Source organism: Symphodus melops (genome assembly GCF_947650265.1).
Source record: "Symphodus melops genome assembly, chromosome: 3".
Lineage (NCBI taxonomy): Eukaryota > Metazoa > Chordata > Actinopteri > Labriformes > Labridae > Symphodus > Symphodus melops.
Window position 1 is genome coordinate 20,144,647 of NC_136693.1, and position 490,604 is coordinate 20,635,250.

The window sequence follows — 490,604 nt, forward strand, 5'->3', positions numbered from 1 at the left end:
GCACATTAATTTTTACCATTAACATCGTCATGACATTGTCATCCCAGCAACTGTTTACAGAATCTGCATACTGACACGTGGCTCTGCTATGTCGTCTTTCATCCTTTTAAATAAAAGCTTCACCATTTCAGTTGAAGTGTTCTTTATATTTAGCAATGTTCTGATTCATTGTTAGATCGAAACATTTAAACCCAATAAACGGCTACATAGCTTATCTTTCTTATCTTTGTTGGGGAACTGACTTTTCCAAACTATGAATATGACTTACCTTCTTCTGTGGTAATAAACCCGCTGAATGAGCATCTCACATTTATCCTTTTATCAAAAGTCTCCCGCCTGAGTCATTGCAGCAAACGGCTCATTTGATGAAAGATGAGAACACATTGAAACGAAATACTTTCTCCTTTTTCTATTTCCTTTTCCTATCTCCTTGCACCTTATTGTGTTCTCCCTTACCTCACCCATCTCATTTCTCCTGCACCTCTTCAACACTGTTGCTCCCTTTATTCTTCTCTCTGCTCTAATCAATTCTCTCCTTTTCCTCCCTTCTCCTACTTCCTGCTCCCTGCTGAGTGGGTGATCAAAGCAGGCTCAACAGGACAATATGTCACCTAGAAAGCTGCCTGCAGGCAAGCAAGGGAACTTACGCTCACACACACTGGAAACTAAAGGATATCTAGTACAAAACAAGCACATAATTTAAACATCTAGCCCCTTTCCTTGAGGCAAGTCATGTAAAAAAGCGTTCACCTTGAAATGTGTTCCTCCTGTATATGTTAAGAAGAAGAGAAACGGAGCACCAGAAGAAGTCATAGAGCTATGTCTTTAAAACATTGACTATTTTAAAAACAACCTTTCAGAGACATTTGCCGAGTGTGTGACGTTCAGGATAGCGTGTGACGAGCAAGTTGTTAAAGCTGATGGAACCCCAACAGGGTGAGGCGCGACAAAAAAGACGAAGTCCTGCTTCCCCTGAAAGGGTTCCTCAACTACAATACATTGCTGCTCAGTACACAATGTCGTTGACTTAAGACATGAATGATGTGACTACCTAAGATGTTGATTTAAATGATTCTGTAGCCGTCATTGATTGAGCTAACTATAGCTGTTACTACATCAACTGAACATTTCCACTGATGGTGAAGAGAGACAAGTTGAACAGGTCCACATCAAGTTGCACAGCACCTGGTTGAGTTTTTTCTCTCTTGTTCCCGTCAGTCTGTAGACTTAAATGCTTTTCTCTCATACGCATACTTAAGATTTACTAAATTTCCTTCGCAGCCAAAAGTTTAGTGCATGTTGTAATCTCTCTTGCCTTTTTCTCCTTTGTTTTCATGTTCTTTTCATTCTCAACAATAATAGACTGATACATTTATTAGACTTCTGATAGTGACTTCTGTGAGTCCTCCTGTCATCCTCTGTGACTGGAGCTCCATCCCTCGACAGGTCTGCTCTGCTGTTAACAAAAGAGAAATAGCAGTAATTCTGTAATTGGCTGCAATCACTTTCTTATCCTACCAACATTATCTTGTCTCATAGTCCCAAACTAACATCTGTGAGTCAACAAGCAGTTTGTATTTAAAAAGGAGCAAACTATAATTATAGACAAAAGGAAAACACTTTGTCTAAGTTTAAAGTAACAACAGTTTCATGTTCAAGTAATAATAATGAAAATGTATGCTTTATTAATACGGCGAGGAAAAATGTAGTTTTACACTCTGTTTTATAAAGATGAACACACACACATGCACAAAACAGATCCTATTGATATGTATTAATGGAGAGGTCTCAGAGTGAGGGGGCTGCCCACAGCAAGCGCTCCAGAGCTGCTTGATGCTTTGCTCAAGGGCACCTCTCCAGCTACCAGACCAACTTGGTCCATGCCGGGACCAGCGACCCTCCAGTTCCCAACCCAAGTCCCTACAGACTAATCTACTGCTGGCCAGGTAGGGCAGCTGTCAAATATAATCAATAATCTTCCTATCTAATCAGAGAAACAAGTTTGAGGTTTTAGAGCTTCATCTGCCTCTGTAAAGAGGACACTGGTTAAAAGAACAATGACTTTCCCTAATCTGATAGTTCATCCTAAAACATCTTTGAACAGTCTGTGACACCTCACAGTCGAGTCTGCTTCCCTCCTCAGGATGAAGGACATGCTTCTTGTAAGTCGATTAGTTTAAATGGTGAGACAGTGTCTGGATTCTGTCTTTAAAGGAAGGGTCAGACTTGGATTTCTTTCAATGCATTTCTTTATTTACATCCCTCCTTCTTGCTCTTCCATCAACACATAGTATCTGACCACATTTCTACGTGTTGTACTTTTACTGACACAATGAAATGAGGTCTTTAATTCAACCTAAAAGAACTTGAGGTTGCTATGTGTCAGATTTCCAGATCAATAATTTCTGCTAAGATTAAAAGATTTAATCAGAATGTTTTTTTTATATACTGGTACAACAAACATCATTAGATGAAAGATCATTAGACATCAATAAATTTACCACATTTGTCTCTAATAAGAGGAGCTTATGAAACTGTAAAATATTATTTACCATAGAGTATTTGGTAAGCATGAACAATTTGGGATCAGGAAAACACCATGTTTTTGCCACTTACTATAACTAGAATCATAAAGTGCTACCACAGTAAATTTGGCAGTGACACATCAGGGACAAAAACCTCACACATAGCATCTCAAATCTGGACACAAACTTTTAGCTCATCCTGAGCTTTGGGTTCCCAAAACATCGGATACTTCATAAAGCCTGGAGAATATACTGCAGAATAAATTGGCATTCTGCTTTACAGTTTTTTGGGTGTTAATGTTTTAGGAAACAACAGGAGCAAACTTAACAAACCGAAAATATATAAAATTAAAATGAGCGAATATATGATATGTGTACAGTATATATATATTTATATACGACATGAGCTGTACAGTCACTTATTTTCACTTAAATGCATAGTAACTCTTAAGATCATAAGGTGTAAATAAATAAGGACATTTCTAAGTGACTCTGCTCTCCTGAGCTCAAATAAATAAACCTTCATTCATGACGGCACGGTCAACAGAGACCATCAGAGAAGTGGTGCGGCTACCTCCACCCCTCTTGTGGAAACGCTTTAGGATCCAGTCTGTCAAAAGCATCTAAGCTTTGGGCGATTTCATCCCAGATCATCCTGTAGCTGTCACTGTGGATAGATGACTGTTACCTCTGGATTCAGCAGAGAGATGATTGAAACGGGAATGACTTCAAATGTGTCAGTTTAAGTGCACAAGAAACAACACGTTTGTTTCATAAGGATCAAGATGCTTTTGACAAATCGTATCTCATTGAGCATTTCCATTCCTATGAAGTCTGTCTGTGCCTATTCCTCCTTTCTAACGTACACAATCTCCCAGAATGCTCTCTGCTTGCTGGGTTAAAAGGCATTAAGAAAAGAGGGCAGTGATGGTTTTTAAAACAGACGTGATGAAGACGATGAAGAAAAAGCATTCAAAAGGTATTGTTCTGTTTTTTTAGAGGGAAACAGGCTCTTTCTTATATTTATATATTTGTACAAACATTTAGATCATAAAACATCTCAAGCACCATAGATAATAATATCAACAAATCATAATAGTTGCTGTCCTTCCCAAAGAAAAATGGGACCAGGCAGAGATCATCTAATTTGGTCATCATCCTTTTCTTTCTTTAGCTCTCATCCTTTTCTCTTTTATACACATTTTTTTGTTGTACCTTTTTCATTTTAGTTTCTTTTAATAGAAGACAATACTGGAAGCTTATTTTTAACCACAATTGACATCCAAAGCCCGAAATTCAGTCTAAATGCTCTACGTTGTTCCTAATACACAGGCATTGAAGTAAAACAACTGTATATGAATCGTCTAATCCTGTACCTTTGTCCTCTTTACTTGTGCCATCATACAGTCTCTACATGGTCCCATTGCACTCAAATAAAAAAGGATACTTTATTATAAAACACACGTTGACAAATCATTCAGCTTCTTTTAGAATAGAGCAGAACAACACAGATACAAACAACAGATAGTCTAACGGGCAGTCAATCGATGGATGGACTTCACGCTGGATCAGAGAAACAAAACACATTTCCACTGATATAATATGACTCAGACGTCTCATTGCTTTGTGAAAACGAAAAAGCCATCCCATCAGAATCAGGGGAAAATGACCCCCGTAGTTATTCCCCAGAGGATCAAAATTTAGATGGGCTTTGTTTAAAGCCACGTAGAGAAAAAAAAACACCACAATAAACTAGCATGAGAGTTTTTTTTTCTTTGTTAAACACACATCATTGTGTCCTGGAAAAACCATGATCATATTTAACTTGCATTAGTTTGGAAGAGGACTTGGTGTTCTGTAGGTCGTGTTCAGGTCTCATCACTGTACCAGAGAGCATTCAAACCCTCTGTATTTGTTTGTCTATGATATAGCAAAACATGGGCCCACATTTAAATATCACATTTAAAAATGGCTGTAAGCTCAAAGATTTTCCAATGACATTGAACAACTGTGTTTATTTCTTCTATGCTAGCACCGTACTTACTGCATGTACTCAGATTCAGAGAGAAGAGAACTGCTCTGGGTATTGTTGAGATGTTCACAAGGCACTTATCTTAAATCATGTTTCTTTGTCCTCCAGTCGTCCTCTTGGTCCGTCTCTTTTATCAACTGCCAACAAAACCAGACTGTTGTATAGTCAGCACTTTGTCTTTACACGAAATGACTCTCAACTCTGAAACTCCAAAAAGTACTCTTGTAAAATCCCGGGGGGGAAAGAAAAGTTTTTCTTCTCCTCATCTTCACCTCCTATGTATCAGTTTTTCTTAAAAAAATGGATGGCAGTTTGTGTTTCCTGCTCAGCTCCTTCCCTCTCCATACATTCCTAAATGTTCGGCTCAGTCTACAGGGTGTCTCGGCAGTCTCATGAATCCCTTCTCTGTTCACTTCTGAAGTTTGTTTACAGAAACAGAACCATCTGTCTGTCCCTCTGGACAGCCATGTTTATCAATAATCAAAGTAACTCGTCCACTAGATACACTTCACTGTCTGTCTCTGAGGTTGTTTACAGACCCATGGACAAACAAATTTGAAGTGTCATCTGTTATAAATCTCCCTTCATGTAGCTCCATCTCTCCGTCTGTCCCACGGTCTACTTACACTTGAAGGAGACATTAGGATGACATGCAGCAACTCGTCACTCCATCCTTTTGTCCCTTCTTCCAACTATTAATTCGTCCAATGAGTCTTTTAGAGGATATTTTGTAAATGTGTTGGATAAAAAGGGGGGAGAAGTGTTATAATATCAACGTCCAATCGTCATTTCTCTGTCCTCCATCACTCCGTCCCCTCATCTTCTACCGATGTCTGGAGGACACGTCGAAGCAGGTGATCATCATGAGGTGAGCTTTGCAGAAGTTGACTCTGGTTTCCAGCTTGTCTGTCACTGTCTCCAGAGCCTCCAAATACTCCAGAGAGTCCACTTCATAGACCTGCTGGAGTTCAACTGGATATTGACAGACAGGTAAAGAACATGTTTAAGACGCCACATCCTAAAACTCTGTTTTTACCTGGAAGAGACATGTTATTTTACAGGATGAGTCCAGTAATGCTCTACATGTAGGTATTTATGTACTGTCAACAGAGTCCATCTAACAATCAAAGCCAGTGATTATAAGGTTAATTGTCTTTGTATTGAAGGACAAAGCCTTTTGTACCAACGAGCTCTAATGCTATCAAAACTCTGTCTTTAACTGTGAGCATGAGCACCATAAAACTAAACGGCCTAAAACTACACACTGAGTTGATCATGTGTAATCTGCAAACTAATCTGTTAGGAGCTTATTGAGCCGTCTACATGAACCAATTGGCTTTGTGCTGAATTTATGAAAATCATAAGTTACGGTGAAAGACTGATGCATTAATAGTTTGATCTTTTCAGAAAAAGAAAAAAAAAACACGACTAAATGAAATTTTCATCCATATACAATTTAAATATAACTCACAATTTTTTAACAAGATAATCAGAAACAAATCAGTGTGAGTATCATTGTTTTCGATAATTTCCTCCTTTTCTTTCAGTCAATCCTTAAATAAAAATAACAAACATCCCATGATTATCATAAATATCCCATAGTAGCTCTCTCTATCTAACACTCACTCACTCACACAGACTTTCTGATGTGTCAGGGTCCGGCTTACACTCAGTGGTCCACTTGTGTGGCTCCAGCATCAGGTACTGTTTGGTCTGCTCCAGTTCCTTTTTCAGACACTGGTACTTGGCCCGCACTTCGCTGATCCTCTGCTGACGGTTTTCCAGCAGACGGGGTTTGGCGTTGACATACACCACCTCCTGTCACACACAAGGGACAGACAGACAGACATGGTTTGCCTTCATTAATCCAGAGGGTGTTGTCAAACTTTTGGCTCTCTTCCTGCAGCAGCCTGCTTAGCATTCAAACAGTTACACACATTTGCACCTCATCGACTCTTAGTATGACCGCAGTCGAGTGCTGTTGGACAGCGAGCAGCTTCACTGGAGCAGTCGGGGGTTAAGTGGCTTTCTTAAGGCCGCTGCAGGGAAAATCTATATTTCATGGTTTCCTCTCCCAACCTTTCCCCCAAAGCTCACAATGCTCCCTCCAATGAATACATAAAGAAGAAAAACTCAAACCTGCAGTAAGCATTCATTTGCAACAATTTCACGAGTGTCACAGTAGACTGTATTCTGCTAACACTGCAGACTTTTTTAATCATATTTAAAATGATACTTTTAAGTAAATCACAGCGAAATGTAATGTACAAATTATCAGAGTTTTAATGTTGATTCTCCCATTTAGAAAAAAACGTATTGTTGTATTTTAAAATAAGTTTTTTTTATCTTATTGCCACATAGAGAAGCTGTAGAAATATTTGTTTCTCCTTTCTTCTCCAGCTTCCTCCTACTTGTATTCACCTCCAGAGGCAATGTCCAACAGAACACATATTATTTTTTAATGTGTCCCACATCTACTGTTCATCATATCAATTTCATTGACATCAAGTGCAATATACCACCTGCCCTCTGGGCCTCTTTTTCTGCTCTTTGGCTCTCCACCTTTTTAATTCTCTCCCCACATCCCTCACTCCACCACCAGTATATTATCCTCATACTTTCTTTAACCCTTCCCTTCTCACTTTCAGCCCCTTATATCTCCAGATACGGTCTATAGTGCTCTCTCTCTCTCGTTCACCCTCTTTTTTTAGTGTAAACTCCTTCTTGCCTTATTGAACCTATTTCTCTCACCTTGCTCCCTCCTTTGTCTCTTCTCTTCTGCATTCTTTCGACGTCGTCTATCTCGTACACCTTGATCTCAAAGGTGTCTGTCGTTGCAGTTGCAGCTCTGAGATTTGAGGGAGTTGGGGGCCCCAGTGGGCCATCTACCCAGCATGCACTTGGGCTGGAGGAGGAGGAAGAAGAGGAAGTGATGGTCTGTTTGGAGGAACGGTGAGAAGGTGAGGAGGATGAAGAGTCCAAGGTCAGTGCTGGGATCAGGCGGCGACGCTGGAGGCCTGAAAAATGAAAAGAGATGGAGTTAGAAAAGAAGAGCCTCTTATTATTGAAATAGCATGAATTATTTTTTATTTATTTTTATTTTATCTACTTTATTAATCCCTCTGGGGAAAATTCTGGTTTGCACTCTGTTATTGTACAGACATGCTTCTCACATACACAGGCCTGAATCACACACATGCACAAGCAGGACCTGTGGACATGCATTGATGGAGCGATGTCAGAGTGCGGCAGCCCCCAGTAGAAGCGCCCTCTGAGCTGGTGGGGGTTCTGTGCCTTGCTCAACGGCATCTCGGCCGTGCTCAAGGGGTGGTCTGACACCTCTCCAGCTGCCAGACCAACTTCCATATTTTGGTCTGCATCAGGACTTGAACTGGCAACCCTCCAGAGAGCGTGAACGCAGTCCCCCACTACCACAAATTATGGAGTCGAGATTCCCACATTTTGGGGAATTTACAAAGGTCAGCCCTGCCGCAGTGCAATGGCCGGGCCTCGCCATGGGTGAACCACCTTCTTGATTATGGTATCTCCCCTTCCAGGTAAGTGGGAAATTATTGTTCACCTTTCACTCTGAGGCTGCTTTAATGTTACCTGTAAAACAACCCCAAACGTTTTTTTGCTTATTTTTTACAGTACAAATGATGCATTGTGTTGAGAGGTTTATTTTGTAAGTAGCTATTCAAGTGGGCTACCCAACTGGGACACAGCCAATTTTATCCTCTGTCTCCATGGAAACTCCACATGTTTCAGGCTACAAAGATTGATGGAGGGCCCTTGCTGGGCTCCATTGAAAGCTCATAATGTTTTAAAGCAGCCTTTTTAGGATCCATTCTGACCCATTTGCCCTTATCTAAATTACTTTAAACATCTGTGTGCAATAACTATTTCAGTCACTGCACTACAACTGTTTGTTTACTATTAATGTCAGTCCACAACTACCTTATTATAGTTCAGCCACTTCACTATTTACAGTCTCTTACTGTTAATTCAATGACTCAGTAGACATTGTAATTCATGCCTACTTATGGGTTGCAACTGTTTTTCTCTGCTTCCATCTCGGACTGTGTGCGTTTCAACTAATAAGAGAGCGGAGCTTCACCGTCAAGAAAAAAAAACAACAAAAAAAAACAACAACCAGAGGCCAACATTACTATTGACGTTCTGACGTTTAACCCGGGACAATTGCTGTCCTGATGCTGAATCCAAGACAGTGCAGTTGAGAGACCGCTCTAGGGTAAGTGCCAAACTATCACTGGTGTTGTTGGTGAACATGTAGCATGATGTGTGATTAAGATAACAGTGAGATAACAATAATATCACTTTATGTTGTCCTGTTGCAGAATATCAGAGTGCACAGAGAGTGATGAGTAAGGAGAGAGAAGGCTTGGAAACGAGCAGAAGAGGAGAGTAAAGGCAGGAGAGAGTAAAGGAGGGCTGTGAAAAGGTGAAGAGAGAGAGAGTAAGGAGAGAAGTAAGAGAGAAAAGAAAAGAGCACCAGGAGAACACATTTACTTTTTTGTTTTCTTGTATCTCTTGTTTAACAGCTATAATGTTGAAAGGTGCAGACACAAACTATAGCCTACTGCCTTAACAGAGTTGCTTTGATTACTAATTTAATTCTTTAATTAATTACTACTACCAAACTACTACTAACTAGCAGGACTACTGAACCCTTTTTGGGTACTCTTTCTTTAATACACACCAAATAAGTACATTTGGTACAAAAACACAGAATTGACCAAGTTATTATACTCATAATTATGAAATCTGAATTTTGACCACCGCGCTAAAAATGTCCCTGATTTTCACTTTAGAAATCTGGTCACCCAACTCCAGCGTCAACTTGAGGCTGACTGCAAAATCCCTGGAAGCCATATTGACACCTGTATTAAGATGCCCATTTTAACAGCAGAAATAAACACATTAATATATCATATATAAATCTAAACTGAGAGTTATACATCAATTGACATAATAAGGTTTTTTTTTATTTGACTTACTGGGCACTTTGTAGCAGATGGCTAAAGGTCCGTCTTAAGTCGATCTCTTCAGTCACTAGTTTGATAAAAAGGTAGATGGAGATAGCGTTTCCATTTATGGCATCTGCTAATGTTGGGCTTTAATACGCCTCTCTAGAAACCATTGGATGGTGTCACTGAGCTTACATCCGTAATTAAACAGCCTTTGATTATAACATAAATAAACACATAATAAAAAAGACTAGAAAAGAAAAGTTATTAACAGAACATGTTATTTTTAGCTGCAATTCAATTTAAAAGCGTTATTTGTCCACCGGGGGGCAATTCAAAAGCTGCACACGTCCGGCTACTGTATGAATCATTCAGAACCACTACTATAGTTACAGTCGAGCTTAATGTCACGGTGCTTCTTCATTTGTTCACAATCTAAAATGTGTTTTCCTTAGAATAACTATCTTCTACAGAAAAGTGAAAAGATAGCACATGGGTAAGAAGAAGCTGGAGTATCTGAGAAAAGATATGAAGGGAGTAAATGTGGAGAGATGAGAGATGAATCTGAAGCATTGGGCAGAAGGGAAGGATGAAAGACAAGTATTGACTGATTGAAAAGAGGAAGTAGAGGAAGAAAGAGATAATGTAGTGTGAAGCCAGACAAAAACGTTCGTCTCTGCTCATGAAGCTCAAAGATAGGAGCAGTGGGTCACTCTCTAATCTGCCCACCATGCTAGAGTGATCGCACACACTCAGACACACACTCAGACTGTACACGCACACGTGCATTGCAGAGAAATTGTCATCCATGATCACAGTACTGAGAGTTATCAGATTCACCAGGAAGTGAGCGATAAGGTGTGCAGGGAGAAACTGGGGATTTTAATAAGGTTTCAGCTGTCTTTTGATTCCAATGTGGCCTTGAGAGGTCAAGCAGAGACATTTGTATTTCATTATGGAGAATGTGGAATACAAGTAGGTGGAGAAAAGAATAAGGGTCTGCAGGGAGGAGAGGGTGTCAGGGGACAGAGTTTGACGAATGAGTTGGATAATTCATGAGAGGAAAAAAAAAGAGCAGAAGTAGAGACATGGAGAAAAAATGAGGGAAGATAGTGAATGTAATCGAATGGAAATCTCGACAAAGAGAAACTCATTGGAGATGTGATTGACATTTCGGATAACACAGTCTTATGCACACATTTTTACTCTCTGTGCCCGACTTGGGAATGAGTTGTTTGATTTTTCTTGAACATTTGAAACTTTTACAGCAGATTCTATTATCTCTTTGAAGCACTGAACAAGTATGGTTAAAGCTAAATAAAAGAAAATCCACATGTCATGGTGGGGTGAGGCTGCACCCTGCACATAGGGTTATTCCAATTCAAACACACCAGGAAGAGCCGACTCTGTCCAATCTGATTTGATGCACATATCCATCCTCATGGAAAACCAGCAGAGTGTAATTTGGCGAGCACATTAGCAGCCGCTCTGTGTGGTGGGCTGGTGAATATATATTCATTACAGCCACACCAGCAGATTCCTTTAACCATTTCACACATGAGTGGTCAGGGTCACCTTACTCACCTGGCTCCTTTTTGCAACAACCGCTTTCTTCACTCTGCCTTTACCTTTTCACCGAACCATTCTCCTCATAGAGGTCTTTGAGTTTTGTATTACTTTCTCGGCGGTTCCTTTCGTTTTCATAAAGGTTAGGAGTCCTACCATAATATTCATCAGGTTTACCTCTACATTTAATTATACATAAATGATTTAGCTGTTTGATATCTCCGAAAACAATGAATATATACGTACTTTAGAAAATGGAAGAACGGGATCAATTTAACTGCTGTTCACTGACAACACTTTTACAAAACTTTGTGCTTAATACTCATTACAACAAATACTGTAGCTTCACTGATTTGAACACATGCTGTTTACAAACTTCCTAATAAACAACAGTATTTAAACAGTAAATGTGCGTTTTCTACTTCAGTGAAGGGGATAACTTCAGGTAGAATAGCTTGCCTAGGGACACTTTAACAAGTGCAGGATAAGAATCACAACGTGATGGTCAACCAGCTCTACCTCCTGAGCCACAACTACCCCCCCCCCCCCCCCCCCCCCTCCCCGTCCTTCATATTCCTCTATTCAATTCAGGAATAGTGTAAAACATAATGACCTGTGTTGCTCCTGCTCTTCTTGCCGCTCTTGGAGCTCCGTCTGGAGGAGGTGGTGGCTGAGCTGTGCTCACTAAGGGAGTCCTGAGCGGAGGAGGTACTTCCTGTGTTCTCGCTGCTGTCTCTCAGCATGCTCTCATAGCCGCTGCTGCCTCCACTGTGGTAAAACAAGGCTGTTTTCCCCATGGCAGGGGGGAGCTCACCACTCAGTACGCTGCTGTTAGAAGCAATATCAATTCAGAGTTGAAGACAAATAATAAAGTATATATATGTTCAACTTTTGTATTTCCCAGTGAACTTGAACTTGTACCTGTTGTCACTGGCATGTCCACTGCTGCAGCGGTGGGGTTTTCTAGGAGCTGTGATCTTGCTGTAGGGAGACGGAAGCGTTTGGACCACTGTTGCTCTCTCCTCCACCAGACTTCCTCCAACTCCACTTCCTGGTGCAGCTCCCCCTCCACTGAGAGCAGGTTAAATAAAATCAACACGTTTAAACCAATAATAAACAGATTGCTTTTCAAGTAACTTTTATGTCTTTATTCTATTCTTGACAGTAAACTTCTTCTCTAAGGGCTGCTTTAAAAGTTACATATTGAGGATACTGCAGACAGTACACTGTTTGCATTTTACACCTACAGGATTCTTAAACATAACAAATGTTAGGTATCATTGGTTTTATTACATAACAAAGGAATGGTGCTGCTCAGAATCCTGGTTGCTGATCATATTTATCGTTGTGTAATGCACTCAATCAATATGAAAGGCTCTTTGAGGCTGCCACTTGAAATTCTTGTTTAGCATATCCAAATATATGCCTGAACTTTCAAATCAAACAAAGTAAAACGGACTGACCTTGCTCCAGCAGTTCCAGTTCTTTCCTCTGTTGGATCAGTGCCTCCTCCTTGGGCATGACTCCTGGAACGGGGGCCTGCACTTCCCTGGAGGAGCTCTGAGATCCGACCGTTTACAGCCCGGAGAGGCAACTTGGCAGCCAGACTTCCCCCTCGGCTGCGGCTTAAAGACTGAGTAGACCAGGATCCAGGGGCGGGTCCCTGCTGCTGCACCGGGCCCTGGGCTGAACTCTGGGGCTGAGGAAACAAGTCACGGTGAGGGTTGATGTAAGGAAAAAGGAGGTCATAAAATCTTAATTCATTCATTTGTTTTTTGTTGTGTAAAACAAAGAAAGGTTTGATACCGGTTTAAACGTTGATAAGGGAAGACATGCATCTTACAGGTGTTAAATGTGTTTTAATAACAGTGAGGAACTCCTTCATACCTTTCCATTTGGAGGGAGACTGGAGCTGCGGCTGGCAGCTTGGCTCAAAGACTTGGTGGAGAAGCTAAGAGTCTTGGTGCTGGAGGTAGACAGGCTCCTGGCTTTAGGGCTGCTGGTCATCAGCAGCTTACTGACTGCTGAAATTTTGGACTGGCTGCTGGTTTTAGCGGGGGACTGTGGAGCGCTGCTTGAACCGGGACTGGCACTTAAACTGGGGCTGCTGGGGTTTCCAGTAGGAGAAGAGACTGATCCGGCCCGGGTCAGGCTACGCCCTGTACGAGGCATGGTGCTGTCCCCCCTCACCCCCCCTCCCCCTCCTCTCAGGCTGCCACCCCTCTCCAGAGAAAAACAGTCATAGTGGTGGGAACCACTGTTGGAGTTGTGGACCCGACCCAGAGAGTTGGTTCTGTTTGCAAGCTGTTCCAACTTGGCGCTGAAAAGTCTGCTGCTGTCGATGCTGGAGCCTTGTTGTCTGGTGGCACCTGCGGGGCCACATCCAGACATCCCAGCATCATCTGTGGAGCTCAGTGATGATACTCCGTGGTTTAGCTGGTGGAGAGGGCTGGCTGCCCTGTTTCTCTGGTCCAGGCTGGACTTCCGTACGGGTGGCAGAGGTGGGATTCCCCCCTTCTTGTTGGAGAAGAAGCCCTGTCTGCCTGTTGATCCGCGACGATCAAGTGTGGCGCGGGGACTGCAGGGAGTTGAAGTTGTGACGCCAAGGTTACGGTACTCATTTCCATTGTCTAAGCCGTCGTGGCGGTTGATACGGTGCCAACCGCGGGGTAGACTGGCAGTGCGATGGATATCTGGGCTGTAGATACTAGTCAGGCAGTCTCCCTGGGCAACAACAGCCACCATCTCACAGCCGTCTACTACTCGTTTAAAGGAATCTGGAGACGACACAACCTCGCCCCCTGAACTGGAGCTCCCTCGATCCCCACCTGATGAAGAGAACAGATAAAAGTGTAAAACCTGAAAACTTTATTTCACAAAAATAATTTGACGAATATTTGTTCTTTGAGTTTTTATATGGAATTAAAACTTGGTTGTCCAAAAAGAATTGTTTTGAACTTGTATTTGAAGCAGTCTTTTCTCTAACACGTCAAATATATACTACGAGCATGACCAGTGAAGAGAAAAGAAATGGTTACGAGTATGTGCAAATTTTCCTGGGTAGATCTTTTCCAATCCAGCTGGATATATTATCTGATTCTGACCCTGCTCACCTTCCCTGCAGAAGCTCCGCTGGTCCCCCACCCCAGCTCCAGTCTGGTTCTGTGGGTGCTCAAACTCCCTCTTCCCGGGCTTCACCTCACACACAAGCTCCTTGGACTTCCCGTCCTCCACACCACGCTTCAACCAGGGGTCTTCAAAGCTCATCTCACTGGAAATAGAAGCTAAATGTGTTGTGTTAAATTTGCTAGAGTCTTTTATTAAGCCCGTCTTTGTGGGAGAAGAGAGGCTGGTTGGTTCCTGTATAACCATGGGTTTGACCACCACACATGGATGTACACTGATGGTGGTTTTGAAGGGAGACAGGTTACCAGGTGCTGTTAGAATCTGGATGTTAGTCTTAGCCATGGATGGAGGCAGTTTCCTCAGCCTGTCTTTGGTTGGTGTTCCTTTGTCACTTCCTGTTTCTGACAGCACTATCTCTCCTTCCAGACTTCTCCTCCTTGGGCTGCCACAGCCATCAAAAGCTCCAATCCCCTCCACACCAAAAGAAAGGTTGGGTTCAGGCTCAGCAAGGGCCTCCCCTTGCTGGCTCTGTGACTGACTGAAGCTGTGTAGAGACTGATCACCTTCACTGCACATGCTCAGATCACTCATCCAGGAAGAGATGGGGGAGCCACAGCCGGACATCACTGATGCTAGGGCCTCACCTTCTATTCGCAGCTTCGCCATCGCCACCTACGACAGGAGACAATCCGTTTCGGTGAGGCATTTTGAAATCCCCAAAATATATATTATTTTATATATCATCATTATTATTATTATTGTTATCTTTAATACAGTTAATTGAAATTCAAAAAGATATAGAACCTTTTCCACACATTAAATATGATTTCATTTAAACAGAAGCTGGTTGTTTGGACAAAATATTAGTTTGAACAAAAAGCATTCTGTGCATGACATCACTGGGTCTTTTGACCTTGCTGTATGTATTAATTAGCTAGTTGTTCCAATTGCTAACAAATAACGTTATAGCAAAGCTGGTAAGACGGATAATCACATGTGCAAACGCAGCATCAGTCAACAAAAAAAACCTTAAATGGAAACATAGAGATAAATGCAAAACATAGAGTAGCTGAACAATGGTAACATGGTAAAAAAAAAAGAAAGATAAGATAAATAAATGGTAAGAATATGATGTTGAACATTATATGCTGCTTACAGAACTGTTGTTTTAAATCAATAGACTTGAGGTCTAGTGTACAGAATATTACAGAATTTAAGTGCTGTGATCATTTTCAAAACCCAACCATTTCACAGCTGTTCTAATATTCAGCACAACATATTTAAAGTATATTACAATTATTCAACACATCACACTAAATGTGATATAATTGTATTCACTCTGATTATGTAAAACATAATATGGCTCATATATAAATTTCAGTCCAAGCATTATTAGATTTATAATCCACTGTATTGAATTTAGTGCGTCAATAAGCCAATCAGACAATGAGTATTATGAGACAGATTTTCCCATCAGTGTTCAGACATGCATTCAGCTCTTATGCTTTTTTTATTAAAAGCTCCTCACTAACCTCTGCCATGGCGACAACCTCTGTAACCCCTGAGGTTGTCACAGGACCTGAGGGCATGAGATAATCCTTAACAGCTTCGTCCTCTGCAGCCCCTCTGATGATGCAGACGGCCTCAGAGCCTGAGGCCAGCTCCGTGACAGAGCAGCAGTTGCTGTTGAAGCTGACGATGCTCGTTGGGCCACAGGTCAGACCCTGAGACTCCATGAGAGCTGTAATGCTGAGGTTCTCCTCACCTCCAGAGGCCACAGTGAACACCAGCTCATCCTCCACCTGTGATAGAGGACCAACTGTAGCGACGGCTACTGCCGACCCGTAGGCTGCAGGGAAGCAGAGTTTGAGTTGTTTTATTCCTGAAAAATGTTTGCTTAGTTTTTATGTCTCCATCATTTATTGCACATAATCATCATATAACTTAATTTGCATTGTGCAAAAATTGTGTTTCTGAAAACTCACCATCCCTGTGTGTATCCAATGGTATAGGGGGAACATCATCATCACAGAGAGTCTCTGCTGAGCCCAAGCTGGCAGACATAGATGGAGTCGGAGCTTTGATTTGTGGGCTCATGCCCACAGGAGAAGTCCTAGACAGCACAGACTCAGTGGAGGACCGACCGCTGTCTGCAGCCAAACTGTCTGTACAATACAGGTTTTTTTTACATATCATACTATATTTGCATATCTTATGTTATTTAGATTTAAATATCTTCAGTTATTTCGATTTTTTTTAAGCCTCACATTATGATGTTTAATTACATTTGCAGATGAATTAACATGATGAGATACTTTTGAGAACATACTTCATATTTTAGGTGGGGAAAATACATACAAAAATAATATGAAGCAAAAACTTGACAAATAAAATGAAAGAAGTAAGAGAACTCTCTCTATGGATATAATACATAACTATGAAACGTGTATTTGAGGGTTGAATGGAAAGCATATTACTAAAATCATGCTGTAGGATACATACTGTCTGATGTCAGTGCCTCTGTGGTCTGCTGGCATTCCTGAGCCAGAGTGTGCGAGGACAGAGGGGGTGTAGCCGGCATCACTCCTTTTTGTGTGTAAACTTTACACCGCTGGGATGGAGAGGACGGAGGCCTGAGGAGGAATACAAGGGTCTAACATTAGGCTGCCATGCAGTAAATTATGTTAATCCACACTTTCCTAAGGTAATATTGGAAATATTAGCAAGAAATGGCTTTTTTACATTTTGTTAAAGCGTTACCTGTAGTCTGAGGTTTTAGTCAAACTGGCAATGCCAAGTCGAGGTGATCCGAGTGGCCGTGCCTTCCCATCAGTGTTGCTGCACGCATTCAAACTCTCAGGGCTGTTCAGACGGACAATAAAGGTCACTTAACATGAAATCAAGTCGAATAAACTCAAATTTATAATAGCAATGTCTGCAAGAGAAAGTGCTACCCCGAAATAAAATCAATGTGCAATGTGCAAAGTGCAGCCTTGCCTGTCATGCAGATGTGAGCTCTTTGCCCTGTGCAGTGAGTTGGAGGTGATGCAGTTACTTCCTGTGATGCTCCTGGTACTAGTGACTATAGGGGAACCAGAACTCTGAGTCAGGTTGTGGATCATGGTCCCTGCCAGCTCAGCCTCCTCCACCACTTCCTTGATCTCTTGAAGCTGCTGGTCATTGGTCCTCCTGGACGACTGCACTGCACTTCCTACAAAACCTGCAGAGTCTGTGGGATGTTTGCTATTAGTCAAACATTGTTTGCAGTCACTGAAGTAAACAACATGTTCAGATGTTGAAATATAGAACTACAACTGTAAAACTGGTCGAAGGAAGTGTTAGAAAGAAGTGATTTTCAATATTAGTGAAAACAAGTCATTTGCAGCTGATGAAGTCACTGACTTACCTGTGCTGGATTCTTTATCTGATGCTGGAGCAGAGCCAGGAGCAGTGGGAGAAGAGTTCGGGGCAGCTAATGATGGACACTGGTCTTGTTTGGCACCTTGTTTGTTTGCTGGAACCTCTTCAAAGGGGAATTTCGCCACCTGAAAAAGAAGACAGATGATGATGAATCTCTGTTCTTTACATGGGAATGCCATGGAGTGTGATTAGATGGAGTAAACACTCCAGATGTGTCCTCTTTATTTTAAAGCAAAGAATTGTTCAAGAGAACATTAGTGGTGTTGGATGAGAATGGCTGCAGAACAAGTTGCTGCGCAAACATTTTTGTATTATACCTTAAATATTGTTTTCCTTTATTACATAAACTTTAGTCACCTCCTCGCTGCCATCAATGCAGTCCAGTCTCTCCTGCAGCTCAGCGAAGGTGTTGCACTTGAGGCACTCAGCTCCTTCCTCTGGGACGGGGGCCAATGGCTGTCCGAGCAGTGACTGAGCAGGCGGAGGGAGGGGCTGAGTAGGGCCGCTTGGCTGCTCCTCAGGCTGAGACTGCACCTGTAAGAGCAAATATCAGATGGCAGTGAGAAAACACCTAATGTAGTATAAATCTCCATCTTATCCCTGCTGATTGGTTTAATCTTTTTTAATCACCTTGTTCTGTGCTCCGCCTGCCTGAGTTTGAGCTTGATGCTGCTCTGATGTTTTGCCTCTGAGCAGAGCCGGAATGATGGGTACAAACTCCGGCGGTCCCTCATTGTCCGTCAGTTCTCTATCTGACACCGCAGCCCCGTTTGGGCCGACGTAGATAACCGTGTCACACGACTGCTCGCTGCTCGAGTATTCATCAGGGTCACTGGACAGCCTCAACAATTGAAGGTCGGAGTCAGCATCGCCACGGTGATGGAAAGGTCGCAGATGGGTAGGTCGTCGCATGCGACCCTCCTCGCAGGAGCTCTCTCCTCCAGATGAGCTGGAGGTGTATTGCTGAGGAAAGGAGAAGACAGATGAGGATGAGGCAAAGTTGGGCGGTGAGAGAGAAAATGCAGAGAGAGATTTTTTTTCATATAATTTAACTGACAGACAGGAGAGAGAGGGAAGAGTGAGAAAATCACACCCATTTATTATAAGGATCATGCACCTGAGACATGTTACCAAACAGATAAGAACTGTACTTTAATTTAGCTGAGACTTTTTCTGTTACAGACCTGTACTTTAAGGGTTTTCATGACTTGTTCTCTCTCTATTTATAGCTCCTAAGACATCACCCCTTTTCCTCTGCTATTTTCTTTTTTTTTCACAGAAGTGAGCAAGAGAAGTGAAAGGTGGGAGAGGGTGTCAGCAGCACTTCATCCTCATGTGTTGATTAAAAGCAAGTGGAGGCAATAGATTTACAGTACATTGTTTGGAGCACAATATTTTCATTATTTTTTGCAGTTAGTTAAAACCAATATTTTCCAATGACTTACACAAAAGAAGAGATGTTAAGCAATGTCAAGCAAATGTGCAGGATGAATGTGTTTCAAGATTTGGACAATAATTATTGTCAGTTACAAATCTTACCAGCAGTTTTATTGTCTTCATCTGAACTTAATGTAACTGATGTTTGAGAGTTATCAGATCACATTTTAATCAAGCATCATGGTTTGATTCAAACTCACCACGGTAACTTTAGTTTTCTTCTTTTTCATGCGGAGCACTCGGGAAGCGATCTGGATGGTGGAGAGCGTTTCTGAGAAATCTCTGGGTGAGGCGGAGATGTGAGCAATCATGGTGGTCCGGCAGTTCATGTTGCCTAGCGACTCCCTTAGCAACATGGTCAGCTTGCTTTCCCTGGTAACACACATACAGTGAGATGTGAGAGCTTCAGACCCGCTGTAAATGCACATAGTCACTCAAAAAGTGGTCGATTTTCAAGCAGACGCCCACACATCTCATATTTGACAAAGGCTTATTTATAGCTTGTCCTTGGCACTCAACGTTCTCTTCAAGTTGGAGCAATTGGTGTTAAATATTAATATTAAGAAGATTAACCAAAGTTATCTCTAATTGTTGATTATGTTAAGAAATAAGTGCTTTTATAACAAATGAAAGGTTTCTACTCCGGGCTAAAGCTAAGCTAAGCTCTCTCAATATTATGTAGTCTAATATTAGGAGATGGTCTACATCTTTTTAGATTATAATAGCAGATGGGAGAGTTAAAGTAGGCTGTGTGTTTAAGAAAAGACTTTCTCCTGGGTGGGCCACTGCAATCATTCAGAGCCTGCATGTGTGTGTGTACATGTGTACGTCTATTTTCTAAGTATGTGTCTATGTGAGTGTGTTAAGGCCTGCAGGCTGACAGTGAGCAAAGCTCCTCTGTGGCCCGATGCCTCACGCTGCTGTCCCCCTTTTCTAAAAACACAGCCTGCAGGCTTCTTGTCTCACACACACATGTGTACATTCCCATACAGTCACACACACACACACAGTATGCACACACTTCTATCTTGACCTCCTCCTTCTTGTCGATGCTGTACTGTTCTCCTCTCATTTCTTCTCTCTCTGTGTGCCGCCTCAGGCTTTAACAAATCCTTTCCTCTCTGCCTCAGTCTCTCTCTATCTCTGAATATCTCTGCCTGAGATTAATGAAGGTAATGCATGACTCATAAAGTATTCATTTGCATGTTAATTCAGACCGTGCTAGATTCATTAGATTTTTTTTAGGAGGGCAACAGTGGTTAATATGACGCTCTTTATGATTAAAACTAGCCTGTCAATTTGTCATTTCAATTCCTTCATCACTATCATGAAGAAAAACAAGAAGCCACATTACATAAGGCAGGTAATACACTGTACAGTTTCCAGACAGGATATCAAACATCTGGTTTTAAAGTCGGACCGAATTTCAGTTAATCGTGCCTGCTCAGTCGTGCAGTGTACACTCAACGGCTGATCACAGCCTGATCAGCTGCTCCCTACTGGTCGACTGATTTTCTGGCTTGTTTGATATTTTTGTTGACAAGGCATAGTTTGTTTGCAGGTTTGTGGAATCGTCAGGATTGCGCTTGTATTTCTATATTAAGACATTTGTTTGTGCAACAGCATTTTGGAAATTGCATCCTAACTTTGTCCCTGACTTGTTCGTTTTAACAGAGAGACAGCAGACAGTTTAGGAATGGAGGTTCAGGGAGCTGCACTGAACAGGGACCTTGCCAGGAGAGCGATACAGCAAACCAGATGGCAAGTGGTCTAATTTTGGACAAGGAACTGATCAGAGTCCCTGAAGAATAAATGTGAGCAGAGCCTCTAAATCTACATTAGCATGTTGTGTCTGAAACATGAGTATAGCTACACTCTCGCCTGTCTGGCATCATGTTGAGAGGACTGGATCCAAGGTGTTGATTTAATGGTGACAGACGACTGTCTGCACATTTTTCTTGAACTTGGTTGCTACATATGTCTATTCTCATAATCTGCCATAAAATCACTAGTTACCTAGCAACGGCACTGAAACACCACAGGGATTAAAGTGCAGGATTGGACCACATCCCAAAAGTAATGAAGCATTTGCAGACGGGTTGAGCTTTTCAGTGGGAAGACATTAATGAAACAGAATTCTTGCATGAAAACTGGATTCTAACTATGTTTTGTTTTTGTTAAAGCTTCATTTCATTATGGAATTATGTGCACAGATTTGTGATCTCCAGATACTTATGTCTTAAAAACTTATGTTCCCTATAAGCTTTGCTTTTGGACTTAATGTTAATCACCATAAGTCTCTGGTCTCTGCTCTATTTGTTTGTCCACATCTGGATGTGCTGTTTATTTAGTTTCTCATTGTCTCCTGCTAACTTCCCTTCTTCAACAGTCTGATGACTATTTCTGTTTCTAAAGTACAAAGGATATGGATAATTGAGCTAACAGCTGACAAAATTCACTCCTAACTCATGTATTGCTATACATCAGTGTCACTGACTACAGCCCCACAGTGGAAGCTCCCATGGGTCTCCACAGACTGTCACGTTTGCTTCAATGTGCTCTGTAACCTCTGTTACCTCTCAGTGATTCTGTGACTGCTTCTTGGTCTTTGGTTTGAGAGAAGTTGCAGTAACCCAGCATACTTGTTAAACAAGTCCAAATCTCCAACAACCATGCCAGATGAGACTGAGCCGAGCTTTGCATGCAGCTTCAATGCTAGCTTGCAGGCTGTTTTGTAATGTAAATGCACAAGCTGGTGATTAAATTAACCAGAAGCACAGAGATACAGCCCTGAAGGAGAAGAGCAATTAAGCAGAAAGAGAGGTGAAAGGGGGGCAATATCAGTTTGTTCAAAATACTATATGCTCATTAGTGCATGGGCTTACTCAACTTTATTAAAGCAATTACCATGTTTTCTTTATCATGTGCTGTCGTTTTCTACCTTACTGTTTACCTCTTACTACAGTGCCCCCTGTGTTATCTCTGTCCGTCACACTCTCTCTTGCTCTCCTTCTCTCTCCTCCTTCTATTCTCTGCTCTCATTGCCAGTCAGTTAAGCAGCAAAGTGAAAATGATGAATATGTAACAGCAGCTGTTGTTGTTTATAGCATTAAGTCCCCAGAACCTAAAACAACTTGAGAGATCTGATGTTCTTTTTTCCATTTCCTTCTCAAACTCAGAAAACCGACTTATTTCCTCCTCATGCCATCCTTCATTCCTCCCAACAATTCTTCTTTCTTTTGGTTAGATTAGTCTCTTTTTTTTCTTCCTACCTAAACCTCTCCTCTCATTCTCCACTCCTCTCCTCTGAAACACAAACATTGGCAGACACCGCCTTACTTGTATGGGATGTGTTTGCTCCCGTTGACCAGGGCCAGGATCACGTTTCCCAGGGCAGATAGAGAGAGGCACAGAGGGGCCGAGCTGGGGGAAGAGTTCTCCCTTCCTTTCCCGCCACTCTCTCCTCCTACTCCCCCAAGTACTTTAACATCACAGCTGCCAAGGTCCAGCAGGTGGAGGCGACTGCGCCCTCCCGACACTGACGAAGTTGACAAAAGAGGTCAAAAAATAAGTAGAAGAGGACAGATGAGAACAAGGTAAGAGCGAAGGATGTGAGATATACAGTAGTAAATAAATGCAACAGAACAAATCCAGGCTTCAAAATAAAGGAAACTGCAGTTCATTTTAGCTTAGCAAATATATATTTTTAGAAGAAATCCTGAACACTTAATAAAGAGGTTGTGATATTTAAGGAGATGAACATATAAGAAAAGAAACACATTGTATTGAATACGCACCTTAGTTAACACCAATTAGTTATTTTTCAGTTATATTTTTAAATATTTATATTTTAAAAATGATTCACAAGAATCAATACCAACGTGTGCAAAGACTGAAGTCTAAATTTAGAATCAGAATTGTCTTAATCCTGTAGTTAAGTAAAAGGGCAACTAGTTTTCTCAAGCTGAATTCTGTAATTAAAAAGCCCAAGACATTAATGAAAATGTGTTGTTTTAGATTTAGTTTGTCATTCACAAAAATCTTCACTTACTAGTCGTGATACACATGTTTTAAAGGCTTGTGCACATGCACAAAAACTGCTTCTGCTTTGTTCCCTCACATATGCAAGCACCAAAAGTGTTTATAAGCTGTCATACTTTGTTCATCTTCACCTGTCACTTTCTCTTTCACAAACAACATAACTCCCATAGCCAGTAATGTATGGAGATATGTGTGCATTTGTGATGTTAATGTAAATTAATGTTAACACAGAATCTATATATAACAGTGTTTTTACAAGTTCACATACACATCTGTCAGCAAGTCTGATGCTTAACCTGTTTAATATTCATTCATGGTGGCTATAAGTAAACAAGTTCATCAGCCAATCATTATTGTTTATTTCTGTGGTAAAATATTTGATAGAACATGACATGTTTTTATCAATCCTCCAATGGTTGACATTTGGACGACTCACTGCAGATATTGTGTTTTGTGCTAGACAAGATTGCTTATAGTGAACAATCGGCAACAGTAGAATTATGACACTTATTACTGTAAATAATGACTTCATAAAATGTGACAATGACTACAGTAATTACTATAGCTTGACAAAGGTCATGATAATAATACCAGTGAAAGAACAAAGAGTACTCACTCCCTCCTTTGCCTGTCTTTTCCATGCGATACTGGTATATGTGTAACGTAAACAGCATGTGCGAGTTCCTGTGTTCTTCTTCCGAGGTGTTTGGCCGCTGGCTGCTGTGACGAGCTGCGATGGCTGCGTCCAGAAACCAGGCTGCCTTCTCTGGGGTCGGAGCTCGTAGTTCAGACTGGTTCTGTAGCTGGAAAACATGCGCAACAAATAACTTGTGAAAACATTTCTCCTGGGTATAAAAAAAGGTGGCCAGAGAAGAGGGAGGTTACTATTTAGTCTTCAGCTGGGGAGGCAAGAAGTGTCTAAACACAGATAATACCATGTCCAAATACAAGCCTGAGTGTTCTGGATGGACTGGCATATTGAGATAATGAATTTTCTAATGCAGGTATGCTAGACAGATACGGAGCGTCAATGAAACAGAGAGACAAAGTGTGTGTGTGTGTGTGTGTGTGTTACTGCAGGATATCATTACTGATGAGATTATGTCAGATTAGTTAAGGATTACACAGATGTGTTTGAATCAGACCCTATAATCCTATAAACATATAGCTCTAGGCACCCACCCAACCAAACACACACACACACACACACACACACACACACACACACACACACACACACACACACACACACACACACACACACACACACACACACACAGGCTCATCCTCTGTCGTCACGTTTTGTTTCTTTGCTCACTACATCCACACATTACAATTCAACCTTCATTGTTGTGTTATTGCTATGCTAATATCACTGTTTTTCTTAGTTTTTTCTTAGTTTCCTCTGACAAATAAACCAAAACCCTGTGGCTGTGAAGTTTTGATTTATTTTTCACGGTATGTTTCTGTAACTGTGCACCGGGTACACTGTTAGCCACTGATATTTCCTATCTTAGTTCTCATGAAAAGTTGTCTCTGAAATTGTAATTACAGTGATGAGGCAGTCCTGTGTTGTCTAAGTCATGCTCTTCAGTTAATATAAAACGTCATAATGTCATTAAACATTGCAAGGTACTTTTGAAAAAAAGCATGAATACAAACAGACAAAACTTCCTTACTTTGTTTGTGTTTTGTTTTTTGATTCTGAATGGGCAAGTCAAATTCAATACGCTCTATTTTTACTTTAAAAGATGAATCAATGAGTCAGCTATTTCTCAACCTGAGGTGCATATTTTAAAAGAAAGGAGACTCGATTAGCTCTCACATTTGATCTGTCCCCCAGGGTGATTGTCTGTGTGTGTCTGCTAGTGAAGACAACAGAAACCACCTCAGGCTAAAAAAAAAAAAAAGGTGTAAAGCTTATCCTTATAATGTCTGAGGCTGTTCCACTGCTCTCAGTCGTAGGATTGCATGTTTTAGTGTGTGTACCTGCATGCCACAGATGGGGTCCTCGAACAGGTAGACTCCTGGTGACTGTCCATCCTGTAAGCTTCCTGTAGCTACTTCAGATAGTAAGTCCTTTAGGTTCTCTTCTTTTCCCCAAACCTACGCACACACATGAACAAACACAAAATATTTCATAGAAGAAACTTTTTGTTTTCTAAGAATAAACCTGACAGGAACATCTTTATTGAAGCCTGAAAATACTAATGTAATATCAAATGCAATCAAACATTAGTTGGTATTAAAAAGAAAAGGCCACTTCTCAAGATGGTGACGGGTATCACACTTATGTTGACTGTCATCTGCCAAGCACCGCTATAAATAATAATAATAGATTTGAGACGTCTGATAGTGTGTGACAAAAGGCTTTGTTATCCATTTTTTAGCATACAAGAGTTATAATGTTCGTTTTGATGGCCTGTACATCCAACACCATTAAAAGTTTGCCTGCAGGTGAGGCTAACAACAGGTGTAAACAGCTAGCTAAGCATAACCACGCCTTATTCAGACCAGATATCAGAAGACTTAACAGAAACAAAAATCACATAGCTTTGATTGTGATTGGAACACATCTCTAATAGTATGAGCTATTTCATATAATGTACATAAGACTTTACACATCATTAATAAGGTGATGTATAATTTAATTTCACCTTCTTCAAATGTCTCGATTATGGATGTAATCTGTTTAACTCTGCAGCGAAGGTTTCAAAGTAAGGTCTCGTCTGTAACACTGACCTCGACTGCCGAGACACGAACAGAGAAGCGTGCTCCTGTTTTTTCCTTCCTCTCGTTGATGAGCTTGAACAACCAGGAGATGGCACATGGGATTATACCAAGAGTCTGCAGAGAGTCATCACGACCGATCATCGTGTGCGATTTACCTAAAAGAGACAGACCGAGAGATAAAAGAGGGGAAGGGTGAACGGCAAAAGATGAAGATATACATCATCAAAAGAGACTGCCGTGAACGTGTGTGTTTGAGTGCCTGAACACACGTACACATGGAGCCTCCAGATCTGTGCCTTTGAGACACTAGATGACAGTTTCCCGCTAACCCCCCTCCACACACACTCTCTCTCATTCACCAACACACACACCTGCCCTTGCTGTCAGGAGTTGGAGATCAAACACACACCTAAACAAAGCCATATGTCATGACTAACAATCACACTGACACAAGCACTTCCAGAGAATCAGAGGACATCAAAAGCCTGACTGGGATGCAGGGAGGAGAAATGTGCTCAGATTTGTTCAGAGGTAGGACGGGTTGGAGGTTGTCACTGACACTGCAACTTTACATTGTTCTCCCTGAGTGGCTCCTGTAGTGGTGACTCAATTTATTTGTCAAAGAAAATGTACATTTCATGATTTGTTAGAAGAAAAGAAAAGAGGAGAAAAGAGCAAATGACCAAAGAGAGTCATATCTAGCATCAGGAAAAGTTTATTACTCCTTTGGTAGAGGTCAAATGAAACCTTTTATAGTCCTCTAAAGGCACAGACTGTCAAAGAGAGCATTCAATTGGACAATACACTGCTTTATAACAGCTTGTTTAACGAAACACTGGGTCATTCATTTTACAGAATAAACATTTGATCTACTTTTCTTTATGATATTAAGATGAACTCTCTCTTAATGAGAGAACGTCTTCATGGCTCCACCAGGAGTCACCGCAATAACAACACAGCTCTTAAATAATACTCTCTCTGAGTGTGAGTCTCAACTTTTAGTGACTCATGTGTGTTTGTGTTTATGTATGGCTCTACAATGCTTTCTTCTTGTATGACTTGCCCAGGCGGCAAAATATGATCATCTAGCTGACTCCTCCACTGAACTATCCAACACTCCAACACAGTGATGAACTCCACAAACTGTAGCGCAGCATGTGTGTCTGTGTCTTTGATGTATACTCCTGGTAATTGGTGTTATGGAGCAGATCTGTCAGAGACATAGTGGGTTATGTGAGAGAGTGTGAAAGAGCATAGCAGCAGTGTATCATTGGTTCAAAGTTACACACACACACATACACACACACACACACACACACACACACACACCGATCAGCATGCCGAAAGATGATCCATCTTAGGCCAATAACCAACAACAAACATCCCTCAGACGTGACTTCAAACTGGAGGATTAAATTATTTTCCTTAAATTCATCCATTTATTTTAGTTTCATTTGGACTTTAATTTAATTTTGGTTGCTCTTTGTGAAAGTGTAAGCGTGTGTACAGATGTAGACTTTCTGTGTGTCTTCAGTGTCCACAGCCAAGGGCAACAGGGCTGAAGATAAATGTGTTAAGTTTTACAGTCCCTATTTTAATTATGAAAGAGGTAATACCGTTATAATGCAGCCTCATTAAGCTCCATGGCCCTAGGTGAGCTATACCACAAAGGATGATCTCATCTGCAGCAACAACAGCCGGCAATTCAACTGAAAGCAGCCAGGTCAGAGCGTCACCATGGCATTATTGAAACAGTCAAACTGATTGAGAGTGCAAACTGTCGTATAAAGCACTTACAATCTAAAGGCCAGAACATTCATTTACAGATCCCATCAGACACTGATAATCAGAGGTATGTTTGGAGGCATATTAGTTCAAGCCATGGTCATGTGAACATAGTAAGAAACTGCATTATGAATCATGACACAGTCTGTATTTTCATCACTCGAGATTCTATGCAGGCATCTTAAAAATGAAGCCTCATATAAATGATGATGTGTCTTTGTTTGATATTGTTTCAGACATTTATAGTTACCGTCTTTCTTATTCCTAGTAAAAGTGACTGTTAGGTACTTTTTTATCTTATGCAGATGTTGGCGCCCCTTGTGGACAAAGCAGTTTGTCTTGTCTGTTTGTGGTGCAATCCTGTACATGTGTAACTTTTGTTATCTTTACCTGTCGCTCACAGTAAATCTTTGTTCTGTAAACTATTAGCAAAGGTTGTTCCGGCAGCTTGCTGTAAATCACCTCAGCCGACACAGACAAACAGGCATAAAAATGATCACATACTGTAGAAACAGTCGGATTCGACCCAGGTTTAAATCTGACCTGTGGCTCCTTTTCTGCATGCCATTCCCTACTCTTTCTCTGGAACCTGACTCTATCCAATTTCCAGTCTCTAAATAAAGAAACAAGAAGGAGCTTTCAACTCTGACTTGTATAGTTGTGTGCTCTTGTGGTTTTCAGTGGTTTATATGCTTTTTATTAGAGAATATGCTTTAATGCTTAGAGAAATGTCTGTCTGTGAGACTATTTTCAATAATGGTGCTTGGTATTATGGTTTAACATGACGTGTAAAACCATAAAAAATAATTAAAAGGTCATCATTAAAAGAACTCAAAGGTCATCATTAAAAGAACTAAAAGGTCATCATTAAAAGGTCATCATTTCAAATGATTAACACATTGTTTGTGCTTCAAAAACACCCCCCAAATGATTTGATATTTTATCTGAATTTTATTGATTTAGTCCATATCTTATATCTTCTCTGGAGGTAAACTTGGAGTATTTTTAAAACTTAAATGTATCCCTCTTAACAACTAATCGTCTGACTGCTTAAAGATTATTCCCCAATTGTCTTGAAGCTGAAGAGTATTTTTCTTTTTTTTTTAAACATACAATTTCTATCACTCAATAGCCAGACAGGGAAGACAACAAAATATTTGACAATATTACATTTTTGCCATAGAGTCAGATATGTTTTTTGTAGGTTTTAAGATCTAACTTAAACGTTCTTTGTTCAGATAGCTGGGTGGTCCCTGATGAACTGCAGCATTTAAATTCTGTGCTTTGTCCTTTGCCTGCGGTTCAAGGGGACTTACCCATTGGATGAAGATCACAAGCCAAGAAGGATAATGCTGCTTACATGTACAGGGATAAACACAACAGGGGCCAACCCAGGATTCAGGAAAAAAAACCTGTGTATGTTTGTAGAGGGTCTTTGGTGTGTGCGTGGGTTTGGATATGTGGCAGTGTGCAGTAAGAGGTCCTGACCCTTTTTAAGACAGCTTCTCTAAAAACCATCCTCAGAGGGATTAGAGAGGGAGCAAAGACGAGGGAAACACAGACAGAGCAGACTGAGGATGCTTTCAGCCTCAGCAGACACTAATCCTCTTCTTTCTCCCTCTGATAGACGAGAGCCAGAGAGACACGGCCGAGTGACACACTGTCAAACAAACATTCAAAAGATGACTCATATGCCACACTTCCTATAATTTGCAGTCTGTGTGCCTGTGTGTTAGAGTGTTACCGAGTTTGGAGTGTCCAAAGCAGAAGACACAGCCGTCTGCTCCATTCACCGCCGACTGTATCACCTCAGCAACCGTCCCTGCGCACACCTCCGCCTAGCAACAGGCAGACAGAGAAGAATGCAGAGAGATGAGGAAAAATGGTCACCATCAGCATAAACTCCTGAAGGTAAAGATGTATTTAGACAACCTGTGCATTAGGTTACGTTTTGGATAAGATCAGTACCACTCTTGTGTCTGTATTACAATTGAATCTGGAACCTGGAGACCGTTAACTTGGCATTAAGACAGAAGAGCTATGAGAGGCCTGACTATGTCCAGAGCCATGTGAGCAAAAGTAACAGTAACCTTAGAAATAAACATGCCTGTTTGTATTTGTTACACAAACAAAAACCTAAGATTTTCCATTTGTGGTTGATATAGTGTTGCTGTAACTATTTCCTGGTTGGATGCAGAGACATTTAGCAACTGGTGGCTGGACATCTGAACAGAGCTGGGCTAGCTGATATCCATTGTTTCCTAACTGCTCAAATATCCTATGATAAGTAGGTGCTGACTTAACATACAGACATGACAGCCAAAGTGTTTTTTTCATTTAACTCTCAGCTTAAAAACGTTATTACATTATTTCTTTATGTCTTTCTAGTTCTTGAATAATGGATTCTATTTCGATGTAAGTACAAGAGTTAGTCACCAGTTTGTCAACACTCTGTACATGTAGAAGTTTTATAACCTGGAGAATCATTTTGGCTCTTCAAAACATGACTTGAAATATAGCTGCAAGCTGTGAATTATTCAAGCCTTTTATGTTTAGTATTTAAGTGGTACATGAAGATCCAGATCAAAGGTGAGTAGATTGGTTTCTTACCTGTGAAGCATCTAAAGGGAATGCTGCGTCAAAGGTGAACATCTTTGGAGGGACCTGATTGGCTCCTAACCTTTTCTGGGAGGCTGTGCTTGGTGTCTGATTGGCTGAAGGGTCCATGATGGTGATTTGTTTTTTCCTAGGATCAACTTTAAGGAAGGAGCTGGACTCCGCTGCATTGGATTGAGACACTGGGCACACACGCACCATCACTTTCACCTGAGGGAGAGACAAAGACAAAAGATAATCAGACAGAGTTAGTGTGTTCGAGTGTGTGTGTATGGGGGGGTCCTTTAGGAGGCAGGATATGTCAAAAGAACAAAGGAAATAAGGTGGAACAAGCAACAGCAGAGTTCCACACCATGATTAAAATGTTTCCTTTATGTTAATGAACATTTAGTTTGACTTGTATTGTCTGTAAAAGACAACCACATGTGCTGCATCTCCCTCTTACCTACTTTTCAAGCCAACACAGTTTTATCTGATGGCTATTCAACATGAGTCTGGGACTGCTTGAGGTATGGTTCTGCTAAATGTTTCCAAGTGCTGAGCTTATGGTGGATGAATGTTGGGTCTTTGTTAAAAATATAGCAAAGACCTCTTGTTGGAAATTATCTTGAGATAACAATAGAAAGGAACTGGTGCGATATAAATGAAGATTGATTGATAAATGACATCAACCCCTGAAGTTCTTTGAATATTTCATCCTGTGGTCACACATCAGCTCAGTCCTAACTTCACACAGAAATGTTACTCGGGGGATGTCAGGATAAAGTCTGGGTAAAAAATGACATTCACACATGCTGCTCAACCAAACAAATTATTTGGGAAAATAGTCAAGAGTCTTACACAGTATGAAAGTGTTATTACTGAATAAAAACATCCCATGATGCAAAAGTTGGCATCTGTTCGCTCTACCAACCTAAACTTTTCCCAGAGTGAACTTTCTAAACTTAAATCTATAAAAAGATGGATTTTCCGAGGGATTTTTACGAAAGACATGTTTACTCTTCTGCACCTTCCCCTCGACAAAAGACTCCCAAAGAGTCCCAACATTAGGATACATTTCTTTATGGCTTACAAGAATAAGTACAAGCTCTCTTTCTCTCACTCCCTCTATACACATCTTATTAACTTTACCCGCCCCTCTCTGTCTTTCTTCATCTGCCTGTCGCTCCCTGCATATCCCTTTTTCTTTCTGTCCCAAATCCCTTCATTTTCTCACCCTCCTCTGTTCATTCAGCTCGCTGAGACATATCAAAAGCCTCAAGTGCAGGATTCCTGTTCCAGCTTTATTTCTTCCTCTGGCTCTACCTTTCCTCCCACTCCTGTCTCAAACTGTTAGCAGCCGCAATTTAGCGGCTGACAGCTGCTGTTGTTTTCTTTGATATTAGACACAGAAAACGCTGCGTCATCCAACCTGACTAAGCTCCAGAACATTTTAACTTGCAAACAACAATTTATCTGCTAGTTAGAGCTCATTTAAAGTTTCTTTCCAGCAGTTTATTATTGCTCTCTTTCTCCTCCTCTGGATGATTTGACTGAATAAGCTTTTTTTTTCTTTCTTTGATCTCTCACTGACTTTGTTATTCTTTTTTCCCAGTATATATGTCTTCCTCTCTCCATGTTTGGCACTGTCTCCAGCTACATGCAACATGAAGAAAGACCTACCACAGATTTTCTCCTCTGACATCTGGGAGATTGGTTTGGTTAAAGCAGATGAATGGTTCAGAGTGTCAGGTGGATGAGTTCTTTGTGGATTCACTTTAAACCCCACCAAATGTCTCGGCATCTGATCTGAAGCCACCCTGATCATCTAGTATACTTTCATATTTACACTGTGACATTGAATGGATTATGAAGCGTTCATGGATGGAAGAAGTCAACAGAATGGTCTTATTCACATGTTGTGTGTTCTTAGCTGGCTTGCTAACGTTAGCTAGCTGATAGTTGGTGTGCAACCACAGTTCTCAGGCCAGGTCTTCTGAACAGCTTTGTACAGTCACAAAGAGAGCTGGCAGCTGGATTATGAATAAATCCCTTCAGTAAGTAGATCTGTCTGTTTATTAAATGTCTCTCTCTTCGATTTCAAAAGGGTCACATTTTTTGGCACACCTTCACCAACCAAGGTGCATGTAGACTGGAAGGCTTGAAGAGGACAAAAGCTCCAGCAACACTGAAGAACATTAAGAGGTGAGAGTCCTCGCGCGGGCGGCCTGTAGCTCTTCTCCCGCATATCATTCCCCATTCTCTCTCTCCCAAGTTTCCGACCCTATCCACTGTCCTCCCTCTATAATAAACGCTAAAAAATGCCCCAAAATAAATCTTTAAAAAAAAAAAGAACAGCTTTATTAACTTTAGAGGACCAACGTGTTTCGGCTGGTGGCCTGCATAATGGTCACCAAGAAACACACGACAAACATTATTTAAACAGGGTAGGTACAAAATGGTTTTGTACCAACTACTATGAGAAAAGCAGACAAATAATAGTTGGGCTGTTGCTGCTGATGTCGCTATTATGTAAATATGTTATTATAAATAATATGTGATCAATTTTAGTATTTGGTCCCTACCAGTTTGATATTTTATGTTTGAAAGTTGCAGTCTTGTTTCCTTTGGCAGCACCTCTGATGATGAGTGGTCTTTGTTCATGGTTTCAGCTGTTTGTCTTTACCTGAGTGACTTATTACCTTCCCTTTCCTTAGATTGGAACTTGCTTTTAAGGTTCCATCATCTTGAGTCATTAATATCATCTATGTGTGGCCAAAGTAACCATTTGTCACAATGCAGGAGGGACCAGAGAAGGCACAACATGTTTCTGCTTTCTCTCTGCTCGGCAAAGGACAAAGCTTGCAGTATTTTCTAGGGAATTTGAATTTACTCCATGTATGTTAGGCCAAAAAACTGCAATTACATCGGCTCTAATCAGCATTCAACCAATCTTGGAAACCTTAGCTAACATCTGATGAGAATGTCTCTGGGAACGATGGATAACTTTTTGTTAATTACTCTGTTGTCAGCATTGGGTGATAAATAACTTCCAGCCAGGACTTCCTTTTTTGTGCACTGCTTTTTTACAGTCCATTGAGCAACTTGAGAAGCTACTGTCGGCTCAGATCAAAGGTGAAATTCCCCACTTCAGATATGTATGCAAAAACACTGTCCTCCACAGTGTAAGTTAGACAGAGGTTTCACTCTGGCTTACTTTAGAATCACAGTCAGCGTTATTGGTCAGGTTTGCTTACACACACAAGGAAATCAGCTTTGGTGAACTGTGTTCTCTATGTACAAAAGTACAACATTAAATATCAACAATAAACACAAAATGAAAACAAATAACCAAAGACATGTATGAAGCAACCTATATTCTTTTTAATTAGGAGGTCTTCGTTGGCCAGAATCAGTCCTTATGATGCTGATTTGTAAAAACTATGAAAGCAAAATTTGTCAGGTCTGTCCTCAAGAGGAGAAGATAGAGTTGTTTGTTGTATAGAGTTAAATCAAACATTTATGATGCATTCCTGGAAGTTGGGAAATACAAACTTTTGTTAACTTTCATGGTAGACTTGTTGCTCAAGTTTAAGTTTCTGATTGAGCATCTGCACACATGCATGAGATAGAAATATATAGTCATTCGCTTGGAGATGGGAGCCAAGAGGTCATCAGCGCAGACAGTATTTCGCCTGCTTTTGCCTCTATACTTGGCACTTTCAATACTTCAACTAAAAATGTTCTACAAATTGAAAAATGTTACAAGCCTGTTTGTAAGTGTACAGGTTCTTTATTTTCTACGTAGAGTCAGTAAACAGAGATTAGTAAGCACTATGTAACGAAATCCAAATCCTATGATTATAGTCTTACAATCTTGAAACATTTTGGTCAACGAACAAAATGTTTTTCTGTTCCCACCTTCACATGACCTTGTTATCTTAATTTGTGTTCACATTGAGAGAAAATTAAAGCAACACGATAACATATGCCAATCCCACTGAAATATAAAAACAATAGAACAGTCTGAGCCAGTTTACTCCCTGTTATAAACCATCACCACACCGTGTGAAATCCAAAGCAGTAGTACTTCATGGTATATTGGCTCAAGCTTGAAACGCTGACAGCACAAACTACATAGATTCTTTCGGACAAGCAGCTGACAGACGTAAAGTGCTGAATGTCTGATGAACAGCAAAGCTGCTGACAGTATATAATAAACAGGCTGACAGGTAGAAGAAATGCAATTTCCCATCCTTACATTCATGATGTTACGGGTTGACACAAAGTGAATAAATACATGTTTAGGTTTAGCCTTGGTGAGACTCGACTGCCTCATCTGCGGGGGCACTGCGGTTTGTGCACTAAATCCTTGAAAGGACACAATGTATTGACCACATCCTTTTATAGATCTAAACCCTGAATGAGTATGAAGGATCTGTGTGTTACCTGCCTTTCTTTAAAGGCAGGTAACACAGGTAGAGCTTCTGTGTGTACTATATGGAAATCAGGTGTTTTTACCTTACCAAAAAGTGTGCCGTGAGAAAGTTTTTCAGTATAAGCTGTTCTAAAATGCTTTTGGTATGTGTATTACAAAACAGGGTAAGATATTGTCATCAGAGCTTTGAGGTGCAGAGCAGATGAAACAACTGTGTTTAAGCTGCTCCTGGGAGGAGAAAGAGGAGAGGAGCCGAGATCTGTTTTCTGTTTGTGCTTGTTAGCGGCGTTGAATCATCGTCTGAAGTGTGAATCTACACACTGCTTTTGGTCGAACACCATCATGGGATGATGAATCACATTGCAATCCCCAAGGCACTCCAAACCCAAGGATTGAGCAGTCACATAATATAGGGAAAAAGCTATAAAAGCATTTATTTGCAGACCCTCTTGCTCTATAGACATGCAATCATAAATGGAAAAAAAATTGATGCTGAAGATAAACCAATAGCAAGCAGATAAACTTCCTCACGTTTGAAGAGTACGCCAAGTGCTCGAAACACATGCAATCTATAATACTGCTATGCCATCAATACCAAATCTGTTATGAGGTCTTGTTGGATTGAATTTTGTCTGTCCCTTTTTTTTTGCAGCAAACAATTTGCTAATTATTATTTCATTAAATTAAACAATCAGGACAAGTCAAGTTATACTGACTAAACTCACCTAGAATGACAAGTGTTTTATAAAAGTGAAAGCCCACGTGCACATACACCCACACACCTATTAAACCACATTAACAGGCTTTCCTTTGGTTGCATCATTTAATGACCGAAGGCCATTTAAGAGAGTAAGCTCAATAAATTGTGCGAGAGAGTGTATATCTTTGTGTGAAAGTGTTTGTGTTACTGTCTCTTCAGAGGAAGGTAATTGTGTGTGACACTTTAAAGTGTGTATAAACTGAGATACCACCTGAATACAATAAATATGTAACCATGGTGACCTGCAAAACATGGCTAGGTGAGTCTTCATGCCAGGTCAAGAGTTTTAAAGTGCTACACAAATACACACACATGCTCACCTTCAGATTTAGTGTTCCGGCCTCTGCTGACCCCAATAAAAGAGCCCATCACATCAGTAAGAGCCTGAGGGAAGGATCATACCGTTGGACCCTTTACAAGGCATAACTCATAAAGGTCCCCCACACCCCCACCCATGAGAGCCCATTTCCTCTTCATGTTTAAGTGTGAAATTTAAGAGTCTGTGTATTTGTGTGATGTATAAATGGGGCCATAATGTGTTTCATGTCATTTTTTAAAAATATTGAAGGTTCATTTGAAATGGAAGTAGTCATTTATGGGTCTGTCAACCTAAAAACATAACTGTATGGAGTTGACCACCAAACAACACAATGAGTTTAATAATCAAAGGATTGAAGATATTCTATTTTATATTTGAAACAAAATGCTGCTGAACTATGAGAGTCAACAGAAGGCTGGACGTTTACAACTGAGTTCAGCTCAGTTGGGCATTTCTTTGTCTGAGTCTTAATACAACATATTTGAAAAAGTTACAATCTCTGTCATCCTATGCCCAATAGCATCAATAAGTACAGAAGCTTTGACAAAGAACTGAATTGAAAACAACATATTTTCATTAAACAAATATGTCGCAAAGCAAATACGTTGGCAACAATTCGATACATAACGTTGCCAATGTACAATGTCCATGAGTTTACCAGAATTTTTGGTAATGGACTGGTATCAAAACAATAATTGATTTTTGTCTAGAATTGGATAGAGACAATCCTAGTCCATAAAGTCAAACCCACAATATTCTCGCAGGATTGCTGGCCTAGTACCATTTGTGAATCAATACATGATGCAGAGTGCCTCCATAATGTGCAGGAGGAAGATACGACTAATAGAGCTTTTGTTCTGATTAATAGAAGAGAAAGAAAGACTTTCCTGATGTATTATAAGAGTGATGAATAGGTCATTTATAACTTTGCAGATATAAACACAACTTTCTCACTGTGATCTCACATGCTCTCTCTCATGATCCCTCTCTTCCGCTTCTCTTTTTCCTCTTTGATGTTATAGACAATTCACATCCCTCTTTATGTGTGAGAAAGATCATATTGCTCAATAGTGTTTTCCATCCCCTTTTTTCCCTTGGTTTCCTCAGCTCTCTCTTTGTCTTATCGCCATCCTTTTCCTCTCTCGCTCTCTTTGCTTACTTTTCTCAGAATAAATGACAAGACAAATCACAGTCTTTGACTATTATCCCTTCTGTTCTTGTTCTTTTCTTCCTGCGGTGAATACTGATGCAAGATGGTGAGCAGAAAAAAAGAAAAAAGAAAAATACAAAAGGGGACATGGTGCTTAAGTTTCTCCGTCCACTTCTTTCCAAAATCTCTTGGGTAACGTTCAACTTCTTATTGCTTGAGAAACACGTTAACATATCTTTCCTGTCACAATATGTGTTTAGAACAACTTTCAAAACTGTAGCTGTCTCTGTTTAAAATGCATTGACACGTCTATAAGATATAGGTCTGCTGATGATGCCAAACACTACTTAAGGGGTTAATTCCCATGCTAAAGAAAACATCTTATGACAGATGTTTAGGCAAAAGTCATGTTTTATCTGTGAGAAACTGACCTCTAAAACACTGTTAAAGATCTAAAGCTTCCTGTTCAACCACTTTATGAACCACACTCAGACACAATCACGTCTTTCAGCCATTTTTCACTAAAGGAATTCTGCTCCACTGCAACAAAAGCTATGCCGAGAGAAAAGTCTTCAATAGTCCCTCACAGCAGTGCTTCATTACTATTGGCTGCAAAAATCAATAAGAGACTGAGACTGAGCTCTAATTGGTTCCCAAAGACTGCATCAACGCACATCGGAGCGAACACACATATACAGAAAGATAGATACAAATACCACATGGGAATAGCAAGTTCAAGCTTTTGATCAATTCTAATTTTTTCTAATTTATTCATTCTAGCCCAGCTCACGGTGTGCCAAGACCCATGTCAGCTGTTCTCAGGTGGAAATGCTGCAGAGGTCTTTCCAATCTGAGATTAAAATTTGTGTGATATTCAACGAGGATGATCCACAACAGATCCTAATTCTATAAAAAGATCTCTTCCATAAAAATAAGGATGACGTTAAGGCTTATAAGTTTAGGTTACTCTGCAGTCAATGATCATTTTGTAGAGGCAAACAAAATTGACAGACATTTTAATGAAAGACTTCTGAGTTTAAACCCAATTTACACCGTATACACACACACACATGTATTTCATACTGACAATTGTGTTTTCTCAATTTAATATTTTTCATATTTGCTGAAACGTAATATTTTGAGTGACGAGAACCGTTTATTTTTTAGAGAATGTTTTGTCCCTTGCTTTTTTCAGATAGTTCAACTGAAGAGAGCCTGGAAAAGTAGGGATGAAGGAGAGGGGAGGTAGAGCACCAAATTGATGCATGTCAAAGATAAAACAGCCCTCAATGAGTGCCTCTGTATGGGGCGTCTGCTCTATGCTGCTAAACCAGCACCCAAACGAAAGCATTTCTTGCAGTGAATTGATCGGGGAGGAGAGAAATGAAGGTTCACAAATCTATTGCTCACATATCTATAACCTAAATTGAAGAGTGTTTAAATTTCAACATTTGAAAAGTATATAAGCTGCAAACAAACAGAATACGATATTAAGATAGTATATATGTCTGTGTGTGTGTGTGTGTGCATGTGCGTGTGCGTGTGTGTGTGTGTGTGTGTGTGTGTGTGTGTGTCATGCTCCAGCCCTGCCAATACTGACAGCATTAATATTTCATTGACAAGGTGGAACAATGCGGCCAACGGATCCCCATAACAGACTCACTCGCTCATTTAGATACAAGACACACAGACACCCAGGGAGGCATGAAGACACATAAACGCCTGTGGAAAATCCACTTGCACACCCTCAGTCGTGACACAGAGGCGCACACAGCTTGTGGCCTGAGAGGGATCGTAGCTGCTATTAAAAATTGATTAGCTGTCATAGCATCATTTTCCCCCCAAGGTCAAGTCGCAATCTGTGAGCATGCAGCGTGTGTCTGCGTGTGTGTGTGTGTGTGTGCGTGTGTGTGTGTGTGTGTGTGTGTGTGTGTGTGTGTGTGTGTGTGTGTGTGTGTGTGCAAATTGTTGGCTGCAGAGATGAAAGAGGAGGGAAAAAACTCCCACAGCCCTTCATTGTCAGTCAGTTATGGAGAAGAGCAGGGAGGCTGGGATAAGGGGATGTTAAGGCAGAAGATAAGCCTTTAATTCTGTACACTAAGAGAGATGAAACAAAGATAGATCTTAGACGTTTCACATCACTCTACGAAGCTGAAATAAATCATATGCAGCAGAAACCTTTAAGAAAATACCAATGGGGCCCATGTAAGCCATGAAGCCAAGGCTTGTATACTCGTGATCCTGTCTAGAAAATACTGTAAGAATCTACAATCTCTGGATCCATCACTTTTCTGGTGTCAATGTAGTAATTGTAAGAGACGGCCAACTTGTATTTTTACTGTCTGACAAGCAAGTGAAGCAAATTGTGTTCTGCACACTCATGCAGACTTCTCAATTTAGACATTAATTAAAGCAAAATTTCACTTAGTTGACTGCAGATTACATTATATTGGATTCTGTTCAGCTCCTTTTGCTCTCCACACAGACTGTGTTCCTGCATACAGCCAAAGCTCGCAGGGTGGCTAGCAGTAGATCGGTATTTAGGGACTTCTGCTTCAAGCTTAAAGCTGTTAAAAGCCTTTTTTAAATAATTTACTCCGTTTAAAAAGCTATCACAATATGCAATAGTTGTTTCGTTTTTTTCAAATGATCGACAGATGACAATCTAATTGACAGCTTCAGCTGTTTCCCTTCTTTTTTGGTACCATACACTTCGTTTTCAAAGTGAGAATACATTTACAGCTTAATTTCCTCAGCTGATACTCTTCTCCCCCTGCAGTCAGGGGTCTGAATGGAACCCTCCCAGCTGGCTGATTTGATTAAAGTGAGACGGAGCTTGCCAACAACATGTAACGTGTGTAGAAATAACAGAAGGGAGTCTGAGATACAGATGCCAGTCAGCTAGATCCATGGAGGGGTTCTGTTAAATCTGACATCCCTGGATGGAAAGACGCTGAAACGTCTCTCGTCTTCTCTCTATCTCTATCTATTTTCTCTCTCTCTTTGTAGCACACACCCATTGCATGTGCATGTGACCTGTGCAGGTTGATTTCCCCTGGCTTTCGTTGTGATGTCTCAATCTGTTTTCTGCCATATTAACATTGGGGAGAGTACTAACCCCCATCACACTGGCAGACAAGCCCATGTATTCTGCAGGATGTAATGTATCGTACACACTTCCACCAGGGGCTTTGCAGCTTCCTTGACATCTTTCATTGTACACCCTAATCCCATGAATTTGTAAGCATGCAAGCCTGTGCATGTGCGTGCGTGCGTGCGTGCGTGCGTGCGTGCGTGCGTGCGTGCGTGCGTGCGTGCGTGCGTGCGTGCGTGCGTGCGTGTGTGTGTGTGTGTGTGTGTGTGAATCTGTGCAAATGCCATTTCAGCATGAGGCCGACCCCCACTGCAGGTGACATTTTTACTGGAGAAAATGTCACCCTGGCCCTTTCCTCCCAGTGTGTGTGTGTGTGTGTGTGTGTGTGTGTGTGTGTGTGTGTGTGTGTGTGTGTGTTTGATTATGTCTTGGCAAGTTTCAATTGATTTCACAGGAGAGACTTGTTATGATCTACTAGAATATTTTCCTGCTTAGGTATTACATTGTTTACCTCTTTTATTCCCTATTTCTTTACAAACTACATAAATTACGCCAAAACTACTAACTCTGTAAACAATAAACAGGTCAGAAATACTTTTTAAACAAAGGTTTTAAAAAAATATTCATAGGTAGAGGAACTGAGATCGAAAACAGAACTCTCATTATAGCTTATTGACTGGAAGCAGCTTTCCTGGTCATTTCCAAATGTAACAAAATCCAAACGTTCACCTTGTTGACATGTTTAGAACTTCATTTGTCAAACAAAACTTCAAGATATGGGGAAGATATATCTTTGGGTTTAATGTGCCGTTTCCCTGTTACATTTGTTTTTTGTTTTCCTTATGTTCAACTTCAAGCTAAGATAAAATCCTCCCAGCTGAAGAGCTTCATATTGAGCTTTAGATATTACACTTTTAAGTTTATCTCATTTACCTAAAGGTGGAGCTATTTCTTTGCAATGTAATGAAGAATTAATACGCTTTCTTAAACAAAACTACAATTACCTCAATGATTTAATGATGCAACCGATGTAACCCAGTTGTTTTAGAATCATACAGTATGTAAAATTGATCTTCTTAATTGAATATATGTTGGGGAAAGTAAAAGCAAATCTTAGTCGTCCCATCTCATTAGTAAGAGACTTAAAGTAAAGTGCACAATGTCCAGTCGTTTATTTTTCTCTTCAAAGGTTCAGGTTTCAATTTAAAGCTTCATCTTAAAACTTTTAGAAAACATTTTTTCTTTTCCACTTGATTCATGTGCAGGCTTCCAACAGAGAAACAAAGTCACTACATGGCTAAATGACTGGACATCTCAATCAGCCATGCCACATATCACATCAGAATAATAACTGAGACAAGTCTACATGACTGTGAAAAGCTGCTTGTCCTACAGCTGTAATTAAACAGGAATAGCAGCAGGCATTTGTCGGGCCAGAAGAGCTAATCACTTCTATCACAGTAGATCATAGTGGGATGAAACAGAAGCCACATTGATACGAGACAGGATGACAGACAGGCTGTGTAGAGTTGTGTATGTGGTTCATAATTTTAAACTGTATGTGTTTTTTGTGTATGGGTGTATAATGGCTGTTGTGTGTGTGTGTGTGAAAGCATGTGTAAACGTGTGAGTGTTATTTGTCTCCCTGACAACTGAGGGGACATCTGTCACGTCCATATGGAGAGGGAAAGAGAGGCGGACTGTGGCTCCGAAGACGATTGCAGAGCAAAAACAGAACTCGTGCAAAAATAAAATGTGGAGCATCATAACTGATTTTAAGATTATAAGAATTACATAAAGATAGCAATGATATGGATAGCATTAGCTGAGACTAAAACAATGGTTTTTACATTCGAAAATATGCTATTGAAATAACTAGCTATTTCTGTTTTAGTCTTATCTCACCCGCTTTGATATGCAGAAAGGTTTGGATAACAAGTGGAAAAGATCATGAGTCTGGCCTAAATCATAACTTTTTGAGTTTCCATCAAGTCAATAACAGGAAAAGAGGATAGATTTATTTAGTCACTATTTTTGTGGGTTTTTTTGGTTTTATAATAATGTATTACATTGCCATTTTGGATTCATTTCACCAGGTTATATTATGCGTTCAATTGAATTGACATGAAAAAGCAGGTTTGTCCCCTATCTGATAATTGAATTAAACTGACACAACAAACATGTGACAGAGTTGCGTGGTAGCTGAATGGATGCATATCAAACAACACCGTCTTCTGTAGCCAGGCTGTAATGGATGTTATACCACTCTGTCCTCCATGTCTGTCTACATCTTCACTATCAAATGTCAAATACAGGTGGGGGAGAAAACCATTGTAAAAGTAATATTGTCACACTTGAATGCCAGTAAACACAGACTGACAGACAGGTGCAATCAACAATCAAATAAATGCACACTGTATACGTGGACACAAAAACCCATCAGGGTATGTGGGGTCCCTCTCTCTTTAATGTCTATTTGATTTTGTCCTCCATAGTCATTCTTTTTCTAGTGAGGACACACACACACACACACACACACACACACACACACACACAAGCATACGCAGGGAGCCCCTCACTCAAAATGTGGAGGAGGGGGCACTAAAAACTCATTACATGGACGATCAATATTGCACACACTTGAAAAGCATGACCCCCCCCATCTACCAACACACACACACACACACACACACACACACACACACACACACACACACACACATGTTCCACCAAGCACAGGCAACAGTGACAGATGACTTCTGTCAGCTTGAGATGTGTTACCGTGGTAACCATTAGGCTGCATTCCGGTATAGTACATAAAGGGTGAAACACACGCTCACTGCCACCAGTGTTTGGCTAAAGTGGTCAACTGGAGTGATGATTATAAACAGCAGCTCGATATTTTAGAACATAAAGAGTGGATCAACGTATTCACTTTTTGTTCTGCCACTTCAGGTCCACTAGTGGTCTTTTAATCCATAGCATAAAATGACACACACTTTAATGATGTTCGGAGGCAGCGAGGGTCGTCAACATGAATAGATATTATTATTCCTTCTGATTACACAGCAGCATGTAAAATAAGCTAACATAAACACTTCATTGCAACTTTTTTATGTCACTGACCTTTCATGTTGCCTTGAGCCTCAACAAAACATTGTTATGTCACACATACCAAATGCCTTTTAAATACAGTTTACACACGTCACTGCTAACTGGGCAAGGTCGACCACATGAAAGGAAACAACCAGCAAACAGGAATACCAAGCGTACCTCTTTCAGGTTGAACATACTCTCAGTGCTTCCTGGCCAGAGAGAGACACCAAATAAAAGTTATAACAGGTTTCTCAACGTTTTTAACATTGTTAAAACACAAACATCTAATGACAAACACAACAACAAATCTTGAATTTTGAAACAATTTGTTGTTTAGGAATCACTATAAAATGATGAGTGTCTCCAAGGCCAACAAGTTCATCTATTTCCAAATGAATTTATATGAACACAAACCTCTAAACCTTAATGCCACTTATTAATATATTAGTGAAAGAAACATATTAAGAGACATTTAGCATCAACAGACTCATAACTATAGAGACTAGATCTCTTTTAAAATTTTATAAAGCTCTTTCAAGGGCTGTGAAGGTATTGAGGAAAGTGCTTAAATCAAGCCTATGGTAGGAAGATGAGTCAGCAATGACATTCATGTTAATCATTTTTTTGGCATACCAGATGAGTAAGATAATTTTGACTAAGGTGAGATGCTTGCTGAACAGCTGAATGTTATCATTTGTGAATCAAGTGATGCCTCAGACTCACTTCAGGTTAGTGCAAATAAAACAAGACGTGAACTTCATGAAGAGACAGTGAAGCAACATGTTCCACTTTATAGCCAGGGCTCTGACATCATTTTCAACAGCTTGTCTCACATATTTCACAGTTAATCAAATCTTCGTTTTGAAGATAGGAGGTAGATAAGGTGTTATGAATATGGATAGATTTCTGTAAATCCCTGCAGCAGAATAAAACACCTATTTTTATTACCTTTCCAAGCCCAGGGGTGTCTTTGATTTTGTTGGCGGCACGGAGGAGACAGGGTGGAGCTGGAGGAGGAGCCATCAACAGGGCAGCACTGAAATTAGTGGGGAACAGAGGGGGGTCACATGACGGTGAGGATGATGTCACTGGGGCTGTCACAGCGGTGGTCTTCTGCTTCTTCTTCTTGGATGCCAAGTTCAACTTCTGTGCAGCTCTAAGAGAGGAAGGGGAAGGTTGGAGACAAGAAAGAGAGGGAAAACTGTAATTTGTTACTGTATAACAACAAACACAATAACACTTAATGGATGAATATAAGAAAAGGAGGGAGGACAGGAAGGATGGTGGACTCATGTGCATGCACGCACATGAGTCCATAATTACAACCTCTTAGTTTACCACAGTACAACCATTGCAAATGCTAATTGCAGAACGCCATTACATGCCCAAAAAAATATGCATGCATGCACACACAGACACACACAGTAGTTTACATACGGAGCAACATCTGGATAGGGAGTGGTTCATTTGCTTTCTTGCTGCTCAATCCCCTGCAGCTTTCAGCTTCATATAAGCATCTGAAATTTATATTTAAATGTCCTCCATCTACTTTGAGCTCCCCAGTCTTTCTCTCATTTTAATTCCACTCCTTTACATCTTCATTAATCAGCCAAAAAACTCTCCAACTGATCTCACAAGTCTGTGTAGGGGCAAAACTCTTATTAAGATCCACTGGTCTAAACTACTTAGAGCAGCGTATTTTTAGCATTTTGTTTTATTACTGACATTTGCCACTTTGTCTTAATTTGAATAAAAAACTTTGTGCTTTACACATCAACATTAACAACTCATAGGCAGTTATATGCTGAGACGGTAATGACGTAAGATTATTGAGTGTAAATATCTTTATATAAATATGTTATCAGTTGATAAAAGCAAAGTAAAGTATATATAGTATGCACTGACTATGGCTGACCAGCACGATGCATAGACAACCAAAAGGATGGTCTTATGAGAAAACCAAGACACAGTAAATTTGCCGGCAGTATTTCACCCAAATGATTTATTGACAATAGTCAAAGTATTCACATTTGTCAGTGTAATTCCTTGTCTGGAATTTATATGGCTACATTTCAAACAAGCAGATAGGCCGACTATCGGAGCTACATGAAGCAGCAGCAGTGTTAACGATGATAAAATAAAAGAGCTTTAAAACTGCACTCTGGCAAAGATTTCTGCTCTGCTCTGCGCTTTAATCTTCCCTCACATATATTTCTATAAAGAGAGAGAGAAGACCTTGTGCCCCAACGATCTCTCTGTCAAGGAGCCATATTCTCACACCATTGGCTTTCAATTAACTGCAGCAGGTTACAGAAATGAGAGCGAGAGGGGGGGATGGCAGCGGGAGGGGAGAGAAAGACATAGAAGAGGGGTAGTGAGGAAGAAGAGAGGGAGGAAAGGAGCGCGAGTAGAGAGATGTGGAGCAAGTGACCCATGGAACGACGAAGCGTTTCACCATTTGACTCGCTCTCCCTGGAGATCTCTGTGTGCATCTGTGTGTGTGGGTGTGTGTTATCACAGTGAATGTGAGCGCATAAAACAAAGCGCCACAAAAAGACCACTAATTGTATTTTTAACTGGATGCTGGCTTAACTTACATTTATGATGCTCACCACTATTCATGTAACACAAAGAGCCTGTACAATAGATTACAGAAGCAATGTTTCAGGTGAACAAATATGCTGTTAGAAATACAATGTCAGCTGTGGATCACTTTCATGTTTTGAAAGCACAAACAGATCCTGTAGATGAAAAAAGACTGGAGGTTAAATATTCCTTTCTAATTTGACAATTGCACCATACTGTTGCAGCAGGAGATGGTATAACTGTGATTTATTCCTTATCATGTTTCTCTGCAGCTGGAGGGTCGACTGGTCGCTGGGTAAAACATAGATTAGCTATTTTTGAGGGTTTTCATGTCTTATTCAAATATTTTAATTTACTTGTTTAATGTAAAATAAAAGGCAAATAAAAGCCCCCACAAAATAAAGGGGACACTTAACAATCAACATGTTAATGTTGGCCACTTCAGAGTTGTCCAGTCACAGTATATCTAACCTTCAGTACTTTTATTAGGAGATTTCAAGCCAAGGAGGTCCAAAAATGGCTGCCAGACCATTTAAAGCCCTTGGACACTTTCCTTGTTTGTGTATTTCATCTTCTCAAACTTGAAATGTGTCATCACGTCACCTTTCACCTTCTGTATGCAGAAGGGCTGACTTCCAATTATAAAGGAAATAAGGCTTCAAGACAACAGTAATGAAAATGTGATGAAGTAGGCAACAGACACTGCCAGTTTGCAAGGGACCACAAAGACCCTGCAATTAGAGGGTCAGGGACAATCTCCCTGTCACAAATACCACATGTTAATAAAATTTAAGGATTAAAGCTGAAATCCAATCATCAAGCAAGATCAAATGGTGATAGAATAATTGGAATAGCGCAGTACAATCTACTTGCAGCTCTGCATTGATTAGCACCCCCATCCAACTACTTGGCATTTAAAATCTTGGAAGGGGCTAACCGAATGAAACCAAAGGCATGCACCGATGAGTAGACGAGATAAACTGCTGAATAGATTGTTTTTGTGATGTGTCCTTTAGATTCAACAGCTGGGTCTATTTAATAATGGAAATTGTGCATCTATTTATGCATGTGTAAGAGTTGGGACAATGTTCCTTGTCCTGACTTGTGTGATACAAATATCAAATCCCTGATGCCACAATTAAAAAAAATAAAATAAACGGCTACTAAACAGATTTTCCTGGCCATTTAAATTGAAAAATTGGAGGAAAAAGAAGAAGAACAAGAAAGTTGGATAATGCTGGACATTGGTGAAACGAAGTTACAGGATGAAGCAAGTGATAACATGCCGCTTTTTTAGTGGCATGTTATATTCTTCAGTTATCAGATATCTAGATGTATCATTATATATTTGTGTTGCAATATATCCATTAGCTTAGAATCTCTGAATGATGATGTTATTATTGTCAGCCATGAAATACTATCATATTGTAATGAGTGTTACTCTGCAATTTCCAGAGGATACGCTACATTATCCTATTATGTTCAGTCACCTTGGATGGTGTAATTGGAGGCAACATGGTACATACTTAAACATACACACCTAATCACTCAAACACTCTAACACACAAGACACACACACCAGCTAATTGGTAGCATTTAATGACAAGTGGCCAGGAATTTGGCGGAGTGGATCTATTTCAATCTAACCCTAAAGTGAAGGACCCTTGTTTTCCATCCATCTTCTCCATCTCTCCATCCATCAGCTCTTCCATTGTCAACTCCCCCACCCTCAACCTTTTATTGTCTCCACTCATCTTCATCCTCCACTTCTCTCTCAAGCTTTCAATCCCTCCTCTGTCTTCAATTTCATTCCACTCTTTCCCTCATTATATTTATCCCTTTATCCTTAGCCTCCTTCTCTGGCCTCCATTTGTCCAACCATCCATCGCAGCTTCTGTTCAGCCTTCTTCACATGTATTGATCCCTTCATCCCTTCTCTTCCTCCTCTGTCCCTTCATGTGTCTCTTTCTTGTTAAAAAAAGCAGCTCAGGTCACAACTCGGCCTGATACTAACGTGCTGCTGCTTTGTTTCTCCCTTCCTTCAGACACAACTACAAACCATCTGACTTCAAACACACACATAAGCACACAAACACACAGAGAGCTGATTTATGACTTGTGTCTCCAGGCTGTGTTGCTGGCTCAGTAGCTAATTACATTCTATTTAACAGGCCGTCAGTGGAGGGAGATATAAGCAGAGGCAGAGAGTGATGGTGTTGTGTGTGTGTGTGTGTGTGTGTGTGTGTGTGTGTGTGTGTGTGTGTGTGTGTGTGTGTGTGTGTGTGTGTGTAAGGGTCAATAAGATTAGCATGTACAGAAGGCCAGTTTCCTGACACTATCTACATAGTGACATGTCCATATAACCTTCAATTTACTCACTTACATGCTTTGTTGCAATTGCAATACAACAACTGAACAATACAATGTTAATATGCTGATGTACTGAACATGTAATTGAAAGGACCACATGATCCTTCAGACTGAAGGATATTCTTAGAAGAATATGGCCACAGTAGATAACTGAACCCCTCTGCACCATTACTAATGTATAAGAATTAACAAAAAAAATTATCAGAAAGTAATGTTTATGGACTTCTTTTTTAACACAAAAAACACTGTATATGAACAATACTTTTTACTTTCTCTTACAAAATTTCTTACTCATTTTTTCTTTTTTAAAAGGAAAAAGGCTTCTTCTTCCCCATCAAAGTAAAATACAATTTCTTTCAAGTTTTGTTGTTATGATGTGACCAGGTAGTTGATATGCTAATTTCTTTACTTACTGCTCCCCTTTCTATGTCATCAATCAACCATGATGATTGGTGGCTAAATAGGGCCCAGAGTTCCTAATTATCATTTGATGGAATATACATTTTAAAGGAAAGAACACAGGATGCCACAGAATGTAAAGAAGAGGCAGAGAAAGAGAGAGCATTCTCCTTTCTCACAGGTATTATCCAAAAAGACAACACCTTCCCAACCACCAATTCACATGGGACCTATTTATTTACTGTCTACGCACACACACACACACACACACACACACACACACACACACACACACACACAGCCATATCCCAAAAGATCCAATACTACGAGCATGCAGAAAAAAAAATCCTGCACTGATAGGAATCCCCTTCCCCCAGTGTGGGAAAATGCACGCGCACACACACACACACACTAACACACACTCCTACATGTGAAATGGAGAGTGTGTCTTTATCCTCCAGCCTTAATTCCCTAGAGGGCCACTGCAGCAGCACCGGGGAGCTAAAGCGCAACTGTGAGTGTGACATTCCCATAGACAGATTGGTACTAATGCAAGATATTAGTCTCATGCACATTAGCAGAGGTAAAGAAAAGGTCATAGGGAGGACAGAGAAAGTAAAAAAAAGCTGATATTATAGATGGACATGGAAGAAAGTGGAGAAAACAATTAGATAGAAAACGTTAAGAGGAGAGAGAGAAAACCACCTGAAGTCAAGAAAAAGGGATAAAATGACTAAGTTGTGGTGGACACAAACATGTTGCTATGTGAGCAGAGAGGGTGTGTGTGTGTGTGTGTGTGTGTGTGTGTGTGTGTGTGTGTGTGTGTGTGTGTGTGTGTGTGTGTAGGTGTAGGTGTGTGTGTGTGTGTGTGTGTGTGTGTGTGTGTGCGTGTGTGTGCGTGTAGGTGTAGGTGTGTGTGTGTGTGTGTGTGTGTGTGTAATAGGAACGTCCGTATGCAGCCCACGTCTGAGACTAAAGACCAAGACAGCCATGGGATTTACCAGACCTGCATGGCTGCATCTATCGACTATAAACACATACATACAAATTACCAATCAAAAATAAAAGGTGACAGCATGTGCATGTTTTTTTGTGCCAATTAAACCAAATCCTTTCCACAAATAACACAACACAAACAGACACACATATAAACTCACTTACAGAAAATGCAAATAAACTGTGCCTGTTTGTTAAAGAGAACAAAACAACAACGTTTTTTTAGATAACATTACATATCCAATGGAACAATAACAAAATACTAACACAGCCTAAAACTGGAAAGAAGACTGTCAGCTGCGCGCGCGCGCACACACACACACACACACACACACACACACACACACACACACACAGTGACACCTGCACCATCACACATACCATGTTCTTTCCTTCAGAAGGTTAATGCTCATAAATCGCCCACAGACAGCTGGCTGTATGTTTGGAATGTCAACCAGATGTGTGTCTGCGTTTGTGTCTCCTCGTGTGTGTTTGTGTAAAACAGCCTTGTTACCTGACAGTTCAGGGATCATGGAAAAAAAGCTAAAGAGAGAGTGTTTGCACATATGTTAGATGCAGCACAATTTATGAGTTGTGTCTGGTCACTGGTGCTTTGAAAGACAGACTGCACAATGTCCGCTAACCTGTCACTCATACATCACGTTCACACAAGAAGACACGCATTGCATGATTTTCAGATTTCAAAAGCACACACAAGCACTTAACAAGATAATGAGCACAAAATCAGAGAAGATGTGATGGAGAAGAGAAGCGTGAAAGTGAGGAGCAGCAGCATCGGTATCATTTCAGAAGTGATTTAAAACAGCTCATTAAACTAAGCGTGTCAGCAATACTTCACACACTGTAACGCACTCATCTCCTTGTGTTACTCATGAATAATTCAGTCATTCATTTTCAGTCTGCCATGTTTATTCATCAATAATTTACCCATATACCCGTGTCTTATTTATGTTGCGGCATTCTGCATTTGTCTGGATTTGATAACACAGCTCATCGATGGATAGTGACTGGACAGTTTATTTATAAAATGAATAAAAAACGCAAAATAAGATCAAAGCGTGAGTACAATATTCAATATTATTCACATAGTTTGTCACTTCCATCCTGTCAAATCCTGCAATCTTCTTGTTTTAATGTGTATTCATTCTGCTTTCTCAGATAACTATAGAGACATCTTCAACATTATGAAACTGGGAATAATTAGAAGGATTCATCTTTAATAAAAGCTGTAAGATGATCCTTGCTTTTACTAAAATACCGGTGTTCAAATTCTCTGTGATCCTCACTAGTACTAGCGGATTCCTAAAAAAACAATCTTTATGGATCCTGTTAGTAGCTGATCAGTATTATGTCTCTCATCAAGTTAACAAGACACTTTGATTACCTGCCTTGAACACAAATACAAAGGTTCATTCAACTTAGAAAACACAAATAAAGGCCTTTTACTGTTATTAAATGAACTCTCCTGATAACTGTTGTTGTACATTAAATATGTATATTTTACTACCTTTCATATTCAATGTACTTGGGTTTAGTAACAAATCTACCTTAAATTAATAACATAGGGTAAGTAACTTTAAAACACTTATTGTCCCAAATAAGACACTGACATTGGTTGATAGTTCTGTAGACCATGATCCCTGATTTCAACAGCATTTCAGTATCATTTAGGCATACTGTCTGTGGTGATCGGATTTCATTGAGTCTTACCTGGCAAAAAATGAGGCAGCAGCAGAGGTGGTGGTCGGTGCCGCCGTGGTTACAGCCGGAGTGTGTGAGGGAGAGTTTGTGTGCGATGATGAGCTTGTGTGTAAGGGGGAGTTGGTGTGCGATGATGAGTTTGTGTGTGAGGGGGAGTGTGTGTTGTAGCGGTTCAGAGCAGCTTCACTCTGACCCTCTTTGGAGGCCTCGGAGACCATCTGGGAGATCTGATGTGAGAAAGAGAGAATGGGAGAGTTTAGGCAACATTTACAATGAGTGACAAAAAGAAAAGAAGAAGACGAAAGAGAGGAGGAAGAAAAGAGTGCATCTCTACCATTCTGACCCCTCCTCTTCTTCCATCTCCCACTCAGACAACTGTGATTAGAGTTTACTCCCTTATGACTTTGATGTCTGTCACTATCCCATATAGGGAGGGACATTATAAATTAGTGTAGGCTATAAATGCTGCAGCGTGTGGCATCACACGTGTAGAGTGGAGAGCAACAGTAAATCTCAGTATTGTCCTTCAGTTTGTTGTTCCAGATGGTCAGATGAGAGATCAGAGTCTGTGGTCCCACAAGTGTCCTGTTTTTGTTTATCCTTTCGGTTTCTAAGCAGTTGGAGGTTTTTTTTTTGGTTGTTTTTTTTGCTTCATTTTCCAAAATATTTTTAATTAATTAATTTTAAGTAGATTGAACATGAATAAATGAATGTTCTATCTACTTCATGTGTTTTCCTTGAGGGTCACCTTGATATTTACAAAACATTATCTCAATAACTAGTGCCAACATCAGGTGTTGAAAATTCAGCAGACACAGAATTGCAATAAACTCAGCAGTTCCATGAGTGTCCACTTGAGGCAGGCTGCTATCCTTGGCAGATAGCAGATAAACTCTAGAGATCTCTCTGAAATATGGCGGCAGAGCATGTCTGGGACACTGACAGAGAAATAAATAAACAACACACCATCCTGCCTCGGGTTCTCTTCTTCTTTCATCTTTATTTTACCTTGTTTTATTTGTTCATCCAATGTTTTTATTATTGCTTCTTGCCTAGTGAATTTCATTCTCTCTGTCCCTTTCCTCTACTATTTCACACTTTTCACATCTGTGCTTTTTTTTATTGGATCATCCTTCATGGCATTTGTCCTTTATTAGATGGAATAGAGGGAAGAAGGACACTGAGGACAAGAAGAGAAACCTTTAAACTTGCAACAATGTAAGGAAATGAAATTTGCTGCCATGTACTAGTTACACTTTCATCATCTTCATAGTGCTGTATCTATAACATATTTCTTTTGTGTGCTGATCGAATGTTTTGCACATAAACACATACAAAGTAGAATAACATCTTTGTGTGAATGTCTTTGCTGCAACATTGTGTCACTGAGAGTGCACAACTGTGTGTGTATTTATGTGGTCTTGTATGTTTGTGGGTGTGCAGGCGATCTATCTGTGAAATAGATATGGATTATTGATTATGGTTCTTTATGTTCTGCCACCAGACAGTCAGCACAGCAGCTAAATCACTATCCCACGCTCTAATAAAGGAAAAAGAGATTGTGTGAGAGTAAATCTAAACACGTGTATGTCTATTGTGAGAATCTCTGTGCCCTTGTGTCTGCGTGTTTATGTGTCTGCACTCCTCTGCACCTCTGTATATGTGTGTGTGTAAATCAGCTCCACTGTGTGTGTATATTTACTGCTGAGGGCTCTCGGGGTCCAAGCCTGCAGCCTACTGCCTTGACAAATTACCTATTGTAAATTAGATGCCTCTATAGTTTATATATCCTTCTCCCTGTGCGTTTACATGCATTTCAAATGCTCACACCTAGCTTGCTACCTCTGCATTATTAAAGGGTTTGTGAACATAGAGAACAAAAAGGTACATAGGATATTTTGCAGCTTGCTCATTTATCCTGATAAATGGGAAGAGGAAAATCCAACATAGGAGAAATATGCCCACAGAGGTTTATTTCAGAGTAGAAGGTGGTGGAATAATATGAGGTGGTCAGCAGATGAATCTGCAAGGGGTAGACAGACTCTTTTACTCTGAATGTCCAGTAAAGAAGGGCTCTATCAATCCTCGATCATTTTATACATTTTTTGAGATTCAACAGGTACATGGGACCTTTACATCTGAATAAGCTGTGGGTTGTTAGGTTACTCATTATACTTTATGGATCATTTTAATCATTTTTCATCACTCTCTGAGGTCCCCAAAACATGTCTGTTTTGTTTGTTTCCAAAAATCCTGCAGGTCATTTATGTCAGGAAGCTATGTCTGATCACGCCCCTCTCTAAAGGTAGAATCAGAGAGCAGGACCAACACTTAGCTGTGGGAGTGTCACCCCCCTGGGGGTGGGGTACTTCCCTTTGTGATGTCATGAAGGGAAAAATCTCCCTTTGAGCACACATTTTCTAAAAAGTGGAGCAGGCAGAAGACAGAGAGGAGGGATTTTTCTTATAATTGGGGCATTTGTGGACAGACTACGGAAGCATATGAGTGTTTGAAAAACATGGTAAGGAGTATTTTTTGAAATAATTGCGCTTTAAACTTAAATTAATTAGCTAACTGTTCTGAAATTAAGATATGCTAGTTTCTTGGCGTAGTTGAACATTAGCAGATCATTTTCATATTAACAAAACAGATGTTCAACAAACTAATGGATTTAAATAAATAGTATTTATAAAGACGTGATTGAAAATGATTATGGTATTGTTATAACCGTTTTTAAACACCCCAAATAATTTTCATGTATTAGCTAATAAAACGTACTGCAAATTATAGTATATAATATAATAATATGATATAAAATTACAGAATTGAAATTTCCCAGTGAGCTATTTGGTCATTGCAGCATTGCAGGAGAGAAAATTATCTAATTAAAAGCAAGACCAGAGATCACTGAAATAAAACAGCCAAATGTAGAAATTAAGGTTGCATATCAATCAAAATGAAATCTACAGAAGGCCTGCCTGAAATGGTTCTTGTTAATGATGGATTTCATAACAGATTCCCTCAGAAATACAGACAACCTGCACACACACTTTCTGTCACCCTCACCCTCCTCTTTAAGCACTAAAGCACTTATACACACTTGTCTGTCTGTGCGCTTAGAAAGTGGTGAAAACGGGATCATTCATCTTCATTACAGCACAAACACCATGTCCCCAGCACTCACCTGCCTCATCTGTCTCTCTTACATTTATTCTATTTTTCATTCTTTTCAGACCATGTGCTACAGCACACCGACATAGGATGGGTGTCTAAAATTTCCGGATCATGTGAAGAGGATGGCAGGATAAATGGTGTGTTTGTGTGTCCGTGCACGTGTGTGGTCTTGTCTGATTTTACCAAGGGGATAGTCACAATCTGTACGACAATCTAAATGCTTACTGCAGCAGAGTAGATGAAGGGAGAGAGTGGATGGTGAGTGGGGGTGGGAGTCAAGGGGGAGGGGAAGGGGGCAGGCCTCTCACTTTGAAAATGGGAGAGAGAACATTTGATGGAGACAAAAAAAGGATAGCGTAAATATTTATTTTATAGAAGAGATGGCATTACAGAAGATGTGTCAGACAGAGAGTAAGTACAGAGCATGCAGAGAACTGCACTAGAAAGTCGACAACGCAACATGGAAATCAGGAAGAAAACAAAACATGTATGGAGGGCTATATTGAATACCTGATACCTGTTTTACATCACTTCATATATACAATATGTTAAACTAAACCAGGACAGTATTCAAACCATCATGCTGTTTGCAGAATGCATGAAAACAACAAAGTGGTTTGTTGTGTTTTTCTTTGCAGCATAGATGGCTTTATGGAAAAACAGACATAACCAAACAAACTCCTTGAAGCAGCTGAGTATTCTCTTATTTTCAATTATTGTAAGGCTATACAAATCTACATTTTAGCTCAATGTGTTATACCGATACTTAAAGGGATACTTCACCCATTTGCATGAAGCTGTGTATCATTAGAAACATGGTAGTACTGTTGAATGGTCGTGAGTCCAGTCCTCATTTTGCCGTGAGACGAGAAAAATATGTTTTTCTTTGCCTGGAAGTTTTCTTCATGTGATGCAATATGACGCTTTTTGCATCACATGAAGAAAACTTTCAAGCAAAGAAAAACACATTTTTCTCGTCTCAGGGCAAAATGAGGGTTGGATTTACGACCATTCTATACTACTACCATGTTTCTAATGATACACAGCTTCATGTAAATGGCTGAAGTATCCCTTTAATATAAGTTACTCAAGTTAAGAGGCTTTTCATCTTTGAGATAAGACACGTTCTCAGGTATGAATCGCATTGTTTTATCTCCATGTAAACTGCCTGAGACAGACGTAAATGTGTCAAATCAGTGAGGTTTACTTTTAACAACCATGATTAGGGGCACCCTGAGTCTGTTTCCGTGTGTGTTGCTGTAAATAAAGCTAATCCATCTGTTTTTGAAATCAATACACACACACACACACACACCTACACTTACACACCTACACTTACACACACACACACACACACACACACACACACACACACACACACACACTACTGTATAAACCTGTTTTAGATTAGCTGCTTGAAGGACAGAGAGAGGGCAAGGAGACAATGTTGTAGTTGTCTCCTTGCACAAGAGAGAAAGCTTAAGACAGAGAGAGACCTTGTGAGGGCAAATGTGACAGAGCTCAGTGTGTTCAAAAAGGACAAATCAGCTCTGTGTTTTTGAATTAAGCACATTATATTCACTGGGATTGAATTGTGTGTATTGTTCTTTAAATCTCATTATTGCATACTTTTTAGTAATAAAAACTATTTTCCCCCTTTTATTTTTAGTATCCTAAACAGAGAGGATGACAATGAATCCAACCAGAGACTCTTTTTGTTTGACATGTTTAACAGCCTGCCTACAAGGTACCAAATAAGGAAGCTTAGGGTTTGATTAAACTGGGTTAATAATGTTTGGTTTTCATAATAAAAAAAAACCTCATTGTACATGGAAAAAAAAGTAAAATCTAATTATTAACAGATATTGAAAAATGTTTGTGAGCTTGTCCTGTCACTTTTCCAAGACTGCTTCTTAGGAGTCTTGAGGGACCTCGCCATAAATATAAAATACAGAGGTTGTCACCTCTTAAACTGCTGAACCAGCAACATTTTAATGCCCTCTGTAGGAGACAGGTTGCTCATTCTCTAACTCTGTATCCATACTTACTTTAATCTCTGTGTTTTACAGAGCTCTATTTAAGTGGCCTCTCAATGTGACTTAAAATGTGGCTTTCATCACTGTTATATACAGTATATGATTAAATAAGACCATTGGTTGTTGTTTCAGTGTCGCTGAATTCTGATATTTTCAGCTTAAACCTCATTCACTTTCCTTGCAACTGCTGCACATGTTTGTTTTCTCTCTCTCTCACTCTCTCTCTCTCTCTCTCACTTTGATGAACATGATGGAAGAGATATATTTTTTGGGGATGTGTTAGAACTTCAAGCCCTACAGCAACAACTTCTGAAAACTCTATTTATTATATGCTATAGGACAGAAATCTTTATGTTTTGTGCTGTCAAGCAGTTCAGTTCAGTTCTACTTTATTCAATTCTAAAATCAACGTAGTGTATAATTGAAACTCTCCTCTGCATTAAATTATATATATATATATATATATATATATATATGTGTGTGTGTGTGTGTGTGTGTGTGTGTGTGTGTGTGTATATATATATGTATATATATGATTCTGATATACTCCAATTTGTCTTCCTTTTTTTGTTTCTTGTACCATTACTATTTTGATGGTCACTGCTCAGCTCCTCCCCAGGGGTGACTCTAAAGAAGAGTGATTTATTATCCTTCTCCGTTTCTCCATTTCTGCTGAAACACCATTACTGTCAGAGTCACCAGAGTCCAAATATCCAGGCTGAGTATCATTTCACACCTACCGACATGCGACATATCTCAGCGTGGATCTGCTTGACTTCCATTGCTGTTAAGATAATTAGTCATTTTATTGACATAATTCTTATTGTTTTAAGTTTTATATTTGTCTGTATGTCTTCCTGACTTTGCCTCTCTTTCTCTTAATCTGGCCAGCTAAGGACCATGGTTGTCTATGAGTCAGGTATAGCTGAATGCTTCGCCTCTTAGAAATATGCTTTTCTACACTGTTAATGCTAAATTAGTTAGGAAAGGAAAAAAAAGAATACAGCAGTGTCATACATGTTAGGATGCAATGATAGTACACTATAAAACTGAACAACATGCATACAAAAATAAAAAAAAGAAATGTAGTATGCATGTTTTGTATGCATGTTGTTCAGTTTTATAGTGTACTATCAATGCACACAAGCAATCACTATACACACATGATGTACAGCCAAAACACTTCATTAAATACAATCACAGGAACAGAATAAATCCAGTTAAAAAAAAGTATGGATGACCCTTTCCCGTTTTCATTTTTAAATGTAAAATGAAATACTCTGTGTTTGATTTATTTCTGACCTTCATAATATGAAAGACAAACAATTTTAGGGATTGTACAAAATTATTTACACCTGCAATTACACTCCTCTGCATCTGATTCAAGTCATGAGTTGAACGAGAACCAGAAACAAGTAGAAGAGGTTGGTGAATCTCAAGCAGACAGTGCGAGGAGGGCAGGGGAAATAATAATAATAAAAGACAGATGCAAAATAAGGAGAGAGAGAGAGAGAGAGAGAGAGAGAGAGAGAGAGAGAGAGAGGGTGAACAAGAGTGTAAGAGTGAAGGGGTACTGGGGGTGTGTGACATGAGAGTCCCCAGAGTCCTAATTATCAGTGTATGAATTATTACATCTGTAGAACACCCTCATACACACATGTGAACATGCATGCACACACATACACACATGTGCACAATCACACCTCTGGATCTCCCCTGCAGGCTCAGCTTTCCTGCCTCCCTACATACACCTCTAGTCCATGGGTAACCTCAGGCGTTATCTCCCTCCTGCAATCTTCCTCTCTTGTCTGCTCTCACTCCCTCTCTTCCTGTCTTCTGTTGAAACCCATTCAACTATGTATTTTTGGTTTTATTTGACTCACTTTAATGGTAACTGCCTTTCACCTCAGGATTTGCCTCCTATCTCCTTGTGTTGACTAATCTGAGGGTTCACAAACTCTGCCAAGAATCTCTTTGTAGTACATAATACAAACATGTTTACTTCTTTGTCAGATTCATACCAAGAATCCCCCACACTCACACTCACACACACACACACACACACACACACACACACAAACACACACACACACACACACACACACACACACACACACACACACACACACACACACACACACACACAAAGCTCTACAGGTATCCTACCTGATATGGATAGAGTGTAACGCCTCCATTAGTTCGGTTGACGTGCTGATGGGCCTGCAGAGCTGCTGCGCTCAGTACAGCTCCACTCCCGTTATTACTTCCTGGGCTGTTAACTCCACTCAGCGCCTGCTGTTGAGCACCAGCTTTTCCTGAACTGGGAGATCCATTTCTCCTATCCACTGCACCTCCGAGCCCCAGGGAGATGGGCTTGGAACCCAGTCTGTGTCCTGATCCTTGAGGCTGTGGGTTTGCGGATGCACAGCTGGATGCCTGACCTGCAGAGGGACTCCCATGACTCGAGTTGGACAGTCCATGACTGGGACTGGGGGTCGGAGTCTGGCTGGGACTTGGTGATGGAGACTGGGAGGATGGATGAGAAGGGAGTAAAACAGCAGCACAAGCTGAGGAAGAAGATGAGGGAAGACAAGGAGGAGGCCAGTCTCGTGATCCTGGCGCTCCAGGAGCTCCAACTGCTCCCAAAGCTCCTTGAGATCCGTAGCGTCCAATGAGAGATGTAGGGGAGGAGGTGGGAGACAAATCCCACTGGTCCAGAGTGAGGACCATGCGAACAGCTTCCTGTTTAAGCTGAGTTAGGTGAGTAGCACAGACATCACACCGACTGTCATGCTCGTTCCACGCCCGCCGGGAACTGTTGGGCACCTGAAGCTTATCATGAAGGAGGAGGGAGAAGGAGGGATCCTGGAAGAGGAGAGAGAAACAGAAAGAGATTTAACCTGGGATCTAGGGGTGAGAGAGAGCAATATAAAGGAAAAATATATTTATTTAAGATTCAACTAAAGGAAAGACAAGAAATTACAAGAGTGTTGAACAAATCATGACCATTTATGTTAATACAGTGGGATTCTTTGGCAGAACATCACCAAGGTGCATCAAGACTGAAAGGCTAGAAGAGGTCAAAAAGCTCCAGCAACACTGAAGATCAACTTTATCACAAAATATACTGATGCCTTTGGGCTTGTTACTTTCATCGGGATCATGACGTACCATCCAATATTGATAGAAAATCTGAGAATTTCCTTGTCGTCGTTGGGAGGACATGAAGAAAGACACTAACACACTCACACCCACACTGTAGCTATAGGGTCTAAAGGGTAAGAGTGACACAGAAGCTTGCAGCACAGAAGGGCCCCAGCAACGAACAAATGACCTTCTCCTCCTCTTACCCCCTCTCTCTCTTTTGCTATAATAAAGGCTGACATCGTATGTGATGAGTGTAAGATGTGACTTTGAAGTATCTGCAAAGGCCCTCGTTGCTATAATTATAATATACAATAAATGGCAGAGAAGCCATTTCTTTGCGTCATATAAGAGGTTAATTGCAAGGATATCAATGTATTACACAGTGAGCACCTAATTAATTTCCCATTAAAACAAAATTAAAGTATTTGATGAAAAGGAAATAGCTCAGTAAAGGTGTCATGAACTATTTCTGTTCATTAAAAATAGAGCTAAAAATATTAAAGTGAAGCTGAGAGCGCGTCATTCTGTTAGAAATCCCTCCATGTGACAATGACTAAGCTTACGGCAGCTGAAACAGCGCTGAACACGTCAACATGTCCTGACATTTTTTAGTATTTTCGCGACAACAACAGTTAACAGCTTAATCAATCCTGTTTATTCTGGTGCAGGATTGATTTTGTTCATCAATGGGCCTCTCCCTTTATGTTTATTTTGGAATTAAGTCAAAGCAAGTAGATGGACGATCACCATTCAGAGTGTGTGGTCATCACTTTATGATCATGTCATATCAGTGACATAAAATATGTGTTTGGAAGCCTCTCCAACATGTTTTGGTGCTGGAGTTATTTCCTTCTCTTTGTGCTACACAATGTTTTCACTTGTCCAGACTGTCCTTACTGATACACTTAAGATACTTCTAGCCAGTATTGGTAGTTAAAGTACAAAATATTCCACATTCCAAGTAATGTGCTGCTTTGACAGTTTAGATCATTTTAAACCAGAGGTCTCCAACAGGTAGCTCATTGGCAGGTTTTCAGTAGCTCGCCTATAGGTTGACCGACTGTGTTAAAAAAAAATAATCTGACCTCTTCCCACTATTCATATAGCTCATAAAAACATATGTAAAGTAATAGAAGTAAAAGAAAAATCTGAAATTGGTCTCTAAACACTTTATATGTTGTAAAAACAGTGACTATGAAGATAATACAGACTGAGAACAATGTTTGACTGATTAATGGATTTAGACCAACAGAAGGTTTTTCATCCCTTTAGGTTCTTTTAGGGTTTTTTTTCCTGGGTGGGGCTAAATGGGGGCTTGATGGTGCATAGAGAACAAACCAAATTTTGTAGGCCAACCCGCAACTATCATCGTCATGGGGTCTATTTAGAATTCACTGATGAGATTTTGGCATTGGATTTTGGATGGTTGCAGAAAATAAGCTCTGTGGCAAACACATTTCTGGTGCATAGATGTTTGTTCACCAGGATAATCTTCACAAATGAACACCACTTTCATAAAGTTTGAAGCGTTACTGCAGCCTGCAGAACTAATAAGATAACATTATTCTACAACAAACTATACAATGGTCAGTTGATTTTGATGTTGCTGTATAAAGTTATGTTCAGACGAATCAGGATTTTTGACAAGCTAGCCAAAAAAAAAAGCATGACTAGAGACTGTTAGGTGGACTAGTGAAGGAGTTCCTGACATGATCACGTTCAATGTCCCTGACAACCACTGCAATTTCATTTAGCCATTTGTTAGCAACCAAATTTCTAAGGAAACCTAAAAACTTCTAAATTAACAAGTGGAGGTATTATTGTCATTGTCTAACACAATGACAACATCTCTTAAGCTTGTGTTAACCACAGACTTTATTTCAGGCTTCTAATCACAAAGCCATTCAAAATGCCCATCTTGCTAACTTAACTACTTTTTGGACAAATTCCTGTGGCACCCTATTTGGGTTCCTTATAGTTAAGTAAACTCACATCTTATGGCCCACTGTGTGTTTTATTTTTCCTGTTCTTCTATCACTAGTCTTTCAGTTATTGTTTGTCTGTCGAAAATGTGTGTTGGCAATGATATTGTGTGCTCTTGTGAGCAGAAATTAAAATATTTGTAGAAACTTTTATCCATTTTAATTAATTCCTGTGTGAGGTCTGAGGTAATTTCATGGAATTGTGTTTAGTCCTCTGCTCAAGACCTTCTGAGACTGATAATAGGACTAATATGACTGAGTGGAGTTGTGTGGGTGTAGTGTGAGTGTAATATCATTGAGGATGTGTCTGCTTTTGTGGCCTGTATTTCAACCAAACATCTGTGGTACGTGCTGCCCACTCACTTGATCACTATAATTACCTTCCTGCTTTCAGCCAACACCACCTCTCCTGCAACACTAAAGCCTGGTATCTTTTCTACACAAGTTTTAGTTCCAAAAAACACTGTATTCTAGGTATGGTTACGTGTTAAAGTCATGGGGCACATGCTCGTGTTAGACTTTCTACAAGAATGAAACGTGCTATTTTTATGTGCATTTCTGTACACATTCATCCATATTAGCTCTTCTGCACTTTAAAAATCAATTATCAATTAAACAGCAAGAAAAAAATTACAATTTTATGATATAAAAGTTGTTGATCCATTCTATTCGAAACAGGAGACACATCTCTTCAATAGTTCAGCTCATCATGCTGTGAATTTTATTTGAATATCTCACATCACACTACCTGTACATTATTAATCACAGTGATGGGAGAGCACTCCTTGTCTGATGAAGCTTAATCAATACATGAGTTATGAAGATGAACAGTTAGAGTGTGTGTGTGTGTGTGTGTGTGTGTGTGTGTGTGTGTGTGTGTGTGTGTGTGTGTGTGTGTGTGTGTGTGTGTGTGTGCGCGTGCCTGCACACACGTATCTAATCAATAGGCATGTGATTGACACAGGTTATCTCTCAGTGGATTTACAAAATCAGATATTCACACTGAGAGACAGATAATGGATGTATAAAATGTAGAAAAACAGATTGGACCAAGGGACAAAGTAAATGACTGACATGTAGAAATGAGTAAATCCCATACACATACACATACACATACATACACACATAAAACATTCAATATACTGTATATAACTGTATAAAACAAACAAGCATGCATTTCAGTTTACACCAAAAAGTTTTTAGTTTGTAGCTTTTTCATTCTGTGTGTGTGTAATGGAAGGATGGATGGATGAATGAATAGATGGAAGAAGGGACGGATGTAAGTAACACATCCCATACATTAACTGTTAGCTTTTTGGCTAAATTATGGGTTTTTTTTTTAAAATCCTACATAATCTAATATATTGTATATAACTGGATGAAAAAAACAAGCAGGCATTTCAGTTTAGGCCAAAAAGTGTAATTCAATCTGTAGCTTTTCTCATTCTGTCTGTTTAAGTGTGTATTTGTGTGCGCATTTGTGTGTGGTCCGCCTCTTCGTGGCCCATATGCTTCAACTGGAATAAGATCCTGTTTGCAAGAAAAATAGAGTGAATGAAACTGACTGTCTGCCACACACAACTAAGCCTCTATCAATAACAAGACTGTTACCTTTCCCCAATCAATACATCGCCTATGTGAGTGTATGAGTCTGAAAGTGTGTGTGCAAATGTGTCCACACAAAGCAACATTTCATCTAATAGGAAAATGTAACCTCTCAGAGAGGAGAGCTGCCTGCTAGGTTGTGTCAACAAACCACAAGATACACACACACACACGAGGGAGCGCAAATGTGGGAGTTCAACAGGGCAGTGTTTGTGAGTGAGCATTCATGGATAAAGGATACCTTGTTACTCAGGTAAAGTCAGCAGCACAGCTAATTGAACAAGGTTTTTTAACTTACAGTATGCATACTGTACACACGGGCAACTCAAATATTTCTAGCCTGCATAGATCAGACTAACACACACTCTGCCTCATGTCTCCCTGTCGAGCCTTCTCTATCTGTCACACATACACACATACACAGTCGCTCTTTGCTCTTGACACCCACTCCAGGAGAGCGCTGAGGTAAGACAGATGTGAAAAGAAGTTGACTGGTGGTACATTTACTGAAATAATAATCCTCCTAAGCTGTGAGGGTAATACACTTTTTCCGCCAAAATTTGTTGTATGCAAAATATTTGGTTGCTTAACCATGAGAGTGGGAGAGGTAATGTAGCATCAAAATAACAGAGTAGGAGATGCACACGGTCTAATTTGCAAACAGATGTGTATACAGAGTCACATATCACACTGGTTGGTGTTTAATGTTTTAAGGGCAGCAGTGTGCTTAGACATGCTGTATTCATGGTGAAAATATAGAACATAGTTAAAACACTCAAAAGGTGGATGAAGAGGAAAGATGGTTGGACAGACAGACAGACAGACAGACAGACAGACAGACAGACAGACAGACAGACAGACAGACAGACAGACAGACAGACGGATAGATGGACGGACAGACAGACAGACAGAGACAGACGGACGGACGGACGGACGGACAGACAGACGGACAGATGAATGAATGAATAGATAGATGGAAGGAGGGATGAATGAATGAATGGATGGAGGGAAGGATGGATGTGAAGATTAATGGAGCTGATGTATATTCTTGTTTGTCCCTACATTCTTAAGCTGAATAGCTGTCTGAGAATAGTGCAAGTCATTGAAGTCTAATTTCTTCTCTTTTATTGAAATCCTTTAATCAATATCAAACAGAGGCTTTGGATTTCTTGCTGTGACAGAGTCACGTAAAGTCACGTTAAATGTCTTTTGGCTTTTTTCAACTCTTATCTCACTATATCACATAAAAAAACTCAAACACACACGCAAGTAAATACACACAAAAACACAGCACATGGGTAATCAAAGGAGCGATAAAGTGAAAACAGCGTTTGGTCCTTGAGATGAGGGTCTTATTCTAAGATTTGGGGAGCAGCCAAACAGGCTGAAAAGAAAAAAGAAAAGAAAAGGAGAGAGGAGGTCTAAGAAACAGAGACAAAGTTACCTGGCACACAAACACACCATGAGGACTCTACAAAACCTTCACAGAGAAACCATCTGCCTGTGCCCTCTCTATGACCCTCTCTCGGTGTTCATGATCCTTCTTATGCTTCCTTTTTGTATTTTCAGCTCATCCTTTTGTGGAGCAGCATAAATACTTGAGTTTGTTTACATTCCCCACTAACACACACACACACACACACACACACACACACACACACACACACACACACACACACACACACACTCGCTCTCTTTCTCTAAGGCTGTCTAATTAGCATTGCATAATGTTGCCAGAAAACTAGAGTTCAGTCCAGGTAACAACAAAAAAAATCTTATTGAGTCCAGATTGAAAATCTAATTGGATGACAAATGTATTAAATCATGTACAGCCTTACGTACATTAAGCTTTATTAACATAAAAACACAATTCAATAAAACCACAGATTGGGTAGAAGTCTGACTTTAAACCTTTATTTCGCTCCTTTCCATCTGTGTAACCGTTTCTTTGTGGTGTTCTTCACCTCTGAGCTCATCTGTATTCTGTGAGTGACTCAATCAGTCTCAGCACCACAGACAGGTCTATGAGTGCATGTGATTCATTTCCTCCTACAGGGGCAGACAAACACAGCCTCAGCTCTACTGTGTGAGGATGGAGTGAGTGACAGAATAAAATGAGAGAAAGCAGAGAGATGGGGACAGAGCCCAGGCTTACTGACCAGTGACCTCAGAGACTGTTAGTGTGGAGACAGAGGGACATTATTACTGAGATTTGAGAAGAAAAGACAGCTCAGGCCTGGTTTGTTCCTTAGTTTTTATGTTTGTAAGAGAACAGGGGGTAAAGGGTTCATGAAAATTGACTGTTAAAAAGACACATTCGATACAGACAGACAGACAGACAGACAGACAGACAGACAGACAGACAGACAGACAGACAGACAGACAGACAGACAGACAGACAGACAGACAGACAGACAGACAGACAGACAGACAGACAGACAGACAGACAGACAGACACACACACACACACACACACACACACACACACACATACACACACAAGCTGCCCATCACTGGCTGGGTATAAACCACTTTGAAACTGAGCTGCATTCTTGCAATACACCTCCTTAGATGTCTCCGTTATTTTTAAACCTTTGTCACTCCTTGTTTTAGATTTTCTTCTATTTTAAGCACCAGTTCACAGCATGACAAAGGAATATAATATATCCGAGAAAGGACAGAAAGTGACAGACAAAGACAGAATTTTTCCATAAAAAGGAGAAGACAGAAAGGGCACGTTCTCTGTCGGTTAAATCCAGGATGATGCAGGTTTATTGGCTTGTGCAAGTGAGTGTGTGTGTGTTTATGTGTATGTGTGTTTGGCGTGCAAGTGTAATCAGTTCCAGATGAGTGACCAGGGAAGGTAACCCCCCTCCCCTCCTCCCCCAAACTCATTTACCTCTTCTCATCTCTCCCCTCATTCATTCCCTCTCTACCTGCTCCTGTATACTCTCTGATATGTGCACACACATTTTTCTATGCAGGTCTGGAGTCACTTGATACATGCTGAAGGGATGCAGTCCCTTGCACCTGCTCTGACAAAGCACACGCACAGAAACACACACTGTAGGCCACAGAATAATTTAAAAAACCTAAAGAGTGAAAAATTGAAACCAGCAGAAAGACACTGAAGTAAATAATCTAAATTGAATGTGTGTGTTTTTGAGCGTCTTGGGGGCCAATGATCATTTACATTGGTGTGCAGAATGACAGAGTGTGTGTGAAGGAGTGAGTCTGGTGTCTCTGCAGAGGCAAGGTCAATAACACAGAGGTTATAAATGACATCACCCGTACAAACACACCCACATTAAAGACAAATGTTACACTTACAAAGGTCAAGCACAGGTCTCTCTCTTACTATATTTCAAAAATGTAATCTGTCACTCTCCATCTCTTTCTTCTGATGTTCTGTAGTCTTACTTTGGATGCAGCAGTTCTTTTAAATGCATTCAGTATATCCTGTTCATAAATTCCAGTATGTGATATTTAAGTCTGGATGTGATTTGTCAACTTGAGACAGGAACACACATCTTGAGAAATGATGAGGCACTAATTTCCCACAGGTCCGTATACATCACTGATATGGTAAGGTACAATGCCACAATCAGCATGAGCTATAGGATCAACAATGCAGAAGTTATTGAGCAGACTTTCATTAGATGCTCTTTAAGTAGTTCAGGTTTTAGTACAGGGAGCTGTGCGAACATGATTTTGTGTGTTCATGGAGTGAAGAAATTTGACCGAGTTTTGTTTTTGGTAAATTTAAACGAAAAGTAAAGTTTCATCTTGTTTATAACTAAAGAACAAAACCTAAGCTTAATTATTGTAATACATCAACAGTAAAGCACTTTGTCTATGTGAGCTCTCTGAATTAATCATTGATCTGGTTTAAATATTTAATAATGATAAATGCTTTGTGCAATGCTGTACAGCTGTCCTTTAGGGACATGCTGTGAATAGGAGATATAAGCGCTAGGAGTGGCTAAAGCTAGGGGCTATATAAAATAAGATGATGTATTGAATCACCTTTTTACTTTATGTATAGCTTGATCATACACATCATCCATCCATCCATTTTCTGCCGCTTATCTGGGGCCGGGTCGCGGGGGCAGCAGTCTACGCAGAGACGCCCAGACTTCCCTCTCCTCAGACTCCTCCTCCAGCTCTTCCGGTGGGACCCCGAGGCGTTCCCAGGCCGGCCGAGAGACATAGTCTCTCCAGCGTGTCCTGGGTCTACCCCGAGGCCTCCTCCCGGAGGGACATGCCCGGAATACCTCCCTAGGGAGACATCCTGGGGCATCCGGACCAGATGCCCGAGCCACCTCAACTGACTCCTCTTTCGATGTGAAGGAGTAGCGGCTCTACTCCGAGCACCTCCCTGTTGGCCGAGCTCTTCACCCTATGACATGCATGATGCATGACATGCCCAGCCACCCTACGGAGGAAGCCCATTTCAGCCGTTTGTGGCCACGCGTTCATACACACAAATACCTAAAGTAGCATGGACAGATCTAAGGATGAAAACATAATTTATTTATAGACTTAACAAGTAAAAATTTAATTAACTGTGTACATGTTTTTAGAAGCTTGCAGAGAGGTAGATTAGAGTTTCTGCAGCTACAACCCAGAGCAGATACTACTTTGTTGGCATGTTAGTGAGAGTCTAGACGTGAATGAAATCGACCCTGTCCTGCTTCTTGAAAAGTATGTTTCCCATAATCACCTTTTTAATTGATCATTCCTTCATATGATCCAGTAATGTGTGTAGGGGTTAGATTGGGTAGGAGAAAATTGTAGCCCATTATGCACACACATGCACGCACACATATATTTTCACACATGCCTGCATGCCTCCTGTCATGTTGACACGCTATATTAATAACAAAGAAAAACGCATTAGAAAATGTGTGTTGCCATGGCAATGGAGAAATTAATCAGCATACAGCTAACTAGCTATAGGGGATGTAAATTACCTTCACTTTCACTGGAGAAGAGGCTGTGTGTGCAGTGTGCACATATTTGTTGTGAATGTTTGTGAAGCATGTGTGCACTGTGCGTCTGTTGGTGAGGGCTTAAACTATCAATAATACATCAAATAATGATACAGGTGTTAGCTGTGATAACATCCAGGGGATGCTGTTGGTTCCCACATGCGCACACACACAATCAAATTGCTTGCTCCTTGAAGATCTTTCTCTCAACGCTTACAGTCACACTGATAATCGCACCCTTATTTCCTTTTGTACATATTCGAGCCAATTTTATTTTTTTTGCTTTGCATCAGACAACACTACAGGAAATCATGCAGTGTTTTTTGCAAGATATCGACCAGAAATCTACTAGAAAAAAAAAAGAATGAATGGAACATTAAAAAAGCTTTTCTATTTCTCCCACAATTTCTAATTTTGCTTGCTTCACTTCAGAAAATGCATGCTCAAACATGCCATTAGCTCAGTAAGCCCTCCCCCAGGAGGGTGACACTTCCACCAGTAGTTTGTTGTGCCCTCTGAAATGCCTTCTTACTGTGAAAAATAGGGCATGGAGCAAAAAAGCCCGAGCCATACCCTATTCCAGAGGGGCAAAGATACAACAGAAACAGCCTGTTCGAAGCGAGGCTGAAATAGAGGAGTTTATATATCAGAGAGGATTTTTGGCAAGAAACTTCACAGACATTTTTTGGAAACCTCTGAGACATATTCAAACTTGTTGAAAAGGAGTATCACATGTGACCTTTAAGGGCATGTGCTTCTTTACCATGACCAGTTCTTGTATTAATAGGACTGTCATTATCACATCACAAAGCCACAGCTCTCTCTCTCTCTCTCTCTCTCTCTCTCTCTCTAACAGTGAGTGCAGCACAGCAGTGCCTGCTCAGAGACAGTGGTTTCCCATGCTTTGATGTGATGCTCCCTCTTTATAGATGTTTTCACCCTTTGAAATATAACGTCTTTGAATGGCTGTGGGCAAGAGAGTCAGATCAAGCAGGGGCAGTGTGACGGCCTTTTCAAGAGGCCTTCGGAGAGTCTTTGAAACACGCTAGTGACATGCTTCAGTCTTCAGCCCGCAGGCTGCATGCATCCTTCTTTTTGGATTTACATCCAAAAGTGCCGTCTGAAAGTTGAGATAGATTATCTTGGGTTAGGTTTTCAATCAGATATTCAGGTCAAGAAAGTGATGTTTCCCTCATTGCATCTACACAATTGCACAAAAAAGAATTGCTTGAGTAATGAATATGTGTGTTGTGGGATTTTCAACCAAATCAAAGAAGGGAAAATGCTGAAAACAGCTTGGAAATATAATGGATTGCATGTTTAATGTGTGCTTGATGGTGTGCATGTCTTTTGCATTAAATGCATGTGGCCAATGCTGTCTTCCCATTAACAGAGTGAGGCAAACGTATGGTCCCAATTCTAAGTCCATAGACAAAGCTTGCTTCTACAATTAAATGAGAGAGCTGACTGGAAAATAACCTGTTTTCTATTAACTGGCTGTCATCCTTCGGCTGTAAATGTAATAATTGAAATGTTCTTTGTCATGTGAAGATAGCTTCTCGTGCTTGTTTCTAAATCAGTTGATACTCATAGTGGTGCCTGACTGGAAATTAAGTGCATATTAACTCTGCTGCCTACTTTTAAATTAGTCCACCACGTGCACTAAGGCTGCACTGTAAACTGAAAGGATTTGCAAACAAGTTATATGTGAGAATAATTTACTGCAGTTCACTAGCTGCTAATTATCCGTTGTCTGGCGCCTGAATAATGTTAAAGATCTTGGCTCCATTGCCTGTCAACTTAAGTGAGAAAGTAGTCTTTGAAAATGCTTGTTTTCACATGTCAGACTGGCAGGAGTACAGGGTAAACCTGTACAGCATTGGTACCCACAGTAAAAATAAAGATCATGTGTAGTCTAGCAATACTCTGTAAGTAGTTGCAGGAAGGTTGATTTATAAAGTCTGGTTGTACAAATAGTGTAAAGAATCACTATGGAACACAATTCTAGCTGAATGGGTTAGTTAACTATATTAAGTCTAAAATGTTTGAAAGTCTAAGGATTCACCTCTAAATCTTTTTTTAAAGTTATTGTATAGGATTGTTTTCCCTTTATTGAAGAGGACAGTTAAAGAGAAACAGAACATGTTGGGAGGAGAGATTGTATTCCACACTCTCCCCTCCCAACATACATTTGCAGAGCATCAATGGATGAACATGCAGCAAAGGGCAGAGGTCAGATTCTAACCCACGGCTGCTACAGTGAGGACTACAACGTCCACACATAGGGTGTGCGCCATAATCACAGTTCAGTGCGAAAAACAGACAACAATACTTTGTCTATTTTTATCAGGATCTGAGAGAAAAATTGCAAACTTCTATTGCCGGTAACTACTTTAAGATTGTAAAGTAGGGTTGCTATAAAGCTCCACATGCTGAACCACTCCTTAGGCAAAGTACATATTGAACCTGCTTTACTAACTGCTGTGCTACACACGCTATAAATAAATTGACTCTTGTGCAGAACAGAAATCAGTTAATACTTACAGGGGCCTTGAGCACACTCAACTGTCTTGTATACTTCCAAACCTTTCCTCTGATCAGTTCAACTATACTGTATGTAGTCACCTGTTCGTTCATCCATTGATTCTGTGCACATCTCTTTTTTGTCCTCTACCTACTTCTGTCTTCCTTTTTCTTTCTGTCTTCTATATTCCTCACCCTTTCTCTCTTTCCCTCTTTTTTTCTCCCCCCTCTCCCTCTTAGACAGTGATAAATTGCCTGTTGGGTTGGGTGATCCATCTTGCCGTATCCCACACCTGAACACACACTCTCTCTCTCACTCCCCCCCCTCCCCATTCATTCTTCCCTCCAGTATCCGTACCTCTCAAGGTTAGTGGGGCTCACTGGGGAGGAACTGAAGGTAAAGATCTGCCTGACAACTCACGCTTTACCATGTGTGTGAAAACACATTAGAGACAGGTGAACAGTGTGCGCACAGAACAGTATGTGTACTCTTAAAAACATAAAAAACAAACAAAGTCCAATAAAGAAACATAGGGTGGGTTTCTCCACAACAGTTGAATGTCAACCATGAACTACTTCAAATTTGAATTCCACATTTACAGATCTTTGGCTTAGCACAGAGTATGCTATGACTTGAGTGTTGGTGTCTATATTTGAAAGGGCCTGTAGTCATAAAAGTATCTTGATGATGTGGTTAGGTAATGTATATAGTAAGTGTACAGGCTTATCTTCTAGCCACAACTTAATTCCTTAGGAAACATTTGTTGCATGTCTCGTAGCCGAAGTAAAAAATAGAAATGCAACAAGGCCAAATTTCATTGACTGGTTGTACTTCAGAAAAATGCTCAATGGTTCAAGTGAAATTCTGGCAATCACGTGCTCACCAATACAATGGTAATACATGGTGTTTTGTAACAGTTTGGTTCAACATCTTAATTTAGCACATTGGGATGCTCAATGTGCAAAGAATACTTTCGACAGGAAAACACATCTATCACAGGGTGTTGGTTGAAAATTTTTGAATGATGATAAAACTATTAAAGTCTGTAAATCTGATTATACATAATAGAGTATTTCTCATAAAATAAGCATAACAGTCAAATGAACTCAGCTAAATTGAATAAACTTTATGCCTTACAACTTTAAGCAATTAGTCAAGTACTCCACCCCTGGCTTCACAAAGAGGTATTATTTGATTTGATCATAAACCTCAGGCCTCCTCATATTGAGCTTGAATCATCCTGTAAGCCTCTAAAACCAAAACCCTTTTTAAACACTCCCATATCCATGAAAGTCTACTGAGCGTGCATGCACTTTGAGGTTTCATGACCAAACAAACGCACACATTCATACACAGGAGCTCCTCAAAGTTACCACAGTGCTTCTCTGTTGCTCCTCTGAGGGAGCAGCTGAGGGTGAAGCGTTCGGCTCAAGAGCCCTGCTGTTAATATGAGAGTGGAGCCTTATTCATCCAGGTTTAAAGCATCTGACCACAAGCTTGTTTCACCAATCAATCACATATACTCTCTGTTTTTTTAGATTAAAATGTAAAATACTGTGTAAAAAGGAGGGATACAGATAGATTTGGGGGAATGATTAATCAGAAAGAAGCCTATTATTTCCTCTGGTGCTGCAGCATTGTGTACAGTCAATAGCACATAACAGTAAACAACAACAACCATTTTAAACCCTTTATATCAAGCCCTGCAGGCTCCATCTGCTCTAGGTAATTGGAAAGTTTAACGTCTAGAGGCTATTCTCTGTTTCTGATTGAAGCTCAGACTGGGAACAAACAGCCAATTTAATTCTCTCTCTCTCTCTCTCTCTCCCCCCACTCTTTCTGGCACATAAACACACAAACACACACACACGTACACACACACACACACGTATACGAAAGCAGCCCATTTCCATCTGTGCCAAGCAACTTCTGAGCCTCCCTTTCTCCTAAAACCTCTATTTACCTCTAGCTTATTTCTTTCTCTTATATCTCGCTCCATCTTGTAGATAAGCTGGAGAGAGGACTGATGCTTGGATATAAGGGATAATGCTGGGCTGAGATGGATGATCTGTGTTAGTAAAGCAGATGATGTTTATCTCTATTAGACTGAGCTATTAATAAAAAATGGAAAGAAAAGAGAAGCAGGTTTATGACATCATAACTACATGTATTTAGTACTTTCTTTTTTTTTTAACTCTCAAAGCACACAGTGGTTTGCAGAATGATGCAGCATCCAGTGCATCATGTTCATGAGCTGCAGGAAATAACCATGAAAGAGGAGAGGACTCTAAAGGCGACATCTTCAAACATGTTACTATTATTGGAGACTGATTTTTTTTAAAACACTACAGTAGTTGATCATCAACTCTTGCGGTGAAATCTGCATGGAGACAGACCAGAAACGGTTGCTTAAATGTCAACCTTGTTCTCGTTTCACCTCCTGCCCTTTACAATGCTCCGACACAATAGACTCACAGTGCTGCTTAAAATACACACACACACACACACACACACACACACACACACACACACACACCAGCTCGCACAGGGAGGTCTTCTCATTCTATCTTTGGCTTTAGTCAGCCTCTCAACCTATATACCGTAGTTAAGCTAAGAATGTATGCACACACACACACACACACACACACACACACACACAGACACATGCACACACACAGACACACACATACATTGGCAGTGCAGTGTATTTAGAACAGGAATGCCATTACAGTACTTGTTAAACATGAACAACTGACTGGAACAGCCCTGGCTCTAATTTTGACCCTAAAAGGTAGGTGTGTTGCCATAGTACACACGCACAAGCACACACACACATACACAGACGTGCACACACATCTACACACACACACACACACACACAGAGAGAGACAACAATGTCAGTGCACTATATTAACACTATTAATAAAACTTCATTTCTTCTGTTTGAGCATAGAGTTGGTATGAAGTATACAGTATCTATAGCAGGATTGTATTTGATTCTGAAATTCGTGAGTCCAAACAGTTTTGGCTGTGCAATATGACCGCTAAGTCTTTTGTCCTTCCAAGTTCCGTCACAGAAGTATAAACAACATGAGTTTCATGTTTTTGCAGTAAAAGCACGTAACACATACCACAAGCACATCAATTTCCTATAGAGGTCCATATTTTGGTTAAGAGAATATTCCCAAAAAGGTGCATGCTCCGCAGAGTGCTGAGCAACAGCCGTGGCTTTATGACAAGACATCATCTAGGGGCGTAAACAAATCCTTGATGCTTTTACATGACCCAATATTCGGGTATATGCCAGGGATCCTATTCAGGTGTTTAATAATCGGAAAATTAAAAACACAATTTTCTCCTCTTGAATGCTTAAGAACCCACAGTAAGTGTTGACAGCATTAGAGCTTAGTGAGCTCATACTCTGAAAATAAACCTGGTAGTCATCACACTCACAGGACTAAACCAAAACAGCAGGAGGCTCCATGTGCACGAGTATATATGTACTATATGTATGTCATGTTTGAGTTTACGTTTGTGTGTGTGTGTGTGTGTGTGTGTGTGTGTGTGTGTGTGTGTTTGTGAACAAAATTCACATTATAAGGAGATTTACTTGGAAAACAGTTTACTGGACTGATCAAGGGGGTATCATTTCAGCAACCAGTTGTTTTAAACTTTTCGCCAATTAACTTTTTTTATTGGATTGAAGGGTTTAACTTAGTGTAAAAAAGTGCTTTAAGTACTGCAGCCATTATTTTGCAACCACATATACATCAACATCCCATTATATAGGCATCTGTTATCTTTAGTGTTCTAATATTATCCAAAAACCTGATGCTAAAAAAGGTTATTGAATAAAACAGCCCACCAAACATTCCTTCACTTTGCATCTAACTCTCTTACTCTTACTCTAACTTTAAGTGTTAAAAACTTAAATTAGTTTTAAAGAGATAAAGCAGCGAAACAGAGATAGACACAGAAACACGTCATCCCTGTCGCTCACACCTCAGTGCGCTGAGATGTTTCCCAGTGTGAGATGCTGAAGATAGATGTGTTATGTCTGACTATGTGATAGCCTGTGACATTGCCAGCGTGTGTGCGAGGCGTGTTTGCGTGGGTGCACGCGCATGCTTCTGTGTGATATTTCAGCTTATGACAGCAGCCTGGCGAAAGTTAAAGATGTGGTTAGCAGGTCTTCAAATACACCAGCATGCAAAGAGTTCACAGCGTGGAGATAACACCTGCAGCTACTGGAACACTGTGACACTTTCCATTTGGGCATTTGGCTGGATATTTCAAAACTTTTAAAAGTTTGACATTAAAAAAAATGTCAAAGGAAAACAGTGTCTGAACACACACCATTTTGTGTCATGATTTAGTCTGTTATAGTGTGTATTTACAGAGTTTTGATTTCTTATCTTGTTTTAGTTCTATTTTTTTCTCAGTGTTGCTTGTTTCGCTTGTGTTTCTTAAAATGTTTCCCAGTTCAGTGTTAAATTTTTCTTGTTTTCTTTTGTAATGTGTTATCTTTGTTTTTCTGTTCTAGTATGTATTGTAAAGTTTTGTGTGTTTCCAGTGTTTCCTGATTCATATTATAGTTCTGGTCCTCAATGTTGTCTTGAATCCTGCCTCTCTGGCCTTGTTCTCATTGCACCTCCAAATCTGCACATCAAGATTGTATGTGGTTTTGATTTTTTTTGCCAGTCTGAACACAAAAAGCCACATGAGATCAGATCTTTCCAAATCTGATTCTAACCACTTGGGCTTTGTTCAGACTGCTGCCCAAATCCAATTTTTCCCCCAAATCAGATCAGAATCCGATCTAATTGACTGTCCACATTACAAATCGCAAGTGACCAGATCTGATCCGTCTGTATTGACGTGGTCTGATCCACACTGTCAGAGCAGTCTGTCCGTGGGTTTGTTTTTATTCTTGCTGTTTTCTTTCACTGACCAAAGTGAACTTCCTAATTCATCTACAAATATTAAAACAATATACAAATCAAAAATATTGATTGAATCCAAACATCAGCTTAAAGGTGCACCATGTAGATTTAGTAGTGAAATGTGAAAGTTGGAGAAATGAAGCCATTCTATGCTGTATTTTCTGAACTTTTTCTACAAACTTTATTCAAATTATAGAATGGGTCCCTGGTGCACTGTCTGGACCTAAAAAGCTACCAGGAGAGTTACAGTTTCACTGTTACAGGCCCCCCACCATAACTTCTAGCATAGCATTGTATCTTCAAATTGTGTCCCAAGGACCAAATATTCCTCTGAGGATTTGTGTATACTGTTATGAACATATGCCACATGATCTGTAAATTTCTGCAACTTTTAAAATTTCTCTATAAAGTTCCATAGTGAACCTTTAAACAAGTAACCCTACCTTTAGAAGACTGGAGTGGTATGAAACACCCAAAACTGAGCGAATCACCATCTTGTTAACGCTTAAGAAAAACAAATGTTGAGGAATTCTGAAAGGAGTGGAATCGTGTAGGTAATTTCCTCACATATGATTATTTGCTCTTGCTTTGTTTTGTAAATGGAAAACACTTCCTTTTTAAATACAATATAGACTGAAACTAGGAAAATGTAGCATGGAGAGACAGATGCATAAATCCTGTTATGTTCTGTACTTATATCTGTATTGTGGAGGTGATGGAGAGGCAGTTGCCATGGTAGCTACAGACCTAATGACAGCAGGTGCCATTTCAACACCATGCAGAAGTGTATGTGCTGTTTTTGGAAGTGCACATGCACATCCCAGTGTGTGTGTGATTTCATATGGACCTCATGGGGCCTTGGTGTGTGTTTCTGCACACGCTGTTATGCACCAGTGTGTGTTCACTCATGCATGTGATTTAGCAATGCCCTGTTGGTGTGCAGGGGCAGTGGGTATATTTGCAGTTCAGGAGTAAAGACAAGCAATCTGATAATGGTAACAACTTTGCAAACACTTGATACTTCGCCCATCAATCTACTGGATCTTTAAATGTGATGTATGCACAGTAGCAAACTCAAGCGCCTGCTTGCATAGTCCAGCATATTTATTGTAGTTAAATTGGCTTTGCATAGACAGACTGGTTACACAAACGTGGAAAAACACATGTTCAGCACCTGAGGTGGATGTTTTAATTAAGTCTATATTTTTTGCAATAATGACTGATGACACTATGAGCAAAAAAATCAATTTTCGTCCTCTACTAGTCAAAACATCTGCTTGTTTGTTGTATTCTACTTTTCTTTTCCTGAATACTCTGAAATGTTTATGAAACTGGTATATGAACTCTGCAGGCAGAATCAAAGAGTGAGGGGCCTTCATTCATCAGTAAGCAAAGCAGAAAGGGTTTTTAGACACTTTTCCCCATGTAACTGGTACTGTGTTGAATCTATTTTTCCCTCCATATATGTGTATGTTTTAAATGGTATAGATCACATAGATGATGGAGGTAATTTAAAGTAAAAATGTATATTTTTAGCTTGACACATTGGGATTCATGAATCTGAACATATGTAGCTGACAGTACTTATGTTTGACACAGACTATACATTTGCCCATAGAGACAAACATAATCAGCCAGTGCATAAATTCACGCATATCTGAGTATATATCCAGTTAAAAGCTCAACATTTTGTCAAGATAATATCTGATTTTTTTTTAGAGGCAGCTTAATTAGATAAAGCTCACCACCTGCTCATCTCTTTGCTGTGCCAACATGACATTTCCATACTTGCACTGTAGGTCCATCTGTAGCTTGAAGGAGCTCTGCCAGTTTCCTGAGCCCTCTCCTCATCAAGGCAGTTTCACCTCACTTGGAGGCTTTTTAATTTATCGTATGTTGCACTAGTAATTGTGGAAACTTAAATGATTGTATGATTCTTCAACTATAGTGATTTTGGGGAAAAAGTGTTTCTGAGAGTGTCACAATGACAAAGTTTTAGTTTAAGTGTGTGGGGTTTTTTTTAATCTTAAATACTAGTTCTTTAAACTAGAAGAATATTTGGAGACCACTTTACCCAAACCCTTTCTGATTAATAGCTATTAAGTTCTTGAAGTGCAACAGAGCGTGTACAGGTGAGTGTACAGTAAGCAGTATCAGATCCTGGGATGATGTGTGCGAGCGTGCGCCTGGGGGAGGGTCAAATTGACATAAAACCCGCTGAGAAGCTCTTCAATTCAGCCTGCATCAGCATCCCTCCCTTCAAACATCCATCCAGAGCGTCTTGCAGTTATTGATGAAGCCACCTCTTTATATGGTAATGTCTTTCACACCTGAAAGGCATCAGGAGGGCATTATCGCGCCTCTCCTGCACTCTCTCTCTCCCTCACACACACAGACACACACACGCACACACAGGCAAACACACACAACTGTACATTCTCTCTCTTTAAAAAACAAAACACACATGCACACAAACACCAGCTATTATTCACAAGAGTCTCACATATTTTCACCCTCTCACCAACATGCACACAGCTATCAGGAGCCCATTAACGCTGATGGTTATATGTATGTGGCTCACATCTGTCACACGTCACCTCCGTGGCAACACCAGCTGCCGTGGTTACGAAAGGCCTGCTCCTGTAGCGTTATGGGATTTGGTTATTGCAGGATAGCTAGCTACCTGTTCACTCTAATAGCTACACTCCTTAAAAACTAACTGCAGAGCAATTATACGCCACTATTTGATCTGATAAGTGGACTAATTGCTGATAAATGATTGGCTTTGGGTCAAGCTTACCCAATGACCAGGATTAGTCAAATTGATTAAACTCACAAAAGAATCTAGTCTCATTCGTAAATACAACAGCTAATAGAGCAAAAGCTCTTAACCTCAATCTCTATTTATATAATACTATCAGTGTCAATCAAATCTTTGGGGTAGTTCTGGATGTTATATAAGACAATTACTTTGCAGTTACAAAATATTGTCACTCTTAATATGTGAAGGATAACAATGTTTGTAAGTACAATGACTAACATTTCCATAGGGATGTACTAACTTAGGGATGAAACAAACAGATGTTTTTTTTCTATCATTGATTAACCTGTTCCATTTGTTTAAAACTGCAGCAAAGGTCCATGTTTAATGGATAAGTAATGACCACCTTAATTCAGCACACATTAAATCTACTTATATGTCAGCGAATCACTTTGGATCTTTACAATATCTTTTATGTAAATCGACCTGTATTTGGAATCAAAAAAGTGTATTTTCTATGCTTTCTAGATTTAAGATAGAGGTGTCTTGTGAAGCTACACTCAAAAGGTGTTTTGTTAATGTTGTTGTTAGTGCACACGATTAAACCATATGGTAGTAAATTGGAAAAGATAGCTTGTTTGTTAGGTTTAAGAAGGGGAGAACAATAAAGAGGCTTGCTTGGCATACTGTAACAGGCAAACTAAAAACAGGGAAGGGTTGCCCCCATATTTAACAGCAGGCTGATGACAGCTGTTCCCATACAGCTGAATTCAGACATCAATGGGTATCCTCAGTGCCCTGTATGCTTACTTCGCCAAAATCAAAAAGAAAGTGCAGATGAAAGTAATCTCAATAAATGTCAAGTCCCCAGTAAGAGGTCCTAAGGGAGAATGTGCGTTCACAAACATACTTTTTTTCATTAATTTTTTTTCTGAAGTGGAACTGTACATGTTTGACTTTATAAACACACATGGTTTTGAATTTCCTCTGATCTGAAACAGACACTTTACTGCTGACTGAACACACACGAACACAGACATACACACACATACACACACATACAAGGTGACCCACTTTCCTGAGCTGAACTGGACCAACCCCAAAACAGATCACCCCACATCCATCTATGATCTGAGAGGGAACAGAGGAGAAGAAAACACATGAACAGGTACACAGACATACACACTCAGTACAGTGCAGCAGGGAGAGAGGCCTTAAGTGAGTGCAGATGTGGAGCTGGATGTGTTTTCAGGCCTGTGGTTACAAGTGTGTACATTTTATTTTTGTGTACTGCTTTTGGTCTCAGACCGACTGAGTATTGGTAATAAAGGTACATGGGACTGAAATAAGTTGTAGTTCATTCATTTAATTTTGGTGTTTTAGCTTAGTCAGTAAAGCAGAAGCCCAATACACAGAGACTACAGTCCTCAACGCATTGGTCACATATAAATGTCCCATCCAGGATGCATATCTACCCCCCTTCTTTTCTTCTTGAAGGTTTACTTCCAGTCCCTATCTCAGGCTGTCCTTATCTCCCTTTAATTCTTGCTTCACAAACTGTCAGGTCTCTTTGGGGCCACTAGGGGGCAGACTACTGCTGATTGTTTGATTGATACATGAAAATGTAACTTTAATTTGTTCTTTGTATACACATAATGGACAGCATATAGATATGCACAGAATATAGTTTTTCGCCAAACTTGCATATCTGTAAAACTTGTTCACTAAAACTGATTTTTCTGCCACGCCCCGAAAAATTGATATTAAGACATTGTGACAGATTCTAGCATGAGAAGCAGTGTGTATGTGTTAAAATAATGAGCAAGCAAATGCTACACATATATTCTAAATGCCTCTAAAGCACAAACACAAAAACATATCAAACAGGCAGTAAAGGTCAATATTTGCATGGCGTAGTTTTGGTACATTGTGTCGATGTGTGTGTACGTGTGTGTGTGTGTGTGCGCGCGCGCGCGCGTGTGCATGCGTGCGCGTGTGTGGGTGTGCGCGTGTATGTCTGTGTACATATCCAGTGATGTTTGCATGTGTGCATTAGGGACATATGTTGGTTGGTAAAGTGTGTTGTGAGGGGTCACATGTGTCAAGGTGTTCTGACAGCACACCTGAAATGAATAGGAATACATACGCGCGCACACACACACGCACACACACGCGCACACAAACACACATGCACACCCATACACTGCTTAAGTGCTGCCCTGGCACATTTGGGGAAGCAGACAGATTATTAGGTCACATTGCTTCACCAAGGACATGAGTTCAGCCTTTCTTCGACACAAACCACCTGTGCAGGTCAGCCCTCTCTTGTAAGTAAGGTATGGGGAAGGACACAGAAGGAAAAAAAACTGCTAGGAGATCCTAAGCAGCTAACATAACTGTATAACACTGTTCGATTGTTCAATAATGACCCCATAACAGTGCTGATTCAGTGCAGCTGCTTAGTTGACAACCGCAGAATATAAAGACAAGTAGGAAAAGTTCAAAAGAAAAGGTGTCTGTAAAACCTGGTAAAAAGCATAGCATCTTCATTTCGATTTCACGAAGTTATACTATATACCAAGTATAACCAGTTACAATCAATATCACTGTTATACTTGCAGTAGTTGCAATGCCATTCATTCACACAAGAAAAGCTTTTTTCTGGATTTACTAATTAAATTGATTCTGAATCAGCGCCGCATGCTGAGATAATTTGGTTAATGACGACCCAACAAACTATACTAGTCTCTGTGATACTCTGCGCAAATTCTCCTGTGGTTTAATACAGTTACACAAAGAACCAAATGCATGCAACACCAATTACAAGACCTGCAAGTTCTGTGCCTGTGCTTATTGTACACTGCCACTTGAACCACAATGTTGGAGCTCTAATCAGCATACCCAACCTCACAACTAACATCTTAATTAGTGGTCTGCCCACCGACCGTCCCCATTAACCTCCACCGTTCCAAACAATTTCCAACTGTCATGTTTGTGGTTTAATGAGACTCCACAGTCCTCACCTCAGTCCATGTGTTTGTGGCTTTCCAGGAAGTGTTTCTGTCCCACTTTCTGCCTATATCTCACTCCCCCTGGCTGGCTGCACTTTATTAGCCTCATGCTGCATAATTTGGGTTTATTTGTGACCAATTAACTGCAAGTCTGATGCTTGGCTCCACTGTACACATAAATAAGATCCAGTCAACTGCAGCAGGAGATCATTGAACCCAGAGGCAACATGTTCAAGAATTATGCAGAGTCAAAGCCTGACCAGGAAGGGTTCTTTTTTTTTCTTCATGCCTTCATCAAGTATAATGATTTTTTTTACCAGGCAAACTGACATTTATTATTTTACTATGATAACATCTATCTGACCAAAGTAAAAAATCACAACCAGCTGTGGTTTTTACAATCACAGTAGATTTGTATCCGTCCTGCCTCAGAGTGTTAACAATATGTGATGTTATCTTAAATCAATCTCAATATCTTATCATAAAGCAACTTACTTCACTCAGGGGCTCATGATCTGCCTTTTGAGAAACATTATGATGGAATTAACATTGATTATATGGACAGAGAAAAAGTTCCTCTGTCAGAGAAAATTTGAGCAAAACATCCATCTGTATGGATTATATGAGGGGTCAATGCCTCAACGATCCGTCACGTTCTCTTCAAATGAGAAAAGTCATGTGGAATAAAGTGAACTCATAGATTTTGTACTATGATCAATATCGGAAAACTACAAACCAAAAATGAAAGGAGGCTGGTCTATGTCATCTGTTAATTTGTTTTTTTTGGACGGTGAGGTATTTACAAGCGACTTCAGACACAATAATTATCCTGAATCCCGAGGGCTGTTTACTCTCTGCTCTCCACAGATGGCCAAATGAGCGATGGACAAATTAAAGAATCCTTGTGATTTATGAGAACAATAACTCTAAGCAAGGCGATGATTACAAGCATAGTTTTTCATGAGCAACTAAGTGTCACGGTCCAAATGCCACAGTTAATACAGGAACAGGTCATTTTTGGAAGCTGATGCACTGAGCACATCAACTGACTAACTGGTGATAGTAAAGATTCATATAAAACAGGATTTACACAAACCACTCCATATACACCATGAGACAGAGGGACCAAGTGTTCTGTCAGTTTTACCTTGCTTGAGTATGGTCCAGGGATGAGCAGTTTCAGTGCCTGCCTTTTCAGCTCCGTCAGTCTAGCATTGCAGTTCTCACACCAAATCCCTCTCTCACTGCCGGGAGAACTTCCACTGCCTGAGGCTGGCGAACCTGTCCCAAATCCCGGGGAGCCACCCAGAGACCCAGGTGATCCTGTACCAATCCCAGGAGAGATGGTCCCAGGAGAGCCAGAGAATGATCCTGGTGAAGAGATTCCTGAGCCCGGGGATGGGGTGCCTGTAGAGCTTGGCATGGAGCCGGCTCCCTCAGGGGCGGGGCGCATGTTGGAGCGGTTGGTTTCTTCATAGGCCTTTCTGTACCACGTGTCCGGGAAAAAGGAACCAGATTTGGTCGGAGAAGTGTCAGGCACCTGAAAAATAATAAAACTTTGTCAATACGCTTTTTTATAAGAAGACATTTTGAGATCATGGCTGTAAAACCAAAGGCAATAAAATGATCAATTATGAAAACTTTATTTCCATAAGGTTTTGATGACATTAATAATTCAATCTGAGCTAGTTCTAATGTTATTATTAGGATTATACATCATTGAAAGTTTTGATTTTCAACCTGTTTTACAGCCAGTAAAACTTGTTCTGTTAAAAACTAGGTTGTATCAATTTCTGCTACTCCAATTTATTAAAGGAGGCATGGATTAGAATGAGGGTAAACTAATGAGAAGGGTTTAGGGAACATGTCTCAAAGTATGCAAATTAAAAGTCAAGATATTTGCATTTTGCCTGTGGAGCAAAAGATTGATTTTTTTTATATAAATCCATCGAGTGTTGTCAGTTCGGTACCTTATTTAGTTGTTTGTGGGTCCTCTCAACTTGTAAAATTCACAAGACTAAAAAGCAAATTATTCTGGTTGAAATATTAACTTGACTACAGCTTATTAATAAAGGCTAAGGTCTCATGCCAACATTAGGTAAGTGTTAAATAGTATACCTCTTACTTGCAGTAACAGTATGCCAAGAATGCTGGAATTCTTTTTGTGGTCTTCAGTGGACAGAGTCTAAACTATATTGGGGCTTCTACATCAAGAATTAAGTAACATAATACAACGCAATACTAAACACTAACTGTAATGATGCTGAAGCCAAAAGCAAAAACAGGTTACATAGAGGATGCTTCATTTACAATCTCTGAAAGGATTAGGTTAGATTTCAGAAGGATGTTATTCACACAGCCACATCAAGACATCAAATCAGCCACAATGAATTCAAAACAAGATCTTCGTGGGTTGGTTGAATCCAGTCTGAGAAAAGTGTCGCACTGATGTGGTGCTGGCTAGAGAGGCTGGGTCCTGTAACTGCTGTAATCCCTCACCAGGGCTATAATAAGGAAACTATATGAGTGGGGCTGATACTGTAGGTGCTCAATCATCGCCAAGTGCAGAGGCGGGTATAATGTGAGCCAACCCTGTTATAAATTAACACTAATGAGACTGAAGGATGCAGGCAGTGACACAGGTGTGAGTGTAATATACTTGATTTAGCTGTTTGGTGTTCAGTAAGTAATAATTAAGAGATGTGGGAGACCTATCGGTGAAAATGCATGCTGTTGTTGGGACACCATGAGCACTGATGTGAGAAATTTGATCTTCTCCAAGCAATCAATCAGCACCATGAGAAATGTTTGGGGGCACACTACAGGTTCCTATTAGAATTTAAGGCTATATTGTGAGGTGGAGAACATGTATAAGTTAATGTGTAAGTCAGTGTCTTATCAGAGGTGAGTACACTTCGGCGATAACCTACCCCATATTTTCTGCTCCGGCTGCTCACAGACCTCTCCTTGGTCCCCGACAGTGAAGTCATGTTGCAGGTGAGAGGAGGAGGAAGAGGAGGAGGAGGGGGAGAAAAGGAGAAAGACCCTCTGCTGTGGCTTTACATCCAAAAAGACACCCCTTGATCGATTTCAATTAACCGCACGCGCCTGCAGTTTGCTCTTCTTAATGTAGAGCTAACCTCACGCGACTTCCAAACGCATGTGGACACCGGTTACATCCCAATCCCGTGGCAGAGACAAAAAGAAAAGAAAAGAAAAATCAGTGATGATCAGTGTCTTTCTCTTTTTTCTCCCTTTCCTTTTTCCATCCAGGCTTTTCTATAAAGCAAACTGCGGATTCACACCAGAGGTCGAAATCGGACCGCTCCCTGTCAGCAGTGTCCACTCTGCGCGCAACGAGGCTCTCCCTCAACAGGCAGTGCGCTCAGTCCTGCCTCTCTCCATCAGTTCTGCGTCTCAGGGTGCACAGGTGAATACAAAACCAAATTACAAACTCCGCCTCGTGGACTACCAACCCCAGTCAGCTACATAGAATGATTGACATCTGGCTGACCCAGACCACAGCTAAAATGAGCCGGTTCCTCTTTATGTCTACTTCGAGTTTGTCTATCCGTCTTCTCCTGTTGACTCCCCGAGGCTCCACACTCTGCTGAGGCCAGCAGAGGACTGGAGAGACAGAGAGAGAAAGAGAGGGGCACATCTGGATGAGGGCGGAGCCAGCCGGCCCCTCAGCCACCATGCGCTGATACGCAGCCCCAGATCCAAGGTGAGTGGCAGGTGGACTGTTGCCTCTAGAAAACTGGACTTAATGCATTGACCTTTGTCACTTTATTTTAGGATGATGTGATGGTGTGTTTAACTCAACCTTATAAACAGGTCTTCTAGGGTTTGGGACAGGAGTATAGGGTCTTAGCCTCTTTTTCTCTGGGAGTTTTGAGTTTAAGTAATATAATATATATAAATATATGTTTCGTATATTTATTTTGCTGTCTTTGCATATACACGTTTCTCCAAACTTTAATTATGATTAATCTAATTACCCTTAATACATTGGTCTTCTGCTTTCTTAAAGGGATACTTCACCCATTTGCATGAAGCTTTGTATCATTGAAACATGGTAGTAGTGTTGAATGGTCATGAATCCAGCCCTCATTTTGCCCTGAGATGAGAAAAACACGTTTTTCTTTGCCTGGAAGTTTTCTTCATGTGATGCAATATGACGCTTTTTTGCATCACCGAGCTTTCAGGGTTCGTTGGAGCTAAACACTAAATAAATAATAAACAGGACTTAGACCGGGAGCTTCTCAGTCACCGCTTCAACTTTTACAACAGTTGTATATATTTTTTTTAAATTGTTTGTGGTTGTCTTTTGGAAAAGCAAAATAAAATAATAGAGGGGAAACACTAAGTATCTTGGTTCAGTATTTGTAGAACATAATTCAAGTATCTCTTCGAAAAAGACACCGAATACACACTGAGTAATTAAGCTCAATTTGTTTCAACGGAGCACAGATGTCAAAAGGCTTCGACTGTTAGGTCATATTTGATATGCAAGGTCCAGTTATGCATCAATGTAGTATCAAATTCAGAACTTGGCCTTAGAAGAGTAGAAATTAATGTGCTAAAACGTGTAATGTCCTGTTGTAAACATGAGAGGCCCTTGCATTTAGAAGAAATAGTAAAGAACTATTTGTTCTCCGAATAGAGCACGAGTGGTTGCACAGCGCCCTCTGCTGCTCATTCTAACAGATTGTTTTCTCTTACAGGGGGGGGGGGGGGGGGGGGGGGGGGGGGGTGCGGCGCTCCCCCTAAAAGGGAAAATCGACCTATATCGTCCCCCCAGTAAAAGTCTCATCCCGCATCTCCATTACTTTCATTTTACAGTACATGTTGTATGGAAATATAAATCATAAATAGGCTTAGTCCATATAAAATAATTTCATCATCAGAAAATGTTGAGCGAAAAAATAGTCAAATAAAATCTGGGGATAGGGGCACGAAACACTTATGTAAAGTTAGAGAGATGTTCACAGATTCGGCTTTCCTGGACCCATAAATCACCAGCGGAACATTGCTTTTACAGAACTGATACCTCTTTAGAATCACAGCAAGGTCGACTGCAAGCTACAACCCGATTTTCCTCAAAAAGAGCCGACCTCCACGCTTGGACAATAGTATTGGCCTCTATGCGGAGCAGACTTTGGCTCGAATGCGCAGGGACCGTCTGCAAATTGCAACACTAAAAAAAGATACAATATTAAAATTCGAAAGCTTCACACAGAAGCGTAGTAGTGTCAAAGAAATCATTTTACACATATGTGATCTATCGTTGTTTATACTACATTGATTAGTTTTGAAATATAATACTTTTACATAATTTTGAGGATTTTTAAATGTAAATAATTCTCAATAACATCCCTCTTCTAAACTGCAGTGTAACAAAAAACCTATCATGAATAAATGTCTTCATTCTGTACAAACTACAGCACATGGCTTTGGGAAATGTGCCTTAATGACATTTTAGTAATCATTAAATTAGATAGTAAAATAAACAACTTTACTATAACATGCTATAGTGTAATCAAACTCACAGTACACATTGATGAACTCCTCTTGATTATACTACAACACCTAGTTTGGTAAATTGTGCTTTCAAGTAATTTTACTTGGTTTTTTTAAATTATCTCATAAAATAATCAATAACTGTACTGTTACATGATGTAGTGTCATCAAACTCACAGTACACTCAGATGAACACCTCTCCAATTCCCACCTTCTGGGGCCTATGCTTCTTTAGCCTACAGTAAGCCAAGGCCTACAGTAAACAGCGAATGTGTTTTATTATATAGGCCTATTGTAGGTCTACATTCTGTCTTACTGGATTGAACCTGAAGTGCTGTTGCTGCAATGTGGGCTGCTTTCTCTTACATTAAGGATAATTACTGTAGATGACCAAACAAATAGAAAATAATTGTGTTGGCCAACAGGTAAAATTAGTCCAGCACTATACAGCCTACATTCTTTCATGTTCATAAGCATTTCAATTGATGTTTACTCAGCCTACTTTCTAATATATCGTTATGGAAGCATACTTTGGCAAGCAAGATAATTTAACAAGGTTTTCTTCTATTTCCACCAGTTCATTGTCAAAATTGAATAACATGGAAAGGACTAATTTTGTTTGTTTGGTCTTTCATGTTAAATTGATCCAATATTTTGTTTTGTATAGGCCAAGTTTGCATGAAAAAACGTCTTCTGTACTACAATTATTTGCTAAGGCTTCTTTGCGAGATGCTGGCATCACCTTTGCCTCACAGTTAGGCTTTGTAAAGCCTCAATTTCAACAGGTCTTGTTTAACTCTAATGCAGACTATTCCATAGTAGTCCCCTTACATTCAGGCTAATTCGGCGATACAAAATTCTTCATAAGTAGCACCTTATTTTTTAAATCAAAATCCAGATTTTTTAATAGGTGAAAAAAATTACCATCCCCCCAGTAATTTTTTCACAACTCGACTACTGGTTAGCCCTGCATCTTGTGGTGACTCCAGGCATCCCAGGGCTGACCCCAAAGAACCTTGCTCAGTTTTCTCAGATTTTCCTTTAATAACTCATCTATTTTCATTGTATTCAGCAAAGAGATGTTCATAATTAGGGGTGTGCCTGAGTTGACTTACCACCAGTGTTGTTATGTATGGTTTTGGCTATTTGCAACATTTTTTTACTCGTACCAATTGCTTTTGTATGCAATGCTTTTGAGTTTATACTGTAAATAAGCTATTGCTTATTATTAACTTCATTCACCTTTTTTCATCAACCTATTTATTCTTTAAGAGTGAGTGCTACTCCACTGTGTGTCATAAGCTCAGGCTTAAAAAAATTGATAAAAAAGGAAAGAGCTGGGTCCATGCCCATCAGAAAAACCAGACCACTTCTCATGTTTTGGACGAGGCTTATATGTTGGTATGCTATTGTATGAAGTGTTTTCTTGCAGCACACATGCCAAATATCGCTGTTTCTCCACTATATCATAATTTCATTTAATGATGTGCTTTTTGTCATTAGGTTGAAAAATTGCATGCACTTGGATTTAGAGCCACTGTTTTTTTTTTTATCTTTGCCTGCAAAAAAAACCCAATACCTGGCTCTCTTAGGTTTTGGCACCCCGTTGCCAGCTAACAGAGACATCAAATCAGTGTCTTGACAGAATAAAGGGGCTGTATGACATTGTAATTCAAAGTGAGAATGGTCTGTTATATATTTAAAAGTATTATATTTGATGTCTTTTTCCCTTGCCACAGTTAAGTCTGTGGGCTGGACAGCAGGGTGCTTAATCTGTGGAGTTTTGGGGACATTTTTTTCATGTCAAGTTCCACCAGGACTTTCTGCACAAACTCAAAGGTCTTTTGGAGTGTTTTTGGATACTTCCGATTCAGTGCATAAATCAGACCAAACAACATGGCAAAAGCTACTGGAACTGAGTGCAGGTCGCTTATGACTGTTGATCCTGTTGTGGCTTGTTTGGGGGATTATTGTATAGAGAGGGGAGGGGGGATAGCGGGTGTGTATTGTAACCAATGTCTTGTACTGTAACCAATGTCTTGTGTCCTGCCTGTCTGTCTATCTATCCTTTGATGACAATTTTGATTTCTTTGGGTTGATGGAAAGGATCCTCTTTCTCAATGATGAAACTTGCCAGGGTCGACTGCTCCAGGTCTTCAGCCTCAATGTTCTGCATATTTTTTTGCAAATGTTAGAAATACAGCTTAAGGATTTGGAAAAACTGTGGGACTGCAAATATAGACAATACAATGGACAATATTGTAACTTTTATGACAGCAATAAAATAAATGGTGTTATAATGGCAGTATAACTGCTGTTTTTGAAATGTATTTCTCTTCTAAAATCATACAAATATTAAGCAAGCACATTCTAAATTATAAAAATACAAATGAAAAGGAAAAGCTTCAAAAGTACTGTTTTATTAATTCCCTTAAAAAACAATTTATATATATATATATACAGTATATATATATATATATATATATATATATATATATATATATATATAGAAAGAAAGAAGCATTCATTAAGTGCTTTTCTCAACTTCAAAACTTAAAAAAAAATCTAAAAAACTAAAAAATTTGCCACTGAAGGCCATTTAAACCATTTCCTACTCATGAAGAAATGATAGAGGTTTGTCCGGTTTTGATTATTTATTTCAAAACGTAATAAAAAAGAACACCAAAAAAAAAAGACGGTGTATGCTCAGTAAATCAAAAAACTATCAACAGGAAAACAAAACACTTCTAATCATACAAGCTCACGGTTGAAAAACTGTGTGGCTTTCCTCCTGATTCCCACCACCATTCACCTGTGCTTCCCTTTTCTTTCCTACCTGTGACTTCAATCATCCCCTATGCCCAGGTGCGCAATCGACCCGGCAGCAGACGCAATGCCCATGCGCATTCACCTGCCCAAACACACCCATAACAAATTGCTGACAACACACCGGCCCCTAATTGATGATGTATATAACAATTCAACACAAAATAAACAATGGAGCCAAAGTCAGCTCGCCAGAGCAAGTGTCGCAAGTTTTTTTTGTTTTTTTTTAAGTCAGTCAGTCTTTATTCAGCCTCCTGCAGTAGACAGATCTTTGTGATCGGCCTCTCCAGTACATTGCATATGGTCTGAACTTTAACAGACCGCACCAGTCCTTGTCCTTCAGGAAAAGTCTCCAGCACTTTCCCCAACAACCAAGATCCATGAGGAGCTGTAGAATCCGCTAAGATGATGATGTCTCCTGATACAAAGCTTCTCTTGTCCTTTGACCATCGTTGTCTTTCCTGTAACAATGGTAAGTATTCCTGAATCCATCTCCGCCAAAAGAGTTCTGCCAGAAATTGAACTTGTGAGTCACTTTTCTCAAAAACCCCTGGTGGTAAAGCAGGTTTGCCTTTCAACAAGAGAATGTGATTTTAGTTTAGTTTTTTTTTTAGTTTATTAGTTTATTTGTCAGGGACAATGTACAAAACACATTAATCTTTCGAAAATATGCTTTGTACCAGATTTAGCGAATGCTAGTTTCCATCTGCTGTCCCCGGGCAGGTGCACACAGGATTAAAACATGACATTACAAATAACTGTCAGTAGCACAAAACAAATACATGCAGTAGTCATTTAAAAGCAGTAGTCATTTAAAACTAATCAGATGGTTTCTTTTCCAGAAAACCATCACAGCCTAAAAACTGTTAATTAATTAATATTTTAAGTTTTACGTTTTTTACTATGTTAATTAATATTAACACAGTAAAAAACTTTAGCAACAAAATTACATGCGTAAAATTTAAGTGCGCTGATGCTGACACAGCTGATTATTGAGAAGGTGTTTCTTTAGGTTTCTAGAGAAGTTATTAAGATCCACAGACAGCTTCAGACTATCAGGAAGTTGATTCCATTGTTGAATAGATTTAAATGAAAAGGCTGTCTGTGCAAATACAGAGGACCTCTTTGGGACGGCACAGTTTCTGCGAGTGGTGGAGCGGGATGTTCGGGTCGTTTGTTCAGAATAAAGTTTTATGAATTCTTTCATTGAGGGTGGAGCAGTATTGTTAACAATTTTGAAAACGGTTCTTAGATTTGTATATTGAATTACATTGTCAAAACTTAATACGTTATATTTATTGAGAATATTGCAGTGATGATGGCGAAGGGCTTTTCTATCAAGCACCTTTAATGCCTGATTGTAGACAGATCTGAGTTGTTTGATTGTGGTCTCATTGGCCTGAGACCAACAGGACAAACAGTAGGTGATGTGTGAAGATTTGGAGTCAAAGGTTCGAGATCATTTGGATCATCAGAGATGTTTGTAATGGGGCGATCATTTAAAATAGCTTCAACTTCACACAAAAGAGTCTGCAATCCTTCATCGTCCACATTTTGCTGATGTAGTACTGAATTCAGCACTTTTCTGACCATGCGAATGATCCTTTCCAATGATCCACCATGACGTGATGCTGCAGGGGTGTTGAAGCTCCACTTCACTCCAAAAGAAAGCAATGAGGTTTGAATTTTCTTCTGATTCAAGGCAGATAGAGCCTCTCTCAGCTCACGCTCTGTTCCTACAAAGTTAGTTCCATTATCTGACCTGATGTGTGATACTTGTCCTCTTCTAGATATGAATCTGCGCACTGCATTGATGCATAAACTTGTGTCTAATGAATATGCCACTTCCAAATGTACCGCCCTACTTGACATGCAGGTGAATATGACTCCATAACGTTTGATGACGCTGCGGCCACGTTTTACCAGTTTAAGATCTTCTCGCCACTTGACCCACTGCAACTGGTAGTTTGGGGGAATGTGATCATCCCAATTGAAACTCAACCTGCAGAGGTTTTGCAGCATGAACTTGACAGGTAAGGTAAATGGTGCTAAAAATCCATATGGATTTTTAGCACCATATATACTCACCTCCACGGGCTCACCTCCACGCACTGCTTGGGCTCTGGAACCCAGCTCCTTGAGAGGGGCTGGACTCTCTACTTCTCTGGAGTTGCCCGCGGTGAGAGGCGGCGGGCTGGTGTGGGCTTGCTCGTAGCCCCACAGCTCAGCCGCCAGGTGTTGGAGTTCACCCCGGTGAACGAGAGGGTTGTGTCCCTACGCCTTCGGGTAGGGGACAGGTCTCTAACAGTCGTTTCGGCCTACGGCCCGAACGGCAGTGCAGAGTACCCGGCCTTCTTGGAGTCCCTGGGAGGGGTGCTGGACAGTGCTCCGACTGGGGACTCCATTGTTCTACTGGGGGACTTCAATACTCACGTGGGCAACGACAGTGAGATCTGGAGTGGGGTGATTGGGAGGAACGGCCTCCCTGATCTGAACCAGAGTGGTGTTCTGTTATTGGACTTCTGTGCTAGTCACAGTCTGTCCATAACAAACACCATGTTCGAGCACAGGGATGTCCATAAGTGCACGTGGCACCAGGACTCCCTAGGCCGGAGGTCGATGATAGACTTTGTGGTCGTGTCATCTGACCTCTGGCCGTGTGTCTCGGACACTCGGGTGAAGAGAGTCCTATTGGGCGTTGCTAGCGCATAGGACTCCTGAAGCAGCTGACGGGTACCGGCAGGCCAGGCGTTCCGCAGCCCGTGCGGTCGTGGAGGCAAAAACTCGGGCCTGGGAGGAGTTTGGGGAGGCCATGGAGGAGGACTTTCGGTCGGCCTCGAGGAAATTCTGGCAAACCGTCCGTCGCCTCAGGAGGGGGAAGCAGTGCTTCACCAACACTGTTTACAGTGGAGGTGGGGAGCTGCTGACCTCAACTGGGGATGTAGTCGGACGGTGGAAGGAATACTTCGAGGATCTCCTCAATCCCACCTTCACGTCTTCCACTGAGGAAGCAGAGGCTGAGTGCTCAGAGGTGGATTCGTCCATCACCCAAGCCGAAGTCACCAAGGTAGTTGGCAAGCTCCTTGGTGGCAAGGCACCGGGGGTGGATGAGATTCGCCCTGAGTATCTGAAGTCTCTGGATGTGCAGGGGCTGTCATGGTTGACACGCCTCTGTAACATCGTGTGGAGGTCGGGGACAGTGCCTCTGGACTGGCAGACCGGGGTGGTGGTCCCTCTTTTCAAGAAGGGGGACCGGAGGGTGTGTTCCAACTACCGGGGAATCACACTCCTCAGCCTCCCTGGGAAAGTCTATTCCAGGGTACTGGAGAGGAGGTTCCGGCTGTTAGTTGAACCTCGGATTCAAGAGGAACAATGTGGTTTTCGTCCTGGCCGTGGAACACTGGACCAGCTCTACACTCTCCAACGGGTGCTCGAGGGTTCATGGGAGTTTGCCCAACCAGTCCACATGTGCTTTGTGGATTTGGAGAAGGCATTCGACCGTGTCCCTCGCGGCGCCCTCTGGGGGGTGCTCCGTGAGTATGGGGTTTGGGGCCCTTTGCTAAGGGCGGGCCGGTCCTTGTACGACTGGAGCAGGAGTATGGTTCACATTGCCGATATTAAGTCGGACCTGTTCCCGGTGCGCGTTGGCCTCTGGCAGGGCTGCCCTTTGTCACCGGTTCTGTTCATTACTTTTATGGACAGAATTTCTAGGCGCAGTCAGGGGCCGGAGGGGGTCCGGTTCGGGGACCACAGGATCTTGTCTCTGCTTTTTGCAGATGATGTGGTCTTGTTGGCTCCATCGAACCCGGACCTTCAGTGCGCACTGGGGCGGTTCGCTACCGAGTGTGAGGCGGCTGGGATGAGGATCAGCACCTCTAAATCTGAGGCCATGGTTCTCGACCGGAAAAAGGTGGCTTGCCCCCTTCGGGTCGGTGGGGAGTCCTTGCCCCAGGTGGAGGAGTTTAAGTATCTTGTGGTCTTGTTCACGAGTGGGGGGAAGATGGAGCGTGAGATCGACAGACGGATCGGTGCGGCGTCTGCAGTCATGCGGTCGCTGTATCGGTCCGTCGTGGTGAAGAAGGAGCTAAGCCGAAAGGCGAAGCTCTCGATTTACCGGTCGATCTTCGTCCCTACCCTCACCTATGGTCATGAGCTTTGGGTCATGACCGAAAGAACGAGATCTCGGATACAAGCGGCCGAAATGGGCTTCCTCCGTAGGGTGGCTGGGCGCACCCTTAGGGATAGGATGAGGAGCTCGGTCACCAGGGAGGAGCTCGGAGTAGAGCCGTTACTCCTCCACATCGAGAGGAGTCCACATCGAGAGGAGTCAGTTGAGGTGGTTCGGGCATTTGGTCCGGATGCCCCCTGGACGCCTCCCTAGGGAGGTGTTCCGGGCATGTCCCTCCGGGAGGAGGCCTCGGGGTAGACCCAGGACACGCTGGAGAGACTATGGGTACGTCTCACTTTTCTTATTTGCAGTCTCCTCGGTCCTCGGTCCTCGGCCGAACCGGAAGTAGTTCCAAAGCCGCCATGTTGAGGATCGTCCCAAAGCTCTTATAGCGAACGGAGGAGAGAGGATCGAGGAGAGAGGAGGCTGATCCGAGGAGCGATGACCGAGGAGACACGAGAGCTGACTTCACGGAAGTCTTTTCACTGACAGACACGCCCCCTTCTCGTATATCACTCACTGATTGGAGGCTGCAGAGGATCAGACTTCAGTGAAACTTCTCAACATGAGCAGAGTTTAATACCGGAGAAAAGACGGACATTAAAAAGACGCGAAACGGAGCGTCGGACATTTAAACTGATGATGAACATCAGTGAGTTTGTAAAGAGTCGATCTGTGATGAGCTGGGATTAAAAAGAGTCTGATGAAGAGGAGTCCGTTTTATATTCTCACTTATTTATCTTCTGAACGTTTCATCATTTAGATTCTAATCAATCATTTTCAGTATCCTGACACATAAATATCTGTGTTTATAAAATACAGAGTTCATTGTCTAAATACAGGCTAGGTTCAGTCCAAACTGTTTAATAATAATCAATAATTATAGACAATTCAAAATGAAAACTTTTAGTCAGTAGAAACTGTCCTTTTGGTTTGAAACAGACTGCAGGTTGTTCTTCAGGTGTTTTTTTTTATCAGGTAAAGACACTAAACACTGTAACTGTGTGTGTTTGATTAGTAATAATACAGTGTGTGTGTGTTTGATTAGAAATAATACAGTGCGTGTTTGTGTGGACATAAACAGCTGTTCGGCTGATTGACAGCTGAACGTGATCAGCTGATGTCGCGTCATGTGACGCTGTCGAGGAAACGACGTCTCAGGTGTCTTAAAGCCGATTTCCTCGGTCCTCTCTCCTCTGCTTCGTTTCCTCCGTGCATCTCTGGTGGGCGGGACTAAGACGCAAGTGGAGGAGACAACTCGGAGGACACTCGGTGCAAATAAGGGAACTGAGAAAGGCCCTATGTCTCTCGGCTGGCCTGGGAAGGCCTCGGGGTCCCACTGGAAGAGCTGGAGGAGGTGTCTGGGGTGAGGGAAATCTGGGTGTCTCTGCTTAGACTGCTGCCCCCGCAACCCGGCCCCGGATAAGCGGTAGAAAATTGATGGATATATATATATATATCCATCCATCGACAACTGACGTTCTGAGGACTGTCACCTTGATGACAAATAAATACCCTCACACTCTGCATTTATTTTTGCAAAAGGAGCCTCATGTTGTCTCCTATGAGTGTCCCTGTGACACATTGAGGACGATTTCACTATATCAGGAAAAGAAGAGCTCTTTCTTTGTGTCGACTGGTTGAGCAGTCTTGTAAATTACAAATGCACTTGACATGCAGCCCTACATTTAGAGGGAAAACCCCCCCACAAATATAGATCTCTGAAACTCAAGTGGGAAAGATTCATACCCTCAAGGTCATCGATGCATTTGTGCAGGATCACTCTCTAGAAGTCAAGGTCTGCAGTGAAAAAGGACTTTAGGTTTTGTGTAAAATAACTTGAGTTGTGGATAAAAAAAATTTATGTCTCAAATTTTAGAAAAAAATAACCACATTTTGCAGAAACAATTTTGTGAAAGATCAATGACATTCGAGACTTGAACAAGCCAAACACACATAGTAGTGACATGGTCCATGCTTTGCCTCTGCAGAGGTATCAGAATGTGCTCCTTTTTGTTGATCTGGGTATGAGAGAGTGAAAGCATTTGGACCACCCTAAGGTCAAAGACATCCATTATTAAACTTTCAAAATTAGAGTAAGAGTGAATTGTACTAAAGGAAATCAGGGTGTGCTAAAGACGCCCGGTGCTCCTTATTAAATGGGGACTCTGTTATGGAAAAAACCGCTGGACACTGCAGACCAACTAATCTTCCTATTCTTTCATAGACTACCTTATGATTCAATGTTATTTACAAGAGAACACTGAAGTTACTAGAAGGAATTGGTATTAACCAAGGCAGAATATGTTTGGTCTGCCTCACTCTAGTATAAGTAGCTCCAAAAGGTGGCAGTATAACATAACTGCAGTTCTCCAAGTGTCCACATGAGGTAGGTCCAAGCCAAAACAGTCTCAATGAGGCCCCATATGAAAAAAAGGCACACTTTGAGGCAGAATTAAATGTTTTAGTGCCTGGAAACTGGAACAAATAGAAACACAACTGTTTTATGTCTCCATAGTTAATTTCTTGTTTGCTTTGTCTCTGAGCAACCTAAAGGTTTTTGAAATGTAGCAAAAACGCCCTCTGCACCCCCTTTGTTCTGAGCATGGGATCTGAACTTCAGGGCACATGTACAGAATGACCAAATAAGGACTGAAAGTGGCATCACATACAAAACAGCATTGAGCTGCTCAACAAGCAGTGATTATTGAACTTGGCACTCTGCACTTCATTGAATTGCTACTTGAAATCCCAACATGTAATCATGCAATGCTTTAATGATTTTTTCGATATTTTCATGCTGTCCTTGCAAGGCAAATTTCGCTAGGGGCAATAAAGGTTTCCTTCATTCAATCATATTTTAACTTTTAAGACAAAAAAAAGAGCAGTTTCATCAATGACTCCGTTTGGCAGAAGTTGGGTAGCCTACTAACATTGTATTAAACAATTATCCCAATAGCATGTACTACTGGAATGGTGTTGAAATCTTATTTGAAGAATCCAAATGAAAAGAAGTTTATTGTTAATCGTTGTTAATGTAAATAGGTCCACACTCCAACAGTAGGTGGCGATAGTGGTTCGCCACCGGTGAAGAACCACCATTTAGACTAAGGAGAAACAGAAAGGGAAGAAGAAAACCTGTTAGTTTTTGGAATGGATATTTAGAAGCGTAACTAATACTTAGTTTGAGCCTGCCAAGCAATCTGTGTATAGTCTGCGTCTCTGCACCAAGTAAGAACTGAGCTGCGTGTGCATTTCATCTTTTATATGTCTTTATGTAACCTAGTGACATTTGGCACTGCTGAATAAGCAACAAACAAATGCGTTCGCTGTCACTGTTCTGGTGGGTTGTAAATGCTTGTGTTTACTATCTTTAGCATATTAACAACAAATGTCCTGATCCAACTTGTTTACAATCATTTTGCTAGCGGTATTATGCTAACGCATTCAAGCTAGCTGAGCATCTTTTCTGTTCACGATGAACCCTGCTTTTATAGAGGTTTCATTTGCACATACGTGATTTTATTTATTTTTGCTAAAGTATTAAATGGTTGTCTAAGTCCCTTCAGGGAACATTACAGCTGAATGCGTTTCGTTACCTAGGACACACAAAAAATCATTCCTGAGCTAATGGACTTCGTTATCTTTTAACCTGTTTTCTTGGCGACGTGTTTTTCTGTAAGTTAGTTAATATTGTTGGCTGTTATGACCCCTTTATAAAATGCTCGTATTCAACGAGTTTCACACCAAAGTCCTTTGTATTAAGAGTCGTTTTAGTAATATTTGATGACCTTTCCATCTTTGTCTTCCGACAGACATCGGCCTGGAGAAGGAAACCAGCCCTAAATGTGACATCTGATCACTTCTACCGGACTATACAACCACAAAAAAGAGGACCACGCCAAGTCATGCAACTATGAAAGGTGGCCAGACTTCTAAAGTTGTAATCTCATGTGGTGAATATCCTGCTTTTGAGAGACTGATTAATTATTTCATGTGTAATGTGTAATGTGACCGTAAACTATCTTTCAGGTCGACTACTGAAAACAAGAAAAGGGAAAAAACCTAAAAGGACACCAACAAAGAAAGTTGCCTCATCCCATGCTTCTCCTCAAGCGACAGACAAGTCAAACTCTGTTCCTGTCAATACTTTGGTTGAGAGCACCTTACCACAGACACCAAAAAGACAAAGAGGAAAAAGGGGACAGATTCCAGCAGAGCCCTTGACCTCCACACCAGTCCACAGCTCCTCCACTGACATACTACCTGACATCTCAGAGTCCTCATCAGAAGCCAAACAAGTGGAGCTGGAAAACCCACAACTCTGCACTCACTTTGAGGTGTTTTACCCCTCTTTTTATCACTAGATACTGTATTTACCTTTTGAGTTAAAATCTGTGATCATCTTAAACGATATCTTTGAATCTGTTCCCCAGCAAACATCAGAGATAAATTCACTGCGCTGCAGATCAAAATATGAGAGCCGACTTAGGGGGTATAATGCCTCCCAGCCTATGCAAACCAGAAAAAGGGTGAGATTGAAGCAGAGTGGCAGTGACTCCATTGGTTCACCGGCCAAGCGCAGGCCTGGGAGGACGCGGAAGTGCAAAGCAACGAATTTGCAGAAGGGTTGTGCCACTAAACCAACTGTTCACTCAAGACCAAGATTTGAGCTGGAGAGGTTTAATGCAGCAGAGAAAGGTAATTATGTCACATAACATACATGCTTTTACAGAACTATTAGCTGTGTAATTCAGAAGAACATCAACATTGCATCCTCCACATTATTGCAGAGTCCATTGTTGTATGCTGTGTGTATCTGTATTTGCTAGACTCACTTTTAATGATATAGATCAGCTCATAATGTAATTATCCTAGTGATTGCAATTCTTTAATCTAATTCTGTGTACTTGCTGCCCAACGCATCCTTCCTTACTCACACCCCAGAAGAGGACGAGTCTTTGCTGTCTTCAGATCTATCAATAGAGCTGAGTCACCATGAGCATCAGATGCTGCCTTTGTCATTTCAAGAAGATCAAGAAAGTGAAGAGGAGGAGGAGGAGCTACCGAGTTTCTTAATGCAGGGGGACAAAAGTGAGAGAGATGAACTCGTTGACATATGAACAGTATTGTGCATACACACTGTGTACTAAGGGACTGTATGTTCTTTTATCTTTCAGAGCCTCCATCTATAACAGAAGGAGTGTTTGTGTGGCATAAATTCCGAAATTATCCATTCTGGCCTGCGTTGGTGAGTTTAAACACCTGTGTGGATGAGCAGTTTCACATAATTTGTTTATGTTAAAGTCTTTGGATTCAATATTTAGCTTTTAAGAAATATATATATGTATATATATATATGTGGACCATTTGAGGCCTTTTTGATAGATCAGCTGAAAAAGACAGGATATATTGGGAGGAGAAAGTGGGGGGAGGACATGCCGAAAATGACGAGGGTCCGAATCAAACCGGGACAGCTGAAAGGACAGTAGCCTCTGCACATGTACATATATAATAGTTTCTTCATGTGCACAGAAAAAATAGCTGTGCTCTAGGTTTCAGCTGATGGGGATCTGAACAGACAGCACAGGTCATATGTTCCAGCCACTGAGCTGAACTGCCGTACCAAGAGTAAAAAATGTTTACAAGAATAATGATCATAATAAAGGAAATAAGCGACTTATCATATTTCAGAAACTTGATTGAGAGACTATTGGGCATTTTATTTATTCAAACTCTATTTCATCCTAAAATGTAATTGTAATGATTATTTCAATTATATCCTGAAACTTGCCGAATGAAAACTATATCAACTTTTAGAATGAACATTTTGGAAGATGTAGACAGGTTTGATTCAGTCATTTAATTTTGAAATCATTATGGGCTGTTAACATTCATGACACAGGACATGAAGGTCCTTCGTCAACACAACTAAACCTGGCAAATTGCAAATTGTCTGTAATTCATACATTTTTCTTCTCTGCAGGTAAAAAGCGTGAACCGTAAGCAGCAAAAAGCCAGCATTATTTTCATTGAAGTCCCATTGATTCAGAAAAATAAGGGGTATTTTCTCTCTCTGTTTTACCTTTTCTTCACTAGAATTTCTGTTATGATGTTTAGGATTAAGAGTTTAGAGAAGCTCTTATTTGGGTTTTACAAATTGAATTAAAATACTTTCCAATCTCACTAAATGTGGAAGTAAAAGCTCTGTTTTACAGCTACAACCATTTAAAAGTGAACTGCGAGTGCACTTTCATGGTGGGTAACGTAGTTGAATGTTTGCGCTCCTACAGGTTTACGGTGTCTCTGAAAACCCTGAAGCCTTTTGATTGTAATGAAGCCGATGAGCTGGTGGTAAGACCTGCACTCAAATTAAACACTCAACATTCTAAAATGCCGCTATGATGAAAGCCAACTGTGTCTTCCATGCTGGTCACATTATTATAGTGTAAAGCCAAAGAAAAGTATGCTGCTGTGATTGAGTGGTCCCTGAAGCTCATAACGGACTACAGAATACGGATTGGTTGGTATTCCTCATTTGCTGCTTACTTACCTGCATCATATAAATACAATCTGGTCCAAATACATTTTAAAAATGTAATGTGCTTTACAAATACTATGTATTATTATTATTAAGTACAACTGAATTTTTGATGAATGTTGATCACGTTTTGTCTTTGTAGCATGTGGCTCATTTTCAGGCTCCTTCATTGAGTTCTTTGCCCACGATATGAGTAAGTTCAACACATTGTTAGGCTACTGCAGAATGGAAACTTGAGTTCACCAGCAGCCCTGTCTTCTCCTGACGCTGATCTTTACCTTCTATCTTCAACGACCTCAGGCTATCCTGTGAGGAGGAAGTACCCGTACGCTGCCTCTGAGAGATTAACCATCGCCAGTGATCCAATGTTCGAGGCGCAATGTGATGATGATAAGGAGGACAGCTTTTGTGAACAGCATGAGAAGGTCATCGGGAGTTCAAAAAGGCTGCTGCCAGACCGGAGTCTTGCCGCTCACAACCGTGCTAATGAGAAGCTTGTGCATTTCATCGTGAAGCAGCGCATGGTGGAAGGACGGCTTCTGGTATGATACACATCCATTCAAACAACTCGATTAATCCCCCTTGGGGCAATTGGTTTGTAGTAGCTTGTACATAAAGATATAAATAAACAGAAATGTAACAAGAAGTTATACGTAATAGATCAAATGTAAACTAGATGAATAATGCTAGATACTAGATGAATGAAAAGGATCAGTGGTTTGCTGATGAATTAGAGATGGTCTGAATATTGTAATGTTGTTAAAGGTCTTGGGAAAGCAAACACTCCTTAATTCACACCAGTTTTTGACTTGGAAGTTTTCTCCCCATTATGTAGAAGTGAATTCCAGTTTTAGTACCATGTGTGATAACCCCCCCGGCAGTTCGACGTGTCTCATTAATGATCAACACACTTCAAAAACACTTCATTGAATTTTCCAGCGTTGAATCACTGAGAATGGTGTTCGACTTTTTGGGTTTTTGAAATCAAAATATACAATATACAGATCATCAAAAGACAATAACAAGAAATCATCTGGATTTGTAAAAAATCAAATAGGTCTGTAGCTGACACAGCCGACTAATTAGTACATTTAAAAAAAAGAAGCCACTTAATTTTAGATGTCTGCATGTCTTTTATAGTATTTAGGGTTATCTTTGGAGCAGGGCTGTCCATTAGGGGGGAAAGCTTTTCTGCTGCTGGAAGACCCAAAAAAACAGATGCACCCTAAATATGACCCATACATGATTATTTTGAACCCAAATTCGCACAGTTTCTTGTTGGGGGGAAAAAAAAGGAAGTACATACTTAATGAATAACACTAAAGCAATATATACTCTGTACCCGCCCTCCCCAAAAAAATAAATTGCATATATGAACATACAGTCCAATTGTCTAAATGAACAGGACCTCAACATAACTACATTTAGAAGTAATACCGTACCTAACCGGACATGTACACAAAAACGGTTGCTGCAAAAAATCCTGACACTCTGATAACTAGAGTACTGGCAGGTGTAGTTCAGTGTTTGTGCACCTTTGCCTTTGTAGCCCATGGATCAGAGTATGTTTGACATACTGTATATGTGTTTATGTAGAAGAGGACATGTATTCATATGAATAAAACTGGTTGGGGTCATGTATCTAAATGAGGTCTATACATGAGGTGTGTGTGTGTGTGTGCACTGACCCTTGCTGGCTCGGCGGGGTTTTCTACTGTTGATTAGCAAAAGAGTAACATATCCTCTATGCAGATGTAAGGAAAGTCAGCAAAGAGATTAAAGAAACTCAGTGTTGATGATATTTCAGTTGTCAGTGAATGTAGTCTGAAAAACACATGCAACAAGCCAGTTCATGGATGAACAAGTCCACCCTCTTTGTATCCTTCTCCTATCAGGCTGTTATCCGTGGGCAGCAGCAGTCCAGATGGCTTCGCTCCTTTTTAAGTGCCAGTCGTAGACGAGTTGTGAACGTATACCTGGAAGATGAAAAGCAGCTAGACCAAGTCTTCATGTACCTGAATGAGCTCTATACAACTGCTGTGACCACTCACCCTTGTCTGGCTGAGGTGAAATCCATGGAAATTCATGGTGAAATCCCCTTTGTCCTGGATGTGCTTCTTCCTGAGGTGAGTTCCAACTTCCATCAGGGCTTTAATGTGTTGCTTTATTCCATTAAAGCATAAAGTTGGTTTCCTACTATGCAGTTCATGGGTAATGTGGTACAGCTGAGATTATTGTCCTGTGCAGGCCATCATCTATGCCATAGCTGGGGTGGACAAAGTCTCAGTGAAAAAGGCAGAGGAAAAGTACCTAAGAGGACGCTGTGTAAGCAACAGGTAAGTGATTGGATACCATTAAGGAACCAGATTTAACATTAAATACTAAATATGAGCAGTAACTTTTATTTCCAATGTTTTGTTTTTTTTTGTTTCAGAGAAAGACAAGAGTTTGACCAGATGATTGATCGGCAGATGCAGAAGAAATCCCAAAATCAGAATAGTCCTCTTTCATTACTCTCTGACGTCACTGGTTAGACGAGTTTAAAAGCAGAATATTGGCAAATACAGGGAAACATTTTTTTATTTAAGTATTTGTTTTGTTTTTAATAAACAATCATTTTGGGAAAGAGTGATATGGCTTGTCTGGCACAGCCTTTTCAGCAGATACCAAAGAATGTGCTACCATAGCGTCAAACTGCTGGAAAGCATCCTGTTTCTTCAACGGCTTAAGGCAGCACTGTCACAAATTATTAGAGCTATAGCTCCTATGATTAATCTCTTCACTTCATTCTCCACAGGCTACCTCTCTTATATTTGTTGTCTTTTGCATTATGATGACATAATTAAGCACTGAGTCTTCGGGAGAAGTCTGTATATTGCCTCTTTAGTTGCAAAACTTTAAAATGTTTATGAGAGTTGTATATCTCATAAAATCAAACATGATATAATGCCCCTTTTGCAAGCATTATTAACATTATATGATGCTGTTCTCTTCACTACAAAGGTGTTTTTTTTAAGCTGATGTGTGTTAGGTTCTGTCATTGTATTGTGTCCACCTTGATCGCCAATAAGGCGCTAAATTGTTGCTTTCTTCTTGTTTTCACATTATGTAGACAGTGTCTTGAGTAAGTTTACTTGAGCCTTTTTTCCCCTTTAAATGTGTACCATAGTACCCTAATATTTGATTTATCATGACAACTGGACTTCCATTGATGTCACAACAGATTTGAAAAAATCTATTACACAAGTGAAGAACAAGGCATAAGCATAAATAAAAATCAATAATGTATTTTCATACTTTAATGCATGTCTCTTTTTCAACAGTTTATTTGTGCCTTTGGGTTTCTTTAATTAAGTTCTCTAAAAAGCTGACTAGAGTTGCTGAATTAACCAAAATGGAAGAAGTGGATATTTCTGTTGAGTTTTGTTAATGTTAAAAAAAACCCAGCTAATTCATACATGAAGTTAGAAGTTATATTAATTTGCTACATAACAAAGATAATCCAAACAGTTTCGAATTGACCAAACCGGGGACTTACTTGTTTTTTGTTCTTGAGGGAAGTGGATTGTAAACCATCAATGTTGTGGGCACTTAAACCCAGTAAGAGACAATTATTGTGGGAGGAATCTAATGAAATAGGGCATTCCGGTAAATCATTAACACACGTCAATGCGTGTGGCAGGTTCAATGTTTAATCTAGGACATCCCAGACCGTGAGGGGCAGCACCAGACCGCCGCTCTGTCTACTCTGCCAAAAACAAAGCCCGCGAAGAAGAAGTGAAGCGAGCGCTGTCCAAACCATGGAAATGGCGCTCAGTGGTATCGGAGCCTGAAGTCTCAGGAGGCTTTACGTGCTGGTCTATCCGTCTCCACTCCGAGGGCTATTTACATGGGTTGTACTTGAAGAAGTAGCGGATTATGACAGAGAAGAGGAGAAGTGGAGAGACTGGTCTGGTAAAAGAAAACCCCTCGTGGCTGTGATAAAGCCGTGATCCTCGTGCAGGTTAGTGTAACGTTGGTAGCAGTTAGCGGCACGTTGCATCACGTTTTCTGTCGGAGCTGGAAGTGCTAACTATACGACTGAAGTGTGGTTTATTTATCATTACAGGCTGTAATGGCAGAACATTGTTCTTTGTTGATGATTATGAACGGTGTGATGTTTTTACCTGTAGCTTTAAGCTAAGTGTCTGCTTGTCTCCTAAACTTCTGATTTATCTAATTAAATCAACTAATAATATATGTTAAGATCAGACTTCACGCGTGAGACTGCCAATGGTAAAATACTGATGTTAATTGTGTTTGGAACATGTAAAGTGCATAAACCCAAATGTTGCTAATATTAACGCATTTACTAGCTAGGCTAGTTAGCCACCCAGATTTAAGTAATGAAATCAGACATCAGGGCTAAATGCTAGACACTGTTGTGGTGGGTTTGCTTTTCCAACTCAATCATTGAAAAGCATACACAGTTTGAGATGCTACCTGCTGGCATCACACACTCCCAGTGCTCCTGTTTGTGTGCAGTTAGGTGAGCTAGCTGAACTGTGAACTCAGATAAACTGTAATCCTGCATGACCTTGCAAGCTAACCGGGTAGCCTGCTAATGCAGTGAGGAACTTGTATACATACGCTACAAAAAAAATGTTCACCTGTAAAAAAACAAACAAACAGTACGACCATTATAACAATAGATACAGCTGGCAGTGATCAACGTCAATATGCATCATAATATTATACAAATAAAACAATCTGGGTTTGTTTACATTATGCCAGATTAGCTCCCGGCTAACAGCTGGACTATGTTGTTCATAAACTAAGGAGCTAACTGGCCCGTTAACTGATGCAGAAATACAATTAACACATAATCACGGTCTCATCAGTCCTGTGAGGACTTTTTTGTAAGTTACTTTGTGTCAAACAGGGAGGTGAGGATACCGTTTCAGAGGTTATCTCTTATTGTTCTAACTTTTTAAATACTGAAACACGTGAGTGACAGATTTATTTTGGCGAGGAAAGATTGAGTTATTTGAAGCAGCGTATTTCCTTGAGAGGGACCTGTCCTGTACTGGTATGTGATCGCATCGGGCATGTTTAGTTTTGATTATAATAAATAAATAAATCTGTCTGACTTTAAGGCATGTGGCTGCGTGGTGACAGCAGGGTTGCGCGGGAGCTCACTTGAAATGTGCTGTGTTTTTTTCTCCCGTGGGCACAGAGGGCAGTGTTGTGTCCTTTTGACAAACTGAACACGTAAAGCTCGTTTCTACTTAGTTTGACTTGGCCTTGAAAGTGCCTCTGTGTGAAACATGCTGCTGTAGATAATGTTATCTTTTTGGAGCAGAAGTGGTGAAAAGGGGTCTGAGGGACAGCATAAACACTCTTTGGTCCATAATAGTTAATAATAACATTACAAGAAGGCTAAATCATCATAATGATACTACCAGAAAAATTAGGAAGAAAACTACTCTATTTAAAAACAAACCTTAATCTTAATGTTATGAGTTTCAGTTACAGGGGTCTTTTTTTTTTACAACATAAAAATGTTAAGCCATTATCTAATTACATTTATTTCACTTAAAAAAAGAAAACCTTTAATGTAATAAGACGTAATGACACCTGCTCTCAAACTATAGTTCAGAAGATTTTTTTGTAGGTCTGTAAACATTGGATTTATTTTCAGTGAGCAATGAGAACAATTAAAATAGGACAATTTTTAGGGGAATATTTTATTAACGATATGCAAGTGCTTTACTCCAGACGTTTATATCGTAACATAATGGCACAATCCACATCAGCAAACAAACAGATGTGTTGCAGGCTTGCAGCATGTCTGGGTTCTTGATTTGAAGGCAGTGCAGTCGTAGCTCCAGTTGTCTGCAAGTTTTCTGACAGCATGTTTCCTGACAACTGTGGTTTGAAACACAGACTTCCATTGTTCACTAACACCCAGCAGACCAATTACAGCCTGAAGTGGACTTACAGAGAAGGAGGAGTGCAGTAAGAAGATTGCAGAGGGGTTGTTAATATTCTTATTGACGTTTGCTTTGTAAGCAGGTATGAAGGGCAGGATGATGCACATCATAAAATGGTCAAGTTGAGGATGAATGGACTTACTGCTCTTTCTAACTTCCTGTTTGTCCCATGTTGTCTTTGTTTATGGTTGCAGTGAAAGATGCACAACCTCACTGCTCAAGTCACCAGCAGCCTGCTGCCTTACCCAGCAGTTACTGTCGACGCTCTGGGGGAAGATGAGATCACCCTAGATTCTGTGCTACATGGGAAGTTCAACGTTGGTAAGCCAGTTTTTATCAAACAATTATAATTCAACCTGTGAAGACATTAGATCAACCATTCATCTATCTATAAAATGGACTTTTTTGCTGTAACAAATCACAACAAAATGTTTACGAAACTCCTCTTCTCCCTGGAAGAGTACAACACAAATCAATCTAACATGACCTATAAAGAATTATTAATAGTAATACATGATACATGACTGCCGTCTATTGTGTTTCAGCTTGTTGCATATCTACATCGTCATGGCATCTTAGATAGCAGCTTTACTTTGTTCTTAAGAGCACAAACCTCTGACAGTGATGATTCCCTCTTATCTTCCTCCCTCTTCACTTCCTTGTCCTCCCTGGGTGTGAAGGCCGCAGTGGGCTGGCCTGGCTGGCCTGTGGCCCTCACCTGGAGGTCGTCCATGCAGTAACAGGAGAGCGGCTCTCTGCGTACTGCTTCAGTGGCGGAGGAGAGCATCCACCCAGTGTCCTGGCTGCCAGGGACTTCAGCTGGCTCAAACGGTCAGAGCTTTTTTTTTTTTATCACTGTCTGATGTGGATTGTAATCACTTTAAAACAAACCATTGATTGCTGTTCAAACTTGAGGGGATTGTTGGTCTAGAACCGTAAGGATCAGCTTCAGGAGGTCAAAAAATATTGCTGACAATGCAGAGGAGACATGAAAGGTTAACTCCTTCACTGTTGTGTTTCACAGATCTGGGCTGCTGGTAGGCCTGGAGGAAGCAGAGGGCAGTGTGCTGTGTCTTTATGACTTAGGACTGTCAAGGGTGGTCAAAGCTGTGGTAATACCAGGCAGGGTAAGTTTCAGTCAGGGTCCACTTCTCATGATGAACGCAAAAACAGAAATTAAGCCAGCTCATACAAATGTTTAGGCACCAGTTCACAAGTGTTATGGAATAATTTGTAGTTCTAAAACATTTGGTATCCTTTCAATCCTTGTCTGTTTTCTAGATAACAGCAATTGAACCATTGGTGAGTTATGGCGGCGCAAGCACGTCGACCCAGCATCTTCACCAGAGTTTGCGCTGGTTCTTTGGCATTGCCGCCGTAGTGACAGACCTAGGCCATGTTCTGCTTGTGGACCTGTGCCTGGATGACTTGTCCTGCAGCCAAAGTGAACTGGAGGCTTCAGGTGAGGACACTGCTTGAGTGTTTAAATGTTCTATGCTGATGTACATGTTCTTTTTGCTTCTTTTTTGTGTGTGTGTGCTTCCTCCTGTTTATTTTTCTCCTGTTTACTCCCAGACCTGCAGGTAGTGACCAAATCTCCTTCGGAGATCCCCAGACTTCGAGAAGTCAGCACCAGAGAAGGCAGACATCTTTGTCTCCAGCTGAATGCTCCCACTGGAGTCGGAGCCACAGCTCTGCAGTATATCTCCAGGACCAACCAGCTGGCAGTGGGGTTTTCTGATGGATACTTACAGCTGTGGAACATGAAGGCGCTGAAGAAGGAGTGAGTCCTTGTTTTTCTTCAGACTTTCTGTATGCTGTGAAAGTGAAGAAGAAAGATAGATGGATTGATTTAAAATGAGGCCACATTCCATCACTGGCCTCATGAGGCTTCTTGCCCTGGCTCTGCCTTCTCTAACCTCTTTCTAACATTCTCTCTCATCTCATGGGGGTTCAGAGCGTGAAGGCTAACTCAGTGGCGCTCTGGTCCGTTTCCACCAAGCGGTCCGGTACGGATCAGTACAGTTTGGTTCGGTACAGCCTGATCCTGTTTGCGTTTCTACAGCCACCCGTGCCCTATATGGAAGGCGAAGCCGAACACCGATAGCCGCGTCAGCTACGTGATAGTGTGACATCATTGCAGCGCGACTCAGGGTACCCCCGCTCATAAATTCAACAAAGAAGAAACACGTGACACAGTAAACAAAGACCAACGATGGAAGGCATCCAGCAGTTCATCTACTTTGTCCCTGATATGTGGCTCTTTATTACAAAACACAACCCAGCTTTGTTTCAGAGAAGGCTGAGTGCCGTGAGGAGAATTAAAGATTATTTTGACCAATCAATTGACTGCAGTGTTTAGCTCCACCTTTTAGGGTCACATCGATTTTCTTGGCTACCCAACGGAAGGTTCCCAAAAAGTAGGATGGTACAAATCGGTATTTTGTGGATCTCTCCCGGCTTTAGTCTATGAAAACGGCACGAAATGCGTGCCGTACTAAGATGAAACGAACTGAACCTCTTGATGGAAACGGGGCTAGCGTCTCTCCCTGGCTCTGCCTTCGCCTGTTCTTTCTATCACTCTGTCTGTAGACGCTCCTTACTGTTTTTCCTTTTCTCTTGTCTTGGTTGGGATGGGTGATTTGGGCACGGGTGTCTATTTTTATAACAAATACCTGTTAATTTACCTCCTCATTAGTTTTAGTATTTGTCAATTTATGTATTATTGTTTATGGATTTGTTTTTACTTTTTTATGTAAAGCACTTTGTAACTTGTTTTTGAAACATACTGTTTGAATACCGAAAATTATCTTTATCATGATTATTATTAGAACTTAATGCTTTGTAGAAAAAAGTGGACAATTATCAAAGAGATCTTTGCTCCTAATAATTCAAACACTGCATCTAATACAATCTTCTGCCCTGGTAGGTAGATTTAAATGTCTTTTTTTAACTCACTGTTCGAGTTTATAGTTTTGTGTTTATTTTGATTTGTTTGATTCATATATAGATACCACTCCCAGTTGGACTGCGGCAGGGTGCCCGTTCACGCCTTCACCTTCCAGGAACCTGAAAACGACCCCAGGAACTGCTGCTACCTCTGGGCCGTTCAGTCTTCTCAGGACCTGTAAGCCTTTCACATAACAAACACTGCGTAACGGGAAAACATGGTTTATTTCTGTTTGTTTTTCTCCCCGACGCTCATATCTCGTCTCCTCTCACTCCCACACAGTGAGGGAGATATGGTCAGCCTCCGCCTGCTTCAGCTGGCGTTCAGTGAAAGGAAGTGTCTAGCTTCCGGAAAGATCCTCTATGAGGTGTGCTGTGCCTACAAGTCTACAACTACATTTTTCCTCTCTTCACTTTGTTAATATTTCTATACTATGCTTGTCGGCTCTTAACTTACCTGATTGAATCTTTGTCATGGTTAATTTTTTGTGGCTTAGGGTCTGGAGTATTGTGAGGAGCGTTACAGTCAGGACTTGAGTGGCCCAGCCTTCCCTCTCAGGGCCCAGGCCACCAACACCCGTCTGCTGAGTTGCCAAACTATTGAGAAGTTCAGAGCTCATCCTGACAGAGATGATAGCATGAACGAAGGTAAGAGGTTTTTTGGGGTGTTTTTCCACTAACTGGACTTCCAGTGAAGATTTGATTTATGATTCAAGATTTTTATTTGTCACGTGCTCATACAGGTGTGCAGTGAAATGTAAGGACTTTTCCGCAGGCCATGCAATAACAATAATAACATTAAACAAAAAACATTAACATTCGTATTTCAACTGGAATACAACAAATTCAGCAGATTAAGAAGAAAAGTTCTACTCGTTGTCACTTTACTGCATTTTCTTTCCCATTCTCAGTTGCCTCTCCAGACACCAGCGTGTCTATCTTCAGCTGGCAAGTGAGGGCATACGGGCAGGGGACTCCATCTACCTACATCGGGGTTTTTGACATCAACCGTTGGTACCACGCACAAATGCCAGACTCCTTAAGGTACAGTGGAGTTGTAACATGTCCAGAGAATTAAATTGAAATTAACTGATCAGAAAGAGGGACAGATATAGAACATTATAGAAGCTTGGGGGAAAGTAAATGTGCTTGTGGTACAAATTAACAATGCAAAGTTATGATCAAATAAATTCTCCTTGTAGTTTGATAAAACACAAGATGGAAGAAAATGTTTTTGTTTTCAGTCATTACCGTGAGTGTTTTCGTGCAAGACAAAATAATGTCACAGATTAAATGAGTAAAGGTAACAAAGGGTTTGTTCAATGCTGATCGATGAGCAGCGGTGCTGGCTGTTAGATATTTATTGTACGCAAACAGGACCCTGAATTTCAGTTGCTCTGCTGTTCTTGTTTCTGTCAGAACGGGGGAGTCTCTGCAGAATTGTCCCTACCTGGCGGTTTGGTCTCTGGACCCTGTGGTGCAGATGGTGTCTCAGCACCTCTTCCTGGATGTGGTGGTGCACGAGCGCAGCCTGAGCAGAGGCATGCCCTTCACCTGCCCCCCATCAGAACAGTACTTTAACCCCACCACATACAACTTTGGTACGTGTAGGCACTCTGTGTACAATGTTGTTCCAGGATGAATCACCGCGTACTGCTTTCATCGTTTTATGTTGCTTAGGAATAAGCAAGAACAGACATGCAGAGGTTTGTAGTTGTAATATCGTTTTACTAAGATTTTTTTTCCCCTGTCACAGATGCTACCTGTTTGCTCAACTCTGGAATAGTGCACTTAACCTGCTCTGGGTATCAAAAAGAGGTGACTTTCTGTTGTTCATAATCTGAATGACCTGGATGTGTTGTGCATCATCCAGGCTGTATAATAAATTAACTATTTTAAATTAAATGGAACAAAAAAGTGTTTTGCACCTTGCCAGCGCCTCAATATTGTCTTTCATACACAGACACTGAGCTTTTTGAAGAAAGCTGCCCCTTGTTCCAGTGACATCATCTCCTCCAGCTACTCTCGCTGCCTCATGTCTGGCCTCCTCTCATCTCGTCTGGCTGACGCTCAGGCCTCCAGCCTCTCTCAGGTACATTCTTCATGACATATTTCAGGCCACTGTTCCTCCTGCTTTTGTTTTCTCTAAATAAAAATTCCATGCATCATATTAGATTTCTGAAGTTTGGTTGTTGTTGTACATGTAACTTGATGTTGCCCCGTAGGAGGAGCAGCTGGATGCCATCTTGTCCACAGCGGTAGAGACCAGCTCGTTGGGACTGATCACTGGCTGTATCAAGCAGTGGACTGCCGAAGGTGTGGAGTCTTACTTGAGATTGCCATCCATTTTTTGCCCTCAAATTTGTTTCTGTGCTCATCATGGTCACGTGTAGGAGGAATAGACGTTTTCTCAGATTCCCCACCGAAACATGCAGACTACTTTCCTCCTTTATGTCATACTTATACTTATCATTCTGTCCCTGTTTAACAGAACAACCAGGCTCCGCTCTGAACCTGCGCTACATCCTGGACTGGGCCTGGAACAAAGTAGTACAGACAAAGGAAGAACTGGATGGAATCTGTATGTTTTGATTGAATTGATTTGTTAACAGAACTCATAATAAGCATCATCGATTGTGCTGTGATTTTCAGTGTATGTAATGTTAAGTTTTAAGACCTGGACATCAGTCAAACCTTCATTTGACTACACTGATAGATTTAAATGTATGAGATCATATGTTTATATAACCTGTATGTAGGGTATTGTTATTCTTAAGGCTGATGGAAACTACAACTTTAATTCCATAGTTCTTTTTTAACCTTTTTAACCCCTAAGGATTTAAATAGTAGTTGTCGTGTACATGTTTTTTCATGCCTCCACTTCTTTGAGGTTTTTTATAAACTATTTCTATTCTTGGGTTTTTTTCTCTGTCTCCTGCTTGTTGTCTAGGTGCACCGCTGTTTGACAGCTCATCCAACTTCACAGACCCTCAGACGCTGCAGCTGCTTCAGCACAGCCAGAGGTTGCTCAGTAACCTCAGTACCATCTTCCACTGTCTGCTCAGTGAGGCTCAGGAGCTCACACAGAAAGGTGCAGCATCAAGTCACATGTACACGTCATCTTCCAATCAGGACGCTGTCGTACTATAGTTTTTCTGTCATTTGTAGCCATTGGCTTTAAGCGTTGTAGTGATATTTCCAATTGTGTGTAGGTCTGGTGGGTCTGATGAACAAGAACATGGTGTCCAGTCTCATTTCCAAATACGCTCAAGTGGTCCTCTGGTTCTGTCGTACTGGTCTACTGCCCGAAGGATCAGGTGAAGTGCTTCAGGGATCAACAGGATCTAAAAAAAAACCCGTTACCAGCTATTTGACACAACCGTTTCTTAGAAGCAGTTGATAAAGAAGTGGGACGCAGGTTTATTAAAGATCCTTTTTAACTTCAAGCATTATGCAATCTCGAGCCAGGAAAGTCAACTAAAACTAAATGTAATGCTACAGCAACTGTATGTAATGATCTACTTTCTGTCTGTGAATTGTATCCGCCCTTTCGCATCAGACGATGACGTGCTCCAGATCTCCAGGCCTTTCTACACTCCCTCAGTCATCGGCAACTATTATACGATACGCAGAGAGGAGCTCAACAGGCTGGCTAAGTGAGTCGTCTTCTTCATGCAAAGCTGCTTAATCTTAAATCTAGTCCGAGTGAATGACTTCAGCTAATCTTTATATCTTCATACTTCTCGTGTCTCAAATACTCAACAAATGCCGAAGATGTTACAGTGAGATAAAGCTCTCTCTCTTTCCTCATGTGATTGATGTTGGCGCTGCTTTTCAGGGGCAAGTGGTGTGCAGACTGCCTGATGATTGACGGGTTGGTCGGCCAGTGTGGTGATCGCCTGACCGACCTGTGGAAAAGGGATGAAGGCGGTACAGGGCAGTACCCCCCACCATCTTTGCACGTAAGCATTCTAAATCTGTATTTTCGACCTTCTCGTCTGTGTCACGTTGAGTTTGCACCTGTGGCTTCTGTGCTCTATGAAAAATAATTGTCTTGTACCTTTTGATTCACAGGCCTTGTTGGACATTTATTTACTGGAAAATATTGACGAAGCTGCCAAACATGCGATTGTATCCTTTGATCAATAACGCTACCATGTAAAGTTGTGTGTGTGCGTCAGCTAGTGTTTGATTACATCCTGTTCTCTTGAATACGTTATTTTAGAATAAACGGTTATATGCAAGTTTTACAAAGTTTTTCTTTTTGTAATCCTTTAGCTGTGAATCCATGATACCTGGTGTTATGTTTAGAGTATTATAATTTATCAACTATGCTTTGTTTCCATTTAGAAAGGTTGTAGTTTGTAAATCTGATCAAAACTCCCCAAATCTCTCATTGATGGACTAAATTGAATATTCTCTACATATGTGCCTTGACTTGTTGGCTCAGGTGATTTACCTTCTGCTCGATGTCATGCAATCCCTCCCTAATAAGGAGGGAGCGTCAGTGGAGTTTTTCCCCACAGCTTTTGCCATTCCCATTGGACTGGTCAAGCTCGTACAGGGCCTCTGGCTTCTGGACCATCATGACCACCAGGTACACATGGATTCATCTGTTCCTGACTTTCACTTACAGCTATTACAACTTCTTTTGACTTGTTAGATGTACTGTTGTTTTTTCCTGTGCATAGCTCTTCTGAAAGTATTTATTTTTTCTCCCTGGTCTTTGTCAGAGTTCATTTGAGCTGCTCCTGCATCCAGCGTCCTCTCAGTGTCAGTTTAAGTGGCAGCACGAGCGGGTCCTGCAAGCTCTCATGTGCCAGGGTCAACACTCGGTGGCACTCCGATATTTTCAAGTCACAAAACCCCCAATTTCTTCCACTGCACAAGCCAAACTCTGCCTGTCTGTCCTGCTACACAACCGGTACGAGGAAATCAAATCTGTGCACTTCTCTCATTAAAAACAGTGTTGGAGTTTTGTAATTGAAAAAAATCCTTTTCTGACGGCAAACTTTTGTGTCCTTCTTCCAGGTGTCTCATCGAGGCGTGGTCTTTACTTCGGCAGCACTCTAGTCGTCTCAACATGGCCGAGCTGATGGGATTCCTGTATGAGAGCTGCCAGGAGCTGGACCTCATCAAAGAGCTGCTCAAACTGCCCCTGGGCCTTGCTGAGCAGGTAGGACAGCTATAAGTTAACACACGGTTAGTTTAAAGACAATGCAGTTCAATGCACAAACCCATGTTTCTCTATTCTGTGTTTCAGGAATGTTTGGAGAAGTTTCTCCAGGGGACAGGAGGTCTCCAGAACCGAGAGCTGCTGATGGTCCACTACCTCCAGCAGGCCAACTACATTCCTGCCCTGCAGCTCAACCACAGCCTCAAACTGAACCTTGTGGTATGTTTGGCACATTCAGAGAATTACATGTTGAAACACCACATATCCAAACAAAACTGTGATGCATTAAGCATAAAAATGAATGTCTTCTCTAAACAGTAAAAAAACACAACATTGTATTTTATAGAGAGTAGACACTTGATCAAATGTCATCTTTCTTTTGTTTTTAGAATGAGCGAGACCCAAAGCTGAAAGAACGAACAAACACCAGGAACTCTATACTGGATCAGTACGGCAAAGTTTTACCCAGAGTTCAGAGGAAACTGGCGATGGAGAGAGCCAAGCCCTACCAGCATTCCTACGCCATCCACAGAGAAGGTACGGAGAGGTGCTCCACCAACTCTTTGTCTTTTACACATTACTCATAAAGTCTTCTTGGATAGTAACTCTTTCACACTGGGCTCCAGTTTCTCGGCCGCAGCCACTATCAACCATCACCAAGCGCTCCGCCACTGAGAAGGTGATGTCGAGGGCCGGCTTCATCAACAATCTCCTGACAAAGATCGAGGAAGTGTGGTTAGGCAATGGAGAAACACCGCAATCCTCACCAGCAAAGAGGTGAGCACAAAAGTCACCCAAATAGAACCCCAAGGTTTATTCGGATGGATTTGCCTATAACGTTGTTTTACCTTTAACCTCAGGACTGCTAATGTTGAGAGCCCTAAGTCCTCCTCCTCGGCCCTTCCTGACCCCTTCCTGGGGACCCCCATCACTATGACCGCCAAACGAAAGTCAAGGTACCGTCATGAGTCACAGACATTTGTGTGAATACAAAAGGAAATCTGAGGCTAAGAACTATATCATTTAAATATTCTGCCTCCTGCAAGTTTAATCACTGCATTACCAGACCCCGTAATTCTAACAGTCTGATCCTTTGTGTTGTAAGCATGTTACTAAATGGTGTTAAGCTTCAGAACAAGGCCACCACATACACTTAGTTTTATTAGACATCAGCAGTAACTCTTTCTGTAGTCGTTGTATCGTAGTAGATCGTGTTGCTAATGTGAACGCAGTTATGCAAATATAAACATTACAAAGAGCTACATGCATGCACAGCAGAGTTCTGTTCATACAGTGAAGATCAGAACCATCCATGAATTTTCTATTCTGTGTCCCAGGCTCATGGACTTGGTGGTTCACCCCTCCAGTCAGACCCCCCGCCCTCTGCTCAGCCCCCCCAGACCTCCCAGCTCCTGGATTTCTCCAAAGAGCAACAGCAAGGCACCTGAGCTTGGTCTTCTGCAAACGCCGCAGGTCGTCAAGGTGAACCGTCATATGTGGGATTCTCACAAGTATTGTAGTATAGTATTTCACTGATCCTTCATCACCTGTCCTGGAGATTTTTAATCACATTTTTTTCATGTCTTTTTCTTAGCGGGCTCGGGCCTTGGCTGCTTCCGGTCCTGTGTTCTCAGCCTTCACTCCACAGTCCATCCTGCGCAGCAGCCTGAGGCCCACACCCGTTGCCACCCCCTCTGCTTCTCCAGGACGCTCCCTTACGCCTCCACCCCGCGGCAAAGAGAGCCGGATCACCTTCATCGAAGAGGCTGAATCTCCTGAGCCAGAGAAGGGCATTCGATGGACTAACGGGGTAAGATAGACGATCTGTCGACCGCTAGCTCCCGTTTCAAGAAGTTTAGCTCACGCTTGATAATTGGGTTTTTTGTTTGCAGGATGGGTTTAAAGATCTGTTATAAGACTGCAAATTGTGTTCCATATGCAAAGCATCAGCTGATATAAGTGGATGACATTGTTCTCACCGATATCCGCCTTGACGTGTTTCAGCAAACTTCTCGAGTGTCAGTTTGTCTTGATTGTAAAACGTGTCTCCAATCCTCTTTTGAACTCTCCAGATGGCAGCAGACAGCGAGATTAGCTTGTTGACCAGAGGCTCGTTGCTATCCAAGGCCTCCCGTAAGATCTGGTCCTCACAGCCTACGGAGGAGGAAGAGGATGGAGACGAGGAAGAGGCACAACCTCATGTGAAGTTCTTGCCTCCAGAAGGGGGTATTCCCTCTCCAGAGTTGAGATGCTTCGAGAGCGAGCCTTCCTCCCTCAGCGAAGTCGCTGCTGAAACCAAACCATCACACCTCAGCCTGAGCTTCGACACCAGCCAGGCATCTCTGCGTTCAACCGACACCACCCTGGAGTTCTTTGATGCGCCGCTCTCTGTGGTCCAGGAAGGAGAGGGGGTGCATGCTGCTTCAGAGGAAGACGAAGTGGTAGTGACACTGACCAGAAAAGGACTGAGGGAAGAGGAAGAACAGGAAATGCCCTCGCCAATCACAGAGCAAACCCCTCCCCTGACCTCAGAAGATCACACTGAGGATGACGACAAAGAGGACACTCCCCCAGTCACGGAAGACGAAACAGCTGAGGAGGTGATGCAGATTGGTCTTGATCAAGAAGTTCTGTCTGAAAATGAAGACGAACAGCATTTCGAGTCAAACAGCAGACAAGAAGGGGCTGCAGTTCTTGACCAGGAGCAGTCGACCGGTCACAATCAAGGTAATTAACGCTCCGATTTTTTTATTCACAACTTATTATAAGACACCAGCATTAGCACCACAATGAAGTTAATGCTATGCTCACACGTGATCTTTGTTTAGTTTCTAACAAGGTAACTGAGAGCCCAGAGCCTGTCCCTGAAGCCGACCTTCAGCATCAGCTGGTAATCACTACAGGACAGGACGTCCAATCAGAGGCCACAGAACTAACGGAGATCATCGAGCAGGAAGCATCACCTGGACCCTCATGTGACCCTGAAGAAGATCCTGAGCCATCGACAGGTATGAGTGACACACTTACATATTTCATTTTTCTCGTTCGCTGCAGTCTTGGCTCACTGAGCTGTTGCTGATTGTTTGTTTTTACCAAGTCAAAGATGGAGATCACTTGTGTTTGTGTTTTGCCAGCAGATCTGACAGAGTTCGTGCAGAGACATCTGTTTGACGGTGATTCCACCTCTCTGCTCGGCCGCTCAGGAATCCACGATGCATCACAGACTCTGACATCCTTCAACAAGTACGTGCTGCTTTCTTTTGATCAAAAAAAAAAAATGTTTTATTTTTTTCTCAACGACATATTCTCTGAAGGTTTTCTGGCTAAAAGGATTTATCCCAACTTTCAGTAAAACATAAAGCCACATTTAAAAGATTATAATTTTGTGTTCTGATTGAATCATTCGGGCCAATAAGCAACCACAGGAATATTACATCAAGAAGAGACGTGAAAATATCGATTATGAGCTACTGTGGCTCAGTGGTGGAGCGGGTTATCTGGTTGTCAGTTTGATCCCCAACTCCTGCACACTACATTTATGATGTTCTTCAGTGACACTCTGAGCGCCAAATCGCTCCTCGTTTTTTGTTTCTTTGTTCAGACTTAAGTCTGAAATGAACGGGATTGGTTAACACTGATGGCCACTTTACATAGTGTCCTTGGCTGTAAAGGTGAATAGAGGGAATGTGACAGGTAGTGTAAAAGCGCTCCTGGTGGTCAGAAGAGGTAAGACAAAAGGTGCTGTAAGAGCAGTCCATTTTACCAGTTAGATCAAAGTCTGTTTGTATTAATCCATGAATAAAACTATAGATACAGGATGTGGATTAAAGTTATCGTGTCTTCTCTGTTTATTGTTGCGTGTTTGCACAGTTTAAAAATAACCTTGTCTCTTCTCTCAGTGAGGAGGAAGTGGAGGAGCCGGCTGCTGCTGAAGCCCCACCGATTTTAACCAGCCAGAAATCTACAACCTCTGTGACGTCCTCTGAGCCTACAGGCACAGACTCCCACTGTGAGGAAGACACACACACACACACACACACACACACACACACACACACACACACACACACACACACACACACACACACACACACACACACACACACACACACACACACACACACAATAAGTCTGGCTGCATCATTTCTTCCTTGTGTTTGCACGTTGAATGAATGATGCAGCCAGTCTTATGTTTTTGAAATAAAATATCCATATTTGGCACCCGCCAAATGTGATAACTAAACTGTATCAAACGAGTCAGGAAAATGATGTATTGCTATATTGAGCTCACACACACTACAACAGCCACAGCAGAGTCAACGCTGCAGCTCAAACTGCTCAACTTATTTTATCTCACACACCTTTTTTCCTGCTTGTTCTTCCTCCGTATCTCCCAGCTGTTGTGAGCGTAAACGATAGTGAAGAGCTTTCCAGCCCTGCGTCTGAGGAAGAAGCTGAAGAGGATTCTGATCAAACCGAGGACGATGAAGAAGAAGAGGAGGAGGAGGAGGAGGAGGAGGACTCTGGTAGTGAGGTGGAGATCATTGAGGAGGTTCAGGGTAACGGGAGGCTGCCTCCCCTGCAACCCAGTTCAATCTTCATACAAGAGGAACACGCGCACTTCCTGTCAGAGCCGGAGGCTGCAACGTTCTCTCTGATCACACCTGCTGCTGAGATGAAGGTAACACACACACACACACACACACACACACACACACACACACACACACAGAGCTGATGAGATTTTAAGACTTTTACAGATTTATATAATCCTTTTATTTTAAGGATGATGTGAGACTCGGGGCAGATGACGGAGGCCTGCTGGCAGATGAGGAAGAGCAAGGATCATCATACATGGAGCTCAAACCCTCCACCACTCTCCTGGTCCCCCTGGAGCTGATGGAGGGGCAGGACGGTCTCGTGGACGGTTCTCAGCTGGATCTTCCTGAGCTCCATCAGACCATGCAGGGCGACCTGACGTGCGAAACCCAAGGCGGCTTCTCTCTGATGCTGGACGTGGAAGAGGATGGGGACAAAGACGCAGACACCCTACCAATGGAAAGCGATCTTCCATCCTCTGAGCTCTCTCCCCTCCTGTCTTCAAAAATCGAGTCTTGTGATGGACTTCGCGCCAAGCCTGAGGATATTCTTTTGGGCCTTGACGATCCGGTCTCAGAAGAGGACCAGAGGACAGAGATGGACAGCTTGGCTGGAATTGAGGAAAAAGGACAGACAGAAGCGGAGTTTGTAAAACTGTCTGAGCAGGCTGAGCTACCGAGTGAAATCATCTCTGAAAATCACGAGGCAGAACATGTTGAAGAAGAAACGAAAGAAGAGTCGGTAACATTGTCTGAAAAACAGCAGCTGGAAGGTGTTTCAGAGTCTGGCTCACCTTCAGAGGAAAACGCTGTAACGGACAACAACGACTCTGTTGCAGACAATGAATCAGTTGAGGACAAGATGAGTGAGGAGAAGAATGAAGAGGAGGAGGACAAACTATCACCTGCAGAGGAAGAACTCTCAGCTGTAATGGATGAAAATGACCCTACTACTAAGAACGATTCGGCTGAAGAGGAGATAAAAGAAGAAGAGGACGACGGCGATGATAAACCAACACCTGTTGAGGAAGAACTTCCAGCTGTAATGGATGAAGAAAACTCTGTTACAAAGAGCGATTCAGCTGAAGAGGAGCCCATAGAGGAGAATAAACCAACACCTGCTGAGGAAGAACTTCAAACTTTAATGGATGAAGAAAACTCTGTTACAAAGAGCGATTCAGCTGAAGAAGAGCTCGGAGAGGAGGATAAACCAAACCTGGCTGAGGAGCAGAAAATGGAAGAAAACGGCCCAGTTGTCATGGACATTGAGATCTCCCCCTGTGTGGAGACGGTCACTGTTGTGGAGGAGACGCAGCAGGATGACCAAATCTCTAAAGAGAAAGAAGAGCAAATTCTCGACGATTTTAAGACGGAGAAAGAAACGGCAAAAATGACCAGGGGGGGACAGAGAAAAGAAAAAGAAGTTGCAGCAGATAAGCCAACAAAGATTGATGTTTTGAGCTCCGACAGTCAGCCAGAAGAGCCGTCTGTGCCGGAAACCCCAACTTCTCTGAGGAAAAGGAATGCTCCTTCAACCCCGACAAGAAGAACCACCAGAGGCAGGATGGTCACGTTCATCTCCCCTCTCCCAGAGGAGCCGCAGGAGGACGGGAGAGTAGAGGATGTGGAAACGAGCCAACTGGTCCCTTCCTCACCCAGTCGTACGCCGAGGAAAGTCAAACAGAACAAAGACATCAACGGACAAGCTAGCACACCTCGAAGAAGTGCCCGCAAAGCTCAGCAGGTGCCTTCTAACGGTGAAGTGGAAGAGGGCGAGGCCACTGTCAACACCGCTGCTGCGGCGTCGACGTCTAAGACCTCGTCCCCAGGCAGACGGCGGTTTTCCCAGAGAGCCGCTTCGACAAGGAGCCAGAGCGGCAGCGAGGAGGAGTCTGCAGCCACGGGGCCGGAAATCAAAGACGAGCAGGAACAAGAGGATGACGTCCCCGACGCAAAGGCTTCTCGACGAGCGAGCTCTAAGACTCTCACACCGGCCAAACGTAGGATCACTGAGGTAAACACTCCCAGGAGATCCAGCAGGAGGACCATGAGCAGCAGTGAGGTGGTGCAGACGCCTCTAGAGGCTTTGGAAGAAGAGAAGGAGCAGGCCGAGGTCTTTAAACGCAACTCCAGGACTCGACAGTCCAACCAGATATCTCTCAGTGTTTATCCACAAGTAAGGATTCAACTGTGCATTCATTCATATTAGTTTTTCATGTGTAATTCATAGAAAACAGTCACATTTACTGCCATACAATCATTTTGAATTATTGCCATTTCATCCCTCATCTCCCATGTTCATAAATCATTCATCGATATTTAACGATCACAGGTCAAACTGGTCCCTGTGTCACTTCCTCAGAGCGACCAGCCTGAACTCAGCAGCCATGCTGCTCGCACCAACTCCCACCGACCAACCAGAAGCAAACTCTGGGATCACCCTGAAGAAGACCTTCCCCTATTGGACTCGCCGCTTGAGGTGGACTCTGAAACCCCTGTCGCTGACGCCCTCATCAAGAGACTTCAGGATGAAGAGGAGAAACAGGAAGGTACGTACAAGGAAATATATCTGGAAAAGAAAGGAATCAAGGAGGTTTTGCTATTTGGACATGGACAGGGATGAAGTGTAAGCTGTTTGTGTAACAATTACAGGAGGAGGAGGAGTCGTCTCAAAGATGGTGAGAACCAGCAAGAGGAGCACGAAGTCGTCCGTGGAGCAGATTCAATCCGTTTCTCCCGGTAAAGACGCTCTGATCCCCGAACAAGAAGAAGCAGAGTCTTGTCCAGACGAGCGTTCCTTCTTCATCTATTCGCCCTCTCGCAGAAGAACTAGAGGTGAGCAGCGTACCCGTTAACACACACATCCATCACTTTCATCACAGGTGCGTTTATTTCATGGTTTGCGTTGTGTCTGTGTGTCAGCCAGCAGAGCCGAGTCCCCGGGTCCGAGTGAAGAGATTGCTGTACCGGTCACTCGCAGCAGGAGAAGAGTCGTGAAAGCAGCCTCTGATGCTCCTCATGTAAGTGCTTCAGCCCCCGATGAGGTTTAAATGTTTTCCTAAGTCGTGTAATTCATGCGCTCCTTTCCGGCTAAACACCGAGCAGATGGTGGTCCAGTCTTTGTCAATTTCAAAATGTATTTACTTCTTCTTCTTTTTTCTTTTTTTAGGACACAGAAGAAAATCTGGAAGATAAAAAAGAAGCCGGTGCTAGCACGAGAAAAACAGGCAGAAGAACCGCCAAGTAAGATCCTGTTTCCTTTTTATACAACTGTTTATGTATTTATATCTATGACACCAATGCAGGAGACACAATACATGAACACAGATGGGTGACTGAGCGGAGCGTGACCTCCCAGACTCGTCCCTGTAGAGCGAGAGTCGGGGCTGATGGTGTCGCTCTGTGTGAGGAATGAATCATTCCTGAAGCAGCACTGATACAAAGGATTCAACACAGATGGGAGTTTAAGATTTAGGTCAAATGTTTTAGGCGAGCTATTTCAATGTCATCATTTGTCAAGGGTTGAACCTCATGTGAGGAATTTTAGTTTTGTGTTGATTTTGGCGCCCCCCCATGGACTACCTCTCAGTTCACAGGGGGTTTATCCCATAGTACTGATTTTCACCAACAAAAAAAAACAGTTCTTTTAACAGTCAAATGAACCAACCTTGAAGAATCTTAACCTCTAACTAGATGTCAAAGAGACTTTGTGCAGTGTGCTATCAATCAGTTGATCTGACACTCAAAACAGCCAATGTTTATATCCGTGTTCTCGGATGCATTTGTTGGTCAGTCAATCAGTACTCATTTCAGTCTGTTTTGCCGGCCTTAAACCCCTCATGGGGGCTTTAACTACCAGTAGTATAACTTCTATGTAGCTTAATGATAACTAGGACTCTAGTTTGTTTATGTTTTTGTGTTGAAGAAAAATCATCCCTTGCCGTTTTTTTAAAATTTTATTTCCACCTTCAGATCCAAAGCCGTTCCTGAGCCGCCTCCCATAGCACAGGTGGACCTGATCTCACCTCTGCCGAGCCCGGCTGATCCACCTCAGCGAGCACAGAGGAGGACAAAGGAGGGAGAGGTCCCTGCCACCAACATGAACCTTCGACGCAAACGCATAATGGACACCGTTTTCACCAAACCCGTCACACGGAGGAAGAAGCTCTGAGGAGGTCAATGAGGAGTAAACCTTTGAACCTCAGTCAGCAGCCAGAAGATTTTAAACTGTTTCAGAAGCTGTCAAATTAAAGTGTATATGCATAAACTCCTCGAACGGTTATATCTCCTCAGATGCCTCGCAGTGCTGCAGTTTTCTTTCTTTCTTTACTTCTCTGTAGGGCAAGAAATAAAACATGTAGGCATGAAAATATATTTTGGGACAAAACACATGGCTGTGCACAGCAATGTGAGTGGACTATATTTTTGGAGTTTACACAGCACTGTTACAAACTCGCATAATCTCGCATCTGTGGCCATTTTGTGTTGGACATTTATAATGTTCCTGCTACCATTAAGTCTCTGCTATAGAGTGAAACGAGGGACAGCATCAGTGTGGAGTTAGTAAACCAGAGAGACTGAAGTGAAATTGCCTCAGCTGAAGAGGTTTTATTTACATTCTCTAATATTTTAATTTTTTTTTTTTTCTGCTGATGTTTACTTTTAAGATTTCAAGGCCTGCTGTTTTTTTTCTATTTAAGAAGAAAGGCAACCAACCCAGTGGAGACCAGAGGTTTCTACTGATAGATTTGTAAATAGTCTTTTGCTATGTTCCAAATAAAGTTAATAAATAAATCATCAGTGAATAAGGTTCATTTTGAAGTGTGAAGTGTCTGGATTGCATTTGATCATCTTATCAGACTGCCTATGCCATAGTCTTAAACGTTCAGTGAGTGGGGGATGTTCTGTGACTGAGACAGACTTGTACTCTTCTGATTTTTGTACACCGGACAGATGTATAGTGTGAATGAAAACGTAACTTGCACAATGTTTTGAGTTGGTAAATTCCTTTGGGATATGTTAAGAGGCTTGTTTAATTAAAATATGGCAAATCCCATCTGACAAAAGGCTATTTTCTGATGAATGTATGTAGAATGTCTTATTTTTGATGACTGCTCTTTGATAAATATGGTAAAGCTTGAATACTTCTGAGTGAGCGTCTCAATTTTATGAACTGCTATAAATGTTCCTTTGGTCACTCGGTGGGTGGATGGAGTTACTGAGCGAATTATTTCTGAAGCTTTTATTTGGAAACATGTCACAAACTTACTAAAACTGTCTCATTGAAACTTCGGGAAGCTTACTGAAATATTCAGAGACTGTCAAGAACACAACTTTTTGAACAGTTAAGTCTTTTGTTCTTACATTTCTTTCAACAAAAATTGTTTCTTTCGATGGAAACTTAACTCCTTTCTTTGTGAATATTTACTTCTGATCTCTTCCTGTCTCAAATATCAGACGAGCTTTCCGTTTAAAAGTCAACTTTTCAGGAGGGAGTTTGATTCCAGGACGAGATGAGAGGATTCTAAAAGCGTAGCTGTTCCATAATAATTTGACTCCCTTTCTTTTCTCGTGACTCTTTTATAATTTATGGTGGCTGACAAGGTGAAAGTGAAACTGACCTTATCTTTAGTGCTCCCCTTCCAACATCAGGCTGGTTGGAAAAACCAGTTATAAGCATTACAATCTTCACTTCTTACATGAAATTATATGATAGGAGATCTGATCAAATATCTGCTCAGTAGTTATTCTTTTAGTTAAATTTCAATTTACTTTAATTTCAAACAATAATACTTTTTTAGTGTATAATGTCTAAATTGGATTTAGACAAGTTGCTTAACCCTTTTTTTTTCCATCACCTTGTTTGTAGCATTCCTCACAGATGGACTGCAGAGTGTCTGAACCTGATCATGTCAGTGTGTAACTGAACACAGTCCTGTGTGTGTGTGTGCGTGTGTGTGTGTGTGTGTGTGTGTGTGTTGATCACTCAGTGAGCTTGCATCCTGAGCAGAGATCTGTTGCCTGCTGCACCATGAGGGCTAAAGACATGCACAGCAAGGACTGCGTCAAAGTGGCCGTCAGGGTTCGACCCTTCAACAAGGTCAGTGTGTAGAAAATGTACAGCTTCACCTTTAAAACTGCCATATCTTATTGTTACTGTTTTCTGATGTGTATTTGTATATTGTTATTGTAATGTATTTGTATATCTATGTAATGTATTATTTGGTTTCCAATTCACTGACATACAGTAACTAAACAAAGAGTGGTGGACCCAACCTGTTCAGTAGTAAAACAAGGAAAGAGTTATTCGACATAGTCTCAGTGTTTGTATTATATAATGTTCACATTTGTGTACATTTAAGGTACACACTCATTTTTAGTTTTTGCATCTCACTATCAAATTGGCTCCTAATAATCAATGATGAAACACCAAGCAAATAATTATTCTGAATGACTTAATAAGGGCAGGTCATTGACTAAGAGTTGACACTTGACCTCCTCTTGGTTAAATCAACAAGTAGTGGTAGCAAATGTTCATTCAGAAAAAGTCTTTTATTGCAGTTCTCCCATTCTCCTTGGGATATATTTTAAATCTGAGCATTTACCACAGTCTTGTTTTGCCTCTTGTCATTGTCTTCCTCCCTGAAGAGGGAGAGAGATGCAGGCAGCAGCTGTATTATTTCCATGGTGTCCAGCTCCATCACCATTGAGGACCCGCGGGACCCTCAGAGCCGCCGCTCTTTTTGTTTCGACTACGCTTACTGGTCCCACAGTGGCTTCACTCGTGACCTCAGCGGCCTCTGTGTGCCCGAAGAGCCCGGAGGACGATATGCAGACCAGGTCAGGTCTGATGTCTGCTGCTAGAACAGGTTTACAATCAGCAGAATGTGCAGCGCCAGAGTAAAACAATCTAGGCCCTATAAGAAATTATAATTATCAGACAGCAGAGATCTAGATTTTTAAGTGGGGGAGAGCTTGACCAAGTCAGCACTCAGTTATGGATTTGCAGCTCACAGAATATCTTCTACCTACAGGACAGTGTGTTTCAGGACTTAGGAGAGGGAATCCTGGAGAATGCACTGCAGGTAAAAATCGTCATAATATGAACTGAAGTTTCATTGTTATATCACAAAGCCTCGTCTGAAACAACTATGTTTAGATGTGTTTCTTAGCTCAAACAGCTGTTCAGTGTAAATCTGTTGTTTGCAGGGATACAATGCCACTCTGCTAGCCTACGGGCAGACCGGTTCAGGGAAGAGTTACTCCATGATGGGCTACGGGCCGAACAAAGGCCTAGTGCCTAAACTGTGTGAGCGACTGTTTCAGGCCATCAGAGAGAACCAGGACTCACGACAGTGTCAGGTAAAAAGAGACCTTCATTAACCTGCACATACTGTTGTATGTTTTTAAACCAGTCTTAAAGTTTAATTTATTTTGTGTCTACACAGGTCTTTTTCAGTATGTTGGAAATCTATAATGAGCAGGTAACAGAAATCATTTGCATCTCTCCTTTTCTATGTCATGAAAAGGTTATTTCTTTGGAAGATAACCAGCTTCTCATCGTTTCTTCCCTCTCTCTGTCCAGGTAGTGGACCTGCTGTCTCGGGGGTCTCGTAGCCCGGGGGGACTCAGAGTCAGAGAGGAGCAGCAGAGAGGTTTCTACGTGGAGGGTCTGCGAACAGTCCCATGTGATAGTGCACCACAGGTAGGAGATGATTGTATAGATAATGTTTGTCAGTATTCAACTATAAAAGCTAAGTCTGCTGAACCTTCAGAAGTCTCTTCAGGATTGAGTGTGTTTGTTTCATTTGACTTAAAGCAGTAATGATGAACTTTAACAATATGTCAATGTGGTTGATCTCTTTTCTGATGCTCCCCTATACATGTGTAGTACTCAGTTATTAATCTTATTCTTCTAATAATGACTTAATTTCTAAAATAATAAAAGTGTTAACTTTACATCAAATACAGCAAAGTTATAAAACACATGGTATGAAAGAGAAAGTCATAATATGACAAAACAAAAAACCAGAGTTTTAAATAAAGAAAAAACAAAACAATGGAATTTCTTACTATCAAGCAGTTTGGTTTAACTGTGGCTTGAGGAGTTACTGTAGCACACCTGGTCTCATCAAGCAAATGCATGATCAACTTTGTTTTTTTGGGGTTATGGAGAATCTTACAGAGCTAAATATTGAATTACAAACGAGGATCTATATTATCCTTAACCACCATAAGTCACATCCCATGTCCTCAGGCCAGACGAGTGCATATCAGGGTGGAGACGTTTGTTTAGTGAAGAATGTAGATTGAAGTTCATCCTTTTTGTCTTTAAGACTTTGATTCCTTGCGAGACAGAGCCGGTAAAATATTATGAAGACAGCTGTGACCTAACAGGAGACAGAGACCTGATATATTGCTTTGGCACAGACAGACTTTGACCTCCAGATCTCAAAGGTATACATCTGTCCTGGAAAGGACCAGGGACAAACTATATCATATTACCACGACACCTCAGAGAAGGAAACATCAGAGAACTACAGGAGCCAGTATGTTCAGAAACAAGAACTAAAAGTGATGAAAGCTATACTTCAGTAGTCACTTTAAATGTGTTTTTTAAATGTAGGTGGAGCAGCTGATGGAGCAGGGGACAAGAACCCGGACCACCGCTGCCACTCACATGAATGCAAACAGCAGTCGATCACACATGCTCATTATCCTCCAACTCAAACAGGTAAGCTATGCTAACTGAAGTCCAACAACACTGCAAACATGTTTCACAAGATTACATTTGTCTGTCTTACTATACCTGTAGTTCTAAGTAACACTATTTTACTATAATCCATATACAAGAGTTATATCTTTTGCACCATTTATAATTGATTTAAGTGTGACTTTTTGTCAGATCTTTTCCAAAGAGAGCATCACAAAGCAGTCCAACATTAACCTGGTGGACCTGGCCGGAAGTGAGCGTCAGAGGTCATCAGGGTCAGAGGCTGATAGACTTAAAGAGGGCACAGCCATCAACCTGAGCCTCACCACACTTGGAAACGTCATCAGGTGAGCCTGAATTTCTTCTTTTTGTTTTATTGAGTTTGCTTTGTTAACTTGACCACGTACTGTCTCCTCCTCCAGTGCCCTGGCTGATGTGGCCGTGGGCAGGAAGGTGATCCACATACCGTACAGAGACTCAGTCCTCACCAAGCTGCTGCAGTCTGCACTGGGAGGAAACAGTCGCACTGTCATGGTAACAGACAGTAGTGCTGACATGCAGGAGTGTTGCATTTTTTCATCAATGAGTTGTCTGCTGTCAAAGTGGTCTTGTAAACACTGTTCAGTGATTTTTTTTTCTAATTTAATTAAAGATCGCAACGCTGAGTCCTGCTGACATCTGCTATGAGGAGTCCCTCTCTACCCTACGTTATGCTGAGAGGTACAACAAATTGATCATGCAGTAAAAACTGATTTCAGCTGGTTATCAAAAAATAATGTCATAAAAATCCTACTCCTCTGTCTCTTCTGTCTACATGGCCGGTAAGTAATTTCCCCTTCTCTGCAACGCATATCTTGTTCTGTAACTTATTCCCAACCCACTTCAGGGCAAAACGTATCCAGAACCGAGCTGTGGTGAACGAGAGCCCCACAGAGCGTCTGGTTAAAGAGCTAAAGGCAGAGAATGCTCGGCTGCTGCAGCGCCTGAGCCGGCTGGGTCAGGAGGGACGTAGAGCCAACGATGAGACCAGTAAGAGTCCTCAGGTCAAGAGAATAACAGAATTCCCAGAATTCAGCAGATGAGGTCCAGTGAGGTCAACATGTATGTGTGTTTGTTTGTTTGCTTGTTTGTTTGGGGGGGGGGGGGGGGGGGTTAGTGTATGAATGTGTGTTTGAATAATTTATTTTGGTGACGTCACCCATCCCTCATGGACTTATTCAACCGCATGAACTGAAAATGTGTTTGTCCAGAGGAACTCCGTCAGCTGCTGACTCACAATGAACTCCAGATCAAAGCCATTCAGACTCTGTGGGAACAACATCTACAGGAGGCGCTAAAGGACTGGGAGCAACAGTATGCTAACATTACACAGGTACACAGTTGTACGCACACAAACACCCACACACACAAACCCACACATGCTTATCGAAACAGTTTCAGATCACAGATTGTCAGAAGTGGCTCAAACTCAGATTCTTTCATTGGCCAGCTGGTGGCTGCTCCACAGGTTGCAAAATTCAGATTATACCTATATGTATGGAAGCAGAATATGAAATAACGGTTCTTCCTTGAACATGAATGACCCTCATAAACATTTTCGTATTACATTTATGGTCTCAGTTGATAGTTTTAAAGGGGAAATATTTCGAACATCTTTCTTTTAAAGTGTTTTTGAACATACAGTATATTTGGGTAATTTGAGTGTCTACCAACCCACAAAAATGTGAAATAAGCCCATTCAGTCCTTCGTTTATCAGTCTTACAACACAAAGAAATATGTTCAGTTTCAAATTTGCTCTCCCAGTGATGTCACGGTGGGATTTTGGTGAAAAAAAAAAAACAACACCCCTCCTCTGGTATCTCCACCCCCAACCTAAAGCAAACCTTTATGGCACTTTCATTACTACTAGCGAAGGAGGCATGTCTGGGGGGTTTCATTCTATTTAAAGAGACACACACACACCAAGACAGAGCGTTCTGACAGAGCTGGGTTATACAGGGTTACAAACCTCCTCCGGTGCTCGACTCATGATATATTTTGACCGAAGAACAGCACAGATGTTTCTTTCAGATCACAGGATACTGTTTGAAAAAGTAGAAAAGGGGGATAATATGTCCTCCTTATGTCTTTTTCAATGCAGCCAGATCTGTTAGTAAATTATGGTCCATTTTAAATTCAAATAGACAATAAAGACGGGCATGTTTGTGGCATGGCTACATATGTTTACAGGTTGCTACCCTTATTCTAGTTAGTACTTTGTGTTTTAGATGAGCTTCAATAAAACAAAATGGTACAATTTAATTGCATAAATGCATCCTTGCACATGTGGATATTTTCAATTTATGTATTGTCTTCAATCATACCGTTTATCTGTCAATCTTCCCCTTGTCAGGAGAGAAGGATGATGCAAATGTATCCCTATATCCTCAACATAAATGAGGACGCTCAGCTGTCAGGGGTTGTCAAGCTGTTTATTCAGGAGGGTAAGTCCATAAGTAGGTAGATGAGCTTCTTATTGCAGTTACCCTGCTAATTACCACTTTAACTAATTGTAGTTTATATTCTAGGTGAGTGGGACATCGGCCTATGTGACTCTTCCACAACATCAATCTCTATCAAGGGTTTAGGGTGAGTTTTCGCCACATCAATCAGTAGATTATTACACAGCCATTGCGAGGTTACTTCTTAAAAAAATGATGACTTAAAAATGACCTTAATGTTATCCTCAATGGGCTGTTTTTGAGCATTAAGCAGCATTCAAACTGGTGCATGCTGCAACATGCTGCATATTTGTTTTTTGTGTGTCAGCATCCAGGAGCGTCACGCTGTGTTCAGGAACGAACAGAGGCTGGTAACACTCACCCCGCTGGCAGGGTCAAAAGTCATCATAAATGGCTATGTGGTTACCCAGACAACTGAACTTCAACATCTGGTGCGCCTCAGCACATACACAAACATTACCATGTTATGAAAAATTTCTTACAGCACACATACAACACTTTTTTTCTGCTTCCGCAGGACCGTCTCATCCTCGGTTCCAACTGCACCTACCTGTTTATTGGCTATCCCTCTGAGAGGGGCGGGGATGACTGGAGTCGCTATGACTACGACTACTTCCAGTCAGAGCTGGCCGCTGCAGAGGGCATCCACCTGGGTGAGTAGGATGATCGACAGGTGGATGGGGATGAAGGTTATTCCTGGAAGGACTTGTTAGAAGTTATTTCTGTATGTGAGTTCAGGTGATTCGAGTGCCGGGTCCATTCAGGCTGACCCCAATCTGCTGGCCGTCTTCTATGACTACATCAAACTGATGCCCATGGTGGCAGAGGCCAATCAGATGAGTCAGGAGCTAAACAAGGTGATGCACAAACACAAATTCAGATATTCTTTTATTCTGTCTGTTTAACGTTTCAATAAAAACTTATGGAAATGCAGTGTTTTTGTGGTGAATTTGTGATCACTGTAGGTAGTCCTGTGTCTAATCAATGACATGAATCATATACATTTACTAATAAATGTATTTATTAACACATGTTCATTATGGTATATACCCTGCATTTAGGGGGTGGAGTTTGGGTTGGAGATAAAAAATTTGGCCCTATCTGACTCAAAAGGCCATGATCTGGAGAAAGAGATTGTGGTCAGAGTCACCGCGATGGTAGGAAAACAGGTTGGTCTATATTCTTTGTATCATTGTCTATTTTCTCTTACATGCAATAGTTTCACAATTCATGAACTTTCAATTTCAGGTTTGAGTTGTGGTGTTGAATTTTTGTTTTTCCATGCTGTTCTTGAACTCTCTCCCCAGGTGTGGATATGGTCCAAGGCTAAGTTTGTGAACCGCAAGTTCCTGATGGAGGAAGTTTACCGGCAGCATCAGACTGAGAGCGGAGGCAATGTAATTCAAAGACTCAAGTACAAATAACTACAAACGTATCAATATCAATTTTCCTGACAGAAAAAAGACAAAGCTTGACAGGTTGCATTTAGAATGTGCAAATATGTCTGTAATCCTTGTATTGATTTAGCGTTCCTACGTAATGGCAGTCAGACTTACTACATGTAAAATATACCTGTGTTATGTCTGCACAGTGAGCTCCAGCGAGCTTCATCGATGGAACGATTACATTGAGGAGCATAACTCTGTTTTTTCTCATCATCTCTGTATCCTCCGGTCAGAGGGTAGAGAGGCTGTCCACTGCTGCCATGCCCAGAGATAAAGACCCCTTCTGGGATCCTGTGGAGCCTCTGCTCTTGGGGACGGCTCACCTCTGGCTTCAGTCTTTGGCCTTTCGCATCCCTCTGGAGGAGCAGCTCGAGGTGCTAACACAGACTGATTGCAATTTAGACAAAGACACGCGTCTATGGCTGACCTCATCCTGTGAAGAGACTCAAAGTAAACACAATTAAGGTCGATGCTCTGTGTGCAGGTGCTGGGCTCAGAAGGTACAGAGGAGGCTATTCTACAAGCACAGCTGGTTCCCTGCACCTCCACAGGACTGTAGGACATGGGTGCACACACACACACACACACACACACACACACAGTTTGATAACGGAATAAATCCACTTTGTCTTTAGTCCTCTAGGCGAGGATGACATTCTAATCGATCCGTCTGAGTTGCTTGGTCGACGACTTGACTTCCAGCTGGTCCTGGATCAATGCTGTGGCCTTCGCTGGATCAGAGAGACCCGTAATAGGGGGGTCCAGATTGGGTAAGGCATACTGGGGTCTGAGAAGCTCTGGAGAGTGTTCAAAGTGCAGTGAGGACACAGATAAAGCCTACATTTTTTATTTTATTTAACTTTTATTTAAACTCATTGTAATAAAAAAATCTCTTTTTCAGGAGTGTCCAAGCAAATGACACAGATTACTTTTCTCAGGTTCAGGTTATTTGACTGTAGCCAGTCTCTCTATACTCCAGCTGTGTGGCACAACGTCAACCCTCTGCTGGACCACAGAGTCCACTTCTCCTCTCTCCACACCTCCCAACGTCTGCTGGACTACCTGCAGAGCAGTGCCGTAGTGCTGGAGCTCTGGGGCCTTCAAGGTGAGGAGGAGACGAGGAGTCTCTGAAATCGCTCATTAATATCAATATAACACAAAGAAGAAGTTGGACTGTATAGTTGGTTGTGATACAGTAGATTTTGTCTTGTCTGTGAAGAAGCCTGGATTTAACTGTAAAAGCCTCAGATGAACAGATATTAGCTTGTATTTATGCCTCTAAGATTGTAGAGATGAGTGAGAGTTGGATTTTAACTCACCTTTTCTTTCACCTTTGTAAGAAACATTTCATTCTCATAAAAGCTGCTGATTGTTGTTGATTATTCTTTCAGAGGGTTGTACTGAGTTGATATCAGCTCTGGAGGGAGTGAGGATGACTGCAGAGGGCATCTTCATCATCGAGGAGGGAGGCATGGCGGATACAGTAGTGAGTCCGATGTGCAGATTGTATTCCATGAATTAAGAATTTTTATTTTATTTTTCCTGGAATGATGTCTATATCATCTATATATATTTGCGTAGATTTTATTAGACAAAACGATCTGCTCATTTAAACGGGCGTGTGTGTTGAAGCCTAAAGACTCAGGAGAGCTGAGCTGTTCAGTGAGAGCTCTGCAGCAGGACATGGAGGAACTGAAGGGTGTCAACGCTTCACTAAGAAAAGAAAATGAAAGTCTGAGAGAACAACTCAACACAGCCAGAAATGGTAACTGAAACACACATAAAACACCCCCATATGCCTGACAGATCAATATGTTTATACATTTCATCTTCAGTTTACTTGTATTCAGAGTGATTTCGACTCACCAGCTGGTACATACAAAACAATATTTCATTCATCAATAACTGTACCTGTCTTCCTCCCTGTGTGTGTGTCAGGTGGGGATAATGTGCGTGGTCGCTCGGTGCGTCCCAGCTGTGATGCAGAGTTTGCTCGAGCTCTGAAAGTTTTCTATCACAACATGACGTCAGTGAGGGGTCAGCTGCAGCGCCTGCGCAGACACAGACCCAGTGTGCGTATCCACATCTGCCTGCAGAGTAGTCTTAGTGAGAATTACAGCAATAAGCCTTTTTGATCAAATTAACAGTGAGCTAATGGACACAGTACACAGAGGCAGGAAGTTTAACCAATAACATGAAAAGAACTCACCACATACATTAGTTTAGATTTTACAATTTAAAGATTGGCTTTGGGTTGTCGAAATGCTTATTACCGGTCAAATCATTATTTCAATGCCATTTCAGGGACAAATAATATATTTATAAAATGTCACTCTCAGTTGTTTCAGGTTAATTCAATCGCAGCAAAGCCATCTAAAACAGAAAAAAACAGTATAGGATTAGGGACCAATCAGAATCAGAGCTATAGTGATGGACATGCTGTTTGTAGTGATAAATATTCTTTTGGTTGAATATCGGTAAAAGAGTCAATAGCTATTTAATTTTAGAACATGGAATATGCAACTAAAACTTCCTCTCAGTCTAAAGTGTTGGCGAGTTTTTTAAGTTTTTGGTGGTCAGCATAATATTTGTATCTTTCAAATTGGGCTCTGGTATTCCTCAGTGTGTGCATAGTTGCTGTAGTACATGTAACTCTGTTAACTGTTAGGACGTTTTCACAATGATGATGACTAATTGTGTGTGTGTACATGTAGGAAGAGTCTGACCTTCTGGGGCTCAGGTTGTTTGTGGACGAGCACGGTCGGCTGCTGAGGAACTTCTCTGAACAACTGGAGCAGAGCGTTTCCACTCTCAAACAGGATGTGGCTGCAATCGTCCGCCGGAAACGAGAACGATCAGGAATCTGGTCGTGACTGAGTGACAGTTTATAGAAGTATGAGGAAGAAAAAAAATCCCTGCTCATACTTTAAGACATTACAGAGATTTCTAGTTTGAAGTGTGTAGTTTGTAGATACCAGCTTAATTAATTAGCTTTTTAGCTTATTTTAATTTATCCAAGAAAACTCTGCCACATCAATAACCTGCTCATACTGGCTTTGAATGAAAATGTTTCAATCCTTTAATAATGTCTTTCTTTTTTGAGATTTATTTTGGGGTTCTTTCCTATTATTGAAAAGATGGATCAGTGGATAGAGTCTGACATTTTGGAGAAAGAGGGAGTGGTGAATGACATGCTGGAAAGCAACCACTGGTCAGATTCAAATCTGGGCCGTACAGCCTCTGTACATGAGGCGTACAAACAAAGCTCTCAATCAGCAGCGCCCCAAAAATATTTTCAATATGCATGAAAAGCTGCAGAGGTACATTAAAAGCATGTTTTGTAATTTAAGTGAGATTCAGGTTAAACTATTAAATCAGAGTAGGTGTAAAGACAATAACATGTAACACTTAGATATCTTGAGATACTACCTTTTGTGTATTACAGCTTCAGGAAACAACTTACAGCACCCAGCTTTTTTAAACATTATATTGAAGCTCTGATCAACAAATCACTCACCATTCAAAGTAGAACTTTCAAAGCAAACTCCTCATTCGCCTGTTTTCTTTGACGCAGGGTAGGCTAAGACCAATCACTTGTGATGCACAGTGATCAAGACGTCACGTGTCATTGGTTGTTATAAGACATTAATCTCTGTGTAAAACACACTGAACATACACAGCCACAGTGACAAGTAAGATTAATTCAGATGAATACATGAATGTTATATAAAATAAATTACACAAGGACTGAAGTTTATAAAAAGTTTATTAGACTGCATGTAAAAGAAATCTTTACAGTCCCAACGGCAAATAAATTAAAAGGCATACAATACAACTCAAGTTTCAGTATTCATATTATTATTATGCTTTAGAAACATCACCAACAGTCTCATCTTTTCCCTCCACAGTATGAAAATGTAACCGTGATATTTAAGAGCTAAAGAGGACAGATTTCCAGTGTGTCAAGTTCAGTGGCAGTCGACCTCTCTCTCTCTCTGAGGTGTCCAGTTCAGAGGTAAAAGCACAACAGTTAACGTTTTTAAGCAATCACAAGTTTAACAGAGTACAGACAGTTGCTGTAGGTCCAAAAAAAGATCAGCGTGGGCTCGTTCACAGGAGGAGAAGCAGAAGGCAAATGTGAGGCAGCTTAGTCATCAGAGGGGAGAGAGAGCCTATGTACAGCAGAGAAAATTTAGAGACAAGATGATACAAAATGGGTCCGTGTGATCTGACGAGGTGGACTGAAGAACCTAAAGAAAACTGTGGGACGGACAGAACACAAGCTGCAGATATCTGAGAATGTGTGTTTACAGAAGGCCCAGGGTAAGGTGAGGTAGGTTAATTTGGGTCTTAAGGGACAAACTATAAAAAACTACAATACACACTCTCTAACATTAAGGTAAGTGTGACATGTCCAATAAAAATGAAGCAGTGCACAATTAGTACACATTATTGTTTCAAGAGTTTCACTGTCAATATCTGCACCAGTTTGTTAAATCTGAGCTCCACGTCTTAACTGAACAAACACACATGAGCACAGAGCCTGTACAGAAGCAGTTAAGGATAATATCAAGTACAGAGGTGAAAATTACAAAATAAAAACAGTTTTGTCAAAGACGCCATTTCTGTCTGTAAAAGACATTAGCATAGAAGTACCATTGATGTTTGCAGTATAAGCAGCCATGTGGACTGAATGCTGTACCTGAATGTGTAACAATACTCAGGTTATAAATTTACAATTGTCCGTTTTCACTGTCAGTTTAGAACAACACAGAACACCATCAGTTCTTTTCAACTTTTTTAAAATATGACAGATTGATTGGCGGAGTCTTGAGGGTTTCTAAAGCTGCCTTTTCCAAGCGAATGCCTCTATAGTCAGTGCTCAAACAGTTCAGGGAGGCCGAGCTAAGATGAGTGTGTGTCCACTGAAGGTTCAAACACAAATATTATCCCAGCTCAATTATCCTAACCATGTCTTTATTATATCTCCATCTCTGACAACCCCCTTTTACATTCGAGACGACACACATTTTATCTTTCTCTTCATCAGCTCACCACGGGAGAAGACAAATGGAGTTTTAAACCCAAAATGTGTCCCCTCCTCTAGTTGAAAAATACTCACAACATGAAGCTTTCAGCAGTAAGCAGACAATTTTCACAGTATAAAAATATTTCACTAAATCACAGAGAGGTCCACGATTTCACATTAAGTTCATATTTGTGGAGCGCTGAAGCCACACAAAGACAAAAAAGATTTCATTAAGAGCGCCAATACAGAAGAAAGATTGAATATTTCAGTCAAAACTGAGGCAGAACATTTCCACATATGTCCAACAGAGCAGAAGATGTAAGATTGTTATAAAGCAATACTCGGCAGTGTTCACTTATTGAATAATATGCATTCATACAGGCCCTGCAAGGTGGTGACACATCCTGGAAATAGTTCCACCATGAGACCTACAAATCCAGAATCGAATGAATCAAACAAGCTACGCCTGAAGGAAACAGTTGAGATGATGATCTTTTTACAGCATGGAGACTTCTCCTGTCCACGTCCCATTGTCTCGCATCCAGTGCTAGCTCTGGTTTACCTGGGCACTACGCAGATGATCCCTGAAGATGCCTTTCGTCAGCTGGTTTGAGTCAAGCACTCAGGACTTAAGGTAAACAAATAAACAAAAACTAGGTAAACAATCTGAACTGCATTCGTCAAAGTCCAATCTACAATGCTGACGGAGCTGTGTTAGCCTTTAGCCACAGTGCTAACAAATGATCCCCAAGGAACGTTTACCTAAAAATGCCCTCTGCAGAAATCACTGGTATTCTACATCTGGATAGAGGAAAACATTCACAACTAAACAGATGTGCGTGTGTCTGCTGAGGGGAAATCTTTGCATCCTTATGTCAGTTTACTGTAGAGATTGAGAGTCCTCTCAGGCGCTGGTGCCTTCATGCTCTCCCACTGGGCTCTCACTTGCAGTTGTTCCGTGGGTGATGAGGGTCTGTGGGGGCTCAGATACGTCTCGCTGGCTGCCGTGCCTCGAGTGGCTACCTAACTGATGAAGGCTGCTGTGGCTGGAGAGTGGGTGGTCCAGACGTGGCATGCTGCCATGGTAACTGCGCTCCTGAGTACCTCTGTGAACCAGAGTATCACTCCTGAGAGAGAGGAATAGACATTAGGCACACAGGAAGGACAAAAGAAAACAGACGCCACTTTTTGTAATTCACACCGTTCGACAAACAGAAACGGATTTCTTGCTCTACCTGTCGTCACGTGTGCGCCGTAAGCTACCGTGGTAGCTGGCCTTGCTGTGGACGCTGCCGGCCTTACTCTTGGTGGAAGCAGTGTGGCCATGGTGAGTTCTGATGGGTTCATCCAAATCGTCCAGGACGGCTAAGTGGGTTGAAGAGGCGTGGGTAGATGTGCCCTACAGAAGGATCAGAGGTCAGATGGATGTAACAAACACTAAGACATGAGATGGCCTTTAACAGTCTGTTCAAAACCCAAGTCAAGTTTTCAACAAGACGGCGTGATAACATTGCTTTGATGCTCTACAGGATCTCCTCCAGTCAGGTTTCTATAACTACTGCTCACGTCTATTCTGTGTTTGTTTAGGTTCTCTTCTATCATTGCTGTTTGCAATCCTACCTGAGTGGATGTTCCACGAGACTTCCTTATTATTGGGGTGTTTGGCTCACGCAGCAGAGACTGGGCGAAGTCTGGCTGCTCCTGCAGCACCTGACGAGATTCATTCACCCCACTGCTGCATTAAGATCAGATAAGATAATCCTTTATTCATCTCACAATATGAGAAATGTACAGTGTTACAGCAGCAAAGCAGGAGTGCAGAAGAAAATTAGATAAAAATGTATTAGAAAATCAAAAAGAGGGTAAGGGTTAGAAAAACATTAATTAGAGACAGATGAACAAGGAGGGGAATGGAGGTAGGGAGACATTCATGGTATGAAGAACACAGAGGGGAAGAGAAGAGGGGAGGGCAGGAGGCGGACAAGGTTACTATGTTGTCACTGAGGATTAGAAGACAGAGGTTTAATGCTCCCTTTTTTTTTACAAGGGAGAGATTGATGAAAAAATAATCCCTCTTTCTTACTCTTTGCGTCTGCGTCCATGCAGGAAGCTAGCCCATTCAAAGCAGGTCTTCTTGCTGCCCACCCAGAACACGGAGGGGATCCCAACTACCAACATCATCAGATATTTTATCAAGAACAAAACCATGTTCGGCCGGTTAGTCTGCTCCACCTGAAGAGAATGGAAATGTACAATATTTATACCATGGCTATGAGAAACAGTTTATGTTCAATATCAGAACAACATTGCAGTTTAAAAGTACAGGACATTTATTCCTGCAATGTTAAGACAGTAAAGAATGAGGAAATACTTAGCATGCCACTTAAACTAGTTTTGCATTAAATTAAAGCAAAGGATCCCGAGCTGACAAGTGGTTTTAGTTGAGTCAGGCAGTTAAAATGATGGAAGAGGGGAAGCAATCTGCAAAAAAAACAGCTGCCCCAGCAGCTGAACTTCAGTTCCCGCAACTGCTTTCTCCTCAGCTTGTCCTCATCTGTGATGCAGGATAAATAACCTCCACCAGAGGGCATGCTTTATAGCAGCTGAAGAGGCTTGGAGGGTTTTTCATTTAGAGGAAGTCTATTTGTTTTACATACATTGCTTTTACAACAATCCTCAAAATATTCTAAACTCGCTGATTATGTGTTTAAACATCAACAGAGAGTAGATTCAGATACTTGTGTTCTGTACATGTGAAATGTGGCGTGAATTAGCAAACAGCCTGTTTCAGATTAGTGTAGAAACAGTATTATAGAGATACACAATGAAAGGCCCCGTCTTTTTGTAACTATCCTTTGAAAGCTTTAAGCGGCTTCAGGGTGCACATGATTAAGTGTTAAAATACTGGAATGGTGCTTAAAGAATGAATGCCAAAATCACCAAACAGTTGTGGTAAAATTAAGATTATATTCTGATAAAGATGCGATTCACCCAATTCAAATGTAACACTAACATTATCTCCTGTGACACCTTGCTTTGGAAAGAAGGAGGGGCCCTAAGAATCTCCGTCTGGCACAGGCTGGGATTAAACATCTCAAATTTAGGCCTTTAGTCGAACAAAAAGCCCCACAAACACACACACATGCACAGACATGCACACAGACGCACACACCAAAACGTAAGTTACTTGAACAATGCCTACAGAACCTTCAAATATCCTAAAATATGGCAATTGTACCCCACACACAACCCCCCCCAGGGTCAAGATCAAATAACACCTTGTAATAATGAAATTCCAGAGCTACAACAGGTTGTAAAGGGGGTTTCTCCTCATGAGTTCTCTCCACACACATCTATAGGCTGACATACACTAACAGGAAACATAAGCACTTGCACCTGCCTCCAATCCCTCCCATGCAGTCTGTCAGTCACAAATTAGTTGACCCTTTCATGAAACGGCGATAGAGTGGACGTAGGAGTGCGTTTGTGTCTATGAACATGGATTTTGTTAATATTATGTATTTGACTGTATGAAAAACAGGACAGAACACTACACGCAGCCGAGCATGACTGAGCAAGTGTGTGAGAACCAGCAGAGAGAGAGAAAGACACAGAGCTGGGAGCTTTGTAGAGAGCTGCATTAGCTGAGCTAATGATGCATACTGCTCTTAGCTCCCTCCTCCACAAATGCATACTCACTCGACCACACATAAGAAACAGCCAACTTTGTCTCTCACACACACACACACACACACACACACACACACACACACACACACACACACACACACACACACACACACACACACACACACACACACACACACACACACACACACACACACACACACACACACACACACACACACACACACACACACACACACACACACACACACACACACACACACACACACACACACTTCATGTTTGCAATGACATTTTTCCTGAACTCAGCAAAGACTTCTCTTGTTGTCCTAACTAACAGGATGATGCCCAAAACAACCGAAATAAGGCTCGCTTTGTAAAAGGACGAGTTACCCTCGAGTCCATTCTTCTGTAGGTGTGTTTTGCGCCTTCAGTGTTCGTCATGTATTTACCATTCACACAAATACAGCAAAACTTTCCTCTCGCATTGACATACTAGACATCCCGGTGACTTAATGAGGAGATAAAGGCACTGAGGGAAGCTGAACACTTCACACTAGCTATCTTTGGCAGGGTGGTAACACACAGTGTGTGAGTGAGACACAGAAAGAGATCAGGGGGAGTCTGAATGCTCCAGCATGAGCTGTGATACAATGCTTCTGAATATCCTGTCGAGAGTGTTTGTTTTCAATGTCCAGCTGAGATCACACACAGATTTTGAGAGGCCATCTGTTCCCGACAGACGGTAGAAAAATTGTTTTGAAGAGCTACTCAATGGGAATATTTAACTTTTATAATATAAGTGGAAATTAGAAAATGACCAACCACAGGTTTTTTTTTAACCGTTTAACTGTTGACAAACCTGAAACCTGAATCTGATGGGGATTTTTCTGATCTTAGGTCTTGGACGGTCTCCCGCCACCTTTCCCCCAAATAATTATCTCCATAAGTGAAATAAATCCCTATCAACCATGAACACACACTTCATCTTGTGAGCATAGGGCCACTGTCTCACACACACACCTCATCCCTCTCTTCCTACCTTATATGGACACGGGATGTGATAACGCCTGCAGTTCTCCTCCATCCACGTTGTCTCCCAGATGCTCCTGTAGGTGTGTTCGTACAGGTAGCACCCGATCACAGTCAACAAGGGGACTAGGTAGAGCACTGAGAATACCCCCATTCGGATCATAAACTTGACGAGTTTGGTCTGGTTCTCCTTCTCTAGAGGGATCTCCATGCGTACACGGTTAAGAGCCACAATGCCCACTAATAGGAGAGAAACACCCACCTGAAGAGAGAGAGAGAGAGAGAGAGAGAGAGAGAGAGAGAGAGAGAGAGAGAGAGAGAGAGAGAGAGAGAAATGAAAAGTGACACTCAGTGACAAAGTTAATATAAAGGATTATCTACAAAGTGCTGGATGACTGACACACACACACCGGCCAAAAGACTGTCCACCATCAACCAATCCATTTATCAGCCTTTTGTATCATTTCATCCACCCACCCATCGCAGATCCATCCATCCTAATCATCAACTCTTTCATCCGCCCACCCACTCATTTATCTCCTGACTGTACTCACTGCAACGTTGAGGCAGAGTGGTGCCAGAACAAACCACCTCAGGGCGTCGATGTCATACAGCCCGATGAAACACACTCCACTGATCCCATCGCCTTCAATTTTGTTCAGGGCCAACAGGGTGACAGTCAGGGCCCCTGGAAGCCCCCAGGCAACAGCATGGAAGAGGAGGGCTTTCTTCTCGATGGCCTCGCTGCCCCATTTAGGCACAGCAGCCAGAAACCAAGTGATGGTCAGCATAACCCACCACACACTGCCGGCCATGGTGAAGAAATACAGCACCATGAAGAATAAGGTGCACACCTGTGAAAAAAGAGAGAGGCCATTTAGTTTTGAGTTACTCTGTCACATGTTAACCTCACAGCCTAAAGTTCTCCATGTCAGACAGGAGGGTTTCATCTAGGGAGGCAAGATATGAGCCAAGATGGCGGGGCACATAGGACCAGCAGTTTAATGATTATCACCAATGAACCTACATATTTGATCTTATTTGATGAAAAAAAAAAAACATTTCCTGTTTGCGTGACAGTTTGAAAAATTCACATGTTGAAATCAACCTGCAAATGTGGGACATTTTCAGGAGTTTGGTGCATGTGTTGATTGAACCCTGGTGTTAATAATAATTAACATAACCCACAAAATTCAAGCTGTCAGTTTCTTTTCAACATTAATTTTAAATACTCTCCACCATATGTGCCCCTCATACCTACATCTATACTCACAAATGCACTTTAATTAACACTCTTTAGGTTTCTTTTATTGTCTGTCTGATGTGTCATTGTCAATTTTATTTGCCTTTTTTGTCATTTATGAGGTATAGCACCAAAAGAAAAAAAGAATGCACTAATTAAATGTTCATATTAAATTAATCAGGACCAGTGACAATAGTTAACTGCTTTTATCCAGAGAATTTAAAAGATAAATCTCTGACGAAGACACAAACATTACTATGAGATGATGCTATTTTGTTGATAGGATGGATGAATAACCTAAAGCTCTCACCTTGTTGTGTGATCCCTGTGTAATGGTCGAAGCTCTGAACTGGGTGGGACTGACTGCGTTACAAGCCACCCTGTCCTCCAACAGGAAGCCAAGAAAGAAAATGAGCGACACCATGACGTAACACACAGCGTAGAAGATTATTGGCCGTTCAGGGTAACGAAACCTAATGAAGTGAGGAAAAAAGACAAGAAAGAATGTAAATCAGTCGTCCCAGACCGTTGGTTTTTAGAGGGTGCCATACAACCAATCATTCACTCAAACCTGGTAACATCGATGAGAAACGTCAGGAAGGTGAAGAGTGTGGCAGATAAACAGACGATGGAAACAACTCCTATGAAGTAGCGCATGAAATTCAGCTCCTGTCGGTTGAAGAACATGGAGGGGCAGGGGGCAGAGCAGTCTCTCTTGCCCATAAATGTGTAACCCAGGTCTGGGTCGACTTTGAGCTCTCTGGGACACCAGAACCCGTAGTCTCTCTGGACAGTCATGGACGACTGGTCAGTGGTGTCAGAGCTGGTTAACAAGTCCTCTGGCCGGGGATAGGGCTCGTCACAATCTGGGAACCTTAAGGGGAAGGAATGTCGTATGTTCATTAGTGTTCGATCCATTTTGCTGAGTTACTCGCTTAAATAACATGAGGAAATCTTTATGAGCTTCTCTGAATAACAACTTCAAAACAAACAGAGGATTTTAACTTCCATGATGGATGATGATGGATGAACTGCTGTTGTATTATAATGCACAAGTTTCTGTGTAGTGTACAGAATGAAAAAAGGCAACTGAATGCGGAAACATATATGTGAAAAAGTGCAACTGAAGTCACAATGCTGATGAAATAAAACAGTGTAAGAAGTTAGAGAGGGAAGGATAAAAACAAGAAAGGCTGTACTGTTTGAGGTACAGGAGAGAAAACTAAGGTGACAGAGACAAGATACTTTGTGTTGCAGTCAGTTTGGCTTCGTGTGGAATTGAATGTGGCTTGAGTTCAGAAAGAAGCAGCAAGAACAGGAACAGAGCAGATTTGAGGTGAATGCTGAATTTCAAACTAAGTCCTGGGCAAATAAACAGTATTCAAAATTGAAAACAGAAGGGTATTACTTGCTTTATAGGAACAGATTCTTCTGCACCATAGAGCCCGGGTCAATGACAGATATTTTTCAGTATGTTGATTTCTAATCTTCTTTAAGTGTACATTAGACGTAAGAGTGCTTAGAGTAAATTTGGTCATTTTCTGTGGTAGTGTTACGTATTCTAGAATAAATCTATTTATATTTCTTGTCCTTCTGTGTGGTCATATCAGTGCACACATATCTGCACAATCCAGATAAAAAGGTTATTTTTTTCATCGCAGCTCAAAAAAAATAAAAAACACATGGGCTTTGTAGGCTTTTAGAAATCTGTGAATTGGCACTTCAAAAATCCAGTATGGCCCTTAATAACACTCCAGTACTAGGTTGATATAATATTTCATACAAATACACACCTGCTACACTCCATGTCATCTGGCCAAGATAAACCAAATATCTCCATGAGGTTGTTGCACTCATCCATGGCTCGCTGGCAGAGGGATCGACATGGCATGGACACCTGGCCATACTGCGTGCACACAGGGGCGTACAGGGCACACAGGAACATCCTCAGGTCGGCACTGCACACCAGGTTTACCATGGGATGAAAAGGCTGTCGAGGAGACAGAGAAATGGGGAGGTTTAAAATTGATGTTTTATGTAGGATACAGTCAAACAAAGGTCCCAAAGCAAACACTCACACTTTATGATTCCAAAGTTACATCACAATTATTACTGGGAACCAGTTTGACAGGTTTGATATTATTACTGCCATGCGTGGGGGGGGGGGAAAGGCTGTGCCGAGGAAAAAGTTAACTGCTACCAGTGGCACATATGAGGAGGCTCATGTTTACCCTGAAATAACCATCAAAGAGGCCAGAGGGAGAGGATGGACAAATGAGCCCTTACTTCTCCACTGCAACTTATACTACTTAGTATTCCATCAATATTTACAAGCTCATGAAATATGTATGGTAGCAATCAGATTACCAAACAACCCTTTGAAGTAGAGGGACAGCAAAGACGGACCTCTGAAGGTTGAGCTGCAGCCATGTGTCAATCCACTGAACAAACAAGCAGCAGGGCTGTCCACACTCTGAAGATGAGAGATCTGTTTTCTCTGATGGCTGTGTAAAGGTTAAAGAGTCAGCAGTGGGACCTTCAGGCTGATGGTTCAAATCCCCACAATGATAGGAGAAATGTGAGTGACTTCTCGGCTGACACTACACAGAACAAATGATAAGCAGTGTGAATAGTAATGCAAACCCTCCTTCTCTGTGTTCATTTCAACGGATTCATTTGAGTCGACCGTTTCGTTAAGTTGAGCTGATGACTACTTCTGCATGTGCTGAAATTCCTAAATGTGTGTTCCCTTCAAAATAAATCAGATTTTCTTTGATATCAAATAAATTAAATTAAATAATCCCAGGTGTGAAAATGCATAAAGCCCACTTAAGAGGACTTACATTTAGTAATTATGTCTTCTTACAGAACTTCAAGTACACTCGAATCTTATACACTGACCAAAAAAGGTTTGTGCAATAGGCACAATATAACGCTGTGCTCATTTATAAGCAACTGCGAGACACATTAAGTCCATTGTGTACAGTTTATGATAAATCGTGTGTGCAAAGTGACCTGCATCTGTTCAGCTATTTAAAGGTTCATATTATCTGACTGCACTAAAGCTGAGTTTTCACTGAAGGCTTTCAAAGAGACAACAGAGAAATCAGAGCAGAACCATCAAAGCACTGAATGGAGACTAAAGCAATACAACTATACACATCGTGTTTTGGAACACAATACAGTGCGTGTGTGTGTGTGTGTGTGTGTGTGTCTGTGTATGAAATATGTGTACATGCGACACATAACAGTGCACTTTCATTGACTGCTTTCGACAAAAGCTACAGTGTATGCTTACAGACTGTATGAGTGCAATCAGGCACATACTCATGCATCCCTGATTGTGTGTGTGTGGAGAGTCAGTCATAGCAAGTGTGTTTTGATCGTTCTCAATTGCCGTGTTCTAGATGTGCACAGTGGAGGGATGTTCCACAAGAAAATGGGTGCAGCGGTGCATGAGCTGTCTGACATAGTTTTCAGAATTGCTCAGAAGCACATGTGAGCATGCATGCACGCACCCACGACACACACACACACACACACACACACACACACACACACACACACACACACACACACACACACACACACACACACACACACACACACACACACACACACACACACACACACACACACACACACACACACACACACACACACACACACACACACACACACACACACACACACACACACACACACACACACACCATTCTGGTTCATTCAATAATTCACACTATTTACAACACATGCTTTCCTGGTGTGTTGCACGCAAGCTTCGCTTTGAGGGGACAGAAAAGAGACGGGGGGAAAGGAGCACTGATTGGGGACAAAACTTCATCTTTGAGTAGATAAATTAAACATTATGTTCAGACAGAATTGCAAATAAATGAGAGCTATGAACTTGTCTTAATCTACCGTTCTCTTTCTGATGAAACATTCAGCTGTCAATGGAAAAAGAGGGGTTAGTTATTGGTTTATCTTTGAGTGCATTTCATGGTTTTCAGTTTTATTAGAGGAGAAGTTGATACACATCAGTTTGATATTCACTGTGACCTGCAATCGAACTGCAGAGTTCTTAATATATAATTGTGTTTGACTGTTTGGAAACTGACTCACAAGCACTTTCTGTAATGAACAGTGTGATGAAATGGTGGGAAAGTGTTGCTGCTTTCTTAATAGAGGCATCAATAGCCAGCTGTACAACGGCCGTCCCTGAATATTCTGATGGATCCTATTTGAACAGCAGATGAAAAAGGAAGTATTGCCTTAACATATTGCTAAGCAAGCCTTGATATTTTTATGTTTCAACCTAAATCAGTATGAAATGCAAACTGACATAATGTGCTGTCGGGATTTAATTTGGTCATATTTCCTTAATAGCACAAATTCAAAACAGTGAAATTAATTTGAGGACAAAACCCCATACATATATATAGATTTTTAAAAAAAAAGTCCAACCAAAGTATATATATTATTTGACGTCAATTAGATATAGATAATTTAACACTGGTCTAAATTAAACTCAAACACAAACAACAGACAATGAACACAAAACTTCATGGCAGCCCTGTTGTATTGAAAAACATTAGATTGAACTGTTGCACCTCACAATCTCGCCACTGAATGTCTGTCTCAATAACAAAAGATTCATTTGAGTCGACCATTTCATTACTGAGGTCAGTTACATGTGCCATTATCTCCGTTACATCTTTGTGATGGTATAGTCTGAGCTTGAGCAAAATGAGCAGATTCAATAAATGTTCGGAGATTTTAACATCAATTAGGACCGAACAGTCTTCTCTTGTCTTCAACAAAAACTGAACTGGGCTTCATCACTCTGAAAAATGATCCCTCTGTAGCTGTCTGTCCGCCCTCCTCACTCATACTTCTGGTACAAGCCTAAGGCCACACTTAACCGAGTGGTAGGTGCTTTCTGCATGAGTGTGTCGCCCTGTGCAGCAGAATGAACTCTTTCTTCATGTGTCCTTACAGTCACTCTGCAGCGGGTGTGTGTGTCCCCATTCTGCCCATTTCCCCTGTGCATGTTGGGTTACGTGTGTGGATTTGTGTCAGTGTTCTTGTATTCTGTGTAAGTCTGTCCCAGTTATCAGTGCATGACTATGTGAGACGTCTGTGTGAACAAGTCAATGCATGTGTGCAGATATCTGTGCGCAATTATTCCTACGGTCAGGGCAATTGCCCCCCATCTCTCACAACAAAGAGAATATTGATATTAAGTGGTCTAACTGTGCCACCCCACAAGAGAGGGAGGAGGAGGCAATCAGCTTTCCATGGAGGAAGACTACTGGGAATTGTCTGGCATTTTATAGTAAGTTGTGATAGAAGAGCAGTGATGGAGACTGAAGAAGTAAATAAAAAAATCTGGCCTGAGGGTGGAGACGGTCTCTGTGTGATCGAGGGATGGTGTATGTGGATAAAAGAGAGGAAATGTAGTGCTTCACCTTTCAGCAACTGATCTCTCTCTCTGCCTGTTCCCTTCCATCGATGAGTAGTGGACTAAATACACTTAATAACACAGCAGATAATTACCTTCCAGTCATTACAGACAAAAAGGTACACAATAGATCTGTGTCCTGGAAGCTGCATAATGTACACCACTCTGTAAAAGTCTGGTCAAAACAGCTGGATCAATTTGAAACTAAAAAGTACAGGATGAAATAAGTAGCTCAGCTCTAACAACATAAAGCAGACAATCAATGTACTTTATAAAAAGGGGATACAAATGTTACCAAAACACCATCCATCATGCAATGCTCCAACTTGATGGCTCCCCCACAGAGCTTTAAAATGGTATAAAAGGAGGCTTGACCTCAGTCATTTGGCACATATAATATCAGACAATTAAACATTCACAAACGGATCCTTCATTAGTGCACACTGCACACGTTACAGCATGAGCGCTGTTGATTCAGCTGCAGTGTGAGAAACATTATGGATCCAGACTTATACAAGCCCACTGGTATAAATCAATATCAAGCACTGCATACAAAATACAGTTAAATAGACGTGTTTTTACGAATAGAGGCAGGTCTCAATTATCCACCAATGAGATGAACTTCCACATCTGTCAATGAAGACGGAATAATGCCAGTATGTGTGAGAAAGAAGATTAAAGATCAGCAGGAAATTGATGTGTGAGCGTGTGTGCGTGTGTGTGTGTGTGTGTGTGTGTGTGTGTGTGTGTGTGTGTTTGTGTGTGTGTGTGTGTGTCTCAGAGTCTCCTGCATGATGATCTGGATGAAGACATTTAAACCTCAGTGCGTGACAGGAGGGACATGGAGCAGTCTGCTGCTTGTGCTGGCTTTACAGATGGAAATACATGTTGAAATGATGAAAACAGTCTTTTCCCATCTCTTATCAAACATTTAGCCTATACTATAAGTTAAAGTAGACTCGTTAGTGATTATATGAACAGGGCTCTCGCCCTCTCTCCCCCACAGTGCAGCAGGCTGTCTGACAAAACAAGAACACATTCATAATTGTGATTTGATTTGTTTATCAATGTCCTCATTTTGTACAGTTACATATTCTTTCTGTTGCAAAAAATATGGTCTTTACCATATTTGCTATGCAAGAGTTTGGTTCCTAAATAATGAAAGGCCTGTCTCATATTGAGGCCTGTCCTAAATAAAGGCAGGGTCATTTCTTAGACTGAAATAAACAAACAGCTGGGTTTTAATTGAAAACTTACAGACATTTCATTATGATTAACAATAAGAGGAGAGATTGACAGGGTATCAAGGACAACATTTGACCTTCAGTTTTAAATATAAGACTGTCTAAACCACAGCCAATAAAACATGGTCGACATTAACTGTTGGATGACCTTCACATTCTAAGTGAAATAATTGGTTGATCTGAATGTGTGATTTAGAGAGGCAATTGTAAAGAGGCATTCAGCACTGGATGAGGAATGAAAAGCAGGGTGAGGTTTTTTTTTGACAAAGAGGAAAAAAAACAAAAAACTAGCCCCCGACGGCTCCACCTCTTGTTCAATAGACGGATTAAGTTTCTTTCACTTCACTCCCTCTCGCCAAAGAAACCCATGGAGAAGAAGAGAGAGAGAAAACCACACATGTAAAACAACAACAAAGAAAAAACCAAGAGAATGACAGATCAAAAAAAGAGACATATTTAACAGTCAAGAAATGCAATGATAATACAGTTTATCTTTTATACTATTTTAAATAAAAACACAGAAGCACTGACAACATTCAACAGGGAGTTTTCATGTGAAACATCTCGCACCATAGATGTGGGAGTACTGTTACACATTATAAGCTGTCATTCATGAGCCTTTTAGACCGAGAACTTCCAGGAAAAGCTACAATTTTGGGAAGAAAGACAAAAGAAGAAATGACCATTTTCATCATGAAATGTGATCTCTTCATTATTCACAAGTTCTTCTTTAATTTGTACGCAATTTACAACAACAACAACAATCAGGAAACATATAAAAAGACAAGATTTGAGATCAGTGTACTACTGTATGCATTATGGTGCAGAGAAGAGTGGTGGCATGCTGCAAACACTCATACATTTCCAAGAGTATGAGGAGAAGGAGGAGTGGAGGAGGAGGAGAAAAACTGAAGTGGAATGGAGAAAAGAGTTTCCCGGTGGATTAGGGAGTCAAATGGATCGGATAGAGTGTTTAGAGTGTGAGAACCTGAGATGGACACACACATACACACACTGGCTTCCTGAAACTGTCACATGCTTTGTGTTGTGGTCGGATCAAGGTGACAGGCTGCTGGGTTAAAGCCTCCATAGTAACAGTTACTAAACTGGCACCCGGGCTTTCTTAAAACGGAAAACAACTTTCTCCCAAGTTGTCCGACAAAGTGAACATATCGAATGTGTGATATGTGATCCTGGATTCCTTTTTGCTTTAACAGGGCTTACCAGTGATTTTCACTGACCCCAAGCTGTTGTTTTTATGACTGTTAAGAGCTCTTTAGTAGAGCTGCAGCTACCGAATATTTTAGTAATCGAGTATTCTATCGAATATCCCGTCGATTAATCGAGTAATCTAATAAATCATACTTTTGCTTAATTAAGGTTTAACTCGTCTTGGGTCGTCCCTACAAACCTGCTTCTTTGCAGTTACCATGGAAACGCCTGCTTGTTACAGCCAACCACCTCTGCTCTACAGCTGCTGATGATGCTCACCATATTACTGACAGGGTCCCAAATTCACTTTATGAGTCACTGGTCAAGGCGGCAGGTAGATGAAAAATACAGGCCAAACGCGTTTTAATGGCTGAAATAGCAAATAGTGTTTTGTGTAGCCTACACATCTGTTACAGTACATTTAATAGAGAAAGCATTATGTTCTGTTGAATCAATCACAGAATCAATCATTATGTCAGATAAGGAAATTGAGAAACTTTAAATTTATATTTGCTAAATTATTATTCCACAAACAAGTTATCTCTTGATTTAGCTTTGAAGACATCAGACATTTCATATAATCAGCCTGTATATTGTTAAAAGTGTATCTCTGTCTGCTCCTGCAGCGCGTGCGTTCAGCGCGCTCACAGACTACAGAGACCATAGACATACAGTATGTCTATGACAGAGACTGTGAGAGGACGTTGCTATCGTTATGTTAGCTGCAAACACGGAGAGAGTGAACGGAGAAAAGCCGACTGTTTGACCAGATCACGTGTTCCGGACTGGGTCGTATGGATCACGGATCAACTGTGTGCTGACTAAAAATGAAAAGGGGCACGCCGCGCTCGCGTGTGTGCGCGTTAGCGCTGTGTGTCAGAGAGAGGAGCAGGTAGCTGCAGCTACATTACACGTGTTTTATACTCATACCAAAGTTTTGATGACGCAAAAAAAAAAAAAAAACTTAACGAAGCTTCGAGGCAGCGAAAATTCTTCGATGAATTTTTGTAATCGAATTATTCGAGTTATTCGAGGAATCGTTTCAGCTCTACTCTTTAGAGTTCAGCACTCAATCGTTATGCAGAAAACCACTCTAATAGAAATCAGATCATCTGATGTGCTGCAAAACTATTTGAAATCCAGGAACATTTTAAGTCTTTTAAGAAGCCGGTGGGTTTATCTTATTCCTGCTTTTCCTCAATCCTGCACATTAAAGGGCCAAAATGTCGATCTGTTAATGAATGAGCAGATGCGATGGCCATGTCTTGCACATCGTTCAGACAGATGAGAAATCATGCTTTCTTCTACTCAACCTCGCCATCTGGACACATCGGCCTCACACGCTTACTTTCTTCTTGAACTATCTCACTCTCTCCGTCTCACTTTGAAATTAGTCCGTCGGGCCCTGCAGCACAGATGCTGTCAGACCACATCAGCTCTAACTTCAGAAGCTACACCACTATATAAGATCTCTGTGACACTACCAACCCAATAACTATGCATCTTTATCCTCCATTTCTCTCCGTGTCTCTGCATCAGCTATAATATTCTTGCTTGCGTCGTCCTCCTTAAAGCCTCGCAATGCCTCTATTTTCTTCCTCGTGCTCAGGCTGTACATTAGAGACAATTACACCCCCCCTCTCTCTCTTTCGCTTTCCAACCCTACAGTGTAAAAGCGAAGTGCATCATTTTAATCAAAATCATCTTGATCACCTGATCCTTCCATCCCCCTCTCCTTTCACCAGCTTGTTTTCTATTTTTTCTTTAACCATACCATTGTCTCTTTTCTACAAACTGAAAAGATGAAGCCTCAGAAACATTTCCTACTCCTCCCTCCCTTCATATTGCACCTATGTTATATGTGTTAGAAAAATTAGAAGCACAATACACACAACGTCTCTCTCTCTGGCTACATGCCCCTTCTCTGCTCTCTTTACGAGAGAGAGAGAGCGAGAGCGAGAGAGAGAGAGAGAGACAGGCGTTGGCCATGAAAAGATGAAGTGAACAGAGCGAGATGCTCTCCTCCCTAATCTCTGAAAAGACAGTTAAAAAAAGGGCACCCTGCTCTCACACTCTCTGCTTCTTTCATTCATTTGTTCGTTTATCCGTGTGTCCATCCATTGCTCAGTCAGGAGGAGCCGACAAAGCCGTTAATGGCATTCCCCTTCACGTTCACTTCCCCTCCTCTTCTCCTCCTATCTTCTTTCTCCTGTATTCATCTCTTATTTTCTTTGCCTCCCATTTACTCCTGGCAATTATGCTGACAACCACTTGTCCTCCTCCTCCACCATTTTTCTCTTCAGACATCATCATTCATAGACTTCCCCTCCTTTTTAACCTGTCATTTCACGTTTGACAAAGAAACTATTTGGCAACAACATCAACCTTCTTGGTCTAGTTTCCTTTCATCCACTCTATATTCTAATAATCCATCATACATTTGACTAATTCACTTTTCTTCAGAGCATAATTAGTACTTTCAAATGGTATGTTTTGCATTCTTCTTTTTTCTCCAGATTTTCTTTTCAAAACAAGAAGGATCTTAAAATTTCAGCTTTCTATCGTTTTCCATCATTGTTGACATTTTGTCTATAATGGAGGCAGCTTCCTTTCAATTTTGTTTTCTTGAGCACATTAACAGCCACAATTTAACTGTTTTTCTAGTTTTACAGGGCAAAACTGTTCTCACAATTTCATGTTTCTCCACAAGATTTAAATCTGGAAAAAAACTACATTTCACAATGTTTAGGTATGTTAAAGATATTAAACAACCCTGTCCCATTATCCCCCTTAATTGTGCTTTCCTGGAAAGGGCTTGTGAGACTGTAGGGTGCGGCAGTAGCTCAGTATGTGGGGATTTGGGTTGGAAACCGGAGGGAGGCCGGTTCAAGTCCTGGCACGGACCAAGTCTAGAAATTGGTTTGGTAGCTGTTGAGGTGTCAGATCACTTCCTATGCACTGCCGAGGTACCCTTGAGCAAGTCACCGAACCCCAAAAACTGCTCTGAAGCGCTCACTGTTTGCAGCCCCCTCACTCTGAGACCTCTCCATTAATGCATGCCATTAACCCCTAGGATCCTGTTTGTGCATCATGAGTGTGTATTTCGGCCTATGTGTGTGTTAATGTCCATTAAACAGAGTGTAAACGGAATTTCCCCATGTGGGATTAATAAAGTATTATTATCATAAATCCTTGCACCCTTAATTCACCCCTCATGCAAGTCCACCCATCACACCTAACTTCACTTAAGGCTTCTACCCAGAATCCCTGTGGTTTTGACATGTTGAACAGCTGACCAATGGGGAAGCAAAACGGTTGTTCCTGTGTTGATCTGACAGGGAAGCCGAGAAGAGATGATGGAGAAGAAATGTCTTTTTAAGTGTAAGGTTAGATCAATTATCCTGGTTTGAAAAGAGTAAAAAAAAAAAAAGACCACGTTGTATCACAGCTATAATCATAGGCACACATTAGCTGTATTGACATGTACAAACCAAATGTCAAATAAAGTTTACTTGTTAGTCGGGCATCAGCATTGAGCTTTGTGGATAAGTGAAGGAAGCTTTTATAAGTGATGTGTACAGAACTGTTCCAATTCTGCTCCTAACAGCTTTGGCCCCACTTATCCCCGAAGGTGCACTTTGAACAGACGTGCACTTTGAGGAAAACCTTAGGGCCGAAGTGCAGATATTGGGGCAGGGCCCAATTCTCAGACTTACACATGAGGGAAGAAAAACCTTTACTTGCTTCCAATGAATCCATGGGTTTTTGTGTTGGTAAACGCTTTGTTCAGCATTTTAAACAGGTGTTGTTCCCCCGCTCAGGGTCATAAATAGCCAAACAGAGCTTATAGGATGAGGATTCTGAGCCTGGACTTCCTGCAGGAAGAACTACAAGCTGTATTAATGTAAACTATCAACAGAGAATTGGAACCATGAAAGCCTTTATGAAATCAATTCTGTTGAGCTATGATGTTTCGAGTAACAGCAAATTATACAGGTGTTGCAGAATTTCTTTATTCTTATCTTCAGAGAAAAAAGGTCACAAGTGATGACTTCGCGACAAGTGTAAATCTACTGCATCCTCACTTTTCCTTTTGTTATCGGTCCCTTCCCCCCCTCCTGCTCCTTCTCTTTGGTTTAGTCCAGAACATGCACTCATCATCCAATTTCGCTCCCCTCCCCTGCCTGTCTGTCTCCCTCCATTCCTTCCCTTCCTTCTCTGCCTATTTAACTACCATGGCAACAGGTGATGTGAAGGCTCTCGCAGGGACACGTCTCATTCAGAATAACAGAGCCAAGCATATGAGTGTGCTCACACACACACACACACACACACACACACACACACACACACACACACACACACACACACACACACACACACACACACACACACACACACACACACACACACACACACACACACACACACACACACACACACACACACACACACACACACACACACACACACACACACACACACACACACACACACTTCATTTTGGTAGGACTCCTTTAAAAGGGTGAAATCATCCAAACACTCTAGCAAATAAGCTCGAACAAAGAGTGACACATAAAGAGTGTGAAAGTGAGAGTGAAAAGAAACTTGAGAGGCTTAGGAGAGAGTCATATGAAATTTAGATTGGGGGGCGGGGCGTGTGTGTGTGTGTGTGTGTGTGTGTGTGTGTGTGTGTGTGTGTGTGTGTGTGTGTGTGTGTGTGTGTGTGTGTGTGTGTGTGTGTGTGTGTGTGTGTGACAAAGGAGCTGGATCAGATGGCACCCACATGTCTTAACACCCTCCGAGCCACATGTACATATCCATCTGTTTAGCACATACAGTATAGTCTGTTACATCATTTATTAACCATAGATTTTTATATTTAAACAAACTACGGAGGAATTGCTGTGCACCTAAAAACTTTTTTAAACCAAGACCATGCAGGATGAGTTAGTCAGTAACAGCATAAAAAGAATGTTCTAAAATGAAAAGGAATCATGTCTGAGCGTATTTAAACAGTTTAAAAATCCATGTGATTGCATGCTTTTATGCGTGAGCTATTTTGGGAGATTTGAGAGTTGCATTAGTCTCAATAAGTGCACAATTAGTGGCCCTAGAGCTCTTAATGCCGACGCTGGTCCTGACCTGCAGATTGCAGAAAATGTTCAAGCTGCCTTGTGTTGAGTGGCTTTGCGTGAGAAGGGGATCAATGATGTGAGTGTTTGTGTGTATGTTACTGTGAAGCTGGGCTTAACAGTGAGGGTTAAACATCTCTCACCAGACGCACACACACACACACATGCAGATCCCAGGCTGGTCATGGGTTAGATTAAGACCATAATACATGGATAACCTATATTTACATGTTGAACTATGCAGGGTCCATCACAGATGCATGAAGGTAACAGAGCAAGTCAAGTTTGACACAAAAACCTGGAAGAACAAAGTGAGTAAAAAATAAATATTAAAACAATGCAGAGGGACAAACATGATCCTCCATTATGAGTCACCAACACATACACAAAGTATATCAGGATGAGGCCAGGAGGACGACAGAGGTTTAACATGAATGCCTAATTAAGCACCATAGATGTACTAAGTGGTCCAGAACTGTGAAATACTGGTGGTAAATTGGAAATTGTGCACCAATTACCTTTGTAGAAATAATAAAGTGTGAGGTTGTGCAGTCCATTGTGTTTGCATGTAGAAATATGACATGACATATGAAATATGACAATATGCATATCAAATAGATGTTTCTTCTTAAAATTAAAAAAATCCTTTTGGTTTTATTACTATTTGTTGAATATAAAAAGGGAGCATAAATGTTTTAGTGTGTTTCTCTTTTTTAAATTGTTCTAGTTTTGATGATTAATCACAGAAAAAGAAGGGAGTGATTCAGGGATTTCTTTTCTCATCTGTTGGCTTTCTGCAGTCATGCAGTCACTTAAGCATGTCAGTGTTGCACTTAACAGCATATTGTCCCAGTAGAATAAGAAGGGAGATAGTGGGTTATAGAAAAGAAGCAGCATGTCTCGCCTCATATAGTCGTGGGAACCAGGACGACTATATTTACAGTTGGCTACAGAGCAGAATTTGAGTTTCTTTTAATCTCGCTCCGGTTGGCATTGTAAGGTTTGATAAGCAATGCTGATGGGAAAGTCTGCCAAAGCACTACACCAGGCCATGCCTTTGTTCAAAGCATAAATAAATGATTGCTTCATTAAGGCTGGCAGCTTCAGTAGACTCTGTAGAGTAAGCAGGATAATCAAGAGTTCAACTGAAATAAACAGGAACTTTTTAAGTGAATGAGGACCTGTCTGTCTCCACCGGTGAATAGGGTAATCAGCCTCTTCAGATGCACTGAAAACCACGAGCACACACACACACTGTCACACACACAGCACACAAAAAACATCTCAATAAAACCCAATTCCCTCTCTCGTATTCACACACACACACACACACACACACACACACAATGAAAAAAAGAAATAACAGCCCACACTCAAACACAACAAGCCTCAAACTCTCCAGATTTGGCACACACAAACTCTTTCTGTGGAGGGGACCTGGTGGCCCCAGGGTGGCCCTTTTAACTGAGCAGTCTTATTTTGAAAGACAGGACCCCATACAGAGAGAAACACAAACACCGGAGACAGTAGGGTCTATAGACTTTCCACAACCTGTCACTCTGTCAGTATTTCCCTCTATATGCTCCCTGACCATGTCCTGCTGTTTGATTTCTCCATATATTTTCTTCTTTCAAAACTTTTTTCTTTCAGTCACTAGTTGTTTTTTCATCTCCCACAGATATGCATCTACCTCTGCAACCTATAAATACCAGCAATATCTTCACATTCTTAATCACAGTTTAATTAATGAAATCATTATGCTTATATCTTAAGAAAACAAGCAAAATGTTGATGCCATTGATGTCAAGTTTTAAAAAATTCAGAGAAGTTAGAAAGCATAAATGTTTTAAGACTGATGCTGAGCTGGCTAAACGCTGAAGCTTCCGTGTCCATGATATAGCAACCCGCATGTACAATGACTGAAGGGAGGATTGAGCAAGGGTACACAGTGCCCTCCAATATTTAGACTGCAGTATATTTTTTAAAAGCTAGTTACATTTGTTCTTTTGAGACACGTCTGCTGTTGACCTTTTTTCTTTGAGTGCCTTTTATTGTCGTTACAGACATTTTTCACAGGAAACCCAGACATGGTTTAAAAAAATGACTTTCAGTTTCAACCCTCAATAAATTTAAATTAGGTATCATATACTTCTGATTTAATGTATTAGCATCACATTACTGTCAGATGGCTACTGGTCCATGTAACTAGAGCCCTGCTTAATGAAGGCAGAATGCATGACTGTGTTACACTTCGAGAAAGAGCTTTGTGCCAGCTCTCTGCAGTCACTTGAATTCTTAAACATATGTAAGGAACCAATCTGGACTAAATACTTTAGGTGAAGTAAGGGATACAAAGACTTTAAATCTCAGATGAAAGCATAAATCGAGGGAAACTGTGTAGCCTCTTATTACTAAGCCTGTTCTTTACGGATGCTGTGAGTCTGAAGGCTGCATTAGCAAAAGAAGAAAAGGGTTCAGTAGGCTGGAGTGTAATATGACTAATACACTCAAACTATCCCAGTTATTTTAAATGTGGAAATCAGTAACCTGATAAATGTCAGAGATGGGTTTAAAAGTACTCGGGTCATTGCAGCAAATTCCCTGCTTTGGTTTGATTTTTTTTTAAATAAGCTGATTTTTCAGTGGGCATGTCAACAGAGTGACTGACAGCTCTAGCTCCCTTCATTCAGAGGTAGGGTTGCTGTCTATTTGCTTTACAAACACTGTGCTCTATTGTAAGCCAAACGGGCCATTCTTCAGCCGACTGTTCGACCTGGGGCTTTCTAATCTCCTTCACTCAAGGATCCAAATGAAAAAGATTGTCCTGGAATTTTCTGAACAGAGTCAACGAGGTATAATGTCAGCACAGAATATACTTTCGTGGTTTTGTTATTTTTAAACTGAAATTTTGTAAACTCCTCCATCTGTAGGGATTTTTTTTCACATGAACTTTAAAATATGATGTGATACAGTTTGTTAATACTGTATATGCAATTCAAACAATTTTGCATTGCAGGTATTTTTTAACTGTCTGTTTACTTTATATAAATATAATACAACAAATAGAATAATTAAGAATTTAGAACTTTGATTTAAAGACTGCAGAAATGAGGCACAGACTATGATGTCTCTTTTTGCTCACTGATTTGAATAATTGAATAAAGTAAATTTTTACTTAATAATGCAAAAAAAAAATAAAAAGGCAGACGCCACCTTATTCTATATCACACAAAAACAAAACTCCATTACAGGGAGCCAAATATCTTTCCATTAACTCAAGACAGACCTCTGTGGCCAAGCAGACATCTGGGTTGCCAAGGCCTTGGGCATGGTAACGTTGCATGATGCGTGCCTATTAATATAGGTGTTTATTTTTCTCAAAGAAAAAACAGGGAAGTCTGAGCCTGTTCTCCGTTTCATGATTTTTTTTAGTTGTTTTTGAAAGCATACCAAACACACATCTATCTGTGTATGTTACACTAACAAAATCTCAGGAGTAGAAAAAGCTGATATGTTTGAAATGTATTTGTATCAGTACAAATTTACTGGTGATCGACTGTGCTTCTTTAGAAATCAGTGAAGAGTGTCTATATATATATATATATATATATATATATATATATATATATATATATATATATATATATTTCATTTTAATAAAAAAACTCTCAATATGTATTTAAATGAAATAACTTGAAGTTAGCATGAAGCTACAGCACCACATCTTGTCTTTTAGTGCAGACAGACGGTAACAATAATGTCTTACGTGATGTCTTAGTCTCTTTGTTTGACATGGACTACAAATAGTGTCAAAGCCCCTCAGCACATCCCCTTGAGAACCATAATGTGCTATGGCAGATGGACAGTACAGGCCATATTCATGAGTGACATGCAGATACAAAAGAATGCAATTGCACACACGAACACACACTAACATGTTTCCAAAGAAATGAGTTCACACATCTCAAAATCCCCCCCATTCCAAATTCATTTCCCTTCTCTTCCGTGTCCCCCTCTCAGGTTTCAGTCCCTCTCACCCTCTCCTTCCAGGTTTAATTGACTATTGTGGCAGATGGGGTGGTGGTTGGTCTGCAGGAATCAATGTCTTCATTGTGGGACTGAGACAGAGATTAGCAGCTAGTTAGCACTAGTGAGAGCTGACAGCTGGCTATGTTAACCTCCCCTGTCAGTCATTCACAGCACACGTACAGGAAGTATGAGCAAACGGCCTGAAGCCAGGCTCAGCACTAATTTCAGCAATGACATGCAGGAGAAAAACTTCACAGTATCTTGAGCCTGTCATTCTAACATGAAATACTTTTGGACAAGGCTTTTTAAATCATGCACTTATTCGTTTTTTTTCCCCTCAGCTTGACAAATTAAAAGGAAGAGACAGAAAAGGCAATATTTTCAATATCCGTCAAAACTGATGAGTCAATAAGGCTCCACACTACTCAAAATGGGGCCCTCGTTACATCTGTTATAACTGAGTCCAGGGCTTGAATACGTCACCTTTTCCTAAAAGACAACTCAAAGCAAAAATAAACAATAAGACAGATACAGCCCACTAGACTAATGTACACTTCGTAAAGAAGGCAAGGAACGACAGCTTTGCCACCAAGGCAAACATTCATCATGTGATGAGACCTCGAAAGTGATAACAGCTGCTGACAATAGCTCCAGTTTCGCAAAAGCATGACATACTTCACGCCAATTTGGTAGCAGTTTTTTTTTTTTTTTACATTTGAAACAAGTGAAATTCCCCTAAACCAGACTGACACTTAACGGTTGATATTCATTTATAGTATTATAAAATAGTGTGAGTGCATGTCCATGCATGTTTAGGTGTGTGAAAATAGGCACACAAGTTGAGTTTATGCAGCCTCTAACCCAGATTTTATGAAATATCGTCCAGTGTTCCTCGCAGAACTACCGTGCCTGCTCAAAGCAGACCTGAGCAGGAAAACTACCAAGGCTCATGTTGCTTCTTAACCATCATCAAAAAAGATGTCTCCTCTGTGACTGCAGGGACTGAAGGTGTCAGTTACTTGGCTCTGACTTCATCTGGGTCAAATCAAGTTCAGCAACAGAAGTTTCATACATCCCTTACACCGTGTCTTGACATTTCACTAGAGAATTTACTTGACTTGAATATTTGCACAGTCCTTTTTGTGATGAGTGAATCCTGTACCCCAATGGGTGATAACACCCATCGGGGACAGGCTAAGCAAATTCAACATGCACGCCTGTCAGTCCCAAATAAAGCTGTTTTTTAATGCCTCTATTTTCTGCGGGGGAAAGGGAGTGCCTGACAGCAGTGATCCGCTGCATATCTTGACAAGAGAAAATGTTGGAAATCCCTCTCTGTGATTGAATATTCAGAGAGCTGCAGCATTGAGAATTTGAGTTTGATCTTTTGGTTGATATTCATCTGCTTTTTGACATGGGAAAGCATTAACTAAACGTACTGAAAAAAAAAAAAAAATCCCGAAAGATTAAACACGCAATGTGCACACAGCCAACACAGGACATGCACACGTTCATCTGCTTTTCAACAGCAGTAATTTAATATGCCAACTATGACCAGCTGGAGGCAAATTTAATACTACAATGTCGTATCATTTAATGTTATTGAAAGTATAAACCACATACATGGTCGATAAAACAAGGGTAAACTTTGTCCATCGAGGCTCACGTCCATGTGGATTGAAGAATACACACAGAAACACAAGGATCTGAATGTTTGGAGATTTAAGCAAGCTGATTTTTCTGTAAAAACAACAGGCTTGGTCTTGTCTCTAAAGAGTTTGTGTCCCTGTTTATTGTTTGTTTGGAATAATAGATCTTCATTACAGTTAGTGCTAAACTATCTCAGGTCAAGTCATTTCCTGTGGAACCTCCACACAAAAGTCCAAACTTCAAACACAGGTTCTCTGGTCCTGATAAATACTTGCTGCAGATGGGTAATTAGGGTCTTGTTATTGAGCAACACCTTGCTTTACTCTACTTCGCCCTCTCTCTGGAGAGTAACAAAGGAGAGGTAACATGATACAGACGGATTGTGTGCTTCTACTGTTGCATTCACACAGGGTGTAATAAAAGCAGTTTTTTAATATACTGTATATAATAAATAATGCTTATACACTTCAAAATACTCGTGAAGAAGTATCAGTCACATTATCACCTGCTTTCTGATTTAAACACTACCTCTGCTGTTGCTGATCAGATGGACTACAAGCCCACAAAGACGGCAGACCGTGAGTGAGTCCATACACATCCATCTTTGTCTACCTGGAACAGTGACATGTAGTGATGGAGCTGTAACATGAGGAGATCACCGATCACCTTTCTCAACCGTTTCACTGCTCGGGGTACCTCTTTGATATTCCACGCCTGCCTGAAAGCCACCTTACTCATACATAAAGCGTGGCTCCATGTATCCAATTTGTTCTACAGCAGCATGAAGATAATATGAAGAGGGGCAATATTTTAAAAAAGCATCCCTTTGCCTAAGTGTAGAACCAGGCCTCCCCATTGTTTTAGTGTTTAACTACCTCTGTGTACTTTCTGAAGATAAGGGATGGGGTGATTTGAGAGTTGATAACTTGCATTGTGTTATGTTTGCACAAGATGGAAATAATAAAGTCAATGAACTGAATACATATTAACAGAGACTAAATTACAACACTAAAGGTGAAACATCTTCTGATATCTCTCAAGATATTTGTTAAGGGATGTTCCCTTTATTACCTTGAACCTTCCAAGTCACTGATAATGTCTTTTTAGGCTGTAAGTGAAATATTTTAGTCTACAGCATGTGCATGACACCATGTCAAACTTTGCAGATAGTTGCTCTGTCATGTTTGTTACAGCTTCTAAACTGTGTCCCCAAGAAAAGACAGTTAATGAGCTTTAAATAACAGATACCGTTAAAAAAGTTGAAACTTATAGTCCTTAGATTTACAATGCATATTATATATATATATATATATATATATATATATATATATATATATATATATATATATATATATATATATATATATATATATATAGGTGTGTGTGTGTGTGCGTAATTTAATCTTGGTTTAAGTAGCAAACCAATATCTCTGTATATTGTACACTTAACATAGACATAAATAAGTATGCACATTCTGAATGAAACACAACTTGGAAATAAAAAATAACTTACCTCCATGGCGAGGGCCGCAGTTTGCTGGTCGTAGTGATTCAATAGGTTTGGCATAAAGGTGGTGTTGTAAGGCAGATCCTGGCACATTCTCAGTCTAATAGGTTCACAGCTAAACTCACTGTGGCTCTCGATGTACTCCATATGAATGGACATGGCAGGAGTGACCAGGTAGAACAGGAGCAAGAAAAAAGGGAGGGAATGAAAACAGACAGGAACTCGTCTGCAGGACATCATTTTAGTTTTTGGAAACCAGTCTTTGGTACATCCTCTTCCGACAAGCGAGTGCATCTTTTTGTCAGACATCTCTCCACAGTGGCTCAGACGGATGACTATCATCACACTGACAACCACTACACAAGTAGGAAATGTTTTTAAATCTTAACATTATAAGCAACTGAGTATATATTAAGTATCTGTCAGAGTTAATAGACAGTTCCAAAACTAAACAGCTTGTGCAGTGTTTGGGTATTGCTCCTCAGCCTGGTAATCCGATGGTCAAGGACAGACTCTCCTTGTTCCATCCTCAGTCTGAAAGCATGTCCCTGAGAGAACAGCTCCACCATCAGCTGTCTGTTGGAGGCTTCCACTGGGTTTCTGATTGCCTCTTATTTCTACTGCATTTGGTTTTGTGTCTCTTTACTCCAATTCCACTGATATTTCAAAGACACATCCAACACCATATTATCTTCCAAGATGATTTTATGGACTCCCCTTGAAGACAACAGGATCCCCGCCTTTCACATCAAAATGCTACACTGGAGTGGATCCATCAAGCAGGTCCTGCAGGTTTAAAACACACAAAGAAAAAAGGCCTAATGGTCAAACAGGCAGAGTGAGGGCTTGCTTTGAGATCAGTTGAACTGTAGGCCTATGTAGTATTGCCTCTATCAGACACACCAATGCATTTTTATAATGTCCATCTACAATTAAAAAAAAAAAAAAAAAAGATATATATATATATATATATATATATATATATATATATATATATATATATAAATCACTACTAAAACACCATAACCAATCTTGTAGATGACAAGCACTGTGGCGCTTTGTTATGAGAGTTGTGTCATCAGGTCACACGCAGTTCATGATTAGGACTACTGAGGATATGTGCAAAGCATACAACATTAACTAGTAGTGTACTGTCCACGCGCGGCACAGGTGAATGAGAACGTTACACCTGCGGACTATTGTCATGTTTGTGTGAGGTTGGCCGGGCAACACTAACGCTCCCCTGTGATGTTTCACACTCTTCAACAGGGTGTCTCTCTAGTTTACTATCACAGTAAACTCCACAAACTGAGTTTGAGTAGCATACTATTGAAATACAAGTGAAAATTAGCGCGTGCGTTAATCGTGACTTTTAATTGCACCTGCATCAAACTACCCGCGTCTGTGCACGAGCTAACTTCTCCGTGGACACCTTGATAACTCGCCTGCTCTGAAATTGACATAAAATTGATAACGTTAAATATAACGACGCAGGAACACGTTACATCTCGCATCCTCATTGCCCGTGGATGCGTTATGGGGAAAACCCTACAGCTAGTTTTAGACTACTGGAGAGCGTTTTAAGGTAGGCGACAGAGATGTTACGTCGCTCCATAAAGCAACAGTCACACACCAAGTCACAACAAGAGAGAGAGCGTGTCAATCCTGGGAGCAGGGAGCGTTTGTCACCGCAGTGTCTTCAGCCCTACAGCGCGCTATTAGTGCACACGATCCCTTCAAATCATCGCGAGTCCAAGTATTCTTGTCTTATCTACAATAATGTTTGAGATTAATCTTAAAGTTCCTGTCTCACGTTACAATAATAAATGTTTTACCTTCTGTGCAGAGTAACGAGCTCAGCACGGGCGCTCCTCGGCTCCGTTCACTGCAGCACTTCGTTGTTCCACTGTTTGCAGCTGGTTGCCTGCAGCGTGCAGCCCACACAGCGTGACCGCGGACTCATCGTGACCGCGCAGACATGATTCAATTGGCCCCAGCCTCCAAACTGGACATTGTATGCTCACTTTCCCGTTCTATTAGGCTACAGCTATCCTACGGATCTGTGAGGGTGTAGGTCTTGGCGTGCTCCATAAAAAATGTGCATACTGTGCAATTATTTTGTAAAGAGCGCGATTGGCTACCTGTCAGACTTGATTCTGACAGAGAAATTGTTATTATACGTGTTTGTACAGGTTTAACAAACAGACCAAGGGCTCTGTGTCCTTGATTAATATAAGGTAGATTGACCCTCTTTAATTATTCTTGATAAAAAAAATTTTTAATATTCTTTTGTGTGTGTGTGTATATATATATATATATATATATATATATATATATATATATATATGTGTATATATATATATATATATATATATATATATATATATATATATATATATATATATATATATATATATATGTACACACACACACAACAACAATTCATGTGTTTACGTTTAAAATCATACAATAAGCAAAACACTTCCTGGGTGCCAAGGACTCAAAAGCGCAAGAGCCAGCAGGACGTCATCGTCCTCCTCAGGATCAAAACAAGGTTCTCAGGGCTTTAATGAAATCCCACTATAGATGGTGTCTGACAGGACACAAAGGGTGAAAAAAAACAATCATTGAATAGAAGGGAAACATATGATTCAAACTCTCAGTGGCTTGGTACAAGATGGGCCATCAGCCTTCCTGTAACCCTGATGTCAACATAAAGCAGAACATGACCATATTGGTAACATTGTTGTAAAACTTTATTGAAAACATACAGTACATTCAATGCATATATAATTACATAAAACAGCAGGATAAAAAGCTAGAGTGCAGTACATCCATAAGTTGATTAAAAAATTAAAACAATGTTTAACAGATTCTGAGAGGGATTTCAGTTAAGGCTGTCCCATCAGGAAAGTCAAAAGTCCTGGCAGACACATCACACACTTAACTAATTTAATGAACAATCAAATTGACATTATTTTGAAAATGTATGTGGAAACCTACATAACTAAGTCTATTCAGATCCCCATAGGCCTACATCTTTCTCTATACTGATAATCACAGAGTAGAGCTGGAGTCAATTAACTATTCGCATTCAAGTTATGAGTTCAAATGTTTCTTTATCAAATCGCTGATAGGCCAAATTACTGAATACCTTATAACTTTAGTAAAATAAGATGTTTAGCTATTAAAATTAAACTTCATGTAGTAGATGTAAAGATGGACAGCATCCTACTCAATGTCTAAATGTAGATATCTTTTTCAAAAGGAAACAATGACTGCAAGAACCATGACTGAAATGGCCACACAGGCATGTTGTGATTGTATCAGTCAACACGATGTCAATATTTATCCCTCGTAGCCTCAGGATTAGGACTGCGTGCTATGATTCCGTTCCACACAATTGAGCACAGCTCTAGATTAACTGTTTCATGGCTGATCTGATCTTCTCTGTCGTTGACTTGTGGGGGGTTCTACGCCAGCTGAGGCAGCTGGCCCACATACTGGTTTAACCTCTTTTCATGACCCCACTTGACATTCAACCACAATACTGTACATACACTAATGCACGTTTCCTCACACAGCTCAACTGCAATCCAGATTATGTTCAACTTCAGCTGATCAAAGCATTTTTCCAAAAACCCAACCAAAAGCAAGAACATACTTATTAAATCTCCAGGGCACTGAATTTATGAGACCGACTGTAAATCAATGTTTGCAGAGAAGGAGATTTAAATTGGCTATTGGGTTTCTTCTCTGTAATTGTTTAATGACAGTGTCAGTTTTACTAAATATGAATGCAACAAAAAGTATATGAAGATTATTGTTGTAAATAGCACAAGCATAACAAATAATGAATGTTGTACTAGTAAAGCTCAACTAGTCAATGTTTAACTACATCACCAAGATCAAGTGAAAGAAGTTCAATTAAAAACTTCCAATTTAATCTGAAGCCAAATACTGCAAATATACATGTATATTAAAAAAAATAATAATAGCATGCATCACAATCTCAATAATATGTCTACAATTACAATTTACTTTATTAGCAGAAACAGTTGGCAAGAAACAATGATTTGTGGTCAGTCATTGGTGAGAATGGTTTTGGAGTGCTTAAGAGTCTCAGTAAAAAGTCAAATATTAAAAACATTTGAAAAATGTGAAATAAGGTTCATACAAGCTAAATTATACTTTAAAAAAGATGTCACAAGATTAAAAAAATGAACTTCATAAACAGAGAATACTGAGATACTATGCTTTTGCTAGTTAAAAGCAAACTTGATCCCAATCTTCACACAACACATATACACATACTATAGAAAGCACCACCTTAAGAGGGACATTTGATTGACTGTAAATAAATTAACAATTGAAGGGTTTACTCTGCTCACAGCTTTTGCCTCAGCGTAAGCTGTTTAGTAAAGGGATGAAAGCAAAGAGTCATTTGTGAACAGGAGATGCAGCATTGTGTTACCACAAAGCCAAACACAGTTTGTTAGAACGGATTTTACTACTAAACAAAATCTAGTCCCAATAACAAGCATGCCTTTGGGATTCAGCTGTACTTGTCTATGGAGTGGAGTCCTTCCTTCTTTTTTGTTTCAGTTATGCGTCAGGGTTTGAGCGCTGTCCAATCAGGTGCTGGCTGTGGGGAGAACAGTCAGCCTCTCCCTCCAACTGGACGAGAGAAAAACAGGATCAGTCAGTGTAAAGTAAAGTGGTTTATACTCTTTCAATTCAGGGAAATGAAGTATGACAGACTCACTAGTACTTGAGTAGAGGGGATAAGTTGTATAAAAGATACGGACAGACTCGCATCGCAGCACAGTTACACACCCTTCAAGGATACCTACCCGCCCCCACACACAAAGACACACACACCTGCTCTTTGATGTAGCTCTTCCCGCAGGGCTCCACCCCTCTGAGAACCAATCCAACAATGAAACACCAGACAGAGAGACCAGCCTCAAATGCTGCTAACACAGTACAGGGGACCCACAGAGCCAGGGTGGTGTCCTTACAGAGCAGAAGTTATGGAAGAAAGGGGAAAAATGTAAAATAAAGTAAGAGTGAAAGGTTTCTCTTGTGACGCTTTGATGGGTTTCCATGTTTCAGATAGAGATCATCAAAGGGAGAAGATTACTTGAGAAGGAGTCTTAATTAAATACAAGTAATTTTATTCACTCACATAGATTCGTGTTGTGTCAAATGGGCATCGGGCACTGACAGGTGACCGAGCGTTGATTGGCACTTCTGTGTCATTGCATCCCAGCATCAAACCCTGGCCATTGTGGGCAACAGTAATACTGATGGCCAAGAAGAACCCAACACAACATGCAGCTGAGAGCAGGGCATTCAGGACGGAGGCTGTTAGAAGTCCTATTTGCTGGAGACACAATAACATGTAAAAACAGGTGGTGAAGTTACAATTGAGAGACAACAAGTGAGAGAATAAATGAATGAATCACATCAAGAGTAAAAGATCAATACAATTCTTACCAGTTTTAACACGTGAAGGTTCCTTGACATCACAATGGCAATTATCCCTGTGGCAATGCTCTGTTTGGTATAAATGACATGATGATTTCCTTTGTTAACTGTTTTGCAGCAAAACACTAAGTTATATTCCTTGTTTGTGTAATTGTCAATAAAAAACAAATATGATACTGATTGACTAAGCTTAGCATTGCTACTACAGTGCAATGTTTTTTGTTTTTTTATTGTGTTCACAAGTCGAAGCCTTAGTCCCAATCATGCAAAGCTGCAGTTTCACTGAGATTCGGGGCTAATAAGACATCAGAGACAAATAAAGAAAATGTCCTCTAACTTTAAACAGCAGGAACAGAAAGCAGTGTTAATAATAAAATGTATTTTATAACTTGTCATCCCTGTAAATCCTGTAATACCCCATGTAAGTACATGACATGGAGTATATTTTCAAATAAATGTGACATTTATACCATCTCCACATCTGCAGCTGCCAGATTATCTAATCATCATTAGTTCATGAAGCTTGCCCTTAGGCAGATAGAGTAGTTTGAAAAACCAGCTCTCTTGTTGGAGGCAAGTTCAGTCTTGATTGCGAGGGGAAAAACACATTACTTAAAAGAGCTAACAGTACAAACTACGATGCATTTGTAATGTTGGTAAATAAACAGTGCACATAAAGTAAGGACATTTGTGTTTGGTAGATTTCTTTGTTGAAACAATACTTCTTGGCAATAAATCATATACCTTTGGAAAGCCTGTTTATTCCTCTTTTAAATGGTGCTACATTTGAAAGAACATGCATGTGTGGGCATGAGCAGCAGAGCTGAGTATGTGGGTTGTGCCCATTAAAAACTTGGCCAATGCCAAACAGCTTGTTCTGCTGTTGATTCAGCTGTTGCTGTTGATTTGGTGTGGTTTAGTGGATCGCATGATTGAAGTCTGAAGAATCAAGACATATTGGCAATTTAACTATTTACTTATTTAACAAACATCAGCCTCAGTAACGTGGAAGAACCATACGCAGACACAACAGCCTGGCAGCTCCTCCTCATGCTGGTCACCAGCCTGGTCAAACACTGCTGTGGGATGGCATCCCACTGTTCAACCAGTATTTGTCGCAAGTCAGCCAAGGTTGTTGTGTTGGTCACTCTGGCATTAAACAACACGGCCACTCCACTCCCAAATTCTGGAAGCAGTATCCCATTAATCCCTCCACGGGTTGCAGAATCTCATCTCAATGTCTGCACTGAGATAGCCTCCAATGATGACGAGCCTTGTTTTTCCAGTAAGGGAGCAACCTACACACTCAGCTCTGCTGCTTATCCTGCACATGCATGTTCCTTACAAATGTGGCACCATTTAAAAGTTAAATAAACATTACAAGGTTTATTGTAAGAAGCATTGTTACAACAACAACAAAAAATCTACCAAACACAAAGTTCCTCACTTTTTGTGTAATATTTGTTGTTTTGATGCTCTAAAACAAAGTAGGGGGAAATGTATTATGTTGTTTATTCCTGATATGATATACATACATTCTTACACTTTCATTGTTCTGCCAACATCAAGTAAAAACTGCAAATTAGACACCCAAACAAAGAATGTACACATTATCTGTTTACTCACGAGTAGGCCAGAGGAGACAGAGATGATGTTGGCCACAGTGTACTCTGTGGTGATGTGCTGGGTCGGTTTGGAAATGTGACGAAGGACATTCCCATGGACAATAGCACCAAGAATGAAATTTACATGGCCAATGAGTATAAGAATTAATCCCATTTTCATCAGCCTGCTTGGCCCTTTCTCCTTATCTACATGAAAGAAGTACAAGAAATATAATTTATATCAAATAACTGTTACATGGCTTAGATAAAAACCTGGAAAAGGCTTGTTAGGAGATATTAATTATCCACTACTAATGTTGAACAAAACATACAAAACTACTTGTTTATTTTCTAATGCACCTGAATGGATACCACGATTTTTAAAGATGGATCTGAAAAGATGTTAAGGGGCTTAAAATAATAATAAAAAAAATGTAATTGACAAACAGCATGCATTGATTTTTTTCATTTTTGAACAAAATGTGGTGGAAAAAAGCAGCTTGGTGATACTCTAAATGGCCATAGACATAATCTAGCACTACTCCACTGCCACAGTGCTGGGTTTTTATTATTAGTATTTTTTTATTTATTTACATCTTCACTCGGCCTATTATTTATGGTTTTTTAAATAAAGACGTAATAAATTTAGGCAATATAAATGAACATAAATATGTTAAATGTATTATAGCCTTGCTGTTTGTCACTGATATCAAAACATTTATGCATAAAATATAATTCCTTTGCGGGCTTCTTTGATATTTAAGCGAATTGTAGACCACAGCAAGTTATGTCTTGGCCGCGAGTTGAAACAGAATCCAATCGTGGTGTAAACCTACCCACAAACACCATAGAATATGTAAACTAAATATAAAGACAAACGATTACTAGACTTGGCGAGCATATAATATAATTTGATGAGTGACAACGGCTACTCCTAATAGTTACCATTCCACAGTTAAGTTCACTGCATGGGTGGAACAAGTACATGTTGCATGGAAAGGCTGCACTCTCTTAATGAGGGAGTGAGTCACAGATACAGGGTGTAGTGTGGGTCAGCGATGCCTTCAAAAAGTTCAAATTATTAATTGTTGCCCTTCACTTGATGGTCTGCATAACATCTCACCTATTCCAAAGATACACCAGAATGATTACACTTCAAATCAATCAAGAAAGATGTTCAAAGTGAAACCACGTCAGCCAGCTGCAGGCCCGTTGAGAGGACACTAACGCAGGGCTCAGTGTGGACCTAATTAACGCACGCGGGCCTTAATAACGCACGCGAGACATTTACAATAGACTAGACTAGAAAAGAAAAATCACTCACCGAAAGTGCACATCTCTTCACACGTTTCCGTTTCAATTAATCAATCTCGGTACTTTCGGGCAGCTGCTCTACAACAGAAGCCTGAACGACCCTGTGTCCACTTCCTGTATGACGTCAAGAAAATCACCTGTGAGTTACCTGCAGCCGACTGGACGCTGAGGGGCGCAGCTGTCGCTTTACAATTCTCGCAAGTATATCTTACGTTCGCACAGACAAAGGCCCGGGAGAGGGTCTCTGACAAGAAAGGAGAGAGTTGAAGAAAACACAAAAACAAACCTTTCCTCCACACCTGATAAAATAAACAAGGGTTTATATTTCAGACATTTATTTGAAAGAACTTTCATACTTTGCTGATTTTGTCAGAATACAAGTTTGAGAAAATACATTGACATTCGCACATTTACAAAATATAGAATTTTCCATATTTAACCATTGGCTCACATCTTTGAATAACAGGCTAAAGCTGCACACCCGTTATGATTATTTAATAACCGGTTTCATCCCCACCAATACTTTGGGTGGAAGAGAAAGAAAGAAAGTGAGAGAGCAAGTTGGGGGATGTATAAAGCTGCTCTGGTGATCACATTTGTTACCACTTCATACAAGAAGTGATGATTTTACATTCTCGTGGCTGACTCTATAACATATCTTTGGAATATACAATCATAGCAGTTCACAATTAGACATTCAAGCAAAGCCCAATTCATGTAAAGAATACATCAACGTCTACAGGTAATACATGAAGCAAAAGTGGAAGAAAAAAGTCAGATTGAAATACAGTACTGACCTAAATATGACTGGAGTGTGACCGTAATAATTCTTCAACATTAACTAATATTGCATGCAAACTCATGCAATATTAGTTCAATGACATTGGGATTATATTTAGAAGACATGTCAAAGTAGTAATAACTAAAAAATGTAATGTATTGCTTTAAATTGTACCTCATGTGTGATATTTTCTTTGCATTCTTTCTGCTTGTTTTCATGTCCTTAACTGTATGAGCTTTTAGACAGTAGTACCAGTAAAATAAGAGTTCTGAGCCAAAATGTCACAAAAAGGCCACAGGTAACTCCCTGATCTAAGTACAGGTTCTAACAGGCCCCATATGATACAAGATGCTGCAGTCAGGTCTATCAAGAGTTGATCAAAAGAAAACACATCGAGAAAAACCTGTGTTGGCTAAGACTCTCATCAATATGGTCTCTAACGGAAATGGAAAGAAATGGACAAGAAAAAGACATTATATACAACATCTATGACATAAATAAAATATTCACCGGGCCAGGTCCTCTTCCTATAGCATTATGGCAGCCAAGTTCAGTACACAAGTCCCACATGAATGGATTTTAAAAGGCAGACACGTGTGAACCCAACGAGCAGCAAATATCAAAACAACGAATGACGTAACTCTAAACAAACTTAGAGAAGAGGAGTTTAAAGGCATGCGCGTATTGGTCAAGCATGAAGCAAGTCGAGGAGAAAAAAAACAAAAAAAACAAATTCACACAGAAATTCAGTAACACCATGTTCACAGTACCTAAAGTAATGAAATAACTCTCCTTCCCAGATACAATTGGAGTGATGCCTCCCAAAAAATGTGACAGGCACTGGTGAACACACATTCTGTGTCAAAGTCCTTTTAAAGTTGTATGTCAGGGTTTTTGTCAATTCTAGACTTAAATGAGAAATATTCAGGCTTCCAACCTTTTGCATGTATTGAATCTGATGGCTAACAGATTGGTCATCACAAAAGCTAGAGGGCAGGGACACTTCTCTCATTTTAGATGAAATTAAATAGAGTCATATAAGAAGTATAAGCACATGACATAAGGACCCAGAAAAAAATGCTTCTCTTATTTTGGAACCATCTTGTGAACCTTTCACTGTGAGTTGTTCTGTCGATTTGCTGGTTTGGACTCCACCATTAAAACACAGCGTTTGACGGTGGTGTAACTCCAGTGACGTGAACTCAGGTTGTTTGTGTTTCAAGACACAGACCATTATAATGTTAACGAATGTAAATACACCACACTTAAATATAACTGTACCCTTGAGAAAAACTAGGCTTTAACATAAAGCTGCAAGTAAACCCTGTCAGTGCTGTGGGGATCAAGTGTCTCTTGCAGCATTAATGAGGTGAACCTTTTAATTTAACTTAAAAGCAAACTTAGATGCCAACTCCTTGAGAAGAATACCACACATAAAATATAATATACATTTATGCGTTGACCTTTGAAATAAAAATGTGAAATCACTCCAGGTGATTTCTTAAGACTCCCCTGGACTCTAAAAGTGGCTTAATGATGAAGTTTTGTGCGCTTTTAGGAAGTTTTCAGTTTTTTTAGAGCAGAGAAAAATACTCACTCTTTTGGTCACATTTCCTCCTAAGGCTTAGTAGAAATGACATAAAAAGGCATTAAATAAAGTCACTGAGTTCAGTAACCTAATACAATATGTAACAGCGTTGAAAGAGTGTAATGAGGAGGGGTTACATGGTCGAGGGTAGCGTTCCTAAAGCTTGGCTGAAAGATTCTTCCAGTAGAGAGGATACTTTGTTTTGGTCCGCCTGTTGAGAAAAAAAAAAAACATTATTAATGATGCACAGGGTATAAATAATGTTCTACGTATCCAAGGAATGAGTCACGTGTCTACATGATCATGAATATATAAGAGTGCATCGTTCATAAGGAATGATGAGTGGGCACATCAAGACATATGGGGCAGTAGCAGTGTCTGCATTTTTCACTTCGATGATAAAGTGTGTTTGTTTTGGAGGGCACACAAAAATAGTCAGCAGCCACTTCACCTTGTGAGTCCACGTCATTTTTCAATGTGGTGCAGAATTAGCACACTTTCATGAAGTATCACCCACACATTACACACACACACACTTTGAATGTAAATCCTAAAACACCCACCTCACTGATTAAGCCGAGCTCCACCAGCTCTTCAGCCAACTCTTGAACATTTTCATCTGAAACACACAGCAGCACACTTAACATTATTATTACTTCATTATTAGCATGAGAGTAAAGCTAAGACCTGCTCCAGATGTAAAGTTTAATAAGATAACTTTGGTCTGATTCAGCCCAATGTGAATAGTTACTTTAAATGTATTTCATTGATTGGTTACAAAAGAGAAGAGTCTGGTAGGAAAAGTGAAAAAGAAATGTATGCCAACCAGCGTGGTCTTCATTACAGTATAATCGGTTTATACCTATTTCATTTTGGCCAGGCTGTTAAAGACTTAATGATATAATGGACCTAGCTAAGCCTGGTTGCCTTCCTTCAGTTTTAGAGTCTGTGCTTTCTTTTTTGGCTGATAATTGTAGATCTTTTCCAAAACACTACTGAGCCCTGTTCTCATCCCCATATCTCATTTAAGCCCACATAGTGTTTATCCTATTTTTTTTAAATCTTTAACCAAAGCATTGCCTGAATAGTTTTGGCAATCATTATCTTAAGACTGCACATTCAACAGAAAAGGCAGAGAGATCATTTATGTCAGCGTCACAGTTCAAACTCATCTCCTGCTCTTTCGGTGCTTTTCCTCTGTCAGAAAGAGTAACAACACACTACCTTTGGTGAGGAAAAGCTGAGGGAACAAGTTCACAAACAACTGAACGACAAAGAGCATCAAGAGAAGAGTAAAAGCACACACAAGGTCTGTAACTGTATGCCTACTTTCTGAAAACAAAACATGGGAGATGCATCTGCATAAACACGCTTACATTTCACACAGGTCTCTTAAAACAGGAATAGTATTCAATGCCAGTGTGTTGTTGCTTTACTATCGCTCTTAATAGTCACTTTCTTGGGTTGAGTCATTCATTCTGTCTACTGAGCAGAGGAGTTGTCATGGTCTACTGATTTTTAATAACCCTGCAGTCAATTTACCACGGCCTCAGGAATGTGGCTGGGACCAGACACTAAAGTGAAAGGGACGGTTGAACTTGTCAACTATGAGAAAGGAAAAATCAGCACAGTCCTACGTTATATGATGGGGAGACACATTACTGGTGAAGGAGGAACTGGCTTGCTTCAGAGGTTTCAGATTTTATCATCCAAAAACATCTCTTTCAAGTGATGAAAAACGAGCTTCATTTGTGCTCTCATTGGAACTGATTGTAGGACAAGAGGTGAAGTCTAGTGGCTCAGTTAATGCAACTTTGGACTTTGGTGTGAACCCTCAGATATTATCAGGAGAAACTGTTTACAAAGAGGACAGGGTGTGTCTGTGAGCTGGAGTGTTTAAGTATGCACTGATATTAAGCTACAGTATATATGTGCAAGTGGTATTAAGGGTAGGAGTGTCAAGAACATGCATATAATATGAAAAACAGTGGGAAGAGAGGAAAGAGATAACATATGAATGAATGTGTGTGTGTGTGTGTGTGTGTGTGTGTGCATGAGTGAGAGACATGGAGATGAAAGCATGGGAAGAGCTGGTCAGCTTCTGACACAGGAGGTGACAGCTGTCAGCTGCAGCCTTTCACAGGCCAGGCATTCCCCACACGCCTGCAACATTAGACATGCCTACCATACCTGTGTGTGTATGTACACACTGGATCGTACCCACCCACTCAATCTGATCATGTTGTTTTTAAAAACGCTTCTCATTTCCTCTCGTTTCATGCACAGCAAAAATCAGCCAAAATCCACAATTTCAAATAAACACATTCAATAAGTGCAGGTCTGCAGACAAGTCAACGAAGATTTTTGTTGTTTTCGGAGAAAATGCTTTCAGCTGAATGACTTTGTCGTTTAACATTATAAAATCTCCTCCTGTATGCAGTCCATAATGGAGAGGAAAGGTTTTCATGACACATGTGCGACAGTCAGTCTCCCTGCCTAAAATAGTCTTGCTTGCACTGAAGCTTGGAACCTCACTCCAGCTTTCCTCCATGTCTAAGAGCACACACATGGAGAGCTACTGTATACAACACTCTGTTTTCTGTGTGGACAGTGGACTCCACTATTGAATATTATTCTAACTATAATTTTATCGGCACCTTAAGTCAAATATAACTCTATAAATCACCCTCTCCTCGAGCTGTAGATGGAAACCTGTAGGATTGACTAAAAGATGACAGTCCTAACAAATCTTTAAACTCTGAAGGTTTATACTTGTTTTTACTTGAGAAAGAACATTTTGCAAATGTACACACACACACACATTTTTCATTCCCTAACCAAACAAGAACGGCAAACACAGTTTGCTATCTGCTTCTGATATTTTACACACCTGTTAAAGTGCTAGTATGGGGACAGATATAAGAAAACACACACTAAGATATACACCTGAAAGAAAAGCCTTTAACTCCTCTAACTCACAATTTCAGAAATATTATTTGGTTTTTAAATTGCAGCACACAGTTTTTTTGACTTATGGAAATACCAATGGTTGTCTGTTGTGACCGAACTGTCCAGCTCTCTTTTGGTGTAACACAGCTCTACCAGAAAACTCTGATAGCTGGGTAAACATTTTCATTTTCATCAGTAGGTTCACTACAACAACATCACTAACTGGATCTTTGAGCTCAGAGATCGAGTGTCAGAGTGTGATATGAGATTTGTTCTTACGAGGTAACATGTCACAGCTTAGATGTCTATTCAGTTTATCCTCCAGTTTCAGCAGTAACGTTAACTAAAAAAGAGAAACAGACAAAAAAACAAAAACAAATCTCAGATTTTGTTTAACTTATGTATGAATAGGAACTAAAAAATGACATGATGGTGGTTAATAACCGACGGCATATTTGGCAGTCAAAGTTATCACACTGTAAATGCTGTCAAAGACTTACATGAAACTTGGTTCCCTCCTCCACAGAGTCAACATTACACTGCATTTGAACCACCTGCGGAAGAAGTGAGAAAGCTCAATACGCATCTAGTAAATGTTGTTAAATGTTCAGTATGTATCTTGATTCAGCAACTGGTCATGAAATTTAAGAAATGAAGTTAACGGGATGTGTTGTACGGACCCGCCGTGTCTCCAGCTCTGCAGGTTCCGGGGTGGGGGATTTGACCAAGGGGACCACAACAGGGGATTGAACAGTCTCAGGCTGAGGCTGCTGAGAACAGGGCAGCCCGAATGCTGTCATTGGATAAATACCATTCCTGATACAGCGAGAAGAGGAAAACAGACAAAGAAATGGGAGGAGATAAACACGTAAATACAATGTCACTTGTAGTTATACAATGTCATACATCAAATCAAAAAATAAAGCATATTTAGATGTTTTTAAAGACGGCAGAAAACAAAGAAAACAAATGAAAATTGTCCAACACTGCCCCCATGTGGCTGGAAATTGTTTTATCTTTAGGTCTTAGAGAAAATGAAATGAGGAGAGCTGTATGTCTTACCTCACATCCTCCAGGAATTTATCAAGCTCTAAAGCCGGAAACTGTGAAAGCCTACAGGAGGAAAAAAGAACATATTCATTCTAAAGATTTAGGTTCAAAATGAGATTATTTATACAAAAAAATTGTAAGAACAAATTTTAGAAATCAATGATATCAGGGTCCATTTGATAATGTCTTGTTTTGTTTTACTTTTGCTTTATGTGCTAAAAATAACAAAATGCACGAATGCTGGTTTCATACATCCCAAGTAAAACAGCTGTATCTGTTGATTCTGAGTTATCATTAATTATCATTAGCTTACTTGAGCTGAACGTCCTCTCTTGTCTCAGCGATGACTAGGTTGGGGTCGAGGTTTTTGGTAATCTCCTGCAGGGCATTCTCCGGAATCATGTCTGGACAATAATAAAATATAATTTTATAATTATATGGAAAGTGTAAGAGTGTAAATGGAAATATAATTTTTCCATTTACACTCTGTTTAATGGACATGAACACACACTTAGGCCGAAATACACACTCATGCACAAACAGGAGTGAGGGGGCTGCCCACAGCGAGCGCGCCAGAGCAGTTTTGGGGGTTTGGTGGCTTGCTCAAGGGCACCTCGGCAGTGCTCAAGAAGTGGACTAGCACCTCTCCAGCTACCTAACCAATTTCTGGACTTGGTCTGTGCTGGGACTTGAACAGGCGACCCTCCGGTTCACAACCAAAGTCCCTACAGACTGAGCAGTCTAACATGATCAGACTGATCTGATCACATTAAAGAAAGGAAAAATCCCATGAGTATGAATCCAACCCTGAATGTATGTGGTCTTTGTATCAGATGGTTCTGGGCGTGTGGGAGTCTGTGTGGAAATCTTAAGTGATAAAGAATAAACTTATCCATTATCACAACTCACTGATGGAACATATTAGACAGCAATTTCAGCCATCACCATCTTGGGCTTATCATCTCTATAAAGTAACAAAGTAAAGCACCTTGCTTTATTGAAGAGACCATGTGATCATTAGGAAATTATTACCTGAACTAAAATATCTACATAACATCCAGGTAAGCTAAAAGAATAGAGTCTCCACCTTGTGGACAGTAGAGAGAATGCAGGAGTTATAATGACTATCATCTATCAGCAGTGTTTGGTCCAGACCAGTAAAACTGTTACTCAGTGTTGTGTTCTGGGATTGTTGTTTGTGTATGTTAAAGACTTACGTTGGTGGCTCACAATACAATGTGCAGCCAGCAGTTTTAGCAGCGGCACTTCAAACAAAGCCTGATTAAACAGCATCTCTCTGGCTGTAGGCCTCGTACTGGGATCAGACTCGAGGCACATCTGGATTAACTCCTGCAAAAAAAAAAAAACGGAAAAAGAATCCTGTTATCAAACTTCTGCAAAGGTGACTTCTTTACCAAATTAGAATTTCATCTTCAAAACTAAGGAGTAGGGTTCATTTACAGCGAGGAGGCAGCTTGCACTGGCATGATATTTCCAGATACTCGTAAACATGCAAACATAAACATCTAATTACTGTCATTTTATTTCTATTTGTAGCTTTTAGCAAGGTCAGAATTTGTTTTGATTTTCTTGGGAGCCTTTTATAAAAATGTGTTCAGCAATGGACAACAGATGAAAACTTGCTTTCTAACTCTGGTATATTAACCAAAATGTTTTTTGTTTTTTTTTAAATTATGCATTGGCCTTAAAATAATAAATAAATAAATAGTGCGCTGTCTTCATCTCACCCTCTGCAGCGGGTCCTCTAGTAACTGAATGGCATTGGTGATGGCCTCCTGAGAAACATAGGAGGTCTCTCCATTCCCCTGGATTTCCAACAGCGCCATCTGGAGCACAGCAACACTCGCATCAATGAGTTGCATTCGGGAAGGGCACAGGCCATTCTACTATTTATTATGAGTCCCACAATCTCACCTCTAAGGCACACATGCCAAAGGAGTAGATGTCTACAGCTGTGGTGACATCATCATCAGCTAAAGAAAGAACAGGCAGAAAATGAACTAACTGCACTTCATTGTTTAAACATTAATCTCTACGCCAAACCATGACACCAAACATTCATAGAGCTTTGAACCTGCAGCTTTTCATGTTCGGACTGCAATCATAATGCAGAAACAAAAATATTTAGTGTGGCATTAAACCCCCCCCCCAAAAAAAACCCCACCTACTACATGATCCTAATGGACCCACAACCTAATATATGAGCAGCAAGAGCCAAGACATCGCCGAGGTTATCAACTGGGCACCTCTCTGACATACACTGTGCTGTGACCACATTGTGTCCCTAGCCTTGAGTCTGCAAATGTCAGTATCACAAGCTTAGTCAGCAAATGTAAGAATAATGCACAAAAAGCCTGGAAAGTTATGTGAAAAACCAAAGAAATACATAAAAAGTTAGTTATCATGCACTTCCTGTACTTTGTTTTATCCAATACATAATGTTATGAGAGACCACATGTTATTAGTGAATAAAATAAACTGTTATGTTTCTCTGAAGCTCAGCCCTGAAGTGACTTCAAGATGTCTTTTAAATTGTGTTTACCTCCATATTCCGGTGCATAGAAATGCAAGTTCTTCTGCTCCTCATGACACGTCTTCACATGGCTGTTGATGGTGTCTGGAGCAACTGCAGATGAGAACAAGAGGTGAGACTATAAACGACAAGGAGAGACATGAAGCAGGAGGAAGACAAAATGTTAAATGTACAGAATGTGCTGTGGAGTTTGGACGCTGTGTTTGGCAGAGGGGGCTTCTGTAGCTGCACTCAAGTCATGGAGCACACACCCCAGTGGTTGTCTAATCTACACTCACGCTACGTTTTTGGTTAGTTTGGACTCAGAAAGAACGGTTCTTTTTTTACTTCCTTAAATTCTTCATTCAGTATTATTCTACCAATCACTCCGGCCCGGTACCGTCTCAAGACTGACCCAGTGCTTCTTCATACCTGATCCGATCTTGATGAGCCCATTGTGTTGAATGAAGATGGTATCACAGGTCAGATTGCCGTGGATGATGGGAGGATCACACGAGTGGAGATAACTGCAGCACCAAAGAAAAAAACACCAAACACGGTTCAGATTGTTTATACTCAAAGTGCACTCTAAGAAAAAGAAAAGCTGGTATAGTTTGATCATGTCTGCTTGTTTTGTATGCTTTATTTCTCATGCATATGTCACCACTTTGCCACGCTATTGCATGAAATTAACTATAAAAAGTGCCCTCTTCCTTCAGTAAAAAACATTTTGAATTTCATTTGTGAATAGGGGAAACCAACCTGAGAGCAGAGAGGATCTGCGTACACCATCTCTTCCAAGCCTGTAGGATCACACACAGTATGTTTCTCATAAGGAGAAGCTACGACTTTCAAAATGTGATCTAACTCTGGTCCAATCAGTTCCCTCTGCGTAGAATAGAAGTGATTATTTTTTAGTGCAATATGATGATCTTTGTTCTTCTTTTTTCTAACAGCCAATTAATCAATTTAAAAGCTTATTTCAATCACTTTCAAAAGACCTTCTCCTCCGTCACTTATCACACCATGTGACGATCATACACGGCTGTCAGACGTTCACCATCACTTGGCACGATTGGAGAAGACGCAGGTGTTACCTTTTCATTCATGGTTTTGTGATTCTTCTTTGTCTTCTTTAAAAACTGCTTCAAACTCCCCGATGACATGTACTCAGTGATGAAAATCACCTGAAGACAGAAAGAGAGAATGAAAAATCTCGTTACTATCAATAATAATAAAAAAAAGAGACACATTTGATACTCGACGTTTAACGTTTTATAAAATTAGGAAAGTCAAAAGTTCAACAACAAGCCTACAGTATGTCTCCAGTTTTAAGGACACCAGTGAGTGTTTTGGCAGCTCAGACTCACCCTGGCCCGGTTCTCCTTCGTGTCGGCCCAGTACTTGTGGAATTTGACAATATTTGCATGTTCCAAATGGATCAAGTTATCAAATACTGCCTTTACTTTCTCCTAAACAGACATGAAGAGAATAAAAAAAGTTTAGACAACATTTTCTCTTTCTTACTGGTAGGTTATATTTTTGACATTTTTATTTATAAACGTGGACACATTCGATAGATTGTTTTCTTTTGCAGGTTGTCACAGAGCTTTAAACGTCTGATCTTTTTGTCTTACAACAGTTGGTGATAAAACTCACCCTAGTGTGGTAAGTTGCAGCATGGAGTACTTTTGCAGAAAATACACCAATTATTTTGATATTTCAAAACAATTATTTTTAAGCAAAATTGTTCCCGTGCAGCTTCTCAAATGAACATTTTACTAATCATATTAGCAATGTAAGTAGACAAAGACAGTGTGTTTTGCTTTCTTTCACTCATCCACATTTCGGTCTTTTGACAAATCTATTTGACAAAAACTCTGACACTGTTGTCTCACCTCCAGCGGTTTGAAGTTCTTTCTTTCGGAGATCATGACTTCATTCCAAACTACCTCCACACCTTCCTCTGTGTCCATGGCCAAGTATGCAACATCGATCCCTGGGACATTACGCTGATTCACCTGCAGCAGAATTTTCAGAAGATAAGTTAAGTTATGATACATTTGATTAATAAAATGAAATACAAGACATGGACAAGTATGCAAAAATGAAACAATAAAGACGTCAATAGCATTTACTCTTTGCCCCCACATGTGTCAATGATGATCCTGCAGTGAATATAAAACTAGTTGAACTAATATGACTGAACATGATTTTGTTGTCCCAAATAGCAAGAAAACAATATCACACAATATAAGTGCATCCATAAATCCAGTCGACTTTAAAACTTATGTTCACTTTGAATAAAAATGCAGAGCAATGTGAAGAGTCCCACAATTTATTTATTGAAATAGGGACAGTGCACATTGATGAACATAAACATGTAAATATGCCAGATTAAAGCCATTTGCTAATTTCCATCTGTAGTTCCCTGGCAACATTAATCCATGACAACAACCAAAAAGCAATACAACAAGTAGTGACATAAAAACAACATATACAGTGGGTACGGAAAGTATTCAGACCCCTTTAAATTTTTCACTCTTTGTTTCGTTGTAGATATTTGCTAAAATAAAAATAATTCATTTTATTTTTTCATTAATGAACACTAAGCACCCCATCCTGACAGAAAAAAACAGAAATGTATAAATGTTTGCAAAGTTATTAAAAAAAGAAAAACTGAAATATCACATGGTCATAAGTATTCAGAGCCTTTGCTGGGACACTCATATTTAACTCTATGAGATGCAGGAGGGAGATGGGAGAAAGTTCCACAAAGTCAACTATCACTGCAGCCCTCCACCAGTCGGGGCTTTATGGCAGAGTGGCCCGACGGAAACCTCTCCTCAGTGCAAGACACATGAAAGCCCGCATAGAGTTTGTCAAAAAACACATGAAGGACTCCCAGACTATGACAAAGAAGATTCTCTGTTCTGATGAAACCAAGATTGAACTTAATTCTAAGTGGTGTGTGTGGGGAAAACACAGGCACTGCTCGTCACCTGCCCAATACAAACAGTGAAACATGGTGGTGGCAGCATCATGCTATGGGGGTGTTTTTCAGCTGCAGGAACAAGATGACTGGATGCAGCCAAGTACAGAGACATCCTAGAAGAAAACCTCTTCCAGAGTGCTCAGGACCTCAGACTGGGCCGAAGATTCACCTTCCAACAAGACAATGACCGTAAGCACAGCTAAAATAACAAAGGAGTGGCTTCAGAACAACTCTGTGACCATTCTGGACTAGTCCAGCCAGAGCCCTGACCTAAACCCGAGAAAGCATCTCTGGAGAGACCTGAAAATGACTGTTCACCAACGTTCACCATCCAACCTGACAGAACTGGAGGGGATCTGCAAGGAAGAAGTTCTGAGGATCCCAAAATCCAGGTGTGAAAAACGTGTTGCTTCATTCTGAATGACCATGGGATATTTCAGTTTTTCTTTTTTAATAAATTTACAAACATTTCTGTTTTTTTCTGTCAAGATGGGGTGCTGAGTGTACAGTAATGAGAAATAAAATAAACTTTTTTGATTTTAATAAATGGCTGCAATGAAACAAAGAGAGACACCCACACACACACACACACAAGTAGAAAGAGTGGTGATAACTTAAAAAAAGAGTTAAGGTTGAACAGTTGATACTCCATCCTACCTCTTCTCTGCGTTTCTGCCAGCGGCCACAGGGACTCTCCTCCAAGATCTCGGACTCATCTTCACTCTCATCCTCATCCTCTGTTGCCGTGGTAACCGGAGGCTGTACGGTCACAGGTGCAGCCACAGATGCTGCATCTTGTACCTGTGGACTATTACTGGGCATGTGTCCTGCCGTGACCTCTGGCACGTTTCCCTCTGTACCTCCTTGTTCCTGTGTCTCTGACATGATGACACAACTTTCAGCTCTGCTATCTTTTCTTGTCCAGCCTTTAGCTCCTTAGCTGCGATGTATGATGGGAAGCCTCCTCGGTACTTTCTCCTCTGTCTGGGTGCTGGTCACAAATCCATTTTTTCTGTGGCCTGACTTTCAAGTACAGCTGACGGAGTGGAGTGCTAACACATGAATCATGTAGAAGGAGAGGGCTATAGTTACCTTTTGCGATAAAGTTACACGCATTATATTTTCAAGTTAAGTCCTTCTTTCCCACCTGTGTTAGTTTATAACTTTGACATGAACTTATATCTAATAGTAGTGCTTGGACTCAGCTGCTCATAAACACACAATACACAGACAGTTCAGACATTTTAACTCACTGTAGGCCTGTATCATAGCTAACTTTGCTTTACTGAAGCTCAATGTTAGCTTACAGAAGTTCAGCCTCCCACACCTTAGCTAACTTTCCCCCGGCAAACAAGCTAATGTGAGGTAAATAAACAAACAGCTGACATAAAACTGAACGACAAAGCACAGGCCTCTTACCGTCGGAGAGGAAACTACCGCAAGAGCAATGTCCTTGGGTTACATGTTGATGAAAAGCAGTTAAAAGGGACGCTTTGTACTAAAAAAGAAAAAATGTAGTTCGTCATGAAATATGTTGGGCTTCCAGTCTCTTTGCCTCAGCAGGAGTGGGAGGGGAGGGGCTTCACTTGGGGAGCGCTTGTTTGCGCACAGAAGACGCAGTAGTGTGTAGTTGTTAACAAAAAGTCAAAAACAGCGGGACCTTGAATGTCAGATATAAAATTCAAACAAACACATGTATGTATAGCTGGCTAAGCAATTCTTATTTTAGCAAATGGATGCTTTGTCTATAGTTCTTCGTCTAATGTTTTGGGTCCACAGAACGCTGGGACAGTGAGGTATTTTGTACCAGTAAAGTTGCCGTCTTCATTTTTATCATCTGAAGTCCAGCGCAGTAATGACGGTGACCACTTCAAATAACAGCCAAGATAGTTCCCATCCATAACGGTATATGAGTGGAACCCATGAGGAGTACAACTATGTAGATTTAAATTGTCTGCATGAATTTAAAGCCTAACACAACAACATGAAACCAAGCTTGTTAAACCTCATATATTCCCAACAAGGTGAAGACTTAAAAGTTCAATCAAAATGGTTAAGTCAGCGAAACCGGAAGTTGTTATCGGTGAACGCTCTCGCCTCACTCGTACATGGTTTGTACAGCTGTTTCTCATTGCTGATTTTCTGCGCAAGATGTTATCCACGATTTGCTCATGCAAGACACTGATGCAAACAAGCCCGCATGAAAATAATGTAATTCTTAAGTCTTTCTCATGGATAAAATAGACCACTGTCTCTCTTCGCACACGATGCGGAGATGTAACCACACTGACGACGTCCCCGCAGGTCGTGCATAGTGGATATTTTATGGACGGTGGGACGAGGGAGAGGTTGTGAGGCTGTGGAGTCGGGACATCGGCTGAGCTGGAGAGAGGAGCGTTAGCAAGCTAGCCTTTGAGTCTTTATCGTCTAAAACAGAACAGCAGCAGTCGTCATTATGGCTACGAATGGTAACAACCCACCGCCTGGGATGGGAGACATCATCCAGCTAAACGTCGGTGGGACGAGGTAAGCTTCATTAGAACATGATGCTCCCAATTTGGAACATTTGATCTTTATTCAGTTTGATAATAAATGCACGTCTGAGCAGTCATGGACGTAGATGGAGTTAATACACTACTAGGTTGTGTGTATGTTACTACTGAGTACTTTCTCAGCACTTCTTATACTAATACTGTCATAGCTGAACATTAACACCTTAAATAATATCTCATATATAAAGTCATTGGTGGTATTAAATCCACCAGTAAAGTAGTTCCTTGGTTGACATCCCTATTGTTCTGCTTTAATTATTATGATCTATTATAATAGATCCATCATTTTTGTCCTCAGAAGTACACTGACTGAGTCCACATATTCTGGCACTGATAATACATTTCCCATTGTGTCTTCATACTGAAGGTTCAGCACCTCCAGACAGACTCTGATGTGGATCCCAGACTCTTTCTTCTCAAGGTTCGTTAAATGTTGTCTGGATGTGAAAGCACATGAAGAGTCTGAACTGTCAGTCAAGTGTTACTCTCACGTCATCTCTGCAAGATCAACTAAAGAGATGAGAGGTCGCACGAATGCTGTCAGTGCATTGTGAATATTAATAACTATCTACATATTACACATGAATGGGTCTTTTTAGTATTAACATGATGGCCAAAATCAGGACATAATGTTCCTATGACCAAATATGCATCTAGCAAAGTGTGGGCTCTTAAAGCCAACTAGCATGAAGGAGATTCAACTTCTCCAGACTCCCTCTGAGGTCTGTTAAACTCTCTCTACGGCGTGGATGAGGACCCACCAGAAACAGGTCAACAAAAAGAAGAGCATGCTATAGTGCATTTGCAACCCTGTTAAACAAAAATCTTATTACATATTTAATGTTAAGTAGGCATGTTCCGTTCTCTTGTCTGTCTTGCTTCATGTCTGCTGTTTTATTGATTAAAAACATCAGGCGATTGTGTTTAAGAGAGAAAAAGGTCATGACTTGTATTATCCAATATTGAACACATGCCTTGTTTGAACGTTTTTTTTAGAAGATTTTTTGACATCAGAAATGATGTTTGTTCAGCTTTTGTCTGTCTGTCTGTCTGTCTGTCTGTCTGTCTGTCTGTCTGTCTGTCTGTCTGTCTGTCTGTCTGTCTGTCTGTCTGTCTGTCTGTCTGTCTGCAGTGTGCACAGCAGTCAAACTAGAAGCATTCTTCTTTCAAATGTGCAACATTAAACTGTAGCTAAGAGAAAACAACTAAATGGTTGTTTACTAAGCAAATAACTTGTGTTTACTTCAGGTTGTGGTAACATTGCTTGTAAGTGGAAATTGAGAAGTGTTTGGGTTAACTGGAGCTCTCTTTTTGTTTGTCTGTGTGTGTGTGTGTGTGTGTGTGTGTGTGTGTGTGTGTGTGTGTGTGTGTGTGCACGTGTGTGTACATGTGTGTGCGTGTGTATGTATGGGATCCAGTTTGCTGAGTGGAAGGATATCGACTCTTCGGGATGAAACTGGAGCTGTGAGTAGGCCTTTGCTGTTTGTCATAGAAAATCCAGCACATTATTTGCAGGCATCATGTAACATCTGAAAATGGTCTCAAAGCTTCCCTCTGCTGTGACCTGACAAAGTCTATGTCTGCTTAAAAACATTTGAGACTATATGATGATACCAGAGACACACTCGGAGGCACACACCACACAGCCAATGGTTCATCATTACACTCATCCTCTTGTTAAATGGTATACTTTTTTCTGTTTACTGTGATGGTTAAATGTCTTTTAATTATGAATCATTCCAGCCCTCCTTCGTTTAATTGTAAAAACAGTGCAGGACGTTTCTTCCTGTGGGTGATTACGTCCTGCATTCAACTCACATGTTCCTTCTTTTACAGATATTTATTGATCGGGATCCTACAGCTTTTGCACCAATTTTGAATTTTCTAAGAACCAAAGAATTAGACTTACGGTAAAGAGTCAAGACACCATTAAACAAGATCCCAGAATGTGGATCCTAGGACGATGAGGTGTTTAAACTTTTCTTCTTCTTTGTAGAGGTGTCAACATCGGTGTCCTGCGACATGAAGCAGAGTTTTACGGAATAACACCTTTAGGTGAGTACAAAGATTTAGATATTTTATGGAAAGTCTCGTATCTCATATCTCATTAGAAGGAACTGATTAACACTCACTATTAATCATTAAAACCGCTCTCACTAATTTTATTAACAGGAAATATTTGTCCTAATGTCAAATGTTGTTTGTGGCTTCGGTCTGAAAGTATTTACTGTTAGTCCTGTGAAGTCTGAGGTTGTTAACTTCCTCTTTCAGTGTTCGTAACTTCCCTGCATTGTCTGTAATTGAATGGGAAAGTTACCTTTGTGGAAACTGATCTCTTGCTCAGTCATAATGTGCATAGCATCAATCTAATACAATGGAAGTGAGTTATGCACAATCTCAGTTAGAGCAGAAAAGCAGAACTTAAATTGTTGTTTGTGATTTAAGAAAACAAAACATATTAAAGAAATAGAACTTAGGGTTTAAAATTCACTAAATAAAAATAAGTTTTAATCATGATATTAACGACTCGTATGTCCTATAGTCATTTGACAGGTGTTGTCTAAAAAAGTCTTTCACGTGACTGGTCATCATCTTTGTAGTGTTTGTCTGTGTGTCGGTACAAATGTGTGTTTATGTGTTTGTGTGCAGTGCGGCGTCTTCTGCTGTGTGAGGAGCTGGACCGCTCATCATGTGGCAGTGTCCTATTCCATGGTTACCTGCCGCCTCCAGGTAAAGACGGTAAACTGTGCGGTGCGGATAATGAACGAAAATGGTGGAATCTTTCATCGTGAACTGAATGGACTAAGTCTGCAGAAACGTCCGTGTCGTACTCTCAGTGCATGTTCCCTTCTTTCAGTGATCCCCGCGCGTAAGTCCAGCCCTGCTCCAGCCGCCTTGTCTGATGAGCATCCGGGTCCCAGTGGAGCTGAGGGCTTCACCCGTGTTGGTCCTCCTCCCCACCCTTCACTCTCACCCGGAACAGATGGCAACCGCAAGCTGGGTGAGTAACCCGGGACAGCTTTATGCAGTGTGTCCAAATGTGAAAGAAAAAACAGTTAAAGCTGTAGATTATATACATAAATGCTACTCTTGTGTGGCAAAACTCCATCTCTGTTAAAAAGTGTATCTTAACCTAAAAAAGCAAGCAGCAATGTAAAAAGGGCTGTTGTGTTGACAGCGAGCTGTCAGTTGGACTGCGTGTATGCTGTGTAGGTCTGTGTTTGTATGTTTCACATCTGTATGTGTGTGATACACACTCTAAATGGGAGAGTGAGTGTGCTTTAATGCTGCAGCTAATGTGACCTGACACATCCTTTTAGCTAACATCCCTGACTGAGGTAGCCTAGTTTCACATCAGCCTGCTCTTTGTTGAGGATGACATCAGTGTAGTGAGCTGCAATAAACAAAGAGAGAGTGCGCTCTGGACCGATGTAGAGGAACTTGAGATCCGATCTCTTCTTGCTTCCAGACCTTTTCCTATCATTACATTCAGTGTGTCTGTCCGTATTCTGTGTGTAGGTCCTGTTGTCGACCCCAGGAAAGTGCTGATCGTAGCAGGACACCACAACTGGATTGTAGCAGCTTATGCACATTATGTAATCTGCTACAGGTAATAAACCTGGCTGGTTAACTTATATCTCATGCACTCTTTGGTTCATAAGGGGGGAACTTTAAATTATTTACCATGGGAGGGTTATTATCTGTGAGGTCTCACATTTCTCACTAAAGGCTCTTCTATGTGAGCTGTTACTTTGGCTCTTCACTTGTTAGCTCCATGTGGGTTACACATCTTTAAAGGGATATTTCACCCGTTGAAACGTGAACCTGTGTTGACATTGTGCCATATATGTAGTAGAGATGTGAAATCATGTTTTTGTTAAGTTGGAGCTTTCTTGACCAATTAAAAAAGCATAAAGTGTCTTTTTTGCTCATGTGGATGAAAGACAACAACTCCCAGAATGCACAGCACCGCGGGCTACTCTCGCTTACATTAACTACGACACATACGGATGTTTCCTCAACTGACTCCGAGATTTCATCCAGAAGGAATTGGCATCTTGGATGTTCCTCACAGCCGCTGACAGGGAGAAGCCGCCTGACTATACTGCGGCTCGTAACCATAGCCACGAACATCCTTCACCCTTCACCCATATCAGTGTGAAGTTGAAACATTTTTTAACTTTACTTTTTTCAGAATTCTCGGTTCTTATCAGCTTTTACCACAGAGCGTGTTAGCATTGCTTCCTCGCACTATGGCGGATGTGAAGTTTAGATTCTGGCAGTAAGGTCCCACCTACTAATCTGTAATGTCTGGAGCTTCTGCGGTCAAAAATATGAGGAACTAGCAATGTAGCTTCACCCCTGCTAACCAAAACAACCTTTGATGGCGCAAAATGATGAGTTCGGTGTCATTGGAGGTTCCTTTTCTCAAAATAAATCCAGAGCTTTCCCGTCTCAGGACAAAATGAGGGCGGGATGCACGACCATTCAAAAATACCACCATGCTTCTAATGATACAACGCTTAATGTAAATGGGTGAAGTATCCCTTTAATGTTCTAATATGAGATAAAGATAGTCTGACAAGCTGATATAGAAGACTAAAGATTGCTAAAACATAGAGTGAGAAGAAAAGCAGGGCCAGTGGTTTGTTCTCATGTGCGTCTGACACTACAGGATAAAGGAATCTTCCGGATGGCAGCAGGTGTTTTCCTCTCCTTATCTTGACTGGACCATTGAACGCATTGCACTAAATGCCAAGGTGGTGGGCGGCCCGCACGGAGACAAGGACAAGATGGTGGCCGCTGCGTCTGAAAGCAGCATCATCCTCTGGAGCATCCATGACGGCGGCAGTGGCAATGAGATCGGTAAACAGAGTGATAGCGATGCTTGTGTTTGTTTTATTAGCGTTCTTCCCGATACAACTGGACTCTGAGAAATGCTGTACAGGCAGGGAAACACTTTGATATTCTGTGGGGATATAAACTATTATTTATTCAACTGAATTGCACCACTTATTTATACTTCATTCATAGATTGCTCTACGTGACGCTTTCAGCCTTTTTGCCCCCGTACAACATCTTTAGTGTGTGTGTACTTTTGTTACCCCTCTGACCTCCTGCACTTTTAGCCTTCACCCTCCCCACATAACCTCCTCTGTGTCCCTGTCATCCCAGGCGTCTTCAGTCTGGGTGTACCTGTGGATGATCTCTTCTTCATCGGGAACCAGCTGGTGGCTACGAGCCACACAGGGAAGGTCGGGGTGTGGAATGCTGTCACACAGCACTGGCAGGTAGGAGGGTTTGTTTTTACGCGTGTGTGTGTGTGTGTGTGTGTGTGTGTGTGTGTGTGTGTGTGTGTGTGTGTGTGTGTGTGTGTGTGTGTGTGTGTGTGTGTGTGTGTGTGTGTGTGTGTGTGTGTGTGTGTGTGTGTGTGTGTGTGTGTGTGTGTGTGAGTGAGTGAGAGAGTAGATATATAGTCGAAGACTGGTTAAGTATGTTTGTGTTTAAATGTTCTACTAAAAGGGTGAACATTTCCGAGAGGTTTGGGGTCTCAATGAGTGCTTGAGCAACGTTTACAGTTCCCACCATGTGCACACTTGTGCTTGAACAAAGTGTGCACATGGATTATCTGTATGTACTCATTGTTGGTTCTTTTTGTGTGTATCTGTCAGGTCCAAGATGTGGTTCCTATCACCAGTTGTGACACCGCAGGATCCTTTCTTCTTTTGGGCTGTAACAATGGCTCTATCTACTACATAGGTACACACACACACACACACACACACACACACACAGTGCTTAAAGGGATTTCATTTGGATGTGTTATGATTATTTTCTTTTCCTCTTCAGACATGCAAAAGTTTCCTCTAAGGATGAAGGATAACGATCTTCTCGTGACAGAGCTTTATCATGACCCTTCAAACGATGCCATCACTGCCCTGTCTGTCTACCTCACACCTAAAACCAGTCAGTAATCCACGAGTATTGTCCTTCTCCTGTCAAAAAAAAAAAATCAAAAGTAAAAAGGACCTTCCCGAATTATACCCGTCTTTTTAATGTCCTCCTTTTGTATCTGTCCCTGCTCTCAGGTGTGAGTGGGAACTGGATAGAGATAGCCTATGGAACGAGCAGCGGTGCAGTGAGAGTCATCGTGCAGCACCCAGAGACGGTAGGATCAGGGCCTCAGCTGTTTCAGACGTTCACTGTGCACAGGAGCCCCGTGACCAAGATCATGCTGTCTGAGAAACATCTGGTATCAGGTGAGAAGAGGAGGAAAGTATTTCTGACATCAGATTTGATGCAGAAAAAACCCCAAACAACCTTTGCACCTTTGTGTATACTTGTGATTAAAATGGTGTGTGATTGTTGTTTGTCTGTGCGTGTCAGTGTGTGCAGACAACAACCATGTCAGGACTTGGACTGTGACCCGGTTCAGAGGGATGATCTCCACCCAACCTGGCTCCACCCCTCTGGCTTCCTTCAAGATACTGTCACTGGAAGAGACGGAGAGCCACGGGAGCTACTGCTCGGGAAACGACATCGGTAAGAATGGAGGATCATAGGATCAAAAGTATAATCTGATGCTGTGGTGCTTGGATGTTGAGGTGACATGACTAACAATGCTTGAATCTTTATTTTTACATTTAGACTTGTTAGGTTTTTTTGAACACTGAAAAATGAAAATGCGTGTTACAAGTTTCACCCATAAGATTGGTCGCTTAAAGGAAACTGGATCCAGTCTTTAAATCGAACGTAAAGCTGCAGCAAAATGAACATGTTGGTAAATAAGACTGATCATGAATTAATCATTTATTTACAAGCGTTCTCATATTGTATTCACTCTGTCTACATAGGATTTAACTGCACATTGCACTGTGCGAAATTCTGTTTGACCTTTATAATATATTTAAAGTTGGACATTTTTCTGCTCTCAGGTCCGTTTGGAGAGAGAGACGATCAGCAGGTTTTCATACAGAAGGTGATCCCCATCACAAACAAACTGTTTGTGAGACTTTCATCGACTGGAAAGAGGTAAAATATTCTGACTCTGTCTTTGATCGCTCTAAAAATGTACCTTATCAATTTCTTAGTCATATAACCTGGGGCTACTTCTACTTTATTTGACCTATGTCTGGACTTAGAGTTTTTTGTATTTGTACGCTCTATGTTGATGTGTGTGTGTTTGTCAGGATCTGTGAGGTGCAGTCTGTAGATTGCACGACCATATCTTGCTTCATGGTACGAGAGTGTGAGGGCTCCAGCCGGATGGGATCCCGTCCTCGACGCTATCTTTTCACCGGTCACGGCAACGGAAGCATCCAAATGTGGGACCTGACGACGGCGATGGACACAGCCAACAAAGGAGAGGAGAGGAAGAGAGAGGGTGAGGGAAGGAAAGAGAGAGAGAGAGAGTGATGGAAGTGCATACATGAATCCTGAAGACGCTCTTGTGTTTATAGATGTAGGCGGACCAACAGAAGAAGAGCTGCTGCAGCTGCTGGATCAGTGTGACCTGAGCACCTCTCGCTGTGCTACACCAAATATAAGCCCCGCCCCCTCTGTCCTGCACCACACACGCCTCCGGGAGTCCTGCTCAAGGTGAGAATGAAACGCAACAACAAATAATGAGGAAAAATAGACAAAGTAATGAGGTAGTAATCAACCATGACCAACACTTGACCTTCCAACTCTGAACCAGCACTGAATCATCTTTGCATGTCCACGTGAAATAAGACGAACGGTTGATCATAATTGTCTGAATATTTCTTTACCCCAGCCATGAAGCTGTTGCATCCCTGTCTCTCTCTTTCATTGTCTGCAGTCTGCAGCTACAGGCCCAGGAGCCAATCCCTGAGAGTCAGGCCACTTATGGAGCAGTGAGACCCTACAGAGAGAGCCCCCTGCTGGCCCGCGCACGGAGAACCGAGTCCTTCCACAGTTACCGGTCTGTTCACCTATATTCACAAATCCTCACTGACCCCTATGCCTGTCAAGACATGCTGATTTTTTCTGACTTTCGTTCTTGAAAACTACTGATTAGATTCAGTACAAAATGTAAACAGAGTAAAGTTCTGTGTGTTGAAAATATTTATTATAATATAATAAATATGTTTTAATGTAGTTTTTTAAATAAGTCAATAATAATAGCTTGGTTTTATACAGTATAGTGTAATTCAAGAAACCAAAAAATGCTTTACGTGAGATGAGTAAACAAATAATCTCCTTTAGCTCTTTTGTACTTATTCTGTGGAAGAAACTGAGGGGACTCCTGTTGAGAGAACGAACCAAATAATAAAAAAAAATGTGTGCCCACCTTAATCAAAATTTTGAATAAAGATTCTTTAGGTTGTTTAAGTTGTGTATAGGATCATATTGTTAATATCTTTTCTCTTATGTATGTTTTTTTATGCAGATTTTGTTCATATGGATAATGTTGGAAGATTTAGATTTTGAATTGGATGACTTGAAGATAAGCATTTTGCACCTCATCAAAATGAGCCAGATTAAATGTTCCACCTTTATTTCATTGTGTTAAATGAGAGAATTTAGCCAATAAAAAGCCAGTGAAGTTTTGCTTAGGACCATTAATACCTGGTTATAAACTGCAAACTGCTTTGAAATTCCTTCCTTCCTTAGAGACTTCCAAAACTTCAGCCTGAGTCGAGGCATCCTGGACTCACAAGGCCCCAGCCAGCCGCCTGACACTCGACGCTCGCTCTGTGACTTTGGATCTGAGGACAGCGAGAGGAGAGCATCCGCTATGGAGCTCTGGGCCTGTCGAACAGCGAGCTCCAGCTCTAATACTATTGCAGCTCTGACGACTGCTGGTGTTGGCGGGTTGAAAGCAGAAGGTGCTCAAGAATCACCACGGCAACCACCTGACAGCCCGATTCCTGGAGGCGACGTGAGGCGAAAGGTTCTCCCACAGCCGGAGGACGGAGAGGGTTCAGGATCAGGTGGAGAAGGCGTAAAAGCAGAGGGAGGTGTGAGGAAGAGAGGAGTACTAGAAGGAGGCTTTCTTGGGAGGAAGAGGGCTCCCCCAGTGCCTCACCTCTCCTCCCTCCCCTCTGGATCTGACGGAGGAGGAAGCGACTCTTCATCAAACGCCTCCCCTTCCCCAACCAAACTTTCCTCCTCCACCTCACCTCGACATCGGAAGCTGGCCCCTGAGCTGTCCAATCAGGACAGCTGTTTGTGACGACGCTCTGTGCCGCCGCCCCCCCCCCCCCCCAACCGCCCCCCCCCCCCCCCCCCCTCCTCCTCATACTCACATTTAAGAGGAATCATCTTGTAGGATGTGCTCTGTAGGTGCATGTGGAAACTGAGACCTGCTGATCACACTAGAGGAGGAATATGGCAACTACAGGACTTTCCATCCACTCTATTAAAGGTCTTTGTGGTGATATAACTGGATAAAAAGGACTTTCCTCTTAGGGATGCCACACTGATGAGTAGTATCTGAGGTCAGGTCATTTTTACTCAGTTTGCTAAATGCACCGAAAAGTCAGTGGAACTTTAGCATGGCATCTTATTTATGACTTTAAATTCTGTCGTGCAGCATGAGCTAACAGCATGCTATCTCAGCCGGGAGAGGAGTGCATTTAGTTTTTTTAATCTTTTAAAAGACTTCATGTTCTGACACACGCAAATCGGCTGCTTACAACTGGAGATCCAACTTTGTGAGTTTGCTCCTGGAGTTGGTTTGAAGTCTTCACAGATGGCTAATGTCTAGAGGCGGAACATTTAGGATCAAATCTGCAGCCCGTTTTCTTAGTTGGTCCAGGAGAACTCCCCGTTTTAAGGTTGTTTGTGTCTTATCAGTTATTGGAGAGTCCAGCCTACAAAGGAAAGTATTTGACCTATACTCTGATAGGGACAACTCATTTTAGATTAAATCAAATCAAATACTCCATATAAATTGACATTATAAAGATATAAACATTTTATTTGACTCACATTCATTTCATGGCTGGACTCAAACAAACACCAACTCACATTTTAGAAATCAGCTTCTTATTTAAGATGGTGAAGCCAGCAGATCTTTACTTTTGTGTCAGATACATGTTTATTATTGGTTTAAATATTTACTATCAGTTCAGTTTCCTTTAAGATTTTTAGTCCCCTTTAATGACAGAAGTGAGGATCATGTGAGTGTCTGACACTGTGTGTCAAATTTCTGCTTTAACTCACTATAAACATGTTTCCAAGGACAGACTTTGGCAGCTACTTGAATCTAAATGCTGCAGCCAGAGACACAATGGTAGACGTTAAAGCACTGACACCAGGCGCTACATCTCCCTGTTCCAGTGTGCGGTACACGCAGCTGCTTGGTTACAACAGAGATTAAGGCGCAAAACACCAAGACTATCAAGTTCTGACATGGAAAGCATCAGGAAGGCAGAACGTTGTGACGTCTGTTCTGAACAGGAAAATCTTCCTTTAACAAAAGCAAACAAGCTGAAAACTCAGAGCCCCTCCATCATGCCTCATCACCACAGGAAAAGCTCAGGTTGTCTGCTATGATACAGGTCATTCACGTATCAGAGCGATACATTAGCTAGCAGTTTGCAACAATAACAAAAACACGTAGCTCACCTTATTAGATCACAGTTATGTAATACATATCACTTTAACCTTTCTTTTGGCAAATGTCTGCAATGAAAAATGTCCAGTCCAGTACAGAAGAAGTGTGAGGCAATATCATTAAACATGTTCTGTGGAAGTGAACGTGGAGCCTTCAGTTTGAGCTCGCCAGAGAGTGGAGAGGAATCATTAATTCCAATCAGAGGTGGTCTCTGTGCAAGATGGCATACCTTATTATTCACAGTGCAATTCACTTTTCCTTTTTTATTTTTATTTTTTTACAGTTTACAAGGACCTACACTACATCACTTTACTCGAAATGTGTCTTGTTTTAGTTGTGGATGACTGTTGCAGTGCCTTATTTCACTTGAGTGACCGTTATCAGCCTGTTTGTGTTTTAGCTGAGAAGGATTCTGACCAAAGGTGTGTGAAGGCAGGAACATTGTGGAGCCACATCTGCTCTGATAGTCTCATGACGGGCTGACACCAGGCCAGATTTAATTCTACCCGTGGTTGCTTTAATTGATAAGAACTACATGTTAAATCATTACCTCCTGTTTTAAATATTGACCCAGGTTTAAAGTGACACATCCAAAACTTCGATCTCAAACCTGGAGGATCTTAAACATACTTGGTAACGTTGTGAAAGCATGTTTTGTTGGAAAGGAAAACAACACACATTTACAAGTTTGAAAAGCAGAAAGAGAGCTGAAAGTAAGAGGACAGAACGCGTGATGAGCACGCTGGTTTTGTGAGGTAACAGCTGCTTCACTGGTTCATCCCTCTGTGAGATCTCTGCAAGCTGTTTGTCAGGAGCAGAAGCCACACCAGCTCTATGGTGTATCTACGGTACTTTATAATATGACTTTGGAGAACCCTGAAAAAAATGGTGACGTAAATATGATTTGCCAAATTGAGGCAGCTGTTTAACCTTTTATTTTAATATCTATTTTGGTTACATGCTTTTTATTTCAAGACGCACTGATCACATGGTCTCTGCTTGCTTGTACAAAGATGTACCTTTACTCCCTCATTTTACCCGTGTGTAACCTAAACAGACATAATCTGAACAAAGTCCTGATGAGGATGCATTGATGTTGAATCTTACACTGTTATCCATTACATAATGTTGATAATCATATATTGTTACATTTACGTGACCATGCTATTGGACCTAACAGCATTTGCACTTGCACTATTAAGACTAATATTAAAGCAACTTGCTAGTGTTTATTTTATATTTAAAAAAAATACATATATATATAGTTTGAAGTGTTTCTGAGCATAACTGTTTAACGTGTCGTCCCTCACTTTCTCTCTGGCTATGTTTACAATATATTACAGCCACATGTTAGTGAGCTCAAACACATGTTGTTTCCACAGCCCTGTACTTCAGTGTCTTACATCATGTGTGTGTGTGTGAGCTGCTTTATACTGTCATATTATTTACAAATGCCTATAATATCGATCTACTTTGGCTTTAACTTTGAGTCTCAGTGTTGTTTACATTAAAACTGTGTTCACTGAAAACGCTGACAAGAACTCTCTGAAGAGTTGCATTGACCGTTAAGAAATAAATGTGTTGTCGGTTATCCATTTTTTTTTTTTTTTTTTTTTTTAAAGATTTATTTTTGGCGTCTTTATGCCTTTATTGTAGAGGGAGGACAGTGGATAGAGTCGGAAGGGGGGAGAGAGAGTGGGGAGAGACATGCGGGAAATGGGCCACAGGCCGGACGCGAACCCGGGCCGCCCGCGCGCGAGGACTGAGCCTCAATACGTGGGGTCGCGCGCACTGCCGCTGCGCCACCGGCGACCCCCGGTTATCCATTTTTACTGGGTTTTTTTTCTTTCAAATGTAAAAACTCTTAACTGACTCCAGTCCAGTTATCAAGTCAGTTGAAACAACAGATGAAGAGTAGCTGAAATTATGACGTGAATTATTTGTCACCGTGGAGATGATGCTTTTAGAGAAAGAAAAAATAGTTTGACTTTTTTATCTGCACATTTCCCTTTTCAAATGATGCTCAGAACAAAAGGCAAGCAGGCTGAAACACATGCTGCCTCTCACTGCGGATAGTTAGCACATGATTTGTGAGAATAAGCTCCCAGAGTACACATTTTGGGGTTTTTTTGGGCGTCCGAGGTGTGTGTGTGTGTGTGTGTGTGTGTGTGTGTCCGAACCCTTCCATTTCACTAACCTTCCCGTTCAGACAGTCTCCTCTCTGAGACGCCGTCTGTCGTCATCATGATTTATGAGTTTAATAAAACCGTGTGTGTGTGTGTGTGTGTGTACGTGTGTGTGTGTGTACGTGTGTGTGTGTGTGTGTGTAGCTCACGGCCATACTGTCCCTTACAATCACTCCACAAGCTTTCTTTTCACAGCCTCTCCCTCCCTGCGTAGCTGACAATAGCTGTGAATGTGGCTGTGAATGTTTAAGAAGTGTCCTTGTCAGGCTGCTGTCCTTGAGCGAGGGCACGCTTGTTACTGCCAGTTTGTTAATTTCAAACTTGGCATGATGTTCCCTAAAGGGACGCAGGAGCAAAACTAAATTACTGCACAGTTTTGATGGAGATAGCGGCCCTCTGTGTGTTTGACTGCACAGCTGACAACACGCCGGAGTTTTCCAAACTCAGCAGATGAGTCTTCCTGAAATCTCGTTTCAACTTCAGCAAAAGCCCCTGACCAGCCTGAGTGTCTGTGAGGAGCTCATTCACACAGATGAATTCTGATGTCTCACAGTCACGTTTAACCATTTCTTATCACTGTGTGTAAAAGCACCAGTTCAAATGCTTCTTTAGATTTGAAAACAAACTGTGTCTGGAGTTGTAAATATCTGAGGTTCTCCAGTAGTGTGTTCCTCTGCTGTGCACCCATCCAGCACAATGCTCATTGAACTCTTAGTGCTAACTATGAAGCTTTCTTTAACCTTTGTCTTCAAGTGAAAATGAACGTGTGACCCAAAGGACACTCACTTAATCAAAGAACTAATATATCATGTGGCGTTTTGTCCTCTTTCATTACAACACATGGCTTTGGATGTCAGAGTCTCCTTTTGATTACTACTTTTAAATACGGACTTCTCTTTTCATGAAGGACTAAAACATGTTCACTTTTAGTTTGCATAAAAGTTCTCCATCATCCCAATCCAAACACTTCAGGCTCAACTGTCTCAACTGATAAAGTGCATGGAGAGATAGAAGTAGGAGGAGGGATTTTTAAAGAACTTAATAACCAATAGCAAATAGACAATCATAAAAAAACAAAAAAAAAGCTGTTTGCACAGGTTCTTAATGTTCACATGGAGAAACACAAGGAGAAGGATCTTGACCATTGGTCCGGTTTATAATTTCACACAGAGATAGAAACAGAAAATAATCAATAAAACATCTTTTAATTCAACATTTATACAACAGCCATAAATAATACTGAACGTGTAAAAAAATAATGTCAAAAAAAATGAACAAGAATCAATATTCAACTTCAGCATCAACATCACACAGAAATTCAACTTCAAATTCATCTCTATCTAACACAGATTCTACCATGTCCTTCTGAAAGTGACCGGCCTGACTCAGGGACTCCTAACACAGAGCACGGTCTCATGTGGTCTATGGACAACATGCAGACATGTTGATCTTCCATTAGAAGATAGTGTTACAGTGAAAACTGAAAAAACACTCAAACAACATGGAGTCTGGATTCTACTTCCTTTAGTTTTTATAAAGTGAAATGCTGATATTCAGCCTAACTAGCAGGAACAAAGCTTGAATGTATGATGTTCAGCTGCTTAATACTTACACTCAACTGTTTGTCAACAACAAATATTGTACACAAAAAGTAATCACTTTGGGCCTTCAAGTTCAATCCTACAACTACAACATTAAGACGGCACATCTGTGAATTCCAGCCACATAACACTTTAAAAAAACACAATTGGCATTTTTGTCACAAAAATACTAACAAGGCCATGAGACACAACTGATATTATTGCTGCTGATGATGTGAATGTATCTGGTGTAGATATACTGTATGTACCGAGGTACAGAGCTTAGGCTCATCTTTGAAACTAAACTGTCAATAGTTGGCAAGCAGAGACGGTTCATCAACAGAGCAGAGATTCAGATTCAAGCTTTCAAAGTGACTGCTGATTGTTACCATAACAGAACTGTATTTAAGGAGGTTGGAGCGTTGCCTCAACTAAAATAAAGACTTTAGATCCTTGAAGATAAATGTTGCTTGATGTGATATGACATTCACAGAGGGACAGGAAATGTGGGGAGCGAGAGAGTGGGGGATGAGGACCAGGACGAGATCCTGCAACCAGTGAGACCGATACTTTAGCATCTGTATATTAGTGCATGCTCAACAAACGGAGCTAAACCAGCACTCTCATTTAATATTATGTTTAAAGTCTTTCTAGTAAACTTTGTATTTCTATCATAAAAGATAACACACTGTCCCCTCAAATCTCCACTGCTCATCCCCCTCGTACTAATTGGTCTATGTTACTGCAATATCATGACAAAGGGGCATTAATTGGTTTTGTTCTGTGGAGGCAGAGAGGCCCCTGTAACAGGGAGCTATAGTACACAACAGGTTAAGAGTGAGGATTTTGATTTGTAAAATGGTATTTATTACTTTCCTTTACTTTAATGGCTTATCCATGTAACTACTCTTTTTTTCAATTAGACAAACATTTGATAAGTGTTTTATTAGATCTCTTTATAACTCTTTTGCTTTACAACTATGATGTGCTGCAAAACATGTGGCAACTTTGCTCTGAAAGAAAAAAAACTAAACACTATCCCAACTTAAATATCCAACTCTTAAAACGCCCTCGATGCATCACCATGAAAGGTGAACCTGCTCTTCAGTTGGGATCAGTATTTCCCGATGAATGCCTATCATCACATCGTTTTGTGAAACTGCATCAAATCAATATTCTTTCAGGCATAGCGTAGATTGTCTGTCTTAAAGATGTGTGTCTGTGAACATGGTGTGTTCCTTTGTCCCAGAACTGAAGGCTTTGATGGCGTCCACAAACTCATCTTCTTCGACATACTGAAAGAGACCATCATGGACATGAGTGACTACATATGAAGAGTGTAATGTCTGTAACAACTTCTTCTGGGTAGGTGAGGAAGAGGCAATGAACAGGTCTCTGATTTACTGTGTGACATCTAGAAGCTCATGTGTTTGGCTCACACAGTCTTATCTGTGCTGCTCCACAATTGTCATGAAAACATTTGCTCATACATTTTCTGTGTTTGAAGAACTGTTGACAGAAAATCTTTGACATTGAGGTCGAGCCCTTATCTTGCATCCTTTGAGTGAAGTCGGGCTTTTCTACCTTATTTTTCTCTAAATTTCCCAAAGATTCGTTCTCGGACCTCCTCGATGACCATGTAGACACGAATACTGTCTGTATAATAAAATCCTTATTGAACATACACATTATTTCTTTCTTACCAGTCCAGAATCGTGTCCCAGTGGATTGTCCCAACCTCCTTCTTCTAGCATCAGGGACTTCCTGTCGATCAGCTGACTGACGCTGCGGTGCAAGGAATGCTGGGAGTAACTCTGGCTGAGGTCTGTGTCACTGGGGACCCTCAGGACTGACATGGGGCTGAACCGGGAGCTGCTGCTGATGATCTTTGTGTCTGTCAGACCCTAAAAAATAGTTTTTTATAGTCAGACCAGATGTTAAAGTGACTTTAGGTGAACTTTATTTTATGGCTGAATTTCTTTCAGCTTTTTGAATGAACAAACACAGTCAACAGCAATATCATATATACGATACAGTGTCATGATGTACCAGCTGTTATTGTCACAACAATCAACAGGGGGCACTGCTTAGCAAGAACTGGAGCTTGGATCATACAAAAGAGGGGCTGAGCTTCTGGTTTTTATAACATATGAATCATCTCAGTACACACACACACACACACACACACACATGCACGCACACACACACACACACACGCATGCACACACACACACAAAGCATGCATGAACACAAGTGAAACAAGCATGCGCAGTGAGGCACCCACACAGATCAGTCCCGTACCTCGGTGTACACAGTGAAGCTTTTTAGAATAACGTTGCTGATCTCAACACAGCCTGCTACAGTGTCAAACTGCAGGGGGACAATAAGACACACGTATAAGGGTTTGACAATTAAAAAAAAGAGAAAACAATCTTACTGTGGGACGGTCAGGGAGGAGCACAGAGCTGTGGAGATGTTTAGAGCACAACTCAGGACAGGACCTCTGAGACAGAGACAGAGAGAGAGAGAGAGAGAGAGAGAGAGAGAGAGAGAGAGAGAGACAGAGAGAGAGACAGAGAGAGAGACAGAGAGAGAGAGAGAGAGAGAGAGAGAGAGAGAGATGATTGAGAAAGTGTTTATAGGAGGGAGGGAATCAGAAGTGAAAGAAAAAAGAAGAAGAAAGAAGAAATATTGACAGATAAAAAAAGAACAAAAAGAAAATGTCCTTTATAAAAAATAATCAAGTATTTTGTGGTTGTTGAAAGGGGTGATATGTAGATAAAGCTGGGTGATGAACAAACTGAAATCGTTGTAAATATTGTAAATATAAAGTTTTCTTTTGTTCCTCTGAATCAATGTTACACAACTCCTTATTTATAAAAGCTCAGACGATGACATTCAGTGTGAGGGGAGGTTTTCCTCTGACGTTAAACTGAGCAGCTCACTCTTTGTTCAGGGAGTCCTGATTAGTGTGAGTAGTGAATGTAGAAAATCTAGAATTTCTGAAATTGCTGTGCACCAAGTCCACTGACATGGCAACAAAATGAATACAACACCTGTTAATCTGCAGGAATCAATTACACAACGAGTCAGAGTAACAAAAAAATAATAACTATTTTTAACTTAGTACCTCATATAAATACCTAAATATAAATATTGTAAATGTACTTGATGACATAAAACATTTGCTGTAATGTTACTAATCCGTGTGTCTCTATGCGGCCTGTGAGTGGAGAACGGTGTCATCAGGCACATCTCACTAAAGAAGCTGCAGAACCAGAGCTCGCTCTTTCTCCTACTATAGATGTGACTCCCAGCGAGCACAGCAGCTAGCTACCTGACACTTCTTATGCTTTCAACTAAATTTGACACACCCTGTCACACTCATCCATACAGACATGATAATACAGATTGATTGACCTTTTCCTACTTTTATAGACAGTAAATGGTCAAATGAAAACACTTAAAATGGTGAAGTTAGTTTGAGCTTCCTTTGTTACAAATAGGAGCCCCCCCCCCCCCCCCCCCCCCCCATGTCCTTCTAGCCCCCCAGTAAATGTCTCCTTTCTCAGTGGACAGTAACCTGACCATCATCTGGCTGGACTGGACCGAGTCCTTCTCCCTCAACGGGTACCTGAAGGAGTACAGTGTGACAGAGAGCCGGCTGACGGTCTACACTGGCTTCTACAACGCCCTCTCACCGTGTACGTCTCTCCTCCTGGTTTCCTGCTCTTCTGAAGCATGACCAGCGGAGGGCGCTCTCTGGCTGATGGAGTCTTCCTCAGGGCTCTAGAGGGGAGAAAAAACATTTACCCAGATCAAATTGTCAGTGGCTTTTGATCAACTTTGCTATATTGTACACAAAAACATTAAATAATAATAGTTTGAAATATTTGTGTGGTAATGAACTGGTGCAGAGTCCTTGAGAAGGAGACGTCTTTTTGTTTTCTATTTCAGTCATGCACTTTTCACTTTTTGAATTTTTGAATGATACATCTGGACTACCTTTGTAGCACCAGGCCCAGCAGGATGGCCAGCAGAAACAGACCAAGCAGAGCTAACAACAAGATGAACCACAGCTCAGAGTAAACTGGTGTGGCTGTCATGCTGATGCCGTGTTTATCGCCGTCTTCTGCCTCAACAGGAGGACCTGCAGAGAGAGACATATTCAACATACTTCTGGTATGATGTTGTTTTTGTTGCGTTTAAATTGCTACTTTTACACAAATGAAGTCACAAACAGATAAACAAACGTTTCTTGAACTGAGTTGTGTGTCCGTGTGTGTTAGTTACCTTGGCCTGTGGCAGGGCTGTATCTGATGATTGGAGTACTTGCACTTCCACTGTTTGTGGTACAAGTCACCTGGAATGACAAAGCTAGAAGAGAAGGAGACGGAGGAAAAAGAGAACATTTGAGGTTAAAACTGAATTAAATTGTGATATTGAGAATTTGGTGGTGCACAAAGAAACACGTTTTCACTTTGTCTCCCCTGCTGTCAATCAAACTCTCTCAACTCTCAACTACGACTCAATCTGTCAGACTCACAGAGTCTCCCAATTCTCTGAAACACTCTCGACACTTTATCACATCACCTCAATCAAATTATTACCAACCTGACAGCCAAGCACATAAATTACTGTGCATTAAAGAATGAAGCATGTTGACTGAACTTTGAAAAACACTTGTGATTTATGATCATGATATCAGAAGCTTATTGCTCATTATTGTTACATGCTCCAGGCAGACAAAGTTAATTAATTGTATTCTCTGACAGTAACTGTAAACATAGAGCTTCAAAGTTGTAGTCGAATTATGTTTCATTGTAAATACAAACTTTTAAACATTGTAAGTGTGTATTTGTCCGAGTTTCCACCTCCAACAAGTTTGTAAGTTGACAGAAGATTTCATGGATGTGTTTGTCTCCTCACTTTTCTGCGATGTGCGTGGAATATGGAGGTAGCTGTAGAAGCCAGTGTAGACCCTCAGCCGGCTCTCTGTCACACTGTACTCCTTCAGGTACCCGTTGAGGGAGAAGGACTCGGTCCAGTCCAGCCAGATGACGGTCAGGTTACTGTCCACTGAGAAGGGAGACATGTACTGGGGGGCTAGAAGGAGGGGGGGGGGGGGTGGGGGAGAGAAACCGTGTTCATATCTGTCTCATGATGTGTTCGCTCAGGGGGACGAAGGACTGCACACATTAGCTACCTTCGCTCAGGGTGGTGACTGTTGTCCAGTTGGAGGCAGTACTGCCCACGTTGTTGAAACAGGCGGCTCTCAGCTGATAATTGGAGTATGGTTTAAGACCTGCAGAGATTAGTTTAGTTTGTCATTCACACACACAAAGACAACAGCACCTAAAGACAGACAGCACACTGAGCAGGTACATCTTTTTTTGTTGTTTTCTCCACCTTTCATTCTCTCTCAGTTCATTTTAAGCACAAAATAAACCCCTGCCTCTTTTAGTAGTGTTACAGTTAGAGTCTTTATAGATTTCCCAGTTTTGTATTAATAAAAGTAAAGTAAACACATTTTCAAACGTATCTGTTTATTCCCTGGGCAATATGACTTTGCTGCTTTCTTCAATAGTGTTCTGTTCTTGTGTAAATACAAATCTTGACTTTAGATGATCATGGAGTGACCTGTCACATTGTAGCTCCTTCTTTTGCCAAAAAACCTAATTTCCACTGATCCTTCTTGACAGGAGAGGAGTACAGGCTGGGGGGGCTGCGGACAAGATGATCTGAGATGTAGCTCACAGCTGGAAATAGAGAGAGATTCAGTCAATCGTGTTATGCTCTGTTTCTTGATTCACAGTCCTGACAGAAAGTCCAAAATGTTTGACCGAGACTAAGAAGACGCTGGACAATGTGGTCTTTTAAAGTCTCACCTCTCTATGACTCCATTAGGTGCCAGAGGCTCGTCCCACTCGAGCTGAATGGAGCGGGAGGTGAGGGTGACGGGCTGAGGAGGAGGCTGCTGGGCTGGTGGGGCAGCGAGGGTGCGGAGCTCAGTCAGCAGACCCTGGCTACAGCACTGTCAAAGGTTCAAATGGAGACTTCAAAGATATATAGGATTTCTTATTTTATACCACTTTTTCAATCAAATCTTTATCTCTACTGGTCTGAGTTTTTTTTTGGTTAAAAAAGTGGTGCTTGTTAAGAGGATTTTCATATTTTTCGGATTTTCGTATTAGTTGTCCTACCTGATAACATGTGCAGGCCTCCACTCCGACCCAGTACTGGGTGTAAGGACGCAAACCATGGAGAGTTTGCTGATGGGATGTTCCCTCTGACAGCTACAGGAAGGGGAATGTTTTGGGGTTTTGTGTGGTAACACACACAAATAGTCAGGAGGAGTGAGAGTAATTATTTATTTGTAGTCATTTAAAATGGATGAACTGACAAAGGAGAGAGTGCAGAAGTCTAACAGAAAAACACATCACAAGTTATAATTGACTGCAATAAGTTGTTGTGTACCAGAGTGTTGTTGTTGTTGTTGTCGTCGTCGGAGTTCAGTGAGAACACTCTGTAAAGGCTCACAATCCCATTGGGTCGGGCTGGAGGAGGGATGTTAACTACCGCTGAAGTTGCGGAAACGCGCAGGAAACTAGGCGGGCCTACACCCTCAGGTGGGGCGGGTCCTGTTCTCCCATTGGCCCAAGCACTGGCAGAAAGACCGGCTGAGTTCACTGCACACACCTGTCAGTCAGAACAGCAAAACATGATCACAAGTCAGCATCCTGTACATTTTAGATTCAATGGAACACATTTATTGTTAATTCTGGATTTATTGTATTTACTTCCCAATATTAAAAGCTTCCCTCAATTACCCAGAATCCCCCAGACTACCAAAAGATAAAGTCAATTCATCAGACCATCCATCAAAACTAACATCAGCACTGAGAGCAAAACCTTTTCAACATGCAAACTAACACCAACGTATCTGCATGACAATTACTTTTCACCTTCATCAAGGAGTTATTCTCACACACACCAAGCACACACATGCACATGGTAATCTTATTTGTGTGCTTGTGTTGGGTATAATTAGAGGGTGTACACAGCGAAGGGTCAGGCAGGGTGGAGATTTGCATGTGTAAGTCATCTGTAGCCTGTCAGAAGTGGTGCAGAAGGCAGATGGATGGGTCTGAGCTTTACTGTTCAAAGTGTGTGTGTGTGAGAGCCGTGTTGTTTGTAGCTGTGGAAGCGGGTTTGGTGCATGTGAGCGTGTGCATGCAAGAGTGTTAAGAGTTGAATTAACCTCAATAATAGTCAATTAGGCTGTGATCAATCAGGCTGATTGATCTAAGTGACAGCACAGATGGACTGAGATGGGAGAGGGGAAGAAGGAATGGAAGATGGAGCGACTAGTAAAAAGAAAGAGGAGGAGAGGAGGAAGGGTAGACAGCACCAGCAAGGAAACCAAGAGACACATTTTTGAGCTGAGCTGTTTGTTTTTCAGTTTAAATGAAGCTGCTTGGACACTGATAATTCAGTCTGTGCTTGAGTTTTTTTTTGTTTTTTTTTAGCAATACAGAGCCTCTCCGACATCACACTAAACCTTTTGCACATTGAATAAATTATTACACTCACCATAGTTTACACCTTTAAGAAATGCTTACCAATGAAAGTTAGACTTTAAATGAAGCAACATTGTTGGGTGTTATATGAACATGTTCAACATAGTTCCTGGAACCAGTAATGTACTGTATATGGAGTCTACACTATGTTGTTTAAATGAGAAGATAGTTGGTTTTAAAAGGTAACCTCACACAACCCCACTTAAAAAGAACGAGCCTCAGAGCAAAATAGTTTTTCAACTTTAAATACATTTTATAACGGATCGTTTTCTCTTCATGGTAAAAAAAAAACCTTATTCATCACATTATTTTTCGAAAAACTTTATAATGTCATTGCACATTGCAAATAATGTGTCTGACTAAGAAATATTTTTAACATAATAAAAAGAGATTTTGATATGTGTGGCCCACAGCAGCAGCTATTCAGTTTTACAGGAAGTACATACTTACATTTTGACTTTGTATTTTATGTTTTATCAAACTTTTGTGCCATTGTCTTTTGTGCAGTGGATAAAAAAAAGAGGAATGAGTGAGACAGAAGGAAGAAGGGCAGGAGTCTGTAAGAAGGAGTGTGAAAGATGGGCTGAGAGAAGAAGACAGAGGACACACGAGGAAAAAGACATGCAGAGACACTTGAATGGATCAAATTCAAATACAAGCAGTTCATCGCTCCAGGTAGACACCGGGCCTGTGAATTACAACCAACACATGATCTCTGTATTTAATTTACAAGTTGTGTTTCCCATGTGTTCGGAGGTTATTGCAGCCTGTATTGTTACTGTGAACATTTAAATACAGGTTAGGTAACTATTTGTCATGAAGCACCAACAATCTGTAGGCTTTCAATGAAAATGACATCATCAGCACCTAAAGTTGGAGCGATAAGGGTGCACTGTATGTTTTCCAACAAAGGCTTAATGTTAAAGTAACACCCCAAAAATGTAATAGGATGCTGCTCTCTGTTAATATTTTTAAAAGTGTTATCATTTTGGGAGAGAAAATATCCTTACACTCCTGAAATATAAGGTGTAAACCGGTGTAGACATGCTCCATCAGCTGGTGGAAACCCTTCGGTGTGAGAACAAACAACAAAGTCAGGCTCACGCAGAAAAAGTGTCTCAAAGACCAGCAGCTGATTGGGACCGTGAGAGCTGAGCAGGAAGCCCTTCGTCAGAAGGCCACAGAGGAGATTGCTGTCCTGCAGCAGGTTGCTTTTGAGAAGTACATCAAGTTCCAGACGGAGCTGGAAGAACTTAAAAGTCAGCTGAGCAATCACAAAGCCATCGAGGAAGCTCACAAGAAGCTGCGAGAGGCTTTTGAAGCCAGCCAAGAGAAGTTCAACGCTGAGCTCCAGCAGGATAAGGACAAGACAATGCTTCTGAAACAGCAGACTGAAAACCGCCAGCTTGAAACGGAAAACAAAGTTCTGTAATTTGCAATTAAAATTGCAGAGAACCAGGTTATAATCTGGAATTTGAACACTGAAAAAAGTGTCCTCCAACAAAAGATGGAGCAGGAGCTCAGTGGACTGCAGCAGCTCTTGATGGAGAAGGAAAGCATCCAATGTCAAGAGGAGGAGGGGCTGAAAACACAGATCACCCTTCTCATCTCACGGATGAGGAGAAGGAGCTCATGGAGCTTTCCAGTGACTAAAACAGAGGACTACGTGCTTCCAAGAAGAAAGCGAGCCAGCCATGAGGAGACCCAAGATGAGCTGTGCGTGCATGGAGGGCAACATGCCTGCTGTATCTGTGGGAACACCTGAACCTTCAGGACCTGTGGGACCTCCAGCTGAACAAACACTGCAGCTGGAACCTGTGGAGGAGGATGCCTCTGCATCTGAAGACAAGCCTCAAGAGCTACTGACGCAGATGTTGAAGATAAAACAAGCCAGACACTTCCTGGGGCTGAGAAAACCTGAATGCTGGAAGAAGAAGAAAGGACTGTCCTCCAATTTCCTACAATGTCCTACAATTTCCCTTTATAGAGTTGTTTCTTGCTTTATAATGAAGAACCTGTTGTCAAATACTAATGCGTGTGTGAAAGTTGATTAAAACAATCCATGTGTGTTGTCTTTGCACGTTTCAGTTCGCTTTCAGGTTTGTCCCAAACATTTTAGTCTGAATCAGAGTGGACCTGAAACTGAACACAACAGCTTTACTTACAGTGTTGGATGACTTTTGGAGGCTTGTCACACACTATAAGCTTAATAACATCTGACATGCAAAATAACTGTTCCTTCCCATAAATAAATGAAGCAATGTTAATAGTAGTAGCACAGTATGAAAAGCACACAGAGGTCGTATGCGTGTATACACAGTATCCCCAATGTCTTGATTCTGCTTTATATTGCAACAAAACATGAAGAACAAACTCTTGCTGTAATTGATATCATATTTTCTGCTGCAAATTATTAGGACAGAGCTCTTAGAAAGAATTCATAATGTCAGGTTAAATGGCCTGACAAAAAAAAGTGCATTAGCATCAGGCCATGTAAAAAGTTTTGTTATCAGGAACTGTGGCCTGAATTGTAGTTTTTAAGAGTTTCAAATAAATCTGCCTCCCGGTCGTACAACATTATGACTGCAGCAATAAAATATTTCTCCCCAGCAACAACCATGTTCTTCCCCTAGTAGCAACACAGTTAAAGTCTTGACGTGACTTAAAGGCTTTGGGCTTGATTAAAAAGTTTTTGCCACTTCGAACAGAGAGAAAAAGTTCAAAACTGAAGTCAGTGCGGATCACCTTGCCCTTGATCTGTTCTAAAAGGTAAAACTAATTTCTCCACCCTTATATCATCCACAGACTTTTTACTGCTCTCTCTTCTCCTCTCCTATTGGGCCGTGATTTGGCTTATTGGGCACAAAATAAAAATATACGCTGTTAAATGCCATGGCAGCAAAGGAGCCACCATGGCAACAAACGACTACAGGAAACTCTTAGGATGTATTTGAGCCTTTTTATTGGACACTTGGACTGCGGGCTCGATCGGAGTGCTCTGATTGGCCATCGGAGCGACTTGGCGGGTGCATCTACTTGAGGTGAAGGGGCTAAGTTGTGTGAAAGTGGGCAGTAATTAAAACCAAGCATAAAGCTGTCAATAGGAGCTTATGACCCAGTGTAATTAGCCTAATATGATTTCTCTCTCTGCACTGTGGTGTGCTAAACTGAACTGACTTATCGTCCTTGTGTACGACGGAAACACAGTGCGAAAAGGATGAGAGCCAAAGAGGTACACATACGGATTAACAACTACATAAAAATAAATGCACGCAGGTAAGAAATTTGACTGATAAATTGTTATGGACAGGTAGACACTGAAAAATAAAATCTTTGCTGGGAAACATAAAAGAGGGGTGTGATGGACAACTTTACGACTATTCCAAAACTTTAAGCTTTTCTTGTTGCTTCTTTCTCTGATACACACTCAACAGATGTTACATTAAATGCACACACAGACACAGAGCATTGTTGTGTACACTTGTTTATAGACATCACACACACACACACCGACACCTTGTCCATGTAGCCCAATCCTGCACCGGCAAATCCCCAGGGGACGTGTAGCGGTCACCATTAAAAGGTCTTTCCAATACAAGCTCTGTTACCAAGGGGGCTAACAGTTAATTCGATTGGCTGGCTGGTAATCAGGAAGTGGGGGGCTCTGAGGGCCCTGTGATTAATGGATCTGTTGCCCGCTCGTCATCTCCCATAGCCCCTCCCTCCCTCCCTCCTCCTGTCATAAATTAGGACCCTCGTAAATAAAGACGGCACCACAATCAGGGAAACTCAATCAATTACACAGGTTCTCTGGCCTCGGCTCGTATGTCTGACAGGCAGGAATGCTAATGTTATTGTTGCTTCCAAAGGGCTAGCCTGTCAATTAGCAAAGCAACACACAGCACAGCTGCATGAATATGAGTGGTCCATTTAACACCTGTCTGATCACTCTGCTGGTGTGTGAGTGTGTGTACGTCTCTGTTGTTGACGATGGCATGCATGATGATGATGTCAGTTAAGGTGTGTGTATGATTTGTGTGACTGTGTATGTGTGACGAGGCTTTTGTGAAGCATTTCATTGTGAAAACAGGCCACCTATCCCTCAGTGTCAGTAACATCAGATCTCATTTCCAAATGAGGTTCACAGATCACAATAAAACATCCCACTCTGTTTCCATGCAGAGGATGGAAAACAGAAGTCAGGGGAGTTGTTAAAGTTTAAAGCTACTATGTTGGCAAGCATTTTTATTGTTATTTTTCTGGAGAAGAAGCGCCCGTTCTTACCTTTTTTTTCTTGGCCTCTAATGTCTGTGGCTTCTGGATTTATGTATTTTAGATTTTTTGGAAATATTAAAAGTACTTGCTTCCATTTCTATTTCAAATATGAACAGATAATGTCAGTTAAATTTGCCAACTTGCTTTAATAATGTTAACTGAATCTAATAATAATAATGCTGAATGCTGAAATTGAATCTGTTTTCATTAATTAATAAAGAAACTGTTTTCACAGACAAAGGAGCAAATAGAAGTACAGATCTAAATTTCTACAGTTTGATATAAAAAAATCAGCTTATGTAATTTAGATTTTCTAAATAACAAATACACAAACCAAAAAAAAACATAGTACCTGGTAGTGGTATAGAGTATAAGGCTGTAGTGCTTCGTCTCTGTATGTAGTAGATGTGTTCCTGTAGACCAGTGTTGCTGCAACCTGATTGTGGGTTTCAGTGGTTTGGTCCAGCCTGCGGTACACCTCATAGTGAAGGACTCTCCCATTTGGCTGTGCAGGAGGGGACCAGGTGAGTAGAAAGGTGGTCTGTAGGCCGGTGCGTGCATCAGAACGCAGCTCTAACAGTGGTGCTGTTTGTCCAGCAGGGGGAGCCTCGAGCGTGAGTACAGATGACCAGTCACCGGAGGAGCAGCCAAGCACTGTGCAAGCCTCAACCCTCACTTCATATCTACACACACACACACACACACACACACACACACACACACACACACACACACACACACACACACACACACACACACACACACACACACACACACACACACACACACACACACACACACACACACACACACACACACACACACACACACACACACACACACACACAAAACAAAACGGTTTTGTTTAATCAACTAATAGGGGTGTAAAGATGTCTCCTGCTGTTCCTACAAAGTCCTAAATCAGAATTTAAACTCAGTCCTATGTATAAAAAAATGCATGTTTCTGTCAGAGTCATTACAAAACAAATCTGAGCAGCTGAGCAGGTGGTGTGTTGTTCATAATCACACATGAAGTTATCAACACCATGTTTAATGATCATTCATCATGATTATTTTCTTAAATATTTGTCTGTTAAACTCCAGTCAATTACAGCAGCCAAACCAACATGTTGAGGTCACTGCTTTGGGAGTGATGACAGAGAAGATTGAGAGGAAGAGGTAGAAAGAACGAGTTCAATAGATAAAAGGTCATCAGAGAGACACGGGGAGCAATCTGAAGATGATAAGACTGATGAGCTATGATCAGAACCTGATCAATTTGACACGCTCACACTTTTACACACATACACTCACACAGAAATGCAAAAACATACCGTCTTTTTCTGAGAGTAGATCCTCTATCTCTGTGTATTTCTCCACATCACATTTTTGCATTTTGATATGGGTATTGTTATCCAAATGTATTGTACAGTATATAGGGCTGTGATTATATATATATTAATTCCTCTGCGTTTGGGATTTGTAGGTTTTGTATCGTCTACCAAAGGTTTTTTTCATTGTTACCTATAGATGGGACTACTTTCCCTCTTCATCACACTTTTATCTTGTCTTCCTCCCCAGACTTTCCTCTACTACAATGCCTACTATACAAGGAAATATAAAATAATGTGGTTCATTTTTATGTTTCACTCTTTTTACTCTTTTCAGCAATGCAGTTGAACAAAAACACTAAATCTTCTTCCTTCAGGTTTCCTGTTTAAAACCCCCTACATACATATTCTTCCTGTTTATAAACAGTGCCTTCAAACACATTTCGCTGCAGAGATCAAAGAAATTGACTTTTGTGCATTCTGCTTTGACTAACCTGTGGTAAGCATCCAGCCCATGCAGAGTTGTGAGTCTGTGAGAGAAGTCAGTCTGGTCTGGAGTGAACACAGTGCTGGTGATACTGAGCTGGACCGGGTCTCTGTGATAAACAGTGTAACTAACAATGTCTCCATTAGGACGGGCAGGAGGACTCCACTCTACTCTCACCTAAAAAAAACCCACAACATAGAGGATAAACACTTCAAATTGCCATTTCAAGATGTAAGCTGCAACTCATATTGACTAAATAGATGAATGACTCACTTGGCTTGGTCCCAGAGGCGTCAGAGAAGGGAGGCCAACTCCAGAAGGAGCTGACGCATGAGTCTTTGCTGTTGCCGCTGCGCTACTCGCTGCCCCATTGCTGTTGTTTGCCCGGACAAAGTAGCTGTATTCCACACTTGGCATTAGTGTAAAGTCGTGGTAATGAGTTTCTGTTCCCACGTAGATTACTTCACCATCTCTGCGCAGTTCATACCCTGTGATGATGCCATTTGGGTTCTCTGGCGGTCTCCAGCTAACTTCGACTGACTCTGGGCCTGTGACCTTCAAAGGGACAGTCCGAAGGTCATATTAAACAGAGCTCTTGACAGCACTACCTCCTAGTTCTAATAATAATCTAAGCATTAGGAAAACTGAATAAACTGTTGAAACAGTAGAATAAGAGGTTCAATAATAAAACCTCTTCAACACTGCACAGACAATCCTGATAGACTAAAATCCCAAGATCTAGACACTGCACATTAAAATAAAAAGTTTTACTTAAACCTAAATAAACAAACACACCTTGAGGGTTGGGGCGAGCAAGAACTCGGGTGGAGCTTCCTCAGTTACAGCAGACAGAGTAGAGCTGGTGGTGCATCCACCTCTGGTACAAGCTGAAAGTACCAACTGGTAAGATGTGTGCGGCTGCAGATCCGACAACACCGTATTTCTGCCTCTTCCACGATAGGCTTCTCGGTTGTTCAGTTTTAGCACGTACTCAGTCACCTCTCCATTCTGTGTCAAAGGTTGACTCCAGGAAATGTTAATACTACTAGATGTGATGGAGTCCAGTGTTGGAGCTTGGACTGTGGCAGGTGGAGCCTCGAGAGTTGTGAAGTTTGTACAGGGGCTGGTTATGCATCCCTCAGACGTGCAGGCTGTGATCGAGTAGCTGTAGAAAAGGACACAAATAAAAGTTCATTATTGTTATTACATATTGAAAATCTTTCTGGATTTTCTGGAATTCTCAAAAAGAAACAATCAGGTGACTTTATCTCAGAAAACAATTTTTATCAGCTAATGCCAGTAATACCTATAAGTTGAGAATGGATGGAGGTCTTCATCAGTGTAGCTGAGGACAGTGGGGTCGAAACTAAATGAGAAACTGACATTGTTTCTCTGAATTCTGTATGACTGAAGGACACCGTTTGGCTCCAGAGGAGGAGTCCAGGAGATGAGTAGCTCACTGGGATGGCCCTGTAGGTGACTCACTGTTGGGGCAGCGAGACCACGAGGAGGGGCCTGTCTGGTTGTTACGGTTACCCAGGGGCTGTCGGTGTATCCAGCAGGGTTGTGAGTGCGGACACTAAACTCGTACTGCGTCCAGGGACGAAGTCCAGTCACCGTGTATGAGAGGGTGTCAGCGTGTTGTGGAGATGATTCCCTGAACAGTACCTGTTGGATATAATGTTGAACATTTCAAGCTGCAGTTTTACAGCGGTAACCTAATATTCATGAACACATTGCTCTAGTTTATCATTTCATGTACCTTTCCTCTTTCAGCACTTTCATCATTACTTCTTCCCTTCCCCACTTCAGCCACACTTCTCCCAAGTAAAAGACATTCTCTGATGGGTCCATTGGGCTGCGAGGGAAGACCCCAGCTGAGTGACACACTGTCTGGGCCAATGAAGAGAGGCCTGGGAGGGAGCTGGGAGGCAGGTGGAGCAGCTGCTGTGGTAATGTACTGTGCTGGGGTGTGTGTGCAGCCTGCTGAGGTACAAGCTTCAAGGGTTAAAGTGTACATGGTCCACGGCTCCAAACGGCGAAACAAGAAATTGCGGGATAGTCCGCTGAATTCCAGGTTACCTTCACTGTACAGGTTGTACATCTGGAAAAGACAAAGAAAACAGGAGAGAAGCACAGGACAGCAACACAGGTGCTTTTAATGACAATAAATAAAAACAGAGGAGAAAAGATGCTAACAACTGAAGGAAGAAAATAATAGGCTTCAACTGTATTTAAGTGTAGGCCTATTTAAACGTGTTCATGTTTGTGCTAATAAAGCCCTTTATACATACACACTCCTGAAACGCTGTTTGCGTTCATATACACGCCCCACCCAATACATCTCATGACATTTTAGGAGTGTTTGCTTGTTTCCATGTGTTGACATGTCATTGGAATCAATCAGCTGTTTCTGCTGAAATATTTAAACCGCCCTGCTGTATCTGCTAAATGCTGTGTGTACATTTCGGTACATGTTCTGTGTGTTCTACGTACCGTTATGATTCCATTGGGAGCCGCCGGCTGATCCCAGCTCAGCAGTAATGCCCTGCCCTGCTCTCGCTGCTCCACAGTGAAGTTAGCCAGGCCAGCTGGAGAAGCCTCCAGGGTTCTGGTGCCAACCCACAGACTGGACACGCTACCTGGAGGATTACAAAAGATCGAGACTTGATGAAATTGTACAATGCTTGTAGCATATATTATTTATTCATTGAATTTGTTGAAACAGTTGCTTTTTGCACTCAACCTACCTGCCATGTTCACAGCTTCTACTCGTAGATTATACTGACTGTGTGGTTCAAGACCGTAGATTGTTGCTTCAAGGACCGAACCCTGAAAGACAAGGAGGGACAAAGGTATGGACACAAGGGATATGTGTAAGTCATTTGGAAGAGAGAAGAGATAAATGAACGTTTGGGAAAGAGTTAAAAGGAGAAACAAAATAGTGCAGGGTTGTAGTGGACTGGGGATGTGAGTACTGAGCCGAAGCAAGAGAAGAGAGCAAGTGGAAATTAGTTACACAAACAAATCCGGCATGAATAAAAACCAGTGCATTACTCATTAAAAGGGAAAGGAGCAGTGAAACAATGGCAGGCTAAGATGACATGACATGGGATTTGTGATATCAACATTTCAACATACAGGCTCGGCCTCGGTAAAGTAAGTAGACACAAGAGAAGTGGCAGAGACAGAGAGACTGGCAGGCAGACAGGCGTCCCTTATGGGTGAATTCAAAGCTTCCAGATTGAGTGTTCATGTCACACATGCACCCTTTCATATCACACACACACAAAAACACAGAGACGCAGGCGGAGCGAGTCTGCCAGTAGCTTTAGGCAGTGGGACCAAGCCCAACACCCTGGCAGACACAGGGGCAGTGTGTGTGTGTGTGTGTGTGTGTGTGTGTGTGTGTGTGTGTGTGTGTGTGTGTGTGTGTGTGTGTGTGTGTTACGGAGGGAGCACCATTTACTAATTGATAAGAGACACACTGTTGTTTCAAAAGGCCCTGGCGTGCGATGACATGGTAGTTGGGGAGCACGAGGCTCCAGGATATAGCAATTGTTTGTTTGCTTTCTTTTATGACTGTGAGCTTTAAAGCAGCTTTGAGAGTGATGTGTCTCTCTGTTTATGTGTGAACATTTTTGTGTGAATGTACAACACAGGAGGCTATATTTTTCATGTGTTGAGTCTGCAGTTTTGTGCCCTGCGCTTTCACATAAGTAAGCATATGTAAAGAGATTAACTGGTAACCCACTTCAATGCAGGCAAGAGGATCAAAAAGGCTCCAACTCAAACTGAATCGAATGAAAACCCTGACAAATCACCGTAGCGTGGCACCAAGGATGAACTGTCTGAACAACACGCAGAATGCATGTATTCACTGTTTTCATGTCTGCGAGCCAACGTGTTTTTCAACCACAGTAAAATAGGATTAATAAGCCCCTAGACACTTAGACACAAGCTAAATCCTCCTGCAAATCACAACACTTCTGAGGAGAGAGGGAGGGAGAGAAATTGGGAGAGAGGGAGAGAAAGAGATAGAAAGAGAACAGCACGACTTAGAAATAAAGGCAGAATGAAAAAAGAGATAGGAAAAACACTAAATATATATCTTAGTAAAGCGTAGTAGTACATTGAATATGAAAGGGGGGGAAGAGTTCAGTTACTGGTGTAGGAATAGAGAAAGAGTTACAGAAGTAAGTCTGAGAAAGAATAGGACAAATAGGAGAGATTGAGTGAATAGGTAAAAAAAAAGAAGAAAAAAAAAGATGGAAAAAGGCTCATGAGGGAGAGCATAAAGATAGATGTTGCAAAAGGGAGAGACGGATTAAGTGAGCGAGAATGAGAGATCTCTCTACCTTAAAAGCCAGTGAAATATGTGAGGCATGTGCCCTATAAAGCGGTTAACATATGCACATTGTCAATAGCAGCATCTGGCGCTGACTGCTTTTATAGGAGCGTGGAGACTCTGCTACACGCCTCTAGATGGCAATAGATTCAAACACTTTATCACTGAAACACAACACATTAACAGCCTGTTCACACACACACGCACACACACTTAGACACAAAAATACACAAATGCTCAACAATCAAGCACCATGAAATTCACCACCTCAGTCTGCTAACTGCACACAGACAGACACGTAGACAGGCAGTAATCAAATGCTGCAACACTAAAACACACTACTATTACATTACATTAACAGCTCCCTCAGTAACTGTTTCTCCCTCATACATACACATGTGCAGACACACAAAAACAAGCACTTTCACAGTATCCTAAATCACCTATTATAAGGACACTGTCGGCAAACGCATACACTGACAACTAATACAGAAACTAATCATGTTCACATTGAATTTCAAACTTATTTTTTAAGGTTTCTGTCACGTCAAAAAAACAAAGATGCTGATACTTGTTTTGATACCACAGCTACAAAAAGCAAAGTCCTGGACTCCCAATGAGTGATTTCTTGTGTTTCATTACCAAAAACGAAAAAATAAATAGATGCAAACTCATGCACTCTAGCTAAATTGAATAATTGCATAAACTAAATTGCATAAAGGTTTTGGAACTGAAATGTTGTCAACTTTTTACTCCCTCTTTGACCTTTTTGTTTGAAAAGGTAATTAAAAACACACAGTATTGAACATTTTGACAACCTTAAACTGAGCATCTGACCTTGTGTACATTTAAACAGTGAGGGCTTCATGTGATGGTTGTGGTTCCATTTTTTTAGGCAAAAGTTCAATTGAAATTGTGCTAGGTACTTATGGTCTTTGTTGTAGTATTTGATTCAGATTATATTACAATGTTTTTTTTAAATTTCTGCTGCAGCATTAGTCATATTAAAGCAAGTGAGCAAAAAAAAAAACATGTTTCATGTCAACCTGAGACCACAAGGAAAAGCTAATATGTAAGATCTGACAGCCAAAGGTTCTCGTGAACCTCAATTGTGTGTGCTTGAGAAAGTGTGTGTGGATGATCAAAGTCACTAGTTAATCATGCCAAATGCAAAAGAACAGAGGGGGAAGCAAGAAGTCAAAAGAGAGAGAGAGTAAGGGGGGAGAACAAGAGAGATTTGCACAGAGATGAAGGAAAGAAGGTGTAAACAAGACAGGGAGAGAAAGGGAGACAACGACAGGGGAAGAAGAGAAGAGGTCTTACTAATTTATACATTAAAGAGCCCTCAGATCTTACATGGTTCAACACAACTTAGCATTGAGGGCCAGGAAACAATCTATTCAATCTTTTATTTCCTCATTCTGTGTTCTCTTTGGTGTGTGAGCGGAGCTGCAGCAGGGGTCCTCTGGACAGTGTGTGTGTGTGTGTGTGTGTGTATTTTTCTGTATGTGTAAACTGTATGAAAGGATCTGCGTGCACGTGTGCTCCTTGAGTAAATATATCGGTATCAGTGTGTATTTCTATGCATTTGCAATTTATCCTAACAAGCCTGCATCTGCATGAATCATATTTTGCACCCATGTCCCCAGAAGTGTGTTGTGAGTGTGTATTTAGTGCACAGCGGTGTGTGTGTGTGTGTGTGTGTGTGATATTCAGGTGGAGAGGCATGGTGCAGCCGGGGGGACAGTGTGTGATACTAATTAAGAATAACCATGTGTATTTGTCAAAAGAATTATGCTGATTATCTCACAAAGGCCCCAGCACTGGGCCCCGCAGAGAGACCGAGACAGAGAGACGGACCTACATTAGCATATGGCTCCACACACACACACACACACACACACACACACACACACACACACACACACACACACACACACATTGCCCCAACTCTTTCAAGCATGCAGGAGTACAGGTAAAAGCAGAGTAAGTGCCTAAGAACATACATGAAAGAAGCACGCCTAATGATAGGTGAACAGGGTCCAACTGGTCTGCCTCAGGGACGTTTCCCTCCACAGGCCTTCTCTGGCCTCTCTGCTCTGTCATATTAAGTCCTGGAGAGATAATAAAGCACCATGCTGGGTTGCCTTTTCTTCTGGGCCTTAGTTCACTGAGAGGGTTGTGCAAACATGCCACGATCACATATGATTCAATACAGTCCAGCTCAAATCAATTCTGCACAATACAGTCCAATTCAAATCAATTCTTTGGTCCAGTCCATTAGTACAAGCTGTGTCCTGACTGGCCCTTTGAGAGCAGTAATTGTTTTTGGAGGTTTCTGAGGTGAGCCAGTGCACCACACGCTGCTCTCTCGCACCCCATGCCAAGCTCTCAAGCCAAGTTTGTGTGAGTGTGTGTTCATGTATTTATGTGTGTATGCCTAATCTAATGCTGCTGAAACAATTGCCCTATGTCTGTTTGCAAATGCCCTGCGTGGGTGTCCCTGCTAGTCAGTGTGCGTTAGACAAACCCTGACACATTCAGACGTTTGTGTGACACACTTACACACAGACCCACAAACACACAGAGTGCCATCAGGCATGTGTTTTGTCTGTGGCCAGCACAGACAGAGAGAGGGACTGCAGGGGTCTGGAAGAGGCGTGCCCACTTCACACCGACAGTCATGATTGGCTTCGGCAGCTCTAGACCCCATGAACAGCTTATTTGGTGTGCATATATTTGTGTGCGTGTGTGTGTGTTTATCTTAGACACCACCTGAATTTAAGCATGCACATGTTTGCATGTAGTTTTATCTTAGCTAAGTTTCAACGGTCACAGCCACTCCTTCAAGGAGATAAAGAAAAAATCATTCTTAATTACATTCATAAAATAGATTTAATAAAAAAACAGTAAAAGTTTTGATAAAGCACTGTGAAGCCAGATGTTTCTTCAATCATTCTTTTTAAGCTAAGGTAAAGTTTAGTAAAACTACAAAGAGCAGAGGTTGCTTTTTGGGCAGCTGCAGCTTGTTTGAGACTAGACTAGAGATATTCACTAAAAGTTTTCACTTGTGGACCGAAGACCAACCAATGTCCAACTATAAATTTGATGTATTTTCCAATAAGGTCCTGTCTATAAATTCATTGAGTATCTCTTTGTTTTTAACTTTGTTCTATCTTTTGCTGATTGTGCTTATCTTACTGTTCAGTAATATAAGTGTGACTATGGGCGGCATATTCCACTTGATGGAGGGCTGTGGATCCAAAAGGAAACATATATTAGTTTCGACATGTATTTAGCTGCACTACTTTGTATCCATGTTATCTTGAAACCCCTTACATTAAGATATTGAACATAATGCAGAAGGCTAAATTTACACACAAAAACAGGATGTAACCCAAAAACGTGACAATGATTGAGTCTGAAGTTTTCCCAAACCCACCATACACTAGAGTTGAATGGTCTCAGTCATCACATACTTTTTTTTTTATCTCCCTTACGTCTAAGTTGTCACACTCAGCGTTCCTCTAAAGTGATGACCATCATATGGCAGTTGCTGCACTAAACATCCATTAAGACAAGTGGAGAGCACTACACTGGATGGTGTGGCCTCTCCACAGGCAGACACACAATAACACAAAACCTGTCATTAGAGAGCGAAAAAGACAGACAGAAAGAGAGAGAGAGAGAGAGAGAGAGAGAGAGAGAGAGAGAGAGAGAGAGAGCACATGTGAAGGGAGGGAGGAAGAGGAACTGGAGAAGAACCCCTTGAACAAACCTTTAAGACAGTGAGACAGAAGAAGAGGCGATGGAGGGGGGAGCAACAATGGTGGATGAGAATAACATAAAAACTGTAATTTGTGACAGAGGAAGAGAAAACACAGATAGGAATATAGTGATGGAGTGATAGAGGGAGGAGTTGCGAAAAACATGAGGGGACAGAGAGAGAGATTGCAGTGGAGAGAAGAGGGAGTGTTGCAGACTGATTATTTAGCTGTTTATGCAGAAGGCTGAGGACCCTCCAATCAGAGATTGGGACCTCTAACTAAGGGGTCTGATAGGCCGAGGGCCCAACGAACTCTGCATCAGAGTCTCCTTATTCTCTACTTTAATCCTTCCTTCCTCTCTTCACCTGTGTCCTCTCCCCCCTCTTAGCCTCTCTCCTCACCCTCTGTGCACTCATCTCTGCATTTCTCTCCCCCCACCACTCCTTTGTCTCGCTCATTTGTTAAAGGGTGTCACTGAGAGCAAGGGCAAAGTCTTGTCTTTCCTTTTTTGAGACCATCCTATGTCTTCCACATTTTTTCTGTGGTGGTTAAGCGACACAAAGACGTTGGCTGTACATAAATTAAAGCAAGGACTTCTAAATGAAGTTTGGCAAATTTGGCTGAAAAACAAACATGTTTTTGTGCCCGAACCTTGATGTGTGCCAGGAAACAGGCTAAGACTCAAGAGACTGAAAAAAAGCCTTGCAAATAACTCTCCATAACTACAATTTGTATTCAACACTTTAGGTTCCATAGGGAGATTGTTGGACCATAAAGGTTTGTTGCTGGGACCTTTGATCAGTGTGTCAAGGACTACAGCCTCTGGGGCACCCACCCATTCACTGAGTTAAACCGCCACCCCAAATAATATCTCTAAAGTGTTCCAACTTGCTCTATACGTGACATGAGTTAAAAGTCCCATATTCTGCTGTTTCTGGTTTTATCTGCTCTTCAGTGTGTTTTCCAGGTGTCTTGAGCATGTTTAGGCACATCTGTTTGCAAAAACTCAAAGTTCAAGGAAATGTAACTTCTCCTACCTTCTCCTGTTAGCAGTAGCCACAAGAAACGCTCTCTAGCCCCCCTCGTTATAAATGTGCGGTGTGACATCACAAAACAAAGACGTCACTAATCCAAGCCCATTGGCTCGTTTTAGGAAGCACACGCTCCCCTCGGACTGACTGTAGCATTCCCAATATGGTAAAAGGTGCGGGAAATATCCTAGAACAAAGCCGAACGAACAAACACTGGCAGATGAGAGAGCCTGCCTGGAGCACCAGTACATGAAAACAGACCCTTTTTTTAACATTAGTGATTGTTAAAGTACTTTAGGAGACATAAATTAGATATATGAACACCAAAAAGGGCATAATATGGGACCTTTAACATGTGTGTGCTGGTCTAATTATCAGTGCTATTGGTGATGCTTAAACGTTTGACTTGCATATAAGCTGATATTTTTTTTTAAAACATGCTCACTGAAGATCGAAGCACAATAATATGTAAATGAAAAAACATGATGCAATATACATTATGACATACATAAATGTTTCCTAATTATTCATTTATATTCCTACTGTTTACATCATGTGATTAACTCTATTATTATTTGTTTGCCTCTCATCATTTAACACAGACCGTTCATGTCTAAGAACACAAAACGTGTTTTGATGACATGTCCATACGTTAAAACATCTCACCACTGCTTCAATACACACGTTCTGTCTGAAAGCTGAACACACAGGCACACAAACACACATACTGAAACATCATGTCAGCTTCAAGACACAGTTCACCGGCTGGCCCTCGCTGTCCTGCTCCCTCTGACGGGCCCTTAATGGTAAGCTAACAGATTGTAAACATGCTGCTAGCTCTCTCCCTTTCTTTCTCCACTTTATGTATTAATCACACACTCTTTCCTTAGAACTCCTCCTCCCTCTATCCAGCTATCTTCTCTTCCCTCACCTCTTTCCCCCCCTCCTTCACTTAATTCTCCCCGATCTATCCCCATCCCTCCTTACCTCCTTCCTCTCTCTCTCTCCCTCTTGCTTTTCCTGGGATATTTTTTAAACAATGTGTCCTTCATGTACGGTTGGTTACGGGGTGTACAGAAGGACATCATTAGCGCTGGTGGTTAAGCTGTAATTTACACCATTACCGAGGTAGGGGCCATTTTTATTGCCTAGTAAATTTCAGCTCTGAAATATTTAGACCATATGGCTCAATTTGTGTAATAACCTTAATTTCCAAGCACCCTTCAGCTCCCTTCAGCGCCGGCTGTTGTTGGCGGATGGTCGGAGTAGTGTGTGTATACAATCATTTGTGTGTGCACGATATTGGCTTGTAGCACACACTCACTCATTCTCACAAACCATAGACACAGCAAAAAATGTGAACGCATATTCTACACATAACCTGCTACATTCACATCACACATCTCTTCCACACGCTCTCAAAGATTCATTCATTCACACACACACACGCGCGCACACACACTCACGCACACACTTACACACACACAAGCACAAGTATGTATGCATGGTGGTAGCAGATTAATAGGGTGTCAGCTTGTGTTTGGGTGAGGGAGCGTCAGGCGTCGGCCAGATGGTTCTCAGGGATGATGACTGTCAGGGGTCCTGCTCTGATCAATGGGATGTATTAATACACAACACGCGCACACACACACACAGACACGCACATCGTTGAGCACACACACACACACAAATAAAAAATATGTTATGCATGCACAAAGGCACACATGCAACCATATTCAGACACATGTATCCACACAGAGTTAAACACAGCCACAAACCTTTATATGTATGAACGTGGTATAACTTTAACAGTGATCCCAAGGGCCACAGTGTAACATCTGGAAAAGCAAAGGGAGAGAAAAAAAAGGACAGAAGAGTGGAGAGGAGAGGTGGTAGGCAGGGAAATATGGGTAGCTGGAGGATTTAAAAAAAATTGGAAGGAGGGGAAAAAAATCAGTATGCAGTGATGGAAGAAGGAGACACTGGAAGAGAAAATAGAGGAGCAAATAGTAAGAGAAGAGATCAGAGATAACAAAGGGTTAAAAGTGGAAAAGGAACAACAAGGTTGGAGAAATTATAAGATTGAAGGAAATGGAAACATTATCGATATTAAAGGTGGGGTGGAAGAAAATGCAGAGAATAATAAGGAAGGAATAAGAGGAGAGAGAATCCAGGGCTTAAGGAGGAGAGAATGGGAAGAAATGATATGGAAAGAAGAGGAGGATGCTAACTACAAAAGAAGGGAAAAGACTGAAAGGATGAAAGACTTGAAACTGTTGGGTGGACAGAGAAAAGGCCAGGGGCAGAATATGAAGTCTCTCTAGTTTTTCCTATTGTAGCGCCTGGTCAGATTTTTTTAAGCAAAATGTTCTCTGTATGCCATAATATATATATATATATATATATATTATGCCATAATATATATATATATATATATATATTATGCCATAATATATATATATATATATATATATATATATATATATATATATATATATATATATATATATATATATATATATATATATATAGTAAATAAAATGTCAATAAAACCTGATAAGCTCTAAGGAGAAATAAGCAGACCCTGTGTACAATGATCTAGGATGTACAAAAAATGCAAACAGGAAGGGATGGATTTAAGTACGATAAAAGAATGAACTCAAGAGTTGCAGTGGGTTACATTCATGAGAGGACGAGGAAGGATAGAAGACATACATTAATAAAGAGAAAACAGAAGAGAAGTAAAGGAACAAAGAAGCAAAAAAGACAACTTGACAGGGTTGTTTTAGTGACTAACATGTCTGTCAGAAAGATGTAAGGCACAGAGAGTGAATTTGTGTGTGTGAGAGACAGTGTGTGTGTTTGCCAGGCAGTGTGTAGGGGTCTAGTGAGGCAGGCCGCCTGCGCTTCATACCCTCATTCCGTCCGATTGCCATGACGACCCCATTAATCAGCCAAGCTGGCACAGAGCAAGGTTCCCAGCCCCAGATCAATATACACACACAAATACGCACATACCGAACGGACACACAGACACACACACAAACACGCGCACACAAATACACAAACAATTTACCCCAAAACACAAAGTAGGGTAGTTCAGTCGACATTTAAGACTAAAAAATGTAAGTAAGCATGTCAGAAGAAGTGTGTATGAAGCTTCTATCATGAACAAAAACAGACTTTTAATGCCTGCTCAATCCATATTGTAAAACAAGTGTGCTGATATTATACATTATCATAAACATGTTGAATCACTTGTGTTTTAATTCATTCGTTAGCATATAAAAACAGATCCCATGAAGAAAACCTGCCTGAACATTGTGCTCCAGTGACCCATCACAACCTTAAATCTCTCTGTACATGTGGCCTCTGTCAGAATGGTAACCTGTGATGGCTTGTGGAAAACGGTGTTCATTTGAGGCTGCAAAAAGAGGCATTGTGTATTTATAGAGTTTATATTTTTAAAACTACAATTAAGTTTGTGTCCAATGTCCAATACACCCCAGTTATGCTGAGCAATGTTTAATAAGCTGTCAGACTTTCATTCCCTTGTGAATTTTTTTTTGGTTAAAAGACAAAAAAGTCCACCTGCATACAACTTGTTATGGCTTCTCCTAGGGGAATCATTTTAACTCACTGCCTGTCCTCTGTTTTTTTAAATTACATACAAAATTGACATCCAGATAACAAACATGTGCACCATATTTACAAAAAAAAAAAAAAAGATTTTTGGCATCTTTTCTAAGAGCACAAAGTCATCTCTTTTCAAGTTTGCTCAGAACTTTCTCATTTGTCACATTCTTTGTGCATCTCTAAACAACGGAGCGCATGTGGCGAAGGCAACGGCGTGACAAATGACCACAACCAAAATAAGTCTATGCCATGTCAATGAGCTCTCCACACACACACAGACACACACACACACACACACACACACACACACACACACACACACAGAGTGTTCCATATCAATGAGAAGGTGAAAGGTCTCCATTTACATCTTGTATTAATTATGAGTGACAAGCCAAAGGTCACAGAGGAAGAAGAGGCCACTGGTATGGACAGAATACAGATCTATACTTCTACCTTCTCTCCTCTTCTCTCTACTTTCTCCTTTCCCCCGATCTCTCCTCCTAATGTTCCTTCACTTTTGTTTTCTGACCCCCTTCCATGCTTTTTTTGGGGTCTCACTTTTTCCTTCTCTTCTCACTCATTTCTTCTTCGCTCTGCCAATCTACCTCTGTGTCTTTTGGCCACCTTCCCTCTTCAAGTGTGTGTGTGTGTGTGTGTGTGTGTGTGTGTGTGTGTGTGTGTGTGTGTGTGTGTGTTAAACCATTAAAGGAAGAATAAGGATGAGGAAAGAGGAGAGATAGATTTTTATCCTTGGATCTCTATTTTGTTTGACAATGTTATTCTTTCTCTTTTCACAAATAAAAGGCAAAAAACCCAAATAGGTGTGAATTGTGTGCAGAATGCTGGCCATAGATGGGAACATATTGCAGTTTTTGGTGGTGAGTCAAAACATGTGTTTGCTAGCCTACTCAGCTGCCAACACATATTTTGACTATGTGACACCCATTGAAAGAAGTATATGTTTAAGTCTGTCTGTGAGCATGTGTGTGTAAGATTGTTTTGAGTGGCCATTCTTGTACTTGAGTCCTCTGTAAAAAAAAAATTGTGCATGGTACAAAATTGCGGGGAGGGCCCTGGGGAAAGGCAGGACATGAGCAGTGTGTGTGTGCATGTGTGTGTCTTTAGGCCCCTCACTGGCAAACAGATGGCACAAGCACCACAGGTAGAGTCCACATTTCTTCACATGCATCACAAATGACAATAAACACAAATACACACACTTTTCTTTTGTGTTCTTTTCTTTTTTGGGGGGTATGACATTTCAACTCAGTAGTTGAAGGGATGCCTAACAGAAAATGTTATGAAAGAGCTCAACTGACCTATTTTCTGTCCATTTAATCTGTTCTGTTAATGCATTTATTTGTGATATTCATGGTACTTTGATGTGTGTGGGTTTTTGTGGTAGGGAGAAATTGTTAATGCTGAATAACTACTACTACCCTACTGCACGTATACACGCATGAACGCACACACATACACACAATACCAATATACAGTATATCATTTGCATCCGTTTATTTATTTATAAACAGATGTATTTATTTAATAAAATATATTCAAATTTGCATATCTGAGTGTGCTTAAATATAAATGTTTATATGGTCAAAAAAGTGTGTATGTGTGTGTTTTACCTCCACAGTGAGAGCAGTAACAGCAGTGGAGTTGAGCGTTGGATCCTGTTGATGCTTCTTGTAAACCAGTCTGTAATGAGAAATGAGACCGTTGGGCTGCTCTGGTTCTCTCCATTTCAGGTGGGCTGAGTATGCGCCTGTAAAAGTACACAACATATGGAAATGTTGGAAATGTCACAGTAATTCAAACTACAACAATTCTAGCGGTCCAGTGTTTGTGTCTCTCTAAGCTCACCGGTAGGTGTCACAGCAGGAGGAGCCATATCTTGTGGTTCAGCCTGTAATGTCTGAGCTAAAGCCCACAGGCTCAGGACTGAGCCCTTAGAGTTGTGGGCACGAAGCCTGTACTGGAAGAATGTGAATGGTCGTAGTGCTGGGCTCGCATCAACAAAGTCAAGAGGCCCACTGGACCAGATGAAAACCAGCAGCTCCTCCTCGGTTTCTACTGGACGCCTATCAACAAACAAACAAATCATCATCATCTTTAGTCCCTACAGCACAAATGACGGGCACAAAAGCACATTTATTTTGAAAATGTGTGACTGTTATTTTAACATACGTTAGATAAAAATAAGCCTTCATTTGTAACTTGAATTATTAAGCTAGTGCAATGAATCTTTGTATATCTACATTAAACTAAACTTAAGTTGCGGTTGAAACAAAGAGAACTGTACTCCTCAAGTGTATCCCCAAACAATTTTTTTAAGCATATTAAGAGAACAAGAAAGAATCATCCTAACTTTAAGTGAAACTTCAAATAAAAAATGTAACATCACGTCTTCAACATCATGTGTAAGTCACTGGCTGATGCAAGCATCCTGATGTCTTGGTAAGCCCCTCTGTCTGTGATTACCTCTGGCTTTCAGGTGTGAGTTTGAGAGACAGAAAGAGAGAGATTTTCTGTTTTTATCCAAGTCCCTGTCTGCTTGAGTCTGATCATGCCAGGTGTGTCAGTGTTTGTGTGTGTGTGTGTGTGTGAACTGCTATGCTAATGTGTGTTTCCTGAGGACTTAAAGGGCTTAGTCTGGTCTGACCCTGCATACAGATCACACACTCTGGTCAACAAGCAGACCACGACCTTCAGCATGCATTAATACACACGCGCAGATACTGGCACAAAGTCCAAAGATTGGAAGGCAGACATTTGCCTGAAAACACTTCCTCAAAACTTTAACAGTTTTCTGTTTGTGAAGTTCATCTTTATAATAATAAATACAGAACACAGTATGTGTATGTGACATATGTGTGCTCATTGGAATAGTAGTGATTGGCTGGGTAAAACACACAGGCATAGCTTGGTATACAAGAACGTGAAACCAGCTTTTTGGTATAATATCAATTTTCATGACAGATTATTCAGAGGAGCGTATATAATATTTAAAAGTGTGACGATCGAAGTAGTGATCCTAGCAACTTGTTGAATACATGAGTCTTAAAAATGTCCAGAGAAAACAGGGAACATTACCAGAACTGGTCTTGATAGAAAAAGCCCACACTGGTCACAGAGATAAGCATATTGAATATCCAACTCACACATGTCTGTTCTTTATTTGTGTACACATTTGTATGTGTTTTCATTGTGGGTATGTTACCTGTAGATGTGGTATGATGTAATAAGTCCATTGGATTTTTTGGGGGGTGTCCAGTGGATCTCTAGGACATTTGGTCCAGCTGCCTTTATTGTGGGCGGAGGCAGACCTTCTGGTGTCGTCTCTAAAGTCCGAACATACACATCCTTGCTGACACCACACCCCTCTGCAAGGGACAATCAAGAGGCACTTTGTCACTTAACATACATGTTTGAAAAACATCTCGTGAAAATGAAAAATAATACTAATAAAGGTTACTAAAAAGAGACATGTTGAATGTCAACCACAGATACAGCTGCTAACAACAGCTTCTATTAGATTATCTTCAACATTTATGTAAAACTCATGCAATGTTTGTTCTTAAATAAATAAAACTTGTGAATGTTTAATGTATGAAATAAGACAAATAATTACCATTTTGACAGGCCTGCACACGGATGTTGTAGGCGGTGAATGGCTCTAAACCTGTCACAGTGAGGTGCAGGTGTTGTCCTGCGTGACGCTTTAAAGCTCTGTCACTTCCTGGATTGAACAGGATGTTGTAGTTTAAAGGCTGGTTGCTGGTAAACTGAGCTGTAGAAAATGCAAAAAACACAAAAAACAAAACGATAACATTAGTTTAGTTTCTTTCTGCGGTGCAGACAAATGCATAACAAAATTAATGATGAAATGTCACATTTTTTCAGAAGAACTGACCAAAAAGAAGTATTTATATAGTTTGCTTGAACTTTTACTTATCCTACATTATCAGACAGGACGTTTAGAAAATGTTTTCAATCTGGTCTCCCACTTATTCATTGACACTATAAGAATTGTGAAAAACTTACTCATTTACTCATAAAATGAGTAAAACATTTTCCATTTCTGTGTTAAATGTTCATTTATCTGCCATTATCTGCCAAATGTATTTCAATACATAATACATTTGAATTCCTAAAAAATTCAAATGTCTGATGACTCATCCTGCACTCAGGGTTATTTATTTATTTTCTGCTAAAAAGCTTTGTCGAATGATCCAGTCAAATTCCACCAAAAGACACTAAAAGAGCTGTGCACATTATTGTTACACTGTTAAGTCTGCATTCAGTTTATTCATTTATTTAAGGTGGACATTACATTGAAAACTTGTGACACGTATTCTCTGCCCCAGGTGCTTTTATTGTGAAATGCTGCTTGATAAAGCTATATCTGGAGCGCTACTAGACCAAAGACAGTGGTGATCTAAAAAAGTGTTTTTTATTTTGTAGCTTTTCATGTCATTTCGAGTTTTCTAAGCTATCATGACTTCGGAACTGGAATCTATTAGAATAGAAAAAACTATTTTTGTTGTTGATGATAATAGCAGTTTACTTTAACTTCAGTTAATGGAGCGTAGACTAACTGCTATTAAAGTTCACATCACATTCATTTTATTGAAAATCCTATGTCAGATTCATGACGTGTTCTGAAAGCGAAGAATTATAAGCATCTGTGTTCTTATAAGAACAAATCCCAAACGAGAAAACTTTGTTAAATTTGTTCCCATTTTGTACAATGTCTGTATCTTAAAGATTGTAGAATGAAAATGAAATAAATGTATAGCATATGATTTCTTATAAGTCACATGCATATTTGCTCTATATTTCAGTCCAAAAGTGATGTTTCCTTAGCCTGTCGATGTGGCCTCTGAACCAGAAAAACACACACAAATGTATACAAACGGAAATACACACACAGATTCAAACACACACACACCTAGACTTTGTTAATATTCTCACAAGAGGTTTTTCCATAATTCAGGCCAACTGTATTGTGATGGGTTATTCAACATTCATGAACTCTGGATATCTCGAGAACGAACTGATTACCAGACAAATGAAAGACTTCAATTATTCACCCCCCAACTCCCATATGCACACACACACACACACACACACACACACACAGACAGACCTCTGACTGTGGCACATAGAGTGCTTTATATGAGCATGCTTTGGTTGCCCATAGACACGCGCACACACGCACAGACACACACACACACACACACACACACACACACACACACACACACACACACACACACACACACACACACACACACACACACACACACACACACACACACACACACACACACACACACACACATCATAATACATTATCAGTATGTTGCTTTTTAAACATTATCATCCCTTCGAGAGGTTCTACCACAGTATTAAAAAACAATCAGCTGATTAAGCATTGTTTTTATCTCTCATGTACACAATTACATTTACAAAAAAAAGAGCAAAAGTTCTCATCCACGCACACAACCATAAAGGAGAGCACAATACCAGACTCAAACAACACAATAGAAGAAGGGAGAATAAATGTCTTTTTAATATGCATCCTTCATTTTTTAGTCATGTATGCATATGAGACAGAAACAGATGTGGATGTATTTACACAAAGACACACACGCTGTCAGAGAGACTGGCACACACACACACACACACACACACACACACACACACACACACACATACACACACACACACACACACACCCACACACTTGTTCATACACACACAAGTCAAAAACAGTCCAGACTCTGGGCTCAGGAAGTTAACCAAGCGTGAGAACCCAGCCGATATTTCCTCACCTTTAAAATCAGCTCGTAATGACGATAGAATAGGCCTGCCTATGGAAATGGCTCCACTGTGATATGCACACACTCACACACTCAAACACACACATATACACACACAAATATGCACGCATAAACACATATAAAAATGCATGCATAAACACAAACTCACAGAAACAAAATATACACACTCACACTGGCATCAAAGTGAAGTGCCTTTGCTAGTTGTCCCTATAAGCAGTTTCTGAGATGGGAAATCAGCTTAATCAGAGAGTAATAGTCAATGATAGATGGGTTAGGGCAGACAATCACTGCCCCATAAGCATGAAACTCAGACCCAGCTCTATGCTCATGTAAACCTCTGTGTGTGTGTGTGTGTGTGTGTGTGTGTGTGTGTGTGTGTGTGTGTGTGTGTGTGTGTCCAGGTCTTGGGAGGCCAGAAGGTGAATAGAAAAGTAGCCAGTGCTGTTTGTTTCAGTGTGACCCCTCTTTGTCTTCTCGGAGCAGAAGAAACAGTGATTCACATGAAAGGAAAATGTTATCCTTGTCAATGAAACATTCTGAAAACATTTTGTTTTCCTTTTAATATGACAACCACTGTTTAAAGTGGACCTTCTGTAGATACATTTCTACTGAGAAATAACTTAGTGGTGGGAGACTGAAGGAGATCTGTTTCTAGTTTCTGTTTAACTCAGAACAACCTGCTGATCAAAATGAATAAATTACCTGGGTTTACTCAGAAAAGCTCTTGCCATGTGACAAGAATGTGTTCAGGGATCCAAAAAGGTCAATCGTACCGGAAAGAGTTTCGACTAGTCACAAATAAATTGTCAATTTAACATTCTTGCCTTTACAGTATATGACCATCAAACGGAAACTAGACCATCAGCTCGATGACCACTTTAAGTAGTTATTTTTAAATGCCTTCTTACACTGTCACAGGGTCGTATTCTAATGCAGAGCTCTTAATGGGCCACCGACAATATCAACAAAGTTAAAGTTGAATGTGGTCCTCCCTTCTTACATGGGGTTTTATATTCTGGTATTTTTAGAGATTTTATTTCTCAAAATCCTCATCCAAAGGATTTTGCCGAGATAAGATAGAAAATGGAAATAGAAAACATGATGCTCAAGGATAATTTATGATGCTTACGGTGATCCACTTTTGGTTTCAGAGTTTAATTGTGTTATGTAGTTTACAATATAAAGATGACATGCAGCCACAAACTGACTTTTTAGTTTCATCATTACCAACAAACATCAAAAAGAAAATTCCAAAAATCGAACAACCTTATTTATGATGTTACTCTGAATAAAATCAAATCCACCTCGCTAAAAATGGGTTTTCATCAATCCAGCTACTTACCAGGAGAAGTCCAAGCCAGAGAGATGGAGTGGGGTCCTGACACCGTTATACTGTGGGGAGGTTGGATCCCAGTGGGGCACGAAACTGGTGTTTGTATAACATATATGTCACTCACACCTGTCCCACCAGCTGTACTGGCCTCGAGCTCATACTCATACCTGATGAGGTCGGGAGATGATGAGGAGTGTGGAGACGGGAGGCACAGAAAGAGAGAAGGAACAAGGAAAAAAAAGAATAAGAGAAAAGACAGCATTAAAAGAGTAGCTCAACACATGTCTGCAGCAAATACTTTAGGCCTGGAGTTAATGTTGTTCAGCTTGGATTGTCAAACTCTCTCAATGGATTCTATATGATATCAAATCAGCAAGTCTGTTCATGTTGTTCACGTTCAAAAATCAAAAAGCGCTGGGGGAGGGGGGGAGTTTTCAAAGCCTCTGACACAACCTTAAAAAAAGAGAGACTGGATATTGGCATGTAGAAGTCCACAAAATGATAATACACTGTAACATACTGGCTGTTTGAATGGATACACAGACGGGAATTAATGACTTTGAAACTTCTCTAACAACCACAAAGACAAGTCTTTAGTATGAAGACAACTTGGTTGTGATTTGGCTGACAATAACATTCCCTGACTATTATATATCTATGTATATACGTGTGTGTGTGTGTGTGTGTGTGTGTGTGTGTATATATATATATATATATATATATATACACATACATATATATACATATATATACATACATACAGACACACACACACACACATCTCTTTTTAGAAAATCACAGATTGGCACTTGCATGATCCTGTAAATACATTTATTCATGTGTATTTGTGTACACAGGTAGGTATATAAGCTCATGCTCTACACTGCCCACCCAACCTTCGTACACTTTCTTTATTTTTTCATTGGTCTCACAGCTTTGCTCACCCCACTCTCTACCTCTCTCCCCTATGACATCATAAGATAGATTTCCCTTTTAAGAGCGTGTGGCTGCCTGGTGCTAAAGCCTACATTAGCTGTGTAAGTGGGCCACCAGTTAACATTAAAAGCCTTTAATTTGCTATAAACTCTGGCACACATGCATTAATAGGCAGTGGCATTGGGTTATTGTTTCTGGGCAGAGTGTTTCAAACAGGAGCCCATTAGCAGCTCTGCAGTGGGTTAGAACGCAGTCAGGAAAAGGTATAAAAACTACTCCAACGTTACCCTCGGAGACACACGCAGAGAACAACAAATAAATACACTTCCCCAAGACACACTACCTATGACAAGGAGAGGGGAAAAAGAGAGAAATTGAGACAGAAAGCACAAACAGGAGACGTCGAAGCATAAACTGGAGTGTGATGGAGAGGGAGGATTTCCTGAGGACATAAGGTTTCAGTGGGAGAATGAATGTCAACACTTGATCACTAGAAGATATTTACTTAAATGTAAACACTACCAAGGGACATCAAAAGTAAAATTGTGTGTGTGTTGTGGGTAATTGGTGAGTGGGGCATTTGCATGTGTTTGGCTGTGGATGTGTGTGTCCTGCGGGGCCAGCCAGAGGGAATAGGTTAATTCTCTCGTCATCTTAGACACTTCCTGGGCTGCCGCAGCAAAGTGACAGCTAATCAACATTGTCATAAATAATCAATGGCCACTTTGAGCAGTCTCACGCACAGACACGAGTACACACAGAAAGGCAAGCGTGGACACACACACACACACACACACACACACACACACACACACACACACACACACACACACACACACACACACACACACACACACACACACACACACACACACACACACTGTGTGCTGGGATAATGGGGCTGGTGCTCCCTGTGTAATTCTGGGCGCAAGGCTAAATTGGGAAAAGACGGAAAGGTGGAAGGGAGTGAGGTAAGAGGGAAAGGACAGGATGGGAGGCAGGGTGAGAGGAAGCAGGAGGAGTGGATAGGAAGCGTGACAAGTGATGAGAAGCAAAGGGTCGGGACGGGAATGCCTTCTGGCAGGCTATCTGGAATTAGGGAAAATTAAACGTCACACACACATACAGTCCCATCTTCACTGCTCCTTCCTTTCTCTTTTTTCTTTCACACACTTCTACAGGAGAATGGAGTACTGCAGGGTGTTATCCCAGGAATTCTATTGGGGGTAGGGAGAAATTGTCCCGGGGGAGAGAAAGAAGGAGAGAGAAATAAAGAGAAAGAGAGGGGGTATCATTTTACACTCCCATAATTAAAACAGAAAATCCATCATGGAAAAAAACACACAGATTAATAAAGGTTAAATGAAAATAAACAGATAAATAAAATCTACGCTCCACTGCTGCTGTGTGTGAGCACAAGCCAGATCTGATTTGTGATTTTATTGTGTGTGCAGGTGTGTGTGATGATGTTTGCATCTGTCATTGGCATGTCAAATATTTGCTCATTAAATGACACAAACAGACATATACAGAGTGCAGTCCTGAGAGAGAGAGACATGGATGGGATGATAGGAGAGCTTAAAACAGGGTGACCCTGATATAGTCACACACACACACACACACACACACACACACACACACACACACACACACACACACACACACACACACACACACACACACACACACACACACACACACACACACACACACACACACACACACACACACACACACACACACACAGAAGAAGCTACAAGAGAAGCTTGTTTGTGTTTGTGAATACTTTATATGTCACCACACTCTCATGTGTACAGTCATGTAAAGTGTGCAGTTCCATGTTCTACCTGTGGTTTGGCAGGAGTCCAGTGTCGGTATAATTCTGGTCATGGTGGTCTCCCGTAAAAATAGTGTGACTGTCTCTTTTCAGTCTATACTGAGAAATGTGTCCGTTAGGCTTCCATGGCTGATCCCAGTACAGCTCCACCGCCGATGTGTTTATGATCAGATGTCTGGGCCTTGACCAAACACCTTGAGATGAAAGAAGGAAAAAAGAGGAGTGAATTGATCATTTTCTAAACACCTATGAACCTGCAAACTAAAAGTGCATCAATACTAACTGCTAACTGTCTCCATGCTGGATGATGTGAGAAGTGTGAGTTACAGTCAATCTACAAGCTTGCTGTCATTAAACAATTATAGAGTGAATCACTCTCCTGCTGGCTTCTGATAATAGTCACATTTTTAAGGACAAGATAAACAGATGAGATTGTGATGGCCCGTTCATATATTCAATTTTGTTTGTTTTTTCTACCACTGACACATTTGGGAGATCATTGTTCAATGGTTGTTGAAAAGTAGATGAAGAGTAAGGACCTTGAATCTGGACGCTGATTTTGTGTAGGTCAACATTTTTGATTAGTCTTTTGTCACATATTATTTATGAACATCACCAGGTACATGTTTCTTGACATGTTCCAAATGAAGCTATTTAACTAAGTATTATACACATTTACAAATAATTAAATACACAACAAAAAAAAGACAAAGTTTTCTCATGAGATTTAATTTAGCCCGGAAAAGAAGGTTAAAATAAGGTTAAAATTAAAATGAACACAAATGATCTGAAATGAATCCGTCACCTTTGTGCATTTTTGATTCACAATTAATCAAAGGATTTCTGTTATACAAACACCAACAAGAAGCATATATTATGATTCAAAACAAATTAAAAATGCTAATTCTAATAAACTTTTTTATATAATAGAAGAGAAAAGTACTGTAAATTCCGGACTATAAGCCGCTACTTTTTTCTCACACTTCGAGCACTGCGGCTTCTACTCCGGTGCGGCTAATGCATGGATTTTTTATGGGGGACAATGAGCTTCTGCCGCAAAAACATTTCACTTCGTCACGTCGGATCTTAATATCAGTCATTTTGCGCTTCATGCACGCACCCTCATCATGGAAAACACACGGAGAAATACATATGATGCAGCTTTCAAGTTAAAGGCGATCGACCTGGCTGTCAAAGAAGCTAACAGAGCTGCTGCACGTTAAGATGACACTGACAGCGACAACAGAGACTGAGGAAGTGAGTAATGAAGTCATTCTGAGGCAGTGAATGGATGGACTTTTTCTTGTGAAATATATTACGGTAATCTTTTTCATCAGCCGTGTTACAGACACCGTCGGCTAGGCTTCGTATTGTAACGGTTCATGTTGTAAAGTCAGTAGTTGGTAATGTGTTCATAATTCCGATTATGTTGAGAGTCAGTGAATGCACCAGCGAGAACGTGTTGAGTGGCTGTATGAGAGAACGCTGGGGGAGAGAGTTGGATTGTTACGGCAAGTTATGTGTTGCTCTCTGCTGTAAACGGCGTGGTCACGGCCGACAGTGATCGGGTTATTAAAAGTTATTATTTGAACGCTCTCGTCGTCCTTCAACGTCTGTACGGACGCTACAGTATTTGCGGATGTTACCGGTAGCCTACGTCTGTGTAAATAGCTCTTGTTATAGCGTGGACACCTGCGGCTTATAATCAAGTGCGGCTTATATATGTACAAATACATTTATTTACTTATTTTTAGCCGGTGCGGCTTATATCCAGGTGCGCTCAATAGTACGGAATTTACGGTAGATATATGAGAGAGAAAGATCAACATTAAATATGTGGTTCATTGAGGTTGACAAAGGGCTCATCAAGTCACATTAAGGCAGGAAAGAATTGATCTTTTTATCTTTTGATAGAGAAAATAGAACTTCCACAGTTAAAGTTAAACCTGTCTCCTTCATAGATATTGCCGCTGAAAAGACAGGAGATGTTGGGAGGAGCGAATGAAGGACGACGTGCTGCAAAAGACCGATGTCGGATTTGAACCCACGTCTGCCACAACAAGGACTGTAGCGTCTGTAAATGGGTCGTGCCATAACCACTAGGCTATCCCATGCTGACCTACAATTAGGTTTTAGACGTAGAGGAAGAAAAAAAATCTCGACCGAATGGAGCGAAGAGAGAAGAAGAGGCTGTGGGGAGCGAGAGAAGTGAACGGACATACAGGAGAGAGCAAATATCACAAATTTCACCATCATCATCCAACATTTAAAGTTGTACCACTGTAGGAGACGTTGAAAAAGAAGAGAGAGAGAGAGAGAGAGAGAGAGAGAGAGAGAGGTGAAGGAGAGTGAGATAATGTAGAGACCGAAGAGGGACAAGGGAGGGGTTAGTGAGGTGGGGGGAATTCAAAACAGCAGAGCAGTGGAGGAGAAAAGATCAGAGCAGAAAAGGAGAAGAGAAATCTCAAAGACACAGTTGCTCACGAAGGCGAAGACAAAGATCTGTTTAAAAACAAGACCTATTGTTTTTTTTAGCATTTAGTATTTATTAATATGAGAACATGTTTCAGTTCAGATATTATTATTATTATTTGAATTAAATTTAAATAGAGTGCTAAAATTAATATCAATGAAACACATTTTTGCAACTTTACTATGTCAACATTATAGAAAAAAAGAGCACCCAGTCAGATTTCTATTTGTATTATATTTGAAGTTGGAAATAAAGTACAGCAACAGTTTTTTAAAACACACAGCATTTTACTTTTAAATGTCTGTGTGTATGTGTCGATGTAATCGTGTGTGCGTGTGTGTGTGTGTGTGTGTGTGTGTGTGTGTGTGTGTGTACCAGCAGGGGAGGCTTGCAGGGTGCGTTCTGTAGAAGGTATGCTGGCTCCACATCCAACAGCTGTACAGGCCACCAACACAAAGCTGTAGTTTGTGTACGGCTTTAAACCTTTCAAACAAAAAAGAGAATTGGTCACAAAATGACACACATTTCGTACAGTGTTTTGGGACTCTTTCTATTTTCATCACTTCAAAATATTTATGGGAGTTAAAAAAAAAAAAAAGAGATAAAAACGATCAAAGAATAAACTATAAGACAAGACAAAGAAATAACTAAAAGCAGGAGGAAACAGTGAAACAAAAATAGAAAGAGTAAAGCTTGCCCTGCCCGTATCATCGCACTAGAAAGTCTCTCTATCCATTTCAGTCTCCCTGCTCCCCACAGTCTCTCAACGGATGGATCCATATCTGTCGGTGTTAAATTATGCATGCCATAACTCAATAATGAAACAACGTAAAGATGGGCATCCGCGGAACTGACATGGGATAGGACCGGTCCAACGCTGTAATGTCATCAGCTTTTGATCTATGATAATTATGATACCTCGGTATGCGTTTAGGCTACAGCGTCCAACATGATTTATTTATAGGTGCCCGCTATGCGGTCTAAAAGAAATCACACAGCTACTGAGTGGTGCTTTAACTGCAACCACAGGAAATCCGTTTTTTTTTGTTTTTTTTGTATTATACTGAACCTGTTAAAGAAATGTATATGAACTACAAAATACTGGAAATCTCTCTTGAACTAAACAAAGTTACACTTGAAGAAGAGTCACTTTCTGGGGACTGACAGGCTTTGATTCCTTTGGCTATATTTCCTGCCTGGTTCTTGATGTGAGGCGGGTGGAGGACGATGAATGGATGGATGCAAATCTTTAATGTTGTCATGGGGATTGACTGGATGTTTTATGGTCATTCACTTAGCTGACAGCGTACAACAGCTAACAAATCAAATTCGAGGGAAGAGGAAAGAACTAAAACGACTTTATTTCAAAGGGATGACAGCAAAAACACGCTTTGGCATTGCATTATGCAGTTTTAAAGTTTTATTTTGCAATCTATTGTGAGAGTTTTTCCATTTTTATATCAGTGATGATTTATGATTGATTAAATACTATGCTTTACAAAAAAAAAAAAAAACTCAACTCAACTCATGGTTTTCATACTTGCTTATATGTAAGATGGTAAAATACAGTCAATATATAAAAAAAACAGACAGAAAAAATCCTTTGCAATGGTGAAATACTTGTTTTTACACTCAAATGTTGCACCTCTTTAGTGTAGTGAAAATACCAATATTTTACTTTATTTGTAATGACATGGTTAAAAGCATATGCACGCCACACACACAGACACACTCTCACGTCTCCTTTCTCCTGCCTCGCCTGTTTAACATGCCTCGCAGCCTGCCACGCTTAACCCAGCCTCTGATCAATGTGTGTGTTTGTGTTTGTGCATGTATGGTGTGTTTGTGTGCGCGCAAATGTTCTCACAATGTGGCCCCGTGTTTGGGTTAAATAAAGGAAATCTGCCAGCCATACGAAAAGTACCAGGGCTGAAGCGTAAGGCTCTGTTACACTATTTAACTGTGCAACTAAGCGTGTGTATATGTGTGTGTGCACTCTAGCATAGTAAATGACATCTACACTGCGAGTGATGTCATTTGTTGCAACACTGAATAAAGCAGTAACCCTTCACTACAGTTCCCCGCACGCAGACACTATCTAAAGGGGTCAGAAAAAGGACAGAAAATGGAACGATTTATGGTATTTAACACAAACAACAAGTAGACAACTTTTTTTTTTTTTTTACAGAGGAGATGCAACGCTTTAGAGCCAGTGAAAAAAGTGTATATGTTGCTTGTGCAAAATGATGCTGAGCAGGTCAGGCAATCGATTATACTGATTAGAAAAATCAGAGTTTATCAGTTCAACTCTCAATGAAAACAGTCAGAAACTAACAAGACCAAGAAGAACAAGAACTGTGAATAGCATGTGAAAGCTCATTACTCCAACATCTTCTTGTGTTAGAAATATGAAACTAAACAAATTGTAAACAATTGTGTTGAACAGAAATGTAACCAGAGGGATGTAAGTTTCTCTTTGTGGTTCATTTACCATAAGCATCAGCCTGAAGAGGGCAGTGTTGGTCTGCTGAAGAAATAACACCATGTCTAACCTGGAATGTGTGTGTGTGCGTGCGCGTGCGTGTGCGTGTGTGCATGTGTGTGTGTGTGTGTGTGTGTGTGTGTACCTGTTTGTGCGCGTACACATGCTAATGTGCTTGATTATGGAAAGACAGAGAAAGCTTCAATCATTTTAACAGTGATCACCAGGAAGTGAAAAACGGGAGGGCGTTTTGATGTGTGAGCAGCCAGCAGCTCGCTAACACAGAGCGAGACAAGGCTGTAACTGTCATCAGACGAGCCGGACACAGAGGAGATCAGTGTGTGTTTGTGCGAGACTGAGAGAGAAACACAGACAGACACTTTGGCAGTAGGACAGAGGAAAGAGTTGGCGCTTACGTTCAAGTAAAACGTCAAAGAAAGTAACTCTGAATGTGTGATAGACAACCAACAAGAAAGGAAACTGGGAGACCCTCGCTGTGTGTGTGTGAGTATGTGTGTGTTGCGGTAAAACTAACTGATTTGAAGCGGCATTTTATTGACAGGTTGCCATTCCCTGTTTGCATTAGAGAATATGATAGGATGATGGGTCACAGGCCGCAGTACCAAACCAGCTACCTGATACACCACACAGACAGACAGACAGACAGACAGACAGACAGAGAGGGAGAGACACGGTGAAGTGAAAGAGAAGATGGAGAGAAGGTGGAAAAGACCGGCAGGACAATAAGAGTAGACAGAAATGTGAGGACAGCTACCTGAAGAGACCAAAATGGAAAGATAAAGTAGGGAGAAGAGAGAACAGTGACACATTAAACCAGAGAAAGAGGAGGAAAGCTGAGAAAAAGGACTGAAAGAAAACAATGCAGAAGATGCATTTAGAACATGCAAAAAATGATGCAAGAGGGGGAGAAAGGGAAGGAGAGACAGCGAGACAGCGAGAGAGAGAGCGAGAGAGAGAGCGAGAGAGAGCGCGAGAGAGAGAGAGAGAGAGAGAGAGAGGGGAGAGAGAGAGAGAGAGAGAGAGAGGGGAGAGCTTTGATAACACCTCTCCTAAATAATTAAGAGTTTGACTTCCTGTCTGTGGCTCCCTAATGCAGAGACCGTCTGGGATGGAACAATGAGATCAGGTTCACAGAGACAAAGACACACACACACACGCACACGCACGCACACACACACACACACACACACACACACACACACACACACAAACTTGAACACAAAGCAAGCAAGCCCCCTGCAGGTAAAACTTATTGTACTGTGCACAAAATGCAAAGTTGTAAACATGCATGTCTGAACACAGCTTGTTTTTATATCATATTAACATAGAACAATACATTAGATCTCGTGTGATTTGAACCCAGGCAACCTGACCTCATGGAAGCCTCTGTTCATTACATGAGGCCTCTATGTTGACTTTGAAATAAAAAATGGCCTCTTCTCAATCTTGTGACTATCTGCTTCTTTTATTATTGCAGCAACAGAGGAAAGGAAAGGAGAGAGGGATGTCGGATCGGCTCAGCTGGGTAATGTGGATTCACAATGGAAGCACGTCTGATCTCAACTATTGAGCGCCAACTTTGATTGTGAGGCAGCTTAGCGTTTTTTTTATATATTTTTTTGATCCAGTTTCAGAAAACAGAATTCATATGGGTATAAAGGGGTCTGGTTGTTAACTAGTCAGATGAAACACTTCTAATGACAGGACACAATTTGGATCAATACATGAAAAGTGATGTTCTTTTCCTCCTGCTCAGCTCCTTATCCCATGTCTACATGTCTGTACCTTTAGCATGAACCAATCACTTTGTGGACTATGGGGGAAACACATTAATAAATAAAAGAACATACTCTATTCCCTGCTGCTCTGAATTAATAATGAGCCTACAAAAGACCAATTAAACACATGATTAATGCCATAATCTATATAATTGCAGGCAATAATTCATCTTGAGCTAATGATAGCAATACTTAATATCGATTCACATGGGGAGTCTTTGTACAGTAGTGCTTAATTCTTTCTGTGAAGTGTCACTGCTAAAAATGCTATAAATACCAGTCTTGCTTTTTCCTCGGGCAAATCATTGATGAACAGGACATGATTAAAGAAATACATTTGTTTTCATAACTTTGACATTATAAAAGTGGAAGTCTAATTTTTATAGTGCAAACAGTTAAAGCTAATACGCTATTTGTAACACAATAATTGATTTTAACTGTGCAAAGAAAGCTCAGCACTTTTTAAACCACTTTCTGCTGCGGGTTCGAAGAAACTCATTTTTCAATGAATGTTACTACATGGGAACTTATTTTAACTGGATGTAAGTCAGCAGTGTATGTAAGACTCTTTTTTTTATCTTTATCACAAAGCAACAGGTACTCTAAATCAAAAAGTTTTATTATTTCTGTTTCATGTTTCATCATGCATGAAAAAAGGACTGGTATTTGTTTCTCATAAGAAGAAGAACATTCTTGATAGATTAATGCCTACCAAATGTATTCTGATAGACTATCTTTCATTTCATCGCACCATGTTCACCTCTAAAAGAGTTTAAATTAATCTGAATTCGACATTTTCCCCAGTGTCTGTGGTTTGAATGAAAGAGTGCTTGAGCTATTTGAGCATCTGTGTGTTGAAGTGTTGAGACCCGTCTGAGCGATTCAGAGAAGATGAATAATGGCGTATTAAACATTAAGGATGAGGGAGTAGCACAGCAATTATTTCTGTTCATATTTCAATGAAAACACTTACATCCATCTTTTCATCGGTCACACTCCTTCTTTCTTTTCTCCTTCACCCTCTTTCAAAGAGTCTTATCTCATCTCATTCTTCACTCCTTCTGTTTGTTAAATTTAAAAAATCTTTTTTTTTAATTTCGATTTTTCTGAAGTGGGGTTTCTCCAGACCTCCTGCTCTTCTTCTTCTACCTTTGTATTTCATTTACTGTGGTGCAACTTCTATTTGTAGGAGCACTCGGTGGTGTGACACTGTTTCAATGGCTATGATTTAATGGTACTTATTATAATATCAGCACATAAATCAATATGACAAGGAACACTTGGGTCTGCATATATACTTAATATACGAGCGTGTCTGTATGTTGATTAAAAGAGTAAAAAAAACAGACATCGAATATGAAACATGAAATCAACTTTTATAAAGCATTGTGCTTCAGTGTGTCTGAATTCAAAACACGTGACTGTGATACGTGTTGTTACAAAGAGAGCTGCAAAAGTCAAGAAACAAAACAGGGAGAGAGAGGAAGACAGATAGGGAAAGAGAGAAACAGGAAGAGGAAGCGAGAGACTGCCCCAGTAGTGGTTTTGGCTGAATACACAGGGTTTTCCAGTGTCTCACTGGGGGACAGGGGAATTTCACATACGCATGCTGGTTGCTAACACTGGCACACAGGGCTGGTACAGTATTACAGCACATTACCATCTCTATTTGGCATTGTTTGCTTTGCCTCATTCCTACGCATACAAACACACATGCTTGTGCACACAAAACTCCTGACCATACAAGCCAACCACAGGCACTTTGGGAATAGTCTATTGGCTACTGGCAAAGCCGAAGCCTGGTCTCAGTCCAACACAGAGCAGAGAAAAAAATCTGTGAAGGGAAAATGACCCTGATTTTCAGCGACAAAAGATGTCATCACATTTCTTTTTACCAATTTAAATTTACATATAAACTTCTTATCAGCATTTAAACACTTTAAATTAAAGTTAAAAGGCCTGCTGGTATGAAATGATGTTGGTATTCATCATCATGCTTTACAATGCTTCATGCAGGTATTTTTGTCTGTATCTGTGTGTGCATGTGTTTTGTGACTGATGGCAAAGGGCCAAAAACTCAGCTCCTCCTCAGGGTACATTCAGCAAGGCCTGACACCGTCCTGTTTCTTTACAGGTCTACATAACTCAGACACGTCCACACTTCTGTTTGAATGTTCAGGTTTTTTAAGTGTTTCTCTCTGTGTTTTGTCTGTGTACTTAGTTTGAGGTCTTCTAGGTTTCATTTGCCTGAACTTTTGAGCTTGTTTAAGATGTTTAAATTTGTTTTTGCTGTACTTGTTAATTTTAAGGGTATTTGAATGTGTGTTTTCGTGACTGGGGCAGAGAAAGAGTGGTGGGTTCAGGTGTTTATTAAACCATTTGGGAGGAAAAGAATTCCCAAAGTTGAAGATAAGAAGGACTGGAAAAAGGGAATAACTGAGAGGTTCAGGTACAGCAAGGGGGAAAATTGGGAAGGTATTGGGATCCGAAGTCTGCAAAAGACGAACTGAAGATAGGAGAGAGGGCAAGAAAGTAGACTAAGACAAAGAGATAAAGGAGGCTTAGAGAATCTTACCTGTCACAGTATAATTCTTTGGCCCGTTGCTGTGGGTAAATATGGTTCCAACGCCGGTCTGGTTCAGGTGGTACTGTTGTATGATTCCACTGGGATGAGTGGGTTCAGACCAGCTCACATGGAGGGAAGAGGAGTTTAAGGCTTTTACCAATGGAGGCTGGACGCCCTCTGGGACTCCCTGCACTGTCACTGCCACCACCTAAACACACATATGACATACAGACGTAGACATACAAACAGATACATACATTAGAACACACAGGCGCGCACAAGCACACAAAAAGAAGGAACATGAAACACATTCCTAAGATTTTACAGATATTTATGAAGTTGATAACAGATGGATGTCGACGTCTGATCATTTATTAATCCAATTAAATGATCACAAGCCAATATAAACTGCATCCATATTTAGATCTCTCCTTTTTGAGGTAATACAGACCTTGTTAAAAACATGGACAAGCGTTTGACATTGGTTACAACCTTCAGTAATGCCAGATGAGGCATAAACAAGGAACATTGCAAGTCATAGCCTACTATTGACTACTTGATGAACTGAACACAGGAACTTCTAAAATGTGTTACATGTGTGTCTGTATGTACAGTCGACAGACTACAGAATTCATGCAGAAGACTCTGGAGGTCAGTAAGAAAGAACCATGCAAAAAGCTGTGTGAGCCACATTATGTTTCCCATTGTATATAGATTACTTTAGATTTGATAAAAAGCAGTGAACAAGGTTAAGTCATATCTTTACAGGACACAATAGTGTCAACCGTATCGATGGAAAAACAGATATCCTGCCTCTGTGACCACTTCTATCACTTTTGCAATGATGCATGACATTAAACTCAACTTCCAGTTGCTTTTACAGTTCAACTTGCAAAAAACACTGAATGATGAAGGATGAAGGGTTTCTGATCAGTAGCATTAAGTAACAAGTAACAGAGCGAACAAGAAAAACTGCATGCATAAGACTGCGTGTTATTACAGTATTGTAAGAGATCATCTTCTTGTTCATTCCCAGTGTTGTATCAGACGGCACTTCTGAACGTTGGGTCAATGTGGAGACCTAGAATCACAGGGCAATCTGCTGCTAATGGCAACAGGGATATCCTGCCTTAATAGACTGTCACTAGCACTTCCCCCACCTGTCCCACACAGTGCTATGCAATTAGAACAGTGCTACTACAACTGCACATAAACACAAACTTGTGCATGTATGTATGCACACACAAACACAAGGAGAAAGAGGACGATCAGGAAGATGCAGGGAAGGTGTAGTATCAGTCAGTGAGTACTTCACTGTGTTGGCAACAGATATCTGTCAAAATGTTGCTCAGGTGTGAAGAAAATAAAAGCAAATTAGCAGCTATATTTTTGTAAGCCCAGCATTACTACAGCAAATGTCAACTTCAATTTGACAATGGTGGACAATCTAACTTTAGAGAACAGAAAGGAACCTTGACTTTAAGTCTGACAGTTTGAAAAAATGGTTAAAGCATCCTAATGTTTCCTGATAGGGTAGATATCAAATCTATATCACCATGTACACATGACACAGAATCATTAAAAGCAACAAAGCTGCTCTATAAAAAAGCTAGAATAGCGCTCATTCAACCCTCACTGACTCTGTACACAAGAATGGAAACTTAGAGAGTAGAAAGAAAACGACACAGTGAGATAGTGAAAAAAAAAGGGGGGGGGGGGTATGTTGGCCATCAAATGACAGTTGTAATAAAAGAGAAACTTGTGTTCGGACAGAGGCAGGGTTTGATGATGACAGATGCTAAGGGGGGAAAGGGAAAACAGTTTGAGGGACACGTAAGAGTTGGGTGTTAAGATCAGCGGACTGACAGGAGACAAATAGGAGCCAGAACAGGACAAAAGGATTCAAAGACAGAGAACGACCAATCGCTGTTCCTCCCTCTCTGAGTGACCAACTGCATTAGATCAGCACCTTCTGTTGTCACAGCAGGTGTGCGTTTGCCTGTGTTTGTTTGTCCGGGTCCCTGTGTGTGTGTGTGTGTGTGTGTGTGTGTGTGTGTGTGTGTGTGTGTGTGTGTGTGCACGCACGCGTACATGAAGGGGCTGATGCCAGGTAATTGCAGTGGTGTATTAGGTTAGCCCAAGTTATCCCATAATTGGGACTGTTTGGCCAATTTACACTGGTGTACAAACTAATCCAACTCACTCCCATTCCCACCTCTGCTGAGAGTGTGCGGTGGTTTGTGTGAACGTACACGTGTATGTGAGAGGGGGAGGTAGAACGACAGAACATAGTAGACAGAGATTGAGTTTGTGGTGTAAGCGTTTACAGCTCGAGGAGGGTTTGTGTGTGTATACTGGTTTCTTCTGTTCGCCTCATAGTTCCAGGTAAAAGGAAAGAGCTGCCAGCCGGGATGATCTGCTTCAGCCTGGTAATGGTTTATCTATCAAAAAACTAGTGCTTTACCTGCAGTCTGCCTGGTTTCAAGGTACGACACAATGGTAAGGGCACGTTTTAGCTGGGGTTACAATCATAACTTAAAAGTTTTAGTTGCCTACATAAATTGAGTCAGCCTAATGACAGACAAAAGGAACAAAATATTTATTACGTCATCAAGCAAATCACTATCAGCAGACAAGTTCACAAAAGCTGTTATCCACCTACTGAGTAGTTCTGTGGCTCAAAGGTAGAGCAGCTTATCTACTGTCCTAAGATTGTCTATTTTACTCTATTATTATTATTTAAACAATAAAAAATGTATGGCTGAGAAGTCAAGGCTAATTTATGCACTGTTCTTTAGCTCTATTCTCCTATGTCCACATTCAACTAAACAATTATTCATTTAACTGATTAATCCACCCTGTTTTATCTAAGCCCTAACAAGCACTTTAACAAACTGTATCCACACCTCCCGTCCACCCACCCCCTCCACTGACTCATCCACAGGCCCAATCTTTACGTAAGAATGTGCTCATCAGAATAATGAGACGTTAAATTAGCTTTAAAAAAGCCAGAAAGACAGTTTTCAACATAAGCTTTCATCACCTCTAAGCTGGGGAAATTAATTGTTGTGGTGATATCAGCTCTGCCACAGTCAGAGAGATAACAGGGGGGAGTTCTGTGTGAAGCTATTATGAACGCTATCACAAACATCAGGTAGGCTCAGCAAATCCAGAGCCTGGAATACAGGGGGAGAGCGGAAACAGGGCTAAATAACAACTTGTTCCAACATGGGAACAGTGCAGAGTTCACACAGTGCGGAGACAATGCACCCTGTAATTTCTCTCCAACAAAGGTCAGACACACACGTTTAGAATTTGAAAATATCACTTGCAGAACAACTGAGCCTTTGAATTTCAATGTAAACAACATCTAGAAATAAACATTTAAGAAGGTTAGTGTAAGGGTAAAAGGTCAGTTAGCTGAAAGGCCACTGGAAAACAACCGACCAGATGAGCGACCAACTGCAGAAGAACCTTACTGCTGTGCACGTTAATCCAGAGGTTCAGGCAATTTCTCTTTGACAGAGCAAAACAGGAAAAGGGTTCTTTGTAAAGTTGTATTCAGGCAGGTGCAGATTAGAAAAAGGACTTGGTACTATATCCTCTGCACGCTGTTGAATAATAAGTTAATAATAAGAATTTTCTGTTTGTTGAAATTCACTCAAGTCGTAAAGCTGATATTGCTGATGGTATTTCTGTCTTGACATAAATCTCAACACTGAAAAGACAATGACAACAGCTCCATTAAACTATATGGCACATGTGTATTTCCTGTCAGAGCAGTGTTCAAATCCTCTCTCTCTTTCTAAAATCCATGCACACACTTTTTTTGACACACCAAGACAGAGAAGGGAGCTTACTTAACTACTAGTTAAGTTCTGCATGTATAGGTCAGTTCTGCCCATCTTCAGCAGTACCATTAGATAATCTATTGTAGACTCCCTCTCAAACTGTTTCATGAGATGTGCACAGCAACACGAACGAAACGCTCCAGCCCAACACACACAAGCTTACCTCAGCAGAGATGAGCACGCTTTGACTTACAGGAGGAGAAATAATGCTCCTCTTCTTGCTACTGATTAGCACACGCCTGGGGTCACCCAAACACCCTAGGAAATATATGTGTGTGTGAGTGTGTGTGTGTGTGTGTTCTTCCGACATAAACAATGTGTGCTTTTACCTTTGGACTGTCTGTACAGCCAGCCTGGTTACAAACCCTCAGCTGGTAATTGTATTCCTGGAAAGGCCTGATCTGTCCCACATCAGTGAAACTGTTTTCATCACCACGATAACGCTCTTGTCCATTCCTCAGAACAACATAGTGTGTGACCTTTCCTAGTAAAATGGAAAAGAAACGTTCATTTCAGATCATTCTTACAACATGGTTTTTAGGTACTTGACAACACTGATAATGAATTCTTATCTTCTGCAAATACAAAAAGAGGAGTTTTGATGATACACTGATACACATGGACATGCAGTACGCACCATTAGGCCTAGCAGGTGCTTGCCATTGCAACTGGATGATGTCATCTCGTTCACCTAAGCGATTCCAACGGGGCGGGGAAACTCCCCATGGTTTGTCTTCACTGGTGGTCACTGTTATAACATCACTGGAGCCTCTCCCAAAGCTGTTCCAGGCCCTCACTCTGTACTCATAGCTGGTAAAGGGCTGCAGGCCTGAATCTATTGGAGAGTAAGGAGGTAAATGAGGACAGATACAGGGAAGCAAAGGAGGTAAACAGATAAATCAAGGCTTGATGCAAGAAAATAATTAAAAAACCTGTAAATAACATGATCAATAATGAATAATACATTTAAAAACACTGTAACATGTGTGGGTGTGTATATGTGATTACCCTGTTTTCATACTGTAAGTACCACCTGGTGAGTACTTAAATAATCACAATGTATATTATTTTCAAGTTCTATCAGAAACAATTACTTCATTGTAGTTGTTTCTCATAGAACCAAACTGTGGGGATTTAAACATACAGAACAGATGTCCGTCTAAAGTAATGGGCAGTAACAGTAGCTCCCTGTTTAAAATGTGTGCTCTGGGAGTTCTCTTCTTGATGTTAGCACACCTTATATGAACAGACACCGACGTATATGTTCTATCACAAGAGCATATTTGTAATAGTTATCCTGGGAGAATGTGTGTGGAAACCCTTCTGCTGAGTTAAACATACAGTATACATTCAGATGCACTGACACACACTAACACACCCACGTGCATTATTTTTAGGAGTGTTGAGGGACTGCTGCTGTAAATAAAACCATGTTTTTAAAGGCCAGTCTGGGGCTTTACTACTGTGATAACTGTAGCAGCAAAACAGTGTGATACACGTTGAAATAAACACTCAAGTGTAAAAGCTGAGCCTTAAAATTCTAAAAAGAGTGAATAAGAATTGAGTTTGGACAATACAGTGTTTATTTTTAGAACTCTCTGCTCACTTGGAGCTATCGGAGTGTGATTCACCGTAGGTCTCGGAGAAGTGTAGTATGAAACCCTGTGTGTGTAGCTGTTTGTGTATGTGAAACATCTGGTGTATGGTGGGTGGCGACAGCTTTATGTGCCTGTGCACAGATGGTGTCACAGCATTGCCTAGAAACGCTTATCCTAACCGCCCCATGCCATACACAAACACATAAAGTAAAAGAAACACATGCACAGGAACTCATCGACTAAATAGGCCGACTGAAATAGTGACTACATGGACACTGATGCACACACACGACCCATGTAATTATTAGTGCAAAACCTCAGGCACACACATGACATCCACATCCACAATTAGTCTTGATTAAACAGAGGTAACTACCCTGATAAATAATGAGTGGACTGAAGATCCAGACATACACGCCCACACACACCAACACACATAAAGACTCTAACTCCCTTTGGGTTGATAAATAGTGCAGATTGTTGAAATGGCATTTAAACGCCCATTTCTAAGTTTTAATGAGACACAAGTGTACAGCACAGTGAGTTACCACGTTACAGTGTGCACTGCAACAGCTGCCCTTATTTGTGTCTGTGTGTGCATGTGCATGTGGACAGGCATCTGTTTTAAAGCCCACTGATTGTAGCAGCAGACACATTCATCTGTAAACACACAACCGCTGGTTGCTTATTCTACATGGTGGCTCAGAGGATAGAAGGAAGGGGACTCCTTTTTAGCAATGTGATAGGTTAAATACAAGGATGAAATTACATTCCTGTTGCTCAAAATGTTTAAAATGTATGGGCGGCAGTAGCTCAGTCTGTAGGGACTTGGGTTGGGAACCGGAGGGTCGCCGGTTCAAGTCCCGGCACGGACCAAGTCCCGGCACGGACCAAGTCCGGAAACTGGTCTGGTAGCTGGAGAGGTGCCAGTCCATTTCCTGAGCACTGCCGAGGTGCCCCTGAGCAAGGCACCGAACCCCAAAACTGCTCTGGAGCGCTCGCTGTGGGCAGCCCCCTCACTCTGAGACCTCTCCATTAATGCATGTCACTAGAACCCTGTTTGTGCATGAGTGTGTATCTCGGCCTATGTGTGTGTTAGACAGAGTGTAAACCGAATTTCCCCTCGTGGGATTAATAAAGTGTAAATGATTATTATTATTAGTAAGTGTATACACATACAGACATGACACAAGCATGCTGACCAAAAAAAAATAAATAAATAAATCATTCTTTTAAAACTGTTGAAAGTAATACTTTCAATCTTTAAAGATCAGTTATGGCCACATTTATGTTATCATTTAAAAAGAAGACTGGGAAACAACGTGGGTAAGCACCCCTTTTGGGTTAATTGATGGGAAGCCATGACAACTTCAACTCACTTCCATCGATTAAGTCCTTGTATTTGGCATCTTCCCTGCGTCTTCCTGTCAGTGAGAGCGTTTACATGGACTTGAGTATCCCGGTTATGATTGGGGTTTTAAGTATCCCGTTTTTGTATTTGTGCACATAAACATCATATCCCGATTTCAGAAACCAAAAACCCAGTTATGCTACCTGAAGAACTCCGATAGAAAACGGGATACTGCAGCATGTAAACCTTACCCCGGTTTCTGACAGCTGCCAACACCTGCGCAGGTGCAAACTCAGCCAAGTGACGAAACGCAAAACAAACATGACGGTGCCAACAAGAGCGTGTTATTCTGGAGAGAGGAATAACTTTTATGTTTCACTAAAAAAACATAAAATATAATTGAAGGTGGGCTATAATATAGAGCACATGGGCAAACTAAATACGGCCCAATCCAGCAAGCATCCTGGTGAGATCGCTTCTTTTTTATCCTGATATATCAGTGATCAACCTTTGTTGGATTGCTTTTTTTACTTTGTGGATGGACTAAGTTTGTTTTGAACTTTCATAGATCATTTTACGTTTGTTTGGGACTTCTAGTTTATTTTGGATTTATAAATTGAAGTGATATTTTTGTTAAAATTCCACAGTGTCTTTTATATTTCTTAATGTCGGTGTTGTGTTGTAAAAAAGAAACGTGCGCCTGCGCAAATAAGATGAAGATTTTGGGAAGAACTTTGCTTTTTAGATTTCTCCCAGTGTCTTGGGTACATCTAGGCAAGATGTGGTTCAGGGCACAAAGTGCTGCTCTACACTCCTTTCAGAATGGGTCCTCTTCTTTGTCCCTAACCCCTGGGTTTTCAGATTTTGGCAAAAAGTCTGCCATGACATCGAGGATAAAGATCAGCCTGTCCTGATCGGTAGTACAGAGATTTTTCCAAAACAGCAGGACCGAGTTGGTGAGACCTCCTGCAAGTTTTCTCTTGCCACTGTTGTTGGCCTAGCTCCAGCTCATGTAGCGGTAGCTTTAAAGCCCAAACTGTCTCTAAAAACAACTATACCTGCAGTACAAATCTGCTCTGTTATTTGGCGGTGAAGAGTGAACCTCAGTGATTTGAGGTGAGACATTATCAGCTTAACAACCACTCCTGGTACTTGGTGCCACAAAGTACAGTGGCTTTTGGATCTACCGGGGGTGCGAGTGTGCTCAGGCAGGCTTTAGCAAGATCCACTTAAACAACTGACAACATATTCTTGTTGCTACCTGCCTCTTTGATAATCTGGTTGATCACCGATGTTTACACCAGATATCTAGAGTACTCTGGGATACCTCCCTATTGGATACTTAGGCGATGTACTCATTGGTCATTGGCAACACAGATAAGATGTTTTTAGCGTCTTTTAGCAACTGAAAATGTGTAACAGACTCCTCTTCTTTCACAGAGTTTGCCAAACATTTGTATCAGATGCAGAAACTGTCCATTAACATTTGGCACTCTCATGCATCATGCATTATAGTTACGCAATAACTGTTATTTCATTGGCAGTTTCACAAGAACCTGATTTTTTACAATAAACACGGCAGCAAATACTCAAACATGCAGATTACCTGTATAAGAGAATTTGTTGGCATCCCCGATGTATACAACTTCCTCATGCAACGGACAGAGGTTTCCCTTGGACTGCCGATTCCCATCGTGTGTGTGAGCCAACGCATCTGCCATTTTGTCAGTGTTATCACTTCTGTTTGCATATGCAGTGACAGATTCATGTGTGGAGCTGATGGAAGGCGAGTGTGTTGTGGAGGAGGGTGTGTCGGGGTGCGTGTGTGCAGACAGAACCCATGTGCAGGCAGTCATGGATGGATCGAGGTCACAGGAGCCACAGTAGGCTGTAGATGCTGCAGCCACAGGACACACAGCGCCCTGCAAACACTGTTTCTGCACAGACGAAGGACAGAGAGTTGGACACAGATGGAGAGCATAAAAAGAGGAGAAGAGACAGAAAGACGAAAATGTTTCATATTAAGAGAGTAGTACACAGGAATAGAGGGAGAAAAGGGAAATATATGCTTAAAAAATTCTGTATTGAGCATATATTATTTTAAATGGGATGTGTACTCTGGTGTTTTCTTTGGATCTGCATGTGTGATGGAGTCCATTGAAACATCCTCTTACCTGAATGTCCAGGCCAGGCGTCGGTCGGTCAGCACACACATGTCTTTGAGGGTCATAACCAATTCCATTGCAGCATTCCTCCTCCTGCTGTATGACTTTTGACCCACAACACTGCATCATCAATGTGGCATTTCCGGCAGGGTGCATTGTGGGATATCCATCATTGCCCACACAGCAAAGAGAGGTTGAAGAGTTTATGTAGTTTAGACCACAGCAGATGAAACCTAAAGACAAGACGAGACGCACAATATTACAGTTAGATCTGCTTTGTCACTTGCAAAACAAGGTTCATGTTCTCAGCATGTCAATGATGATTCTAATTTCTTGAAAATGTTTTTACTGTAGCTGCAAAATTAATGCATTCCATGCCATAGAACAAATGTGTTGTGTGTCAGACTGTATCATTAGTTCAAGTTGTTTTGAAGACATCATGAATGTCCACCTATCATGTCTTTCCATAGCACCCAATGCTCACAACTTTCCTTTACACCCAGTTTTATCAGAAGTTTTTTCACAACTTGGTAATATCTTCACACTCAACAACAATATATCTGAAATTGATAAAAGTGTCACTCTATTACATGAAGAATTATTCAATTCTTCTCTTCACCACATCCTCCATTCCATCTCCATACTTACACTGAGCACAGCATCCTCTAACACCACTCATCCTCCTGCGAGGCCCTCTCCTGCTTATCTAACTTTGATGATGGACTAAATTCAAGCGAGCTTCTGTTGGTTGGAGATCTAAACTGTGACTGTCCTCAGCATCGGACAGCCTTAAATCTGTCTGTGATTCTCCTGACTTGACTCAACTTATTGAAAGTTCAACTTGTCCGAATATTAAACAACCCTCAAGATCAAATCTACTAGACTTGATTTTAAAAAATGCCCCTCAGAAGTACATGGATATACTGTAGGTGTTTTTGATAATGATTGAAGTGATCACTGTGCCATTGCAACAACTGCCTCAAACCAAGTCTTCTTGTAAAAAGAGAATTTTAAAAACCTTCATGAAAAGGTTTCATACACAATTTGGCTTGTTTTGATTGGGTCAGAACTTTTCTCTTTGATGATGTACAGCTAGCCTGGAAATATTTTTATGATGGCCTTCTGTTTTTAATAGACAAACATGCCCCATTTTGTAAATTCAGGGTTAAAGGGTGAAACAACCCCTGGTTTTCTATGGACATAGGAAATTTGTTAAAAGATAAGGATGCTGCCTGGACCAGGGTAAGAAAATCAAAAACTGAGGTTCGACTGGCTCCACTTTCGCCAGCTCCGAAACAAATGTTCATCCCTAATTAAGAGCACCAAATCAGAGTTTATCTCTGGAACAACCAAACATCTTAATGACCCAAAGACATCTTGGAAAGTCATAAAATCCTCTTCTGGCCGTGAACGTACGAGTGATATGCCAGCACACTGAGTCAAAGACATTAGCACCCTGACTGACAAACCAGCGACGCCTAATGGTTTTAATGAACACTTTATTTCAGTTTGCTTTTTATTTGACTCTTTGCACCCCGAATTGGGAATGTCTGATACACTCATCACTGTGACCTGTACATGAAATCTGATTGGCCATCCTTAAAGGTGCGCTGGTATTTAAAGTGGCTGAATGTTATTTATAAAACTAGTCTTGGTTTGGTGCCTTCTTGTTTATGTGCATACCTTGAAAGAAAAAGAGGCCAATACATTGTGTTCCTGTGATGTTTTCAAACTGTCTGTTCCTCATGTTTGCACTGAGCCCAAAAAAAGAAGCAAAAAAAAAAAAAAAAAAAAAAGTGAAACAATCGGACAGTGCCTGTGTATCTGAATTGTAATCTGTCATTACGACTATGCACTTTATCTGTAAATCGATCTGTTCATTGCAATTTTTGTTTTCTCTTAACTTATTTTCTGTAAACTGTTTTTTAATCATGTATGATTTATCATGACGTGTGCTGCTGTTCTTGGCCAGGCCAACCTTGTGAAAGAGATCTTGATCTCAATGACATAATTACCTGGTTAAATAAAGGTTAAATAAATGTGAAAAACAAACAAACATGCAAATCTTTGCTGCACTTCCTAGTTTTTGACCGATTTCCTGTCATCCTTTTCCAACTATATGTTGTCATATCTTCCCCTTCGCCCCCTAATCCTTCCTTCCCTTCTGCAGAGAAACAGTATTTTGGCTGCTCTGAATAGTCGCGAACATCTCCTCTTATCAACTCTCATATACACCCTCCTCTGCTCTTTCCTCTCATCTCTTCGCTCAATGGTAATATTCAGGCTACGCCGTCTAAAGAGTGAAGGGGGAGAGGAAGTGTGTTTTCCTGAGAGCTGCCATCTCTGACAGTGATAGGTGATGTCTCTCTGCCACCACTTCACCTTCAGCAGCAAGGTGACATTTAAAATACATGCTATCACTCCATTTCCCTGTAGATATTGTGCTGCTGAATATCAAATTTAAAGCATGTTTTCTCACTATCCCCTGCACTTCATACATTAAATTCAAATAACTTGAGATTGAGTGACTGAAATATTTTATAACTTTACTAAAGAATCTTGTTCTGTTCACATTTATAACTTTACTCCTGTAAAAAATGGTAACTTTTCAACAAAAACAACGTAAATATAAAATGTAAAGCTACATACAACTTAAAAAAAAAAAAAAAAAACAGAGACACAAATGATTAATCATTTTATACATCTGTTTTTAAAGGGTATGGATAATCACTGAGAGCTTAGTGCTAATTTACAATGACGTGGAGCAGATAAAGACGACAGTAAAATGAAAAGTGTGTCCAAAGGAAACGGCCTATTTTTAACTAGTAGTAATGGTGGAAAGATGACTGAAAGGATACAAAGGCGAGATTATAGTTCACAAAATATCTTGACTTCTTGACATTTACTTTCCCAGTGCACTGGGCGCCTTCTTGCCAACTTCTCTGGTACTTTTCCAAGTGTTTCTGTTTGGTTTACCAACCCCACACAAATGTTATACCCTACAAATGGATAGACATTCGGAAAACACTGACAGCCATGTGCATTGGATTAAGGTTAGTTGAAGGACATATGCAGCCAATGAAAGCTGAAGATAGGGGGTAAACATGGTGCTGTCTTTCCTTAAAACACAAGTTCAAACTGCTTACTCTGACGTCGTAGCTCTTGGTTGTGGGTGGGAACTGTCAAGCTTTGGTCTTTCAATGGATTAGGGCGATAATGATGTCCTGCTATAATACTGAGTCAGCATAGTTACATCCTGCTGTGAAGATGCGCTGAAAATACAAATGAGCACTGCATGGCACGGCACGGCTCGACTTAAATATCATAACTGTACTGATGGAAAAGGGACAAATTGTATTTTAATGACAGACAACAATAGTTAAAGCTTCTCGTTCGGAATCAGACTGAATTATTGTGAGCACCCCTCTGTCTCTTGTGATTATTTAGTTTAGAGTACAACAATCTAACTTGCATGAGGTATTTAGCAAATGTATGCTAACAGTTGATGACATGCTGATCTGTGGCACTATCTACCCCCAGCTGTGTCGCCCATTTTATTTGACAGCAGACATTAAACTCTAAGTCATTGCTTTCTATCATGGCTTTGCCCTGTAATGGGGCTGCAGCTCGTTGTGGAGTGATAAATAACTTATTGTTTAACAACCTAATCAGCGTTCACTCTTTGTGCCCTTTAAATGTTCCTTTCAGCAATTATTTCACTTAAAGGCCCAAAGTGGAGAAAGACGCATCTTTTTGTCCTGCACTGTAGCCGTGCATTATATCCTCAACACATCCATCACAGGAAACATGTGACAGAAAAATGCATGTGTATGTGTGTGAGTGTGATTGTGTGACATAAAGGCAGTCTGACGGCTAGTAACTCACTTAGCAGCGGCAGCTGTTGCAGAGCTGGGGCTTGGTGGCCAATTCCCTCAGCGCTTTACTTCAGCTTCAATGACGCGCAAATAAACAGCTCAACACTTTTCCAAAATAGCTTCTCTTCACTCATCCCTCGTCCTCTCCTCGGCGTTCTCACCTCTCCATCCCTTCCATCCAGACACCCAGGCCCTCTACAATTAATACTCACAAACCTCCCCTCTGTTTACTCTCGAGTGGTCTGACTGCTTTTCAGAGGTAGTCCTGTTTGAACTCTCTTTAACGGGGGTTTTATCTCCTTCTTTTTCTGACTCAAGGATAAAGCAACTTTATAAGGTGTGGCCTAATGTTCAGAAGTCTATTCTGCTTAAATCAAACTTTTTTTTACACCTTCACTGATTTCTTCTTTGATCTGAGTTGATCTCTTCATTAAGTACTTTGTTTTACCATTACTCCTTTTCCTTCCCCCCTTCATCCATGCTTCTTTCCTCCTCCCTTTGTATCGCTGTCTCTGGAAGCATCATCTGTTTTTGAGCGTGTGGGACATGCATGGACACTTTTTGAAACACACACCTCTTGTGTTTCCCCCCCTCTCTATAAGCTGTGTGTTGTTGTGCATGTGTGTGTATGTGTTGACAACATTCGATCACACACCTCTTGTTTTCTCACTTGCATCACAGGATGCTTCAGCCCTAATCTTCAGATTTACGTTGGATTTGCATACATTCGTTAATAGCGTCGGGAGAGCTGCGTCAACACAAGGTGCTTAGACAACCTGAATTATTATTAGGGTTTCAGTCATTCCACTTAATGATAAGTCAATATTTAGCCCTGCCAATGAACTACAGATAAAAATGTGTGTTGTGGATTAGGGTTATCCAAGCTCTCTAGGAGACCAAACCCCTTTACAACTTTAAACAAACCAAACACTTTTAAATACCTGAATATATTAAATGGGTTTGGCACAAAGAGCAGATACACGCACACACACACACACACACACAGACACACTCTCTCTCTCTCTCATGCTGATTAAGCTCCCATAGATAAAGACTTGTGGTAAAACATTTTTTTAAAAATCCATGAAAAACAGAAAACACAATGAAGTGATGCAAAGGCTAATGCACAAACCAAGAGAATGTTTTTTATAGCTACAGAAAATACAAGTCTGAATATAAGTCTGAAAGTTTAATTTTGATTTCATGAAATCAGTTGAGGTGAATTACAGTTAGAGAAATCTTTCCTGCAGCTTTAAACTCAAATGGAATATAAAAAAGAAGAAAAAGAGCTTCTAAATGGAAGATTTATCATGATTCAACACTTACAGACTATTTCTTTCTTTTACAACAGAACCTTGATCAACTGTAAAGGTTTCCTCATTCAATATTTACTGTAGTCCAGAACTATATTTATTTGTACTATAAATATATACTATATTGTTTGGTTGGATCTTTGGTTGGATCTTTTAAGGACTCCAATTCTTATTTTAGAATGAATAGACTGACATCTTTGTTGTATACAGTTGCAGTTTGTTGATCATTGAAATCAATAAAGTTTATCCTCACACTTTTTACTCAATTTATTGGATTTTAAATCAAATATAATTTTAGAAACAATAAGAGCAAACAATATACAAATCTAGTACTGGTTGAGCCCTCGCACATCACTCGTTCCCCACAGGAGGGAGAATGTTTGCATGTGTGTGTGTGTGTGTGTGTGTGTGTGTGTGTGTGTGTGTGTGTTCGTGAACGCCCGCACTTTGTGCTCCAGAGGGGCCAGACTATATGTCATGTCGAGAGATGAAATCACAGTGGATTGACTTTCTCACACAGTGCACAGTGTTCCCTTGTGGACACACATGTGGATGTTGTGGCAGCAGACACACACATAATCAAAGAAATCCACACACGCACACACCCCTTCTTTTTCCCAGCTGACCGGTTGTCCTCTTGTCTTTCTGATGGCTTGTTTTTTTTATTTTTTTTTATCTCAACAACATGACCAGCTGGGCATCTGCATGACATTGTGTGCATGAGTATGCATGCATCTTGGCGTGTCTTTGTTCGAGGGTGTGTGTGTGTCTTTGCTGAGCTTAGATAAATGCCTTGGTGGCACTTATATTTTCACCACTCTTCTGGGATTAACTAAAAACTGAGACACAGCAAGCAGCTGTTTATGTGTGTGTTGAAAAGTTTCTGTGAGAGAGAGACACAAGAAAGACAGAAAGAGACATGAGAAAGACACGATGTGAGACGTGAGAAAGACAAACATTTTGGGAAGGTGCTACACCTTCAACAGTTAAATTCACTGCTTTGTTGCTTACACACACACACATATATATATATATATATATATATATATATATATATATATATATATGTATATATATATATATATATATATATATATGTGACATGTCCTTACTAGAAGAATAAAGGGGTCAAACCACTGGCCACTGCAACGTACAGGTAACATTACAAATCTATGCAGACGTAGTTACATTAACTTAAATATGTCAAGTTATGACTATTAATGGGAACACTTAATAAATCCAAAGTGTGGCTGTAACCACATCAATACTAACACAACAGCAAATAAAATCAGTCCTCCACACACACACACACACGTGCACACACACAAACACACAAGCAGAGCAGACTGTCCTCATCACTTTGCTCCTGACAGCCTCTGTTTTGTTCTTGCCAGTCATTAAAGTAAACCTAATAGAAAAGCCATCATCATAAATACATTAACAGAGAGAGAAATGTCTTCCTGCGTTCACAGAGCACTCGATCTTCTAAAGCAGCCAGACGCTGCTGTTTGGACTGCACGACTGTCGGCCATTTGCTACCCATCATTGATGAAGGACTTTTGGCAATGATAAAAAACATGCACACACACACACACCACACCCCCACACCCACACACACCACACACAGACACAGACACAGACACACACACACACACACACACACTGAGGTTGGGTCGGAAAAGAGAACAGTTTCGGTCGCAACAATGTGTCTCCCTGCAGAAAAAAAGAAATGGCAAATGAAGAAACATGCACAGAAAGCAGAACCAGGGACACAGAAAGTGAAGCACATGTGCACCAAGTTCAAGAAAAGACTAAGCACACTCTCACACCCTTACACACACAAACACATCCACTCTCACAACTCTGCCAGGCTCGGAGTGAGCTAGCTTAACTACTGGGATAATTTCCCTCCAGCAAATGGTCACTGTGCCCTTGAAAAACATATTTGATTATTACTTTTTCTCCCCCTCCTCTTTTTTTTTCTTTTAGCATCATCACAGCCATTTTCATCACGCGCTCTGATGATGGCACGGCAAGGCGCGTTAAGATAACACCCCAGCACCGCTAGGCTTTTAACACTTAAACGGTGAAAAGGGATATTCAGATTTGTCCTTGAACGTTTGGATGGGGCCTGCTGGGCCGGGGCAGAGGGAGGGAGTAAGGGAAGGAGTTAAAGGAATGCATACATTTTTAAGATTCACTTTCTTTAAAAAGAAAAAGAAGAAAAAGAAGTGAGGTTGGGGGGGGGGGGGGGGGTATTTATGGCAGCACCCACAGTGAGAGATGGGGGGTTGATGGGCAGATATAAAAGTTAAAAAATGGTATACTATAAAGAAAAAGCGTGAAGGGGAAATGATTAGTGGAGCGAGCACAAAGAGACAAGGGACTCAGGGAAAGTCAAGGAGCAACGGGAGGCCAAAGACACCACACACGTTCTTCTAAACACCATCTAATCTGAGCTAAGTCTTAGCTAAACATCTTACATACAAACTCCGAGAGAGAAGAAAAGAGGAGCAAATGAAGAGCTTAAAAGTTGGTTCTGAACCTGCAACACAGGAGGAGATGCTGCAAGGAAACTGAGGTGCTCTGGTCCAAAAACAAACAGAATTTAATCTACTTGAAAGTGAAATGAAAGCTGTTCAAACAAACTGCTAGATTTGGGAGCGAGAGATTTAGCATGGAGACTTTGTGTTTTTGTAGAACTACTGGGGGATGCTGAGGAGAGGATTATTCATCATCTCAAAAATGCTTGGGGGAAAAATAATGGCCACAGCAGAAGCTATTTTAGACATCACTCGAGTTTTAATAAAGAAACAAAGAAGCAAAACTCAGTGCAATCCATACAGTTAGCCTCATAAGCATAGAGACAATATATTTGAAACCTTAGAAGAGTACGAACGGTGCTCGCAATGATGTGGTCGGGATATAAAACAAAACTGACTAGTGATGCATGACTGATTTTAGCCAATATCTATTTTTTATTATATTTCACATTGTTTTTGGCCTCAGCTTATTAAATCCTTATTTCAGAACAACAGACAGACACATATTCTGCTCTTAGTACTAAGTTCATACTCACTGGACAAAATAAGACGGGCACTTCAACTTAGTTTACATGTAAAAGATCATTTTAAAACAATGATCAATTCATTCATTTAGCCTTGAACTCCATGGTCATTAGTGATGTACCCAACATTGGAAAAGACCCTGCATAACATTCATGGTATGGACAAATATCTCCCCTAAATGTTTACACACACACACACACACACACACACACACACACACACACACACACACACACACACACACACACACACACACACACACACACACACACACACACACACACACACACACACACACACACACACACACACACACACACACACACACACACACACACACACACAGTAAATTACAGACTTAACTTAGTCATTGTGAATGTGCAGAACCAATCACTGATGTCTTTGAGAAATGAGGGACACAGTAAAAACTTGTCCAGGTTCTTATGGCCAAGGCAAACTCAAACAAAATAAATAGGACGTTACTCGGTTTACTGGCTCAGGTTTGTGATGAGATGATTCTGAGCCTGATGCCATTATAGCTCCTTTAAACTAGTTTTCTGGTTCAAACAGTACATTCTTGAGCATATGTGTGAGGGCTCATGCAACTGTGTGTCTCAAATTTCTACATAAGCTTGTGGTCTTTTGTGTATACACGTGCATGTTTTCTTTGTGTGCTGTTGGTGAGTTTGTGGACGGGATGCCTGTGCGTACAGCTACATGTGCACATGTGCACACACGCCAGTACGAGTGTCTGTTGCCAGACGGCTGTCTCCTGGCATTGCTGTTCCCCTGCAGTGTGTGTGTATGGTTGTTGACAGTGTGGACGGTAATGTGTGATAGATCGCACTTCAGGGACCCCATAATCACATCAGCCTAACCTAGTCTATCAGCTGGGCACAATGGGATACCCTTCACTCCTCCTTTAATCTGCTCCATCTAGCTCTTCACCACTCCACTGTTCTCTCCTTTTTTCTCTCTTACTTACATTTTTCTTTTTCTCATCTTTCTCTCCTTTTTGTCATTGATAATTAACATTTATAAAGTTCTTTTATACTTTTGAAGTTTTTCTTACAGGGTCATTTTTATTGCAAAGTACTTCATTCATACAAAATGTTGATGTGTTTATAGTCTTTCTTGTCTCTTTGTTTGCTGTGTTCTGTTTTCACAATTTGACTTGATATTATTTTTATGGCCATACCATGTAATCTATAGTGTTCCAATGTTTTACTCACTTTTCCTCTATATTTCTTTCAACACATATCTGTCTCTCACTCATCATTAAAAACACAAAACCCTGGACATGGTGAAAGGCAGCACTGAGAGTGAGTGGTGCCAAGGTTAAGTAGTCTATCCTATAATAAGTGCTTCTGTGTGTATGTTGTGTGTGTGAGTGTGAGAGTCTGGAACAAGACGTGTGGGGTCGAGGTTGCATAGCCGGCCTCAGGGCACCCCAACAGCGCGGTGCACCCGGCAAATGGCCCTTAGCCTTGCTAGCGCCGCTAGCCCTACAATCCATCATACCATATGTTCTCAATGGGGAAGCTAACGCTAATGACTGATGAGTGGATTGGAAGGGGGCACATAAAGAAAGGAAGGGGGGAGGGAGTAAGACAGGGGTGGTGGGGGGGGGGGGGAGAGAGAAAGGTGATGAGAAGAGAAGAGGAATAAGAGGACTTGTTTGGGGGAAGAAATTTGCATCAAAGGGATTTTGTTTGGGTTTGGTAGGGGAGGTTTAAGAGAAGTAACACAGAAGATAACAAAGGGGAAAAGGAGGTGTTTAATATATAAATGGAGATGGAGAGGAGGAAGTGAGGAGCATATGCACACCATGGGACGCCCCCTCAAATGAAGGATGACCACTATGTAGCCTGCTTAGATAAAAGAGGGAAGAGGATTTAATGGAGAAGCAACAAAAACGGATGAAGGTGCGACAGAGTAGAAATTCTTGAGTTAAATGTGGAAGCTACTTAAATCATTGTTTTCAAAAATGAAAAAGACTTATGATCACAATTTATGACAAAAAATGAAGCATGATTTCTCATATGAATAACTTAATGAAGCACTGTTTTGTTGTCTGGTACAATGTCAATAAAGAATTTAAATCTTCGACACTGAATCAGGAACTCTACTGTCATCATTTATGATTTTTGTGTGTATAAGGATCTTGTGTGTGTCAGTGTGTATCTTTGTGTTTGCAAATGGGCTAATGAAGTACGATACGCCTGTCCATATGGGGCCATTGTTTATGTGTGATGAATAGAGTCCACGTGTCTGTCTCTGGCACTCAACACTAAGCGAACCCTGCCGAGGGCACCCTGTTGACTCTGCGTGGATGTGTTTGTGTGTATGTGATACGTCTTTACTTGTGAAAGTGTGCGCCTGGCCTGCGTTTGTGAGAGGGAATGAGTGTGCATTTGTCCTGCTGTGTGCTTGGCAGTGCCCTCAACGGTGCCATCCCGAGTGTGTTTTATCATCATCTGCCATGACAAAGATGTCTAATGACACACATACATTCACATACACACACTTGCACGGTCCCATCTGTGCCATGGTATCCGGGTGCTCTGGGACACTGCGGGTGAGGAAGAAGGGGAAACGACCCCACGTTCCTGCACCATGTGTCGACCTCAACACTCTTCCGTTTACTCTCAGCTTTTATAATGTCCTGTATTTTCCCTTAATCTAGGTTTAAACTATGAAGATGTAACCTGAGACAAAACTATGGAAAAAGGTTTTTAGGAACAAGGTCAGAACTTTTCTGAACTAAGGTGCTTTTTGTTGATTAAGACTTTTCAAGACTAAACAGTTTTCAATTCAGAACAATCAGCACCATATCAAACGTTGCCCAGTGTGCCTTCTTTGAAAAAAAAAAAAAAAAAGAGTCATTAAATGTAAATGTTAACCTTCCAGTCTTGTTTTGAAAGTATTCTAACAGTTAATGTTTAATTTATGTTTGTATCTCTGTGTTTCCTGCTCTCACCTGGGAGATATGAATGCACTTCCCCCCTCTCAGCTTCTCCGCAGCACACCAGTGTCTCATCTACAACCTGGCCTCCGCAGCATTGGACCTTGTAGCCGTCATGGAGGCTCCCACTGCAGCAGAGCTGGCCGCCCCTCATGGAGTAAGGAACCCCCCCACAGCAGCTGTCACCGGGCCCCACTGAGACCCGTCCCTGCGAGTGGTCAGGACAGCAGTTTTCATCTACAAAGACAAGGACGGATGAAGGAAACACTTGGACAACACAGAGAAGAGTAGTCAAGCAGAAAAGAGCTGTGAAGAGGTTTGACACTCACTGGTTTCTACACGAACATAATATCCTCCACAGCACTGATGCTCAGGGAGAGCTGGAACCAGTTTGCCATCACAACACACCGGATTGGAGGAATTACCCAAACTCAAGTATCGGCCTTGGCAGCAATAATATTGTGGTTTCTTAGTGTACACAAGTTCCCCACAGCAGACCTGGTTAAAAACAATTGCACACGTGAAAAAGTATGAATGTAAAATGCCAAGAAAGATTAAAGAAGCAATTTAAACAAGTAGATGATGATTGTTTAAGTGGTGTCTTCTTCTATAACATCTGCACAATCTGCAGCAGTTATCTGCATCCATTTTGTGATGTCAAAACATAGACATAAAATATCAAAGAAGTTTAGAAGTGTAAAATTAGATCCCTTTACTCATGAATTCTGTTTTACAAATACTGATTCAGATTTTTTATCCTGAATACAGAAATGACTTTATTGTAACTAAATAAATTTATTCTGTGTCTTGCACAGAGTAGGAGCATATCTGCACCTGCCAAGATGAGCGCAGTGCCAGGTCCTGCATGTTGTTATTGCGGACTGTGCGGATGTTACTGTAAAACATTTGCGACTTTGGCGAAGCACTCCATAACGTTGCTTCCACGTGTCCAATAGGAGGGTAGATCAGATCACAACAAGCAGTGTCTTGCTCTCCTGAGCTCTAGTTTAAAGACCTACCGAGACATCTGCAAGAGAGTTCTTGTTTTTAACTAAATGTTGGAGTGAGGCTCTTAACCGCATGGAACAGGAACATGCAGGTGCAACCAACTCATGACACTGATTGACACATAATGACTGACTTCATTGGGATGTCACATTTCAAAGACAAACGTGTCTCATTATCAAAGGGAAAAGCTTTATAATTAACAATGAAAAGGAGGCTACACATGGCTTGGTTGTTGCACTACTTTCTGCGAGATGAGGGAGAGGTTTTCATGTGTGAGTGTGTGTGTGTGTATATTTGTGAACGTAGGCTGCTGTGCGGATAAATATATGTTGGGTGGTTTCTCTGTGCCAACTTGGCTGGCATTCAATGACACAAGGATGGAGTGAATGCAGATGACAAGTTAATCTGTTTAGAGAAATTAATCAGTGAGAGCATGACGTGCATCACACAGGGAAAAAAAGCGAAAATGTGAGAGTGTTTATTTGCTTATTCGTCTTTCTGTGTCTTTACAGGGTTTTGTGTATATGCCTGAGGTCTGATGACTTATATCCCAAGGGAACACACAGCACCAGTGTATTCTCCACTCTTAAGAGAGACGCAGCCAAAGCAAAGACTCCTGGACCTGAATCTTGTTCTACATGATGATGTTGTTGTTTAATTAATAGAATATGCTCGTGAAAGGCTTGACTTAAATGAGTCTCTTGTTTGCAGGTGAAAGGGGGAATGAGGAATAAATCATAGAAAAGATGAAGAACTAAACAGAGCAGTTGAGTATACTGTATAACACAGATTCTCAGAACAGTGTTTATAAGCATGTCCACAACGCACCTAATTACATGGTGCATTGGCAGACTGTGTGTTTGAAGGTAGTACTAAAAACCTAACAAACTTTTAAAAACCCAGGACTGCCCCCAGAATCATCAAATGACACTAAATTGGCCTTTTAATGTTGTTTCTTCCTTGTAAAAGCATATTTAAAGTCTGCCTACAGATTTCTTTTAGCCCCGTATTGAAAATGAAATAAAATCCTTAGAACATAATCACCTGGCTCTCTGGGTGGAAGCAGGATGTTCCACATACACCATGGGTAGCAGGACACTGCAGGTAGGTACATCTAAACCGTGCACCACCTGCACCTCCTGACTCTTCACCAGCAGAGGACGTGACAGCACACGACCTCAGAGTCCGTCTTACGACCTCATAGCCCAGCATGATCCCATTGGGTCTTCCTGGATGAGACCAGACCAAACCCACCATCCTAACAGAAGGAAGGACAGCAGGGCAAGTGGAGACAGAGAGACAGACGGGGTTAAGTGTGCTCCTTCACACTACCAGGAGATACACAAAAACTTTGTCAGACGCACCAGCATTCATGCATGATAAACATGTGACAAAGTTGAGTTACAGTGTTGGGATGTGTGCATCTTTATACACTTCTCACTATTGATTTTCCTTTTTTTTCTTCTTCTCTGACAGGGACAAGACCTATGTAGTAACAAACAGAGTTACAATGTTACACAGTCTCCTGGACAGAGAAGAAGCCACAACTTACCACTTCTTCTCCGTACATTTTAGATTTGTAATATTTCAGTTTAGTTCCAAAGTGAATTGACTGACAGCAAATAAATTGTCAAATTGCCATAAGAGGAAAATGTATGCTAACATTTATCTGTTACTGTATGCTTCAGATTGAGCCTGGTTTATTTGAAGTTATTACTGTTTTCCTTTGCATCCGATATGTTGAGAAAGATGCATAAATGCTAAAAAAAAATACTTTGACGTTGTGAGCTATAAATAACTTTGCTTTAATAGCTTTTATAACTTTTTTTCACTGCAAAGAATCTTATTTAACATTAAAACTGAATAATGTTTACATTAAATCTGTTATTGGTATTTGGGTTACTTACTAAACCAGATTGTATAGATCATGCTGTATATAACCCACATTCTGTGCATCCTGAAGAGGCAGAAACCACTCCCTCTACTTCTTCAATCAGCACAAGCTTTATTTATTGCCTACGATATTATTATATTGTTTTGTTGTTTGTGTGTCATTGTATTTATCTGATTCATTATGTTGTGTCAAACTAACCGCATAGCAACAGATACATTAATGATTACAACACTCCAACTAAAAACAAGATGGAGTAATATGAACTGGAACACTGGTAAACCAGAACTGGTTAGGATGTCATTTGTATTCATTCAAAACAATGACATTTGCTGAACATCTATTTACTACCTCGGGCTGATCACTTTTGTATCTGGCGGGGCGAGGTCAACAGGAAGATCCTCCACAGTTGTCGTCTGAGTGACATTGCTCCTCGCACATGCATAGACAGTACACACCTCCACCTGAAAGTCACACACAAACACAAGATACATACGTAATGCTCATGATTACTTTGTGTGGCTGTGCATATCTGCCTTTGTCAATGCATGTACCTGTACGTTGTAGACAGTGAAAGGCAGCAGATCCCCCAGCAGGTAGGACCCTGAGCTGTTGTCTACGCGGCCTTGGAGACGGTCATTTAAGTAGATGTAGTAACCAGTGACGGCTCCATTGGGCTGGAGAGGAGGGGACCACAGAATTCGTACTGTGCTGCTGTTGACTGGAACCACCTCTGGGGCCAACATCCCGTCTGGCTCTGAGGATGGCACAAATGAGTGCATGGGTAGAGAGATAAGACATTGTTACATTGTTAAACCACCCTCCCTATATCATTTTACAGCCTGAAGGAAAGAGACATGGTCCTTTACTGTCAAACAACTAATAATTGTATCACCATTGAAAACCAGCGCTCTCTACATCTCATGCTAAGTTAAGACGATGCATAACTGCAATAATCAAAGCTTTTTATGTTTTCAGCTTCAAAACAGAAATCAATATTATCAGTCCAAAGGAAAATCCTTTGAATCCACATGACTAAAAAGTGAAAATACTGGAAGAAAAATTCTAAAAAAAAACTTCAGTGTTTTCCACAGTGCTTTATAGTTTTGGCAGCCACCTTAACAATATGCACCTTTCACCTTCAGAACTGTTGTGACTACATGCAGGTTTTAACTGGTGGTTATAGGTGACAACAATCACAAATGTAATGTCAATAATGTGACAGCCTGCTGTAGTCTGTAGCTGCAAACTTACAGAGCGCTGTGTTTAGTCTAAAAAAAGATAAAGCTCCTAAACCCACACACCTCCTTTGGTGTTTTTTCTGACAACACAGCATAGTAGTCCACAGATGTTTAGTGTGTTCTTCAGGTGTTGTGTTGTGCTTTCGTATGCAGTAAAGTTTGTGCGTGTGGGACTCTGTCGGTGTGTTCGAGAGGAAGGGACACCACCTCTGTGTGTGTGTGTGCAGCACAGCATTGATAAAACTATCTAGCAGTAAATGAAATGTAGAGAAGTGGTCTGGGTTAAGAGAAGTGCATTTGCAGCAGATGAACAGCGTTCACCTCTCATAGCTGAGTGCATTTTCACACAACATACAAGATTGATTCTGTGTGATCAGCTTACCGTTCCTCTGTCACGTAACAGTGAATCTTTCTGTGAGACAGCCTTACCAATCTCCCACATGAAATTATTTTTAAAGCAAATCTACATATGACCTAGATCATAATTCAATAATGCTGATTAGTATAACATGCTAAGCTATAGGAAGTGAGTTGCAGATACGAGGCAGAAGGAGGGAGTGAATGATTTTAAAGTAGACAGGGTGACGAAAAAACAGTGAGTGAATGCTGTGAATACAATGAATATAATTCAGTTAACTTTACAGAACTGTCTTAAAATGAAAATACAGTTCCTATTGTGAGTTGAAAGTGAGAATGAGTTACAGAGGACGTCAGAGATGGTGTGTGAGAGAGGTAATCACACAGACTCCATCTACTTTCCTAAGTGAAAATGCACTCAGCTAAAAGAAGTTAACCCAATTCATTTGCTGCCAATGCACTTACCTAAACTCAACCTACTGCTCTACATTTCATTTACTGCAGGATGTTATTATTAACGCAATACTGCACACTGACTCGCTTCTGCTCACACACACACACACACACACACACACACACACACACACACATTTTTCTTGCCAATTAGCCCTGATGTTAGCATTGCCCTATAGATTGCAAGCCATGTTAAGATGGTTGGTAGGGTTGAGCTGCATTAGTTGAAATATATTTGATCTGTGTGTGTGTGTGTGTGTGTGTGTGTGTGTGTGTGTGTGTGTGTGTCTGTGTGTGCACACTCTTATGGCTGTAAAATAATGAAATTACCTCCAGAGCCCTCTCAGTTAAACGAGCCGTGCTTTGCCTTTAGCACCTAATGATTTTCTAATGTTTTTAATGCACTTTTTATTATATGGCTCAGATTAGGGAGAAAGAGAGAGGCCTCTGACATATGATTGCACTGAAAGAACTGTTGGAGGGTAAAGAGAGACAGAGAAATGATCAGACAGAAGGAGTGAGACAGAAACAGAGACATAAAGAAAACAACAGACAGTGTGAGCGGCCTTGGACATATAATTACTTGGAGTGATTTGAAAGACAACCCTCAAACGCTGAGAGGCTGTGCTGAGAGTTCAAGAGGGAAATGGAGAGAATAGCAGTGATGAGAGTGAGAGAGCTGACCTTCCCTAAAATGTAAATACTAGAAAAACCAAGAACTGACATACTTTTCTTTTCTTCTACTTTTTTCTCTCTCTAATATGCCAGATTATAAATTGTGATAGAGTCTCAGGTGTTTTTTGTTCTTTTTTAATATTTAAAACCAATATTAGCTGTGACGTAATAACTTTTTTTATTGAACTCTACATTAAAAAAAAAAGATTGGTATTGTTACTCAATAGTAAAAAGTGGTTAGCATGTCATGTTAGCCATGTTTGCTAGCTTGAGTGTGTAAGGCTGTCTGGTGCCAACAAGCATTTTAAACCGCCTTATACACACTCTTGTATTGATTTCATGCCTCACTACATGATGTGTTTAACATCTTCTGCGAAGCACAACAGGAACAGAAAAATGCATGTAAACACACACACCTCTCTTAAATGTACCGGGATCACCTGTGATATCATGACACACAACCCTTAAACAAATCAAAACCCTTTACTCTGATCAAATGTTAACTGAAAATCAGAGAATTATACACACATACCTCCATCCTCAGTGGTGACATTAACTCTGGTCTTAGTTGTGTTATGTGCCCCGTTAGACACCTGTAACGATATCAGGTATGTGGTGCTGGGCCAAAGATCAGTAATCACTGTGGATAGAATCTCAGGGGGCAAAGCCGAGACTCGGATGGACAGAGCAGACTCTACAGCCAGATAGTAAGATTCAACTTCTCCCTGTAGGTCCTGCAACGCTGGAAAATGATACAAAGAGATGGAAAGAGATTAGTCTCTTGTTTCACTTTTGGTTTTTGTAAAGTCAGAGAGCATTTTGCAGCTACAGACATTTAGTTGGCAAGCTGTGTGTGTTGAAATGTGTGTGTAATAGAGCTTGGGTAGTCTTACATGGTTGTGTCCAGTCGACCTCTACAGCAGTGTGATTGATGACGCGGGCAGACAGAGATGGAGCGTGTTGGGGAACCCCCGCCATGGTCACTGCAGTAACAATCTCTCCTGAAGAGTAGCCCACATCATTGTGTACCTCTAACTGATACTGATAACGTGTGAATCTGTTGGGAGACAATACTGTTGTTAAAGATCAACCATTCTGAACAACTGTTTTCCATGTTTGTTAAAAGTAAATACTTTTATCTCTTCTTGTTTCTAAATAAAATGGATCAAGAAGGAGTTTCTTCTATCAATGTTCCAAAAACAGTTTAAGCATGGAAAAACACTAATGCTAAATTAAACACTTGTTTTGCAAGGCTTTAACAGTAACTCAGTCCCTTATTGAGAGAACAGCGAGGCTCTTAAAAGGAAACAAGGGGATCCTTAATTTGTGTCAAGCTTCAACTATTTTTATTCCTTTTTCTTTAAAGTTTAATTTAAGGCCTTTTATGCCTTTATTGTGGTGACAAGACAGTGGTTCAGAAATCAGGAAAAGGACGTGCGGGAAAGGAGTCACAGGTCGGAATCAAACCCGGGCCGGCTGCATCGAGGACGACCGCTTCTGTACACAGGCCGTATGTTCCAACCACTAGTCCACTGGTATCCCAACATCATACAGCTCCCAACATGGTAAATTCTTTAAATCATACGTAAAGAGCTTTCCGTGAACAACTTTTTAGGATAGTCACACACAAAAGATTCAAAGTTAAAACTGCTGACACCTTCAAAAGTTTTTTTCAGTTTACATCTTAAATAAAACACAGTGGAGACATAAACTGGAAAAGAGTACACCCAGAGCTGTTCAGCAAGCAGAGAGGGAAAAAATTTGCGTCCACCAAGTGCCAAACTGAGATTAGGGGACGCTGTGTGAAAAACAATTTAATTCTTTGGGATATTTGCTTAATGTATCTTTGAGCGGTATTAAAAGATCGGCATCAGCAGTAGCTCGCCGATCGGCTCTGCACACACGGTTTGCTGCGGCTCCGGCGTTTGCTCTAGAGCTCATTTCAGTAATCTCACCTGCTTAGGCCTTTATCTTGGTAGAACAATTTGGTGCCGGAGTAAACATGGAGCCAGTGATGGAGATCTTCTGCAGGGGGAGGGGACATGGCTGTTACTGTGGGGACCGTGGCGATGGCCAGGGGCTGGTGGGTTTTACGTCTGAGCAGCTTGTATCTGAAGGGGAAATTTGAATAAAAGAAAAATCACACACTTGGTTGGATGTTTAGGAATGCATTAAGCCACAACACATGTTCACAAATGCACCAGAATGAGCATTCAGACAAACATGGTAGAACCCCCATGCCTACATACACAGACACAAACAAACACGCATCGACACACAATTTTCCTCCGACTCTTCTCCTTATCACCCATTCCCTTCGCTTCTACTGTTTTTCATCCTCTCTATTCTATTGCGTTCACTATATCGCACCCCTACCTCCCTATGCCCCTCCCTCTGTTGTGTTTTTTTTTTTTTTTTGCAGGGTTTGTGTTTTCCTCTCCCCACAGTGATGCTAATTTCTGCTGTAATCAGAAGAGAAGGGCTTAATGCCGCCTTTTAACCAACCCACTTAGACAAACAAACTGAGCTGAGCGGAGCAGAACAGAGAGACGGGCTCATGCATTTTAATCGCCTGCCAGGAATATGGACCTTTATTTAAGGCCTAATCTCCCAGTGAGAAGAACAGGACAGAACAAAACAGACCAGAATGTGCATTAGGACTGTGAAAACACTGATTAAAGAATGCACAAGACTTAGCTCATTACTAGGACACTCATGTTAGCAGCTTGTTAACGTGTTTCTATAGTATGTGCCTGTTTGCAGGAGTCTTTCAGTAACAATTAAACATCTCCAGAAGGTGTCTGAAAAACCATAACGACATGCTGGAGACTTCCTCCTTAGCTTCCTGTTTGTCTTAAGCTGAGGTTTAATGAATAAACAGAAGGGGCTGATTATGTTCATTTTTGATGGTTAAAAAGTTTGGTCCACACCTATTCTTAGGCATTTGATATTGGATATATAAATAATATGTCTTCAACTTACTTCCAAGTTCCACCTCTTTCACTCTTTGTTAAATTTCTACAACCACCGTACAAAACAGAAGAAACATTTACTCCAAACATCTGCCATGTCTTTATTACAGGCTAAATGGATGTTGGGTCAATATATGAGATCTTTTTGTTCTAGTTGTACGACCATTCACAAGCAATATAACTGTTACTAAAACAAAACAAAAAAACAACATGTTTGTGATGATACATTTTGCTTATTAGAGGTTGAGTGCAGAGAAACCTTCATCTTATAATCAACAAAACTTTGAAATATGGTAGCTTAAAGTTCCTTTGAGGAGTTTTCAGCTGGTTATGCAACAGACTGAAATGAATAAAGATGCTTCAATATGACCTGCTGTGGCAAGACCATCAGCAACAGCAGGGTTTTCTTTTCTACACAGTTATTTCTAATGCCTGTAAACAGTGCCAATGGGTAGATGTCAGATGAGGCAATGAACAGCCTTCTAAAACAACCTTTAATTATATTCACAGGCAAAGATGCATGATGACTGATGTGTTTCACTGCAAAAATGCAAAAATGCTGATGGGCGCACCATGGGCGATGGGGCTTTTTCTGCTGCTGTCCCAAGAATGTGGAACGCTCTCCCTGAGCACCTGAAGGCCCCACAGGCTACAGCTGCTTTCAAAAAAAGCCTAAAAACGCATATTTTTAGAAAAGCCTTTCTGTAACTTTTTTTTCGCTTTTTATGTTTTATGTGTTTATAACTACCCTTTTATCCTTTTAAACTCTGTAGCACTTTGAGATTTTAAAAATGTAAAGTGCTTTACAAATACAATTTATTATTATTTTTATTATTAAAAAGAAAAAGGACATGATTTTTTGGTGAGAAACCATGACTAACACATGAAAAGGATTAAAGGAGAAAAAAGATAAAAGGCCCAACCTTGTCCACAGGGAGTCACCAAAACTGACACAAACCACTAACTAGTTCCTTGAAGGAGTTTAATTGAAATACCTGATGTTGGCTCCATTGGGCCTGCTTGGTGGTTGCCAGGAAATGGCCAGGAAAGACTCACTGACTGCAACTACAGACAGAGGTTTCAGGCCTTCAGGGTTTGTGGGTAATGTAGTAGCTGGAGTGGGAAGGCTTTCTGTACATCCCCCAACGTGTCCACCACCCTTGGAACAGGCCAGCAGAGTGATACTGTAGTTTGTGTTTGGAATGAGGTCTGTTATTGTGATGTTGAGCTCAGATACATCAGCACTATCATTGAAGATGCGTGGTTCGGGGAGGCGGATCTCATAGCCATGGATTTCCCCATTGGGAATGAGGGGAGGAGACCATGTGACCTGAAACACAAGTGATTAGATATAAGTTCTGGGTTGTTCCATGAATACTTTATCCAGGTTAAAAGAGCAGTTTACAGGAAATTAAAGCTTGTGCACTGAATCCTTTTGAACTGTGCTGTCATCCTTCCAGAATCTTACCATTATTCTGCTGGATTGTCTTAACCTTGTGCTGAATATTTGAAATTACACTAAAGGAACGCGTGGCATTGTGCAGAGCTTAAACAATGCGCTCATGCAAACACATACCTGGGAAGTTGAGAGCTACTATAGAAGCATTATGGTGCAACCATGTATGAATAGTTTCATCTTTATGTGTAAGGAGGGTCATTGTGTGTGTGTGTGTGTGTGTGTGTGTGTGTGTGTGTGTGTGTGTGTGTGTGTGTGTGCATTCAACTCTATTGTGGGGAAAGATAACCTGACTTTGACTTGAGCAGAAGATTCCTTTCATCACATTTAAAACAGGGTACACACACACACACACACACACACACACACACACACACACACACACACACACACACACACACACACACACACACACACACACACACACACACACACACACACACACACACACACACACACACACACACACACACACAAAGCACAAACACCATGCTAAAATAATGAAAACGGCTGGTAATGGAATTGCTGCATGCAAAAACAAAAGCTTGCAGTCGTTGAGCGCTGCATCTGATTTGGAAACAGTTCAGTCTGTCAGCATTTCAGCATAAAGATGAAGGTAACTGGCACATACACAAATGGTGATACACTCACACGACCTGACATACACACACATTTACTTTCAAACACACAAGTACACAAACAGACCTCTGGCACGTTCGTACAACAAATATGTAGAAGATATTTGTATAAGCACACATATATATGTGTGTGTATATATATATATATATATATATATACACACACACACACACACACGTTCTCTTAATTCAGTAGTTTCTTGCATACCTATAAAGTTACCCCTGTCTTCATGAACTGTACACTCTACACCTTACAAACCCATCAGTCCAGAGCTCGTTCAGTTCACTCATGAGTTAAGGTGACTGAGTGGTCAGTGTTGACGAGAGTATAATGAATGAATGTCAAGAACAATTATTTCTCACACAACCTTGATATTCATTGAACAAGTGACACAGTGAGGTGATACAGGACACACACATGCACACTCTGAGCCACACACACAACCACATATGGGCAGGGTCACGATGAGTTAGGTAGCTCATTTCCCAGAGTGCGTGTTGGGTGTGCTTTGTGGTGGAAGTCATTTACAGATTGAATAGCTTGATGTAATCTGGAGATGGTGAAGACAGCAGAGACCCTGGACTGACACAGAGCAGAGGGGGCTAAGGCCAGTACAGTGTGTTGGTGTGTGAGTGAGCGAGAGAGAGATGACAAAGTTGGTTTTTAGAGAGTGTTGGTTGGTGTGTAAGGACATGGTGTATGTGTGTATCTGTGTGCATCTTTGCTATTTAAATAAGAAAAGAAACTGAAAGGCAGAGAGAAAATGCTGAAATCTGCAGCTAAAAAAAAGTTTTGAAATTAAATGCATTACATCAGTGCTTACATAATAGAATAAATCTATGCAGTATATTCTTCCTCCTAAAAACCCCTCCAGTAAATGGATAGAGTCCCATATCTTAGCTTGTGTTTCTAGTTTGTAGCAAAAAGAAGAAGATATTACACATCCAACTAACTTGTTTAATTCAAAACTTGATTCCAACAATAGATATGTTAGAGATGACGTTTGAACAATCAGACAAGTGTGAAAATGTAATCAATTGGAGCTTGAAATTAGTCACTACAACAGACGGGTACAATTATTTATGCACTTTTTTTTTTAAACAACTAAAATATAACATTTTTCGCCAGACCCGATGACGTTGGAAATTTTGGTGAGTTTTCATTCACGCTCAAGCTGTCAAAAATGGCTCCAAAGAGACGGACCGAAAAAGAAAAAAAGAAACATTGAAACCGCAAGCGGTGATGAAGGGCCCGAAGCACCCCGTGCATGTCGCAACCGTGAAAGTGCGATTGCGGGAGTGCACATGGCCAAGCAGCAGGCCTTTCAATCATCAAAGGTTAAAAAAATGGGGTGCGCCGTGGCCACGCCCTTGAACGAAATAACGTGCGGAACACAACGGGAGATCTTCAACATGTTTAAAACACATTGACACTGAGTTTACGATGATCAGATAAACGCTTTTGTAGGAGTTTGTTCAAATAGGTAACCTGTAAAAAAAGGAATGTCAACCATTTTTCTTGCATTCAAAAAATATGGCGGACTTCCTGTTTGGTTATGACTATGGGTGTAAGAGGATTTTATGTAGCTCCTGACATGCCGAATGAGCATAAAAAAAGTGTGTGCATGTAGGACAAAAAAACGTACATGGGGGTCGATGCCCATTTTGAAAATTTGAAGGGGGCGCCACTGAGTCAGTTAGCCACGCCTACTTATTATACCAACATGACTAGTTTTATTTTTCTACTGGAATCATATTTGGGATGTTTGATGACTCTAGGACTATATTATGCCCCTTAACAAACTACTTCCTGTTTGTGACGAATAACGCGTCCGTATGACCACGCCCTTTGACGAAATAACGTGCAGAGCACAACGAGAGATCTTCAACATGTCAAGAACACACAGACACTGGCTTTGTGTCAATCGGAAGAAAAATAATCGTAAGGGATACAATAGGGTCCTTCGCACTGGTCAGTGCTTCGGTCCCTAATTAGCACGGTAACTTTATTAAAAACACTACGCTCGTTCAATCCAAAAACTGCCTACAACAACAGAAAACATCCACTGTATTTTTACTCATATTCTGATGAAGCCAAAGGCCATTGTCAGAGTAAAAAAGAAGGGACGAGACACCCTTCTAATATCAGAAGGGAGACATTCAGTAGACCTGCTGTTTACATGTCAACCCCCAGGAGTCACACTGAAGTATTTAAATTTATACAAGAAAAGGTAATTGAAAAGAAAACATAAACCTGATAATAGTCAAGAATGAGTGAAAACCCAATGAGCAAGAAGTGATGATAAAGAAATGATTTAAAGAATGAAGGGAGATACTCAAACCCTGTCTGTTTTGTCAAGGTCAATTAGCAAGCAGGAAGCTGCCTGCCTGTCTGTCCAATTAGCAACAACCAGGAAGGAACACTTTAGTCCTCGGACCTGTGACCTCTAAAGCTGTGCGGCAGCAGAGATGACAGGGGCGGATCTGAAATGATGACAGGCATTAGCATTTTTCTGCAGTTAGCATTAGTGCAGGGCTGTGGGTGCATGTGTGTGTGTGAATCTATGTGTGTGCATGCATACAATATTGTTTCACTGTCTCTTATTGAAAAGGCCTTGATGTGGGATTAGCCAGTGGTGGAATTTAACTCTGGCCCCTCCTTCAAAATGGCCGACAGGAAGGAAGCTTCCTCAGACAGGGTCACAGCCCCTCCCACTTTTCTGAAGGGGACCTTGAGTTGAATGCTTTTCTCTCTCATTAAATCCCAAGAAGCAAAGACAGAGGAATCAGTGTGACATTGCTTTGTCTTTTCTACTCAGAGACTGGTGAGTTTCTCAACAAAGTTACATTGTTTTATGTATAATACGTTTAAACACTTCTTTAACTCTGTAAGTTCCGTCTGTAACCCTTAGACCTATCGGATAAATGTAACAATAGATATTGTAAAATATCCTAATACAATAATGAATGACTTGGATCACATCTGTAGGCTTCTTGTTATTGTTCGTGTCTTCATGATCTCATACACCTGCATACCTGAAGTGACTGCGGGCCCAAAACCTGTACCCTCGGTGGACTGAGACCAGCTGGCCTAGAAGGTCTGGTGGTGATATTGACCCAGGGTCCTGAAACAATTGATATCATGTGGTTCAAGGTCCAACTTTGAAAGAGCAAAGAATGACAGCATAATTCTTTAAGTTTGACTGAAAGTGGTGACTCCATAAAGCTCCTACGAGAAAGTTTAAAATGCAACAAACACATGATGGTAATATTCACTTCAAATCCAGCTCGACCAAATACGACTGCCTTACCTGTGGTGTTGCCAGCCTGATTATGGAGCACCAGTCGATACTGGTAGCTTGTCCAGGGACTGAGAGCTGAAGAAGAGTCCAGGAAGGACAAAGGGGGAGAAGCTGGTGGGAGATGGCCCACTGTAGAGACCTGTTTGGTCCCAGCTACTCTGCGTTCAATCAACCATCTATGCCCAGGACAAACACAATGAAGTTAATACACAAATAGGAATGTAACAGAGGGATTTAAGTATGTGATCACCTCTCACTTTTCAAGTGGCCCATTGCTCCAATCTGGCGCACCCCAGGACAGGAGAACAGAGGTTGGAGTGTCGGAGTAAAGGTGTGGTGCAGGAACCCCTTCAGGTGGCGCTGGAAGGGTACGGAAGCTCTGAGACATCTCAGACACTGAACAACCAACACCGGTGCACGCTTCCAGCTAGATGATTGAGAGCAATACAGATTCACATCACAATGTGATTTCAAGAGTTTTGGTTGTAAGGCTTGAAGTTTTCATTGGTCAGTAAATCAACCATTTCAATAAAAAGAAAGTCAGTTAACGTTGTCTTATTCTGTTGTCTATTATTTGTCCATAATCTCTAATTGTAGTGCCTTTAAAAACCACGCTGCAATGCGTGTTATAGTTGACAATCACGAAAGTAAAGTGTGCAGTGACATTTGAAATTCACTCCCATCTGCACAAATTATTTAATTTCCAATAAAAAAAAACATTTTAATAGTTTTTATAGTCATCATTCAAAAATAGGTTCAGAATATGATTAGCAGTATGTGGTGCACGCTGTGTTCTAACACTGCATCATAATACTATATTGTACCTTGAGGCTGTAACTCTGGTATGGCAACAAGTTGAGGAGAGTGCAGCTTGTGGTGTTCCCGGGAACAGAGACTGATAAGGTTGACGAATCTGAATCTTCACTGAACAAAGTAGAGACGGTGCCGTCAGGGTAGGATTGATTTTGGATATATTTGGTTTTTGAGGTTGTTGGACTATAGTTTGTGTTGGACTGTAAAGGACTGGGGCTTGGGTTTACAATGGCATCATCGGGTTTGGTGGAGAGGAGCGAGAAGGAACCAGAGCCTCGGCTTGTATTGCTTACACCTGTGGATTCAATCTGGTCATCTCCTGCAATGCCAGGTCTTAAGCTATAAGGGTTAGCGAAGAGGCTGGGACTTGTGCCTTTGGTAGTTCTGGAGCTATCATTACTCTTTGTGTTGGCATTAGACATGGAGATGTGGTTTGTATACAGGGGGGTTAAACTGGATGTTTGATCTAAATCTAGAGATGCCTCTTCAGTGCTGAGCAAACCCTGGTCAGAATCTACACTGGAGCTGAGAGTTGTGCTGGCGCTGTAAACTGAGCTGGGTTTTAAATCAAAAGGAGAGAGAGAGTTTGGTTTAAGATAAAGCGTATAATTGGTGATAATTCCATTTGGCTGGGAGGGAGGAACCCAGGTGACTGCTACACTTCGTGGATAGAGGCCTGATACAGCCGGACTTTTGACCGGTCCTGGACCTGGGGGTGACAACAAAGAAATAGATATGAAGACAGAAAAGTGGAAACATCGAGATATAAATACATTTAAAGTGTGCTATAAAGGGTGAGAAAAGGGAGAAGGGGGGATTTGTTCTGAAGACTTATTTGACAAGTAACATCAAGAATGACATCAGAAGGACAAAGAGTGATTTTGCCATCCCTATCCGAGGGATTAACACAAACTCTTTTCCTCTCTCAATTTCTCCCCCTGAGCAAACCAAGATTGTATTTGTGGATTAATGAAGTACTTGTGACTGTGAAGAAAGGGAGTCTGTGTGCATCTTTCAGCAGCAAATTCAGGAGGTGATGTGCAGCCAAGGCTACACTGCTGGGAACATTGCAAAGAAACTTTACACTACCTTGTTATGATGTGTTTACTATGCACAAGCACAAACATATATAGAAGACACAAACATGTTAATTCAATGGTTTTCAAATTATAATTAGAGAAAACATTAGGTTTGACATGCGAATAATGTATGTTAGAAATTTGAAAAAAAAAGGTCCAGGATTGATTGCAAATGTATCTCATCTGTTTGCAGAAACACAGTTTAAGTGTGAGAAAGCGAGGAGAAACTGTGTTCACGTTCAATAATATTCTCAATGCCTTTGAGTTCATTAAATTCTTGTGTCCAGAAGTTTCAATATTCCTCACTAGTATAAGAATTACATAGTCTAACAGTGATGTACATCAGTGTGCCACATGCACACACATAGTCCCATGATTTTCACATGTCAATGCATAGATCAGAACCTACACAAGACCAGACAGAGGGATTTTTCACTCCACAGTGGCTCATTTGAAGGTAATGCCCCCACACCCCTCCTCCCCCGGCATTTACATCCCACTGTACTGCTTTATAATGGACACACACAGATGCATGTCCATAGACACAGACACCCACTCTTCCTAACTCTCTCTCTCTCTCTCATACACACTAACATGCCCACACCGCCCACACCCACAGTGATGCAGTATAGCAGTAATGGTGCTGTGTGAAGGGCAAGCAGATCAAGGTGACTGAGCGGACTGAGGGAGCGTGCTGCGTCGCTAAGTGCTACCGCTAACCGCTAACGGCTTTCCCAGATGGCAGTGTATGGCGGTGTGTGTGTGTGTGTGTGTGTGTGTGTGTGTGTGTAGGTGTCTGTGTGTGACAGCGAGAGAGAGACTGAGAAAGACACAGAGAGAGAGAGAGAGAGAGAGAGAGAGAGAGAAAGTAAAAAAGAGAGGTGGAAGGAGGACGTGTGGAGTGTCTGCATTCACAGCTATATGTATGAATTAGAGAAAGAGTTTACAAGCATGTTAGAAATGAGTCTAATAGAAATTAGACATTGGCTGTGTAATAATGTACATGTCATCATGAAACATGAACTGATGGGCCTTACTTCAGACAAAGTGAGATGCCAACTAATAAAAAGTATTTCAACGAACCTCAAAAAAAAAAAAAAGGTTAACACTTCCTTACTTACACACTAACTCTTCAGCCAGCCCGGGATTTTTTACTCCCACACAAATAAACGACAGTATAAAAGGAAATGTAAGCCTGGATGATTTTACAGGATGCAAATAATCTTAACTACAACCCAACCTTACTCCTGTCTACAGCTCTCTTCCTGTCTGGCTGTTTCTTCTTGTCTTTTCCTCCTCTTGACCCCTTCTTCTTCTTCCCTAACCAAACCCCTCCACCCAGCCTAATTTTCTCCTGTCCCTCTGCATTACTCGTGCTTTGTGTCGCGGTCTCTCTCCTTCTTTTGCTCCCTCTCTCACTCTCTGGTATCCCTGCTAAATAAACAATGCAGAGAGTTGACCTTTTAGGTTAACAGGTTTTTATGCTAGCTCTACTCAGCACTCACACTGATTCAATTACCACCAAAGGTCCGCTGAACCCCACGAATAACCAAGGAGCCCGTCTCCCTGTCTGTGTATGTGCAGATCCCCCAGCAGAGCCGCCGGCCTGTCTGTTTGCCTCACGATGTTCTTGTGTGTCTTTACCGAGGGTTGTAATGTCTCACTCTCTGTTCGTCTAATTAGACATTCTGCATCCCTCCATCTATTTGACTGATTCTTGTCTGCCTTCGATATTTCCTCCCATCTGTCTGGTCAAAATATTTGTCAGGCTCGAAAAAAAAGAAAAAGAAATGGGGGGGGCGAGAGATAATCAGAGACACAGATCGCAGACAGTCTTCAATTGTAAATAGTTTTACCACGAAACACAATCCAGTCACCTTCACTCAGCCCCATTCACCCACCCAAAATAACCCCTGTTGTCACCCCCCCATTCCCGCCTCATTCCCTCCCCCTCCTCCCTTCCCACTCTCCCTCTAAGTGTTGAGTGTTATTTAGGCTTTACTGGCGCGTGTAAAATTCTGCAATTTGAAGGGCTGTTAAGTTTTTCAATTGAAATTTTCATTTAAGATGCAGGTGATGCTTTTTTTCTTTTTTTTTTTTTATTTTACTGACGCTTTACTGCTCTCTGGATAGGAGGCAACGAGTGTTGAGGGAATGCACGGCAACACCCCTCTCTCTGGTTTCCTGACTTTGTATCTCTCTTTATGTTCTCTAGGTGCTCTATCTCTCATCTTCCCTTTAACCTACTGCTCTTCTTTTCTCTCATCTCCCATTTGCCCCGACATTTTTCTCCTCCTGCTACCTCTCTGACCCCTTCATTCCACATGCCTTTCTCTTTTCCATCCCACCCTCCCGCCCTTACTCCTCTCTCCAGTAAAACACAGTAGCAGAAGGCTAAAACAGGAGTGCGGAGCCGTCAAGCCTTAAATCACATTTATAAGGATTTGGTTAGCATAGTAATAACACAATCAACTGACAAGGGCTGGTCAGGGGGGAGGTGTGTGCGTGTGTGTGTGTGTGTCTTTATCCATGTTATGTGGCTTTTTGTGTGTTTATGTGTAGATTTTCAGAGTGTATAATAGTGTGTGTCCACACGAAGAGAAGAGGAAGGGTATTATTTTTAGCCTTGTCCTGTTCATGTGAGTGTGTGTGTTTGTGGGCATGTGTGTATGTGGGTGACTGGGCTTTTGAAGGTGAGTCAAGGCTTTAGGAGTCATAATGAGGACAAACGCTGAGCTTTCCTGTAATCAAGATGCTTACAGCATGGTGTCAAAACGTGACAAGTAATACGCTGGGAATTTACATTGCATTTCATATCTTAACTTTTTCTGCAGATTATTTAATGTCACTGCCGTTTCAGGAGGCACTGAGGAGGCACTGAGAGAGAGGATGATGCATGACCAAGGTCATAAGCTTGATTTGTATCCATAACATCATGAGTCTATGAGATGTGCATTAGCCTTTAAGTACCAATGACCATCAAAGTACCTGAAATGTCAATCACTCACAAAAATGCAATTTCTTTTTCAAACGCTGACTATTTGGAGTGATTTACTCCAGTCAGAGGAGCTGTCTGCATGTGAAATGGAAAGAGTGCATAAAAGTTGGTAGACGTATGGATTTTATTCACATACATTGGAAATGAGTGGCTTTAAAGGGAAATTCAAATACATTAGTTTTAAAAATAAAAAAAAATCACTTTAGCTATATTGTCATCATTTTTCTATTCATAACCAAAAACAACATTGGGACCATGCTCACTTTCATTTCAGCATTACCTTACAATAGCACACCGAGCAGAATGTATTCATGAATTCACTCATTCTTGGATAACATGAATTTTTTGGTGTTCTGTCATTACCTCGAACTATAATTCTGTCACTTTTTTCTCCATCACACCTCTCATCTCTTCTCTCTACCCCTCTGCTTGTTTCATGTACTCTCTCTCTCACTCTCTCTCTCACTCTAATACACACACACACACACACACACACACATTTACTTTCTAAGACTGCTTGGCTAAGATCATTTTGTCAAAACGGTGCTTTATTCATGTTCTCTATAAAGCTCTCTAACACACACACACACACACACACACACACACACACACACACACACACACACACACACACACACACACACACACACACACACACACACACACACACACACACACACACACACACACACACACACACACACACACACACACACACACACACACACACACACACACTCCCTTAGATCACTTAGCCAATGTGAACATGGGAGTAGACAGAGGAAAGGGAGCTGTCCAACACGGCTAGAGTTTATGTTCGCAGGAGCCGTCTGTCTGTTCTGCAGCGGCAGGAATTCATAGGGACCAAATTACATTAAAAAGATGGATATAAAACTTTAATGGAATGATAAAAAGGAAAGGAGGACACGTGGGTCTCCCTCTTTCTCTGTTCCGTCATTAGCCGTCTCTTTCTTCTCTTCCTATTTTTTTCTCAGCTCCTCATTTTACCTTTTTTCTTTCCTGATTTGTTTCTCCCTATGTTTTTATCTCCTCGCTTTCTCTTTTGAACCCTGTCTCTTCTCTTTCGTAAAAACCTTAGGACTGAGAAAGAAAAGACAGGATGAGGTATTATGAGAGGAAAAAGAAACAAAAAAGGAAAAGTTAAAAAAAAAAGAAAAAAAATAAGACAAAAGAAAGTAATTTATTTTAATTATAATACACGTTAGACTTGTTAAAAGCAGTGGAAGGTCCATGGCAACACACAGTGAAGTAACAGAGACAGATCAGGTTGGAGGGATGATTTAAAGAACTAAACTATATGACAGCAAAAAATCAAGATAAACATTTCACTAAGTTGTTTGTCAATGTCTTGATATGAGTATTTTTTGAAGACTAAAATATTTATGGACTACATATTAATGAATGCTGAATTAAATGCAAAGGTGCTTACTTAGGGTTGACATTTTTTAGAAGCTTAAGCGAGAGGAGATTTGGAGGGGAACGTAGCCTTTGCTGCCTCTGCCAGATGACAAGAGGATGGCTTTATAGTGATAAATCACACATCAGTGTGAGAGAAATCCAATCTGCCTGCTCTTGGTGTTTTTCCATTGTCTCTTTAAATCCTTTCTTTGAAGCTATAACATATTTATTATGTATGCTATTATTATGTTAAAAAGATTATTTATGCACACTCACATTTCAACAATGGTATGAATTGCATGTCAGAGCAGGGATGAAGGACTTAGTGGTTGAAACTGATATTTAATTGTGTTTTTTTATTCTCATTTATTGAGAAACACAACATAACCGGACATTTACTGGAGCAGAAAGCGAAAACAGATTCCTCCATCCACACAACATATTGTTTACTTTATAGATAAATGACTTGTGTTATGTATAAAATAGCTAACTATGTTGTGTGTGTTACAAATCTTGCGCTGCCAGAATCGGAATTATTTAATGAAGCTGAAAGATTTGCGATGGGTCACGTTTTATAAAACGTTTTCAACTTCAGCTTCTTCAGTCCAGTTCTCCTTTGTGTCTGTGTGTTCAGGGATGATTCTGTGAGCATGAAACTTCCTGAGTGTGTGGTGTTGCCTATGAGCATGAGGCGGTGTGTGATTGATAAGGAAGACAAGCAGGTGTGCGTGCATGACACGTGTTCTCAGTGTGTATGAGGGGGCCAGAGAGAGGGATGAAGGTTTGAACGATGGGGCACAGTGTGACCGAATGGACACATCTATTACAGTCCACACACCTACACATATACACACATACACACACACACACACCTACACACAAACACATGGAGAGGATCAAACACATCATTACTTTCACATAAAAGACACTAAAGTAAAGAAACACACACAAAAAACACAAACAGTGTCCACCTTAACGTGCTATAAAAGCATATACACTTTTTTCAAGAGAGACTCTGTGCTCTGAGGCCTGTGTGTGTGTGTGTGTGTGTGTGTGTGTGTGTGTGTGTGCGTGTGAGTGTCCTTCCGTGTGTAATTGTTTGTGTGTGACTGCTCGAAGAAGTCAAATTCCAAAAAGTGATGAGAAAAGCATAAGGCCGTCATTTAAGGCATCCTAAAAGGCTGCAATTGTGTGTGACTGAATGGTTATGTGTGTGTGCATCAGTGGCTCTTCCTTCACTGTGGTGTGTGTGTGTGTGTGTGTGTGTGTGTGCACACCCCACGTGGATGTGTACATTCACATTTCTGTTTGTGTACATGCACAAGTATGCAAATCTCAGCTGTTTAATGATAATGTATGTGATAATAGCGTGGTACTAATTAATTTATAACTTTGCACTGAGGAGGCTGTTCCAGTGGCTAATATGATTCTATTACAGCAATTAGCCCACAATGACACTGGCTAGGTCACTCACACACAGACGCACACCTTACAGTATGCTAATCTCACTCTGTCAGTGGGTTTCATCAAATCCTGCTTGTGCAAGTGCTTCCAACGTCACCTTCTTGTCACCTGTTTGTCCCTGTATTTCACTCTATAGTGTCTTGATCGTATTTACCACCTTCAGAAAGTAATACATTTTGATAAAAATAACACCTTTACGGATATAAAAGAGAATTGGGCAGGGACTGTGTTTTTTCACACCACAGACCATATGTTTAATGTATGAGGCTATTGTTTAGATAATCACCTAAAATCAGTGGACCCATCAGGCTCTTTGAGTTTAACTTTGACTCAGCAGCACTGACAGCCAACTGACGGCAGAGGCCAGCTAACAGCCAGCTGCTGCTGCCAGCCACCTGCCAAACGTTCACTTGCAAAACTCTGCTAGACTGCTGACACAAGCACCCAGGCAGCACAAATCAGTATAAAACACAATCCTTACAATCACTGCGAGCAGGTAGCCTTCAGTGCAGCAGTGACAGTTTATCTGACCCAACAATAATTGTCACGTCTTTATTAGTTGATTTGTTTCTGTTTATAGTCGTCAGTGCTCAATGACACATTATGTGTAAGTGCAGGAATCCTTACTGCTGCAACATGTATGTTACATTTTGTATATGCTCTTGTGTGTATGAGTGTGTGTGTGTGTGTGTGTGTGTGTGTGTGTGTGTGTGTACTTACTGTCCTCTGCGGTGCGCAGGGTGGCCCAGGGACCGACAGTCTGCCCATGAGTGTGTGAAACCGTCACTCGAAGCATGTACTGCGTGTACGGTGACAGACCCTCTATTAGATGGGAAAAGGTGTCTGTTGCATTTTCCAAGATCCTAGGAGATGATGGGCACACATTAATTTCCTGTATAATTTAATAACAACATAGTACACAGCACTTACTGAGGTTACAAAACTTTAAGCCAAACTTTAGCAATGCAAACATTTTTATTCAACAAAGTACAAAAGAAATAAGCCGTACGGTCTTTGATTTCCATTTCTGGCACATTACATCATTTTGGCGCCTTGGTGCCTTTAGTTTCTCAAGGTGACTTCTGCACAGGTAGAGTTTTGTACTGAACATAATTGACCATGGCTTGCTGATAGTTTATTCTTCTAAACTGCTGTTGATTTGACGCCATGTTTCATCTGTTTTATGTGTATTCTAAGGCATTCCTTCTTGATGTCATAATAGGATCAATTGAGAAGATAGTGTCGATAGTGACTCTCTTGGCAATGTTCACGATATGTTCAAAGCTTTTTATCACATTCCCATATCATACCTGATACCCCATCACATAATCATACAAAGGGAATCTAGGACAAAGTAAAAGAATATTGTCATAAATGAGGGACCGTTGACCATTTAGCATCAGATGGATAGAAGGGATGAATGAATGAATAAATCAGAGAACAATGAGATTTCCATAGCAGAGGAGGAGGAGGGCATGGCTGTCTGATATATAATACATGTAGCTAGTCATTTATTTATTACCACAGAATGAGAGCCTCCTCTTCTTGGATTAAATTGCAATTTGTTGTCAGGAAGCATGTAATGAATACATATCAGATGCACACCCTCTCTCTCTTTTTATTCTATCACATTTTTTTCTGCCTCACTCTCTCCCTGCTCAGCTCTTTGATTTTTTGTCTTTTGACTCTGCCCCCCGTCTCTCCAGCCCATTTCCTCTCTGTTTTTCTGATAGTCTGTCATATTGATGTGACATATTCAGCTGTGCTGTATAATGCACCCCTTGATATCTACATGTGTATGCATATGTGTATGTAACTATGTTGTAGGTGCACACATATGTCATGTGGACCGAAGACAGCTGTGTTTCTATCATTGTATTTCTGTTTTATAATCAAGGGTCCTGTTTTTCAGACCATGAGTGCTCAACATGGACAGCAGTCAGCTAACGTGTGTTCTTGTTTTTTATTCTGTGACTGTAGGTTTTAAGCCCCCCCCCCTCACCTTATCACAGGCCTGTATGGGGATGTCCTCATTTGCAGACTATAACGGAGTGGGCCTGGTGCATTGGAGTGGGTGGGGGCGGACCAGGATACATTTAGACTGGTGCAAGCAGCATAAGCCAACCTTGGAGGAGACAACCCATCAGGGGCTATCCAGGAGAGAGAGAGAGAGAGAGAGAGAGAGAGAGAGAGAGAGAGAGAGAGAGAGAGAGAGAGAGAGAGAGAGAGAGAGAGAGAGAGAGAGAGAGAGAGAGAGATGAATGGAGGTGGTTTGGTGTAAAATAAAGAAAGTTAAAAAAAAAAAAAAAAAAAAGGGAGTAGGATGAAAAGAACAGTAACTTGGTATACAAATAATGTGACAAATTCAACATCCCAAACACAGTCACCTGTCCTTCATCAAAGAATGTTTAAAAAAAAAAAGAAGAAGTAAGAAATGAGTGATGAGGAAGAGATGGTGGCAGGAGCCACCTTCCCCAACATACATCCACATGCATAAACACACACAAATAGGCACACAAACACACACGACTTCGTGACCTCAACCCCTCTATAGCCTTCCTCCTTTTCAGCTGAGCATGTAACCACACGGCGTGAGTTGGAAAATCAGTAAAAACGTCTTGATTCTGTATGATAGCCCGGCTCTTAACAGACACAGAGAAGATGTGAGGACACAAAAGAAAAAAAAAGACAACAAATAGAAGTGCAAAATGATGAGTGTGACTGTAGAGTTGACCATGTGAAAAATGAGGAGGCTCTCCGATGTATAAAGTGACCCTTCAATCACACAGACCGCTCTCGTTCCACTACAACAACACTGATTGCTGAAGACTGCTTGTGCCACAGATGGCTTTTGCAAACATAAATACACACACACACACACACACACACACACACACACACACACACACACACACACACACACACACACACACACACACACACACACACACACACACACACAAAAAGTGTCAAAAAGCTCTTTGAAAAGTGATTGATTCAGAATAATATTAGTTGTGGTTCACCAACATAAATCATCCGTCTTGTTCACATTCATTATCCTTGTACATACAGAGAAACACATGGAGCACTTCTTTTTGTGCATAAATGACCCTTAAAAGAAAACAGACAGACAGACAGACAGACAGACAGACAGACAGACAGACAGACAGACAGACAGACAGACAGACAGACAGACAGACAGACAGACAGACAGACAGACAGACAGACAGACAGACAGACAGACAGATAATTCTGTCTGTCTGAACTTGTCTTTCAAGTTGGCTAATAAAACAATGACTGTCCTGATTACACAATAAACTTTGCTTGTTATTAGGACAGTCATGTATTTATCTGAACTCTGCGGCCAATCCTTGAAGAGAAGCCCTTCACTTTTCTATTGTCTTTCAAGTTGTTGCTCTCTCTTTTTTCTTCATTGGTGTCGGCGTGCAAGAAAGGCATTTGTGTTGGGGAGGCACTTCTTGCATACTTTTTAGTGTTAGCCTGCAAACAGTTATTTTGTTGAGCAATGTCTTCTGTGTATATCTCAGTTTTGTGTCAATTCAACAAAAACTGTGCCTTTGTCATTTTTGTTGAAAAACAAACTACTTGATCAATCATGAGACGAAGACATCATTAAATTATGTCAAGGACTTTTTTTCAATGACTGTTTCCAGTCTTTAATAAGGAAGTTGCCTACTGCACACAAGCAAATGGTCATTCCCTGAAGAAGAGATAGTAGAGAGAGAGAGAGAGAGAGAGAGAGAGAGAGTGCGTGTGTGTGCGCGTGTGAAATTCCTGAAACGCGTTGATTTGTGCCGATCTGACGCACACGCACACACACACACACACACACACACACACACACACACACACACACACACACAAAACACATACATCACACAGGCACACACTGTGTCTCTTTCATGGTGTGTTAGCAGGTACAATATCAGAGGTGTCACTAATCGTTTTAAACTATGCACTTTTATGTTCACTTCTCTCTCTCTCTGCTCTCCTCCTCCTCTGCTCTTCTGTCTCTTGCTCCACTATCTGCTCTCTGTTCTTTCATGAAACAAGGACGCATAAAGACAGTTTGCCTTAAAGAAGTCTAAAGAGATGCCAGAGGCACAGAGGTAGAAAGAGAGATAGAAAGAGAGGAAACGTCTGGTATTTAAAATTTATACTTTCTTATGCCTTTGTTTTGAACTTGAAGACTAGAACTTTCCATACTCTGTCTTTTGTTGTTCTCTCACTGAGACATGGGTGTGGTGTGTGTGTGTGTGTTTCTTCATTAATCCCTTTTTCTCATCATAAGATAAAGCAGTAATGTGTGTCTTATTAGTATGGGTTACTGCTTGGTTTCCAGTATCACCAGACTGCTCTGATCAGCTCTGACATTTACGAGTATTCACAATCAGCCTGAACAATAACAAGTACACACACACACGCACACACACACGCACACGCACACACACACACACACACACAAACACAAAAACCCTCTATGTAAATCAGACTTGTGCGTCCAGACCATTAAGCTAAATCAATGATCTGTGTTTAAGTGTGTGTGTGTGTGTGTGTGTGTGTGTGTCTGTGTTTGTGATTTGCTCTGTGGGGGTCTGTGTTCCACAGTTCTACTCATTGAAAAAAAATGACATCAGAACCTTAAAAAATGAACCTTTTCAGTTCCGAACAATCTGTGTAATGAGAAGAAAATGCTACAAAGTGTATATTTACCGTAAATCTCCACATGCATCATTTAGCGTTTGTTATTTTTAATATCAGTAAATATCGGATTAAGGCTTGTATTTACGACGTGTGCAGTCTTATCTTTCAGTCAAAGTGAAGTTTATAAGGTGTCCCTTTTCTGAATCTGTGTTTTGTTTTTTTGTTCGAGGGTGTGTGTACCTGCTGGAGACGTGGTCACGTTGTGTGGCAGGCTCTCGACACAACCCTGCGTGTTGCATCCCCTGATCCAGAAGCTGTAGTTAGTGTAAGGCTGCAGGTCGCTCACAGACAACCAGCTGCCTGCTGCTGTACTTCCATCCAACACACCATCACCATCTAAGAGTCACAGAGGGAGAGAGACATGTCAGCTGTTAGGACAAAACAGGAAGACAGAGAAGAGTTATGTCAATCAGAAGTCTGGTGTGCGTAAAAAGGAAGAGGAAGACTTGAGGAGAACGAGTGAGGGTTGAAGAGAGGGAAAGACTGACTGAGATTAACTGAGAGTGATCAAAACAGAGAGAGCTCTCCAGATTGAGGTTATGCAAGGATAGTCAAAGAAAAGGGATCAGAAAGTTACAACATGTAAGCCTATCCAATATATTTAGATGGACACACACACACACATCAGTTCTCTGTGAACTGATGAAGGCCGTGTGTATCAAAGAAACAAGGGGTTGTGGGTAACTAGAGCGAAACACCATCTCTCTCTCGTTCTTCCACACCTCTCCTATCCTTCTCCCCACTCATATTAATCTCTGTTCCTCTGTGAGGCGCAGATCAAAGTCCCTGACTCTCCGTGTGTGTGTGTGTGTGTGTCTGCCAGAGAGAGTGAGCACTTTGTGAATATGTGTAAGTAAGTGTGTGTGTGTGTTCTCCTGTCTCCCCATGCTCCTGTTCTCATCTTGTTCAATTTTCTTCTTCACCCTTTTCTTCCCATGTCCACTTCTCCTCTTCCATCTTGTTAGTCTCATCCGCTGTTTTGTTCTTCTTCAAGTCTTATTTTCTTCTTTTTTTTATTTTTTTTACCTGCAATCTTTTCCAACACATCTGTGGAGCTTCTCATCTCTCTCTTCTCTATATACTGTTGTTTACCACAACTAGTCTTTGTTCTTCCTTCCATCTTCCTACTTCATTTTTGGGCTGGACTCCTACATCATCTCCTCTCTCAAGTCACTGGCAATGAAACAAATTGTCTTTTCTGCACCACTCTGGTTTTGATAGCTCCTTCTTTCACTTCCCGTCTTTCATGCCTGACTTTCAGCTTAGGTCTGCATTGTTGGAGAGTGTGTTTGTGTACACATGTGTTTTGAGAGAAAATGTGCCTCAACAGTCCCTATGAAGACAACAGGGAAGACAACTGTGACTCCTGTCCAAGCTGCCTGGTTTGTTCTTGGGAGAGATTTTATCTCTGAACATAATAAAGTTGCGAGAATATTAGAATGCAGAAATCTCCGTCACAGACTTTGAGTAGCAGTGGCAGGCAACAGAATAACTTTTATTTTGCATTGTTTAAGCTTGAGATAACTAAACAAGCACTAGTTTTTAATGACACTGTAGAAAAATCTGCAAAAAAAGAATGCAAATTAGAGTCAGAACTTTATTATCCACTATGTGCAGAAGTGTCTTTTACATCACACTATTCACAAGCTTTATAAACGTCAGATGGAATCAAAGTATTGCAGAAGAAGACCAAGCTCTCAGACATGACATCATATGCTGTGAGCTAGGCACCTAAAATAATGTTGTAAACAAGATGGACTTTTTTTTATTTCTCCCAATTAATGGATGATTCATGTATTGGTGTAAGGATGTCTCCAAATCACTCAACACAAATACAGAATGATGTTTTTATTTCAATGTTTGATGTTTTCGTCACGTGCTGCATGTAAGTCAAGATATATTTACAAAGTCAGATTCCACTGTCAGCTGATTAGTTTGTATTGATGAACAGAATTCTCCACTTTAGCTGACAATGAACAAACGCTTGCAAATTACTCATTTTTGTATTTACATAAAGCCAGGTCACTAGAAACTTATGAAACTTTAAATTGCTTACACAGGTGTGCATTCCAGTGATGTGTGTGTTTACATGAGAGTACTGATGATGTGTTACCTTTGCTTTTGTAGCACAGTGTGTAGCTGAGGTTCCCATTTGGTCTCGGAGGGGCAGTCCAGCGGGCTCGGAGTGATCGAGAACTATGATTGGTCAGTTCCAGCAGTATTGGGCCTTCTGGTGCCATTTCTAATGTGCGCAGCTCCGTCTATTTTATGTACAAAAAATTAATTAAAAAAAAGCATAATTAAGATCCTCTGAAAACATTTTTTTTTTTTTTAACAATAATTCTTCTTATTCACAACCTCATCCATCCAACTGGAGAATATATCATTCCAAACTTTAAAATGACAAATAAAAAAATCTCCTCACAACTGATAAAGGTCATAATGATTGTGTATTTCAATGAGTAGATGAATAAAATAACAGTATTACAACAGTTTAAGTGTGAGTTATAACTTCTGCCTTTAGATACTTCACCTTTTTTGTCTTATATTTCTTTTCTTTCTCCTCGCTCTCCTCTTTCGTCTCATTTCATCCTTTCTCTCTCTCTCCTCTGCTGCCCTTCACATCCTCACTGTTCACCTCATCTCTCACTACGCACTGACCATTTACTCTATCCTCATCATTTCACTCTTTTTATCCCTAAACTCGCTCTTTCCCCGAATCCTTTCTTCTACTTTTCCCATCCACCCTGTCATCTCCTCTTCACTCCTTCATCCTGTTCCTGCCGCTCCCCTCCCGCCCTTCTCTCCTCCTGTTCTGCTGCGTCAGCAGTTCTCCTGCTGTTTGACAAAACATGCAGTCTGTATTGGAAAAATGCCCCAAAATATGGCCTGTCGTCTGAGGCATCGTTGAGAGAGGAGTGGCATTTCCTACCAAATGTCAGTGTTGCCACGCCGACCCTCGTTATTGAGCTGAGAGGATCGATCACCTTTATGACACCCGGTGTCACACAGACGCACACATGCAAAGCCCACTCACGTTGTAAATGTCTAAGTAGGCATACCTGTTCAAATATCTGCATGATAACATGTTGTAGTTTTGCAGTTTACGTATTGTGACATTACAAATCAAACAAAACTAAATCAAAATATGTCGCCTGAAAAAGAAAGCCAATCTTTAGAGATGTCAAAAAGAATAATGCACATTCATGTACTCATTTACTAAGTAATGTCTTCTGTAGTCACTATAAAAAAAAAATCCACTAACCATCGGTCCTTTTCCACAGCCCTGTGCTGTACAGGCCTGCAGTCTGAGCACATGTCGGCTCCACGGGGAGAGTCCCTCCACCACAAAGAACCTCTGAGAGGAACTCGAATTCAAAATGAGAACTCCATCCAGCCAGAGACCATAGCTGATTATAATACCTGGAAAAGATAACTTCTGGTTATGACGTCTAGGAGATAAAGAAAAGAAGTAAACATGAGAAATAACAACACGTTGATTTCATGCAACAGAGAGTCGAGCTCTCCTCTGGAGCAGTCGAGAGTTACTGTATAGAAGATGTAATGATTCCAAATAGACATGAGTATTTCTGTGCAGCAAACAACACAAACATTAGCCATGGGTTTTCATTCATTGACTACCTCCTTGCATACTCTACTGTACTTAAAAGTTCAAATCAACATGGATGTGAAGTGCTGTGACCATATATCTTTAAATCTTTGTCTGAAAGTGTTCTACCATTTTAATTGACATCATTTGCAGGATAAGTCTTTTCGAGATTGGAACCGTTTTTGTTGGATGCTATTCAACCTTGGAGATGATCAACCACAAATAATAAGACAGTGTTGAGGCTTCACTATGTTGAGATGCAGTCTGGCTCATTGGATTACAATGCAAATGAAAAGTGACTTAGGGGCTCCAGACCTGCCAGTCAATGTGTCCTAATGTGATCCAATGATGACAAACACAACTGTGAAATTACAAATGTAACCATCAGCGCTGCCAGGATAAAGGCCCTCTAAAGAACACAAGTACTGAAGGGAACATGTACAATATGTGTGCATACACAGACACCACTGTCGACATGGACAAATCACACATGAACACTGAGACAGGTACACACACACATGAATGGGAACTCACACATGTCCCATCCAACACACACACACACACACACAGGCACAATTACATTACATTACATCCATCTAATAAAAAAATGAAACAGTACGGTGCCAAATGTGCTTTTCCTTAATAAAAATGCATACAGGGGGCTCAAAAGATCAGTGCTAAGAACTAAGAGTCTATTCTGCTTTAATCATGTGTGGGTTTTATTATTGCTCAATACAGATATACACACCTATCAGGGAAATGAAGACACAAAAACCCCACGGACTCCAACTACATCCAGGAAGCTCTTAATGTGGCCAATCACGTGTGTGTGTGTGTGTGTGTGTGTATGTGTGTGTGTGTGTGTGTGTGTGTGTGTGTGTGTGTGTATGTGTGCAGACGCTCTGTGTGCTTGTGTGTGTGAATAAGCCCATATCAGTATAGGTTGTAATAAAGACAGGTTGGGAAATGAAGCAGCGAATGCATAACAGGCTTATTTCCCCTCTTTGTCTGCGTGTTGCCCCGACCTAATCCCCGAGAGGATTATCCCCCACAAATCCCTGCGGAATTGGGGAGAAAGGGGGAGAGACACAGAATCTCACTCCTCTGGAACCCATCGCCATCATCATCGTCATTGTTGCCGTCCATTTATGGGAGAAAAAAAAGAAGAGAGAAAAGGCACTGAGCTCCTCTCCTCTTTTAAGCAAAAATTAAAGCTTTTTAAGCATGAGATAATCGGGTAATCATGATTAAGTGTCTCCTTGTTATAAATTTCTGTCATCAGATGAGAAAAAGCTTTAAGTAATTTATCCGGGCTAATATGCACACACATCGCAGGGTTTATGGTGCGAAATGCACTCATGTGGCATTAAGCGTAAAACACACACGACTCACATTACACTCACACATGCATTATAGAATTATACAGACTTTAACGAGCATGGCAGCAACATCTGATAATATGTGGCAGTGCGTTGTGTGTCAGACTGTGAAATGGGGTGGGAAATCCTCAGACAACACTCAATTCATTTCATTCTGTATGAAGTTCATTTGTGAACATACTCCTTTGTAATTTCAGTACGACTCTATTCATATAAAAACCTACATTTTCAGATCACTAAATTAGGCTTCCTGCAACTATTAGTTTCTGTTTTCAAGATGTATTCAACTACGTGCCATTTTACGACAGAGTGAAAAACATTCCTTGGCACTGAGTACGAGTTTGCCTTTTTTAAAAGTGAAATCAAAGACATTGTAGTAACAACATGAGGTAGAGAGTAGAGTACAATGTGTGACATGACTTGAACCTGCTGCTCATGGTTCATGTTTTACCTCCTAACACCTGTGTTCCTTCAGTTTGACTGCGCATAGAAGGCGTCTGAAAAAACTGTATTTTCTGGAGGCTTTTTCCACATTTTTTTGGTTCAAACGTTTCAATAAAAATTCTCAGTGACTTACATATTTGCATAATGCAAAGTGTTGAATGCACTTATTTCAAAAGTTATGATAAAGATGCAAATATAAAACTCTGGTTGAGTGAGGCAGGCCCAGAGAATGAGCTCTTCTTTGTTGTTTTGGTGAACTGTGTGCAATATTTTAAGAAGTTAACGCAAGAACTTACAATACAAGTTTATTTAAATACATTTTCATTCCAAAAACGTTTCCTGGATTCAAGAAATTCCTCAGATGACAACTTTAAAATGTCTTCTCTCTGAAGCATCGGCTTACAATAAAAAGCTAAATGCAATATTTTGTTTGAATATCTTTACGGTTTCAAACATACATCTAGAATATTTAACATACGTTTTTGCCAAGATCTGTTCAGAGGAAATTAATGAGCTGCAAGTAAATAGGATGAAGGTTGGAGGAATGGAGGACATGAAGGGAGAAAGGTGCTCAGAGTCAGTCCGTGTGCCTTCAGCCTGCAGTACTCCATTCAGTCAAAAGGGAGCACTTTTCATCCACTTAAAGGAGCAAGCTGAAGCACTGCCCTCTGAATCTCGCTCTCCGTTAGTCTCTGTCTCAAACTGTATGATCTCTCCCTTGTCTTTGTCTCTTTCTCCTCTCTCTCTTAGTCCTTTATGACCTCTGCTTTTGGTTTCTCTTCCTGTTTGACTTTACTCTTAAGTGTTTCTCTCTGTGTTTCGCAGCCTCGATCTCTGTGTGTTGATGCTGTCAGTACAAAGTGAAATGTTCTCCTGTTTTACTGGACTGGTTATGATAACGATAATGACTCCTTGAAATTCAAATTCTAAACCAAAACCTCACAAAGTGTTTATAATAGTGATATCTTTAAAGTGATTTTTCAGTGTTTGCATGTATTTAAAAAAAATGTAACATCATCTTTAATTGATCATGTGTAATTTAGTGTTTTTATCCATGTATCAGGCTGTATGTGCCGCCTGTGTTTTTCTTCTCACCGTTCGGAGTGTCAGGAGGTGTCCAGCTGACGTTGAGAGTATTTGGGGACAAATGGGTGACCAGGGGAGCAGGAACACTTTCTGGGGTGCTTTCTTCAGTCTGAGCCCAGCTGGGAGGACTCAAGGTACAGCCCCCTCCTGTGCATGCCTTAAAAACATATCCAACACACAATGAATATACACAGTGTAAACAAATGTATAATTCAGTTATAAAAGAGCTTACTGCGACTGTGATGGTGTAAGCTGTTCCTGGGGTTAGATTGCGGAGCGTGTGGTCTTCAAAAAGCTCTGAGCTGTTATAGGCCAGCACAGGTTCTGCGCCGTCACGTGACAGGAAGATGGAATAAAACTCTAAAACACCGTTGACCTGAGAGGGACGGGACCACCTGCGGAGATTTAAAGGAACCATGCAGTAAAAATGAAAGGAACCATTCAATTTACTCCAGTCAACAACTTTCAGGGCCTGATGATTTCATTTAGAGGGATAATTAATTAATCTAAGGTCTGTGCTGCATTCCAAAGAGAACCGTTTGGCTTCAGTCCACTTTATTGCTGAAGAGAATATATGTCAAGTTCATGTCATTATCCAAAATAATGCTGCTGTTCTCTGATCCTCAGGTTACAACAGACTTAAGAGAGCAAAAACTGTGAACTCAACAAACAAGCTGGAAACATTTAATGCCTCTATGTTGTTGGGAAATTATTTAAAAAGACATAAAAGTCCGAAGTCAAGAGTTATGATTGTTCCATATAACTATACATTGATTTTTAATTGTGATTTATATTACTGTCGTACGAATACCAGACACTTTGACATGAACTGTGTCAGTTTGTTTAACATGCTAACACATAATAACCACTTGTTTTCCTGGGTTACGCACATTCTTATCTGACGAAATGGAAGTTTTGCAAATGTTTTATAATTACTTTAGTCGATGTCTTATAGGTGAAAAAGGATGACATGCAATTGTACAGAAAGAGTCAAACTCTTAAACTCTTCATTCTTCACTATGATTGCAGTTGCTGCTGTGATGGATACATTTCTTTCCTTTCCCAGGCAGGGTACTGGAGAGGAGGATCTGGCCTTTAGTCGAACCTCGGATCCAAGAGGAACAATGCAGTTCTCGTCCTGGCTGCGAAACATTGGACCAGCTCAACATTCCATCAGGTGCTCAAGGGTTAATGGGAGTTTGCCCAACCAGTCCACATGTGCTTTGTGGACTTGGAGGGGGCGTTCGACTGTGTCTCCCGTGGTCGACCTTTGCTAGCGGCTGTCCGGTCCCTGTATGACCGGAGCAGGAGCCTGGTTCACATTGCCGGCAGTAAATCGGGCCTGTTCCCGGTGTGCTGCTTCTGTTTGCAGATGAGTGTGAAGCAGCTGGGATGGGGATCAGCAGCTCTAAATCTGAGGCTATGGTTCTCGACCAGAAAAAGGTGGCTTGCCCTCTTCGGGTCGGAAGGGAGTCCTTGTGCATCTGGTCCGGATGCCCCCTGGATGCCTCCCTAGGGAGGTGTTCCGTGCATGTCCCTCCAGGAGGAGGCCTCGGGGTAGACCGACAACATGCTGGAGAGACTAAATACCTCGGCCGGCCTGGGAACGCCTCGGGGTCCCACCGGAAGAGCTGGAGGAGGTGTCTGAGGAGAGGGAAGTCTGGGCGTCTCTGCGTAGACTGCTGCCCCCGTGACCCCGCCCCGGACGAGCGGTAGAAAATGGATGGATGGATGCACCTGGTTTCTATGCTTGCGTTGCATGAGTGTGAATGCGTGCACGTGTGTGTTAGGAGCTAAAGTTTCTCACACACAAACACATTCGATACTGAGCAGTTTCTTTTGTAAGATAGAAAAGGGACATCATCCTCAACAGAGAGGGAGAGGGATAGAAACACAAAGACAATCCATTGAGAAATGTGAACTAAGGTGCGATGGTGGGCTATAAGAAAAAAAGTAAGATCCTTGTTTGTCATTCATTCATTCATTCAATTACTTTAGTACCCTTTAATATATCATAATAAAGGAGCTGATAAACTTTAACGATAAGTGATCAAAATCTTACTGAAAACCTTCATGAGATTAATTGTATTAATTCTGTAAAACTTAAAAAAAAAAGTTATGTCACGATATTATTACAATAAGAGAACAACGATGACTTTTTTCAGATCATTTTTCCACCAACTAAAAATCAATCAGACAGTTTATCCATCTGAACCAAAGGAACAGTCATTCATGAGTTATAAATAGTTTTGCAATTCTCATAAATCCCTGAGCGTAACGTAGCGCTCCCAGCGTGGTTTAAGAGGGAGGCCATTTTAAAAAGTGATGGATTCTTTTCTTGGTCCAAATCATTAAAAGCCAGTTTTATGAATGAATGATGAGTATGTGTTAGCACACAATTAGCCACAGTGGCTAATCTATCACGTTTATTATAAGATTGATATGCTGTCGATTGGCAGTGTGATGTATGTCCATGTTTGAGAAACCAAATCAAAGAGGACTTGTAATAATCTCTATAATAATTCATGGTGGTAATGATTTCTCAAAACCGGGTTTTTAAAATCTATTTTGAAATAACTGTGAAAAAAAAAACATGTTCAATTGAAAACCATGCATTTATGATGCATGAAGTTTAAATTACGCAGCAAACTGTCTAAAGTGTCCACCTACCTCCAGAAACACTTTCCTTTCTTTTATCGGTGATGCTTTCCTCTAAATTGCACTTTACAGAAAACCACATCGCTGCCATTAAAAATGACTTAAAGCACTTTGAGGCACTAAAAACTTCTGACTGTGAATGTGTTTTGACAGGTGAGGTTCGGAAATAAATCTGCTGCCCCCCCACAAACATTATGCTGCCTCCCTCGACCTTTCTAACAGTCCCTCAAACTCTCTCTCTCTCTCTCCGTATCTACTTCGATTTCCCTGTTTTTAAAGGTTAAAATTGTCCTATTTTCTTTCTTTACAACAAACAAAAAAAAACACGTCCTTTTCTCAATGTCTACATCTTCTGTTTTCTTATTCTCTGTTGTTCTCTTCCTCTCCACCTTTCTCAGCTTTTCTCACAGACACAATAGAGAGTTATTGACCAAGGATGATCTCCTAACCTCTGTCTATTACCAATCTGCTAACAAGGCAATACACATCCTTCCCACAGCAGGTGAATATGTTGCTGGAACTTCTGAAGGCTCACGGTATGATACCTATCCATACTCAAACAGCAGTAATTATGGATATGTAGTTCACACGGTAATTTCTCTTTAATGCAGTGACCTGTTAGCAGATAATAGATCACCTTTAAGACAAAGCTTGCTAACGTTGTTGGACATTAAAGGCCTCATGTAAGACAGAAATGGCTAAATATCTGTCAATATGTTGTTTTTATTTCAAGCTATTGCAAGAGGAAATTATACATATATTAAAAGGAACGGCTAAAATGATATGTAAATAAAAATATGATTATTAAAAATGCATTTATAGAGTAATTTTCAAAACCCATGTTACACAGTGCTTTATAAAGGCAGCTGAGTAATTTCTGCTTCACCACGGCTTCGTAGAAACACAACTCACGAGGCAAATATCAAACACATTTTCTCCTAATAATATCACCAGTAATAGTAATTTTTCTAACCTAGCTTTACTCCCCCAGCCTGGTTTGTCTTTCACTTTTCTTGTTTTCAATCAAACATCTTGTTCTTACACTTCTCATTTCCTTGAGTAACAGATTTCTGTTAGTGTTTGATTTTGGATCAATCCTTAAGTCTTTAAATACAAAGAAAACATCAGCAATATGTTTTAGAAATCATCTCTTAAAAAAACAACTTCTCAACACAATTTAGGAGATAAAAATAGGAATGTATTTTTTTACACTTAATGACTGGAACTGTTTGTTCAGACTGAGTCCTGCTTCAACCATCCTGTTTCTCTCTGTCCATTGTTTTCAGCGTACGTTGATGCGCCTGTGATGGTGATTGTGTGCACACATGTAAGAGTGGCACTGTGCCCTCCTGTGGTGTGTCCCACTGTAAGTGACAGTCAGGACACTAATGGCTTTCACGCAGATTGACGCACGCACGCATGCACACACACACATGCACACACACACACACACACACACACACTCAAAGCATGGAACATTTGCACATAAACATGACGGAGAAAGTGCAGAGATCTATCTTCCACTGTCTCTTCACTCTGGAGGTGAAAGGTCAAGTGCAGAAGAATATTGTGAACGGTAAACATAACTGCAGAAGGTCACTGGCTCTGTCTCCGTGTCGAGTACTGGCTCTCCCTCTCTTTGATTTGTTTTTTTAAAAACGGTATGACAATAGAAATGAAAAGCCAAAATAATTCTTGAACAACTTAATTTCTTACCCATCCTTTTCAGTAACACAGAACTCTCTCTTGTTCCCCATATTGTGTAAAGTATTAGTTCAAAGTTGGATCTACTCATAAACTGTATGTACAAACATTTGACTACTGTTTTCCTGTGAGACTCATTCACCTCTCTTTTCTCTCTGTCTCTCTCGCTCACATGCACAAAAAACACACACCTTTAGAAGAATCTTAAAGGTCCCATATTAAGCCCGTTTTGGAGATCATGTATCTAATGTATGTGCCCACTAAAGTACGTTGAAAACCACTAATGTTTGAAAAAAAAAATTGTTTCCATGTAGAGTCTCTCATCTGCCTGTGTTTGCAACACACTGATCTGATTGGTCGGCCGTCCTGCTCTGTTGAAATTGGTCAGTCGCTCAGCATGGATGTCACATGGCTGTGCAGCACAAGCTCGGTCTTGCTACAACAAGCCAATGGGCTTGGATCAGTGATATCACACTGGCAAGACGTCACACTGGCCAATTTCATTGGCCAACACTGATATGACAGGGGGGTCGAGCGTAACATGTAGTTACTGCTACAGCTAACATGAGGACGTAGAAGAAGACGTGTTTCCGCTGACTTTAATGCACACCTAGAAAACACACTAAAGAGCATATAAAACCCCTTAAGTAACCTGTCTTTACATATACTGATCCATTAGATGCATCATACAGCTTTATTATGGAGGCCTGACATTTCTATCTGCCTATTGTTTAGCTGCCTTTAAGTCGTTATGTACTTACATGCACAGCACCTGCATACAGTACATATATGTGCATGTGTGTGTGTGTGTGTGTGTGTGTGTGTGGTATGTGAGTGTGCAAACTTACTCCACCAGAATAGTCCGTGAGTCCAGCAGGGTGAGGGTTGGTGCTTGCAGAGGCCCAGGAGGAAGTTGAGAGGTCAGCAAAGTAACTTGTGAACTGTTGGCGCAGCCCACTAAGGTGCAAGCACTCAGTGCAAACACATGGGCAGAATACACACCAAGACCTGTAAAAAACAAAACACACACAGACACATCAATATGAAAAAAGATAGCGCTATATCTTTATTTCTTAAATGTGTTAAAAAACAAACCTTGAATTTCATTATATGTACAGTATACGTTGTTATAACATTGTGTTGTTGTGGGGGATTTGATCCTCACCTTTATCTCTTAAACACAGAATTATTTCAGGGTTTAAAAAAAAAAAAAAGAAATAATTCTCCATTCTCTCTTTTTTAGCTCTGTTTCTTCTTGTTTCTCTTTCTGTGTCAATCTGTGCCTCCAAACTTTCTTCCTTCTGTCTTACTGTTGCAATCTCCCTGTAACATGATCTATTCTCGCCCATACTGTATAATTACTGCATCCCTAATCCCTCCAATCACTGTGAACATCAGACACTCAGCATTATTAACCCAGCATGGATAATATGTGCTCTCATGCATTCATTAACTTACAAAGACACCACACTTACAGTGTTGGGCACCATGGTGTTTTGTTAACCATGTGAGTGGTGTGATTGTTAAATGGAAATAAAATAGAATGTATTCTGCTCATATAAATACCATATAGGAATGACTCTCCTGTGTACACTTGTGTAGAACGTATGTGTGAACATTTACCATTGGGAGTGAGTCTTGTATGTGCATTTCTGTGTGTGAGTGTGCATATGTATTGTGTGTGTGTATTTTGGGTCTCAGTGTGTATATCTGTTTGTGTCCTGGTGCAGCACTCCAGTCTCAGTGGTCTGACATGTGTTTAGTACCTTCTTTAAGTCTTCTTTCAAAGCAAACTGTGTGCATGCATGTTCACTTATGTTTAGATGTCTTTGTTTCTCTCCGCTGCCTCATTTTCATTTATGCGTGAGTGTGTGTTTAGCGCTCTTTTCAAAGTGTTATTCCCTGGGTAAGAGCTGAGATGCTCGTTCCTCTTTCAAATGCTAATCCCCCACTCCATTTTGCTTTTCTTCAGTCTTCCCCATCTCTTTGCACAAGGCCCCATCCCTCCAGTCATTCTGCAAAACACACACACACACACACACTTTTTCTCCCCTCTTTACCAGTGAGGTTGTGTTGTCGGTCTTTTCCCTTGTAGACCATTTGGTTGTCATGATAGAGGAGGTACTCTGTAATGACTCCATTGGGCCTATCATTGAAAGACAGTGAAATGAGGGTAAAATTATTGTCATGCTGAACATACTTTTTTAGGTGTTTAACACTGTTGTGTTTTAAAAGACCATTTTATTGCTGAAAAACATATTCACGCTTCACAGGCAATTATAAAATACAGATATATATTAGGTACATGTTTCTTTTCACTGCTCGATTTCAGATGTCTTTGAAAAAGTAAGTCAGAGAAGTCACAATGCTACATCTTTTAAAATATGTTACAGCTTAAAGCGTTAAGTATGTACTTCATCATTTCCACATCAGCTACATTCAAAGGGGTTCGGAGGTGAGAAGACGATGGTGAAGTGTGACTGTGTCGTGTATAACCTTGCTGGAGGGTCCCAGGTGAGATAAAGAGCTGAGGGGGATGAGACTGCAGTTGGAGGATGGACTGCATCTGGAGCTGAAATTTCAAAACAAGTATTTGCTTTCAAGAAGTCTGACCAAATATCTGGTAGTTGGTGTGAGCAAATGGAAGCAAGTACATCATTCTTTTTTTCATTTTAATTGAACTTTTTAACACACTCGATACCTGAAAGTTATGCCAATGAAACATATTTTAAATGAAACATGTTTTAAAAATAGCGTGTGCATAAACCTTAAAGTGAATCATGAAGAGTACCATTACTCGACAGCGTATCACTATTCGACACCAGAGTTGAAATATTTCGTTGCATATTGTGAAATCATCTAAAATCTCATTCACAACACGACAGGAAAATAAATACTGTTTTAGTTGTTCATGTTACTTGATTTACTGAGAAGTATGGAAACATTCTCTCACAGGGGAGTGAGTCAAACATATCTATGAGAGGTTCTACGTATGAAAAATAGAGTGAGGACAAAAAGTAATAAATAAGTTCTGTCTCCTGTCTTCCTAACACAGTTCAGTGTCTTAACTGTGTGCTCAGTGAGAATCAATACAGTAATCTGTTTTTTTCTTTTACTTCAGATTGATTTTTGCCGTCTCTGCAGTGACCCCTGCCGTCACATTATCTTCCCAACAAGGCCAGTTAGTACGACACAGATTAATGTAGCGACATACATGTGAAGAAAAATCTTTTTTCCCCTCTTCCACTTCCTTTTTTTTTTTTTTATTCTTTTGCTTCCTGCGCTGACCTTCCAACATCGCAACAATATTTCAGGTTTTTTTTCTTTCACTCAGCTGCAATTGACCTCTTTTATTCTTGTCCTGCATGTTATGTTTACAGGTTAGTTGATTCATGTTTGCGCTTTACACACTTACCTTCCTCTGGGGTTGTGAGGCTCGATTTAAAATTGCCAGTGTTTTCATAAAGACTCTCAGTGCAGCCAACAGGACTACAGGCACTAACGGTGATAACGTATCGAGTGGACGGAGTGAGACCTGGCAGCACACCTGGAGATGAGGAGAGTGTGAACATGTCAGAGAGTAGCAGACAGACAGAGAGAATTTTATTCCAAGAGAGACTGGAAGTAACTCATGCAGCTGCTGATTTTTGCAAAATGCATTTATGTACAGTAAATGTATTTGGTTTGAAATATTTGAAAAACTACTTTGTGACAACCCTGCCATTCCGGCTGAATGTTTTCTTTTTCTGTGCCCTTTTAGAGTGTGTATAATCCTTTTGTTACCAAAGTATCCCTTTTATTCATTGATGCAATTTAGATGCTATACTTGCTTCCATCAGCAGCTGTTACTAAGCAAACTTCCTGCGTTTGGCAACAACGAGAGTCTACTCTAATTGTAAATTTTCACTTGTCTGGCTGTGATGTTTTTTTGTCCTAGACGTCTGTGCCCTCTACGGTTCTTTCAGTATTTTTCTAAGTCACTCTTTCACGTCCCCGCTCTTCTCTTCCACCCCCTCCAACTTCTCTCACCCTGTGTGCCCAGTTACCCTGTCTCTCCATCTCTCTCTCTCTCTCTCTCTCTCTCTCTCTCTCTCTCTCTCACCGTTACCCATTTCTTTTAATTCAATTAGGGGCCAGGGCCCCACTCCGATGCCATTACACCCTCATTTGCTTTCTGTATTTTTTAGCCGTTGGTGTAATTCTGCAGTCAGGTGTCGAGGCCATCATAAATTAACAAGAAGCCTTACCATGGTGGACTTAATGTCTGGCAAAGAGAGAGGGATGGAACGCGGGGACGGGAGAGAGACTCTGAGAGAGATGGAGAGCTCATCTTCATATTTGCCTGGAGACATGGAAGAGTGGACGAGCGGAGGGACGAATAGCAGCCGCGGATGCCGACTTCATCATCATCATAAAAGACGAAGTGAGGGAAGATCGGAAAGTACCAACAGAAAGAGAGAGAGAAGAAGGAGCGATGCCAGGGCATGACATCATTGGGGTAGTCCTGAGTGTCTTGTTTCAAATGGAGACAGTGTCCTAAAGCTGGGGACTTGCCAAGGAGACATTAACAGGGTTGCCTGGGACAGCGTGTGTGTGTATGTATGTTTGTACGTGAGACAGAAGGAAAACATGGAAGTAAACCAGCCACAGGAACTGAAACAGGAAAACTACATGATGAATAAAATGATCCATGTTTATCAAAGTTGTTGCTGCTTTTGTTATTTACAGTAAGTTTGTATGTAAGACAGAAGCAAACAGTTTGTTGCAATATGAAACATGTTCTTAGAGTTACACCTTCAAAGGTTGGTGCGTTTCTTTACCTGTGAAGTTTCCATCAGCCAGATATGTGACTTTGACGGGTTGTACCTCGGGTCGGTCTCTATCATAGGCCTTTAACTCATATCGGTCAATCAACCCTCTGGTGTCACCTGTGGGAGGCAACCAGCTCACCTGGGCACTGAAGCCGTTCAAGCTCTTCACAGTGGAAGGAGGTGGTACAAACCCAGGTACTAAACAGAGTGAGGGGGAAGGAGAAGGGAAGTGAAGAGGAGAAAATGAAATGTTACTGTAACAGAGCAACAAAAAAAAAAAAAAAAAAGGGAGAAAGAAATGTCTCAACAAATACAATGTGTGTCAAATATAAAGAACAAAAAAGGAAAATATGCAAGAAAGACGCAAAACAAGTGGCCGAGAGCACATGAGGTTACAGAAAACGCTTCCCCCATCTCTCTGTGTTTTAATAGGCTCAGTAAATCATACCTTACCATTAGCATAAATAGTATTTATGAGTGTAGTAACTTTTTCAGCACTGATTTAATACAGCCAGCCATTCATTCGGGGCCATATTTCACAGCAATCAGCCTCCCTCCTTCTCTTTAGCACTCCCCTTCTTTCTCTCCCAGTAGTTCAGGATGGTCTGGCTCCTTCTACCTCCCTCCCTTCCATCTCTTCTGTCTTTATTATCCGTCTCCCTCCCTCCCTGTATTTTGCTTTGCATCTGTCCCCTCACTTACTCATCTTGGAGTTTACTTTACAGGTTGCAGACCACTTATTTCTCGGAGACAAACATCACTCATAAACAGCTTATAAATGGTTTATAAATGCTGACAAATGTATTTTTCGTGTCTTTCATCCACTTAATTTTTATCTCGCCTGGTGTGCTGTTTGGTTTTAACACCCTTCTTCTGACACATTCCTGTTCCAGCGCAACCTTTTGTTCCTTCATTCATTTCCATCTCACCTCTCAGTCTCTTCTCCTGATTTGATTTTCTTGTCTTTCTTCCTCCAGTGGTTCCTCTCAGTTTCTTGTCCTCTCTGAATCACTTTCTCTTTGCTTCTAAATGTTTTTAGCTCTTCCTCCCTTCCTCTCCGTCATTCCTCTCTCTGGTCATAGCATGGCACACTGAGACCTACCAGTGTATCGTTCACTACTAACGAGGAGCTTTATAATACACAGGGGAGCACACGGGCCATTCTGGGTTAACAGCCTTTTACTGGGATGCCCTTTGAAGAGGCCTTATCAATCTCTCATACTGTCAGGCTCACATGATATCACCAGCTCAGTAACTGTACAACACGGCAGAGGTTTTAAACCCAAAAAGAAACAATTAAAACTGTTCGGCTAGAAGGAATATTTGCTCCTTGTTGAACGGGCTTAAATAATGCATCTGAGTGGAGGCGTTTCATTCAGTCAATTAGGACAGGCTTTTTTTTTTTATAAATGAAATATCAAAACAGAGCACACTGAAGGAACATACATTAAAAAGGGAACACACACGCTTGAACAGGCAACATGCTAATAATTGAGATTTATTGTTCTCTCTTGCTATTAGAGTGGAAGAAAGACTGAAAGAAAACGTGACACCAAAGGCTGCACTTGTATGTTTTGAGTGTTTTTTTATGAGAGACAGTTATAAAAGAGTGCCACATAGAGTGTGTGTGTGTATATATATACATATTACACACACACACACACACACACACACACACACACACACACACACACACACACACACACACACACACACAAGTCATCAAACATCTGTAAATCCCAGAAACGTTCTTCAGATAATATGACAGATGTTTTACCTTTGCTTCTGCTGCGCCCTCTCTGCCAGGGTCCCACAGACCACCCTCCAGCGGCCAAGGCCACCACCCTGTATAAGTACTCTTTAGGGTGTGTGTTTGCACATTGGAGAAAGGGCACATGGGACGGAGAGATACAAAGTTCTTATATTAACATTTGGTAATGGAAAAATAGGCACAACTATCTGTGTGTAACCTAAATATAAATGAATTATTTATTTGTAACTTTGAGCTCTTCAGTGATTCATCACCTCTAGATAACAAAAACACATTCACAAAATCCTCTATTTCCAAATCCTTGTCTTATTGGTCTGAAGCCAAAGTGTGCCCACAGACATGACAGAACATCTTCTTTGCTCGTCTGTTTCTCAGCTGAAACAATGACTGCATGTTAAGAAACAAACATCTGAACGGCACCTATTATCCTTAATCTTCAGTAAATGCTGTTCTTTCATAATTCTCATTCTGAAGCAATGAGTTCGATGCTAATTGCAAATGAACTCTGGAGCTGTTTATCACTCTCCTTTTTGATTAACTGTTCCACCAAAGACAAGAGGATCAATGTGAGGTTCTTTGTATTGTTTGGTTTTTTATCTGAGGGAGGTCTATCACTGCATCAATGTGCTATTATTCTACATTTCCGTTTGATCTGAGTGCTGTCTCAAAGTATCCTTGGTGCAGTTAAATGTGCATACTGTGCATGGTTACCAGTGAAAGGTTGTAGAGTATAATCTGAGGCTCGAGTTGTCCTCCCGCTGTACACCAACACTGAATCGTTTCCTCTGCAGTTATACCGACTTTCACCGGAGGGACAGCCGTCTAAGTAGACTCTTACTGAGCGACGGGAGGCAACAAAGAGATTAACACTTTGACTGACAGGAGGGTGTGTTTCATCACTTTGGACGGTGAGACTCCTTATGCAACCTCCCAGGCCTGTTAAAGAGCAAAGGAGAAGAAAAAGAGAGTAGAAGGAGGAGAGGGGAAAAGGAAAGGGAAAGCAGAGGAGAGAACAGAAAAGGGTATGCAAGAGAAGAACATGAAGATGTTGTGAGGGGCATACATGTCTCCATTTTAAGCAGATAAAAAATCATCATCACAAGCACATTATCCTCCACATGGTGTTGAAATGTTTTATTCTCCAGCGCCAAACCCATCCCCTTTCTTCAAAGCAAGTCTAATTTTCAATTTTTCTATACAATGCTTGAGTACTGTACACTGTGGAAACATTAGCATAATCACTATGACTTCTTGTTGGTTCATAAAAATGCTGAAAATTAAAGAATTGACAAGCATGTGAGAGGTGCATCAAAAATTATCTGCAACCCTTTCTGAGTCACAGACCTGATTATGTCAATGTCCTGACATTATCTCGTGAGTAAATATATCTCACCATGTTTGTGACTTCTGCTGTCCAGAGCGGGATGTTTGAGCTCCGCGGGGATGCCCCCTAAGTACAACGGTGAATCGACTGTCAGCCTCGCTGCTCCTCCCACCCCCCTCATCTCCTCGGCCCAGTCATTGACGGCAGCAGAGATGAGAGAGCCGCGTTTTGCCAACGAAAGTTGTTTCCAGTCTCCATCGCAGTAACTGAGCCCCACCCACATGCTGAGTTCAGTCATGTGACCTGCAGAAGAAATAACATAGGACAGCAGACCGCCCTCCAGCTCCGCCTGAGAAGACACAACAAGAAACAGAATATCACAGATCACTGAAACAGTCAACAAGTTTCAGGACAACTTTCGACGAGCATTTGAAATGTGGCTGCGCTCCGTACCAGCATGTAGTCTTCACTTTGTGTGTTGTGGGTGAAGAGCAAGATTGCATTGAGCTGGTCTGTTCTGAAATCAAAAGAAATCTGAAAATCCTTTCCTCCATTGAAAACATCCCGGCTGAGCTCCAAGTAACCTGAGAAAAGGAGGAAATAATTATCTGCAACATGACAACAACAACAAGTCGAAGCACTAAAGAGTGTGAGGGTTCAGTCAGGACTAAGCAAAGGTTAAAATGCTTTAGTGATTATCAGAGGAGGAGGCCCTCTTAGCTACCTTTTTCACAGAGACCAATGAACTCATTATCGTCTGAGTTATCAACATAAAACAACATCACTATCACCGGCCTCAGAAGTAAACACTCTGGAACAGAGACTGAACAGTTTGACAAAGAAACTCTTTGGTTGTTTGCTTCACCTTGTTGCATGATGTCAGTCTTCTATAACACAGTGTGCATATGTTACACAACACTTTGAACTACCATTGTGTACAGAACTGTCAGGCCTTATATCCATCATAGTGTTGTTACACATTTTCCATGTGATACAAAGGAGTAAGTTAACAAAAAAACATGATGTGAACTGTTGTGAAAAAACAACAACAACAGGACAATCCTACCATGACCCAGAAAATGGGCTCCATCCACAGTCTCAACCGGACATCCCTCCCAGCTCTCATATGCTGCCACCTTCTTTGTGGCTTTTAGCCAGTCCAGAGGTTTCCATTCCTCTAAGGGGCTGTCACTCATCTTTAAACGAACATCTCTGAGACAACCGGAGAAACCCCGCCGCTCTAGAAGAGCTTCATCTGGCCAGAAAAGGAGAGTCAATACCATCATTAGCAAAAGAAACTGTTGTTCTAAACCTCAACTACAGTGTTTTTTAAGTTGGCATCACGTAAACAAAAATAAATTTAAGATGTCAAAAATCAGTCAAATCCATCTATAATGCACTATATTTATTGATTCAGCACGCCATCTTCAACCTAGTGTAAATTTTAAGAGCTGTATATTTTAACTGCAATATATTTATCTATTTAGCAAATGTCACTTCCAATGTAGTGTGTAATGAACTGCATACTGTCCATTAATAACTGCATTAATGCTCCATATTCATATTGTTATATTCCTATTTGTAAATTTGATTAAAGTTGTGTTTATTTGTACAATTTGTGATATTATTTTTTGAAACTTTGACATGGCATCTACTACATTTCAGTATTTTGTTGTACCTGTACATCGACAATAAAGATAGCTTATCTTAAATGTCAGGATGATGCATAACACTTCAAAAAGAAAGTGAAGGATGACGGACTTACCTGAATTCTCTCTGAGCCAAGTAAACTCTTCAGGCAGCCCTCCAATGAACAGCCCTGTGTTCTCACCAATGATGGTGCTGCCGCTGGAGGCTGATGCACTCCCTTGGTGGAATAAAAGTAAATGCAGAACAAGAGCATTTAAAAAAAAGTGGCCCATTAGAGAGAATATAACTGAGAGGGGGATTAAAAAAAAAACCAGAAAGATAAAAAAGCAGTGAGTCTGCCGGAGAGAGGGATCATGCTCATACAGCTATGATCAGATTCAGATTTACACAGAAACAAATAAAACAAACATGATTGAGAACAACTGAGTGTGTGTGTAAGTGTGTTTCTGTGGGTGTGAGACAGTCCTTTTCTCATCATACACAGTGTGGCTGGGATTAACCTGACTAACACCTCCATGCAGTGCTAAGGGATTTACATAGATATAAACGTGCATTCTGCACATAAGATTTACATCCAAGCACATCTTCATACATGCGTCGTACTGTACATACACTTGCCTTTCCACTCACACACCCACACACTGAGCAGACACACACAGTGGTCAGTATGAATATGAGGAGGGTTACCCCTGTATTGATCGTTCACAACGATTGTTCCCACGGCCCCTCGCCTCATGGCTGTGATGCTGTGCCACTGTCCATCGTTGTAGCGGCGCACTCCATCACCCTGCACACTCACCGCCACTGCTGAGCCCTAAACACACACGTAAACAGACCACTCATAAAAGGTGAGGGAGAGTTTTTAACATGTATACGCTCATAGCTTTGGGAGGACATCCAGGTGACTGATGCTTGATTCCGAACAGTGAGCAAAGGTCTTTAAAGTTCATCTGACACCTCTGGCTTAAAATGAACACTTTTCTAATCAAACGTGCTTACTTTGCAACATTTAAATCATCACTTCTTCATCCTATATTCTGTCGGAACACACAGACACAGACACACACCAACCTCAGAGGGACATGTACATGCACATATAATCATCAAAGTGTTGTTACAAAGCTTTTTGCTACCTATTAAGTATGACATCATTGTTGTGATCAGCTTTTAGCAAGCAGGCAAAGAGTAATCTTGTAAAATGTTCACACTCACACTGACAACGTACTGTATATTCACACACAGACACACACAGTGATGAAGATTTAATGATGAGATCAATAAATGTATGAATGCCAGAGTATATCAGCCTTTGACATCTTTACTACCTTTGCTAGACAGCTCTACTTAACAAGACAACAAGGGAGGAGTCTCTCTCGCCAGCGTTCTCTCTCCCTTACACCTCGACACCGTGTGGCACAACTTAAGCTCAAATGACACGCTCAACTCCAGCTGTTCTGTTGCTGAGGCAAGATTTTTCTTTCATTCGGCTTTTTTAGTTCACACTAGTTTACACCAGTTTTAAAATGACATGGTTATTACATTTGTCTTATTATTGACACTTGAAAGAATGAAAGCATGTTGTTTGTTTGTTTTTAAGAATGAAAGTGTTTCTGCAGTTTTACACTCTGGTTATGTACTAAAGACCTTGCTCAAAGGCTCCCTGAGTTTCATATCTTTTTCAGTTGAGAGTCAGATGCTTCCACTGCCAGTATCAGACCGGCATATGATCCAAACTGGATCTGTATTAACAACGAGTGACAGTGAGAGAACCTTTGGTCGATCTTTGCTTCATGTGATAGGGAATGTTTGCAATGACATACTGTGTGTGTGTGTGTGTGTGTGTGTGTGTGTGTGTGGCAGCTCACATGTGCACATATTTATGAGCATATCACTTTCCTGTGTCATGCTAAATTACCCCCCCTGCACTAGTAATCCCATTAGGCTAGCTCAACAGGCTAATAGGGGGAAGTAATGGGCCCAGCTATATGTATCTAGGGGAACACTAATAAGCCGTGACACCACTCCCACTGTTAATTACCCCAAACTAGCCTAAACAAAGGAATCAACCCAGTTGGCGAACACACGCACGCACACACACACACACACACACTTGATCACACACATCCAGCAGTGTAGAGAACCACAGACACACACATAAACACCACAAGTCAACAAGTATTTATTGAGAGACAACTGTCTGCACACACTGATGCATCCAGTGGTTCCATTTTGATGAAACCTTCTTGATAGGTTTGGATAGTGAAGTGGAAGTCAAGTGTTAGTGTGTCTTTAGTGTGTTTGTTTGAGTGTGTAATTAGTTGGTGGCCTCATGGAAGTATGTATAATCATCTACCATCATCACTTTCATCATCCAAGTCGTTGACTCTTTAACCCCTCTACATGTGTCTGTATGGACGGATAAGGGAAGCGCTGCCTGTGTGTGTGTGTGTGTGTGTGTGTGTGTGTGTGTGTGTGTGTGTGTGTGTGTGTGTGTGTGAGGGTGCAAAGCTTAATTAGCTTGCAATTGGTATTCACGCGTGGTGACTGCAGGGAATGAGTTAATTGCAGTCCAATTCAAACGTTGACACACTTTCAAAGTTTTTTCCCCTCTCCCTGTCTCCCTGACAGAAACCAATGAGGGGCTGCAGATCACATTTATTAGATGAGAGCAAGTGAGAGAGAGAACGGAAGCAACAGGGAGAGTGAGAAGGAGTGAGTGAGTGAAAGAAGTCGAGGGGAAGAAGAACACAGAAAGACAGATGATCAGAAGGGAAAAAGGTGAAGTTGAGCAAATACTGGAAGTGAGCAGAAGGAAAGAGTAACGTGAGACACAAACATCAGAGAATGAAAAAGCATCCTGAAAATAATAACATTTAGATATGAAAAAGAGGTAAATGACCACAAAGCACAGACAACTGTTGTGTCTTTTTGTTAAATACAGCAAATTTGATGAACATTGCAGGTTTATTTCTTTAGTGGTGGACAGGCTGAAAATAGAAACGTACTTAAAGACAGAAACGTACAGAGAAAAGTTCTTAAGTTAAACTGACTAAGAACTCTGTTGCACCTTTGTAACACAAAAAGAGATAGATGATTGAATATTCTTGACACCTCCTTAACGGGGAAATAGTTTTTTATTTTTTCATTCTTAAAATATTAGTTGTTGTTGGTTTTTTTACTCCCATTGTTAAAAGATTGAAAAACATGTACAGACCTGTGGGTCAAACAAAAAGTAAGGGCGTCCGTCTTGGATCTGAATAGCCAGGAACTCTTCCTGGTTTCCTGGAGAGAAAGCAGAAAGCAGCAGGCCATCCGGGGAGCGGGTCTTAAATCTCAACTTAACGCCTAAGGGAGGGAGGATCAGAAGACAGAAGAGCACGAGTTAGGAGAATTTGAATTTTATTGGACTTGTTCTCAAGAATTTATTCACACTGAAAATCTTAACAAATGTCCAGGAACTACAAATGATGTCCCATTTAAAACAGCACGCACAACTTGTAAATTAGCTGGAACCAAGAAAACTAATTGTAGCAACAGCGGAAAACACAAGTGGACGATTTCTTCTAAAGTCAGATATGAAATCTGTTAACAAGGTACAAAGAAGTCAAGTTGTTGGTTTCATAAATCCACCAGAGCTCTAGGCTGACATTATTTCTTCTTTAAGCTTACCATTTAATATAATCACAATGAGAATGTAGAAAAAAGTCCAACTGAAACCTTTATTGAGCCTTCACCATAGAAATAGTCTCTGGGATGTCACCCATGGGGTTATGAAGCAGACTTCTATTTTTTAATAGGAACGTTTATTTCTGCTGTCAAATGGACATTTTAATATGGTGTCAGTATGCGTCTTTGACTCTTTTCTAGCCTGCCTCATGTGGACACTCGAGGAACTGTAGTTTTTCATGGGCTTCATCATTCCACACTGGAGGTTGGTGAATGAATGAGTGGAAACAGATGGATGATGTATTCACATTGCACATGGTGCTACAAAAAAGGGATTGTATTATGCTGAAAACTGAAGGCACGCATGCAGAAGTTTTTCTGACAGCATACACAGCAAACACATACATACTACAGTACAGCCCGACCGCCAGGCCACTCATCAGAGTCAAAACATATCAGCAGCTTTTGTATTGGATTAAGTTTCTATGAGCGCAACAACTGAACTGCAGACAAAAAAAAACAACAACATCCCTATTACCTCCTGAATCCCAACTCTATTAACTCTATTTTTAATTAACAAATCAAAATGCCCCTCTAAAGAAAAGTCTTATTGTTTGAAAAGGAAAAGAAGGAAAACAAGACTGGGTTTAAAATATTTCTCTGCTGCATTCAAAACCATTCGAGTGCTGTGAGTGAAGGTTTAAAGCTAACATCAAATAAACGTACTACTTAAAATCCAAGAAAAGTGTAGTAACAATAAATAGTTTCATGGAAGCTAGTTCTTACATTTCTCAGTTAAGGTCACTTATACTAAACTGATGCAGTCCTGCATCCTTAACTTGGATGACAACAGATTTATGATGTGAGACAACCACTGAGACAGATTTAAGAAGGCAAGCGAGTCATGTCTTTGTTGTAAACGATAAGGTGCCTGCTCTGTTAATGCATACGAGGAATCAAAGCTTCAGCAATGTGGGAAACTTGTGGATTCTTAGACCAGCAAGACCCACAGAATTCATCCAGCGTGCCGTCTTGTCATGTTACCATGGATCAGAGATTGGATCTTAATCCACTACTAGATCCACACAGAGATACAGAGCACGCCATTAATGTGTGTCTCTGTGAGTAAGAGTGCGTTTCCTCAGCTCTGTCCGCCTCAAAGGGAACAGAAGTGTGGGAAGATCTGAGGAGCTGAATGGAGGCAGTCAAGAGTTCATCAGGAGCTGGTGTTAGCAAAATAATTAATTCATTTAACATGGAGAGAAGTCAAACAGTTACATGGCAAGCTCAAGATAAGCAAGGTTAACCATTCAAAGTCCCGGTTTTAACAGTTTTTCCGTCTTTTGACATTAGTTGAAACTGCATCCATCACAGGCTAGCTTGAAGTAAATACAATAGATCTCTTGTCTCTCGTACTTACAAATCTAATAAGAATTCATTTTATTTACATCACACACAGCCTTCATTTTACATGTGACAGCTTCACACTGTATTTACAATTTGTAAAGGTTCATCTATTCAAATACGTTTATGACATAAAGTTTGGGGTTTGGAAAAATCAAGCTAACCCATCCTGACACCCTGAGTCTGTAGGTCGAAAGCACACAGCGAGTATTGGCAACAGCCCTGGTAGCAGCTATATGGGTCAGAGGTGCAAACAGGACAAAGACAAGAGAGGAAGCCAAAAGCCCTGCCAAGGGAGGGAGAGAGTTCAGAGAGAAGCGCAGAGGGAAAGACGTGAGGCAAATAAACGGCTTGAGATCATTTTGACGAAGAAAAAAAAGGTCAGTGCTCCTTCCCTGCACTGTTACTGTGTCAAATCGTAACATGTAAGATGATTTAACTCGCATCATATAAGGACACCATAATCACTGATACCTGAAGAGAAGCAAATCTATGAGTTAGCCAAGAAATCAAATATCTTCAGAGCGTTTAGAGTAATCCAGGCTTTTTGTACAATTCAATCAGGACCTGCCATGTCTGCACAAACTCCAAATACACAACTCAAAAGCTGTACATTTATTAACCATGGGTCCACAGGGGAACTAATACATATACTGAGAAGCATTGAGCTTAGATAAGATGTTTTCTACATTGGACTTGCCTTATGCACATCCAGCAGACGTCTGTCATTTACATTCATGACCTTGTCACCAAAGAAATGAGTGAAGTCATGGCAGATACCTGACAATCCATTATCCCCCTTTTAACCTTCCCTCAGTGTCAAACTCTCCTGATCTCTGAACCCTCCCTTTATTTACCTGTCTGCTTTTAACCTTCCTCTTCTTTTTCATGACCCTTTTCCCCCCTTTCTCTACTTGTTGCTTCATCTGAAGGTTTTCATTTACATTTGCTTTTTTGTGGATCTAACTTTAGTGTAAACAGCCATCAGTCCATTCAGTGGTATTCCAATAGAAGATGTGGACATGGGATCCATCCTGTACATAGGGGACAGGCCCATGGGACCTTTACACACTTATAGGATATGATGGTAGGGCAGCTGCATGACTTTCATTTCTGTCTCATCAGCACAGAAGTTCTTATACACTTTGTATAAAAAGAAACGATGACGATAAGAAGCCATGTGCAATGGTCTGAAACATGAAATGGTAAAGGATGATAAAATGTGTGTCATTCCATCCTCACTAGAAGCAAAGCTGTTCACTGACCTAAACTTTGCTGCGATGCATTGTGGCTAAATGCTCAAGAATGTGAAACCACTTTTGTTCAATCATTGCAAAAGTCCAACGTGAGCACTAAAGTGGAACAACTGGAGCCAAGTTGTCTTGAACTTATTTGCATTCGTATGTAAATATAATGATTTAGGTTTTTGGAAAGAATCAGGTATTTTGTGTAATATCTTTTTCACAATGATTTGTGGCGAAGATGCATTAGGCGAAGTGGAAAACATCTGTTCTCGAGGGAGGGGCGAGCTGGGCCAACCTGTATTGTACCAAACATACACCATCGAAGTGACTCTGCTCGTGCTCAGCATTACTGCCTCCGGATTGCCCCACAGGACTTGTGCTACTTCACACTGACAACCACTTTGGAGCCATCAACAGATAAACCTGAGCACATGTCATGACAGGTGTCTCTGTTACACATACAGAGTACATGCAAGCACACACGAGCACACACAATGCTGACAGACAGACAGACGCACTCACACACTAATATACATACACACAAAAAACAGCATGCACTTTACATGCTTAATATATGATATTAATACATAATACATAAATCTACCCATTAATACATAAACAGTAGTTTCACCACTGGACAGACATGTTCCTCAATTAACAAAAACTACCAGGGGGAAATTATTTAATGGTCGATTTGCTCTGCTATTAAAAATAACTGTAACAAGAATCAAGCACAATGTTCAAGACGTGTTACAAAAAAAAAAACCTTACAAGGCTGAGACAAAGATTTTTTAAGAGCAGTTGTCAATAGAGCAACTTTCAGGATGTATCGTTGGATGTAAAGATAATTCTGCATCAAAGATTAGCCGACCAACCTTCCAGCTGGTGAAGTAGCATCTTACATGCTGTGAATTCTCATTTAGAAAGAGAAATGTTTGAAAATGATGATGGCTGACTGGACACGTTTAATCTAAATCATGCAACATAGAGAGGTATGTCAGCTGACACTTGTTCTTGAAGGTTAAAATAAAAACTAAAGGCTTTGATCTAAAAACAAAACCTGAGACTTTGTGTTTTTCCAACTCACTGTTTGTTTCAAAATCTGGTTTTTTTGGGTCATAACTGATATATTCTGTGTACTGGAAAGAAAACCTTTGATGAACTACATTCACATTTATAAAACCAATAAATGTAATCACACCAGTCCAGAGTTGTCACCTTAACCACAAACGGGAGAATGAAATAGTTTGACTTGACTTTTATGTAAAGCAGAACAGGCCTCTTCTCATTCATGAAACTACTGCATCTCTCTGAACAAAGACGATAAATGTCTTATTTAACAATATGGAAAATTAACAAGCCGCAATATTCAGCCATTTAGAGTTTTATGTGTATTCTTATTTTTATTGTTATTATTGATTCAAGTGTTATTGTATTGTTTCTCCTCTCTCTGTCTCAGTAAACAGTGGAGGTTGTGTGCAATCATCTACACAACATAACCTGAATAACTCCAGTCATGTTAGCTCTGTGCTGGCATTAATCAGAGCCTGGCGTATTAATGAGAGCGCGGCAGCTAGCTAATTACACCCATAGATTCTGCAGCAGCCCATTAAATATACAAATGACAGAATTAAAGAGCCCAGCCTCTTCTGATTAATCTTTAAATGGGGAAAAACTAATGATGTCTGTGCAAACTTTCCCTTCACACATTTCTCCCCCTCTCCTCTCAACGTCAATGCCTGGCAATCAATCATATTAATTAAGGAAAAATAATTTGTATCATTTAACATTTCCCTCTTTCCTGCTCAGTTGCTGGCGTGGTGCTGTGGTTAAGTACTGTATTAGACGTGTTTGGATATTATCCAAGTCTATTTGTTCCTGCATACATTTTTTTGTCCATGTTTTAAACTTTGTGATGTGTTATCCCTTTTTATTTACTGTGGGTTGTAGAAGTACATCTGGTTTCATTATAAGCAGGACATCCTCTTCCTTCCAATCCGCCTATGTTAAACTCAAATACTACAGAATGACTAATGAGGAGAGAAGACTTGAGCCAGTCTCCATTTAAATAGATGACTTGAAGAAATGTATTTAAGTCTTAACCTTGACTGAAAGATGGACAAGGGGACAAGGAAGTCACATTATAGGGTTTGAGTTAAAGGGCCTTTAAAGATAAGACAAATGGACTAACATGCATTTATGGAAACAAGCACTTAGAGGGTATTCATATCACAGCATGATTACAAATGGTTATAATCCTGTTTTATCTAAAGTAAGATTCCGAGTGCTAAATATTGACCCTATGTGCTCCAAATGCATTCAGCATTAAGAAGCATCATTCATCACAAATGGGCAAAAACAACCACTTCTATCACAATAACTGCATATGGGAAACAACCTATTGGGCCACAAATAATTTTCATAAAGTGGCCATAAAATGACAGGTGAAAGGTCAAATGGCATTTTATTCTGAGGCAAAATCTTAACAATGATTTAAAATGTTGGCCTTGTGCACAGATGTGCCCTTATTGACATGGCCAGGTAACGAGAAAGCCTTCAATAAGAGTCTGCATGAACCATTCCTGCAGACAACTCATTATTAATATCCTTAAATGGTGCTTAATGTGGATAAAAGGAAATGATGAGCTGCATTTTCCATCACAGAAACATGAAAGCTACCAATGACAAACGTACGGTTTCTTAAGACGCAGACCAACCTTATGTAAAACAATATATAACTATCAGTAAATGTTTTCTACATTCAAATCAAATAGTTATACAAAGACTAAACATTTCGGAGCAGTTGTCATTGTCGGAGTTACTATGTTTCCACAAGACATCAACGATTGACGAGTCTCTCCTCTGTGATCAATTGACTCTCGAGGGGGCATTACACTGCATTACATTCATAATCCAATTTGGCTTTGATTTGTTCTCTGTTCCATGCGCTTCGATGGGAATAATTGTCTGTAGATGATGCTATTAGTATTGATGGTTGTAAAGGGCGATGGTTTGAGGACTGCCGACACATTCAGGGTCCACAATAGATCCGATCTGAAAGTGATTGTCTGATCCATTACCCTTTATGAAGGAGGAGAGTGGGGAGTTAAGAGGCATCCCCTCAAAAGCAAAAGTCATCATCTATTTGTTTACAGTATTCCAAAAAATCTATTTACCTTTGTGCTCAAGGACCACGGATAAAAGGAAATCATTATTTGTTGATTTGGGATAATAAACAGTGAACAGAGAGAAACACGAACAAGAAGTGAGGACCTTTAAAAAATAAAATACGAATTCAATGGAAGACAAACACGAGCATTTCTTTATATTGAACTTTTTTCCTGATTTTTGATGAGAGAGCAAAACATATTCTTAACTTTCATCTACACAAGAATAAATGGAATTTAAAAAACAGTCTGGGATTAAGAGGAGGTTAGAAGTGTAACAAAAAATACATCTATTTGACCTGTGGTCCCTTTAAATACAACAAGAAAAGTGCTGTTATGTCTGCGTGCTCTGTTTCAGCCACGCCCTCTTTCTCCTTCACATTCAGACGACACACCACCTCCGACTCAGCACCGAAGTGACTACACGAACATTCACTCATGTTTATACTTACACACCAAATAACTTTATGAAATATTGTTTGCAATTGCTGTAATGAAGTATACGATTGCTGATCTATAAATATGTTGACTGACAGAATTAAAGTCAGAGTCTGAATTTAAAAAAAAAAAAACTTTGATGAAACAAAGCATGTTTCACCTCTGAGGAAAGTCACCAATTAGTCATTATTAATGAAGTGTTCTTTAACAGACACATTATTTTAGGGTTATTATTGTGATTAAAAATAGATTACTTTTAATCTTTTAGAGTGACTTATCTTTCCAAATAATTTACTTTTATTCGTTTTAAATGTGTGTGACCATCAAAAAAAAACATTTTTAATGAACCTCTCTGCTGTATAGTGAAGAATTACATTTATGTGTGTGTTTGGATGAAAAGACACAATAAAACAGAAAGAGGAAGTCGAGCTGAAAACACAAAGAGGTGGGAACACTTCTGTTCCTTGTTTGTCTGCCTGTTTCTTACCCAACGCAATCTTGCAGTGTTCTTCCTTTCCCTCCGATCTAAAAGGCCTCTCTAACATCAAACGTAGACTCGACCGTTTTGGTCAGTGTTTGGACATTAAGGTACAATTTGTGCTGTTATAAGCTTCTGATATTTCACGCGTTAATTGGGTTTTTAGGATAAACAAGATTATGTGACCAAAACAAAGAGCTTTGTTGACTCAATCGTAGCTAATCCAACCCCCCCCCATCCTATCCTATCCTTCTTTATGCATCCTATCCCATCTCCCCCATCCTATTTCAAGCCCAGCGCAGTTTAGCAGATGGCTGTTCCGTCATGAGCCCGGGTCTGCTGAAGATTTCTGCCTGTTAAAAGGAAGTTTTTTCTTGCCACGCTATGACGGATTAAGCTGGGCTCTTGTAATATAGCCATAAGTAAGGTCCTTTACCTGCTTTTGTAAACATAACGATGAGCAAGGTCTTGTTACCTGCTCTTTTGTTAATGTTAACAGACAAACAGTAAGGTCCTTTACCTGCTCTTGTAAAGTGTCTCGAGATAACGCCTGTTATGAATTGACGCAATACAAATAAAGATTGATTGATTGATAATCCTGGTCACTAGGATTGCAAAGTTGAACCTTTATCAGCTTAAAGTCAGGATTTTTTTTATCACTTTTATTCAAAAGTATTTTTCTCACTGGTTCATTGATTCAGAACGTTTGTTTGTATGTTCAACATTTAAACGTTATGTGAGCGAGGTTGGTGCACGACAGTGAAGCGATCTCAAGTGGCATCGATGAGCTTTGCTCACGCAAATCCCGCTGATTAGTATCAGCAGTCATTAATTATGAGCGTCAGACTGGGTGATGTTCCAGATGAAGCAGAACATGTTTGGCTGTGCAGCTCAACCCTCTAATGATGCTGGTAAACAGAAAGATAATTGTCCTTTAAGATGACTGGGGAAGTCATTCTAAAGACCTGTCAAACGAAGACAGAGACGCTGCAGAGTTATCACTGAACAACGTCAAAATGTACCAGCATGAAGATGTATGTGTGACCAAACTCGGGTGTAATGCTAAGAAGAAAAAAAGGCAGAAAGACATGTGGAGCAGTTTGTTACTCCTACACAAACATCCCTAAGAACTTGGACCCCTATACTCACCTGTGAAGTCCGTGTTGACAGGAAGTGTGTCATTGGGAAACTGGAAGTAACCATTTCCTGCAAATCTGGTTCCTCTGACAACCTGAGCTCCTGGGTCAGAGAGCGAGACATCTGTCCTCTCCACCTGAATCAAGAAATATGTCAAAGTAAAACATCAACACATATGAGCAGTTCAGATGTAACAATGACACAACCTAGATGTGCATAAATACTATCACAAAGAACATTGAAACAGAACCCTGGTCACTTATTGCACATTGCACAAGTTTCACTTTTCTTATAATCTTGTTTTATACTCTATTTTATTTAACTTTGTACTTTTTGCACATTTAGGTTTATTAATGTAAATATTATTTATCTTTTTTACCTTGTTTTATTTTATTTACCGTACCTTTTTTATCTACATTGCACCGTGGGGAGGGGGGAAACGTAATTTCGATTTCACTGTATGTCTGACATATTTTGGAATTGACAATAAAGAACCTTGAACCTTGAAGACTTATCTAAGGTTTTAAAAACAGAAACCATCAATTGTGGTCAATTCCACCGAATGTTCTGATACTCTGTAAAGATCATTGATTAAATAAAATGAAAAAAGAGTTTTGGTAAATTGTCCTGAGTTAAATGAAGAGACAGTCCACACAGGATGATCATATCATCTGTGATGAAGCTGTCAATAGTATCTCATGAAGAAACGATAGCCTTTAACAGTCTCATTCATGCCCAGGTTGCAATGACGGTCACATTTTTCAATGATGTCATCCAGCTTCCATGCATCACCTGCTACATTGCACATTAGCGTTGAGTAGCTCAATACTGCCCCCTTACTGTTTCCGTTTTCTGTCAGGCAAATTTACAATATCGTATTTCACCATTTCACAGATGACACTAAGATGTACCTCACATTCTAACGCAACAAAACATCGTTATCTAAACCCCTGCATCTAAAGCATTTTAACTAACAGTAATAGACGCATAAATAGTATTGATCGCTCCATCAAACTTCTGCCCAGTCTCTCAGCCACTTGTCCAATCAAATCATACTTTGTCCAAAGAATTCTTAGAATATGTATGCTCAGAAACTTGACTGACAGATTCATGCAGTTATGAATCTCCACAAACCTTTTTTTTTTATATACATTCATTCAATAACCTCTACTAACTTTAGACCATGGCGTGTAAGCTTTTTCCCACTTCCGATTAATACGTTCAGAAAATTAATGTCAGCTGTTCAAAAGTTCATTTTTAAATCAATGCAAAGATGCATGCAATGAAGGTGCTCACATGCTGAAGCTAAGCAGGTACTATATGATGTTTTGACCTTTAGCAATAAATAAAGTACAGTAAAGACTGAAGGAAATGTCTTTACTGAAAACCCGAGGTATAAAATGTTTGTTTTGATAGGATGATGAATGAAGGAAAAGGAGTCCCAAGATCTCACAATTCATTGAAAGTGGGACTTGAATATTAAAATGAAAATAGAGGCAATCTGCATTCCTCTTAAAACCCCAAATGTCAGCAAATGGCTAAAACAGTGGCTGATTCACCTTTCTATTGACCTATACAGCATGCATACACAGTCAAAACAATGCCAAGTGGCATATGCTTTATGCAAGCTAATATGTATACAGACCTGATAGAGTGGCTGGGGTCCATTGAGTTGGGTCGGAGGTTCCCAGTCAATCTGAATTGTAGTTTCGTTTACAGGTTGTAACCGAGGGGGAGGCAGTCCTTTTGGAGCTAAGGAGAGAGAGAGAGAAAAAGAAAATCAGATTTTCTTAACATGTAGATTTATGAGCCGACTTTTACTTTAACATTCATTCAATGTATGTAATAAGAACACATGGTAAGCTGCTAAGCATTGCTTACCTTAGCAATGTAAAACATTTAACAGCCCAAAAACATCCAATTTTAAATGAAAAGGATTGATGATTGTTCGTTTCTATAGCACACTTTCTCACAACTGCTGTATGTCTAGACTGGACACACGTCCCATTAAATTTAACAGAGGGTCAATTTAATTTTCCTTCCTTCACTTTAGATGTTAAATTAAATGTCCCTTTGAAACATACTGGGTGCTACGAGAGCAGCTGCATGCTGTATCATAAATAAATCAACCAGAGACTAGCTGATATGGTGAGAGGAGATATGTAAGAATGAAACGTATGGAGTGATGGACTGGCGTAGAGATTGGAAAGTTGTGTATGCATTAAGTGTCATTCCATCGTTGTGTCTCTGTGTGTGAGTGTGTGTGTTTCAGTAATGGTCTAAATGGTCTGTGGAAGGAGTAAATTAGCTCTCAGTGACACGCACATGGACCATCTCTAGTGTGAGTTCTAATAGAGCTCTTAAAAGGGTAGTGGACAGCTTGTCTTAGGCGGCTCATCTTGGCACATCAAACCATAAATTACTGCCAATCGATAGCTTACCAGTCTATTGAAATTGAGCTATGGTGACATTTAGAACATTGACTGTGCCACACACTCACACACACATTTTGTTTTAAACAGTGGATTATTGTTTGATGTAAAAAGGTCTAAACGTATTTTTTGTGTGTTCATATCTGGAGGAAATGTTCATAAAGTGTGGCATAAATCTAAGTTAATCTATAGAAATATGAAAAAAAGTCTGGTCTTTGCTTATAGTCGGCAGAGGGAAATGGGAACCAATAAGTAAGGTCCTTTACCTGCTTTTGTAAACATAAAGATGAGCATGGTCTTGTTACCTGATCTTTTGTTAATGTTAACAGACAAACAGTAAGGTCCTTGACCTCTTTTTTGTAAAGTGTCTGGAGATAACAGCTGTTATGAATTGATGCTACACAAATAAAGATTGATTGATTGATTTCTGCCCGTACATCCTGTAGTGTGAACCCTGCTGAATATCTGAAACCTGTCTGTCCATGAGGTAACAAAGGCTTTGAGCTTTGATCAAACTGGACTGACGACAGTGATCAAGAGTCTCCTTGGATGACGTCTGATTGTGAAACTGCAATGTTTCTTCGGGCCTGATTTACTAAGATCTCAATTAAAGAGTACTAAATTGTGGGCTCAATGAAAAAGTTTGCACGTTTGGCTTGTTGCCTCTCTTTTCTTCCCTCCCTGCTTTGAATGAATTGTCATACATTGTGCAGGAGGTGTGAGTCCTCTCTGGCACTGGTGTTCAGTGTGTGTGCCACTCGTGCCATCGTTGCGCACCAGAAGCTGGTCAGCGCTGCGTCTGATCGGACATAAATGCCATGGCAACAGGTACTGAAGTTGGGGTTACAAGCATGATGAGCCCCCCATTCAAGCGTCCCACAGCGCAGCAGCAGGGGAGGGGGCTGTAGAGTGAAGAGACGAGCGCGCTCTGGAGCGCACCAGAGACACGCAACCCGAGAAAAGGAAATGCCCATTTTAAAATGTAATGTTGGCGAAAAGAGCAAAATAGGACGACATAATGTCAATGTTGAAATTCTTTAGAATGCAGACGCTGTGAATGTTCAGTTACAGTTCAATCATGGTGTTTCTTTTAAACAATTATTGAAGCAAGATAAAAAAAAAAGAAATGCATTCCATTTATTTTTCTGTCATTTAAACATGTTAACACGTCTTTTATTGTGCCAATGTCTCCTCCTAACTGCAGCCTGCAGTGCGTAACACTGGGGCTCCTGGATTCCTTTCAAAGGTGTTAAATTTAGACACCGCCAAACTCACCCCAATTTTTACCTGGCTTGGTAAATCACATTTCGTGTACTAACTTAACTTCTTTACATTTTCTCCTCCCAGTATTTTGCACGCTGAGGCAGAAACACATTATGTTGCATATTCATTAAGGCAAACATACTATTTGGACAATACGAGTTGTTTTGCTCATATGAAAGATGCAATCCTCACTGCACGCTGTTAGTAGATCAGATAGCACCTTTTTTGCTGGTGGTATCACGTTTGCACACATTTTAATACAAGCAAACGTTTAGTAAATCTGGCCCTAAGTATATTACATTAACAATTATTATATTGTTACTGTAACTGATTCAGCCACTGTATCTGACAGACTGACTGTCACAAAGGCTTTCACTTGACATCTGTTGCCATCTTCATTGAAGTAACGTTTGTTTTCAAGTTGCTAACGACTCATTCATGTCATTAGTGTAGTGAAAATGCACATTTGTCCAAATCAGATTTACCTGCAGGCTGGATAATAATGCTGTTTTTTTTATTTTGTTTGCGATACCTTAGACAAAGACATGACTATTGTTCTTTGCACTAAATAGAAAACTGATTTAGATATGAATGTGAAAGCATAAGGCCTAACTAGCTTTCAACATGTGCAGCACTAATATGCGAAGTTGGTGGAACATCTGTCATTAACTGTTCTCCAACACCATTTATACAGGCTACTATATAACATGGCACTGTATTGAATCAGCATTATACACTATGGACAGGTAGCATATTCTTTTACCCAGGCAAACATGTTATAAACTTTAACAGACATCTGCTGCTATCGTGCTGCTATGATAGAAACACATTAAGCTCATACACCAATATGTTTCTTGCTGTTTAAGTCAGATTTAAATAATAAAAAGTCTATTCTAGCCAGTGTGCCTGCTCCGGCTTTGGCACACTTCGGAAGGGTTTCCTTTGGCACGGTGCACTTCATGCACAAAAAAGCATGTGTGGTACACAACTCTTTATTATGGAGAAATCCAGAGTTGTATGGCTGTAACATGCGTCTCTTTTATCTTCTAATTTATTCATGGCTCTATCTGCTTAAAGTGACTCAAAGTCAGTGAAGTAGCTGTCTTCCTCTCTCTGTTAGCTCTGTTTTAATGTTTTTATGTCTGTAAAGCATGAATTGAATTGCCTTGTGTCTGAACAGTGCTATATAAATGCAAGAAGTAATCATGCTCAGGAAGTCCTGATGCAGGGTGCCAATCATGCTCGAGTACGGCATGGTACAGATTACCAGTGTGACCACGCCCTGAATAAAACATCAGTGCTGTTCTTTGGTCAAAATATAACATGAATCAAACACGTGAGGAGGTTTGTGACCCTGCTCTCTCAGAACGCTCTGTTTTGCCGTGTGTGTCTCTTTAAATGTAATTATCATCCAGCACAAGGTTTTCTGGGACTTTCCACTTTTTCTTTAATCGACATGTTTTCCATGACTGGGAAATTGGCCAACTGTTTTCCTGGTTTTCCAGGAACTAAGGAACTCTGTAAATATTTGTGGATGTGTTTATGCTCTTATGAAACAGCTTTTATCCCTGATGATCAGGAGGATCACAACTCATGGCATCAGGTATTCATTTATTGTATCTGACTGTTAAATGTGCTGAACAATGTGACACATTCGGTTTGACGAAAGCCTCTTGCCTTATCACAAGTTATTTAGCACACATACGTGCGCGCACACACAAGGTTAACAGTCCACCAGAAAGGTTAATTTTAGCTGCCGACATGGTAATGAAACAGCTAAATCATGGGCCAGCTCCCAGGAGCAATTGTGCATGTGTGTGTGTTTTCTGTTTTTACAGCGACTGACATGTCTTAACAGGCTCTTAGCGTACAGTTACACCACACACACGCCACTTATTGACATGGCGATCCCTTGCCATGCATATTTCTCTCCTCAAGAAGGGCCTCAGGCCAATTATGCGTAAATCAATAAAGTTCCTGTTCTGTTGAGTGGTGTTACAGTGTGAGTGTGTATGCGTGTATGTCTCTCTGTGTGTATGTCTTGTAGAACAAGCCTTTATGGATGTAGGATACATAAAACATCACCATCAGGCCCTGATTAGCCACTCACTTTACGTCGTGATCGATAACTTTGAGAAAAGACACACACACTGAAACAATTGCAAATGCATCCACACACATCTTCCCACGTGTCGTTACTTCTGTCTCAGCGTGCACGCTAATGTTTAGTCATGTGCTTTGGTGTAACTCCAGTGGTTTCACAGATGCTGTCTGCTCACTTACAGCAGATGGTGGCTGGCTCTAATGGCCCGGCCTTATGTGTGGTAGATTCATCAATGCAACAGTACCACGCCTAAGTACACCTTACCAGGAGTGCAACCGCATGGAGGGTAATTTTCTCCACAGAGTTTTATACCGGACATATCTCAATGATCATTTTATTTCTGTGAGAAAGAATTTCAAGAGCAAATTTAAACGAACATTTGGACAGTTTTCTAGAAGTCCTCCATTATTTTATTTAGCCTCATTTGAACAAACTTTTTTTGTAAGTATTCACCTGATAAAAATATCTCACTCCTCACCTCCCTCATTGTGCAAGATGAGCACATTGGTAGAACATCTGGACTGTTACTGTGCGTTTAATGTAACACAAAATATGTATCTGCTATTTTGTAATCCCGTCACTCTCTTTGGTAAAGATACAAGCCAAATATGTCCACAGACAGGATGGGTTCAGTGCGTAGGCAGGCAGATAAGATTATCATTTTATTTTGATAAGAAAATATTATAACGAGTACAAAAAAGGAGAACGGCTCAGTTTAAGCTCTGAAAGTATTTTCAAATATACATTTTGTGTGAATTCTAAAGAAGAGAGCAGCATGAGGTGCAGAGCCAACAGAGAAGCTCAATACCCAATGGAGTGGCACATGCTTCACGAAAGACAAAAAAAAAAAAAAAAATCTGCCAAACAGCATATGCCATTATCATTTCTTATAGTTGAAACAAGGGACATCTTTGGCATTGGATTAAACGAAATGGTGGCAACAGATGTGGCTGTTAAAAATACATTCAAAAAGTCAACTGGGTACAATAAGCCATATTGTATTGTACTGTATTACAGTCAAGAGAAGATTCTGGAATCACTTGAAATAAACATTGTCGCTGTGTCAACAGATGCAGCCATTAAAAATACATTTAAAAAGTCCACCAATTACAATATGAAGTATCATTCATCACAATAAACACCAAGAAGGACTTTTTTGAGATTCATCTGAAATAAATATATTTACTATGTCAACAGATGTAGCTGTTAAGAGTTTGTTCAAAAGCTTACATCCTGAGCATGCATTTATAGAAGAAAGGTTGTTGTTTTTTCACTTCCTCTCAGTGCACCCATTGTCTATTCATCGAAAAAGATAAAAAAATAAAAATAAAAACCACACAGGAAAATAAACATAAAACAAGCAGCAAGAGTAAAGACCACGAGTGAACAGATGGACTCGTGTTTTGAAGGGTCAAGTTTGTGTGTGTGTGTGTGTGTGTGTGTGTGTGTGTGTGCGTGCATTTGTATTATGTATAAAGCAGAGTGATTCACGCTCATCTGCTGCTATGTGCTATTTGTGTTTCACTGAAAGTGAAAGTGAAAGCTGGAATAAGAAATGATTGAGTAAAAAATGAGAGATCGAACGAGACAGATGCAGGGAAACTGTTACGGGAAAAATCTGGCTGTTATCCTGCACTGATCAATTAGTGTCTATATTATGTCTATTTCTGAGTTATTAAACACAGCTAATTCTTTCTACTTCCTCAATGGTTATTAATCCAAAAGATGGAGAGGGACGGAGGAGAGAGAGAGAGAACTGTGTGTGAGTGTGATTCATGGCCAGCAGGAAGTGAGTGTAACGCCACATTTTTCTCCTTGTAATTAAAAGTAAATTGTTTTTACTGCCGAGCATCATGAATATCCCCTCTGGTTAACACAGTGCTGTCGCCACTTGAGAACCCAGTGACTGACTATGTGTGTTTGGATGCGTGTGTTCATTTGTCAATGGGTAGTGTTGCAGTTGTCATGAGGAGAATATAAAACACTGTCAAGATTCAATACATCATGCAGCGTGGGGCTATCCACCTATCTACCTATAAACATATACAGTACAACACTCAGAATATGTGTTTGAATATTTTTCTATGGTCGGCATCTTAGGGCCATCTTTTGACAGTGTAAAGCAGGTTGTCTGAAGTATGTGGTGCAATGTGATTTAGGGTGTTTGGTATTTACACTGCACACAATCTGCAGAGTCAGAAGTTAGCACTGAAGTTATATTCTGCTGAATTATTAATATTTTAAACTTATTTTCTCAGCTGAAATCTGTGGCTACATTCTCTAATGGACACAGGACAGTCAGTATTAATATCAGTGGGCTATATTGTTAGTCTTACACATAGTTGTTGATAGGATTTATTAGCAGGTGGTCAAAGGCACCTGTTTCTGCCTCCTCGAACACATCAGCTTTTCACATGACCACACCTCATTTTAAAACAAACACGCCCCTGTGTGTTAAGAGGAGCAGAAGTTCAGTTTCGTTGTGAACAACGTTAGCGATGGGTGTTAAAATGACAACAGCGTCAGGACAAAGATTTAAAAAAATTTGCATGCAAATATGCATTGTTAAGTGTAGTGGGCTGGTAGTATCACAATGTCATATTTGTTTTCTTGAAGTTTGTGTATTTATTGGATTTACCTGCTGGTAGGGTCCGTCCTGAGCTGGGAAGACTGCTAATGCAACCAATCTTTGTGCAGAGCGTAACCGTGAAGTTGTACACATGGTAAGGCTTCAGTCCTTCCACGACATAAACAGGTGGAGAGGATGGCCCCGCCTTATGTAGGACCTGAAAATGATACACGACGAGGGAGCCTCTCGTTAGAATTAAAAGTCTGCTTAACTTCAACGAGGGTGAAGAAAGGAAAAAAGAAGTGAAACCAACCTGAGCAATTTCACTTTGTATACACATTTTTACCATGAAGTATCTCTACTTATGCTTCACCTTTAACAGTGCAATGGATGAGACAATCTGAAGACATTAAATAAATAAAATCTGTGGATATTAGTGCTTTGATTAAAGAGCGATTGATAAACTGAGGCAAATCAAGCTACATCTGTTCCTATCCTGTCAGGCTGCACGTGTCTTACCTGACTAATAAGCGGGGGAGCAAAGGGATTGCTGCTCTGTTCAGTGATGAAGTTGACCCTATATTCTGTGACCTGTCCTCGGGCGATGATCCCTCGACCCTCAGCAGAACTCCATGTAACATTGAGAGCGGTGGGGGATAGTGCAGACACTTCTGGAGGAGCCATAAACTCTGGTTCTACAAACATACATAAACACACACTCCGATATATCAGATAATTAGACCGGATAGTACAATGAATTTATGTTTTCTATTTGAGGAGCTGAATAAATAGAGCCCAAAAAGATGCATTTTAAAGTCAATCCTGGCCATCTGCTAAATTCTGAAGTGTAATGTTTACGGCTTTTATTCTAAACCTTCGACACACATCATTTGAAAATAACAGACACATTCTGACACAAAGACACACATTAGAAATGAAGACTAAGTGGATATATTCTGGACCAAATGGATTTAAGTATTCTGTAATTTTATGGTTGTGAGAGCCACTATTACACGACAGATTAGAGAGACGGATCCTTTTCTTCTACTGTTGATGACATCTAGCTGTGAAATACGCTGTGAAATGTGATTCATGGGCGACACAACCACAGTCATATTCTGTCTTTCCAACACAGCACATGTACGCGCACAAACACCGACACACTCGCCACGTTTAAAATGGTGTTATCATATGCTTGTTATCCAGACACATAGCTTAGAGTGATGTTGGAGGCAACCGTTTAGTCTTAATGAGCCATATCATCTATTTGAAATTCAAATACCTTAATGAGTTTCCCCTCCCCCACACACAGTTTTCTGCTCCCTCCTTCCTTTCTCTGCACTCCTTTTGACAAACACTTAGTTTCTTCAATTTGATACAATTTAAACATTTAAGCATCCATCAGTAAAGTTCTCTGGTGAGCACATTTTAACCAAATCACCACTCTTTTGATGAACTGATCGTTAATGAGGCCCTTACATTATTATTTTTTTTTTTTGTGCCCATTATTTTGTGCTTCATTCCTCTGCTTGAAAACATCACTGCAACATCACAGGTCGCACAAGTTATCATGGCGAACATTTTTAAACCAGAGAAACGGAACAATAACATCTCATTTTCAGATTTCAGCACTCCGTGGTATTTCTCACACCGCCTGCCTTCTACCTTGTGTTCTAGTTTACATACATCACAACAGCAGAGCAGACTTACAGTATTAGAGAGTCAAATTCAGCTACTAATCTGTTTTCACGTCAGAATCCAAGTGAGACCTTGAAAGTTTTGATTGGGAATATGAAGAATAGGTTTTTCTAATGACTATAAAATGAAGTCCAGTTGTCACTGGCCTTGTGATTCCCATTTGGCAAAGAGTTTTTCTTGAACAACAACCAAAGGGTAAAAAATACACAAAATCAGATGACCAAAAGAAGAAAAAAAACATGCAACCTCAGATTCACCACGATCACATGTAACGCATACCTCCCTCCATGGTGCATGCTGTGGTCCAACCTGATGACACGTTTCCTGCCACATTGCTGCTCACGACTCTCATCTGATAGGTGGAGAAGGCCTGCAGATCTGCTACAGTGGTTCTGCTCTCAGGCGGCGGCACTTTGCTCTTATTGATAAGCTGTGCGTCCGGTGAAACACTCAGATCAAGCCAACCAGAGCTGAAGAACACTTTTTCCTCATTAGCAGGACCGGAAAGGTTCTGCAGTTCAACTGGACCACGAAGAAAGACGTCGTACCTGGTGATAACACCTGAACAGAAAGTAAACCAGCTTACACACTCACATAGTGACGTTTTAATTCATTTAGAGAAATACAACATGACTTTTGTTTTCCACAATTGTCATTAAAAAGTCTTTTTTTTTTTTAAATTGCCTAAATGTAAAAATGGCACATTTTCTATAAAGAGGAGCAGGCAAAAGACGGAGACGATGGACTTTTCTCATAATTGTGAGGTTTATAGACAGACTAGGGACACATAGTAGTGTTAGAGTGTAGTTTGCACAATATATGACCTTTACATTTTGATGAAATGTCTGAAAATGAGCTTTTAGTCATGAATGAGCTTCTTTATGACTTTACTGATCCTTATTTTGGCATAACAAATAACATTCATCACAATCTTTGTGAGGCTGGTACTTTCACTCTTGTATCATGTTTGTTAAACCTCTCGCTGTGTAAACTGCAAGAAGTCTTTATTTGAGTTCATGACAAACCACAGGGCTGAATCAAACCTCAGACTGAGATTAAAGATGAGTCCAGATAACAGAAATATTAACAATGCTTTACATGATAAACTGATCACATGGAAAATGAAGGAGCGTGATACACTGAAACGTAGCGATGCTTAGTACGGCACTGGGAGGGAAAGGGATTAATATAGAGGGAAAACTGAGAGACGCAAACAGACAGAGAAACCGAGTTACCCGGCTTTGTATGACACTGAGCCTTAGAGCCGTTACAAAGCTCTCTGGATTTACCAAAGGCAGTTTCAGTTTGGTGTCTGTGTGTGTCTACGTGTGTGTGTGTATGTGTGTGTGTGCAATGGTGTTTGTTGATTCTCATACTTTAGGGATACAGGCCTAAAGACACAAGACTTGTGTTTGATTACCCTACTGTATTATTCATTCTGACATGAACATGAATTATGTATATGTTGTTATGTCATGTAATGTTAACATACCTACGCTGTATACTAATGCATGTGTGCACTCTTAATTGCATGGAAGTGTGTACAGTTTGTTTAAGTGAGATTATTGTAAGAGGTCCTGCATGACTTTTGCAGTGTGCATGTATTTGTTTGGGGGTCCTACCATTAGGTTGACTGGGGGGCTCCCAGGATGCAAGCAGTGTATGAGGTCCTGTAGCAGTCACAGTGGGTGGGGGCTGGTTTTGTGGGGGGGCAGAGGCTGTCAGAAGAGACAGTGGTGGGGTGGATGTGCATCCCCCAGAGGAGCATGCCTGAAGAAAAAAATGTATTTTTCTTGTTCACGTTGTAGGCTGTACATGCAGAATTAGTGTTGGAGCTAAAAACAACTACACTATTTTAGCTTTACCAAGAAATTCTTTCACCTCACCCACCTCCAAAATAAGCGTGTATTGGGTGAAGGGCTTTAGGCCACTTGCCACAGCCTCTGTAGATAAGCCTGTATAGTGAATGACAGACTCTGCTCCACTCAATGACTCCTTGGAGGATAACACGAATCTGTAGGACCAAAAATTTTTGCCATAATCACTTTTACTATTCTTTGTATATTTTAAAAATATGGTTTAGGAACGAAAAGAGTGCAGGTAAGGCCTGTGGACTAAAACTTTTATATTGTAAACTTGAACTGTTTTTAATTAAATTAAATTGGAATGGCAGGCAGGCAGGCAGGCAAATGATTGGAACCAGCAACTTTTGTAAGTAATCCATGTCCCAAATTTCTAAACAGTCTCTTATCTATAAAGAGTCAACGAACAGAAAAAAACCTTGAAAAAACAATTGCAAAATATGAAAGGTCCCATAATATGCCCTTTTTGGGGTTCATATATTTACATTATGTAATATGTAATAATATAAAGTGCGTTCACAATCGCTAATGTTCGAAAAAAGTGTGTTTTCATGTACTGCCGCTCCATGCAGACTGTCATCTGTCTGTATTTCTAAAGCTCAAAGTCCGAGGGGAGCTTGTGCTTGCTACAACGAGCCAATGGGCTTGGATTAGTGACGTCTTTGTCTTGCGATGTCACACATTTTCAACAAAGGGGGCTAGGGACCGAGCATTTCATGCAGTTTTTGCTACTGCTAACAGGAGGAGGTAGGAGAAGCCGTGTTTCCACAGAATTTTTGCAAATAGATGTGCCTAAACATGTACAAAACACCTGGAAAACAAACTCAAGAGTAGACAAAATAAGAAAAAAGCAGAATGTGACCTTGAAGACAAAGTGCAAAAATACTATACATATATATTTACAACCTTTTGTTTTAGTACTTATCTGCACAATAGACTAATCTTCTCCAGTTTTGTATTCATTTCCATCTCCATTCATAATGCAAAAACTCCCCCAGTACAATACTGTACCATTCCGATTTGATGATACTCCTTGCTCCATTTATATCCACAAAATCAACCTCTGTCAAACTGTGCATGTCCCAAATATGTACAATGTTTGTAATTTATCTGTAGAAAAGCTGAGTTTTAGACAAATGTCTTCATACTTTTCTCCAGCTTCACACTTTTGTTCAGTGGATCTTAATCAATATCTCTGCTGTCAGTTGTAAGATTGCTCTGCCAATAAACCTTTTCCGCTGTACTTGCCTTTCCACTGGTCCTGTATCATTTGGTGGTGTGCTCCAGATAAAGCTGGCACTTGTAGGACCAGCTCTCCCCACTAAGTTTAAATGGAGCTGTTGTGCTTCAGGTGGTGCTCCTAAAGTTTGGTATGAAGCTAATGCACTTGTTGTTGAGCCAGCCACATTAGATGTTAAAATCCAGTAGGAATAGTTGCTGTAGGGAAGCAAACCAGAGTCTTCAAATGATTCAGGGCCTGAAGGAAGAGGCAAGACAGGAAATAAAGAACATTATAATTGTAATCAAAGTAAGAACACATTGTTTATGTTCATTTAAAATAGTAAGAAAGGTTATCACAGTTTGTGTGTGGGAACTTACTGAAAGGATAATGACTTTGTATGCTAAACACCGACTGTCCATCCCTCATGAGAGTGTAGTTGAGTTTGTTTGAGTTCGGGGAGTCAGGTGGATACCAGAAGAGATGAATTGACGAATAACTGAGAGAAAAACCAACCGGTGCAGGCTGCTGGGTGGGTGCTAAACAGAGAGTTTAATATTGTTAGAAGAAAAAACATTCATTTCAGCCTGTTGATTTTGTGTGTGTGTGTGTGTGTGTGTGTGTGTGTGTGTGTGTGTGTGTGTGTGTGTGTGTGTGTGTGTGTGTGTGTGTGTGTGTGTGTGTGTGTGTGTGTGTGTGTGTGTGTGTGTGTGTGTGTGTGTAAAACAGACCTTTACTGCAGCCAAAGGGGTTTTCAGGGTCAAAATGACTCGCTTCACGTTGACATTGATCACACTTGTCTCCAGTTACCAGCAGCTTACATACACACAACCCCGAGTCTGGATGACATGAACCATTGACACTTCCTGAGGGGTCACATTCACAAGGCTGGCACCTAATCAAACGTGGGGAAAAAGAAGATAATGAAGTCAGTGCATTGCAGATTTTTTTGTTAAAAAACTTATCCAGGATATAAACAGTGCCTTTCAACACACGTATCATCTTTTTTATATAAATATTAGATCAAGAATGCATATCAAAGAAAAGTATCTTCTGTAGTTAAAGATTGGTTTTATGCGTGTGCATGTATATGTTAGTGTAAAAGGTGAAAGTCTTCACCTTAACACTACGAGGGAGACCCTCACTTCCATCCATCCCACCCACCATCACCCCCTAGCTGTGAAAAACCTACTTCAAAGAAACGGCATTCCCTGTCAGACATGTCACAGTGTGTGTGTGTGTGTGTGTGTGTGTGTGTGTGTGTGTGTGTGTGTGTGTGTGTCTGACAGTGTAAGTGTCTGGGTCACCACTGTGGTGTTACCCTCACTGGGGCTGGGCAGTGGGTGATCATCCGGCCAGCCACCTCACACCTTTACACACAGAGTCACAATTGTAACACAATGTGCTTGTTGGAAGACATTTATCTCGCTCGCTTGCTCTCTCACTCACTCACACACACACACACACACACACACACACACACACACACACACACACACACACACACACACACACACACACACACACACACACACACACACACACACACACACACACACACACACACACACACACACACACACACACACACACACACACACACACACACACACACACACACTAACTGACTAAGAGAATACCCTATTACTCTCTTTTACATGTGCACGCGCGCGCACACAGACGCACAAAAAGTGGGGTGTTCTCATTTTTTCTACTCACCACACTTACATGCTCTCTCTAACACACGACTACGCCTTCTTTATTGCTGTGTGAAAAGCCACAGCTTCCTAACGAGCCGCAAATTTGTCCTAACAACTGGTGCTCCCACACACACACACACTCACACACACACACACATCCATGCTGTAAGACACACATGTACAAATGCCAGTGACTCGACCTTCACTCTTTTCAGAAGGAGAAAGGAAACAGCATCATCACACCCTTACATGCTTCCCTTCTTCAGTACAGTCTGAGTGTGAAAAGACACATTTTTGTTTTTTTTAACATATCATAGCGCGCTAGCATAAAGGAACACTAAATTTATTGCTATCATGACACTATAAAGTAAAATGAAATAACTTTTAAAGATGTTTACATTCAAATGACACAAACTGCATGTTATATAGAGTATTTATTGTTTGAATATTACACATGTAATCCCTAATAATACAATTATGTGAGTGAATGTGTGTGTGTGCCAATATTTAATCCCTCCAGAAAGAATTACCATCATATTTCCCTTTGATGAAGCAAATGGCGGTCAGCATTACTCTGACCTGGCTCTCCATGGAGACACGTTTAAACGAGGACTACATCTTCAGCCAATTGCCCACACATCAATTTGCGAGTGTGTGTGTTAATTCATTTGTGTAAAGCCTATTGATTGAAGGGGGAGGATAAATTACTTGATGACATTTAGATGAAGAAATTCTTATTATAGAGCGACTCTGGGCACAAGAAAAGCATTCAGCAGTAATAACTGAATACTTTGTCATTTTTTTCAGCATAAAGGAAGAAAATAAGAAAAAGGGAAAAAAAGGAAGCCAAAGGCACACAACTGGAAAAACTATAGTGTCTATGGAACAAGGAAAAATACATATTTCAAAAAAACTGAAATTTTGAAATAAATATTTTATTCATAAACAAACACCAAAACATTCATGCTTCTCTGAGGTTTATTACTGTGGATCCCGGACTCATCATTGTGAACTGTATTCTCGAGTGGGATGGTCTTCTATGTCCACCAGGAGGCTGGGCCACTGGTACACTTTGATTTACAAGGCCATGCTTGGTCTACTCCCCTCCTACATCTGCAGTCTCATCACACGGTGAAGTATTCATTCATACAGTTTGTGTTCAAATCATCAGTTGTTGCTTTCTGTTCCATTTGCCCGCACAGAACGAGGAAAAAAGGCCTTCGTCCACTCTGCACCTTCCACATTGAACATGTAGCAAAAAGACATATTATATATATATATATATATATATATATATATATATATATATATATATATATATATATATATAAATAACTGAACTGATTTCTTTAAATGTCTTATATCGAGGCTGAGAACACGACGCAACCTCTACTTGTAGCTGTTTTCTTTATAGCTTTAACTGCTTTTAATAATTTGAATTGCTTTGCATGTTGTGAGTGTAACTTCTGAGAAAAAAAATTATTTTTTACCAATATGGTTTTTCCTGGATGAATAAAGGTAAATAAATTCATTTTTAGTTATCTTTTTCTCAGTTAAAAAACTACGACTGATGTTTTTCTTTTTTTATCTCGTTTTGTTAATGTTGTATTAAGTACACTGTTTTTCATCCTGCTCAATCCCTCTCTGCTGTGAGGAGACCTCAGCCACAGCCTGATCACCGGGGGAAACAGCTATCAGACAAGGTCACATGAGCACACACAGAGACACACACACACACACACACACACACACACACACACACACACACACAGAGACACACACAGAGACACACACACACACACACACACACACACACACACACACACACACACACCTTGTGTGTGTGCTCATGTGACACACACACAAAGCAGTACACTTGTGGACCACAACTAAGACAAGTTTGTGAATCATCTATCTGCTACAACACCCTGTTGAGAGGACTGTACGTGTGTCTGTGTCTGTGTGTGTGTGTGTGTGTGTGTGTGTGTACTGTACCTGTGTATGTGCGCATGCGTACCTGTATTTCACAGGATGTAGAGTGTACAGTAAGATTTGTGTATGCGTGTGTGTGTGTGTGTGTGTGTGTGTGTGTGTGTGTGTGTGTGTGTGAGATAGCCTGCAGGTAGAGACATGAGCGGTAAAGGTCAAAACAGCTCTTAACTCTTGTAAGTCATACGTCTGCAAACCAATCTGTAAACTGTCTTCACAGATACTGCACCTGCTGGCATGTGTGTGAGTACATCTGCAGAAGTTTGAGAGTAAACGGGTGTGAAGCTGGTCCAATTAATGGATGAAAGTCTTACAGCCTTTAAATCCAGCAGATATGGGAGTGATGTGTATGTGTGCTTGTGATTGACTTTAGGTGTTGTTACCTGCCCAGACCAGGGTTGAATCCGAAGAACATCTCCCGACACTGGTCACAGCGCCGTCCTCCCACTGAGAGATGGGCACACGCACACTGTCCAGTCTGACCCTCACAACCACGCTGCAAAGCTCCCATGGGATGGCAGTCACACTCCACACACATGCTCTGATCAGGAAAGAGGTAGAAGTCTAGACAGAAGAAACATCATAGACAGAAAAAGAATCAAACTGATTGCTTTTGTATATCTTCATTAATCTTTCCATCAAGAACATTTTTATCTTCCTTTTTTGCTCCTTTGTTTTCCTCTTTCATGTGCACATTTTCCAAATTTGTAGATTTTTACGAATGCAAACAACTTTTTTCTAATAACAATTACAGGGTGTACTCATACTTGCTACATAAGCCCTGTTTCCACCAGGTGGTCCGGTTCAGTTTGGTTCGGTTTGGTGTGGTACACATTTAATGGTGTTTCCCCCAACAAGAGTTGGTAATGGTACCAAAATAAGGGATCTGTACCGTTCCACTTTTCTGGTACCCTTCTGTTGGGGTACCAATGGTACTGATCCAACCCTAAAGGTCTTTTACGGTTTACTGTGTCCCTGTTCTTCTTCTTGGTTGAACTTAATTAATAGCTGGCTGACACTGTGTTGGAACTCAGCTATCTCCATCTGGCTTTTCACTCCGCTTACCAAATTAGGGTGCGGTTGGCAGTGGAAACGCAAGAAAGTTCAGGGTTTACCGTAATGAACTGAACAAAACTGGACCACTTGGTGGAAACGGGGCTATTAGACACATGACATGAATTCCTAAGATTCATCTTTGGATAGAGTGTTTGTCAGGTAGTAATCTATGTAGATTGTTTATGAATAATCTATTTGTTCAATCCTAACTTACAGTTACTGTTAATATGTATCATTCACAAACCCTGATATTCCCCCAAAGAAGAGTTAGAGATAGAGTCAGTAACTTTTCCTAAAAAATAACTTACAGACGAGGACAAAGATATTGTCATTCAAGCAGCACTTCTGGGCCTCCATACATGTGGTGGTGGCAAGCCTGTCCTCAGCCTACATGTTAATATTTAGTTTGGTCTTAATTGGGAACTGGTGCGTTTCCCCCAGCCAATGACAAGTGACTTTGGATGCAATTCAGCCATTGAAAGTGATTCAAGCCCATGCATATGACAGATGCAGACATAATGACAAAGTAAAGAAAATATAATCATATTGAGGCAAAATGCTGCACGGATAACGTCCGCTGACAAACACAGTTGAACAAAGTTGCTTTCATCCGTTGATAAGGAGTGGCCTGCCTTATGTTGGAACCAGCAGTTAGCTCGTTTGGTGCTAAATAATCGCCTTTTCCATTACAATAAATGTAATATTCTCAGGTAGCTTGCAGAGACGGTACAAGCAGTAAACGTACAGGCTTGGTTCTGCAGTGCGTGTGCACTTCTGGTGGCACTGAGCCCCGGAGGCGGGGCCCAGTTTAAATACTGCTTTTACATGCTGTAACAATGATTCAACAGCCTCTACCTTTAACAAACACAATGTCGACCCGTGCGTTATGTCGGTATAGGTTGGTGTGTATGGTGAGGAGCGGGGGCCTTCAATCCATTATTCTCATCAAACTCACTTGGTCGGCAGCCACTGCAGTCCTGTCCGGAGCGTGTAGGGAGACAAACACACTGGCCTGTGTTGCTGTCACATACTGACCCTGCCACTGTTCCTCTGGGGTCACAGATACACGGCACACAGCCCTCAAACAAACCCTCTGACAGGACACAAAGCAACATCAGCAGGCAAAAAATAGATTTTCAATTTCAATCCCAACACAACAAAATCTAATATATCTGCAGACAAAAATGATATGCTGAAGGCAAATGTGTGACAATGTATGCCCCAAAATTAAGAATGACTTTTATTCTATCTGAACCCCTATGACTAAGCCGTCGCTTAATTAATGCATGAAACTAGCTGATTAAGAAATGAGTAACATTGTCTTGGAAAGTTTGCAAACAGCGTTGTTCTAAATTAAAGAAGACTCTTGAATTTGGCTGAAGCTCTGTGTCATCTTACTCTGGAGCTGTAGGCTGCTGTTGTAGTAGTTAAGAGCACAGTCGGTGCACCGTGCTCCCTCCACCCCCTCTCGGCAGGGGCATTGTCCAGTCCACATATCACACACACCTTCTGGCGCGGTGCCACTGGTGTCACACGCGCACGGCAGACAGCCCAGGGAGTTTCGCTTTTCCAGGGTGTGGAAGCCATGACGACAAGAGTCACAACTATGGCCTGACACATGTTCCTGTAATAGAAAACAAGAATCAAAAACTGAGGAATAGTTAACATACTGGTGATGGGATGGGTCGAAACAAGAAGTGAATTCAGTGTCATGAAAACAAAATCAACAGAGAGACCCCTAACACATCAGAGACAATAACTGCCAATAAGGTGTTAGCTTGCTCATGAAAAATGACCGTTTCCTTTTGTTACTTTATTTTTTTCATCTATTTGTCATTTTCTAATGATTGTTTTTCTTTACCTATGAATTCAAGGTAAATGTTATGAACTTGTTTAAAGGTGGGGTATGATATTCCACCTTTTTTTTTTTTTACAAACTAAATTCGACTATGAAAACAAGGTGACTATTGTCTTTGACTCTTTTTTCTAAAAGTCACATTTTCAATCTATTTGAGAGTGTAACTGTTTTTCATTGATAATTAGCAATCAGTGAACTCATAGGTTTAAAAAGAAGTTTAAGAAAGAATTTAACTTTTTGCAACATGTTGTATTTTGATTAACATGGACACGGCGATATTGAAAACAAGCTGTTGCTATATTAAGTATTGATTAAACTATAATGAAGAAAGGATACTGGTACACTTGCCTTACAAACACATTGCCCTGTGAAAGGATCACAGTCTGTCCCAGGTGCTGTCCCTGCTTGTGAGCAGTTGCAGGGGGCACAGGATCCCTCCAGTCTTAAACCATAAGAACCCCTGCCACAAGAGTCACAGCGCTGTCCCCCCACCCCGGGCTTACACTCACACTGGCCCGCATCAGGCTCACAGAACGAGCTGAGGGAGCCCAGGGGGTCGCAGTCACAAGGGACACAACCATCTGGGTGGGACAGGTTCCAATAACCAAACTCACAGCGGTCACAAGATACACCTGGGGGGGGGGGGGGGGGGGGGGGGGGGGGAGAGAGAGAGAGAGAGAGAGAGAGAGAAAACCATTTTAGACAGGTTGAGAGGAGAACAGAGTTCTAGCTGTGTGAATCACAAAGGAAATAAAAGTAAAAATAGGAATTGATGCTTAGTTGTTCACCAACAAGTATTGCGTCTCTCCCTGTTAGCAGGCATGCAAGTTTGTGTGCGTGTGTGCGTGCGTGTGCGTGTGTGTGTGTGTGTGTAAACGAGAGCAAAATAAAGGGTCGGTGAGTGTATAAAACTGCCATCATTAAGGCCAGGCCCTCTATATATGATGGATCACTCACCTAAGGCCAAACACTTAATTTCACTGAGCGAGAAAATAAATAAATTAAGCAACTACAAGAAAAGAGTGGAGGGGAAAGAAAGTAAAGAGATGGAGGGATGGAAAAATGGCTGGAGGAACACAGAAATGAGAGTGGAATATACCATACAAAAATAAGACAAGGTGAGTTCTGTTGCCTTGATTTTTAAAATTATCTCCGAAAACAGTTCATTATCAATAAGTTTTCACAAGATAAAAATATTTTATATATGTATATAGACATTACAAAATGTAAAAATGAGCAAAGAAATCAACTCAATAAAACGTTTATTGGGAATATTCAGCACTTTAAATTTCTTTAAAATTCCACATCTTTCAATATTTCTGATCCCAAAGTCTTCAGACACTTCGGCACTTTATTATGAATGTGAAAAATAACTTAGTACATTTATTTTCACTGTGTGTATTACGATTATACAAAAACAAACACAGGTGTTATGGTTTCAGCCGCAGTGCTGGGCTATCAGGCTTGTTAAACTATGATATGTAGTGTGAGTGAGCAGGCCTTATTTGAATATGCCATACGTATTCCATGACAGGCAATCTGTCCCTAAATGGATGCCTGAGGGCACCGCAGTCACCACAGCCGCCGTGTGTGTGTGTGTGTGTGTGTGTGTGTGTGTGTGTGTGTGTGTGTGCGTTCCTATGTGGGTGGATTTGAATTCCATGAGAGCATTCCTGTGTGTGTGTGTGTGTGTGTGTGTGTGTGTGTGTGTGTGTGTGTGTGTGTGTGTGTTAGTGCACAGAACCAAGTGTGTGTGTCAGGGTAAGTGGGTTGTGCGCAGCAGACACTTGGCATTTCCCCTGGTCTGACCACTTTAATGATTTTATAGATATGAATATATTTCCCTCTATAGATCATATTTCATAACCAGTGCCATGGAGATATGTGTGTGTGCTTGCGTGTGTGTGTTGAAATGTTGTGTGCCTGTCCAAATGTGTTAAATCTGCAGGCAGACATAATGATCATTACGACCCTAACTATGGTAGGTTAGGTTATCATTTACCAATTAGACATAACAAGTGATAAAGAATTCCTCACACAATGTAAGATAAACAAGTTGTTTACAAAGTCAACACACTGAAAGATGAGAGAACACCTAAGAGAACAACAAAGACAGAAAACTAAGAGGACGAACAGAGGTCAAAGGTAAGAAAGGTTTGAGAATGAGTCTAAAGAGCGTTAGAAGGAAAGATAGTTCTGTGATGGGGCCTGCTTGTGTGCACGCATGCATATAAGTGTCTGTTTTGTGTGTGTATGTGTGTGTGTGTGTGCTTTCTCGGACATGGCCCGGCCCTTTTATCAGTAGCCAGCTGGTTAACTGGCTCATGCATCACCATTTCAAACACTATTATGTACACACTGCACCCTGGCACCTTGTTATGAGCGTGCACGAGGCTGCATGTGTGTATCTGCGTCTGTGTGCACACATTTCAATTCCATCCCTCTGAAGCGTGCCTGCCATTGCTCCACTCAAAGTATCAGCTTGGCGGTAATAAATTGCCATAATCAAATCTCATTTCTGAAAAATACCTGTGGGAGCAACCGAACAAACAAGGACGGAAAAAAAAAAAAAAGAAAGAAAGTGGGTCTTGTAAGGAGAAGTGTGAGAAATACAAGGCTGCAGCAGTTTGTTTTAATCAACTTGGCAATGAATTAGAAGAATTAAATACAAGCTTAGTCCTTGTTTGGAAGCACACATAAACACACACACACGCATACGCACACACACGCCCATAAAGACATATGCTACAATGTTTCTGCTCATATGCACAGAAACTGTTTCAATCATACAATACAGTCAGATAAAGACAACAGCAGCAATAACACTCTCTCTCTTACATATACATTAACATTTAACACACATTCATAAGTTCAAATGCACACGCCCGTATCCACACGCACATCCGTGGGCCCTTGATAGGGAGGCTTAGCGATAACTATGATGCGTTGTGTTGGGGAGCGTTGGCCGGTTTTGCATTTCATACGAGCCTGCTCTTCAAAGACACACAGGGGAGAGAGTGAAACCATTTATCACAAAGAGAAGCACAACGGCTGGAAGCACCGCTCGCAGAAAATTTATTTTGGCTGGAAAAACACTTTGGGATATGCGTGTGTGTTATGTTTGTGTTTGTACACTTCACCGTTTTTTGTGTGTGTGTACTTAGTTTATGCACTTTTTTTGTGTGTGTGCACCCAAATGAGCAGCTGTGCCTGGGTATTAAATAAGACGCAATAACTGGATAATTAAACAGAGTAACTGTTTCATGAACAGCACATGCTACCAAATAAAGTAGAGATTTATAAGAGTAGCTATTATTGGCCCCCATTGTAGGAACTTTTGGTGCCAAGGTGTGTGCTGCTGGACTCAAATATATAAGTCTGAAGACATTCTTGATGTTGCTGTTAAATTCCTTTTTTCTTTCATTATATTACAATAAATAAAATGCAGGGTGAGGATGTTGGGCCTGCAGTGGGTAGTGCAGTGGTGTCATGAACCCCCATCTGTGTTTGACTCCCAAACAAAAGATTGTGTCTGTTTTTTACGGTGGTCGGTAGGGGTCAAACTCTCGGAAACAGATGAAACGACAAACATTTAGAAAAACATGCATCATATTCAGAAACGCTGCACATTCAAAAGCAAATGCAAACTCCCAAAACAAAATTAAATGTGTGTAAACACATCTGTCTTTAGGCTCTCATTGTTCTTTATGTTTGGAGAATCAACGGAAAAACTGGAATCCGCTGTTCATTTTATCATTTTTTTTTATATACGAAGGAGAGAGTAGGCTTGTTTTCAACAGTTTTGCTTGGTTTACGAGTTTGTAGTTTTATTGTAGTTTAAAAAGGTGCACACAGCGTTTGACTCCGGGGAGCACCGGAGCGATGCCCCGGGCTTGGATCCAGGCATACCAGGGCTGCGCTTACTGAATCTCCACTGAGGTCTTTACAGATGCAGGAGGACGGGGAAGTGGATTTATTACCAAAGCACACCGATCAACACCCCGGTTTCTCGGGGGTTATGCCCCCACTGTCTATTGTGTACAAACACAACTTAAAACTAACAACTTGCAGAAATTAAGTCTGGTTTACCGGTGGCTTTGTTAAGGTGGCTAAGGTTGCCCGGCTTGAGTAGGCTTTGGGACTTCAGTCCACCAGGACTTTGAACTTGTCAGGCCCCAGACGGTGGGCTCTCCGTGGGTCAAGGGTCATTGATTGATGATGTTAAACTGACTGATGTCAAAATCCCAGCCCGGTCGCATCACTCTCCGTGTTTATTGATCTTATTCTGTGTCATTCAACGCTATGACTTCCACATCTAAACTAAACTTCGTGTACCTAGCTGTCTCTCCAGTAAATACACATCCACAGAGCGCCCCTACAGGCCTGAAACACTTCTGTTTTGGCTGAACTTGCAGCACGTTTCTGTATTTGCTCGTTTTCTGAATGTGTGTTTTTTTTATTTATTCAAATTTAGTTTCTGTCTTTGCAGCGCATTTGTTTGTTTTGTAACACATTTGTTTTTTTGCAGCACGTTTGTGTCTTTGCATTTGCTTTTGAATGTAATTACGCTGTACATTTTTCTAAATGTTTATCGTTTCATCAGTTGCCGAGCGTTTGACCCCTACCAACCACCGTAGTTTCTTCCCCAACAGACCTGATAGTCTCTGAAAACTAGAAAGTAAAACTAGTCTGTACAAACAAAAAACACCAAATGTATTGTCAAAATAAAAACCCCACAAAGAAAAGAGATCACACCTAAAGTAGGTTCACAACAGTTTTCTGTTTACCTGTGACATGCGGTTTACACTGACACTGTCCCGTGTCCTGGTCACATCTGGGATCTCCTCCTGCTGAATTACTGAAGATGCCAATGTCACTGCAGTTACAGCGCTCACAGCCATTTGGATTTGAGGCCTGAAGACCATACCAACCAGGCAAACAGTCTGCACACCGCCGGCCTGTGACTGCAGGTTTACACTGACACTGACCACTGACCTGCAGATAAAGTCACAGAGGAAGAAAGGGAGAGGAGAAGGAAGACAAATCAACATTTCTAAATGATTTGAAAATGTGGACATTATCTAAATTCAAGAAAGAAGGGAATTTGTTTTTTCTTTGATGTATACCTGCTCACACTCCATGCTGCCGTTCACTGTTCCAGTGGTGTAACAGTGGCAAGGCCGACACACATCAACTGAAGTGGGATCAGAATCCTCCAGCCTGAAAAAGCCTTTTATACACAGCTCGCAGTTCTTTCCTGAGAGTGACAGAGACAGAAGCTGAAGAGTCAAAGAAATAGACTTCCTTTGAGATCATCTTTGAGATCATCTCTTTAAACATCCTGGTTTAAATCTTTATTTGTGGGAAAGTGGCTTTACTGCAGTTGAAGAAATGACTCAGGCATTACAGTGACAAAATAGCAACGCATGAACAGCTCACAACTACAAAATGAGAGGAGAATCCCCTAAAGGCTAAGGACATCTGTTTTCTAACTCTTTCAAAGTGCTTATTTGTTATCACTGATCGAGAGGTTTAGTGTTTATTAAGTAAGTTATAACTGATAACTTGTACCCGTGGTGTTGTGCATGCAGTCGTCACAGACGCCTCCTCCTCCTCGATAGTGCTCATCTGGTTGATCATCATCTCTCACATCATAATGGCAGGACAGGGAATGGCCATGACACTGGCAGGCTCTGCAGTTCATTGGCTGGAGCTGGTCACCTGACCTGAACGGTTTGTCATTGTAGAGGGGAGCACAGTGTTGGCACTGTGCAAAATAGATGCACAAAGTATATAAATACATGTGTACATTTTGTATAAATGTACTGTTAACTAACATGCTGATGTGATACAATAACAATTATCATCAAAATCTACTTATTGACTTCGAAGCTTCTCAACACAACACGTGAGCATTTTGCTAAATAACCTAAATACAACAGAAGATGAAAACAAGATCTATGTGTCTCTGTCAAATTCGAATGCCAACATATGACCTTTAGTGATAATACAACATGTACATGTACTACAACAAAAAAAGCTTTGCCGGTTGAAAAAATAGCATTGTTTAAATAAATTGACTTGAGATATTCACAGCAATTAATGTTGAGAAGTGACGTATAAAAGAAATATCAGAAACTGCTCATTTACTGGAAATAATTGTGCAAGCGTGCATGTCAAACCTGTCCCATGACAATGAAACCTTTGCTTTTATGGAACAAAGACAATGAATGACAGAGAAAAAGAGACACAGAATCAGAGTGTGGAGGAAATATAAAGAGACAAAAATCAGTGGTCCGTGTAAGTCTTAATCTAAAGAGAGAGGAGAATAATACACATGACTGAATAGGAAACACAGAGGTATTCTCTACTATATAATAAGAGGCAGATACATACATATACACACATGCAAAGACACACACACACGCGCGCGCACACACACACACACACACACACACACAATAGGCGAATCTGACTGCTAATGAGGAGTGACTCGCAACTGTCTGAGCTCTCACACAGGGCCACTTTCATGTCAAAATAAACATAGCAAGGTGTGTGTCGGGGGGAGGAAGGGGGGAAAAAGTGATATAAAAAATGCATTTTTTTGTAGCAGAGAGCAGAAGAAGCAGCAAGTACAAGGCCCTTTGATTTTGTTCAGCAGTCAGTACAAATTATGGTGGACAAGGGGGGCATCAAATGGCAGGATTAAAAATGTATTAAAAAACACAGGAGTTCCTCCCATGTGTGACACATGCACGCCTGCACTGGACCCATTATGTATGACACACAAAGACGGGTGGGGAGGCAGAGGCAGATGGGGGGTGGGGGTGGGGGTGGGGGGGTGGATACAGCTCCTGTTTTGTATATGAGAGAAAAGGGGAAGAGAGAAAACATGCAGGAAACCGATGAAAATAGGAAATCTAAAAAGACATTTTAAAGCATTTTAAAATAAAGAATGTAAAACTGAAGGGACATGAAATAATAATCACATATAAAACGATCTGTATGTTTATTAGCAAGAGATATTAGCCATAAAAAGAAGCCAGCAAAAGAAGGAAGGGGAAGAAAAAGATTGTTGATTCATTTGTTGTCAGGCAAACTGCCCCATGTGTTGCTTTAACCAGCACGAGGCCAAAGACAAGTCGCTAACAAACACTGCATTAAATGAACTGTAATCAGAATTTAGACGTTTCCTATATTGCTCAGTACCAAAGTCTGACGACTTCAAAACTCCACTAAGTATCTTTACAGGTGTCTCTGTTCAGTAATTGATCACTGCATTACACCTACAGCAAATCACACTCTTCTGTAATGTTTGTTTCATTTATTGCGACAGTTTTGTTTATTTAGATATTTTTGCATATTAGATATCATTGCACTTTAGATATTAAAACTCTGTATCGGTTTGTATTTTTGCTACTGTGTTTATTACTCTTTTTCTGTATTTTCCGCTCTTCTTGGTGGACAAACTAAAAGGTGGACGTTTGGGGAAACGGTTGGGAGAAGTGGACTGTCTGCTAATTTAAAAACTCAAGATTCAAGAAGAAAAATACACCTGCTCTCCAAACAACAATCAAGATCTAAAGTGTGTGTGTGTGTGTGTGTGTGTGTGTGTGTGTGTGTGTGTGTGTGTGTGTGTGTGTGTACAGCGTCCAGAGAGTTGGGTGATTATTAAAAGGATCTAATGAAGCAGCATGGGATTCTCATGAGACATAACACAGACACAGACACACACCAACATAGAAACAAATGAGGAAAAAAGAAACGCATGCAAAGGACCTAAACACACGAGCAGGAGTGTGTCTTGGGACATGTAATTCCACTGGATTGCAGCATGTTTGCATGTTCCTGTTCATTCTGTGTGTCTCCTGCTCAGCTGTCAGTCATGCAACTTGGCTTCAGTTGTACCTGATGTCACACCTGGATTAACAAACCGCCTCTCTGTGTTTGTCCACACTGCTTTACCAGGCTGCTGCTCTGTGCCCCGAAACGTTTCACATATCAAAAGGTACCTCTATTTCTGCACTTTGAACAGCTCTCACTACATCACACTATTCAACTCATCCACATGGGACGAGTTAAAGAGTGAGACGTGGTTACTTCCTCCTCCATCTTCCCAACCCTTCCTTCCTTTTCTATCTCCTGGCTTTCTGAAAAACAAATCACTCTGTACATCTCCCCTGGCTTCCTACCTCTCCCCTTTCTCGCTTCTCCGCCCCAAACCCCCCCTCCATCTCTGCCGTCCCCCAACTGCTTGTTCTCATATGTGAGCGGGAAATATTACCATACCAAATGAAAGGGAGAGAGTTTTTTTTTTTTCTCTTCCATCTCTTTTCTTTTCATTCAACATTGCGTTACCTTCCCTCTCTCCCAGCCTGCTAATTAGTCGAGGGACCGGTGTTTGGGAGTTAAAAGGAAACTGCACACGTTCATTCTCTTCTTCATACAAAAGGTTTTGATGGTGCTCCATCATCCACGCACTGTTCCAGCAGCAATAGAGCACAGCATATAGGATGGATTATATGTACATTATATTTATTGTTTTTGCTTTCATCTTTCTGCTAAATGGAAGCTCTGTGAACAATATAATGTTGCTCAGAAAATATTGTAAAAATAAGTCCATCCTTCTGAAGAAAAAGTAAGTCTGTCAGAACTTACTTCATAGACTGAATCTTGACTTTTTAAACTATTGGACAAGATCATCATGACAGACATCATCAGTAGATAAAGCAGCATTTACAAAATTTAAAAAAAAGTATACTTTGTAATGAGCTTACAAAATGTTTTTCTGGTCTGTTTCAACGCATACGAAACATGTACGTGTGTTTGTGTTTGCCTGAACTGTTTTGCAGAGTAAAGGAAAACATCTTATATTCACTCTGAATGTTTCGACAGAATCTGCTGAGTGTGGAGGCTACTCTAATGGATATGTGGACATTCAGATGGCCTGTCACAAGCATCTGTGTGTGTGTGTGTGTGTGTGTGTGTGTGTGTGTGTGTGTGTGTGTGTATGTGTTCTTATCTGCCGGGGAAACTCATCTTATCCTAAATGCCATGACCAATTTCACGCTCTAACTGGAAAGGTCGTGCCACTTGCACATGTGATGGCGTGTTTGTGTGTACACACCTGTGCTGTATTGTGTGTGTCCTAAGTTAACCCGGTTAACCCCAGTGTAAGTGAAAATCTGCTGCTGAGGCAAACTTTAGCGGCAGAGATCCTGCACAATGCTGCAATCACAGACAAAGATTCGAATAGAGACACAAATAAATGTAGACTATACATAAACACATCAAATCAAATACTGTTCAATGACCGAACACTAACCAAGAGTGTCATCATCAACATCAGCAACCAGGTTGATGATTCTTTTCTTTTTTTAGGATTTATATATTACAGAGGTAGGATAATCACGGAGAGAGAGTGGGAATCGACATGCGCTGAAGGAGCCACAGGCCGGACGTGAACCCGGGCCGCCCACATGAGGACGATAGCCTCAATACATGGGGACACGAGCACTAACCACTGTGCCACCAGGTTAATGATTCTTTACAGCTATTCTGCATCCTTGTAGCTGACTGCCACAGGTCAGAGGAGAAACAAAAGAGTTACCTCTTTCTCTACAGCAAAGATTCCCTTTGATAGATAAATGATTAGACTAGATTAAAAAAGCAGAATGTTTTTTGCTTTTTTTATCGAAAACACAACTTACACTCGTACAGGACAGAAGCTCCTGCCTTGTCCACAGGGGGCGCCAAAGTCAACACAAATCTAACTGTAGCTTTAATGCAAAAATGAAGTTGAACTTCGATTACAGTTTAAAAAATAATAATTCCCACATAGACACTAAGTTGGAGTTTGAGTCAAATCACCCACGAGTGTGATGAAACTATAGTGTCTCTTTTGGGTGAGAAATAATAAACCCACAAGCTGGCTTTTAAGAAAGGTAGTGTGGATTGTTTCGCACCTCACCTAGATTTCTTTGGTCGCACTTTTTGAACCCTGCAAAAATACAATTCCATACAGTCAAAAAATTATACAACCTAAAATAAAGTATATAACCTGGTGTACAAAAGTATGATATAGCTTTCAGACTTGACTGAATCCATCAGCTGTAGAGAGGCGTACAGAGACGGAATGACAGAATGAGAGATCAGGTCCGACACAGAGTGCACATAAGAAAGAATCAAAAGACAGAGTGAGAAAGTGGGAGAGTGTGTGTGTGTGCGGCTGTGTGCATGTGTGTTAAAGTGTGCGAGTGAGAGTTTAAGAGTGTGTCTTCTGAGGCCCCCGTTGATCATCTTGACACATGTCTGAGCATTTCTGTCACTTTAATGTCACTGTGGAAATTCTGCAGATTAGTACAACATCCGTCATGGTGCTAGGCCAATCCGAGTCAACAGAACGCATGCAATATTAAACGCTAATATTCCCAGCAGCCTTTTATGCTCCAATATTACAGAGACAGAAGAAAGGTCCTGAATATTCACTCAGGGAGATGACATGGACAGGTGGAAGAGAAAAGTGCACACGGCACATCAAATACACTTGCACACACCGATGATCACACAAAAAGGCCGGTCCCTTAACACACACTCCTTTACACGCTTATATCACTGAGTGAAGAAAAATCCTGGTAGACATGGGTTTAACCTAACACACCTAAACATGCCCACATTGCTGTTTTTCATTGCCTGTCTTTCACACAAAACAATTATTACATGTATTAGAGAGAACAAAAGAAACAAAGAAAAGACAAGATGGTAAGAAATATTGTATGGAGGACGTAGAAGGATGAAACACGAGAAAAAAAAAAGAAGCAAACAGAGATAAATTAAATACTTGGAAAACGAGGCACTAAAGAGAGAGGGGAAGTGGAGGGAAATGAAGCGAAAGACAAACAGAGAGAGAAAGAGAGCTGATTAGAGATGCATGCTGAGGGAATGTCATTGTTCTAGTCGATTTGAGACATTATTTAGAGTGAGACCCGGGAGGGAAAGACAGAGTGTGAGTGAGAGAGAGAGAGAGAAAGAGAGGGTGATCGACAAAGAGAAGTGGTTGAGGTGGGATAGGGACCCAGAGAGAGGAAAAAAGTGGATAAAGGAGAAACAGAAAGCTGCAGAAATGTCTTTCCAGCATCAGTCTGCAAGATGGTAAATAACTGACAATGTACAAATGAGCCTGTGTGTTTTATGGGTTTGTGTGTTTGTGTGTGTAAAAGTGCTTTCTATGAAAACTTTTATCATAGTCTGGAGTTCATGTGAGACTAAAACTATTAAATGCAAGGCTGTGTGTAGGAGGGTGTTTGTCATTTGTGTTTGAGAGCAAACAAGACAACCGATTGAACAGCTGCTTGTTGGCAGCTGTACTTTTCCACTGAAGTCCTTTTGTCGCCTCTGTCTGAAACACACACACACACACACACACACACACACACACACACACACACACACACACACACACACACACACACACACACACACACACACACACACACACACACACACACACACACACACACACACACACACACACACACACACACACACACACACACACACACGAAGATGTCGGTGTATGAATGATACATAAGTAGTGAATAATGCAGGCTGTTCGGTGCTTCAGTGAGGTGGAGCAGTCATACTGAACTTTTCACTGCTGACCGGCTCGAGGCTTGTTGGGCTGATGGCTACTATTACCTGGCAACTTCTATTAGCTTTGTTGCAAGCAAAGGTCTGGTCCTGAGGCGACGGTTAACATCAAACTACACTGAAGTCAAATCGTAAGCCGGCACTCTGCAGCTTCCCAGTGTGGGAGTTCGAGCTGTTTTTTTTAGACCAGTGATGACGGTATGGCAAATATCCACGTCATGACAGAATGTAATGATGCTGCCGGTATTGATACCAGATTACCGCCACCCACAAACTCACCCCTTTCATGTCCAAGTTAAACCCTTACTCCCACAAACTAAGCAGAATGTGAAAAGTAAAAACTTAAAGACTCTTCTAATCTCTTTGAAAGTGTGCGAGCATTCTGTGGCAGATATCACATATTCAGCTGTCATAATGAACACAGTCTTTACAGCAGACTTATGTCAGCTGTCAGTTATGTGCAACTTTACAGAATACAATGTTCTGCTATCAGCCTGCACTGATGCCTCTGTTAACCAAACAGTTAGACTGTTTACACAGAGCATGTGTCCAAAAGCTTGACCAATTACGCCACGAAACACGAAAACTAGGAAATATTAAAAGAAGATAGGAACCTTTTATAGGGGCTGGTACAGAGTGTGTGTGTGTGCGTGTGTGTGTGCGTGTGCGTGTGCGTGTGCGTGTGCGTGTGTGTGTGTGTGTGTGTGTGTGTGTGTGTGTGTCTCTGAAATCCTCGAGATCAGGTTGTTCATACATGAACCTTACAGAAGGAGAAAATCACGATGTCAACAGTCCATATCCAAATGAAACAGGATGACGTTCACTAATAGACGACATGAGAAGTTACAATGGTTCATCAGATTTATGATAAGGTGTTTCTTTCTTACATTGTTTCCCTCTGTGTGGCTCTCAGGCAGACACACGCAGCGGTAAGGTGTCACGCTGGTGTCGCAGTGGTCTGCATGGCCATGACACTCACATCTGTCCAGAGACAAAGAGAAAGGCACATTTACTGGGTGGACAACAATACAACATTTTACAAACTGTCTCCCTTCTTTTAAAATGTGAATGACAAAAGGCAAGCAAAGGTTAAAAAACATTCCCTTTTCCAGGTTTTCTGTCTCTCAGAGCTACAGAATATAAACTGGCTCTGACGACATTAGCTTTTTGTTAGCATATTGTTACCTACGAGCATGTGTGTCAGAAACAAGAACTAATGTACAGAAATGACATGTGTGAAGTTTTTATGGTCAATTAAAAATAGTTAGACTAATATTACATTTTGCTAACTAATAATGGCCAAGCTATAAACACGTTATTCTTCCTGCCAAGTTTGATGAAAAAGGCTTCTTCTGCCACATGTATCCTGTAGTATCTCATATAAGTGAAACTTTATCTTGACACAAAAAATGCTCAGAGAAAAGACACGCACTCTCAAGTTCAGTGCAGTCTCACGAGCCTGTTTACATGCTTCATAAAGAATGTAGAGGGAAGAGATGGGAGAAGTATGACAGGCAGGACGAGGCAGTTAGTGATGAAGAATGCGGAGATGAGATTTCAGCAGCTCTAAGTCTCTGTTTCTCCTACTTCACTGTAACAAGCTACTAATTAAAACAGCTTAGAGGGAGAGGGAGGGAGAGAAAGAGTTAGAGATGATTGCCTCCTGCATAATCCTATAATTACCACAGTCATAAAAAAACAGTCACTCTGTCAGTCTAATGAAGAGATGTGTTCACAATTAGTCTCAGAAAGCTCAACTGAAACTCAACAGTCTGTGTCAAAATATTTTATCTAGATGTGGAACTGTTCACACTTTTTTTTTCTTTTACAAAACAGGACGAAAACGATCTTCAAGTGTTTCTCACGACCAATTATGAAGCTTCAATAAAAATCTGACAAGTGACAGGGACAACATGACAAGAAAACAGACTATATGAAAATAATGTTGTTCCCTTTGAAGGTACTAATTATAGCTGTAAACACGAAAAGTGGATCAACACATACATTTGTTTCTGTTTAAGAGAATGACTCGAAAATACCTCTTAACTACCTATCCATAAGACGTCTTCACGTGTATCTCCTCACCTGCCACTAATGGTGATCTCATTGATGACATAGTATCTGTGTCTTTGGTTCACCCGGGATGCGTTGGTGTGGTATTGTCCTCTCAGCTGTATCCTGACCTTAGTGGCATGTACCATCTTCTGCAGGTCAGGTGTGTTGTAAAAGTCATTGTAGCCTGGCCTCATGTTTGGCTCCGGAGTCAGCAGGCTGAATGTGATGTTACCTCCAGAGTAAGGCACGTCTCTGAAACACAGCAAAGAACACTCAAACGTCTCATCTCTCATGTACGGAGGCTTTAGTCCTCTTAGCAGCGGCTGCGGGTTTGAATCCGACCTCGGCCCACTCTCTCCTCCCAACATTTCCCTCTCTTCAGCTCCTCTAACCAATTAAGGCAAATGGCCCAAAACATCTTGTAAAAAAGGCATGCATATTAAGAAAATAATATTAATATGCAGAGCTAAACAGAAGCGAACAAAGAGATGTCAACAAGATCAGTTATGTTAACACAAAATGGCTCCATGATTCAACTGGAAGGTATCCACAACTTCTTTTATTGTTATGTCTTTAAATGAAATAGCTCATAATGAATTCAATTCATTAGGTAATTAATAATAATTTTAAAAAAAAACACTGGGCAGTGTTTAACCCTCTCCAATTTACATTTTTTTTCCAAGCGCTTGACTTCGATTAGTGTGGGTAATGCTGTTTATCCGTTGTAACGGTTGTGATTTATGGAATGTACCTTTAATACTGTGTCGCTTAGTGGCGACGTCATCAAGCAGTGCCTGTGCTGCCTGCTCCTCGTGGAACGATGCGCACACTACGCTGGTCGGACGTATTTTGTTTCACTCCTGTTTTCTTTACTTTATAGAATAACAGTGATGGTCAAATATGGCACTATTTTGTTCATGTATGAAACGATAGTAGCCGTACAACCGGGCTTGGTAAGGTTGGAGTGTTTATTTTAATAAACGACGAGCATTGAATCCCCCGCATCGTGTGGACGTGAGTTTTTGCCTGTCGTTTTCCTCCACTCTCCACGGCCTTAACAGAGCAACGGACCCAAAACCATCACACCGTGTTTAAAGACAAGATGCAAAAGATTTCCTAACTCTACTCCTGCAGTTATGTCATTGTCTGGTAAAAAAAAAAAAAAAAACACCTGATATGACTGACTGTGTTTAATGCATCTTGCCCGACACCTCAGCAGGCTCAGGAGGCCATCTCTCTCTCGCAGGACTAAATAAATCTTCAGAGAAAAAAAAACACATGAATCCTGCAGGATCAAAGGCAGCGCTGTTTTTGATAGAATTATCAACCACTTATGTCACTGAGTGTATCATAATGTTGCCAATGTAAGGTTCAATTGCTCTCATGCCAATATGAGTGTTATGTATAACTGTGCCAGGAGAGGTTGTGTGTGATATCATTTGTCAGTCAAGTTGAAAATAAGCAGAGACTACATCATCTGTGATCTATTCATACCTGTTATATCTACAGCCAACCCAGGCTTTGATTCAAGCTGCTATGCCAAGATTTAGTGCGCAAGATTGCTTGTGTGTTTTTTCCAAGTCCAGTTCTCTGTGCAGTGCCAACTTAGAGCCTGTTAGCGGTCACCTGCCAAGGCAGCGTCGTAGGTGTTTAACTTTATAAACCTAGTCACTACGAGAGTGCCAGAGTGTGTGTTTGATTGCCTTTGATTTCTCTTTAATCATATTTTGGGCATGTGAGTCGATGCACCAACTCCAGTCTTTTCTGTGTAATCACGTCTGCCTTCAAGAGGCCATGACCACCCAAAGTCAAGAACTGGAACATGTGGTCCTGCTTCGAAGGGAAGAAGACCCCAAACAGATAAACAGCCTGCATTGAATGTATAGTCTTTCCACATTAAGATATTTTTAGGATGGTTTCAAGTTGAAAGATCAATCTTTGGCCTGATGTGGTCAAACGATTTTAGGTTTTTTTCTCCAGGTCCACAACAGCACAGATTGTCCTGTCATCTCATTAAAAGTGTCTTCACCCTCCCAAATTATCTCAGGATTAATTTCACTAAGTAATATCTTCTGTAGCAGTGTTGATGTTAAGTAAAAAAAAAAATTATCTAAAGTCTAAAATGTCTTAGCTATGAGAGTGCAAACCAAATTCTTATAGAAACTTTTTGACACACTTTTATCGATCATATGGAGGTCATCACTGTTCATCGGTTCTTCAACAAATTCAACCTACCTGGGTAGCTGCAAACAGTTGACTGAGTCTGGGCTCAGTAAACGACCATTGTTCTTCATTTCAAAGACACTGCAATTTCTGGCCATAAACTGCCAGTCCACCCAGGGTTGCTCTGTGTCGGTTCCACTCTCAAGCTTTGTGAAGTCAAGCCTCTGTCTTTGGATACGTACAGACTCGGGCAAGAGGCCGCCAAACTGAACTATAACATAGAATACCTGGAGGAGAAAGGAGTAAAAGTTAGCAGGAATTAAAGCAGATTTTCAAATCGATGATATGCAAACCATGTCAACAGTTTAAATGTTCAGGTTTGGGTTGCGTTTAGTTATTGTTCTCCGTAATCATCTTCAAGACCTTAATGAGAGCGGATATTTTTTCATCTCGTTATATTGGATTGTATTAGAAATTATTTTCTGGCCTCTGTTTTAAAGACAAATATTACAATGGGTTGATACACGAGATGTTTTTGAAAAAAAGGTGCCATGGAGTCCCACTCTTGTTTAAATGATAAATATTAAACTGTCCATGATATGTAATTAATGGATATATTTTAAAAACACTGTCCTCACATGGTGTATAAACACACATTTACACATTAAACACACGTGGTTTTCCATAACACATGAACCATGATGTTTGTGTGTAGGTGTGGTGTGTGTGTTAAGTGTTATCTGCCCCTCTACAGTGTGGGACGGGACACTGGGTTGCACAGCAGGAAGCGCGTTAAGCCACCCTGCAAACCCACACATACACAAACACACACAAACCCACAACTTCACAAAGTGTCTTTTATCTGAGGACTTGAGTCGAGCTACGACGTCAGGACAGCCCCCAAAATCCTGCCTACACTCACACACACACACACACACTTCAGAGAGAAGAGGGACGAGTCTTTTGACAGCCGCAGTGTCAACAGCGCCCAAATCCAGCAATCTCTCTCCGTCTCCCGCGTCTGTCATTGCAGTGCTTGGAAAGAGGATAAAACTACTGTCCACTGCACAATAAGGTGCAAGCTGATTCTGTAGTGTTTGTCTGGTAACATTTCAACTGCACACTCAAAGACACGTTTACTGTCCAATCCATCCCTTTTTAAGTACATTTATGTTTGATAAAGTTCATAAAATCCCATCTGCATACTGTTGTTTGGGTCAAATTCACATATGGATAGATTCATTGACCATCTTAATAAAGTGAGCTAATTTGGGCCCCCACATCTCCAACTCGGAGAAATCAGATCTCTATCTCTCTAAATGTCTATATATCTATGTATGTCTAACCATCGGCGTCCCCCCGAGACAAAAAATGTTGAAACAGTCTTTTTGCTTGACCATTTCCACTGTGTTCAGAAAAGTCCACAGAGTGTCATTTCTGTGCAGCTCTGAAGCTCCTTTAGTAGAATGTGTTTTCACCTTGGAGCGTTTAAACCCCGACTATCTGCAACACAGTAGTTGATCTTTCAGTCTACAGTGAAAGTTGTGAAGTAAAGACTGAACGCCTGAAAGTCGTGCTGCTCATCTCCGCTGGTCACTCGTTGAATTTAATCGAGTTGTCGTTCAGTCCACTACTCCACAGTAAACCAGCCTTTTCTTGAAATGATTCTTTTTATGATTTTTCATTATTACTGTGGAATCATACACTGTGTGTTTGTTACCTGGTATTGTCCATTAACCAAGTCCACAGTAATAGTGAGTCCTTCATCTAGTTCCTGCGTTGACATGATCTTAGAGAGCCATGTGGTGCCCATGTCCTGATCATTGATATAACTGAGTGGGTGGGCATTCAGGTTGAGTCTTGAGACTCGATCATTGGTGATGTCTTCAACACCGCTGGGAATGCAGTATCTGTGAAAAGGGAAACATTGACGTCAACTCATGTTGAATAAAAACACAATAATATGAAGCAGAGAGCAGTAACACTAAAGAACATGTGCTTTACCTCTCAACTAACGGATGCACTCTGGGGTGACTGGGAGGACAGCGACACTCAGGCTGGGCATGCAGCTCAGGCAGGACCCCCGTGTACATCTCCACTATTTCTCTAAAAACAGTCGATCATTTTCAGAACACAAAACTGATTCTAGAAATGCACATTTCATTGGACAGAGGGAAAGCTGAGTTAAGAATCATTTAGCTTGAAGTCACAGGTTATTATTCAGCACATTGTTTTGAACGTATTGTAAAATAGAAAATCAAAGGCCTGAACTAAAAACTCAAGTCTCACATTTTGTCTCATCCTAATCTCGATGAGAGTCATTTGTAAGCTCAAAGTCCTCGCTGTGTGCAGTACATCACTGGTAAGCAAAACACTAATTGCCTCGTATTGAATTCTCAGGAAAATCCTCTGGAAGCAGTATGGATCTGAAGATGCAACGATTAGTCTTCCCCTTCTCTCTCCTTCCTGTCCCTCTTCCCCTGTCACTTCAATCCATACAGTAACTCGGTGTATTTCTCCTCATTTCTAACCCTTTCTCATCTATTCAGTCTGTCTGTCTCTATCTCTTGTCCTCTTTATCACGTGTCAATCACAGTTTCCATCGGTCTACTTTAAACAGGCCTGCCTTATACATGAATAACATGTCTCCTGCCTTACACTATCCAGCTCACCTGTTGGTCAGAGTGGCAGGATAAAATCTAAAGTCCTGCATCCGTCCAATGAACTGATGAGACCCTTGAGAGATGAAAGAGAGGAGAAAAGAACATAAAGGTGGTGGTAATGGGTTTGCACTGAAGGCAGTGTGAGAGAGGATTTCACAGTATTTAGCAGATTATCTTATCAGTTTCTCGACTCCGGCTAAGTGAGGCTGGCCACAGCTGCTTAGAACGGCCAACTTCATGATACAAAGCCCAACAGGATCGGCCACAGCTTCCATTAGAGAGCAGCAAGGCTTATAAGGACAAATTCATTAGCTCAGTTTGATACAGGGGCTGAAAAAGCTCTGTGTAAGGATAACAAGGTACTACCCACACGCTTCTTTCACTTTCACTGAGGCTTTGTGCACTTCCTGTTTTAAAATGATCTGACTGTTCTGTAAATGAACTGTGATATTTAACATTGAGTCTTCTTTGTTTATTCTGTGTCCTTTCTGACCTGTAAACTCTAGTTTATAACTAAACATCTGTAGTATCTACATTTTTTCACAATACATCAGTGATCAATACTGCTGTATGCTCATATCAACCAATCACTTTTTAAGCTTCATGAATGTTTATGAATATTTTTGACACAAGACGAGATCTGCTGACGTGTTCAACTGCAAAAGTCAAAAACTCATCAGCTAACACGTATAAGTTTGTTGCTGATCTTCCAACTCCAGGCGTTGCTGGAGCTTTTTGACCTCTCCAAGCTTCATGAACCTTTATCGTTGGTGAAGTTGTACCACAAAAATCGCACTCTGCAACGGGAAACTCCACATTCATCAAGGTGCTTAAAGCTCCTTATCAAGCACAGGATGATGTCAAACTTCTGGTCACACACATGGATAGTGGAGAAACACCATCGAACACATAACCGAAAAACTGTCAGGTGCCCAAAACACATCTCCTCGCACAGTATGTGACAATGTGTGATGGAACATCAGAGCCCAAAAACAGATGTTGATGCAGGTCCAAAGAGAGCTGGAGTCCTGTAGTGTCCAACAAACTTCTGTCTAGTTTGACAACAACTCTTAGAAGAGAGATAAACGTCTCGAAGAATCCACAGAACCCCTGCCATGCCTGGGCTTCTCTCTCGCTTTGTCTATGAAAGTATGTGTGTGTGTGTGTGTGTGTGTGTGTGTGTGTGTGTGTGTGTGTGTGTGTGTGTGTGTATTGGACACTTTACTGTGTGTATCCAAAGAAACATCCTTACTTTAGAGACAGAGAGGGTTTGAGTGTGTGTGTGTGTGTGTGTGTGTGTGCGTGCGTGCGTGCGTGTGTGTGTGTGTGTATATATTTGCATTTGAGAGAGGCTTTGCCATGTTTGGCTCGAGTACAATGTGAGCGTGTGTGTTGGGGGTTGGAGGGATGTATCTGTGTGTAAAACAGACACAGAGTGAGAGAGTGTTATGGGATATAAGTGTGTTAGAACAGTGTGTGGTTGTGCAGCCTTAGGCTTTGGCTCAGGATTTCTTTAGCGTGTGGAAATGGGATTATGGCTTCCTCTGAAAAGCACTCTTTCTATTGTTACTGGGATGATGCAAGGTATAAGCCTTAATTCTCTCGTCTCTGTGTAGGTCTCCGTCTCCTCTCTCTGTGTTTCAGTTTCTGAGATCTATCCCTCTTAGTTTCCTTTTCTGTGTTTTTGTGTTGTTACAACTAAAACCAGTTAATATAGCAACTAAGAGTTATGCGTCTTTTATATCTTGTTTTTTGTTTCCTCTCTCTTGTTCACCGGCCCTGCCATTAACAAGATTCTAACCTTGTTGAGAAGTTAAGGTGCATGTATGTATTTTTTCCTTCATGACTTTCTGCTCTGTTGACCAAAGACAATGATAATGAGCAGGTCTTCTTTTTGAGCAGACTCACGTCAGGATTAACTTTGTTTACAAATAGAAAGTGTCTGCTACACGTTAGCAATCAATGTCAATCAGTTTGCATCAGTCATTTGTTAATACAGCTCCGGACCCAGAGGTGAGGAGTGCCAAAGCAGGTAATATCATGTTTAGGGATTACACGATGCATTGTTTCTGCAAGTCTTTTATTGTCTTTGTGAAGCCCTTTTGTTTCCTGTGGAAACATCCCATTTTGTTTTTTTAAACTTCTAAAATAATTGACTAAACCAAATTAACTTCACTGAAGTTATTCATGTTGTGAAATCAGCAGCAGAGTACACACACACACACACACACACACACACACACACACACACACACACACACACACACACACACACACACACACACACACACACACACACACACACACACACACACACACACACACACACACACACACACACACACACACACACACACACAGTTTTAGGGTCCTCTCCAAAAACAGACTTTGTTGTTTATCAATGCATCTGATCAGCATACGCATAATCAATACACTGATCAGAATTCTAGACACAGCCCCCAGGTTTAACAACCACACACACACACACACACACACACACACGCACACACCACACACACACACACACTCTTCCTCTGCCCCAAGCCAATCACTTGTATTGATCACCACTGTTGTGATCTTCAGCTGATCAGATGCTACCTGCTGTGAACGAGGGATCAATGTCTGATAAACGAGAAGAAAAACACTCGTTTATCACCCTCAAGATGAACGGATATCATATTTCTCTCAATTTCTCTCCTATTGACTCTGAGAGGGCTTCCAGGCACTACCAATCAATCACAGATGTGTAGTTGAAGGGGATAAAGGCTGGGAGGAGAATAAAAGTGAAGCAGTCATTGACACCATATTTAAAAACACAGACCAAAAAAACCAAAGAGGCCATTTCACTCCACTTGGTGAAGAGGTCCCTGTCTCTGAGGTGGACTATAAGGGGGTCTTTTTGGAAGTTCTAAAAAGCACAGCCCATGCGTTTATATTTTTGACAACAGTTTGACTACATGGATAATACATTTGAAGTCAGCTTATGATGACAGCTTATGTTCCTTTTTTTGTATTTCATTGAAAAATGATATTCTCGTTATCAACACAAGATATTCTGTATCTATTGCATCTTCAAAACAGCTTACATATAAACTATAATCTTTACCATTAGAGCTGAGTCCCACCCACATGGCTCCATCCTCACTGATGTCAGACAGCCTGGAAGCCAGAGGTTGTGTGTCAAATGGTGTCCCATCTTCCTCGAGGCCATCCAGAAATAGACTCGCACGTCTGTCATGGACCTGGAAATAAGTAAGACTGAGATGTTAGTCTGTGTCGACAACAATAGACTCAGGCTTCGTGTTCACTGGGTAATGTTAAACACAACATCCTGTTTGAATTTCTCAGAGCAGCCTGGACCTTTGATCACGGTGGGAAGGATGGAACTTTAAAAAAAAGATGATCAATTAAAAAAAACAGCATTTCCATGAAGCATCACTGGTTACCATTAACAGCAGCACACTGGAGCATGTACTGTACATGCCAAGGCCAAGGAGCAGGTTTCTGCTGAAACATCACAGAGAGACTGGTGTCTGCTCTGTGTGTGCTTATGTGTCTTTCTGTGCATGTATCTGTGTGTTTTTGCATACCTATGCGTGCGTGTGTGTGTGTGTGTGTGTGTGTGTGTGTGTGTGTGTGTGTGTGTGTGTGTGTGTGTGAATTATACATACAGCTAATCTTCCAGCTCATTTCCCCAGTAGCAAAAAAAAGAGCCTCAGGCTAAACTGCCTCAGCCGCAAATTAGCTTTCTGTTTGACCAAAAATCTCCTCTCCACTCCTTTTCCTCTCTCCTTTCCCGATCTGCTGCATGAATATTAAAAACTGCACAGCCGACAACATGGTCAAAGCAGGAGCAGCTCACTTTCACATCAAACCCAGGCAAAGAGAAAAAAAAAATACTTCCATAAGAGGGGCTCTCCCCCTTAAAACTTTAATGTGCCCTGTCCTACTCTCTCCTTTCAGCTCATCCCTAAATCCTGTGGAACATACTGTGGGACCACTGATAAACGTGACTCTCCCTGTCTAACTAGAGTCCCCCCGTCTTCTTCTTCATCTTTCCCGTCTTCTCCTCTACTCTGGTCCCCACCTTGATTTGTCCTTTCTCCTCCTCGTGAGGTCACCCCCTCACCTTGTTTTCCGGTTTTGAGTCTCCTCGCCTCAACTTCATTTGCTTCCTTTCTCTCCTTATTTTTCATAACCATCTTTACTGTCTTTTCCCTCTCAGCCGACAACTTCCCCCTCTCATCTCCCTTCCCGTCTCTTTCCCTCATGTTTATCCCTGTCGCTCTCACTTGTTGTCAGCTCTTTAGGGAAGTTGAAAAGGTGTGAGGAGGGAAATAAGTCCAAGTCAAAAAAAACGCCTTTAGGGGATGAAGGCAGGCCCAGACAAGTGTCTGCCTCTCAGAGGATAGTTAAGACGCCCAGACAGACACTTTCATGAGGGCTGATTGAAGACTGGCAAGTGCATGAGAGCAGAGGAGAAAGCACAGGAGAGAATAAGAGGAGAAAAAAAAAAAAGAAAAAGAAGAAAAGAGAGACAGGAGGAATAAAAAGGAAAGTCAGGGAGCGGCTGTAAGAAAAGGAGCTAGAAGAAGGGCCCTCTTTAGGAATCTCTAAGCCAGAGCTATGTGGCTCTTGGGGAGATGTGAGGCAGTTGTCAGGCCTGATGTAAATGAATCCTGAAGCGCTTCATCCTCCTTAGCCGCCACGCGCCCTTTTGAAACACAGCCAACTCTCCTTTGTTAGCTTTCACAAACACTTCCCTCAGTTTTGCCTCTTTCCACGTCCATCTGTATTTCACGTCTTCCTTTCCACTACCTCTCTCTCTCTCTTTCAGCTGGTGTAACTTCAGAGGGCTTTGGGTAGGGAGCAAAAAGGGATAAGGAGTTAAAGAATGCACGACTGTTGATAACTAGTCTCATTTGGACTGTGTCCAGTAAGTACAGAAGAAAGGAAATGGTAACATTAAACCTTACCTTTCCTTTTCCCCTTCATACAGAAGAAATGCATTCTTGATATTTAATTGAAGCACTTTAAGCTTCCTTTAAGGTATGGAATTTAAGAAACGGACAACAAACAGAGCCTTGGAGAAAATCTCTCATCGTGCTCTTTTATCAGTCAAATGCTTCACTGACTTTTAACCGTCTATGAGCAATGTAGAAATGCTGGTTCAGAGACACACTGCTGACCACCTCTCTCTGACCTGCTGGCAGTGTTGACAGCTGAGAAAATAATGTGTCACTGATGATCATCTGTGCTCTCAGCACTATTTATAATTCAGTTTCCTTCCATGACCAGCAAAGAACTCCTCACAGGCCCTTTTATACTTTAAATAACAGGCCTTTACACACCAGCCCGGCAAACAGCTAACTGTTTATCTAATTAAAGCCGACTGCTTTATTTCTATCATCGATTTTAGTAGGACAGTTGGACAAACTAGTTGCAACTCATTCTGCCCAGAAGTTTTACAAGCAATTGCCTCCTTTAAAATCCTTCCGATCATGAGAAAGATGGAAAGGCATCTTTCTCATGATCCTGGGATGAGGGTGGCATGAACCTCAACCCCTTTTTCCGGTTACTTTTTCTCAATGACCACTTCATACGTTTGTGAAAAAAAAAAAAAAAAAAACTATAAATAATACAGGGAAGTGTTTTGATGAACACATGAATTATTGCTCTGGTATTTATGGTTTTCTAATCTTGTTTCCTGCAAACTGTCAAACTACAACTGAAGCTGAGACTGGAAGGAGAGATGAGTTCATCAGGTTTCAATCCTTTGCCAGCTTGGATATTGAAACTAAGCCTGAAGCACTACGCTGACTGCCACCATTCACAGCACCATTAGGACTTAGAGCCAGGTCATACTCAGTTATCTCAAAAATAATAATAATCATTTTACATTTTAATATCTCACCAGATAACAAAATGAGCTTGTTCTATTTTGACTGTAGATGTGTGACAAACCTTACTGTGGCTGTATGTCATCGTTACCTGCAGGGAGTGCTCTGGATGACATGTTTAATGTTTTTTATGAGGATTTTTTTTAATCCTTTGCTTATTAACCAACTTCCCTAAACTTTGTTTCTGAAGGCCTCTGTGCGTTAGAGAGTTTCAAGCATCCTTTTCCCTGCATAAAAGCCACCCCACTGGCTATGTTACCACCTAAGCCTCTCTAAAAGCCCAAGGAAACCCTGAGTGGGAAAGCTTTTAGTGATCTGTAGACTGGCATTTTGACTAAAGCTCTTCTCGATTTTCACACTCCTTTCCAAGCCATGGCTCAGTACACAGTGTGGACAGCAGTGTTTCTTCTGAGCTCACTTTGTAGCTGTGGGCCACAGAAACAAGAGAGGTAGTCAAACAATGTGAAAAGATAGTACACAAAGTTTATTAAACAAAACAAAAATACATTTAAACAGAACCTGGTACTGATAAGATGAATCACAGCATACAGAAATGTACCTTGAACACTGTTCATAGTGTTAGCACTGCAGCAAGGCTTTATCATATATATATATATATATATATATATATATATATATATATATATATATATATGTGTGTGTGTGTCCGTATTAATCGTATCTACTCTAATCTTTTTAATCTAGATAGTTCCATCCTTTTCTTTGAAAGTGAAGGTACAAAGTCAACAACAGGCTCTTAAAGGACACTTTCCTCTCTTTTCTGTCTACATCACATACAGTATTGTAGGTCTGTCCTACACGTTTTGCTTTAAAGAGTTTTTTTGGTTTTTTTCCCCTGGCAGACACTGATAGAAGTGTCGAGACTGTCATCATTTCTACAGATTGAAAGAAAAAGTAAAAGGATGATTCAGGGGCATTAATGTTAACAGCAGAAAATCATGGTCGGAGAGATTTCGGAAGTTGTAAAAAGTAAAATTGAGCCGTTTTTCTCGTGCAAATTGGTCAGAAATCACTTTGGAAGTCCCTAAGGAACAATAAATTCACTTACAGGATAAATGGAAGTAGAGGAAGAAAGGAATAACAACGGGAAGATGCACTAAATATTCTAAACAGATGCCAAAGCGAGCATTTGGGGGACAACATCGCTCATTTAATCACATTAAATCCAGAAAAAAATCAAAAATTGCAAAAATTAAAGCTGGAATGAAAAAGAGGATAAATCACAATAAAGATAATTGGTATTAAAATATCAAACTGGTGTTGATGGCAGGGTGACGCATGTTTAGCTTCTGCTATGAAACTAAAGGGTGATGCATCTGAACTGTGCATGCACCAATCTGACCCAAACATTACATGTGTGATAAAAGTCATAGCAGAACAATTGAATTCAAAAGCTTTTTTTTTTTTAACTAAGCTAATATAAGGTTTGTACATATACAGAATGAATTGTGCTTCATTCTGTCACTTATTTTACTTTGTGTAAGGAACAACAATAATCTCCTTGTCTTACTTCAGCTCCCCCTCTATTCACACACACACACACACACACACACACACACACACACACACACACACACACACACACACACACACACACACACACACACACACACACACACACACACACACACACACACACACACACACACACACACACACACACACACACACACACACTAAAAAAAACAATGTATTGAAGTTACTGAACAGGACACCACCAGTAATACAGCCATAGCCAGCTAATTATAGGCTTTCATAGGTTGATTTTAACATTAACAGTGTCAAGTGTGGTGCCAGTTTCAATTAATACACCTTTGACCAAAAGCCAGTCACACCATTACCAGCCATCAATCTGCATCAGTTAGCAAAGCAAAAGTCTGCAAATCAATGTAAATATTGTAAATATTAGTGGATAAAGTCTGAGTGACGTCAGCCATCTGTTTCAGCAGGCTTCGAGCCGGAGCTGAGGCGGGTTCTAAGCCTCTTTCTTGACGAACTTTTACATCACCTGACAATCATGCCAGCTACGTGTCTAACTATGGATAACACATCGTTTAATAACTAATCAGACCTATTTGCTTTTTGTATCAGGCTGTAAACAACTCTGCCACACGTCATGTGACTATCCGGTAGCTGGAGTCAGCCTCAAGTGGACACTCAACGAACTGCAGGATTTTGTACTTCTCCGTCGGCTTTTCAAAATGTGAGGTTGCCGCTTGGTTCACTCTGGAGTTCTAATATTTGATTGACTTTTGTCATTGATAGGGACTTGTACCACTGTTTGCCTCTCGAGTTTGTATGTTTTGATTTGCACAGGAGGAGGTTCAGTCCTTCCTACATTCTAGTGTGTTTATATCAAATATTCATGAAAAACTTGAACTCCCTAAACACATACAGGCCCATGCACTTCTTCAGTAACATATTAAGCCTGCTTACTGGATAATCCCAGATATTACTGCCTTCTGGATAAACTAAAATGAGTAGAAGCAAAAAGCATAAGATGCAATACAGCTCCAGCTCTACAATTCATATTCAGGTATATCATCACCTTCTCCCTCTTTGCTTTCTCTTTTTCTTTTCCCCTTGTATTTTTTTCTCTTCTTTTTCAGCCTCTAGTCTTTCCTACCCTCTGTACTCGTCTCTCCCCCTCATATACTTGCCCTTACCCACAATGAACTGCAGCTCTGATGTACAGCCAATATTCTCTCTATCATATTAGCACGGCTGCAGTGTGTCAAGGTAGTGAAAGGAAGCGGAGGAGAGGAGGAAAGGGAATAAAGAGAGGGAGAGAGAGGATGGAGAGGAGACACATTTGTTCTACTCATCTCAGCGCTAAAAGATACAATTACCTCTCACAGCATATTATCCATGTTTTATACCAGCCCAGGGCCTCATGCCTTTGCCTTGCTGCGCTCACCCCGTGTAAGGCCCATATTTTAACACTAGCTATGACAGTTTATTTAAGAAAAGAAAATTGTCCCCAGGGAGATGGAGAGGAGAAGAGAGAGAGAGTGAGTTCAGGAAAATGAGAGGGAAAGAGGGAAGGGCAAAGAAGGTGGAGGGGGAGAGAATGAAAGGAGGAGGGAAACAGACGTGGAAGAGAATGAGAGAGAGAGAGAGAGTAAATCACTGTCGAAAAAAGCATGAGCAAAAGATAAAGAGAGAGACGGGACATATATAAGGTGACACACCAAGCTTTTAATAAGGACCATAAGTCTAACTTTTTTTTTCCTGAGACTTTCATGAGAGCACACAAAAATGAGGAACACGTACAGTACCACCACAAGAGCAGGAAAGGATCTGCACAATTTAGTAACAAGGTTTATGCCCTGTTTACAACTTGTATTATATTATGCAACCTGGGTGAGCTCTCTGCACATGTAGACCGCTCTAAGAACAGGGACGAGTGAATCTAGAATGCACTGAGGACCAATTGTCGGCTGGATCAAAGTACACAAGTTCAGTTAAAGGTTTGGGTGAATTCCCATGGCCAGCCTCTCCAGGTTCTGGTTAACACTGTGCAGGTTTTAATCAGCAGAACATGCCGCCAATATTTAGAGACAACACCTGCATTAGTGATGAAGAAATGTTAAACTTAACTAAACCTTTATTTATCGGGGTGTTACATATGAATGCATATGGTGAATGCATATGTTCTAGCTTTCTAGACAGTAGTAAAACTTACTCCCAATTTCCACATTGTCTGTGTAGATCTGCGGTCCATAGTCAGCTTATCATGGGCCGACAGCTGTGTCAGCAGTAGGTATGGGTACGAGCACTCGCCGCTGACGCCATTATTCCAGTTGCAATTCCTTACTCGCGCACCTGTGCAAGCACTGCTTTCAGCTCGTACAGCGTTATTCTTGTGACCCAGCTTTTTATTTTCGCCTCACTTAATATACTAGCAAGGAAAACAATAGGCAGTTACGGCAACTCTCAAGGGACAAATTAAACAGAAAGCAAAAGCAATTGTTGTGTCTGCTTCTTTGTATGTTTTTCAATTGCGGTTATCAAACACTTATGAGCATTATCATCACAATTTAAAGACAAAAACTCTCTAATCCCACCACACATTCTCTCTCTCTCTCTCTCTCTCTCTCTCTGTGTAATTGATGCCAGCCCTGTGCCCTTTTGCCTTCTGTGCCAGCAGGCAGAGGGGCTACCGTAGAGGTGTCTGCTTCACCCCTACATCCCAACAACCTTGCCTCACCTTCACATACATGGAGAGAATAACACATATACACATAGGCATACAAATACGTCTTGCATAAATGTGTATTAAACTTTAAATTTAGTGCGTGTGCATGTGTGTGTTGGGGGGCACGAGCCGGGGTCAAATTTTACTTAAAAAAACGTATTTTCTTTTCCCGTAGAAGGAGGGACGACCTATCCACCAACATAACTACCTAGTGTTGAAACTAGGTCTGATTGGGCGATCCAACTCTAAGTGGTGCCTTTTGGCCGTATAGTCTTCAAAAAGGATGGGTCCCTCCATATCTGAACTGACTTCAGGAAGCTCAATTCCATCTCTGAGTTCTACACCTACCCAATGTAGAGAATTGATGATTTGCTGGAGAAGATTGGAGCAGCCAAATGTATTGCCACGATGGACCTGTGCAAGGGATACTGGCAAGTTCCACTGGCGAAGACTTCCCCACAGCTTTCAAACTCAACCTGGATTTTTTTCAGATCACCATGATGCCATTTAGTCTCCATGGAGCATCAGCCATCTTCCAAAGACTGATGGACAGAGTCCTCCAGGAGTATGGGCACTGCACCTCCACCTTACTGAAAAACGTGGTTGTCTACGGAACCATCTGGGAGGAACATGTTCAACACCTCTTACTGGATCTGGGTAAAATGCAGCTGGCAGGGTTGACCCTTAGAAAATGTGAGTTGGCACGGCAGGAGACAATACCTGGGTCGAGGAGGTGTGCACTGTGCATCCACAAATGGATAAGGGTAAAGCTATCCAGTACTGCTCTTGATTTTGAACCAAGAAGGATGTATGCTCTCTCTCTCTTTAACTTGTTTGGCTGGTACAGGTGGTCAGTACCACAGTTTGGAACTGCTGCACCCCTACCAGCAAGGACTATAAGAACCCAGGACCAGGAGGGCTGTGAAACTGCCCTCAAAGGTCTAGATTTCAATGGAAGCGGTTCAGGTGGACACATCGAGGAGTAGTTCTAGATGCGTAGACAAGGTATTCCATCAGTGTTTCCCAAACACAGATGATGAGTACATTCATGGCCGCCTGAGAATATTTCCAACCTGTTTATATTTCATCTTTAATTTATTCCTAAAACTGATGCCTGCGCGAGAAAGAGTTAGAGCAATGCTCTCTGTTTCTGTTTCCGTCTCTCCCACAGGCTCTGTGCAAAACTGTAGCTTCTCAATGCTTCGTTTTAGACATGTTAAGGTACAGCAGCTCTACATCTGTTCTGAATCCCTATAAATTACAGAATATCGAGTGAAACTTTTCAAACGTAAGGTGTAGTCCTGTCTGTGCGCCAATACATTGAGCAGATAAAAGTTGTGTGTCACAAAAACTAAATTCACCTCGATGGCAAATTCAAACCTAGTATTAAAATATACCCTGAGATAAGAGTAAGATCACCTGCACACACTCGAATAAAGAAGTGACCAGATAAATTAATATTACCAAAAAAGGGGAAATAGAATTTAAAATGCAATATTAATGAATTGATAAGAAATGACATTTTTGGTTAAACATAATTCAAAAGGTGGGGGAGGGGGCTCAAGTTTATCATGAATCTGACAATGGTCGGGTTAAATATGTTTGTTGGGTTGTGGGCTGTTGGACTGTATTTAATTGTTCTGATAATTTTGCATTGTCTATATTCTCTGTTTCTTCTGTTTGTCATTAATGTATGAGATTTAAGTTTGTTTGTGCGTGTGTGTGTGTGCGCGTAACTGTTATATTGCATCTTTTGGCCAGAAACCTTTAGACATTTGTGATTGTAAATACTTCTTTTCAGCTCAGACACAGCTTCGAAGTATGTCCTGAATCGTTTGTTGAGTACTAATTTTTCCACTTGTAAAAATGTATTCCCTTTATTTCAATTTATTAAAGAGGTTGGAAAAAGCAACAAATGTTCTACCGTTTTGAAACCACAAATGTCATGGGACCATATCAACATCTGTTCACCGAAGGAGGACCACTGGTTTCTAATAAATAGTTCGCCTTTATTTTAAGACTGCTGTCGTTCTTTAAGTGTTAAGCAGCAGCCTAACTGAGATCAAGTATCTTTGGCATTCGGAGGAGTGGAGCTTGCACAATGTTCCACATAAAAGAAAGAAAGACATTGAGAAGGTATCTGTATCAGAGCAGTCAGTCTACAGGCGTACAAACAAGGCGGAGTCTTCCAGTTTGATAGTGCATGAGAACATTCATGAAGCTTAATATTGCATTGAGAAGTTTGTTTTAACAATTCTGTTTTTGTTCTTCTTTGTCTTTTGTAGCAAGAAAGACACTATTTTGATAATATCACAAGTGTGTGCATGTGTTTAACACCAACAAATAGAAACATGTATATGGGAAACAAACCAATGTTTAACATTCCTGCTGCCATGTAAGCACTGATGGGACCGTTGTGACTGGCTGTCCCTGCGACTGCCTCATCGGATAATACTGATTTGCTCAAGCACTAACAGACGGAGCCCTCTGGGGGTCCTCCAGGCACACAGTCAATCACTGCTACTTTAAAAGATAGTTTTCCAAAGCTATCTGAATCATGAACTTCCCCTCTGTCTTTCTTTTGGCTCTCTCTTTTTGCCACTTATTTTTCTTCACATCCCTCTTTCACCTTAAAACATGGCTACCTTTGGATTTTTTCTATAACTTAAAGAACCACAACAACTCTTTGCTTTTTACATTTTTGGTTTCCTTCCCCTTCACAAAAAAATACTATGGCTGAAAATGTAAGATATTTCTAAGATTTTTGTATTTAAGTCTAATGTGGGCCATATAAAGGATGGAAGTACAAGATTATGCAAACACACGTAACAACTGTCCCTGTCTTCTAGATACTGTAGTTAAGACAATGCATGCAGCTTATTATTGTCCCTAAAACCATCCACTGCAATCAGGATTTCAGATCAAAAAGATACAGACACAGACACACATACAGACACACACACACACACACACACACACACACACAGAGAGAGAGAAAACAAGCTATGTCAATAACACTTTGACAGCAGCCACTAGAACAAAAATAGCTGTACAGATAGCAGACAGACTGCCATAGACTGGCAGTTAATTCAGCAGAAATGTACAGGACAGTGATTCTTACAGTAAACTGACTGGGTAACTTCACTTAACCACACTCAGCCATCTCCATCCATCCTCCTCCCAGTCCCTCCCTCCCCCAGGCTGCCTTTTCCTCCACTACTCTCGACATCGTTACCATAATCAGATAAGACAACTACCTAGGGAGCATCAGCATCCCTGCAGCACCTTGCTCCTAGCACCGTGTGTGTGTGCGCGCGTGTGCCTGTGTGTGCGTGTGTGTGTGTGTGCGTGTGCCTGTGTGTGTGCGCGCCTGTGTGTGTGCGCCTGTGTGTGTGTGTGTCACTGTATGTGAATTGCTCCTGGCACTTGGAAAACCGTATTCCTTTTGACTGTCTTTTTTGGTGTTTTGATCTTTTCAAACAGACAGATGACGGGCGTGCATGTCGGTGTGTGTGTGTGTGCGTTTAAGTCTGTGTGTGCGATGCAAGTGTGTGATAAAGGGTTCTAAATTACCCAGCTCCTGCATAGGGTAATGTCTGTATTGTGGCTGACAAGTCAGCTACAAATGACCACTGAACTGTGTCTGTGTGTGTGTATGTGTGTATGTGTGTGTGTGTGTGTGTGTGTGTGTGTGTGTGTGTGTGTGTGTGTGTGTGTGTGTGTGTGTGTGTGAGCTCGCGATAGAGTGAGCAGATAAGTGTGTTTGCATGCATAAAAAGTGAGGAGCGAATGGTGTTTGAGTGTCAAGGATGATTATGTTATTCTTGTGAATGGTCAAAGCAGATCACATCACCACAAGATGAAACGAAAGGCAGTCTGATTCACAAGAATGAACACAAACACACACCTCCAAGCCAAACCAACACAACACTGTTGTAGCACAATACCTACAAGCCATTCACTTTTCTGTGTCTGCACCTGAAACATGCATGGATACTGCAGATAGGCATCTATAAAAACGTTATCCCTACAGGGCATACAGACGCCACACACACACACACACACACACACACACACACACACACACACACACACACACACACACACACACACACACACACACACACACACACACACACACACACACACACACACACACACACACACACACACACACACACACACACACACACACACACACACACACACACACACACACACACACACACACACACACACACACACACACACACACCCCCCAATGTATTGAAGTTACTGAACAGGACACCACCAATAATACAGCCATTAAAAAGTGTCTACTTTTACTCTTTTACTTTAAAGTCCTTGAATCAGGCTTCAAACCAATAGTGTCGTTATATAATGCAATCCATTATCTATATATTCATTTGGCAACTTCATCTGTTTTAATGTTTCACATATATTCTGAACTGAATATATTTGAAACATGAACTGGAAGTCAATCTGGAGTGCCTTAGCCCAAATTTTCATTAAGACATGTCTTATTTATTTAACACACTGAACTTCCAGTGACATTGCTAGCTTTCATACGTAGTGACTTCCCCGGACCCACGGTTGGTATTTGAATGGGTCCCTTAAACACTGAATACAAAGAAATTAATTGGTGAGAAACAATTTGTGTTTTTGAATGATTTAAGACAATTCTCAATTGTAGTTATGGGAGAATAAATGTAACCTCTTCTATACAACATTAAAGCTAATGTACTAACCTCAAAGCAAAGTTGGTCTTTTGAGTATCAAACACTATACTGTATTTTTTCTTTTACTGTATACTGTATTCATGGTCCAATTGTGGTGAAATTGTCTTCCTTTTTTAAAGGGAAACTTCTTTCATTCACATAATAGTCTGAAACGCAGAATCATGAATTGGGTTTTCTGGGTTTTTACACAGGAGGGAGCAACACAACAGACTGTAGAGCCGTCTGTCTGCAGTGCCACCGCCCTCCACATAAAACATTCATTTTGATAATAATACAGGTCCACCAACACATGCGCATAATGTTATGATTGCAGCTGGAACCTGACAAATTCACCTGTGCTGTCCTTGTAAATCTGTGTGTATCATGCAAAACACCCGTCAGACTTTGACAAGAGTAGCAGTAAAAACATTTACGACGGGGGAAATCTGACATTGTTGTTCACGATCTGTATGGAAAAAATAAGGTGCATCTCTGGAACACATCAGCAGTTATACTCAATATACTTAGGGCTTGATTTACTAAACGTTTGCTTGTATTAAAACGTGTGCAAACTTGATACCACCAGCAAAGAATTTGCTATCTGATCTACTAACAGCGTGCAGTGAGGATTGCGTCTTTCATATGAGCAAAACAACTCGTATTGTCCAAATAGTACGTTTGCCTTAATGAATATGCAACATAATGTGTTTCTGCCTCAGCGTGCAAAATACTGGGAGGAGAAAATGCGAAGAAGTTAAGTTCGTACACGCAATGTGATTTCCAAGCCAGGTAAAAATTGGGGTGAGTTTGACGGTGTCTGAATTTAACACCTTTGAAAAGAACGTGCTTATCCAAGAGCCCCAGTGTTATGCACTGCAGGCTGCAGTTAGGAGGAGACATAGGATCAATAAAAGACGTGTTAACATGTTTAAATGACAGAAAAACAAATGGTATGCATTTATTTTTTTTATCTTGCTTCAATAATAGTTTCAAAGAAACGCCATGATTGAACTGTATCATGGCTGATAATTGATGCCATTCACAGCGTCTGCATTCTAAAGAATTTCAACATTGACATTATTTAGTCCTATTTCCCTCTTCTCGCCAACATTACATTTTAAACTGGGCATTTCCTTTTCTCGAGTTACGCGTCTCTGGTGCGCTCTGGAGCGCTTCTCCAGAGCGCGCTCGTCTCTTCACTCTACAGCCCCCTCCCCTGCTGCTGCGCTGTGGGACGCTTGAATGGGGGGCTCATCATGCTTGTACCCCCGACTTCTGTACCTGTTGCCAGACACAGCGCTGACCAGCTTCTGGTGCGCAACGATGGCACGAGTGGCACAGTTCATTTGCCTCTCACTAACACCTATGTTGCGCTTGCAGTCGGCCAGCTTTCCGTCCAAACTCTCTGTGACGTAAACCAGTAGAACGCGCAAAAGCCTGACAGAAATACTACCACCTCCACAAGGTTTGCACCTGACGTCATTCACGCAAATGTTCTTCGTAAATCACCCGCAAAACGCCCACAAGCCAAACGTGCAAACTTTTTCAATGAACACGCAATTTAGTACTCTTTAATTGAGATCTTAGTAAATCAGGCCCTTTAGTATACCAGCATAGTCCTTAACTAACCATGTCTTTGTTATTCTTAGAAAGCTGAGTCGACACAAAGGCCTGAGAGGAACACAGTCACTGTCATACCTACTAAAGTAAAGACTCCGGTCCTTGTCTTTTTCTGTTTAGGACATACAGGTTTTTGAAATGTTGGTGTGTGTTTCCGTGTGTGGGTGTCTGATCAAATGAGGGTGCCCTTTGCCCCAGCAGCTGTGCCAAAACAGATGTTCTTCCCTATAAATAACACCAGCGTGTTGCAAGAAAAGATTAAGATGGACTGAGAATGAAAGACAAAGACAAAAGGAAAAGAAGAAAGGAGCGTTTATCGGCGATAAATCTGCTTTCACAACCCTCATGACCTCTACAGTATGAACACAAACCTGACGGTACTTTTAATGAAGAATGATTGAATCTAATTTGCATACACACCAAAAGATGCAAAGCAACCTCTTATCTTTGTCTCCTTCAGAGTGAGCGACCACAGCATGTTTGACAGGACAGCCACGGCAGCACCAGGATCTCCATTCACAGAGATTTCTTACCTGCAGAACAAGATGTGTCCACCTCTCCACTCCGAGCCTCCCGTCTGTTGGGAAGCTGACAGCAAGAGGAGTCCGACTGCTGGACTGACCGTATCGTAGGGTGATCTCCTGCTCAGACACTGTCACAGAGAAAAACAACCGCTCCCTTGAGCTCTTCTCCAGCAGCATCCTGAGAAAACAAAAACACACAAATATAACCAATAAAAAATAAACTATTTCAGCAAACAGTCAGACTGGCCATTTGTGTATTTGGCAGATATCAATTGTTCCAACTAAGAAAACAGAAGTGTCAACTCCAAACTCCATGGAGTCCAGCACCACTACACAGTCTCTCAATCTGACATTTACACATGGAATATCAATATTTTACATGACTGTTAGCTTGCAGCTGCTACATTGAGTGCAGACACCGCGTGTCATATTAACCAGCATCACTGACATTTTATGGGAAATCATGGCTTTTATGACGCTAGAGCCACATACCCAATAAATCATTAATAGATATATGCATGAGGAAAAAATAGTATGCATGTGTGCACATTAATGTATGTGTGTGTATCTGTAGGGAGAGACAAAGGCAGAAAGAGAAACGTACAATAACACATGCAAGATGACAAAAACACGCACATGAAGTCATTTTGATTTTCAGGATTAAATCCTACTTTTGTTAAAAAAAAGTGTTGATTTGTGCACCTCAGATTCTTGATTCAGTTCAGTGATGTATCTCGAGAATAAAGCCATTTTGGATTCAAAAAATGTCAGAAAAGATTCGTCATTTTTAAGAACAGGTAAAGGTAAGCCCATTTTGTCCAAACACCATCCTGTAATTTAAAGAAGAAAAACTTCACAACCACAGACTGCCACCTTTCACTTTTGGCAAAAATCATTTTGGAGAACGACTTTGATTGTTGGTTTCTGTGTCTCAGTTGTGATTCTTTCATATAATTTCAAGAACAATATGGGATTTACACTACAATATATTCAAACTGATTTTAGGCTGAAATCCTCCTTCCGACAGAAAGTAAAGTGCCGTTCCTTAAAAATGTTCTTTCCAGATTTTCCTGGGATAGGAGGCAACATAAGAACGATTTCACTTTTCCTACATGGGAAAAAAAAACAATGTGGCCCAGACATTACAACGTGGAGGTTTTTGACATCTCCAAATTTATAATCTGATACCTTGTTGTTTGGAGGGAACACGACAAGGGACCCAAACACTAAAGCGCTCACTGCTTTATTTGTACCACAGAGTGGTTATGAATTCACTCTCAAAGCTGTTTCACATATTCACTCCTGTTCATATCTAGATCATTTCAGAAGGACTGCTCCAGGGAATCTCCCGACCTGGCTGTTCAAAAATGCTCTTCACAGCAGGTGATTATTCCTGTCAGATCGGAGGGGGGGGCGGGGTGGCGTCCTGAGGTAAGACGTGACATATAATAACAACACGGAAGTAGTCGGCGAAATGACAGAGTCCACTATGCGATGCTATAATGGCAGTATTTGATTTATAGCGATGCTTTAATTACGTGCACGGAGATCGTAGTGGTCAAGTCTCACTCTATGCACCGTGCGGCAGTAACAGTACATAAACATCACTCCCCCTCCTATTGGCCCCAGGTGAATTGTCCGGAGAATATCCTGCTACGTTCTTAAATCAGCCCACTCGGTCTTGCGGCGGAAAAAAATACCAGAGGTCTGGCAGGAGGAACTCTGAATGAAGTCAGAGCGTAACATTTAGTTGTTTGTGTTCATGTATACAGCTCCTCTGGGAAATATCCTGAGATTTATAGTCCATCTATCAGGTGGGGGTTCTTACACATTTTTAACATTTAAGATTTTGTAATTCTTTTCGATCCAGCCTTAATGTTTGTCGTTATAACTCATCAAAGATATGCACATATTTTTACAATATATCAAGGTGCATGCAGCCAACCAAAAATAAATGTCAATACAAAGTGGATTCCTCAAAAACTATTAAAAAAATGACTATCTATCTGCAGAAGCGAAGCCGTGGTGTAGTTAAAACTACAGTTTGCAGGAACAGGTGGCAGGCTCTGTTCATTGTTCAGAGAAGGGGAGGGATGTGAAATCACAGAGAGAGGGAGAGACAAAGAGAGAAGGGCGAGGAGAGATGGACAGAGGTGAGGATAGAGACCTCCTTTCATCTGGCTGCTTTGATGGCAGCCATGATCATCTCGACAACAAAAGACTGATAGCCAACGACAGCAACAGAAAGAGAGGAGAGAGAGTGGGGGGGAGATATTACTTCCATTCAGCCCTACAGGTGTCATGTTCAGCAGACTAAGACAACAAGACTTGTCTGTCATCTGAATCCCCAGACGGACATCCTCACAAACAAAAATCACAGGATAAAGTGTAAAAGAGTGATATGATCTCTGTCTGTACTTAGAGTTGAACTCTAGTGACACTAACATTTAAATTCAACTTCCACTGGAATGACTTTAGTTACACATGCAGTCTGTAAGATGTTTCTCTTGGTCTTCTTTTAATCATGTCACTGCAGTAAAGTTATCAGTCAAATCTAGCTTTCAGCACATTGTGGAATTTGTCAATGCAGACTTTATTCGATAAAAGTCCAGAAAAAAACAAAACAGGACAACTTCTTATAAAGGTTTTTAAAATTGACAAAGATGTTATTTTTCTCACCAAGTCTTTTCTGTGTTTGTCCACTCAGTTTTGATTTTAGATTCTTGTGACTAAGAACCTCTTTTACTCCTCAGAGTAGGTTCACAAGTGTTTAAAAATACTGCTGCATTTAGAAAGAGTAGTTTCAAGTCTTGGACTTGACGTGGACTCATTTGAGTTAGATTTGATCGGGTTTGAAAGATGAATTTTAAGATGACCACGACAGAAGTGTCTATTCACAGTGCTTACAATGTTTAAGTAAAGACTGAAAATACTTTTTTTTTTAAATATGTTACAAATTCTTTTCTTGTATTACCACCATCTTTTTTATGGTCGTCTTCACTGGACGTTCCCCTCTCAGAGTCTGTTGTTATAAGAAACACTTTTCACCAAAGAGGACCAGATCCTGTTGGTGCATTCAACTTTAAGTGTTGGTGTAGGCTGGAAGAGAGAGAGTTTCAAGCACAGCAAACTGATCTCTTTCAGTGTGTGCGTGTACTTTGTGTGTCAATGTGTGCTCGTGATTGTAAACGGATACTTGAGTGTGTAACTCTGCCCCCATCCAATGCTCGGCTGTAACGCGCGAGCACACTCTCATCCCATGTCTGTCACACACAACATGTCTAAGTGGGACATGACAGCAGGCTGTTGGCAACATTTACCTGATAGTGATACTAACCTGATCAGTCCTGACCTGGCTGCACCTTGTTACTGGAGCCATAACACAGGGCTTTCACTTGGTTTGAAATGTTTGAATCACATAATGTACCACTTCAGAGCAGACGTGAGTCCTGTATATCAATCAACTAAAAAACAATACAATTGACATATTATTCTTATTTCATAGAAATGTGAAACTTTTAACTCACATTTCTCCAGGCGAGCTTAGTTTTATCCACAATGCCAGAGTTAATGAGCCTAACGGTCCGAGCTTCTGTGAGGGGGGAGAGATGACACATCCACCTTGGCCTGACCGAAAAAGCACACTACTGGATCCACCAGAAACCCCCTCAGAGGTCGTAGTGGTTCCATTCTCCGTCCCAGGAAAAGTGTCATCCCTGTCTTCAATAACACAGGTACCCCTAGTGGAAATAAGTTTTAGTAAGACAAGACTTTTACACATGTAAAACATTGAAGATATATGCAAGTCTGCTATATGCCAAGGTTAGCTACGGAAATTTCATCCATTTCGTCGTCACTGCGCTTATTCAACTACCTAAGTTAAAGTTTGTTTTGGCTTGGCATGGACAGAAAGGTCAGGAGTCCTGACAAATGATATTACCTTCCTAAAGTCATGAATAGCATCACTATAAATTAGACGTACCAATGTGCAGGAAGTAGCAGTGGAGCATAGGGGGGTGTGGAAGATCTATAAGGGCAGTCCTGGACACAGAAGGCCTGATAACAGTCCATCAGCTCCATCTGGGAGGACGGTAACTGGCAGAAGCTGCTCCGCTCCGGAACTCCACAGGTGGAACGAGCCGGGGAAGTCGACACAGGTTTGAAGGCAGCGATGTTCTCCATTTGTGGGAAATGTCCCTAAGAAAGAAGAAAAGTTAAGGCAAGTAATATAATTCCACCGATCCAAGGTCTTTGAACCCCTTTACAATCCAAATAACGACTTACTGTTTAGTCCAGTTCTGGAGATTAAAATTCAAAGATGTATAAAATGAAACCATCTGATTATGCTGTGAAGATATTTGTAACTGTGTTGTCAAACCCATCGCCCTCAAAACGATTGTGAACTGCTTCCCCTCTCTTGTGGTATTTACAACCTTGGAAGTTGAAATTTTGTCAATCACAAATTATGACTTGTAAGCTGATGTTGTTATCTAAGTCCTATACATTTAATTTGAATACAAGGAGACTGCTTCATTCAAAAATCAAACACCTCAGCTCACTAATAAATCAGAGTTTTCCAACCCGATCACTCCCTCTGTGCCACCTTCTCCTCCAAATATGGTCATTTCTGGCTCCAGTTAACCAACATGGTGCCGGTCGATATGCAGGACTCAGGAAGTCATAAAGACGTTCATCAAACCAAAACGGTGTTGAGGGACATCATGGTGGCTTTGTCCATTATTGTAAAGTCTAAAGAACAATTCCAATAGCCCGATTAGATTTTCTTTCCCGCTTACTTGCTCTATTGTTAGCATCCTTGGCTTCTAGACTCAGAGAGTAATGATGATTTGGTGTCTAGAATGTCATGTTGTAGCTATGCTCGAATAAACACTTGCAAGCCAAAGACATTGTGTACACACGTGTCATAAAAACAAGTTTTATTTTAAGGCAGCTACAGACCTCTTTTTGTTTTGTGGCTTGTAATAGCAAGAGAAGCTGTAACTGACATCATTTAAAATATGTCTTTGCATTCAGGTGAGTAAGATTTAGGGTCCTTGTATAGTGCATATTAGCTCAATGTCAAAGCTCGGAGAGACACTTTATGTCAGTGAGCCCTCGTGCCATTGTGCAACAGGTTGCGTTTCTTTCACCTGGGTTTTTCCTGATGTGACGAGTAAAACTGTTTGCTGGGGAACACTGGGCATTTGAGCACAGCAAGCATTCATGACATTATCAACATGTGTGATTTTTCTCCTGATTGTGAAAGTCCAACTTTCTGCAGTGAGAAAGACCTATTTCATAGTCATTATACGTGTCACACACTGTGTATGGTCTGGTTAAATGAAGAAAAAAAACCTGTCCCTTGACAGCCTCTCTTACCTGTGATGAGGCCTGTGTTGAATACGTGCTGAAGAGGAGAAGTAATATCCAGAGGAAGCTGAAATGTCGCCTCGTCCCTTTCATACTGTTCGTCCCCCTTTTTAGTGGAATGCTTTTCAGGTAAAATGGCACAGGTGAAGCAGGCCACATCTCCCTTTCCTGCAGCCTTTTTTCCCTGCGTTTGATTTCCCCTTCAGACGGATTCCCAGAGATATCTGTGCTACTCTTGTCCCCACCTTTCACACATTTTGGCAAAGTTATTACGTTCTCCTCTTGGCAATTGTTCCTTGAGACACTTCTGCCTCTACTCACTCCTCTGCCGCACGTTTGTCTCCAATTTGTTTCCTTTCCATCTGCTCCTCCCTCGTCTTTCCTCAGTTTCATCCGTCTCTGGCCTATGGATTCCAGCATGGTCTGGGGCTTTGGAATATTAGACAGGGGTTCCAGAACATTTCCAGGGGCAGGGGAATGTTCAAGAACCTGGATTTCTTTCGGAGGCCTTCCAGCAGTGCTTGAATAAGTGATGACTGTCATGGTTTCATGGTTACAGGGTTACAGGGACATTTTTTACAGGCCAGTGCCCCTAGGGTGAGACTGCAAAGCTTGACTCTCTGTTACACTGTCACCGTCACTCACACAAACATCAGCACACACACGCATACACGCACACACACACACAGCCAAAGCCTTGAAATGATAGGTAGGATTTCCCAATCTAGAGAGGAAAAAGAGAGAAGGAAAGATAGATGTGGTCAGACCAAAATCCAACATGAGACAAATCTGAGAAGAGCGAAATGCCATGCAGGCTATTCCCTAGCCAAAGCCTACACTATCATGTACAGCTTGATAGAGGCACAGCTCAACTGATATGGCTACATTGCTTTCCCGCTTTTCTTCATTCTCCATTGAATTAAACATGCCCTTTCCCTCTAGCAGTTGGCCTCCAGGTTTGTATCCCACTGAACAGGTTTTCACATAAGTTTGTTGGAAATTGAGGCTTAGGCCAAAGCTCTCTTCATTACAATACTTATCAGCTTCAATTTCACATTTGACACACACAAAGAGGCCGGCCAGACATCTCTGGTGTTGAATTACTTGGACCCTCTTGTCTGTCAGAAAACAGGAAAGCTCACGGAGCATCTAATATTCCGTGGAACAAATTAGTAAATCTATGCAGATAGTGTAACATGATGAAATATGTGCTTGCTCCTTGTTGTTACCTGTCGTTGCGGATTTGCAGCACACAGCTCTGTCCCCATCACAAGTGCAGCGTGAAGACACATTCAACTTGTTGCTCTGGTATGAGTCGGACAAAACAAGCCCTCTCTATTTCTCCATCAGCGCACATGTTAGGCAGGGATAGCTCACACCGCTCGAATGGGCAAAAAATAGTCCTTTCCAAATACGACTTGAAGTGTTTTCCGTCGCTCCAGTCCACACTTCTTCAGGAAAAAAAACAGTTTGAACTTGAAAGAGCTCCTCTCTTCTCCCTCTCATTCAGAACATGCGGCACGCGCTGTTAAGAAGATTAGCGCGAGCTGCCATCTGGCCAGCAGCAGCGCTCGAGACGGCAGGGTACGAGGCACAAAGTAACTATGATGCAGCGTTACACATAGTAAACTAAGTAACAGTAACTTGAGAGCCCGGGGGGGCGGCGTGAGAACAAACACAGCCAGTATCCGTTTATCATCTCTTTCACAATGGTAAAGGTTGCCTGTGACAATAAGGCATTAATATACAATATAAAATATGTCCTAATTACCCCCTGCCTGGTAGTAATGCTTTACCCCCTCCTCCTACGTGGGATGCGACTGTTTCAGACAAGTGGCTCTCACAAAAATGAGGAACGCGTCTGCTGTAACTAGGCAACGTTGATCCGCTTCCTCTAAGGAGCGTGTGGGTAGGAAAATCAGAGGGATCATCAGAGAAGTGTTTTTTTTTACCTAAATCTTAAACTTAATATTTGTAGTCTATGATCCCAAATCATCATTTTAGGAAATAAATAAATGGTAATGCATTAGAGTGGATTTACATTATTACAAAAATAATAAGGTGAGGATTGATGTAGGCCTCCCATGTTTTTCTGTAACAATGTGGACAGAAGCCTCTGCAATCACTTGTGCACCCATATCAACCTCACATTTGTTTTTTCAACTTTTAAAGAGCAGAATGTTTTTTCAAATGTAGGCCTATTAAAAGTGTTCATGGTCAAAGAAAGTGTTCATGGTCAAAGAACAAATAGGATTTCGGTATTTTCTTTTGTAAATATTGAGGGGTGCTGGACTTGGAGGAAAATGGACTAAGCAGCCTAGTCTATTGCATCAACCCTGTCAATTTAAATTGTTTTGTTGACTGTGCAATTTTGTTTTCATTATCTGAAGTAACTCGTGTTTTTTAAGCTGTGTGCGTTACAGAGTGTAAAAGAGCTGCTGATATAGTGAGACAGATTTCTGCATATATCTGTCATTTGCCACTCTCTGCCTCTCTGCTTTTGTAACCCATCCACTGCATAAAAAATGCACAAAAGAGCTCAAAAAGAAAGTCTAAATAAATAAATGCATGTGCTTGAAAATCTGACTTGAGTAAAAGGAGTAGAAAATGTCAAGATTCAAGATTCGAGATTCAAAAATGTGACAAAATGTTTGCTTTTATCCTCAGGAATGATTTTTGTTCAATTTCGAATGTGTGTCAAAACATAGAAAAGTAGTAGAAAAGTAGGCATGTAATATTGACTCACAAATCACTGATCTTAAACATCATTAAATATCTGATTTGTTCTCTTTATCACTTCTGATGAATGTAACAACTCATTTCAGAAACAATTTCTCAATCACAATGTAACACTATTTGCCTATAAACTAAGCCAATTAAATGTATAACTCCCCTTTGTTTTATAAAGCTGAACATCCACTTATAACATACAAAAATTCCCCTCATGATGTACACATACACAAACAGCAGAAGCTCGAGCTCAAGTATACACTGGTTCAGACTTCCACTGTTTGCTTAAGTGCTCTGCATTTAAATTGTGTAAAACATGTAAACATTCCAACCTAAAAAAGAGCCTCTCTAATATTTTTCCCTGCCGACAAGTTTTTACGTTATCATACTAATCGCATTTGAACAGCTGCAATTTGCTGTGGCTGAACAAAGGCATTCTAACTAGGTTTTAATTAAGTGTTCCTAATGACCTTAAGGAGATTAGAGGTTCGCCTTCTAATCAATACCAGGCAGAGAGGAGCAAAGGGAGGAGAGAGCAGGAGAAGGGAGGTGGCTAGGGGCTAGGATAGAGGTAAAGAGGAAAAGGGTGGAGGAAGAAAAATTGGAGAAAGCAAAAGAGGGACAGAGAGAAGCTGAAGTTGAAGTCAAAGAAATGAAGAGAATTCATTGGAATGGAGGAAGGAAAACAGCAGAAAAACAAAGTTGAGTGAGATAACCAGATACTTGAATGTTTTGCCAGATGAAAATGATGGTCTCTTTTAAAAAAATAAAATTTAAAAAAAAGCTCCATAACTGTGGTAATTGTCAATGATGGCAAACTTGAAAGTAATGGAAATGTACCCATAAAACAATGTGAATCCTCTCTTTTAGCATCTCTCATCATATTTTTCACCCTTTCCTTCTTTCTTTTCCTCTGAGAGGCTGAAAATGACATCACACCACAGTCAGATAGGCTGTGATTATCAAGAGCTTTGTTAGCCGAGAAGAGTTTCTCTTATCCTCTCCTCATAAGACATTTGCATAGATTTGCACAGAGTGTGTCCACATGACAGAGAATCTAGTCATACATTGATTGTACTAATTTATTCAGCCCGGCTCATTCAATTCCAGAAATTGAAGTGCTATCACACAAACGGGATTAAAACCGGATGACGATCGTGCAATTAATATTGTCTCATTTTCTAAATTACTTATGTATGACTTATATTTGGCTAAATTGTGTTTGCTGGTCTAATAACATTAAGGGTAATATGGTAAATGTAGGCTTTAAATGTATCGTCTCTCGGAGTCTGCTGAGCAGCATGAATATGTATGGAGACATCCTTGGCCTCGCTGCTGATTAGGAAAAGTGGAATAAATTGATGAACGACTGTGTTTTTTAGCAAAATACAATATTAGATTGTCCATATGGAAATTTTACCCACACACAGGAAATGCACATACACACACACAAATCTATTTCAGACCCAATTCACTCAACAGATTTTTTTAAGCTCATCATTTGACTGCCATGAATATCAGGTTTTTGTTGTTTTTTTATGTAAGTGCATACATGTGTTTGTGTAGGCATATTACCATGAATATAGACCTGCATAAGCAGGTTAAAGTAACCAAGAGTCTAAATTTATGTTTTAGTTCAAATGGCTGCACATTTCCATAAGCTTTATGAAGTTTTGAGAATAAAGGCTTGCACATGTGCATGCTTATCCCTTACTGTAGTTTGACTAAGAGTCAAAACTTTACTTGTTATCATTAAAATTATTTTTATTATTTATCCATCTCAGAAAACTTAATTCTATTAAATAGACATTTAATCTTCAGCAGACAGGGCTTTGGAAAGGGCAGCATTTGGAAACTGATAAATGTCTTGATTCACACTTAAAAAGATGAAATAATGCAAAGTTAAAACATTGAGAGAAGCTGTATTGTATGTTATATACTTTATTAATCCCCAGTTCGCACTATGTTATTGAAAAGACATGCTTCTCACACATACAGGTCTGAATCACACACATGCACAGGCAGGACCTGGGGACATGCATTAATGGAGAGATCTCAGTGTGCCCCTACTGAAGCACCCCCTGACCCCCTGACCAGAGGGCACCTCTGCAATGCTCGAGAAGTGGACTGGCATTCCTTCAGCTATACCAACTTCCATATTTTTGGTCCAAATCGGACTGAGCTACTGCCCCGCCAAGGAACCAATAACTTTCAGAACGTTTTTTTTTTTTTTTTTTTGACATTACCATCCGGACAGATCCATAGAACCAATATAATTATCAAGAGATATACCCCAAAGTGAAACGCTTAATCTAATTTTGCAGATTTGGGGATGCAGGCTACAGTGAAGAAAGTTTGTTTACAAGACAATATAAGAGATGATAAAAAGGAAATAGACTGTCTCTGTAGTCCATTTTTGTTTTTAAAGGTAGCATGCTTAAGATTTGGACGTACATCAAATCTCACAAACACCACAGTAACATGCTTAGTTTGCAGTTCTGTTGGTCAGACAAAAAAAACCATACTGTGTTAAGGAATACGGTTTATTTATGCCATCTCTTCCATTTTCCTGCCACTTGCGTCATCCTGCTGTCTATACTCTATTTTGGTCACTTCTGTCCTGCACTCATTCTTCTCTCCAACATATCCCTCTCCACACTGGCTCTCCTCACTCCTACCCTCTGCATGCCCTCAATCTCTCTCACTGTCCCCCATCACCCTCTTCTCTCAATGTCCTCTTTTTTACATGTCCTTGTTTTATGCAGCATTTTCTATAAAAAGATATATATATATATATATTAATCCATGTTCATCATTTATCGTCCTCCTCCTAAATGAAATGCACAAGAAACTAGATACAAAAACAATTTGGCTTTTCAGATTTTATACCCTTAAGTCACAAGGTCCATATTGTGTGTCTTTGTGTGTGTGCACGTTTTCTGCCCTCTATTGGGGCTGAGGCCAGTGACACCCTCAGGGCTGTGCTGTCCAATCCCCTCCATGCTGCGTTTCTATAGGATTGAATTAACCTCCTGCCTCTCTTGACAATGCACATTCACATAATCATCCAGTCTCTCTCAGTGACTCACAGATACACACACACATATACTCAAGCACACTTTGCCTATGCCAATCACCTTTCCCCTGTCAAGGCTATATGATTAGCTTGGGGCAGTTTATAGCAAGTATCATTTAGATTTACCCATGGAAATAAGCAGACTAAATGCCCAGAGTTTTGTTTTTTCCTTCAAAAGAGTTACTAACTTCATAGAAACAGATCAATGCTGTGGAGAAAATATTCAAAGTGTTATTGTGTTGTTAATTGATTTATGAGGAGGTGAAGTCAGAAAAAACAAATACTTTTTTTCATTTGGTGCAAAGTCATATCCAAGTGGCAACCCATTGAGAAATGAAGCCACAGTGGAAGTACAAGAACCTGCAGTTCCTCTCATGTCCACTGTAGGCTTCCTGCAAATCACCAGGAAGCCACATTGACACGCATCAAACAGCAGAAAAAAAACCTGCTTACAGTCTGGTTCAAACAAAGGCACATACTATACAGGGGAAGAATATGTTTTTGTTATGTCAAGACTGGGGAATCATGTTTTTGAGACAGCCCCCAATGGGCTTTGAAAGTATGTACCAGAAACCAATAAACAACATCACCAAAACGTTGCCCCTGTTAGTCTATGATAATAACAAAAGTTATCCCATGACTAGAAAAAGCCCATCATCCCTATTTCCACAATAAAAGCATAAAAAGCCCCCTCAAAAAACAAAACAAAAAAAATACTGGCTTGAACATTTGGTTGCTTTTGAACACTATAGTCTATGATTTTTAACATTTCAGTTAATCATAATATTTTCTAAGTACTGGGAATTACCACTAATTTCCTGCACATCCAATATCATTTAATGCCATTCTCCCACATATATTAACTCAACTACAGTAGAGAGCTAAGGTGGGTAAGGGGACAAACAAAACATTGGAGTAAATAAAAACAGAACAAGAACAGTAAAAAGGTTTTTATTTGTTCTTGTAGCCAGAAGTTGACAAATGAAGGCAATGAAAGAGCAAGGCTAAACGTTTACCCAACAGAGGTCAGCAAAAAGTTGATTTTTATCAAGTTTAGTTTCCCTGTGAAGTTTGGGAATGACTGAAGGTAGAACAATAATATTATCATTGCTTTTAATTGGACACCAATTAAAGTTAATGTCACTACTGCACACTCAGCCATTCATTGCCTAAAGCTCAGCACATTCTTTCTTCAATGTTGTACATACTGAGCTACGCTTCCTATGTTGGAGTAATTAAGGACATTTTCATTCTAGTATTTTTTTTTTGCACATTTTGGGAAGGTAAAAGAAATACTTTATAAATCAAAGGCATTGAGTGTTTTATTGAAAGCATTTCATGTATTGTGGTGTTCAAAATATGTATATGTGCCTCTAAAAAGGACTTGACCTTAAGCTGGGCCTGTAAAGATAAACATTCACTAAGTGTAGCCTGCTAAGTTTCTTGAACATTTTAAGAAAGTGACTAATCTTTTTTAGACTTATAAAGGAAATGATGTGGTAACTTTTACTAAATTGTGCAATGATACCTTGTGGGTTTTTTTGTGTGCAAGTCACTCACCTGCTTTATGCTCTTCATTGTGTTCAGGCTAAAAGAGTCCCCAGGGCATCAATGAAACAAATTTAAAGGTTCCGGGAGATACCATGTGGTAATTGCAAAAGGGGTGTTGGTCTTCTTTATCAGCTGTTTGGGTTCCTGGAGATTTTTTGGGGGGGAATTATAAAATAAGTTAAATGTTTTTATTTTATTTATGTATTTTTAGAATTAATTAACATGAACACATTTAGAAGTTATTATTTACTTTTTAATGATGTTATTAAACATGATAATTCTTTGGGGCGTCGTTGGTGCAGTTGTTAGTGCACACGTCCCCATGTATGGAGGCTATAGTCCTCAACGCGGGCGGCCTGGGTTCAACTCTTCTGGCTTCTCTCCCGTATGTCAGTCCCCTCTCTCTCTCTCTCTCTCTCTCTCTCTCTCTCTCTCTCTCCCTGATTTCTGACTCTGTCCCCTGTCTGTATCTAATAAAGGCATAAAAGGCCAACAATACAAACCTAGGGGGAAAAAAAAGTGGTCTTCATTCATAATCTAAAACGAAGCTGTGTATTTTTAAATGGGTTTCTTTTGTTCGATTTATATTTGAAATACAATCACACATTATAAGGATACATTTGAGACCCGGTTATCTCCCATTGTTTTTCTGAGGAAAAGGTAGCCTCTGCATATTAAACCTTTCAGCTATCTATTGGCCACTAGTGGGTGATTTTAAGTGCCACTAATTCACTTGTCAGTGACACGTCAGACTATTTATTAAAGTACACTAACTTAATAAATGGCCCATAGAATGGAGAGTTAAAACATTTACTGTCCTAAGAGAGAGACAGAGAGCAATAGACAGAGAAAGAGGAGGGGAAGGGGTAGAGAGAGAGAATAAATGGCCCCTCATATATGGAGTTAGGGCGTGAAAAGTGCAAATAGACAGCTGACCCTCTTACAGCTCGCACATGCAGCCCAGACACACACAGCACCCTTGGACACTTTACACCCTGTGAGATAGAGAGATGGAGAGATGGAGGGCAGAAAGGAAGAAGAGATGGATGGGGAACAGGATGACAGGAGGATGTTAGGTAAATGGAGAGAAGCAGGAGATTGAGGTGAAGGAAATGAACAGATTTGATTTATAGTTACAGTGAATGAAGTAAAAAAAAAAACCAACAACAGAAAATTACAAATAAAAAGTGAAAGGTGGCGAGAACACAGAACAAGTAAATCACTGCACAAATGAAGGTCCATAAATTACAAGTAGAGTGGTGTGCTAGTTAACATGTATGCTAAGTGAGGCATATGTGACTTGATGTAGAGTAGGTCAATAGAATACGCAGGACAAGGAGAGAGAACGACATGTAAAGGACAGACAAAATAGAGAGAGACACAAGAAAGAATATCTACTAGACATTTTGGATTTACCATCACTGTCATGTCACTGAAATCCCTCATGTCTACATTTCTCTTGCTTTTTGGACTGTGTCTGTTGCTTTGCATGGAAAAAAAGGAGAGGATTAAATATAAACTATAAATATGATTTCAATCTTAATCTATAAAAGAGTTTTCCCCCTTTTATTTGTGTAAATTGCATTACTAACATCCCTGTGTATATTGTATGTGTCACATGTGTATTTTCTCCATCTATACCTATATTTGTGCTTTAGATTGTTTGTTTCACTGTGTACTGGTTATTCTCCGTATCTGTGTTGTAGTGCGCCGTGTGTGTGTGTGTGTGTGTGTGTGTGTGTGTGTGTGTGTGTTCTTTTGTGTAAGTGTCGGGGGAGCTAGATGCTGTGAAAGGCCATTACCACCGTGAGTCCATGTCACCAGGCCTGTGAAACCCGAGGGAACACCATGACACACACACACACACACGCACACACACACACACACACACAAACACACGCGCACACACACACACACACACACACACACACACACACACACACACACACACACACACACACACATACATAAGCATACAAAAGCACAAAAAAATATGACTTATATGACCACATGTGGCTCAAAAGATTGTAGAATTATGAATCACATATACCAGCCATCTCACATCAAGTAGACATCCACACATAGATTCAAATGTATATAAAAACACACACACACACACACACACACACACACACACACACACACACAAGGGGAGGGGGATAAATAGCCACAAAACAGACATTTGAAACACCATCAGTGTGAAGCTGCCACACATTAGCACTTTACAGGTCACAGCATCTAAAACAGATATGGTCATCCTCAGAGACTGACCCTGTTTGGCATCATAAATAAAATCACATCCAGACTTTGTCTTTATCCCATATAAAGTGCTTAGATATAATACTTCAGTACGAGGTCTAAATAAAGCACACTTTTTGTTACCGTGCATTTATGCATTTGTTACACAAAGTGAACAAAAAGAAATGATTGAATACAATTACTAAACACTCCATATGGGCTTTAAATCCAATACTCAAATTCAATTGAATAAATCACTTTTTAGATAGTTGCTAGTTTAGCATTAGCAGTTCTGGTTTCTGTTAGCATTAATGATCACAGTTTTGGTCTTAGCTCTTTTTGTTTTTCAAAATGTTTTACAATGTTGGTCTACTCTGTTGATCTATTCAAAACCAATGCAACTCAGTGGTCTCAACCAGTCAAAAAAGACTTTTGGTATAGAAGAAGTTAGCCCAAATTCATCTTGTAACGAAAGTATCCCCCCCGCCCCTTTCTTAACACAGGACACACTTCCTATCCCCTGTTTATATTTTGTTTGTTAAAATTAATGCATTAGCTGAGGATGGAGAGAGAAAGTGATGGTCTAAAAGTCTCTGAAGTTAAACTGTCAGTCAGTTGACTAATCAGTCAGCTTAACATTGATATCTATTCTGAATGTGAGCTGTTTTGTATAATTTGTTGTCTGTATGTCACTGTGTCTTTATTTATGTTTTTCTAGGTCCAAGCTGCATCACAGAAAAGCCCCAGAGGGATTAATAAAGTAGTTGAATTTAATTAATTGAACTGAGTTGTTTAAAGCAGAGGCTCTGGTACCATTCCTAATGCTGGTCTCAGAATAAATTCAACAATTAGATCTCAAGAGACAAGCCTTCCTCAGGTACAAGAAAAAAAAAAACTTGCTTTCCAAATATATACCTATGACTTTAAGAAAAAAAGAAACATGTATTTTTTACATGATTTAATGCAAGCAAAAATACACAATTACTCACCAAACATAATGAAACATTACTAAGTGAACTGTCAACATAACTTGAAAAGAATCCTTGTAATTGTGGTTTTGAAATTCTTAGTGACACATTCAGAGCAGTGTGTTGATCACAGTATGACTAGAAAGCAGATATAATTGGAATTATACATCTTCTTGTACAGTTTCTTAAAACACCATAGAAAAGTGAAGATTAAACCAAAACACAAACTGGGCCATGTTACTTGGATTGCTGAATGATTGGACCGGTAGTTTACCTTAATTTTAGATTAGCTCCACAAAAATAAATTCAATTAAAAGTGTGTTGTGAGATTTACATGTCTATTTTTTAAGAATAAAAAAAATCAATTTCTTTAATGTTGGTATTTCGAGCAGTGAGTCTGAATATTTTGTGCAATCTGCTGCTGGTTTTGTTATTTTGTCATATGAGCTCTTTCCTAGAGCTATGTGACAAAAGTCGTGGGCTTGAAAGTTTTGACAGTTATAACTCTAAAGTCAGTCTTTATATTTGACTTGTTTGATCTTGATGCAGCTTGAACAGGCAGATTCATACTATTCAGTCCTCCCAACATTGCAGAAGTATCAATGTGTATGTATATAAATGGAGAATGTCTCTATTGTGATTCAAAATCCCTTATCAGAAGACTGAGTGTTAAACCAATAAAAAGTCCAGCTCGCCATAATGATTAACTGTGACAGATTAAAGCCTGTTTTTAAGTGCTTAAACGCAGCGTCATTCTTCTGTCTGTGATGTTCAAGAGAGTAAGCATGTGCTGAGGTCTTTTTTCTTTCATGCAACTATAAGTACAATCAATTAGAACTCTGAAGTGAGAGATAAAAAGTGAATAAAAACACAGGGATGTAAAGGAGGAGGAAGTTATGAGAAAAGCGATAGCAGGAAGAAGATAAAGGGATAAAAGATGCTCCCAGAGAGACAGAGATAGGAAGAGAGATGTAGATGAAGCCAGAAGGTGGAGGAGGAGTAGAGAGGAGTTAAGTTGGCCATTAGCGATGCGGCGTGTGGAGCCCGCTCTTACATGCGTTCCACAAGGTTAACGATAAGAGCCCCACAGCATCTGAAATGCTCAAGTAGCTTTTATCGTATCATAATAATGAATCAAAGATAAAATAAAATAAATGAACTCCAAAAGGCAAGCAAGTAAAATGAAACGTATGTGCAAAGGGCCGGCTGACCAGGCAGCAAACCAAACAGAAAAGAGAGAGAAAGGAAAAGTAGAAAGACAGAGAGAAGGTAAAAAAAAGGAATAAAAATCTTGCTCCATTTTCCGCTAATATCTTCTTATGTCATCTGGTTGAAAAATATTTGCCTGCAGGTCAAGGCTCCCCCTGTTAGAAAAAGGCTTCTTAAAACGCTTCATGGCTCTCTGCTACATTAAATATCTGGCCTCTGAATCCCATTTACTGCTGCTGGCTATTAGGGAAAGAGAAAGAGAGAGAGAGAGAGAGAGAGAGAGAGAGACAGAGAGAGAGAAAGAGAAAGAGAGAGAGAGAGAAATAGGGATGTATTTGAGGGAAAAAAGATGCAGCAAAGAAGAATGGGGTAAGGTTAGAAAGACATAACAGGAAGGAGAGATAGTTAAGAAATATTCAAAACACAACAGGTAAAGAGAGAAGAAGAAGTAATAAATGGTTTCTTTTCAATGTTTTGCAATGTCTAACATCAATGTGTGCGTCTGTAAGAGTGTGTGTGTGTGTGTGTGTGTGTGTGTGTGTGTTTGTGTGTGTGTGTGTGTGTGTGTGTGTGTGTGTTTAGTGCCCTTGGCAAGAGCAGGAGATCAGGCCATTCAGAATGGACAGTTTAGTTAGCCACCTACTGCAGCAAGCTGTTACCACTCCTTTCCCCCTCCCCTCTTTTCCCCTCCTGCCCACTCTATGCACCTCACTTCTATTTCATTTTGTTTAAACAGTACCGGTAGTTAAAATATATATATAACAATGTCACAAACTTCTGGATCCTAAGTTCATATTTTATTGCTTTACATTACTGGACAGATTAGCATATACACAGGCTTTGTGTTGGCTCTAGGATGTAGCCTTTAGGAAGCCACTAAATTAAATAATTTGCACGCGGTCAAGGAAACAAAAAACAAACGCTATTGATATGTTGTGCCTTTCTATGTCCTCTTTATAGTGCAAAGGAATAAGGATGTTTTATTTGTTGTATTGACAACAGTTTACAATGAGATTTCAGCGATGGGAGGAATAGCTAATTTGTTTGTATCAGACAAGTATTCCGAACTTGTGCCTCTGTAGGGTCACACTGGAAGAGGGAGTTTTTTGTTGTGTTCTGTTGTGGGACAGTTGCAGGCTCACTCTTACTCTTAACCTTTTATGGACTTTTGCAAGTGCTATTGATTATGATTGACGTTTTTGTGTTCTGACTGTCTGAAATAAATAAATCTTCGCCCTGATATCAATGTAATGTGAGACGTCTGACGACTATGGGCACACAATTCATAAGGTGGAGCTGCCACCTCTAGCTCACATAACAAGCAAACATTAAGTTACTTCTTCATAATTGCAATTCAAACAAAGCCCGGTATGAAAACAATACACGAGGCTGTGTAGGATACCATCAAAAAGAAGTATGATCCAACATGATCCAGGAAGTATGATCCAGGAAATCTAGTCTGAGCAGCAGAACCACGAGTTGAAAGGCTTACCAAACATAAAAACTCATGTGAGAAAAGCTTTTACAACTTTTGAAAGTAATGAACCTTTCATCATTGTGGTCATTAGTGCAAAAATTAACATCAAGTTTAAAGCAATATAAGCTTCTTTTAGGTATTTTAATTGTTGCTTTACATGCATTACCTTGTGTTGGATCATTGTGTCAAAGCTTTTGCCATGGTATGTGTCTGAATGAGTTAAGGGAAAGTTTAAGTTACAGGAAAGTTATAAACATTATTTTGTAAAGTAGAGCATGACTGAAATAATTCTTAAAGAGGACATATTATCCCCCTTTTACACTTTTTCAAACAGTCCCCTGTGGTCTGAATGAAACATCTGTGCTGTACTTTGGTCAAAATAAAACTTGAATCCAGCACCGGAGGAGGTTTATGGCTCTGTATAAACCAGCTCTCTCAGAATGCTCCGTCTTGGCGTGTGTGTCTCTTTAAATCGAATGAAACCCACCAGACATCCCTCCTTCGCTAGCGAGACTAAAAATGCTGTGAAAGGTTTGCTTTAGGCTACTAATGGAGTCCATGGTTGGAGATACAAGGGAAGGAGAGTTTTTAAAAATTTTTTTTTTTACCAGAATCCCACTGTAACATCAAATTTGAAATGGAGCATTTTCTTTGTGTTTGTAAAATATGCAGACCACAAGCAAAGGACTGGATGGTTGGATGATTTATCTCACATTTTGTGGGTCGGTGGACACTCAGGTTACCCAAATACATGTTCAAAAACACTGTAAAATAGGATTTTTCATTGTATGTCCCCTTCAAGTAAATTCGGTTGACGTTTGACTTCTATGTAGAAAAATCAGAGACAGAGGACAGGGGTCAAAACTGGAAGCCTGGTTTTAATCGATATTGCTCTACTGTAATAATCCTGAAAGGCATAGTCTGGAGTAACACGTAATGTTTCAACCCATAGTAGTTAAGTTACAGAATCATAGGTCTCTCTTTTTGCATTGAACAATATATACAATGTGAAATAAATACATTTACACAAATGGACATTATTGTTGGAGCACACTTGTATGATACACGTCACAAAAATATACAGGTTATTGTTTCTTTTTTTTTTTTTTCATTTACTGATGTGAAGCACATCTAAAATCTACTGACATGTTTTAATAACACTACAGGGTCTTGTACACAACTCTTCTCCACCACAAAAGGGTCCTCTCCTCTTTAAATAGCCTTTGTATCCAAATGCATCAATTTTCTCTCTTCAATATTTTCACATTTGCAAAACCAGTCTGCAGGGTTCGCTGCAGCACATGTGGCAGTTAACATTTGGGGAATAAATACAACTAAATGACTAAACACTGTAGAGCTGGATTTGGACTTGGCCTTAACAGATATCAGGGGTAAATGGAGGTTCCCACTTTCCCGCTATGCCAAATAAAACTTGTCCTCCTGTTACAGCTGAACTATTGTTACATAGACTATTTTGCAGGTTAGTGGATCTAAGTACCAGATGAGGGCAATAACATGGTGCCCAAAGTGCAACCAGGTCAAACTTTTCTATCAAAGCATTGGCAAAACCCCCCAAAAGTTCTTCTTTCAGCGCTCCTCCAGTTTGGTTTGTTGTCATTTACATGGTTGTAACACTTACTGCAGGGTAGTTCTAATAGCTACAGCAGCATTTGGAAGTATAACCCAACACAAACAAGTGCAACTCTTGTCTCATTGTTGTACAAGAAAGAAAATATTGCTTTTTTACTTGAAAAAAAGTTCAAGGGAACACACTTGAACATCAAATAATAGTTTGGCTCTGAGCAGCGAGTTATCAAAACCTCTGAAAGACTCATGTGATCTATTCCTCCTGATTCCTGCTGGTTAATTGGATCCTGTTTTAATCATCTGGAATAGCAGCAGGCATGCTTTCATTTTGTGATAAAGCGGTCTTTAATTGCCATTATTTTCAAAACATTGTATGGTGGACACTGAAATTGGATATTGTGTAAATTAAAGTACACACATTAGTTTGTGCAGCTACTAAAAAATGAACTGTATTCATTTTAAAACATGGCTGTTGAACACACCCAGCTCTGTTAATCTTCAGAGAGTTTTTTATTTTTTTTAACCATCCTTCAGCATGATTAATTTTTCAGAAGAACAAATGTTTGAATGACAACTGTCAAATAAATAAAAATTATATCAATAGAAAATGAAAAAAAGTAGGAAAAGAGCACCTTTCTTCAATTAGTTGTTTGCGGATTAATGTACAGCAGATGATTAGAATGATCATCTTTCTGATCATGACAATGACTAGAGAAATTCAAATCAGTCCTCTGGGAATTCACTTCCAAATGTGTCTGTATATTATTTTCCTCTTCCAGTAAATAAGACATGAATGTGTAACAGCCTCTGTAGCACAGAAGCTATAAATCACTACATGTCTCGAAAGAGATACAATGTGTCAAATGACAATTCATTAACAGATGTTTCAATTTGGACTTTGTGGTGTAACTCTGGAGATAAAGCAGAAACTTGTGGTGTAATGAGTGCAAGATAAAGAGAAACAGCAAGTGCAAAACTTAAACTTCTGCCCTAGACCCACAAAAACCAAAAGTGCTAACTTTTACTTCTCTGTTCTCTTTTTTTCACTTTAAAATTTTTCACGAGGATTGGCTGAAAATCAGGGGACAGAATGGGAAAAAAATGATGATTCACCTTCATTTTTTTCATTTTGACTGCAGAAACAGATCACAACTGAGCCGCGCTGTATGGAAGGCAGTTATGTACAACAGTTTGTCAAAAAGAGTCACCAACAGTTCTGAAATACTTAAATGTCCTTTTCATTTAATTGTTACTTAAACCTAAAGATATACAGGATAGTGTTTATTCTACAGGACAGTTACAAAAATGATCCCTTTTTAAATACTTGTATTGTGTTTCTTCATTTAGATACTAAATATTATGTATATCTTGGTAAAGATGAATACTGTCATTTCATCTTTGTGGTCTAGTTAAGTTTCTAGAAGAAGAGCCTTATATTCGGTTTTGTTCATTGGGAGAGAATCCGGTACCCAGACCCCCAGCAGACTGATCTGACGGACAGACGGACAACATGGCCTCTAATCTACACTGTGTTGACTAAATAAGAAGCACACAGCACAAGAACGGGAATCACCACAAGAAAAAGTACACAGCAGTGCCTCAAAGGAGCAAACAGAGGAAGAAAAAAATCCAACAGAGAGAGAGAGAGGACTTCAAAACAAAAACAATCAAATCAAAGAGACAAAGTTTTTTCTTGATTGAAAAAACAGCAAACATGAAACATACATTGAGGCTGAACTACATTTTTTTTTCTTTTTTCTTGATTTTGTTTCCAATAAAATGTTTTATGTTAGAATTATAATCTGTATAATTTACAATATACAATGTTTAAGAAGGCTGGAAAAATACCCCTTACTAATAATACTGATGTGTTGATACAGAGCGTGTGATGTTAGAGATTAACTACACTTAAACTGGAGCACTCCTCAGCTGTGACAAGTTGCCCTTTTACATTAGATTACACCATCATCTAGATTACACATTTTGTCATTTGTATTCAGCTTTAGAAATGACAAACAATGATATTAAAAAAATCCCCTCGACTGCATCTACTTGTTAAAGCTGTGACCAGTCAAACCTACTGTGTACAATCTTTCTGTTACCGTACGATGTCATACAGTTTCCTCAAACTTTCCACTTCCCACTTCAGTACGACTCTTCGACCAATTTGTGTCTTATTAAAGTCTGTGTGGTTTCAATCTAATAAATTGTAGAAAGGTAATGTCCATTAAATAGTATGTTCATTTGAAGTACAACACAAACGTGTATACAGAGAAATAGCGAAGAAAGAATTGTAAAAGTAACACTAAAACTGTCTGTGATGATTTCTCTTTGAAAAGATTACATAAAAATGTGAAATTGTTCATTTGATCAATATAGATATTTGGCAGAATTGTTTTAGACCTTTACAACATTTCCTTTAAGATGTTATGGCCTGATGTCATCAACAGGAAGTGGAACAGCAAGCTAACATTGAAGGTCTTCATGTCATGCATCTTTTTATGCAGATGATGTTGTTTTTCCAACCAGATGTAAGCACGTTATTCTGTAGTCCCTGCATTAGGCCACATGGCTCGAGTAAACTTTGCATTTCTGAATAGTTTAAAGAGGACTGTATGCTTTCATGAGATTAAAAGTGACGGCAAAGAAAGCCTGCTCACAAAAAAGCTGCAAACAGATCAGAGCTCTGTGAAAATAACAAACTGGATGTTTCTTGTTATTGTTGTAAGCTGTTGTTTTACGTCTGCTAACCTCATACTAACCAGTCTTTACTCTGACGGTACAATAACATTCCATTCTCACAATTCTGGTCCATATTTTCCTCTGTAAACAATCATTAACACAAGGAAATGTTGACTGTTATCTAGTAGCTTATGGCAAGTTACACAGAGGGAAAGTAGCTATGACACCCTCTTGGCTCTCTGAAATTTGAAACTGGCACATTATGTTAATTTGCAGACCTAGTCCATATGCACAAACCCCTCCTTTTAAAACTGCTATTGCTCAGTGTTTTCTACGATAAACGCTGAATTTGTTAATACATTATTACTTGTTATATTTATATATATATGGTACTTGCTGAAAGTGGTCAAGCTGATAGAAAAAAGGAAAGACATTTTGATTGATTCAGTTTTAAGAAGACATTATTAATAACAAAAACAAAGCTGTGTTATGTGTCATATACAGGATGACTTATTTACAACCCTAATACTGGTATTATTATCACTAAAGTTATTTTCAAGATAGAAATAAAGGAGAAAAATAAGTTTCAAAGCAACAACAGTTGTTCTTTTTTTTCAGCACACCTGTCCTTCTGGTTTAGTATTGCATTGACTCGAGCTCCCTCATTACTTCCTTAATGGATCACAAAAAGATCTCAGTTCTGCCACAAGAGATGAGCTGGAAGGTGAGACTGCAGCGGAGTAAGGAGGGCCATTTTGGAAGTGATGCTTTGCAGTTTTGGGAGTTTGGGTAATGAGCATGGGCTGGACTATTCTTCATGGCACCTTTTTGGACAGAAATGTCAAGTGATGTATGTGTGGAGAGAAGCAACCCTGGGCAACCCTGGGGCTGAAAAGGTTTCAGACGTCAAGGAGCGTTTGTCAGAATGGATCACAGAGAATGCAAAGTGAGCCTACATCTCACAGCTGGACAAGCAAGGTCCGTTCTAGTATGGACCAAGTCTTCATTTGTTTATGTTTTTTTACTTATGAACTCTGTGAATTGTTTACATCTAAAGTAATATTATCTGAAAGCATTTTCAGTCATCTTAAGTGTTCAAAAACTAATAGATTGGTATACTGTCAGGCTAGGGAGACCAGGGCCACTGTTTCTTAACAAATACAGAAGTTGTAGTAAAGGGAGGGGAGACATGGTATACCAGGAACAGAATTTGGGGAAAACCAGAGAGTGTGTTTCAAGCCTTTCCTTGAGCTGTGCTGATTTTCATTATAACCAGAAAAAAAAATCAAATAACTGGGCACACTGAAAACCAGCAGCGTTCTCGAGGCCCAGCATTGAAAGCCACTCACAGATCAAAGAAACAGAAACAGTTTTGGGTTATGACAGTAAAGGTTGCTGGCATCCTCTGAATGGATGAGCTCCATTCTTTGGCAGGGAAAATCTCCTCTTCTTTTTCTTTTCTTTCTGTCCATCCATCTGTATTTCATTTTACATGTAATTTGAAATCAAACATCATAAATACTTCTTTAATGTCCTTTTGTCCCCCTTCACATCTTCTTCTTGAACACTAAAAAACTCTGTTGGGGGGGAAAAGAGAAGGGAAACGGAGACACGAGTGCAGTCTTACAGTCTCTCAGGACTACGATGGAGCGTTTTCAATTTCTTTTAAATGTGTCCTCAAGTGTTTGTCATTACTGACCTCTTAATTGATATTAAATGCATATTTTTTTACCATCTTCACGGTTCAGAGCCACTGCAGAGACTGTTTCAAAGTTTGAAAAGGAAATATCATCTTTTGTCAAGACTGGTGGTCATGTCGGTCAAACTCTCCCCCGACAAAAAGTTTAAGTTCCGTCCCTTTTTGTCACAGACGTTAGAGGTTTTGGGGTTCAGGTAAGAGCTTTAGGTCACTCGTTTGTTCACAGAGGGAAGTGTCATCAGACATACTTCAGGGGCATATTTCTGTGTGCATGTGGGTGTGTGTTTTAGAGCGCGTGTATGTGTGTAAAAGAGCAAGAGGTCATTCAAAGTGAGAGTTCGTGTTGAAGCTCAGCTGGTCAGACTGGTGTCTAGCTTTTGCTTCCTCAGACCTTGGCTTCCAGCAGCTCCAGGAAGAGTTTGTGCATGGGGACTTTGCCGTCCTGCTTGATGCTGTAGAAGTGCTGCACAGCCTTGGTGGAGGTCTGGCGGAGCAGGGGGAGGGTCATGAGCAGCTTGCCCGCTCGGCGGGGATCCTCCTGGTGCTGTGAAGCCTCGTAGTCCTGCAGGGCCTCATGGAGCACATCCTGAAGCTTCTGCACTGCATCCACATCTTCAATGTGCATGGAGTCTGGAGAAGCAAACACAGTACTAAAATTAAAATGTGAAAGAAAAAACTTTGATCAAACATTTGCTGTAGTTTAATCCAGTTGGCTTGGCTTCATCCAGACAGGGACGTGATAGTCAGGGATGAAAGTCAAAATTCTGGGGATGTACATGTGTTTTACATAAGCAAGCTGTAACCAGTTTGTAAAATTACCTCAAAACTAACATGATAATTACATTTTTATTTTTTCTCTAAACTGCTGGTATTTTGTATTCAATGTTTCTAATGAACTTTTAAAACCCCAGTTTGCTACCTGAAGCTTAACCCTGGAACAAGGCTTAAATACAGTTGCTGCTCCCTTGTCAGGCTTTGAAGTGTGGATCTGTGGGTGTGATTTATGGACAGATAAAGAGGCGAGTGGGCGGAGAGACAAGAAATAGACTTGTGGAATGATGGAGAGATGGAGGAACACCTGAGAGTCTCTGTGAGTGTGTGAGAGCTGCACGTGTGTAGTCTGTCGTGGAGCTGGCGTGTAGGGTGTGTTTCAGATGGTGCAGAGAGGGCTGAGAATGTCCCTCAATGATAATGCTCCATATTGCCCCTGAGGGAGCTAAAGTCTTAATGTGAGCTGGCCTTTAGCTTCCAACCTCCGATCAATGTCTCCAATCAATGACTACATGCATGTTAAATAATAATCACAAGGCAACTATTGATAGGCCACCACACCCCGACACACACGCCCCTACACTCAACAAACTCACTCTGCACTGAGGATATCACCTGTGTGCAGATTAAAGAAAAAAAAGGTACTGTAGACATTCTAATATACGTTAACAAAAACATTCTGTTATCGCTACTCTTTTCAAGGGCAACTGTGTATTTGATACAGAAGCAGTGTGTCAAACGAAGAAATACGTAAATCTAAAGTGGTCAAAAATCTTAAGCAATAGAAAATTTCAAAGTTTGTCTGTTGATTGGGATTAGTCGATTGAATGCTCACACATACAGAGACAGTAAACTCAAACACTAAAAGTCCTTGATAACCAGAGTACAGACTTAAACAAACCTATTCTGAGCAGACAAAATAAATCCAACAAATGAGAGAACACAGCCACATACACAGATGAACACAGTCACACAACCTACACAAACAATCAAATACACAGTGTTGGATCTATAGAGTGTAATGCATGTATCAGTATGCAGGACCAGACCATCATGGGGTTGGATTCTATAGAAATCAATAGAAAACTCAGCTTATTCCAGTTCCCAAGTGTTCTACTTTTATACAGATTCAGTAAGAGAGGGTGGTTGTGATCATTTCGTTGCTTGAAGACATTTGTGGGAGGCATCATTACGTCCGCTAATTAATATGATAAACAAAAACACAAATCACAATCTTACTTAAAACTTCTCTTTTGCTTGTTTTTGTTTGCCCAATGAATCCCTGTAATGTCCCTACAATCTTTATTCATCTATTTCTGATGTCAAACATCTTCGAGCCAAATATTTAGGTGAAACTAAAGTAAAGCCTCTGAATGTGATCCAAACTTTGTAAAGCACTTACTGTTCAGTGCTGAAGACCAAAGAAACACATCCTAAATGTACTTCATAAATTACAATCTCCCTTGTCTTTGTGATTCCTGTGTTCTTGGATAACAAAAGTTAAGCCTTAAATGACGTTCAGTTAAAATTCAGTTGAATGACTTCCACATTGTTTGTGGTGAATCTTGTGTGTTTTGCTTGTAAGCTGGTGGACATGGACGCTGCCTGTGCTCTGACCCGCAGTAAACTCGAGAGTAAAACAGCAGCCGTTAATGAGCGCAAGCACATCAGCCTGGTAAAACACACAATTTGACATAGAAGGAACAATTTGTGTGCACACATAAATGAATGCCAAACACACACACACAGAGACACACAGACAAACACACATGCACACACACCACACGTGCCCCCTGTTTCCCATGGCTAGTTTAGCTGTCTTTACATGTGGGGCACGTTTGCTAACATTTCTTAAGGCTGGGCTTCATTAATGCAGACGATTAGCATCCTGTGAATTAATTAGTGTCAGTGCCCTTCAAAATGCTAATGCTAGCATTCTGTTGTCTTGAAGAGCAGTTAGAGAGTCTGGGCAATGATGCAAGGATCCTATTTGGGCGTCAGCTGTTTCAATTTCAATCAGTTAAAAGAGTGACTATTTCAGATGTGAGTTTCCTCATCAGTGAGATAAGCTTTGATGGATAATTAACTTCAGGATTTATCTGTAGATATTTCTTTGTATGAGGTGTGCAAAGGTGGGCAAAGGGGTTTCAGCTGTTAAGAGTGAAGCAACTTCCATTTCCAAACTGAGGAAAATTACATTTATTTTCTAGTTTTATATCAATGTGTCATCTGTCTAATTTAGTTTGCTTTTTTTTATTTATGTTTTTTAAATGATAATGGACCTTACGTTTAAAACACCCAACCAGCAGAAATCATTAAAGCTACACAGGCTATGTGCCACCTGTTAGTCCAAATATGAATCATAATCATCAACTTGATTGATCAGGCCCAATTTTGTCTGGCCAAGAGAACCAGCCAGCTTTTATTTTTTATCAGTCAGCAATTTTTAGAGACAAACAGTTACACCTACACACATGCACAGAAATAGGCAGAGCCAAGACATTGATTGTCACACATAGCCCACAGGACAACATGTCAATACTTTCTGCATGAGTATGACAGTAGGAACACTATGTGTTTGAGCGAACAGTGACTCACTTTTAGAGGAACATACATGTTTGTGTGTTTATGTGTGTCTGAGAAATTAAATTGGCTTGTTTGAGAATAAATGTGTGTTTTCATGTTTGTTAATGTGTTGGGTTAATGTGCGTGCAGCGGAATCAGAACAAAAGGCCCCTCCCTCCCTCCCTCCCTCCCTATTCAAAGCTCTTCCATTGCATTCTCCCATTTAAACACATTGTATTGACAGCTCCCCCCTTGTAATTAAAGAGTACTGAAGAGCTGGCCGGCTTCCAAGACAAAGTTCAAAAGACGGGTCATGGGAGGAAGAAGGTGTGTGTGTGTGTGAGAGAGGGAGTGTGCGCGCGTGTCAGTCAGCTGTCGATGCAGCTGGACACATCAGAGAGGGGGCTTTATCGACAGACTTTGGGTTCTAATGATTTCACCTTATTTAACAGGCATCTGAAGAGACGACTATGCTAATTGTAAAAGGGATCGTCACTTTGTTTGGGGTGGGAGGGGGGCTTCAGGTTTAAGAGGAATGTGTTTTTTATGGGACATTTGTTTAATTATTTATATATAATAAACTATATGTACATGTGCTTTAACAGAGAGAGTAGGTAGCTTGAAATATGGTGGTGTTGCTACAAAAAACAATGTCCCTATATCTGAGAGCATGCATTATAAGGTGTGTGTGCTTGTGTGTGTGTATTTTTGGATGTTGTGTATTGAAGTCTTTTGATGGTTCAAATTAAATGAGCCCCATGGGATCGGAGAATCCCCGGAGGTTTCTGGGCTGCATGTATTGTGTGCTAAAAATTCAAACGTAGACAGACCGATTCAGAAGCAAACATCAGCTGCAGAGAGAAGAATTCCATACCTGAGTTAGCCAAAGCAATGGCCTTGAGAGTGACAAATTCCTCCTTCTCTAATTTCATGGTTTTATATTTCTTGACCAGTTGAAGGATGGCGTTGTTCAGGTCCAGAAGTCCAGCAAGCTTTGACTGGTCCTCGTCCATTATGTAGTCCTCAGCATACACCAACTACAGAGAAACAATGAGGGGTGGAGAGGTTGTGAATAAACGTGTATATGTAGAACTATGCTTTTCTTTTGATAGCGATTCTTAGAAACACACAAGAAAAATCTCAGGACACTTACCTTGTCTTCGAAGGACAGCGAGCGGTACACAACACGTAGGATCAAGATCTCCATCCATGCACTCTGCAATAGACTCATCTGGTCTGCCAAAGACAGCGTAGAGAAACCTGGGGAAGATTGAGACACAAAAGAAAAGGAAGGAGAAGATTGTTATTGTTTATGCTTTTAAAGTTATCTGTGTTTTTTTCTGTTGTTTAATTATTGATTCTGTGCAGCGATGACAGTGAAGATCTGTTCTATGAATCAAAACAGCAAAGATTCAGGAATACTGGTCTGTACTTTTGTTTGTTGGACAAAAAAAGTCTGAAAATGGTTGTCAAATACTATAGTGTGTGTGTAAATCAACAAAGGAAATCACACAGTGGCTTTTTTTTGCATTGATGACATAAACATTTTAATGATGCTGTTTATGATTGCAATTAAGCAAAAGAAGTAAAACAAAGGAGGAACAAAGATCACCAAACGATCGGGAAGCTCATTCTAAGCTAAACAGGGGGTCAAGATCAGCCCCAGCACCCCCCACCCCCCCCCAATCCATCCATACAGTTGATCGGAGTCCTCCTCCTCCTCTTCTTCCTCCTCCTCCTCCCTCTCTCCCCTGTGCCCAGGGCCGTTCTCTGGGGAAAGGCAGGCCTTATCTCCCCCTGACACAAGCTCCATGGATCAATGCTGGCCATCGCTGCTGCACCGCTCAAACACACACACTAATTGCTGCTGTGGCCTCAAAACGCCTGCTTTCTCTGGTGTCAATCCATGTCCTTCTATTTGCCTACGTCTATATCCGTCTGTCTCTCCTATCGCAATCCATGCCTGTTTATCTGTCACTGTCTGTGCATTGCTGACCATCTGTGGGCCTGATTCTGGCTTTACCTGTTTTCCCTACATCTTGATACATCGTTGTGTGCAAACGCTGTCAGTTCAGGTCTTTCACTTTCTTTTTGCTTTATATTACTGAGAGTTTTTGTCTGTTTTAATACTTTAAATTCTGTGCTGTCTCCTTTCTCTTCAGGCATAGTCTTTGAAAAACTTTTTCATTTCATCTTTTGCAAATACACGTGTTTCTTTACTGTACCAGACTGTGTGTTTCCGCAGTCTTTCTCTCTCTCTCCCTCTCTCTCTTTCTGTCTGTCTATCTCTTTAATGGAACACCTGCCCGCTCACACCTTTCCTCACAGCTGTCCTCTCCTAACACACCTGTCCGTTCTCACCTGCCTGTCTGCCTGCGTGTGTATTTGTGAGTGTGTGTGCAAGCCTCTATAGGAAAGGCAAAGACAGTGGCCTATGTGAGCACACCTGTCAGACCTCACAGCATCCCTCCAGCGTGCGTGTGTGCGTGTGTGTGTGTGTGTGTGTGTGTGTGTGTGTGTGTTTGTATTAGAGGAGCATCCTGCCAAGAGAAGAAGGCAGATGAGAAGGAAGATATTTCTTCAACAACATCTGCTGCAGTGTGCCTCCTCAGGAGATAGTTGGTGTGTGACCGTGTGTGACCGTGTGTGTGTGTGTGTGTGTGTGTGTGTGTGTGTGTGTGTGTGTTTGTGCATATGCATTGGGGGATCTTATCTCACAGTGTGTTGATGGGTAATGGCAGGCGTCTCATTATGTCCATGTTGCAGGCCATTGTTGTTCATAATGTGCTCTAATTCATTCCATCTACAACTGTTAATAACTCATACACACATAAAATATATACACTGGGCGACACTGTCGGCTGCACACAAACACACATGCACAGGGTTTGACATATGCATAGACAATGCATAGGAACATACTGGACTGAATCCAAATATGTATGATTGATACACACACACACACACACACACACACACACACACACACACACACACACACACACACACACACACACACACACACACACAGACTCACACAGGGCACAGTGAAGGGAGCAGTATCGGTGCCAACTGGCAGTGTCTTCTACTTAATGAAATCATCAGAAGAGATTAGAGGTGAATTTCTTGAGGGGGTCTTCATGCACACACAGACACACAAGATCAACACACATTTCATTCTCACACGCAGAAGTCTTCAGGGGGCCCTGAGATTTCACCACTCATTGTGGGCAGGAGAAATAAGCATGGGCATGGCTAAATTTATCACACTTATTGAACGTGTTTGAAGCCCGGGGTCAAGTGAAGAGAAGAGGACATGAGGGGGGTTAATATCATTTAATGGTGTCACTGGTCCTGCGTTTTAACTTGCTCCTGTGTGTGTGTTTACACTACTCGGGCATCGAGAAAGTTCAATACATTTGGCACATCCCTTTCGTAAAATTTGAGCCGGGTCCAGAAGGTCAACACACGGCAAAAGAAATTCATACACAGCGAGTTATAGAATCATAAAAAACACAAGTGTGAATAAGTTTTAAATATCTACGATTTAAAAACTGTATATTAACAGGAGAGTGTACTCACGTTTCATTAGTAAATATCTCCCTTTACGTGACATGCACACACGTGTATGAACGCACACAGAGGAAACACCAATAATTAAAAACCCCTGTGATTAATTTATTGAGCTGATGGTTCAACGTTTCTTATTGAAGTTCATCAATGATTTTTATCAGGATGTGGTGTGTGTGTGTGTGTGTGTGTGTGACTGTGTTTGTGTGAGCGTGTCTGCTTATATCACTCATTTGAACACTATAAGATCATTGTGGCGAGTGTACTGACTTGGTTTTTTCATCAGCCATGCTTGTATGCTTTGTGTATGCATACATTCCCATACATACAACATCATATGCATCTTCTGTGTATATCTGTGTGATTGTGTATGTGTGCCTCCTGGACCCCCTCCCCTCCTCACCAGCCTGTCTGCGCTGTTCAGCCATCCAATGCCTCTTATCTGTCTGATTAATAGGCGGCCAGCTTCAGGACAAATTAATTAACAGATAACGCCATCTCTCTCTTCTTCCCCTCCTCCCCTCCTTCTCATGAAGCGATCGATACAGCAGAAGAAAAGAAACATCAATGGGAATTTAGTGCTGATGATGGAGAGAGAGAGGTATTGATGGAGAGAGAGAGAGAGAGCACGAGAAAGAGTGAGATGGAGGAGAGAAGAAAGTAAAGGGGGAAGAGGAGGTGGTGGTGGGACTGATGGAGACCTTTCTTTCATACCTGTGATTTCACTTGACAAAAGACGGTTCCTTATTTGGCTCTAATTACATTTCCTTTCTGCCCATTGTTGATAAGGCATCTCATGTGTGGCAGTGTGAGTGTGTTTGTGCATATGTGGATGTTGAACAGCTGGTGTGCTGTTTGCGAAGGTGTTGGGGGCTTATGTAGAGTAATGTTCAGTAAAAATAAAGTTCAAAGCTTTGCATAAACATATTTACATAACTGTTGAGCAAGAGTAAATTGCTACATAACATGACCTGTAAATTAAGCTATGTGTCCCCATGAAAGCATTACTGCATTAATGCTTATGTATGTGGTATGAACATCACTTATTTTAATGTTTTCAATTTTAACAGTCCTCAGTTTCTCAATGTTTCTCAACAGTAACTCAAACCCTGCATATGGTATACAGTACGTTCTAGACAGTTTAATTCTGCACGTGCAGACAGAAAACAAACATTTATTAACTTCCTTTATGTGAAGAAAGCAAACTTTAGAGGTGTAGATAAACAGTTGTTGGTAAACACTGTAAGGCATCAATGTGAATACACTCTGCTCTTTGACAGTTTTACTGAAGCCAGAGTCATATGGGATCTTCTAGATCAACACCTAACCCTGAACTAACCAAGGAACGCACATGGCAGCCAGTATAGTGGCTTTTTGAGCTGGCGAGAAACAGTCCTGTGTGAAAGATGTGCTGATTTTGCTTTGATATGACTATGAAAATGTATGTAGAAGGCTACTTTCCTGAAAGTAATTTTTTAAAGTTATAAATATGAGTGAACCGTGTCAACCAATTCAAGCGCTAACGACCATTAGCTGAGCTGTGTTGCTACCGTTCAACTTTTTCCTCCAACATTCAATACTTTACTTTTTACTTACTTTTTTCTTATTTGTCAGATAACATTCACACTAACAGAATCCTATTTTCTTATTGCTACATCTGCTGATTATTTTGATCTCTAGCTCTACTTTTTACAAAAAACAAATGAGTACCCACTCATTGTGCTGAAGAAAGTAGTGCATGCAGGTGAATGACCCATATGATTTACCTGGTTGGATAATGTTAATATTATATACAGTATGTCTATTGTATCTATTGAGGTAATGTGTATCTATGTTGTGTGTGTGTGTGTGTGTGTGTGTGTGTGTGTGCGCACGGGCACCACACATTGGTCTGACAGAAAGAGGCTGCAGTGCAGTCATGCAGACTTAACCTCTCTTGCTTGCTCTCGCGCTCTTTCTTTTTTCTCTCCCCTTTGCTCTATCAGAGACACACATAAAGACAAACACACACACACACACAAACACACGTCGATTCCCCAGCCACCCTGCGGCCTGTTTGTCTGCCAAATGAGTCCTGACTGCACGTTTACACCCGAGACCGCACAAGAGTCTGGCACAAACACACACAAACAGGATAGCCCTCTCTCACGCCCCAGTTGCCATACAGACACACACAAACAAACATATCCAGGAGGCCTATATTTGTTTTCTTGTGGTTACAGGGCAAATAGGAACCAGTGAGGAGCCTTTGTGATGCTCATGAGTACCTGTGCACTTGTGTGTCTGTGCACAGTTTGTGTTTTTTCATGAAGTTATTTTTATATGCAAGTATGAAGTAACCGATGCATCAGCGTGGCCATTTGTGTGTTAATGTGACAGGTGGGAAAACTAGTTGCAATGCTGATCTGGTCCATGTTATCAACACATGAGTAGTCTCCACATTCTACCACTGCAGTGGCGAACAAGACTTTTTATCGCCTCATCTTGGCCTACAAGCTTAGCTCCCAGAGTGAGGAGCGAGGAGGACTTTTGCCCTGTGTCAAAGATTGAGAGAGTCTCCAAACATCAACAAACATACTGCAACACATCTCTTTCTTTTAGGATGGACAGCATGCATGTCAGCAGGTTGGGGTTGAAGGGGTTGTCATGTGGTCCTTTTGGGATGCTAATGTGCATTTTCTTTTTTTTAAAAGTTATAATATTACTAGAGACAGAGATGACAGGCCAGAGACGTCCGAGAGGATGGAATTGTTCCATCAACATTTGTTTCACAACTTAAAAACTAATATTAGTGGATAAAGAGGTTTTAACTGTTTCCTCTCTTTTTTCAAGCTGAATGGTTTGTGGTGTTGGGGTTGTCAAAAATGTATGGTTGGCATTTCACATCATGAGGTTCAAGACATCAATCAAACAAATCATAAAATATATATATATTTTTTTAAATTTAATGATTGGAATTCATAATCATCATCCGTCTCTGTTGTCTTCTTGGTCGTATTTTGCTTTCTTAAACAAAAGAAGACAAACGTGGCCGTACATGACTGCTTTCATGCTGTTCTTTAACAATCATTTCATTATACAGTTTGCTGACTGCTGAGTACAATTAGATATGGTGTTCTATCTGAACACTTATAGTCGGTCTTGCAGCCTTTGAGCACCTGCTCGCTCTGTTATTGTTGACACTGCTCTGTCCTATTTGATTGCTGCCCCTGGATATATTTAATGGTAACTTCTCAACCTGTCGCAACAATTTAACAGCATACATTCACAGCCTTATCATGAAGTGCCTGTCTTGAACTGGTAAAAATTCACTTCAAGCATTGTCAAATAAATGTAACACAATAGAGTCAAACTGAATTCACACGAAGAACAGTTAGAGCAACTATAAGTACTGAGAGACAGACATGTGTCATTACAATGTTAAGTCAAGAGTAAACACTGTCACTATTGCAGACAATGTCATCCTGTGTAGTGTATTCAAACTATTTATTAGGGCACACGCTAGTGTTTTAGTTTTGCAGCAATGATTGCCATTTTGACTGTATATGATCCTATAGTTGCTTATCATGAGTGAGGAGAATAATAGACTGTCTATGTGCAGCAAGTACACGTATTGTGGTCTGCAGGGGACAGATTTAAGTCTACTGGCCTGCTGAGAGAGAGATTGCATTAGGACATGTGAAGTTTCAAACAGTTACCAGCACATTGCTGCACTGCATGTGTGTGTGTGTGTGCGCGGGCGCGCATGTGTGTGTTTCTACTGCATGTACACTGTGTGACGTGGCTCCAGTGCTCTCTCTAACACCACTTCCTATATGTGTTGGCGTGCACATTGACTCATGCTGTGCAGTGCAAGTACTCCCTTGTGATGCTTTTTGAGTTTGTGTGTGTGTGTGTGTGTGTGTGTGTGTGTGTGTGTGTGTGTGTGTGTGTGTTTGTGTACACCTCAAACTGTTTTGTACCATACGGCCAGACGCCGGCCCAAATGAACACGGACCCCCTGTGATGGCTTTGGCTAGGCTGAATCTACACACAAAAAATAAGCACACAACAAGCATGCTGGCAATTTCTTTTACACACACATTTGCACACACAACCACCAGCTGACCCAATTACACAGAGATGTGCAACGAAATGGAAACAAATCTACCCAGAGAACCAGCCAATTTAGAGGCTTAAAGACACACTGACGCCCAGAAAACACACCCACTTACACATACATATTAAATCACACGTTTAGTCATTTGGATCATAAAGTCAGTTTGTGTCAAGTGCAGCTGATACGTCATAAAAGTACGTGTCCCTTGTGTTTTATCTTTTGTAGACTGAAAGTGTGACTGTCGATCAAATTCCTCTCTGTATATTAAATACAGTGTGTGTGTGTGTGTGTGTGTGTGTGTGTATGTGTGATAAAGAGTTTTTATAGAGAAATAAGATGCAGAGAACAGAAGTCTTGTCCTAACCTTTTGCCTTGTTGTTGCTCCCTATACTTTTCATTTGTTTATATGTCTGCCATTGTTTTAACGTGCATGTTGATGCTGAAAGTTTACATTATTCTTTCTCTAACATCTGTGGATGAATAAAGACTAAAGCAGCACCTGACACCTGTAGTTATGTTCCCTTGTTCTTAGGTAACATAACCACTGCAGTATTACAAATCAACTCCACCAGCGGCTAGAAGGAGAAGAGTCATCTTTATTCAAGTCTCTGCACACTCCGAAAACTGTAGCTAATATGGCAACTATTCAATTATCATTTTATATCCTGGTTTACCGATGAGGTACGCATTGATATATAGTAAAACAAACAAAAAAACGCCTGGTTGACCCTCGTGCTGCAATGTTTTAGTTATAGGTATCGTAAATGAAAGGTGGACGTTAATCCTTTTCAAAAAGATAAATGAATTGTATCGTTCTTCTGTCACTTTGCATCACACATTACTCCCTCACACACATTTCTTCACCTTCACCTCCATCCCCCATATCATGTTGTTGGTTAAAATGTCTTTTTCCCCTGCTTTCTTTCCCCTTCCATCACCCCCTCTCCATCCTCCACATCCCCCCTTGTTCTGTGTGCGGCCTCGGGGAGAGTAGAGCAGTCACAGGGTTGCAGTAGCCTCTAATCAGTGTGAACAGCCAGCTAATTACCAAACCCTCAGCCCTGGCTGACTGTTAATTGCATACATTAGACACCATCAGCAGCACTGCAAGATTAACACTTAAAATCTTCCCATTGCTACAGTGAAGATGAGTGCTTTGTGTGTGTGAATGTGTGTGCGTGACACAGAGAGTCACAGGGAGACAGACAGAGGTCTGTGTGCCGGATTCTCTGTGTATGTGTGCTGTGTGCTGTGTCTGTGAGCGCTCATATTTAACACTTAATTAGACCCAAAATGTAGACGCTGCAATGGATGGATGTCGAGTGTTATAGACGTTGCCGTGGAGGGGTTGCCTGGGTGGAGGCAGCCGGTCGTCGAGGGCAACCCAAAGTCTCCGCAGAGACAGATGGAGTGACATTAAGATCTTTGCAGTAAAGGCATTTCAAATAATAAAATATCAATATTTACATTTTAATTACCCACTTCTAGCTCCACCAGGGCCGAGTCAAGGAGGGCATGGGTGAGTGGTGTGTGTATGTGTATGTGTTGTTGGCGTGTGCCACAGCGAGCTCAGCTGGGACCACACCTTCTTGACTCTATATAGAGTCAAGAGAACTGCTTAAGTGACAATGCTCTGCTCTGTAAGAATGGTACTGGAGGGAAAAACAATGTTATTAAATAAGTGAAAATAACCGTGATGGCATTTAGCCAGAACTAAGCAAAAGCCCTAAAGCTCAGCTTCATGTTCCTTCAGCCCCAGATACAGTGAAGAGGCAGGACTCTCTATGTGGATATCTATGTTGTATGTGTGTGTGTGTGTGTGTGTGTGTGAGTGTGTGTGTGAGGAAGAGAGAGTTTTTGTTCTGCAGACACTGATTGTAACTTAAACATTTACACACAAGGAACAAGAAATAAATCAAGTTCAAACATCGGTACGTCCATCTGTCATTCTAGTCTGTAATGCATTTATATTCCCAGCATGTTCAATTAACTTGAACGTGGCAGTCTATTGATCTCTTGGCGGATTAAGTTTTCTGAACAATATCCATCCATAACATGTTACACAGAAGAGACAAAATCTATCATCCAAGGATCAGCAATTGGTCACTGAACAAAATCATTTTAGACTTTCTAAAAGATCATGTGGCATAAAAGATGGAAACCAAAACATGCTGCATGCATAGGTATGCTTATTTCATAATAAAAGCAATACTTATGTACAGGTTCAAAACTAGCTGATTGGTGCTTTAAAACAAAACCTAATGGTCCCTGTCCAGGTTTGGTGTCTGTATATGAGATTAAGAGGCTGTGTTGATTCTATCTTCCTAATCCCCCTTAGCTTTCCACAGAGAGATGACTGCAGAAACTCCACAGGGATTAATTTACCATTCACAGATTAGAGATATGGTCTCAAATATCATCATCCTGGACAAGAGGAAGGGCTCACTAATGGAGCAATGAGGAGACACAGAACGGAGAGAAGAAAAAAGAGAGAGATGGAAAAGTAAAGACTAAGAGGCAGGCAGAGATGAAAACGAATGCACACAGCAATACAGCCTCCTCTGCTACAGCATCATGCCTTAATGTCCTAGCTCGAAGACAAGAACATTAGACCTCATTCCACCTCCTCATCTGGGCCTGAAAAAGCCTGGGCTGAAAATCTTAATTAATTGTCCAATAGTGCTGCGGGGTCATTATGCATTGCAATAAAGAAGCGTGTAATTATGAGATTTAACAGCCATTACCAAGGCCAGGAACTCATATGTCATCATCAGCAACCAAGCCAATGGTTTGGTACGGCTGTGTGTGTGGCTTGATAGACAGCACACACACACACACACACACACACACAATACCCTGCTGAATATACATATAATGTTCAAATAGATAGTAATTGGATGAAAAAAAAAAAAGTGTTTCTATTCTTGTACAGGCACACAACAGTTGTATTTTCAATAAATGTTGATGCAGGTTCAAGGAGGAACACAAATTAAGAATGAACACAGGCAAGCACACATACAGAATCACGTACACACACGCACACACACACACACACACACTCACACTGGAATGCAAGCCCATCAGTCTGACCCAGACAATAAGGCAGCCAGCTGTGATAGCAGCCTGCAGATGAAACATCCCATCAAGATTAAATAGACACAAAAATACACACATTATTACCGCTGTGTGTGTTTTTGTGTGTGTTCATTGTGTATTTATTGTGTTCATGTGAAGGAACAGTGATCCACTGAGACCACAGACATGGTCCTTCACTCGGTAGCAGGTGGGAAATGACACACTTGTATCAGGACAAAGTGCTGTTTACCCACACAGGAACACCACAGAATGTTGATTATTTCATTTGAGTTTAAGAATTCAACGACCAACGCAAAAAAGCAAAACACATTCTCAGCATGCATAGTTTGACATGTAAAATGTATTTACACAGTATTTAAACTGGTCGCTGTACTTTAATAAAGGCTGCTACGCTTTTTACAGCAGGTTGGTCATAGTTATAATTTTAAGCATTTCTCAAAGTTTTTACAATGACCTCTAAAAGTTTATTCAGATTGAATCTGTCAAAATGACACCAATGGAAAGGTCTCACCATATGCTATAGGTTTTTGCTTGTGCTCTGCATAACAAAAAGTGAAGTAACCCAAATGTTTTGCTTACATTGAAAAAGGTTCAGCTTGGGTAATTGTGGCTTTATGACACTGATTACAGCCATGTGTCGTATGTCTTGAAATACCTGCTTTCACTTTTAGCTTTGCACTGACTTTTTGAGCCTTCATGTCATCTCTGAAATCCACTCAGCACATGCTAAAAGGATGCTATAACAAGGTGCCAATGAACTCGTAGTTCTGTCCCTGATTCTCCAAGCAGACGGACCTGGTCACAGTCCGACCTGTGGCTCCTTTTCAGCATGTCATTCCCCACTCTCTCTGGAATCCCTAATATAGCCACTGTCCTATCAAATAAAGACAAGAAGCTCCCAAAAAATGTTTCATAAGACTGATGCTGTTACAATTCATTTAACGACTGAACATATATTTTACTGAACACACGTTTATACTGGCTTTGAATAAAGGTAGGCCACAAAAAGGAAGGCTTGTTGTTGAAGTGTTGCCTGTAAGCAGTTATATTTCTTCTGAGATGAACCTGCCTTTGTGTGTTTATACCCATATAATGTATATAGATATAATTTGCCTGTGTGTGTGTGCTCTGACCATAAGTCGCCCCCAGCTGCTGACAGGCACGCTCCAATCCTATTTTCCCACCTGCTTATTCCCTGATGGAAAGGATGAATCCTTCAGACTGTTATTTAAGAACGGTAGGAGAAGCATGAGAGAAAGAGAGAGAGAGAGAGAGAGACAGAGGGAGGTTGAAGTAAGAAGGCGGCAACAAGAGGAAACATGGGTGCAAGAAAGCAAGAGGCAGGAAGGACATGAGTGAAACATACAGGGACGAGAGAGGAAGGCAGAGCAGGGAGGGTGGAAGGAGGTAAGGAATGATTGTAGGGATGAGTCAGTGAGAGGGAGGAAGGTTTTTAAAGGAGAAGAAACAGAGACTTCGGCAGGCAAATAAGAGAAAAGACACAGATAAAATGGGAGAACAGGAAGATAAAGACACAAGCAGAAGGAAAGGTATGAAGACATATATCGAGAAAAGAGTGTGTGTAGAGAGAGAGAGAGAGGAACCAAACAACTATTTCCGGCCTGTCTGTGAACTTTGCATGAACCGACAGAAATAATGTGATGCCATGACAAGCCTGTCCCTCCTTCCACTAGATTTGCTGCATGCATAGGTGTGTGATATGTGGGAGTGGATGTCTGTGGATCCCTGTGTGTGTGTGTGTGTGTGTGTGGTTTCTATATATTGCTTCTGGTGTGCATGTGTGTGTGTGTACGTGTGTGTACATGTGTGCTCCAACAGATAGAATAGGATGATGATGATTTGAAATGGAGTTTGGCCTGTGCGTAATTATGATCATCTATCTTTATGCCCCGCCAGCATATCATATCACATCACATCATCTCTGTCTCTCGCTAGGTCTCTCTTTCTCTCTCTCTCTCTGTCTAAGCCACACACACACACACACACACACACACACACACACACACGCACACATGCAAACACACACACACACACACACACACACAAAGACAAAAGCAAATTGAAAGTGGTAAAAGCTGACTGTTTGCGAGTGATGACTTGGATGATGATGGGCTCAGATGGTGTGCTGATTTATTTGTTACTGCTTGTCTGATGTCACATTATAAAACTGTGTGCATGTCTGTGTGTGTGTGTGTGTGTGTGCACATTAATGTGTGCTTTTTCGGAAGTGTGTGCATGTGTGTTTATGAGTGTGTATTTGTGCTTTCCTGGGTGTGTTTACAATCTATGTGTTTGTGAATATACACGTACTGTATATGCAGGCTTATGCCTCTGATATGCGCGTGTGTGAAGACTTTATCTGATGCAGATTAGTCAGTGTACTCAGATTGCAGACTGCGTCTCGAAAGCTGCAAGACAAATGAATTTGATTTGCTAATGTAATCAAACTAATAAGAAAAACAGCAATGGGCTGCTGAGTGCAAATCTCTCAATATTTCTGTTTTTCACACTTTTACTTTAACATCTTTCTAATGAATGACTTTCATGTCTCTCTCTTTTTTTTTTTTAAAGAATCATAATCATCAAAATTACTTTTAATGGGAGGTCGGTAAGAACATCAGACACCATTTTAAAAATCAGTTGATTTCTTGCTCTACATATATTTCATTCAATTACAAGTGGTGCTTAATTTAGAAAAACTACAGATGGAGAATCGTATTTTCTCTATGAACACTCCCCAACACACTTCCACTCATCTTCAAGTGACTTCTGCTTTTATTCATTTGAATGCCGGTCTGATTTGTTGTGACACATGCACAGTGCGACAGCCACAGCTGGTACAAAGTGAGAAGTTGTGTGTGTACTTGTTTGTCTTTCTGTGTGATGTGTGTCAGGTCAGTTCACCTCTCACGGCATAAGGTGTGTGTCATCACCAAGGTGTGACCTGATAGAGGTAATAATAGTGTGTGTGTGTGTGTGTGTGTGGATGTGTGTGTGTGGGTGTGTGTGTGTGTGTGTGTAAGAATTTCTTTCCATTTTTTATGGCAGGCACCTACAGCAGTGTGTCATCTTAGGCACATTGTCATGGAAGCGGTGTCAACACGGTGACGACAAAACACACAGAGCGATGGACAGACACTAGAGTCAACAGAGACTGACGGGACCCTCAGAGACAGAATATGTAAGGGCATTTCTGTGCGTGCCTATGTGTGTATTACCAGTTATCCAAAAATAACAATGCAGGTTAAAAAACACTCAAGAAATAGTAAGATTTAAGAGAAAAGGAAAACTGACAACACAAAAACACAAAGAAAATTCCAACATAGAAAAAGTAAAAAGAAAGAAGAAAAGCAATGCACAGAAAATGGAAAATGATTTCCTTCCTCTGCCTTCTCATATTGATGAGATGCTCCAATACCCACAGGCTTAATCTAATAAAGAAGCCCAACTTAATCCAAACATAAAGCTCAGATATCAAATATTCTTTTCCTAATTTGATTTCATCAATATTTGTTTTCATCTGCAAACAGTGATGTGTTTGTTTGTATGGGCTGCAAGAGGAAACTATTGTGGTGGTGCCCTGGAAAACAAGACATCTCTGATGCACAAATGTAGACAATGAAACAAAGACAAACACACAACAGACACACATAAGCAAACACACGTACTTGAAACCAAAACATCAGCCTCTAAATGTGTTATGTGGCTCAGGGATGGGCAGAAATGGAAATCAAACACACCAAACAGGGCTCAAAGAAATAAACAGGGATTGAACACACGCACAAGAATTTGCCTTCCAGAGATCACAGAAGAATCAAAACTGACCATGGTAATTAACTAAATCTAATGATTGATTCTTTATCTGATTCTAAATCAGATCCTCAAACATGTTTTTATATAAGATGAATCTCATTTGAAAAAAAATAAAAAGGTAAAGTCAGTTTTATTACATCAAAGATGCTATCTGCTCTATGAAAACTTTCTTATCTGCTTTACCTGAGCTGGCTAGAAGGAATTTGCTTCACTGTTGTTTTTCTTTATTTTTGTTTTTGACAGAACAATATTACAATTATTCCGTACAATTATTACACCGCTGAATGTTGCCAGCAATTCTGAAACTAACTTAACTGTAAGTATGCTTCTGTGCAAAATGTCAGCTTGTGTATGTTTTTACGGCTTTCTGTGTAATGGTTTTCATGTCTACACAATGTACTGTATTTGTGTCTATGTGGATAAAATGTAAGTTTGAGTCTTGTGTTTGTGCGATTAAAGAAGGCACTCAGCATGCTGAGACTGTCAAGGTGAGCTAGCCTCAGCCGACAGAATGGGGGCAAATCTGCTCGTGAGTTTGTGAGCGTCCATGTGTATTTCGCTTCATACACTTTTAGAAGTATACCTGTACATGTTTACCTTGACCCTGCATTTTAATGCAGAGGGTAATGGCAGCTAAAGACCGAGACATAAAGAGAGAAACGTACTGTAAAGACCCCACAATGAAATAGGAGGTAGTTCTACAAAATACGAATAAGGCAAATTGATTTAACAATTTAAAAGAAGAGAAATGTGCTTGTTTGTTATTGTGTGATTGTTTGATTGATAGAAGACAATATTTTTTGTCTTCTGATTTATCCCTCTATGGACCAAAGCTTGACAACCTCTTTGATTGATGGCAACAACAGACTCAATAAGAAGGGTTACAGAGTGACATCACCACCAGTCTGGGCTTTTACATACCTCTATTACCACCCACACTCACACACACACACACACACACAAACACACACACACATGCACACAACTACACACAGTGTGTTCGCTGTTCTGCATCTCGTGGAGCTCATTGTAAAGTGTTAAAATGTGTGTCAGTGTTAATTTAGAGAGCTGCACTTTCTGAGTCAAGGATGTGGGTATCCATGTGTGTTCTTGTGAATGTGTGTGTGTGTGTGTGTGTGTGTGTGTGTGTGTGTGCGTGTGTGCGTGCAGAGGTTCTCCTTGGCTGCTGAGACTCAACATTTGATTTGCTAAAAGGAGCAGGACACTTCTATTAATCAATATTTGCTGACTGACTGGGTGTCTTTCTGGCTGATTGACTGGCTGTGTAGTTACTTGACTGACTGATTGGCTCACTTAGTGACTGACTGTCTGGCAGCCTAACAGACTAACTGTCTCACTGGCTGAAAATGTCTCAGTGAAAAGCATGTAAGACATGGCTGAAAGAACAAGAGCACGGAAGAACACCTGCAGAGCTGAAGATACAGGAGAGCTTTGCTTGCTAGGTTGTGCTGACAACATGTTTGATTTCATCAGTGTACTGACATTCCTCCTTTTTCTACATACAGGACTGGAATGGACACAATAAACCCAGGACACAGTCATTTGTAAAAACATACAGACAGGCAAAACCAGAGAGAAAGCAAGTAATGAGGTCTGGCTATGGGGGGATGAGAGAAGGGGGAGTTGGGAGGCATGGGGGGGGGAGGGGTTGAGAGATGAGGTTGACTTGATAATGAAGAGGTTAAGGATACCATGGAGAGAGAGAGGGTGGGAGGTCAGGCCCGACAGAGAGAGGGAGGAAAAGAGGGAGAGACAGAAAAAGACACAAGTATACAGAGGGAAAAAGAGAGGTCTCAAGAGAGGTTGAAGAGGTGGGGGATATTTAGCCATCAGGTCAGAATAGTATTGTATAAAAAGACTCTTTGGGAGTATCCAGGTTATACTGTGGTCATGGATCTGACCTCCCTGCTTTTCATGTCCACCACTTAATGCTTCTAACCCTGTCATACCATGGCTGTGTTATACCACACAGCTAGAGATGTAATAACTTTAAATTAACAACTCTAAATGTGCATATATAAATGCACATATAATTATTAAAGGAAAAAAAGAAAACATGTAATTTCTAACCCAAAATATAACCCACAAATACAGCTTTAGTTTTTATTTGCCAGGACAATATACACATTAATTATGATGTTAATTATGCTTATTGGTGCAGAATGGGGTGCAAAAAGGTCTTGTTTTTCTATTAAGTGTTCAATACTTTCAGTCTTAAAAAACAAAAACTGAATAGGACCAACAAATAAGCCCTGAAGAACTCCACATGTAATTTTGTTTTAACCAACCAATATATTTCCAGTAGCTGTAGTGAACTGAACTGACTAGGCTTCCTTTCTCTTCCTATTTAAAACAAGAAAAGAAACACCTGCACATTATTAATTTTGGAAGTGTGCTTCCTCATCAATCAATAAAAATGCTGTGTTTCCAATCCCACACTATCATTATTTATTAATCATTGCATGAATTAATGTTGTATTCTGTGCAGTATACAGTATATTCACACCTGTATACGTAATGAAAATATATATTTATTTTACTTTTTAGAAAATGATTAGTGATGGGAGTCAGGCTACAGTATAACCAAGGACTCTCTCTACCAGCTTCTTAAATGAAACACACTAGAAGAAGCAGAGTCTTCTTGTGGCAGGAAATGTCAGCGTTTATAGAGTTGTGCTAACATTCACCAACACTGACATGAGACAGAGACTACAAGTCATACAGACCAACACCTCATTCTTTATTTTCAGCACCTCTGTGGGTTCTTTCAACACCATTGCTCATTCCAAAATCAAAACAAGAGGAATAAAGACATAACAAAGAAATGACGAAGAGATAGAGGGATGTGTGCACAACATGAAGAGAGGAATCCCCTCGACACCACCACCACCAAAACTCCTTCTGCCATATCTCCATAAAGGCCGTTTAAATGAAAAGACAGACAGCAAACCCCAACGCCCCCCCCCCTCCCATTTTTTACAGCTCAATCATACTGCGTTACTTTCGACACATAGACCGCTTATCCTGAGTGTCAAAATTGAAAGGGGAAGGAAAGGAAGAGAGGGAAAGAGAGTGGAGGAAAAAAAGATGAGCAAGTAAGAGATAGAGAAGCAAGAGAATAGTGGAGTGGAAGTGGGGGCGGCCCGAGAGCAATTTCTTTCTTGAATAAAGAAAGAATGGGGGAGGGGTCATAAAGAAACACTAATGGCAAGGCCCCTGATTCTGGTAAAATAGGCTGTGTTATAGGTTCTGCCTCTCATTCATTGATTCATTCATTTGTTCATTCCTTGCTCTTTTCGTCAAGTCAAGTGCTCGCCTGTCTGTCTATCCCTTTTGTGTCCGCGAGGAGAGATAAGAGCTCCTGGCTTGACTGCCCGGTAGTCATTTAGTTATTATGGAGTGAGAGTGAGAGAGAATGAGGGAGTAAGAGAAGAGAAAAGAAAGGATGAAAAGACTAATTTTACAGACAGATAAATGGCTCGTTTTGAATGCCCTCTTTCTTTCTTTTAATTCACACTCTCATCCTCTCCTGTTTAAATATTTGCTGTTCTCCTCCTCCTCTCACCTGACCGCTCTGGGTTCCTCCTTCAACACATGCGCTAATACACACGCTTGACTATGACATTTAGCGTCTTATGCAGCTGGAGTTTTATCTTTAAGAGCTTTTAAAATGAGATCTTCTCTTTATTAATAATATGGATGCAACAATGCTTTAATGCCTCCAAAACAACCATTACAATATTTTCACATGGTCAAAGTTTGCTAAAAGTGTCAATTTCTCCTATACTTTGTGTCATGCAGCAGAAGTGTTTGTTTGTGTGTGTGTGTGTGGCTACTGCTGTTGTAAGTTTCCCACAGCTTAGGACAGCAGGAGGGATTCTCAAACTTGTGTATGTGTTTGCATGCATCGCTTTTAGATCCAAACGTGCATGTGTGAGGTGTCTGTGTGTTAGAATCCCATTCCTAGTAGGAAACAAGAGACACACACTGTGTCTGAAACCTCATTTTCTACTTCTAATGACATATCAAATGTTTGCATATAGGCCATATCAGTATGGAAATGAGCATCCACACACACAGACCAGCATAGCTTTAGAATAAAAGGACCAATCAAAGAGATATGTGTGTTTATGTGTGTTGTCACAAGTCTCTAAGGTTGGGCGATTCTGTGTGTCAAACACAGCTAGCAACACACACGCATACACGCGTAGCCTAGCCTTGTTATCCGAGGGCCTGTCTTGCAGGCAGCCTCTCTAACGCTGAGTGATGTTTAAATTAGTTTACAATTTAGCCTCCTCGCTATCCGCAGACGGCTCTTAACTCAGTGTGTGCATGTGATGTGGTTTTCTGTGTGTGTGTTTGTGCGTGTGGGAGCGTAACAAATTGTTGCCAGTACGGCAGACATCTAATGACTTCAAATTAGCTGCCTGGCGCTCGCCTTGACACGTTGTTACCACTGTTAGCAGCCTGTGTGTGTGTGTGTGTGTGTGTACGTGTGTCTGTGCGTGTGTGCGGTTTCAGCGCTGCACAGCCATATCATGGAGCATAAATTGGCTTTACCTCTCCTCTCTCTGTCTTTTTTTTCTCTTTGTTTCTCTGTCTCTCTCCATCAATTTGATTAAAAAAATTACTGTACCATGGCGAGCAAAGACAGGCCTCTTCACATGTACACCTTGTGGAGATTTTAGACGCACACAAAAAAATGCACGCGCATACACGCAGTTGACACGATTTGAAACAAGAAGGCTACAAAAAGGTTAACCTGTCCATTCTAGTCTATCCAATGCAAGACTTAAGCCATGGTATTGTATTGTGTGTGTGTGTGTGTGTGTGTGTGTGTGTGTGTGTGAATGTGTGTGTCAGAGTCTGATAAAGAATGTCAAGGAGGTGTATTTCTTGCTGACAATCGTTTCCATCCTGAGTGAACAGTAGATCACGTTTTGTGTGTACCATGTTTTTTATGTGTGTGCACGTGTTCGAGTGTAGGAAGGCGAGTATTAGATCGGAGTTATAAACAATGAAGATTTCATAAAGTGTCCACAATACACACACACACACACACACACACACACACACACACACACACACACACAGACACAGTTTGAAGATGAAGAGTTCTATCTTTCTCTGTGAGCAGTGGATTGCCCCTCTCGTTCATCTAATCACGCCATCTTCTCTTCTCCGCCAAGCAATCGTTGCGCTTTGCTCCCTTCACACAGAAAGCAGCACACCTCAACACACACACGCACGCACACACGCACGCATACACACACACACACACACACACACACACACACACACACACACACACACACACACAGATTTAACCTACCACATGGCTATCTCACTCTACCCACCTGTAAAAGTAGTGAGCAAAGAAAAAAGAAAGCCCTTTGTATAACTTAATAAATAAACATCATGTCACATGTGTTGGTGCGTATATTTGCAAGTAAGTACTTGTGTGTGAAAGTGTGTGTATGTGTTTGTGTATGTGCATGTAATGTGCAGTAATTTTACGCATATAAAGAGAGAGAAAGAGAGAGGGTGAGAGGGATAAATGGATTAGAAGAGAAAGTAAAAAGGAGTAAAAGGCAGGTCAGGGAGATTAGCAGATAGGAGATGGTATTGGAAAGATGCTATATGTTGTTTTGAAAGCAAAATATAAATATTTAAGAGCTATATTTAGTTTCTAGATCAATACACGTCTGCTTACTTCCCATATAGCAGCACATTAATCAATACACTAACAAGAAGCAATGTATATTCCCATATCTCCTTTTCTTTTTCTCTCAATCTTTTTCTCTTCTCTTTGTTATTCTCACATTTATTGATAAGACATAAAAAAACATCATTTGGAGATCCTGTTATAGAAAACCATTGACTTTATTATTATAGATTTACACAGCGTGACTGAGTGGTATTTATGTCTCTAATATGGTGTTTCCCCCTTTGCTTTCATATCCTGGGATACTCTTTGAGCAGTGGCATCAGGAGGTAATTCAATTCGATACAACTCAATTCTGTTCTATCCTTTTCTATAACCACATTTTCAGTTGTCATTGTGACTAATCTTTGATAACCCTATGAAGGGATTCTGATGCACATAAATAAAAAAAAGTCCTCGATGAATCAGGTGCTTTTCAATTTCTGTTGGTTTGGCACTCCCTCTTGTTTAAAACTACTTCTACCCCCCCCCCCCCAAAAAAAAATAAAATAAAAATAAAAATAAAATAATAATAATAATAATAAAAAATAAATAAAAATAAAAATAAAATACATAAATAAATAAAGCTTTTGATTTAGGACAATACATACATATAAAAAAACATTTTCTGTGCAATGTTTACCCGTTGGTGCTAAAGGTTTGAGCTTTAGTCAAATGATTCTTGATGTATGCTGAAATGAGTTAATTAACAGTTTAAAACCAGAGCAAACTTAGTTCTTCAGTAAGGCACATCTGTGGTTAAAAGGGCTTTGTAGGTCTGTATATAGTGTGCAGTGACTGCAGGCACACACAAACACACCCACAAACGCATACACAGGTCGAAGGTAAGGGGATTGGATTGTTGGTTCAAAAGGTCAGAGTGTGTGTGTGTGTGTGTGTGTGTGTGTGTGTGTGTGTGAGTGTGTGTTTGGGATGGAGTGTTTGTGTGTAGGTGTGATATCAGTGAGACCATTTGGTCGGTCTGTTGGAGGAGTCAACAGTTCAGACTGTCTGGGTTCAAGGATTAGGGTGGAAGGTCACACCTTAGCACTGGGTGAACTTGTATGTATGTAAGAGTGCCTGAACTTCTTTAACCTTGTACTTTCTCTGCCAATTCAAACAGCTTGCGTGGCCTTCCTGTGTAGGTGTGCCTTTCAAATCTTCAATAATTTGGTGTTTTGTGTTAAAACAGATTGAGCTTACACTCAGTGAAGGTAAGCGTGTAGAATTCCTTTTTGCCTACCTGGGATATGTTTGGCCCAGCCAATGTTGACCACCAACTCTCTGTCAGCCAGATCGCACAGCGTAGTCAGGGCCTTGATGTCGCTGTCTGGTACTGTTGGGTCGGGCATGGCATAAATCTTCTCTGGCTCGGCCACCAGCAGGTGAGAGACGATTTTGTTATCTGCAAGGCAGCCAAAGGCAACTGACATGACCACCAGACAAGGAGAAAGACACACAGAGACAGAGAGATGGTGAATATTTGCTTTAGTGGGCTACAAACTGTTCAAAACAATTTAAGAGCACGGAAAATCAAAAAAGAGTGGTCACATGACTTATAACATGCTAGATAACACGTGTCTAAAAACAAGTCTAAAACGAGTTCTTCATTGTAGACTAAACATACTTGATTATGAGATGAATAAAAAGAGAAGGTATATCTCAGCACAAAATCTTCAGTCTTCATGTTTAAACCTTACAATTGTAAATAATGTTGTTACTTTAAAAAAACATTTGAATTGTTCAAAAGTCAAAGTTGAAAAAATATATTGCATACAGTATATTACATCATATACTTTATAACACTTCATAACAATCAGACACATTTTGATGAATACAAGATCAAATAAGAGGAGGCTCTTTTACCATTCCTTATCTCCATGTCCTGAGGAATGATTTTAACAATGAACCAATAGATAATTGATTTGATTCCAGTAAATTGGCAGGACTAAAGATGAATAAAAATGATTGAAAGCTTTTCAGTTTCGGAAATGCTTCAAGGTGTGATTAAAAGCAATTACTACTGGTGATTTAAGCTGCACAAAATGCTTTATTTTTGTATTACAGCCTAAAGAAAATTTGCTGATATACATATAGCAGGGAAAGACCACTCTGAAAGCCAAACAGCTCAGCTGGTAATGGTGACATGTGGAGATGAGATATCTATGGCCCATTAGTGACAGACTGATACCCTGCTTCCAAATTAATCCACTGACTAATCAAGCATGGAAATAATAACAGAGGATAGAAGAGCAGGAGAGGAGCGAGGGATAGAGGAAGATCCAAAGAAAAAAAAAGGAGAAGAAAGAAAGGTAGCAGAAGAGGGCAGACCAGAGAAGAGACACACACACACACACATATACATATATGTGTGTGTGTATATATATATATATATATATATATACATATCCACTTCCCCCCAGCTCCAGCTCCAGGGTCGTTTGAGCCAAAACCAATCCCAGTCAAAGTGCAGTATCTGTGGGTAAATCTTATTTAATGTTTCCCTAATTAGAATCAATGGAAGCCCATTTCCAAACCCTGGGCTATTGTTCTGTTCTCACACAATCAATGGGGACGCTGAGGCTGGGGATTGGGCTATAGATAGATAGGCTGTGTGCGTTTATCTGAGGGACAGAGACAGAGAGACAGACAGATTTTTGTGTGTGTATTGACTGAGTGTAAGAGATAAAGAACAGGAGAACCCTGCAAGTCTATTTCAAGCCTTTTTTTCTTTGTTTTTTTAAGAGTAGGTTTTGTTTTATGTCAGAGAGACATACTATGTTCATATCATTATTCAACTGAAAGATGTCAACGAGTAACTTACTAGAATAAGCACTTTGAGTGACTTAAGTAAATAACTGAAACTCAAAATCTTGAAGAGTTAAATATCACTCATCCAGTTTAAGGAAATTGGTCTATAGCGTGCCAGAGTAGAAATTATGTTTGCATAAACACAAGGTCTATGTATGCAAACAGAAACATTATAATCACACACACACGCACACACAAACAGTATGCATGCATTTATATTATCCCATCATTTCAATGATTAGTAGTGCAGAAGTCCCAGTAAGCTGTCGTGCAGCCATTCAGCATATTGGCCTAAAGCAGAATATGCTCCAGCTTTAAGCAAAATGGGCTTTTGGGACCAAGCTGCTAAACACTGCTCAATCTGCACTGCATGAGTGTGTGTGTGTGTGTGTGTGTGTGTGTGTGTGTGTGTGTGTGTGTGTGTGTGTGTGTGTGTGTGTGTGTGTGAGCAGACGGTTAGCTGAAGAGCTAACTCTAGTTTGATGTGGTTGCCAGATTGGATTTAATCCGGATTAGGGTACTGGCTGGTCCTCTTCCCTTCCTTCCTCTCCCTCCCTCCCGCTTCTCTCTCTCCCTCTCTCTCTCTCTGAGAAATGTTCCCATTTAGCTTCTCTCTCCCCCCCCCCCCCCTCTCTCTTTCTCTTTCTTCATCTACCCCTTGTTAATTTTTCAATCATCAAGCTTTGGCGATGTTTTTCTTCCTTACAAAACACTGCCAACCCATCCGGAGCTAAATGAATACCTTTACAGTGAAATATTACAAGTATAAAATGTTATGACCTGGTAGCAGTAGTGCCAGGAGATAAACTTGGTCTCAAACAGATGGGCCTCTCACTACCGTGTCTATTTACGTGTGTGTGTGTGTGTGTGTGTTTGTGTGTAGACGTGTGTTTAAATGTTTTACTGTCCAACTGTCTCCGTCAGGAAAGAGAATGATTGAAATGCAATTCCTTGATCTTCTGGTCTCTAAATGATGAGTTGGTTCTGTCACGTGAACACTACCTACACAAAGTGTTGCGTTGTGAAGGCATGTCACTATTTTACATTTTTCTTGAGAGAATTTCTTCGTGGTCTGTCCACAGTTAGTCTTTTATTTTTCCCTTTGTGCACCACAATGGATCCTGTTGCTGCTGTAGCACATATGTCGATTTGTAGAGTACGAGCTACTTTGCACCAAGGATAGGAAGCAAGATTCTGCTCTTGAGAATCACTGCTTGAAATGAGAAAAAAAGGGTCATTACATATAAATTCAGACTTATGGTGAACTCTTACATGGTTTCTTGGGAGGCAGAGCCAACTGTGGGTTCAGGTATGGACTGTTATCAGCATCTATCCGGCGCTTATACTTCTGTCTCCCACCACGAACCCTGTCCAGACGAACTCCTGGAAGACATAATATAGTGCATCAACATGATGTGCATCACACTGTTTTATAGATGAAATTATACAAATGTAGCAGTTGCAAACTGACATAGAAAAAGAAAGTGTAAATGAACGGAAAGATGAAGGGGAAAACTTAGACCTGGAGGAGGACTACACATGAGATCTGAGTTTGACCTGGTGACAAATGTTCTGGTACTGCATTGCATGCATGTGTGATATGCAGGTAGCTTCTTTCAAGTTCTTGTCAAGCCTGCTAAACTCATGTGCTTCTTTTCTTCTACAACAGGATTAATTTATAGAGACAACAATAGAGTATAGGGCCACTCTATCTCTCTCTCTTTCACACACACACACACACACACACACACACACACACACACACACACACACACACACACACACACACACACACACACACACACACACACACACACACACACACACACACACACACACACTGTTTCTCTAGCTTTCTGACTCTTTCCCTGTCTCTTCCCCAATCGCAGTCTCCCTCTCTGTGTCTCGTTAATTAATTGACACAAAGGAGTCCTAATTTAATTAGTCCTATCTCTCAAGGGATTGGATGTTACCGTGGTTACCACTTAAAGATGGATAAGGAAGACAGAGGTGTCATATGCCCCTGAGGAGAGGAAGGGTGGGGAGGGGAGGGGGGGGGGGGGGGAGTGGAGGAATCCTAAAGAGCTGCCAAATGTATTAAAACTAACCTCAGGTATTTGAGGGTGAGATCCAAAATGGCTGATGTAAACGAGCCAAGATGTCTTTCTTTACCATATCTTTCTTAAAGTCTTTAGCTGACTCTTTAATCAATAAATTATTCTCAGAACATATCTTTACTAACTATGCTAACGTATATTTTGCATGTTCTTTTTTTCGATGGGGGGGGGGGGGTGCCTTGCGGTAAAGCAAAATCCGCGATTTAAATGTGCCTACTTATAGTTCAAAAGTGATCTGAAATGTTCAATATCCTTATAGGAAATCTAAGCATGATACAATGTATTTGTTATGCTTTCTGAGGTCCATCACATCCAAAATGATCAGGACTGGATTCAAACACAAATGTTACAGATGGGGGAAGGAGCGAGAGAGTGAAGAAGAGGTTTTCTAACATAAGGACGTTTAAATCCTTTGAAAATGTGCTGACCATGAACACGACAACACACCTCAGAGATTTAACAGAAAGACATACCTTTGCAGAGAAGAAAACATTTCAGTGGCAGTTTTGTTCATTCTCTCATCATCATTCAAAGAGTGTTTATAAGTGCATCTGTGTCTCTGTTTTATTAGTGTTTGGTACACGTCACGTCACATCTGCATGGCTGCAGGTTTGATTGCAAGCATCTCACCCGATTGCATTAATTTTCAAAGGGAATGAAATCCTTTCCAAATCTCGATCTAGCTTTAGAAGCAAGTGTACTGGACATTTCCTGTGTGTGTGTGTGTGTGTGTGTGTGTGCGTGTGTGTGTGCGTGTGTGTGCTTCAGACAGGAATAGGTAGACAGAAGGGCTGACAGTCCAGGTACAGTTGGGGGAGGCAGTGTCAGCAAACGGTCAAGAAACTCTTAGCACCAGGGGGTACAAATGCACTCACCCACCCACTCTCTGCTCTCTCTTACACACACACACACACACACACACACACACACACACACACACACACACACACTCACACTCACACACACACACAGACACAGACACACACACACACACACTGACACAAAAAAAACTCCAACACACCCTCATGTTGTGTTTGGGTTTTGCTGCAACAAGCAGCTTGCTCAGTCACTACTTGGGTCAGTGGCTGGTCAGAAGAGGAAAGGAAGACAAGTTTTGGAGTGAGAAAAGACGAAGGACTGGGGAAATGAGGGAAAGGGTCAAATAGACAGGTGGCAACAGAAAATCGTGGTCTGAAAACAGGAGAGCCAAGTGACGCATGCTACGTTTTTATCCTCAATTTCAGAGCTTAAGTGTAACACTTATACGAGTAGGTGTTAAGATTACTGTTTATTTTCTCTCATCATCTACATACACTTTCTCTCATACATCCTGTTGCAGACACATATTTCAACCATAACACACACACACACACACACACACACACACACACACCCACACACACACACACACACACTCACATGCAGACTCTCACTTTTTCTCTCTCTCTCTTTTCCTTACACCTAAAAGAGTCAGACGGTGCTCAGCTCACTTTATAAAGAGTCCTCTCTAACTACCTCATCTATTTTCCACCAAATTAACTCTCTCTCAGCACTGATTAATGATCAAATCTAAATGAATCAAATTAAAATTTGAAAATTATATTTCCAAAGCCCACAAAAAAGAGACAGGAGGAGGCTAGGGGGAGAGCGAGGGCGCTCTACGTCCTGTTAACAAATGAGCCTTCAAATTGTAAAGAATGGGCAAGAGGGGAGAGTAGGGAAGGACTCAGGAGGGGAGAATAGAGGAAAGGGTCTTAGGGAGGAAGGAAATGTAAGGATAAAAAAAATGCGAAGAGGAAAGGTACAGAGTAATTGAACAGTCAATGGGTTAGAGACGGGATATAAAAAGCGAGAAAAAAAATTCAGATAAAATGATGAAAAACATAAAAGAAAGATTGCAATAAAAGAAAGCAGGAAAAAGAAGACAGGACAGAAAAGATGGAGGAGTATAAAGGATAAAGGTTGTGAAATAAAAGCAGGATAATGAATGGTCGAGTAAACAAAGAAGAAAAAGTATGATATAGAAAAAAGGGGGGATGGTTTGAGGGTTAATAAAAGGGAAATGAGATAGGGTTAGAATAATGAGAGAAAGAGAAAGATCCATGAAAGAGAGGAAATCCACAGAGGTTACACACCTTAATTATATCCTTTAATTATTATGTCAACTAACAGTGCACCTCTACTCAGTCTGCTGCGTCGACTTCTACACTCACACACACAATCCCCCTATGAAGAGTCCTTGATGTTTGAACAGTAGTTTTAATAGTAACGCTTTATAAAAAAAGAAGCTACGTACACACACACACACACACACACACACACACACACACACACACACACACACACACACAGAATGACAGTGATGAAGGTGAATCTTTCCTATCGTGGGAATTTTGCTGCCTATCAATAGCACCTAGTGCACTGATCACATCAGCATAGATTTTACACAAAACTGGCGTCACTCTATGTCAGCATGTGTGTCTGTGTGTGTCTGTGTGAGTGTGTGAGAGAGTGTGTGTTTTAACAGTTGAGGGATTGCTATTGAAATGCCTCTGACACCAACAGGCTTTTAAAGAGAGAACAGGCAGCAAGGGAGTGAGTGAAAAAGAGGAGAAAAAGAAGAGAAAGAAAGACGGAATGAATTGATTTCGGATGGTCAATGATATGATAAGAGAGTGAAAGAGGGAGTGAAAAGGGAGAGAGGGATGGAGTGGAAATAGGAGTGAGAAGAGGAAATACAATCATAGATTTCTGTTGATCACAGCAAGAGGAAAGAGAAATGACAAAAAGAAAAAGAGAGGGAGAATTTAAAGAGGCAGAGATGAGGGAGCATTGAGAGTGATAGGGAGTGAGGGAAAGAGTTTTATGATAATTGAAGTTGTAACAGGGTTGCAGTCTCTCTTCCAGCTTCAACCAGGTTATCACCTTCTGGTTCTGAGAGTGTGTTATTTGTGATTGAGTGTTTGAGTGTTAACAACAGTGTTGATGTCATAACATGGAGGGTTTTCCTTTGTGGTTTTAAGAACTGATGGTACGCACACTGTAGATTGGATAGGACAACAGACTGGTTTAAGTCACATTTTTGGGAGTGTGTGTGTGTGTACCACTTTCTTGAGGAAACATAGAATGTGCCTGCAAAAAACTAAAGGAATCATGCGTCTGTTTAAGTGCGAAATTCAAATTTTGAAAAATCAAGCAATCCTTAGTGTGAAGTTTTATGTCGTTTTTTTTTTTTTTATGTAGGTAGTTTTTGACACGAGAGCTCGAACAAAGAAAAACAAAAGGGAGCATGTTTGAGGGGTAGATTTGAGGTTAAGAGGACAGTGTGTGTGTGAGTGTGTGTGTGTGTGTGTGTGTGTGTGTGGTGTCATGCAGTGACGTTAGTTTAGACCAGAACAGATCAGAACAGCATCGCCTGAGGCAGTGGGCAGGTGGCTGTCACTGGTGTGTGAATATGTGTGTGTGTGTGTGTGTGTTTGTGTGAACGCGGGCATGTGTGTGAGAGCTTGTGAGGTCCATGTAATGTTCTATGGCCCCCTTTTCTGTAAGGAATTGTTTGTTAAATGCAATGACACATCAATAATTTCTAAGGATGATTATTTATTGTATATTAATGCCAAATCCAATAAGTCTTAAGTCCTACAAGTCTTAAATCACTAAAAACCTACAAATTTAAGTAAATTATAGTGATACTTTATCAGTGAAATTTGTGACATGATTTTTTTTTTCAGTATGGCTAATTTAAACTTTCAAATACAGCTAATACAATAGCCATACCTGTTTAAATTCTTCTATACATTTCTTTTCCCAAACAGTAGTTTTGTCATATCCACCCTCTTCAGAAACAAACAGTGCATGTAAAAGAGAGTGGACCACTTAGGCAGATCGCCCGTCACAGTATTTCCATTATCGCTACTTTTGAGTCGGGATGCAACCAGATGCTATTCACACACAAACACACACACACACACACACACACACACACACACACACACACACACACACACACACACACACACACACACACACACACACACACACACACACACACACACACACACACACACACACTCGCTCAGGACAGACGCTACAGGGCCAGATTTAGCTACAAGTTTCCCATGGGGGAACACCAGACGCCACCAGTTGTCTGGCGCTTCCCTCCTCTGATTCCCCTGTCCTCTTCCCTTGTCTCCTCCCCGCTCCCCATCACTTGCCCTCTTAGTCATTTGTTACTTTCATTCTTTCTGCCATTCTCCTTGTGTTTGTATACTCTTTTCTCGATTCAAGCTGGTTTTTTTGGGGGGGGGGATATTTGGATTTTCTTTTTGTTTTGCTTTATTTACATTTACTGACATTTTTCAAGTGTCTATGAGTGTTTTGCATTTGAAGATGTGTCGGGCTCTGGCCTTGAGTGTAAGGTAATGTTATGGATGTTCTGTGCAGCAATCTGGTAGCAGCAGTCATTTCTTGATTATGAAAGGGGTTATGACGTACACTACCAGCTGCATATAAACACCAAACTCTCACACACCGGCATCAGATCTCACACAGACTGGGGCCTTCCACCCGATCTCACTCATTAGGTCTTAGAGGCTGTGGGGAGCACTGCCAAAGTTGGCATCAGCTTTAAGTGTTGTGTGTGTGTGTGTGTGTGTGTGTGTGTGTGTGTGTGTGTGTGTGTGTGTGCGGCTGAGTGCCAAGGTTTATATTTGCAGTCCGTGGTCTCTGTCGTAGTCTACCATCTGAATCCAGCTGGCCGTTTACAGCAAAACAGAAACAGAGGCTTTGGTTTTGCTTTAACACATTCTATGTGTTTAACCAGGATTCATCACACGTTCCATCATCAAAGCTGCTGTGTTGTAAGGGAGCAGGTCTGTCAATATGACCATATGCACAATTTAGATGCATTCGGAATATTTCTGGCTCGTAGACCGTGTGCCTCTGCCAAAGCTTTCATGTTCAAATGTCTGATCTGTGTTTTGTATTCTGCTCATGACAATTCTACGCATTACTGCTCAATTTGAATCCATTATGTCTGTCTTGCCTTGCCAGATTGGTATAATAGAAATAACTGTGACAACTACAATACCTTGGCTTGTAAGCAGTCATATTTAACTCAAATGAAATGTTTTTTCTGAGTTTGGATTTGTAGAAAATTACAAGCTGCTAATTTTTCAGAGTTAATCCTTTAGCTGCTACAGAACCAACCCCCCCCCCCAAGCCCCCACAACCCCTCTTTTTCGTGGCAGAATCAAGCCCCGCCCCTGTGACCTTTTGGTCTTCAGCTGACGCATCATTATGACCTCATTAAAAATGGACAGACAGCCATTGCCAGAGGGAAAGTTCTCATAATATAGTCAGGTCTTTTAATTGCCTCGCTCCAGAAATTAGCTGGTACATATTGGTGGGTGGGGGCTTCTCGTTCGTTCATTCTTTCAGTTTACCCCCCTCAGCTTGTTCACTGCTCTCCTCTGGGCAAGAAACAGCCCATTTGTTCACACAAACTGAGCTTAATGTGTTTTATTTTATTTGGATGATCAGGGGTTTATTTAGGCTTACATATGAGAACAAAGTTCTAGTCTGAGTTGATGTACTTACTGTATGGCTTCTTTTTTTTCTTCTTTTTTTCCCTCATGGACATGCACACTCACTTCCTTGCTGTCTTACTCACTCTTCATATTACCCTCGCTGTCTCCCAAGGCGACAAAGCTAATTTGAGGCAGATCTTGCCCTAAGGGGTAAACTAAAGCATCTACACACACACACACAAACACACACACGCAGACCCATGTCCTCCACCTCGCTCACACTCCAGCCCTTACCACTTTATCTTCACCTTTTTCCCGTAAGCTAGCCTCTGACAACTGAGGTTAGCTCTGATGCTAACTGATCTAGCCACTTACCATTATCATCCATGCAATGCCGCTTTAACCATGCTTCTACCCAGAAGGACAGCATGAAACACAGCAGGCAATGTTCTTACATGCTGTGTCTGAAAACGAGTGTTAGATCGGGATGATATAATAATAACCTTGGTCCCTCCCGTCATTTAAAAATGTTCTATCTGTCTTTACACTGCTCTAAATAAAGATGTATGTATTATTGTTACACCGTCAGACAACTTTGAACGAGATATCCCAAAAAATGTGCTTGGTCAATCTAATCATTTTAAAATCAGATCACCACTTTACCTTTTATTGTAGTAAAATAATATTTGTTTCAGCTGGGGGAAATATTCTGGTGTTGGTATCTATCCATAAAGGAGTACAAAGGAAAAAGTGTATACAATTGATATACCTATTTTCCAAATGACCCTTATTCATATGTAGAACGGGGTCTCCTGTATCAAATTCACACACAGCACAACAAATGGGGTGGTTGTGGTCTGTCATGTTGATGTATATATACATAACCCTTGGTATGTGTGTGCGTCTGCATGATAAATGTGTGTAGGGCAGTGGAAACAAAACGCAGCCACAGTTTTGCTCTCTGAAGGCTAAGTGTACAAACCGCATCCTTTGGAGTTAAAATCAATAACACAACTACCTCTTCTTCACTCATTACTGAACAAAAACTGTGCTAAAACAAATTCTTAAATGACACCCCCCCCCAGTTTTTTTAAGATGACGGCTCTTTCTGGCGTTTATTGATGAAGCAATGTGGTGTCTGTGTCCAGAAGGAGGGTGCAGTCTGAGCAGTGAGACGGTTTGAGCTGCCAATAATACATGCGCTTACACGTGTGTGTCTGTGTTTGTGGCCACACGCACATGCACGAGACAAAACAGGAGATGAGACACAGGTTCTGCCGATGTCAGATCGACTGGGAGAACAAACGCTACGACAGCAGCTTGTCGGGAACGTGTGTTTGTGTATGTTTGTGAGTATGTGTACAAAAGAGAGAGGGAGGGAGAGAAAGTCAGAAGAGCGTGAGTTTTTTCAGGGCTGTTAGAGGTGTTTTCTTTATTTTTCTTGAAGGAGTGTTTACAGCGTTCTTTTCTTCACTCAATTTCAATAATTAAATGCAGCTCAAGTAAAATGTTACATTGATGAAGGTCCCTGGCCACCTCCTTTTTTCTCTGTTTCTTATTAGTTTCTTGGCCTACAAGGTTATTTTATCTAAGCAAGAATGCTTTTTTTGTCAAGCAGTGATTTTTACAAGTTGCATGTCAAACTAACTTTATGTTGTACGTGAGCCATGGCAAGAAGTGTGACACTGTGAACTAGCAGATTGTTCAACAGCTTCTTAAGTTAATAACATACAGCTGTTTATGTTTTTATTAACTGTTTCACTCAAGCTGTTATGGGTTCACCTAACAGTTTTGGAGTGGATTGAAAGCTGCAGGTTTGGATGAGTGTTGTGGAGCCAACAGGAGAACGAGAACAGCAGGCCAAAAGGAGAATATATTGTAGAGAGGGAGAGGAGAAGGAACATAAACAGTACAAAAATACTGAGTGGGAGAACTGGAGGGAGAGATGAAGACAGGAATGGATGGAGGGAGGGCTGGCAGGCGTCGGCAGAGGCACGCTCCCTGACCACTGTAAGGAAGGGGGCGTAGGCCAGGTCTCCCATCAATTACAACCTTGACCCTCCTCTCCTCTCCTTTCTCTCTCTCGCACACTTTCTGCTTCATTCAACCATCCTCCCCCTGCCTCTCATCCTCCCCTGGTCCCTCTCCTCTGCTCCTATAAATCAATCTGTTCTCCCTCCCTTCCTCCCCCTAGTTTTCTCCTGCTGCACCCCCCACCTCCTGCTATGTCTCTCTCTCCCTCTGTATCGGCCCTCCTCTTCATCCCTTGCCACTCCTCTCCCTCCTTTCATCGTTGGAAGTGCAGTGGGAGTAGAAAGGTCAGAGGTGGGCAGACGAGAGGGGGGAGAAAGAGGCAGAGGCAACGAGGGAGTGTGAAAATGAGAGAGTGAGTGTATTTAATCAGAGTGGTGTGGAGCAGATGATATCTTTAATGTTTTGTTACTTTTTTCACTGGAAAACGACTGCTACGTGTGAGGATATCATTTTTTGAAACTGGGACTTTGCATATAATGAATTTCCACACCAACTCCTGTATTTAACTTGTGTTCGTGAAAGTTAGAAATATACATAAAAAAAGAAGAATGTCGATGAATATCAAGCAATAGCAAGACAAAAAGACAATGAGTCATTTAAAGAGAGAAAACTTTCTGAGGACACTCAAGGACTACAACATATGAACATTTAAAGGTAACAAGTTTCTAATAGATACACTTATTTATATCTAGTCTTAAAGGAAGAATTAACAAGTTCTTAGAAGTGTTACATGTAGCATTGCTTAAAATCAAAAACTGATTGTTATTGGATGTACCCTTACAGTATATATTTACCTCAAAACATACCCCATATTTAAAAGGCCAGCCTGAATGTGCAGCACGGGTGTTTCTCGATTTGGTGTCCACATTTTTCATCAGACTTTTTTGGTTTATTCAATTGTTAGTAATGATTTACAAGTTTCCAGAGCTTTTAGAGCAAGTGTTTCTGAAAACCAAAAATCAAGTGCAGAAGCACACGATGCTGTAATGATACTTTTGGAAAAACCAATCAAATACATATATATTTGAATAATTTTTAAAATGCTACATGTAGCACATTTAACAGAGAAAGATAAGGAAGAGACCTTTTCCCTTACCCTCCCTCAGCATGCCCACTGTCAGACACTTCATGAAGCGGCAGGCCTGACAAGACTTGCGTCTCCTCTTGGTGATCTCACACTCGTTGGTGGCTGGACAGCTGTACTCTATGTTGCCTGTATGTAAACATGTTGGAGGAAGAAAAAACAAAGGTTTCATTTTAGACGGGTATATCAACAAAGCAGTGTTATGGTTGAGTCAGATCAGTCATCAGGCACCGGCTCAATCTCAAATGAATTGTGCCCAACTTTAGCAGACATTCAACATTCATGGGTTTTTTCAACAATAAACCTTGTTTGACATTAGGAACTTTGGTACAACATATTAGTTCCAGCTGAATGTTCAGGTGTGAGTTAGTAGTTTGATTATCATATAGCCAATGCAAAAGTCCGACAAACTGAAATGTTTCTCTCTAGTGAGACATGTGTTTGTTTTTTAGAACTAAATTTAGTACTGACAGAGCAGGACTGAACAAGAGACATAATTTAATGTTGAGAAACTGATCCAGTGATGCCCTCATTAGAAAACCGAAACTTCAAATGACGGGTAAAAACACAATATTACTGAATATATAGGAACCTGTCTATTTTTCCCATATGTCACTCTAGTAAATCTGAGGTTGCGTGACAAGCTTCAGTACACTCACAGTAACAATCCTGTGCAGAGCCTATGCTCAGATTATCAGACGATTTAAATCTATTAACTTAACAACTCTGCCAACTTAAACAAAAACACCTAAGTGTGTTAGAGGTTAATACCACTTTGACCATGAATTGTTCACTGCCTCATTATTTACTTTCTTTGTTATGAAGAAATGCTTCACAAAAACTAAATACTGTACATACGTTTTGCCTAGTTTAACTCTCTTATATGACACTGGATACTTCCTATTTCTATCTTTACAATCTCTTCGATTTTATTGTTTCCAAACTCTGGTAGTTGCTTTGTGTGTTCTTCCTACTATCTTTTCAACCTCTCTTTTCCTTTCTTCTTTTGTTCTGCACTGCTTTTTTTGTGTTTTCTTATTTTCTTTCTTCAACGTCAGTCTCCTGCAGATCTGCGCGTAATCTTCACTTAGTGAATGCACTTTCACCACTTTATAAGGCACCATTTTTGTTATGTATGCACATCTTAGACTTTTAAGGGTTGGTTTTTTTATTATAGAAGGTTTTCCTGTCCATAAGTTAAACTATGCCAAGGTGTAAAACACTGTTCTCTTTCTCTTGTGCCTGCCTGACAATTACAGTAACCCAGCAAGCCCATGCATCTCCCACTGAAACAGAGTCAACAGTGATTACTATTGACTGCTGCTGTGGAGAGGATGTTTTCTCATTACTGGGCTGATTAAGGGGGCTAGTTAGGCTGGGAAAAGGCTAAACACTTCTTAATGGGTAACAAGATGCGTATTAATGGGTCTTGTTAGTTAAAGTTAAGACTCAACATGCTCAATACTGGGGAGATGGTCCTTATAGCCTAATGGACACCACTAATGGGACTAGTTAGCTTATACCCAACCTTTACATGCTGATGATACAGAAAGAGCAGATTAATTCAGCAATTATGAGGGACACTTAGCTAGCACTAAGGCTAAATGCTCTAATGACGCAGAATCTGTGTGGGTTAATGGATGGTCAGTAGAAAGCCTTGTTAGTGCAGGAGCTAAACAGGCTAAATGGATAACTGCAGTAAAGAGCCACTTATAGGGAGGGTGGGAAGAAGGGTAACTGTGTTAACATAAGATGAGTGCTACGCTAAAAGAGGGTGTCAGTAGTAGATAATAGTAATAATAATGTATGTTATGAATATTATCAAAGTGACACCTAAGATTGATCTAACAACAGATAAGAAACTAGAATGTGGAGTGCCTCAGTATGATGTGAAGTAGACATCAATCAGGTACATTTGTATTATAGTTACTTATTATTACAGAGTAATACTCAGGAGGGGGTATGCCCTGTAGGCTTACATTATAGACCCATATTAAAGCTTTAATATACGACTTTGTGATCTATGATTTATCTGGCTATATACTCTTTGTATGCTCAGACATTAACAGCCTCTTCATTGTGAGAGCATGGGGTAGGAATAAGAAAATAAGAGTTTCTATCAGAATAGCAAAACTCTATGTGGGGGTGTGCGCTTGTTTGTCTTTATTTCTGTCTTTATGTGTCTTATTGTGCACTGGGATGGGCTTAGAGCAGACACGTTCTTGGTGCCTCCTATGTATAACTTGCGAGTTGGTATGTGTGTGCTGGTGTTAGTGAGGAAGGATATCTGTGGGCCTCAAATCCCCTGCAATCCCCTTTGAGATGTGTGCGAATGTCCACCTGCTGCATGACAATTGACCAGCATTGTACAGACAGTGTAATATGACGGCTGTGTGTCTGCCTTCAAAGTCTTTGAGCTGTCTTTGTTTGTATATCTGTTAATATTATAACCCTGGTTTTGTCTTGACATAGGTTCAGCCTGCCCTTCATCTCATAGGATAATGTGGTATTTGTGTAATTGATAGTTATTGACTGGAGAGCTATGAAGTATACAAAGCAAGAACGTGTCACCAAGGCCAGAGTCCAAAGGAACATGTGTATTATTTTTGTCAAGGAAGTCTGAACAGAACTCTTGAACAGAATTCCTTGTTTGATGGTCCAACCCACCACTTTCCCTTTACATGTTCTTATTCTCATCCTTTATTTTTTATTTGCTCATATCCTCCTTTTTTCTTTCATCTAGTTTCATTCCTCTTCTCATTTCATTGCCCTAACCCTCCCTCTCCAACACTCTACCCACTTCCTCACTCCCCTTTATCCCTCTCTCTCAATAAGGGAGTGATAGATGCAGGTTGTCAGGTGTTGCTGGACTGACGCCACCGAAACAGCAGCTGCCAGAGCCACTTCCTCCATGCTGTGACACACACATGCACACATAAACACACACCCTCCCATATTACTAATTCCCTTCTACGTCCATGGGACCTTTCCTTCCTCCCTTTTCTACCCTCCTCCTCTCATTCCTTGTTGGGTCTCCTCTCCTCTCCCACCCCATGCTCTCCTCCCTGTCCAGCTGGAGGTGTTTTTTTGGTGATTACCTGCGGTTTTATTGGCTAATGGGTTGAAACATACCAATATGTCTGCCGCTGCCCATCTGAGGCTGGCCCTGCTTTTCAGCCAAGATTTGCACACCAACACAAAACAGTGGATAAACACAAGCCATCGTGCACTACCACACAAAAACCTGCACTAATTTACATGGACGAGCAAAGCCAACAGGCAAACACACACAGCCACACTATCTGTAGAGGAGTTGGACTTGTGTCTTAGCCAAAGATAATGTCATGAGCCATTTGTTTCAGAGGACCTAAGACTGCTCAGTCTGGATCAAACAAATAAGAACTGTAGCACTACATTGGTGAGAGATTCAACAAAATTGTAATTTGTTCAAGAAAACACATCACTAAGGAATTTTTCTAAGTATTAAGGAGTTTCATAGTTGCATCCCATCCTAGAATTCTGCCCAACAGCTTCATCACTATCTTTCGTGACAGTGCTAATTAAAAACAAACTTGGTCAAAGTTTTGACCCACCGCCGTGAACTTCGGCCTTCCTGATCTGCACCATGTCCACCAGAGGAGAAAGGGGGATTACAAATACAGTGAAAATAAGAGAGACATAAGAGGGGCTTGCTTTAAATCTATTCAAGGTCATATAAAAGCGGCTCTACTGTCAACATACCATCACATATATATATGTTTGCTGGTCTACTGTATTTAATCTCCAACTGGGCACCCACCTCTATAACCTTTAACAGGTCCTCCTAATGAAATGAGACATGTGGAATTGGTGAACTACAGGACCCTACTGTGATGACGGATGAATTAAGGGTCAAACCTATACATAAAGTGATTACACACTTATGTGTGCAGTTTATTCATTGATGTGTGTGGGAGGTCCATATGTGGTTGTGTTTCCATGAGTTTGCTTTTTGTGTGTGTGCGTGTGTCTGCCTTTATCTTGGTTTGTGTGCTCTCCAATCTCGTTGTTGGGATTGCACCATGTCCTGATCTCTCATCCTATAATAAACACATACAGGTCATCTCTAGGTAGTGGTGACCATCTAGTGGATGTACGACCCCCCCCCCCCCCCCCCATTCCCCTGTCTCCCTCTCTCTCTCTCTCTTGGGCTTTACAGGGAAAGCTGCTTATCGGAATCAAAAGAAAGCAGCGACAGATAGATGAATGGAGAGGCAGATAGATGAATCCTGTCTGATATGACTGACTGACTCAATGGATCGATGGCGACCAGCTGACTGGTATTCTGACAAGAGGGTTGTCCTGCTGACTGATGAGGCCTAATAGTTATTTAAAAACATAAAAAAATTGTGATAATCAGATTACTGCTCAAAAACTAAGAATTCAAAGGTTAATGAATTAGTCATTTACCAAGACAAAAGCCTCATGGCAGCCCTGAACTGAAAATCATTGACTTTTCTCTAAATTTTACACTTAAGCATGCTAAATAGACCCATGGTTAATGGATAATGGGATGTTAAATTATATGTTTTTAATGTTCAACAATTCCCATAAAACAAAGCCAACATATGGAGTATGTTGGGCCCGATTTTTTTTGTATTGTGATCATAAATGTTTGGACTTATTACACATCACAAGCTTATTATTAATGGAATCAATAAATTGCTTGTGTTTTATAATAAGAGTTTTTTTGAGAAGGCTTTATATTTGTAGAATTTCATTTTCAACTAAATGGAATAGTTTTAACATACTGAGTAAAAAAAATACTCAAAATCACCAGGTGAATGACCTATTGACTTGATTAATGGGCTAAATGGTTCTTTTCATGGCTGACTGATTGATTGTGCTCTTAGAAGGGCAACTGAAGGACCTAATGTGGGTTGTGTATGAATCAGACATCCACAAAACAGTTGAGCCTAAATACCTGTGAACTTCCTGGACTACTTCTGGCCCTAACAAGAGACAAGCAAAGGATTACTGAGCCTAATTCCTGGTACTCTTCTCATCATATGGATTATGGCTCTATCCGTTCTCTCCTCTACTCCCTTACCTGAACTCCCGACCCCTAGACATAACCTCTGACCTTCTTCTGACACTAAGTTATCTCCTAGACAACAGGCTTAGAGCTAACACTCTACCTGTGAACATAAGCAGCCAGATCCCCAAATACAAACACCACCGAAATTATTCTTTGCTGCTCATGAAGAGGTCAAGGTTGAGGGTGAAAGGGGGTGTGTCTGGGGGTTATTGGAATTAATCTGATTGGATGGATATTTGTGTATGTATGTGCGTTAGTGTGTGTGTGTGTGTGTGTGTGTGTGTGTGTGTGTGTGTGTGTGTGTGTGTGTGTGTGTGTGACTAAATGACAGAAAGATAAATGGGAAGGGCAGAGGAAAAAAACAGATTGTGTTGGGTGTCCTGGTGGCTCACTTAGCAGACAGAGAAGGAGAAGCACCATTTAAAATCTGGGTTCACATCTGGCCTGAGGCTCTTCTTAGATGTCCTGGATCTACTTTAGTAGCTCAGGTGTATGTCCATGTGCTTAACCGTGCAAAAGAGAGAGTTTAAAGTCTCAAGTCTGCGTTTTGGCATATTTTTAAAGCCTGTCTTTAAGTCAATTTAACAACAGATAGCACATTGAAGAAACTTTTGGCGGTATCTTCTTCTTTTTGGCAACCTTTCTCAAACAACGCTGACATCCGAATTGTTTTCTGATTGAACTTTGACTGAAGAAGCTTCAGAAAAAAAAAATGCTAAAGACATAAAGTAAGCAAGTGAAAGGACCACAAATGTATCGTGACTAACTGAAAGACGTTAACAAAAAAGTTAAAATGAAAGCCAACCTTGGATGGTACGTTTGAAGAAGGCCTTGCAGGCCTCACAGGATGCCACTCCATAGTGGTATCCTGACGCAATGTCCCCACACACCAGACACAGCCTCTTCGGCATTGAATTCAACATGTACTCGCACTTAATCTGTGAGTCTTCTCCAATTGTTGATGAACAGTCCTCGTAACGCTTTGATCCGGGGCCGCCGGCAGGACCAAGGGGCCCTGCGTTGGAGCCATAAAGGCTCGGGGAGTCTAAGCCGTTGGGATGGCCGTTCATTGTGGACGAATAGGAGCCGGAGGCGTCGCTGGAACCACCAGGGGAGTGATGGTTTAGACTGTCAGTCAGGGAGGCAGGACTAGACGGCTCAGTCTTTATATAAGAGGACGGACAGTTGGAGTCAAGGTGGCGCTCCTTACTGGACATTCTGCAGAGAAGCCTGAGGGAGTGAGACAGGGACAAATGGGCAGAAAAGGACAAAGTATTACAAGAAAATGCATAAAATGCAGTAACAGTGCTGTACTACAGCAGAAGAAAAATAGTGACGTTAACGCATTGTTCAAGCTCAATTACAGCAATCATTTGTACTAATGTTGCATTTCCTCACTGTCACTTCCTATGATGGATTCATATTTTTCAGAAAGACTTACAAGTTCTATAAATGACACCCAAACATGTATACACAATCCATCCATCACACTCGATATTATTTTAGCAGGAGAAATGAAAGAAGAAGGGATACAGTCGAACGGAAGGGACAAGGTAAAAAAGAAAAAGGAACAAAAGAAGTAAGAGAATAAATAGATTGTGGTTTACTTGGAGACCCATGAGTAAAAATGATGTAGCAGAGAAGCGTCTGTACTACCACACAGCCCGAGAAACGCATACACATGCTTGGGCTGGATGGTCATTCGTCATTCTGCAGTCAATAGCAGCTTGTTCTACATGAAGGTAATCAGTAAGCAGCCTCTCTGCTGTTCAATCATCCCAAAGACAGCCTCACACATACATGATTCTCTCTCTCTCTCTCTCTCTCGCTCTCTCTCAACACACTAACACACCCAACCACATACAAATGGATACATACAGTACATGAACACAATGACCAAAACCTCTGAAGAAGTTACAGGAGAGCCAAATCTACAAAAAGGTTTTTTTTTACCAACCAATGCAAACGTATCTAAAGAGTGGAAACATCTCACTTTCTCTCTCTCCAGCCATACAGCTTTCCTTGCTTTCTCTCTCTCTGCTCACCTGTGTCTCCTTCTTCCTCTCCCAGAGAGTTTCGGCTCGTGCCTTGTTAATGGCAGTTGTAATTAACAGCTATCTTCTCTCTGTCCATATCTCTCCATCCCTCCCTTTGTCTACCTTACTATCTATCTGCCTGTCGCCCTATCACTTCCTATTCGCTGCCATCTCTCTCTCTTTCTCTCTGCATTACCACTCTCCATTCCTCTAACCCTGCCTTCCCTCCCTTCTCTCCCTTTTCATTGTTAAAGGCAGAAAGCACAAAAGGGGTTTTTAATTAAGGCAGGATGCTGCTAAACGAGGGGCTTCTAAAGTCCAGTCGGCCTGTAAAAGATCCTTGTTCTACAGGGACCCATAAAACACAGACAGTGCCTTGACGGAGAATGGAGCGCCAGCTAGGGGAGGGAAGGGTGGGGGTGGATATAGTCGGGAAACAGACAGACAGACGGACGGACGGACGGACAGACAGACAGACAGACAGACAGACACACAGACACACACACACACACACACACACACACACACACACACACACACACACACACACACACAGACAGCTTTGACAAAAAAAAAGACAGAAATGAGACGGAGGAGTCTACTGCAAAAACTGACGACAGACAAATGAAAGATAATTGTAATTTGTATTCTTCACTTCTTAATGTGCTGTGATGTTATTTGATTAGAAAAAGAGCTATTCTTATTCTTTACCAAACCCACACAGATACTGCGTGACCAGGAAGTCTCCTCTCCCAGAATCTCAGTGCTTTTAAATCCATTTTTTCCTTTCATAAAGTGACATGACATTTATAATGTACAATACTTTGGCCTTTCGCCCCCTCTCCCTTTTCATCATATATTTTATTCTCACCACCTCTTCCACCCTCCGCTTCCTGGAGTTTCATCTAATTCAGTGACTCCATTAATCGTGGCTTTGTGGTATTCACCAATGTCTATAAATCCATTTATCTGATGCTAAGGTAGACCTTCAGTTTGGAATGAGGGGGATGGTGGAAAAGATTTGGACACAAATCAAGTGAAAGAAAGTGAGGTACAAAAAAAAGGGAAATAAAGAGTCGCTGGATGGACAGTGAGGAAGAAATGAATGCAAATATTTAAAAGAGTGATGGGACGCTGAGAGATCGCACAGATTTTCTCTATGAGAGGGATAGAAAATACAGTGGTGACAGAACAAGAGAGTAGAGCCATTTAATATGATGATGTGATGGTGATGATTTAATCTCCCCTTTTTCACTCTTTATGCTCTTTTATGCCCCCTTCCTTCGACCGTCAATCCCTCAGAGAACCATTAAGTGAAAGAGTTTAAGTGCAATAAGATCTCAAGCGCTTTTCCCCCCTCCTATCTCTCTCAAATTCTCATCCATCGTTCTCTTTTTCTGTCTTCGACTCCATCCCTCCTCTCTCTCTCTCTCCATTTAACTCTATCATCTCCCTTTCTCCCACTCTGCTTATGAATGAAAAATAATGGCAGTCGAAGGGGGAGGAATAAAACGGAATCAAAAAAAAAAGAAGACATGCGTTCAGAGGAGGGGAGAAGAGGAAAGAAGATTAAGAAATCACAGGCAGCGCGCTGTGCCAAGCGAGAGGTTGAATGCATTTATGTATGTATGTTATCAGTATAATTATGGAGCTATGTAACGACGGCTCAGTGCTGAAAGAGCAGTCTTATTGTGCCTGTCTGCTCTTCAGATGAGTGTGGAGAGAAAGAGAGGGAAGGGGCTGGCTCTCATTCTTTATCAATTCTTTATGTTTTTAGGTGTTTAAAGAGATTCATATGAAGTGAAAGGCTTAAGTGTGTTCCTTTCTCTTTTTGTTATTTCACAAGAGGCTTTAAGACGTGAGCCGTGCGTTATAGGATGACTTCAGTAAAACACAAAGAACAGCTGTAATCATATTTAAGGCTTAGCTGTTTTGCTTAATTCTGTTAAATTCTTTTTCTTTGAACCATTGAGTATATTTTATATAATCTAACAATGTTGTAAAGGAAGAGCCAACAGTAAAGACATTTCAAAGATGTATGAATTGTCTGTTAATATGATATGATGACACTTCACACTGTCACTAATCATATAGCATATAAACATTTTCTCATTTTTCTCATTTTTTTGATTTACATGAATAGCATACGATGTCAAATAGAAAGAACAGCTTTCTATTTGTTTGACGTTTTTAAACTGTTGAAGACAGCTTGATCCACAAATAAAGTAGAACTATAACTGTAGTTTAAGCTCCACATGTGCAGTAGAATAAACTAGAACATGCTAACTCCTCGCCCTTTTAATTACAAACCTGCATAAAAGTCTTAAAGTAAGGACTAAAAGTTAATTCATCTCGCTTTGTACCTTAAAATGAGATTCTGGTAGGTTTCCCAAACTGCCAATGCAATGGCTGTTTAGTTTCTGCAGACATCAAATATTCAGCAGGCCTATTTACCTGTCCCTTACATGGAGACAACCCACATTCACACACAAACACACACACACACAAAGATTACCACCTTCCCTTGTCTCCATTACCAGCTCGATCCCTGTCATTTTCTGTCTCTTTGCCCTTATTTCTTTCTTTTTTCACTCAATTTTGAAGACACGGTGACTCATGAAAGAGAGATAAATATGTGGACACATGAAGAGAGGAGGCAACAATGACAACGAAAGGAAAAGGAGGAAATATTTTTTCCCTGTGTTTTGAAGGAAGGTGGGCCACTTTAGTATGACAAGCTGTCATTAGAGCGGTGGGCTGAGCCAGCGCTCTGACAACTGGCAGGGACAAACATACAATCATTGTATTAAAGCAACTACTCTGTGCCTCACTTTGTGTCCCGGTGCTGTTTACTGTGTGCTCCTCTAGTCTGTGTGCACTCGCACTCTCTTATTATATACAATCTGTGCTCGACTGCCACGCTAGATGGCAGCCATAAACACAAACTGATCCTCAAACAACTCCAAACTGTTTTTGTCCCTCCCCTGGGTACAGAACAAAACACCAGAAAAGAAAAGAGGAGAACAGAGCAGAAACATTGGGACCAGAGGAGATGAGATCAAAATGGAGCACTTGTGTGCATGTGTTTGTATCAAATTTTTAACATTCACCTTTAATAACTAAATCTAAAGTTGACACAACACCCCCTCTGTCCAAAAGGCTGTATGGTTGTGTGATGTTGCCTGCTTTACTGGACCGTTGGCATGTCCCTAGAGGTCAGCAGTGTGTGAAAAAACTGTATCATAATTTAATTAGAAGATCTCTGACTAAACCAAGGGGACACATGAAGCTAGTTTTAATTAGAGAATGAGAATCTAAAAGGTACAAAGAGCATGAATCCCCGCTTTGACCACTAATGATGCATGTATGCAGAGGAAAGAATCGTGTCACAGTTCAGACAATATTTTCTTTCAACCAAATTCTGATGGAAAGAGTGATGGCAATGAGGGGAAATGTAAGAGCAGGAAGGAAAAGTAGGGGGAAGAGAGGAGGAAGCAGTAGAGACAGAGAAGGGAGAAGTGCTGACAATGTAGCTGCAGCGGGTTGGCTAATACCTTTCCATCACACCAAGCATTGTGCTCGCGATGCTGATAAGAACACACAGTCCAATAAGCAAAAAGAGAGGGAAAAAAACCTTACACAATTCTATCTAGATTATACCGCCAATGCTTTTGGAGAGAAAATACATTGAATTAAAGAATGGAGTAAGGAGAGCAGTTGGAGCAAAAAAAAAAAAAAAAGCATTTGCATTTCCATAGTCAAATGAATGGAACGATTTCATCAATAGTCTGGATTGCTTTTTTAACCCCGACACTTGTCTGTTTATTTTTCTTTCTTTGCTCTATGTCTGAATCTATTTAACTCCCATTTCAACGCTCTCCTGTCTGTGGAGGGTTGTTGAACTGCTTGTCGACTTCTTGCCTTAATACATGCACTTAGTGGACATGTAAAAAAAGAAACATGTAGACTGGACTCGTAAGCTCGATGCATGAATACAAAAAAAACGTGGTTAAAGAATTACAAAAGGGTACTTTCTGTATTTTTTTCCTGCTCAAGGGAGGATGGGCAAAAACACAGTGAAATGCAAATAGTACAGAGTTTTCTTGTGTGTGCTATCGTTTGCACGATTTTATTGGCACCAAGTAATTGAATATGTGTTTTTACAAGTGCACTCGCAGACGTGTGTGAAGAGTTTAAAGGCAGAGAGTCAGAGAGAGAAAATAACGCATGTGTTTGTGTAAATGTGAGTCTTTGGGTTTAGCTACCCTGGCTCACAGTGTGTGGATGATTATAGTTGTTTTCAGGGAGGGAAATGAATAAAATAAGAAATAAAAACTCACGCAGCGACAGTCAATCTAAACCACTCTCCCACCTACTGAGCTCTCTCTCTCGTCCTCTCCTTACTGCTCTCTTTGGGTCTCTAACTGTCGCTCTTTTTTTGTGGTTGCTTCTCCCACACAAACGCACTATCATTGCTTCCCTCTTTTTTTAGTGCATCCACACACTACCTTACAACCCACACACACACGCACGCACACACACACACACACACACACACACACACACACACACACACCAGGGAGCAGATCAATTGTTACAGTGTTAGTCGGGCAGGAAACCTGTAATTCACTTCATTGGCTGCAGAATAAACCCCTGATTACATACAATCAATGTGATAATGGCTAAAACACATTCTGCCCAATGGGCTGTCGAGCTGTAAAGACTGGCAGAGGAGACGATATGTGTGTTTGTGTCTATATTCCTGCATCTAAGTGTCCACTGCTTAGACAATATGACTCCTTTCAAGTATGACTTTTAACCAAACAAACACTCAGCCATCCACAGACACATACACAGGTGTGAAATGAATTGGGTAAGACTTACAGAGGCACACGAGAGGAGCTAAAGCTGTTATGCTGCATCCTGGGGTTTTAGAAAGTTTACACACACAAATATACTCTCTCTCGCTCTCTCTCTCTCTCTCGCTCTCTCTCTCTCTCTAGATGTGAATAGATAACCAGTGGGAGACAGCACCCACAGGGCGAGCTCAGCCCAAACACGATTGATCAAGAATTATGTGCTTTGGAAACAGCAGACTGCAAACTCTTCAGGAGTATCATGTTATATCAATATTTCCTCATAGAGCCTTTGCTAAAACTCCGTCCTGTACCGTCTTCATCTTTCTTTATCAGTCCCACCACTTTTTTCCTCCCTTCTTATAAAACTTTATTTTCATCCAAATCCTTCAGGGCTTTCCTCTTCTTCTTGACGTCTGTCTCGGACTGTATAAAAGATGATTTAGGTTTGAGAGCCTGACTGTGTTGATGTTATTTCAGTCAAAAAAAGATATGAGGAGGTTGAGCTTGTTCAGGGCAGGCAGTGCACTGCTTACACTGAATGTGTATGTGTGTGAGTGTCAGATGGGAATCTTGATGATTTAGGTCATTTTCTAGCGCAGCACTAGCTGATAAGTGTGTTGCTGCCAGGCACTATCTTTGTCACCGTGTCTCTGTCTCTCTCTCTCTTTACTTCAGTCTTTGTCTCTCTTTACCTCTCTTTGCACCCCCCCTCTTTTTCTGTCTCCTTTATCTGCTTCGTGTCATTGTATTTGTAAGGGTGTGTGTCTCCTGTAAGAACCGTGCTTCAAGCCTTTTAAATCCTCGAGTATGCAGCACACCAGGAGTACAGTAAACAGGTCTTTAACTCTGTTACATGAACTATTGCAAATAAGAAGTCTAATTCAGTTGTACTTTCAGATCTAAGTGTGTGTGTGCGTGTGTGTGTGTCTGTAGATTAGCAGTGTTATCACTTAGCAATTCCAAACAACTACAAAAACCTGCCATTGTGGCAGGAACATGTTGTTACACACACACACACACACACACACACCAAAAGGCACAAGTTCACACTTACTTTTTTTTACCGTCTCTCTTTCTCAGACAGATAGAAAGGAAAGCTGTATCAAATTAAATTGTAGTGGAAGAAAAAAAAAAAACCTGTTTAGAAAAGCTAAATATCAGCCATCGGATTAAAAACACATTTTATTAAACAGATGGTGAAAGAGGATTTCCACTCTAGTCAGTATGACAGGGCTTTCAAAAGTGACACGGGAGGGAGGGAGAGAGAGGGGAGGAGGGGAGGAAGAGCGAAACAGACAAGAAGGGAAACGTTAAAAAAGAGCACAATAGAAAGAACGAAATGGACAAAGAGAGACGGAAAGAAAGAGAGAGAGAGTGTGTGAATTTATTTGAGAGAATGAAATAAAAGAGGAGAGAGGAGAGGAGGAGAGGAGAGAAGAGGAGACATCAGTGAAGAGGGGGCAAAAGCTGCATTCTTTAAGCAGATCAGATTTGGGGAAATTGGGCTGTCAGAACAGGATTGTGATGATTTACACCTATCCATCACAGCGAGAGAGAGCCAAGCAGAGCTGCAGTATGTACAATAATGCACGGCATCAGTAAAAAAATTCATCCTGAACAGGCTTAGATCACAGCTAACTTTTCAATTTGGCATCCAATTTCTATTATAGGCACATTTGGAAAAGTAAGAACATATTCCACAGTGTGTGGATAATACTGATACACACCAAAGTGGTAGTGATTTGTTCACTGGGTTTACTGTATTGTTGTTGTATTACATGTCAGTGGCGGTCTGAAGAAGAAAGTCTCATAAAGACTTGAAATACTGAATTAATTCCAATCCATCTTAGATAGAACGTTCATCTGAAAGCAAGACTGAATGTGCACCTACATGTTTCACTTTTGCACATTTTGAACTGAATTGATCTGTGTTGTCACCAGCTGCTGCTGACACTCGTTCCCTTTGCTTCCTCCCGTGATCTTCCCTCTCTCTCTCCCCCCCAGCCCTCCTTCTTCCCCCGTCTCCCTCCCCTCTCTCCTGGCTGATGCACCTTACAGCTCTCGCTCTCGGACCATCTGTTAGGGAATCTAATTCACATCCAGTCATAATCAGGTTTGCTGGAGTGGCCACTGTCTCTGCCTGAGTCTGTCCCTCTCTCTGGCCTACATGCTTCTTTCTCTCCATTTTAGAGCCCCTCTCGATTGTCTCACGCTTCTACATTTTTCGACAGGGTCTGTTTGTGCAGGATCGTTGGTGTGTATTCTGGATTATGAATCAAATTTATCCGATGAACACTGAGGAATCTTTAGGTTTTATTACACTTTAATCTGCTGTCATAATGAGACTTCTCACTCCAGCATGTCTTTGCACTGTTTGCTTTGCTTTCCGAGGTTTTATCTTTGCTTTTCTATAAAACTCATCACCTCTCAAAATGATTGGAAAATGCAAGGATCTAAACCCTGGTTAACCATTTTCATGGTAGAATTCATTTACGAGCATAACTTTGACATTGCATGGAAAGTGCTGCATCTACATATCATCTTAAATATTCATATTTAGGTGTTCATAGCAAATAGTCAATGTGTGTATGGAGAATATGTGTGTGTTTATCCATGACCGGGAAAAAGGCGAGTCGAGGTGAAGGGGGTGGAAGTTAATGAGAGGTGAGTGTCTGAAACCCTCTCTTTCTCCCTCTCGTTCTCTCTCTCTCTGCTCCAGCAGTAATCCTCTTCTATAAATCTGCAATCCAATCAGCGTTGTCCACACTTACACACACCCACACACACACGCAGACACATGAACAAACACACACATGCACACGCAGAACTGTTGGGAGGCCCATCTGTGTGTTAAGGCAATCTGCTTTATCATTATGATTACATTGGGCTCAGTTTACAGCAATGTGTGTGTGTGTTTATGTGTGTGTGAGTGTGTGTATTGAAGCGCACCCTGGCCGCCTGACATTAATCACATTCCCATGGTTTGATGGCCTAAATAAAATAGGAATAATATTGTTGCTGTCCAATTGCAATTGAAGTTTTCCAAAATTTCATTTAAGAAGTTCGTTTAAAGCAAATTAAGGATTTGTTTTTGATTTCGAAAAAGTTTCTTGAAAAAAGCTCCAGAAAACAAAGCATATACAAGCTTTAAAAAGAATCACATTTTAGGGTTTTGATGTTTTTCACCTCAAAAGAAAAACCTTTTGAGGTAAAAAAAAAACACAAAAAGTTTTGTTTTGTAAGAAATAAATTCAATTCAACATTATACTGATACTACAGGAGAGAGAGAGAGAGAGAGAGAGAGAGAGAGAGAGAGTGTTATGTCAATTGTACATGAAAATCCTATCAACACAGTAGGGGTTCAGATGTCCCGGAGAGAGTATTCATTTGATCTCACACTGCATGTCGAAGAATAAAAAGCAGACTTTCAGTTTTGTTTCCTCATCATGTCATTATACTGCACACACATATAATCACATTAGTGATGTCTTAATTCCATTTAGTTCCATCTGTTGTTCTTGCTCGTGTCTATGCTGAGTCAATGTAACACTTAACCATGAACTATTAATGAAGAGACCTTTTTGTTCCCATCATGACATTATTTATTCATGTATTGCCAATTTTTCCGGCGTAAGTCTTCAGATAAATTATGATATGGTGAATTTGCTCAGATGATTTTTTTAATTTTTTTTTGCCAATTAGGAAATACATTTAGCTAAATTTGAAAACGTTCATAGGTTGTCCATAACTTGAGTGCAGCAACATAGAAATCTAGCGAATGTATTTTTTGTCTCTACGTTGAATGCAAATGTAGATTGTGATTCTCAGCCATGGCGTGACTCCCCAGCTTTTGGCAAACCTTTACACCTCTCATCACCAGACTTCACTTTCTGCCAGCAAACACACTCACAATGTGCGAGTAACTCTCCTCATGGTGATTGGCTGAGAGTCTGCGTGAGAACGGTTTGCCAGACCTCTAATTGGCTTGACCCAGACTAACCCTGAAATCCTATTGGACTAAGACTTCCCAGTCTGCAGTGCACACCGGCACTTATGCACACATAGACATGCTGACACACTAAAAAATAAAGAGGTATGAGAATGCCTAACAATGCGCCAATCAATAGCAATAGCGTTATATTTGGCCTCATTATTATAACAACAAAAACCACATGATACATAACGATAACAGCAGCTGAATGTTTATCTGCTGCTGTTTAAAAGAATAACAGAAGTATGGATCACGTTCTTGGGAAGCTAATCGGACCACTTTCTTTTTAGGCTCCTTCGCACGTCTGCGTCTTTAAATCATGGCTGTGCGTTGTCACAACGGGCTTACATGGGAAAAAATGTATGAAAAAAAGATAAACAAAGAGCAGTATGCACATTTATCCTTTACATTTTTATTTGCATATAATAGTGCAATACGCCTCGATTATGCTAATTATATACAAAACCCATACTCACAACTATGGAAGGACAATCTTGGCATGTGGCTCTGTGTCTTCTCCAGAAAACATAGAATGATTAAAAGACAGAGAGTGTGTCTGTGCTTCATGCGTCACACGGTTTGCTGTGTTTCAACATGAAACAAGCTGCATATTTACAGTTTATGTTCTAAAAACGGACGAAGGCAGCCCTCACTCTCACCCTCCTCAAACAACACAAACTTAGAAGGGGTTTCTTCTACAGGACAACTATAAAGTCAAATGTCTCTTTAGTCAAAGCGTTTCATGCTTTATTGCACATGCAGATGGCATGAGGGATTTCTGTTATGGTTTAAGTGACTGTCCTTCAACCAAATGTTATAATTTAAAGACTCCATGCTGCGACGCATTTGCACTACTGAAGTGTCCTTGAGCCAGAAGCTGAATCCCGTTCTCACATGAAACCTCGTATACACCGTAAAGAAAAACACGAAAAGAGCTACAGGTAAAAATATGTTAAATGTTCCGCAGCAGCGTTATCCAGGGATTATTTGAAAAACTAAATATTTTGCCCTTGGACACTGATTGAAAAATGTTAAGAACATTAAGTGAAAAATACTGCTCACCCGCAGTTCTTCTCAACATTAAGATAATAGCAGCGTGCCATTTATTTTATTATCTGTCAATGTCAAAGAACAAGTCGTGTGTTGAATGTTTCCCAAAAGGAAAAATACTCTCTCTGGGATTGTCAACATCTGATTGTTTTAAATTATGAAAACCTCAAAGTTACTCTATAACAAGCAGCTTATTTTAATTATTTTAAGGTTTATTTTTGGTCTTTAGACCTTTTTCAAAAGGATCGTGGATAGAGTAGGAATCCTGGGAGTGAGTGGAGAATGAGGTGCGGGAAAGGAACCACACACCAGGCTTGAACCTGGGTCGCCTGAATACATGGGGCACGACCTAACCGCTAGGCCATCTGCAGCCATAAGCAGCTTATTTTAAAGACAGATCTACTGATCATTTTCTTTAAACGTGAAGTACTGCAGTTTGAAGAGACAATAAAGCCTGTTGCCACAGAATAAGAGAAAGGCAGGAAATATCTGAAGTAATAAATGAAAGAAAATCAAACATGAAACCTTTTCTTTGGACACATCATTGAGTTCCTTCGCTCTCTCTCTCTCTCTCTCTCTCTCTCTCTCGCTCTCTCTCTCTCACACACACACTGAACATTAAAACACTGGCTTTTGTTGTCTCAAAGTGCTTGCCTTTCTTTTCTCTTTCATCTATAGTTTATAGAGGTCAAGTGTAGCTTTTGTGTAAAACTGAAGCAAACAGATTCATAGATTCTTTTTTCTCCCTCTGAATTTGTTAGCGTGTCTTTGCTTGCTCGTAGCTTTTCTTACCTGGGGTTGTAGAGGGCATGTGCGTCTCTCATGTGGTTGGCCTCCAGTGGATCGTAGCTCTGGTGCATCCTCCAGGCGCCAGCGCCGCATTTACTATAGGTTGACTTGGAGTTATCTTCGCTGCTGCTGTTCACCAATGGCCCCTTCGATAAGTTCATTCTGTGTGCAGAAGAAAAGTGAGTAAATATTTAGAACCAGATACAGCAAGTCAGTATTTTTCTCACATAAGAATAATGCAAGTAAATGTCAAACGACAAAATTATTTAACACAGCTTATTTTTTCCCATAGAAACTTGACACACACATCTTTGGTTTCCTGTGTCTGCAGAAGATACAACAAAGTTAGAGGCGTTTGACACCACATTGTTTAGACAGAACAGGAATCAGGAAGACACATATTTAGATACGCAGGACGATGTGCTGAGAGCAGCACCAGACAGACAGATAGACAGACAGTGAGCAGTCAGACAGACAGACAGACAGACAGACAGACCGATGACTTTAGACTCGTACACAAGGCTTTTGTCCTGGAACGTGTTAACACATTTCCATGAAATATACTCGTCTGTGTGCGCAGATGCCAAAGACGATGCGTCAGGCCTCTACAGCCCGCCTGTGTTTTACGTCAGAGGTGTTTTAACAGTTCCAGCACTGGACGCGTCTGTCTTTCAGAGAGAGAGGGAATATAAAAAAGAGGAGGGACTGCTAGATGTCAATCAAAGCCAGAACTGTTGTCATGGGAGGAGCTGCTGTTGGGGTGATAAGGTCACCGCTGGCAAGAGAATCAAAATCATCCAAAGCCAAAAAATAAATGAATTAAATAAAACAGCTTGAGAAAAAAAAAAAAAAAAGGAACAGTGCATATAGCTGACGTCAAAGAGGAGGCAGGGAGCAGAATAAAATTGGCTGGGTGGCCTACATTAAAAATAAACTATCACCGGAGAAAGGAGCGGACTGTACAGAGGAAAAAAAGCATTACTACAGGCAGACAATAAAGATATAAAACTAGATAAATTCAAAAGAGAATGGATGTTAAAATGCTAATAAATGGATCCTTCTTAAATGAAATTAAATGCATTTGAGATGTGATTCCTGTGCTTAGATTCCTGAGTATTTTTTTTCTTCACAAATACCTCAGAAAAGTTAGTTTGCTTGTTATAAAACAAAGTAACAAAAGTTGAAAATAATTTACAATATTTAGCCACATATTTAAACAATCTGGTCACTCTACTAATTTCTTTTAATTTTTTTTTATTGTTTCGGTTATAAGTATCTTTCAGTTTTGTTGGGATGTTGCTGTAGTTACCACATTCCTGTGTGTGAGTTGTCTCAGCTGAATGTATCAGTAAACAGAACAAGATGTTAGTATGTGTCACAAACTGATAGACACATGTTTACCACACAAACACAACACACAGACGTGTGTCAGAGTCTGTAGGTGTGATACTGTCCCACAGTGGGTTCCTTTTCAGGTGATGGCCACGTAGACAGACAGGTAAACGGACCAATCAGCCGTCTGACAGCCTTTCCTCCCTGCATCCACAGAGCTGGGTCGGCTCAGTGAGAGGTGGAGGGCCAGGGTGTGTAATATGTAGGTTTTAGTTCCACTCTGGTGAATAGGAGGAATCGATAGCTCGCTGCCGCTGCTGCTGCTTCAAACACTTATTGGCTTTGGTTGCAGTGTCACAATGCTATATAGACAGGCAACACTTAATACTGCACTTTTTATTGGGGAACAGTCTGGACTAACACCTGACTAAGGTACATCCAGTCACACATGTAGGTGATGTTTGCACTTTGAATCCCTATCCCTGCCATCATAAATAAAAGGTCAATCTTTCCACAGGCCCAAACAGAAAATGCAAATCCACCTTAGAGATTAATTTACGAGAAACAGAAAGCTTACCCGACATTAAAAAGATGAAGGCACCAACCACAAAATGCAATTTCTAAAAGAATACTTTACCAATTTCTGAGTTTAAACAAATCAGATGCATACACTATTTAGCTGAACGGCAAAACACGTTTGTGCAGCGGTAGCTCCAGTCTGTCGCTAGTACTAACCACAACGCTTAAACTGTTCAGGATTACCTAGAGAGATTCTGTTTTATTACATTTTGCCTTATGGCGAGGTAATCGCATATTTTCTAATGTGTTTATTCTTTTCAGGGGATTAAATGTGCGCTCAAAAGCATCTTAAAATCAGCACACGATCATTTCAATCAGGCAATACCTGCGCTTTGTTTTTCAATTCAATATAGCAACATTTTACATGTAAAAAAATCATGTATATACTTATACATATAATTAATATATATATATATATATATATATAATATTTTATATATATTTATATATAGTTTGTTTTAAGGATTTTTAATCATTAGGACTTACTTGCCAAAAGCTCAGCTCATAAATATTTATTTTTGCAGTAAGTAAAGGAGAGAATAATGCAGGAGAGTATTAACCTATGTGATTCTACCTAACCTATTTCACGCTCCTGTCAGTACATGTAAGCGACACCACCACCCACACAGACACACTCACTCACATGAATGTAATAAGGTTTCTGTGTGTGTGTGTGTGTGTGTGTGTGTGTGTGTGTGTGTGTGTTTGAAAGCAGGGAGATCGCGGGTGTCTTTCTGATGCTCAGTGACTCGCTCATGTGTTGCTGGCCCATCTGTGAGCAGAATGACCATGACACAGTATGAGTGTGCGTATGTAAGTGTGTGTCTGTGCGTGTGTCTGTGTGTGACATGGTGATGCAGTGATTGATGAGACAGTTGCCATTCTTGCTAATGCAAAAACGCACCTATCCCTGAAGGGAGCAAATGCCACAACACACACACACACACACACACACACACACACACACACACACACACACACACACACAGAGCTGCAACTGCCCTGGCTAATTACCCCACGCGTCTGGGCAGTGTGATGTCTTCCAGCCACAAATGCAATAAATATCTACAAAGACGGCGAAACATGATGAACAAATAAAGATCTATAGGGGACACCTGAGTGCGGATTAATGGCGGAAACAAAAAACAAGAAAAACTTGCTGGATAAGGAACTTAAAAAAAAAAACGTAAAGGTTTTCTCATACAATGTGGCGTTTGGTTAATTTTTCATTTACAACTGTTTGTTCAAAGCCGGTTAAGGTGATGAAGAAAACGTCAAAGAAATGTTTCAAATATGTTTTCATGTGACAGAAAATGACGTAAAGACGTATATCAAAACAAAAATCCTCATAAATAGTCTGAAAAAGATGTAAACATTTATGTGACATGAGAATCATCATGGTATCATTAGATAATCACTGTGAGTTTATAAAGATGTTTATATGCAGATGTGTCTGACATTTCTCCATGTGTAGCCGGATGCATCCGAGCAGGTGGGGTTTAGACCCATCCCTTTGTGTGTCTGAGTGAATGTGGATGTGTGTGTGCGTTAGCGTTAGCGACGGGAGCTGTTAGCGGGGCAGGCGGCAGATGGGCTGTCGGCCTTAATAGGGACTGAGCGGGTGCAGAAAGGTGACAGCTTCACGAGGGAGGAGGGTGCAGGGAGGGAGAGGAGGAGCGTGTGAGGTGGTGGTGGTGTTGTGTGTGGGGGGGTGGGGGGGGTGAATGTTGAGGGAAGGTAGGGATAAAGGGGGAAATGAATTGCGGAGAATCTGCGGTGGTCAAGTGCTGCATACAGGAACACACCGACTGAGGGAATAAGTATTCACGATTTGTAAATGAGATTGTTAATAGATTTATTTGTATGTGTGTATTTCAATATCCATGTGTTTAACTAGAATTGTGAAAAGTAGCAAACTTTAGTTCTAATAATAAAATGTTATTTCTTCTTAATAATTTTGGAAAAAAGAGAGAGACAAAAGAAAAGTTTCTGAATGTGGAACACGTTTAAACTGATCCAATTAATATAAAGAAATCATTGCTCTCTTTCTTAATTTCATGTTTGCTCTTTTGTTAATCTTCTATGGGGAAAAAATGTGATCGGCCTTTTCAAATCCAGACTGACACTTTGAAAATCTTATCATATATCATATTTTTCTTGTTAATGATGGCTTTTGCATTTTTTTCTAAATTACAAAAACAACTCCATTACGGTAATTTTGCACTTGAAAACAGAAATAAAACGCAACCAAAAACAAGGCATACCCGGAGTTGTATCCGTCTTTAAAAAAAATGTGTGCAAACATGTGACTGACGTGTGTTCACACCGTACACATTTCTGTCTCCAAGCTAAAATGTCGGGACAGTTTGACATTGTTCTGAACAGCGATCTTTTCCCGTTTTTTAAAAAAATATCAAGAGTGCAAAGATAACGTTGCTGTTTTTGTTTTAACACAGAAAGACCCATCTTACAAACATGTTTTTTAAATAAGGACAAGATAAGCTTGGGTCCGTAACGGAAATAATTTCTTTGTAAATGCAGTAAGAACTTGAGAAAAATCAAGAGAGAAAAAAAAGCAAAATGACTTAATGACACATTGACCAAAGTAAAGAAATTGGGGACTTTGGAGCGATCTTAACTTGTTTTTGTCTTTCATCCCGACCCTATGACAGTTACATGATTGACTATATTTCAAAGGCTTCTAAAGCGTTGTTTAATCACAGTTCTTTAATTCAGAAAAGATTATCCTTTGCTCACAATCTGAAAGTAAAATCAGTGTGAATGCATCCCTGGTGAAGTGGAGATTGGTGATTGTTGATATTATTGGTAATCTTCATTTTAGTCAGTCGGTTTGTTACACCACATGAGAAGTGAATGAGAGACTGAATGAGAGAAGGCGAAGAGAAAAAACTAAAGAGAGAGGTGGGATGGAGGGCTGGTCTGTCATTCTCTCTCCATCAGGCACACACATGAAGCATGATGGGAGGATGAGAGGGGGAATATTTCACTGTCAGATGGAAGGCAGGATGGTCATTCATTTCTCTCTCTCTCTTGCTCTTAGAATCTATCCACGTTGCTTTTTACTGTATGTTTCCCTTTTGTCTTTTTGAATTGCCCCTCACGCTGTCGAAACAATGACAATTTAATCATACCATACAAGACCTGAGCATGTAGAGGGGAGAACTATCCAAGCAGCCGATCTATAGGATGCTCCCAGTGGACATTGAGAGGGAGAAACACAGAAACAGAAAAAGTGAAGAAGACAGACACAATGTTTTAACCAACAGCGATCTCCCGATCCTCTTTGACTCATGCACACACACACACACACACACACACACGCGCACGCGGCACCTCTCCATCTAAATCTGCTCTATTGTGGCCCGGTCTTTGCTGTCTCCTCCCATTAGGAGTGAGAGGTAGCATTAGAAGCCCTGAGCATGACACAATGAATGTGTAAGTGCGCGCACACACACACACACACACACACACACACACACACACACACACACACACAGGTTTTCTGGTGTGAGGTCAGCTCACTTATTTCCTTAGTAAATAGCAAAAAAACAGTTTAGAGAGTCTGGCCCTCTGACGTCAAAATGATGAAAAATTCAACTAACAAAAGTACAGTTAAAAACGACTTAAAATACAGTTTGATTGAATGCGATGAAAGTTTAAATCTGCACAGCGACAAAGAAGACTCTTTATATAATCCGCATCCCGAAAACAACGTATGAACATGCTCAATGAAACAGAAAAGTCTGTAAACTTCAAAAGCTGTATCAAAGCACGAATGACTTGATCAATTTTATTATTGGTAAAAAAAAAACTAAAGACTGCACATTTTGAAGTAAAGATGAGAGAATGTGCAGAAGAGGGGGAAGGAGAAGATGAGTGCTGTTGTCTCTTACTATACAGTAAATCACTCTCTTTTCTCTTCTTTAAATCAGAGCTTTGCTATTTAATCACACACACCAACATGTTTAAATGTGCGTCCAGTGTGGCGTAATGGCTAATTGCAGAGAGTGTGAGTGTGTGTGTGTGTGCGTGTGTGAGTGCATCACAGCTGGTCCTGTCCCTCTTACTGCTCCTCTGCACATAAAGGCCGGAACTGACCCATAACACAATCACATGCATGCGCGGCACTGATGGATTGAGCATCAATCAGAGAAATTCACATCAAGAACATCCAATTTGCGTGTGTGCACGCACGCGCGCGCGGGATGGATGTTTTCAAACGCTGCATACGTGTTGGTGTATGCATAAGTAATAATGTGTAATTGCATTTTTGACACAATTTGGTTACTTTTAAGCTGCAAATGCTTCTTAAAAATGAGTGCACGTGTGTTTTGCAGGAATGGGTGCGCTCATGCATGTGTGTGTGTCCAGTGGACCCCTAAGTGCTGGTGTCAGACAAAAGCAAAACCCCCTCTTACCCCCCCTCACCTCTCGCTCTGTCTGTCTCGTTGCATCTCTCTCTCTCTCTTTTTACGGGGCAAAATTACCTCTGGAATGTGCGGACTCTTCACATGAGAGAGTGGCAGCTGTATGCACGAGCGTACATTTCAAAGTGTGTGTGTGTGTGTGTGTGTGTGTGTGTGTGTGTGTGTGTGTGTGTAGAGAAGCGTGTGTTGGCTCGGACTTTACAGAAATCTGCAAGACTGACAGGCAAACAGACGCACAGAAAGAGGAACCTCCTCACACAGGCCATCAATAGGTTACACACACATGCACGGACCGTGGGCAGGCAGGCATGAACCCCTGCATGACGACAAACAGATGCACACACACACGCACAGCCAACAAATCAGTGCGGCACATATTGACATGCTTTGACAGATGAATTAAGTAAATGATTTTATAAGGAGATTAAAAGGATTTTAATTTGTGCAATCTCTCTTTGCCCCCCCCCTCCCTCAACACAGCTTTACCTCTCTCCCTCTCTCTCCCTCTTGTGTTCTCGATTTTCTGAAATTGAGTGTAATTTTCTCTCAGTCTTAATCATTTTGCAGAATTTGGTTCTCTTCTTCAACACAGTTTTTACTGCACCACCTAATCATTTAAGTCTGAATAACCAGATCCTTCTACCTTTAGGAATAAAGGTTAAATTTAAATTTAAATTATGTTCATGAATGCTTCAGGAGAGTCAGAAAAAAAACCTATAATCTAATCTGAAAGGTCAAAGCACTGCTCCAAAAATCAACTCAAACACTAATTGATCTGTTGTAATACCGCTCATTGCTGCCTCTACAAGACAAAATGCAGCACTTTAAGACAGGCAGGGTGTAAATTTGCTGATACCTCGTGCACAATTTCAATTATACAATCTGTTCAAATCGGAAAGAACACTCTCAATCACTCAAGTCTTTTATTTTTTTCTTCTTAACGCAAATGTAATGTGCTGAATTCCGACTTTCTTTGGATTGATCAGAAATCTAGAATTTTACTTAAATCCCAAAAATTTATTTGCAAATCATTTTCATGCAAATGAAAAATTAACGACACACAAACAGATGAAAATAATTCAGATTGTAATCATAAAAACAGTGTGTGACTGTTTGTCTCTGGAAACGTCTCACTGACTGATCTGCACGGCCGCTGTGTTATTCTCAACGCCCTGTTTCCTTCAGTCACTGACAAAAAGCACCAAATTCACTAAAGTCACTCTAGAAAACATATTAATGGTATGCAAATGGTATGTATACGATGGCATGAGGGGAATACAATTATGTTAACAGCTTAAGTGGTACTTGTTGTTGTTATTATTATTATGAGTATGATCATCATTATCCCTAATATTTTAATTAGGGTAGGAAGCCTGTCTAAGAGCCGAGGAGGGGAATGTGAGGAGAGAGAGCTGTGAATGGATGAAGAGAGGATGGAAAGAGAGAAGAATGGACAATAAGGTTTTCAGAAATGTGTGCAATGTGCATTTACGGAAACACACAATTAAAAAAGGGCATCACACTTTTCTTTTCATGTCTTGAATCAAAGAATGTTCTTTTTTTTTTTTTTTTTTTAATCACAGCTTTCAAGCTTTAAACATTTTCAGGCAATATGGACTGCAACCATGGTCCAAAAGAAATCTGTCATTCACTGTGATTATAAAAAGTTTACATGTTTAAACCTCAATTGTTGTCGTTACCTAAATACACCCGCTGCTGGAGTGGAAGATAGAAACACAAATTTCAGATTCAGAGCACCTTCGTGAGTCCTCACAGTCAAAGACGATTTGAATTTGACTTTGCTGGGTCACTTACAAAAAGAAATCAACACATTCAGCACGAGAGCTCAGTTTGTTTTTTAGCCCTTTTTTCTTAAAAAAAAAAAAAAATCAGGAAAGAAAGCTCTCTGAAACAAAACACAAAAATAAACAGCTTCTAAAAATGAAAAAAGAAAAAGGTTGAACGGTGTTATGTGGCCTTGTGTCCTTTTTAAATTTAAATTTTAGGCTGTTGCTCTCTACGCCACATACAGTAAAAGGTGAGGGAGACTCATGTTTAAGACTTGAACAGATACACACATAAAGATGAGATACCACAACGAGTTCATGTAAAAATGACAAAATGTCATGATGTAAAACTAATTTAAATTTCATCCTGCCCTGGCTTCGACTTTCAGTTTCTCTGCCGCGAGGACACATGAACTGGGGCTGTGATTCAGTGTAACTCATTTTGGTTTATTAACTACGAGGTGTGACAACTTGAAACAATTGATCTTCTTTACAAATTCCATTACACATTTTTGATGCAATCCAGGCATTTATAAAAAGCAATGCAGATTTGAAAGAATCATTTACCTAAATACAAAGATAGTTCAATTCAGTCTCCTAAATTACACTGACCACTTTGATAAATGCATGCTTTTCACTTTAATCTGATTACAAGTATTCTTTTATCACACCTGAGTCTGTTTTCTATTTCTTCACACAATGTCTGGATGATTATAAACACACACACACACACACACACACACACACACACACACACACACACACACACACACTGATGTCTGTACTGCCAATCAGTTAAACTGCATTTTTAGCAGTGTCTTCAGCATGCACCTAAAAGAGCAAAGGGCTGGCGAAAAGAACAGCTCAGCGGCACCCGCTTGTTTGAGTGTGTCCATGTGTGTGTGTAAGTGTTTCTAATTCCTGTGCCGGGCCACACGCTGAGCTGCCCGTCTGAAATTCTACCTCCTCTGGCATTTAAGAGCGCAGCTCTCCCCCTTTCCTCTCCCCCACCTCTCTTATGGGCCCTTCTCCTCCCGTCTCTCCGCGTTATTCCTGTAATCTCTATGCCCTGTTACCTCGCTGATTCTCTGCTCGGATGAACAAACAGTGAAAACTCACGTGCACAAGCGTAAACACATGCAGAGGTATACTCTGAGTTGGTGTTTTGTCCTGATAACAATTTGACTCGAAAGTAAAGCAATGTCTTCAAACATGAGTAACTGAAAGAGAAAGTTTGTAAGTGTGGACTGAATGAAATTGTTTGTGTGCATGTGCGGATGTATGCATGGCTATGTGTGTGTGTGTGTGTGTGTGTGTGTGTGTGTGTGTGTGTGTGTGCGTGCAGGAGTGGTTGTGTGTTTCTCAGGTGGAGGGACAGAAAAACTGCTCATCTACCCAGTGAGTAAGAGCTGCTGCCCGGATATTGCAGGCACACACACACTCACACACACACATACATACACACACACACACACACACAAACACACATACACACACACACACACACACACACACACACACACACACACAGAGAGTGAACGAGTGCTACCTGACAGCAGAAACAACCTTGACATGGTGCTGGCCACCTCCGCTGCATACCATCACACACACACACACACACACACACACACACCTACACACACAGACACACGGACACACAGTGTATGACAATGACAAGTTGAATGATGAATCAAAAGATAAGAATTAAAAGTAAAATTTACCTACTCTTGTTCAGAGTGCATTAAAAAACACTCGGATAACTGGTGTCCTACCGAATCCATCGGCGATTCCGGGTCACTGTCATGTCAACCACCTCCAGGGAAAAAAACAAACAAAAAAATTCTCAAAGATCAAAGTTTTTATATCTCTCCTCTCTCCTCCTCCTCTTCTTCTTCCTCTCTCTTGGTCCTTCCTTCCGCTTGGTAGGAGCAATACAATTACCAGGCTCTGCGCTGCCTGCACTGATCAGCTCTGTGTGTGTGTAGATGCGAGGGATGTGTGTGTATGCGTGCTCTGTGGATGTGAGTGCCAGGGAGAGGGGGCTATAGGTACACACACAGCCAGCCAGCCAGGCAGTTGGGACAGAAAGCTGTGCCTCTGTCCTAATCAACGACTTAAAGCCCCGATAGCAGCTCATGAATATTAAGTATCATTTTGCATATGCAGTCCCTCAGGTCCCGGTTCTGCCCTGATTGGTGGGTGCTTGACCAATAGATGCTGGAAGGGGCGGAGAGAGGGGTGGAGACAATGAGGGAGAGCGAGAGAGAGAGAAGAGAAGAGCAGGTGGAGAGGGAGGGATCAGACAAAGAGCTGAGAGAAGGAGGGAGGAAGGAAAGGAGGGAGTGGAGAGGAGAAAGAGACAGGTGAGAGAAAGATTTAAAGCAAGACATCCCACTCGTCTTTTCTTAGTCTTTGTCTTCTTTCAGGAAATCTTTCTATTTCTTCGGCTTGGACCAACTCTCTCTGAGAAGTCCTTCTCAGTTGGTCACTATGTCTGTGGAACCCAGAAAAATGCATTCCAGCAAATACATGAAATTTTAGAAACAGACAACGTTAACCACGAAGCTGTCATTTAGTTTGTATACGCTGTTGAACAATTATGAAATAAAGATTGTTCAAACTTCAGCGTAAAAGTGTAACCCTGTTTCCTGTCGTTATTCAGGTTAAAATAAAAGATGTGGATTTGTCTGCACAGCTGCAAAACACAAAATTGACCACATCCAATTACGCGATCAAAGGAAATGGGTAAGCCTGACCCTGAGCCCTAAGCCTAAATCATGTGTCATACTGCAAACACCTCCACAAAAACACACCGGCAAGGTACAGCAGAGCCCCATCACAGCTCAGCAGTAAAATACAGGATTATGGCAATTCGGGTCCCTTGTCCTTTCTTGTGGAATGATTTGGGAATGATTGGGACAAGGTCTACCCACTGTTTCCTGTTTTTTAGCTCCTGCAGTCAGAACCAGCAGGCTGTGTTTTCCCTGTATTTTTGACGCCTAATATGTTGGGTATTGTCGTTGCAAACAGGGGTCTCCAGAAGACTTATCTCACTGCTCCTCAGTCTCGGAGAGGAGGATAGGAGGAGAGAGAAGGAAAAAAAAGGAGAACATCAAGAGTCAGAGAGACTCAGATCTGCTCCGCTTCGAAAGTGCACACACTGTCTCTCTCTTCTTTCTTCCTAAAATTCTCCCATTTTCCATTTGACTTGAACGACACTCAGATACCCGTGCAGGCAGGATGGAAGGGGACGAGAGAAGTGTGGAGGAGAGAGAGAGAGAGAGAGAGAGAGAGAGAGAGAAAGAAATTGCAGGGGTGTAAAAGGGGGATGCAAAGATGAAAGAGAGAGGTTGTGATTAGCAGCTTTGGAAGAGAACAGATAATAAAACATTTCCTGCAACCAATTCCTGCTTTGATGTACGTGTGTGTGTGTGTGTGTGTGTGTGTGTGTGTGTGTGTGTGTGTGGTTTAACAGTTACGACAACCTCTTTCTCTTTTGTCAGACTCATTAACAAACATGTGGAAACAGCATCAATTGTTCAACACCCCAGCATCACCAGGTGACATTTAGAACGTCTATATGGTCTATGGTTGTATTCAGTACCTATAACTGCTACCAATTTAGATAAATATGTATCCATGACAACCTTATTGGTTATTGTACATCAAGGTTCAACTGATTATTTAAAAAAAACACACAAATAGAATGAAATATGCATCGACATGCACATCAATCTACAGAGAAGCGATTCACAGAATTCACTGAATCATATGTATTCACACATGCTCTTATGTTCACAAGCACGCACAAACAACAAACACACACACACACACACACACACACACACACACACAGTTATGATGTATCCAGGGGCTTATAAGCATCGACAAAGATGAGTGTGAATCAATTCTGCCGTCACTACTGAGCAAAAAAATCCTTTACCAAAACCTCTGTTTCTGACTTGGACACACACACACACACACACACACACACACACACACACACACACACACACACACACACACACACACACACACACACACACACACACACACACCCACACACACACACAAAAACACACAAACTCATAGACACACAAAACACACACTGTATACCTCTTGATCGGTGCAGATGGATCAAGATACAGAAACACCGTTTTGCTCAGCATTAGATGTGTTCAAAAATAGAAAATCTGTGTTGGAAACTAGTTTTCACATAAATCTGAAATATTACTAGAAGACAAATGCTCAGGGGAGGAGATGAGTAAGGCTGTAGTAGTTTTCAGGGGTGCTAGACAAACATTTGAAGAAACAGTGATTTGAAGGGTTCAGTCTGAGATCAACTGATCATTTCTATAAAGGTGTATTTATTTGCTAGAGTGTCCATTAGTACACTAATAATATTAATAATCCTGAAATGAATGCAGTTATCAGTGTCTGTCATATTATAAAGCTGTAAAAAGCTCAATAAAACAATTTTTATGATGAAACATTAACACAGCTGTTTTTTTTATAGTCTCAGCATGTATGTGTTCTTCATAACTCCATTCAGCTTCCTCAATCTCTTGTTTGAAATCTGTCGCAAAATTTCAGGGATTTCCTTTCCTCGCTTGTCCCTCTCCTCCCTCTCTGACCCCATCCCCACCTCCTCTGCTCCCATGACTATTGATTGGTTCTCAGGCAGTGTGTATGTTCACAGTGACCCCTTTAGGCCACTTCTCGCCCTCATTGGACAAACCCGGCTGCCACACAGCCCTCTTCAACGCAGAGCTATGACCGTACAGCTGTCTGTTCTTGTGTGTGTGTGTGTGTGTGTGTGTGTTTATCTGTGTGTGCATTGCATGTAACTTTCCCAAACTTTGCATAAAACTAGGGACAACAATTCAATTTTTTCAGGAAAAAATACTTTACATAGTCGCAAAGTGAAATACGGTAATAATTAATGGTGTCATTCATGTGTTAAAAGGGTTTCTGCATCGTCTCTGCAGTTCAGTAAATATGAGAAGGCGGCAGAACACTTGTGAAGTCTCACTCTTGTCTTTTTTATGCTTGTGGTGAGTGTGTGTGTGTGTGTGTGTGTGAGTTCTGACCCTGTGGTGACGGCCTGTTGACATCTGTGGAAGAATTATCCATTGCAACTCTCACTGACATCAATCACACCACTCAATAGGCCTCAGCAAGTTCATTCAGGGCAGCCTGTAAGTGTGTGTGTGTGTATGTGTGTAGAGCATGTGTGTGTGTGTGTGTGTGTGTGTGTGTGTGTGTGTGTGTGTGTGTGTGTGTGTGTGTGTATTTGTGTGTGATTGTGCTGGTCTTTAACAAATTCAAGAGGTGGTCACTTAAGCTGCTGACCTCAAGCCACACATTTGCAGACGTGTGCCAGTCACATCATGTCTCTGGACTGAGGTTAGATCTGTGATTAAAGCTCTTCTGCTATTCAAAAAATGTGACTTTCTGTGTCCATAAAGAAATATCACTTGCTGTATTCTGTCAGCAAAAGGTACAGATAATAAAGCTAAAATGGATTACATCTACTCAGTGTGCAAATATGAAAAGTTGTACCATTAAACCCACATAAAGTCAGCTGCCAACGCCTCAGAGAAATAGAGAGAGTGAGGAATAGAGGGAGGGAGGGATTGTAGTTCACTGCTGGCCAACAGAGGGAGCTATGGACTCTGGTCCATTTACAGCGAGCTTCATCATAGAGACCAGTGTGTGTGTGTGTGTGTGCGTGTGTGTGTGTGTGTGAGCATGTAAGTGTATGCTTATATAGCTTGCAAGGCTGAATCATCATTGATTTTAAAGTCATACCAAAATAAAAAATAAAAATCATATATCACACCCACTCACATCAAAGAACCTCAGTCCTCTCAAATATGAACCTCAAACACTCTCAGACCGGCACACCGCAGCGGTACGCTGCCAGCAGGGACTGAAAGGATGGAGCTAAGTTATCTGATAGCTCTGTCAGCAGGTACAGCACAACACAGTGTGGAAACGGCCAATTTGACCACAGCCCCCCTGCCAGGCCCTCCACTGATCCCAGAGGAAGAGGAGGAAGAAAAAAAGGGAGCACAAAAAGGAGGTGGAAAAAGACATAGCAAGAATCTGAAAATGTGCGATAGAGACCTAAAAAGCCATCTCTGTCTCCAAACTACCCGTTCGGTGTAATATCACTGGGACACAAGGTGTTCTTAGGTGAACTTACGCTGCAGTTCATTTCAGGCTGCTTTTGAGGAAGTCTGTTTTTCTCTGCGTGCAGTCAGGTACACTCTGACTACTAACATGTACATTCAAATGTTTACATGTTGCCTTACTTTAAACAAAGGTAACTATACCAGTGAGTAGTGTCCTAGGAACCCCAGTGGTCCACAAACCATAGCTGGGGGATTAAAAAAAACCTATAAAAGTTAAACATTGAAAGTATATCTACAAACTGGGAACTCTCTTTCAACTATTTTGTCCAATACTCCCACCCACTTTAGTTTTGTGCCAACAGATCAACTCAGTTATAATCGTGGCATGTCTGTCACTTAATAGTCACAACAAAACAAGAACAAAATCCTAATAAAAAACACCTTGGAGCTAACATGGTCTCAAAGATTATAAAATGACTTGGACAGTATTTATGCAGCCTAATTCTATCTTTGCAAAGTAAATACTAAATAATACATTTTATTAACATAATGCTTATTAATGTTACAATATTGAGGGATCCTTGGAAAAATGTGTCACCTGAAAGGAGTCCATGGTCTAAAAAAGAAAAATTCTGTATTGTTGCAATACACATAGTTCACTACAGCATCTATGCAGTCAACACACACTCAAATATTTTAGCTGTGGCTCCTGAGTTGAGCTTTCAAGTCTTTCATCTTTCACAGTCACTGAGATGTAAAACATACAGAGGCGTGAGAAGTGACAAATGAGAAGTGGAAACATTCATGTGGGACATGTAATCAGTGTTTCCTTGTCATACTTATTTATACCTGATGAAAATACTGATTGGAGGATAAACCAGTAAAAGTCAACACCGGACAACATTTTAATTTATATCATGGCTGTATTCACTTCAATGAAACTTTAGGCATGCGTGTGTGTGTGTCTATGTGTGTGTGTGTGTGTTTCTACCCAGGTACCTCCAGAGAGGGGAAGGGGCAGGGATAGTGATCAAGGCCAAGGAGCCAAGGAGCCAAGGAGAGAACACCAGCTGCTGGGAAAAGCTGCTGGGTTTAGGGGGCTTTCTGGAGCCTGTCACCAAAACTCTGTCTGGGTAACCTTTAGCGGAGGGTACATGGAAGTCATACACATATGCAGAAATATTTTCATATACACATTGAAGCGTATGAATTCACGTTCAAAAATCATTTCTCATGTCAAGACAAACTCTCAACATGCTGTAAAGGGATTTGCGAGGTGATGTGAGTGTATTCATTCAAACGTGAAGCGCACAAACAGCAGAGCTTACACCGTTACTCGCACACACCTTCAAAGGCATATGTGAACTCAGATACTCATGCTTATAATCTTAGGGAAGGTATGTTGAGATTTCAACATGCCATGTGACAGCCCTGTTATTCCACACAAAGGTCAGGTTGGATTCACAGCAAGTAAGACAGCAGAGTGTGGGACAGAGAGAGATACAGACAGATACTATAGAGAGAGAGAGAGAGAGAGAAAGAGAGCGGGGAGAGAGAGAGAGAGAGCGAGAGAGAGAGAGAGAGAGAAAGAGAGAGACAGAGAGAGAGAGAGAGTAATAAGGGGACACAATGAGGCTGAGAAAGGCAGCGATAAGGAGAAAATGGCATTGTGTATAAAAAGGGAGCATTACGCTTTGAAACAGTCACATGGTAAATTATGTCACATGGTAAATTATGTTGAGTACAAACAAAAGCATTAAGATTTATACTGAAGAATCAATACCTCGCATTTCCTCCCATGCTTTGTCTAAAGTTTATAAATGCTGATGCTGTCTTGTTAAATTGCAAAATGTTCAATCTATAACGAGGAGGAGAGACTTTCCAACATACGCTCATATAAACACTCTCTCTCTGTCACACACACATCAGGTCAGTTGCGGTCACCGAACTGTCATTGGTCAGACTGAAGGTCGGCTGGACCCGACCTCATAAAAGAGTGAAAGGAGTGACCTCATCAAGCAGGGACGGACAAAAGGGGCAGGCTTTGGTCTGGACCGAGGCTTTAACCTCGTCAAATGTGGACAGACAGGGCAGACATGATATATGTCAACACTGAAGACGCGTGTGTGAGTGTGTCTGTGTGCACACATCATTTCCATTCTGTCAGAGTTCACGTTCTCTCTGCATCATGTGTCCTCAGAGTCGGAGTGAGACTTCCCCTCGAAAGCCTCAACTCCAAACCAAACTACATCTCTATTCGAGACAGCGTTTCTTTTGGAGGGAGACAAAGTTTTACACTGGGCATTGTTAAAAAATAGCAGGATTCATTAAAAGGAAGATAAATGATGGGGGTGGACATACGGACAGACAGAAAGACACAAAGACAGCGTGTTTGCTTGTCTAAAAATAAGACATTGATACTTTAATCATTGCATAACCAGGGAAGTATTTTCTTACTTTCTCTTGACCTTACAATTTCTCTAAACTCTTCCTACTACTGGGCTCATTTTCTCGTCTTCCCTCCCTGTCTCTCATCCTCAGGTTTCGGTATATTCCCAGGGATAAATTAGAGCGAGGATGTAATTATATGCAGAGTGAGTCTTGCCTCGGTGAGAAGGCAATGGATGTGTGTGTGTGTGTGTGTGTGTGTGTGTGCGTGCAGGTACGTCTTTCCCGCCTGCGTGTCTGTATGAAGCAGTGTTTTGTATTGAAATAGGTGACTTCGGAGAGGTGCGCTCCTTTAATTACGCCGCTCTCAAACAGAACATGAGTGGGCTATTCCACTGGGATTAGTCGTGTCTCAATGCTGTCTCTTTGTTAACGCAACACACATAACACACAGAGATACTCACTCACACATGTACGCCTGCCAAAAAAAAAAAAAAGCCCCCACTCTCCAATAGTTCAAGACTCAATTTATTCAAACTGAGGTACAAGCCAAGTGAATAATTCCAGTACTAATAAAGACGGTAAGAGAGAGATTGCGTACAGAGGAGATGAAGTGGGAAAAGTGATAAAACAGCAACAGAAGAAGAGGAGGGGGTGAGTAAGACGACAGAAAAAAAGAAAAGATTTTCAAGGACAACAAAATGTGAGATCTAACCTCAATATCAGCTGCCTCTGTTAGACTGAAGAATGTGGATATGTGATTTGAACCAGTCATGTTAATGCGAGGGTTACAAATACTAATTATAAAGTATGAAGTCTACTACTAAATAGATATATTTCTCACCAAAACATGACAATATATGTTGACCAATATAACAACACATTTCAAAAGAGAACGCTGTTGTTTGTATTTGTTCAATATATCAAAATCATTATTTTTTCCAGTTGTTATTGAGTTTAGGAGGTTTATTAAGGAGATCTGTCTTAAATATGTCCGTGTTCTACTTGTGATTAATAGAGATTAGATGTAAAGACTAATTGTGAAATTGCGATAAATTGATTCAAAGGTGTCAAGGTTCACATCGGTACTCTGAAAAATGAATCACAATAATACGGTGAGTGTCAGCAGCTGCAGAGCAAGACTTTGAAATTTAGGACTCACCGCCATTTTTAAAATCTCAGGTGTGGAAGCATTTTGGCTTCTCACAAGACATCAAATGAAAGAGGTGAGAAGATAACAGACGAGACAAAAACTGTGTGCAAATATTTCAAGAAGACGAGGAAACTACACAAACAGCATGACCAACATGATGCAGCATTTAATCGACACCACAACGAGAAGCTCCGATAACCTGGCCTCGTTGAGAGAAAACAAACATCAAAAGGTCAAACCACACCGACAAGCGGGTTTGTCTACAGTCTCACTTTGTAAAATAAATTGTGAGGACTGATCATGAACTCGGTGTGAATCGTACGGTGATTTGAGTCCCTCAAAGAGCTCAAAGTGTGATACATTCTCTGCTTAAAGTTTACAGCATAAAGAAGGCAGAGAGGAGCTCGCCATGTGAGCCGTTGTGTTTGATAATGTTTATCGAAGAAATGGATCTGATATGACTTTTAAAACCTCCAGTTATAGGGCAACATCATTTCAAATCTTTTCACATAAACGGGCGGCCTGCAAGTGCAGGTCTTGTACTGTATATAGATGAACTGGCTTTCACCTGCTGTAAGCCTGAGTGAATCAAACTGTGAAAAAGTGAACACATTTAACGAAGTACAAAGAAAAAAGTAGGTATGGAGGTCTGGAGGGAATTGTCACCCCAAATTGTATTTTCAGTATGCAAATACAACTGCTTAAATTATTTCAGATTACATTATGAGAAAAAAGAGAGCTAGGTAAGTTTTACACTGTACTTGAAATATGTAAGTACATTTAAAAAAGACAACAACGGCTACAGCTACAACTTATCAGAGAAAATGTGAATATGCAGAGACCCTTTTCAGGATATTCTTCATATTATTGACTTCTAAGGTTGGATGCATTAATGTGACAATCACAACAGATAAAGCTAAAGCTCATCTGAGTTGAGTTATATCATTAGTATTTCATTACTTCTTTCATATAAGGATAACCTGTGAATGACCCCAGGATACAATCAGGACAGAATATAATAACACAATATCATAAATTATTGTTTTAACGTCTCATTAATCTGAGTCTGAAAAGTTACAAGAAGCCAAACTAATGAAGTATAAAAATAAATACAGTGGAATAAAAATGGTTTTGATTTAACGTTAGACCACAAAAAGACAACAAAGAGTTGAATCCACGTAGAGTCCAAGTTGACTACACATTTGAAGGTTACTTGAATACAACACTGAGTGACTTTCTAAGTTTAGTCAGAAAACGTAAGCTCGTGCTATCTTGTTTTGCTCGTATAGCATCGGCTGATGAGAAGTGTTTCCTGACACAGTAAATTAAAATGAAGAAGCTGAGTGGGATCATCTGGCAAAACTTCGCCAACGACCAAGGTGCATGAAGAGTGACAGGCTTGAAGAGGTCAAAAAGCTCTGGCAGCACGAGTATGTAGATCAACTTTATTAACAAATTAGAGTGACCGTGTGTGTGGCCTTGTGGACCAGTCTATGGTGTGGACAGTCAATTTAAACGCTATTATTAATATTACTCTGTGAAGTAGTTGTTTCTCTGTGTGTTCCTGTCATGTAGTGTGCCCAGTAACTGTATACTTCGCAGTTGTTTTATATCAAATAAATTCGCCTAATAAAGCTGAAGGTCACGTCAAGTCCAACTTCGGGTGACTTCACACTGAGAGTTGATGTCTTAACTGGACGGTTCCGATGAGTCAACAGTTATGATTAGCACATGAAAATTCAACAGAGCACTCAAATACTCAACAGCCAGTAAACATTGTAATCACAGCCAAAACACATATACAACTGTGATAGCAAGTGTGTTAGTAACAAGTGAGACAGCACTCGACTTACAGCTTCAAAATGGACTCAACAACTTTATAGTGACGAGAACGTTGTGACAAAATTCAAAACAATTCAAAACAACTGGACAAATCTCCCAATAACAGAAACTGGAGCCTTGATTGCCGAAGGTTTCTTCCAGTATAAAGGACGTTTTTTCTTGCCACTCTAACTTTTGCTAAGTGTTGCTAAAGTGCTACAATCACGATGGATTAGTCTGTGTATTATAATATTTGCAGGTCTTTTACCTGCTTTTTTTTTCTTTCTAAGAGACAGCAAATATGATCTCTAATTTCCACTCATGTCATTGTCATCTGTTGCTGTAAATATGCTCAATAAAACTTGAATAAGGTCTGCTCTCTGCCTGGTGCCCACAATCTCAATTCCTCTTCCTCCTCTGTAAGATTGTGAAAACAACTTCATTTGATCTACTAGATCAGGGGCGGCCAACCCGCGGCTCTCGAGCAGCATGCAGCTCCTTAGTTCACATCGAAGTGTGCGTGTTATTTTTTTGTGTTTGTGTTTAACATTGCCCGTGCGCGTCAGTAATTCACATTACTCCATGCTCGCCGCAGTCCGTCAGCGCCCGGCATTATGCTGTACTTAACTTCCACTCTAGTCAATCACTGTCACAATTCTGTGTGTATGATGTGGCTCTTAAAAGTAACACAGTCAAAAATGTGGCTCTTCGTCACTGACTGCTTGGCCTCCCCTGTACTAGATGGATGATGCTATTGCATTCAAGGAGTAAAAGGGGCTACAATATAGTCGACAATGCAAGACACACAGAACATAAACACACTCCACTTCGTCTGTGTCTAATGACGTGTGTGAGTAATTACTTTAAAGCCAATGTGTGCGGGTGTTTAAGTGTCTGTGCTCATGTATGTTTTTATCTGGGCCTCTGTCAGTGTCTGCGCCTGCAATGAGTGTGTTTAATGGTGTGTGTGGAAATAATCACTTAATCGTCCCGCTGCCTCTGTTTGAGATTTGTGTGTGTGTGTGTGTGTGTGTCTTGGTGTGGTGTTTTCACTTTAAAATAAGCTAAAAGATGTAGACATAAACAGGAAGGCCTGCATGAAAAAGACAAATAGATTCATGAGAGGAAGGAAAGTGAACAAAAAGAGACAGGGAAAAAGGAAACAAGGGGCAAAGGTGTACATTAGCACACAGAAAGACCCCAAGCCTTTATCTCTCCCTCTAATTCTCCACAATAACCCTTCCTTCCAGTGTTGCTCTCCAAACCGTCGACCTGTGAATTTATAGTTGGCCCAATGATTGCTTCCCGGGCCATGATGGCTGTAAATTGCTTTGCCATTTGGTAAATGTTGGCAGTTAGAAGGTATACAAGTAATTATTTCCGCTTGTGCTGATTGAGACATAATTCCACGACGAGGCTCTGGAAAAATGACAGCATTTCGAAACAACTCTGTTTTAATTTCCCAGCATTCCTAATTAGAATCTGTATGAACACAGGGAGTTTTTTATGTGGTTTCCTCCAATGGGGCCAGAAATAATTAAACTGTCAAGGGGAAATAAATACGTATAAACAAGGCATAATTTTTACAGCATGCAGCACCTTGTCAGGCCATGACTTTTTGTGAAGAAAAACAATGGGGGGAACAATGCAGGGGCATAGAGGACACACTGAAAGCACATACACAAAACACACACAGCATGGGGGGGCAGTTGCTCAGTCAGGTACTAGAGGGTCACTATCTGAAGTCCTGGAGTGGAACTTAGAGCTTGTTCCTGGTGAGGCGCCCCTAAACAAGGTTCTAAAGCACAAACTGTTCAGGATGCAAGTCCCTGTGTAGCGCCCACACCTTCACATCTGTTCATTTGTACTTTCAGTCTGTGTGTGTGTGTGTGTGTGTGTGTGTGTGTGCGTGTGTGTGTGTGTGTAAATTATGTAGGGCAGGGCAATTAATCGAAAATTAATCAAAATTTGACATTCACAACCTCTAACCACTGTAATCTTGACCAATTATTTAGATCATTTTCAGGGCAGAATCGCGTGGTCACACGTCCAATCTGTGACATAGAAGCAATGTTCGTCGTTTGGACACATTTTGTATTTAGGGAAGACGGACAGAACAAAATGATTCAACGGTAAACACTGCAGCAAGAAATGTTATTTATTTCCTACTGTTTCAGAGAAGTTCATTTCTACTTTTAAACTACAATAAGTTGTCATTTCAAGCGATGCTTTGACTTCAGCTATATTCAATAAATAACCAAAAATGGTTTATCAGACATGCACTCTTTCATAAAGAAAACATATTCCAGCTTTAATAGTTGAGCACATGTCAGTGAACTATGAGGTCAAAAACAAAACCTAATAATTGTTCATTAATCGCAATCGAGGTTAAATGTTTAAATCATTTTAAAATGGTTTGAGGTCAAGTCGCCCATCCATAAAAGCATGTCTCTTAATAATTACAAGTTTCAACTATGAAAAGTTTAACGTCCCTCTGGATTAATAAAGTCTGTACTGGACATTCAACTGAATTCAAACAGTGAATTCAAATAGAGATCATGTACAAACTGTATGTACCTACACCTCAACATTTGAGGATAGCTCTTTATCACCCACTAAGTACGTACATAGAAAACCATCTTATAAATTATCAAAACTAAAGAGCCATTGTTTTTTATCTTGTGGGTAAATGAAGACGCTGGGTCATTTAACACTGTGAAATACATCAGTGTACGGTTCAAGGGTTATTACAGAATGGGCTCACTAGTTGGTATCATCTTATTCTTACAGCAAGCAATAGTTTTAAAATAAAAAGTAGCCAAAACGGTTATGCCAATGTTTTCCTCGTCTTTATCTGAGAGAATGTTGTTGTTTTTGATTTTTTCTGAAAACCCTTCCTTCACGCTCAAAAAGTACCTGCTAGCTCTTTAATATACACTGCTTATGCTCAAACTGTATTGCTGCTATACTGCATGGTTTGTTGGATAAACCATGTCAACATTTGAATAACTAATCAATAAATCATGCTTGTGAGTTGAAAGACAAAACACGTACACAAAGACACTTGAAAAATACCCACAAAATGAACATGAAATCAAAGAACAGAAGAAATCTGTAGCAGTCGTCCAACCTTTCAGCTGGCCTGTATGCGATTGATTCGAGTCTGCACTGATTGAATAAGAGATAAAGAGACATTTCCTCTTCTTTGTTTATCCACTTACAAAAATAATAGTTCAAAAATAAACCTGTCTTGTACAGTGTTCAACATTGGAAAAGTCTGTTGAACAGTGGTTTAGAGAGTCACCCTGCCAACCCTTGAGAGTTAGCAACACTGGGTGGATTAGAGGCTGTGTATCTCCTCTGCAGGCTCAGAGTGAGCTCACACTGATAGGGAGAGCTAATGGAGATGCATTCGAACTAGAGTTACTCAATTACAATCTGACATCAGCTCCTAGACCCAGCTTTCCTGAACAGACGCACACGCTCACACGCAAACAGACAAACATGCACACAAGACACACAGACACCCGCCCACACACACAGGCACACACACAGAGTAAGCAGTTACCACAGCACAGACTAAATGAATCTCGTAACACAGTAGATATCACAGGCTTCATCAGGCTCTCAATGAAAGTGGTTTCAGATTGAAAGTATATATTCTGGTGTTACCAGGTAATTCCATTTACTACCAACCGTTTAGCTGACATTTTTATCTCGTGTGTGAAACAATAAATTGTTTAAATTGCTGAGAATGCTTTGCCAAGACACAAGCAACCAGCAAAAAAAGAAGCCCCACACCAGCAAAGGTTTGCAGGCCTGCGTAGGCTGATGTTACAGGAAAAGCAGACCTGATGAATCTGGTCAACAACCCAACTATGTTTCATGTCGTGGCTACATAAAGAGTGACATCCACAGTCGCAGGCTGTGAGGGTGGAGTGGGCTTGAGTGTGCAGACACACTTGTTGTAGTCTTTATACTTCTGCAGATTAAGGTCAATGGTGCGCTCAGATACAAATGATTCTCATCTAATATTAATAGGGCCTGCTAAATGCCTACACAGAGGAGGGATAGAACAGGACTGACTAAATGTACACATTAATTTTCATGACGTGCAGAAAAAAGGCATGCTAATAGGACTGAATTCAAACTGAAAATACAATTTACCACGTTAGATTCTTGGAAATAATTACTTACGATTTTTTTTTAAAAATTTTTTTTCCTTTGGAAAGGTTAGCTACCCCCTGGAACAATCCAGCTAACCCATAAAAACACTGTCCTCATCTGATAGACATTATTGGTTGTCTTATTCCACGCATAAAACATCCTAAAAGTAAATTAAGATGCTGCTATTGGGCTGTGAAAACTCTTTAAGTTCAGTTTGTGTGCTGAGTAACAAACGAGCTTCACATTTGCAGTCGACGCCAGGGTCACCAATGACTTTGAAGTTAACAGTGTTTATGATTTAGTCACTTAACAGGGAATCTGTTTTGTTTCGTGCACACACACACACACACACACACACACACACACCTCTTTTTCAAAGATAAATACACATGTCAAAACTGCCCTTATTGTTAAAACAACCATTTCTGAGAGCTGTGTCCATTTTATACAAAACAACAAGGTCTAGGATATACATTTGGTAACCAGGGAACATCTGGTGAAACAGGAAGTGTTTGTTACTGTATGGTAGTGCTCAATGATCTAATTGCCTTAAAGAGGATGTCGAAGGTGGTATATAAGAATGGCTCTTACAGAAATCCAACAAATCCATGATTCTCAAGCAATGCGTCTCTTTTTAATTGTTTGAGAGCTTTCGCTCACGACACTGACAAGATTCAGAAAAAAGAGAATGTCCATCCACCTTTCAGCATTAACTAACCTTCAATGTATGCATCTGTGGAAAAAGTTGAATAATTCAATCTACGTTTTCTTATCTTTATAATCATTAAATGAAACTTGCAATGGCAGAAAACAAGAAACATTTATACTTTAAGAGCAGTTAGACTGACTGCTACTGTCATCATGTTTTTTTCTCCTCCTCTCAAAGCTGACTCTTTAGCCATGTTTAACCAGTATAAAAGCAGTCAAGTTAGCCAAGTGTGCATGTGCCATTTCTCTTTCCTGCCCTGTTTTGTTCCTGGACTGTGTGTTTGTGTGTGTGCGCATGTGTGTGTGTGTGTGTGTGTGTGTGTGTGTGTGTGTGTGTGTGTGTGTGTGTGTGTGTGTGTGTGTGTGAAAGAGTCACCCATTACTTGAAACAAAAACATCCACTTAGGCATGAACAGCAGCGCTTGGGAGACATCAATATTTCAGTCAGGTGTGTCGAGAAAAAGACAGAGAGAGAGAGAAAGAGAGAGAGAGAGAGAGAAAGAGAGAGAGAGAGAGAGGGAGAGAGATAAAGAGAGAGAGAGAGGGAGAGAGAGAGAGAGAGAGAGGGAGAGAGAATCATGAAAGCCAGAACAAGGGGGGGACCCTTGCCATACTAAGGCATTCCAATGACTGACGGGAAAAGTGAGGCTGTGTGTGTGTCTACATGTGTGCGCCTTTCCCCTTTCCCCCTCCTCAGCCCACTCCTACTCCCACCATTGTGTGTACCACCTCTGTCACCTTTCCTCTAATCAGGAGTTTAAATCAATGACGTTGTCCAAAACTATAATTGCCACTCCTTAAACTGCTTCTCTCGCAATATGCTTTCACCAAGAAACCACTCGGCAGCAGAAATACGCCTCTGCGCGTGTCGGTGTGTGTATGTGTGAGCTGGATTAAGAGTATTTTCTCATTACGCCAGTGTCTGAACGACTAGAAAGTGCTTCTCACATTGTTTTACAGCATCCTGAAACCTCAAAGCTCAGCACTCGGCAGCATAATATCCTGTGGTCCCTCACTGATGCTTTAGACTGGAACTCTGTCGTCACAAATTGTTCACAAGCCAGACTCATTAGATGTCTCCATCAAACTTTTTAAGAAATCATTAAATCTTTATTCTTGTGTAATGGCAGCTAGACACGTTTCTTTTTTCCTGAAGACTCATTTGTTCAGAAATTTACACTGAAGCTCAATCTGTCCCTCCAATATGTCAGCCTGCAGATCGAGCTGCTGAATATGGGAACTAAAGTTCAGCATCTTCCTCGAGGACGCCTCAATGTTTGAGAAGAGGGATTCACAGAGAAAACAACCTAAACAATGTGTGATGTGTAACCTGTTGGAGCACAGCTTGACCACACATGTAAAAGGGGAGGCTTTATGAATGCTGTATATAGAAACAAATGACACTGTCATAAAGTGAGTGCAGACAGAAAACATCAAAATTGGGGAATAAACAAAAATATGGGAATGAAAGATAAAGCACATTGAACAGAAGATGTGTTTAATAAAATCTAATCTATCTTCTATTTTGACTTAATTTTTTTCTAAGGGCTGTTTGGTTCAGCTCTTGCCAATGTACAGTTTACATCTAAACTCCAATGAATCCTAATAAAAGTTTACTAAGGTTGACTGTTGTATAATCAATATAATTAAGGCTGGATAATACAAGTGTATTATCCAGTACAATAAATTGGGTTTGTAGAAAATAGAGATTTTACTTTTTAAATGATCGATATGTAATGGACACATACAGTAGTGTTCAAAATTGGTACTGCAGTCCACATTCAAAACATTGAAGAGAGAGCTGTATGTCCCAAATTGCCATACAGCCCAGCTCTAAGTAACATTGATCTAAACATGACCGATACTCATGTGCCATGAGAGCTTTGTTAAATACACTAAAATCTAGTCCAAATTCAAAAGCATTTAAATTTCATCCTACATTAGATTTACCTGTAAGACCCATGGACAGCACTATGATGGTATTATGACTGCTGTTTGAACTTGACAAACAGACTTCCTCCAGAAATGCTGATCCCGTTACCAACCAATCGGTTACTGTGTGTGTGTGTGTGTGTGTGTGTGTGTGTGTGTGTGTGTGTGTGTGTGTGCTTGGTTAGACTTGGCTGCCAGTCTGCGTTAACCTTGGTGGATGTTCCATTAACCAGAGACAGTGGTTCCCCTAACCTGACAACACACGACAGCAGGAAAAAACATGTGCGCCCACACACACACACACGCACGCACACCTTTGAACCACATTCTGTTCAATTCACAAATTGTTTATCAAATGAATGAAACCACACTCACTGATAATTTACATTGATAAAGACGAGAACGCACATATGGGAGGATGGACAGACAGACGGCAGCGAGGCCTACCTGCCTAACACTAAGAGGGACAGCGAGACAGAAAGAGAGAGAGAGAGAGAACGAGCATGGTGGAAAGAAAGATGGAAATAGAGATGGAAAGAGAGATGTCTGGTTAACAAGGTGCTGAGCACGACAAGCCCTGGGGAGTCCACGCTCCCTTACCCTCTAAGATTAGACATCTTTCTCTCTGTCGATCCCCCTCTTTCTCTCTTGTAGCGACACAAGGGGAACATGCCACTATCACAGGGGGGACCCCCCCAAGGAACCTCGCTGCCTCTATCTGTCTCTCGCTCTCTTGTCTGACCTGAAATCTCTGTTATTCCATTCAACTTGCATCACTCTTTTGTATGTCTTCTTTTGTATCACTCTTTTGTATGTCTTTACAAAACTGAAAAATTACCAACAAATAGCTTAAGTATTGTTTAATTGATATGTATATCAATCTAAAAGTGGCTCACTGTCTTTAAGAGATGTTTTGAGATGGTTAAAAAAAAACTTCTTTGGCAGCTTTCTTTGGAACGATTGGATTGAAACCAACATTTAAAAAAGACACAACTGCCCTGCCTGTCGTTACATATTTAAGTGTTCTTTCTTCTACATCTCTCCACCTTCTCCATTCTCTGCCTTCCTGTTCTTGTCTTTCCTCTCTCATATCTCTGTCTCCCTTCCTACAAACCCCTCATTCGCTCTCTCACTTTTAGCTGTTTGACACCTCTCTCCCACCTGAGCATCTCTATGTGTCAGGACAAATTGGCCAGGACTCACATCTCTCTCTCCCCCTCTGTCTGCTTACCACTCAACCGTAGAGAGAGAAAAAGAGAGAGAGAGAGAAAGAGAGAGAGAGAGAGAGAGAGAGAGAGAGAGAGAGAGAGAGAGAGAGAGAGAGAGAGAGAGAGAGAGAGTGAGAGAGAGAGAAAAAGAAAGATTGATAATGTGTGGAGAGAGGGGGAGGAGTAGCACCAGGAATTGAAGAAAAACAAGAATGGTCAGGAGAAATGTTCAGAAAATAATGTTATAAGAAAGAAAGAGGAGAAAGAAAGGAAGTAAAGTAACAAAACAAATGTTGTCTCTTTTCTTTTTTCACAATTGTTCCTATGGAAGGCAAGGTACCGGCTACTGTCTAAAAGGGGATGAGCTTTTTCAACCCAAATAATATTCTAAAGTCACTGGAGGCTATCTGAAGATTGCAAGATTATTCCCCCCCACCAAAAAAAAAAAAAAGAAAAAGTAAAAAAATGAAGTATGTCAGCACCTGTTTGGGGATTATGTTGGTTTCACTTAAAAACAGTCAATCACTTAAAAACATCCTCCAGAACAAACACTCACTCACCCACTCACTCACAGACACACACACACACACACACACACACACACACACACACACACACACACACACACACACACACACACACACACACACACACACACACACTGGATCTGCATGTGGTTTCAAACACTTTACAGGCACATGCACAGTGACAAACACATTCAGACATTACACAGGAAAACACGGCCTCCCTGTTGAAGATCCATTCTTGATCCAACATATTTTTTTGCACACACACAAAAAACACACACAGAGGCGTATGGCATTGCGACAAAGAGATCAGAGAATCGGGCAGAAAATAATAGAATCTTCATCCCAGTAATCCATATTCATTCTTCTCATCCCTCCTCGCCTCATCCCTCCCTCCCAGCACACCACGCTTCCCTGTATCTGACATTCAAATGAGTTGTCTTTTCTCCCTTGTTAGACACACGTGCACTCGCGCACACACACACACACACACACACACACACACACACACACACACACACGCATGCATAAACATTCATTCAGCATCCCTCTCTCTCTCTCAACACACACACACACACGCAGACACTCATCCTCTTTCTTGGACACTTTCTGCCCCGTTGCACCTGTGATGGCAAATTGAGCGCCTCCCGTCTCCCTCTCTTTCCCTCACTCGGCCCCTCTCTGTTGACTCCTCTCATCTTTTCTTCATCTTCTCCTCCTCTCCTCCACCCCCCCACCACACTCGTAACCCCCCCCCCCCCCCCCCCTTCCTTCTCTCCATCCTTCTTCTCTCTCGCTCTGATTTGACTACCGTGGCAGGTAAGGCTGTATCACAAACCAATAAAGGGAGGGAAAAAGCCTTTATGTGGTGAATGAGTGCGTGTCTGACACACACTTCAGACACTTCACTCACTAATGCGATACGTTATCAGAGAAACTACAGAGAGAGAACTTCTCTGAGGGGAAATCCTACCGGGATATTTTATATGGCAAAGGTGTGAATATTCAACAGTTTTCTACATCTTTAAATTGCCATGAAGTCAGAGTGCTCTTTCTGTCTGTATAGTAAGATATCTCCATTGATATCAGGGAGTTATTTAAGATGTTTGTAATAGCCAAAACTGTTTTCCTTTAAAAACAAACCTGGCCAATAACTCTTTCACATGAAAGATAATTAATGAGGGAATTGTTTGATGAGATCAAAATGTATGCAGGGTTCCCGGGTTATGGATAAGCAATGACCACATTATCCAGAGAATGAAAATACAATTCAACATACATCAAGATTTTTGTTGTACTAGACTTAGCACTGTTATATCAACAGTAAAATACATATTAAAACCTGTAACATTGATTTGTGAACTTGATCCCGTTTATTGAGGAAGCACTGAGGAAGATGAGCAGCTGAATACATTCAGTGACACACAAATATTACAACAACACCAGTACTACATTCTTTGTCATTCGTCATATAGAAAGATGAGTGGGAAATGTGTTTGTTGTTGTTATTTTTCTTTTGTTTTTTGACAAATAAAGGCTACCATTGGAAAATATTGCAAATCGTCACAACATGACTGATGACAGAAAATGTCGCCACATCTATGGCAATGAAGAAATATAATGATAATTTTTAATTTCTATATTAAGTATTTGAGATTTCTTTAGAACAATCACAAATAGGCACGTAAGTAAGGACAGCTCATTTTGATTGAGATAATTAATAATACCAGATAAATATCTATCAATCATTCCATCTGTGTGTCTGTCTGACATCTATTCCATCTTTCTTCTGCTCAGTCTATCAGTCCTATTAGTGGAAGATCGAGGTGTTATCATGGCTACTGTGTGCTAACAGGCAGCATGCTGCCACAGATGACAAATATTCCACTCACACGAACTCACACACGCACGCACAACACACAAACACACACACGCACACACGCACACAGAACGGCAGCCATGCAGGGGAGGAAAACACTTGGTAGATTTCATCACTGCACGTAATTATGATCCTGTCAAGTCTGCAACGTGGCAATCCATAACGATGTACACACGTGTACCCAAAGACACACACATACAACATACTGTATGATTACACATCTGACTTGTACACAATTACTTACAACAGACTAAACACATTCTGGGTCACACATGGAAATATAATAAAAACTATGTTGGCAGTTGGTAAAAGTAATCTACTTAATGACAGTCTTTGGGTTTAAGTGATTTATCCCATAGCCAGTGTGTGGAGGATGCGGCTTATAATGACATATAATAAAGAAATGATCAAAAAGATCAGGGTTTTGAAGTTTTTTTTTTTTTTTTTTAAAGGTTTATTTTTGGCCTTTATTGATGATGAAGGACAGTGGATAGAGTCGGAAACAGGGAGAGAGCAGGGAGAGACATGCGGGAGAGTGGCCACTGGCCGGACGCGAACCTGGGCCGCCCACGCGAGGAGCAAAGCCTCGCTATATGAGGCGCACGCGTTGCCGCTGCGCTACCAGCGCCCATGGGGTTTTGAACTTTTTAAAAGTTTTTTAAATGAGTGACGGTGGTAGATTCAGAAAAGGGTCGCCACTCATTGACACTACTGATGCAGCGAAAATGCTCAGTTGATCACTGAGATCACTGTGTGACATTAGAGTGCAAATCATCTGTGTCCATCTTCTCGAAGATTAATCTTTGATCAATCCATTGTAAGTTTAGATTGATGGCCCCTTTAAAAACACACTCCTTAAAACAAAAGCTTTAACTAAGTACACAAAGCAAGCATCATTGTAGCTTAAAGGAAATATGGCGTCCTGAAATAGCATATGGGATGAAGAAGAAAGAGGGGCTGTGTAGTGTCAAACATTGAAGAATGAAAAGAAATGTGCACTAAGACATACTGTAGGCAGATTTCTTTCAGGCTTTTATGTGATGCTTGTATGTGCTGCATGTAATGTTGCCAATCAGTCCTGTATCATTGTACATGAAATCTGGTCAGGGGGACA

General features: G+C 40.8%; 10 protein-coding genes across 20 annotated transcripts in view; 4 read left to right on the plus strand and 6 right to left on the minus strand.

The window, feature by feature from the left end:
- Window positions 1–3,948: 3,948 nt before the first annotated feature.
- On the minus strand, window positions 3,949–85,022 carry kif26ba (kinesin family member 26Ba). Its single transcript, XM_079340092.1, has 28 exons — window positions 84,283–85,022; window positions 82,500–82,892; window positions 58,555–59,253; window positions 51,188–51,405; window positions 44,054–44,261; window positions 30,264–30,479; window positions 29,398–29,491; window positions 25,878–26,023; window positions 25,125–25,241; window positions 23,752–23,938; window positions 22,434–22,632; window positions 19,295–19,466; window positions 18,288–18,620; window positions 18,015–18,191; window positions 17,644–17,782; window positions 17,235–17,466; window positions 16,998–17,099; window positions 16,740–16,870; window positions 16,223–16,402; window positions 15,770–16,086; window positions 14,225–14,909; window positions 12,999–13,939; window positions 12,575–12,810; window positions 12,033–12,182; window positions 11,725–11,939; window positions 7,309–7,574; window positions 6,225–6,375; window positions 3,949–5,529 (listed from the first exon to the last, which is right to left on the minus strand). Exons 1-28 carry the CDS (start codon window positions 84,340–84,342, stop codon window positions 5,381–5,383), a joined length of 7,113 nt encoding a protein of 2,370 aa, XP_079196218.1. The 5' UTR covers window positions 84,343–85,022; the 3' UTR covers window positions 3,949–5,380.
- An 11,744-nt stretch (window positions 85,023–96,766) lies between these two features.
- On the plus strand, window positions 96,767–103,712 carry LOC306821587 (PWWP domain-containing DNA repair factor 3B). Of its 4 annotated transcripts, none has more exons than XM_079340102.1 (14): window positions 96,767–97,100; window positions 97,685–97,791; window positions 97,886–98,209; window positions 98,306–98,570; window positions 98,820–98,963; window positions 99,050–99,120; window positions 99,856–99,932; window positions 100,163–100,223; window positions 100,317–100,392; window positions 100,553–100,603; window positions 100,711–100,952; window positions 102,306–102,536; window positions 102,658–102,746; window positions 102,845–103,712. In XM_079340102.1, the coding sequence occupies exons 2-14, from the start codon at window positions 97,786–97,788 to the stop codon at window positions 102,942–102,944; spliced, it is 1,737 nt and encodes a 578-aa protein (XP_079196228.1). In that variant the 5' UTR covers window positions 96,767–97,100; window positions 97,685–97,785; the 3' UTR covers window positions 102,945–103,712. The 4 variants fall into 4 exon arrangements, with proteins under 4 accessions (XP_079196228.1, XP_079196226.1, XP_079196229.1 ...); XM_079340100.1 differs by having other exon boundaries at window positions 96,920–97,100; window positions 98,817–98,963; XM_079340103.1 differs by having other exon boundaries at window positions 96,930–97,100; window positions 97,685–97,792; window positions 97,902–98,209; window positions 98,817–98,963.
- Window positions 103,713–104,111: 399 nt separating this feature from the next.
- ahctf1 (AT hook containing transcription factor 1) lies at window positions 104,112–124,247 on the plus strand. The gene is made up of 40 exons (XM_079340366.1): window positions 104,112–104,413; window positions 106,577–106,703; window positions 107,063–107,213; window positions 107,407–107,509; window positions 107,664–107,844; window positions 107,958–108,165; window positions 109,393–109,509; window positions 109,615–109,699; window positions 109,829–109,979; window positions 110,243–110,375; window positions 110,751–110,932; window positions 111,088–111,149; window positions 111,295–111,423; window positions 111,557–111,647; window positions 111,823–111,912; window positions 112,282–112,422; window positions 112,544–112,648; window positions 112,891–112,987; window positions 113,170–113,293; window positions 113,406–113,462; window positions 113,782–113,928; window positions 114,065–114,255; window positions 114,363–114,507; window positions 114,595–114,726; window positions 114,897–115,044; window positions 115,134–115,284; window positions 115,368–115,463; window positions 115,845–115,989; window positions 116,102–116,317; window positions 116,580–117,234; window positions 117,336–117,515; window positions 117,642–117,750; window positions 118,407–118,516; window positions 118,905–119,188; window positions 119,293–121,281; window positions 121,438–121,654; window positions 121,758–121,940; window positions 122,028–122,125; window positions 122,275–122,348; window positions 123,078–124,247. The coding sequence occupies exons 2-40, from the start codon at window positions 106,583–106,585 to the stop codon at window positions 123,274–123,276; spliced, it is 7,797 nt and encodes a 2,598-aa protein (XP_079196492.1). The 5' UTR covers window positions 104,112–104,413; window positions 106,577–106,582; the 3' UTR covers window positions 123,277–124,247.
- An 889-nt stretch (window positions 124,248–125,136) lies between these two features.
- On the plus strand, window positions 125,137–135,381 carry kif28 (kinesin family member 28; the record flags this gene model as incomplete). 2 transcript variants are annotated; one of them, XM_079339608.1, is made up of 28 exons in its annotated part: window positions 125,137–125,205; window positions 125,754–125,945; window positions 126,140–126,190; window positions 126,315–126,467; window positions 126,554–126,589; window positions 126,691–126,810; window positions 127,732–127,839; window positions 128,011–128,165; window positions 128,241–128,352; window positions 128,471–128,538; window positions 128,705–128,847; window positions 129,069–129,190; window positions 130,212–130,302; window positions 130,387–130,447; window positions 130,628–130,751; window positions 130,838–130,973; window positions 131,059–131,177; window positions 131,382–131,489; window positions 131,628–131,717; window positions 131,999–132,139; window positions 132,250–132,320; window positions 132,401–132,535; window positions 132,704–132,870; window positions 133,157–133,251; window positions 133,398–133,530; window positions 133,704–133,837; window positions 134,480–134,658; window positions 134,903–135,381. In XM_079339608.1, the coding sequence occupies 27 exons, from the start codon at window positions 125,137–125,139 to the stop codon at window positions 134,636–134,638; spliced, it is 3,093 nt and encodes a 1,030-aa protein (XP_079195734.1). In that variant the 3' UTR covers window positions 134,639–134,658; window positions 134,903–135,381. The 2 variants fall into 2 exon arrangements, with proteins under 2 accessions (XP_079195734.1, XP_079195733.1); XM_079339607.1 differs by having other exon boundaries at window positions 134,480–135,381.
- A 132-nt stretch (window positions 135,382–135,513) lies between these two features.
- Window positions 135,514–165,003, minus strand: LOC306821068 (frizzled-3-like). Its single transcript, XM_079339247.1, has 11 exons — window positions 164,791–165,003; window positions 162,962–163,741; window positions 144,511–144,707; window positions 143,289–143,591; window positions 143,028–143,190; window positions 142,029–142,328; window positions 141,485–141,736; window positions 138,878–139,026; window positions 138,415–138,529; window positions 138,030–138,193; window positions 135,514–137,921 (listed from the first exon to the last, which is right to left on the minus strand). Exons 2-11 carry the CDS (start codon window positions 163,295–163,297, stop codon window positions 137,699–137,701), a joined length of 2,202 nt encoding a protein of 733 aa, XP_079195373.1. The 5' UTR covers window positions 163,298–163,741; window positions 164,791–165,003; the 3' UTR covers window positions 135,514–137,698.
- A 1,874-nt stretch (window positions 165,004–166,877) lies between these two features.
- On the minus strand, window positions 166,878–171,603 carry krtcap3 (keratinocyte associated protein 3). Its single transcript, XM_079339470.1, has 6 exons — window positions 171,374–171,603; window positions 170,072–170,256; window positions 168,455–168,514; window positions 168,144–168,341; window positions 167,837–167,971; window positions 166,878–167,632 (listed from the first exon to the last, which is right to left on the minus strand). Exons 1-6 carry the CDS (start codon window positions 171,384–171,386, stop codon window positions 167,561–167,563), a joined length of 663 nt encoding a protein of 220 aa, XP_079195596.1. The 5' UTR covers window positions 171,387–171,603; the 3' UTR covers window positions 166,878–167,560.
- A 78-nt stretch (window positions 171,604–171,681) lies between these two features.
- LOC306821193 (nuclear receptor-binding protein-like) lies at window positions 171,682–185,272 on the minus strand. Its single transcript, XM_079339469.1, has 18 exons — window positions 184,679–185,272; window positions 183,917–184,311; window positions 182,163–182,285; window positions 181,635–181,736; window positions 181,362–181,451; window positions 181,027–181,067; window positions 180,697–180,791; window positions 180,295–180,378; window positions 179,667–179,725; window positions 179,480–179,578; window positions 178,949–179,081; window positions 178,045–178,135; window positions 177,744–177,794; window positions 177,362–177,497; window positions 177,182–177,235; window positions 176,961–177,024; window positions 174,296–174,351; window positions 171,682–173,943 (listed from the first exon to the last, which is right to left on the minus strand). The coding sequence occupies exons 2-18, from the start codon at window positions 184,142–184,144 to the stop codon at window positions 173,866–173,868; spliced, it is 1,584 nt and encodes a 527-aa protein (XP_079195595.1). The 5' UTR covers window positions 184,145–184,311; window positions 184,679–185,272; the 3' UTR covers window positions 171,682–173,865.
- Window positions 185,273–185,318: 46 nt separating this feature from the next.
- Window positions 185,319–197,986, plus strand: kctd3 (potassium channel tetramerization domain containing 3). Its single transcript, XM_079340159.1, has 19 exons — window positions 185,319–185,785; window positions 186,179–186,232; window positions 187,230–187,275; window positions 187,648–187,721; window positions 187,808–187,866; window positions 188,461–188,541; window positions 188,669–188,812; window positions 189,331–189,421; window positions 190,487–190,677; window positions 190,987–191,102; window positions 191,484–191,571; window positions 191,662–191,778; window positions 191,901–192,071; window positions 192,199–192,354; window positions 192,747–192,843; window positions 193,002–193,195; window positions 193,272–193,410; window positions 193,634–193,756; window positions 194,449–197,986. Exons 1-19 carry the CDS (start codon window positions 185,715–185,717, stop codon window positions 195,008–195,010), a joined length of 2,574 nt encoding a protein of 857 aa, XP_079196285.1. The 5' UTR covers window positions 185,319–185,714; the 3' UTR covers window positions 195,011–197,986.
- Window positions 197,987–201,367: 3,381 nt separating this feature from the next.
- ush2a (Usher syndrome 2A (autosomal recessive, mild)) lies at window positions 201,368–387,016 on the minus strand (the record flags this gene model as incomplete). The annotated part of the gene is made up of 95 exons (XM_079339442.1): window positions 386,943–387,016; window positions 386,401–386,622; window positions 385,181–385,895; window positions 383,784–383,998; window positions 383,329–383,541; window positions 379,811–379,979; window positions 365,927–366,062; window positions 362,830–362,893; window positions 362,162–362,263; window positions 361,878–362,067; window positions 360,230–360,444; window positions 358,025–358,246; window positions 356,827–356,920; window positions 349,862–350,057; window positions 349,417–349,547; window positions 349,078–349,285; window positions 344,639–344,922; window positions 343,831–344,056; window positions 343,388–343,525; window positions 341,760–341,940; window positions 338,419–338,582; window positions 338,068–338,226; window positions 337,717–337,945; window positions 336,497–336,620; window positions 336,229–336,376; window positions 334,886–335,167; window positions 333,428–333,603; window positions 332,978–333,125; window positions 326,186–326,292; window positions 324,553–324,676; window positions 316,221–316,351; window positions 313,694–313,820; window positions 313,122–313,223; window positions 312,423–312,611; window positions 311,810–311,940; window positions 311,426–311,705; window positions 310,744–310,968; window positions 310,039–310,119; window positions 308,271–308,459; window positions 306,866–306,997; window positions 305,947–306,022; window positions 305,511–305,596; window positions 304,299–304,458; window positions 299,321–299,483; window positions 299,098–299,245; window positions 295,835–295,992; window positions 294,683–294,830; window positions 292,750–292,905; window positions 289,847–289,994; window positions 288,565–288,707; window positions 280,896–281,593; window positions 280,329–280,498; window positions 280,081–280,247; window positions 279,806–279,894; window positions 275,671–276,005; window positions 273,659–273,814; window positions 272,597–272,760; window positions 272,236–272,445; window positions 269,532–269,734; window positions 269,329–269,441; window positions 268,131–268,344; window positions 266,408–266,576; window positions 266,094–266,315; window positions 254,867–255,090; window positions 254,299–254,629; window positions 250,381–250,578; window positions 250,073–250,227; window positions 245,902–246,100; window positions 239,421–239,528; window positions 236,583–236,766; window positions 233,809–233,966; window positions 230,252–230,410; window positions 229,841–230,003; window positions 228,484–228,701; window positions 228,249–228,385; window positions 216,582–216,667; window positions 216,332–216,473; window positions 215,598–215,939; window positions 215,142–215,503; window positions 214,631–215,000; window positions 214,109–214,390; window positions 213,843–214,012; window positions 212,370–212,700; window positions 206,640–206,861; window positions 206,366–206,458; window positions 206,051–206,196; window positions 205,803–205,921; window positions 205,369–205,467; window positions 205,092–205,268; window positions 204,456–204,539; window positions 204,168–204,312; window positions 203,864–203,951; window positions 202,600–202,665; window positions 201,866–202,066; window positions 201,368–201,457 (listed from the first exon to the last, which is right to left on the minus strand). Exons 3-95 carry the CDS (start codon window positions 385,712–385,714, stop codon window positions 201,368–201,370), a joined length of 16,911 nt encoding a protein of 5,636 aa, XP_079195568.1. The 5' UTR covers window positions 385,715–385,895; window positions 386,401–386,622; window positions 386,943–387,016.
- Window positions 387,017–399,278: 12,262 nt separating this feature from the next.
- esrrga (estrogen-related receptor gamma a) overlaps window positions 399,279–490,604 on the minus strand; it is a 135,001-nt gene continuing 43,675 nt past the window's right edge. The window contains exons 3-11 of one of the 7 annotated variants that reach the window (XM_079339447.1): window positions 469,296–469,383; window positions 459,428–459,586; window positions 447,505–447,929; window positions 441,623–441,751; window positions 432,132–432,242; window positions 429,292–429,474; window positions 408,878–408,984; window positions 408,599–408,761; window positions 399,279–405,018 (exon numbers count right to left, since the gene is read on the minus strand). In XM_079339447.1, the coding sequence (XP_079195573.1) occupies window positions 404,774–405,018; window positions 408,599–408,761; window positions 408,878–408,984; window positions 429,292–429,474; window positions 432,132–432,242; window positions 441,623–441,751; window positions 447,505–447,929; window positions 459,428–459,586; window positions 469,296–469,351 (1,578 nt within the window). In that variant the 5' untranslated portion in view covers window positions 469,352–469,383 and the 3' untranslated portion in view covers window positions 399,279–404,773. Of the gene's footprint in view, window positions 405,019–408,598; window positions 408,762–408,877; window positions 408,985–429,291; window positions 429,475–432,131; window positions 432,243–441,622; window positions 441,752–447,504; window positions 447,930–459,427; window positions 459,587–469,291; window positions 469,645–490,604 lie in introns of those variants that run through there. The other 6 variants (XM_079339448.1, XM_079339449.1, XM_079339446.1 and 3 more) reach the window with 6 other exon arrangements.

What these genes read in the sequence shown, in the direction of transcription:
- kif26ba (XM_079340092.1), bottom strand. Translation starts at nt 84,342, where the DNA reads ATGACTTCACTGTCGGGGACCAAGGAGAGGTCTGTGAGCAGCCGGAGC. An exon ending in CAGGCGGAGCACAGAACAAG is followed by an intron (nt 18,192 to 18,287) that starts GTGATTAAAAAA and finishes TTGCTCTTACAG; the next exon opens with GTGCAGTCTCAGCCTGAGGA. An exon ending in GAAGAGCAGGAGCAACACAG is followed by an intron (nt 7,575 to 11,724) that starts GTCATTATGTTT and finishes TTCATTTTTCAG; the next exon opens with GCCTCCAGCGTCGCCGCCTG.
- LOC306821587 (XM_079340100.1), top strand. An exon ending in GTTCTTTGCCCACGATATGA is followed by an intron (nt 100,604 to 100,710) that starts GTAAGTTCAACA and finishes CAACGACCTCAG; the next exon opens with GCTATCCTGTGAGGAGGAAG. An exon ending in TGGATGTGCTTCTTCCTGAG is followed by an intron (nt 102,537 to 102,657) that starts GTGAGTTCCAAC and finishes TGTCCTGTGCAG; the next exon opens with GCCATCATCTATGCCATAGC.
- ahctf1 (XM_079340366.1), top strand. Translation starts at nt 106,583, where the DNA reads ATGCACAACCTCACTGCTCAAGTCACCAGCAGCCTGCTGCCTTACCCA. An exon ending in GCATTCGATGGACTAACGGG is followed by an intron (nt 116,318 to 116,579) that starts GTAAGATAGACG and finishes TGAACTCTCCAG; the next exon opens with ATGGCAGCAGACAGCGAGAT. An exon ending in AGATCCTGAGCCATCGACAG is followed by an intron (nt 117,516 to 117,641) that starts GTATGAGTGACA and finishes GTGTTTTGCCAG; the next exon opens with CAGATCTGACAGAGTTCGTG.
- LOC306821068 (XM_079339247.1), bottom strand. Translation starts at nt 163,297, where the DNA reads ATGATAGTCATCCGTCTGAGCCACTGTGGAGAGATGTCTGACAAAAAG. An exon ending in CACTCTGCCTCAACGTTGCA is followed by an intron (nt 141,737 to 142,028) that starts GTGAGTACAGTC and finishes CTCTCTCTTCAG; the next exon opens with GTGGGTGTTTCTCTCCTATT. An exon ending in CATGGACGCAGACGCAAAGA is followed by an intron (nt 138,530 to 138,877) that starts GTAAGAAAGAGG and finishes ATCTTAATGCAG; the next exon opens with CAGTGGGGTGAATGAATCTC.
- krtcap3 (XM_079339470.1), bottom strand. An exon ending in CTGTCTCCTCTGGCCTACTC is followed by an intron (nt 168,515 to 170,071) that starts GTGAGTAAACAG and finishes TATACCAAACAG; the next exon opens with AGCATTGCCACAGGGATAAT. An exon ending in TTGACACAACACGAATCTAT is followed by an intron (nt 167,972 to 168,143) that starts GTGAGTGAATAA and finishes CTGCTCTGTAAG; the next exon opens with GACACCACCCTGGCTCTGTG.
- LOC306821193 (XM_079339469.1), bottom strand. Translation starts at nt 184,144, where the DNA reads ATGTCAGAGACACAGGAACAAGGAGGTACAGAGGGAAACGTGCCAGAG. An exon ending in GGCAGAAACGCAGAGAAGAG is followed by an intron (nt 182,286 to 183,916) that starts GTAGGATGGAGT and finishes ATTCTGCTGCAG; the next exon opens with GTGAATCAGCGTAATGTCCC. An exon ending in AGAACTTCAAACCGCTGGAG is followed by an intron (nt 181,737 to 182,162) that starts GTGAGACAACAG and finishes ATGTCTGTTTAG; the next exon opens with GAGAAAGTAAAGGCAGTATT.
- kctd3 (XM_079340159.1), top strand. Translation starts at nt 185,715, where the DNA reads ATGGCTACGAATGGTAACAACCCACCGCCTGGGATGGGAGACATCATC. An exon ending in TGGTTACCTGCCGCCTCCAG is followed by an intron (nt 188,542 to 188,668) that starts GTAAAGACGGTA and finishes CCCTTCTTTCAG; the next exon opens with TGATCCCCGCGCGTAAGTCC. An exon ending in TGGCTCTATCTACTACATAG is followed by an intron (nt 191,572 to 191,661) that starts GTACACACACAC and finishes TTTCCTCTTCAG; the next exon opens with ACATGCAAAAGTTTCCTCTA.